This window comes from Ceratotherium simum, chromosome 14 (genome assembly GCF_057802395.1).
Source record: "Ceratotherium simum simum isolate JZ-2026a chromosome 14, ASM5780239v1, whole genome shotgun sequence".
Classification (NCBI taxonomy): domain Eukaryota; kingdom Metazoa; phylum Chordata; class Mammalia; order Perissodactyla; family Rhinocerotidae; genus Ceratotherium; species Ceratotherium simum.
In genome coordinates, this window is record NC_141913.1 from 1 (window position 1) to 466,999 (window position 466,999).

At 41.1% G+C, this 466,999-nt stretch overlaps 1 protein-coding gene, 1 long non-coding RNA gene and 1 other non-coding gene across 24 annotated transcripts; 2 read left to right on the forward strand and 1 right to left on the reverse strand.

The window, feature by feature from the left end:
* Positions 1-44,890: 44,890 nt before the first annotated feature.
* On the reverse strand, positions 44,891-282,355 carry EPB41L3 (erythrocyte membrane protein band 4.1 like 3). 22 transcript variants are annotated; one of them, XM_087438854.1, is made up of 25 exons: positions 282,008-282,355; positions 278,517-278,705; positions 139,870-140,001; positions 134,213-134,388; positions 125,531-125,728; positions 95,541-95,645; positions 94,431-94,473; positions 88,769-88,844; positions 86,681-86,899; positions 86,232-86,319; positions 80,664-80,816; positions 77,157-77,254; positions 76,274-76,449; positions 73,027-73,247; positions 63,610-63,663; positions 60,206-60,241; positions 59,903-59,968; positions 59,256-59,447; positions 50,842-50,964; positions 49,893-50,264; positions 48,718-48,855; positions 48,133-48,231; positions 47,597-47,677; positions 47,206-47,322; positions 44,891-46,009 (listed from the first exon to the last, which is right to left on the reverse strand). In XM_087438854.1, exons 4-24 carry the CDS (start codon positions 134,375-134,377, stop codon positions 47,212-47,214), a joined length of 2,814 nt encoding a protein of 937 aa, XP_087294980.1. In that variant the 5' UTR covers positions 134,378-134,388; positions 139,870-140,001; positions 278,517-278,705; positions 282,008-282,355; the 3' UTR covers positions 44,891-46,009; positions 47,206-47,211. The 22 variants fall into 22 exon arrangements, with proteins under 22 accessions (XP_087294980.1, XP_087294979.1, XP_087294977.1 ...); XM_087438853.1 differs by lacking the exons at positions 278,517-278,705; positions 282,008-282,355 and adding exons at positions 261,699-261,818; positions 262,614-263,168 and having other exon boundaries at positions 139,870-140,008; XM_087438851.1 differs by lacking the exon at positions 278,517-278,705.
* On the forward strand, positions 100,010-100,116 carry LOC147915234 (U6 spliceosomal RNA). Its single transcript, XR_015554358.1, has one exon. It is a non-coding gene; the product is annotated as a U6 spliceosomal RNA (small nuclear RNA).
* Positions 282,356-285,096: 2,741 nt separating the features above from the next.
* LOC147915235 (uncharacterized) lies at positions 285,097-339,732 on the forward strand. Its single transcript, XR_015554213.1, has 3 exons — positions 285,097-285,367; positions 307,807-307,910; positions 339,606-339,732. It is a non-coding gene; the product is annotated as an uncharacterized LOC147915235 (long non-coding RNA).
* Positions 339,733-466,999: the final 127,267 nt, after the last annotated feature.

A 466,999-nucleotide genomic window follows, 5' to 3' on the forward strand; every position in this document is an offset into this window, starting at 1 on the left:
TTCAAAGTTCCAAATTAACCTTATTGGAAAGCTCTTTGTTGCAAAAAGCTAATAGAAATTTAGCTATAAAAGTACCTTAAAAGAAAATATAGTATTAGATCATGGTTTTACAGATGCCCCCATAATCCACCTCCTCAGGAGTCAATCGAGGACTCTGAGAGATTTTCTCTGGGAAACTGCTATGTTAAAGATTAATGGAATTGTTCAATACTACCAGGCGTAAAGTTACTGTTTGTTCCTGCTAACCCTGATGCAAGGTGGTATTTGAAAGGATTCAGCAACTTAGGGTCAGAAATTCAGCCAAACTGGAAGCTGATATTCAGAGCCTGATAAGAATTTTTTTGTGGCCTTTTCCCCAAGTTAAAATAAAAATTAAACACCCAGTGAGAAAGAAGCAAATTAAGGATGATGTAGTTGCACAGGTAGATTGGACCCTATAATGTCATTTAAGTTACAACCCAAATTTCTGAGGAATTAAGAGTAACTGTCTCTTACAAACCTTTGCAAAACTGGAACGCAGCTGGTAGAGGCAGTTCAGGATTCCACCCATTTTTCTTTATCTCAAAAAAGGCTCATCACCTCTCTGGGAACTGTCATCTAGCCCATCACCAATTCCTAAAACTGAAGAAAAAAAAGAGAAAAAGGAGCTTTGTATTACTGTACCTGATTCATGGCAGTAATTTTAAAACAATACCTGTGGAGTCTCTGTGTATGTGTGTCTATGTATATGTGTGTGATATTTTTTACCTCTGGATGGTATAATTTCTAAAAAGCTCTATTTAATTGGCTTAAAGTAAGCACTTATATAAATGTAACGGAAACTAACCCAAATGTTTTTCAAGCTAACATGATATAAAATAATCTTTGGTAAATAAAAGCTTATTTAAGATTGTTGGTTTGATTGAAATGGGACATGTCCTCAGAGTTATCAAAGCATTGGCTATGATGCAGACATGTGGCCTTTATTCTATGTTTATTGGTCAAATAAACTCGTGTTATCTCTGTTACAAAACTGGTTAGAAAAATAATAATAACTTAAATGATAGCTAATTTTTGTCTAATGTCTCATGAAGTTTTTACACAGAATCTAAACAATTATTGGGAAGAAGTAAACTAAATAGATGTGAAAAAGATAAAAGTGTTGTGTAGAACTTTTTAACAATAATTATGCATTATGGCGTATGTACTTAAAAGAACTTCAAAACCTTTTGGTAGCTTAAAAACATCAGACTTCTTTGCTAAATTAAATTAAAATGATAAAAATTCATTGAGTATCTAGGTCATTTTTAAAATAAGAGGTAAAATGCTGAAACGTTATTGCTAAACATGTCTAATTTTATCTACTTTTGGCTTCTTATTATGTGGAGAAATCAAAGCTGATGTTTAATGCGTCTATTAGTACACATGTCTTTATTTTATTTAAAAATTGTACTATAAGGTAGCATGTTTCTAGAAATTATAAAAAGGTATTTATATAACTTGCCAAGCTTCTCACAGAATTCTAAATGTAAAAGAGTAGTTCATCATTTCTCTCACTTCTTAGTTTTCACTAAAAACCAAGGTCAGTAAGGGCTTAAAATTTCTAATTAATATATGTTATTAAAGCTTACTAAAACTTAATAAAAAATCTTTGTATTCAAAAAGATGCATGTTTTCAGTAATGGGAAGCGTATAAATAATGGAAATATTTTTGTTTGTTTTGTTAGGAGAAAAGTACTAGGAGGGAAGAAAAGAAAGTATGGGACAAATTCTGAATGTAAAAAGAAAGTTATTGAAGGCTTGTGGAAGAGGAATTCTTGAAGAAACAATTTTGTGCCTAGTCAAGTTGGCTAAAGATTAAAATAAATTTAATTGACTAAGTTTTCTTAATATCAAAAGTAAGCTGGTACAAAATTAGAATTTGGTTCTTTCTATCTTAAAAGGATAATTTTCTTGAACTTCTAGTCTGCTTCTTGATAATGAGATTATAAAAGGTTTTTCTTTTTACCTTTGAGTAAATCTTACCTGAAGGATACAGAAATTCTATGTTTTGTCAAAATAATTTCTATGCTGCAAAAGGCTGAAATCTTCTTTTAAAAAATTAAGGTTGTTTTTTTTTTTTAACAGTTTGCCTTTAACATCTTCTCTGTTGTCACTTTGATTAAAGGGATACCTAAGCATTATTTTCACAGCAACCATTGTTTCACAGTGACACAAGAAGATCAGCAACATACTTGATCTTGTTTGACCAAGTGTTTTAAAACCCTTTGATATTTGACAAGCTTTCCTCCAGTAAATTCAAATCCTAAATGAAGGCTTTCTTGACTTAAAAATTTCTCTGAGAATTTTCAGAGGGGCCCTGGCACTTTTTCAAAGAAATTTGCTCTCTTCCTATAAAGAGAGAGACACTAAACCAATTAGGGGCTTGCTTGGTATGCTAAATTGCACGGGAAGTCGCTGGTTTGGCAAAGGGGCGATGATAAACAGTCTCAGTGTAATATATTGTGTAGGTAATGATATTATTCACTTCTCTTAACGCTTCCACCTTAAGCTTCCAGCACCACAGGAGGAAAAAAGATCATGACTGCATTCTATTATCTAATTTGGTTTTCTACAGGATAGGGTCTCTTACTTAAAGCGATACAAGTGTAAGGACAGCATATCAAGCTTGGATATGATGTCCAGCCTCAAGAATGTCCACTACTTTCCATTAACTCTGCTAACCCAGTAAAAGATTTCCTTCTATGGGCCCAAGGAGTTGCCATGGAAGAAGAGAAACAAATGTGGCAACAAAAGGGGAATTTTTGACACCACCACACAGATGCGGTTTCGGCCTGATTAAAAAAAAAAAAACCATAGTGCCTACCGGAGCACAATTGCCACTGCACCAGCATATACACGAATTAACCCACTGGGCACTTGCAAAGATGGTTTTATGGAGAAAACAATGCTTTTGGAAACTTTCTCCACAGTGGCTCATAAAGCCTATACTCATTGTGCTATATGCCCAAAATACAATCTAGAGAAACCATTTCATCGACACAAGGCCACTTTACCCTTACTAAGGGACCCTTGGAGGTATGGCGATTGATTCTGGCTCAAATGCCACCATCTCAAGGATAAATATATCTTGTAATGATCTATATGTTCTCACTCTTGGGTTGAGGCCTTTCCTTGCAGAAGAGTGACGGCTTTAGGTAAATTATTATTGGAAAGTGATGACTCTCTTGGGGAATTCCTACTGAGTTACACAGTGACCAGGAACTCATTTCACTGGACAAGTAATTAATTCTTTTTGTTATGTTTGGCCAATAATGCAACATTTTTAGCTAACAGCACAATCAAAACTCAATTGGCAAAGCTTTCAGAAGCATTTAATCTCTCATGGTCAAAAGCTCTTCCACTAGTGATCCTCAGTCTTAGATCTACACCCTTTGGTAAACATCGGCTGTCTCCTTTTGAGATAATAAATGGACACCCTATGCAATTAGACGAAGGAATGTATGAGCCAACTTTGCTTAAAGGAGATGTCTTATCGTTATTGTCAAGGTCTCACTGAGACACAAGAAATGAGAGGTTGGTAGCTGATTCTTTTCACAGTGAGCTCCTGGGAGACAAAGACCTTTAGGATCATGGACTTCAACCTGGAGATTTTGTTTATTGGAAAAGACACCAGATAAAAGACTCTTTGCAGCCCTGTTGGAAAGGACCATACCAGGTACTTTTAACCAATTCATACACTGCAGAATCCAAAGGCATAGACTCATGGATTCACATTTCTCATTTTAGAAAAGACTTCTCCATCTGATTGAGTTTCAGGTATTTCTGGTACCTGGCTTCAACTGACCAATGCAAATATCTCTAAACCAGGATGAGAAGATGGCATCTGCTGTAGACAGCTGTCCCAAGACTCTGGACCAGGCCTATATTCCCAACCTTATATCTCCTCATTTAAACCTTTGTAATGCTTAAACCATATACCTATTTTATAATTGTTCCATTTGAGGTTATCGGAATACTATCATACCTAAAGAAAGTGTTTGATTTGGAACAGACAGGTCTCAAGGCCAAGCATCTATTGGGTGGTTTTAATGGAACTCAGTGGTTATGTGGAACAAACCTTCTGGCCTTGGCTACCGCCTGATTGTTAAATCACTGCACTCTCACCTTCCCTGGATGCAGGGAAGGATTCACCCTGAGCTAACATCTGTTGCCAATCTTCCTCTTTTTAAGGCTGGATGGGCTCATTCAGTGTTCCACTGGTATGGCCACCTAGCGGCTATATTTGTTCCTTCCTTGGGGCTAGAAGATGTCACATCACATATAGAAGCCCTGACTAAATTTACTCAATAAAACCCTTAATGATAGTCAAGCAGCAATAGCCTTATTAAATACCGAAGTGTCTTTAATGAGAAAGGCTGTCCTTCAAAATAGAATGGCCTTAGATATTCTAACAGCATCCCAAGGCGGTACATGTGCCATCATTCAAACTGAATGCTGTGTTTTTTATACCTGATGAGTCTTCCAATGTGTCATCCACGCTAAAGCACATGAAAAAAAAATAGGTGAGTGCCTGCGATTCTCTACACCCAGTCTTGATTTGTTTGGTTAATCCCCTTCAGGCTGATTCCCGCTTTTGATCCGGATTACATTCCTATTTCTATTACTCTTTGGAATTTTGTATTAGTCATAATATTCAAACTAATTACTATTTCCTTTACTCAGTGTTGTAAGACTGGCATGCAGGCTAGAGTACTGATTGCTCAAGCGACTTCAGATGATCAACCTATCTTACAATGCTGGACTAATTTCCTTTTCTGATAAAGACTGTGCTTAAGAACTCATTTTAAAACTAATCTTTTCAAATATTGAAGTGTCATCACTGTTACTGTACCTGTTCTATAATTGTAAACAATGTGAGCACGAGGAGTCATGTAAAAGCACATGTACAATGTTTGTGCAACAATCTAAAATTAATTGAAAACCTATGAAATGCTTCCTCGCTTGTTAATGTATACCTCTGTGCTTGTCTGACTATTTCCCCAAAGTGGATAACTGGACAAATAAATAAGATAAAGCCTCAGCACCGAGGGAAGGGACATGATGGACCCAGGGCAGGCAGCAACCACCCTGGCATCAAGGGACAATATTTTGATAATCAATGCTTTCTATTGAAAGATTAGTCCTCAAAAGGGGAAATGATAAATGAATGAAAAGCAAAAAAATTTATTGGAGTACATGAGGAAGCCATTTGGTTTAAAATGAATTGCCTGACCTTGTTTTTCCAAAAGGCCTGATGTGGCCTGTTGAGCACGCATGGGACATCTGCTTTAAACATTTACAATGTTCCAAAGACAGAATGATGCCCTTAAACATAGGGATGTATCTTCCCCCATATCAGTATTTCATGATAAGCATCTCTTCTTAGAAACTAAGCATTCATTAATAGCCTGCTGTGCTCACCTTGTGACCACTGACCTGCTGTGCCAGCAAAGCAATCTCATGACTATTGTCAAAGGGACATTCCTATCACATGTATTGTATGCTTCTGTTCCGAGATGGTATATGACCACTCTGGACACTCTACTTCTTTGGTGCCCTTCCTTCCTTGGGGAAAGAAGGCCCTGGACTATAGTCTCGACCTGGCTCAGAATAAACTCACTCCAATTTTGATTTATAGATTGATTATGGATAATTTGCATTGACATTTCTTGGCATAGTCAACAGGATTTCAGAGAAACCAGCCAGAGACCACTTGGAATCTACACTGAACCAACTCTTCAGTACCAACAGGGATACATTGACCCCTCCCCAGATCACTGCATTCTTCTTTAGGTGACCCATTGTGCTATACTCATGTTAGCAATAAGGGAGAGACAGAGGGTTCCAGAACAATGCTGAAGTTCCAACTGTGTAGAGCTTGGAAATCTTTAAGTATAACTCTCGAATACAGACTCTCTTTTTCATAACATCTTACACCTGTAATAGCAACTTAACGATTTGTAAGCTAGGCCCCAGACACATCCTGGCAAGTGTTCCCTTAATCGATAGTTACTATTAAGTGTCTCTGGAACGCTTTGTGTTTCAGGCTATGCCACTTGGTAAATTCCATGATATTTTGGCAGAGTCTATCTGCCTCCTCCCTCTGCAAGCCTCTCAGGATTGCCAACTGAAGAGACTCCATGTGACTCAGGCCATCCCTGGACCCGTGTCTCCTGCAAACACCATCATAAGTCAGCGCGAGGTGAATAAAGCTCCAGAGAATCATCAGGAGATGGTGCATTCTCCCTGGAACATCAGTCCTGAAATAACCTCTTCAGTGTCCAGGTCAGGCAGTTCCCCTGGAAGCATCAAACAGGCGTCACAGCTTAAAAATAGAAAAACTGGACTGCCCCCAAGAAGGAAGGAAAACGGCACCAAATTAGCAATACCACAAAGCTGCAAACAAACCTGCCTCCTTCATCCTGTTCTGCTCATCTCATTAAAAGCATCAGTAAGATGTACCGTGTTCGGAACACATTTACCAAGCACCCACTACGGACCAGGCAGCCTCCTACTGCCCCTCTCCTCATCTGGCAATTAATTAAATGTGCCCTCCCCAGGAGCTTCATTGTGCAACTTTTCAGCCACAATGGTAACTCCTCTTACATGCTGTCCCCACTACTTGGCCCTAAACCTCTTGATGGTAAAGGGCTGTGTCTTATTCAACTCTGTATGCCCAGAACATAGTAGAGGTCGTGGCACATAGTAGGCAGTCAATGAATAGTGGTTGAATGAATGAACGCTCAGACACTCTGTTGGAATACGAACATTAAAAATACTGCTTTTGAGCGCAAGCTGTGTTATAGGCAGTGTGTTCAGAAATGTGTTACATTGTTTCATTTAGACCTAACAATAGCTCTGCAAGGCAGGTGCCAGTATCCCGTGGTTACAGAGGAGGTCATTCAGAGGGAAGAGGTCACATAACACTGCCAAGGTCACGCGCAGCCAACAGGAGAATCAGGATCTGCACATCAGTCTCTCTGGTTCCATAGACGCCCCATATCCTCGAGGCGCCCATGATTAGCAGAGAGAAGGCATATGGGACCTGAGGGCAAAGTGCTATGGTAAGTGCCCTAATGACTCTTCGCTCAGATTTCTGTGAGGCTGCAGCGAGCTCAGTCTGATAGGAATGCGGAGGGAGGGAGAGGAGGGTAGGAAAGGTTTAAGCTGAGTCGTGAAAGACAAAGAGTGGAGAATCTGGCCAAGTTCATTATCAGCAAGGACGTAAAGAGCGTGCCTGGGGAAACACGAGTTCTGTCGCTGGAGACCGGCTGCCTGTCAGGGCAGCCCTCACAGGTCACGGAGAGAGCCAGACTCTTCTCTGGGTGACGGAGGAGCCGATGGCGCCACAGAGAGGTGCGACTTAATCCCATGCGTGGGTCAGAAAATGTTCCTAGCAACAATGTGGAGTGGGGTTCATCCTGGAGACACAATAGGGACAAGATGCTAGTTAAACTGGGAAGAAAGGTGGATGAATATGAGGGGTGAAGGGCAGAGAAGAATTAAAGAGGGTTGAGTAAAGACGTGGAGAGGTTGTTTGTAGAGGACTCAAAATGCTTGATGAGTAAACAAAATAACATACATGGTCGGGTAAATTTTTGGTTTTGTTTTTTTTTTTTCTGGTGAGGAAGACTGGCCCTGAGCTAACATCTGCTGCCAATCCTCCCTTTTGCTTGAGGAAGATTCGCCCTGAGCCAACATCCGTGCCAGTCTTCCTCTCTCTTGTATGTGGGACCCACCAAAGCATGGCTTGATAAGTAGTGCGAGGTCCGTGCCTGGGATCTGAACTCGCGAACCCTGGGCCGCCAAGTGGAGCGCATGAACTCAAACCACTACACCACTGAGCCGGCCCCCGATAAATTTTTGAAGAATTAACTTACGATTGAGTTTTTACCCTGTGACTCTGCTCATTTAGGTATTGGTCAAAGGCCCAGGGGCCCAAGAGGCAGTGTCACAGCCTCTCTCATTCGTTGCTGCAGAAAACCCCTGATGACATAAGTGGTCCATGGTTCTTGCTTCCCGCTTCCTCTGATTGTGTCAGTCCGTCATGGTTCCTCTGGCTTGAATTAACCGGGAGAAGTCACCAGAGAACACGAGTAACTGACACGGGATTTCTCGCTGGCGCAGAGCACGCAGCACGTGGACCTGGGTTCGGTGAGGCCCACAGCACTGCGGGCCAGCCACCCTTGCCAGCAAAGGCAAGGGAGGTGGCTGAACGTGTCTTGGTGAAGACGTTTACATTTAAGGGACGTGACAGAATGCTTATCTGGGATTTTGGAACGTGAGAAAGAGACAAGCTTTGGCTAAACTGGCCCTCAGCAGAGGAAAGAAAAACACAAACTTGGTTCAACGCAGCCTTTCTGTGCCTCCAGGACCTGGCCCCTTTCAGAACCAACTGGCTGCCCCGGCATGTTGGTGTGCTCAGGTCAGCCAGGGGCACACAAGACAACCCGGCCCAGTCCGCTGGAAACCCCGGGCGCTGCATTTAGAGCTCCCTTTGGGATCAGCGACAGTGCGATGCCCACAGGTAGGTACCAGCCGAGGTCAGAGTCGAGCCGCCTGACAATGGGGTGGGAATGTTTCCAGCATCGCCTGCTCTGCTGGGTGTGGGCAGGAGAAGGCTCTGGCTGCTCCAACCCAGACTGGCGCTTTCCACAGATCCGCAGCGAGCATGGAACGCAAGGCTATCGCAGGCACTGGCGAGGGAGTGGTCCAGATGGCCCTTTGTGGGGCCTTATGGTGGCAGGGCATGACGAACAACAGGTGGAGCTTTGTCAATTAAAAAAAGATAGAGCTTTGTAAATTTAAGAAAGAGATGCTCCTCTTTTGTAGGAATTGGCCATTCCGTATTTTTTTCATTTGAAAACCTCACTTCTCTCCTTCCAGCTGATAGTTACAAGGAAAGAAGGGCTGCATTACACGTAGAATAAAATCTTCACCTCACAACACCTGTGGCTTAAAGAACAAACGAGAGAGAGAGAGAGAGAGAGAGAGAGAGACAAAGAGAGAGAGAGCGCCACCATAGAAAACACGAAGGCGTGAGATGGCCTCAGGCGTTGAGAACAAGAAAGTCACAGCTTTTGAACATCTTTTCATGTGTCTGTTGGCCATCTGTATATCTTCTTTGGAGAAATGTCTGTTCAGGTCTTTTGCCCATTTTTTAATTGGGTTGGTAGTTTTTTTGTTGTTGAGATGCATGAGTTCTTTATATATTTTGGAGATTAAGCCCTTTATCAGATGTATGGTTTGCAAATATCTTCTCCCAATTGTTAGGTTGTCTTTTCGCTTTGTTGATGGTTTCCTTTGCTGTGCAGAAGCTGTGTAGTTTGAGGTAGTCCCATTTGGTTATGTTTAGTATTGTTTCTCTTGCCCGGTCAGATGTGGTGTTTGAAAAGATGTTGCTAAGACTGATGTCGAAGAGCGTACTGCCTATGTTTTCTTCTAGAACTTTCACAGTTTCAGGTCTTACATTCAAGTCTTTAATCCATTTGGAGTTAATTTTTGTGTATGGTGTAAGGTAAGGGTCTACTTTCATTTTTTTGCATATGGTTATCCAGTTTTCCCAACACCATTTGTTGAAGAGACTTTCTTTTCCCCATTGTATGTTCTTGGCTCCTTTGTCAAAGATTAGCTGTCCATAGATGTGTGGGTTTATTTCTGGGCTTTCGATTCTATTCCATTGATCTGTGTGTCTGTTTTTGTGCCAGTACCATGCTGTTTTGATCACTAACTATCAGGGAAATGCAAATCAAAACTACAATGAGATATCACCTCACGCCCGTCACAATGGCTATAATTAACAAGACAGGAAACAACATGTGTTGGAGAGGTTGTGGAGAGAAGGGAACTCTCATACACTGCTGGTGGGAGTGCAAACTGGTGCAGCCACTATGGAAAACAGTATGGAGATTCCTCAAAAAATCAACGATAGAACTACCATATGATCCAGCTATTCCACTGTTGGGTATTTATCCAAAGAACTTGAAAACACCAATTTGCAAAGGTACATGCACCCTGTGTTCATTGCAGCCTTATTCACTTATAGCCAAGACTTGGAAGCAACCTAAGTGCCCATCAAGGGACGAATGGATAAAAAGCTGTGGTATATATACACAATGGAATACTACTCAGCCATAAGAAACCACCGAATCCAGCCATTTGTGACAACATGGATGGACATTGAGGGCATGATGCAAAGTGAAATAAGTCAGAGGGAGAAGGTCAAATACCGTATGATTTCCTTCATTAAGTAGTAGATAATAACAACAATAAACAAACACATAGGGACAGAGATTGGATTGGTGGTTACCAGAGGGGAAGGGGGAGGGAGGAGGGTGAAAGGGATAATTGGGTACATGTGTGTGGTGATGGGTTGTAATTAGTATTTTGGTGGTGAACATGATGTAATCTATGCAGAAATAGAAGTACAATGATGTACACCTGAAATTTTTACAATGTTATAAACCAATGTTACTGCAATAAACAAAAAATTTAAAAAACATAAAAAAAAAAAAAGAAAGTCACAGCTAAACACAAGAAGGAATTTCTGACTTAGCCCTACAAAACAGGCAACAAAACCCAGTGCTTAAACTCAGGCTGGTGACTCATCGGGGGCGACCCCAAGCGGGCATGATGAGTTACGGGCCCGTCAAACCCTCAGCAGTGTTCGGGCTTGTGTGGGGGCAGCACCTCAGAGCGCACAAGTCATGGCTGCCACGTGCTGGGGCGGGAGGCTCTCCCTCCAGCTGCGCAGCCCTTTGTCGAGCCTGCGCCCGGCAGAGTTGATGGCAGGAGACCCTCGAGCTCTCATTCCTTTTTGAGTTTACTTTAAATTTGACTCAGAAAAGAAAGGAAATCAAATATTTTAAAGATCATTTTTGGCTCGTGTTTTTATCCGGACTTACTCAACTTGAGAAAAACAAACTCATTTTCAAGGAACACGGTCTTTGTCAAATTCATTGAAGAATCCATATCAAAATGCAGGAGTAATTTAACAGGCATATTGCTACATTTATATACATTCATAATATGTGCTTTGCTTTGAAGGAGAAATAAGATGGCAAAGGTCTTTAATGATTCTAAGTGCCATCACAACAATAAATCCATTCATTTTTCTAACACATAACAAATTACGTCAGTAGTAACATTCTTCTTGAGAACAATCCATCTCAAGCATCTAAGAGAAGAATGCAAATTAGCAAAATGATGTGTGTTCCAAAAGTTGCATTATATTTCAGTTATTTGTGCTTTAAATCCAGGATAGGAGGAGGTGGGTTACAATCACATCAATAAATAAGCCAATTCATTCAGGATAATTTAATCCATTATACAACTAAGTAACAATACTTCAAAATCTAAACACCATTTAAAACAACATTTCTGTAGCAAATAGCTTCAGGTTCCAATTCAGGATATTAGGGAAAAAATTAACCCCCACGCCTCCCACTTCACCCTGGTGACTGAGAGCCTGGGTGTGAAATCTGTGCGAGGAGCTGAGCTCCCTCTGGTGCTCCCTCTCTCACCGGGCGGAGGCGAAACCAAGTGGCTAGCCCGGGACTCACGGCAGGGGCTTATTGCTGGGCAGGGGCTGGGAGGTGCTGAGAAGCAGAGGCGTCTCTCCTCCTGTCCCACTTCATTCTCCTCTGGCAGGAGCCTGATAAATATTTAGTTGAAAGATTGATCTGTAAATGAGAAGTGAGTGTGCTTTCCTCACTGCACAGAGTAGTTAACGAATTTCCTCACTGCACGGAGTAGTTAATGAATTATTTGTAATTATTTATCTAATGCCTTCTGTTCTCACTCAGACTCTCAGCTCCAGGATGTCAGGCCCCTGTCGGTCTCATTCTTTGCTGGCCATCAGCACAGACACTTGTCCATACTAATACATTTGTATTAATAAAACAAATGAATAAAATAAGTGAATCAGTGGGTGTAACTGACGACAATGGAGGCTCAGAGGGATCTGTTGATTGTTGTATATTTTCTGCTGGAATTAGGAAAAGTCGCCCTCAGGGCCTATTGTCATGCTGTATGTGAAGAATAAGAGAATTTACAAAGGCTTGAGGGCTCCCTAAATTAGATTCCCACATATATCTCAGGGGCCCCCAAAGCAGTTCTGTGCATAACACTGGGTGACACTGGGAGGGCTGGAGATGCGAAGAATCTCCAGATCCCAAACGTCAAGACACCCTTCAATTCCAGGATTATCTGCTGTGTCTCAGACTGCACTGATTTGCAGGTACTCCCTCCCTCCACCCACCTCAAAGATGACCTTCCATGAAAGTGATGGTGTGAGAAACACCACAGTTCTTGGAAGGCAGAACCTGGCAGAGGACCTTACCTTTACTGTTCACCAAATCTCCACTTTTTATTGATGTAGCCAATTTCTTGTTAGAAAAGGTGGCGCTTTGGTCCAGCTTGTCACACTAACCACATTCTCCCATTCAGACAAAGGTGTTTCCAAAAGTAGAGTCCACTTTGGAGGCCACCTGGATACACCGGAACGGAGCAGCAGCTGGGTTAATCCCTGCCCCGAAGACCACCTGGTTAATCCCTGCCCCGAAGACCACCGGTCTGGAGAGTCAGGACCCTGCAGAGAATGAGCCCCACCCACTCTGCAGCCTGGGAGCACATTCACTCCTTTACCCCCTACCCCAGCTACCGCCCATCCCCAAACAACCCGGTGGCTTGCAGTCTTTTCAAGTTGTGTGTAAGACGCTGGGTATCACCCGGAGGAGCTTCCTTAAAAGACAAGAACACCCTCTACAAACCTAAGTGGGGTTCAGACACATGTACATGGACCAACAGCTCGGGCCAATTTTGAAATGGTTGGGAAGCTCTGTTAGAGTAATTCAAGCCCTTTCAACCACAACCCACTGTAAGAAACACGTTTTACTCCCAGACCACACTTGCACACACCTTTGCAAGAAACCAGAAACAAACCTTTGCTGGACACTGTTTATCCTTGTTGTGTGTGATATAACCTATTTGCTATTTTTTTTTCTATTTCATTAAATTTTTTTGGTTGTGACCCATTAACAGGTTGAGACTTCTAGCTCAATAAACTCTTTAGAGGATACTAAAACCTGTTTCTAAGGTCACTTCAGAAAGTGTATTTTAGTGAGCAAACTTTTTCTGTCTTGATTTCACCATTATGCATGGTAATCATCACAGCCACTCCTTTCCCTGCATCATTCAACCCCACTGGGCATTACTGGAAATTATTCAGTCAGTTTTTCTGTCCAACTACCGTTTAAGCCGATATCGTCGGATGTGATTCCTCGCACCTGGGCAAGCTTTTAGCTTTCCGTTCTTTTCCGATAGAGCCTTACAGAAATGGGAGTGGTTTGTAAGTTTCAGGCCATAGCACATGTATCAAATGTATAAAATAGAAGAGAATTGAGTCAGGTTATTTGGAAGAATATCTGATACATGTACTTTAATTACTTACATTTCCCTGAGATCTCTGAGCCTTAGAATGTTGAAAAAGACAAACAAAATGGGACTGTGTAAGGGTCATAAGAAAATATATTAAAACAATGAAATTATTTTTCAGTGTGCACTATAGAAATCATTGAACGCTAAAGCTTAGAGGGGATCCTAGAAATTATCTACCCCGACGTAATCATGCTCCTTTTCCTTTAAATTGTTGCACTAAAATAAAGCGGCACACTCATGTTCCACTTCTTTTGATTATCCTTCACAAAAACTGGATGTTTCAAACTCCTAAGGAATGGCTATGAAATTGTTGCAAGAGCAAGGATGTTTAAAAGTACATTATGCAATGCATGGTAGGCCTTCTTAGGCTCAGATAACATAAAACCAGAAATAAACTGGACTTATGAAAACACTTTGGCCTTGTCTCCTAATCTCTGACTCAAATGCCTAATTCAGTTTCTTGCCACATTCTAGTTTCAGCCAAGCAATTGTTGATAAACCCAATGTTCAGAGGCAGATATGCAAATTTCCACTAATGAACTTGTTAGAGTCACTTTACCCTTTCTAATTAAGAGCAATAATACTCATAGTAAACTTCTTGATACTTCCCATCTTTTAGGGTTAGCCAACTAAAAAGAGCTCGTGATTCTGAATAGATAGGGGCCCTATACATAGTCTCTAACACCAACCACAGAACTAAGCACAAACAGGTATTTAAAAACTAGGAATTAACGAATAACTCCTGAAGATTTCATTGCAGAGATTTTGTGGTTTTTTATTTTTATTTTTTTAAGGAAGATTGGCCCTGAGCTAATATCTATTGTGAATCTTCCTCTTTTTTTCCTTCTTTCTCCCCAAAGCCCCAGTACATAGTTGTGTATCATAGTTGTAGAGTTGTAGCTCTTCTATGTGGGATGCCGCCTCAGCATGGCTTGATGAGTGGTGAGTAGGTCTGCGCCCAGATTCAACCAAGTAACCCTGGGCAGCAGAAGTGGAAGGCATGAAATTAACCACTGCGCCACCAGGCCAGCCCCCAGATTTTGGTTTTAAAATGACAAAAAATATATGGACAATAACAAGACAGGATACTTTGAGTGGTTTTCACTAAAAACTACCCAAAGCTAAAAGATTTCAGCAACACAAATTATTCAGTCACTATGCTGAAATTTCCAAAACTGATGAGAAACATCTTCCTTTATTCTCTCTCTGGTACTGGTCTAATGTGGAACTTTGGTTTCATTGTTAGTCCATGTGGACACGCTGTAGGCACAATGGTACGTAATTGTTTCAATCAATTGTCAATTCTTTGATCAATCAATTGTTTGATTTCTGTTAAGCAAATCTTTATTTTGAAAATAATACCGTAGTTGAAAAATCGTTAGATTTAGTCAGAACACTTGATCCCTAAGTCCTGATTACTAGGTAGAAGAATGGTCTCCACAGATGTCCAGGCCCTAATCCTGAGCTTGTGAATACGCTTAGGTTGCATGGCAAAGGGGAAATTAGCGTTTCTAATCAGCTGACTTGAAAAGAGGGAGATTATTTTGGATTATTCAGGTGGGCCCAAGGTAATCACAACGATCGTTAAAAGTGGAAGAGGGAGGGCCGGCCCGTGGCTTAGCAGGTAAGTGCACACGCTCCGCTACTGGCGGCCCAGGTTCGATCCCAGGTGTGCACCGACGCACCGCTTCCGGCCATGCTGAGGCCGCGTCCCACACACAGCAACTAGAAGGATGTGCAGCTATGACATACAACTATCTACTGGAGCTTTGGGGGAAAAAAAGGAGGAGGATTGGCAATAGATGTTAGCTCAGGGCCAGTCTTCCTCAGCAAAAAGAGGAGGATTAGCATGCATGTTAGCTCAGGGCTGATCTTCCTCACAAAAATAAATAAATAAATAAATAAATAAATAAATAAATAAATAAATAAATAAATAAATAAAAAGTGGAAGAGGGAGACAAAAGAATAGAGTTAGAGAAAGAGAAGTGGTGAGAAGTGGGGTAAGAGAGATGCTGTGTTGCTGACTTGGAAGGTGGTGGAGGGGCCACAAACCACGATGAATGCAAGTGGCGTCTGGAACAGGAAGGCATGGATTCTCCCCCAGAGCCTCCAGAAGGAACAGCCCTGCTGACGTCTTGATTTTAGACCAGAGAGAGCTGTGTCAGATTTCTGAACTACAGAACTGTAGGATAATACATTTTTGTTGTCTTAAGCCTCTAAGTTTGTGGTAATTTGTTAGAGCAGCAATAAAAAACTAATACAAGAAGTAAGTCTGCTTTCCAGAGGTAAAAGTCACAAAATCTCTTTGAGATCCGGTTCTATCATCTGTCAAACAAATAGGTTGCATTAGGACCCTCAGGGCTCTGAAAACAGGAAACACCATGAAATATTAAGCCTTTTCCTTTGGCAGGACCAAATACGTAAGAGAAGAGCCACGTGCTGCTGTTTCCACTGTTTCCAATAACCCTGGAGAGAAAATGGAGTTTTAAACACTATGGAGAGTGCAGATGATGGTAGGGCACTGACACAGAGTCACGGTGGTGTCCAGCATGCTCGAATATGATGCTCAAAATATTAATCTTTACTGAGTGCTTACTATGCATCAGACACGGCAGTGTCCTTCCCATACATATGATCAATTCCCCAACAAACTTAAGAGGTAGATATAAAAATTATGCCCATTTTATCTGTGTGAAAACTGAGGCTCGTTGGCAGTCTTTCATCCCAGGTCATACTCCTGATAAGTGGCTGAGCTGTGATTTGAACCCTGACACCTGCATATTCAGCCTACCTTCTCAACCACTCCACGATTCTGCTTGGCCAATGGCTCCTACATTCACCAAATATTTCATCAACCAACAAATATTTATCGAGTATCCACTGTGTGACAGACACTATTTCAGGTAACGCAAAAAAAGATAATGCCAACCTCTCAAAGAGCTTACAATCAGCAGCAATTGATATATCTGACAAATACTTACCAAGTGCTTATACTGTGCCAGGCATTATGCAAAGGAGTTCACTGAACAGTGGAGCCCACGAGACCCAGCATACGATCACAAACATAGGCCAGGGTTGTCATCTTGGAATCGCCTCATGCAGGATCATTGTGTGGTGCGTCTCGTCCTGTCACACGTGGACTGAGCTGTTCACTGCTCGCCTGTGAGGGGCTCTGCTTTTACCAAACAACAAACGGTGGATCTGACAACTGCTGGATTTCATCAAGCCTTGAAGACTTGACCTTATTGCTACCTGGTAATGAAAAGGAAAATAGTGTCAGAAAAGAGAGATTCTATGTATATCAGATACATCGAGTTTACTTCATATTATGATGTTCAAATTATAGTAGAGATTCTGTAGTTAGAATACTTTCCAGTTTCTAACTGGAAAGGACACCATTGAGTGGAAGAAAAGCCATGCATATCATACCAAGTGTTAAATTGGCAAAATTCCTAACTTTGCTCTTATACAGTTTTAGCAATAATCACAGAGAATTTTGGCTTGTCAAGTTCCTGCTTTTCATCACAGTTCGCTCGTGAAAAAAGGTTTTAAGTTTAAAATGTCACAATACAGTAATATTTCTTTATATCAACTTTTATTCAAAAAATAATTTATGAGATAGCTAAATGTCATGATTTTAAGGATTTGGTGAGTAAATCCACTAAATGCATAATTTTAGCAGATTCTCTGGAAGGGCTTAATCTTTTTTCCTAAAGTGCCACAAATCTTCACAAGAGACTGTCTTTTAAGAACGCATTAGAATTCTTTCTCATTCTGCACAGCCATGAATCACATCAGAATACCGTAACGGAACTTGCTTTCACTAAGCTTTTAAATTTTTAAAAGCCATATTTTGCTAAATTAGTATTAGATTAGTGAGATTTGACTATGGCAAGAGGAAGAGTACATTCCCACTTGATAAACTACTAAAATGAAGTGGGCATGTACATCAAAAGCTAGGAAGGAAGCAATGCCATGGAGATGATTCTTTTCCCCCTAAACGGTGATATTCTTTTTTTTTTTTTTAATTTTTTATTTATTTTTTCTCTCAAAGCCCCAGTAGATAGTTGTCTGTCATAGCTGCACATCCCTCCAGTTGCTGCATGTGGGACACGGCCTCAGCATGGCCAGAGAAGCGGTGCGTCGGTGCGCGCCCGGGATCCGAACCCGGGCCACCAGTAGCGGAGCGCACGCACTTAACCGCTAAGCCACCGGGGTGGCCCAAAAGAGTACAATTTTTAAGAACAGTAAAATAATCCTACTTTGCCCATTGTTGGCCAGGCCATTAGTAGAATATCTTATTTTCTCTTTGGACTCTAGAATTAAAGAAAGAAAACTGGAAAGGATCCAGAGAAGAGCAGTAGAAGAGACCAAAAGGATTATAAAAATGAGGCCCATGGGGAAAGGGGAAAGGAGTTGTGAGTCTTTCGCTTGAAGAGAAGTTCAAGAGGCGACTTAATAACTGTCTTCGAATATGTGAAAGGTTGTCATGAGAAAGATGCTGAGCAGTTGTTTCCTTTCTCACTAAGAACTGAAGAAAGGGAAATGGTTGAGAGAGACTTAGGTTAGATAAAAAGAAAGACTTCTTGTAAAAGAGAGCAAGGCATGAAGTCTACAGTCACACTTGCTGTTCCAGGTATCTTTGACTGGACTAGACAGCCCTGCATCCTTAATGTTTGGCTGTGTTCCTAAGAGGTCAGCTACATGCCTTCACTAGACATCTATTGACTTAAAATTTCAGCCACAAAAGTAGCACTTCATCTTGTACCATCTTGTACTTCTTGGTTCTTTCATGCATGTTAGTCTCTCCCTTTTCCTTCTCCAACTCCCCACTTTCTCTGCTCCAAATTATAAGTTAGTACAGAGCACAAAATGAATTCTTGCAGCCACTAGGAGATGTTCTTGCTCCTGATCAGTTAGCAGACTATTGGGGGAGAATTACCCGCATGATGTTTATCAATATACTTGGAATCACTATTTCGCTCAAAGAGTAGTAAATTACATTTAAAAATAGAAACTCTTTTTCTAAGGAAACGGTAATGTTCTAATCAAAGTTCCAGAGACAGTATAAGCTTAAGCATTTTAAATGAGAAAAAATACCTTGGATATACAGGGTTTTTTTTCTACCAACAAATTTTGAGCTTCCCTCAAAAATAAACGTTAGAGATTATTCTCTGAGGTTATACTACGTGTTTTCAGGAATATGTACTCTCTCTGCCAAGACAGCAGAGTCTCATCTTTCAAAGGGGTTAGTCCTCCTATGAAAAGAAAACAGGTTTTTTTGTTTTGTTTTGTTTTGTTTTTTATAGTTACTTCTCTCCCCTGGAAATTAACCTATAAAGTATGCTCTATACGTAAATGTCTGTTACACACACACACACAACTTCACAATTGCTGTAGATACCCGAAAAGTCCAGCAAGAGGGAAAAAAAAGGTGGCTGACTTCAGATTTGCTTTTGGAAAAAATACCATACGTTGTAGAGAAAGACCCACGCTGCGGGCAGAATTAAGGAGAAGGGCATTAACTCGGGGTGAGCGTCCCGTTGCATAGCCGGCTGCTGGGCGGTGCAGGGACGGAACGTCAGGTCTGAGGGGCTCCAGAGCGCTTGTCGCAGGGCTCCAGGCAGCCAGAGCTCCCGCTCAAGACGACTGCACGATTGGAGGGAAGAGAAGACCCGAGGGAGGGGCCACCGTGTAGACTCCACAAAAAGTCCTAGGATGGTTAGGAAAATGGTCAGACGATCTGCTCCCTATGCAGCATCTATTACTAAAATATTTGCATTAAAAAGATAATTATAGAAGAAAGCGATTGCTTACCTGGTCTTCTTAGGGAAGAAAGAATATTACGTTCTAAGATAACTAAAGAAAATAAAGAAGGAGGCTTTTAGTGTTGGAACTCGAACGCTCAATTGCAGTAACTCTAGAAGGGCAGAAGGATAAAAGAGCCCAATGGGAGCCGTGTCAGCCATCGCCGAGACTCTGTGTGGGGCTACAGGAAATGCGCTGCAGGTGTCCTCAATTGTGTACTGAGGATGTCGCAGCGACTGCTGACGTCCTAAGCTTTGGCAGTACCCGGCTCACCTGGAATGTCTGTCCACAAGTTTCTGTGGGCTGCCGACCTAATGAGGTCTGGAATGCCAGAGATAAGGGAAGTTTTAGTGCTAGTTTAATTTGAAGGTAAATATGGTTGATCTGAAATCCCCACGTTGAATATGTACATGGTAAACATCTCTACGTATAGACTACTTTTAAATATATTTTTATAATTAATGTATACAGATAATGAAGGTTTTTTGGTGGGTAAATGGATATTTGGATTTTTAAGACATAATTTAGCCCAAGTTCATTCTATATCCCAGTTTAGTTGAGTAACAACTCCCTAAAGACAAACACTTGAAATGGGGATTGTGTCAAAAATAAGTAACCTTGCTCTGCCAGCCCTGGTGGTCTAGTGGTTAAGATTCGGCGCTCTCACCACTGTGGCCCAGGTTGTTTCCTGGCCAGGGAACCACACTACCCATCCGTTGGTTGTCATACTGTGGTGGCTGCATGTTGCTGTGATGCTGAAAGCTATGCTACTAGTATTTCAAATACCAGCAGGGTCACCCATGGTGGAGAGGTTTCAGCAGAGCTTCCAGACTCAAACGGACTAGGAAGAAGGACCTGGCCACCCACTTCCAAAAAAATTGGCCATGAAAACCCTCTGTGAATAGCAGTGGAGGATTGTCTGATATAGTGCTGGAAGCGGGGAGGATGGCACAGAAAAACTGGACAGGGTTCCCCTCTGCTGGACACAGGGTCACTAGTCGGAATCGACTTGACAGCACTAACAACAAAACCTTGTTTTAGGAAGAGTCCATCCTGGTATTTAATGAAAATCACGGCAGTTGTCATTTATCGGAACTTCCAGTGTGTGGATGGGAGTTTAAGAGGCAGCGACACTGACAGACCTCAGACCCTTACTCATCAGTGTCCTTGCTCTTTGGGTGGCCCAAACACCATGAAACAACCATCCCCAACACTGGCCAAAGAAATGCTCTGTATGTTTTGTAGCTTCCCTCACCCTTCCTTTGACATCAGGCCAGAAACAGCCTGGGACCTTGAGTTATTTCTGCCCCCAAAGAAACCTGTGCTTACATTTAGGGTATCTAATGCCAGCCACTTCTTCCTGGGCTTCTCATGCACCCCTAATCCCTATGCCTTCACAGAGCTTCATCTCTTACCTACTGCACTTTCCCAGCTCCTATCCTAATGAACCCATCCTCCTTCCACACCTTTCCAGTGTTCCTTCTGGAACTGTCAATTGTAAACCAGCTCCCTCACAATGTTATTGTTTGAGGTAACACACTGCCTGTCCACTTGCCTTATCCACTTGCACCCACAATGCAGTGGGTCTAGACTATCAGCGACATTTTCCTGCCTCCTCACTACTACAGGCACGTGCCACACAATGACATTTCAGTCAACAATGGACAGCATATACGACGGTGGTCCTATAAGATTAGTACCATATAGCCCAGGTGTGTAGCAGGCTATACCATCTAGGTTTGTGTAAGTGCACTCTGTGATGTTCACACAATGAAGAAATTGCCTAACAATGCATTTCTCAGAACACATCACTGTCGTTAAGTGATACCTGACTGTATATGTACAGATCTTCCTCCACTTAAGATGGGATTATGTCCTGGTAAACTCATCATAAGTTGAAAATATCGTAAGTTGAAAATGCATGTAATACATCTAACCAAGTGAACATCATAGCTTAGCCTAGCCTACCTTAAATGTGCTCAGAACACTTACATTACCCTATAGTTGGACAAAATCATCTAACAAAAAGCCTATTTCATAATAAAGTGTTGAATATCTCATGTAATTTATTGAATACTGTACTGACAGTGAAAAACAGAATGGTTGTCTGGGTACAGAATGGTTGTAGGTGTGTTGGTTTTTCACCCTTGTGATCACCTGGCTGGCTGGGAGCTGCGGCTCACTGCCACTGCCCACCATCATGAGAGAGTATCTACTGCATGTCGCTAGCCCAGGAAAAGATCAAAATTCAAAGTACAGTTTCTACTGTACGCATGTTGCTTTTGCACCATCATAAAGTCAAAAAATTCTAAGTCGAACCACGGTAAGTCGGGGACCGTCTGTAGTCTAGTACTCTCGCTAGCTCTCCTCAGAGACTTGAAAGGTGACTTATACCAAACTCGGTCCATTCTTGCCATTGTCATTTACTAATCTCGCTCCAACATGTTAAAGACTTTATGATGTGGCTCACATCACAATCTCCTGCTCTACCCTAACTCCTGCCTACACCTTAGAAGACTTACTATCCACTGCAACAACCCATCCAATAATCTAACTTGACAATTACTGTACATTCACCTATACTTGGCCTCACAGACCCACTTCTAGGTTCACTGCCTTGATCTTATTTTCACTGGGGATTCCTCAACCTCTGAAATCTTAAATTGCAATGAACATCCTTCTTTTTTGCTGTTTTTAAAAATAGTTGTTGAGGGGTAATTGAAATATAATAAATGACACATTTTTAAAGTATACAATTTGGTAAGTTTTGTATACTTGCGTGAAACCACCACCACAATCAAAAGAATAAACAATTTCATTAGCCCCCAAAGTTTTTCCACAACCCTTTGTAATTCCTCCCTCTGATCATTCCATTCTTTGCACCTTGTCCAAGGCAAACATTGATCTACTTTCTGTCACTGTGCATTAGTTTGCATTTCCCCAAATTTTACATAAATGGAATCATAAAGTACGTGTTCCTTTTTGTCCAGCTTCCTTCAAACAGCATAATTTATTTTTATTTTTATTTTTATTTTTTTTCTTTGCTGAGGAACATTAGCCCTGGGCTAACATCCATGCCCATCTTCCTCTACTTTATATGGGACGCTGCCACAACATGGCTTGACAAGCGGTGCATCGGTGCATGCCCGGGGTCTGAACCTGTGAATCCCGGGCCGCCGAAGCTGAGCGTGTGCACTTAACCTCTATGCCACTGGGCCGGTCCCAAACAGCATAATTATTTTAAGATTCAAACTTGTGTGTGTATCAATAGTTCATTCCATTTTATTGTGGAGGAGTATTCCATTGTAAGTATATATCATCACTTGTTTACCCATTCATTTGATGGGTTGTTTCCAGTTTTTGGCTATTACAAATAAAGCTGCAGTGAACATTCATGCACCAGTCCCTGTATGGATATTTGATTTCATTAATCTTGAGAAAAGACCTAGGAGTGAAATGTCTGGGTCGTATTGTAGGTATATATGCTGTTATTGAAGAAACTTCCAAACTTTTCCCCAAAGTGGTTGTACCATTTTGTATTCCTATCAGCAGTGTATGAGATTTCCAGTTGCATGTCCTTGTCAACACATAAGAAGGTCTGTCTTTTAATTTTAGACGTTCTAATAGGAATATGGAGTATTTCATTGTGGTTTTGATTTGCATCTCCCTAGTAACTAATAAAATTGAGCATCTTATTTATGTGTGTATTTGCCATCTGTAAGTCTTCTTTGGTGAAATAACTGTTTAAATCTTTTTTTTTCCCCAAGAGAAGCTTTAATTGTGGGCACACAAATTCTTAGGTAAACAGTGTTCCTTTGTTTGGAGTGATTTAACACTTTCATGCACAACTTAAGAATTAGTCTCCTGAGGAGAACACAAGGCTCTTATGGCTCTTGTATTGACAAATGGTCCCTGCCAGGTAAGGAGCTAAGAGATAAAATTCCCTGAGATTTTTCTTTTTATTGAAGTAATATTGGTTTATAGCATTATATATATTTCAGGTGTATATCACCATATTTTGATTTCTGTGTTGACTACATCATATTCACTACCCAAAGACTAATTACCATCCATCACTAAAAACACGCGACCTACTATCCTTTTCACCCTCCTGTCTCTCCCCTTCCCCTCTGGTAACTACCAATCTGTTTTCCATATCTATGTGTTTGTTTGTTGTTGTTTTTATCTTCCACTTATGAGTGAAATCGTATGGTATTTGACTCTCTCCATCTGACTTATTTCTCTTAGGATAATACCCTCAAGGTCCATCCATGTTGTCGCAAATGGCAAGAATACTGAGTAGTATTCCATTGTATATATTTACCATATCTTCCTTATCCATTCATCCATTGATGGACACTTGCGTTGTTTATAAGTTTTGGCAACTGTGAATAATGCTGCAATGAACATAGGGTTGCAAACATCTTTTTTTTTTTTTTTTTGGTGAGAAGATTGGCCCTGGGTTAACATCTGTGCCCATCTTCCTCTACTTTTATGTGGGATGTCTGCCACAGCATGGCCTAATAAGTGGTGCATGGGTCCACACCCGGGATCTGAACCTGTGAACCCTGGGCTGCTGAAGTGGAGCATGTGATTTTAACCTCTATGCCACCAGGCGGGCCCCACAATTATCTTTTTTTTTTTTTTGGTGAGGAAGATTGTCCCTAAGCTAACATCTGTGCCAATCTTCCTTTATCTTTTGTCTGTGGGACACCAAGACAGACAGCACGGCTTGATGAGCAGTGCCTAGGTCTGCACCAGGGGTCCAAACCCGTGAACCCTAGGCCACCAAAGCAGAGCTCACAAACTTAACCACTAGACCCGGGCAAGCCTCTGCAAATATCTTTTCCCATTCATGTTTTCATGTTCTTTGGATAAATACCCAGCAGTGGAATAGCTGGATTGTATGATAGTTCTATTCTTAATTTTTTGAGGAATCTCCATACTGTTTTCCATAGTGGCTGCACCAGTTTACATTCACATCAGCAATGTATGAGAGTTCCCTTCTCTCCACATCCTCTCCAACACTTATTATTTCTTGTCTCTTTAATTATAGCCATTCTGACGGGCATGAGGTGATATCTCTGTTCAAATCTTTTGTCCATTTTTCATAAGATTATGTTCTTACAATTGAGTTATGATAGTTCTTTATATATTCTAGATAGAGTTTCTTTATCAGATATGTGATTTGCAAATGTATATTCCAAGCCTGTAGAATTTTTGCATCTAAGTTCATAAAAAGTATTTGTCTATAGATTTCTTCTTTTTTTGGTTCTGCTTTGGTTAAGTTTCAGTCTCAGAGTAATAATAACCTCATAAAATGATTTGAGAGAAGTATTCCCCCTGCTTATATTTTCTGGAAGAGAGTATGTGAAATTGGTTCTAGTTCTTTTCTTAAATGTTAGTTAGAACTCTACAGTGAACTTGTCTAGCCCTGGTGATTTCCTTCTTAGGAGTATTTTAAGTATAACTTAATTTAATTATAATTTAATAAATATTTGTAGTACTATTCAGATAATCTATTTAACATTGGTTGAGTTTTGGTAGTTTGCAATTTTTGAGGAATTCACCCCTTTCTTTAAATTGTTGAATTTATAAGCTTAGAATTGTTTCTAGGATTACTTACTATTCTTTAACGATCGTAGGATCCCTTGTCTCGTTCCTGGCATTGGTGATTTCTTGTCAGTGTTGTTAGAGGTTCATCAATTTTATTGATTTATTTTTGAAGAACCAGCTTTCTGTCTCATTGATTTTTCTATTGTTTTCTGATTCATTGATTTCTCCTCTTATCATTATTATTTCTTTCCTTTTACTTGCCTTGAGTTTATTTTGCTCTTCTGTTTCTAGTTTATTAAGGTAGGAATGTAGAGTATTGGTTTGAGAACTTTTCTCTTTTTTTATGCAAGCATTTAGTGCCATAACCTTTTCCTCTAAGCATTGTTTTAGCTGTGTTCTACATATTTTGATATGCTGTATTATCATTAACTTTATGCATTTTAAAACTTTTTGGAGACTTTCTCTTTGACACATGGATTATTTCAAGATGCGTTGTTTGATTTTCAGATGTTTGGAAAATATCTTGTGTATTTTTGATTGCTTGATTGATTTCATTATAGTCAAAGAACACACTTTGTATAATTCTAATTCTTTTAAATTTAATGATTTTTTTTCCTTTTGCTGAGGAAGATTCATTCTGAGCTAACATCTGCTGCCAATCATCCTCTTTTTATGTGTGAGCTACCATCACAGCATGGCCACTGATGAGTGATGTATGTCCACACCTGGGAACTGAAGCTGGGCTGCTGAAGCAGAGCACGCTCAACTTAACCACTAGGCCACTGGGGGGCACAATGAATTTTCTTTTATATTCCAAGATACAGACTATCTTGGTGAATGTTTCATGGGAACTTAAAAAAAAGTTTATTCTGGGGGCCAGCTTCATGGCATAGTGGTTAAGTTCAGTGCGTTCTGCTTTGGTGGCCTGCGTTCGTGTGTTCAGACTCCCGGTGCAGACCTACACCACCCATCAGCCATGCTGTGGCAGTGACCCACATACAAATACAGGAAGATGGACACAGATGTTAGGTCAGGGCTAACCTTCCTCATCAAAAAAAAGGTTTATTCTATTGTTGTTGGGTAGAATGTTCTTTTATACATGTCAATTAAATCCAGTTGGTTGATTGTTCAGTTCTTCTATATGCTTGCTGATTTTCTGTCTAATGCTTCTATCAGTTGCTGAGAATGAAGTTTTAAAGTCTCCAACTATAATTGTGGATTTGTCTTTTTCTCCTCTCAGCCCTATAAGTTTTTGATTCGTATATTTTTGAGGCTTTGTTGTTTGATGCCTATATCTTTAGTATTGTTATATTTTTTGGAGAGGTTATCCTTTTATCATTTTATAATGCCACCCTTTTATCTCACTCTGAAGTCTACTTTACCTAATCTTAATATAGCTACTTATGCATTTTGTGTGTGGCGGGTTGGATTATAGGTAGTACGATATATCTTTTTCCTTCCTTTTACTTTCAACTTACCTATGTTGTTGTGTCTGAAGTGAGTTTATTACATACAGCATATAATTGGTTCATGGGGTTTTTTAAATGCACTCTGCCAATCTCTTTTAATTTGTGTATTTAGAGAATTTACATTTAAAGTAATCATGGCTATGTTAAGGCTTAAATCTACCATTTTACTTTATGTTTTCTGTTTGTTTCCTCTGTTTCTCTTTTCCTGCCTTCCTATGGGTCACTTGAACATTTTGAAGGATTTCATCTTGTTTTATTTATACTGACTTTGAGCATATTTCTTTGCATAATTTCTTAGTGGTTTCTCTAGGTATTACAACATAATGTAGAACTTATCTCAGCCTACAGGCATTGGTGCTTTACAACTTTGAGTGAATATTGAGATCTTAATCCCTTTGGCCACCCTACCATTAAAATATAATTGTCTCAAGTATCCTACACATACATTGAGCCCAACATCAGATGATGTTATAATTTTCTGCTTCAACCATCAAATAGGATTTAAGAAAATCATAAGGATAATGATATTCTATTCTATTTAGCCCTATTTTTATCTATCTGTCCTTTTTTCTTTTCTGAGTCCAAGCCTTTTTATGTTACCATGTCCTTTCTGTATGGAGAACTTCTTTTAACCATGCCTTAGGTGTAGGTTGGCTAGTGAAAAATTCTCTTACTTTTCCTGTCTGAGGATGTCTTTGTTTTCCCTTCATCCATGAAGAATTCTTTTGCTGGAATTAGAATTTTCCATTGCTAATACTTCCAGTACTTGAAAAATGTTTTGCCTCTTCTTTCTGGCCTCCATGGTTTCAGATGAGTTATCAACTCTAACTCAAATTTGTTGCTTGTCTGTAGGTAAATGCATCATTTCTCTCTAGTTTCTTTTAAGATGTTTTCTTGGCTTAGTTTTCAGAAGTTTAATTATGATATGTCTTGGCATGGATTTCTTTGGGTTTATCCTGTTTTGTTTCATTAAACTTCTTGCATCTGTAGGTTTATATTTTTTGCTAAATTTTGAATTTTGGAAGTTTCTGACCATTATTTACTTGAATATTTTTTCAGCCTCACACTGTTTCTCTTCTCCTTTTGGGCTTCAGAGTGTATTATCTGCAATAGATCTTTTGTTTTTGTTCCAAGCTACCTGAAAAATCTTTACTTTTTGACAGTCTATTTTCCATCTGTTTGATTGAGTAAATTATATTGATCTGTCCTCAAGTTCACTAACTCTATCCTCGTTCATCTCCAATCTACTTTTGAGCCCATCCAGGGAGTTTTTAATTTTGGTTATTGTATTTTTTATTTCTATAACTTTCATTTGGTTCTTTTCTATAAAACTATTTATTTGCTGATATTTTGTATTTTCTAATTGCTTTTGCAAACATTTTTATGACAGCTGCTTTAAAATCTTTGTCAGATAATTCCAATATCTGATTGATTAAAGTATTGTAATTTTTTTTAATTTTTATTTTTTAGACCAGTCAAGATTTCTTCATGTTGTTAAGACAAATGATTTTTTTTATTGTATCCTGGACATTTTCAGGTATTATCTTAGGAGAGTCCAGATCCTATTAACTCTTCTATTTTAGCATGCAGTCTCTCTGTGTAGGTTTGGTGTGTAGATTCTGGCTTATTTTGTGGGTTGTGGGCTGTGATATCAATAACAACTTAGCTTTCAGAGCCCTTGCCATGCTATTCTGGTCTGCTCCATTCACCTGTCCCCACTGGGGTGCCCATTTAATCCCTGCTGGTGCCATCTTCAGGGAGAAAATACATTTCCCTTGGCCTGTTGCTGTCAGGAAGGACAGGTGAGGTACAGGTAGAGAGAACTTCCCAGCCCTCCAGCCTCCTAGGTGCTGGCAGAGCTTGTGCTCAATCTCTGTTGATTCCCCACCTGAAGGCTCAGAGGAAGCTTCCCTAGTATGCGTAGTACCTCCAGGGAAGAGGTGGTCACTGGGCCTGCTCTCTAAGTGACTTGGTTCCAGGGGCTGCCTGCTTGGTCTCTGTCATTGCTGCTGGGAGGAGAACACTTATCTGGGCCACTTTCTGCCACTTGGGGCAGTGAATAGTACAATGACAACTTACAGTTTTTGCCACTGCCTTGATTCATGCTAAGGAGCTAACATTTCTTCTCATCTTTTAAATATATAGGTAAAAAGGCAAATAATATTTTAGTTTTATTATGAAAATAGTTTTGACCTTATGAATTTCTTGAAAAATTCATAGAAACTTCAAGAGTCCAAACTTTGAAATCCCACTCTGAGAATCACTGGCTTAGGAAAACTAAATGTGATTATGTGCTATAATAATTGGTTAAATCAGTTTTCTTTTGAGTAGAACTGACTCCCAGCTCTTTCCCCCACTCTATCCCAAATGTCTTTTCAGTCTTATGTCTGGCATTTGGTATTATGAAGTGTGGTGAGGTGAAAGAGACAAATGTGATTTTTCTTTGCAGCCAAGTCTTACCTTTACTACATTTTTCTTATTAGCTTTCATGTCATTCTACATTCTATTAGGTCAGAGTTATAAGAGCTAAAAGCATTATTTTTTTTCAGAGTTAGAGAGTTTATTGCCAAAAACCAGCTAAGCTAGGCTCAGGCAGAGTTTTCTTTCTTTTCATCCTGAGGCAAAAGAAACAAAAAAAGTCTAAACAAAAGACATCCAGACCAGGAGCTTAATGTTGCTGCTGAATTTTAATGTTCAGGCATACCCTCTTGCCAGAAATTTGCCTTCCAGCCACTGACTACTGCCAGGCCTCAAGTTATTCTGTATTATGTCACTCATAAGTCTGGTTGGGTGGAAAGGAAGGGGTATCTTTTAAAAGGGAAAATATATATTTTCTTCAAAATTATTTTGTTATAGCTATTGACCAATGATAAGTTCAATTGAGAAAAGATATTTACATGAATATACACTTTATTTAATCATTTCAAATGAGACATACATGACAAATCATTTGAAGGCTAACATTTTCATTGCTATTTTTTTGTACCAGTGCCCCTTGTTTATGACCTGCTGGAAATTCCTGGCCATCCCATCCCAGACTCACTGTGCTAGGCCATTGGGCCTGCAGTTCTTGCCCTTTCCAAATGGTCTGTGTTTGACTGAGAAAAGGAATCTTGGCCAACTAACAGAACTGGCTCAATGCATAGGCATCTTCCTACTGATAGTATTTTGAGGGACTGCCCCAGTGACATAGTGGTTATGTTCATGTGTTCCCCTTTGCTGGTCCAAGGTTCACCTATACGGATCTTGGACATGGACCTACTCACTATTCATCAAGCCATGCTGAGGTGGCATTCCACACAGAAGAACTACAAGGACTCACAACTAGGATTTACAACTATGTACTGGGGCTTTGGGGAGAAAAAAGAAAAAGAGGAAGATTGGCAACAGATGTTAGATCAGGGCCAATCTTCTTTAAAAAAAAAAGTTTTTTGAGGGCTCCATAATTGTCCCTGAGATTTTTTTTTATTGATTATTATTTTAGATTAAGATACTGATGTTCCATGAAATGGCATGTTTCATGTTACTTGGAAGGGGTAATGTATTACCACAGTATTACTCTTCACATTCAAGATGAGACATACCAAAACTTTCAGCTAGTCACCTAGGAAGATCATGAAACGTGGGAGACAAGTAAAGGCTACCAAATATGGAATAGAAGGTAATGCATGGAAAATCTATGGTACCTTGTCCTCAGAGTCATTCAGGTAATTTCTAGTGTGTTGTCAACAGCAATGCTTTATATGAGTCACTGACAAACAGATTTTTATTAACACCTGATTTGAGTCAACATGTAAAGAATTATGGAGAAATCAGTATATATAATATACTTCAAATAAAAAAAAAAACTGTCCAAGCCCACTTTACATGGATATGAAATAATTTTTATGTAGGAAAAAAGTTCTTCTTTCCTTAAAAATTATATACAAGTTTGTTAAGAGATAGAAACTTGTAGAAAACAAATGATGATAAGTTTTATGATTTGTAGTTTAAATATCAAACACTCACTTCCTAGAAATGAGTAGAGGACTAGCCTACAACAAGAAAATCTCCTAATTGGAAGAAAACCATCATAATGTTTAACATGCCTAACTTAACCATTCTATCCTTGTTCTCTCTGACTGGAGGGAATTAGAGGTAAAGAGACAATGAAGGGAAGAGAGAAGCAATGCAACGACTCTTGGACTCTTATTAACAATATAACATAAAATTATTTTTTATAGATCCTCAGAACTGTTATTAGAGCACTGTAACAAGCTGCCTCAAGTCTGGAAACACAGACTTTCACAAACAGTGGTGGGGAAAAGCAAGGAAATGAAAGAAAAAGAGTAGGTGAAATCAAAGATACGGTTGCAGATTCGTGAAAAATAATTTCATTTTTATTTTTTTTTAAATTATGTAGTCTTGTAGTTAATATTTGGAGAGCTATTTCTGAATTTCTTAGTCCTACTAAAGCTTGGCTGTTTGGACAGCAAAGGTGTCACTGATACCTCACTCTCCACCCAGTGCCAGCTGTCCATCATCAGCTCTGCCAAGGAGGAATACACAGCTTCACACACGGTGGCAAACATCACTCCAGTACGAGGAAAGCAGCATCAGTGCTCTCGAGGCAAGTCTCAGTGGTGGCAAAGGAGCGTGTTGTGCTCAGTGAAATCTACTGCCTTGGCTACCTTTGTTTCCTCCTGATACACATGTTCAGAATGAAACTGCCTCTGCTCCACCGTGCCTCAGATGCACCATAGGGGGTGTTTATGTCATTACAGAGAACATTTGCCACGTTTTGAGGCTGCTCAGTATTTTTTGAATGACGATCTAATCTTTGAAGAATTTCTTACCCTATAAGTCCCATATCCTCAAGATAAAGCTAGAAATTCACTTCCCATCTCCCTTGCAGATCTGTGCCTCCCCTGCTGCAGGTTCCCCAATCAAACACACCAAAATGAGAAACTTCAAAGCAGAGCAAGGAAGCCTGCAGGACCCATGTCTGAAGAAAGTGGTGGCAGAGGCAGCCAGAGTTGGGGGTTCCTGGCTTTCTTGCCCCATGTGGGTGGTATGAACCAGCGCTCTGTGCTGGGCAGCAGCAGCTGGGACTTCTGCATGGGGGCAGTTTGGCCTGTCCCTGGCTGTGATGCTTCGAAGCCCATCTCTCTGGCCATTCCAGAGAGCCTGGAATGTGCTAAATTCCTTCAACAAACTCCTTTCCAGCTTTAATGATGAGGTGGGTTCTGTAGTTTGCAGGCAAGAACACTAACTGGTAGTGTTTGTATTCATTTTCTAAGTGTTTCCAGGCCTTTCACAATTGCCAGTCTTGTTGAAGATGTGGTAGTGCCAGGCCCTACATGTGGGCCCTAGATAGGCTCTGTTTCTCATGCTCTGCACAAAGACGTGAGTCCTGTGTAGGGAAAAGCAACCAGAACCTGGGCTTCAGAGTCAGGAACACCTGCAGTTAAAAGGTTAGATGAGGAGAAGAGTGACATCCACATCATGGCGGAGTGAGCTCTCCCTTTAGACTCTCCCACTAAGATACAACAAAAAGGACATTCACATACCAACAGCGGACATTCACACAACACACTAGATGTCTGAGGGACCCATGCAGCCTTACATCTGAAGGTGGAGGTGCTGGAGCCCCTGGGGAAGTGGAAAGAGGTAAGGAGAACTCCTCTCCCTCACCACAGTGACCCTTGGACTGCACGTGGCTCTGAGAGGAGAGGGGGGAGGGGCAGCCCTCCACAGGAACACTGTCACTTTCTAACTTTCCTCACAGCCCAAGGGAAAGCCCCACGTGGAGGTGGCTGAAATGTTGTGTGAGTGCCTTCATCAAGTTAGCACCACAGGAGAGCAGATAGTGAGGGATGAGCGAGAAGCCCCCAGGATTAGGCAGGTGAAAGAAAGCACCCCGCCCCCTGCCCAGTGTCCAGCTCAGCTGGTCAGCCAGAGCACCCACATGTTCCTCAGAAAAGCAGCAGCTAGAGACCAGGGATCGTGGCAGGCTCAGAATACACAGCTCTTGACCCCAACCCAGTGGCAGCAGGTGGAAGCTGTGACCAGATGCTATAACTATGCAGAGGCAAAAATCCACACCATCAAACAGTATGAATAAATATATTAAATCTCCAGACTAGAAGGAAAATGACAAGCATGCAGAAATCAATCCTGAAGGCACAGAAATTTATATATAAATGACAGAGAATTCAAAATAGCTATCATAAAAAAGGTCAATGAGTTACAAGAAAATACAGATAGATGGTTCAATGAAATCAGGAACTTTTTCACAAAAGAGATTGAAACTATAAAGAAAGACCAATCAGAAATGTTGGAGATGAAAAACACTACGGAGGAGATAAAGAAAAATATGGAGTCTTTATATAAAAGAGCTGACAATATGGAGGACAGAATTAGGAATCTAGAGGACAGGAATGCAGAAATGCTCCAGATGGAGGAGGAGACAGAACTAAGACTAAAAAGAAATGAAGAAATTCTCCAAGATATCCAACTCAATTCTCCAAGAAATATTTACAACATAAGAATTACAGGTATTCCAGAGGGAGAAGAGAGGGAAAAGGGAGCAGAGAGCTTGTTCAAAGAAATAATAGCTGAGGACTTCCCAAGCCTGAGGAAGGAGCTGGAAATACAAGTGAATGAAGCCAACAGATCTCTTAACTACATCAACATAAAAAGACCCTCTTCAAGGCATATAGTAGTAAAGCTGGCAAAAGTCAATGACAAAGAAAAAATATTAAGGGCAGCAAGGAAGAAGAAAGTAACATACAAAGGAACTCCTATCAGGCTTTCAGCAGATTTCTCAGCAGAAACCTTACAGGCTAGGAGAGAGTGGAATGATATATTCAAAATTCTGAAAGACAAAAACTTTCAGCCAAGAATACTCTATCCAGCAAAAATACCCTTCAGATATGATGGAGAAATAAAAACTTTCCCAGATAAACAAAAGGTAAGGGAGTTCATCACCACAAGACCCCCACTACAAGAAATGCTCAAGAATGCCCTCATACCTGAAAAAAAAAAGAGAAAGGGTAGGCAACACCTTGAGCAAGGAGAAAAATAGGTAGACAAAATCAGAAAAATTGCCACTCTTTATCAGAATAGGTTAGCAAACACTATTTTAACTTCAAAGATAAAGGGAAGGAAAACACAAAAAATAAATATAATCTCGTCATTTTAACCACACACTCACAACGCAAGATGGAATAAGTTGTGACAATCATAACTTAGAAGGGGAAATGGGAAGGGATGGAATCGACTCAGTCTAAGGAAATAAGAGTACTAGAAAATGGACTATCTCATCTATGAGATTTTGTATACAAACCTCATGGTAACCACTAAACAAATAATCAGAACAGAGACACAAATGATAAATAAAGAGAAAACTAAGAAAACCATCATAGAGAACTACCAAACTGAATTGGTAGTCTGAAACACATGAGACAAGAAAAAAGGAAATGCAGAAAAACTGGAAAATGAGTGATAAAATAGCAACATTAAGCCTTCATGTATTAATAATCATTCTAACTGTAAATGGATTGAATTCCCCAATCAAAAGACACAGAGTGGCAGGATGAATTAAAAAACAAAACCCAGCAATGTGCTGCCTCCAGGAAACACATCTCAACTCTAAAGACAAACAGAGGCTCAGAGTAAAGGGATGGAAGATGATACTCCAAGCTAATGGCAAACAAAAACAAGCAGATGTTGCCATACTTATATCAGACAAAGTAGACTTTAAGATAAAAAATACAATGAGAGAAAAAGAGGGGCAGTATGTAGTGATAAAAGGGACACACCACCAAGAAGACAAAATACTTATATATGTACCCAACACAGGAGCACCAAAGTACATAAAGCCACTATTAACAAACCTAAAGAAGATATTAACATCAACACAATAATAGTAAGGGACCTTAACACCCCACTTACATCAAAGGATAGATCATCCAGACAGAAAGTCAACAAGGAAATAGTGGACTTAAACAAAAAGCTAGATCAGACAGACTTAATAGATATAGAGAGAACACTCCAGCCAAACACAGTAGAATACATATTCTTCTCAAGTGAACATGGAACATTCTCAAGGATAGATCAAAGTTGGGAAACAAGGTAAGCCTCTGTAAATTTAAAAAGATTGAAATCATAACAAGTATCTTTTCTGACCATAATGCTATGAAACTGGAAATCAACTACAAGAAAAAAACTGGGAAAGTGACAAAGATCTGGAGACTAAACAACATGCTACTGAACAACAAATGGATCATTGAAGAAATTAAAGGAGAAAGCAAAAATATCTAGAGACAAAAGAAAATGAAAATACACCATACCAACTCGTATGGGATGCAGCTAAAGCAGTCCTGAGAGAGAAACTTATAGCAATACAGGCCCACTTTAAGAAACAAGAAAAATCCCAAATAACCAACCCTAAAGTACACCTAACAGAATTAGAAAAAGAAGAACAAACAAAGCCCAAAGTCAGCAGATGGAGGGAAATAATAAAAATCAGAGCAGAAATAAATGAAATTGAAACCAAAAAAAAAACAGTAGAAAGGATCAATGAAACTTAGAGCTGGTTCTTTGAGAAGATAAACAAAATTGACAAACCTTTAGCCAGACTCACTAACAAAAAAAGAGACAAGGCTCAAATAAATAAAATTAGAAATGAAAGAGGAGAAATTACAACAGACACCACAGAAATACAAAGGATTATAAGAGAATACTATGAAAAACTATATACCAACAAATTGGACAATCTAGAAGAAATGGATAAATTCTTAGAATCATACACCCTCCCAAAACTGAATCAGGAAGAAATAGAGAATCTAAATAGACCAGTCACAAGTAAAGAGATTGAAACTGTAATCAAAAACCTCCCAAAAAATAAAAGTCCAGGACCCGATGTCTTCTCTGGAGAATTCTACCAAACATTCAAAGAAGTTTTAATACCTATCCTCCTCCAACTAGTCTAAAAAATAGAGGAAGATGGAACACTTCCTAACACATTCTATGAGGCCAACATCACCCTGATCCCAAAGCCAGACAAAGACAATACAAAGAAGGAAAATTACAGGCCAATATCGCTGATGAACATAGATGCAAAAATCCTCAACAAAATATTGGCAAACCGAATACAGCAATACATTTAAAAGATCATACACCATGATCAAGAGGGATTTATACCAGGGACACAGGGATGGTTCGACATCTGCAAATCAATCAATGTGATACACCACATTAACAAAATGAGGAATAAAAACCACATGATCATCTCAATAGATGCAAGAGAAGGCATTTGACAAGAACCAACATCCAATTATGTAAAAACTCACAATAAAATGGGTATAGAAGGAAAGTACCTTAACATAATAAAGGCCATATATGACAAACCCACAGCCAACATTAAACTCAATGGGGAAAAACTGAAAGCCATCCTTCTGAGAACAGGAACAAGACAAGGGTGCCCACTCTCATCACTCTTATTCAACACAGTACTGGAGGTTTTGGCCAGAGCAATTAGGCAAGAAAAAGAAATAAAAGGAAACCAAATAGGCAATGAAGAAGTGAAACTCTCGCTGTTTTCAGATGACATGATTTTATATATAGAAAACTCTAGAGAATCCATCAGAAAACTGTTAGAAATAATCAACAACTACAGAAAAATTACAGGGTACAAAATAAACTTACAAAAATCAGTTGTGTTTCTACACTTTAATAATGAACTAAGAGAAAAAGAACTCAAGAATACAATCCCATTTACGATTGCAACAAAAAGAATAAAATATCATGGAATAAATTTAGCCAAGGACATAAAAGACCTATGCAATGAAAACTACAAGACATTATTGAAAGAAATTGATGATAACATAAAGAAATGGAAAGATATCCCATGCACATGGATTGGAAGAATAAACAATTAAAATGCCCATACTACCTAAAGCAATCTACAGATTCTATCTAAATCAGAATCCCAATGACATTCTTCACAGAAATAGAACAAAGAATCCTAAAATTCTTATGGGGCAACAAAGGCCCCAAATAGCTAAAGTCATCGTGAGAAAAAAGAACAAAGCTGGAGGCATCACAACCTGTGATTTCAAAACATACTACAAGGCGATAGAAATCAAAACAGCATGGTACTGGTACAAAAACAGACACACAGATCAATGGAACAGAACTGAAAGCTCAGAAATAAAACCACACATATACGGACAGCTAATCTTTGACAAAAGAGCTAAAAACATACAATGGAGAAAGGAAAATCTCTTTAATAAATGGTGCTGGGAAAACTGGACAGCCACTTGCAAAAGAATGAAAGTAGACTATCTGCTTTCGCCATTCACAAAAATTAACTCAAAATGGATCAAAGTCCTGAAAGTGAGACCTGAAACTATAAAACTCCTGGAGGAAAATAGAGGCAGGACACTCTTTGACATCTGTCTTAGAGGGATCTTTTTGAATTCTATGTCTACTCGGATAAGGGAAACAAAAGAAAAAATAAACAAGTGGGACTTTATTAGACTAACGAGCTTCTGCAAGGCAAAGGAAACCAGGATCAAAATGAAAAGACAACCAACCAGCTGAGAGAAAATGTTTGAAAATCATATATCCAACAAGGGGTTAATCTCCGTAATATGTAAAGAACTCACACAACTGAACAACAAAAAAACCAACAACCTGATCAAAAAATGGGCATGGGTTATGAACAGACATTTTTCCAAAGAAGATATATAGCTGGCCAACAGACACATGAAAAGATGTTCACCATCACTAATCATCAGGGAAATGCAAATCAAAACAACACTAGGATATCACCTTACACCCATCAGAATGGCTATAATCAGCAAGATAAAAAATAACAAATGTTGGAGAAGATGCGGAGAACAGGAAACCCTTATACATTGCTGCTATATGTTTGCATTGCTGAGAATGCAAACTGGTGCAGCCTCTATGGAAAACAGTATGGAGATTCCTCAAAAAAATAAAAATAGAAATACCATATAACCCAGCTATCCCACTACTGGGTATTTCTGGAAAGAACTTGAAATCAACAATCCAAAGAGGCTTATGCACCCCTAAGTTCATTGCAGCATTATTCACTATAGCCAAGATGTGGAAGCAACCCAAGTGCCCATCCACTCATGATTGGATAAGGAACATGTGGTATATATATACAATGGAATACTACTCAGCCATAAAAAAAGACAAAATTGTTCCATTCACAACAACATGGATGAACCTGGAGGGTATTATAAGTGAAATAAGCCAGACAGAGAAAGACACACACCATATGATTTCACTCATATGTGGAAGATAAATTAACACACGGACGGAGAGAACAGTTTGGTGGTTACTAAAGGGGAAAGGGGTTGGGGGGTGGGCACAAGGGACGAAGGGGTGCGTTTATATGGTGACTGACAAATAATAATGTACAACTGAAATTTCACAATGTTATAAACTATTATGACCTCAGTAAAAACAAAACAAAAGAAAACAAAAGTTAGATGAGGGAATTTACATTAAGTGCATAACCGCTTAATATAATGGATGCCTGGCCCATAGTATGCATTGCATACATTTAGAAATCCGTAGTAGCTTTTTACAACTTTCATTGTTATTATTACATACATTTTATAGGTTAGGAAATAGAACCTAAAGGAGATAAAATAATTCTCAGAATTATACAGCCAGTAAGTGGAGCTGAGATTCAAAACCATCACCTTTTCCCGTTTCCAAAACCCACGTCCTTTCTGCTCTGCAAAACTACATGTATGCCCCGAGTTGAGGGACGGACCTTGCTTGACTGATTGACTGATTTTTTGGAATTTCTGAATTGAACTTCTGACATCTTCAGTCATCTAGAGTGGCACGTTCCTCCCAGGCCCACAGCCATGGTGACCTCTTCAGCCCAGCAAGTGTGGTCGTGAGCGTGTGGACGGAGTATGTGGAACGGGGTCAGCGGGCATTTTCCATTGGAAGGTAAGAAGGAAGGGGGTTTTGTGCCCACCTGGCTAGTTTTACTTACAACTGTGCCTCTAAGCACTGATTGGGATAAAACTGAAGTGAACTGAAAAGAGGAACACGCAGAGGCATCACAGACCACCCCCTGTCCCTTTATTGCACTGGGATTCTTGCGTCGGCTCCAGTTTTCCCCCAGAAAGTGAATATAACAAACTTCCTGTGGTCTTTTCTGTATATTAATGGGCAGAAAGCACTGACGGTCTCTTGAAATTAGAGTTGTTGGTTAAAAGCCCACCTTTACAATTTATACGGATATTTATTTAAACACTACAGAGTCCTGTCTGAATTGAGTTTTCTAACATCTGTAGGGCAGACTTAAGATATGTTGTGTTCTTGAATACCTAAATTAACTTTCCAACACTCTTAAGGTTTTGAATCCCTGGGGCACTGTGGACTTGGGGGCAAGAGAGAAATGGCAGTCCTTTTCTACTGCTGCCCTAACAGATACCAGAAGCTTCGTGGCTGAAAACAACACCCACTTATTATCTCAGTGTCTGTCAGAATGTGTGTCACAGCGTGGCTCAGCTAGTTCTCTGCTCTCGGTTCATGAGCCCCAGATCAAGGTGTCAGCAGGGCTGCGATTCCTCCTGGAGCTCTGGGAAGGAATCTGCTCCTGAGCCACACAGGGTGTTGGCGGTTCAGTTCCACGTTGTGGTAGGGCTGTGGTCCCCACTCCTTGCTGGCTGTCAACCAGCAGTCATTCTCAGCTTCCAGAGGCTGCTATTCCTTGGCTCACAGCCCCCTTCCTTCATCTTCAAAGCCAGCAACAGTGGTTTGAATTCTTCTCATGCTGTGAATAACTCTGACCTCCCTGTGCCACATTCTCTGACGGCTTTTCTGCTTTTAAGGATCACGTGATTCCATTGGTCCTCGTGATTCCATCGGTCCCACCTGGACAGTCCAGCATGATTGTTCCGTCTTCAAGTCAACTGTTTAGTAACCTTAATTAGATCCACAAAGTCTCTTCACAGTGGTACTAGATCAGTGTTTGATGGAATAAATAGGGGATGATGGGAATCTTGAAGGGACATCTTTAGAATTCTGCCTGCCACACGTGGGTGTGACTCCCACTTACAAACTGACTGGCCCTTGATTAATCCATTAAATTCAATGAGCCTTGACTTTTCTTTTTTGTAAAATGGAATTAAGATATATTTCTCAGAATTGCTCTAAGATTAAATAAGACTGTTTATGTAAAGTGCTTAGCACAGTGGCTTGGCAAATAGTAATGAGATCAATAAATCATAGATAGTATTATTAGTAGTAGGAGGAGTAGTGATAGTAAAATTACTGTGTCTAGAACAGAGTGGGTGCTTAATAAGTGCTGATTTTCTGTCTTCCTACACACACGGGATGGAAGCGCTAAGCTGTCATGTCTCAGGGCATCTTTCAGGGGCGATCATCCTTTGACAGTCCTGGGATCTAGGGTGTCTGCTCTTGGTAGTTCCTCTGCTTTCATTCAGCTAACTCCATCGCCAGCACACCAACAGTGGTACTTGTATAGAAGAGGAGCCATGCGGTGGAACTCTGAGAGCTATGAGGAATGAGCCAAAGGGTCTGTTTTATACCAAATATTAAATTAAAACCAAAGACCAATTCATCAAGATGACATAACAATCCTAAACGTTTATATACCTAATTGTGAAACTTCAAGATACAAGAAGCAATAACTCAGATCTGCAAGGAGAAATAGACAAATTCACAGTTATAGGCGGCAATTTCTATATCTCTCTTTCAATAACAGAAAATGAAACAGAAAATCAGTCCCAATATAGATGATTTGAACAACATTACGTATTTGACAGGGCCTTGTTTGTGGTTGACTGGAAGGGTAAAGAAGGATGATGGAGAATGGAGAACCTGACAAACTACTCCCCGTGGGGGGTTGGGAGGGTGAAATGATTCATGGAAAATGTAGGTTATGAGAACACCACCACATGGAGGTTTGGTGGACAATAGAGATTATGATGCTATCCCCTTGGGTGGGTGAGAGAGTGAGCGGGGTTGAAGGAAAATGGAGATTATGACCATGCCTCTCCCCACATAGCCAGGGAATGGCAGTGGTGGAGAGAATGTGGTGACTTGACCCCACAAGTCCCTGAGTGGGGTCTAAACAGGACCGTATTGACCTGTTTGGAATGTAAGGATTGGGAGAGCAGAGAGGAGGCTGTCTGCACTGAGACTTGAAAGATCAGCAGGAGTCTTGACTGGGCCAGACACAGAAAGGAGAGCCCCGCCTACGCGCTGGCATGATTGGCCCTCGAGGCTGCCCCTCTTCTGTCTTTTGGCCCAGCTGAACCCCAAGGCTCTCATCTCAACCCTTCCAGTGCTGCCCAGTTAACTCAGTCTCTCTCCTTAGCGTCCACCCACACCAGTGGCATCTACAGACCACCTACCAATCCCTGATGTCTTCCTTACCCACTGCCTAGCTGTGGTGGAGCCAACTGGGGCAGAGCTCAGACCCCTCATGGTGCCCCTGGGTCTACACCTCCTCAGACTGTGCCCACAGTCTCTCCCACTCGGGAACTTCTTCCTTGTTATGCCATCCTCCCTGGGGGCCCTCAGTCATCTCTGCCCACCTCAAGCTCTCGGTACCTACCCTAACTGCCCCACATGGAGCCTCCCCGAATAACCTCACCCATCCAGAGTCCAGCCCCACAGGGTCTCCAGCCTGTGTCTTCTGGAGGAGGGGACAGTCGTCTCCAGCCAGCAGACAGGAAGGTGGAGTGCAGTCGCTGCTGGACACTGGACAGGCTGGTGGACTGCCCCGTGACCTCTTTCATCAGCCACCTCCAAGGATGGAAAGTGGAAGAATGTCCTCAGCTAGCAAGGACCTGGGCAAAGGGAATGCAGAGTTACTTGTGTGTCCACCTTGGGGCTGTGATGGGCAGGAGGGGCCCCGTGGCAGGCAGGGAGCCCAGCATTTTCATGTGCTCTTCACGGTGCTCTCCCCACAGCCCCAGGGGCTGGGTCTCTGTCATGCCCACTTTCAGGGTCACAGCCCGCACCTGCCTGAAATTATACAGTGAGAAAGGGGTCGGGCAGAGAATCCGTGCTAGGGCCTTCTGTCTGAGGCCAACGGCCTTGCTCGGCCCTCCCTGTGCTGACAGGAGCATCTTGACCTCACGGAAGCAGAAACACGAAGGCTCATGAGACCACAACTCGGCATGTGTGAGCACCTTCCATCTGCAGAGACTGTGCTCAGACTGGGGATACAGAGGGGAACACAACGGGGCTGCCTGCTTTCAGGTTGCTCAGTGCCATGGGGAAGGGAGACATGAATCAGACGGACCCACAAACACATATGTGATTACAATGGTGATAGGACAGTGAAGAGGAAGTCAGGGGGTCCGAGCTAGTGGGAGGCCAGGAGGGCACCCTGGAGATGACTGAGTGGATGATGGGCAGGACCAGTTGGAAGGCTGACACTCCAGGGTGAGGGAGGAGCATGTGCAGAGGCCCAGGGGTGCGAAGGAGATGGGCCAGTTCTGGGAACTGGAAAAAAGTCCCTGCAGCCGAAGAGGAGGGGGCTTTAGAGTTGTGAGTGTGGGCAGGTGAGGAGCCCCATTCGTGGGACCACAGCAGCTGATCGGGAGATGCAGGCCTAGCAGACCCCTCCCCTGGAGAGCCGTGGATGGGGAAGGAGCCCTGGAGAGTCGGGGATCAGTGCGTCCACATATAACAGAGTCAACATAACAGTGACTGGGAAAAAAGAACGTGAAGTTCTTCTCTCTTGTGTAAAGAAGACTGGATTCCCTGTGCCAAGATTGGGCCCTGTCTCCATCTTTCTGCTCCATCACCCTCCCGTGGCTTCCATCCTCGAGGTGCCATCTGAGGGGGTCCAGCCATCATGTGTGCACTCCATACATGGCTGCAGGAGGAAGAAGAGATGGCAGCGAAGGATGCCATCTCACTTCCAGACCCTCCTCAGAAATCCCACACGGCCCTTCTACTCAAAACTTAGTCACATGACCACACCAGGGCTCCAGGGAGCCTAGAGTGTGGTCTTCTTAGGACGGGTGAGTGGCTCTGTAAGGAAGAAGAAGGAGAGGGTGTGTGCGCTGAGAGGACAGGAGCTGCTGAACAACGGCCAACGCCCTCCTGGCTTATCCCACGACAAATCCTCTGAGAGTTTGCAGATGAATTCCTGGTCTGTGGGCACGATCTCTCCCGGCACGGACTGGGGGCAACACAGGCCCTCATTCTTCGGGATCCACCCTCCTCGGGGCCAGGCCTAGACTTGCTTTCACAGCAGTGACCACAAGGAGTACATGGGTCATTCGGGCTCTCAATCTCTCCAGTTTTTTTGCTGGTTTTGTTTTGCTCTACACAAGTAAAGACATGGGTCTGGGTGAAGGGCTGTAAACTATTCATTACACACTTTTATTCATGACACACATTTAGCAACGACTGAGGTAAGCAGGATGCTAGGGCGCTGGAGGACCCAACGGAATGAGATATGACTTTGACCTACAGTGGCCTGCTACAGAGGTTAGGCAGACTGCTACCCAGGCTGAGCTCCATTCTAGCTCCACTAGATGGAAAACAGGGAGCATTTTACCTGAAGGAAGGCTATCACCCGGACTGAGCAATTCACTCTATAACTCCAGAGAAAACATTAAATAGATGTTTTCAGGCTTGGTGACTCCATAACTCACGTTCTGTAGCTGCTTGTTTGATTAGCATGGAACCACACGTGACCAATATGCTGGACCACAATGCCTTTAGGTTTGCAATTTGTTTTTCTGTTCATTTGAGGAACCTTAAATTCTTCTTTTCTAATGACTCTGGACCTGAATTTTAGAGCCAATTGAGAAGCAAGAATTTCTTTTCTATGAGGCAAATAGCTAGCTGAAGTGGAATTCTTCAGTTTCTGAATGTGTAATATCTAGGGTCTTTTTCACACCCAATGCAATGCTTCATTTTTCTATATTAGTAGTAATGCCTAAACAAAATACTCTGAGATTACCTATGAGTTTAGCAATAACCATAAGCCAGTTTTATACTTAGTGAAATCAGCTTTAAAATTGTTGAACTGGGGGATGTTAGTGATTGACTAATCCCCAAAACCAAATTTTAAATTTGTTGATGCTGTGAACAAAATCCATTGACTTGCTTCTAATCAATAGAATATGGCAAAGGTGATGGGAAGCTGCACCCTTGACTGTTATGTTACATAAGACTCTGCCTTGCTAGTAGACATGCTCTAGGGTCTCCCTCCCTTACTGGCTTTGAAGCAGCAGCAGAAAGTACACAAGCAGCACAGGAAAATGAATTTTGCAAACAACTGAACCAAGCTTGAAAGTGGATCTTTCCCCAGTCAAGCCTCCAGATGAGACCCCAGCCCTCACTGATTGCAGCCTTATAGAGGACACAGTAAAACCATGGCAGACTCAGTTTCTGACCTACAGAAACTGAGAGACAATATATGTGTATTGTTTTATGCTGCTAATTTTGTGGTAATTTGTTATGCAGCAATAAAAAGCAGATACAGATTTTGGTACTAGAAGTGGGGCACTGCTGTCACAAATACTCGAACATGTAGAGGTGGCTTTGGAACTCCCACACAGCAATGGGTAGAGGGTGGAAAATTTTTGAGGAACGTAATAGAAGGAAAAGGCTGAAAATATATAACTTCCCTGATGATGTATAATTTTATAAAAATGAATGGGCACTTATCGCTGAGGACAGAGATACATGAAACATTAGGTCTGGTTTAAAACAGAGAACACAGTTACAACTTGATGGACACAAACTGAGCACACTGGGTGCGGGCATCCTTGGGAGGCCACTTACCATTTTTGTATCAATAAAGTATTAATTTTTCTCAATACATTTTTTCATTGGCTTCAAATATAATTAAAATGATGCTTCAGTTTCTAAAATTAACACTTAGTATTTCTAGTAAGGACAAGCTGATAACTCGAGAGAAAAATGATAATTAGACTCTTAATAACATCAAGATATGTGGTCAAATCTAACAATTTTCTGAAAAAAATTTTCTAAAAATTAGAGGTTGTTAAAAAAAATTGGAAAGTTAGATAAAGCATGACATGGTAGGAAATGCCAGCAAGTACATTTAGGTGTTGGTGTTAGGTTGGCAGTTGGTAACAAAAAATCTTATTCTCAGTCCCTGGCACGCAAGGAGTTTGATGGGGAGGAGCTGCAGGACCACTCTGCACGCCTCTGTAGAGCGCAGCGGGGAATCCGTTCAGCTATGGAGCTGATGTGTGAGACAAGTGTTTCTTTGGTAGATTAAAAGCACCCAGAAACACTGGTTTTATAGCAGAGCCTCTTTTCTCATAAAAAAAAAAAATCAAAACTTTGAAAATGAGATTCTCTTTGATAATTAGTTGTACTTTTCAAGACCTTCATAGGCAATCAAACATTTATATGTATGTATTTTGTTCCCATCTCCATACCTTAAAGGGTGCGTCCCCTGAATCGCCACGTAGGCCTTCTCACCTGTAAAAAGACGGCTGTCTGTACAGTGCAGAGGGACGAGACCTTCGATGTCATGCAAATGTTACCTCTGGCTAAATACACACAACACTGAAATGACTGCACACGGAGAATTAGAGGTTTAAATGCATTTGCCATTTTTATTTCGCTACGCAGAAACGTACATTCACCACGGGCTGTGTGATGCAGTTGACAGTGTAATGGAGAATATATCTTTCTGAAGGCTATTTATAACTAAACACTAAATAGTTTAATTACAGTGGAAATTCTGTACAGTTTAAGGCTTGGCTCTGCACTAGATTGTAAATATGGACCAGATTTTGGAAATAAAATCTTTTTCAAGTAAAAGAAGAAAAATCAATTTAAAAATACAAGGAAGAAGAAATGAAGAGAGAGAAAAAAAAAATCCCAACAGGTTTTTCTGGAGTGAAATTTCATAATATGGTAAACTAACAAAAATACAGGTTTTCTTCCCAAAATAATGACAATTTACATATTTAGGACTTGTTAGGAAACTCTGGAAAGCTTTTCAGATTGAACGCAGACCGAAGTGGACAAGGAAAAAATCACATCTTTATGGTAAAATCAGTACTACCTTATAATGAATTAAATTAGATACACAAAACAGGATTGTAAGCATTAAATATTTCCAGAGGATCAGAGAGTCATCACTGTTCATGGGTGAGAGTAGCAAACCCAGACAAAACAAAGACAATATTCAAGTTGTTTACTGAATTGACTCGGTTATTGGCACATCTAATCTGGAATAAACCTGACACACTGGACCTAGACAGCTTCTAGCATTTCAGGGTAACCTTCATTGATCTGTAAACAAAAGAGCTGTCACCCAAGAAACTGCAGTTTGGTTTAGACTTGAATAGTACTGAGCTACGGAAGGCATGAACTGTTTATGTTATGTGAGATCACGGCGTATATTGTCAGTTATGAACGTGCAGGTGTAGCTGAAAACTTAGACATTTTGTGAAAATTAAAAATGCTGCTCTTTTGTAATTGTATCATTGCTTCATGCAGTATCAGTTTAGTGATGCTGACTCGGATTGTGTTATAAGGGAAGATCTGCCAGTGTCTTTATTTAGGGGCAAGGTCAGTTCTTCTGGATGGAAATCTCCCACCGGCAGATGCAAGTCAGCTGGGTTCGAGGAGGAGTCCACAGAGGCTCTGGCTCTCCTAGTGGGTGGCATGCCTGGATTCGTGTGCAGGCTGAGCTATTCCTGTAGAAAAGAGATTTGATCAGTTACTCATTTGAAAACACCTGCGAGTATTCCTCAGATCAAGGTCATAAAAAAGTATCTTGCAGGTTATTAAATGCTCTTTTTGACAAGATAACCATAAAATATGAGTGTAAGTCACTGGTACATGTTCTATTAAATACCTACAGCATCACCCAGGTGGCTGAAGCTCACAGAAGGAAATCTTTTTTTGCTTTCTATCTTCCAACTTACATTATTAATTTGAATATAGTAAGTTATTTTCATATTTTTTTCTGTAAGAGAGGCAACTCATCAATCTATAGTTCTTAAATCAATGTTAGAGAACTCACTAATTTCATTTATACATGCAAAGTGTTTAAGAGACTTTCATCACAGAATCAAGTGTGCAGGTAGCTTGACTGTTGCATTCTGCACTCAAAGTCCTCTAGGGATGCTCAGGGCCCGCCGTGCTCTTGCATGGCAGGTCAGTGTGCACGGCAAGTCTGTGCATACACAGAACATGCTGTCTGCTCGTGACGCTGGCCAAGCAGCAGCTGGAAAGGCACGCGCTTTCTGGAGAAAAGCAGGACCACAGGACTGCATTTTTGCCTCCTCCTGAGACACAATGCTACACTAAGGGGAAAAAAATCATCCCAAAGAATGCAGAAAATATAAGACATCCAAAATGAAAGTGAGTGCTCAGGTTTCAAATTAAAAAAACAAAGCAAAACAAAAGCATAAACAGGCTATAACCAAGGATACTTCAAGAGAAAGCTTACAACGAGACAACGTTGTCATCAAAGGGAGAAAGCAGTCTACTTGACTTTATTTCCCTACTATTTGGAACACACAAATTGCACCTCTCAGAACAAAACTGCCTTAGTTTTGATTAGGCCACATGGCAAGTGAAATCAAATTTGCTATGTGTACAGGGCATGGGTTAAATAAAAGGGCACATCAGTGAAGCCACGCAAGCAAAGACTCTGCTTTCTCTTTATCCTCTAATCGGCACAGTGTATGCAAAAAGTCCACAGAATGGAACCTCCAAATTTGAAACAAACCAGCACCCACAAACCAATTCCCCAATCCTCTTGGGTAACTAGCCCTGCAAATGCCAGTGAGAGCAAAAAGAAAAGAGAGGAGTCAGGTGAAGGAGGAGAGGCAAGTACCCCATGCCACCTACCAGCCAAGCCTAGAGAACCCGCATCACCTCTTACCTGGGTTCAGTCCTCTCCATCTTCTGGGGTGATCTCTGTCTCTTTATGGACCACCACTTTGGTCACTGACATGTCAGGGTGCTGCTCTTTGGCCTCTTTAATTGCCTGAGCCAGAGCCTATCCCCAGGAAATCACAGAAGGGCAAAGACAAAAAGGAGGTGGAACGTGCATGATCAGTAGCAAGGAGGAAACTTATGAACTAGATCTACATACACAATTTACAAACGAGGTACAATGATTGCAAAAGGAATCATACATTGTCTACTGGAAAGCTAATTCAGAAAGCTGTTTAGACTACATGCTGGACTAGCAGAATAGCATTGGGAAGAGTAGGGCCAACTAGTGTTTCTCTGTTTCTCTGCCAGAGAATTTGCCATCTCATATACACTACCTGGTCATGGTCAATGTCCGCATCTCCTGTGATGACTATGCGCTTCTCAATCCTTGTCTCTGAAATGCCCCCTTTCACAGTCTGAAAGAACAGACAAGTGTCACGAACCTACCCACTTGGACGAACAGTCCTTGTTCAGTGGGCAAAATGGCAGAACATGCTGACTGAGTTTTAAGTAACATCATTCATTCTTTAAGAATTGAAACAGAATTCTATGGCAGTTATGTAAGACTGTTAATCTCAGAAGCGACGACAGAATGGAGTCCTTTGGGTTTGGCTGGCCAGTGTTTCTGGAACACCTACTACATGCCAACTCCTGGAATTAAGTGTTAAGTAAAGGATATTGGAATGTGGAATGTGTATTCCTAAACAGAAACCAGCACATGAGGACAAATGCACCATAACCACAGTAGCTGTGGCAGCTCTGACGCAGCTCTCCTGGTATCCTGACGTTCCTGTAACAGTTGGCTTGCACAGCCCACTGTGGAAGACATTCTGAAGGAGTGCCTCACTGTCTCCGTCCCCACTCCACTTACTTTGGTGATGTGCGTGGTGGTCGTGGTGCTGGTAGTTTCAGATGTGATCGTCTGTGCGCTCATCAGCACACCCGGCTCCAAATCAGCCCCAGGATCAACCTAAGCGAGCAGAGGAACAGACACCACACTCAAGTATTTGCACTACCCTTCAGACGCTGACTACGTTAGCTCAGGGCACTTCCATGGTTCCGTCATCTTTCACCATCACTACGCTGTTCCGTCAGGCTCTGGGGCTGCTGCTGTGAGCAAGACGGAACCACACACGGCCAGAGGTAACCGTCATTAAACAACTAGGACTTCAGCAATGTGAGCAGTGGCTGGTTGAGCTGATGTTTTTCCTTATCTTCAGCTAGGGAAAGAAGTTTCTGGGCCTTTTTCTATGTTTTGAGACATATGCAGACCTGCTTGAGCCGCCGGCTGCTCCGTGATGAGCCGTGCAGTGGCAGTTACTGCTCTGCTGTGGAGAGACCGCCAGCTGCTGGTCCTCTTGAGGCCACGAACCTCAGGCCGCCACACTTGAATGTGCTAAGTCATTAAAGTGGGTAAACACGGGGCCGGGGCCTTGGTCTCCACACACTGTCTTACCTGTGAGGATTCATACGTTATGGTTTTCGTTTCTGTGTGAACTACTGGTACTTCCTTGGTAGAAATTTCAAGCTTTACTCCTCCTGGTAAAACACTGCCAAAACTGATGGTTTCTGTCTTCAGAGCCGATGGCTGTACCTAGGGGAGGTAAGTAGAGGGGCTATGAGAGTTTGTACAAACACATTGATTTTTTCCGCCCCTCTTGGTGGATATAAATAAGCACAGATTAGTATGAAATCAATGTTGACATACAACACGGCGGGGGGTAAGCTGAGGAATGCAGCACACAACAGACAGATGTCTAACAGTCTCTCAGAATTCCATAGCCGTTGTTATATGGAATGTTCCAGGTAAAGGAAAATATTTTGAAGAAAATAAAAACCTATTTTACATTCCCCCTCCTCTATCTCGTAAACTAATCTTAGTTTAAAAATCATAAATTAGCCTTTTTTTTTTTTGTGAGGAAGATCGGCCCTGAGCTAACATCTGCCAATCCCCCTCTTTTTGCTGAGCAAGACTGGCCCTGGGCTAACATCCGTGCCCATCTTCCTCCACTTTATATGGGACGCCACCACAGCATGGCTTGCCAAGCGGTGCATCGGTGCGCGCCTGGGATCCGAATTGGCGAACCCTGGGCCGCCGCAGCAGAGTGCACACACTTAACCGCTTGCGCCACTGGGCCGGCCCCAAATTAGCCTTTTATTAAATAACTTCTTGGAAAGAAGGAACAAGTAATAAGACATTAACCTCTCATATACTTCAAGAAACTCAATAAAAGAGGATAAAGAATGAAGTTCTGGCATCTGTTACCTGGGCAAGTATGGTTTCTTGTCCTTCTGGAAAACTACACTGAGTAGAAATAATTTATCAGATTTTCTAATATCTTGGCTGGCCATGCATTCCCCAGGTTTACTGCCAATTACAATAGTTATGAGAGTAGAAACCACTTTCTGGAACTACACGTTATTAATAATCATTCTATATGTCTGCATGTGACCCCACAGATGGAAACCACCTGGAGAGCTGTGCTCGCCTTGTGAAAGGAAACATGAGGGAAACACACTGCACCGGGAGAAGGCAGAGCACTCAATGGGGCTCCCTCTGGATGCTGAACTCAGCGGCAAGGGCTCCTGGGGAAGTGTTCCGTTAGTGCTAAAAGTAACAGTGCTAGTTACCTCAAAATGAGGTTTTTGTTCCAAAGTTTCAGAGATGTGGATTGCCGCACCCTGCTCCTCCTCTGGCTCATGGGAAGCAGTGGCCATCTCTTCTGGTTTGAGGACAGCTTGATCGGCCACCTCTCCTTTTTCCTCGTTAGCCTCCTCAGTCAGAGCAGAACCGTCCTTCCCTTTAGCGCTAAAAGCATCAGCAGATGCTGCCTGGGCTGCGGCATCCCCGTCATCTGCAGCCACGTGAGAGGCATCCCCGCTCGCGTGCACATGCTGCACGTGTCTTTCCTCCACCAGCGCGGTTTCCTGCACAATCTTCTCAGGGCCCAGTGGGTGCGGGTGCTGGGTTGTTTCGGTGGACTCCGTCTTGGTTTCTGTTTTCTGGATGGGAAAAGACTGTGGGTCAGTGTGACTCTCTATAAACCAGAGGTCAAAAAATAAAAAAACAAAAGAAGCCACTCACCAGGATGCCTAAAGCCAGTGTCAAGTGCTTATAACCAGAAACACTTACAGAAAATATAAACCAGCCTTCACTCCTCCCACCAGGCTGCGTGGTACCTGCCCCTGCCCTGGCACACACATTCGAGCCTGGGCTGCTACTTCAGGACATCCGCAAAGGAAACAGACAGCAGTATAAAGCACAATCGAAAGACAAAACACGAAAGCACTGCAGCACGTTCACGCTGGTTTTGGCTGCTTGCTCAGACCTAACAGGTGACATAAAATACTTAAAACAATTACATGCTGTTAAAATTTCTCAACATGATTGCCTTTTGAATATTCCTGAAATGGAACTGAAGGCAAGCAGGCTCAAAGGAAAATACACACCTGTGAGGTGTGTAAGGCAAAGCCACCTGGGTGCAAAACACACACACATACACACACACACACACCAAAAAGGCATAAAGAAAGGCAACAGGCAGAGTCAGGAACACCAAGGATGCAAGCAAATGGCCACCTGAACCCAGCTCTGAGGAGCAGAAGTAACCCCTCCTATGAATTCTGTTGGTTTTCTTGCAGACTCTAATAAACTGAAGATTTCAGAGCCATCCATGAGCTTTTCACCAGAAGACTGTTTAGTCTGAGTGAACAAAGAAATGGAGAGTCAACCACAGAGACAGGTACACAGACAGGTACATACATTTACAGCTGATTAGACAAAACTCTAGGCAGAGGAAGAGGGAGGGAGGATGAAGGAATCTAGATTGGATACAGAATTTGGAAACAGAAAAGAATGGGAAATAAAATAGCAAACTGAGGTGACCGTGAGCTCTGGTTTGGTAAAGCAGAGTTATTAGGATTAGGGCAATGCTGGTTTAGGCAGATCACTTTCTCCCTTCATTGCAAGCCACAGCAGCACTACCATATCTCGAGACAGGGAGCTGGAAACAAAATGGAAAGTGTTTTAACGCTTACATCGCACTGCAGTATTGATTTAACCACAAAAAAAATTAAAAAGCTTGGGTTGGCTGCTCTCAACATAAAGCCAAGCAGCAAGAGAAACAGAGGCTCGGGCGGGAGGGCGCTGCCTCAAGCACGTCATGCTGGAATCTGGAACGGTGGCCCGAACGAAAGGCACCGGTTACCGGGTCTCGGGGTGCTGCCGACTCGGTAACATAATGAGCAGCAGCAATGGTGACAGCCGGTTCCTGGGAATATCTCCATTCAGACAGGCTCTTCCTTCTGGGACCAAAGAGGCCCACTTTTAAGGCCTCACTCTCCGGTGCTTGCTCCCCTTTGCTGAACCACACGCTCCCCAGGCCAGCGTGGAGAGCCGCATCCCCGCCCAGCACCTGAGCTCTCCCAAGGTCTTCTTCAGGACTCTGCCTTCGAGACTCAGCTTCCTTGATGGGAGACAAGGATTCTGACAATTTTCGCTTTGGAGTATGGACCTCAGGTCCTCTCTCGGATTTCTCATCAGCAATGGCTTCCAGGACCTCATACTCTGCCATGACAGGGATGGTCTTCACTGACTCGGAAAATCCTCTCTCCATTTTCTGAAGACCGTCAAGAGTGGAGGGCTGCACTACCTTCTCACCAGCTTTTCCAGTCATAGTAACAATTTTTCCAGACACAGTGTCATAGGATTTTCCTAGAGTGTATATTTTCTGTTTGCTTTCTTCTTTCAATTGCACTTCTTGGGCCAAGTTGTAGAAGCTCTGCATGTCAATGGCACCAGATCTTAGCATGTCCGCGGGGATGTCACCAGTTGTACTGCTCACAGTCACCACCTTGAGAGTCACAATCTTTTTCGAATCACCATCAACTACCTCAGTGGGTATTTTGTCTACAATAACCCAATCCTCTGTACCCTATATTCAAAATATAAAAGCTAAATTAGAAATTCTGATGGTATCTCATTTCTAAAATAAGAATCCTGTAAGAAACTCAGGGTGAGAGCTGCATGCAGGTCTGTGATGTGCCTGTGCAGGGCTGGTGTCCTTATCTCATAATCATGACTGCAATCTCTTCTCATCTGAAATTTATAAACCTTAACCTTCAACTTGAAATACAGTCTGCATGCACAGCTGCAATTTTAGGTTTCTTTAAAAGAGAACATGCTTTCGTGGTAAATTTTACAAGAAAAATAACTGATCTTATGCTAAATGTCTGATCATTTTATATTTCAACATTAAATAACATTGTTGAAGTTGTTGTACCAGTTATTTAGCTTTACTTATGTGGACACAAAAAGACAGTTTTCCAGATGAAACAACACTGTGCTTCATATCTGCTGTTCTCACAGAGAACCTGCCAGCATTCCACAAATTTCTGTGAATACATTTTCCATGTTGTGAATGATATTTTCTTATACAGGAGATCAAATCCACTATGGCACTTATTATCCAATAAATATTGAGTGTGCCTGAGTTCAAGGCATTGTAATGAAATATTTCCCACCATTGGGACACTGTGGGAGCCTGTCATAAATAGGCCATAGTGGTCTGTACAGTGCTTCAGTATCATCGGTAGCTGAAGTGCATCATCTGAGTAGTTTCCTTAGTGTTAGTTCCAATAAGGCAGAAGAAATGAAAGTTAAGAAACTTTTGTATTGAGAAGCCTCTTAGGATGTGACAAGGCAGCTGACGAGTCTCACAGGCTACAGAGGGAGGAGAAGCTAGCCAGGGCAGACGGGCACTCTGGTGTACACTTTAATCCAGGATGTTTTCTACTTTCATATTTATCGTGGCCTGAAAACTCGAATCTAGAAATATGTGTCTGTAGATTAATCTACATGCTGGTGCTGGATTAAATGAAACGAATTGAAAAATAACCTCTAGGGCCGATGGGACAGTTTTCTGGAAAATGATATGACGAGAGGTAACCAGAGAGCCCGCGGAGTCCCCCTCCTACATTTTCTTTATCACACTCAGCTAGTGGGAAACCAATAACAGTTCACAACTTTCAAAATCAGTCAAGGTCATCTAAACTACTCTATGGGTAAAACAGATAGCGAAAAGTCCCAATAATATTATTAGAAAGCATAATCATAATGCTTCAATGACCACACACAGATATAATCACCTGGGAGCAAAAGCCATAAAGAAATGCTAGCTGATAACTAAAATAGTAAAAAAAATTCCGAATTCCCCTCCCCAGAATCTAAGCAAAAATGATACACCTACCTTAGTTTTAAACAAGGTTTAAATTTTAAAAGAAAAATAAAACTAAAGACATTTTAATGACACTGAAATCTGAAGAGCAATTCTCTTTCGGAAAATTCCTATATGTTTGTTTTTTACCTGAGACTCAGGGAATGGAGAGCTTCCTTGCTGCAAAAATATAACTTTTTTAGAAATCTCTCTTTCTTCTTTGGTCTGTTTGAATAAAGGGGGTTGGGTTGGAGAAAGGAAGCAGACAGTTTCCAAAAAGGCAAGTTAGGAAGAGAGTTCTTTTATTGTGCTATACATGTAATAGTCATTCTTTTTTTTCTGAAGAAGTAAATTACTGTTTATCAATTTGAAAAATGGTCTGAAACCATCTCAAAGTTTCATAATTATTTCCAAAGCGTAACGGATTACCTTCTGAAACTCGTATTTGTATGACTCAAACCCTTCTCATCCTGCAAACACAGAACACGCAGGAGCAAGGGAAAGTGCTCGTGGCACCGGAGCAGCGTCCCCGCGTCTGTCACCCACATCACCAAAGTCAGTGTTAAAAGTAAATGTTCACATTAAAAAAAATTAAGTTAGAACTAAATTCTCACTTCTGTTTCTGACAAATACTTGAATATTCCCCATTTAGGGGCTGCTTGATATAGAGTAAGGAAACGCACGGGGGGTCACAGCATTAGCTGTAAATTTGAATCAACCCCATTATGCCCAGATAGACTTCTTTACTGTTCCCCAAATAAATAAAAAATATAATCAAGATTATAAGTTTATTTGAAATTTTATAACATGATGGATAATTTTAAAGTAATTTCAAAATACCTTGGCGAAAAATTATTTCACATTGTTTTTCTTTAATATATAAAATTAAGAAAGAAACATTAAATATATCATGTCAGAACTAGTTTTTCCCTTTTACCTACTTTTTATTCCTTTCTTTACTATTAAATAAGCATAATTCAAGTGGCAACACATTAGCTACCGAACCCGTCTCTGTGCACAGCGTACAACTCCACAGGGTTGTGACAAAAAGGACAGCTGGGAAAATTAATCTAAAAAATAGTAACAGAAAGTTCAAAGTTTCTATAAGAATGAAATTTTAAAATAAATCCTATTGTAAACAATATAATTTTATGAGATCTATTTAAAATTCCTGTGTGTCTACAATCTATCAGTACCACTTTCAATCGTTTTCCTGTAAGGAGTTGTAGGGGAGCATCTGGAATGTTCTCCTGAAGGACCTACTGATAGATTTTGACACCACTGTTCTTATATGCTCCTTTTTAATGAGGAACAAGTAAGACACTTTTGAAGGGAAAAAACCCCCTGTCCCGCCTCGTTTTGGAGAAAGGTGCTGGAAGAGATAAAACGCACCATGTGGAATCATTCAATGTGGATTTTTGTTTGTTTTTTTCTTACTCTCAATTGTAGCCTCTTTTTCAAACAGAAATAAGAAACAAGAAGGAAAGGTCAAAATTGTAGGTAGTTTTCAGATTACCACTGTTAGGCCTCTAATTATATTAATCACTGAACTAAATATTTTTCCTAAGAAGAAAGCTTAAAAAACAATCACAGCAGGAAAACAGTGCTTTTCAGCATCTCCTGTTATCTGACATCAACTAATTTCAAAAACATCTGTGTCAGTAACTGAAAACATCAACACCATATGCATTCAGAACTGTGTATGTCCATAACAGAAAAGGGTCACCTAAGGGGGTAGATTGTAAAATTAAATCCTATCTCTGGTCAACCCCTACCCAGTTAGTTCAGCCAAAGAGAAGTGAAGAGGTATTGATCAAGAAAAGCTGATAATCGAAAACACTGGCTTTCAATATGTGTTAGAATAGAGTCAAATGTATACCCCAACCATTTTGTTTAGTTACTAAACATTCATCTCTATATCATAATTGGGAAACAATGCCCTACTCTGGCATAAAAATTCTCAGAGGTGTTCCTCACTCTCGGGTGATCAAGGGTTTCTACAGAGCTGACTCAAGTCTGCCTGGGTCAGGGCTGTGCATTAGCGTTTGTGGAGAACTTTTAAACCATGGTGATTCACAGAGTGTACCCATGACTAACTGAATCAGACTCTGACGCAGAATCCAGTGTCAGTATTGTAAAAATTTCCCACAGGTGATTACTTTAACATGCACCTCGAGTTGCCCCCTAGGCCTGGATGGAAAGTCACAGACGTCAGATTCCGAGCATGGAGATAATTCTCTCTCTCCATAAACAGATGATCCACGGTGAATGAATGTTTTGCCCAGTTTGAGGCCCATCCAAGGCCTGAATAGCAAAAGTAAAGCTGGACAAGAAAGCAGACAAACACGCAGAGTCGATTCTAGTCCGCCACGGCAGCTCCGTTCTGTCAAGATGCTGTGAACACTGAACCCCTGCTCCTATAGGGCAAATGCAGGGTTAGGTTCCTGGGACCCTCTGGTCAGGGTATTTTCATCAACTGATCAACACATAACCTTGTTTTATATGTGTTTCTCTTTAAAGACTCCTTTCTAAATACGTATTTTTTTATCCATTAACATTGAACTCACAGCCAAGAGCATGGTACCTTATTCCTGAAGGAAGCTCATCTAACACACGTGTTGCCCATAAGGCACACCACAGCCTCCTTGTGCTTAGGAGCACTGGACAGCACCTCAGCACTATGCTCTGGGGTCATCTGCAACAGCACAATCACCAACAAAAACACAAAAGAGCAAAAATCTGGCACTAAATAGGCTGTAAAAAGGACACTTCTTTATAGGATGAGAGCTGAAACAAGTAGATGGAGTACTGCCTGTTCAACCTCAGCCGGGGATGTGTGCACCGAGCAACTTAAATCTTTCACCACTCCACACCTGTTGGTGAATGACCACATAAGTTCTGTGAATACTGATCTTAGGGTTACAATAAATTTGCAAATATGGAATCTGCGAATAAGGAGGATCAATTGCACTAAGCTTATATACCGATAAAACTACCAGCTATGTTAAACAAGAGGATGGTCTTGGCACTGCATGAGTGCTGAGGAGTATTCCATTTTGGTTGGGATTTGGAAACTTTTAGTATTCAAGTAACTACGAAGGAATGCTATGAAGGATTGTTTTTAAAAACAATCACTGAGATTACCAAAAAAAATCCAACTAAGCTGGGGGTCACTGAACTGAAGTTTCTTCACCATTCTGACTCAAACAGTATTACTTTATTTGGGATGTCACTTTTTGAATTAAGTTAAATTAAACATTTCCTTTTAGAAATAATTGTACTTCTTTCTAAACTGGCCCATTACTGTTTTAATTGATTTAAAGTGGAACATATTAAATAATAGGATGATATCTTTAGTTATTTACTTAGAAAAATAACTCCCTGCTGATAAAAATCTTTTAGTTAAGTGTTCGTAGACAGATATGCTTTGTATGTACCTAGCTGGCAGGATAACATTTATCTTTTGTGCTTTCCACAAAACAAATAACAAAATACAGAAATTGGCAAGAATTCACAGCAGAACTTTCTGGGTTGTCCTTAGGGCTCTCTCCAGGGCCCTCCAAAGGAGTATAAACTTGGATGTCATCAAGGGTCCTAGAGGAGGGTCGGGAGGGAGCCCCAAGGCCGAGGAAAGCGCACGGAGCTCTAACTGCCCCAAAGAGACCGCTCTTCCTCTGGGACTTGCCGCTCCTCAGAGATGCTTTTCCAGAGTGCCTCTGATAACCAGGGTTAATCAGCCTTGTTTTTATGAAGGTCTTCTTTACATCTAACCAAATCTTTCTACAATTTCCTCTCTTCGTGGCAGTGGTGGAGCACTGAGGCACGGCCTCTGCATCACAACTCAGAAGATACTTGAAAGCAGTTACTAAGCCAGCCTTTGGTCTTCTCCAGTCTAAATAACCAAACTGCTCTGCTCTTCTGCAGAAGACAGGTTTCCATCCTTTAATCATTTAAAAAAAAAATCCTTTCTTGGGCTCACTGCGGTTTCTGTGCACTAACACAGAAAAGGCACTGACATCCAGGGCAAGTTCAGTACATTCAGAGTATCAGCCCTTCAGGGGATTCGTGTTCTCTGGGTTCAGCAATGTCATTCTCTAAGAATCAGAGGATTTAATGAGTGAAGAAAATTTTTTTACCAGTCTAATGGCCTAGACTTTTAAAGTCCCTTGTTTATTAACCATCACCCTTTAACTTCTCTAAGCTTCTACCCGAACGTCCACTCAGAGTGGCTGTGCCTGCCACTGCCCTGAGTAACAGCCTGGCAGGAGAGGCTTGGCTTTTGCGGTTTATTTTGTTTTTGGTGGCTATTGAGTGTTTTTGTGACTTAATCCAGTATCTGCCATCTTCAGGGCCAGAATGGTCTTTATTATTTCCAACAGAGACAGTAGAAACAGAAAAAGCCAAACCTGACCAATTACAATAAAATTTATGCAATCATAACTAAAAGTGGTATTCTTAATAATGCAGGGACTACAATATTTAAATCAATCTGAATGTGAAACTTCTGTCTCTTGAAGCTCAAGTAATCTGAATGAAACTGGTGTCTAATGGTACAGGAATACTTTAGTAACAGCACTTTTCTTTTATTCTGCATAAAAAGGCCCTTTTCAAAGTAATTCAAATGGACATAAACCTTGTCACTTTTTAGTTGGGATTGGAGTTCTCATGACCATAGTGCTTGTGGTCATTTTTGATACACAGCTTTCACAGGATGTTTAGAAAATGATCAAAATGAGTGTAATTCTATTATTATCCTTACTGCAAGGACATAAGCATTGTATATTGACTACTATTTTAAGGATTTTTCTCCCATAAAGGCTTAAGTTTTAATTTTCTTCTGTACTTGTTTTCTGGACCAATATCTTACAATAAAGGAGTCTTGATAAGAAAGAAGTTAATCAATATGATGCTAGGAAGACGGAGTTTTAAAAAACTACTTCTTTTGAAAGACAGAGCAAGATGATGTCTAATAGCCCACAGTCATATTAGCACCACTGTCACTGGTGGGGGCCTGAAGGAACCCCAGCTGGACCCTCGTCCTCTGGCTGAGCATGTACAGAGAGCTCTCCTATACGGTAGACTCGTAGAAAGACATTCTGGCCTCTACCTTCCCTATTAAAAATCAAATAACAACTGATTATAAATCAGTTAAAATAACCAGTCATATATTTTAAAAAAACAGTTATAAATAAAAATCAAACACTGATTATACCAGTAACAGCCTGGTGTAGTATTTCCAGAGTAAAACAGGTCTTGAAATGCTATCAAGTTCAGGTCACCATTTAGTCAAATATTAGACTATCTCAATAAGCCTCATCTTGCAATTGATGAGAAATACTCAGGAGCTTTCAGAAATACTCAGGAGACTATCTCAATAAGCCTCATCTTGCAATTGATGAGAAATACATGGTAGTCACATTAATGCAGCAGCAGAAATATATTCAGAAAAAGTGTCAGTTCATTAAGATAGTATCTCCATTTCTCCCAGATGTGAAATCTATGTTTCCAGCTAGAATAAGCAGATTGGCACCACAGCTTCCCCGTGGCTACCTGTTCACACTAAGCACCACCAGAGGCGATTATACACCCCTCAGCCACTTCATCACTTGACTCTATAGCCCTTCCTTGGAGCACTGAGGACATTAGTTCAGGTTATACACAGACAAGTGGTGAGATCCTCTACTCAAGAGCGTGCCAAATCCTTCCCCCAGCGGTGAGCCTGCAGAGAAGCGAGGCTAGGGAGCAGAAGACAGCTGCAGCCCAAAGCCTGGATACCAACCTCTTCAGGGACCAGTGGCTCAATCATGGGCGCATCCTCCTGCCTGGCGGCCAGTCGCACGGGGGAGGTGGAAAGCCTCTTTTCCCATTCATTCGTCACGGTGGTGTCTGTGGAGGTTTCTAAAAAGGTTCTTTTCAGCTCACTAATATTGGTCTGATGTTTCATCAGGTCATCTTGAGTTTTATCTAGCTCCTATATTCAGAACATAAAGAACCCAACAGTCAACATTTTACTTGTTTTCCTTCCTGTTCTCTCTCTTTGTTTAAAGTAATATCAATCTCATTAGTAATCAAAATAAAAGAATTTTGATCAGAGCTCAAGACACCACCACAAACACTCTGGTGAAAATGTGATATTTCTGAGGAAAAAAAAAATCTAGTTCACGCAAGCATAAAAATCAAGAGTTTTAAAAGGTAAATTGTAAAAAGTGTAAATTCACATGTAACCAGAGAGAATTAAAATAAATACACACACAAGAAAAGGGTTCTATATCTAGGAGAGAGGAAGGAATCACAGTAAGCTAAGAAGTCATCCCCACTTATTCACAGGTGAGAGCATGGTTCATGCATCATAGTACGAGCCCATAGGTATGTCACTCAAAGAAAATCAACACACACAAACATGCACTGGTATATACCAATACCAACCTCTAACATAAGATTACTATGTTTGACATACACATTTTCACCCTTTATTCGCTTAATCAGACTATTCTGAAAAAAGTGGAAAGAAAGGGAAACGTGAGTGACATGGTAGTCACGAGAACAAACGCCATCCTCCACACTGCACCAGCACCATGGTAACCGGCCACAGGAACAAAGGTCCCCCCTCCACACAGCACCGTCAACGGGGTAACCGGCCACAGAGCATGCTGGCAGATGTAACGCCGGAGACGAACAATGACTTATCACACACTGGGTTTTGCTTTCGTTTTACTTTTAATTTTCTACCTGTGCCTTGAGCTCTGCATCTTCCTCTTGGTCCGACTGCCAGCATCAAGAAAGAGCGGGAAATAAAGTCTTACCATGCAATTGACTCTAAGATTGAAGAACTATGGTCTATACAGACTTGCTAAGTGGGGCACTGGTTTGCTCTTGCAGATGGACGACATTTCTTTCTTATACACAAACCACAACATTCTCACACACAAATTATGAAGCTTGACAAGAAGACAGGAGGACAAGACTCCTTGCTCAGTGGGTTCTTGGCACTTGAGCCTCGGAGACTTCCAAGTGTGACCAAGCACACACACGTGCTTGGGAGGTGACAGCTAGGGCTTAGAGGGCTGTCGTTAATGGACATTAGAAATTATTCAAGAAGAATAGGAAATCACATTAAAATTAAAATGCACAAGAATGGCTATGACTACCCAATAACGAGAGCTCCCTTAGAGAGTATTAATCCTCACAATAGTCCTGTGAGGTTAGCTATTATTATCCCCAATTTGTAGACCAGAGAACTGCGGCTCAAAGAATTTTTTTTTTTTTTTTTTTTTTGGTGAGGAAGATTAGCCCTGAGCTAACATCTGTTGCCAGTCCTCCTCTTTTTACTGAGGAAGATTGGCCCTGGGCTAACATCTGTGCCCGTCTTCCTCTACTTTATATGTGGGATACCTGCCACAGCGTGGCTTGATAAGCAGTGTGCAGGTCCGTGCCCGGGATCTGAACCTGTGAACCCCAGGCCGCCGAAGTGGAGCATGCGAACTTAACCACTACGCCACCAGGCCAGCCCCTGTGGCTCAAAGAATTTAACACAGAGGTTCCCACATTTTAAACTTTTTTGAACCCATATACTTAAAAACAAATTTGGCTGGGGAGAAGTCTGATAAAGTTTAAAAAAAAAAACGTTAAAAAACAAAGAAATCAACTACCATCAACATTAACATCATTTCTTTAAAACACAGACAGGATAATTTTTGAGTTTTTAACAACTACAACAAATTTATCTAAAAGCCACTTCATTACCCTTATTTTTCTAATTTGAAAGACCTGTCTAATCCTTGGGCTGGTACATATCCGAGTACCAAACACCAGGTAACTAGGCCAAGCCACACAAGCATCAGCAGTGAAGCCGCGGTCCTCACCCCGGGCACCCTGACCCAGAGCTGGCCTTATGCCCCGGGACAAGAGGAGGTCCAGAGTGCAATTACAGGTGAGAAGAGGGCGACATGTGAGCAAGTGGCCTTAAGCAAATCAATTAGTCTATCTGGGTCTCAGTTTCCTTATCTGTCATGAGGACAAGACCACCTGCCCAGCATGCCCCACCCTGCACTACTTTGTGCTGGCTCCCAAGACAAGAGAAGGGAAAGCGTTTACAAGTGTCAGAGAACACACAGATAATTCTAACAGTGCTGGCGGATGCTAATGCTTCAGTGGTGGTGGGTTCACATCACATCGTTTTATTTTTAAGCTTCACAATCTACCTATGTTACTTGAATTTGCATGCTTCAAATGTTATATATAATTTAAAACTGCTATAAAAATGTAAAGTATTATTATTAAAATATTTTTCATTTATAGCACACATTAGGATTACAAGGAAGTTTACTGAATGTATTAACAAGTAGCTACATGTAACTAATTCTTACAAAATTAAGATGTAATTTTGTTATACTTGGCATAAAAAATTATTAACTTGTAATAAATTTATATGTAATTGCTTAAAAGAATCTGCATACTACAGTCATGCACCACATAACTTTTTGGTCAACGATGGACTGCATATACAACGGTCGTCCCGTAAGATTAGTACCGTGGAGCCTAGGTGTGTAGCAGGCTGTTCCATCTAGGTTTGTGTAAGTAACTCTATGATGTTCACACAGCAATGAAGTCACCTAATGACGCATTTCTTAGAATGTATTCCTGTCATTAAGTGACACATGACTAGTTTTACAATATTATTTTTAACTTTAAAAAACTGATTTCTAAGCTTTGAACTGAACTCTGGCATTTCCAAAGGAATAAACTTAATAAAACTCCATTTTGAAATGTTTTTCTGAAGATATATTCAATTAAATGATGTATAGATACTACTTACAACATTTTTAGTTCTTCCTAAATACCCAACTAGAAAATATTGTTATTATTGGATGATGTAAAAAACAACCTAAAGTAAATACTATTACAAAGTAAAAAATAAATTCTGCTAGCACTTTAGGAGATGAACATCTTGACTTCCCTTACTATAGATAAATATTGTTGTTACAGAAATTTTAATTAGTTACTGGTAGAGAAGATTTGAAAAAGAACATAAGCTATACACACATTTAATGTATTCTTAAGAATTAATAAAGGATAAATAATAGCATAGTATCTCTCCTATCATTGTTCAATGTGATCATGGTTTTTTTCAATAAACTACTAACAGCAATTTGCTAATTTTCTCTTCCTTAGAGAAGTCAATTCTGGTTTTTTTTTTTTTGGTGAGAAAGATTAGCCCTGGGCTAACATCCGTGCCCATCTTCCTCTACTTTATATGGGACGTCGCCACAGCATGGCTTGATAAGTGGTGTGTCAGTCCGCGCCCGGGATCTGGGCCTGCAAACCCTGGGACACTGAAGCAGAGTGCGCGCACTTAACCGCTACACCACTGGGCCGGCCAGAGAATTTATTTCTTTTGAGTGATGTAAGCTATGTGCAGCCCAGGAAGATGAGTTAAGGGAAGAATTAGAATTTTGACAAGTATTATTTGACCATTTGGGATTTAAAAATATATCTGTATCCAGTCTATAAGCTAATTAAATTAATTGTGACCCTCCTCCCCACTCATCATGGCTATCAAGCATAAATAGTCTCTCATTTGGGATAAGGGAATACTTTTTTTAAAAAAAATAATTTTCAGTTTAGTCAAGGGTTACCAAAATATGATTCCAAAATTGACCAAGTCAACAGTGCCTGGGAACTTGTTAGAAATGCAAATTCTTGGGCCGGTTGGGTGCGTGCGCTCCGCTGCTGGCGGCCCGGGTTCGGATCCCGGGCGCGCACCGACGCACCGCTTCTCCGGCCATGAGGAGGCCGCATCCCACATACAGCAACTAGAAGGATGTGCAACTATGACCTACAACTATCTACTGGGGCTTTGGGGGGGGGGGGGAAGAAAAAAAAGAAATGCAAATTCTTGAGTCTCACCCCAAACCTTCTTCTGAATGAGAAACATACAGATGGGACCTCTAGATCATTCTGATGCAGGCCCGAGTTTGAGACCCACGGGTCTAGGCAATTAAATATATGTAACTCCTACTGTTACAGTTAGAATTTATCTCCACTAGAAAAGCATATGCAGTTCCTAAATGCAGAGCCCCCCACAAAGCATGTTTGCTAGGCAACTACCAGCCACCCTCAGTTATGATACTAACCTCTGTGGCGGTGGTTTCCCCGTCAGCTGCAGTGTCTGTGCGCTCACTGTCAGTCTATTGATCACAGAAGTGATCAGGTTCCAGAAGGTAGGCAGGAATAGAAAACAAACCCATCTGGTCAAATAGGGTACAGCACAGGTCCAACAGCTCATTCTCTTTCTCTGTGATCTGTATCGTATTACCTTCCCCACAAGAATGCAGGTTCAAGCAAAAGCAAAAGAGAGGCCAGAGCTAGGTTTCAGCAGCAGAGCCACTGGGAGGGAGACCAGGGCATACGGCCTGCGGGAGCCGCAGGGACTGTGTTAGCCAAGCTGACTTCTGTGGGGTCATGTCTCAGGAAAACCAAACTGTCATTCTTTCCTCCCCTTTTAACTAAATCCCTGAGAAAGACCTCCTAAAAATGTTAATGCAAATAAAATTGATGTTTATGTTTTTTATCTAGTAATATGTCACATTTGAAAGGTAAATTAAAATGTAAATTTAAATAAAAAGCTACTGTAACCATCACTTGACTTTCAGCCCCTCATTTATACCATTTTGATAATCCATATCCCTCTATGACCATCAGGCTGTCTGCTTTGCTTATTAATCATAAAAAGCACATGCCAGTGACTCACAGGCACATGTTTTATAGATGAAAAACGTAACTCGATTTTCAAGTAGCATTGCTAACTAGATATTTTTTAAGAGTGTATGTTGTTTATTTTGCCCCACCTTCCAATATAAAGAGGTATATCAAAGTATGTATTTAAATATCTCATTCCAAAAAAACCATTCAAATGAAGCAAATAATAATAACTAAAAAAAAAGAGAGAGAGAGAGAGAAAGACATCTACTTGGAAACAAATAAAACAAAGCACAGCATTTGACAAAGCCTAGGTTTTTAAGAGAGAATCACAATAGTAATTTCAGGACTAGTTTTGAATCTGTTTCATAGAGGTTTATGATTTAAAACAAAAACTATTTTCTCCGGAGTAGAGCAGAGTCATAGCCACTGAAAATGGTACATCTAAATGCCTTACTATAATATTAGCTGACGTCTGCTCCAAAAATATCAACTAATTATTAATAAAATTCCCCTGAGCAAAGATGTGTGATTAATATTTTGAAAAGAAAAACCAAAACTGGGGGCTGTAAGCTTGCGACTCTGCCTCTTAGAATAGTCCTTCACTCCGGAGGACAAGGAGGAGCAAGACGGGGCGACTGGGGCACTTGTGCTCACAGCAACATAGCTCTGGCCAGGCGGGCTTCCCGGCACTGGCGAAACTTTCATTGCATATGTTCCTAAAAGAAAAGGAATCAGAATTCATGCCTGGCGTGTACGCTTGAGGTGGCCATGTTGGCACCCTTGCTACTATGCCTAAGTGGAAAATAATTCTCAGTACGCTGGTAAAGAAAGCGTGCTGATATATTTTCATGACCCGACCACCCTGGCAACACCTGGGGGTGGCCACTCGTCTTCTTAGAAGGGTGAGGACTGCCATGGCATTAGCATGGCTTCCGCACTGATAGTCCAGGGAGAGGCCAGCTCAAGTCAGGAACACAGAATAACTTACAGAAATTGGAAGCTTTTAACAACAAGTAAGAATGACCTGTGCTCAGTGTGCTAAGTAGTTGTGCAAAGAGTTCAATAGTTCAGGAAAGTATTTATCCTCCTATATAGATTATCTCCGTCACGGCTTTAAATTTACTTCAGTAACGTTCCAAGCACCTTGGTGTTAAATTACCACTGTGGCTACAAGTGAGGGGTCTGATGCCAGACGGACATGAGCTCAAATCCTGCTATGTAAATCTGTGACACACTGAGCACGTTTTATATTTAATCCCAACTTCCTTCTTGTAAAATGGGAAAAATAATAGCCCTAACTATATCAGGTAATGGATACTAAATGCTTTATACAATGCCTGACACACACACAGCTAAAAATGCCTATAATAGTTGTGACGTATTGATATCAATATAATATTCCATAATTATTACTACTATTTTTCCTAGCTATACACAAAGAAATAGCGTAGGCCATATTCAAACTCCCTCAAATTTCTACTTAGCACCTAGTCAGTCAGTCATTCAACAAACATAGTGCCTGGTCAATAAATAGTTAATAAATGAAGGAATAAAGGCTGAATAAAGCAGCTTTAATAGCAACTGTTATTTGTATAACACACTATGACTAAACAAAACCGCAAAACATATAGCACATCATAAACTATCATATAAAACTATGTTTATACGATTTAAAATGTTAAAATTAGGTGATCAATTTTTTCCTCCAGATTTGAATCCATCTCCTTTTTTTTTGTATTAATAGAAAATTCCTCACAAACTTGACACATAATTACATTCTCTGGTATAATGAGCTAAATTCTTCTTATGTTTCTTGATATTCTCCCTTTTCATTTGACCATTCTGAAACTATAAGAGAAAAAAAAAGTGATTGCCCAGCCGCTTTATAGTTTGAAATGATTAAGCCTTTCGTTACTGGGTTTTGCTCTTGAGAAAGGCTGGAACTAATTAAGCCACTATATCACATGGAAAATATGTAAGTAGTGATGATAAAATATTTAAAAAGAATTACAGTCATTAGTGATTTTGCAAAACAAAAGTGACAGAGCTGAACTATATGTTATGAAATCACGCAGTTTAGCTGCCAAAGTGCTTGAGGCCTAGAGAATAACACAGGCCAAGTAAACAGATGGCATTTTTTTCACCTGAATGACCTACATATGGGTTCTCTAGCTCAGCATGAACTACAGTGCACAGCTCTTAACACTTGGGGTTAATAGACAACATTGAACAGATGGCCAAATGCGAAGTCTCCTGTCAGGAGAGTTGTCATGGCTGAACAGGCCTGCGAGGAGGCTGCGAAGACTGCCACAGCCAGCACTGGCGTGCAGTCTCAGGGGTTTGCAATGACACGGAGTCATGGACTGGGCAGCTCCCGTCCCACTGCCACCAGCTGCAACAAGTAACTGCTGTGATTTGTTTTGCCAATGTAATGCAGACATGCCCAAGAATAACATGAATTCTCATGCACTGATTACAACAAGAGGTGCACCCCGGATTAGGCACAAGAGCTGTGTGGTTTGCTACATACAAGTTCAGTTGTTTAGTGTTCAGAACAGCATAAAACGACAATCTTTTTGCTTTATGTTAGCTTGATGACTAACTCCATTGCTAAAGGAAAAATATATGTCTAGGTTGGAAACCAGCTAATATTATAAATAGTCTTTTTAGATAATATTGTGTTCTTAACTGTTGTATGTTTTAGTCTTACACCATTTGATAATATTGCCACGGTGAGAAATAGTGAAGCCTAGGATTTAAAGTAGTTTTCTCTTAAAATATTTTCTATGTATGAAAATAGTTTTATGTATTTGTGTGTGTGTGTGTGTGTGTGTGTGTGTGTATAGTTGGAGCTAAGTCATATACGACCCAAGATCCTTGAAAAGGGCTCTTATGCAATACCAAATTAAAAAGCCTAAACTTGTATTTGAAACATCTTTGAGACCATTGCCATTATTTTTCCTTCTACTGCAAAGAAATGGTCATAATACCACCAAATATAGATCCTTACACACCCTCACAATGCTACATACTCACAGATACAGCTCAAATTACGACTTCTAGCTAAGCACAGAACTGAACAGACTTCCTTTTCTTTACTTAATGTTGCTTTGACTTTGTGATTTTTTTCCCAAATGCTAGGAGTACTGGGCTTGTCTCCTGCCACAAAAATCCTTGTTTCGTGGGAACAGAAGAGCTAGAGGGGCCGGGGGAGGTGAGAGCAGTGGGGCAGGTGACAGCTGGGTGCTTCCGTCAGCAGCTTCTGTTCTTTTTCCCTGCAGTCTATGTGAAGCCTATAAAAAGGGAAACTGCTGGGGCTGTTCGCACAGATACGAGTGGTGCGAAAGGACAGCACTTAAGAGGAAAAACTCCTGGCTACGACGTCAACCCACCCGATGGCTTAGATGAGGGACAGGAGACTGCCAGGCGGCAGGCCTTCACAAATGGAGGCTGAAGGCTCAAGTCCTTTCCACACTAAACACTTTCCTGGCTGAGATCCACAGAGGCCCATCCATCTTCCCTGACCTTACCAGCCTGTCCAGTGTGTGTGGGTTTTTTGGCTTTGGCCAGAGTTGAAAGAATCGCTGCCACCCAATATATGCTTTGGCATTCCTAGTACTGATGAAATTTCAGCCCATTTTTACAACGTGTGGAAACCTTAGGTGAGTCTTTTCCTGACTGTTTCAAACTTGCTGCACTCAACTGCACTTCTTTCTGGGCCAGTTTCTGCCCCACCAAAGGCTGACGTCACATGGGCGTTTTCAACTACTCAAACGGTCTTTCTGACCCAACACACCCGTAGGATCTGGCTCACCTCTGTGAGTAACAATGACAGTTTGGCAATGACAGTAGAAGAGAGCAGCGGGGACACTTCAGAATCTCCAGGGAGGAGAGGCATTTACAATTTTGGAAAGCTACCCAGACGATGATGATGCATCCCTACAGCGTGTCCTCTCCCACCTCACCTTAAGCATCGTTTACCCAGAGTGTATCACCACCGTGCGTGATTGTATCAGGAACATACATCTAGTCCAAAGTTATTGATCTGTCTTATCTGTAATTTACTTTATTAAATGATAACTGAATCTTGAGTTTTTACATAGCTAACAGGTTATCTAAAATTGACTTGTGGCCGAGTCCTTCACAACCCGGATAATTCAGTGGGTAGCAGAGCGATTCTGGCTGGGCTCAGACTGCTCCATCCACATGGTGTTGTGCCTAACCCTGGGGCTGGCCGTACTCCGCAACACACAAAAACCTCTTCACGTATTTGCACAGACAATAAATGAGGCTCTGAAAGTAGGACGACTATCGCAGCAGCGTCTACCACTGTTTTGGACCGAAGCCCCGACCACGACAGGGAAGTGTGTTCTGTGCTGAGGTACACACCTCTTCCTCTGCACTGTCACTCAGGTCATTGTCTAGTGAGGCACTCAAGGAGGCCGCCTTGGGCTCCAGGTAGCAGAGGCACATAGCCAGAGGGAAGGAGAGAGTGAGGGCATACGGCACTGAGAAGGAGGCAGAGAGCAGGAAGAAAAAGATGAAGAGGACACAGGGCAAGAGGGAGGGTGAGCGGATTGGGAGATAATGCTGCAAGCTCTGCGGGAGGAGGCTGCTTTCAGACAGGTTGGGAAAAGAGAGGTAGCCATCGTCATCTAGAAGAGAAGGGAATGACTCAGGGAGCTGCAAGGAGAAGGAAAACAGGGTGGTCCCTCTGCCAGGTTGCTGTTTGTAGCTAAAGGCCACATCTTGGTCCCCTAAATATGGCTTCCCTTTGCCTTCAGAGTCCAAGGGGGGCTCTCCGTGCACATGCACAGTTTCTTTGGATGGCTCGAAACCTGGCGGTTGGTGGTCATTCTCCTTACACCTCCTAGGGAGCTCTGTGGGAGATGCAGGGGGACGATGGGCTGATGCAGGGGACAGGGGACGTGAGTCAGTGCCAAGCCCAGATGACTGATGTGAAAGAGAGAGAGACAGAAAGCAGCAAACAGAGGTGCAAAGGGACAAAAAGAAAACTGCAATTAGTTAATTTTCTTATGGGAATCAGTATAAAATTGTAAAACAAGAACTTTAGCTCTAGGGTTGTCCATGTACTTAAAGAACTCAAGCTGCATGCCAACACTGCCACGAGTGGCTGCCATCTTCCCAACAGACCGTCAAGTACAGGGTGCGCTTTTTAAAAAATTCACAACAGAAGATGCGTGTGGGCAATCTCAAAGTCTACATGTTTCACATGATCCAAAAATTTTGTTTAGACCAACAACTCTAGAAGGTTTTAGGGTTTTGAGAGCAAACATAACTCTCCGATCTCTTAAAATCAAGACTTTCAATAACTTCTCCTGATCTCCAGCTAACCCATCTGTTACTATAGTTCAAGCGAGTAAAAATAAAAATGAATCCAAATTTTGATTATTTAAAAAAACCTCTAGGGGCCAGCCTGGTGGCGCAAGCGGTTAAGTGCATGCGCTCCGCTGCAGCGGCCCTGGGTTCGCCGGTTCGGATCCTGGCCGTGCACCGATGCGCCGCTTGTTAAGCCATGCTGTGGCGGCATCCCATTATAAAGTAGAGGAAGATGGGCACGGATGTTAGCCCAGAGCCAGTCTTCCTCAGCAAAAAAAAAAAAAAAAAAAAAAGGAGGATTGGCATTGGATGTTAGCTCAGGGCTGGTCCTCCTCCCCCCCCAAAAAAAACCTCTAGCATTACCTTTCCTTGGTTAGTCATTTACATCCAAAATAGGTGGGTTTCCAAATCAAGAAGTTTCTGGCCCCTCTCCTACGTGATGAGCAGTTCTGACTGGGGAATTCAACAGCTAGCATCTTAGAAACCCTGACTCTCCACAAAGAACTGAGGTTCCATCAAAAACTTGTTTTCTATTTTGGCTCCTCTGTCCATGATGTAAATGGAACTTAAACTCAAATAAGTGGTTTTAACAAGCTAACTAGCCAAAAAGAATGTATTTTTTTGTGATATGGTTCATAAGCATTTACTTTGTATTATTTGTGACTCACAAATAATAGAAAGATACCATTTCCCAGCCTTCTGGTTTTTCTCAGCAGATGAATGGTATGTCAACTCCCCTGATTTGAGTCCTTAAGAGAAAGGCAGGCATCCCAACAAAAGTGCTCCCACTGAGGTCAGGCTTCTGCAGGGAAAGGGAGGCTCTTTACATTTTCTCTGGCCCTGGCAGCCTCAATGACCACAGCCCGTTTCCTCTGCAAGTGGTAGAGGGCTACTGAGCAAAGAGGGGTAGAAGGTAAGCAAGCCAACTCCAAACACGACCTGGCACAGCACAGAAGCTGCTACGGCCCGGGGAGTCCAAGACAAAGCCACATAGAGCCTGAAGATCATTAGACTTCTGCTGCTCTCTGTGACACTGTGTGTGTGTGTGTGTGTGTGTGTGTACACATGCGTGTTTTGCCTAGGGACCTGATAGCATGGAAATTACCCGGCCTGCTTCGTGCTGGTGCTCTAATCTTGACTTGGTAAATTTAGAGACAGAGTAAGAAAATGCACAAATAAAATTATATCTATAAAATTATATCATGGATATATTAGAATTTAGAAGTGTCTCTTTTTAGCATTAGACAAGTATGTCTTTCCTAGTACTCACACTTGACATTAAACAACTTGTTTTAAACAAGACCCTGCATATACTCATTCAACTGAGACTCATGTAAAAGTTACAAGCTGACTCCCGCATGCGGACAGTCATTCCCCAGGGGCGGAAGGCTGGCCAGCCACCTGGGGTGATCATCAGCCTGGGAAACACACCTCCTCGCGAAGCAGTCTAGGGGACCAGCCTTTTAAGAACTATTTTCAGTAATACATTTTTATTTTGGTTAAAAAATGAGTACCCTTGGGGCCGGCCCGGTGGCGCAAGCGGTTAAGTGTGCATGCTAGCTGTGGCGGCCCGGGGTTCGCCGGATTGGATCCCAGGTGCGCACCGACGCACCGCTTGGCAAGCCACGCTGTGGCGTCCCATATAAAGTGGAGGAAGATGGGCACGGATGTTAGCCCAGGGCCAGTCCTCCTCAGCAAAAAAAAAAAAAGAAAGGAGGATTGGCAGATGTTAGCACAGGGCTGATCTTCCTCACACACACAAAAAAATGAGTCCCTTCTACGATACTTTTTGAAGATGGAGAAGAATAAAATTAAGTTTTAATCCTCCATGCTGCTTATTAAAATGGTTTTTAAAAGACAGCCTTGCACTTTGGGAAATGAAGACAGCCATGCACCTACTTAAGGACCAGGTCTCGGCCACAGTCTTTCTGAAGGCATTTGAGCCAAAGTGCCACCTTCTCAGTCACTCGCTCTATGAGAGTCACAGTTTTCTTTGTTTATTTTCCCATGGCATAAATGGCACAAAGTGATGAGAGCTTACTGCTACATTTTACGTAAACAAATTGGCGGTCTTTTAAAAATCAAAAAAATTGAGACAGCCTAGATCTATTTTTGGAGCAAACTAAAAGTCATTTACTTTTTTATGTGCCATTTAATTATATTTACACATCCACGAGAATCATATGTCGGCATGCGAGATTTCAAGAAATCATGGAACACATTTGCTTTTCAGGTATATTATCTTCTTTTCATGTCCCATTTAAAACCTTCCTTCACATAATTGAAAAGGAAGAGTGTGAAAACAAAATTCAGAACAAAGCATATTTTAATGGCAAAAGTGATCCAAATATTCTTGCTGTCATTTCCTATCCTGTTTTTATTTTTGTGTTTGGCAAATAAATAATCTTATCCTAAAAAAAAAGAAGATGGATTGAGTCATTTGGAATATTCTAACAACTACAACAATGATACGTTTGTTGATCTACCCATTTAGAAGTCACTGTGAAATTCCTGCCAAGAGGAGCATTTTTCTGTAGAGCCATAAGTGGTGAGTCTCTACCATATAAATCTATATTTGAAGAGCCCATGTGCAAAAAAGAACTTTTGAATCAAACTTATGCAAGTATCAACAGAACCTGTAAGTTTTACAGCATTTTTATTCTGCTATTTCCTTTCACTCTGTACTCTGTATATTCGAGGAGCCCCTCCGTTTTTCCGTTATTATGTATAAACCTCCTGATGAGTTTTCTGACTTTTAGGGAGCGGCTCTGCTATGTACAAAATCCAGAACCAGATGCAGATTGTCTACTTGTTTGACTTTTGAGTTATTTTTCTGAAAAGTTGCATTATAGTGCTGGATCACCATAAACATAATGTTTAAAAAGGAATTTGAGTTTTTGGTGAAATGAAGTCACAAAATTTAATGCATAAAACACCTTGGAGAAACTGCTGCCAAACTCACTTTCCATCTTCCCTTGCAACCTTCAGCCTCAACAGCCCCTTTTAAAACACGGCCACTTGCTACTTTCATGATTCGATTATAATCCTAAGACTGACAGAGGAGACCATGTGTAAGTACACAGGCTGTGGTCACTCAGTTACCGCAGTCAGAAGAATGGCAATGTAATTACTGTATTTCTAAAAAAACATACAGTATGTGGGCAGGAGAATGGGGCCAGAAACAAGGAAAATATCTTTAGCGACAGTTCTGAAATGTGAGACCAAACAGAAAAGTATAGTACGCCACTGAATGTATTTTTAAGATATATAGACAGGACAGCTGTTGAAAGTCTTCCACAGCACATCAGTTGTTAAAATAAAAATTTTCAAAAAGTTAAGAAGGAATTTTTCAGAGGAAAATAATAATTTAAAACTTGACAATACAAATGTGACTAATGCTGAATATGAATTAGCCTAAGTCTTAACACATTCCTGGTTTATATCCTCAGAATGATTTAGCAGTTCTTAACAGTCTGAGCCAGCTCCAGGAGGCAGCCTAGGAGATGTACCTTTCCCTCCTGCCGGACTGCTGCGACGGGCGTGGCCTCCTCCGCCTGCTTCCGTCTGTCCTCCTCCTCACCGCGCTCCTCCTCGGACTTTTTCTCCGGAGTCACAGTGGTGATCAAGTTCGTCTGAGAGATGCCCTTTGTTGTGGCGTACTGGCCAGTACCAACCTCTGCAGCAGACACAGAATCCTTCATGTATATTTCATGGTTTTCATTCACTGACGCTAAAAGCAAATATAATTGGAGAAATAAATTCTGAAATAGTTAAATCAGAAGACAGATGACCACCACCAATTGCCCCATTATGGGAAAAAATACCCCCACACAATACCAGGTTTGTCTTCAAAAGACAAGCCAGCAATGCAGGTACCTCCATCTAAGCACCACCATAGATTCATCTTTCTGTATCATCTACACCAATGTTTTACAGGGATTTGGACGCTCATCTTTTGAAGCCAGCAGAATCACTTTCATCCATTCTTCGACTCTCTGGTGAGGATGTGCGGGGGTGGATGCGGTGGAAGGATGCTGAGCCTGTTACCCCCGGAGAAACTGGCCGGGCACGAGCACCAGGCACCGAGTGGCAAGTCCCATGACCGATGGCAGTATCTGCAGTAGACAACTGCTCTAGGGCCCTTGACTTTGAACATGTTTGGAAGTGCTATTCACCAAGGAGCACTGAAATGTTTTTTAATTATTATTGTTACTATTATTAATGGTTGAAAAGTCTATCACTCCTACAGTACAAAAGCCCCATGGGTAATAATGAAAATTTACCATCTTGGTAGAGATTATAAAATTCAGATGGCTAATCTGTTCAGCTGAAGTGCAGAAACGTTTTAATTTCTACACTTTAATTTAAACAGACTACCATGATATGCACACATTCATTCATCTCTAATATTTTTGGAAAACAAGACAGATGTTGCTAATGAAATTCATGCAAAAGCAAAGCATGCAAACATAAGAGAGATGACATAGCCTTTCATCCCAGCTAAAATGTCTTAGTGAAAGAGATGCTTAATTCAGTCATATTTTTAAAATTTGATACTCAGTTTAGGTTTTTGATGTCATGAAATTTACTGAAACTTATAAATGCTGCTTTTCAAATACACAGTAGTTATCACAAGCAAAATATAATTTGCTTTCATATTTTAAAAAGTTTAAAACATAAATGTAAGAAAAGATTCTGAAATCCTATTAATTTCACTAAAATACCTTCACTAAGATATTTTATATTTTCTTATACTGATGAAAAAGCTCATATGAGACAGTTTATTAATGGGCCAATTAGGCTGTTCTACATAAGATGCAACCTTGCAGACAGCAGTTTCTATTCCAGCATGCAGCCGCGGCCCCGCTGAGCAGCACACAAAACATACTAGAACTGGCAGGACCCCAGAGTGTGAGACAACACATACTAACATCACTTTTGGGCAAGGAGGAAGAGACAGCATGATATTAGTACACTGATTTCACAACTGTCTTCTGTCTTCTCAGCAACCATCATGACACAAAATGTCATGAGGAAAACAACATTAACAACAAATGTATTCCCTTGGATACACATCACTGAACAAAGTAGATGATATTCTGGGAGAAAAGGTGTGATCCTACAAAAGTCCCTCCAATACTGGCTCACAGAATACACAGATAGTTTAAAGAGATTCTCTAAGGAGAAAGAAGAGTATACGAAACAGCACCGAAGGAAAAGCTTGAATTTTAACATGGATATTTCAAACCTTAATTCAACTCGAAACAGTCCTAATAAACATTTTACTCCAAAAGTCTGGCTCTAAGTTAGATATTCTGAAAACAGGAAACTCTTAGAAGATATAGAATGGTAATTAACTCCTAGGCCAGCTCACAAAAGCCTAAATGGTAATTATCAATGTAATTATTGAGATAATTATAATTACATCTATAACAAGAGTGCTTGCACTTATGTCTTGTTCACTCTTCGCAAGAACCCTGTCAGAAGTGGCCTGACTCCCATTTACAGGTGATGACTAAAATGGAGACCTGGAGAGTTCAGATCATTCACCAACCACTAGACAGACAGAGGGCCTGGACTTCAGTCTGGATTTTTCTACATGAGGTAAGCGTTCTTTCCACTTCACTAGTAACATACGTGATATAGCACTAATGACACAATTTTGACTTCTTCTATAAACTGTTTAGGAAGTATCCCTTTAGGAAAATAGTCTTTTAAATCAGGGGATTCAGGGAGAACGTCGCCCCACCAACTACACTGGGGGATGGTGAACAGGCACAGGGGGACCGAGACTCTGCAGCAAGCAGTGGCAGAAAAGGCAAGGAGGAAGGTGATCCCAGGCACTTGTAACTTTATTTTTATTTATGTTTTTCCTTATTATTAAAATCGTACACACATGTTAGAAACTTCTAACTCTTTTTATGTGCACAGAATAGGTCTCCTATAAAAAGCTCATCTCCAGGTGCCCCGAATTAGAAGACAGAGGCCTGGCCCTGGCTCAGCCTCTGCGTTAGGTGTTACCACAGCTGCCACGTCTTACAGCAGAAAGCACAGCCGCACGTAACTATAGACAGCCGTACAAAACTTGACACAAATCAGAACTCACTATTACGTCATTCCTTAAAAATGCTGTTTAAGTGATTCTCTCCCTGTTTTACTCACACATTTGACAAAAGCAGAGAACATTACATAGCAATGCTCTCCCAGGCCATCTGGTATAGTAATTAACACTAACCAGGAAGATTTCACTTAGAGCCCTTTTCTCTGTTATTTAAATGTCATTCTTTCTATCAGCTATTATTCACTAATAAGTCACATTTTGTTCATAAAAATTTTTTAGAAACAGAGAATTTAACTTGCAGTTTTCTGTCTGAAACAAATCATCTCAAACAAACCTGATAATCATTTAGAATGCACTGGAAAAAGAACTAAATTACTTATAAAGTATGTGACTACTCAGAATGAGAGCATCTTTCTTCGAATGCAGGGTGCTGACTTATAAAAGCTGCACTCTCCATGCCCTAAGTCCTGCTCTTCTATGTAAGTTTATATCAGTCTCCTAGCAACAGACTTCAGACTCACACAGGCACTCATTGTTTGACGGTGGGCAGCTAAAGCTTGCCATGCAGCCACAGACCAACAAGTGCTTTTCATTTCATACTGTACAAGAGGATCTGTGTTTATCGAGAGCTCAGGACGGTTTCATACTGTCAGGCAGCCACCGGAGATCATTAAGGGCCAGTAAGCGATGCCTACCTCCATCCAGGCTTCGAGACATGGTGTAACGTTTGCTGGACGAGCGTTCAAAGTAAGGGGCTGGACGATCTATCAACGCACTGGCTCTTCTTGTTTGGGCCTGTGTTCTGCCACTGTAACGAAACTTGGAACCCAAGGTAAGGAATTTCTTTGGAGGTGCTTCTGGTAACAACAGTCTAAAGATAGTAAAGGAAAAAACACCAGAAAGATTAAGTCATATATTAAGAATGCTCTTAACTTTTTACTCTGTTCTGAAAGGGAAAGTGCATGCGTGCTAAAGGTTTAACACCCAGACTGCAATTAAATGAATCGGATTTTATAAGGAAAAATAAATCACTTCACACAGTACATATCAACTAGGGATGCTGTAGAGTCGCTACAGGCAAAACGGGAGTTGGGTTGCCCAAGACGACTTTAACATCCCACGCAACTGGAGAGCCTATGGTTTTACAAACCCAAAGAGCAATTAATTAGGTGATGTTAGTGAAGAAGAACCATGATAGTTTGTTATTTTGTAGACACAAATCTGATGGCTCTGGTACTGTATGTGAGCAAAGGAGTCTAGGGTATGGAGAAATTACTGAAATAGTAAGGAACAGATGGGACACTTAAAGTGGACATCCTGTAAAAATAATGAAAAGACACTAAAGATAATAAAGAAAGGGGAGATGGGGCAGATAAGTATAAGACAAATTAAGGAAAATCCTTCAAATTTAGTCAGAAATTCTTTTAGGATTTCTTGTCAAGAAATCTGGTGATAGTAAACTTGAAAGAATAGAAAGGATATGCCTCTACATTCTTCTTCCCAATAACCTTTTCCAGTATAAGTGATTCCAACCACTCTAATTCTTCCTTAGGAAAGAACAAAATGATTTTTACCTACCTGAAAAATGTATGGTGTTCAACACACACTTTCCATAAACGCTTGGCAGCTCGATGGTTTGGCAGCTTAAACCCAATGGTGCTTTCAAATTGCTCAAACTAAATTTAAAAAACATATTGAAGAATAAAATCAAGTTTGGAATTAGAAATAACACAAAAGCAAATAATTTACAAAATCATAATACCACACACAAATTTTTTCTTTATTCACTAAATCAATTGCTATATGCAGAATTCATGCTACATACATTCATTCATCAAAAAAACCCTCCTTATATTTCTCTCCTTAAAATGCTGCAGGTATAGATAACTGCATTATATATGTAGTAAATGTTTTATGTAGAAGTATGGATCTTACGAAAACTAAATGCAAATAAGGAAGATATTTGGATTCCTTCCAGAAACCAATTTCTCATTTTTAAGCCTTATTTTCATGGACTCTCCATGACATCATGACTTCAACTGGAATATACAGAAATGAACAAAAGGTTTATAGTCTACAGCACTCTCAGGATGACATTTTCTCCTAGCATCGTCAGGAAACATGCATACCTCCCAGGTGTTTGATGACTTGGTACAGATATTGCTGGTTTTATTCGTGCACTCTAATATGGATTATCATGTTAAATGTTAACATTTCTTGATGTAAGATCAGAGATTGGGAAAACACATTTTCATATTTTTCAGCACATGTAGTTCAGATGATATGCTATCAGTCATTTTATTTTTCAAGGTGAAATATCTGATTTCCTGAGTAATATTTTAATATTATTATTGCAGATACTCAATAATTTTTTATTTTCTGAAGACAGTATGCAGCAGGCCACCAGAGGGCAAGCATCTTAAACAATAAAGGCTTTCCAAAGGAGCACAAAACCACCAGACTACTGATATAATCAATAGCAAAAGTAATTTATGTGGCAAAGAACTAAAAGGAGGGGTCCTATGCATGGAATATGAGATATAATTATGCTTGACCTCTGTTCTTGTTTGTTGAGTGGAACTGGGAAATATATCACAGGTTGCTCTAACTGCAATTGGCTTTCCCAATTTCTTACTCACTCTGATATTCACGTGCAGTGGTGGTCATACAAATCACCACTGTCCAAAGGACCCAGTCAATAGACAAGCCAGACTACAATGGATCTTGACTGAACCATCCTCCATTGATTCATCCTGCATCTACTATGTCCTACACACTACGCTAAGGCCAGGGGTTTTAAAGAGGAGTCAACTGGCTCTGCTGCAAGAAGCTGGGAAGATTCTCTTACTGCTATCCTCCTTAGCACAAGGATGACAGAGACCCATGCATGTTTGGAATGTTTATCTTCCTCTGCTTTGTATCCATTTCTTTCAACCTCCTCAGAGCCTTTGTGCCACCAATAATTTCTTCTCAGCCTATAAATATGATCGTAAAAAAAGGGAAAAAATTTTCTTTGAGCCTGCTTCTGCCTGCATCAGAACCCTCTCCCTCCTCACTGCTGAATACCGCTAAGGAGAAGCCCTAGCTACTTCACTCCTTGCCTCACTGCAACCTGGCAGGTGCTCCCACCTTCCTAACTGCTCACGTCACAAAGTGAGCAAACTGTCAAAGCCGACGCACTGTCAGTTCTCATTCCCAGTGCCGTCTCTGCAGCCTTTGGCAGTGCTGGTTAACCACAGCCCCTGATGCTCATCTCTTTGTCAACCTTGACTGCTTTTGTCCCTTCTTTTCTTTCTCTGGGTGTTTTTCTTAATCTCCCTATGTTCCTCTTCCGCCTACCTCTCCCTCAAAAAGGGGTGTTACCTGGAGTTTTTGTTTTAGAGACTCTTTCTTTCTCTAACTTCCTTTGTTCTTTGGGAAATTTATTCCATGCCTAAGGCCTTGAATAAAATGTATATAGTGGATGACTCTGTTCAAGTCTTATATTTATTACTATGCAAGAATCACCCTCTGAAAATCTGTCCCAAAGGACTTTCAGTATTTTCTTCTGCAATTCTCACCCCCTTCCTCTCATGTTTAATAATATCATCTCCATCAACTTCTCTCATGCAAACTGAAAACCTCTGATTATCCTGGGCTCTTTCCTCTTTTGATCCTTCCCCACCCTGTCTCCAGGACCTATTGTCTGCCTCTGAAATCTTAATTTGCCCCCTCTGTTCTAGTCCCACAGCCTCTGCCCTAGTTTAGATCTTATCACATCACATCACTAAGCAGCTGAATTTTATTAAGAAACTCATCATTCCAAAATAGTCAGTTAGTTGTCACGTCCTAATTTAAAAGCTTCCATGGCTCACTATTGTCTCCCGATGCATTTCTCCAACATTCCCTTCTCTCATAACAATGCTCATTCCATGTCTGTGGAATATCATCACATTTGTATCATGATGTTATAACTCTTAAAGTGCATGAGTCTGTTTCTCTGCTAAACAGAAAGTCACTTAAGGACAGAACAAGGAAATATTGATCTTTCTATTTCCAGTGCCAGTGTGGTACCTGACAATAAATAGATGCTCACTTCATATATGTTTAATGAATCCAAATGAATATATATTGCTTATAAGTTTAACATGTAACCTGTAGGAAATATTAAAAAATTACTGCAATTTCAGGTATTTACATGAAAAATTTATGAATTATTTCAGTTTTCATAGACAAGTATGATTTTATATTTACACTAAACATGACTGCTTGCCTTACAGTCTAATATTTTAATTGCATTTTCCACCAGTGGAGAGGTTGATTTTGAAGATAAGAGATAATTCTACATTGTACCAGAAAATGTTCAGAGGAAATAAATGAGCTGCAATCTTAGAGCTTTGACTGCCTCCATTATATTAACCATACTAATTAAAAATTGCAAGTATTCATTAATTATCTATTAAGCAGATAATAGCAGATATTTACTACCTATTATGTACGAAGCACTAAGAAGGATATAAATATAAGCTGATCATGGATGCTATTACCCAAGGAATAAGGATTAGTTAACGATTATGATTCTTTCCTTAGCCTCTCTGATTAAAAAAAGAATGTGGAAATATATTTACATAATTTACACCCAGTGTCCCTGAGTCTGATCTTTCTTGTAACTTGATGCACACTCTCTCTAAGCTATTCACTTTAGGATGCTATCAGACTCTGAGGGCAGAGAGAGAACATGGAGACCTAAAAACAGGACAGTTGGGAAAAAATCGATTCTTTAGTCACAAAGAGGTTTAATGACTAAGAGTTTCCTTTATACCACAGCTTGATACATACAAAATATTATTCATGAATCTGGATTTTACATTAAAATGTATTTGAAAAAGACCTTTCAATTAATGTACATAGTGGGAAAAATTGGAATAAAATAATAAAAAAAGAGAACATTTTATTTATTACTGTTTATTGGACAAACCTACAATAAATTCTCTTAGGCCTCTAGACATAACTTACCATTCAGAACTTGTGAGCAGACAATTTAAATGCTTGTTTCCTGTCTGGTACCTTTCTTCCCAATGCACATGCAAATTTAGGTCTACTTACCTCTCCCGGCCGGATCTTAATGTAAAAGTTGTTCCGTTTGTATGAAATTTTTAGAACCTTAGGCCAGGCAAATCTGTTTATTCGTAGTCGGTCACGATATATCAACAGACCACTTGCGCAAACTCCTAGCATAATTTCTACTCCTTCAGAATCCTGGAAAATAGCAGCAGAAAACAACAGTGAAGACCTGTACCTATCTCACTTGTTTCCACCAAGAGCTGGGTATGACGTTTAAGCCCCCATGACAGAGCCTATAATTGACTACCTGTAGCTCTAATTTAAACATGAAAAATACCGAAGCCATTTTTAAACATTACCACTAAATAATAGCCTTCGAATGACGACACTTATCACTATGATGATTTGTTAGAGTAAGATCTGCCCACTCAGGTATTGCAGACATACGATGTCAACACTGCACATGGAGAAGGCCACCCAGATGAGGCTGTGTTAACAACAGCACAGTTCTCATTTATTGAGTGCCAGGCACTGCTCTGCACTTTACTTATATTAACTCTTTTACTTTTCACTAGGATATTTTGAGATAGTTGCTATTATTATTCCCATTTTACAGATGATGAAACCGAGGCAGGGAGAGGTTAAGTGTCTGTCCTAGTTGACTGTGGGCAGCCTGGTTCCCAAGGCAGCACTCTTAACTAATACGTATACTAACAGAGGGGCCCTGTCCTTTCCTACAAGTGTTTTGGGGTTTGTTACTTGAAAATAAGCCTTGATCTTTTCTCTATACTATTATTGTCAGAATAAAATTTAAATATAAATAGTTGTTTTTAAATGTCTTTTTTTTTTTTTTTTCTGTGAGGAAGATCAGCCCTGAGCTAACATCCATGCCAATCCTCCTCTTTTTGCTGAGGAAGACTGGCTCTGAGCTAACATCTATTGCTAATCCTCCTCGTTTTTTTTCCCCAAAGCCCCAGTAGATAGTTGTATGTCATAGTTGCACATCCTTCTAGTTGCTGTATGTGGGACGCGGCCTCAGCAGGGCCGGAGAAGCAGTGAGTCGGTGCGTGCCTGGGACCCGAACCCAGGCCGCCAGCAGCGGAGCGCGTGCACCCAACCCCTAAGCCACGGGGCCGGCCCTAAATAGTTGTTTTTAAAGTATGAACGTACTTCCCCAAAAGGCCTCCAACACAAGCACACTGCCCAGTGGTAACCACTGCACAATATGGGTCACACACAACTACAAAGACATTTTATACATGTGTAGGGTTTAGTCTTTTTGATCAAAAGTGGGATCATGCTATATTTGCACCTGTTTTTGCTCTTTGCACATTTCATCTTTAGGTCATTTCCTAGGGACGCATGATGCCCAGAGGTCCCTAGGTCATAAGAGACGTTACAAAAAGCTTAGGAGACCTACAATGTGCAGTCTATGCCCCCTCAATGTTGCGTTCGGGTAAAATGAATGTCTGTAGTGGCCCTGAGTGGAGTAAAAACCAAGGACAGAAGGCAGGACCGTGTGTGAGGCACAGTCTCCACCCCCTCGTCTCCCTGGTTCTTGGAAGCAGGGGGCACACGGAGGCGAAGCTGAGGCCCCCCACCACGTTCATCCACAGGGCTGTCCTGGCTGTGAGTCAGTGTGCAGCACCAGCAGAGAGAGGGGGCAAAATGGAAGAATCCAAACAGCAGATTCCGACTCATGCATATGGTGGGAATTAACTTCCTAAATCCTGCCAGTGCAAGGCACAAGATGAACATTTCCAGAATCAAAAATAAATATTTTGGTCTATCTCTGGGAAATATAAGTTTACAAATGCAAACTAATTAGTTTAAAATGAAATATTTTACCTTGGTAAAGTATCACTCCATTAAATTTGAAATTATAGGAGTGGAAATATTTGATGGCAGGATTTTACAACATAGTAAAATTTGAAGAAAACTCAAAGACGAGAAAGTGCCCACACTTATCAAGGGCTTTAATTTGCAAGCGGAATTTAAAGAGCTATAGCCTGATGCTGACAAGTAGCTGGCATTATTGATCCTTTAGAACCAGCCAATCTGCTCGCACAACCTCAGAGGTGACCACCTCGTACCATACGCAGATATGCAGGCAGGAGGAGGACTGTTTGAATAACTGCTCTTTGATTCACTTTCTTTTTGATAAATAAAGAACATAAGTTTAGGAAATATGCCTTTGACCTAAAGAGAGAAAAGGACATTTAAAACCTTTTTCATTATTTTCTCTATTTTTAAATCACCCATGTGTCTGAATCCTAAGAAAACAGACTCCCTTCATGGGGAAGATCAGGAAGGCTCCTTAGATCCCCGCCTTCCTGTCTGACATACACTTTTCTGTGTCCCTACCTCATCCCATCATCTTTGGCACGACCCGAGCAGACGGTGCTGCCACAGACTCCCACTCCTCCCTCTCCTCCTCGAGACTGTCAGCTGGTGGAGGGCAGGAGCTCTGTTAACCTCTGTAACCCCAGGGTCAGCACAGTGCCTACCCAGCGTGTCTTAAGCTGTTACAAGTTTGTTGAAAGAAAAGGCAGATGAAGAAAGAAAAGGTCAGGAATAAGTGGGGTTTTAAATTGGATGAACACCTCCATTTCATTAATTGCACAGCAACAGAGAAATGATGCTTTTGATACCAAATTTTCTGTCGTGGCCCACAGTATTAAGGTTAGTTTGATAAATGTTTTGTATTGAAAGCTACACAGCAGTTTTTCTGGGGGACGTGTGTTTCCCTGTCAACAAACACATTTCATGCTCCCTTTAGCATGGAGTACTGAAGGAACACCTGGATGGTCTCAGTCTATCACGATTAAAATAAACAAGTATACTATTCCCTTAATTTAAAATCACTGTTTAAACTTTGCCATCCTTCAGTATCACTTGGTCCATGGGATATCCGAGATGGATTTATATCTACATTTTTGAAACTTATATGAAATAAATGACCCTGATACAACCTATTCAGACTGACGTTAAATGATAAGCAGAGACGGTCTTCAAGTATTTAGAATAGGTTTTCCAAAACAAGAGACCATTATCTAATACGACTATTTATTCTTTATACAGATTTGGAATCCAAGGTTACAATTCAGAATTTCTAAATGGGTCCAAATGCTCAGGGCCTTTCATGTCATCAATAGAAGAGAAGCATCTCATTTATAACTGGAAATCAGCTCTAATTTAATTCAGTCAATTTCCTTCTTGAAATGATGGAGTGCGACTGCATGAGAAAATGGAGTCCATAACCAAATCATTTGTTATACTTGAATATTCAGATGAAATCCTATAACAAGCTGCATTTGCATTTTCTTAATTCTATCTTTTTTAATTGGCATAATTCAAATCATATTACTGAATGAAAAAGCAGCTATTTTAATTCAGTAGCTATAGCTATGTTAAGTGATTTTATTTTTACTGATAGGAACACTGACACATCCTGAGTTGCACTTCCCTAAATGTACGCCCTAATCTCTTATTTACTTATTTTTCCTGGGCAGTCAGTGAATCATCATGAGTAATGTAACTCAAAAATAGCTTTTGAGGGCCGGCCCGGTGGCTTAGTGGTTAAGTGTGCGCGCTCCGCTGCTGGCGGCCCGGGTTCGGATCCTGGGCGCCCACCAACGCACCGCTTCTCCGGCCATGCTGAGGCCACATCCCACATACAGCAACTAGAAGGATGTGCGACTATGACATACAACTATCTACTGGGGCTCTGGGGGGGAAAATAAAAGGAGGAGGATTGGCAATAGATGTTAGCTCAGAGCCGGTCTTCCTCAGCACAAAAAGAGGAGGATTTAGCATGGATGTTAGCTCAGGGCTGATCTTCCTCACAAAAAAAAAAAAGGCTTTTGATTCACTCAAATTTTCAGGCTGCCTTCATTTTCTTCTCGTTTCTTTATTTTCTGGCCACCTAGGGACAAACTCCAAGAGAAAAAACAATCTTAGTGTGTGTCCTCATGTTCTTTTAAAATCCTCATCCTGTCTTATACCTGACATAAAATATGAAACATCTTTGTTATCTAAGTGCAAAATAAGTGAAAAAACATAATAATGAATTGGCAAGCAAATAGAGCTACACCTGCTATTCTAATTACACACAAACGTCACAGAGCTTGTCATTTAGTGTAGCAGCACCCTCTGGGATGAGCCCAGCCAAGTCCCAGAGACGCTGCTAGTGCTCAGGCAGTACTCATCCTGTGTGAGGTAGAAAATGGTCCACAGACATAACCAATCAGACATGCATCTGTTTGATGACCACCACTGTCTTACCCAAATTCACTGTGGATTAATGCCGACCAGGGAGCAGCTCCACATGCAGCATCAACAGAACCTACAGATCACAGATTTCCTACCCTTGGGGCCTCAGAGTGGAGAGAGGTTTGCTTGAATAGAGCCAGCTGAAACTCTCTTCATTTCCTGGACCCAAACTTGACTGTGTAAGATACTCACTTGCCTGGAAGCCTGTTAACTGCACATTCTTGCGAGTCCCAGACTGTGAAACTGGTAACTGTTCTGTTGGAAGTAAAATGCATATTCCCACAGAGGAGCCCCGTTACCTCGTCAGCACAAAACAGAATAAACTGCCCTCGAACTTCAAACACTGATCTTTTTAACGCTGCTGAAGTACCAGAATCCATCCCTAAGATCCTAACAAATATCGTATGTTTTGATGATAACAGTTTGCACAAAAGCTTGTCTGTGCTCCCACAGTACTTTTATCCACAGCTGTTCAAGTAACAGACTCACAGTCCACATGCTCATTCTCTCACTGCTGAAAAATACAGAGATTCTGGAAAAAGTAGGACGTGGAGTAAAAGCTGCTCTATGTATCCTCACAACCTCAATCTTCCCACAGTCCAATTCCAACTTCTTTCTTCTCAAGACTCTATAGCCAACATATAGCTTTAACATTTTACCAATTACCTATAGGGAAGAAATCCTCAGACTGGGTGGTTAATTTTAGTTGAACTTCAAAATAATAACCTTATTTCAAAGTGCTGATTATTTGTCAGAGTACCCAAACTTTAGAGAAAGAATTATTTAAATTTGACATGAATATACTGAGTCCCTGGTGGGTGTCAGAGCAGGGGCATAAACAGTTCTTGGTACATAACAGACGTGACACTTGGCTCTTGAACAATCAGCCAAGTTTAGACAGGCAGACAGGAAGGAGCAGGGCAAAGACGGAGATACTCAGGGAAAAGGCTGGGACAGGGACTGGCAGGAGCAAAGGACACATGTCGGCACAAAGTGGGAGATACAGCCGTGATGGGGAAGGTGGAGTGGGCTGAGAGCTCGCTGTGTGAAGACAAATCTCTAACTGAATCAACAGGCAATTGGTGGCTTTGCCTACTGGGCTTTCAGTTGGCTGAGGCCAGGAGCAGCGTGAGTCTGAGCCAAGCAGAGCGAACCCCTCAAAAGAATATCAGAGAGCTAAACCCGTTCCATCACTGAGCAGGCCTTAAAAGGCAAACAAACTTGAATCTCCCAAGTTTTCATTTACACGAACTGAAGCAAAAAGCACCAGCTTATAACAATAACAACACTGAATTAAAGAAAATTAAATAGAAAGTTCGTAGTTTAAAAAATGCATACCTTGGCATGATGTAAATCTACCCCATACATGGATAGTTTTTTGGCATTTTCCAAGAAATGCATCTCTGCTTCTGCTGGCGTCATTCCTCTGACAAGGAAAAGAAAAGCATTACAATGCTGCTTCGCTTCTGCCTGGCGGGGCTGTGACATTTCCCACTTAGCTTCCTTGCTGTCTACTAAGCAAGCCCCCAGAGAGGCACCAGCAGATTTGTGCTCTGAGGAGGGGAAAGAAGTAAAAAGCAAAATGGCTTTTAAAGAGAACATCATAAATAGACGTTCTCAGTGAGAATGTAACTATCCCAGAATGCTACCAAGTACCGACCCCCACTCTGCTCAAGTCCCATCCACAATGTGCTGAAATTAATCCTGGGGAAAGTGGGTAGTATAAGGGATGCTCACTCATTCAGGCACAACTTAAATGGAATGCTCCCAGGGTGTTTGCCACTAACCTGTGGCTCTTGTGCAGTTCAATCACTTTATCTTCCAGCTCTTTAGTGTGGTTTGGTGCAAAGCGGAACTCACTAATGTAATCATTCCCACATTCATCTGGGTCATAGTCTCCAAGTTCTGACTGGACAGTGTAGGAGCCCAGCAGTGCCAGGGTGACAAAGGAGCAGGGCAGCCTTCCAGACACAATGTCATCTCGCAACTGTAAGCAGAGGTAGTACCTTCCAGGAGTCAAAAGGACAAAGCAAAAAGCCGGCATTAGGATACATGAAAAGGAGACCACTCAGTACCAATCGTGTTGTATGCAATTTCTCCCTGTCAAATAATCTTACTAGGACAAATTTTCTTGCATCTATATTTTGATCTAGATATAAGGAGAAAATACTTGGCTACAAAATACAATACTTAAGAGCATCTAGAAACAACTCAATGTTCATTCTAAAATAGGGTTTTATTAATAAAGCACAGAGTAAAAGAATTCTAAAGACATATTCCTCTACCATCTTTTAAAATAATGTTTGAAGTCAAATGAATAGTCCCCAACACACTCCCTAAAATCTCTGGTCGGGGGAATTATAACATAAACATAGTGCTCTTAAATATAATTATTAGGTCCCAACTGGCTGTAAGGATATCTAGATTAAAGGTTCAGCCATATGACCAGGACAGACATCAGGTAACGGAAGAGCTGCGCCATCGTTAACTCTGCTCTCAGGTCCCTGTACGCCCGACGAGAAGGTCTCTATAGTCACGGATAACTTCTGTTTCAAGTTCTCATTGTTTTATTTAGATAACTTCTTATAATCCAACTGACATGAAGACTAACTTTGAAGAATTACTACAGAAGACTCCAAGGTAAGTGTTAACACTGATGAGCTTTAACAACGCCTTTCACAGCCCAGTGTGTATGGGTATAGTAACAACATACACCTCGTAGCCGTCATATAAGAGATGAATTGTTAACCTGTTGAAGCTGAGGGCTACAATAAAGTCTTAAGGTCCCCCCCAAATGTGATTTTAAGCTGATGATACAATCAAACTCCATGTAATTCAGATACAAAAATTTCTATACATTTCACAGGTTGTACAAACATTACACAAATAGATTGAAAGGAACCATGCACTGAAGGTCAAATCCAGGTATACACAGGCTCTATAACCATAAATTAGCCATGATTAAACAGTTCTTCAGAACTACTAAACAGTGTCTTGAAGTAAGAAATTATAAATTTTGTTTCAGTTAATGCAAACATAAAAGAAATTCTCTGGAACTAGTTTTTACCCTTCTCCTAATATGCCTGGTGAAATTATTTTTAATCATAACAAGTGACTGAAACTTTTTCTGAAAAGCCCCCCAAGAAGGATGTGAGGCTTACACACTGCACAATATCACTCTGATTGGCTATAAACTTACTACAAAACACAGTCAGAGTCAGGGGTTCCAGAGCAGAATGCAGAGAAGCCTGGACGACACATATCAAACCCACGATGGCTGCATAAAGAGATCCTTCTCACACTCAAAGCTCAGCCACCATGCTAGAACATCCTTATGTTAGATTCCCTTCTTAATGTCTTCTTTCCCAAACGTCAATTAATCCACATAGGGCATGGAAAGCAAACTCTTACATGGATATGTGTTTACGTGTATCTGTCTGTGCACATGGACGTGTATGTGATTTTTTTAAACAGCTGTCATGTGTCAGATTGGTGATATAAAAGGTATAAGCAACCAAAGACACATTTTCACTCTAAGTTTTAAAGCAGGAGCACTAAGAACGGCTATATCATTTAAGGCTGGATTCCACCCAATGTGGCTGTGGTGGGTGAGTGACAGCATCTCAGTCCTGCGTGTTTCCCACCAGGGTCAGGGAGAGGGAAGTATTAGCTTAGCACCAAAGATGCAACTGTGAACAGAGATGATCTAGCAAATCTTCTCATCAGATGTTTGCTCGCATTCAGCGGCTTTTTGTGTGCCATCTCAGTGTGGATGACCATAAGGTTACCAGATGTAAATAGCTCTTCTCTGGAGAACTTAAGAGAAGCACAACTCTCCCAAACGCCTGCCTTTTTCACAGCCAGCTTTCAAATACCTGGTGATATCTTCAGAGAGCTGGGCGGGGTCTGGTGGGTAAAATTTCACATTAAATGAAAAGTGCCAAGCACCATCTGCAGAGATGAGAGAAAAATTAGAATAAAGTCTCAGAAAATCCCTTGATACTTACTATTCTAATCGATAGCTAGAACTGCCTTAATTCCAAGTCCTAACACCCAGGCAACTTTTGATCATTAAAGGAAAACAGGGAAGCCTCCATTAAATGCAATCCACAGAGAAGCTGAAACTTCTCCCCAATCAAATACTTTACTGGAGCTTCTAACTAGCAAGGGAATTGACTAAACTTCCTCTCTTTCTCAGGGACAAAGGTAAGCCTTCGAAAGAGGGGAAACAAGTGAACGACGCTCAATGTACTCCCCAATCGATCAGCCCTCCATTGGACAAGTCTGGCGGCGACTGGGTCTCCTGCTGTGAAGTCCTGGACGGCTCACACACCAGCATCACAGACACAGTCCCGTCCCCCTCGTCCTTTCTGCTTTGTTGGTACAGTCGAATCCCATCACAACACACGTCGAGGCACTGTTCAGACATGTTTATTTTATAGGAAAGGTCTGTTGTAGTGAATAAGAAGTGAGCTGCTCTATGGGCTGAAAATTCTTTTCTTACTTGAGGAAATTTCTGATTAAAGAGATACCTGAATGTATTTACTGTGCTTTATCAAATCCACACCTCCTTATCAGCCCATGACGAGGACGGGTCCTCTGTACACACTGCCATTCTCCATCCTGTGGCACCTCCTTATGGCCGTTCCAGCAGAGTCAGCCTGAGGTCAACTCCCAGGCACCTACTCTGACTGTCCACACATACACTTGAAGCCTTATTAAGCTCTCCATTTTATTAATACTATCCATAATCGTGTATGGTTTATCATTATAAACATGAAAAAACAAACTTTTCTTCTTTTCTACATTTACTCTTTCTCTACATAACCCTCCTTTAATTTGTATTCATCTTGTGCTTTTCTTCTGGCCTTCCAATGCAGTAATTTACTGAGGTCCATGTGTCCCTTCTCTGGGACAGTGTATACTTGTTCCCTCCATCCAATAGCCACAGTGAAGGGCCACAGAGTAGGCCTGCTTGTATTCTGAATGGGCCACTGGAAACATCCCCCTACTCTCCCTGGCTTCTGTCCTGGAAGCCTGTCATCTATGCCACTCGCCACAGCCATGGTCTTCCTTTCACTCTGTGATTCTGTGACCTCATAGTCCAGCTCTCAAGCTTCATATATCTCCTAAGACTTCCAAACACTCCCCATTAAAGACTTCTGGAAACTCCCTTTTATCCCTGACCCCTTCCCAAACATTCAGAAAAAAGGGACAGTATTTTAAGTCCTTTCCAGCTCCTTTCTTTGCATTATTCTCTTGCATATGTGGCAAATACTTAGCTGCACAGGCTCTCTATACTTCTGTCATAAATGACACAGTCCATTTATTAATTCTAATTTATTCTTGACACCCCCTTCATATTACACTTGAGGTTCCCCACGGCAGAGACACTAGCTGAGGTGCCTTATAACAGACTTGGCAGAGGACCAGGTATTACTGGGTACTTAATATCACTTTTAAACCACTCAGAAAATATTACTGACCATGGGCTTTAAGAATTATAAGCCATAAAATATCTTTCAATCAAATATATTTCTAGTGATTATTTTCCCCACTGTTCTCAAAAAAAGTCCTTTTGTTATTCTAAAAAGAGTCTGATTTGGTTTTCCTTTCCTGTTGACTCCTATGCACTTTCTGCTAAAATGGATCCCCCTTCAATGCTTGCCAGTGGTGAGGTTCATCAATGAGAGCTGGCTTTCCCCCAAGCAACTGGAATTAAAACTAATGGATTAGTTACGGGAAATGGATTTACTGCTCTTTTATAATTTTTATCCACTTTAAAGTATGCCTTGAATCCAATGACTAGTTTATCAATGTAATTAAACAATCTCATAATAAATTCAGGGTAAAGGTTCTAAGTTGGAAACTAAGAAGTAATAAAAGTGTAAGAAAGATTTTTCAATGCAAAAATCCTCATTCCAGGAAAGTGAGTTTCAAACTATAATGGGCCTAGGAAGCATCTGAGGTGCTTGTTAAAAGCTCTACCCAGAGATTTTTATTCCAGAGATTTGGAATATGGGCCAGGAACTTGTGGTTTTAATAAATCCCCTTGTGGTTCTAACGTAAGTAGGCTTGGAGACCACACTTTGAAAATCACTAATCCTAAGAAATCTACTTTCCTAAAGTTATAACCCAAACAACCACAAGGTTTTGCAGGACATTATTTTGAAACAGTGGGAAAGTTTAAGGAAACTATAATCTATAACCCTAATCAAGAAAAAAAATCCAGTTAAATAAGGCATAAAGCTTGAAATTAATGAGAGAGGCAGATTAAAGGTCAAATACATATCCCTGTAAAGAATATGGTAGAAACAAATCAACCAGGAGGATGTGATTATGCAGTGAATGGGCTTGCAAGCCTGTATCTGCTCAGATGATAGCCCTGGTTATAAAGAGGAAATGAAACAGCTTGAATGCCTTAAAATGATATTCCTATAATGTTGATATAGAATTTTAAATCACAAATTTATGATAAATAGAAAATTGTGAAACTGAAGAGAGCTCATTCTTATGAAAAAATTCTAATTTTATTCTTCTACGTCTGCCAAATCTTAAAATTTCTAAATATACTGCATTTATAGCATAAAATTATTATATATCACATACTTTGTCATGAAATTACTATACTATAAATATACTACATTTATATCACAAAATATAGAATATTTAGAAATTTTAAGATCTGATATGCATAAAAGATGACTAGAATTAGAATTTTTTCATAAGAACAAACTCTTCAGTTTCAGAATTTTCTGTTTCTCATAAATTTGTGACTTAAGATCTTTATCAGCTTGATTGTCATGCTCTTGAAGATCTCATTCTAGAGACACACGATGGACCTACAGCATAAAAAGGATGGAAACATCCTTTTATTGTTTATATTTAGGACGAAGAGGTGATGGTACAATAATTACACTAGATATGGTAATACTTCTTTGCCATGGCAGAAGGTAAATTTTGTGGGCATTTTGGTGCATGGGAAACAATAAGGAATACAGATAAAAATATCAAATTTCATTAAAAAAATACTAATTTTCCTTGTTTCCTCCTTTATCTGAAAGATTGTCACTCAGTTTTCTTTATGTTGTAGTCAAAACATCGCCAATCAACATGATGAAAATATCCTTCACATCTCATGTTCTCATTGTCCCCTGAGCATTCTTCTCTTAGGAAGGTAGGAGACAGGATAAATGGGAAGTTTAGGAAAAAAAGAATTCCATTAACAATAGAAAAGAAAATTGACTGTCTATACAGCCTTTCTTGTAACAGTATTACGACTTATCCTTGAACATTTAATATATTTTCAAAGTGCTTTTCAATTATAAATTACCCAAGTACAAAACAGTATTTTGTTAATTAGCTGAATACAGAGAACTTTATGCACACAAAATGTTAGGATATATATTCAGCATATCTGCTTTTAATAACTCCATAAACAGATTCTCAGAACATACTCATCATCTTACACCTTGTATTAGAACTCTCTGGAACAAAAGGAGGGAAGAGTTTTCACCTCCTTATCATAACCGTGGCTGTCCCTGACTTCAATCCCAACTTATTTCTATCAAACTACTTCATTATCAAGTTTCTGGTTAGTGAATACACCAAATTTCTCTCAAAAACATGGTAAAGATGTTTTAGTTGTATGAATAATCAGCAGACTCTCTAATATCTAGAAGTATAGTGACCTTTTTTCTTCTTTTGGGATATTATTTAGCATTAAACCATTTCAAACTGCTCACTACTAATTTCCCTTATTAGTACCTGGGGTCTTGAGATATCTCAGCACATTCAAAGGCACTAGAAAGATCTGCTCTCTCTTTTAATAGTAAACTGCTGAAAACTTTAATGGAAATGATGTTCTTATTAATAAACTGGTCTTAAATTTATTCTTTAACTAGAATTAGTTGTTCGGGAAAATTAATCTAGATTTTATTGATGAAAAATGAATTGCTTTAAAAAACTATTTAGTCAAAATTATAAAGATTATCCATGTTTATGGTAAAAGAAAGAGCTCCAGAAAGGGCTGAAAGTAAAAACTAAAAAAATTTCTCTCTCTCAACCCCCTACACTGCAGTGCCACTTTTTCAAGTATTTGCTATTTATATATTTTGTGCTCTGCCAGAATTTTTCCACACACCTATATATGCATAACTTTAAAACCAATATGATTTGTTTGTCTTACTAATGAGAGCTAAGACATATTTATTCTATCTCCTTCTATTTAATAGCTGCCTAGTATTTCAAGGTATGGCTAGTCCATGATTGATTTAATCATTTCTTTATAAATAGATATTTCAGTTGCTTCTAGTTTTCTGCTATTGCAAACAGTATTATAATGAACTTTCATACAGGTACACATATGCACATTTTCTTCTCTTATACAAACACTGGATAAACTTCTGCAAGTAAAATTAGGGGTCAAAGAATAAGCACATTAAATTTTAATAAATACTGACACCAAGTGTCTTCTTCAAGGGTTGTACCAATTTATACTTCTACCAATTGTGTACATAACTGCCAGTGTGGGGTATTATTAAACTTTTTTCTTTTCTTTTTTTTTTTTTTAATTTTTTTGTGAGGAAGATCAGCCCTGAGCTAACATCCATGCCAATTCTCCTCTTTTTTTGCTGAGGAAGGCCGGCTCTGAGCTAACATCTATTGCCAATCCTCCTCCTTTTTTTTCCCCCAAAGCCCCAGTAGATAGTTGTACGTCATAGTTGCACATCCTTCTAGTTGCTGTATGTGGGATGCGGCCTCAGCACGGTCGGAGAAGCGGTGCGTCAGTGCGCACCCGGGATCTGAACCCGGGCCGCCAGTAGCAGAGAGCGTGCACTTAACCGCTAAGCCATGGATCCAGCCCTATTAAACTTTTCAAATCTTTCTTAATCTGACCTTTTGAATGTTTGCAGGGCATTATTAAACTTTTAAAATCTTTGCTAGGTGAGAAATGTCTCATTTTAATTTGCATGTAATTGTTAGTAAGATTTAGCACCTTGTCTAGTACTTATTAGCTGCTTGTATTTCAATTTTGTGAGTTGCTCATGCCATTATTTTGTCCATTAGGAAATATGCATTTCTTAACTTGCCTTTAGGGACCAAGAAAAGAGGCTGCCACTGGACAGCACACTTCAGTCTGAGTGGTTATTCCATTTCTAAACTATTAAATGACTATTACTTTTAGTTTGAGTTTTATACTTTCATGGCAGTTAGGCTTAATACAACATTAATAATTAAGTTTGGAACTTTTAAATGCTTAATCACCAACTACAGCATCCCTTGATGAAGTCATATTTCACATCTGTGTGCGGGCAAGGGAAAAGTCAAATGTCACAGTCATTTTGTTCCTGAATTGTGATGTTAAAAATGGGGATCTGAGCCAGACCAACCCACCATAGAGAGAATCGGAGATCTTAATCTGACTTTCAAAACACTGTACTCACACTCGCCATGGGGGTATGGGCTACCAATTCAGAGAACTCTACCCTCTGAAAATCTTCACACCTCCACACATAATAATCCAAAAGGACTTACTTCGAATCTGTTTTTTAATTTCCTTAGCAGGGTCCAACCAATTCTGAAAGGGAAATGATAGTTTCAATTTGAATCAGAGAAGAATAAAAATGACTTAGTGTTGATCAGGCAGAGATGCACACTATTATATTTGAGAGTGAGTGGCTCTGGAAGGCCTTCCAAGCTAGGTCCTTCCCGCACAGCTGGTGCCCCTTCACCAGGTCCCACGAGGGCCCTGACTCTGGTCTAAGGAGAAAATGCGTATGTGCACAATTGATGCTTGACAAAATTCTTTTCTTTGACAACCATTGCCTTCAAGGATTCAAGCTAGCACAGAAACAGAGGAGGAAAAACTAGCGGATTCTATGTTCAAACAAGTTACTAGAATAAACTAAAGATACAAATAATTTGACACACTGATGTCCTAGCCATCCAGTCCCACACAGTGACTTTCTAATTACAGATTCTTAGGCATCTACTTAGAAAACTTTCCTAACAAATGAACACTTGCTTGAGATTTATGATTTTCTTCTCAGAACACTCAGATGTTTAACAATGAAGTTAGACATTGTCCAGTGAATTCAGTAGATAATAAGTATGATTCATGGCACAACACCAAAACAAGTAACATCTATTAGCAAAATTTCTGTGACTCAGTTTCCAGCACCAATACAATGGCAACAACTTCTTCTTTCTTATTTCTCAGGTAGTTGTGGGGATTAGTGAGGTAAAGCCCTGAAGAGACCTCATAAGATGAATTAAGAATAGGACAGCACCCAGTGAACATGTTTTCTATATAACTATCAATGTAGTTGATTTTTATTAGCTCAAATCTACGAAAATATACATCCCCAAAAAGCACCATATAAAATGCTTTTCTGGAACCATAAATAACTCCAGCATGCAAAACAGAAACACTGACTTGCTGTTTGCAGAATATTCAAGATTAAAGGAAGCTGTCAATAATTTCCTTCATGAAGAGATAAGGTGAATAACAGCACTTAGAGACTCAAAGTAGTAAATGTGGAGCATGAGGGGAGGTGGATAAAATCATTTACCAGTTGTAGTTCACCTTCTTGCAGTAATGAGTAGTTTATAGCATAATATTTTGTATTGTTTTTAATCACTCACCTTCTGGTTTTCAGCATCTCGATACGTAAGCCCAAAGTAGTCTTTTTCTAGCAAGTTCAGATGTTCACATACTTTATCAAACAGCACTTGGCCTCTGGAGCGTTTCTATGGAAAACAAAACAGAAAAGCAAGTTAACACACACAAAAAAGTTCAATCAATTACCATAAACAAAAATGGGTAGAATTTAAAACATTGCTTGCTGTAACTGTTCAGTAAGCGGTGATCAAGTGTGAACACTTCGCCATCTCCTTTTTAACTAGTGAAAAAGCTCAATAAAATGGACCTAAACCTACAAAAGTAGCTAGGGAAATGATATGGTGCTTGGAAGCCTCAAATATCTTGTGCAATATAAATATCCTGATAGTGAAAGGAATATTAAAGGACCAACACAAACCACGTTTCAGAATGCCCAAACTAAATTCCCCGCATTATCAGATTCTGAACCTGTGAAGAATTAATCCTATTCCTTGTCTTAGACCATCCCTTAAAACTTACTATACCAATCCTTACCTAGAAATTCTAGCTATGGATCACTTTCTAAAGCCTGTTAAACTAACTACATCAGTTTATTTTTTATTTTTGCCACAAATTTTAGTTTTGTATTACAGTGTTCAAACTTCTCTTAATTTCTTTTAGAGAAAATCCTTTCTATTAAACATAAGAAAATGTTCATTAAGTTTAAAGATTTTAGTTGTCATTTATAAATATAAGTTATAGATGTATGTGCTACATTTTTGGCCATAAAGCAGTCATTAGGAGAAAGGAACAGTTACAGCGAGCAATGTTTTAAATTCTACCCATTTTTGTTTATGGCGATTGAACTTTTCATCTGGGGGAAAAAATCCATCAGCTTAATTTACTGTGTCATCTAATCCTTCAAAGGTCTTTCAAGATGGCCTTGGAGTCTGAGATGGATTAACTGGCAACAATTAAGCTAAACTACTTTTTGTTTGTGTAGTACCAATATTTCATATCTAATACATTAAACATATTTGTCTTTAAGCTTTAATATAATAATTAGAAATATTAAAAATTGATAAACATTGTGCATGTCAAAATAATAAGTACTCAGAAGACCTGTAAATGGTGTATATTACTGTGCAAACATAATTATATTGCAAGTTAATTACTCAGTCCTCTCAAGCATGACAATTTAGGAAAAAACATCGATTTATGATAGAAAAGTAAAGCCTGAATTGTAGCTAGCTAAATAATCAATGATGTATTTGAAAAAAATTTAATGTATGAAAATAAATTATGTTAGCAAAACTACATAACATTGCTCAATGGATATGAACAAATGGTGTGACAATGAAATGCTGCTCGATGGTTTAAATCTTTTATTTATAAATAATAGCATATTATTTCTGAATAATGCTTAACAAATTATAAAGTTTTCACAAAAACTTGGTCCTTCCAATGCTTCTACTGGTGTTATCTCCACTTTACACATAGGAACAGAGAGGTTCAGAGAGGTCAGATGAGAGAGGTGGTATTAAGTAGTAGCTATGAGCGGTGGCTTTAGCAGATAAACCTGGGTTTGAATCTTCATTATGTCCCTTGCAGCTAAGTGAACCTCTCTGTTTTTCCCTATGTAAAACAGGTATAATACCACCTAATGATTTGGAATGGTTGACATTAAAATAAAACAAAGTATTCAAACTTGATCCTGTGATGGCACACGTGAAGCCTTCCACAAAGATCAGCTATTACAGCCCTAGTAACTGGCAAAGAGCAGAATATGAATGTAGAAGTTACTATGCATTCCTGCTGTAGGAACACAGCTACAGCTCCTTGTGGCGCCAATAAGCAGCATTAGTATTAACACGTCCTGCTCTTTCTTTAGACATCAATTACCTGCTGACTACCTAAAACCTTTAGTTCGATCATAATATTTACACACACATACACAAACCCCACACAAATACACATCAGTGCCTGGCTAAGTACTTTCTCAATGAGTAAAAAACAAATCGAAACAAAACAAATATAAACTTTTCTCCACAAAGCCTCCTATATCTTCTAACCTAGCAGACCACAGCCAGCCCCTCAATGGAGGAACTGTTTCTGAATATGCTGCAGGCTGCCCTGGGCATTGTTTCAATCAGCTGTCTTCTGGCTGCTGTGTTCTTCCTTTTGTCTGATAGGGGGCATGGATTAGCTCAAGCACAGGCTGCTATACTAACTGGCTCTTAGTTTTCTAGCTTCTTACATCGTGATTTCCATTAATGACTCATAGCTCTCTCCTGAATAGACCTGATTTTCTCTTACTGAATATTTTAAACATATTTTGAACACTATAAACAGTTCTTAAGACAATTATGTAGTGGTCCATTCTTCACACTGGACTTTTGTTTTGTTTTCCAGCAAAATTGGCCCTGTGCTAACATCTGTTGCCAATCTCCCTCTTTTTTTTTTTTCTCCCCAAAGCCCCAGTACATAGTCATATATCATAGTTGTAGAGTGGTAGCTCTTCTATATGGGACGCCGCCTCAGCATGGCTTGATGAGCGGTGAGTAGGTCTGCGCCCAGGATCCGAACCGGGGAACCGGGGCCGCCGAAGTGGAATGCGTGGACTCAACCGCTACGCCACTGGGCTGGACCCCACACTGGAGATTTTTTTTCCGACCCTGAGAACCAAGATCAGTTGTCTAGAATATACTCTGGATGGTTATATGTAAACAATGAAATCCCTACCTGCTCAATATCACCACAGCCACCAGTTAGCTGGATGACACTGGAAAAGCCTTTTAAGTTATTTGGGCTTCATTTTCTCATCCCTGATTGAGGATTTAAGACTCTACGGGCTTGAGGCTATAACTGGGCCCCCTTTGCTGATGGCAAAATTACTAATGTGTAATCACATGACACACATACATAATGTGCATTACACACACACACACATACATAACGTGTAACGTGTGATGCTATAACGCACTCTTCCCTGTGGAGCCCGGGGGCGGCTGCAGCGCTATTCTGCACACTGTGATGAGAAAGACACTGCCAACGGACGGAGCTGGGACAGGACATGGAGTTGAGACTATTTTCCAGCCCTGGAAGGGATCCCCTCTGCAATCACTGCCAACTCCTAAAAACCCTTGATTCTTCTAACACAGATGATTTTTCATTCTAGCACATTATTCAACTTTACAAGTTAATTATTTCTACTTGCTGACATCTGCAAGCATCTTTAGGTAAATACGTCTAAAATATGACTAAAGGTCAACAATCAGACCGAAACTTTTAGAGACTTTATGTTAAATATTTGGTTCCCAAAGACATGATATTCATTAAGTGATCAAATCTAGGTAACTTAATGTCATTGGGTGTGTTTATATATAGCCATAACGAGATAAGAAGTGAGTAGACTAAAAACAATTTTGACAGCTATATTCTAAATCAACGGATAGTCAACCTCAGCAGAGAAGACTAACGGTTTCTAGTCTTGTTTGCTGTTTCCCGTGAGTCGTTTGGTCATGCCTCTGACTCAAAGGCATTCAAAGTTCATGTAAGCATTCACTATTAACACATGAACATCCAGAAAAGAGGATTTTGCTTTCCTAGAGTAACAAACCAATCATGGACTGCCCTCTTTTTTCCACTGAACAATTGGATTTCTGTTTCTAATAGAGTAAATAGAAATATTACAGCCCAACAATCTGAAAGACTTTAAATATCCTGAGAATGGTAAATCCCCAAGCAATTTAAACAACTTTCATTCTTATCTATTTTAATTTGTTCTTTAATTTTAAAATTTTCCAAATTGACTCATGAAATTGTTGGGTGTTAGGAGAGGTGTATCAAAAGAGAAAAACTTTAAGAGAATGAAAAGACAAGCCATAGACTGGGAGAAAATATTTGCAAACACTACATATCTGATAAAGGACTGGTATCCAAAATACAGAGAACTCTCAAAATTCAACAATAAGAAAAAACACAAATTAAAAAATGGGTAAAGACCTGGACAGATACCTCACCAAAGATATCCAGATGTCAAATAAGCATGTGAAAAGATGTTCACGTCATATGTCATTAGAGAGTTACAAATTAAAACAATGAGACACCACTGCACACCTATTAGAATGGCTAAAATCCAGGACACAGACAATAACAAATGCTAACAAGGATGTGGAGCAACAGGAACTTTTACTCCTTGCTGGTGTAAATGCTAAATGGTGCAGCCACTTTGGAAGACAATCTAGCAGTTTCGTGCAAAACTAAACTCTCTTACTATAGGATCCAGCCAACACGTTCCTTGGTATTTACACAAAGGAGTTGAAAATTTATGTATACACAAAAACCTGCATGTGGATGCTAATAGTTGCTGTATTCAACACTGCCAAAATTTGGAAGCCACTAAGATGTCCTTCAGTAGGTGAATGGATAAACTGTTTTACAATCTAGACAGTGGAATAATATTTAGCACTAAAAAGAAATGAGCTATCAAGCTACGAAAAGACATGGAGGAGTGCTCGCCTCGGCAGCACATATACTAAAATTGGAAGGATACAGAGAAGATTAGCATGGCCCCTGCGCAAGGATGATACGCAAATTCGTGAAGTGTTCCATATTTTTTGGTGAACATGATGTAGTCTATGCAGAAATAGAAGTATAACGATGTACACCTGAAGTTTTTACAATGTTATAAACCAAGGTTACTGCAATAAACAAAAAATTAAAAAAAAAAAAAAAAAGACATGGAGGAAACTCAAATGCATATTACTAAGTGAAAGAAGCCAATCTGAAAAGGTTACATACTGTATGATTCCAACTACATGACATTCTGGAAAAGGCAAAACTATGGAGACAATAAAAAGGTCAGAGGTTGCCAATGGTTAGAGGGGAGGGAGAGATAAATCGGCAGAACACAGAGGATTTTTAGAGCAGTGAAAATACTCTGTATGATACTATAATGGTGGATACATGTCATTATACATTTGTCCAAACCCACAGAATGTACAACACCAAGAGTGATCCCTAGTGTAAACTATGGACTTTCGTTAATAACAATGTGTCAATATTGGTTCATCAGAGGTAACAAATGTAGCACAGTAATGTAAAATGTTAAAAATAGGGAAGGAGGGGAGAGGGGAGCGTGAGGGGTTATATGAGAACTCTCTGTACTTTCGACTCAATTTTCTATAAACCTAAAACTGCTCTAAAAACGTCTATTAGGTGGCCAGCCCAGTGGCATAGTGGTTAAGTTTGAGGGCTCAGATCCTGGGTGTGGACCTACACACTGCTCATCAAGCCATGCTGTGGCAGAGTGCCATATACAAAATAGAGGAAGATGGGCACAGATGTTAACTCAGGGCTAACCTTCCTCAGCAAAAAAAAAAAGTCTATTAATTAAAAAGAGAGAAACACTGACAAAAATACTTGTCTTATTTTAAATTGTTAATAATTTCTTTAATACTTAAAAAGGTTAATAAACTCCAAATGATTTTACTTTTATCATGAGTAAATAAAAAAATTATTGAGTAAACGTTTCAGAAAAATAAAAATCTTTCATCACAACACACACCAATGATAAAGTAAAATCCTTCCAGGAAAGGCAGTCACCCACTCCATCCCACGTACCATACCCAGGAACCTCGAGTCTAAAATGCCCATGAGCTACACCAAGATGATCTGGTAAGGAACACAAGCGGGCAGCAGATCACAGTGACTGCTCACAAGTGGCACTGCACGAGCAGGTGATCCAAACTACAAACAACGGATATGAGGTCTTTGCTGAGGTTCACAGGTTTTCTTTAGGCACAAATTCAGGAAGATATGTCCATCATCACCACTCAAATACAGAAGATGAAATAAGCTTTTCTGCAGCATTAATGAAATTCCTGCAAGTCAAAGGTCATTCAAGATTTTTACAACAATGTTTGTAAAACACTGGCTCTCAACGTACGGCTCATCAACCAGCATCACCCAGGAAGTTTGTACTAAAATTTTTATGTGCCTACTTAGAGGAGCAAAATTGATTTAAAATTGATTTTAAAAATCAATTTCAAAATGCTTTAGTATGGGAAATTTCAAACACAAACAAAAGTAGAGAGAACAGTATAATGAAACCCAGAACACTCATCATCCAGTTTCAACAAATGCCTTCTGAGGACCACAAGCTGGGTTCATCTATAGTTCTACTCAACTCATCCTCCCCCTGGTTATTCTGAAGTATCTCAGCAAATAATTTTATCTCTATATGTCTTAGTATGTAACTCTACTCTTTTAAAAAATGTAATATCAATACCCTTATCACATCTAAACAAAATTAGCAATCAGTCCCTAATATCACCAAGTATCTAGTCAGTATTTCAATTTCCCCCATTCTTTCAAAGATTCTTTTTTTCTTTTTCAGTTTGTTTGATAAGTGCATACACTGCAATTGGCTGACATATCTTTTTAGTCTCTCTTAAGCTGCAAGTTCTCCATTTATCTTGGTTTTCCCCTGGAAATTAATCTGTCTAAGAGACCAGGTCACTTGCCTGTAGGGTTCCCTCAGTCTAGACTTGGCTGTTTGCATCTCCATGGTGTAACTGAAGGCATTCCTCTGTCCCTTATATTTCCTGTAAACTAGTAGTTAAATCTAGAGGCTTGATCAGATTCTGGTGTCACCGTTTTCCGTGAGTGATGCTGTGTAATTTCATCAGGAGGCATAAAGTGACTCTTGCCTTTTTTGTGGTATTAGCAATCACCGGCAATCACTGTCATAGATCCATTAATCTGAATTTGCAAGATGGCGATATTCTAATCCTAATTATTCCTCCTCTACTTATTACAGTATGCCTATGAAGAGATACTTCTCTTTGTCAGAATTATTTCTTTATCCAGTGACACAATTTGATGAGGAAAGTCAGGATCAGTGCTCATTCCTTTCCCTTCATCCAATTTCAAGATAATGAGTTGGCTCTCTATTATCATTCGAAAGTCACCAATTTTTGTTTCATACGATCACTATGAACTCATGGATTTAAACAGGTTTGGGGTATTTCAGTCCAGTACAGGCATTACCCATATTGATGTTCTAACTGTCCCCATCTGTCAGGTCTCATCCCTCACAACGCTGCTCCCATGCACTTCCTTACAGCATCCCCATCCTCCCAGCCAATATGACGTCTCTCTCCTTTGACATTTGTGCACCTCATAGCACCAAGAGGGCACTCTCCATATTCCGCCCTACATCACAGCTGTCTGTGCACTTACCTTACAGCCCTATTGACTATAATGACATTCCCAGTGGCATCCTGCCTCCTGTACTTAACTTTTATGGAGCTCCCTTTTGGTCAAATACCATTAAGAGATGATGGTGCTCAGGGCAGGCCACCCCAAGATGCACCACTCTGGTATGCAGATTATTTTGAGCTGAAGACAATAAAGACTCAGAACACTCAGGAAGAACATTTGAGTTTCCCCTCCCAAACTGCCTAAAGAATTTCACATTGAAGATCTGTTTCAGGAAGGAGCCAGATGCTACCAAAAATTCTGTCTCTCCCAGGCCACATTCTGCCAGACAAACATTTACATTTATAAGGGAAATCTCCATTTGTAAAGGTATCTCCCTCTCTGTATTGGGAACAGGGGGGGATGGCCTTATCTGTGCAGTACAGAAGGAGAGGACTTAAATCTACATATCCTTGATTACTGTAATTTCTGTCTCCCTTCTGTCTCCCTCCCCACCCCCAACATCCTCCTTTGTCTTTAGCTGAAGATAGTATTTAAGACAAGAATCTCTGCCATTTTGTTGAGAAACTCAGTTTCCCTGGTTTCTCCCATGTATACATGTTATTAAACTTGGTATTATTTTCTCCTGCTAACCTGTCTTTTAATTATTTGGCCAGCCATAAGAACCTTAAGGGAGAGGGCGGAGGGGGATCCTCCCTCTTCCCCGATAGAGATTAAAAAGGTAACTTGATAGAACTTTACATAAAATTTTTCTCACTAGCATATCATAACCAATGTCACAGAAGCAATATTTTAAACTAGTGGTTTTTAACCATGGATCCTAAGAGTATTTAAAAAACGCCAATGCCTGGGAACCCACCTCAGGTCAAATAAATCAGAATTTCTGAAGTTGGGCCCAAGGCATTTGCATGTTTTCAAGATCCCTAGGTTATTCATGCAGGCATGGTTGAAAGGTACACTTTAAGTTAAATTATGTTTACAACTTAAAAATTCCTAAATATGAGGACTCTAAAGCATTTTTCTTTTTTGGAGGAAATATATAACTTTTCAGTTATTATATATATACATATTATATATATATATTATATGTATATATATTCCTGCTTTTTAGTGTAGGCCCAAACCAGTTTCTTTTAGGCCTCTTGTACCAACACTCATAGATGAATTATTACAAAATTTACTTACATACACACACATGCTTAAAATCTTAAGACATCCTTTCCAACAAATTTTCTTAAGAAATGTAAGTTCTCAAGAAATAAGTCAAATGCTGAAATAAAATGATATAAATGAGAAATGATAAACTATCAAACTGTAAAATAACACTTGCATTTAAAGCTATGAATAAAATATGCAAAACAGAAATGTTTTTGAGGTTTTTTTTTAATCTGCTGGGAATGATTTGCCCTGAGCTAACATCTGTTGCCAATCTTCCTCTCTCTCTCTTTTTTTTTCCTCCCCAAAGCCCCAGTACACAGTTCTATATCCTAGTTGTAAGTTTTTCTAGTTCTTCTATGTGAGCCGCCACCAAGGCATGGCTACTCACAGACGAGGGGTGTGGTTCTCCGCCAGGAACCGCACCCGGGCCGCCAAAGTGGAGCACGCCAAACTTGAACCACTAGGCCTTCAAGGCTGGCTCTAGTTGTTTTTTTTTTTTAAGGGGTGGCATTTTCCCTTTGTAGTGCTAAAATATAGACTTAAGAACCTGCTACATTACTAAAGAATGACCTGAGGTAGGTTAATAAATGTCTTGATTCCCTCCTGTAATCGAGCAGAAGCATTAACACCTTCCCTAGCAGATCCGGGAGGTGACGGGGAGGAGCACTGAACCAGGGAGGATGGAGTAAGGCGCTATTCAGGATCCACAGCTGGCCTGGAGCCATGACACCTGTCAATGCATTCACCGAAATGAGCACTGCCTTGATGCTCAAGTCCCTAGAAATCATTTCTTAATCTGGGCTGAAGACAAGGAGCACAGAAGCAGGAAGCACAGACCGTACTAAATCTCAGCACAAGACTTCAATAGAAGTTCTTTTCTTCAGTCTCACAAAGCTATGAATCATCCTGAGTAAAGCTCTCCTTGGCAAAGGCTAACAGCTGAAATGAGAGAAATCTGTAAAGTGAAACACTGTCTTCTAGCCTTAGAAGATGAGTTACAGTTCTTATCTATCTGAAGCTGCACAATCATGAAGAAAATGAGGCAGAGCAAGTTGTTTTGCCATGAGGACTGGAGCTAATCAGCAGACCCTGCTTCTGAGGAAGCCCATCAGGGTGTGTGTGGAGGCCCTTAACTCCTCAGCACTTACATATGCATTTCCTTAAACTATTACGCTGCAAACAAAAAGCCTCTTGTTATACTGGTTTAGGCTTAAACCACTCGTGTTAATACAAGGAAATTTGTCTGATATCGAGAACTTTCAGGAAAATTGACACTTTCATATCCTTGAAATTTGAGGGATGGTCAACACTGTAAGTACTTTATTCTTTCTATCACATATCTTCCTCAAACAGAGCACTGATTTTCTTTTGGAAATTATATTCTTCCAAGTATTGTTATACTTCAAGAACTTGTATTTCTGCTCCCTGAGAACAGGAAACTGTTCACCCTTTTTAATGCCCCTGATATAGTACCCCAAATACAGAAGGCATTTATCATACGTGCCTAATAAGTGCTACTGGCATGAATATCTTGGACTAATCTTGAAGCAAAATGCCATCACTTGTTTTCATGCTTCCTTCCCTAATTGCATTTTTCCACACTGAATGTGTTTCCACTTTCCTCACTTCTAAAGGTCAACTGGAATTCTCTGTATTTCTAAATGACTGCACCACATCTTATGTGGCATTTAGGAGCATCTGCAGAGCCCAGAAAACTATCTAGGCCCAAATCAGATACCTGGACTCTAAGTCATCTTTCTCTGGGTTTTCCTTTTTCTCTGTTGGATTCTTGATAGAAAAACATTCTAAAACTGTCTGCCCTGAAATTTAAGTGCAGAGTGGATTTTTTTTTTTAATTCACACTTGGAAAATACCAACAGACTGTGGTTAAGATGATGCTGCCTGGTCTGTGACAACAGTCCACAAACCCTTTAGAGAGATCTGAGGCTGAGAGGTCTGAGAAGCCATATATGGCACCAGCTGCCTGATGTGCATCCACTTCCTCCTTGGACTTTCTGTCTCAAGTGTACTTTCAATGCCAAGTTTAATGAGCACAGTAGAAAGTCCAGTATCCACATCACTACTGACAGAATCCATGCCCAGAAGGGCAGGACTTACTGGGATCTTCTAGCCTATGTACTAATCCCAAATGTGATCTGGGCAGCATATTCACGGAGGGCTGACATGAGAGGCAGAAAGGAAATTTCTTCTGACTAGATGTTACATATCTTGCTAGCTCTTTCTTTAAGTTCATGAGCAATAAACTTTTCAGGAAACCATGATGGTTCTTTCAAACGTTAATAGTCCATCAATAATTATTCTGCCACATTCTTGCTCAGCTGAGTTAGCAATGATGACCTGAAGTGTCCTGCTAAAATGTGAATATGGAACTATTTCTTGGTCTTGACAAGTTTTTAAACAAAACAGCTATTTATTTTCATGTCTCAATTATTTAGACATTAGAATTCATGAAGAATTATTTAAACGTCTTTAAAATGGATATTCCTATCTTTCAAGTTTGTTTTCCCTCCATTCTATTCTAAATGAGGTGTATCAGACAGCCCCGAGGCTGGACTCTGGTTCTACAACTAGTTGGCTTTGAGAGGTTAAAAAATCTATTTAACCTTCCTGAGCTTCACTGAGTTCATTATAAAATGGAAATAGTATTGGTACTCTCTCACAGGATTGCTGCATAATATAATATAAGATAAACTATAAGAAAGTATATTGTCTAGCTCATGGGAAGCAATACCCAATAAATGCTGGTGATTATTAGTCAGCCCTTTGGATAAGGAGCACAATAAATATAGGGTTTCTAATGCTGAAATTTGGTAAAGAGACTGACATATTATTGAAAGCCTATTTCTTCTGCAATGAAATCATCCCCTTTCTCTTGTGAAAAACAAATCTCATTGTATAAGTAAAACTAGGAAACTGTTGAAAAATAGTATTATTATCAGTAAACTGAGTGTATGTTCAATTATCATTTACAAACATACACAAATGGTTTTAACAGGCATTGGGTATACTGGCACATTTTGGTACATCCTAGGCCAAAACATAAGATAGTTATATATTATCATACATATGGCATATAGCCCTGCCCAAACGACAACAAATAAATAGTCCACCTGCAGCAGAGGTGGCTGACGTGACTGAGATTCAGTGTACAGATACCTGTAGCACACTCACCATGCGGGTCCCTTTCTGCACATTACGCCTCTGCACCTTTTTTAAAAGAGGTCTCTTTCTTTCAGCCACCATCTGTTTCTGCCTTCATTTGTTGTAGCAATTTCAGCCTCTATCTGAAATCAGACTTTTGTGCTCAGACACATGCACAGTAGATAAAAACTTCCCAGGGAAACATGCTTCTTCTCATCCAACAAAAACACTCGGCTTGGCTTTCTACCAAGAGTTTCACATCACACACATGAGATGTTGGCAGCAAACTCTCAGACAACATTTCCTGCTGTTAATCTGCTAAGGATTCAGGTCACTAAGCCAATGTGTGCAAAACGAATGCAGAAACGGAAGCCTAAGGAAGAGGAATGTTTGAGAGACAAACTGAAACTTGAATCATAGATAGTAGTGCCTAATTCTGAATGATGTGGAACTTTGAAAATTTTTTTCCTGTGAGAGGAAGTACTTAATTTCCTTTCTAAGACAACCCTTAAAAAAACAACAACAAAAAAATCAAACGAAAACCCAAATTGTGATTTATAATTCATTTGGTCAAATAAAGAGCTGTAGGCAATGCAAATATTGACCATGAAAACATAATTTTTAGTAATATGAATTTAATGAGTATGAATTTGCAGCACTGTCACTTTTCAATTCTATAAAGGCACCGATGATCAAAACAATACAGGAATAGGGCCGGCCCCGTGGCTTAGCGGTTAAGTGCGCGCGCTCTGATGCTGGCGGCCTGGGTTCGGATCCCGGGAGCGCCCCGAGGCACCACTTCTCCGTCCAACGCGAGGCCGAGTCCCACGTACAGCAACTAGAAGGATGTGAACCTATGACGTACAACTATCTACTGGGGCTTTGGGGGGAAAAACTGAGTAAATAAAATCTTTAAAAAAAAAAAAAAAAAAACAATACAGGAATAATATCATCACTACTTTAGACAAACAGGTACTAAGTGAACCTGTGTCCTTGCCAACAACTGCTTTAGCCTATTAACAGGGCAAGGCTGTGAGTAAGCAGGAAGAGGAAGGATATCAGGGTTACTACATTAATCCAGTCACATAACTAATAAATGTAATTATAGGAGCGGGCCCAGTGGTGTAGCGCTTAAGTTTGCGTGCACTCTGCTTCCGCGGCCCAGGGTTCACCAGGTTGCATCCTGGGTGTGGACCTACACACTGCTCACCAAGCCCTGCTGAGGCGGTGTCCCACATAGAGGAACTAGAAGGGTATACAACTGTGACATACAACTATCTACTGGGACTTTGGGGAGGAAAAAAAGAGGAAGATTGGCAACAGATGTTAGCTCAGGGCCAATCTTAAACAAAAAATGTAATTATATCATTTTACCAGCTAAATATCAGGTTTTAAATTAAAATGATCTTATAATCTATGAGAGACCATAATGAAATATACATAAATGTCTGGTAAAAACAGGATAGGTGATCATACTTTAAATCATCCTTAGGATCAGCCTTGCCTTCATTTGAGCCTATCATAATTTGGATTAGTATTTAAAATCCAGTAGAGAGGGGGAAAAAGTCTTTTCAATCATCAAATATTTTGATTCTATATACATTTTCTTCAACTTTTTCTGGCACATTTAATACTCCATGTGTACCACTCTGGGGTACAGCTGGATCTACATATCAAAGGTCGGCACTGTTTTCTGACAACCCTCCATCAGGGGCATCCTGGTTTAATACCGCCGGAGCTCAAAATCCTAAAAAGCCAGCACTAATCCTCTTTGCCCGCCAGTCCCCACTCCTGTGAGTGGGGTGGGGTGGTGGCTGCTCAATCTGCTAAGGGAGGCCTGGTCCTAATTCTAGAACAGAACCAGCCAGGCCCCACCTCCAGGGTCATCATGGCGAGGAGAACTGGAGCAGCACGCCGGCGCCCTTGCCGCAGCAGTTCCAAGAGTTCACTTAACCTCAAAAGAATGTTAGTTGCTGCTGTTAACTGAGTCTAAGATGGTTATTTCTTTAAGTTTTGTGGTTAAAACTTTTTTTAAAAAGCATAAATAGCATTAGCAAATACTAGTAAATAACAATCACGTAAAAATTGAAACAATAAGGCAGACTGAGTCAAGAAAACAAATTGCTTTTAAAGTAGGTACAGCCTTTTGCCCTAACAAACAACTGTCACATTGTTTTCTTTACAGGGAAATTAAAAACATTCTATTCAAGCAAAAAGTAAAATATGACACAATCATTCAGATTATTCTGCTTTTTCTTGTGCTCATCAGAAAGCCAGCCTTTGCCGGAGCTGTACTCAAGGCTGAACCAAGAGGTTTGGGGCTCAGGGACGTGCGAATGTTCCAAGGGACTCAGCTGATGCTGCGTCCCCTGCTTTTCATGCTGACACTATACACCAGTCCTAACTGCTCTTACCAGGCTTAACCAGGACTGCCAGGCAGCAAATGCCCATCACCCAGGACGCTGGTAGGATGTGAAGTGAAATTCCAAGGAAATCCAAGTGCAACTCATTCCTGAGATTTTATCAAATTTAACTTCTGGTTTTATGTTAAAAAAAAAATCTCAGTAAGAACAAATCCACGTGGGAAGACCAGTATGACTGTCCGATTCAGTAGTGCGAGATGCTCTGGGACACACACGGCCAGAGTACGGCTGTGGTGACACCCCGTCGTAACCGGGAGGCCCTGCCCCCTTCAGCTTCCACCACCACAACGCCCTGCCTCTCTCCGCACTCCACCACACAGCCTGCCTTCAGCCCTCTCTCCCTCCCAGGCTTCCTCCTGCCACACCAGGTCTGCACAAGTCACCTTCTCACCCTGGAACACCCACCTGCCCACCCTTCCAATCTCTCCTCAAGCACCCCTTCCTCAGGACTCCAGCCCTGGCCTCCAGGACTAGGTCCCACAGAACATGTGTTTACAGATCCCGGAAGGCACTTGTCAGGGGCAACTTCCCTGGTTTCTGTTATGATTTGAGTCAAGTTAGCGTTGGCCTCTCAGGTGAGCAGTTCTCGCGACTGGATTCCCAGCACATACACAGTGCCTGGCACAGAGTAGAATAATTTTTTTAATAGGAAAGAAAATCAAGCTAAATAAATGCATCTGGGGTTAATTTCCTGTGTCAAAACTCTTTAAAACCTGCTCTGATCCTTGCCATTTGTTCACGACCAGCTTATTTACATTTTTCTACCACGTGGCTATGATCTGTTCTGGCCAGATCCAGAGTGTTGGGTTTTTTCCCCACTTTTGCAAGACAATACTTTATTCTCACAAATGAAAGACCTATTAGTTTTCAAAATTCCACCTCAAATATTCCATGTTAATTTCCTGACAAATTTCTCAAGTTCTCTTCAAGGGGCAAGTGGTCCTGAGCTGTGGTTTCCCTCCATAACTTGCATTTGACACACGCTTTACCCCTTGCACTGAAATAGAAACACAAGAGGATAATGGTGTTTAAGGATCCTTCTTGGCCAAACCACACAAGATCAGCCTGATCTCCCAGAATCAGCAGATCTGCAACTTCACACCACCTGCTTAGCATGTCTATCCTGTGACGAACGTGGATAGCAGTTCCATGTGTAGTACAGGGATGTGTCCTGGATTCTCTTTTTAAAATTTTATTTAAAACTCATAGATAAGGAGGAAGAATATTCTCTCGTTCCTAACTATAGGAGAATAGAAAGATAAACATGTGGCTAGCAAATTGGAGTTTACCAAGTGTGCAACTGGCCCAGCTACCTAAAAACTGTTCTAAAACTGAAGTCAGTATTTTTGTAGCAGTCACAATATTTAATGGGCTTAGTTAATAATCCTATAAAGGAAATGAACCCATTTATATACCTAGGCATATATTTTGCTTTGAGGTTATCCTGAAGATTACAGAAGAAATTATATTGCTCAAGCATAAATGAAGTATGAGTGCTTTAAAGATTTTATGGGCTGAAATCATTGAAGTCATGCTCTATAAAGCACAGTTTTAGGGTCTTAAGCATCCTTTTGTCTCTACAATGGCCTATATCCAAATGTTTGAGATGTATCTTAACCTCACCCTCAGGCACTTCCGTGGCCCATGTCCTTGCAGAAGGTGATGTTCTTTTTGGGAACGTGTTCTTGTCAAGCCCTCACCTCTCATGAGAGATGTCAATAACATCCCTAGTTCTGCTATTAAACGACACAGTTCTGCACGACTGACAACATAAAAAAGCTGCACATCTAGGATACTTAATGAGGAGCATAACCTCAAACTGACAGATCATTACTTAATGCTTATTAAAGGTCTGATGAGAGAAACAGCAGTCATGGAGACCTTCCTGATGGCTGTTCACAACCTACTCCTGGAATAAGCTAGCAAAGAGCTGCAGTAGAGAGTTTCTCCCCAATAACTGGACCTGGAATAAATGTGCTTCTTTTGAACAACTAGGGTGTTGTAATTGTGTGGACACTGTGAGTCAAGGCATCCTCTTCAGTGCCTGCTCGAGAGCTCAGAACACGAGTTTTATGGATTAACCTCATTCCTGGCTTCTTACTCTCATTTTGTCTTGGTCCTGCTTTCTACTTAATATGTATTTATATAAAACAACTTAAATCGTTGTTACAACATGGCGGGGTATAAATAATAAAAGACTCAAGTCAAAATAAAGTGTATTTTTGAAACAACGTACATTTACAATTTTGGTGGGGTTTTTTTCTTATGACGAATTCTTGACCATCCTACTATTAAAGAAGCTCTATAAGTCATGACATTCTGGACAGCATTTTTTCTGAAGGAGTATCTGGAGACATTAACTGAAGCACTTTGCTTGAGGTAATCATTTAAAACCATTAATGTGCTTTACAGTCTCAAGTCTAAACGGCATTTCCCTAAAGAATGTGGTGGCTCTCTAGTGACTTTATTTGCTGTCACCATGGCATTTCATAAGAAATAACAAGTCTCTTTATTCCTTCCAGTTTTCCAAACACTATCATAAGAACCAATTCCTCGTGCTGGCTGTACCTCTGCACACCAGCACTCACTCCTACAAGCAATGGCGGGAAAGACGAGGTCCACTCCTAAGTGTGAACATGACTGATAGGATTTTCCTTCACTCTTGTTAGAAAATGACTCCAAATGTAGACACCATTTAAACACAGCTGTCTGTCACATGGAACAAAGACATTCTGACACAGAAAGATGTCTTGTTTGTTGACAAGAAGAAACTCCCACGGATCAAAGCATGTCATGAATTACTATCTAATCTGGCCATTTTAATTCGCCGTTTATAGAGGTATCCTGGGCCTAGACTGCAGCAAACAGTCACCAGGCAACAGTAACAAAATGGGTCAGTCTTGGCAGGAGGAACAAAAGAAAGACCTAAATTCCATTTATTCAGAAATAAAATATCCATAGTTGTCGTCTGACAGGGAAATCACACCAACAAGTGACAGGAAGCTAACTTTATTGATGGAAATACATTCGTCAATACTGGTCAAGACAACCCACAAAATTAAAGAGGAAAGGAATCCTTTGTTCCTCTGCTGTACAGAGAGAGAATCAAACCAGGTATTCAGCACTAGAAGCCGTTCTGCCCTGAACCAGGAGGAAGGGGGGCCAGGGGTGGGGAGTGTGGAATATTACTTGAGCGAAAAGCAGGGTATTACCACAGTCCTAAGCCTGAAAACTGCTGGAGGCTACGCATAACAGGCTTAGTTTTTCTAATTCAAGATAAAAATTTTAGGGGCTGGCCCGGGGCCATAGCGGTTAAATGCATGCGCTCCGCTACGGCAGCCCGGGTTTGCGGGTTTGGATCCCGGGTGCGCACTGACACACCGCTTGTCAGGCCATGCTGTGGCAGCGTCCCATATCAAGCAGAGGAAGATGGGCACCAATGTTAGCCCAGGGTTAGTCTTCCTCAGCAAGAAGAGGAGGATTGGTAACAGATGTTAGCTCAGGGCTAGTCCCCCTCACACACACACACAAAAAAAAAAAAAGATAAAAATTTTAAGAGAACTTTCTGAATAACACCACTCCTTCACAGTTTATAGTATAATTATGGTACCTTAAAAATCACAATTATACAGTATGCTAATATAAAACTACTCCCAATAGTCATCTTAAGTTGTTCAAAGAAAACAGGGATCAGTCATTCCTTATAAGAAATGTAATGTTATGGTTCTTATCACTTTGTGTAACTGAAATTATAATGTAAAAAAGACAGCAAAAACCCAAATTAAAGAAATAAAAAGAGAATTGACAATGAACTGGAGGGAGGCAGAAGAATCAATCACAACGAATGATAACACTTAATTATGTCTCAGTGGATGGGACCTTATACATTCTCCGGCTTCCTGTTTCCTAAACCCAAGAGTGCAATGCCTTAATGGCATTTAGAAAATGATGCTGGGAATGCTTTTCTATGTGAACTCCCTTCAAATTGTTTAAAGGAGACTCACTCAACCATAATTACTGCTGTAATTTTAATTTCCCCATGGGGTCAGGCACACCCAGTTCATAAGCTAGGAGTATGGCAAAAGGGGGCAGGGTTAGGTGTGTAGAAGAACCTGAGTGTGGGGTGGGTGAGAGCTGACAAAGCTCTCCCCACTCCCAACTTCAAATGTTCGTACTCCCCAGAGCTCTACCGTCGGTGCTCTTTTCTTCTTACTCATTCATTGACTACCCGTACAATCCCACTCACTCCCACATTTGACTTAGTAGAAAAGATAATGGCTCCCATAAAGTCTCCCAGCCTGGCCTCTCTTCCAAATGCCACACAACATACCCACGTGCCATAGATTACTACTTTCATATTCTAGGCACTTTAAATTCAATAAGTTTGAATTAAATTCATTATCTTCCCCCATGAACTTTTCTTCTTGTATTCTACATCTGTCTCTGCACTCAATCCAGACATTTGGAAGTCATTATCAGTTACCGTCTCTTATCACTACCCATACCCTACCCCCCAACCAGTTAATCAAGTCCACTTGTTTTCAAGATAATTCTTTAAAATCCATTCTCTCCCCTCTATCCCACTGCCATGGCCTTGCTTCTGGTCCTCAGCATCTCTTGCCTGGTTCATTACAATAGAGCTGACTAGCGTCCCTGTTTCGAGTATCTTCCTCTTCAATGACTATTTAATAGAAGTATGTTTTAAAAACACAAATGGCCAAACAGCTCCCCTATGTAAAGTCTCTTACAAGCACCCCATCACCTACTGTGATGTGCGAAATTCTAAGATGGCCTCAAGATTTCCCACCCCCTTGGTGTACACAGCCTGCATAATCCCTGGAACTATGGATAGAGTGGATCTTACTCCTGAGATTAGGTGATATCCGATGACTCAGCTGACCTTAAGATCAGGAACATTATCCAGGTGACCCTGGCCTAATCACATGAGCCCTTAAAAGCAGTTTACTCCAGCTGGCAGCAGGAGCGGTCAGAGAGACTGGAATGCAGAAGGATCCAACACGGGGGAGGGTCTTTGTTGCTGAGACAGAGGGCGCCTCACAGCCAGGACCCGAGAGCAGACTCTGCAGCCAAGAGTAGTCTCAGGCCAGCAGCCGGTAAGGAAGTGGGGACCTCAGTCCAACAACCAGGAGGAAATGAATTCTGCCTACAGCCCGAAGGAGTATACAGGTGAATCTCTCCCTAGCCAGCCTCCACATGAAGACACAGTTGGTGAACACCTTGATTTCTGCTTTCTGAGACCCAGAGTAGAGGACCAGCCCAAAAATGTGAGATGATAAAGATGTGTTGTTTTAAGTTGCTACGTTTATAGTAATTTGTTACACAGCAATAGAAAACCAATATATCCAAACAATACCCAATCTTGTTAGCACATCAAACCCATCCTTCCTGACAGGTCCTTGGCTTTCCTTTCCAGCCTCATCTGTCTGCCCACAATGTTTCAAATACACTTGATGTTTGCTCTCTACATCTCCTTATCTGTCCAAATTCTAAACAGAATTATGTAAACATCCTGAGTATCATTAGAATTATTCTGGACATTTAAAAATAAATAAATAAAATACGTGAATGCCACTTGACTTTAGGTCGCTTTGAAACCCACTGCAGGGACAGTCAGCCAACATTTCCCAATAATTAACATCTACCTGCCAAGTAGTGACTGGACACACGCTTACCAGTTTTAACGACATGAACCACTGTCTCCTGATTGAGGAATCTTTACTCCTAAGGAGGTATTTACAGCCAGCTCAAGATCTGCAGTCATGCTTTCTATACATCAGCCATGTTTCAAAACCTAGATCCCAAAAGAGAAAGAAGAATCCAGGAAATGTGCCTCAAACAGCGACTCCCAATTTCTTCAGGCAAGAGAGAAAGTTCCCTACAATAGCAGAGGATCTGTCCCAACATGAAAAGGAAGTGAGTTGTGGGTCCCCCATCTCTTTCCTTTTCCTAGCTGCTTCTGTGTCCCTAGTTACTTTATTAAAATCCAGCATACCTCAGAACTCCTAACGTGATAAGAGGCAAACAAAGACTCCATCCATACCCTACACTTGCTGCAGAAGGGCACATGTAGGACGACCTGTATTTTTAAAGACTTACAATAAAATTGAGTGGTAAAGAAGCCTCTTCAAATACACTACTAGTTACTAGGTAAGAGATGATTCAAATAGAACTAGAAAGAATGTTTGATGTAAACTTCCAAAGGGACTACAGATGAAGGAAAAGCAGGGTGACTTCATCAGACCCCTTCTAAAACAGACTTTCCTACATAACTTGAGGGGAGTTCATTATGGAAGTCAAGGAACACTACCTCCTTACCATAAAATGTGAATCAGTCCAGGATAAGAGACTAGCACTGGAAGTCAGAAATGGAGTGTGTATCATTATTTTCAGAACATATTCAGGCTTGTTAAACACTGACTGATTTCTGACACAACAGCAAAAGAACCTTCGCTATACCTTCTGTCTAATCTCAGCAGGTTCAAGCCCAGGAGTGTAAGAAAAAACCAATTCCTGTTTTCCAGGTCAGTTTCTCAATCCTAATAAGCTTCTAGGTAAGTGGGTTTTAAATCTTAAACACAAGAACAGTTACTTCCTGTTCACATTTAATAAAATCATTCGACATTTCCAAAACTGCCAAATTAATGATTAGCTGATGTGAAAACACTGATACTATTCTTTCCAGGTTAAAAAAAAAAGACAAAAACCCTAGAAATGGAGAGGCTAGATGAAATTTACTTTCTCAGATTTAAGAAATACTTTCCAGTGTCTAATATATTGTTAGATGATAAGAGCAAATCTCTAAATAGTGTGGAGGCTATGATCCTGTGGTTTTGTTGTTCTTGTTGAAGACAATATTTCTAGAGCAGTTTTAGGTTCACAGCAAAATTGAGGAGAAGGTACAGAGATTTCCCATGCCCCCACACATGCACAGCCGCCCCCCCCTTATCAACATCCCCACCAGAGTGCTACATTTGTTACACTGATAAACCTACACTGATACATCATTATCACCCAGAGTCCATAGTTTACATTAGGGTTCACTCTTGGTGTGGTACATTCTTCAGGTTTGGACAAATGTATAACGACACATATCCATCAGTATGGTATCATACAGAATAGTTGCACTGCCCTAAAAATCCTCTGTGCTCTGCCTGTTCATCCCTCCGGCCTCCTCCTCCTCCCCAACCCCTGGCAACCACTTATCTTTTTACTGTCTCCATAGTTTTGCCTTTTCCAGAATGTCATATAGTTGCAATCATAGTGTGTAGCCCTTCAGACTGGCTTCTTTCACTAGTAACATACATTTAAGGTTCTTCCACGTCTTTTCATGGCTTGATAGCTCATTTCTTTGTAGCTCTGAATAACATCCCACCATCCAGATTTAACACAGTTTATTTATCCATTCACTTACTGAAGGATAAAAGCAAGCTCTAAACAGGATGGAGGCTATGATGCCATTTTTACGTCAAAAAACCACCACTCTCTAGAGTATTTATACTTATATTGTTATACACAAAGCCTAGAAGGATATACTTTATGCTTTATGGGATGGAAGTTCCATAAAGTTAGGGAACCTTTCAAATTTGCCAGCCACTTTTGGCCAATAGGGTTCCTGGCACCTGTAAACACTTAACATTCCCTCCCTGTACCACCCTCAACAACCCAGTGAGCTCAGGTTACAGATGAGAAAACTGAGGACTGTAGGGGATGAATAACTTACAAACAAATGGCAAAGCCAAGATGCCACCAGGCTAGTGCTGCTATGACATACTGCCTCCCAACATTCAACATTCTTAAGCCCAAAATTCAATTTTTTATAGAGTCAATTGGGAAGACTTACTCTACTGTACAACAATTCTCCAGTCTCATCTGATTCATGATACTTCCATAGATATTCAGATCTTCAATTGTTATGGTATCTATACATTATGAGTTTCATAAACACATTTTTAAAAGTCTGGGTGTGAACGATCCTTTTAACCGAAATACTAAATGTAGGTTCCACTAATGGGTGAATGGATTCAAAGTAAAATCAGAGTTCAACGTTTCCAGTATACTGTGTTTAAGGAACCTAAATATTGCGAGTAGTGCAGCATAAAAACTGACAGGGCAAACTTCTTAGTGGAAGTCCCCAGCTATTTAAGAAAGTTAAAGTTTGTCAAAGCTGAATCTAATTGCTAAACTAATTTAGAATTTAAAAATGGCCCTCTGTTTATTGGAGCGACTTGTACTAAACACTCTGAGCATATCTGTCTGATATGGAAACCTTGAGAAAATGAGTAAATACAAGAAAAACATCAAACTAGAATGATTAACAATACCTTTTCCATGTACTGATAGCCCCAAATGAAGCTTGCATTGAAAGCTAACTACATTATTTGCCTTGAAATGAGTGCCAAAGCTGTCCACTATAGTTTATTAATCTATTACCAATAACTCTTAGCCATGGCATATGTGCTACTAACAAAAAAAAACCAGGAAAGGAAGCTATTCAATTTCACTATGTAACATTTCAGCAGAGTTTTTTTCTGTCTCTATTTCATCATCATGTTTTCCATCTCCTACTGAATTATTTAATTGCCACATCCAAACAGCAAACAACAGTGGACTGAAATACTACTATGAAAGATTTCCCTTTCTTACTGTGCTATAAAAATTGACAAGATCGTAGGAATAGTAAAACCACAAAAGGAATTCATAAATGCATTTTAATCTCTCTTTTTAAGTTAAAAACGTTTTCAAACCAGGAGGATCATATTCATATTCACCTCTCTTCACACGCCAATCAGACACTGGACCATAAGGCAACTGTGCCAGCCAAATTCTAAAACTAATTACAGCCTGACTGTGTGCACTTTCTTTTTTAGACTGGATCAGACAGGGTGTGTATGCCAGTAGTCATGTGCAAACTAGTTCTTTATAAATATTTTACCATGTCCCTATAATAGGGCACTCCAGTCTTTCGGGAACCCACTTCTACATTTTGTTGAAAACATGTGCGTGCACACACACATCACATAAACACTTTGGGGGACTGAACTGGAGTTCATGTTCTCCTCCAACTAGAAGAATCTGTGATTCTACCATACTTCAACTCTGTAGCCAAAAAGAGGTCACAGGTGCTATTATGAGGCCTCAGAATTCAGAGACAAGGTCAAGAGACACCTGCCTCTGCAAGTGACAACACAGCAAAAAGTGACATCAAATTAAAATTCAAGAGACCATCCACTATGTAGAGATCTGCCCAGGTTACTGCCTAGCTATGGAAAGCTTTTCTCCTCTTGTGGCTGATACCATGAGCCTGCTTCCTAAACTTCCTGAAGGGCCACAGTACTGCCATGAAAAGAAAGGCATCAATTTAAATGCTAACTAAGGGGAGATGAGCTATAATCTTGAAAATTATAACCTGTCTTTTATGGAGGAAATGCTGTAATTATGAAATGAACTGGCAATTTATCAGGAAAATTGGAAAAAAAATCCACCCTATGGTGAAAATTTTCTCCCTGGAAAGAATGGCTAGGTCCCCGGCCCAGCCGAGCCTCCCCACTTTGAGCTGGACTGTGTGGTAACAGTAGAAGTCGCTTCAAATCATTCTCCACTAAGGCAAAGAGCTGAGGGGAGCCTTGAACTTTGTTCTAGACACCACTTTGAAGAGCTTCTGTATTATTTTTCTCCAGCTATTTTCCTCATCGTACTCGAAAACATACTGTTTCCAAGTTCTACTCTTCATACATTACCTTATTTCATGATTGTATAACCAAAACCAAAGACTCAGTGACCGCTGTAAGAAATGAGGTTTAAGCAGTCTTGAGAAAAGGACATTCTTTCCCTCAACTTAACCTGTCTCTCTTGGACAGGATCTGCTTGCAACCTCTGGGCCCTCTGGCTCCCAGGGAGGCCTAATTAATCCACTTCTGGCCTAGAGTCAAGCTGCCCCGTTTACTGAAAGGAGAGACCTATCAGAGTGTTTACTGTAGGTGTGCTTCCAGCAGGTTTCAGAGCTTTTCAGCCCCCAGAAGAGGGGAGGCAAGGAGAGAGGAGGAGGAGAAGGGGTGGTGGGAAGAAGGAAAGAAGATGAGAAAGTGAACAGAAGGGACTGACTTTGGTGATCTAGCTTTCTTCTATTTACCCAAAAACTACATACATGACTAAGTAAGAAATTTAGAAAAACTGACCAATTTTGATGTCAAAGCTTACAGAATTACAAATAGAGTATAAATTCAAGAATCTAACTATTATTAAATAATTTGAAAAGCGAATCTTTCTCCTCCTTTGTCTCTTTTCCTCCTACTATTTCACAAGTCCATGCTGGAGGTAAATACTATATTTCAGTTTGCTCCTTCTGCTGCCAAAGACTTTGGATGTGTTCATGCCACACAGTTAAGGGACCTCTGCACCAGAGGGCAAGAGATCTGGGTTCTAGCCCTTCTCTGGTTATATTTCTGGACATATATGCTCTTATTTTTAACCTTAATATTGTTTAGAGTGTTTAACAGACCATGTCTACACTCATGACGGACTATCAGAGTTTATTACTTTTTAAAAATGAAAGCCAGGAGAAAAGATTTAAAAATTTTAGTAAACAGCATTTTTTTCCCCTTAATCAAACCTTAATGAATCAAATTTGAACCCCTTGGGAAGATTTAATGCTAACTATGTCAGGTAAATGAGAAGGTGTGTGTTAGCTGTCCTTGTATGTAACTGTTCCTATGGTTGCACCAAAGAATCATTACACACGGAAACCCAGTTAATGAAAGTCCTTCCATCCTCAGCAGTCCCCACGGGCATGGGTCTTCAAGCAGGAAAGCTGTTGCTGCTAGACTGGGCCACTCAGCCACAGCACAGGACAGACGGGACAACACGCTAAGACCTTCAGTTGAGCAGAGACCCACTGAGAGGTTAAATTGGAATTTACACAATTACACAGAATCAAAAACTATGTAACTTATGCAACTGTTGAATGAACAATACTTGTACTGCTTTGAAAAAAATCCTTATTTTTCATTTTTTACAATGATTATTTCTTGTAATCCATGAAAGGCAATAGGTACTCTAATCAACTTTCTGGATTATGGCAATTCTATCTGCTGTCTAGACAAGAACTTCCAAAAGGATTCTAAGGTATTTTAATCATGTAACCTATAGAAGTTGGAAAATTCAGACACTGAATTTGATTTTCCACCAAATCTCAGTAAGTGGAGTACATGAAATAGAAGCATGATTTGGACAGTTAATTGAATCACAGGTAAGACAGAGCATTTGGAAATTTTTTAAACAGTCCCTTCCTAACCATCAGAAGGTGACAAAGGCACATTTAGGACACAGTGCCATGAATTTCCTTACCCTCTCTGGTTCCTTAGAAGCATCTTTGGATGGTATCAAGAAATGCTTGTTGGAGTCAACTCCACTGTTTTGGTGCTTAGTCCAGATTCCAGGCCATCCTGGACGTCCTCAATGGTACTCAGTCATGGAGCCCATTCAACCAGCAGGCCTCTGGAGAGGGCTGAACCTGAGGGGCAGGCTTTTCTGGTTTTATTGTTGCACCTTAGTAGCTCTTTTTTTTTGCTGAAGAAGATTCGCCCTGACCAACTGTTGCCAACCTTCCCCTTTTTGCTTGAGGAAGATTCACCCTGAGTTAACATCTGTGCTAATCTTCCTCTATTTTGTATGTGGGTCACCACCACAGCATGGCCACCAATGAGTGGTGTAGGTCTGCACCCAGGAACCGAACCCGGGCCACCAAAGCAAAGCGTGCTGAACTTAACCACTAGGCCATGGGGCCGGCCCCTTAAGTAGCTCTTTTTGATTTGCCCCAATCTAGATACAAATCTTTCTCCAGTGTGGTTGATTCACTGGCATCTCCTGCTGGAGTGCTAGCCCCGTGCAGATCTCCCTGGGTCTCCTAAGCACTAAGTTTCCCTCACTACTGAATCCACCACAGGTAGGGGCTGAGGAGAGCTCACGGAGGTCCCCCCTGCACAGAGAAACAGGGCAGGCCCTTATGAGGAAGCCCCCTGTCACTTCTCCTGTCATACTCTAGACCCCTCCACCAATTAGGTTTTTTTGTGGAGAGCAGACAAAATTACACCATAAAATAGCCTAAAAATTTTATATATGCAGCAGCAAACCTATACAGTATTATGAACTATGGACTCAAATTTCAGATCATTTTCCTAAAACCAAATCAGACTAGATTAGAATGGTGCCCACATAACAGAAAACATTACCAACTGGATGGTCATCAGGAAATATGTTGTGTGCTCATCAGTCAGACTCAAAGGAGTCCACCCAACATGGAAGCAACAGGACAAATCAATATGATGAGTGCTATTTCCTCTATTGCTTGTTTTTGGGGTTTTTTTAATTTTTGTTTATTATGTCTTTTAAAATTTATATTTGGGGGCCAGCCCGGTGGTGCAAGCAATTAAGCCGCGTGCTCCGCTTCGGCGGCCTGGGGTTCGCAGGTTTGGATCCCGGGCGTGCACCGATGCACTGCTTGGTAAGCCACGCAGTGGTGGCGTCCCATATAAAGTAGAGGAAGATGGGCACGGTTGTTAGCTCAGGGCCACTCTTCCTCAAGAAAAAAGGGGGAGGATTGGCATCAGATGTTAGCTCAGGGCTAGTCCTCCTCACACACACACAAAAAATTTATGTTCGAAACATAACAGTAACAATGATAGCAAACTGGCTACAGGAAGTTGCTTGTGTTCTCTAACAGTCTAATAAAAATAAGGAGGAGGAAATGACATTATTAGTGATTTTGTTGGCATGTACGAAAATCTGGTAGCATGCAAACACTTCCTAAACATATATATCAAATTACTTATAATAAGATCTTTTACTATATTTTCTTACATCTTACTCATAATAAGATCTTTTTATATTTTACATAATCAAGACTAAGTTGGAAAAAAATCACTGAGGAAAATGTCTCTCAAATGCTACAATGATCTAAGCCTTCTGCTAGAGAAAAATCTGAAATCTGAAAAGGCTAACACCAAAACACTGGGGGCGGGGACTTAATAACTGTTCGGTCATTGCTCCCAGGGAGCAACCACTCCTCTTATCTTGCTTTTCTGGGTTGCTGGGCTTCTCCCACTGCAGCACTGCTGGGCCAGGGGAAATGCTACCTGCGGTTTCAAAAGAAAGGAAGGAGAACCGGGCTGTGCTATTCCACAGTGTGTGTGTGTGTGTGTGTGTGTGTGTGTGTGCGCGCATGTTGGCAGAGGGTCCTTTATAGGGGACTATAAATTCCAATGATGAAGTCACGGCAGAATTGAGTCATGTTGATTTTGATGGTGAAGTGATGCAGGCATTAAATAAGCCATGGAGAAAAACACGTAGGCATAGGGATTCATTAAAATAAAATGCCTTGGGGCCGGCCCCATAGCGTAGCGGTTAAGTGCGCGCACTCCACTGCTGGCAGCCCGGGTTTGCATCCCGGGTGCACACCGACGCACCGCTTATCAGGCCATGCTGTGGCGGCGTCCCATATAAAGTGGAGGAAGATGGGCACGGATGTTAGCTCAGGCCTGATCTTCCTCACAAAAACAAAAAAAGAACAGAGGAAAATAAAATGCCTTTTTTGATGCCTTGTTAAGTGCAACAAAAGTTACGTCTATTATGATCTCCTGCATTCTGTTCTTAATTCACCTACAACTGCACGTGTTGGAGAGAGGGATTAGGGAAGGATTAGGGAAGCAATTCTGCTTTTCCAATTCAGATTGTTGTGTCTCTTCTCACCACGAGTCTTAGGGGCACTAGAAGTTATCTGGTCTGAGACTGCATCCAAGGAACTGCTGGTTTCCATAAATGCACCTACAGTTTCTGCTGGAATCCTACCGGCAGAGCATAAATCATCACAAAGTCGACAGCAATAATTTAAAACATTCTTTTTCTGATTATTTAAAAATCTGACTTCCTGTAACTTCCACCTTTGTTTTACTTTCTACATGTTAAAAAAAACCAAAATTATGACATTCAATGACCACCTTTCCAGGTAACTGAAAGCAGCTGTCCTGTCTCCTCTAAATCTTATTGTTTCTATATTCAACACATTTCATGGGAAGGTTTCCAGATCGCTCACCATCCTATAACTCTCTGCTGAATAAGCTCAAGTCAGAGTTCACTGCTCCTACGAATATTATTAAACGGCTACCATTTATCAACAATATGCTACATCCCAGAAAATGTTCAAATAAATTATCTGCTTTATTCTTCTCAATAACATCTTTTAGAGGCAAATATTTTCACCCCTATTTTTCTGGTGAGGAAACAGAGGTTCAGAAAGTTTAAGGAAGGTCCTTGAAATCACACAGGTTACAACTGGACAAGTCCGTTTTCACACCCCAGTCTGCAAAGTGTGCATAAAAAAGACACTGCAAATGGGACCTCGGAAGCCCAGGGAACGGGGCGACTTGCTGCCTTTGGTAAACCAAATACTACACAGAAGCTGCCTGTGATGGCACGAGCATTTCGGACAGCTACACCGCATGGCTGGTTTGTGCTGAGCCTGTAATCAACTTCAAGCCAAAGATGAGTTTCAACTGAGCTGTTACTAAGTTTGACCACCTCTTCCTCCAAACCCATCCCTATTTGCACATGATCCTTAAAAACAGAGTGAAGTTTTACCTCCATTCCTGGTAGATGTTATCTTGTTGCTTTGCTTTAGTGTTCCACACTGGCCACTACACGAGAAACCTGGACTCGGACACACAGGCCGACAGTCCCTTTTCAGCTCTGTATCACTTAAAAAACACATTCAGCTGTTTTTCCGTGTTTGAGCACCTTCATCCAAGACTTGGATAAAACTCAGTTTAGAGGAGAGCAGAGACTGAAAGACATCTTCCCTAGGGCAATGTTTTTCAACCTCTGTTTACCTATTACACCCTGTGCACAGATTTGAATTTTCTGTTCCAAGAAGAGCAGTGAGTGCATGAGTGCATTATGCAAAATATAACAGAAATGATATGGGGGTTGCAGACAAAGAGAGAGCAGAGAGGAATGAATGTGGGACATGGGAAATCAGGTGAGTTTGTGTTGGCTGTGTCATGAGGAAAGAGGAATAGAAACGTGTGACAACCCAGAGACGTACACTGCCGGCCAGAGACTACTACTCTTATAATATTACTGGGAGAGGCTCTCAGCACACCCAGCAGAAGAGGTGAACTGTGTAAGCCTGCGGGGGGAGGGGCTGGTGCACAGGGATGTGTGATGTCCCCGTATAACAAAGGGCAGGGGTTGGAGGCAGGAGGAATGAGCACTTTGAAGGAAAACATTAAAGCTGAAATTGAATTACCTTGCTAAAAGAGCAAACTGCTCCTTCCCAGCTATAGGGAGAAGGTGCCATGGGTGGTGCACACACACAGGTCTACTCCTATGGCTTGAGTTCATGCCCTGTATGTGTTCTCCATGATACTCGGAGAACTCAGCAATCATCGATCTCCACTGCTAGGGACAGGCTGTGCTGTTCTCACCTATTAACTTGGTCTTGCTAAACTTCTCTGACAAAAGTTATTCAACTGCCCCTTCTCAGAGGAATTTTAGTTTTCTTTACAATAAGAACACTTAACTTGCAATGCTCAACACCACAATGTGCATTTTACAAATTACTCATTCTCTAAGCAAGAAAACGGCACTCACAGTTCAAATTATCCTACTGCTTGCATGTACAGAAATTGACAAGTTTCTACCAATAAACAATTGACTTGGCTATAAATTATCCCAATAGAAAAGGCAAAATTCATTTAAATGATAGTTCATAGCCAAGATATTTTTAAAAACTTGATTTTTGGAAAGTGTTAGAGATTTTTTTTTTTTTAAAGAAGATCACAGTTTTCTTTTGATTGTAACATTTTGGGGACATTATAAGTATTTTTATTAATCTGATCCCGTTAGAGATTTTGGAAAAAATTTCGTATTTAGAAACCGAGTCTGAGTCATTTTCCAGAGTTCTGAAACAAATAAAGAGGCATCTTGTGCGTTTTATACCAACATGCCCCAGCTCTCAATATCAGGGAAGTAAAAGTTGCAAACTCTTCACTTACCTCCACATCACAGGTATACTCTGATCCATCCAGAAGTACCACTTTGCACTGCATGCTTTTAGGCTTTTTGACGACCTTTAACGGAGATCGAGATAGTTTACTGCTAGATGATTTCTGAGAAAGTTGATCGTCTTCGAATTGCTGATATTCAAGCTGCTTTGCAGCTCCAGCAGCAAACTCCTGCTCCTTGTCGGTGACCTGCGAAGAGCCAATAATGAGCAGTTGTCACTGCAAGACAGGAAATAAAGCTTGCATTGCTTGGGCAATAAGAGAACACCAGAAACAGGCTTTCCTATTTCCTAAAGGATGGAGATGTCTGAATTAGGATATTAGAAATGGATATACATATACAGATATTTATAATGCTAACAGTTTCACCTAAATAACTTTTGCCATCTAAATGTACCAATAGGGTCTATTTCAGTTTGACTCAAGGATTTAATTTAGAAGCACTGAGTTAGCAAATGCCATCAAGACTTCACTAAGCAAAGAAGGATACAAATATACTCCTGACTTTTTAAAAAGGCATTGGATAGTACAGGTCTTTAAAATAAACCATCTGGATTTTATCTAATGTATTCTATTTTCTTCATTCACTAGATCCTTCTACATTCCATGATTGTAACTGTCCCATAAACATACAAGGTATCTTATAGACTTTAAGGCCCAGAAAGCTTTTAAGTATTAATCTTCTTAGTCACTTTACAACTCTTAAAGTATTTGATTTAGTTCTAAATCAGTTCAATGAATCCAGCAGCACTGAAATTCATCACAAAGTAATCCCCTAAGTCTGCTTCCCCTCATTGTAATGAGCCAGTATAAGAACAGATCAAATCTGCGCAAAAGCTTTAATCTGCTTTCAAATCACAACAGTCTCGTGCAGGCTAGACCCAAGACTGCAGAGGACATCCTGCGTAACAATGAAACTCTCCCTTGGGTCAAGCAGCTTGGAAATCTCTCTGTGCACTGCTGTCCAACTACTCTTTTTCACACCTCTCTTCTATCTATTAAATGACCAGCAACGGTATACTGCAAATTCAACTCATGGGCCAGACTACCATTTCCACTGGTCTGTCAATACACACTGACAGTTCAAAGAAAGGCACATTCTACAGTTCAGTTTAGAGCCCTTGAATAAGCATGGAATCTCTCTCATGAACACCCCATCATCAAGGTAGCCACAAGCACACAGGCTTGAGAGTCAAGACAGTGCTGACAGCTTATCATTTCAATTTTTCTTTTTTATTAGCCTCTACAATTTTACAACACTCTAATAGAATCAAAAAGTTATTTTCTGGTGTATTTATTTTAGGTATTGATTAGGCATTTTAGGTATTGATTTCTGTGCTTTTACAATGGCATCTTCTATCTTATTTTCCATCCAGAAGATTACTAATATTGTCCTTTCCTCCACTTCCTTGCCCAGAATTCAAGGCAAAGTCTTGAGAAGTTTTTAAGAATAACAAGACACCAATTTGCTGAGTGAAGAAACCAAGAAAAAATTGAGCAACCAACCTCAAATGCCAAAAGAGTTGAGGGAAGGCAAGCCTCAGCTAAAACACGCAAATAAAAGAAAACGTGCTCTGGCAACCCGGTCCAACTTGTTTTGACTGTTAGTCTTTCCACATCAAAGCAATAAAACAGTAAGTGCAAAAAAGTCACCAAACGCATTAATTTTGGCCTTAAGGTAGTTTAAGAAGTTTGGTAACCTTGGAATTTTATATCAGTAACCATAACATATCTTTGCTAAGTGTTTTCTAATTTACATATGACTTTTGCACTTTTAATTTACATTTTCATCTCATCACAGGCAAAGTCAACAGAAGCTACATTTCTATTTAAATTTTACCTGGAATCAACTTTTTCTATGGATTAGGGAATACAAAATTTCATTTTTCCTCTACTAAGACAAAATTATGTGTATGAGAATAACCTTACTGGGTTACTCACATGTCAACTCCAGAGGCATCTTAAACTATCACTATTCAAAATGAGGCCTCCTTCCTGGAACACCTGAAACACGAACTCATCATTGAGGCTCTTACACACGTTTTTAAAACAACTTTAACAACTCTTGAAGAGCAGACCAAGTAGCTCAAATGAAAAGTCAATCATGGTCATCCAATTCATTACAATTTTAAAATACCAGTGTGGGAGATCAAGCAAGCAGTGAGAATTTTTTTCTCTTTCTAAATTTAGATTGGCAGGAGAAAATATTTGGGAAACTAGTTTCCTGTGCTTTTAGTGATTCCAGTAAATTTGGTAGAATACTCTTGGTTTTGATCTTGATCCCTTTTCCTCCCAGAGTAGTCTCTGTCTTGTTCTGTGTCCTGAGAACTTGGCTTTGTGACCAGTGAGAATGTTCTCCTTGGTCCCCACCATACGGGAGGTGCATTTACCGGAGTGCACCTTGGTGGCCAGTCGAGTAGACTGGGGTTCCGAACTGTCTTTGTCTGGCTGTGCCAAGTTCTTAGGGGAGTTTGTCATAAAGGGCACAGTCCATAAGGGCTTTTGTCGTCTTAATCTTCGTTGCTTATTAGTGCTGGAAAAATCCCATTCCAGTATCGCCTGCCTGGTGTCACAGATTAGCGGGTCTGTGACTGGAAGCGTCCCACACTATTGTGGGAGACCAGAGACACCGTTTTCACCATACCATCCTCACCGCCTGTGCAACGAAGTCTTTACTTTCTCTGAATATCTTTGGGAGTGAATTCTGTGGATCATGGGGGCGACATCATCTGCGCCCTCACCAGGGACGCCTCTTGCATCCATGGGAAAGATTTATTCTAAGTGTGGAAAGTTACCTCCAGGTCTTTCCTTAAAAAGGCTTATTGGATTGAGTCACTATTGGAATAAATATACAAATGAAGATCCTATTCGTCAATGGCCAGACAACGGATCCTTTGAATTGGAAAAACTTCTAAATTGGGGGGAAAAAAAATGTTTTGAGAGCTCTCACACAATTATTTAATTGGTACCTAAGAATTAAGGCCAGAAAAAGAAGGGAAAAATTTGACTAGCCTTAAGACCTGACTCAGGTTATAATTGAATTGAGAACATGTAAAAGTCTAAGTGTTGATAAGATTATAAAAGTTGGAATGTTTAAGCTAATTTTATATAAAGAGATTACGTCAACTTTGCCTGAGTATGTTTTAAAATGTCTGACTGGGAACGTTTCCCTTGTCCAAAATTATAAGACCAAGACCTACTGATAAAAGTCTCAATGAAAACTATGTTTAGAGGTATAAGAGGTGATGAAATTTACATGAAATTTTGTAGAAAAACTGATGTTATTTCTATTACAGAACTGGTTAACAAAAATAGTAACTTAAATGATGGCTAATTTTATCTGATGTCTTATGAAGTCTTGCAGGCAATCTAAGTAATTATTGGGAACAAGTAACTAAATAGTTGTGAAAAAAATGAATGTTGGGTGAACTTTAAACGATAATTATGTGTTATGGTGGTTACAGCTTCCAAACTCTTTTTGGTGACTTAAAACTTTAGAGTTTTGCTAAATTTTATGATAAAAATTCATTGAGTGTCTAGATGATTTCCAAATAAGATAAGATATTAGACATCGATTGCTAAATGTACATTTGTCTACTTTTGGCTTTTCATTACAGGAAAACTAAAAGGTATTTTGGGTCTATTGGTAAACGTGCTTTATTAAAAGATTGTACTGTAAAGTAACATATTTCTAGAAATTCTGAAGTGTTTATAAATTTATCAAGCCATCAAATGCTACTGTAAAAAAAGTTTATAATTGTTTACTTAGTTTTTACTTACAAATTAAGGTTTCTAAGGGTTAAAATTTCTAATTAGTATATGTGATTGAAGCTACTAAAAATTAAGAAAAATATGTCTGTGTACAAGGAAAGTAAGATGTATAAAGAAGGTACAAAGAATGGAAATATTTTGTTTGGTTGATCAAGAAAGATAAATTTGTCCTCAAGTACTAGGAGGGAAAAGAAAGACATGGGACAAATTCTGAAGGTAAAAAGAAAGTTATAAAAAGTCTGTGGAAGAGGAATTCTGGAAAAAGAGTTTTATGCATGGTCAAGTTGGCTAAGATTAAAATGAATTTAATCAAGTAAATGAGTTTTAATATCAGAAGTGAGCTGGTACAAAATTAAAATTTGGTCTTCTTACTCTTAAAATAATAATTTTTCTTGAACTTTTCATCTGAGAGGTTATAAACAGTTTCTTTACCTCTGAGATGTCTTTGTTTTGTTAAAATAATTTCCCGTGTTCAAAAGACTGAGGTCTCTCTGTTAACGCTTTTTGGACCATTAATGCTCTGTTTGCTTTGACTTTTTATATTTTTGACAAGCTCCCCAAAATTCATATCTTAAATAAAGTCTTTTTTTACCTTTTTTTCTTTGAGAATTTTCAAAAGGCCCTGGAACTTCTCAAAGAAATTTGCTCTCTTCCTATAAGGAGGAAGATACTAAACTTATTAGGCTTATTCAGTATGTTAAACTACATGGGAAGCATTATCAGACAAGTGATGATAAACCTGCTTAGGTGGTATTCTGTGGGTAAATGTTATCGATATAGGTGTTTTAAAATTGTATAACATTACTGAAATTCTGATCTGTCCTGGTTATCAGTCATAATTCTGGTTATTATTATTTTAAAGTATTGTATGTCACAAAATTAACCAAATTTCTTTGTCAACTGCCATTTTGATGTCTTGTTTACAGACTTATTTCTTTGCTCTAATGCTTTTGCAAAATATATGTTTCAACTTCAGAAAAATTCATGGAAAGGATTCTGACAGTTACAATGGAGTACAGGCTTCTGATAAACTTTCTGATCATAAAACTGAACTTGGTGAAAAATTACAGAACTCTGGAGAGACTGATGACTTCATGAAGCTGCTAACAAAAAGATCGGGATGAAAAATGGATTACACAGGACTGAATGAACTGATAAGGATGATTATAATTTTTACGATTTTTCATTTGAAGTATTGCTGAATTTTTAATGTTTTGTTTTTTCAGATTTAAGGAAAACCTTTTTTTCTTTTCTCCTGAGCTAGCTATGACTTATAACAATTTGGTAAATGATACCTTTGTAAGTAAAATTAAAATATTTATCTTTTTCTCTCTACCTGATCCCTCCAGAATTTGGAAACTTTTAGTAAGTGAGTTTTGTTGTTTTCATGGCAATATAGTTATTTGCATAAGTTCAATAAGAATCTGTTCTCCTTATAACAGGACACAATTGGAAACACTGGTTATATTACCAAGGCTGTGACTGGAACATCATATTTGCGATACAACCATATAGACTTGGAGGAATGAAAATTGGACTTTATGGAATAAAGCCACGTGGAAATATTGGCCTGGTACCTTATGTTCCAAGCAACACTTACCAGGATAAGTAAAGAATGTCACTTATCTGGCAGGTACAAGGAACCCTGAAATATTTTGGGGGAACCTTGTAAGAGGAATTAACCCAAATCTGTAGGTACTGCAGGCAATGTCTGATGACAAAATCCTTGGCTTGGCTTTCCTGCCCTCAAGAGGCCGCTGAAGTTCAATCTGAGATTCCTTATAAAAAGTTCCAGCAAAGCAGATTTAAAAGAGCTTATATGATCAATTGCTATTCTTGCTGTACTTATGTAAATAATTGGGCCAACTCTATTGGAACTAGACTTATTTTGCAAACTAGTTAGTTTTAATTTGGCTATCTTTGACAAAAATGAGGGTGATTTTAGAGAGAAAAATTATATTTCAGTAAAAACTATAGTATACATTTGTGGATATTAGATCCTAGTTTTGTTAATTATCTTTTGAGGTTTTTGTTTTATATCTGTTCACTGGACTGGATCCTGATTTCTTCTAGTCTCCTAAAATATCTGGCTACAGATCTCCTAACTAATGTTTTTGATTTTTTCCCATCGTTTTCATTTGAAATCACTGAGAACTGAACTTCCCCTTTATCCTGAAGCCTTACAAACTGAAGTCGATGGACTTGATATAAACTTGAGATATTACCCGATGGCATCATCAGACATTTTAAACTGCAAAAGATACTTCGACGCTGACATCTAAAAATCTTCTTAACTGGCTGTCCTCTGAACTCAGAAACTGCTTTACAACTTGCTCCAACCACTAACCTTGTTTTTCTTTTGTTTACATAGAAATGCTTCTATTAAATACTTGATTGCTTGCTTCCACAATGTAGGTGTAACCTTGAGAGCCCACCTGTATCACCACCTTCTAAAATAAACTTAATTGAACTGATCTATTATCACGACTAAGAAATGCGTTGAGTGAAATGAAACACATCTACCAACTCAGCTTCTGGACTTTTAAGTTTCAAAAGGACTGAAACTTTTAGTTTCAAAGGCGGGACTGTGGGAGATCAAGATTTGGCCACCCTGAAATATATCTCTTTACCTTGATTGTTTTCTCTGAGGGACATTTGACCTCCCCCACTAACTGCCTAAACAATTTGACATAGTAACTTCTTCCTGGAACAGATCTTCTATCTGATGGCTGTAATATAATGTAAAATAGATGTTACAATAGAAAAGGCACCAACAGGCCCATCTTATTGGAAGTTCTGTCTCTCTGGCCACATTCTCTGGATGGCCCTGTGAGGAGCTGCCAGAGAAATATTTACATTTATAAGGGAAATCTCCATTTGTAAAGGTATCTCCCTCTCTGTATTGGGAAGAGTGGAGATGACCCCATTTCTAGAAACTTATCAATGTGGAAAGTGAGGCCTTAAATCTGCATAATAAATTTACCATTGTTTACAGTGCTCTGGTGTAACTGACTCCCCCCACCCCCAACATCCTCCTTTGTCATTGGCTGAACATGGTATTTAAGACGCGAATTTCTGCTATTGTGTTGAGAAACGCAGTGTCCCTGCTTTCTCCCATGTATACATGTTATTAAACTAAATATTATTTTCTCCTGCTAACCTGTCTTGTTAATTATTTGGCCAGCCATAAGAACCTTAAGGGAAGGGGCAGAGGGGGATTCTCCCTCTTCCCCTACACCAGTATCAACCATTTTAGCAAATCCTCTATTTCATGTCATCCTCACAACAGCTCTGGGAGGTGGCTATCATTACTCTCACTTGCACAGGAGGGGAAGGAGGAACAAGGCACAATCTCAACAAACTTTCTCAAGGTCACAAAACGAGTAAACTGGGATTCAAATCCTGCCAAAGCCCATGTTTTAACTATCACTAAATACCAAAATGTGCTTCATTTTACCCCCAACATAACTGGGCTTCTAGTATGAATCAAATAATTTTAGAGTGGAAGACTCTTAGAAAATTATCTTTTCTGATCTTTTCATTTTGTAAAGGAGGAAGCTGAGGCCCAGAGGGCTTGAAGGAGTTCTCTGTGAGGAGGAAAACAGCAAGGGGAGGAGACAGCACTAACTTAGGTCTCTCTGCAGCCAGTCACCTTTCCCTCTAATGGCTTAGTGTCATTTCTTTCCTTTTGTTTCAAACATCTGACTATAGAAGATAAAGTATATTTAATCATGTCCGGGTATAGGAACTCTTCCTTCTCTACAGCTGTCCCCCACTTTCACATTATTTCATTTCAGCATTAAGAGGAAAGAATGAAGAAAAGCCAGTCTAGTAGTTTTAAATTTGTGGAGATTTAAAAATAAACAAAATGCTACCACGCTCACTCCTCCACAGAGAAAAGGTAAAGGAAACCACGACAACAACAGCAGCTCCTTAGTTAACAAGTTGGAATGACAACCCCCAGCTCCCCATCACAAAACATCTTAGATCAGACAGAGTATCTATTTATAGAGCATGAAAATAAACTTCATTCTTAATATTATTTAAAAGCAGAACTTAAAATGCCATGCGAAAATAAATAAAATAATCAGGTTGTAAATATATAGTTTAATGTTATAATGTGTTGTGCCTTCTAGAGAATTTCACTGACATGCTAATTTCATGTCTCTTCTCTCAACATCTTGTAGAATTTCTAGGTTGACACACAGACTTCCCACCTACAAAAGGTCAATCATTTGCAGGGACTCCCTCATTTCCTTACCACAAATGAGTCGGTACTCTAAAACATGTTGATTCCAGGTTTGAAGTTTTAAGTCAAGGAAATGTAAACATGGATTCATTCAAGGTCTAGGTATAAACCATGCTTTATTTTTTGTATGAAAACTTTTAAGAGAAATATTCACATTACACATAACAACTTAAACATGCCTAGGAAATGGTGTTGAAAATATCCGTGTACATACAAGAGGGAGAGAGACCTACCTGAACATCGACTAAAGTGGCTGGCAGCATTAGGGTCAGAGGGACCCCTGGAAAAATAAACATAGCTCTAACCCTGGGTTTGAGTGAAAATCAGGCACATAATTAAAGCTGTCCTATGGTGTCTAGCCCTCCTGCGAGGTTTTCCAGAGGAAATCAGTAGTCCGCAGTTCAGATTTCAGTGAGTTTAAGTGCTTTCATTAAATGAAGGAGTTACCAAGCAAGGTTGTGGAATGCCATTCACTGAAAGCCTTCAAATAGCATCAATTTTCGTCTGCCCGGCACCAGAAGTGGGGAAGCAGACAACCCCTCCTAGCTCCCTCTCCTGCTAAGAGACCCGGGTCGGAGCGGCCGCTGGAGCGGCTCCGTGGTTTTCCGGGCGCGCCCGCAGGCGCAGGGGAGCGCGCCCGCGGCCCGCCTCACCTCCCCCCTCACGGGGGTGCTGTGCGCCGCCGCGGCCGCGAACTGCTCCGGGGCCCGCCGCTGCTCCTCGCCGCCCGGCCCCGGCGCCCCCGCCGCCCCCGCCGCCGCCGGCGCCGCCTCCGCCTCCGGCTTGGCCTCCGAGTCTGAGCCGGATTCAGTCGTCATGGTGGATTGTTCTGCAAGCAGAGAAAGGAAGGACCCATCACTGGTGAGGTTCCTTTCCCTACGCAAGAAAACTAGGATGCTGCACATGAAAGGCTGACGAGAACCACAATAAAAGATGGAGAAATGCCAACAATCACAACACAATCCACTGCACGCACCTCATGGATGACTTGCCAAATTTACCACAAAGACGGGTGCCCAAGAATGGGTCAAAAGTAACATTTAACTGGAAGTAAAAGTTGACTTGTAATGATTACAGGTTTTATTCCTATTAGATTTTTGCCATAGATGAGTGTAAAACGACATTAATGTTATAATAATTACATAACTTAGATACATTTAATTTCATAAAAATGAATTTGCTGCATCCGTTGAAAATATATTCTAATCTCTGGGCAGGATGACCTAATAATGGAAACGGATATTTTTTCTCATTCTCCTTCCCCTTCCTACCTCAGCAGAGGCCCTGCTCTGCCCCTGCGAACCCCTGAATCTATCCATTCTCTCACCAACAAATGCCTTTCCTCTTTGATTTCTCACGACTCTGTTCGCCCCTTTTGAATTCTCTACCACAACCACAACGGAGGCTTCTTCAGTGATGTGGAAGCAGCCCCATACTGGACAGCCCCGCCCCGGCTGGAGGGAAGCCGGCAGCATCACCGCTCTCTCCCTCACAGTTCCTTCTCAGATGCTTCTGCCTGGCTCCCTCCTATTTCCCTTGAGTGCTGACAGCGGAGCCTGCCTGTCTTATATCTCACAAGGAACTCAAACGACAGATCTTAATATATCATAATCTGCTCTTATGTCCTAGAAAAGACCTTCTAAAATATATAACCACCATCTTCTAATAGTTTGCTAGTCAAGACACTTAAGTATTTTGTGCCTCAGCATTGTACCTCAGTTTGCATATCTGCCAAACAAGGGAACTGAACATGATCATACCTAAAGAACTTATTTTCTGCTGTTACTTTTTCCCTACTAATAGACACACCACTGTGCTGAAAGCAGTTTTTCGCTCTAAGCAGCAGGAGAGGTGCTATGCCAGTGACTGTCATGTCATTTTAATATCTTATCTTAATGTGGTAAGTATCTCAAAAACAAATATCTCAGATTGTGTATAACTTCCCTTCCTAATTCTAACTTTATGGTAAAAATATCAGGAGCAAAGGGCTAGTGTAATACTTTAAGCAAATGATACACTCATTAGTATAATATAGAATTATGCAAAATGAAACTCCATAGTAAAATCACCATTTAGTTCCCATCTTCACAATCCACACTGGAGTTAGTTTAATAACTGGAAGAAAAGGGAACATGAACAAATACCAATCTATGTTATAAACTAACTGCTATAGCTGTGCTTTCTGTTTAAGTTTCCTTTTTACAATCACTAGCTATTCTTTCTGTTGAATAAAAGACATATCAACTTGGCATGTGCTCAGTTGCCCACAGTGTATATAAATATCAAGATCAAACACACAATGTCGTGATCCAAATAAAACTAACAAATTTTCTTTTTTCTTCTTACATTACATTTTAGATTTTCAAGCACATCTTGAAAGTAAATATTATACTCCCTTTTGTATCCTTATACTAGAAAGTGTTGAGTCTACATAAAAACTGGTGGAGGAGGAGGAAAGGTGGTAGCATTGTGTAATTTAGAGCCTATAATCAAATTCTATCTTATACAAGGGGGAAGATTAATTTTAATAATCAATGCAATTCAATAAACTTATTGAGTACCAAATATAAGTCAGCACTGCACATGGTTTAGAAACAGAGATAAGTATATTGTAACCCTCCTCCTCATGCCAAGGAGCTCATAGTCTGTGGCAGAAATGGACTCTCCCCAGATTCCATTTTCTCTATCTTACTTTCAGTAACTGAACCTTCAGTTTCAGCTGGTACTCCTCCGCCCAGTTTGAGACCACAATGAGTTGTGGCCAGTGAGACAACAGAGAAAACAGATTCAATGTTTAGGTCATCTTCACAAAGACAAAGCCACTTGCCCTAGATTTTGCTTTCCCGTTGGCTGGAAAATGATGACTGAGGTGGTCGCCGTAGGCCCAGCCACGGAGGCCCCAGGTTCAGGAGGATGCCAAAGCCCCCTCCAGCCTGAGTCCCTGGATGACCTCATGGGGCACAGCCCACCTGCTCTGGCCTGTTACATGAGGCAGAATTCAACTTCTGTCTTGTTTGAATCCCAGCATACTAGTCCACGCCCAATTTAATACACATTCTACAGACTAAAATTCTACCAAAATATAGTCACACTCTAGTGGTTCCCATCTTACTAAAACAAAGTAGCCTTACCCTGATCTCACATCCTCCATCAGCTACTACCATATTTCTCTACTTTCCACTCATAACTTCTCATAAAAATTTTTTGTTGACCCTTACTGTCTTCTACTTCCTCACTTCCTCTTTTTCTGCAACCACTCCAGTCTGACTCCATTGGGGTGCCTGTTGTGGACGATGCAATGGACTATCCACTCTTGTCTGTTCTCGTCTCATCTGACCTTTTAGCAGCCTCAACTCAGGTGATGAGACTTTCCTTATCAACGTGTTTCCCCTCTTGAGATTCAGAACATACCACACACCACACTCTCCTGCTTTTCTCCTAGCTTTGGCTACTCCTTCCCATTCTCTTTTACAGGCTACTCCTTATCCAATCTCTAAATGTGGAAATGTCCTAGGAAACTCAATTCTAGGCCCTCTTCTCTTCTCTCTTTACATTTTCTCCCCAGCTTATGATATCATTCCCAGGGCTTTAAATACTTCCTATAAGCCAATAGCTCACATATTCATATTTCTAGCCCAAACCTCTGTTCTGAGCCTTAAAACTCAACTGCCCAGTTGCCATTCCTCACTGATACCTCACAAGTATCTCTGGATTTTTCTCTCCCAAATCTGTTCCTCTCCTCCCTCATCTTCCTCACCTCAATAAATGGCAATGCTCTTCCTTCAAGCCAGAATTCTAGAAGTCACCCTTGACATCTTCCTTTCTCTTACCTTCCTTACCTAATATACAACAGAGAGTTTTGCAAAATATATAATTTTGCCAATACATATCTAAATATACATAAAAATATTTATTTCCAAAATATATCTTAAATTGGTACTCTGCCACTATGCAAGCTATCATTTCTTTCCTGAACCTTTGATAATCTCCTTTTCCCTGCCTCTATTCTTGCCCATCTCTGTCTATTCTGTCTGATCTTCACAAAACATAAATCTAGTCCAATCACTCACTTTAATAGCTTCCCAATGTGCTTGAATTAAAATCTAAACTCAATTATCAGGGCCTTCAAGCATAAGCCTAGGCCTCAACCCCCCATCCACACCCAGCGGCACTGCCTATCCCTCTAGCCCACTATGATCCAGCCACGTGATCTCCTTTCAGTTTCTAGACCACGTCAAGGTTTTCTGCCTCCAGGTGTTTTAGACACGCTGTCCTCCGCAAGAGCATTTTTTCCTCTGCTCTTCAAGTGGCAGACTCCCCATTCCTCAAGTGTTGCTGAAGAGCCTTTCCCTTTTCACAGTTATTCTAATTGTGCTTTATTGTTTCATTCCTATAATTCATCAAATTTTAAAATTATTCAACCCTTCCTCAACCTCCTTTCCATATACTTAAGGGTGGGAATCATGGGTCTTTATACCCCAATATACCCAGTACCAACACAATACCCAGAACATAGTTAGGTATTTCAATAATTATTTGATGAATGACTAAATAATAAAATCAACCCCATTTATTATCGTATCTATATATTTGAAGGTGTAATAACTCTTTCTTATAGCCTTTAACCACTGTAAGATCTCCCTTAAGTGGATAAACAGTAGGTATTTCTACATTTTCATGGAAAACAGAACTCAGTTAAACTTTCAGAACCGAAATTTCCCTTCAAGGTAGTAGACACTATTGGTCTGTTCACAGTATAATGCTTTTGTCAGTAACCAGAGGGTTTTCCAAAAACACAAGAAGAAAATGTTTAGGTGGTTTAGACAATCTCTATAAAAGAGTAACCGAAAAATCACTAGATCATGAATTTAAAAAGTAAAACATATATGACACTGGAAAAAGCATATTTTAAAAAGATGCTTAATTTTTCCTAGACAAGATAGTTCTTGCATATAAATCATATTATTAAAAAAATTTTGGATACCTTCAATATCTTCTATTTCCTATGAATATCATATTTAGGATTCTGTTATTATTATGTGTTTGAGCAAATAATAGCTATAACTTAATAATTAGATATCAAAACTGTTAAAGAAGCAGAAAACCAGGATCATATCTCAAAATATAAACATTTCAGTGCATTTCACTTTAAAATCTATGTATAATCCTTATAGATATAATACATGAAAATAATCACCAGCAAGTAAGTTGCCATGTGTGATCCTGGGTGACTAACTTAATTTTTTTAGTCTTCTAAAAAAAGCTAACAGCTCTGTCCCCACTTTCACCATCTTCTTCCAACTTCCTTACTACTTAAACATAAGGAGTTTTTACACAAATGTAGTTGTAGTATATACATCTCATATCGATGCACCCCAAACTTTAAAAGGTTGTCAAATACGTGTTAAAATAGGAATCTTTCTAAACACATGACATTAGCTCCTAGACTCTTTATACATGAAATAGAAAGGAAAAATTAGTAAAGGAATATCCCAATTTTGAGTTTCAGTGTTATTATTCTAGTCATGTAACCATTTTGCACCTGTTTTTGTCTTTAACTCCATGACTCTTCCCTAAGGCAGAGAGCCAGCTATACAAAAGCAGAAAAAAATGGGAAGTGCATAGAGCCCATCAACCACCTATCAACTATTTAAATAATAAAATAATCCACCATTATTTTCTACCTAAGAATATACAAAATATAATACCTTACCTGTCATACAACACATAAACCACAGAACTTCAAACCTCAAATAAACTCCTATGCCCTTGTCAAATATTTCCTAGATATATTATTTTTCCCAGCACTATATGCATAATACAATGAAAATCATTGCTGTTTTTTGACTAATTTTAATAAAATAAAACCTTCATTGCTGTTGAGAGATAGTAAAGTAATAAACCTTAAAAATGTAAGACTTTTTAATTCTGGAACCTCACTAGAATCAATATTTAATTCCACATATCTGAAAGGGCCTAAGTTCATATTGTACCTACAAGTAAACAGTATTGACAGCCTAGATCAGTAAATTCAATTTCAACACTTTTTTTAAATAGTCGTCTTCCCTACCCACATGCCAATATAAGCAAGCAATAAACTGATTTTTAAATGGCAAACAATTAAAATCATAAGCATCTAAATACAGTACTTCTAACTTTAACTCTTTATTTTAATAATTTTATAGTGTGCACCTCCAATCTTATACCCAAATGCCAAAACATTTTTTTTAATTAGATTTTCATGATATTTACATTGCTTTGGTTTTTCTTTTTCTTATAGTTATTCCTTGCTTTCTTGCATAACACTTACCACTTAAAATCGCACATTTTCCTTTCCAAGTCACTAAAAATGACTATTTTCCAATGCTTCCTTCTCTTCTCCTGATATATTCTCTTTGGACTAAACGTAGGTGTCACTTATTTCAGTTACTGGAAGTAAACACTATCGCCTGCAATCCAAACAGAAAGCGATATAAAATGCTTATGCTTAGCTTTGGCTTAAACTGTGTCCTTTCTTTATATGAAATACATCTTATTAATTGTGTTCTGCTTAGGCTAAAAAGGTTTAGATTCCTAGAAACTCCAAAGCCTGTAAGTTGGGGTAAGGACATTCATTAAGTATGCTGCAGTGATGGCAAGAGGACTCCTTCATCCTTTCAAGAAACACAGAATGTATTTCCTTATGCCTCTCTCAGGGACATATTTATTAAATGACTACCAAAAGAAATGGAAATGAGCTTCAATGGAGGCATCGAGCAGGTGTAAATGACATCATAATCACAATTTCCAATTCATTTCATCTATAAACAAAATGGTCATTGTCATGCGTTTCAGGCTTCTTCCTTTTCAGCTCTAATTTTTTATTCCATAGAAGCAAGAAAAAAGTCAATTTATCCTCATCTTTTCCACTTTTTAGAAACAGCAACTCTAAAATCTCCATCTCCTGACTAAATGACTGTTAAATTAGCTTCTCTATTCGAATTTACCTACCTCTCTTGCTGATACAAAAATTCAGTGGTATTTTACTAAAAGACAAACTTGCGACTTAGTGCAGGAAAACGCTTCATATACATCTGTCATTTACATATAAAATAAGATTCCTACAGAATAACAAAGTTCTTCATAAAAGAAAAACCCTTCGTACCATTTACCAGCCCACAGGGATGTAGGACTACCACCGACATATATTTTTTAAAAACAAGCTTTTCTTTTTCTTTTATATTTCAAATATAAGTTTATAGGAGAAGCGAGGCTAATAGACCTATATACACTCAGCTTAAGTATTTGTGACTACTGAATACTATCCACCAGTCCACTAAAAACCATCAGTTTCAAGCAAACTAACACTCCCTGGCCCCTCAACTGGATGCCTCCTATTTGCATTAAAAGAAAAAACAAAAAACCTAGTATCATCCATCTTAAAAAAAACATAAGGAACCAAATCATCCTGCTCTTGGTCTCACATTCCACTCACCCCCATTTCTACCCCTACTTCTTTCCTATTCTTTAGAGCCATGCTTCTGGAAAGAATTTTCTTCCCATGCTGTCACCACATCCTCCTTCCCACTCAATTATGCAGCATATCCCCCATTATTCTACTAAACCTTGCTAAGGTTACCAACGACCTCCCTATAAGCCAATGCGTCCTATCTGACACTGGGCTATATCCCTTCTCATCTTTGAATTCTCTGTGTTTTTGATGCTCTCTTGATTTTCCTTACACCTCTTCTGGCTACTCTTTCTCATTTCCCTTTGCCTCTTCAGAGACCACTTCTCATATTCTATTTCTGACTTGGCAGTTCTTTAGGAGTCAGTTGTACTCCTCAAACCCTCTTTCTTGAAGAGCTCTTCCACTTTGTTTCAAATATAATGACAATTCCAAATTATAAGTTCCTCAATTTGTGACCTCTCTGAGCTTTAAGCCAGCCCTGGTGGGCTCGTGGTTAAGATTCGGCGCTCTCATCACTGAGACCCGGGTTTGTTTCCCAGTCAGGGAACCACACCCCCTGTCTGTGGGTTGTCATATTGTGGCGCTGCATGTTGCTGGGATGCTGAAAGCTGTGCCACTGGGATTTCAAACACCAGCAGGGTCACCCATGGTGGACAGGTTTCAGTGGAGCTTCGAGACTAAGACAGAATAGGAAGAAGGACCTGGCCACCCACTCCCGAAAAAATCAGCCATGGAAACCCTATGAATAGCAGTGGAGCATTGTCAGATATAGCGCCGGAAGGTGAGAGGATGGCGCAGAAAGATGGAACAGGGTTCCACTCTGCTGACACAGGGTCACTAGGAGTCGGAATTGACTTGATGGCACTAACAACAACTGAGCTTTAGATCCATATACACAACTCTACTTCTCACCTCTCTTACCTGGCTATCTCAGAGGCATCTAAAACTGAAGATTTCTCCATCCAAACCCTTGATACCCCCATCCTCCCAGTCCCCCAATCTGCTCTACTTCAGTCTTCCCCATTTCAGTAGGTGGGCTGCCATCTGTCCAGCTGCAGGGATCGGGACACCACCTCTCTCCTTACTCCTAACTCAATCCACTTCGTATCTGTCAATTTCACCTCTTGAGTTGTGTTGAAAGAAAGAAGGAAGACAGGAGAAAGTTCTAGGCAGAGATTACCAATCAGGCAAAAGCAAAACAGTGTGAAAAATCGTGTGCACTTACTTGGGTGAGGGCATGTAGCCAGCTGTGGCTGGAACACAGGGGGTGTGTGGGGAGTGATGAGAGGCAATGAGATGAGCCAGGTAGAAGTCACATCTTGCAAGGCCATCTGGACCTCACTAAGGAGACTTCATCTCATTACACAGAGACCTCTCTGGCAGCCACAAGGATGACTTACATCAGAAGGGTCAGCTGGACTTTTCCATTGTTTTGGCTCAAAATTAGACCAAATTAACAGACCATGAAGGCCCTGATGGGACAGCAGTGAACCAGTTAGTCCTCAAAGCACAAACAGTGGAATTCAGCCCTGGTCATTATGAAATATCTTTGAAAACTTGATAATAAAGAATTGAGACGGTAAGTGTTTGTGACCAGCAGGCAGGGACAATTCTGATAGTTTTTTTCAAATAAGCTTTTTGGCCATACTGATTTCAAATCTTATAAGCCAATATACCAACTCCAATGGAGTAGGCTGACTTTAAGATTATAGAAGAAGCAGAAAGCTGGAATTTTTATGTAGACAACATGACAATCCAAAAATTACTTTCATAATGACCATGGTAAACCTGCAGGGGATTACCAAGATCCATCAATATGGAGACAAAGATTTCATAACAGCATTGCACATCTACAATTCTGTGCTCAGAATTTAAAAAGGTAAACAAGACAAAAACAAGTAAATAAGGGCATAGTCACCTGCGTCAAGGACTGTGCATTCTGACAGATTAACCTGAGAAGCAAACCCACACAGCACCCATGGTGCGAGAACTAAGACAAGAGGAGGGGGCTTTCAGCAAGTCTGCGAGGGCAGGGAGGGCTTCCACAGGGATAATCCTTGTTTGATGGAGAAATAATCACTAACCTTCAGTCCCAAGTTAAATGACTAGTTTTAAGCTTTAGATGCAATTAAAAATCACAGGTGACTTCAGGAAGATAAAAGGGAAATCAGACATAAATACAAGCAAGGGGAGGCACAGGATGGGCAGAACCCTGATGGGGCAGGAGGATGAGAACCAGCCTCAACTCTGCCACGTGCTCTGTGACCTCGATGGAACGTGGCTTCCCATTCTGTTCTAAGAGTCTGAAATTCTAGGATTCCTGAGGACCAGAGACACAGCTGTATTAACAGCATGAAATCTAAGGACACTTTGTCCTCTGAGTGAAGTAAAGACAGATACTAACTGGTCTTCCTGACCACCTGCAAGGGCAGAAAGCACCTGGAGCCGACCGTCGCCAGCCCTCTAGCGAGAAAGCCGACCTCCCATCACCGCCGGCACCATGAGCTAGTGGCTCTATTAAGGTTTTATTTAACTCACAGAAGCAATGTTTTACCCAGATAATCTGAAAAAGCTGAAGGAAACACTGTTTAGTTTATGTAATACACTGGAAAAAACCTAGTTTATTTTCAGTAAGCTTTTAGCTTTTCTTTTTAATCTCAAAAATGTTTGGATCTATGTGTGAGCAGAAAAATTAACAAATACAGTTTAGAACATAGACAGACATGGTGAGTATGAGTATGTAAGTGTCTACCTTATCAATATGTATTCATATTTCCAAATCCAACTGGTGCCAAATACCAGGGTATAAAATTCCATATACCTTTGAAATACCAAGACTATTTGGTTGTTCCTATAAGCCCCCTAAAGACATTTCAATAAACCAAGGAAGCGGCTGGTTCTCCCTCTGGAAGAATGGGGGACTTATGTTAGTGATGGACTTGAATAGAGTTCAGTGACAGCACTAACAGTAGGAAAGGCAGGGTTCCTGAGGGGACAAAACTACTTGCAAATTAAGCCTGTAGAGAGAGAGAGAGTGGCAGAAGAACCAACGCAAGTTCTGTTCTAGGACATTTGCATTATAATTACTCTGTTAAAAGCAAAGAAGTTTCCAAAATGGGATTCCTGAACTCCAGAGGTTGGGGAAGGGAACTAAGGGTCTGAGAGTTTCTTCTGACGTTTTAAAGGAAAGTGTACGTTCAGCAATGGCAGGGCTGCACACACTAATCAAGTTTCTTTGCTTTTGGTTGGAAATGTACAGTTAAGGTTAGAAATACAGGCTACATCATTTCTTCATTCGTCACTACACTCCTTCAACAAACATCTCCTGAATAGCTGTTCTGAGGCCAGGGTATACATCAGATAAAGACACACAAGTCTCTGCTCTAGTGGAGCCTACATTCTAGTTGAAGGAGAAAAAGAAAGAAAAAATGTCAGCTACAGGTAGATGCTATTAGAAATCCAATCTCAAGTAGATGGGTGGCTGCTTACATTGAGTGGTTAGGGAGGGCTTCTCCAAGGAGGGGATATTTGAGCAGACATTCAAATATGGCGAACAGTGCCATGTAAAGATACAAGAGGAGTTGGGATAATACCTTCCAGGAAGGCTAGTTCCCAGGCTCAAGGAGGAAATGAGCTTGGTGTGGTCAAGGACTGAAAAGAAGGGGGAGGTAGCTGGGACCCAGGAGGTGTGGGGAAGAATGGTACAAGATGAAGGAGAAGATGGGAGCGGGGTCACATCCTGTGGGTCTTGGTAAGCCAGTTCATGAAGCTGGATTTTATTTGAAACGCAACAGAGCATTTTAAAGTGAGGAATGATAGGGTCTTATTGATGCTTTTAAAAGACCACTCTGGCTTCTGAGTGGAGGAGCAAGGGTTGGAGCAGGGAGAGCAGTTAGCAGGCCATGGCCACAGTCCAGGTGAGAGAAGACACCAGAGCAGGCAGGAGGAGAGGAGAGGGAGGGGAGTGGGCCCTTCCAGTGCCATCAGAAGCTCTGATCAGAGCTTTGCGAAGATTGGAAATGGATCGAGCTGTCAGGCAAACTCGCTTACTAATGTTAGGTCTCTTATAAACATAGGGATCCCTAGAGATGAGAAGACTGCAAATGATGCCTTCTCCAATCGGCAGGGAGCCCACCGACAAACAAACGTCGCCTTCCAACCGTCATTCTCCCAGGTGGTGCTCTGTCACCTTTAACACAGGAAATCATCACGGAACCCGACATCAACAGCAACCATTCTTAAAAACATCTCATTCAGATGAAAAGCAATGCTTGGCTTTATTTATAAAGAACATATTTTTGTGGTCTAAGTGACAGATCCAGACTTCCAAAAAAAAGCAAGCAGACTAACATGAAAAGCTGTGGCCTTCTGGTATAGAATGTGTTTCTAGACTTCATCTGAGAACCTAACTAATGGCTAACTGGCATCTGACCTATAGGCTTGTTTCACACATCATCTGCCAGAGAATTTTAGTCCCCACGAAATTTTATCAGGATTACCACCACTCAGATGCTATCATTATTGGTAATTGCATAAGTGCTAGTCAAGTTTCCACACAGTCCACACAAGAATCCTGCTGGTGCTATGAAACGGTTTTATTTAAATGTCTAAGTGGTGCACACATGAATCTATCTTGCCCTGGGCTGGATTTAGAAAGAACCACCTCTAAAAAAGACACAGGGCAGTGCTTCCCCACAAAATATTTACATGTTCTCATTTTGACTTTTTATGTATGATTCAATATACAGCAAAAATACTTTAAAGAGCTATTCTTGGGATCGGAAAGTGCCAAATATATATATTTATTTTCAAGAGTTAACACAAATACCTGAATTTGTGTACCGTTAACACAAATACCTGATAGCTATGTTTATAGCAGTTGTTAGTGTTCCCCACCATTGAAACTGAGTTCAGAATTGACTATGACTTGATTTCCCTTAGCCAAAGGCACTGCCACAATACTCTTGAAGTTTCAAGCAAAAAATTAAATCAAAAGGGAAATTTCAGAGCACCAATGAAATACATAAGAAAGAGTAAGGTGTTCAATCCTTATGTCAAACTGAATCCTGGAAAGCGTAAGAGAATAAGCTAAATATAGCAACCAATCTTTCCATTTTCTGTTAACCATAAATCACTCTTGCTAAGGAAGAAACTGTCATTATGCCTTCAATGTATAGATCATAATTCAAACAGTATATTTCCTTCTTAACTACACTCCCCACAAATATTACAAAATACTGCCTTAGTATTATGAACTTATGGTGAAATAACCATAAGTTCACCCCCAACCACCGTGAAGTGCCTGTCACCCCCACAGGACAGAGGAGGACAGTGAGTTTAGTGCATAACTTACCTAAGGTCCTATAACAATAAGCACAGAGCCAACAATTACATCTGAGTTTCTCCCTCCAATAACAGAGCTCTTTCTTTCACACAAGTTCTGCACGTTGAGTTCACCAATAAAATCTGTTCTTAACTCCTTATTCCTCTTTCGGAACTGGAAAACTTTTCAAAGTTATTGTTTTCTATGATCATCTATAACTCCATATTTTTAATATGCTACCTTACTCTTCTACTTGACACAAGTCAAACGTTAGTAAATTCAAACTTCTATAAAATTATATTTTGTTCTAAAGACTATTTTCACTACTACTTACTTATCTTTAAAATATATATACATAAAACATCATGATACTAGTTTATTCCTTTATAAAAAGAGGTTTCTAATCTAGAGTGAGCCTTCAGGATTCTGTCCACTGCCATTTTATTCCCGGAAAACAAACAAAAATTACCACTGTTGTTTCTAGAGAAAATACGAACGGTACTGACTCGGCTTCTAGATTCTCAACAATTTATGACTCTCCACTGATTGTGGCTTTAAGCCTCAAAAGGACAAGCCTAAACTGCAGTCAGTTCCAACTTTGAAAGTGCTATTAGTGGAGGGCCTCAAATTGACAAGAAGCCAGTAACATATGTTTCAAGTCATAAATGTCCAACTCCACTGTTTCAAATTTTCAAGAATTCCATGGCTAAAATCAAAAGAGGAGAGAAAAGGAGATACCATATTTCCTCTATCTTCTTGGCCAATTCCATTTCTCAGAAGAACTTATTAGCAAAAAGATATCTTTGGCACCTCAATGCAGGAGCATATTTTTCTCTTACCTAACATCTGACTCTGCATCTGTGAGAAGTGAGATGTGAACAGAGAGAGTGAATAAATTAACACAGTCAGACTGTACAGTCATTTACACCCATAAGAGCTCTCCGGCTCTTTCTGGAACAGGTCTCTCTCCCACAGAGCCATACATTTTAAAAATAGGGGAAAGGTTGTGGCTAAAACTTCCAACCTTTGCACCTTAGTGAGGGGCAATCTGCCCTCTGATATCTGGGGATATCTGGCCGAGAGTCCATGATTCCAGTTTCTCTTTATCGGTGTCAATACTACAACGTTGAGGACAACAAGAACAAGAAGAATGGCTGTCTCATAAAGACCCCTTGGGGGCTGGCCCAGTGGCGTAGCAGTTAAGTTCGCGTGCTCTGCTTTGGCAGCCCAGGATTTGCAGGTTTGGAATCCCAGGCACAGACCAACACATGGCTTATCAACCCATGCTGTGGTGGCGTCCCATATACAAAACAGAGGAAGATGGGCACAGATGTTAGTCAGGACCAATCTTCCTCACCAAAAAAAAAAAAAAAAAAAGACCCTAGAACAAATACCTGTGTTCTCATTCTCTGTCTGTCCAGGAAAATGTTGCATATAAATAGAGGATTAACAAATAAATGAATGAAAAGTTTGTGTTTCTGAGTCTCAGGAATACAAGATAGTACAGGAGGTCTCACTCATATCTAGGATCTCTATGAATTCAGATGAACAGCAGAACACAGATCTGGCCTGTCCATCCCCTGTAACTGCACCCAGGTGTCAAGGCTCTTCTCTCTGTGATTAGCTCCTAACAGCAAGCTTCATGCAGGGACCCAAAACTAATCACCAGAAGGACATCTAGTGAGAATGAGAAAGCAAGCAAAAGGAGAAACAGACCTTTCAAGGACCCAGGAAGGTAAGCTGACTGCAAATATTTGCCTTTTAAAGGAGTTCCAGGTATTGAGTCCTCAAGACTCACACAGCAGGAATGACGTTTGACCAAATCAATAAAGAAATACAAAAAAGGCACTTCTATTACTTACTAAGAAAAAGAAATTAAATATATGGGAAAATTCCAGGCATTCTACTATTGCTTCCATTTAATACTTACAAAATCATACAAAGTAACCATTATTGGTAGCCTAGTCGTCATTCAATATATAAATTATGAATTTATATATTCATCAAATGATGAAATCTATCAGCCTCATTTAACATAAGCGTGCCCTAAGTCACGTTTACAAAGGATGTCTTGGGAAATCAGATCCAATTCAGGCTGACCCTGAGTCCCTCGGCTGTCTTGTGGTATACTGCGCTGAAAGAAACAAACACAAATTAATAGCTCTCAACTCTACCCACACAGAATGTGCTATATTTGATCAGTTTCCCTTTTTAATCCTGACATTTTCTAGGTCGTTTCTGTATTCCAAAACCAAATTAACAGAATTTGGTTTTTCCCACAGTTCCATATCATGGAGTCTTTGCCACCCCACAATTAATTAACTAAGCGTTCACAACTCTTATCACAACCTTCACAGAGAGAGGAAATGGGAGTTCCTCTAGCGTTCTGGATCCTTTTATTTAGACCTTGGGGTTTTGACAGGCTGTTGAATTTTTTCATCCTTCAATACAAATGTGAGGCCAAGCATTTAATTAATTATTTGTTTGACTGTAATGCATCAGCTTTTATCTCTATGCTAGTAATGGATGAAGACTACAAAGAATGTTCTTAAAAGATCTCAACTGGTACAAAATGAGCTGCTTGAAAATAGTGCCCCATCAAGTTCTCTGATGGTGCTGCTAAGAGGATCCCTACTCCAGGGCTGTTCACTGCAAGGGTTCTCCATCTGCACCTCAAATCCTCTGTAATGAAAAGCTTTAGGAGTCCTGCTCAGCCACTGTCTTCCCTCCTGCCTGTGAGGTGACTCAGTAGATAAAAACAAGCGGAGGTTGGAGGTGCCTTCAGATATTCTGATTATGGGGGTTGAATTTCCCACACAGTGTACTAAAAAAAAATCACTGAATGGCTACAGGTTGTGATGTCATTCTTTTTCTCTAATAGGCAACTAAGCCAATAAACAGCTCTTTCAATTTTTAAATCCACCTATTTCCAGTTCAATGGGAATTAACTTCAAACTCTACAGACAAAAATAAATTTGAATAAAAACTGACAGGCTGAAATGAAGTTCATCTTAAAATATTTTTATAGGTTTTTTTATGGCCTAGGTTTTTTTTTTCTTTTAATTTTTTATTTATTTCCCCCAAAGCCCCAGTAGACAGTTGTGTGTCATAGCTGCACATCCTTCTAGTTGCTGTATGTGGGACTCGGCCTCAGCACAGCCAGAGAAGCAGTGCGTCAGTGCGCGCCTGGGATCCGAACCCGGGCCACCAGCAGCGGAGCGCACGCACTTAACCGCTCAGCCACGGGGCCGGCCCTGGCCTAGGTTTTTAAAAGAGGTTTAATCACAGTAAAACCTGCTTCACTTCCTATGTCGATAAATTTTTTAATTACTGTACTTTTCACAATGAAATTAGTTTTAAATTCTTTAACTTCTCTATTTGAAATGAAAGCAAAATAAATCTGTCTACCTGGAAGCTTTCTGTGTAGTTAAAGAACCCACACTAATTCCTTACTTTAAAACTCTTCTGCTCAGAGGGGTCCTCAAACAGGCAGAGAAAGGGAGTCTGCTCCCCCAAACTAGACTTTGCCAGAGTCAGGCTGAGAAGAAGAGAAAGGTAGCAAAACAAGGGTACAAAAGCAAAACAGACCAATAAGAAGAGAGGGGGATGCTGGTCCTAATACATTTACCAGGAAGGAGTCACACAGGGTTAGGACAGAATCAGAGCTCCCCAGACTCCCACTGGTGTTTCTGATCTAGAGTAGGAAAAATGAAGGGACAGAGGAAGTAGACTAAACTGTTCCCCAAGAGCAGGGAGCTAATGCTTTCTGATGGAAGGGATGGGCTATCACAGAGGCCATCCAGTTGGAGAGGGTAGCGTCCCCAGCAACCCTGGAGAGGCTGCGGAGTAAGCCTGGGGTTTTCAACATGCAGACTCATCAGGAGAAGACATAGCTAAGTGATCAACTGAAATGTTGAGTGATTTATCTCTGGATGGTTGGCTCTCTCCCTGTTTCAGATTTTCTACAAAAGTATTATTTTTATAATCAGAAGAAAACAAATTAACAAAATATTTTTTCTTAAAGATGTATTTGTCACTTCTTTAAAATACTTTCAGCTAAGTGACAAACTAACAAAAACTTCTACACACTCCACATTAAGTCCCTTCAGTGAATCCTGCAGCTCTACCATCAAAATACGTCCCGAGTGTGAGCACTTCACACCTCCACCACTACCCGCCACACCTTCACCTCTACCACTGCCACCTCACCCAGCCCATTATCCTCGCCTGCCTAGTTACTCCAGTATCCTCCTAACCGGTCTCCTTGCCTTGGCTCTTGCACTCTCTGTAGTGTGTACCACACAACAGCCAAGTCAATCCTTTTGGAATATAAATCAAATCATGTCATTCTTCATTCAAAATTCTCTAACGACTCTGCATCTCACTAAGTAAATTCCAAAGTCCTTATATCTTGCCTCAAAGAATGCTCCACAAATGCTCCCTCGTCTTCTACTTCTCTCCCACTTACCCACTCTGGCCAGCCTCAACGACTTCTCTACCATTCCTCTGAAACAGCAGGACACTCCCACCCACGGCCTTCACACTTGCTATTCCAGCCTGGAATGTTCTTCTCCTCTGGCTCATTCCCCCGCTTCGTTCATGTCTTTGCTCAAATTTACCTTCTCACGGGGGGCCTCCCTGTCAACCCCCTCCAGTTTCTAGCCCTCTCTTACTTTGCTTTTTACCTGTCTCCTCCCACTAGAGGCTCCAAACCCCATGAGGGCAGGGATTATTCTCTGATATATTCACTGCTACATCCCTCTTGTCTAGAATAGCGTTTGGCACAGAGCAGGTGTTCAACGAATAGTCGTTGAATGTATGGACTCGCTTTGAGTCTTCCGGTTCTTGAACAGTGAGTGTCAGGCACTTAACAGGCATTCATCAGGGTATGTTTGCTGAATCAGGACACCCATCTGCTAAATTCCTGAAATGCTGTTTTTAATTGTGTTGTCCATTTCTAGTTAATTTCTAGGCAAAATGGCACTATTATAGACATGTTTATCGAAATTCTTAGAATCATTTTTCATAGGAGACAGCCCAACCTAGTGAAAAGAGCGTGGGCATCGATGTCAGGCAGATAAGAGCTGAAATTCTAGCTATACCACCCATTAATTGTGTGTGCTTGGGCAGCGTGACCTCACAAATCTCAGGTTCTTCATCTTTAAATGAGCCAACATCTACCTCAGAAGGTTACTGTGAGGACTAGAGATGATGCATATAAAACATATGGCATGTAGCAGATCCTCAATAAACTATAGCTATTACTATTGTTGTTGTTGTTTTTCTTATTAATTTCTCAGAACGTTCTTAAGAAATTAACCAATGTGAACTATTCTTTAATAGAACAGGAGGTGGGACAAAAGTCTAGATTTAAAGAAGTCTTGGTCCACCAAAGGAGAAAGGCATATCCGGGTCTCCAGATCCTAGGCCTTAAGAACTGTCGCAGCTCACGCTCCTTGAGTCCACCTCTAAGGACGGCCCCCAGATGCATGGAACCTGCAGGGCAGTTTGAATACCGGGGCTGAATAAGGCCCAGCCCCAGTGCACCCTGGGAGCAGCTGGGATTAAAAGTGCTTGTACACTAATATGTTACCCCCATCTCACGCAGAACGCACCAGCTCCACCAACTGTCTGAAAGAGGAGCACGCCATTCTGTGTAAAATCAAAAAGGCAAAAAGTGTCTATTATCCAGAAAAGCACTTTAAACAACGACCCATCCATCCCACGTCCTGACCTCAAGTCCCTTATAGTATCTCCCTTCTGATGAGGCTTTGCTCATCACAAGCTCATATACTCCTCATCCAAGCTCAGAAAAAACCACAGAGCAACCAAAGGACATGGAAAACATCAGTATGAGATCCAAGAAGCATAATATAACCTACTTAGCTTATACTTAGCATTAAACAATTCGGGATGAGCCTCGTCTCTCTTAAAAGAGAATAACAATAAAAGACAAAAGGACATTATTAAGATATTTTGAGAGACACTAATAAGCACCATTAATGGCTTTTGCCAATTGGTATCAGTCACTGATCTTCTATAAAAATGTTAAAACCTAACAGATTACGTCAAATTTTAGCTCTGTCACTTACCAGCTCTGTTAATTGGAGTAAGTTACTTAAACTCTCTAAAAATGAATTTGTATCAATTATAAATTATAGATAAAATACATCTTCTTACAATTGTCATAAATTAAGTAAAATAATGCACACAGAGTAGCATTTAATATAGTACAACACACACAGGAGGCACTCAATAAATGGGTCATCATTATTTTTAAACCAGTGGAGCAATTCCTCTCGTTACTATCTCAAGGCTAAAATTTACTCCAATATGAGTGAGGAAAAAAGAATGAACATTTTGTTAAAATCCAATGATGATTTGGGCAAAGTTCATTAAAACTTATGAAATATCATCTCCTCCTTTAGAGCTTTATAGGCCTTAAGGATTGCTAGTGCTAATATAATCATAATTAATAAACCAAATTAAGGGATAGGTTGAACTCTCTCCTTGCCACTCTGTCAGAAAAATCAGAGCAGCATCTATCACTTCTGCACACTTGTCATTTCCAGTAACGTGCTTACATGAACTTGCTAAAAATCTGAGCTTGGGAGATAATTATCTTACCCTAGGACTCTCTCAGGAGGAAAATAAGAAGAAAGAGTTCAGACAAAAGTTACATGGGACAATGATGCCTTTGGTTAGCCAGGAAGACAATGAAAATAAAGTTTCTGGGTATCAAGGAACTGCAGTTATAAAACCATAATTACTAAAGCCTAATTCTTATCTGATCCTTTAAGTATTTTGTCTTCTTCATTTAACTTCCAGGAAGCATGATAAAACAACAAAAAAATCATACTCCACTTTCCAAGCTATATTCTCCCCCTTTGATGGAGAAAAAGAGAAAAACTAACTACAGTATAATTTTTATATTAACATTATCCAATACAGCAGAAGATATACCTCCCACTGAAATATCTTCTGTTTATTCAAAACTTTTGCAAAGTATTCCTGATTCCATCTTTCTTTTGTCCACATATTCCCTCATTCTTCATCGCCATGTATCTGCTCCTTACATGTAAAAGCATCTAATAAGAATCACAGCTATTTGATGTGTCCATTTCCTAAGTCAGATAGCAAGACACAGACCAATTAAGCAAAGATTACATGGAAATATAAAAAAGCACACTGTGCTTAATAGTGAAAACTCTCATATAAAGGTCACAGAGACCAATCTAGAAAAGGCCACATTTCAGAGTCCAGTCAGGCAAACACACTTGAAGATGTTAAAAGTGACAATTTGATAATACAATCAGAGGCCAGCAATGCTAAGAAATTCTTCATCAACATTCAGACTGGTTTTGCATTTGCCTGACAGGATGCTTTAACTCTGAGCAGAGAAAATAAACTAGAGGACACTTCAGGAGGCCAGCTCCAGGGACAGGAGGGCTCAGGTCCTCACCAGACCCAAACAACCCCCCAAACTCCTGCAGTGAGCATTCATTTCCTTCAGTTGAGGACTGAGTCTTAAAGGACCACACCAAGGCGTCCACTCCTGGTGACACGTTGACAGGTTAGTCCATCCGAGTCCTGGCAGCTGCCTAGGAGAGCGGGGATCTGAAGGAAGAGCGTTCGACGTGGTAGAACAAAGAAACGGCTGGAAATGTAAATGGGAGTGAAGACGTGAATCTTCCTTTCACGGTTTGCTACCTTAGAATCACACTAATCTAAAAGGAAGCAAAGGAGATCACAAAGTTAAGTCTGCAGGCCCCAACTGGACACGCTTAAACCAGAGGTACTGGCTCACACAACAGAACTGTGGGATTGGCTTCAAATTGCTCTGCTTATCTTCTTTTCCAAAGCACTTGTAATAAATTGCTACTAACAGGATTTTTGTTGTTTGGCTATTATTCTGCTTTGTTTCAGTATGTAAGGTAATTATTCTAATCATTTTCTTCATAATCCCCCTTCATTCATAACCATTCACTCATTTAATCTGTCATTCAAAAACATTTATATGCTATATGCTGGATCCCAAGGATACGAGACTCTGATCTTGTCTTTGATTTGGACTACTTTTGATTTTTACCACTCAACAACATGTGATGCACCATAATCATTAAAGTAGCTAAATACATACAAACAGGTGCCTCACAGCTAAACATCCACCCAGGCCCAGGTCAGGAGGTACCTGTACTCCTGGAACACACACTCTCACCTCATACTACAGATGCAATATTTTAATACGGAAATCAGAGAAACCTGGCACTGCAGTTATTTGTTTTAAAATAATATTTGAGGGCTTTTACTTCTGAAAAAGAACTCTTCTCGCATCAGTGAAGTCATTAATGTGATATGACTACGTATGTAGTGTCTAATTTCGTTATAAGACTAGTTTTGGGGATCTAAGCAATACCGGCATCTGTAGGCTAACCGGTCTACCAACAGGCCCCCATGTCGTGTGGACCAGGGAGGGACATGAGTTGACACACCATGTTTAGTAATGGTGATAAGAGGTCCTAGAGGTCCCAGCTTTCTTCCTTAGGGACCCAGGTGAAGCATCATCCCTTACACAAAACCAAGCCCCAGTGCCAGGCAGTTGGGGAGCTCAGGAGCCCAAATTCTTAGAACGTCGGCCACTCTGCCCTGCCTTTACCCAGTGCCCAGCCAGACCATGGGTTCTTCTTTTGTTTTTTTTGTATTTTATTTTATTCTTTTTGTTTTTTTTGGTGAGGAAGGTTAGCCCTGAGCTAACAATCTGTTGCCAATCCTCTTTTTGCTGAGGAAGACTGGCCCTGGGCTAACATCCATGCCCATCTTCCTCTACATTATATGTAGGATGCCTGCCACAGCAAGGCTTGACAAGCGGTGTGTAGGTCCACACCCGGGATCCAAACCTGTGATCCCGGGGCCACCAAAGTGGAGTGTGCTAACTTAACCACTATGCCACCAGGCTGGCCCCCATGGGCTCTTCTTAAGCAGGGAATGAGCAGTTTTTAGCTTTCTATCCCAGTGCCTAGCACATAGTTTACATATTTGTTCAATAAATGTATGCTGAATAAATTAACTTAGTCGTTGTTTTATTTTAAAGTATACCTCATCACCCTCAAATTTTATCAGATAAAAATTATTAAATTTTTATCAACACTTTTTACTTGAATGCTAGTTCCATTCACTTATTCATTTAGGAAAGGAATAAATAAGGGATAAAAAATTCACCGTAGGCATCAATCTCCTAAAAAAAGAAGAGTGTCTAAAATAACCATACGTGTGTGTTGTCTTTTATTCAAGTGAGCAATAATTTAGCTCCACAACCAGTCAGCATTCCAGAAGTTCTGGGAATCCTGTTATACATTGAAAGTAGAAAGAACTGAGTAATCTGTTTTCACCAAAGACCTCCGTTCTCAATACCCAGAGGCAGACAGTGGATTACCATCCACACACCTCCCACTTCTTCTTGCCTGCAGTGGGACCTTGTGGTAAATGTGACTTCCATTATAAGAGAAGGAGGGGAAACAGAAAGTTATGTGAAATTCAAGTGAATTAATGTGACTTCTCTCCAATATCTCCTTAGAAAAACTGAGTTGAAGAGATGTAAGAGACAGTTAAAGGAATTGAGACCTACCTTTTCTTTTAATAGCTGTGTTTTTTTATATATATACCCAACCTTCCCTTACTTGTAGGGGTAATCAAGGCTCCAATTTTGGGTTATTCCTTCTTTAAAGAGAGGGTACTTGGCTTTCGCCCAGATTTATGGTTGTTTTGCCTTTTTTTTTTTTTTTTTTTTTACAATGATTCTAATAAAATCAAGATAATTTTTGGTCAAATATGTAATATATATTTCACAATACTAAATTAAAGATTTTTAGAGTTTCTTTTCTTCTCTACATTTACCATATAAAACACTGAGAGTAATATTCAAAGCAGTGACTCCCAGTGCTCACTCTTCAAGGACCTTCAACATCCCAACCTTCCAGACTCACACAGAACCCTTCCTGGGCAGGAATGTATGCCAAGAACAGGACTGAACAATCACAGAGGACTGTCTGGCTAGAGATCAAGAATGTATGAAAATTAGCCTGTACTCAAACCATTTCAAACATTTGCCTATTGCGAATAAAGTAATACTTGAGATAGCTTTCAATAAGACAAGGAGATCAGGCAGAGTCAGAACCTTCTTTCTGGTCAAATTCAGCAATACAAGAAAATAGGTTTGGAAGAATTGAGGGCTAGACTGCATTATATTGCCCAGTTGGTGGTTCCTTTAACTAACACAGCACTATGTGTTAATGCTGGGGTCATAATGATGAACACAAAAGACATGGATATAAATTCTCACCCTCAAAGGTCTCACAGTCTAGAGAGAACACAGACAAGCAAATAGTTCTAAAACAGAGCTGAGAAATGCCAAGAGATGGGGAAGTCCTGGATGCTACAAGACGTAGAGAGGGGCACTCAAGCTAGACTGGGGATATCAGGAATTCCTTTCAAGAGAAAGTGAAAACTGAGACCCAAAGAAGACAGCAAGTGAAGAAAGACTGGGTTTGGACAGGGGGTCAGGGGTGGTAAGACAGAGGAGGCTAAAGGGGCAATGACGCATTAGATCACAAAGGGAGCTCATAAACGCATATCAGGAGTAACCAAAGGCAATTCAGAGGTCTTGAGCCTTGGAGTAGTAAGGTCCAAGTGGCGTGTTAGACACATCCTGGCTAGAGAACGGAGAATGGATTAGGGAGTAAACCTGGGGTTGAAAGTAAAGAAAGGAAGACCAGTGAGGAATGCGTTTTGATGACCCTGGGGAGAGAAGAGAGCCTGGATAATTATCATGTCGTGGAATGGAGAAGAATTTTTGGGAGGCAGGGAGAATGAGGATCTTTAGCTCTCCCCATTATCTCCATCATTTACAACTCCCACCATAAGCCATGTCCCTCCCCACCCCCCTAAAATAATCATCTAAGGTAAAAATGGCTGACTATGCAAATGCAGGTGCAAGACAAATTCTCTGGTTCTCCACTGCCAAACAGCCGACCTGGCTATGCCTCACCTACGTAAAAATGCTGGAGCCATCAGTGAGGGGACAGCACGTATTCCACAGAGAGGGGACCCACAGAATATGGTGGGTCGAGGGAAAGGGCATCGAGCAGGGCGCCTGGGCATCAGTGGATGGTGCGTGCAATTCTCTCGGCTGGGGAAGGCGGCTGCAGTAGTTAACAGTGCTCTCTCCCAAGGATTTCTGCTTCTCCTCTTTCTAGGCACACAGTAGGATCACGTTCTTGTCAGTCTGGGACCCTTGGTTATTACCATGAGCAAAGACCCCTTGTCAAACCACAATGCACACATAGCTCAAGCAAGAAGTCAATCTTTGTTCTTTGAGGCTGCAGAGATTTGGGGTTGTTCTAGCAGCACACCTTGTCCATCCTAACCAACTGACTGGGCAAGGCCATGTGTCCGGTGCAATGAGAGGAGAGAAAGCCAGATATGCCTGTGCTGAGTTTCAAGGATCTAAAAGAAAGGAAAGGGTAGGAGGACCAGATTAAATTGAAGGCGCCAGCCTAGAAAATGGAAAGACTTTTCTCTCATTTAAATATTTATGGAGCATCTCCTCTGTAACTATGTCAGGAAACTGCTCACACCATTCCCTGGTCTCCATCTGTTACAGAGACACAACACAACAGACTGGGTAAGGGTATAAACCCTACAGTCAGACTGCTTGGGTTTAACTGGCTCCTCAATTACTCAGCTGTGTAACTTCGGTTAAGTTACTTAACCTCTCTGAGTCTTATTTTAGTAAATAGAGATATTAATCATATCTGCCTATCTACCAGCTTATAAGGATTAAATGAGATAATTCATAAAATTTATACAGTCTGGTATATCTAAGTACATATTAAGTACCCAAGCATTAGCCATTATTTATCATTTATATTTTGGATTCCTAAATCCAGTATGTTCAGAACATAATAGTAATAATGGCTTATCCAAACTAGGAAATCAAGATAATTTTAATGTATGTCCTAAGAGAAATCTGAGGATAAAAACGATATAGTGAAGCTAAAGTTTTTAATTTTTTAAACCTGAAATTCACTTCAATAAAAAAAGTAATAATGACTTTGGTTTGGTTAATACAGAGGCAAAGCATAATTAAAAGGTTACAAAAGTGGAAGAAAATGAGCATTTTCCTCAGTATGTCTTGTGTATTAAATTACAACTCTTAACAGCAACAGAGCTGACATCAACCCTATGCAATGATTGTTTCAGTGTGAAGCTCTTCTTCCTTCCTGCCCCAATCTAACTGAAACAGAATGCCAGAACAGATGTTAATACAGCACAGCCCTCACCATTGATGATGGTGCGAGGGAGAGGATCCTTTTCCCTTTACGGGATAAAGCAACAAGAAAAGCTAAGTGGATATACATGTTTCTATCTGATGCCAATCACAAATGGCATAAATGTTTTTGCACTTTTTATAAGAGTAATTTGAAAACATAACCAAAATAAGATGTCATATTATGTAACTGGTAAAAATATAGGTTATAATAAGATTACTCTTGAAATACATTTTCTTCCTCCATTTATACATAAGCATTATAATCCACCTGCAAATAATTATTTCTTTTATTTCCAAAATAGTTTTCTCTTCTTTAAAAGACAAGTACACAAACCTAGACTTATTTGCATCAGATATTATTCATGTCTATATCTGTTTTATTTTTATCAAGGAATGTCAAAATATTAATGAAAGTTACAAAGAAACTATATTTTCAAACAAACCTCTTATGAAAATTGCTAAGTCGGAGAAATATATTCATTAGCACTTCAAATGTATCATTAGCACTTTCTTGTTATTTCTTTGGTGCTCGAGGGTCGTTTTTTTAAAAACAGACGGAATATTTCTCAGGCCATATGTTTGTGATAAGAAGGTGGGATTTCTGTGGTCCTAGAATCCATTAGTGCAGACAGGGCACAGCTGCACCCATAATATTCTGATATTCCAAATTACAGGTATATAATGTTTATTTCCTGTGCCACCTTTAAATCAACGTGCACTGAGGAGCAAGTGTCTCAAACACACAACTCTGACTACGAAAGGAGCAGTGGAGCCTCCTCTCACAGGGCTCTTGGAGCACCCGTGACAGTGCTTGACCACCAATGTATGATTACTAACACTAAGTAGGGAGACTTGCACAAGAGGGAAAGCCAACATAGGCTGGACAGGACACTTTAGTTTTATTCTATATGTACTTTGGCTGCCTGGTGCCCAGGGAACACAGCTCTCATTTACATGTAGCCTTCTGCTAACACTTTCTGTAATTCTTAAGGGGCTTCCCAGCCTATAATTAGACTTTCTAGCTGCCACAGTGTCCAAGGCCGGGTGGAAGCGAGGGCTTTCTGCTTTACGGCATTCCCTAAAAAGTCCTCTTCAAGATGATACTGCTGGAATACCATTGTTTGGAATTCAGCTTGGAGGGCAAATATGAATCCTTCAACCATTTGCTGTGAACAAGTCTGTTCTACAAGAGAGGTTTGCTTTAAAGATTTTATTTATTTTATTTTTTCCCCCCAAAGCCCCAGCGGATAGTTGTGTGTCGTAGCTGCACATCCTTCTAGTTGCTGTATGTGGGACTCGGCCCCAGGATGAACGGAGAAGTGGTGCCTCGATGCGCACCCGGGATCCGAACCCGGGCCACCAGCATCGCAGCGCGCGCACTTAACCACCAAGCCACAGGGCCGGCCCAGAGGTTTGCTTTAAAATGAACTCTGAGCCAGCCACATGAGTAGGGAATTGAGACTAAGCATAAAAAATGGGGAAGTACAAAACAATACCAGAAACTTCCTAATTCAAAGTTGCAGAGAACATCAGTACTGAACCAGTTACAACAGCTCTCTCAGCCTTTTACGTAATCCTCCTTTCCAGGGACCATCACCAGGATTCACTGAAGTGGCACAGCAAGAAGGAAGTAACAGAGAGCAGGCAAAAATCTCACCCTGTTTCAAAATCGTCAGGGTCAACAGTGCCAGAAAAGATAGCGTGCAAGCCAAAGATAGTAGTAAGTCAAGAAGGAAAAGAGGAAGCAAGCTTTAAATTGGAGTATGTCTTTAAAACTAAAAAAGGTCTGATTTTTAAGAAAACGAAAACATTTTCAAAGCCCAGAGCACCGTCCACCACCCCTCTGACTGTGGTCCAAGTCAGCATGGGAAACAAATGAACAGGAGCAGATTTTCTCAACAGAGAAGGACCTGCTGCAATTGCAGAGGGAGGCCCATGCATGGGGTCATCCTTGACCTCGCAAAATCATCTTTTCCCTGACTAAAAAACGACTATTAATATGAACTGAAACTCAGGTGACCATAAAAAGTCAGATACCCCAAAAACCGAAAACCGAAAACCGATATGGGGTGGTAAGATGCTTTTCACTAACAAACGTTCTGGGTGCGGCCAATGCCTCTGGTGTGCAGAGCACACTCAGAGCCCCAGGTCCAGGGGCAGCTATTCACACAATCTACGGCTGAGCTTCCCTGGGACAACTGACAGCTGCATGCAACTGGGAACTTCCCTGGCTACCAGGTTCCTCAATTTGAAAGAACAAGATAACAACTAAAACCAAGGGCTCATCTATTTTTGTGGGTTTTTGAAAGTTAAGAGGATACTTTAAGGAAATATTTAAGGAATGGATGTAAGGACCAGCTCTCCCACCCAACTGAGGACTGCTCCTAATGATTTCTGTTACATGAAGGAAGCATCTGGGACTCCTGTTCCTCTTACTCATTCTATTGATCAGAGAGAGAATTTCTCAAGCCAAAGATCACAAGGTCAAGGAGAGAGCAGTATGTCCATGCTGGTTCCAGACATTATCAGTTGTTTCCCAAGTGAATTTTTCAATAAACTAACGTTATTCCTTCCAGTACCAAAAAAAGGCTTTACAATCATCTTTGAAGGAAATAATTGTCAGTGTTCCTTATACTCCCACAACTTCTTAAACCCAAAACGCTCAACAGTGTGAACTTCCAGCACCCCTCTTTCACAGCACGGGGCTGGACCACTGTCCTGGTTTTCAGTTGGTATGAATTCAGGGAATGTAAACTCATTTGAAGATTAGCCTAAGCAAAACAATTAATGAGACAGATTTTATTTTTTTTTTAAAGTCAACGGTCAAATTTATATATTTACACTATTATACATGTCTATTAGCAGAGATAACCAAGAGTTGATCACTACATAAAATCTGCTGATCAGAATAGTTAAAACCAGAGTTATGCGAAGTTCCTAATTGTCAATTAATTATATTCCAAAATCTTACCTGTAAAATGGTTGTCAAGAGCCAAAAATCCTGTTTTTCATAGAAACAGCGTCATAAATTATAGCTAGGCTTCAAGGACTGCCTATGAAAGTCTTTACCAGGATGCATGAGAACAGTGTTTCAGGAGAATCCCAGGATCCAAGTGGCTCCTCACACCTGGCAGGGATTAGCTGTCGGGGAGGGGTCTGGGGATTGCTCTCAAGACAAGCAATATCAGTTTGTCTATCTGGCTCACGGCTCTATCATCAAGCATTTCAAGCAGCCCTTGGTACATATTAGGGACTCAATATTTGTGAGTGAGTGAGTGAGTGAATGAATGAATGAATGAAGGGATGCACTGACTGCAACCTGAGAGTCTGGTAGGGTGACGGTTTGGCATGATCCCACAAGAAGAAATACTCAAAAGCACTACCAAGGAAAGAAAAGAGAAGGGATAGGTAGGGGTTGCTCTCAACCCAAATGTCCTAATAATGGAAACTCTTTATATGCACTGAAAAATTAAACCATGATTTTTAAGCTAAAAAGGTTCCCTCTCACATTACTGGAGCCCCAGTATGCCTCCAGCCCAGTATGACATTGGAGTTTGACACTGTCAAACTCCAATGTCAAGTTTTTTGGATACTCCCCCAGAAATGTTCCAGGCATAGTCAAGCACAAATATGTATATGAAAACTCTATACACACACAGTTCTACACTAGGCTTCATCCATCAGCCGTATGGGGCATAGTCATCATCCTCATCCCCTTCAAACACGTTCTCCTCTAGGATTCCTGACTCCAGGCTCCTGGTTCCTCTACCTCAGTGACTGGTTTTGGTGTGCAGACACTGGAGAGCCTCAGGGCCCAATCCTTAGACCTCTGCTTTTCTCTACCTACACTCAGTCCTTGAAGAGCTCGACCAGTTTCCTGGCTCTGGATACTGTCACCACCATCCTTAGCTGGATCAGCAGCCTGAGCTCCTAACTCATCTCCCTGGCCCTCCACCCCTCTCCTTTACAGTCTTCTACAGTTCCTCTCTTAAAATAGAAGGTCAGGGTAGGAATTCCTCTGCTCAGAAGCCCCCAATCACTTCTCATCGCACTCAGGGAAGCCAAGGCCTTGCCACAGGTGGCCCCACTTCTTGTCTGGCCTCACCTATTACTCTCCCTCTCTCCACTGCAGCCACACTGGGCTCCTGGCAGCTCCTAAAGCCACCAGGCCCATCCCCACCGCACACTCTACACAGGAAGGCTCTTCCCTCAAACACCCATGGGCCTCCCTTGCGCCCCTTCAGGGCTTTGCTCCCATGCATCTCTTTTCCCCAAAGACGCCCCCAACTGCGTTCTCTGAAATCCCAACCGTTCTTCCTATTTCTCTTCTTTGCTTTATTTTGCTCCATAACCCTTTATCAGACCTCCCACATTCTATATTAATGTATTGTTCATTTTCTGTTTCTCACCTCTAGAGTATAACCTCCAGGGCGGTAAGGATTTTTATCTGCTAGTTCCCTGTTCTGTTTTCAGTTCCCAGAGTAATGCCTGGCACTCAATGATAGGCACGCAGTAAATCTTTGTTGAATAAACTAATGAATGAGCATATTTTGAATACTATTTCTTAACAGTTTCCTTATTAGACTGACACAGCGATCTCCTGATATCTCATACTGACTGGCTGCCCACTGGAGGGATATAAACATTTATGCGATTGGTCCCCTCCTGATGGACATTTAGGGCTACCCCATTCTTCCGCTACTTAGAAATGATACTGCAACAAACATCCTTCTACATGGACACATATCTGCAGTTAAAAAGGAGTATTAAAACAAAAAGATTTGAGCTTTTTTTCTGGTACAAATATCTCAAAAGTTAAGAATAAGCAGAAGCTCACTAAAAAACGAACTCATCTGTTAGGGAAATTAACAGGCAATCTATTTGCTCGGCAAAGACTCCGGCTCAGGTGTGTGTCAAGTGACATCCCACAGTGAATTATTAGAATAAAATTATAGAGTGGATAAGACAGAAAAACTGCAGGGAAAACAACTCATGCTAGCTTTGAAGAGAGGAAACAAGACTGAAACAACAATAACAAATCCCCAACAGCTGTTCTTCAGCAAAAGGACACATCACATTCCCAGCAAAGACTGTCCCCGTGGCACCGTGCTGCACGTGGCTGGTTCACAAGCATAGACCAGAAATGCACGTGGATGTCTGGGGGGTGGGGTGGGTGGAGATTCTGAAACAGCCTAGAACTTCCAATAAAGTAAGAAATCAATTATGATGAAACTCTCCTCTTCAGTCCTGTTCTTCTACCCGGCCCTACATCTCAGTTACGCCTGACAGGTCCAGACAGTTTCTCACTTTTCCCCTTTACAAAAATTCTCAGGGAAATTATCACCTGTAACCAAGAATCGCTATACCTCAAAAAATCAAGTGCTAAGTATGTCTTAAGAGCAGAGGTTGGTTCCTCTGAAACTCTGGAGTGCCTTTTTCAAAAGAAGGTGCTGGAGATACCAGCTCCGTGTCCCCCACCCTCAGGGTCCCTAAGAGCAATTCTGGGACGCTATATGCCAGAGGACGCCTTTGCCAGTGTCTCCTCTCTGAGTTACTGTAGGACCTCTGCCAGCGGTGATGGTGGGACCACCTTAATTTCAACTGCGAGGTCCGTCCAAGACAGGACAGTCTCGATTTTTCCTTAGAAAGGATTTATCTTCCTTTGCCTGAATTTGAGGTAGATTCAGCTAAGGAATCAGGGACAAGTCTTCCTCCAGTAGTTAGTTACTCCACAGCTTCACACGGTTCAGTTTTCAAGGCAATACCAGAATGACGAATAGCATTATCTGTCTAGTGCTGAACAAGCGCTGGTGGGCACAACCAACACCCACCACATCCACAGGGACCAAAGCGGCTCACGCTGCTCAGTCCTGGGACTGTTTCGTCTTTGGAGGCGAGTCTGGGGTCTTGCCCACGCACACTGCTGCATTTCCACTGCACTGCCGGGCCTCATGACAGACTGACTCAGACGAACACACAGAAATCAACGTTGTCTCAAAGGTGTCAAATGAGAGATGCCCCAAAAAAGAAATATGCTTCGATCAAGGAGAAAGTAATCAAGGCCAAATAAACTAGGTCAGTAGATTTCCTCCTGAGTCGTGTAAGTTGGACATGTTTCCGAGTCACAGAGCATTAAGCTAGAAGAGACAATCAAGCTGCCTGCCTCATAACAGAGGAAGGCAGCCAGGTCACGGTGGTCAGGCGCCTCCCTATGAGTTAAAACGTTCTGATTAGAAAATGCCAAAGTATAATAATATATTTTCCATGTGAATATTATTTTGTTATGAACGTTACTGTCAATCCAATAAGAATGAAAGATAAACAATAAACTGTTCTTCCACTTAAAATATCTTCCAAGAATTTAATGCTTCTAAGAATCAAAATGCTATTTAAAGAAAAAATATCTAAAAACAGGTAATGCGAAATCTGATTAATAACAAAACAGGCAATAACACTTGAGCTTTTCCCCAAGAGTGTTAGTATGTTATATAGACTAATACTCTTTGTGACATACATTACGGGGAAACAAAATTAGAAAATGCTGCACTAATTAACTTTGGTTTTATTTCTCTTCCAGGAAAAATCTCTCACGCAGCCCTCCCCCACCCCACGGTAAAAGAGTATAAAGCTGGAACTTCCACTCAGGACCTACAGAGGGCGGATAACATCTACCTACCCAAGGGGTCAAAGGCTTAGAGAAAACACGAGATCAGACTAGAGTAGCTCCATTGGGCAGAAATTTTCTGGTTTTTCACTGCTAAGTAGAAAAGTGTCTGGCATATAACAGGTGCTCAAGAAACATTCGGTAAGTGAATGAATGTAAATGATTCAGCCGGCACTCAAAATGTTATTGTGATGAACTTAGTCATAAAATATTGAAATATTGACAAGTAATCTCAACACTAGCCATAAAAAACCCTAATCATAATGTATAATATTAACGGTGAAAAATTTAACTTGCAGCAAGAATGCAATTAAACATTATCAAACAATGCACCTCAGGAGGTTGTTTACACAAGTAAAGCAGTTCTCTCTGTAGAACAGAAACATTTACTCCTTTCAAAGCCAAACAGATGTTTATAGCTACAGTATAATAAAAACATAACCAATGCTTATCTATAGGTATAAATGGTAATCCAGAGGAAAGAGCTGTTTGTCACGCAAGGTACTCCACAGCCGATCTTTTAGCAACTGCATCCGCTTCATCTTTCATACTTGACTTAGCTTCAAAAACACACCAGCGCGGCCATCAGCCTTTTCACCATGCAATTTCATTAGAGTTCAAAGCCCTCGGGGCACACAGCTATTCCCTTACTTTTGGACCAATGTCTAATTTCAGTGAGCTGAAAAAATGAATAACTAAAAATTGCTCTTAAAAGTGACCCTAACTGGGGCCAAATCTTAAACAATGATACATAACAAAGCAAAGTGACAGATACAAAATAACATTTTACTACAATGTACCATAAATCACATTATACTGACTCTATTTTAACATTGAAAGAGAAGTAATATTAAGGATCTAGTATCAAAAACATCATTGGTGGGGCCGGCCCAGTGGCGCAAGCGGTTGGGTGCGCGCGCTCCGCTGCGGCGGCCCGGGGTTCGCTGGTTCGGGCGCGCACCGACGCACTGCTTTGGCAAGCCATGCTGTGGCGGCGTCCCATATAAAGTGGAGGAGGACAGGCACGGATGTTAGCTCAGGGCCGTCTTCCTCGGCAAAAAAAGAGGAGGATTGGCGGATGTTAGCACAGGGCTGATCTCCTCACAAAAAAAAAAACAAAAAACACATCCTTGGTTTAGCAAACAGAGATGTACAAAATGAGTGATCTCCACTAGAATCTTTCCTAAGGACAGACATATATACTCTATCATACAGAGGGCCGCAAATGCCCTGACAGCAATGGTTTCCACACTTTCAGGTTTCAGAAACTGGTAAACTGACATTATTGAACATGAAATGGTGTTAGACACGGCTACCAAACCAAAAATTATCCGTAACAGTTTCCAAATAGAAGCTACTCAAATGTGGATCACTTCAAGTTCTGTTTCCTCCAAGTCTTCCTTTGATTCTAGGCCACGACAGCCTCCTTAAGAATTCTCTTTTTTCCTTCCTTAAACTATTTAAATTGTGTTTTTGTCAATTGAGACAATAAACCAACTCCAAATCGGAAACAGACATACTGTAAAACTGATATAAATAATGTAAAATGTTGTTGCAAAATAAAATACAATTTTCCTCCATTTGAATTTTTAAAATACATCCAACTTTTAAAACTTTTCACACCTGTTGGTATAAGCTTATTATCTGACCTTTTTGAGAATAATTGACCGAGATCATGTCCTTACTACTTTTTTTGGTTTTAAAATTTAAATACATTCCTTAAATATATGAGTTATATAAATGCATATGCATATATATGCATATATAGACCTAAAGTATTAATTAAATATTATTATACATTAATATACATGTGTATATATAATATATGCTGCCCTAAACATATTAATTAATTTAATTCTCACAACAAACCTATGAAGTGGGTACTATTATTATTCCCAGTTGAAGAAACTGCACCAGAGAGGTTATTTAACTCTCCTCCGGTCATACGCACAGTAATTGGCTGGGCTCTGAACTACTATATTATCTTGCTAACAGCTGCTTTCCTACTATCCATAATTAACAAATATAAACAAAAAAATATTTCCATTGGTCATTTTCAGGAAACAGGGCAGCTCCAGAGACCTTAGTGCGTCTACTTTGCTAAAACATAATCTCATCTCTCTTCTTGACATCATGTTTCTTGGCCAAGCAAGAAGGCCACATTCTTCTATTTCAACCACTCAAAAAATTAAGGTTGCCTTTCCTCCATCCATATGGAACAGTCCCCGGGGAGGATCTGTTGGGCTGGCCTGGATCACATGCCCGGAATGGAGAAGCATGACTGACAAGGTCTGAGTCACCTGCCTATCATTTTAGCCAGGGAGCAGGCAACCTGTATTGACAGCCCCCAATTGTCACAAGAAAGGAGTGAGGGGCAGTTCTCCAAAGCAATGGGGAGGAGGTGCTGGTCCTACTGAAAGACGCCTACCATAAAAGTTAACACTGTGAGATCAATTGTCTAGCTTATTTCAGTTCTTCACTTTTCTTTTCAATTTTTTTTTCTCCCCAAAGCCCCAGTACACAGTTGTATGCCCTAGTTGTAGGTCCTTTTAGTTCTTCTATATGGGACGCCACCTCAGCATGGCTTGATGAGCAGTGTGTAGGTCCACGCCCAGGATCCGAACCAGTGGAACCCTGGGCCGCCAAAGCAGAGCATGCAAACTTAACCACTACACCACTGGGCCAGCCCCTCAGTTCTCCACTTTTAATCATCCATTATAGGAAACTCAGTTTTAACACAGATATACCATATTTCATTTCATTCAATTTTAAATGCTATGCAAAAGTGAGAGCAGCCAAGTAACAAAAGGTCCCCCTCTTCCTTGCCCATTCTTACTTTTGCTCCTTTCTGGGCACAAGAAGAGCAGGGCCTGACAGCCCAGGGGGATGCCTGCTTTGAGCGGTCAGCGTAGGGCCCAGACAACCAAAGCAATGAGGAGTTTATCCAAGAGGGATATCACGGGCCAGGAAAACTTTCACATGGACCAGCACTGTTCCAGGGACTGGCATTTTGAAACCAACTCTATAAAGTATGAGTAATAATAATAATCCTTACAGCAACACAATGAGGTCAACTTTACTACAATTCATATTTTGGATATGCACTTAGCGTGCACATAAACCCAATGAGGCTAGTATTACTAACCACACTTTACAGGTGAAGAGGCTGAGATTAAGAGATACTAAAGAACTTGCCTATGACTGCACTGCTAGTAAAAAGTGACTGAGCTGGAACTAAACATAGAGATTATATAACATATAAAGATAATTTACAGCATATCACAAACCTGACCTAAAGCTTCCACACTGATTACAATACATATAAATATTATACACATAATAATATATATGTATGATTATTATATAGATAATATTATGTATGACACATAATAATACAAAACATATGAAATAAAGATTTACAAATATCTTCTTAGAACATAAAGACCTGAGGAGAAAGATTTTAGAGGGCACAGGCCTCCTAAATCTTCAGTTATTAGAGACTACCTAAATTGGTATCTTCTCCACCACTCAGTCAACTCCCCTTTATCAGGCAGATGCATTAAAATCATTGCAGTACCCTTAGTATCTCTTCTAAGAATTTATCATCTATACAGCAACAGTCAATGAATGCATATTTAATGCTTACAAGGATTGTAACGACGCTGGTATTTCTACTGAAATGTTTTTCAACCTCATCCTCTTTTCAGTATCAGCTAAAAGAACGTCAAGAAACAAGACAGCTCTATGAAGGAATTCCATTTCACTAGAAAGTCATAAAAACAATTATCTATATCATTACAGACTCTTTAAAAGGAGCTTCAAAACATCAAATTTGCTGATCTGGGCCCAAGGCAGAATCTTGACTGCCCATGCTGAAGAATAATAGCTTCAAACTGAGTAACAGTTGTTATCAGACATCCTAAAACCAGTGAAACCAAATACAAGTGGATCCAAGGAGGTGGGGCACCCATACATCTTGGTCTAACCCACTGGTGTGGGCTGTCCGCCGACACTGGTGTCGGACATCAGTTGGCACTGATGTGGGCCGTCCGCTGAAGTAGTTCACAAGGAATGATGACAGGGGGTGCAGGTCTCCCACCTCTTCAGGTACTAGCGGTATCTAAGTTCATATCTTCTTTACCACTCAATCAACTCCCCTTTGTCAACCAGACACATTCAACTCATGACACTGATCTTAGATCCTCATCCAAGAACAAGGCACTGTTGGCATCAAGATGAACAGAATAAAACTGAAAACAAATTTAACAATGAAGAGACACCACTGAATTTCACCAGCGCTTCCTGAATACCTGAGGCTAGATAAAGTCCAGATCTCTACCCTCATGAAGTCTAGATGTGATACTCAGACTCACAGAAAAACTTAATTTCCTATAAAGAAATAGAAATAGGGCAGTAAGGAAAATGTTCTTTTGAATGAGAAATTCTTCAAAACCAAGTTATAAATGATTTTGCCAATAGGGAAACACAAATACCTTTATACGTCAGAATAATTTCCTACAGTAGTCCAAATGAAAAATTAGCATTCACTTTTCTTTAATTAGAACGCATGCCTAATCAAAACCTCACTTATCTACTTGGTGTTTAACTAAAGAGCTCAGAATTAAAAAACAATCACACTTTGATTTTCCCAGCACTGAATACAAAGAGTGAAAACAAGAGGCGTACAGATTACTTTCCATATTTAAGGCAATGGAAGGTTCATCGGTAAGGGAAAAAATCCCGTTTACTTTAGACTGTGCTAAAACTGGAAGGGAAAAAAGAGGGCAGGCCAGATGGTATGTCTGGGAAAGTATTAATGCAGAAGTGTTAATTCTTGCAGAGGCAGAGAATTACTATAACAAGCATAAAGAATCCCAAGTCCAAGTTAATTGAAACGACTAGAACCAACTGTCCCTCTGGGAAGCACGGTTGAACTCACTGCTCAGTGCAGGAAGGTCTTGACCTGGCACACACGTCCCTCCTTTTACATCCCAAGAAGATCCTGCAGGCCCTAGAGGCAACCTCTTCTCATCAGGAGTCTCAATTTTTAAGGTTATATTTACAATTCAAAGCTAAATCACTTTTACCAAAACCATAATCCACTAAATGAAATGTTAAAGATAGATCAGGAATTCTCCTTCATAAGTTTATGGGACTTTTTTCATGTTATATTTTAATCGACGCCCTCATTTAAGTATTTACTGAGTTGTAAGAGCTGGGTCCATGGTGGACAGACAGACATTCATCCTGTCCTCACGAAGCTGATGTTCCGGTTGGGGGAGACACACAATAAACATAAATACGTAAAATATGTAGTAATACGAAGAAACGTAAGGAGGGATGGGGAGTAGTGTTGGACGGTGAGAGGGGATGGGGGTGTATGAGCAAGGACCAAGCTGTGCAAATGTGCAGGGGAAGAATGTTCCAGGCTGAGGGGGCAGCAAGAACCACACCTCTGAGGTGGGAAGCATGACCCTGTTCACGGATTGGTAAGGAAGCCCTGAACCTTGGCTAAAGCACCAGTCTTCACTAATAAGAAACAGACCCTGGAATACTACTGATGTCAACAGACACGAATCTCAGGCGCAATGCTGAATGGCAGAGACTTCAGCACACCATTCAAAGTTTGTTAAACATTCAAAACAATACCACAAATAATTCAGTGATACCATAAACAGTGATGTGGAAAGGAATAAAGAGATTTTATGGTTACGATAAACACAAATTCAGAAGAGTGGCTGCTTCCAGGAGAAAGGGAGGTACAATTGTGGAGAACTCAGGGAGATTAAGCAATTTGGGGTAAGTTTTATTCTTAACCAGGATGTTAGATGTACAGGTGGTCATTATATTACTATTCAAACTTTTCATTTATCAGAAATATTTCACACTATCTTTTAAAAAGAGTCCTCAACCCTATCTCAGCATTCTCTGGTTTCTTAGTTAACCATCCATGGGTCATCTTGATGTTTATCTTTGAGTAATGGACAAGACAGCACCAACATTTCTGTTCAGCTATGATCAAGAATATTTTATCACGGGTAGAATCATTTTTGTTATCCTGAGGAGAAAGGGAGCAAACTAAGGGAATTAAACAGCTGTCATCACTTTTCTGGCACTCTGAAACTACACATCAGAGCCTTTTATGATCTACAGAAAAAGGCTGCATAAAAGGAAATATGGGAAATCTGTGTTTAGTACTTTACACTGAGCTGCCTGTCACAATTTTAAATACAGCCCCTCATCTGTATAGGAGGAGGTATTTTTAACAATGTCACTTTTGCTTCTCAATATACTTCTTTAAAAAAATAAAACCCTGTGGATAAAAAGACGTCATGTATAAATAAACGTATAAACATGTCACATATCTCACGCCTCACCTCCTGTGCGGTAAGGACGGCTGTGCTTCTGGTTCTGCCACGAGCACCCCGCTATCCCGGCTGCAGAGCCGTGCACACCGCTTCTCCCTCTCCTTCCTTTCCTCTCACTCCTCGACCCACTGCAGTTCCCTCCATCCTCAGGACGCACTGGGTCTAGGAGGGAAAGGAAAGCTAGGAAGCGAAGAGCCTGTGCGGCTCTCTAAGCTCCTCACCGAGAGGTCAGCACCACCATCGCAGCTCAATGCAAAGGTGCTTCAGGCACAGTATCGCATGGACGCTCGGGAGCCCTGGGCACATTTTCCAACGTCTCTCACTCTTTCCCGTCTACTTTCCTCCTCTGCAAATTCCCTTCACTCTCCCTCTTCCCAGGGCCTCACCTCCCACAGCTCTAAGGAGCATCGACTTTAACGAGTTCACGTCTTGATCTTGAAGCAGGACCTCTCTGGTTTGTGCACTCCTGCCTAAAGGTGCCTGCACGTGTCTTCTTGAATGTCCCGCAGGAACCTCAGGTCCCACTCCTGATCAACACCACCATCACGAACCCCACCATCACCTCGGGTCTCCCCCAGTGGAAGTAAGCTCAGGGGGCAGTAAGTCCCTCTCTCTCACCTCCCAAACGCAACACACCACTAAGCCTCAAAATTCCACCTCCTAAACATTTTTCAAATGATTCCCTTCCCTCCATCTCTACTACCACTTCCTTAGTTCAGACCACCCTTAACTCCCCCCTGGACAGTAATATTGCTACTAGTTACTGCCTACTTACTGTGGGTCAAGGACTTACACACAGGGTTGCTGTAAGGATTGATATATTGTGAAATGTGAGTATTTTTATTTCACGGAAAAAGAAAGCGAAGTTTTTAAGGTCAAGCATTTCCCGAAGTTATAAAGCTAGACTGCTGTGGAGTCAGGATTTATTAATGAGTTTACTGATTCATTCATTTACTCAAAAAAATGACTCAAAAACAGTAATTTTAACAATTGATATATTGCCTCTCAAAAATTAAATTCCCTAGATTACCACAAGAGCCGTATTAACTTTTCTAAAAATCACATTTGACCATATCACCCAACAAGGTAAAGCCCTTCACCAGCTCCACCTCACTCCCAGGACGGCATGGCTCACAGGGCCCTGAACTCTGACCCCAGCTGCCTCCAAAGCTCATCTCATCTTCTCACCCTGTCCCTGGATCCAATCTCACTCCTTACCTGTATGCAATTTCTTTCAACTCCTTCAAGCGACTAAGCTCCCTCTCTCCCCTTGGGCTTTGTACATGCTGCTCAGATACCTCAAGCACCCTCCCTGTAGCCGACTCAAGACCATTTCAGGCCCTCCCTTTCTCCACTGTACACCAACTCTTGGTCATCATTCAGGTCTTAGGTTAGACATCACCACCCCTCCTCCTACATAACCACACGTCCAAGTCTGGGAGGTGAACTTCCCTCGTCTCATCTAGTGCCCCAGTTCCCCGTCACAGCACTTGTCAGCAGATTGTGAGTGCCAAACAAGCAACTTCTTATGCCTGGGCCCTGGGTGACAGGCTGCCCAGAGAGTGCTGTTCCTTTTGTTCACCACTCTATCGCAGATACCTGCACAGTGCTGGCACCTAATGAGCACTCTGGAAATACTCCCCTGTTAGGAGAATGAATGAGGGCACAGAACTGTGGGGGCAGAGCATGTAAGAAATCAAAGATGTTCCTTCCCCTAATGTGTGCCATCTTAACTCCTTACAAATACTATCGATTGTTATCATATGCATCTTCACAGCTCAAAAAGTGCTTTCAGATCAATTACGCCACTTGATCGTCACAATAATTCCATAGGAAGAAGAAAGGGGTTGTTGTTCTTTTACATTTACATATGAATTTACATCTCTGAGAAGTCTGGGGACTTGTAGTCAAGTCACAAATAAATCAAGCCTTTGGACGTGTCTCTTGTGTGCACCCATGAGATACTCCACAAGAAGATGAGTTCAGAAACAGTCAAGGTTCTGGACTCTGGTCACCGGAGCTGCAGTCAGAATTCAGAAGAGGGGCAGTTTAACGTGAGGTGGGAGCAGAGGCAGAAGTAGGGTTTGTAAGCACTGAAGCTTTTACAATTTGGGGAACCTTCTTTAAGAAAAAGATTATAAAATTATGAACTCAACTTAAGTACAAGCTTCACTACATTCAAGATAAGTCCACATCTGAGTGGGATAGTACAAGAAATTAAACGAGAAAGAAGAGAACGTATATTCTAAGTAAAAATAATATCACAAGAAAGTTAAGGTACAAGAGAGAGGAGTGGCAAGAGTAACAGCTATTTATTCAGCAGTTAACATGACAGTGTAAGGCACTGTACCAGCCCCAGAGACACAAACAGGATCAAAGATGTGGTCCCTGTGCGGTACCACTCACAATCTAGAATTGATAGCACACTTGCAGAGAAGGGGTGCAAACAAGAAGGAAGGACTTTGTGAAATGTTAAATATCCCCAAATGATAGTATCTAAAGTAGTCCTCTAAACCCATAGTCACTGTGACCTGGTCTGGCTTCAGTGCATTCATCCCCATCTGAAACCAGGTTTATTGCCTGTCCCCCTGCTTAAAATACAGGGCCCAGGAGAGCAGAGGGCCGGTTTGTCCTGTTCACCACTGTGATCCTAGCACCAAACACAGTACCAGGGTCATAAGAAGCATTCCATAAGTATTTGTAGAACAAACAAATAAATGGATAAAGGAATGAATGAAGTAACAAAACTTTATCAAGGCTCAAAGTGTCATGTCTTGACAGGGGTCACTAGTCTTTTCAGTTTAAATGTGTATTTTGGTATATGTGACTGAGTCTTTTAAAATTAACTATCACTGGGCCGGCCCTGTGGCTTGGTGGTTAAGTGTGCGCGCTGCGATGCTGGTGGCCCGGGTTCGGATCCCGGGTGCGCATCGAGGCACCACTTCTCCGTTCATCCTGAGGCCGAGTCCCACATACAGCAGCTAGAAGGATGTGCAGCTACGACACACAACTATCCACTGGGGCTTTGGGGGGAAAAAATAAAATAAACAAAATCTTTAAAATTAACTATCACTGTTGCCAAATGAGCATCCTGCCTGGACAAATCATAATTTCAAAGAAGTCTGGCTCATGGCCAAGCAGCTGAGAAGAAACACTGGCAATAAGCTTGAGAAGGAAGCTGAGTAGACAGATGGGGCTGGTATGTTTCGTTTTGCCCGCTTCTTCAGGCCGGGAGACACTTGAACCAGTGCCATCTGGAGAAGAGAGAACTCGGACGCAAGCTGGCTTGAGTGGAGAAGACATGGGTTCCTCTTGGGGGACAAGAAAGCATTCACTGAGATAGGGAGGATGGAAATCAGGCGGGGCAGGGGCAGATGCCTCCCTAGGGGGCTGTCCTTGATCTGACCAGCAACACAGGCTCTCCAGTACACTAACTAATATGACCAGTTTTATAATTCTAGCCAAGAGAAGTCACAGACAAGGATATCACCAAGGTGAAAGCCAACTCTTACATAAAAGCAAGTAGGAATAACAGGGATGACAGTAAACTGAGAAAACCAATAAATGTTTCAGAGGAACATTGCACTGGAAACTGAGTAGAAAAAGACATTATGAAATTCACTAATATTTGATCCCACTTTTTACCTTTTACATATATTGTTTTAATGTTAAAGCACTCTTAGAAGTGACTCCAAAGTGTACGTCTCATGATACCCGTTGCAAAGAGAGGGAGAAAAGTCAATGTCTGAAGATGGTTAAACAACTCTTCTGGCTTGCAGGCTCTCTCTACCCAGACAAGGCCATGCTGTCAGAAAAGCTTCTTAAGATCCTTAGGTTGTACTGCAGTAGTTCCAAAGACTAGAAGCTCCCTCTTGACTTTTCGTTTGGATCCTAAGAAATCAATGCAATTTAAGTGTGAAATACAAGTGACTGTTTTGTTTTATTGCCCCTACATGCAGCCTATGTGAGATGTGTGTCCTTCTTGGATATGAGTTTAGGGGAAAAAGCTAATTAACAGACATAATAATATAATATGACCATTTACTATTTATATCCTATCACTAAGAACAGTAACATCTATAAAGAAAACAAAGCTTTTAATCACTTTAATTTTCACATACATAAGTTAAGAACTTCATAATATCCTGAGAATATCTGTAAGACCCAAATACCTCAGTATAGTTTTGGTCAGCAGAATCACATGTACTCACAGAAGCATCTCTTCTTCACTGATTTTACTCCATTTTTCTATCATCAACCATAAGGAAAGAAAACTAACCCCAAATGACGACACATTAAGAGCCGCATATTTTAATTTAGATACTCATTTAATATTCCTGACTATTATGCTACACAACTACTCGCATCTCTAGTTAACAGATAAGAAAATTAACCCTAATCCTACTTCCTTAACCTTTTAAATCTTACATAATTTCCTAGGGCCGCAAAAGTGGTAAGTGACAGACCAGCCATATTGACACCCAGGCGGGCTCTTCCCTCTGTGCTCAGCAATCTTTCAAACATTAGCACTATTTACTTACAGTGTACTGCCATTCCAGATTAAACATTTACCAGGCAATAGCCAGTAAGCTGGAAAGTCATTGAGATAAGATTCCTTAAGGCAGCTATCTCAAAATGTGGCCCAGGGACCACTCTATCAGAATCCGCTGAAGTATCTGTTGGACATACAGATGCCTGGACCCAGCTCCTGATCTATTAAATGAGAACTGTGGATGGGTCCCTGGAAATTACTTTTTAACAAATTCCCCAGATGATTCTGTTGCCCATGAAAATTTGGAAGCCACTGTGGCTAATTCTTTGCAAACCTCCATTATTGTTATTTGGAGTTTCAAATTTGACAAAATTCTATATTCTCCTTGAGGGTCATCTTTTGGATTATGGAGTTTGTGGCAGAATGTTACAAAACCCCACACTCCCCTTGAGAATTTACCTTTGGAGGCTCACAATTCCTAACACAGGTCCCTATGAATGAGCAAAGTAGGCAAACAACACTACCAGCTGACATGGGAAGACAATTTCTATGTGCCCACCCTCACTACACACTGCTCTCTAGATGTCCTGGAATATTGAGGGCTCACTTCAACCTTGAGGGAGGCATCATCATCACCATTTCATAGCTGGGGGACCTCGCCCACAGAAATCCAGTAACCTGTCCAAAATAAAGCTACTGCTATTCACTAGGCACTTAGGACAACCCAGGTACTACGTTCAGTGCCACGCATGTGTCAGATCATTTAATCCTCATATCCTTGAGATCTAAGCATTATGGCCATCTCACAAATAAGCAAACAGACTCAAGAAAGTTAAGAGATTCGACCCATGTCACACAGCGATTAAAGAGCAAGACTGGGAGGCCGATCCAGGTCTGTGCGATTCCAATACCCTCTACAGGATATTACACCTTCAGAGAGGCAGCTTCGGAAGGATGTTTGCCAGAAATATTAACAGCTCTCTCTAGATAATGAGATTTCTTCTTTTTGCTTTTCAGTATTGTTAGAAGATATTTTAAAGCGAGCATGCATTATTTTTAATATCTGAAATAAAAAACATGTTTTAATTGGAAGAATAAATAAGAATGAAGATCTTTCTATCTTCTGTATATCTCATTTTCCACCCCGAACAGTCCAAAAGTAGTATTTAATCTTCAGCTAACTATGACCACAAAAAACTCATATGGAGAGTTGCCAAAATATCAATCATTGAGATGAAAAATCATTACATTCAATTCTGAAAATTTCTGGTTTAGTCCATTAACAAAAGACCATCTGTTTCCATCCAGACCCTTTATTCTTCCAATACAGCCTACATTTATCACCAGATAAACATTCTTCTTCCCAACTCAACTACCTGCAATGGCACCTCACTACCTAGCAAAGTCCAAAATATCCCTTAGTCTCACATCCAGAAACCTTCCACAATCAGGCCCCACACTCCATCCTTAGACTCATCCCTTCTACTCCCCATGGTAAAGACGACATTCCAGCTACATTTAGACCTCCTAACTCCTGGAATGTCCTATCTGGAACGCATTCTTAATGACTAATGTCTGTCATAGTCCAATCATCTCCCAAACACCAAAACGGAAAAGTCAAAATGGAAAATGAAGACCACTCAATTGATCTTTCTTATAAAGGGATGCACATAAGAAATATTATTACTAATACACAGAATGGGCCACGTAAATAAGCAATGAACATCATAAACATTTTTTAAAAATTTTGCATAGCCAAGTCATAAACTGTATTTCATAAAATTCATGACACCATTAATTGTAAGAAATAACATGTTATGCAGCACTCTGCCAATGAAGCTACGACTCACACACTGGAATTTCTCTTCTCTGGTTGTTTAAAGAACTCTTAGATTTATTTAGGTATTCTATGCATACATAAATAAAACAGAAACAAAATAAACTGGCCAACGTATTTCTAAAAATTCTTCACTCGGTCAGAATCCAATTCTTTTGAATTGTGTGCCACCTCAGTTACTGTGGTCTCTGCTTTTCCACACAATACCATCTTCTACACATCTTCACTAGTGATGCACTGTTTCTTACAACTGCTCCGTTATTGTCTCCAAGATTTTTTTCCAATCAGCTGACACCCAATCTCCAATTTTTGATGCATGCTCCCAATCAATGAATTAAGTTACCAGCTTTCTCTCTGCCACATGGCTGAGAGCAACTGTAAGACATATCCCAATTGCAAACGTGTTAAAATGTGAAAAAAAATAATTTTGTTTTAGAAATGATGAAATTTGGGGTCTGAATAAAACACACAGAAACTCACTGTTTGAGAATGTAAACACTACATGTATAAAAATGACCAAAGAAGAAAGATCTACAACAGAAAATAGTTTTCTCTCTTTAGTTCAATGTCAGGATTAATATCATCGCCCAGGCTTAGCCATCTTCAGCTTCTATCACACTCCCATCTGATTCCTCTCCTCTCTAGAGTGGACCCCCTACACTGATGTCCTCCATGACACCAATTAGAGCTGCCAGGAACGGAAGCAGGCCGCCTGCAGATCATCCCTCAAAGAAGCCATTCTTTTTTCGCTCGGCACCTGCGGTATTCTCTTCTCTGCTATGGCAAAACCTCCAGAACCCACCTAATATGAGCTATGGACAGAGTAGCAATCCTGTTATGAAGAGGATCATGCCATTAAAAATTATGAGTGCACACATGAGTCCAGTAATTCTCATTTTTAAATAAAGTAGCAGTGCTTTTTAAGCCTTTTCAAAGATTTTTTGTAGTAAAGCGTTAAGTCACAAATGGCCTCGTTTTTTATTCAATTCCCGTAAATATTTACCCAACACTATAAGTGTTTAGACCTGTACTTGGTTTGGGGTTGAAACTTCAAGAGAAATAAGTTCCTACCCACATCAAGCACTCACTCAGTATAACTGGAGAGAAAAATAAATACACCAGGCAGGTCAAATAGCACATCTGTTTTCTAGATCTAATAGAGACCTTTCTGCTTTTTCTTTTTCCCTTTTTTCTTTCTTTTTATTAAGTACGTAAGGAAGGGCTATAAGAACAATGTATCAAAATATCAGCAATCTAAAAATTAAGTTGTCAGCTTTTTCTCTGTACTGCAAATTACAAAAGAATTAGGGGTTTGGTGCTAATAGAAGCTTACAGTTCTAAAGTGTGCAATTTAACCAGTCATCGTGAGGTCTAAAAATGCAGTACCAAAGACATCTCCCCAAGCGATCTGCAGTTCTGGTACCTAATTTCAGCTTCTCTACTTATGTCATTCCTCCCATGTTTTTTCTTCCCTTTGCTTTAGAAATGTGTTCTGGAATAGCTATACAGTTAAGTACGAACTGAGTAGACCTCCTCTACACTACATAACACACTCATGAAAAAATGACAGTCATCTTACCAAGGAGGGACAGAAAAGACAAAGTACATCTGCAGCTATTCTGTGGTTCTTCATTTCTTTATGTTTCATATCACATTAAATTCAGAAATCAAAACATGAAATAAACTTTATAGTGTCAGAATTTCAGACTTCCTCTTATAATTTATGTAATACTAATTTGGGTGAAACATGTCTGTCATCATCTCTGCACTATAAGTCTAAGTTAGGATTAAAATGCTAAACTATAAAATAATTTTCAAATAAAACAAAACTTAAATGGTGATCAATTACCCCAAATCACTGCAGATACCTTTAAACTAGTGAAATCTCTAGCTTTTTCCATTCTTTCCAATTGCCAACTGCAATCACATCACTTAAAAATAAATCAGAAAGAACACTGCCTATCCAGAAAATAAACTATATAGACACCACCTACTTTTAAAAGACAACACGAATAATTTAAACTAAGAATTTAGCAAGAATGCTATTTTAGCACAAAGAATAGTAAAAAATGTATTGACTCTATGCATAACTAAAAATATAGACTCATTACTCTTGTTCATTAGATAACTTTTTAAATGGCCCTTTTTAAACATTACAGTATTTTCCTCAATAAAAGAAATATTCAATGATTTCTACTATTTCACAAAAAACTTCTCTTCCTTGATCTACGAAACACACTTTCCCATGCAGTCTTGTATTCATGTCTACCTTTCAATTCTGCAGACAATACCTTATGGCGCAGTCCAACTTGAGAAAGGAGAGTCTCGTTCATTCATCAGGCGAAGTCAAAGCTAGCAAGATGCTAGCTGGTTGCGCCTGCCCCACCCTTCTTTCCTTTGAGCCATAGTGATGTCACAGCACCAGGCAGGGCAATGACTTCACTGTTCCCGTTCTCACTTCTTGAGCACATAATTCTTTGCAGCCAAGGCACATCAAATGACAGCAGAATCCTCTAGTAGTGTCTGGTAATTCCCAACAAACTGGCAGCTGGCTAGCCTTTTGAAAGAAATAGATGCAGCAACTGCACCATTAAAGATTGCTCTAAATGAAATGGTGCTAAAGATAAACTTGACTCATGGTTTTCAATATTAAGTCTATATTCCATAATAAAGCTGGCTTTCAGAGGAAAACTGTCGTTGGGTACTCGGAAGAGACTATGGGAACTAAAGATAACCAGGGTAGTAGAGGACTTAAGAAACCTCTCTCTTCATTATATCCAAATTCTCACAGAAAAGAAACGTGTATTTACTTTTCAGCCTGCTCTTGGAGTTCTCATTTACTGGAGAGGCCATGAATTCTGATTTGTGGATTTTAAGACTTTTTTTTAAAGCAATAACTTAAAAGATGGATACGTATTTTACAACATGAAAGAAAATACCTTGGACAGTAAGTTCCTGCCGTGCTTAATCCAACATACAATAAATCCAGAAAGGATTCACAAAATAATGACACTATCACATTTCTCAGTACATGAAGGGTTGCTTCTCTTCTGCCTGGGTGGCCCCTTAACGCATTTGACTAAACAGTTTTTAAAAACCAACGTATATATAAAATAGCATCTGATCAAGTAAAAAAAAAAAAACCCCATCTCCCACTTCAACACAATTCAAAGTTGGCCAAATCCAAGCACTACGAGAATTGACAAAAACTGCTTTTAACTCACATTGCGTTCATGCAGAAGAAATGACTTACAAATTAGATGTAAATATTTCACTGGGATACTGACCTTTGACCTATCTCTTCTCAATCCTTCCCTAAAAGGGGTTTATCAATTAAATTAAAGTGGCTACTCTTCTTGTTGCTGATAAACCATTCACAAAACAACATGTTCTGTTTTGCAAAAGTATTTGGCTAAAGTGTATTAGCTAGATAAACTTTATGCAGTAACTTGGGCATCTGATATTTTGCTTTTCTAAACCATCAGAAAACCATAATGCAAATGAGACAGTATTTAGTATTTTATTTTCCTCAATGCCTTCTGAAATTAACAAATTGAAGCCACGCTTCTCAATTTAGAATTTTTTTCCTCTTGCAATAACTTTGTTATTCCAACTAAAGTTTTAAAAGTTTGATACCAAAATTAACATGCATTTGTTTAAAAAAACAGTCTGATCCAACATATAAATCACCTCCCATTCCCCAGAGTGCACTCAAGCTGTATGTGCTCCCTTTTTTAATAGGGCTTTTCGGCTTAATTTGCTGTAAGTGGTGCTACGTCCAGGGCTCCCAGATATAAGTAGAATTTTATCACTTTTGTTTCCTTTACACTTTAAAAATCATTGTAAAATTCAAAAAAAATGTTTTTGGCACTTGGTGTGATGACTCTTCTACTGGGAAAGATAATGCTACCAAGAGAAACCCCAACACACCCGGCGCCTCAGAGCCTAAAAGGGGCCAGAAAAAGAGGCCGGCTATCCGCGAAAGCGATTCCTCAAGACTAATGTAAGAAGGCTGCAACACCAACTTAAACTCGTAATGGAAGCACTGCATTACCAGGACTGCCTGCCCTCTCGGAATTTCTCAACCCAGCCTCCACGCCTAAGTAATACCGAACGTTTTCTTTATCTTTCTATTTGTTCTAAAACAATCTCTTCCCAACTGGAACCCTGGGCTGCAACTGGAGGAGAAAACCCTAGAAAACCTTAGATCGGTAAATATAAAAACCGAAAAGGAAAGAACACTCCCACTGCAAAGGACCACATTACAATTAACTAGGTAACCACACCCGCCGCATTGCAGAAGCCATGAACTTGGCGGGGGTGGAGGAGAGAGGAGGAGGGAAAGAAGTAGGGCGAGATTAGAGGGGAAATCCGAGAAAGCAAGCCCCCACGGCAGGAGCCCGGAAATACCCGCAAAGAACGGGCCCGAGACCACGACTCCAGCGGTCCGAAGCCCGGGCCTCCCCCCTGCCGCAGAGCCGCCCTCGAAGACAGCCGCCGAGGCGGCTCGCGGCCCGGCGGGCCCCGGGTACAGCCGGCCGAGGCGCAGCGGAGGGCCCGCAGGTGCCGGCGCCGGGCAGCCTCCTCAGGACGCCCCCGCCCCGCGGCCGTCGGCGGCGCTGCCCCAGCTGACGGAGGAGACCAGGGACAGAAAGCCCGGCCCGGCCGCAGCGGCGATGCTTTGTGCCGAGCGCACCTGACCGGGCGAGCCCTCCCCGCGCGGCCTCCCGCCGGCCGGCCGCGCCCGCCCCGCTCAGCCCGCCTCGCCCTCGCCCCCACCCCCACCCCAAGGGGTCACTTAAAACACGGCGTCCCGAGCGGGGGTTGAAGCAAATCGACAGAGAAGGGACGCGGGACCGAATCGCCCCTCCCGGCGCGGGGTCCGCGGAGGCCCAGGCCGGGGCTCGGCTCCGCGCGCCGGCCCAGCCAATGCCGCAGCGCGGAAGGCGGGCGCGGGTCTCGGCGGGCGGGGGGCCGGGGCTGAGGCCGCGCGTCAGCGCCTCGCCCCCGGGAGACCCCTCGGCCCCCAGCTCCGCAGGCGGAACAGTTACCTCGCCGGGCAGGGCCGGGCCGGTCGCCGCCGTGCGCAGGAGGCTCGTGTGGGCACGAGCGCAGAGCAGGCTCCCGCCCTCTGCGGAGCTGCGGCGGGCGCACGCCCAGGGCCGGCGCGGAGCACCCCGGCCCTGCCTGCGCCTCCCGGCTGCGGGGGAGGGGGCGCCGCGCACTCCGGCACGGCGACGTGGAACGGCCGCCCCCGCCCTGCGCGCGGTCAGGCTGGGGAAACGCCTCGAGGCGCTTGCCCACCGCGTTAGCCTTTGGATTCCACTTAGAATACTGCCCGGGTCGCCATCCCTTTCTCCCCCCGCCCAGACATCCTCGTGAGAGTTGAGGGAGAGTGTTCCTGACCTTCAGGTGAGTTATTTATTGGCTTAGGGACTGCAGTCATTTTTTTCTTCTTGAAAGAAAAAAATTCAAATTGGTGGCGTCTTGCACAGGGTAGGTGCTCAAGAAATATTAAATGGATAGAGAAGACGTTGAATTACAGCTTGAGGGAGGTTTCTTATCTTTGCGCAGCCCCCTCGTCCCCACCACCTCCCCCCTCCCCACCATAAATGTCCACAGTTACAGGTGGTCTCCTAAGCTCCCTGGTCCCAGCCTAACAGGAAAGTTATTGATAAAGCTTTCTACTGAAATGGAGAGGAAGGGGCGCACACTCTGATTTGTAGGCAAAAGAAATTATTCTTGGTCATCTCACAACATCCAAGCTCTAAGGAAGTAACCAAGGTGTATTGATTAAAACGTTTAAAGCCTTCTCCAGATACTCCTAGTCACCCTTCCAGGAGTTCACCAGCTCGTTTAGGGAGGGAAAAATGGATTCACAAAAATATTGCATTCACTCTTGGGATGCCAAGGATGTGATGCAGAAAAATGCCTGTGGCAGACGTTAGTGGGCCTGGTCTGTCCTGAGGCCTCTGGAGGTGGTGCGACTTGGTCTGGATTTCTAGGACAGGGAAAAAGGCAATAGAAAGGAGGAGAGGGCATTTTTGAGTTGCATGGGAGAGAAGGTTGTAAAATTATGGCTACTATGTTGCTATGGAGTTTACAAACCTGTATTCTGTAGAAGATGTGCAGCTTTGGGAAATTTTGAGCGAGAAAATGTGACTTGCATCATGTTACAGGAAAAATAATCTGGTGACACGGCAAAGACCAGAATGGATAACTACCAGGAGCTAATAGGAAGTGACTATGGCACTGTTCCAAGTACCAGAGTGATAGTTCAAATACTGGATGATATGTTTGGGGATTACCTGTATTGATGTCCTGTCAGGGCCACATGAGTGTTAGAGGCGTATACACATATGTCACATTTGTACATACATGGCTGTGTGTGTTGCAGATAAGATCTGTGAATGGAGAAAGGATTGATTTTCCTTGTTTGTGCACACGGAAGCACTCTCCTTTAAAAGTGGACTTGAACAAACTGTACTGTTTACAACAAACTGAGCTGGCATTATCATTTGAGACAGAGGTTTCATATTTTCATTCACTTTATTGCTGTATTTTTGCGGTTTTTTTTTTAATTGAAAGCAAACTGTTTTCTTCCTGATTCATGAATCTTAATCTTTCTGGAGATGGAGAAAATCAGCAATAGTGTATGAATGTCTATTTTCTTGGGAGAAAATGTTAGAATACTAAATAGTATTTTTTAAAAGTTAGAAGTACCCAGATAATTATCATAATATTCCATGAATTCAAAATTTGGAGTAAAAGCCACACTGCTTCACAGTTTAATAGTAAATCTGGGAAGCAATTACTGTGAAACCCTTTGGGCTTGACCACGGCTCTCTGCTATTCCTTTTTGTTTTCCCTAGCACAGATATGGAGAAAAAGAAATACCAAACAAAAGCTCATGAGCAGCACAGAACTCCCTCAGTAACTTGCTTGCCTCTCTGTAAAAAACTCCTTCCTTGTTAATATCATGCAGGAGCCCCTCTTAGTCATCTCTTGTCTCCCCACAGTGCCTCCCTGGGTCCACTGCAAGCCAAACACTGAACATTTTTGCTAAATTAATGAATGGATGTTGAATAATGAACTAAGTCATCATTTTACTTTGAGGGTTCAGTTTCCTCATGTATAAAATAAGGAACTATTTCCAAAATTCCTTATGCTTCAAAAATACTCGGGTTCCATAAGATAAAAAGACATTATCACATCTTGATACCTGCTGAGTAAAAGCAATAATGAAAAACCCTGTTTAACTCTTATCAGGAAGTAGAATGGTGAGCTCCTCCACATGGAAAAGAGCAGGGCAGGAACAAAGAAAGTGGAAGGAACGTCATGACACCATTACAGTTGGATTTGCTTTCTTTCACGACTCACTTTTCCCTGCATCCCTCTCGCCACCAAAAAGAAAGCCACTATACCCCCAGAAAATTCTTTATTCTTGTTGGTGTAAAACCCCTCAAGGTGCTTTTCCAGTAAGTTACAGAAAAGTCATTCTTGAGTCCAGGGAATGCCCTTCACACAGTCCCAGAGTTAGTGCAGATTTGACATGAGAACTCAGATTCCTGGTTTAATATGTCCACGTGGCAAATACTGAAATAATCCAGGAAACATGAGACTCCAGCCTAGATCTCAGGATGCCCATTCTCTTCTCTGCCACCATACTAAGGCTTACCCTACAAGACTGATCTTATTTATCAGCTTCCTGAAATTGCTCTACTGTATACAAGATACATCACTGAAAGCCAGCAAGCCATCCAGAATTGAAACTATGGTACAGAGAAAAGGGGCACAGCTAACTTCAAGTAAGTATGTGTGTAACTTCATCTCAACTGTAGAGACAGGACCCCCCACGAGCCTCCATCCAACCACATGTGTCAACAGCATACTGACTCACTGGTCCTCACTGGTACTCTGCTCCCTGAAGAGCAATGGAACCTCCAACCTGTTAGCCAAGGCAAGGGCAGAGCTGGCAGGCTGTGTTACGGTCATATTGTCAGCCTCGTCAAAAAGACTCCAGGAAGAAACGATGCAGGATCTGTCCAGTGAACCCTTCAGAACTTTGCCCTCCAGCACGAGGACTGGAAGAATATTGAAGCTTGACCAAACCTTACCAGTGCGGCTACTCTAATAGGCATGCAACATTCATCTGCCCTCTTTGACAATCTCAGACTACCCTTACATAAAGCACTGTGATATTTAAAAATATCCTCCATATTCTTCAATCCTTTAGGTTGACTGTTTCTTAATGCTGCCTTAGTAAAATGTTAACAACACTTGCAGTAACTGGTTGGGGCTTATTTTATGCTCAGGATAATGTCAGGCACCTGAATTGCATATCAAGTCCTTGAAATCAGGACACGATGTCCAGCCACAGTGTTACCAGGGACTATAAATAAGAGAAATACAGGGCTTATTCTTCTGAAATAGAAAATTTGTTTGTTTCTAGGTTCTAAGAATAGTGTCAAGTTTACAGTTCCTTAAGGCTTCCAGATGCTGTCTTCATTCCGGGTTTGTATCTGTCATTTCAGGGGCCTGTATACATGCAGAGCACAGATGCAAAATGAAATTAAAAAAAAAAACTGAGTACAAATGCAGCACAAAGTGTACAAAAATATGTACATATGAGAAGAAACAAGTTTAGACATGCTAACATGTCATTTTAAAAAATCATTTCTATTCATCAAAATTCCATATTTGCCTCCTTTCTCTCTTTACACTCTTGCAAAAATATCAGTCAGAAAGGTGGGACGAATACATTTTATGTAAGTTTCATTGTATTAAAATATACCCTTATTAAATTATTTTTTACGTATCCATTTTTAGTAAATTTTACAAATAAATCTCAGAACTTTTAAACAGAATAATTTCTAACAATAAAATTTTAAGGGTTATTCTAATCCTCAGTTTTTTATGAAGTTCAAATGCTCAATAATTCTATTCTCCTCCCCTTAAGTAAAAATAAAAATCCATTAAGAATGTTTTATATTTGGGTATTTTATATATAATGGCAAAATATAAAAAATGGAAGTTGGTAATCTGTAATATTACTAAATTAAACTGCCAAGCTATTCTCTATTGGAGACCACACTGATATCCCAAACAGATGATCACTATTGGGTTATGCCTAGACACTTAACATCTTAATCACTTTCCCCCCAAAAGACATAAAATAAATGCCAGCAAGCCTCTCAGTCTCCTGTAAACTTGTAAATAATCCTAACCAGATGTTATATTTCCTTCTATCAGCAAGAATTAACTGAGGAAGAAAAAAATAGATAAAAAGACATATTCAGATGTCTGGTTTATTAACTTGTTGACTATCTTCAGGTTTATGTTCCCCTCTTTAGGCAAACATGCCATACTTAACTTTGTAAACTAAGAAATGTGCAACTATAACTACACCAAGAAAAATGTCAGCTTTGCTGCTTAATTTGATTCCTGTTTTCCAGCACTTTTTTTCCATGTCCAGTTGCCTCACTGTACATGCAAACTTTAACAGTGTGGATATAACCTGAAAACGTGATTCCACTCCAGAATGTTCTGGGAATCAATGAAAACATCATCTAGAATATCTGTGTCCCTTGAAGTAAATCTGGTGTTTAATAAGTCAAAGCCATTTTAAAGAAAGCCTCTGCTATTGACTCTTTCCTGTTCAAGATGTTCATCAGGGACTTGTCACAACGTCCAAGACAGGCTCATCTGCAGATGATACAAATCTGAGAAGGATGCCCGAGTTTTTCAATCCAGGTTGTTTGTGAAGAGTTTAAGTTTTATATTTCTGTGTGAACAATAATCTTGGAGAGTGATAAAAGTATTCACGCCATTTATATCAGAATCACTCAGAGTGCTTGTTAACAATGTAGATTCTTGGATCCAGCCCCAGAATAAGTAAATCAGAGCCTCTGGCATGGGGTCCAGAGAGCAGGCACTTGTAACAGGCTCCTCAGGTGATTCACAACCACCTTGTGAGAGCCACTGACCTCAGTGATGAGTATACCACAACAGTCGTACAGGTGACAAAACTGGAGTATTATTCAGACAGACGTTTCATAGAAGTTGGCACAGAGTGGTGAGAGAACAGCCTCCTCCAGCCACAGAAGTGAGCTGAACTAAAGGAGCTCCACTCCGGCAGTCAGCACAAGTTTCGCAAGAAGAGTTATTGCTGGGATCCGGCCGTTGGATGCATCAGTTTGCAACAGCAGTTCGTTAGCAGTAAGTATAGTAATAAACAACAATGAAAGATTGTTCTGTACCCAATTCCAGCAATAATTGGATTAGATGCCCATTTATTGAAGATTGCAATAACACTACAACTCTGACCTTAATTTCCAAGTGCACAAAACATCTTTACAAAGTTGCCAAGGGATGTCTCATAAAAGTGGGAAATGGAGAACTAATTGCTGGCAGTTTTGGTTCAGTTTGAGATTTGACTATCCCAAACCCAGCAGAGAGAGATTTTATTTATTTATTTATTTCTGTGAAGAAGATCAGCCCTGTGCTAACATCTGCCAATCCTCCTCTTTTTTTTGCCTGAGGAAAACGGGTCCTGGGCTAACATCTGTGCCCATCTTCCTCCACTTTATATGGGACACCACCACAGGATGGCTTGCCAAGCAGTGCGTTGGTGTGCGCCTGGGATCTGAACCGGCGAACCCCCGGGCCGCCACAGCGGATCGCGTGCACCTAACTGCTTGCGCCACCGGGCCGGCCCCGAGAGATTTTAGATTACTAATACCTTTTGGTATAACATATGTATGCAAACAGGCATCCCCTGCACTGATTAGTGAAAACTAGTGAACCAAGTTATTTAAAGAAATTGACCAGAGGCTACAGCTTTCTACCCTTAAGCAGAGCCTGAGGAATTTTGTTTTAGAAAAACAATATTATTAATCCCATTAAATTAATATGTTGTTAATTTTATTGTATGTCTTGTATTTTTCATATAAATTTGTAAGGTTCTTTTGATTTTATAGTTCATGAGATCTATAAGCATGACAAATTTAAATCTAGCTTTACATCTGTATATATTTAAGTAAAAAAAATAATTTAAGACAAGGGGGGCATCAGAAATATTTTCTTTTGTTAAATAGATGTTAAAGAATAAGATTTCAGCTCAATAAGAGAGGATTGCCATTCTGATATGGACCAGGCTATCTTATGAGCAGTGGGCTCTCCAACTAGAATGTTCCAAAGGATACCCGCCGACATCTGTCAGTAATGCATCACAAGAGATTCCTCTATCAGGTGGGCACTTGGGCAAGACCATGTTTAAAGTCCTGTCCAACTCTGAGATCAAATTGTTTTCCAAGTGTTTGCCACCCAGGAACCAGAGCTTGCCCATAATTCTTCACTGTTGAAGTAGCAACTCAAATGTTGACTTCATTAAGATATACTGATATATATATATTTACGTGTCATTGACTAGCTTACAAAACTTCTCCATTATAGATTGAGATTAATCTGTCATGGTCCAGTGCTTTTTCTCCATAAATCTGAAGACAATTTCTACCACCTTCTCCCCTCCCACATGTCTTCTCTGACCCATGAACTCTAATCTACTTGTCCCACGCATTCTCAGACCTTTCTTTACCTATAAGCCAGGTTTTGTTGTTTGAGTCAAGGTATAAAGATTCTGAATGGGAAACCAGTATACTTCTAAGCCTTTTTCTGAATTTTCCCCAGGTGTTCCAATGCCCATTCTCAAATTATTCCACTGTTTAACAAAATCAAGCAGGCATTATTTACATGTTTACCTACATGTTCATGAACACCCTTATGGCTTGATGAACACAGTACTAGATGATGTCTTAAAATTGTTGTGTGGCCTTGAGCAAATTTCAGTTTCTCTTGATATCGATATCCATTGAAATATTCCTTCCATTTTCTGTTTCATTAGAGTAGTGCAGTGGTTCTCAACCATGGCTGTACATTAAAAGAATCACTTAAGGGAACTTAAAAAATAGCAACTGAAGTTCATTATCATGTCTGGGTGATAGATACATGTGAGCTTATTATTATAATTCTCTCTACTTTGTGTACATTTGAAATATTTCATAATAAAAAGTTTAAATTAAAAAATAATTTTAGGGGGCCAGCCCTGTGGCGTAGCGGTTAAGTGCATGTGCTCCGCTGCTGGCGGCCTGGGTTCGGATCCCAGGCACACACAGATGCACCACTTGTCAGGCCATGCTGTGGCGGCCTCCCATATAAAGTGGAGGAAGATGAACATAGATGTTAGCCCAGGGCCAGTCTTCCTCAGTGAAAAGTGGAAAATTGGCATGAATGTTAGCTCAGGGCTGATCTTCCTCACACACACAAAAAAATAATAATAATTTTAGGGCTGGCCCTGTGGCGTAGTGGTTAAGTTTGCATGCTCTGCTTTGGCGGCCCGGGGTTCGCAGGTTTGAATCCCAGGCAGAGGCACTGCCCGTCAAGCCCTGCTGTGGTGGCGTCCCACATGCAAAAATAGAGGAAGATGGGCACAGATCTTAGCTCAAAGCCAATCTACCTCACCAAAAAAGGAGGAGGATTGGCAACAGGCCAGATGTTAGCTCATGGCCGATCTTCCTCACAAAAAAAAAAAAAAAAAGAAAGAAAGAAAGAAAAAAAAAATTTTTTAATACTGATGCTTAAGATCTACCCAAACTAATTAGATCAGAACTTCTGGGAAGTGAAGCCCAGGCATCAATATTTTTTAATATTCCCCAAGTGATTTTTATGAGTGGGCAGAGTTGAGAAACAGAACTAAAAGAAGACTAAACCACAAAATTAAATTGAGTGTTAAGAATTCCTCAAAAGAAGAATACCATAAAAATAAATATTAATAGCAACCACCTATTTATATCTTTTAAAAATTACCTGAAGTACTTGATAGAAGCCACTGGATTAAACATGCATGTACCCATTATCCGCTGTGAAGCCAGCTGTTTTTTGAGCACACGTTCAGTTTCCTTGGCAGTGCCTGCCATCAGCTTTGTTGATACTCACACTCTTTACAGAAAACCTTTACTGTAGCTGGCTGCCCATTTCATAGTAATGTGTAAATAAATCCTGGCATATTTAACAACAGGCATAAAGAACTCATAACACACTAAATATCATGAATAGAATTTCAACAACTCTTCAAACACCCCAAAGAAAAAATATCATTCATGATTTTATTCCAAGTTCCTGTGTGAAGTAGAGAAAATACACTTGAGCACTCATGATTATTTTAGGTGATGAATAATAGAAGGTTCCAGCATGTAGTTACAGAGGTCTAATAGGGAATCACGTCTAAATAAATATAATCTTAACATCTTATGAATTTGATCTGGCAGTGCTCCCCAAGGGGTATTCAGGCTGTGGGATTCTGTATCATGGTGCCCGGCCCAGGGATCACTGCTTTTACTAAGAGCCAAAATTTAATGAGCATTTACTTTGTGCAAGGAACTGTTTTATGAGCTACTGTATGAGAAAACTTCGTTTCACCATTACAAGAACCTTGTGAGATAGATGCTATGATTACTCCGTTTTACGGGAGGGGGAAGTGCGGCAGAAGGAGGTTCCATAGTGTGCCCAAGGTTACGTGGCTGTGAGCAGAAGAGCCAGGACACAAACCTGGGCGATCTGACTCCCGAGCTGGATCTGTAAGGCCTCTAACTAGACAGTCAATTATAGATGTGTATACAGCACACACGTATTCGGTTAAATTTCATGAAACTGCCAATATTCAGTTGTTTTTTGACTTTCAAAAACAGTAATTTTACAGTCTAATAATGTATTGCAATGAGAAAACAGTGCCTTAGCTATGAATGCAGAGAAGCACTGAGTTAAGGAATGGCTGTTCCTGCTACCGTGGACATTAGAGAACAGAAGAGGTCCTCTGAGAAGCGTCTCAGAGCACCAATGTCGACAGGGTCCTCAGGCTGGCAGCAGTCTAAGAGGCTGCTGAAAGAACTTCAGGCAAATGCTAATCAAATGATGATAATTATTGCTAACTTTTATTTAGCGCCTCTATGTGCCACTCACTGTTTTAAGTGTTTTCTATGCATATTATCTCTTTATTCCTCATAATCCTATGCGGCAAGAACTCTGAGGATTGCATTTTAGAGATGATAAAACTGAGGCCACTGAGCAGCTAAGCACCTCGTCCCTGGTCACACATTTGGGAAGTACGGGGAACAGGCAATTTCATTTTGGAAACTGTGCTCTTAACCGCAACGCTAACTTGTCCCCACAGCATTCCATATGTTCAGTTGGAATTTCCTCTATGGAAAAGAGAATATTAAATTTAAAGAACTATACCACACAAATGGAATCCATGCATAGATATGTATCTATTTTACTAAGAGCATTCTTACTACTATTTAGAGTCTGAGAAAAAGGCCAAAGGGGAATGCTGAAATCCACTGGTAAATCCTAGTGGCTCTACCTTTAAAACATATCCAGAACCCGACCACTTCTCACCATACCCACTGCTAGCACTCTGGCGCAAGCCATCACCATCCCTCACCTGGGTTCCTGCAACAGCCTCATCACATTTCTCTCTTCTGCCACCCTGGGACCTTTATAGTCATTCTCCAAACAGAAGATATTGCGATCCTAATACAACAAGCCAGATGATGTCACTCACGTGTTCAAAGCCCCCAAAGGCCTATCGGACCCGCATCATCCCCTTCATGCCCTCCGACCCGATCCGACCTGATCCGACCACATCTACCAACCAGACTCCCCGCCGTGCTCACTCAGGCCTCCTTGAACTTCCTCAGAGAAGCCAGGCAAACCTCATCTTCGGCTTTTCTGTTACACCAACACCGTCACCTCCTTCAAGTCTGCTCACACGGCACCTTCTCAGAGAGTCCTACCCTGTTAACCTTATCAAAAACTGTGACCAGGCCGCCACTCCAGCATTTCTACCCCCTTATCCTACTAGACTTTTTTTTTCCTTATCACCTAACATACCTATCATTTCCTTATTTATTATGTTTATTGTCTGTCCCCTGCCATTCTAGATGTAAGTCCCACAAAGGCAGAGGTTCTGGGGTCCTATTTGCTGGGTGTCCCAGCTACCTAGAATAGCACCTGGCATAGGGAAGGTGTTCAACACGTGTTAGCTGAATGAGAGAAGAAAGCAGCAGGAATTATAAAATATGAGACTCCGGGGAGCAGAGTGATTAGAGGGATAGAAAGTACAGAACTGAAGAGTTTTAGGTTGCCCAGGATTGGGATTAGACACCAGAAGGAAGAGATTCAGAAGGAAGAAACTAAATATAAGAAACAACAGTGGACATATGAAAAAAAAATGTGTGCATAGTTATATGCAGCATACCTCCTCCAGCTCCATGATTTGCCAGAATATCCCAACCACCATAAAAGGCTCCCCATTCTCACCCCTGAACCAACATGGTTAACACCAGCAGTGTGCGTCTCCCACCACATCCTCAGAGATGAAAGGAAAGAATGGTAAAGCCACCCCTCCCCAAAGGCACTGAGTCATATTGTCACATCAGGGTCGGTTTTATCTTGGCAGGACAAAAGAAAATCTGACAGGATCCAAGTAGGACTGTCTACTCATCCTCACAGACAATGGAAATGACCACTGCACTGGAAGATGTCAGATCAACTGAAGCAGAAATGTCCAGGCTAATATTATTTTTCGTATCAACGGTTGCCATGTGATAGTTATAAAGATTTAGCAATGATCAGGCAGTGAATACTTTTAAGAGGCTGTTGGAGGAAAAGAAGTTGAAATCCACCCTCCGTCTTCACAAGTCACTCTCAACCCACTTGCTCCCAATAAATGGCTCACTTCTTTTGATTGCACTTGGCATGCCCAGGAAAGATGAGTTTCAGATTCTATCATTTACAGCTTGAAGTCTATACTGTGTTTTTCCATTTGGTCCACATTAAGGTTTCATTCAGTTATTCACGGTGCCTTTTCAAAGGTCCTCAGGTCATTCCTTCCTCTGCTGAGAACATCTCCTACTTCCCAGCCTCTTCCTCCACCAGGGACGCAAGTTCTACAGCTCTCCAGTCCTAGTGACCCTGCAGAAGGAGTGTCTGTGTATTACCAGTGCCAGCTGTATGCAACTGCCAGACTTCAAACACATTTTAAGAAACAGAATATCTTAACCACTCCCTCTCTAGATTGCAACTTTTGTGAGGGAGGCAGGTACCTCTTCCTCATATTTGTATTTTCCAGTATGAGTAGCATGACACATTAACCCTAAAAAATAACTGAAGAAAGCTCCTAGCACGAGGTCCGAGAGAGCTTCGTGAACACCACCTCCAATCCCCAGTCATACAAGTTAGAGACCCAGGCGTCATCCTGGTACCTTACTTACTCTCCCTCAACCCCTCTACCGGATCTATTACCAAGTTCTTTGCATTTTACCTTAATCTCCTGGATCTGTCCACATCTCCCCCTCCCGCCCTCCATCCTGTAATAGCCTTTTCTCAGGTCTCTAATCCAAGCTCTCACCACACAAGTTAGCTCTCAGAGACATCAGGGTGATGCTGTGGCCCCCTGCTTGGAACATTCCCATTGCCCTGTCTCAGGGCACAGACAACACTTGCTAAGCCTCAATGCCCTGAGTTCTCTCTGGGCTCCTGACTCATGCCCCCTTCCTCCACTCTGCAGACTGGCCACCTTTCCATTCCTCTTTTTCAACTTCCCTAACCAGATCACATATCCTCACTAAGGGCCCTGGCAGCCCCAGTCCCTCCGCTTTCCAGCATTGCTACCACTGCACCCATGCACTGTGTGTTATTATCTGATGAGCTGCTCTCTCCCTTCCCTGATGCAAGTCCCAGTGGGTGACCAGGGGTGCTTCTGCTCACCACTGTGTCCCCAGTTAGCACACTGCCTGGCACGTAGGAGACCCTCAGTGACATTTAGGATAAATAAACATTGATGGACTCTCATTATTGGAAATGGTACAATCCATAATGGTTTGGTGTGCTGGATACAAAGGAAAAAGCAAACAAATAGACCCAAAATCAACAAGGCGTTTTGGATCTTGGACACTTAAGTAAGGCTCACAATGGAAACTCAAATATTTATTCATATAATTTGCAAAAAAGGACTAAGCAGAAACCAAAACCTTGCCATTTTTCCTAGCAGTGCGGCTGGAATAGGAACTTGGGCATCTGAAATGCTGCCCCGAAAGGAGGGAAAATGACATGACTATTCCTCAGTTCAGAGCATCAGCCTCTGAACCTCACTACTGATTCACATTTGCGCTCTGCACGCCAGTGATTAATCCTGTTAGAGAAATTAAAGGGCAGAAAAATAAGAGACATTTGTCCGGCGATCAGGGATGGACTGAGGGAAAGCCTGACAGACAAAGAGTCCCTTTGTCTGCTCATGGCCCCTCATGGTGGGCAGAACATGAGGCCTGGAGTCAGCCCACCAGCTCCTCCAGGCACCAGCCACCTACCCTTGGCTTGGGCTACGTTGCTTCACCTCTTTTTATCTGCTTTCTCATTTCTAAACTGAGTGACTAAACTTGCTTCAAGTATCATCGAGAGGATTAAATGAAATAATTGATGTTAAAAGTACTTAGTAAGCTGTAAGCGTCACATAATGGTGTGTTAACAGTTATGACGGTGGCTCACGAGAATACCACATGGCTACTCTGCCGTAGCCAGGGCAGCCCAGAGATCCCTAAGGTCTCCCTCCCTCCTTTTCACCTCGGCGGACTCAGAGATGCAGACACTGAGCAGGGGTGCCCTTGAAGAACCAGCCCATTTGACAAAGTGAAGGAAGATGGCTCTCGACCCTGGGGAGGTGTGTTGGATTTACAAATCCACTTCAGAGGAACTGGGAAGAAGCAGCCAGGAGCCCTTGATAGCTAATCTGCTGGAACTGCTGACTTGATTATGTAGCCCAGTGGAAAGGGGGTAAGTGCTGCAAATTGCACGTGCCCAGAGATAACACTCCTCATATTTTTAAATAAACACATAAGAACATATATTAACATGTGTGCTGGTCCTAATATGTTTTTTTCCAGTCTTGCAGCCATTGCTCAAAGCATTTTTAAAGTACTTATTTGAGAAGTTCTCTCAAGAGCACATGCTTCTTTATTTGGGAATCACTTCAAAAACTACAAATACTCATGTCGTTGAAGACGGATTGGTTTTTTGAAGTAGACAAAATGATGTAGCACCAGGCTAATGAATAAGCGTGTCAACTGGGTCAGAGCCGTTGGGCATCAAAAAAAAAAAAGAAATCAAAACCTTGAGTTTTAACTACAAACAAATTCAACAGAACTCTTAGAATCGTTTAATGAGCTAGTATAGAAGGAAGTTCAAAAAATAGTTCCAAAAAGATTTTGAGCAACAGAACCATCTCCACTCACAAGAATAACTATCGTTTATTGAGTGCTTACTATCTGCCAGGCACTCTATAAGCACTTTACACACACCCCATCACTTAAGATTCAGAAAGCCCCTAAATCTATTATACCCATTTTACAGATGTGAGGTTAGGTAACTTGCTCAAGGTCATAACCAGGTAAATGATAGAACTGTACTTATCTGCATAGAGGTACCTCCTTGAGTATCTCTCTTGTCTCCAAGAACCCAGCATTCTTTTTTTTTTTTTTTTTTAAAGATTTTATTTATTATTTATTTTTCCTCCAAAGCCCCGGTAGATAGTTGTATGTCGTAGTTGCACATCCATTCTAGTTGCTGTATGTGGGACGCAGCCTCAGCATGGCCGGAGAAGCGGTGTGTCGGTGCTCGCCCGGGATCCGAACCCGGGCCGCCAGCAGCGGAGCGCACGCACTTAACCGCTAAGCCACGGGGCCGGCCCGAACCCAGCATTCTTTTGAATGAATACACTGTGATATATTTGTTTGTTTTTGGTTTTATTGAGGTCACATTGGTTCATAACATCATATAAATTTCTGGTGTATATTATCATATTTCACCTTCTGTGTAGACTTCATTGTGTTCACCATCAGAAGTCTAGTTGCTATCTGTCACTGTACACGTGTGCCCCTTTACCCCTTTCACCCTCCTCCCTTCCCCCTTCCCCTCTGGTAACTACCAATCTGTCCTCTGTGTCTATGTGTTTGGTTGTTATTGTTGTTGTTTTATCTTCCATATGAGTGAAATCATATGGTATTTTGCTTTCTCTATCTGACTTACTTCACTTAGCATAATACCCTATAAACATAATTCCCTGTTTTCAAAAAAAAAAAATTTATCATATAATGGTCGAGCTTCTTTTAATCAATGCAAAAACAAAACAGTGCAACAAATATGCAGGATTAATGGAACCTGGGGCCTAAAGCACTGGGAACAGAGCTTTGCAAAAATGTAGAGAAATCTCTAATGCCTAGGGGAACCATTATAAGACCCTTCCAAATGGGCAGCAGAAATGAGCCTAATGAAAACTTGGAAATGGGTAACAGATTGTGGCATTTGTATCCAGATACCATTATGCTTATGTGGAAAGTTGAAGCTGGTAGTATACAGAATAATTATATATTTAATTATATACAAGCTGCGCAGCCTAGGTGTTCAGAGCTGAGTTTAAACCTGGCTCTGGAATCTGCTGGCTGTGGTGTAAGTTGTCCTTCAAGGCCTCGGTGTCTTAGTCATAACCATGATGTTGCTTGAGAATCCAATATGTTAAGCTCTTCCAATTGTGCCCAGCACACAGTAAGCACATTATAAATGTTAGCTATTATTATTAATATTTATGTAAAAATACATTACTTTAATTTTCCCTAAGGGTCATATCCCAGGGAGGGCACCCTGGGACAAACATTCATATCCTACAAGTGGATTTAGTTTTGACAGAGGTACTTTAATTCAATTACACTATATCAAGTATGAGTGTTTTGAATATTAGGAGTATTTTCCTTGCCAACATTATACAGTGTCTGAAATTAATTAAATGACAGTTGCTAAAGTGAAAAGTTTCCAGGACCGTTTCTGTATAATCCCTCAGAAAAGAATAATCTGGCATGCCCTCGTTATGAAGATGAATAAACATTTTTTCCTGTAGAGGTCTTGATGATCTGCAAAACATTTGGCTACAGTTTTATTTTTATGAAGTTGAAGCAGTTACTCCAAAGTTGCAGATCAACAGAATAGATGATAATGTTTTCTACCATGGAATATTCTCATATCATTAAGCCTGGACTTATTAACAGCCCTATTTACAAATTAACGGGGAAGGAAATTTTCCCTGGCTCCCTAATTTAGAACACTGATTTTCTGTATGGAGAGAGAGACAAAGTTATGGGTAGTTATGGTCGACTCCTGAAGTCTCCACTCTGAGTGCAGGAAGTCCCTGTTTCTGCCATCAGAGCTCTGTTTCTCCCCATCTTACAATGCCAGAGAATGTTCTATTGGGCCTATCTGTGAACTCCTAGCTCACTCAACAGACCCCAGAGAGAGGACCCCGAAGGCAAAGGTTCATAGCAGCAATGCAAAAGATGGCAATTCAGTGTAATTAAAATACTATAGTTTATCCACACTTCAAATGTGTCCTGGATGAAACAGGCTTTGTCTAATTACCACTAAAACAGTCTTTCTATGGGAAAATGTCTACTGAGTTCCAAATAATCAATCTACAAATGAACTTATGGATGTTGGTGTTTATAAATTCACAGCTATTTGGTTTAATTTGAAACCTTCTTGCAGGTTTCAATCACACAACATTTACTTGGTTACCTCTTTAGAAAAACCTAGGAAGAGTAAAAAAAATTATTTATGGTTTAATTACTCTCTCAGATTCTTTGTATGTGATCTAAATAAAATATTTTTCATCTATCACATAATTGACAGTTTTCTAGTAAGACAGAGAAAATTCATTATACTGCACCCATATATTATGACCTTACTTATTATATTTAAAATTTTGCCTTTATGTACTATAAAGCATGAACATGTTATTTAGCCTACCTTGATATAGCCTGTTGATTTTTCTTTTCATCTTATTTTGCTCTTTGGTTCAAACAGTGACACCATCTAGATGTGAAAATAGGTGTACCTCCACTGACCTTTCTCCACATGTTACTTTCCCTACAAATCCTTTCAGAATGTGTGTGCTGGATTAGGTTTTTCTGCATCTGTGAGTTACAGAAATGCTGAAAGTAATCTGAGGTGTTTGTATAAAAGGGTGATATAAAAATGGAAATAGCGCAAGAGCTGATTAAAACTAAACCTGAAATTAAAAGAGTACCCTGGATGAACAGCACCACAGCAGTCAACCAGTGCTGGGGGAGAACTTCCACAGTCCACACTAATCCAGATTCAGTAACTCCAAGAGTGAAGAACTCTCATCCTGACCTTAACATAAATGTTTAAGAAAAATCTCCCTCAAAGAAACATTTAGGGAGACTGAATAATTTTGGCAGCACAATCTGCCTCATAAGAGTAACTTTTTAATTTTAACTTTTTCAAACTTAATTCACTCTGTAGGAAGAGACAACCAGTTACTGAACTAAGTCAAAGCCTCAGGTGAAGTACAAGTTCATCTAAATAGGAGAATTAAGCATGCAAATCCTAAAAGTTCTAGAGAACACTGCGGGATACCCCACTGCACCATTCCCAAAATCGACATTTGTTCTGGTGAATTGATCAGGAAGGGGAACATGTGCACATTTACTGAAAGAAAATTCAATGGCAGGCATTGTTATGTGACTTGAATGTTACATTCCGTACTTTACGTAGTAATTTCCAAGACTTTATATTGGGGGAAAAGAAGAACAAAGAACTTATTATCTTCTGTGGTTTTCTTATGGCCATACAAGGCAAATCTTTCTTAAGATGTGCCAAGCTTCTAAAAGGCTAGTGATAGACTGAATGAGATATCCAATGAAAAATTTTAATTTTCAAGTATGATACATAGTTGTGATTCATTTTTAAAATTTGCTTCATTTGCTGAGCCTGGAGCATTCTATGGTGCCATAAAGTAAGGAAGTGCTAAAAATAAAAAAACGAGAGAGAGAGAGGCAGATAGAAAGGGCACAGGAGGCAATATGAAAGAGCTCCTAATGGCCAAGGCTGAACAATTTGAGCAAAAAATAAATAAGGATAGTACTGGATTATAACCCAAAGAATAAAGTAAATATCCATGAGTCCATACTGCTGTAAATAAATGACTGAATAAATAAATAAAAGGAGGAGAAGGAACAACTCTTCCTTACAGAAGAATTTCAACTAATAATTGTAGGATGCATGAAGGCAATAGAGAAATCACCATTAGAAAACCACAGGAAGAAATAGAAATGTGGCAGGCAAGATCCACTGATGCATGCTAAAATTAGTGGGTGAAAGGTTAAGCTGCATAGTTGCAACATATCTCCCCCCAAATATTTCTTAATTACAAAAGGACATGTGTTAGCACTACAGTAGGGAAACCCAGTAGAACCACCTTAACCAAGTGATGGAAGTTAACATCATCAGTAATAAGTTACAGAGATGTCACCGGCCCCCAACTCGATGCACTGAGAGGGCATATCACCTGTGTAGATTCTTCCCAAAATGCATAACCTCAATCTAATCAAGCGAAAACATGAGACAAACCCAAATTGCGGGACATTCTACAAAATACCTTGATGAGTTACTCGTTAAAAGTGTCAAGGCCATGAAAGACAAGATTACAGGAGACTAAGGAGATCCCAGTAAGTCCACTAATGTGCAAGATGGGATCCTGAATGGACCCTAGAATAGAAAAAGGACAGTAGTCGAAAAATTGTGAAATTTGAACAAAATTTAGTTAATAGTATTGTCCTAATGTCAATTTCTTAGTTTTGATCATTATACCACGTTTATGTAAGTTGTTAACATTAGTGGTAGCTGAGTGTGGGATATGCAGGAACTCTATTACTTTTACCACTCCTCTGTTAAGTCTAAAATTATTTGAAAATAAAAACTTAAAAAATAAATAAAAGATTAAGAAAAAAATTTGCTTAGCTGCTCTGTATCCAAACTGAGTTGTATTTTGAAGGATGAACAGGAGTTAAACAATGAAAATAGGGATTATAACTAGCTTAGATTAAAGAAGAATTAGTCATATGACCTGGTTCAATTCCTCACTCAACCAATTATGAGCTGTGTGACCTTGGGCAAGTTACTTTGTCTCTCTAAAGCTCAGACTTTTCATCAACAAATAGGAGATGAGGCAGGGTCCCTAACTCATGGAGCTAGAAATAATGATTAAATGAAATAAGCCATATAAAGAGAGTAATATGTCTGGTATATTGTAGGAACCCAATCAACATTAACCATGGTGATGGTGATGAACAGCCTGTCTATGACTGGCCACTAACACAAATCTTCTTCCTCCGTGAAGACCCTAAGGATATCTCATTCCCACACCTCAGGCACAGAAGTTGCCAAAGCTCTGGTCTGTATACCACCACTCTGGGTCCTGTCAGAGCCCTCCAATACCTTCCTGGCCCTGTTCCTATCCAGTTTTGTTCAAATGTTTATTGAGCACTTAGTACTACATTAGGGTAGTGACTTAGTACTACATTAGGGTAGCAAAAACAAAGACAAAAGAGAGCCAGTCTCTGGCTTTGGAGGGACAAATAGACATATTACTTGTCTAATGGGAGAACAGACACATGAACAAATCATTTCATTTAAAACAGGGAATGCTCTGCTGGAGATAGGCCAAGGTACTATAAGAGCACCTAACTTCGCTGAGCTGAGTCCTACTGGATGAACAGCAGTTTAGACAGCAAAGAAGGATGGGATGAGGATAGGGAAAGGGGATTCCAGGCAGAAGGAACAATAAATTAGAAAAGGCATAGGATCCTTGAAATGGCAAGGAGTACTGGGAATTCTGTGAGAAGAGAGGATGGGAAGAAATTGAACAGAGGCAGGTAAGGCCTGGGAGATTGATGATTATGGATCACAAGTTAAATCCTTTAAGTTCACCCTGTGAGTGATGGGTTGAGGTCACGGGAGCAACATGGTTAGATTTGTATTTTGGAGCTACATTCTGATGGCATTTAGGAGAAAGGACTGGAAAGATGTGAGACTCGTTAGTGTCAGGGACACCAAGTAGGAGAGTTTTGCTGTTCCTTAAACAAGAAATAACTCTATTAATATTAATAAATCAGTTATTGTTATTAACATATTAAATTATTGTTAGGGCACTAATAGGGATGGAAAAAATGAGATGGATTGAGAAATATAGAGGAGAAAAAACTGACAAAACTTGATGTTCCATTTCTTGATACATAGTTTCGACTCAATGCACAAGTTTTGACTGAATTAAATGACTATGAAAGGAGGGCTCTATAATGAATCTAGATTTCCAGCTTAGGTAACTATGTGGGTAGCACTGCATTTATTGATAAAGGAGATATGGGGTGAAGAAATACATTGATGGGGGAGACAGGAAAGAGTGTTAGATAAATGAAACATTCTGTTGTGTACATGTTGAATCTGAGTTGTGTATGAAGCAGTTAGTTCATATTTCTAACAATCAGTAAAATATCTGCTTGAAGCTCAGGGGAGACTGGGATTAGGGAGAAGTTAAGACCATGAGTGTGGATAAGATCATTCAGAGGCAACATGGATAAAAATAAGGATTTGAGCCAAAGGTAAAGCCCTTGGGAACACCCATGGTTAAGGGTTGTATATGAGAGAAGGTTGCCACCAGGAAGACCAAGAAGGAACTGTCAGGGAGAAAGACTGGGGAGAGCTAGCCAAGTCATGCAGAAAAACAAGGACTGAGAAGAGTCCACTGGACTTAGAATACAAACATCACAAGTGGCCTTGCCAGAGCAATTTCAGCTGAGTGCTGGGGATAAGTAATTTAGTGGATTGAAGAGTGATAAAGAAAGGTAGACATAATAATAATAACTGCTAACTTACTGATGACTTACAGGAGATGACAGGGCTCTGTATCTTCTGCGTATATTAGTTCATTTAATTGTCTCAATAACTCTATAATGTAGCTACTATTATTACTGCCATTTTAGAGATAGGAAACAGATAAGGAAAAGAGAGACAAAATGCTAGCAAGAAGTGGATCAAGGAGAGCCAGCCCTGATGGCCTAGTGGTTAAAGTTTGGCGGCCCCGGTTCACCTCCTGGTCGCAGAACCACACCACCCATCTGTCAGTAGTCATGCTGTGGCAGCGGCTCACACAGAAGGACTAGAATGACTTACAACTAGGATATACAACTATGCACTGGGGCTTTGGGGAGAAAAAAAGACAAAAAAACAGGCAGATTAGCAACGGATGTTAGCTCAGGGCAAATCTTTCCCTGCAAGGAAAAACAGTTGATCAAGGAAAAGGGTTTTTGTTTCTGAAGGATGAGACAGACTTGAGCATAATCACTCCTAAAGGGAAAAGAATCACAGAGAAGGAGAGGTTGGAATGACGGAGCAGATGTGGGTCCCTGGCAGAGTTCTAGAGGAGAGGGGGTGGAGAGCCCAGGTGGAGGCAATGTCCTTGAACTGAGAAATGAGAAGGAAGGAGAGGAAGATGAGCTTAGCTATAAATAAGTTTGTAAGTAATGGGTAAGGAAGTCAAGATAGCACAACTTTATCACCTCAGTTTTTCATCTAAGTTCCCAAGGAAATAAAAATTCTCACTTCCTTTCCCAGCTCCTCCATTCCTATTGAACTCCCTGCCACCACTGGAACCCCAAGTCCCTGCAGCCACCCACAGCCTCTATCAAGGCTTGTGTATTGAGGGCAGAGGGGAGACGTCGGACAATGTGGGGTGGGACACAGACATCAGAGCTCTACCTAATACGGCCTTTTTCAAATAATGGTAACATCTGTAAGGCAACTAAATTTATAACAAGAATTTTTCCCTCAAACAAACAACCACATAGCAAAATATTTATTATCTACAATAATGGTCTTCAGACTGGAGTATGGATACCTCTGGGAGTGTACGAATTCTTTTTAAAGGAATATGCTGGCACTTGTCTAGTTTTAAGAGACTTAGTTTCCAGATCCTCAACTTTTAGATCCTAAAACCAATCTGCCTGAGACAGTGACTGGCATCTGAGCTTCTCCTTTCTTGCCTCCTATTTCACAACCCCATTCCTCTCACTAGACAATGCAAAGGCAAACCAGCCCCCATGCCCAACCTGGACAGTGCATCGTCCCAGGACAGTAAAAACTCTAGTTGGCAAAAGAAGGGACTATCTAAAGATAGATGCAGGCTTTGACAAAGTAAATTTCTTCAATGATTGGAATTACTTTGGTGGCTGATTAACAAATCCTTTGCAACTTGGATAAGTTCTAATTTTTTTCTTTCAACTAAACTGAAGGGCAAAATGAAGTAGCTAATAGATTAGTTCAAAGAATTGGGGGATATTTGCTGTAATATGGTTCTCCTTCCATTTACATCTACTTTCATACCTCAACAATTTTGTTTGTGCTTATCTAAGAAATCAACAAAGAAAAAGAGACAAAGAAAGGAGAGAGGGCAGGAAGGAGAAAGATGTTGCTGAACTGTCTCATGTTAGCAGTATGTAATGTTTACCCACAAATACATAAACTAATGGAAGCAATGCTCTGTCTTATTAAGAGATTAATTTCCATAACATTTTACTTTCTATGCTTAATAGAACATAATTAATTTATGATAGTTTGTAATATATGTGTTTAGATCCAAGTGTCTACTGCTAATAATTATAATGATTGCTTAATCTAGAAAATATTTTTAAAACTTAGAACGTTATGGTCACATAAAATGAAAAATTGAAGCTCAAATTTCCATTTATATACCCATTTTGTTGCAGAGAATTATGATCGGTCATCAATAAAACACTTTCAAGCATAAAAATATTACATCAGGGTAACATTCTATAAATGAAGTAGAAAGGAAATAAAAGTTTAAGGAGAAAGAAATGATGCAAAATATCTGTAAAAGAAAAGTTTGTTCCTGTAGTTATGAAACAGATGATGATGGATAGGAAATTGCTACAGTTTTTAAAAGATACATATAAAAGAGTGATAAACTTCTTTGAATATAAAAGTACAATAGATGCATGATATCTGAAATTACAAGCTGTATAGTCATTTAAATTTAAGATAAAGATTTTATTTATTTATTTATTTTTAAAGGTTTTTTTTTTACGGTGAGGAATATCAGCCCTGAGCTAACATCCATGCTAATCCTCCTCTTTTTGCTGAGGAAGACTGGCTCTGAGCTAACATCTATTGCCAATCCTCCTCCTTTTTTTTCCCCAAAGCCCCAGTGGATAGTTGTATGTCATAGTTGCACATCCTTCTAGTTGCTGTATGTGGGACGAGGCCTCAGCGCGCCCGGGATCCGAACCCGGGCTGCCAATAGCGGAGCACGCGCACTTAGCCGCTAAGCCACAGGGCCGGCCCCTAAGATAAAGATTTTAAATGTGAACTTAATGTGCAAGGGGTACATAGATATTCAAACTTTTTTTAGGTGATAAACAAGCAAAAAGTGTGAAGACCACTGGTCCTCGATGGAGTACCATCCCATCCATACCCAAGAGCTTCCCTTCTCTCTCCACTATGGTTTCTACCAATTCCTCTGATGGTTTTAAAAACAAGTCAGGTATGAGAGAACACAAAGGCTTTGTTGACATCATCAAAGAATGTTTTTGAAACACTAAATGTGAATCTGGATCTAGATTTCCCGGAGGTATAGCCACATTTGCTAGGAGGCTCTCCAGGGCATACTTAAGCCCTGGTTAAATGCAAAACATCTGTGGGTTTATATAATCTGTGATTATTTGTCAACATGAGGAGAGACTACGAAGTTGCAGTAACTTTCCCCAAGGCACCTTCCTAGCAGCATATATTCAAAACATTCCCAGGCTCTCTAATGGAGGAAGCATGTTAAATATTTTGCTTTAAAGCCCATACTTTCAGACCCCTGAATTTCCAGATTGAGAAGTTGTGATTGAATATGTTGTTGTAAGTTAACCACTTCTCATCAGATACTTGGAAGAGCCCTGGCACAGACCTAGCCTGCTTTGAACTTAAGGAATTCTACAAGAAACTCTAGCTGAAAAATTAGGAAAAGAAAACTAAGACTTTCAGTTATTAAAACTTGACCTGTTTGAAGCTTGAGTTTACTGCTACTTATGCAATCTCCTCAGGAACATTTCCGTAAATAGTTTTACAAAATGTATCTTGATTATAATCTGTAGATTTGATTAGGCAATGTTCCCTTTCAATTGGACTGCATAGCATTTAAGAACAATTTTCAGTAATCTGGAATAGGAATACTCAAAATTAAACCTTCAGATATAGAGGCAATCTAAAGGAAAAAATAATGAAACAAAACAACAGCAGTCTCCGCCTTGGTAAACAAAACACTTTTAGTTAGGTGGCTGCACCTTAAAGACATGGTCAGTTGCCTCTAAATATTTTTAGCAAGTATTGGTCCTTCTCTATGAAGTTAATCCAGTGCTTAATACCCATCACTCACCTTTTAATTTGGAATTACTATCACTGCAGTGTGCATGACCAAAACAGCAATTAAGAGTCAGCAGGGCTCATGAACAATTGGATTCAATGTTGCTCAGGTGTGACATAGAAAGTAGTCCTCAAGTCAGGGAACCCCCATTGTGAATGAGCAGCCCACTTTGGGGATGAGAGGGAGGCACATATTCTTGGCTGCCTTGGGGGCAAATGCATTTTACTACACAGTTCGTAACACCCTGATGACTAACCTAGAGAGTGTATTTCTCTTACGTGGAGGTGAAAACGTTTCTTCCTTTTCTCTGTACATTTCCCGAGAGCAGACAGCTTTCTATAGCTAACTATCAATGCCTCTGAGCTGGGAACATTTCTCTGCTGTCCCTAGTTGGCATTCCTAATATATTTCCCCATGGCAACATCTCATAAATCATAGGTATAATTAAATTGTTGTATTTCTACTGTAGAGTTCAGCTATACAGAGCTTGCAGGGTTTTTTTTTTGTAATGTTTATTTTTTTTTTCCCCCAAAGCCCCAGTAGATAGTTGTATGTCATAGCTGCACATCCTTCTAGTTGCTGTATGTGGGACACGGCCTCAGCATGGCTGGAGAAGCGGTGCGTCAGTGCGCGCCCAGGATCCGAACCCGGGCTGCCAGCAGCGGAGTGCGCGCACTTAACCACCAAGCCACGGGGCCGGCCCAGAACTTGCAGGTTTTTGTTACTCTAGCTGGACAAACTCAGCTTAGAGCTGAAGACATACCTCTTTAAAACTTGTAGCCAGTGCTATTTTCTTTTACGTATGCGCTATTTATGATTTAAGCTTTCTAAAATGCACACTAATGAGTTTTTTAAAAGAGGATCATTTTGTTGGTTATGGGATGGTTATTTTAGTTCCTATAAGGAGGTCTAAAACATTGCAGGACGCCTGCCTAGAGGTGGATAGGCCTTACCACCTTATGGTAAAAGGCAAGAGACAGCTGTGTTTTGAGTTGTCTAAGAATTTCTGTATCCACCTCTGCCTTCAGGTTGTCAGCAATCACTTCTTAATTTTGTCCCTGTGCCTCCTCATATAACACTCTCTCACTCTTCAAATCAAATAGCAAGACTTGTTAAAATTATATTTAAAATAAGAATACAGGGGCTTTGGCTTCATCTAACTATTTCTGTGACTAAGAAGAACATGCTCTAATACAAGGGTTTTGTAACGTCTATTTTGGCTGTTCACTGGCATTTTCTCATTTCCTGGAATTTGGCATTTTACAGAAGAGAATCGTCAAGTTATCCATTCTAGATAGGAAAGGTGATGCTTTTCAGTACTTCAGGAGCATTGTGAGTTAAACAGGCATACAGTGGCTGGCTCATAAACTATCATTTATAATATTTTTAACACGAAAAAATATATTTAAAATTCTAAATAAGTGGCTCACCAGCTTCTAGAATACCAACCATTCTTATGTCAGGAACTTGCTTTACACACACAGGTTTTATTTTTCTGCTGTTGCTTGGCAACTGAGATGTGGCAAGAGATGTCAGAGGTTAAGGAGCAGACTAAAGTCATTATGGAAAGCAAGCCTTATCAGCATTTTCCATCTAACTTCGTAATCCTTGAAATAAAATAGGTTTCATTGTATTGAGTAGTCTGTTTTTTTCCTAATCAAATGCCAAGTTTTTAGAGACTTTTTTCTTTCTGAATATAAGTCTAGTGTACATGGACAATTTTAATTATATACATTACTTTGAAATGGACTTCTCTATTACCTAGCACACTTTAGGTTAAAGTGAAAGGTTAAAGAGGTTAAAGTGAAAACCTTCTGGGGTTCTGAAGTCATGTGAAACTATGCGAAAGTGGTTGTGAACACAGTTGAAAGCATTCCAAGAGGTAACGAAAGTACACATTGCTCTAAATTTCCTCACTTTTAACCATTAATGTTAAATAAAATTCCATTTTCAAATACATTGACCAGCTTATTAAATTATATTATATAAAAATAATTTTACATATAAAATTATTCTTTAGAAAAAGGAATGCAAAATGTCCTATAGGGTAGCTTGTCTCTATTCTGAAATGAGAAGGAATGTGATCAAAATTTAAGCATCATCTCTGGAGGTTTTTTTTAGCCTGTTCTGTACCAAATGCTAGGCCCCTAAGGATTCGCAGCTCACGGATAGTTCATTGCATTTCAGCATGATGCATTTTAAGACTTATTTTCCAGTGGGCATAACACAATATGCTTTAATGACATTTCATTTCTAGGCAACATGCTTATTCCATCCACTCCTAGCCCAAATTTTTAACTTGTCCAAATTACTGCTATAAAGGTAAGACAACCTGAGTTAGAATCACTTTCCATGTTGGTGTAAAGTGGATCCAGAATTATTTGGGGAGGAAGATTTTTATCCCTGCTTGTGGGTCCCCCCTTATTTCATCTCTGAGTGAAGCCACAACAGCCATCCATTCAGGCATGTCCTTAAATTTCATTAGAGAAGATTAACTCTATCCTCCCTCAACTGACTCCCAAAAACTTTGGCAACACTGCACTTCCAGCTGTAGTCAGAGATTCTAAACCAAGACTCTATGTTGAATAATTCTTATCAAAAGTCCAGTAGGGAGAAATACAGCCATGAGTATAATTGCCTGAAGCATATGGGACTGCCTAGTCCTCTAAATTTCCTGAATTTTGCTTTTGGACAGAACTGTGTACTTGGAATCTTGTCCCTTTCAGAACTGCTTGTACTCACTGCGGTTTGTGTGGCGTGCAAACAGCATATACTGACGAGGTCATAATCAACAGCCACGGGAGTCTCACTGTCTCTGTCACCAGGTGCTAGTGAAGTCACTGTCCTGTCCATCACCCTTTAAGAGCGTCCCTGGAAGGAACTCTTCTTAGGTTTTAGTATTAGGAAAACTTGGGTTTTTATCCTACAGGTATTTCAGATCTGTCGCTGACCACGTTTCCCTCTTCACTTTCACTGCTAGGAACCTCAGAGCCAAATCTGCAACCTACTCCCATCATTTAAGCTATGCGACCATCCCACTCATCTTGCCCTGGCTTTACCTTTCCCCTCCCATATTGTCTTCTAACCCTGACTTCCTCAGCCATTTATTCTATTTGAATAATTGGGGTGCCTACCTCAAGTGTGCTTTAGAGAATGCAGGATATGAATTTTAAAAATTAACAACAAACAAAATAGTCGCATGGAAGATAAAGAAGATAATCCTCTTGTTCTTGTCCTTAGACCTCCATTTTGTGTACCAAGTGGAGTGAAGGATACCTCATGCCATCCCCCACTTATTGCTGCTGTGAGTCCTGACACCCAGAGGAGATGGTGAGAGTTTGAGGAACAGGAGTAGGTGGGAGTTGGGAGGGCACAGCAGAGGGAAGGGTAAATCTCAATGTTTGGCAGCCAGGGAGAAAGTAACTTTCTGTGGCTACACGGTCACTTCTAAGGAAAGGCAAGAAAATGCCAGTCAGGAACTTTCTGCATTAAATCCAAAGGTGACATTTAAAGTCCTGACACATTCAATTTGTTTAACATAAGAATGTCATCTCCACAATACATATTCATGAAGTAGTTTTGTTCATAGTACTGTACACCTATTGCATCACCATTTGTCCCACACACTTAGGCAATTCTAAAAATTATCCCAAACCTGTTACTATATTTCCCACCCCCATAAAGAAGAGAGAAGCTTCATTAAAAAAAAAAAAAAACACACACAAAAAAAACACAGGAATGTAGAAAAGTTGCTTTGGCTAAGTAAAATGGTTATTTTTATGATCAGAAGCAGTTACAGATCTCCAATAAATAGGACTGGGATATTTAATTTAGTATGTATAGAGAGGAAATATAACTATGGCTTCTCAGAAGCCACTATAGCTAGAGATATGGCATGGATACCCCTAGGTAGGTGAAATCTGTCCATACTGTATAGATAAGTAGTGGGAAAGAAACTTTTTGTTAGAATGTTTAGAAGCCTATATACATACATTGTTTTGGTTCAAAGACTAGCAGGCACCTCAGCATTTCACATCACCCTAACAGATGCCACTTCCTCTGTTCCTTTTCCAAATCCACACCCAGCAGGACCCACCTCCCATATAGAAAACAAACCTCTAGGGAATTATAATAATAATAATTATTATTATTATTATTCACAAAATGTGTAAAAACAAATAAAATTAGCTACTTATGTTTAAAAAATATGAAGACTAGGTTAGACAACTCAGGTAAAGAATTACCTAATTTCAATGAGTGCTAAGTAAAATAAAAAGCTAATTCAGGTCCTTTGAAAAAACTGCCTAAAATAAACACTTTTTAATGACATGAATATTTTCATGTTAAAATTATGTCTGTTAACAGTGTGTCCTTCACAGCTTATACAAATTCAAAATTCCCTCTCGACACTAATTCTTTTATTATGTGATTTACTCTAACTCTCTAATCATGACACAAAGATGTACCATGAACATGAACTTCATATTAGAATCAGTTTTTTAAAAATGTAATTTACCAACATCTTGAATGTATTTTATTTGTGGTAAAATATATATATATATATTTCTAGTTTGATGCCCTCTGTCATCTCAGAGTCAATATATCCAGAATTTAGAATGTTCCCCCTTCTCATCCAGCAGCTCTTCCTAAGTGATCCTCTTCTGCCAAAAAAACCCACCACGTATTTCATCTCCCAGACTTGAAAACATCTTCCTATTCCTTCATTCCTTATCTCCAATCTGTTTATTCTTCCTGTCAACTATCACTTCTCTTTTTATTCTCACACCAATGTCTGAGATTTGAGCTGGATTATTTCTAGTCTCCTGGATCCAGTCTCTCACCAACTACTCCACTCTGTACTACACTCCACTCTAATGAAATCTTTTAAACCATTCTTTTCCAAGTCCCTGTAGCTGTTCAATGAACTACAATAGCTCCTGTGCAGAAAAGAGTTACCATAGCAGGCCTGAGACACCATCCTTAGAAAGGCCTGCTGCAAAGCTGGCCCTTGGCATGTGGAAACTTGGATTCGGGGAGAGTTCCCGTTGCTCCTTACTGATTAAGGTGGCTCACTGCGCCCAAACTGTCTGTACAAACAATGTGCTTATGCTGAACTCCTGCTTACCTTCTGGGAGTCTGGAATTTTGATATGTACTCGGCACTAGGCAGAGGATGTCTATGTGACCAGCCCCCAGTGAGACTCCTAGGCATTCCAGTAAGCTTCCCAGGCAGACAACATTTCACATGTGCTGTCACAGTTTGTTGCTGGAGGAAGTAAGTGCATCCCATGTGACTGCACTGGCAGGGGCCCCTGGAAGCAGGCAGCTGGTTTCCCCAGACCTCCCCCACGTGCCTTTCCCTTTGCAGATTTTGCTTTGTATCCTCTTGCTGTAATGAATCTTAGCTGTGAGTGCAACGTTATGCTGAATCCAGTGAGTCCTCTCAGCAAACCTGGGGCCCCTGACACAACTCCTTTGGCCTGTTACATCATTTCTGGCCTCTCCTGTCCCACTGGGTAGGCCCTTCACAGTCTGCCCTTACCCTTCCTTCTCCAAGCGTGCCCACCACTTCAGTTAGACCACCACTATGGGGACGGCAGTTGGAGGGAGAAAGGTCTCGGCCTGGTTTCTGTTCTTAGTTCCCTGTTTGTTCTGCTGTTTCCTGTTTAGTTCTGAGTAATTCACACAACCTCTCTAGGTCTTAATATCCTCATTTATAAAATATGAATAAAACTACAGGTACAAATAATATCCAGGTGCAAGATTTTGGTTTTCTGTGCAAATAATTTTTTAGCAATTTGCTACTAAAATATGCATTCTATCAAAGTTTATTGTAAAGCAAAACAGCTCTGTTAAGGGAGGCCTATTTTCTCTGTATAGTTCTGCAAACACTTCTGGATTCACTGAAAAAAAATGTGAGAAATATTTCAGAATTAGACATTTAAAGGAAAATATAGTATGCTACAAAAATAGAAATAATACTCAAAATATCACACCTTGGGGCCGCCTGGTGGCGCAGAGGTTAAGTTTGCTTGCTCCACTTCCGCGGCCCGGGGTCGCAGGTTCGGATCCCGGGCACGCACCGACGCACCGCTTGTCAAGCCATGCTGTGGTGGCGTCCCATATAAAGTAGAGGAAGATGGGCAGGGATGTTAGCCCAGGGCCAATCTTCCTCAGCAAAAAAGAGGAGGATTGGCATTAGATGTTAGCTCAGGGCTAATCTTCCTCACACACACAAAAAATATCACACGATAATCTCCCGTGTAATAGTATTGTTTTTGAAAGTAACTGTCAGAAAAGAGTTAAGAGAAATTAGCAACCCAGGAGTCGGCGGGAAAGGAGTTGGGTTCCTGCTCAGCCAGAGCCCCATACCCCTCAGGATGAGGCAGGTGACAGAGATAGGAAACAGCCCCTTCTGAAACATTAAGAGTCCCCTTGTGAAATGAGATCAAACCTTTCAACAAGAGCCCAGTGAAAACCCTCTCTGAGTTGACTGCTGCATTTGTATACATACCTTGCTAATTAGTCACTTCTAAAATCAATTATTGTTGAAATTCATTTTCTCAATGATCAACAAAAGCCACTGAAGGAGCCACACATAAGACTCTCCAGCCTGAAACAGGTTCCTAGGCTTAGCTTATAGGCAGCTCCATCCCTTTAAGGTGTAGGTATCATCCATGTTTTAATGAAGTTGTTTTTATAATTACTTACAAAATAAATTTAAATTATATTTCACTATTTCTCTGCGTAATTCCTGGCACAAAGGAAAATGAATCACAACTTGTGAACTGCAAAGCCTGAGCAGAAGTATGTGGCATTCTTGTCTTTGGAGAGCATTCAAACTCTCTCGTAACCACTTCCTAAACTGAAGTTGCCATCACAGCTAAAAGCTGTTTCCAAACTCGTTAAGCACACGTCCTTAGAACAAAGAATTTCTGGCAAGTCGGTCAGACCAGCGTCTACCAAGAAGGCCAGATGGAAAGGCGAGATGACATTGTAGCTGAACTCCATCTGTGCTCCACTGCAGATTTTCCTACTAAAAACTGAAAAGCAGAGCTTTCAAACCAGAGAACAACTAGCGTAGCAAACTCACGAATGAACAAACATTACAAGAGGCGTCACGCACTAAAGAATAATTTGTACATTTCCCTGGTTCAATTTACATGTGACTTGCTTAAATATTTATCAAATTCAGAGTTAAAATCACAAAAACTGGTCACTTCTCATAAGTATACATTAAGGCTAGGAATACAAACATTTTACCTCCAAATCCTAAGAGGGACTTTGAACACAGATAGAGACAGATGAGAGAGGGCATGCTGCAGTGCAGTGACTGCAGTCACTGCAGCACTGACATCCGGCCTCCGAAACAGAGACCCACGGCGGTAGAAGCTGTTATTTTACTATCACATCCAGATACTCTCCTTGCATTCAAGGCTCAAGAAACAAGCCGGGAGCAGGAAGCAACCCCTGCGCAGCAGGGGGTGTCCTTCAGGCTGTACTCCTCTTTTTCCCCGAGCCCGCTGCGGCTTCCCCGCAGGACTGCACAGCACATGCTCAGGACTGCTGTGGGAGCAGCTGCCAGCAGCAGGCACAGAAGCCCACGGGGCCACAGGGCTACAGGGCTACCCGGGACCACTGGCTCCCAAGCACCATCAGAGAATCTTTTGCGTGGTATCGAATTTTCAGTTTAATTATGTATATGGATATTTTTTTAATCCTTAGTTTTTCAATTGTCATATTTTTTAAGGTGTTTTAATATTTTATCTCTAAATTATACTTTATTTTATTTTTTATTTTATGTTTTTTTGTTGAGGAAGACTGGCTCTGAGGTAACATCTGTTGTGAATCTTGCCTCTTTTTGTGGGGAAAGATTGTCCCTGAGCTAACACCTGTGCCCATCTTCCTCTATTTTGTATATGGGATGCTGCCACAGCAGGGCTTGATGAGCAGTGCATAGGTCCACACCTGGGATTCAAACCTGTGAACTCCAGGCTGCAGAAGTGGAGTGTGCGTACGTAACCACTAGGCCACCGGGCCAGCCCCTATTTTGTATATTTTTTTATTGTGGTAACATTGATTTATAACTATACAAATTTTGGGTGTACATCACTATATTTCGATTTCTGTGTAGATTACATTATGTTCACCACTCAAAGACCATACACATGTGCCTAATCACACATTTCAGCCTCCTCCCCCCCTTTCCCTCTGGTAACCAGCAATCCAATCTCTCTATGTGTTTGTTTGTTGTTGTTTTTATCTTCTATTTATCATACAGTATTTGACTCGCTCCCTCTGAATTATTTCACTTAGCATAATACCCTCAAGGTCCATCCATGTTGTCACAAATGGCCAGATTTCATCCTTTTTCATGACTGAGAATTGTGTATATATATCACATCTTCTTTATCCATTCATCCCTTGATGGGCACCTAGGTTGCTTCCAAGTCTTGGCTATTGTGAATAATGCCGCAATGAACATATGGGTGCCTCTATCTTTACATACTCATGTTTTCATGTTATTTGGATAAATACCCAGCAGTGGAATAGCTGGATTGCATGGTAGTCCTATCCTTAATTTTTTGAGGAATCTCCATACTGTTTTCCATAGTGGCTGCACCAGTTTGCACTCCCACCAGCAGTGTATGAGAGTCCCCTTCTCTCCACATCCTCTCCAACACCTGTTATTTCCTGTCTTGTTAATTATAGCCATTCTGACGGGCATGAGGTGATATCTCATTGTAGTTTTGATTTGCATTTCCCTAATAATTAGTGATGTTGAACATCTTTTCATATGCCTGCTGGCCATCTGTATATCTTCTTTGGAAAAATGTCTGTTCAGATCTTTTTGTCCATTTTTTAATTGGGTTGTTAGTTTTTTTGTTGTTGAGATGTATGAGTTCATTATATATTTTAGGTGTTAACCCCTTATCAGATATATGGTTTGCAAATATCTTCTCCCAGTTGTTAGGTTGTCTTTTCGTTTTGTTGATGGTTTCCTTTGCTGTGTAGAAGCTTTTTAGTTTGATGTAGTCCCATTTGTTTATTTTTTCTGTTGTCTCCCTTGCCTGGTCAGACGTGGTACTTGAAAATATGCTGCTAAGACGGATGACGAAGAGCATACTGCCTATGTTTTCTTCTAGAATTTTAATGGTTTCAGGTCTTACATTCAAGTCTTTAACCCATTTTGAGTTAATTTTTGTGTATGGTATAAGATAATGGTCTACTTTCATTCTTTTGCATGTGGCTGTCCAGTTTTCCCAGCACCATTCATAGAAGAGACTTTCCTTTCTCCATTGTATGTACTTGGCTCCCTTGTCAACAATTAGCTATCCATAGATGTGTGGGTTTATTTCTGGAATCTTGATTCTGTTCCATTGATCATTGTGTCTGTTTTTCTGCTAGTACCATGCTGTTTTGATTATTATAGCTTTTTAATATATATTTAAGTCAGGGAGTGTGATAGCTCCAGCTTTGTTCTTTTTTCTCAGGATTCCTTTGGCTATTCAGGGTCTTTTGTTGTTCCATATAAGTTTTAGGATTCTTTGTTCTATTCTGTGAAAAATGCCATTGGAGGGGCCAGCCTAGTGGTGTAGTGGTTGAGTTCGTGCACTCCGCTTTGGTGGCCCAGCGTTCACACGTTCTGATCCGGGGCCAGACCTACGCACTGTTTATCAAGCCATGCTGTGGCAGGCTTCCCACATATAAAGTAGAGGAAGATTGGCACGGATGTTAACCCAGGGCCAATCTTCCTCAGCAAAAAGAGGAGAATTGATGACAGATGTTAGCTCAGGGCTACTCTTCCTCACCAAAAAAAAAAAAAAAAAAAAAGTTGTTGGGACTTTGATAGTGATTGCATTGAATCTGTAGACTGTTTTGGGAAGTACAAACATTTTAACTATGTTAATTCTTCCAATCCTAGAGCACGGAATATCTTTCCATTTCTTTCTGTCTTCTTCTATTTCTTTCAACAGTGTTTTATAGTTTTCAGTGTACCGATCTTTCACCTCTTTGGTTAAGTCTACTCCTAGGTATTTTATTTTTTTGCGGCAATTGTAAATGGGATTGTATTCTTAATTTCTCTTTCTGCTACTTCATTGTTAGTGTATAGAAATGCAACTGATTTTTGTATGTTCATTTTGTATCCTGCAACATTACAATATTCATTTATTATTTCTAAAAGTTTTTAGGTGGATTCTTTAGGGTTTTCTACGTATAAAATCATGTCATCTGCAAACAGTGACAGTTTCGCTTCTTCCTTTCCAATTTGGATCCCTTTTATTTCTTTTTCTTGCCTGATTGCTCTGGCTAGGACTTCCAATACTATGTTAAATAAGAGTGGTGAAAGTGGGCATCCTTGTCTGATTCCTGTTCTTAGAGGGGACAGCCTTCAGTTTTTTTCCATTGAGAATAATATTAGCTGTGGGTTTGTCATATATGGCCTTTATTATGTTGAGGTACTTTCCTTCTATACCCATTTTATTCAGAGTTTTTATCATAAATGGATGCTATATCTTGTCAAATGCTTTCTCTGCTTCTATTGAGATGATCATGTGATTTTTATTCTTCATTTTGTTAATGGGGTGTATCACGTAGATTGATTTGTGGATGCTGAACCATCTCTGCATCCCTGGATTAAATCCCACTTGATCATGGTGTATGATCTTTTTAATGTATGTGATTTGCTAGTACTTTGTTGAGGATTTTTGTGTCAATATTCATCAGTGATATTGGCCTGTAATTTTCTTTTTTTGTGTTGTCCTTGTCTGGTTTTGGTATCAGGGCAACGTTGGCTTCATAGACTGAGTTAGGAAGCTTCTCCTCCTCTTCAACTTTTTGGAAGAGTTTCAGAAAGATAGGTATTAAGTCTTCTTTGAGTGTTTGGTAGAATTCACCAGAGAAGCCGTCTGATCCTGGACTTTTAATTTTTGGGGGGTTTTTTATTACTGTTTCGATCTCCTTACTGGTGATTGGTCTATTCAAATTCTCTATTTCTTCTTGATTCAGTTTTGGAAGGTTGTATGATTCTAAGAATTTGTCCATTTCTTCTAGATTATCCAATTTGTTGGTGCATAGCTTTTTGTAGTATTCTCTTATTATCTTTTGTATTTCTGAGATGTCCATTGTAATTTCTCATCTTTCATTTCTGATTTTATTTATTTGAGGCTTCTCTCTTTCTTTCTTGGTGAGTCTAGCTAAAGGCTTGTCAATTTTATTTATCTTTTCAAAGAACCAGCTCTTAGTTTCACTGATTTTCAAATTTTTCTTTTTTTTTTTTTTTAGTTTCTAGTTCTTTGATTTCTTCTCTGATTTTTATTCTTTCTTTCCTTCTACTGATTTGTGGCTTTGTTTGTTCTTCTTTTTCCAGTTCCTTTAGGTGCACTGTTGGATTGTTTATTTGAGATTTTTTATTTTTGTTGAGGTAGGCCTGTATTGCTATGAACTTCCCTCTTAGAACCACTTTTGCTGTATCACATAAATTCTGGCATGTCGTACTTTCATCTTCATTAGTGTCTCGGTATTTTTTTATTTCTCCATTGATTTCTTTGTTGACCCAATCATTGTTCAGTAGCATTTTCTTTAATCTCCACATATTTGTGGCTTTTCCAATTTTCTTCCTGTAGTTGATTTATTGTTTCATACCGTTGTGGTCAGAATAGATGCTTGATATTATTTCAATCCTCTTAAATTTATTGAGACTTGTTTTGTGGCCTAATATGTAATCTATCCTGGAGAATGTTCTATGTGCATTTGAAAAGAATGTGTGTTCTGGGGTTTTTGGATGGAATGTTCTGTATATATCTACTAAGTCCATGTGGTCTAATATGTCGTTTAAGGCCAATGTTTCCTTATTGATCTTCTGTCTGGATGATCTATCCATTGGTGTAAGTGGAGTGTAAAAGTCCCCTACTATTATTGTGTTGCTGTCTATTTCTCCTTTTATGTCTGTTAACAATTGCTTTATATATTTATGTGCTCCCATGTTGGGTGCATAGATATTTACAAGTGTTATATCCTCTTGTTGGATTGTTCCCCTTATCATATGTAATGCCCATCTTTGTCTCATTACACTTTTTATTTTAAATTTTGTCTGATATAGGTATTGCTACCCCAGCTTTCTTTTCATTGCCATTTGCATGCAATATCTTTTTCCATCCCTTCACTTTCAGTTTGTGAGTGTCTTTAGGTCTGAAGTGTGTCTCCTGTATGCAGCATACATATGGGTCTTGTTTTTTTATCTAATCAGCTACCCTATGCCTTTTTTTTTTTTTTTTTTTTTTTTTTAAAGATTTTATTTACTCAGTTTTTCCCCCCAAAGCCCCAGTAGATAGTTGTACATCATAGGTTCACATCCTTCCAGCTGCTGTACGTGGGACTCGGCCTCGCGTTGGACGGAGAAGCGGTGCCTCGGGGCGCTCCCGGGATCCGAACCCAGGCCGCCAGCATCAGAGCGCGCGCACTTAACCGCTAAGCCACGGGGCCGGCCCTACCCTATGCCTTTTGATTGGAGCATTTAGTCCATTGACATGTAAAGTAGCTATTGATAAGAATGTACTTATTGCCATTTTGTTACTTTTTTCCTGGGTGTTTTAGTAGTTCTTCTCTGTTCCTTTCTTCTTCTCTAGCTGTCTTCCCTTGTGGTTTGATGGCTTTCTTTAGTATTATGTTTGGGTTCCCTTCTCAATTTTTTGTGTATTTATTATAGGTTTCTTGTTTGTGATTACCATAAGGTTCATACATAATAACCTATGTATATAGCAATCTATATTAAGTTGATGGTGTCTTAAGTTTGACCTCTTGCTAAAAGCTCTACTTTTTTTCTTTTTTTGGTGAGGAAGATTAGCCCTGAGCTAACATCTGTTGCCAATCCTCCTTTTTGCTGAGAAAGACTGGCCCCGTGCTAACATCCATGCCCATCTTCTCTACTTTTTATGTGGGATGCCTGCCACCGCATGGTTGATAAGCAGTACGTAGGTCCGCACCCGGGATCTGAACCTGGGAACCTGAGGCCACCGAAGCAGTGTGCAAACTTAACCACTACGCCACCGGGCCAGCCCCTTAAAGCTTTACTCTTTTACTCCCTCCTCCTCCCACATTCTATGTTTTGTGTGTCTGTGAGGAAGACTGGCTATGAACTAGCATCCATTGCCAGTCCTCCTCTTTTTGCTGAGGAGGATTCACCCTGAGCTAATATCTGTGCCCATCTTCCTCTATTTTGTATGTGCGATGCCGCCACAGCATGGCTTGATGAGTACTGTGTCAGTGCGGGCCGGGGATCTGAACCTGCAAACCTTGGGCCGCCGAAGTGGAGCGAGCTAACTTAACTACTGTGCCACCACGCCAACCCCCCCTATATTTTATGTTGTTGATATCATATCTAATCTCTTTTTGTGTGTGTGTGTATCCATTACCCTCTTATCATGGAAATGTATAATTTTAGTACTTTTGTCTTTTGATCTTCATGTTAGCTTCATATCTGTAGCTTTATTGTATATTTGCCTTTACCAGTGATGTTCTTGCTATTTTTTTTTTTTTTTTGATAATTTTCTTATTCCTATTTGTGGTCTTCTCTTTTCCATTTAAATAAATCCCTTTAGCATTTCTTGTAAAGCTGGTTTCTTGGTGATAAACTCCTGTAGTTTTTCTTGTCTGGGAAACTCTTGATCTCTCCTTCCATTCTGAATGATAACCTTGCCAGGTAGAGTATTCGTGGCTGTAGGTTTTTCCCTTTCTGCATTTTAAATGTATCATGCCACTTCCTTCTAACCTGTAAAGTTTCTGCTGAGAAGTCAGCTGATAGCCTTATGGGGTTTCCTTTGTATTTAACTTGTTGCCGTTCTGTTGCAGCTTTTAGGATTCTCTCTTTATCTTTAATTCTTGACATTTTAATTATAATGTGTCTTGGTGTGGGCCTCTTTGGGTTTATCTTGTTTGGTGTTCTCTGTGCCTCCTGTACCTAGATGTCTGTTTCCTTCCTTAGGTTAGGGAAGTTTTCAGCTATTATTTCTTCAAATAGATTCTCTGCCCCTTTGTGTCTCTCTTCTCCTTCTGGAACACCTATAATATGGATGTTAGTGTGCTTGATGTTGTCCCAGAGCTCCCTTAGACTGTCCTCGTTCTTTTTAATTCTTTTTTCTTTTATCTGTTCAGCTTGGGTGATTTCCTCTATTCTTTCATCCAGCTCGCTGATCTGTTCTTCTGTATCCTCTACTCTGCTACTGAGTCCCTCTACTGAATTTTTCATTTCCAGTATTGTATTCTTTATTTCTGATTGGTTCTTCTTTATATTTTCCAATTCTTTGTCGAAGTTCTCACTGAGTTCATCCATTCTTCTCCCAAGATCAGTGAGCATCCTTATGACTATTAGTTTGAACTCTTTGTCAGGTAGGTTGCTCATTTCCGTTTCATTTAGTTCCTTTTCTGGGGTTTTCTCCTGTTCCGTTACTTGGAACATATTCCTTTGCCTCCTCATTTTGCCTCTTTCTCTGTGCTTGTATCTATGTATTAGGTAGGTCAGCTGTGGCTCCTGATCTTGGAGAGATGGCCTTATGTAAGAGATGCCTTATGAGGCCCAGCAGTGTGCTTCCCTCTCCTCACCAGTTCCAAATGTTGCAGCAGTGTCACCTGTGTGGGCTACGTGTGTCCTTCTGTTCTGGGAGGGTTGCTCTTGCTACAGGTGTCCGGGGAGGCGAGGCTGCCCCCTGGCCCACTGGTTGTAATGCTCAGCTGCCTGTGCAGCTTTTCTGTTAAGTGAGGAGGCCCCCAGCGTGACTGGTGTTAGGCTCGGGGACTTACAATCGCTGTAGGCCTCCAGCCTGCAAGACTACTGTCAGCTCTCTCTCAGGTCAGTGGGGCCGGCACCAGGCATGGGAGCACACAATTATTGCAGGCCTTGGAAGGCGGGGCCAATCCCCTGTGTGGCTGTTTGAGAAGCACAAACCTGCTGCAGCTGACAGGCCCCACCACCCACAGGGCCACACACCCTGTCAACACAGTCCTGCCCCGTGCGCAAGTCCCACTCCACAGTAGAGGACCCCCCCTCGCCCCACTGCAGAGGCCCCACACAGTCCCCAGCGCAGGCCTGCCCCTTGTGCATGCTCTGGTTGCAGAGGTTCCAGGAACCCTGCCTATATGGGCCCACAAGTTGCCTGAGGGCTTGCTGTTGGGTGGGCCAGTCCCTAGGGCTGGCTGCCTGCCCTGCCTGAGCTGGATTAAATCGGTGCTGTGTCAGCACACCTGTACTAGGTCACAATAATGGCTGCCGCCAATGTCTCAGTCCCTGGAGAGGTCTCACCTTTCACTGAGATGCACCCAGAGCCTATCATGTGAGTCTCTTTTCACCAAAGGACTGTGCACCTTTCTTTCTGGTGATTTTAGGTTGCTTTCCAAAATGGGTGAATTTGTGCGTGGGCCCTTTAAGAGCAGGGGTTTTTCTTCCCCCTTTATGTCCAACAGCTTCTCTGGGGGTATTCCGCATTGTAGTTAATAGTCAGCAAAGCCAGATATTATGACCCTTGTCTCGGTTGTGCTGAGTCCAAAAGCTGCTTATAGCAGTAATGCTCCCCCACTCAGATCCCCCACTCCTCCAGGGAAGGCTTTGTACCTTAAAGTTGCTCCCGGCCAGCCAAGAAGTCTTCTGGCTAAAAGGTGCCTTTTTCCTCTCCAGAAAGGAATTTCTGCCTCTTCCACCTCAGTCAGCACTGCCCCTTGTTGTGAGGGTTCTTTTTATCTGGTTTTCGGTTCTCTCACAGCTAATTGTTCCAAGAGTAGCTGTAAACTTGCTGTGTCTGTGGGAGGAGGTGAGTTCAGAGTCCGCCTATGCCGCCATCGTGACACGTCTCCCCAGCTGTCATATTAATGCACACTTCAACCATCTATGGACAGGGCTATTAAGATCAAAACAAAATCATTATACTGGAATTTCTTCCCTTCATTTTGCCAAGGACTCCATTGAAGTTCTTCTCTTCCACTTTCTTTCCCCATTATTTCCTCCAGCGAAGTCCAAGTTCATTTAACTTGCATTATTCCCTAAAGTACAACAATATTAGTAGGACTATAATGGCCACAGCAATAAGCAGAGATTCTCCACTAAGCAAATGGGGCAAATTCTGACAAGCCAGTCCACCAAATGGAGGCTCCAGAGTGAGAACTAACATTCTTTGATTGTCTATTATGCTGAATGCGAGTATTTACAGTAGCATATGTAAACATTAATTTAATCCTAAAATCAAGCCTGTGAACATCGTATTATCACCTCCATTTGTACAGATGCAGAAATGATCTCAAAATGATGAAGTATCCTGTCCAACATCTCCTACAAACCAGTAAGAAAATCACAAGCAACCCCACACAAAAGTGATCAAAAGACATGACTGGACATTTCATGGCAGAACAGAAACATAATGCCAGTAAATATGAGAAGAGGTATTCAGCATCATTAGTAGTCAGAGAAACGTAAATTAGAACCCCAATGAGAGAACCGTTTTACACTCATTCAATTAGCAAGAATGAAAAAGTCTAACAATTCCAACTGTTGAAAGAATATGGATGCACATTCCAATGAGTGTGAAAATTGGGGCAACCAACTTTGGAAAACTCTTTGGTACTATCTCCTAAAGTTGAACATTCATACACCTATAATCTGGTGATTGTATTCCTACCCAAGAGAAATTCTTGCACACATGCATGAAGAGTTATGTTCAACAATGCCAAAACAGGTCTCTCCACAACAGTAAAATCCTGAAAACACCAAAATACCTATCAACAAAACAGTGTATAAATAAATTACAGTATGTTTTACACATCAGAATATTAAACAATAATGGAACAGAATCAAGAGCCCAGAAATAAACTCACACATCTATGGACAGCTAATTTTCGACATGGGAGCCAAGAATATACAATGGAGAAAGGAAAGTCTTCAATAAATGGTGCTGGGAAAACTGGACAGCCACATGCAAAAGAATGAAAGTAGATCATTATCTTACACCACACACAAAAATTAAAATGGATTAAAGGCTTGAATGTAAGACCTGAAACCATTAAAATCCTAGGAGAAAACATAGGCAGTACACTCTTCGACATCAGTCTTAGCAGCATATTTTCAAGTACCGTGTCTGACCAGGCAAAGTAAACAATAGAAAAATAGAATAGAAAATAGATAGAATAGAAAAATAGAATAGAAAATAGATAGAATAGAAAAATAGAATAGAAAATAAATAGAATAGAAAAATAGAACAATAGAAAAAACAATAGAAAAAATAAACATCAAAGTACAAAGCTTCTGCACAGCAAAGGAAACCATCAACAAAACAAAAAGACAACCTAACAACTGGGAGAAGATATTTGCAAACCATATATCTGATAAGGGGTTAACACCTAAAATATATAATGAACTCATACATCTCAACAACAAAAAATCTAACAACCCAATTAAAAAATGGACAAAAGATCTGAATAGACATTTTTCCAAAGATGATATACAGATGGCCAGCAGGCATATGAAAAGATATTCAAGATCACTAATTATTAGGGAAATGCAAATCAAAACTACAATGAGATATCACCCCATGCCCATCAAAATGGCTATAATTAACAAGACAGGAAATAACAAGTGTTGGAGAGGATGTGGAGAGAAGGACACTCTCACACACTGCTGGTGGGAGTGCAAACTGGTGCAGCCACTATGGAAAATAGCATGGAGGTTCCTCAAAAAATTAAGGATAGGACTACCATATAATCCAGCTATTCCACTGCTGGGTATTTATCCAAAGAACATGAAAACATGCATAAAGATACATGCACCCCTGTGTTCACTGCAGCATTATTCACAATCACCAAGACTTGGAAGCAACCTAAGTGCCCCTCAAGGGACGAATGGATGAAGAAGATGTGGTATATATACACAATGGAATACTATTCAGCCATAAAAAAAGATGAAATCTTGCCATTTGCGACAACATGGATGGACCTTGAGGGTATTATGCTAAGTGAAATAAGTCAGAGGGAGAAAAATCAAATACTGTATGATCTCACTTATAAATAGAAGATAAAAACAACAACAAACACACACATAGAGACAGAGATTGGATTGGTGGTTACCAGAGGGGAAGAGGGGAAGGAGGAGGGTGAAACAGGTGATTCACACATGTGTGTGGTGATGGATTGTAAGCAGTCTTTGGGTGGTGAACATGAAGTAATCTACACAGAAATCAAAATATAATGATGTACACCTGAAATTTATATAATGTTGTAAACCAATTACCTCAATAACAAAAGAATATTAAACAATAGAACAAAAAAATGTAGTATAACATCACAATATAGGTGAATCTTCCCAATAAAAAGTTAATCTCAAAGGATTATATACAACATTATGTCCTTTTCAGAAAGTTAGAAACAATTATAATTAAAAGTTTCCTTTTCAGAATACTTATTAATACAATAAGATAGCATATAAAGAAGAGTAAAGGAATAACAGACATGTGACTCAGGATCACTTCTACATAGGTGGAGACAGGATGAAATGAGGGATCAGTCAAATGGTTAGATGAAAGTTATGGTCAAAATCCTAGCTTTTGTGTGGGGAGGTGGTGTCATAGGTGCTTATTACATTATTTAAAATGTCTAACAAATAGGGGCCTGTCACGTGACTTAGCGGTTAAGTGCACATGCTCCTCCTCCACTGGCGGCCTAGGGTTTGGATCCCGGCGCAAGCCGACTCACGGCTTGTCTGGCCATGCTGAGGCAGCATCCCACATACAGCAACTAGAAGGATATGCCACTATGACGTACAACTATCTACTGGGGCTTTGGGGAGAAAAGGGGAAAAAAGGCAGAGGATTGGCAATAGATGTTAGCTCAGAGCTGGTCTTCCTCAGAAAAAAGAGGAGGATTGGCATGGATGTTAGCTCAGGGCTGATCTTCCTCACAAAGAAAAAAAAATGCCTAACAAATAAAGAGGGAACACTGATTAGAGTGTGTCATTAACCAAGGATGATTAGTAGTCCAGCTTTGTACCTCTGAGGTCCTAAAAACACCAAAAGAACCAAGAAAAAAACAACAAATAAACAAAAGCCAGCCCAGGTCATACAGCGATGCATTAAGGGTTCAAATTCAGATCCGTCAGACTCCAAAACCCAGGCTGCCTCAGGGAAGGGGCCACTCTTCCTTCCTCAACCAGAGGTACAAACACTATGCAAGTTTCTCCCATTCACCCACAATGATGGAGTGACCTTGTCTACGAGTCATCAGAACTGATCAACTTATTTTTTTCAGAGAGTGTAGAAAGACTGGAAAGATATTACCAGTCTAACAGATACTTCTGGGCCATCTACAGACTGACCTAAGCTAGAATCTAGACCTGCTCCATACTGCCTATGTCACTGCAGGGGACTGCTTCACTCTCGCAGCCTCAGTTTCCTCGGGACGTGAGGACTGGAAATGACAATAAAGCTGGTGATGGGCATGACTAACACCTGTAGTTGCCTACAAGCCAGAGTTTTACCAACATTTTGAAATATGATCCTCACTACAATATATAAAGCATGAATAATTATTACTCCCAATTTAAAGATGGAGTGATCGAAAGAAAAAGAGGCTAAGAAATTCCCTCATGTATGTCAATTACATCCCAATCAAAAAAAAAAAAAAAGGAAATTTCCCCAAGGTCATACAATTATGATATTATGATCGAAGTCTTGAATTCAGCTCTCTCCTCAGTTGCCCAAACTCTTAATAGCTAAGATACACATATACATATATGTATATATACACACACACATATGTATATACACACACCAGACATATAGATACAAACACCAATAGCTGAATAGATAAATATGCACAGATATACACACATGCACACTCATGTATAGGTACACACGTGTATGGATACATTCACACACAGGTATGGATAGACATGCTCATAACAACATATAGATGCACACTCATGCACATGTATACATAGACACACACTCATGCACACACATGTACAAACACACACACACACAAATGCTGCCTAGCTTTTCCAGCATTGCTTGAGAGACTCATTAACTATCGTTAAAAACTCCCTGCTCCTTCTCCCTCTGGCACACGTCGCATAGAGTTGTCCACGTGAGAAGCAACTCAACTTAAAACCCTGGGTATATTTTACCTGGAGCCCCTGGCCCCTGACTCTCCCCCGGGCTACTAGCTACAAGCACCGTGTGCATTTTCGGCATATGCTTCTGGGCACGGCCTGTCCCTCCACATCAGCAGGCACATGAACCTCTGACTGAACCCCACTTTCTGCTCCTCTGGAGGGTGAGGCCTCACAGAGTGAACTAGGTAGAAGCTAATCAGTCAGTATTTATAATCAGATCTCTCTAAATTCGGAAAAATCCATGAAGCCTTTTTGGTGTGACATAACCAAACGAACAAAAATGTAGTTTGACTTATATTAATATATAGCAGATAAAGTCTGGTTCTTACTGAATGGTAGCAATTATTATTATAAAAAATAAGACTCACTATTATTACTTAGAGAATCTAGTTTTCCTAAATCTGGCTTTTGATGTGTTAATTTTGGAGCTTTTTAGTTTTGGGTGTTTACTCTTAACAGTGCCTAAATATGAAGTTCTCCAGTGAGTTTAAGTTCAGTTACAAGAACATTCTCTCAAATTGGATTTTAAAAATCTGGGGACTCGAGAATAATGGAAGAGTAAACAGGTTACAATTTTCAGTATTTTCTGATGTAAATAAGTGAGATGGATATAAGAGTTGGAAGTGGGATATAGAAATGCAAACAAACAAATTCTTCAAACCCTGACTCTCTAAAATATGTGAGAACCAGATATATTTACAACTAGGGGGAAAAGTGAATGGGCTCCCTTTCCCCCACTCACACACACACTTCATGATTTAGTTCTGCCATATTCTATCAAACCTCACTCGGGTCTTCAAAACACAAAAATTTAACTTTTTAAAAGACTAAGATGTTGTGGTTTCACCTATACCTTTCATATAAAAGGCAGAAAAGGAAAAGAAAAAGAATAAAAACTTGGAATGTTGAGTTTTACATCAAACTAGAAAATTTTACTTTCTGGTGTCTTAGCAGAAAGCACCCCAGCAATTTTAAATCCAAAGACCATCCGAGTTGGCTCTCAAATGGAACCCAAGGCAGTGGGGCCCCACAGACTCTGAAGTGTGCTCACACCTCAGAAAGGAAATCACTGGGAGGCTGTGATATGATATCAGGCTGGAAAAAGTGCTCAGCACAGAAGAGAAGGAGAAGCCACCAGAGCTGGAACAACTTCACAGACTCTTCACCCCAAAAAGAGCAGAAAGCAGGTACAGGAGAGCAGCTGCCTCCAGGCTGGGTAAAGATCTGTCATTTAGATATTTATTTCCACAGAGAACAGAGTCACACTTGGAGTCTACAATTTCATTTCTCCCAACATTAAACAGATGCTGACTTTTTAAATGCTAAACAGTATATGTTTAAGTATCTTCTAAAACTAATGTTTTCTAAATACAACAAATGCATCTTGGTGTTTTTTACAACGGCCAAAATGATTTTAACACAGAGAATATTAGTGCTAAAAAGGACCAAAGAAATGAGCTCTTCTAGCAGAAGGAAGAAACTGAGTCCCAGATAGTTAAGTGATTTATTGATTCTAAACACAGAGTTTGTGATTGAGCTGGAAGTAGGAGCCAAGTGGTAATTTTCACTTTAAATATTTTAACCTCATAAAAACTTAAATGTCCCATGGAATTACAGGAGCTGTCAAGACAGTGTAAGTGCACACTAAAAGCATTTTCCGGGGCTCCCCGAGAGACATGAGATCAGCAGCACGGATGCTGGCGTTGCAGCAGGGCCAGTGAAGGGTTCCCCAGAGAAGTCACTGGCCTCTCCCAGGAATGGGGAGCCACTGCTGACATCAGGGCAGGGACCAGAGCAGCAGAGAGGAAGGTGGCAAATACCACAGGGTAACTGAGAACACTATGCCAGTGAGACGCCCCTACAGACTGCAGAACAAAGCTGGTGGGTAGAGAAGGGACAACCCGGCCAGGACTCAGGAGTTCCTGAGACGCAGGCAGAGATGAGTCAGGGAGACAATACCATCTATGTTTAGTATGCTGTTTAACTCCCATGCAGGATGGGAGACCAATAGGTCATACAACCTTTGTAGAACACACACAACAGTCCCCACCACGTGCCAGGCCCCAGGCAAGGTACCCCACACACGTCAGCTCTTCTAAACTTCCACCAGCCTCATGAGATAAGCCTTTGTCTACCCACTGTATTAATGAAGCGTGGAGAAGTTCTGAGATGTCATGACAGAGTCATAATTTTAACCCAGGCCTACTAACTCAGGACCACCTGGGGAGAGCCCACTGCCCCAGTCATGACCTATTTACCCAAATCACAGTCTAAATGGTGGTTATGGGAGATCAAAATTGGCCACCCTGAAATATGTCTCTTTACCTTGATTATTTTCTCTGATGGACATTTGACCTCCCCCAAACTGCCTAAAGAATTTAACATAGAAGACCTGTTGCAGGAAGTAGCCACTATCATATGATGGCTGTAATATAATGTAAAATAGATGTTACAGTAGGAAAGATAGCAAGCCCTTCTTATCAAAAATTCTGTCTCTCCCTGGCCACATTCTCTAGGTGGCCCTGAAAAGAGTTGCCAGACAAACATTTACATTTATAAGGGAAATCTCCATTTATAAAGGTATCTCCCTCTCTGTACTGGGAAGAGGGGGGATGACCTCATCTCTAGAAGCTTATCGATGTGGAAGGGGAGGCCTTAAATCTGCACAATAACCTTACTCCTGTTTACTGTGCTTTTCTGGTAATCTCCCATAACTGACTCCCCCACCCCCAACATCCTCCTTTGTCTTTAGCTGAAGATAGTATTTAAGATGAGAATCTCTGCCATTGTGTTGAGAAACTCAGTTTCCCTGGTTTCTCCCATGTATACATGTTATTAAACTTGGTACTATTTTCTCCTACTAACCTGTCTTTTAGTTCTTTGGCCAGCCGTAAGAACCTTGAGGGAAAGGGTGGAGAGGCTCTCCCTCTTTCCTGACATGGTCAGGAACAGCACAATTCAAATCAACAGGCACAGTCCCTCCATTTTGTTTTCAGAATATCATCTGCATATAGCTGACTACAGGGAAAAAAGTAGTTCAAGAAAATTACATCACAAGCAACTCCTTATTTCCTCATTTTTAACAAGTAGTTTTCTCTGAACATTTCAACATTTCTGAAATCAGGATGTGAAACTGATTCATATATTTAATGTAATAGTGTTTTCTCTCTGAAAAGCTGTTATTAAATTAATGGGGTAATCATACAGCATCTGAGAACTGAAGGGCTGTGGTATTTTTTTCAGATGACAAATGCCTTTGAAAATTTCAAATTAACCATTTTAAGGGACATGGCTCTAGAAAATAATTCTTAAATGCTTACTCAACATGTTTGTGACCTGGACCATGCCTTTTCTGAGTAGGCTCTCTGTCCATAATGCCATTGGAGTGAGGGTATAGCAGAAACGGGTGAACAGCTGCTGTCTTCAGTTTCCAGATTCAATGTCTAAGGATCAGCTAGGGCCTATCTGTGGCAGATCCAAAATTCCTCGCATGGATCTGCTGCAATAGAATGTCATCCCATTTGAAACAGGTGTAATCTGAAAGCATTCAATATGTGGGGAAGGCATATTTTGTTTGTTGTATTGAGTTTAACATTAGCAGATCATATAATTTTTATTGGGGAGACAGCAAGGTTTAACAAATATTTGGTTCATTTTATAGTTTCACAAAGTTATTTAAGCTCTCTGGACCCTTTCCTCATCTTTAAAGTGAAATTAATAGAACCTACAGCATATAGCTATTGTAAGGATTATGACCTGTTAACAAAAATTGTTCTAAACTTCTTTGTGAAATAAAATGAAGTAGAAAGAACAAAGAAAAAGATAAGATTAAGGCACGTAATAGGTGTTCAATAAATGTTAGTTACCTTCTTTGAGTAATATTTTATGCTTCTTCCTATCATAAAGGGAGGAATTTCACCACTCTAATCAATAAATATATGAAAATAACTTACAACCACCAGTGGTGAGACATCCCAAAGTATCAAAGTATTTCATCTGCTTCAAAGTGAGAATCTGTAGCAAATTAAAACCAAAGGCATACAACTTCAAAGAGAAAGCTGACTTGAATTAAAAAATGAATATAATGCTAAGTCCAGCATGAGACGATGACTCAGAACACTGGACTGCAGGACTGTGTGGCTCTTACTGTACCAGTCAATGGCTGCCTTGTGTAGAGGAGGATGCAGCTTCCCAAAAATTAATAGAATGATCCTTTTTCCCGTTCAGGAATCGTGTGATACTTTTTAAGAAAGAAGACTCACAAACTGAAATTTAAAAGAAAGAGGAAAATAAATAAAAATGCTAGGTGCAGTGGCTACATTTTCGTTTTTGTTCTTTCTGACTTCTTCTAACTTTGCCTGACTGGAGTCTGCAGTTGTGAGCTGCAAGAGATGCCTGCTGCGTGTTAGCTGTGATGAAACTACTGCCAACGTGTGATCGCCTCTCTCCTTGTTCCTGCTACTCAAATCATACAGAAAGATCTTAAATACGTATCTTTGAAACAAGTACTGCAAGTACAGATGTATTTAAAAGATAAATGATTTTATTGTATACTGCTCTAAACATGTTTACCAATAGATTTCCTTAAAGGGAACCTCAAAATTCTATCATGCTAATTAATTCTCCATTAAGGACCCAGATCCATTTTCCACTTTGCTCTGCTTTGCTCAGTACCAGGGAGTTGGTAGGGGCGGGGCGGGGGGGAGAGTCTACTCCATGAGCTGCATCCTTCAGGCTGCCTGACCCTCTGACTTGGGTTGGCTTTGGCTGATGGGAAACAGCACTGGGACTTAAGAAGCAGAGGAGAGTGAGTGTAGGGTATTTTCCCCAGGCTTCCTCTCTGCTTTGGGGCCATGTGTCTGCCAGTGGCCACATCCATCTCCAAGGAGTCTTGTTATAGGGTCTCTCTCCCACCTCTTCACTTTGCAGTGGGCTCTGTCAACACTGTTTCCTCCCCTCACCATTTCAGCCTAGGGTGCTTACAGCTTCCCCCATTCTGGTTCTGGTGCCCCAACACCCCTTGTTGGTTTCTGTAAAATTCTCTGCCTTACATTCTCCAAAACTCACAGCTGAATGTGCCTCCTGCTTCCTCTGATGGTCCTGACTGGTATGTCCACAAATCGAGCTAATACATACTAAAATTTTGTCCTTACTTCAATAATTCAGTTAAAGCAAAATTCTATATTTTGTCATATTTTTTAAAAAAGTCATTTGAGGCAGAGAGTCAAGATGGCGGCGTAGGCAGACTCTGAACTCACCTCCTCCCGTGGACACAGCCAATTTACAACTACTCGTGGAAAAATTACCCCTGAGACAGAACTGAAAACTGGATAAGAGGAACTCCTGCAACAACGGACAATCCTAACTGGGGTAGAAGAGGCAGAGACTCCCTTCTGGAGAGGAAAAACGCCGTCTTCACAAGCCGCCAGCTTCACGGCCGCCGGGAGCAGCTCACAGGTACGCAGCCTCCATGGAGGCGCGGGGCCCTGAGCCGGGGAGCGCCCCCGCTGTGGGCATTTTGTGGACCCAGCACAATTGAGACCAGCAGCATAATATCTGACTTTGCCTGCTACTAAAGCATTGGGTAGCACCCCCAGAAAACCCGGTTCACAAAGAAACTAAAACTGGCTCTTAAAGGGCCCGCACACAAACTCACCCATTCCAGAAAGCATCCTAAAATCACCAGAAAGAAAGGTGCACGGTGCTTCGGTGACAAGAGACTCACCTAATAGGCCCTGAGTGCATCTCGGTGAGGGGTGAGACCTCTCCAGGGACTGGGACATTGGCGGCGGCCATTGTTGTGGCCTGGTGTGAGCGTGCTGACACAGACGCCATTGGAGTTCTCCCTGAGACCTGCTAGCCCAGGGTCTGCCCCACCCGCTAGAGCACTGATTTAATCCAGCTCAGCCAGGGCAGGCAGCCCACCCTAGAGACTAGCCCCACCCAACAACAAGCCCTCAGGCAACGTGTGGGCCTGCATAGATTGGTGACTGGATTCTCTGCAGCCTGGCAACTGAGCTGACTTGAGCGGGGCAGGGTGTGCACAAGGAGCGGGTGGAGAGTGTGGGGCGGTGGCAGAGTGTGTGGGGCTCCCGCCGTGGAGAGACTGGGTCCACTTGGGGAGGTCGGGCGCTCACACGGGCAGGACTGTGTTGACTGTGTGTGTGGACCTGTGGGCGGCAGGGCTTCTCAGCCACAGAAGACTTGTACTTCTCAAAGACCCACATAGGAGGTTTGCTCCACCTTCCAAAACCTGAAACAATTGGGTGCTCCTGTGCCTGAGGCCAGCCCCACCCAGCTGCAATCCTCAGAGAGCTGACAAGAGACCTAATAGGCTAGAGGCTTACAGCAATTGTAAGGCCCTGAGCCTAACAACCTGCCACGGTGGGGGCCTACTCACTTAAAAGAAATACTGCAACACAAATGTGGTATTAGAACTTGCAGCCAACTGTGCTGGGGCTCCCCACAGCTGATAAAGAGACTGAAGGGCCCACAACAACTACAAGCAGCTGAGCATTACAACAGCTGGCCAGGAGCATAACTCAGCCTCCTGGGCGCCTACAGGGAGAGCAAACAGGCCACAGCAGAAGGATACACGTAGCCCACTTAGGGGTCACCCTGGAACATTGAGAACTGAGGGAAGCACACTGGAAGCCTCCTAAGCCATCACTTACATAAGGTCACCTATCCAAGAGCAGGAGACGTAGGTGACCTACCTAATACGTAGACACAAGCACAGGGAAAGAGGCAAAATGAAGAGGCAAAAGAATACATTCCAAGTAAGGGAACAGGACAAAACCCCAGAAAAGGAACTTAGTGAAACAGAAATGAGCAACCTACCCGACAGAGAGTTCAAACTAAGAGTGTTAAGGATGCTCACTGATCTGGGGAGAAGAATAGATGGACTCAGTGAGAATGTCAACAAAGAAATGGAAGATATAAAAAAGAACCAAGCAGAAATGAAGAATACAATACTGGAAATGAAAAACTCATTAGAGGGACTCAAAAGCAGAGTAGAGGATACAGAAGAACGGATCTGTGAGCTGGAAGAAAGACTAGAAGAAATTACCCAAGGTGAACAGGTAAAAGAGAAAAGAATTAAAAAGAGTGAGGACAGTCTAAGGGACCTCTGGGACAACATCAAGCGCACTAACATCCGTGTTATAGGTGTCCCGGAAGGAGAAGAGCGAGACAAGGGGGCAGAGAATCTATTTCAAGAAATAATAGATGAAAACTTCCCTAACCTAAGGAAGGAAAGAGACATCCAGGTACAGGAGGCACAGAGAGCCCCAAACAAGATAAACCCAAAGAGGCCCACACCAAGACACATCATAATCAGAATGTCCAGAATTAAAGATAAAGAGAGAATCCTAAAAGCCGCAAGAGAATGTCAAGTTACATACAAAGGAAACCCCATAAGGCTATCAGCTGACTTCTCAGCAGAAACCTTACAGGCTAGAAGAGAATGGCATGATATATTTAAAGTGCTAAAAGGAAAAAACTTACAGCCAAGAATACTCTACCCAGCAAGGTTATCGTTCAAAATGGAAGGAGAGATCAAAATTTTCCCAGATAAGCAAAAATTAAAGGAGTTTGTCACCAAGAAACCAGTGTTACAAGAAATGTTAAAGGGACTGATTTAAGGGGAAAAGAGAAGACCACAAATAGGAAAAATTATCTATTTCCACGATTAGAACGTAATGGATACAAATGCACAAAAAAGAGGTTGGATATGATATCAAAAACATAAAAGGAGGGAGGAGGGTAGTTAAAGAGTACAGCTTTCAGACAGAGGTCAAACTAAAGTGACCATCAATTCTGTATAGAAGAAGAAAGGAACAGAGAAGGACTACTAAAACACTGAGGAAAAAAAAAAAAAAAGTTAAAAAAATGGCAGTACGTACATACTTATCAATAGCTACTTTAAACGTCAATGGACTAAATGCTCCAATTAAAAGGCATAGGGTGGCTGACTGGATAAAAAAACAAGACCCATATATATGCTGCATACAAGAGACACACTTCAGACCTAAAGACACTCACAAACTGAAAGTGAAGGGATGGAAAAAGATACTCCACGCAAATGGCAATGAAAAGAAAGCTGGGGTAGCAGTACTCATATCAGACAAAATAGACTTTAAAACAAAAACTGTAAAACGAGACAAAGAAGGGCATTACATAATGATCAAGGGAACAATCCAACAAGAGGATATAACACTTGTAAATATCTACGCACCCAATGTAGGTGCACCTAAATATATAAAGCAATTATTAACAGACATAAAAACAGAAATAGACAGTAACACAATAATAGTAGGGGACTTTAACACTCCACTTACACCAACGGATAGATCATCCAAACAGAAGATCAATAAGGAAACATTGGCCTTAAACGACACACTAGAACAGATGGACCTAGTAGATATATACAGAGCATTCCATCCAAAAACCGAAGAATACACGTTCTTTTCAAATGCACATGGAACGTTCTCCAGGATTGATCACATATTAGGCCACAAAACAAGTCTCCATAAATTTAAGAAGATTGAAATAATACCAAGCATCTTTTCTGACCACAAAGGCATGAAACTAGAAATCAACTATAGGAAGAAAATCAGAAAAGCCACAAATACATGGAGATTAAACAAAATGCTACTGAACAACGACTGGGTTAATGAAGAAATCAAAGAAGAAAACAAAAAATAACTGGAGACAAATGAAAATGAAAATACGACATACCAGAATTTATGGGATACAGCAAAAGCGGTTCTAAGAGGGAAGTTTATAGCAATACAGGCCTATCTCAACAAACAAGAAAAATCTCAAATAAACAATCTAACAATGCACCTAAAGGAACTGGAAAAAGAAGAACAAACAAAGCCCAAAATCAGTAGAAGAAGGGAAATAATAAAAATCAGAGCAGAAATAAATGAAATAGAGACCAAAAACCAATAGAAAAAATTAATAAAACCAAGAGCTGGTTCTTTGAAAAGATCAACAAAATAGACAAACCTTTAGCTAGACTCACCAAGAAAAAAAGAGAGAAGGCACAAATAAGTAAAATCAGAAATGAAAGAGGAGAGGTTACAACAGACACCTCAGAAATACAAAAGATTATAAGAGAATACTATGAAAAACTATATGCCAACCAATTCGACAATCTGGAAGAAATGGATAAATTCTTAGAATCATACAATCTTCCAAAACTGGATCAAGAAGAAGTAGAGAATTTGAATAGACCAATCACCAGTAAGGAGATCGAAACAGTAATCAAAAACCTCCCCCAAAATAAAAGTCCAGGACCAGACGGCTTCCCTGGTGAATTCTACCAAACATTCAAAGAAGACTTAATACCTATCCTTCTCAAACTCTTCCAAAAAATTGAGGAGGGGGGGAAGCTCCCTAACTCATTCTACGAAGCTGACATTACCCTGATACCAAAACCAGACAAGGACAACACAAAAAAAGAAAATTACAGGCCAATATCACTGATGAACATCGATGCGAAAATTCTCAACAAAATACTAGCAAATCGCATACAACAATACGTTAAAAAGATTATACACCATGATCAAGTGGGATTTATTCCAGGTATGCAGGGATGGTTTAATATTCGCAAATCAATCAACGTAATACACCACATTAATAAAATGAACAAAAATCACATGATCATCTCAATAGATGCAGAGAAAGCATTTGACAAGATCCAGCATCCATTTATGATAAAAACTCTGAATAAAATGGGTATAGAAGGAAAGTACCTCAACATAATAAAGACCATATATGAGAAACCCACAGCTAATATCATCCTCAATGGTGAAAAACTGAAAGCTATCCCTCTAAGAACAGGAACCAGACAAGGATGCCCACTCTCACCACTCCTATTTAACATAGTATTGGAAGTCCTAGCCAGAGCAATCAGGCAAGAGAAAGAAATAAAAGGGATCCAAATTGGAAAGGAAGAAGTGAAACTGTCACTATTTGCAGATGACATGATTTTATATATAGAAAACCCTAAAGAATCCACCAGAAAACTTTTAGAAGTAATAAACGAATATGGGAAAGTTGCAGGATACAAAATCAACATACAAAAATCAGTTGCATTTCTGTACACTAACAACGAAGTAGCAGAAAGAGAAATTAAGAATACCATCCCATTTACAATTGCAACAAAAAGAATAAAATACCTAGGAATAAACTTAACCAAAGAGGTGAAAGATCTGTACACCGAAAACTATAAAACATTTCTGAAAGAAATTGAAGAAGACACAAAGAAATGGAAAGATATTCCGTGCTCTTGGATTGGAAGAATTAACATAGTTAAGATGTCCATACTTCGTAAAGCCATCTATAGATTCAATGCAATCCCTATCAAAGTTCCAACAACATTTTTCACAGAAATAGAACAAAGAATCCTAAAATTTATATGGAACAAGAAAAGACCCCGAATAGCTAAAGGAATCCTGAGAAAAAAGAACAAAGCTGGAGGTATCACACTCCCTGATTTCAAAATATACTACAAAGCTATAGTAACCAAAACAGCATGGTACTGGCACAAAAACAGACACACAGATCAATGGAATAGAATCGAAAGCCCAGAAATAAACCCACACATCTATGGACAGCTAATCTTTGACAAAGGAGCCAAGAACATACAATGGGGAAAAGAAAGTCTCTTCAACAAATGGTGTTGGGAAAACTGGATAGCCATATGCAAAAAAATGAAAGTAGACTCTTACCTTACACCATACACAAAAATTAACTCCAAATGGATTAAAGACTTGAATGTAAGACCTGAAACTGTGAAAGTTCTAGAAGAAAACATAGGCAGTACGCTCTTCGACATCAGTCTTAGCAACATCTTTTCAAACACCACATCTGACCGGGCAAGAGAAACAATAGAAAAATAAACAAATGGGACTACATCAAACTAAAAAGCTTCTGCACAGCAAAGGAAACCATCAACAAAACGAAAAGACAACCTAACAATTGGGAGAAGATATTTGCAAACCATACATCTGATAAGGGCTTAATCTCCAAAATATATAAAGAACTCATGCATCTCAACAACAAAAAAACTAACAACCCAATTAAAAAATTGGCAAAAGACCTGAACAGACATTTCTCCAAAGAAGATATACAGATGGCCAACAGACACATGAAAAGATGTTCAAAATCACTAACTATCAGGGAAATGCAAATCAAAACTACAATGAGATATCACCTCACGCCCGTCAGAATGGCTATAATTAACAAGACAGGAAACAACATGTGTTGGAGAGGTTGTGGAGAGAAGGGAACTCTCATACACTGCTGGTGGGAGTGCAAACTGGTGCAGCCACTATGGAAAACAGTATGGAGATTCCTCAAAATCAACGATAGAACTACCATATGATCCAGCTATTCCACTGTTGGGTATTTATCCAAAGAACTTGAAAACACCAATTTGCAAAGGTACATGCACCCCTGTGTTCATTGCAGCCTTATTCACAATAGCCAAGACTTGAAGCAACCTAAGTGCCCATCAAGGGACGAATGGATAAAAGCTGTGGTATATATACACAATGGAATACTACTCAGCCATAAGAAACGATGAAATCCAGCCATTTGTGACAACATGGATGGACATTGAGGGCATGATGCAAAGTGAAATAAGTCAGAGGGAGAAGGTCAAATACCGTATGATTTCCTTCAGTAAGTAGTAGATAATAACAACAATAAACAAACACATAGGGACAGAGATTGGATTGGTGGTTACCAGAGGAAGGGGGAGGGAGGAGGGTGAAAGGGATAATTGGGTACATGTGTGTGGTGATGGGTTGTAATTAGTATTTTGGTGGTGAACATGATGTAATCTATGCAGAAATAGAGGTACAATGATGTACACCTGAAATTTTTACAATGTTATAAACCAATGTTACTGCAATAAACAAAAAATTAAAAAAAAAAAAAAAAGTCATTTGACAGGGGCCGGCCAGTGGCATAGCAGTTAAGTGCATGCGCTCTGCTGCGGCGGCCTGGGGTTTGCAGGTTCGGGTCCCGGGCACACACTGACGCACTGCTTATAGAGCCATGCTGTGGCGGCGTCCCATATAAAGTAGAGGAAGATGGGCACGGATGTTAGCCCAGGGCCAGTCTTCCTCACACACACACACACAAAAAAAGTCATTTGACAAAACCACTCTAGACAGAGAACTGAAAGATTCAAGGATCATATGTTAGGAATAAGTCTAAATATTTTTAAAATATCAATGAATTTTATTACATTCTGATTTTCTGTGTGTGGTACCATTTAAGATAAACAGGATTTTATGTATGGTAATTTAAGTTATTTCCAAAGATAATTATTTGGCAGCTTGGTTATTCAGTATGCTCCATGAAGCCTGAGAACATGACACATTTACAGACAGAAGTTGGAAAACTAGAGTTGGCATTCAAACCCTTGGTGTCCCCAGTAATGAGAATCATCAGTTTTTCCTCTGTTCAGAACCCTCACAATTCTTGAGCCCTTCCCCTGCACAAGAAGCAGCAGCAAGACCTGAACTCACTGAACCACCTGTGTAAATATGAATAAGTTACATATTTTGGTTTATATCATATTATGAACCATTAATATAGATTTTAATATATATCTTGGACATGACATTTAACCCATAAAAGTCACTATCCCTGTCAGAAATCAATGTTAGGAGAATAACTTTATGTAACTTTGAGGAAATAGAATAATCAGGAAGAAGGGTAGACATTAATCAAATGACTGAGGGCCTCATAACTGGAGAAGGAGCACCCCAGGGAAAGTGCTCTGGGGCACAGACCACACACAGCCATGATATTCCTTCTTTGCCTTCCTGCTTCTGTTCCTCACGTGACAGCCACAGAAAATACCACATGATGTAAAAGCCACCAACAAAAGCTTAAAAGGCTCAGAGAGAGAAGGAAAGTTGGAGAGCAGGGGGATTTTAATTCTGGAGAGGAACTCGAGTTTGTTTGACTCTTATAATCTATTAATGGCTTTCATGAAATAAAATAATTCTGTATGACATGAAAATGGGAATTCAGATGAAAATAAAAACAGCCACAATTATCACAATAATTTCCCCATACCATGAATGTAAGCCTATTAGAAATACCTGCTTAAATCTCTTAAGGGGATACCTAACCTCCACTTGACAAGAGGAAAATGCAGTTCACACAAAGGAGCACTGAAGTAACCCACTTGGAAACAAGAGTCAGCTTCACAGACAAGGCAGGCAACACACATTTAAATACAAAGCACCATCTTACACTTACTGAACTAGGAAACACAATAAATAATATAAATAAATAAAATAATAAGTCTCATGTTGGCAGGAGTTGCAGAGAGTCCTATAAATTCCTGTAAATGAGTGCAGTAAACTTGGAGAACAACCATCCAATAGTCAATAAGATCACAGCCTGGGACCTGGTAATTCCAACTTTAGAATCAGTACCCTTGGGCTGGCCCCGTGGCTTGGTGGTTAAGTGCGCGCGCTGCGATGCTGGTGGCCCGGGTTCGGATCCCGGGTGCGCATCGAGGCACCGCTTCTCCGTCCATCCTGGGGCCGAGTCCCACATACAGCAACTAGAAGGATGTGCAACTGTGACATACAGCTATCCACTGGGGCTTTGGGGGGAAAAAATAAATAAATAAAATCTTTAAAAAAAAAAAAAAAAAAAAAAAAAATCAGTACCCTTAAGATGTAACTCAAAAGGAAAAAAGTTGTATGTGCAAAGATGTTCTTTACTATGCCTTCAATAATGTGGAAATGGCCTTTTTCCAACTATGAGTGAGTAAGCTAAAAAGATGTATTATGACAAAATAATTTTATATTTGAAATACACAAGCTATATACATCCTGGAAAAATATCTGAAGCAATCTTGAGTGAAAAAGTAGAAATAAAATAGTAGATCCATTCGTTTATTCAACAAATATCTGTTAAGTGCTTCCTCCTTTCTCACATCCCTGAGATTGAAGTACTCGTCCCATGTTCATTTGTCATGAACGTTTCCACGTTAAGGACACTGGCCAAGGTCACAAAGGTTTTCACGGTGAGCAAACACCACGAGTCTGTTACTGACAGTAAGCCTCCAAGAGCTCAAGATTGTCTCTCCACTAGAATTAAAGCAGAGGTTCCTATTTTTACAGGCTTTGTGATGAGTTGGGGGAAAAAAACCAATATATCTAAAATCTTGAGACTTGCAAAGTGGAATTTATTAACAAATATGACGATTTTATTTTTTTGAAGAAAATAAAGGGTAGGGCCAATTATTACAAGATGTACTTCCAGTCACTAAAGTATTTATGACTTCTTAGTTCAATAAAAAAATGTATTACTCTGTAGATGAGAAAGTATATTTACTTTAAGAGATGGATATCTAAATATGTGTGCTATATTGCACTTAGAGGGGTGTAAGCCCACTATGTTCCCATAATTAAATGAGTAGGCAGGTGATACTAGGGGTTTATTACAGCTAAAGATATAAAAAGAGTTGATCATAATTTCTTCTCTCCATTGAGGAGAATTCAGAGTTAATTTTATGGTGTCAACTCATTACACAGTATACTCTTATAAATGCTAATGATTACAGGAAACCATTAAAATATTCAGCAATCCATAACAGACTTCCTTCCCTGTCACAGTCTCCCAAAAAAATTACTGTGAACTTACTTGAGCCTCTCGTAAAAGATCAGTAAGGATGGTGTTTAGTTTACAATAATATATGTTGTTATTTTTCTCTTACTCAAGGTGATCATGACTTGACTATATCAAAATATAGCTATAAAGCAAGTAATTGAACACATTTTTGATCATGTGGCTGTAAAACATATGAAGGTGCAGGGCTCCATTAGGCACACTGAATTATGTTTAGATGATTCCTCAGCTCCGTGTAGTTTCATCCAAACTTGTTAAAAAAAGAAAATGTATGAAAACAACAGAAACCTTTCTATAGTTTGTATACTCCCCAGTTTTCTCATACCTGAGTTTTAATTTTCAATTTCCCAAATCCTGAATTTTGCCAATATTTTCTTCCAAAGTTTTGAAAGAAAAAGGCATGATCCTCCTCATAATTTTACACTTTTTTAGGTTTGGGGGCAGTTTTTTTGGCTGCTGCTGTTTTAAATGAGGACTCTTGACAGGAGAGTGGCGCTCTGATGCTTCAAGGACATTAATCAGATTCACTGCTGGCAGCACAGTGATTTGGATAAAAACACAGAGATCCTTTGATTATTTCAACTTCTTTTTGCTAGAGTTTTTCTTCCGTCACTGTTCAGTGAAGTAAGATGTGTTTTGTCTTCCTCAGGGTAGACACCAATTTGAATTAAAAGGAGCAACTTGTAACACTCATTTATTTTCCACTGAGGGGAGAGAACGAGGGGAGAAATGGGAGAAAAAAGGCAAGAAAGCAGAGAGAAAACAGAGCGGTGATGCACTGCTCTGCTCCTTTGAAGCTGCCTCTCCTTCTGTTCCTTCCTCCCCCTTCCCGTTCTCAGGCTTACAAAACCCAGCCAGGAGGAGACCAGGACAGGCACCCTGGAGCTGCCTAGACAGAGCGTTGGGGGAGAGCAGTTCCCAAGCACATCCTCGAGGTCCCAACGCGCCTCTGACTCTGCAGAGTAATCAATGAGCTGAGATAGTACCAAGAGCCTGGTCCTTCCCCCCTCCAAAACCCCCACCTGGGCCACTATACATCTATTAGAATGGCTAAATAAAAAGTACTGACAATACCAAGTGCTGACGAGGATGTGTAGCAACTGGGACTCTCATACAGTGCAGGTAGGAATGCAAAATTGTAGAGCCACTCTGGAAGTTTGGCAGCTTCTTATCAAGTTCTTACCATGTGACCCCCCAATCCTATCCTCCTGGGCATTTACCCTAGAGAAATGAAAACTTATGTTCACACAAAAAGACTGTACATGAATGTTTATGGCAGCTCTATTCATAATCACCAAATGCTGGAAACAATCTAAATATCCTTAGAACAGGAGAATGGATGAACACACTGCAATCTATCCATACAATAATGCTCAGCAATAAAAAGGAATAAATAATTGATAAATGCAACAACTTGGATGACTCTCAAAGGCATTATGCTGAGTAAAAGAAGCCAGTCTCATAAGGTTATATATAGTGTCATATACAGGCATACCTCGTTTTATTGAGCTTTGCTTTATTGAGCTTCACAGGAGTTGCAATTTTTACAAATTGCAGATTTGTGGCAACCCTGCATTGAGCAAGTCTATTGGCACCATTTTTCCAACAGCATTTGCTCACTTCATGTCTCTGTGTCACCTTTTGGTAATTCTCACAATATTTCTAACTTTTTCATTATTATATTTGTTATGGTGATCTGTGATCAGTGATCTTTGATGTTACTATTGCAATTGTTTTGAGGTGCCACAAACCACGCCCATATAAGATGGTGAACTTAAGTGATAAATGTTGTGTGTTCTGACTGTTTCACTACCATTCCCCCATCTCTCTCCCTCTTCTTGGTCCTCCCTATTCGCTGACACACAACAATATTGCAATTAGGCCAGTAAATAACCATACAATGGCCTCTTAAGTGTTCAAATGAAAGGAAGAGTTGCTCATCTCTCACTTTAAATCAAAGCTACAAATGATTAGGCTTAGTGAGGAAGGCCTGTCGAAAGCCAAGGTAGGCCAAAAGCTAGGCCTTTTGTGCCAAATAGTTAGTCAAGTTGTGAATGCAAAGGAAAAGTTCTTGAACGAAATTAAAAGTGCTACTCCAGTGAACACATGAATGATAATAAAGTGAAACAGCCTTATTGCTGATATGGAGAGTTTCAGTGATCTGGACAGAAGATCAAACCAGCCACAACATTCCCTTAAGCCAAAGCCTAATCCAGAGCACGGCCCTAACTCTCTTCAATTGTATGAAGGCTAGGAGGTGAGGAAGCTACAGAAGAGAAGTCCGAAGCTAGCAGAGGTTGGCTTATGAGGTTTAAGGAAAGAAGCCGTTTCCATAACATGAAAGTGCAAAGAGGAGCAGCAAGCGCTGACGTAGAAGCTGCAGCAAGTTCTCCAGAAGATTTAGCCAAGATCATTAGTGAAGGCGGCTACTCTAAACAGCAGATTTTCAATGCAGACGAAACAGCCTTATATTGGAAGAAGATGCCATCTAGGACTTTCATAGCCAGAGAGGAGAAGTCAATGCCTGGCTTCAAAGCTTCAAAGGACAGGCTGACTCTCTTGTTACGGGATAATTCAGCTAGTGACTTTAAGTTGAAGCCAGTGCTCATTTACCATTCTGAAAATCCCAGGGCCACTAAGAATTACGCTAAATCTTCTCTGCCTGTGCTCTATAAATGGAACAACAAAGCCTGGATGACAGCATATCTGTTTCTAACATGGTTTAGTGAATATTTTAAACCCACTGTTGGAGACCTACTGCTCAGAAAAAAAGATTTCTTTCAAAATATTACTGTTCGTTGACAATGCACCTGGTCACCCCAGAGCTCTGATGGAAATTAATGTTGTTTTCATGTCTGCAAACACAATATCCATTCTGCAGCCCATGGATCAAGGAGTAATTTCAACTTTCTTATTATTTCTTATTATTTCAGAAATATATTTTATAATATTATAATTATATATATAAATTATATATATAAAATATATAAATAATTATATCTTATTTCTTATTATTTAAGAAATACATTTCGTAAGGCTACAACTACCACAGACAGTGATTCCTCTGATGGATCTGAGCAAAGTAAATTGAAAACCTTCTGGAAAGTATTCACCATTCTAGATGCCATTAAGAACACCTGTGATTCATGGAAAGAGGTCAAAATATCAACATTAACAGGAGGTTAGAAGAAGTTGATTCCGACCCTCATGGATGACTTGGAGGGGCTCAAGACTTCAGTGGAGGAAGTAACTGCAGATGTGGTGGAAACAGCAAGAGAACTGGAATTAGAAGTGGAGCCTGAAGATGTGACTGAATTGCTGCAATCTCATGATCAAACTTTAACAGATGAGGAGTTGCTTCTTCTGGATGAGCAAAGAAAGTGGTTTCTTGAGATGGAATCTACTCCTGGTGAAGATGCTGTGAAGATTGTTGAAATGACAACAAAAGATTTAGAATATTGCATAAACTTAGTTGATAAAGCAGTGGCAGGGTTTGAGGCCTGACTCCAATTTTTGAGAGTTCTACTGTGGGTAAAATGCTATCAAACGGCATCACATGCTACAGAGAAATCGTTCGTGAAAGGAAGGGTCAATTGATACGGCAAACTTCACTGCTGTCTTATTTTAAGAAAGTGCCACAGCCCCCCAGCCTCCAGCAACCACCGCCCTGAACAGTCAGCAGCCATCAGCATCGAGGCGAGACCCTCCACCAGCAAAAAGATTACAACTCGCTGAACGCTCAGTTGATGATTAGCATTTTTAGCAATAAAGTTTTTTTTTTTTGTGAGGAAGACTAGCCCTGAGCTAACCTCCAATGCCAATCCTCCTCTTTTTCGCTGAGGAAGATTGGCCCTGGGCTAACATCCATGCCCATCTTCCTCCACACTTAACCGCTGCGCCACCGGGCCGGCCCCAACAATAAAGTATTTTTTAGTTAAGGTTATGTACGTTGTTTTTTAGACATAATGCTATTGCAGTCTATTGTAGCAGACCACAGTATAGTGTAAACATAACTTTTACATGCACTGGGAAACAAAACAATTCATGTGACTCGCTTCATTGCATATTCGCTTTATTGCAATAGTCTGGAACCAAACCTGCAATATCTCTAAGGCATGCCTGTAAATGACTCCATTTATATAACACTCTATAAAACACAAAACTATAGTGATAGAGAAGAGATCAGTGGTTGCTAGGGGATGGGGTGAGGGAGGGTGTGCCTACAAAGCGACGGCACGAGGCAGTTCTGGTGGTGATGGAACTCTTGTGTATCCTGATTGTAGTGGTGGTTACAGGAATCGACATACACGAAAAACGCACTTGTAAAAAGGTAAATTTGTTGTATGATAATTTAAGAAATAAAATAAAAATCAAAAAGAGTTTTAGAGAAAAAAGAACAAGCTCAGAATCAATAAAAAACCCAAAATGAAAACACCATCTATCCATCATTTTCTCTCTCCTTTCCATTTCATAAATATTCATGGAATCATACACTCTAATGCCTCACTTTTCAGGCTTAGGAGGAATGATATCATTTGCTTGGGGGAAAAAAGTGGAAAAAACATTAGGAAAATAAAATTTCAAATGGCATTGCAATGATTGCTAAAATTTTGGATATGTTATTTTTCCTTGGTAAAACTTGTGTGAGAATCTCATCTTTATTCTGACCCCTAAGTTACCTAACGGTAAAAAAGAAATTCAGGAGTGAGAGAAAAGTGAAATCAAACCAAACTGTCAAAAGATTTCAATATAGAGTTTTTAGGAAAGGGAGAATACCACAAAATAGAGGTGTGATGTAACCTTTTACAGCCCCTCCCCTTCCCAGAAAAATAAAATAATTGCCAAATAACCTCCAGGCCAACTGTTGCCTGAGGGGCATTCCAGATTTCTTTCCTATGAAAGAATACTTAGCTAAGTGTGTTCTGGACTTAAACAAAATTGTTTTAGACAATGGTGAATTTCCTCAGTCTCTCTCACCTTTGAAAAACAACAAAGTAATCCACTATTATGATAAATAATTTACCTAAAAAGTTTTGCCACAAAAAAACTAATTATAAAAGTCATTCGAGGGGCCAGCCCCATGGCCTAGTGGTTAAGTTTGGTGTGCTCTGCTTCAGCAGCTCAGGTTTGGTTCCCGGGCGTGGACCTACACCACTTGTCAGTGGCCATGCTGTGGCAGCGACCCACATACAAAATAGAGGAAGACTGGCACAGATGTTAGGTCAGGGCAAATCTTCCTCAGCAAAAAAAAATCATTCCAATCTTTAAAATAGAAGTCAGATAAGCTGCTAACTGGCCCTTGCAGGAATGGACCTTAGACGGCTGGGATCCTGGCTGCGCTGGCTGAAGGATGCCCCCAGGGGTTCCTCCCTCCACTCACACAGCACACACGGAGCAATGTGTTGAAGAAGGGGAGGTTGTATCAGCTACTTTACTTGTAGGCAACAAACACATAGCCAGCCCCCCGAGAACAGAGGCAGAGAGGGAGGAGCTGTCCCCCTACTTTAGGGATGGGGAGGCAGGAGCATAGACAGAGCTCAGGTAAGACTGGCCAGTGATGCTACCTGTCTGGGAGACCCTCACTCCACATGGGCATTGTCAACCACAGCTTTACATCACTATGGGGAACTCTGGGAGCCTGGAAAGTCATACCTCTGAGAACATGCTACATCATCTCCTGCTTTATGTAATAGTCTCTGGATGTTTTCAAATCAATTGCCATAAAAAATATATATATATATCTTCTAGCTGTACTGTTGGCATCTTTCCATCAATCACATCACTGTCCAAACGTGACAACCATGCAGGTAGCATGAAGGCCCGTGCATCTCAACTCTAATTGCACTTGAGAATCACCTGGGAGCCTTTAAAAACCAAGGCCAGGGCCCAGTCTCCAGAGATGCGGACTTAATTGATGGGGCCCAGGCAGCAATATTTCTAACTCCCCAGTTGATTTTAACGACGAGAACCACTTACGACACCATAGACCTTGTACTGTTTGATTTCTTAGCACTGTATAGACATGGTGCCAATGCATACCCCCACTACATTCTAAACATGTTACCCACTTTTCCTACATCAGTGCTAATTCTTCAGTAGTTCATTCCAGTTCCTTTTAATGCACACAAAGTAAAGTTATTGGGCTTCCTTTTCTGTTTCACCTAGTGTTAACAGGTGGAAAGGAAAATACTTTATCTCTTAAGGCCTTAGATTGTAATATAATGTACAAAAAGATATAATTTGTATTTTCCATAAAAGTTCATTTAATGGGTAATATTAACATGGGCTATTTAACTTTTAATTATGATTAAAAGTCATCCTGAATTCTGACTATGGATTGTATATCTTCCACTTTCAGACAAGGGAATAGTATCATTTTCCTTCACTCTAGTTTTTAGAAGGTAGCCTCAAAACCAGCTCTTTGAATTGTGTGTTCTCACAGTGAACTTAAGCAGCCTGTCAGTAATGAAGTCCTAATACAGTCTAGCAGTGAGTACTGAGGATGAAGATTCTATCAAATCAGAAAATACTTTCATACTGCCCTATTTCTTCTGAAATTAAACAACCAAGAGATGATGCTGGGCTACATGAGGTCATCAAGACACAATTATTGTAATTATAATTGTAAAAAACAAGAAGAAAATTCTCGGGCCGGCCCTGTGGCTTAGCAGTTAAGTGCGCGCGCTCCGCTGCTGGCGGCCTGAGTTCGGATGCCGGGCGCGCACCGACGCACCGCTTCTCTGGCCATGCTGGGGCCGCGTCCCACATACAGCAACTAGAAGGATGCGCAGCTATGACATACAACTATCTACTGGGGCTTTGGGGGGAAAAAAATAAATAAATAAAATCTTTGGAAAAAAAAGAAGAAAATTCTCTCTCTTACAAGAAGTAATTAAAATCTTGTTAAAAGATTAAAGGGCAAGGTCTTATGAGCACCTATTAAGTATACAGAATTAATCAATTCACACCAGGCACATCAAGAGTAAGCAACTTATTAGTTACCAGCTCTCTAAAATGACCCATCTTTTAGTTTCTTTAAAGTAGAAGTAAAAATATAGCTCAAAATTCTAAGAAATGTCTTATGGGCAAATGGTTAGGACTCACTCTGTACGGAGAACTGCCCAATTGTTTAAGATCTAATATCCTCAGTTGGAAGAAGTTATTCCAAGAGAACCCTTGGAGCTAAAGCAGAGAATTGACAACTGTGCACATTAACAAAAATGAGGGAAGGAAAGGATTCCACTTCATCTCCTTCTAGAGATTTCTTTTCTTTTTTTGGTGAGGAAGATTGGCCCTGAGCTAACATCTGTGCCTATCTTCCTCTATTTTGTATGTGGGATGCTACCACAGCATGGCTTGATGAGTGGGGTGGAGGTCCACGCCTGGGATTCGAACCCACAAATCCCGGCCCCTGAAGCTGAGTGTAAGAACTTAAGCACTATGCCACCAGGCCGGTCCCCTTCTAGAGATTTCTATGTAACCCTTGAATAAAGCTCAGAAAGAGCCACGGGTTCCTCACTGAAAGTTCCTCCACTAGCTGGGCCTCCTGAATAGCCTTGCCTCCAGCCTTTCCTCACTCTCTTCTCTTAGCTTGCAAATGCTCCTCCAGCTCAGCTCCAAAGATCAACTCCTGTGCCATCTCTTTTGACAATTTCTCCCCAGTATTTTCTGGCAGAAGGAATCTGTGGCTCATTTGGTACTACTTCTGTCTACTTTTGCAGATAATTGTGTGAAAGCTCACCAAGAGTAGGATATATCCCACCCCAGAACCCAAAACAGCACCTTCCCTAGCAGTGAGTGAGTGATACATATTTGGCAAACAAGTGGAAACTGGAGGAAATGCGTCAGATGAGTCTCTACTTCAGGACCCCTGAAAATGTGCTTACTTTCCTTAACAATTTACAGAAAATTTTCTAAGTCAGTTCTTCTTAACCAAGTCCATGAGGACCATGGATGGGTTCTAGGGAATCTGTGAACTTCTTGAAAGGTTATATAAATTTAATGTATATTCTCGTGTTGTGGCTCCCTTCCTGCACTCACAGACACCCTGGAGAATCTTTACAGCTCTTTTTAATTCTTTAAGGTAACTGCAACACAAAAATCAATTTTAAAGAATTACTGCTCTACATGTATTTTTGTATAAACAATAAGATATAAGAACTTCCTGAAATGATTAAACAATGCAATGAGCCACCTAAGGCAGTCTCCATCCTCTGGATATTTACAAAAGAATAATTCTCTGTTCTGATTGCTCCAGACAAACACTCACCTGAAGGCCAGATTGAGCCACATGGCTTAGAATCTTATAGCATAGAAATGAGAAGGGGCCTTAGAGATCACCTGCTCCAGTGGCTCTCCAACTGCACATTGCAAAATCACCTGGAAGTCATGTCAGAACACCGTTTGCTGGGTCTCACTCCTACAGTTCACGCTTCAGAGGTCTGAGACAGCGTCCAGGAATGTATTTCTAACAAGTTCCAGGTGATGTTGAATCTGCTAGTCCGTGGAGCACACTTTGAGAACCACTGATCTAATCTTATTTTCCTCATGTTATAAATGAGTAGACTGAAACCTTCAGAAGCTGAGTGTGACCTACCCAAAGTAACACAGCTAAATCGGATACCTGGGAACTGATTACCAAGATCCTCTTAGGCAGATCATAGATGGGTCTCTGAAACTTGTAGACGACCACCACAGACACAAAAATGTGTCTCGGCTGGAGAGTTTCAAATTAGCTGGCAATACTAGTTTTACCTGATGCCTCTGAAGATATGAAGAGAAAGGAATCTCTTATTCTGCTCTTCCCGTACAGAGGGTTGAGAAAGAGGTTTTTTTCTTCTTTCTTCTAAATGAAAAAATCTCGTTTTATTGTTGTGGCTAAAATGTTCTTTTGAAACAGAATCATTATGTCATCTTTCTGAAAATGCAATAAGAAGATTCTTTTCATGGGGTCACTTGCACAGTGTTCTAATAATGGTGTATTTTCCCATAAACCTTTTGAATAAGTTTTTAAAATTATTTTCCAGCATTTTGCAATCTCCTCTCCCAGCTCTCCCTACAACTAAGCAAGACCATAAATCAAAGCACGTTCTACAAGATTTGGCTTCAGCCAAAGCCTTTCATACTCTTGCCCCATCCCAGACTGCTAGGGATCTAGCTTCAGTCTACTGTTTGTTCCTAACCTCCTCTCAGTGCCATCCTCCCCAACCTCCCTCTGGTTTTCACACACTGGTCTCCCTGCTTCCCAGATCTCTGACCCACATTCTGGACCTGTCTCGTAACCTCCTTTCTGACTCAGAACACACAAATTCATCTCCCTGTAATATGACTTGGCTTCAGGACCCTCCCTAAGCCTCCATTGTTCAGGACCCTCCCTAAGCCTCCAATGGCCTCCATTGTTCTCTTCATCCTGACTACAACCCTTCAGAGTCACACGTCAGATGGACAGGACTGTTTCCAAAGTGTTATAGAAAATGTGAGGTCAGCACATGTTATAGATGAAACACGCTTTACTCAACAACACACTGTATCACATTGCTGAAAAGCATTTGTAAAGCCCTCCCAGAATTCTTGTTTTTTTACTTTTCCAATACTATGGAACCCATTTTCTACTGTTTCTTTCTTTCCTTTTTTTTTTTTTTGAGGAAGATTGACCCTGAGCTAATATCTGTTGCCAATTTTCCTCTTTTTCTTTTTTCTCCCCAAAGCCCCAGTACATAGTTGTATATCATAGTTGTAGAGTTGTAGCTCTTCTATATGGGATGCCACCTCAGCACGGCTTGATGAGCAGTGAGTAGGTCTGCGCCCAGGATCCAAACCAGCGAACCCCAGGCCACTGAAGCAGAGTGCGAGAACTTAACTGCTATGCCACCAGGCCAGCCCCTTCTACTGTTTCTTATGTGAAAAATTGCGATTATTGGGCCAGCCCCATGGTATAGTGGTTAAGTTCGGCATGCTCCACTTCAGTGGCCCATGTTTGTGGGTTCGGATCCCAGGCGCAGACCTACACCACTGGTTAGCCACACTGTGGCAGCGACCCACCTACAAAATAGAGGAAGACAGGCACAGATGTTAGCTCAGGACTAATCTTCCTCAAGCAAAAAAAGAGGAAGATTGGCACAGATATTAGCTCAGGGCTAATATTCCTCAAGCAAAAAAAGAGGAAGATTGGCAACAGATGTTAGCTCAGGGTGCATCTTACTCAGAAAAAAAAAATCACAATTATTAATTATACTTTAAATAATAAATTTCATATTAAATATGAATATAAAATATAAAACCCCATATCTATTACATTTCTTCCAATAACAACCACCATAACTGGTTCTCTAGTGTAGTGTATTCAAAGCTTAGGAAGGTTGTGCAAACCCTGCAAATAGCCTTATTCTGGGTGGGAAGGACAGAAGACTGTGATGGACTACACCCGTAACCTAGGAATGAGACGAATACCGCCTTGTCAACAGCATCATTGTCTTCCACATAGTTTTACTCCTAGACACCCCCAAGCTGGGCGTGACTTCATTTTCTGACTCTGGGCTTCACACCACGAAGACCAGGGAAACAGCAGCATTTCATCACCAACATCACATCAGCATCACAGCCACCTATTTAGTGACTTCTATGTGCCAGCTCCTGCATGCATGTTCTTTCTAATCTTTGTAGCAGTTCTGCCAAAGGTTTAGTAACTCCCCAGGCTGTCATATCTGGGAAATGAAAAAGCTGAGTTTTGAATCTAGATCTCATCTTACCTAGACCAGCAGTTCTCAAAGTGAGGTCCAGGAAGCCCTGGAGGTTCCTCAAAACCCTTTCATGGGTTAGAAAGGTCAAAGAATTATGTGAAAAGCCTATTAAAATACTCTTTTTCAACAATATTTCAGTGTGAAGCTGGATTTTCTTACTGTACTTCAACCAAAACAAGGTATGGCAACAGACAACGTAGAGACAGATAAGAATCCAGTTGTCTTCCATTAAGTCAGACATTAAGGAGATTTGAAAAAATGTAAAACAATGCTACTCTTCTCACTAAATTGTTTTGTTTTGGAAAATATGGTTTTTTCCATAAAAAAATGTCATTTATGTTAACAAGTAATGGGTTTGCTAATGTTTTTTTAAATGAATGAATACATATTTTAAAATATTATTAATTTTGATTTCTAAAATGGTAAATATCAACAGGTATAGCTTACCTAAACAAAAGCTCTTTGTGGATCCTCAATAATTTTTAAGAGTGAAAAGTAGTATCAACCCTAAAAAGTTTGAGAACTGCTGCTCTTAGATAATACTCCTTTTTTTTAATGCATTAAATTGTTATTTTTATTTATTTATTTTTATTGTGGTAACATTGGTTTATAACATTGTATAAATTTCAGGTGTACATCATTATACTTCTATTTCTGCATAGATTACATCATGTTCACCACCCAAAGACTAATTACCATCCATCACCACACACCTTAACACTCCTTAGATTCACCATGTTACCTCCACTCCAGAAGGAAAGTTCTCCCCTGCTTTTAGAAATCCAAACTCCCATTGCACCAATTATCTATACCATACACCCGGCACGTTAACTAAATGTACAAGGGAATTTATGATCTTAGAAAACACACTTGTGCTCAGTCTCTTCAGTTAAACTGAAAGTTTCTTGAGGACACGAAGAGTAATAACTTCCTTGGAATCAAGCACATATTGTGTCTTGAATTAAAATAACGATTAACCAGAAACGTAAAGAAGAGCTGGTGTGAGGAAGGATTCTGTAAGTTTAATGAAGGTTAGTAACACGATGCAAAGGAAAAAGCACATACTATGGAGAGACACAGACTTGAGTTCAAATCCTGACACAACCTAGATAAATTACTTAATTTTTCTGAGCCTCCGTTGCCTTTTCTGTAAAACAGATCTCAGAGTCCCTGATTCGCAGGGTCTTCTCGTATGTGGACCATGCCTGTCATGCAGCAGGCACACAGGAACTGCCACTCCACTGGACCAGCAATGGGTCAGTTCTAGGGCAAATGCTGCCCATCCAAAACTCCAAATGCTTGAGAGGACACTTTTCTCAAGTGAATTTCTCAACTCTGCGTCTCTGCTGTTGATGTCATCAAGTTAGGTCATTTTCCTGTGTGTGTTACTTCAGTCTAGTATTTAGTCCTTTAGAGACATTATATATGTTCTGTTCTCGGAACTCACTGGCAATAGATATAAGCACTGGAAATTCCCCTCTATGAGAAAAAAAAATAAAGAAATTGAATACCACACAACAGTGATATTTTGAAAGTCATAAAAAACGACATTATCAACAGTCATACAACTCCACTTTGTGGTTGCTAAGTAAAAAATTTGAACCTTACAGCTGGATGCAATATAAACATTTTCAAAATGTAATTAGATGATGTTATGAAAAGTATTAAATAAAAATGTCCATCTGAAATTTAAGCCTCTGTTTACAAAAACAAATTTTGTTAATGCAATTTCAGGCCCTAACTCTAAGTTTACTAACTGTGAAGACATCCCAAATTGTTTCATTTAAGATTCTTGTCTGCTTACACCACCGGAAAATTGGATCTAAATCCATTTACCATAGGCAAAGAAAATGTTTACAACCGAAAACTGTATTTACATACATAAATAATGTAATTTTGCCTTTTAAAAAAAGGTATAAAAGTAAGAATTTGTGGAAAACGAGGAAATGAGAAAGAACGTTTCCATGTCCCTAAATTATAAGAAGCATTTGACTCATAAAACCATTTTATGAAATATCACTCTTTTGTTTTGCCCTTATCATAAAGGAGTACAGTCAGCTACCTTTTGCCTTCCCTTGCAGTGACACTACTGTTCTAACCTTTAACTCACACTAGGTGGAGCCCCTGTCCAAGATCTGGAATGATATAAAACAAAATTAATAGTGAAAGGAAAAAAAAAAAGCACATATTCTTTCATTTTAAAAATGTATCCTCAGGGTCCAGCGGTGGTGCTCCGCTTGGGCAGCCGGGGGGTTCACAGGTTCGGATCCCAGCATGCACCACCACACCCCTTGTCAAGCCATGCTGTGGCGGGTCCAATATAAAATAGAGGCAGATGGGCATGGATGTTAGCCCAGGGCCAATCTTCCTCAGCAAAAAAAAAAAAAAAAAAAAGAGGAGGAAGAGGACTGGCATTGGATGTTAGCTCAGGGCTGATCTTCCTCATAAAAAAAAATGCATCCTCAAAATCTACAGTACTATCAGACAAGAATTTTTCTTTCTAATAATTAAAACCATGACAGTGCATCAGCTTGCTAACATTCAGTACAGAGAAGCACTAGTTTGCAAAGCTGCTTCTACAGAGTCAAGAGGTATAAGGTTCTGAATTCAACGCAAACAGTGCACTTCCTTTGCGGAGGAGGTACAGAGGGCATGGAGGGTCAAGTCTTTTCTGGACACTCGTCGTTACGGCTCTCCTGTGTCTAAAGCGGGCACAGTACCCAGGGACTTCATGAGATTCCAGTCCGACACCCACTGTGGTTACCGACAAAGACTGTTAGAAAAACACCAGGGCCCTAGCAGAAGGCAAAACATCCAAAATACATTCCAACCTGGAAGTTTTCCACGATGCGGAAACACAGAAGGCCCAACCCGACATTTCGGGCCGCCTACGGAGGGACGGGCTTCTGAACCGAACAAGCCACGTGTTCAACGGCGGCTCGGAGGACCTGCAGCTAGAAGTAGCTCTGGCTGTGCTGGGGCTCCCGCGCACTCGGCGGGAGGAGATACTGATGGCCGCACTCCGCGCTCGCTCGGCCGGCGGGAGCGCCCCGCGGGCCCCGCCCCGCTCCGCCCCCGCGGGCCCCGCCCCGCTCCGCCGGAGACCCTCGCCCAGCGCCCCCGGCCCCGCGCACCGCTGACGCGCCCACGGCCAAGCTCCTATGCCATAGAATGCCGTGGAGTCTTGGTTTCTTTCAGATTTATACACAATCTTGGGCGAGGCAAGCCATAGTTCCGCTGACAGCTGAATTATGTGGCGGAGTAACCTTTGAACAAGTACAAATCACTGACCTCACATAAATTCTTCCCCAGAAAGCCCAAGAAACTGGGTGAATCAGGGTCAGATAGGCGTGAAGGCAGTTCCAAACATGACTGGGCATTTATGCTTGTTAAACCAAAACAGTTATGAAATACCAATCTTCTCTGAGGTTGCCTTCATATTTTTCATATGCAAGCTGTTTTTTTTTCCTTTGCAAGCTATTTACTAAATTCAAGTTATTACTCTGCTACCACAGATGATTTATAGAAGCAAAACTAACAGGAGTAGAGAGGAACAGCACTCAGGACTGGGTGATCTTCTCTGATGACAGGAGATTTTCTAAAAAGAAGAGAAAATACCTGAGCTTTGGGTTTTCCAGCCGTTTACTGGCGAAAGTAAAGTCTGGATGAACTGGACAAACTATATTAAATAGATAGCCTTTTTCAATATCTTTAAAACTGACAGAAGTTGTCATGTAAAACTGGTCATTAAACTGAATATTTTCATGCCAAGTTCTCATATTGATGGTAAAGCTGTTTTTCCTTTTGCTACAATTTAATGGAGTTTTCCAATTAGTTTTTTGAATGGGGTGGGGTCTAGCACATGTCCTTCAAGCATAGAAGATACACACTAACACATTTTTCCCCTTAAACAATGCACTTTCCCCATCCCACCTGCCAGTCTTGTAGCCAGTACTAAAAATATGGTAATAGATTCTTACAAAGTAAAGCTTATATTCAAATTGTTCCCTACAAGATAAAGGTGAGCCGGGCACTTAATACCTACTCTGGCAGGGTTCAAGGGAGGTGAGGAGGTGAGTAGGAGGATCAGCACAGATTCAACACATTCACAGCCCTCTGCCCTCCTCACTTGCTCTAGGTGACAACTTCAAAAGAGTCGGAAAAGGAGATGGGTAACATGCTTTAAAAATTTTAAATACAGAAATACAGGACTTGAGGACTGACAGGAAAATGGCTGATAAAGAAAGCTACAGACTAAAACAGACTGTAGAATAACTTTCTCTATCTAATAATCTCATCCTCTATATGCCCAGGAGGAAAGAACTTGATGAAGCGATTGTTTTTCATTTTGCTGACAGTATTGGTCCTGAGAACAATTTCTTTCTAAGCAAAGTAATGCTGAACCACATCCTTATCATTAACACTGCCTCATAAGCATAACTTAGAACTTCACTACTGTCATTCAGTATTCTTTTTTTTTTCTTTTTACTAAACCTTTGAGAGAGAGATTGTAATGTCTTATTCATCAGCACTGTCATCATCTTAGCAATTAAAGATAAGGTGGGGAAAACAAAGGAATTGCATAGGCACAGAAGTCCCTGAAAGGAAGCAGGAGCCTCTTCAAGGGAACGGAAAGGGAACAGGGCACTTTCTCTTAGACACAGTGGAAGTGAGCTGGTTCGCCTCCAACGTGCACAGGGCTCAGAGTCCCCGAAGGGGACAAGGGCCCACATTGGGCCTTCGAGGTGATTATAAGACAATATCAGAAGGCAAGGCCTGTAGGAGACTGTAGGCCCAACCCTGGAATTGAAATACGGTCCCACGTTTGGGGACTGTGTTCCCCTACACGAACCAAACCTGAGAGGCAAGGGGTCATTTTATTTTGAGTCTGGGAGTGGAACACAGAAGAGTTATGATTCTGATTTCAATGGCAACTGTAGGTTTTGATAAGAGTGCCCCTCCTAATACACAGAGGTGAGCAGTTACAGAAGCTATAGAAGTTGAATGGGGTATTATTTCAGGCAGAAAAGTAAAAGCTAACATTTCCTGGAAGAATCAAATTCAAGACTCTGGAGATTCAAAGCTCAGTTCATATGTCATCTCATTCCGAAGTTTCCTTTTGCTTTGTATATTATGATCAGTTGTCCAAATGTCCTTATCTACCAATGACTTGAAATCTTCAGGATACTTGACTTATTCTGTTTTTAATTTTTTTTGGTCCCACACCGGCTCCTATAGTGCTGTGTTATCTTTTGGGTCGTTAATAAGTGCTTATAGAATGAGTATCAGAAGTTTATATATTTGGAATACTTACAAACAAGGTGTTTGCTGCTTTTAGGACTGGAAAGGTTAAAGCTTCAGGGGTCTTTAAAAATCATATCTCCTGGGCCAGCCCCGTGGCTTGGCGGTTAAGTGCGTGCGCTCTGCTACTGGCGGCCGGGGTTCGGATCCCAGGCGCGCACCGACACACTGCTTCTCCAGCCATGCTGAGGCCTCATCCCACGTACAGCAACTAGAAGGATGTGCAACTATGACATACAACCATCCACTGAGGCTTTGGGGAAAAGAAAGGAGGAGGATTGGCAATAGATGTTAGCTCAGAGCCGGTCTTCCTCAGCAAAAAGAGGAGGATTAGCATGGATGTTAGCTCAGGGCTGATCTTCCTCACCAAAAAAAAAAAAAAAAAGTATCTCCTTATTCAGAGAGAAATCCATTTTATTACAACCATTTCTATTAATAGAACAGATAGAAATTGCCTATGTGTTTCATTTCCTCATCTTATCCCCAATTTCCCAAATTCACAGGCATTTTGCTCTTCAGTTAATTTCACAAAAAAGTTATGTGCCTATATGGTGGATACTAGGACATACTGCCCAGATCCCCTTCCAGGAGTAAAGAAGGGTTTATAATCCTCCACTGCTATAGGTGCTGCCAGAAGACAGCCTGCGGCTGTCAGCCAGCTTTGGGGATTGCCTTCACACCTCCTTCCAGGGTAGCCCACATCCCAAATGACCCATCTATGCGGGGGTAAAAATCCTGGGACCTTCTTGTTCTAATTAGAAACAACCTGGAAGTCATCCCAGCTCCAGGGCTCGCCATGGGGTCAGCTGAAGCCTTTGTGGGGACCACAACCCAGCCTAACTTCTCCCCCTGCCCAGTCCTGCCTTATTCCTTGGCATCAGTCCCAGAAGCACTCACTAATAAACACCTTGGCTGTCAATGTCCATTTCACAGTCTACTTCTCAAGGAACACAATCTGTGACAGCCTACCAAATTTTAGATGTTAGGTGTAAAGAAATTATTAAAAGATGAAGTCCCAGTTCTTTCCAATTTTATAAAACAATAGGGGGGATATACAAGCAAATTCATCACTCTCTTACAATATGCAAAGACGTGTGAGAAAGGCACACGCAGCATGCTGGAAGAGTGCAACAGACTCGTACATCCAGTAGGTAGGGGAGAGGAGGGGTATCAGGACAGGCTTCTTCTAGGAGCTGTGTGTAAAAGACAAGCAGGAGTTACTGGATAAAGACAAGGTTGGAGTTGTCTTTATCTTTACTGGATAAAGGAGTTAGCGGCAGAAGGAAGAAGATGAGAACAATCACGGATACATGAGGGTTCCTGGGATGCTGAAGGCAGCCACGCGAGCGGGCAGAGCAGGAGTGACAAGTGAGAGAAGGATGAGGCCACAAGTGAAACGGCAGATGGTACCCAGTGGCCGTGACAGGATCAGGGAAAACTTGCAGGTCATACTAACAAGCTTCATTTCTGACCTTTTCTTTTAGACTGAGATCCAAGACAGATGACTTGTGCCTGCAACCTATACTTCTAGATTTTTCCAACTCCTCACCTCTACCAAAATTATTTGGGAAAATAAAGCAAAGAGCAGCACTGCCATTTCAGGAGGATGAGAACAGTATTGATAACACCTTTATATCAACATGTAAGTAATGATATCATCTACTACACACTAAATCAGTCGTTTCATAAGAAAAATCCTCAGCACATAAGATTTTTCAAAATATCTTGTTTTATTTTGAAAAAAGCATCTTGTCTTTTTTTTTCCAGACCTCCATTACATGGGTGATATTGGAAAGGTAAATACACATAGACTATTGAAGAGTAAATATGTTATTTATTGTTATCGAAACAAATGAAATGTAGAGATTTTAACCTTTTATTTATATGACCTATCCTTTTGTGAGTTTTACGTTTATCATCACTTTGCTGTTTATTTGGTAATCATAAACTATTGTTGTTATGGGTAAGAATGTTCATAGCATCATTACATAAAATACAAACGTTGGAGCTTTCTTCATCGATCCTTGCCTTCCATGAGTGAAATTATATACACAAAGTTAATAACTACAAAATCACAACTCACAAGTGCTACAGAAACTCTTGATAAACAGGATTATTAGCTGTACACCAGGAACCATTAGGTGATGGGACAGATAAGCAAGGGTGATGATTTTACAGAATCCCCAGTACCTAGCCAAGCCATGGCATCCTCCCCCTCTCTCTCCCCCAAACACACTCAAGAAATAATACAAAATAAGAATGTAAACCATATTGCCATAGAAGTAGACTTGAATCCAGTCTATTTTACTTAAAAAAATAAATATTTTAATACACAATTTATTATTAGTACACCTTACCTGTGACACCCACAGAATTGATCAATACTCACAAGGCTGCTGCAATACTATGGTGGAGAAGCAATATGGAACCACCGGGGATTTTAAAGCAAGAGAGAGACATGGTCAGATCTATAGTTTGGATAGGTCTCTCTGGAGCCAATGGAGGATGGAATAAAGATGAAAAAAAGGGCTTAGTAAGCTGTTGCAAAACTCAAGTAAAATATGATAAGAATCTGCACACCTTAGGCAACTGGAAATATCAGCATTCTGGGCAAACACTTCCATAGCTTGGCTCCGTTAGCTCCTATCCTTGTCAACGGAGAACCTTGAGAGAGTCGAGCAAGGCAAGCTGGCTGACCAAGAGAACTTGCTGCTTTTCCTGTCTCTCTGATTTTGAGAAGGGCCTTATTACCCTGACTAATAAGCAGAAAATTAGCTATTAGAGAAGTACTCATGATGAGATTTAGAAACTCAGTAACACTCAAAAACAAGAGTAAAAAAATCCAAATGGAATTTGTAGGTACAAGGATTTATCTGAAATCGGAAAAAGGTTAGCTTCTGTTTGATTTTTTTTCCCAAAACTACTATTAGTTCTATTCAAGTATGATTATACTGTCAGATACAAAGATATCATCAACTTCTCTAGAAACAGAAAGCCTTTTCACAGGGCAAATCCCCTACTAACATGTCTTTTACTGCAGTCACTCCTGCCCCTAACCCCTGCCACCATAGGATGGTCACTTTTGACTCATGAAAGAGCTTTACATAACTGCCAGATAAAAGACAAACTTAGTTGTACATGACAAAGTATTGTCTGAGATGCACCAAAATTCTGTCTTTGGAGGTAGAGGAGAGTCAAAAAGTATATTAAACTGGTTAAAAGAAAATGTGTCTAGTGAAAACTTAACATCTTATGAATATGACCCTGGTGGCTTTTGGCAGGTGAAGCTCTACCTCAGTTTGCTCATCCACAAAATTAGACAATAAAAAGTTCCTGTATCATGAGGTTGTTATGAAAATTAAATGAGACTCGTGTAAAGTTCATCACCCAGTACAGGCGGGGAGGAAAGGAGGAGGGTGATGCTGAATGTGAAGGTGGTGATGATATGTGATCATGTTAACTGTGTCACTGCGAAAAAACCACCTGCTACTTTTTTTTAAGAAAATGATCCCTTAGGGACCAAACCAGAAACTCTTCAGGCTGCAGAGCCAGCCTATAAATGGAAGTTCCTCTCTATAAATGGAACAAAAACAAATAAGAAAAGCAAATTACCCTCAAGTCAAAAGATTCCTCAATAGAAGGAGGCCTCAGAAGGAGAGGAGAGGGAGAGCCCGACGAGAAGACCCACTGCAGAGTCGGCGGAACAGTGACGGCAGGACACCCTGGCGCGCACTTGGCTACTGTAGCATCAGAGGTTTCTGAAGATGTCCTGAACATCTACAAATAAAGTGTTATCTGCAGAAGGCTTTCAAGGTACCAGACAAAAGGAGAATTCACAAGATTTGGCTCATGATCAATTTAAAAGAGGTAGGTTCTGGCTACTGATTATTACTGGAAGAGAAAATGAGATTTTAAGGATGACTGTCCAGCTGGTTATCATTTACGAGAAGGAGGGAGATGAAAAGACCCAAAGAGACACACAGAGGGAAACACGATTCACACTCCAAAAGGAGGTTTCAGACGTGGAACTGAAGAACCAGAACGTAACCCAATGGCACAACAGCTGACTGGGTGGCCACTGTGTCAAAACAACTACTCACAGCTCACCAGCTTAAACGCAAATGACACACATTCCTAAGGATATTTACGGGTAACTAAATCATCTAAGATAGAGATTCCCAAATTACTTACACTAGAATAGAAAATCTTCAAGCACTGATGCCAAATTTCATGCTAACATTCAATATAATTATGGAAATGTCAGAAATAACAGATTGCAACAACAAACGTGTCTGCTCCCAGTAGGTGACCTCCTGCCACCTCAGCTGGCGAAGACGGTGACAGAGCAGTGTAGAAGTTATTAGAGGGAGACTCGGGGTGAAAGTGGAAATGATAACCAAGACAATGATTTCCCTATGGAGGTATACCTCACCTGATTTCTTTCTTCCAGTAATCAGTCATGCTAAGTACTTTAAGGAAAGTATAGAAGCCACTTCTATAATATGCTAATCAAAGGTTTTTCTTGGAATCTTCCTTCCCACATGCTCGAGAACTAAAAAAAAAAAATGTATTTAAAAATCTATTTTTTGTATTCAAAATCTGCCTATTGTCTAGTCTCCATTCCATAGCAAGAAATCCACCAGCATACATAAACCCTCTCCCACAGCTCTGCATGCAGAACAGCTAAGTGCCCGGTACATCCTTAGTGCACAGTTTTGGAAGAACAAAGTGAGAGTCTGATACTTAACAGTTTTGCTACCTTTAGTTTTAAAAGGCTCTACTGAGAAGCAATTGAAGTGTGAAGGCTTCATGTCAAGATTTATGATTCATTTAATATAAATACATCAACAATATACCATTTCCAATGTGTTTATATTCAAAACAATGCCAGCATCACAAAAATAAATACATTTGTGTCTGCCATAAATGGTAACTATGAATATTTGAGGTATAGAAACTGAACAAGAGCCTTAGAAAATTCCATTTCAAACTATGTGGGATATTTTCAAATTGCTTTGTTATAAAGAACTATTATTCAAGATCATATAAACCGCCCTCCCCACCCCGCCAAAAAAGAAAACCAAAAGCAAAGGTTTAAATATCAACTTTTGTCATGGAATGTGATTCATCTTTGTTTCATCTGAGTTTGGGGACTCCTCATAGTACACCTCAGGACTGCTCCCTGTAACGCAGGAAGATTCACTCCCACCAAAGGCACAGGTGGTGCACGCACACGGGCACTGGAATGCTGAAAATAGTTTCCCATCCAACAATTTCATTTGGCAATTTTCTTCTTCCACAAAGAGAGAAATCAACAGCTTACACATTAATGTCAGGACTCACTCACATGATCCACATCCCAAAGCCCAGAGATGACATTTTTTCCAGATGATGGGCAGGTCCCGGTTCCATGTTCCAAGAGGCAGTGAGACAGGAAGGGTGAGCAAAAAAGAGAAGAAAACAGAGTTTAGGAATAATTCAACAACTGGTGGTAACTTACCGCATCCTAAGCATGATAACAAGAGCTCCCTCCTTTCTAGAAACTGCCCTACTGCCAAGACACTGCGGATCGAGGAGAAAGTTGCTGCAGAAAAACACGTAGACAATCATGAGAGATCCAAAGGGAGCCGTCATTGACACTGCCATGTCGCAGCTGTACAGAACAGGGGCACATGCAGCCACCTCTGAATATGTAGCAGACGTTTCCAGAAAGAGTCTGTGAAAGAGCTGTACAGATATATAGGGACATAAAAATAATTAAAGCAAGTCTGGACTAGCAGGAGTGGGGGAACCGCTGCAAGGTAAAGACTTAGGCTGACTCAAAAGTTAGAATCAGAAAACCCAGCAAAATTATTTACACATTCCAACAAGCATTTGACTGAAATAATTCTAATTATATATTCTCAAAGAATATAAATCATAACCCATTTTAGATGTACTACAGGTCAAAGCCATAGAATAGAATTTGAATTATTCAAAGAAAGGACCAAAGAAATAAGTTGTTGTTTTTTTTATAGAGGCCCAGAAAAAAAACTACTTCGTGTAAAATTTCTAGGATACATTGTTTTTCAATCCTGTAAGCCATAATAGTTGCTCCATTAGGAAAGAAATTTTACAGCATAAAATCACATAAAACATATTTTCAAGTAGATGAAACTCCCCAAACTGAGCCTTCATTTAAAACAGCTCATCTATCACAGGCTTTCCACATGAGCAGTCACCTTGGAAAACCAGACTATGCCGAGATCATGCTAGAGAAATTCTGTGATCCTTGGGTCCCCTGCGGCCTCCTGGGCCTCGGCCTTGCAGATGTACACTACTAATCCGTTCCATCAAAAGCTGCTGTCAACTCAAAATAACTGAAAGCAAGGTCTCAAAGAGAAATTTCTACACCCATCTTCATAGCAGCATTATTCACAATAGCCAAAAAGTAGAAGCAACCCAAGTGTCCACTGACAGAAGAATGGATAAACAAAATGTGGTCTATCCATACAATGGAATATTATTCAGCCTTAAAAAGGAAGGAAATTCTGATACATGCCACAACACGGATGAACCTTGAGGACATTATGCTAAGTGAAATAGGCCAGATACAAAAGGACAAATACTATGATTCCACTTATATGAGGTACTTAGAGTAGTGAAATTCATAGAGACAGAAAGTAGAAAGGTGGTTGCCAGGGGTTAGCGGGGAGGGGGAAATTGGGAGTTGTTCAATGGAAGACGAAAAGAGTTCTGGTGGTTGGTTGCACAATGTGAATGTACAGAACACTACAGAACTGTACACTCAAAAGTAGTTAAGATAGTACATTTTATCTTAGGTGTATTTTACTGCAATTAGAAAACAAGAAAGCTACTGTCAGAATGGTTCTTGGAACTATTTGGCCACCCTGTGTAGACCCAATCTTCAAAGGAAAGAATGAATAAGAGCATAAGTCAACACGGTGTAAAGTGTAAAAAAGACAGCAATTTGTAATAGAACAACAAGCAGCCTCACATACATTCAAGGATTTTGGTCTTCCTCTCGGCAGATGGTAGGATGGGAGTAGTTGCTTAAAGGGCACTGGAAGAAATCATCACAGATATGCCCACAAGTCCAGAAATGAGTCCGGCTGTCAGCACTCAGTCCACACACCTCCCCCATTCTTTCCAAGTCAGTGGACGCCTTAAAAAGTGCCCATCAAGGTCTTCCTATCGCCCTTTGGATATTTTAAAAGTTTAATAAGTTGGGTTGTGGATAGCATTTTCTTTAATCTACTCTCCCTAGTCCTGGTAATGAATGGTGAATTTTCTTCTCATTATAGACATGCAAACTTCAATTGTACTGGCCAAATGATACAATTGAGACTCTCTGGCACATTCACTACTTCTATTTGCTAAAGAATCAGAAAAGGGAATACATTGGTACACACCTGAGTCACTGTAACAGAAGTGAGCTTAAATATCTGCTTTCAATTCCTTCTGCACACAATTTCTATCACCCGGCCCCTGTGTAGGGGGGCCAACCTCACAATGAAGGAAGACAACCTGCACAGGGGAAGGACTTAGGGATCCAAGGTGTGGGTTCAGAATCCTTCAAGGAACTGGGTGAGCTTGAGCAAGCCACTGAACATCCCTATTTCCTTGCATGAAAAGGGGGAACAATAGATGTCCTGGTTTTCTCATAGAGTTACGATAAAGATTAAATGAAATGATGCTTGAAAAAGACCTTTGAGAAATATGAAACAGGGTAAATTCAGAGTGGGCTTTGGAATGTCCCTAATTGTTGTCTGCCTTTCGGCACGAATGCTCAACTCCTTCCCAGAAGATGAGGATGTCCAAATAAGACAGGATATACTGTAGCCTCAGCTTAACCTTCCAACCTTATTTCCCCTTATCCCTTTCATTCACCCTGTTGACTTATTTCCGACTTACAGGTGAAGGCCTGTGAGTCTAGAGCACTGGTTCTGGAAGTGTGGTCCAGGACCCCTGGGAGGCCCTAAGACCCTTTTAGGAGGGCTGTGAGATCAAAACTATTTCCTGGTCATACTAAGACATTATTTGCCTTTTTACACACATTCTCACAGGAGTGTATGGTGGAACTTTCTAGGACCTACGTGATGTATGATGTATGATGTATCTCACCCTCAGTTTCTAATGCAGAAGCAGACGTAAGATCCACCCTCTTCTATTAAGTCAGACATTAAATAGATTTGCAATGCCACTCTTTACCCTAAATTATTTTTATTTTGGAAAACATTGTTAACTTTAATAAAAATATTTATGTCAACATGGAATAAACTTTTATTATTTTTAAATAAATATTTTTAAAAATTCTCAGTTGTAATTTCTATTGTAGTAAATTTGTTGTTAGTGCTGTTGAGTGGATTCTAACTTCTAGTGACCCTGTGTCGAGCAGAGTGGAACCCTGCCTGGTCTTTCTGTGCCATCCTCTCACCTTCTGGCACTATATCAGATGATGCTCCACTGCTAGTCATAGGGTTTTCATGGCCAATTTTTTCAAAAGTAGGTGGCCAGGTCCTTCTTCCTAGTCTGTCTGAGTCTGGAAGCTCTGCTAAAATCTGTTCACCATGGGTGACCCTGCTGGTATTTGAAATACCAGTGGCACAGTTTTCAGCATCACAGCAACACGCAGCCACCACAGTATGACAACCAATGGAGGGGAGAAGGGAGGCGGTTCCTTGACTGGGAAAGGAACCCAGGCTGCAGCAGTGCTGAATCTTAACCACTAGACTTCCAGGGCTGACTATAATGCAGTAAATATCAGTAGATATAACATGCATAAACAAAAGTTCTTTGTGGTCCTCCATCATTTTTAAAAATAGAGGTCCTGAGACCAAAATGTTTGTGAACCGCTGTGTCTAGAGCAGACAGCAGGAAGGCAAATGATAAGAGGGGAGGCTGCAGAAGGATGCAGGAGCAGACCCAAGTGGCTGGGTGAAGGGTTCTGGTCTTGATCTAAGAGCAAGGTCAGGCTATTCCGTACATGTAGGAGGCCACAGTTGCTGTCCCTTCCCCTGTATGTGGTAGTTATACAGAATTATTTATTGTTCAACTTACCTTCCCACTCTATAATGATTCATTATAAAAAATGAATTCAAAAAGCTCTGTCATAATGCTTCATCACCCTATTATAAATTTCAAGGTTGCTTTCAAAAAGAATAACTTCCCCTACATGGTTAGATGCAGTGTCTGTGCTCACCTTTTAAAACCAAATTCTTGATTAATTTGCAAGTGGGAAATGTTTACGGATGAGCTGACTTTTATGTTCCAATATGTAGCCCACGTTCCAGGGGAGCCAGAGTCAGAGTCAGAGCTCATGCCCTGGGGATACCCCGTGGGGTGGACGAAATGGAGCTCCCAGGAAAGACAGCCCCTTTCTGACTTCAGTGAGGCCCTCCCAGGCTGCGTGCAAACCGTCCCTGCTCCCCTCACTGGCTTTCTTGGGCCTCCTCCTCATAAGTTGTCACTGACTTGACCCATCTCCAGCCCCTGCAGCACCCCTGCACTCTCAGGAAGAAACCTCACTTCTCTCCTCTTCTCTTCCTGCTCGAGGCAGGAAGCTATGGAGCTAATATTCATGCACTATGACTATAAAATGTATGTCGTAACTTTAGAGTCAGCAAGATAAAAGTAATTATCTTAATATGCAGTTTCCAGGAATAAATAGCAACTGAAAGTGTGATTATGATTTTAACAACATGAAAATAATCGTATGTTAGTAAACTCAGTGAGAAAAGACAGATGTAAGCCATGTCGAGGTAAGGGCATGTGTGTGAAGAGGGACTGTAGAGTACAGCCAGAGGACACGGCAAGTCCCAGCAAAACTTCTCATCAAAGTACCCTCTCCAGGGACACTGTAGAACAGTCTCACTGAGGGGACAGCCTATATCTCGAGGCAAACAACTGATAAGTTGTCAGGACCTTCCATCAAGACTGAGATGGTCAAACATCAAGAGGAGGACAGATCTTTACAAAAGCTAAAGATATCTGAGCAAAAAGATGCATAGAATTGAAACTTTTTTCCAAGGCGCTTCTCTTCTTTTTTTTTTCATTTGAGGATTGTGAAGCAAAGAGGGAAACAGTATGATTTTACAGAGCCAGTCTGACCTTTTTTATATATTTATTTATTTTTTTGTGAGGAAGATCAGCCCTGAGCTAACATCCATGCCAATCCTCCTCTTTTCTTATTGCTGAGGAAAACTGGCCCTGAGCTAACATCCGTGCCCATCTTCCCCCACTTTATGTGGGACGCCACCACAGCATGGCCTGACAAGCGGTATGTCGGTGCGTGTCCGGGATCCAAACCCGGTCAGGCCGCCAGTAGCGGAGCGCATGCACTTAACCGCTAAGCCACGGGGCCGGGCCCAGCCCAGTCTAACCTTTTTTGAATCGACTTTGGCTTGGGTGAGTCACTCGCCCTATGTTAAGCCTGGATTTTGTTATTTCTTAACATTACACGCTACAGAGTTGCGGCGAAGGCCGCAAGAAAGGTATTTCCAGCCCTCAGATCGGGACACTGGGCACACAGCAGGCACTCAGTAAACGGCGGTTCTTTTCTCCATCTCGTCCCCTTTTCCTTCCTATCACAACAGGCCATCCAAGAGCTGCCCAACTTGTAGATAACTATGATCTATGCGCGTACAAAAAGATATTTTTTAACAGAGAGAGAGAAACAGAGAGCAAATGTGTACAGAGTGAAGATGGACGCCTGTAACTACTGAACATACTGAAAATAGAATCCCTTGAGAATTTCGTTGAAACTCTCCTCCCTGGTACCTGACATCGGAAATGGGAACCCATAAATGTGCCTTCTAGAAACTCCTACAACTTCAACATTTGTCTGGAATCTGCCTGTAATTTATCTACCCTCTTCTGATGGCTTCTCCTTACCCCATTTTCTCCAAGGACAACCCCTTTCTGTGCTGTGGACTCCTTCCCTCCATGGGTCTGAAACCCCCTCTGCCTGGGATGTCCAGGTTCTGTGCCCCTGGTTCTCCTCTAGCACCTCGACCCCGCCTTCCTGGGTCTTCCTGGTTTTCTTTCCCTGGGGTCCACTGCCCTCCCCCTGTTTCTGTGGCTTCTTCTCTTTCCATCTCAGGCACTCTCCTTTGGTAATCTCATGGGGTTTTGTTTTTTTTTTCCTCATGGGTTCCTAAGGAAACTGACTGGTATCATGGTCACCTGGCTGCCTTGCAGAGATATACGATGACAGATGCCTTCCCTCACCTCTCCCAACTTCAGCTTTTACACCTCCCACGCCCACACAGCCCACCCTAGTCACTTCGTCTCAAGCTTACTACATACATGCTTGCCTCACTCTCTCTCCCCCCACTTTCCACCACCCAACATTTGTCTGACCCTCCAAAGCCCTACTTTTCCTGCAAGCCCAGGGTGAACACAGCCTCCCCTGTGAAGCCTTCCCAGTCTCCCCGTCAGAATTAACTGCTTCCTTTTTGGCGTTTCCCCAAAACGAGAGCAATCACTTAGAAATGCATATAAAATGTTTTTATTATGCAATAATTATGCACCTATATATACATGCGTAAGCTATGAAGCATAATAATAAAATGAACACCTATGAACCCACCACCTAACTTAATAACAGGAATATTGCCAATATCATTACATCTGCTATTCAGTCCTCCTGCCTCCCCTCAGATAGGTTTTCCTAAACAATGCATGGTTTTGAGCCTTATAAAAATGATATTATATCATTCAATCTTCTGCAACTTTTTTTCCTAACCAACAGTGTTAAAGATTCATCCCCATGGTTGGTTTATAGCTATAGTTCATTCATTTTTGTGGCTGTATAATATATCATTTTGTGAATATGCCATTATTTATTTATCCATTCTCCTGTCCATAAACATTTGCCTTCTTTCCAATTTCTTGCTATTATGAATATTTTTGAAACATTTCTTGGTGCATATGTGTGACAGTTTCTCAATGGCATATAATGATATACAGAATTACTATGTTGGACAATGTGCATATCTCTACAAAATAATGTATAATTGTTTTTCAATATTATTGCTATCAATTTACCTGCTTCCCTCCAGGGATGTATAAGATTTGATACTGTCATAAAATTCTCTTTTGAAATTCATCACTATCATACTTTATATCATGTTTATCGGTGTTTTATGTACTTATCTCCCTATAAGATGATAAGCATATTTTATTCACATTTTTATTCCCATGGCCTACATCAGTACTTTGCTTGTAAAAAATGATAAATGAATATCAAATTGGAGCAAATACAACCTGTATTTGATTTGAGTTGCAAGACTTTCTACTTTCTAATGCGAATAGCACGGAAGGATTATGATGTTATCAATCCTTTGCACAAATATGATTAATTCGATCAGATTGCTTTCCTACTATTACCAAGTTAAGTCAGCAGAACTAAGAAAATGGTAGTTATATTTGAGAGAGAAGGTAACAAATTTGGAGCAAGGAGTATATTTTGGAAGAAAGCCTGACTATAAGCAAAAAGTCAGACTCAGGATAGCATGTGGACACTATAGCCCAGAGAAATGGGTGCTAGAAGATAGATGAAGGTTCAGGGAGGGTGTGACAAAGCACTACACACACTCATCCAGAGATGCTCACCACAGGCTCTCCATGTGCTTCCTGTGCAAAGTCTGACAGCTGATACTCGTTGTCCCAACTCTGCTCAAAGTACGGAATGAAGCGAGTCGCCTGGGCCAGTCTGGAAACCTAATCATACTTGTTAACATCTTCTCTCAGGGCAGAGAATTCAAAATTCCGAACAACTACTGACACATGCACTTTTGGAAAAACGACTCCTCTGTAAGCTGGGGAATGCCTGTATTCAGAAAGTAGGTCCCTGCCGTTTGTCTCTCTAATCTTTTCACCCCGAGGGCTGAGAAAGCCAGAGGCTGAAGTAAAGAAGCACTTCCATGCTCTTAAAAATAAAATGTACAACATCCATTAAACTCTTCTTGGATCATTGTTTGTCTTCTGCTTTGAAAAGTAACTCAGAAAAGGAGGGCCAAAACCTCCCCAAGTATGAGCTATGCACGCATTCCTTATGGGGGAGAGGTACAAGTTTAAAAGAAGAGGCCATGGGCTCAAAAAAGAGGAAGGCTGTGCGGGCAATATCGCCCACCTGAAGGGCACAGGACCCCATGTGGATGCAGTTGAAAAACAGAAGGCTTCAAAACCTTCAGAGGTCATTGACCTTCTCCTGCCCACATCTGTGATGCTGGCTTTCACATGACGCGCAAACTGATACTTTAGTAGGTCAATGCTGAAAAGCAAATCCCTGAATTCCAGGAGTCTCTCCTGAACAGAGAAGAGTCAACAACTGCGCCCTAAATCTAGAGCAAGCGACCCCATACAAACAAGTGCAGCCTGTCTCTACAACAACAAAACCATCCAACCATCAAGAAAAGAATGCATCAGGATTTTCAGCCCTGGTGGAAGGCACGTGCTCACAGCACTCTGACTGGTGTTAAAGGATAATCAAACTGCTCGCTGAAGTCACAGGGAGAGATTTAATAAGACAGAGATCTTTAAAATATTGCTCTGATTAACTCAGCCACTAAACTTTTTTGAAAATACATGAACAGATGTCCTCTAATTTCTAGCCTGGTTCACAATGCTAAATCCAGTCACTATAATTATTTGCATTTACTGAACACTTACTGTGTGCTATATGTAAAAGACAGCCCCACAAAAATCTGGCTCTTGGCTATGAAGAAAGTTTGGGGTTTCTCTGGCGGGGGACTGGGGTGATGTTCAGAGGCAATGGGCAGAAAAAGAGGAAGAGCTCTGACTCTCTGTGAACACCATGCAGCTGCTCTCCTGAGCCCACAACACAGAGCACCCACGCTCACCCACATCCCACACGGGGGACATGGGATGTGAGGAACTGAGTGTCGTCGTTCTTTTTGTTTTTTCTGTTCTCAACTCTTTTCCTTAACCTTGCTAAAATTATACTTTGGTCAGAGCAATAACTTTACGGATCAGATACTTTTTCCCGTATACACTCTTTCCAGGCAGTAAGCCACCTGCACACCCATGGAAAGCCACTGGTGGTTCAGCCAGGCTGCTCTCTGAGGCATCCTATCAGCAGCTCACAGTTAAACCCACTTGCTACGTTCCAGCCCTGCCTAATGGACTTTTATCTCCTAGACAACAACTGGTCAGATGTAACCAACACTCCCGTTCCTTATGCCAAATGGAGGCCAGGAGAAAGCATTTAAAAAGATGTGCTGTACTTTAGCCTGTATTTATCATTTCAATAGATTTTAATGTAAACCACACAGATAAATCATCTTGCTAGGCTTTGTAAAGATACCCAGAATATCTTTGAAATCATCCAAATCTACAAGGAGAAGTGAAAGGAGAGAAAATAAAATGAAATTCAGGTAACATGGTTAAACAGTGAAAATGCTGAGACAATTCAGAAAAGCAATAGATTAACTGTCATCAAGCTAATGTGATCAGTTACTCAGAGAACAGAATCTATATTACCTGTGATTATAATAATAATATTACTATTATTGTTATTAAAGAATTCTTTAGTATTTTTTATATAGCAGACCTTCTGCAGGGTGATATTTTCATTTCCTGGTGTCAAAATTGTGTTTCAATAACACTGAGCTATAAAAACTATCATGATGTTTATGCTATGTTATCAGGTTCAAAACCAAAAGGTTTTTAATCTATAATCATGCTTTAGGATTGTAGATTTGAAAGCTGAAGCAGCTGTAACTCCATCATAAAGATGAATAAACTGTCATCCAGGGAAATTAAGTGACAATGAACCCACAATCTGTAAAATTACATCACTGCTTATTTTTCCTGAAACACACTTAGTTATCTTCTAACTGTATCGTAGGGAGACCAAAGCTACACGTAAGATAAAATACTACATGAAGTGACCTGGAAGATAAGAGTATATTCATATATTAAAAAGTACAAGACATAAAACAAAACATCATGGTACTTTTTCACGTAGTGAAAAGGTCTGACAACTGGGTCACACATGCACTCAATGTTGCATTACCTAATTCATATTCATCCTTAATATGTTTTTCCAAGGAAGCAAATAGCTAAAAATAGCACAAATTACTCATCCTTTATAAATACAATGTAGATGATGTTGTAACATGATAATATCCCTCAGGATTCGTAATTTTGTGAGAGAAAAGTATCTAAGCCATCCAACCTTTTAAAAATAAGATCTATACATTTTTAGCTTTTGTTATTCCAGTATTTAACCATAAAAGAAAAAGTAAGGAGTCTCCTAGGAAAGAACTCAGGCGAAGGGAGAGGAGAGTCAAGGTACAAGCCGCAGTCGAGGCCACCGTGGGATGCACCGCTAGGTGCAAAAGCGGCCCCGCTGCCCAGCTAACTCTCCGTCCTCAGGCCATCACACTTTCCCAACCCATAGCCATAGCTGTGTCTACCCTCCTCATATTACTCTTCTGCATAAAATCCTTCCACGGTCCCCACTGCCTATCTGATAAATTCCAAGGTTTCATAGGTTTACAAGTTGGGTACGCTTGTTCAAGCATTCACTCTGTGCCAGGCATTTTATATGAAGGCATGGAAGCCGTAACAGACTTGGAATGTGATACAGAATATGCTTTGCTCCGTCCTCCATCCTAGCACCCGGATGCTCGTGTCTGAGTCTTGAGTGAAAGAGCACTCCACTGCGATCACAGAATCCACAGAGTGCCACTGTTGTGTGGCGGTGCCACCATGGCGAGGGGATGAATGCTGGACTTCATTGGGCCCGGGGATCACACAGCAGACTGAGCAGTGATCCAGAACCTGACCAAATCCAGACCTCAGGACAGCTAAGGAACACGTCACCTGCTGGCAGTTTGGGTGACTCTCTGTTGGGTTAGGGCCCTAGTGGGTTTAGCAGCATCCATTGGTGCCTCTGGGATCTTTGATGTTAAATTTCACTATGGTGGCCAGAATAAGAGCAAGTAAAAATGGTGGGGCACAAGCGGCACCAAGAGGATTTGGTTTTGCCAGCAAGAGGGAGATTGCCAGGGGTTCCTAAAGCCAGTTCAGAGAAATCTGACATAGTCAGAATTACTAGTGTTGCAGGTGGTGATGGCGTCAAAGATAACACAGTTGTATGACAGTTATTCAGCTCTTTGGCCTGGGAAACGTGAGCTACTCTTGTATGCACTATAAATTAAAGTGTTCTTTCAAAAACCAGATCATGGGCCAGCCCGGTGATGCAAGTGGTTAAGTGTGCGTGCTCCGCTGCGGCGGCCGGGGGTTCGCAGGTTCGGATCCCAGACACACACCGACGCACTGCTTGGCAAGCCATGCTGTGGCGGCGTCCCATATAAAGTGGAAGAAGATGGGCACAGATGTTAGCCCAGGGCCAGTCTTCCTCAGCAAAAAAAAAAGAGGAGGATTGGCAGATGTTAGCACAGGGCTGATCTCACCAAAAAAAAAAAAAAAAAACAGATCAGCTCTGTCCATTTGAGAAAAATGAAAGTGAGGTAGTTTTAGTTAATTATTTCGGTAATTAAATGATCAATGTAGATCACTTCAAGATCAAGGAGTTTAAATGAATTTGTCACAGATTATTTTAGTGCAGACATAGATAAATGTCTGTGATACTCATGATTTTTCCAACACGAATGATACAGATATAGAGGGGTAGAAAAACAAAATAATAATTTCTATGCCACCTTGAAATGCAGAAACATTTTGCAGGAGGATTATCAGGTTTTGCTTTGGTTACTGTTAAAAAAAAACTTAAAAAGTGGCAAAGAGAAACTTACATTTAAATACACTCAGGACTAAAGTTTATTTTTAAAAATGATTTAAAAATAAACAAACATAGCCAGGACCAAAAGCTTGGCACATACATATTGAGAATAAAGCTGATTTGTTAAATCTAAATTTTCCTGGTGAATTATGTGTTAATAAAATATATATCATATGACACAAAGGAATGGGTACACTTGTTTGAGCACTTACTCCATGCGAGACACTTTATAAGTATTATTTCTAGTTCTTATAACAACTGTGCTAGGTAGGTATTACTAAACTAGTTTTGCAGAAGAAACTAAGACTCAGAAAACTTAGGTGATTTGTCCCCTGACACATAGCCAGAACATACTGGTACTGGAGAGCAGTGGGCGAGTGTGGCAGCTTGACTGTCCCCCACTTGCACTCAGATCTTTATCTCAGGGATATAGATAAAGTCTATATCTATATCTATATCCCTGTCTCCGAGGGAACCCAGACTCAGACAACAGAGACACTGATGTGTGTGTGGGTGGGGGCAGACGCTTAGCTCCTAGGAGTGTGGAAGATAGGTGAAGGTGGAAAGAACATTTCCCAAAAATGACATTATTTAAACAGTTTTTAAGGACCCATGTTGCAAGTCATTGTTAACACTGTGATGAAAGGGTGTTTGAGGAATTGACATGAAAGTGTGACACTGAGATAGAGAGAAAAAATAGGCGAAGAGCAGTACCTTTTACATGTTGCCACCCCAGCATCCATCCTCATACGAATGTTTCCCCTTCTGCCCCAAAAGACTGCCCCCCTCAGACCCCCACACACTGGGATGTGTGCTGAACACACAGCAAGGCGAGTTCACTCACTTTGTAGCCTATCACCATGTTTATTCTGCTCTCTACGGTTTGCAGGCTACATATTTTTAAACATTCTCATTTTGTATAGGTATTTTCTTATTCACAATGCAAACTAAAAAGGGCATCCAACATTCAAAGAAACAACTATTTTAGGTGGAATGCAAATATATCCTAATCTGTTTGAAATCAGACCTCTAGCTTATCCAAATGGTCTTTGCCCACACAGACTCCTGGTTTGATGATTTAGCTCTGCAGAATTCTGTGGGTGTTGGGGAAAGAAATAAGTTCTCTATTTAAAGGTGAACATGAGCCTCCGATTAAACATTTGCTTGTGTTGGAATTAGTTTTTGTGAGTCGTCAGTGCTGCACTTGTATACTGAAGGAGTCACAGAGGCAGAGACCTGTACGGTATGATGCTGATTTTCTAAAACTATCAGACTAGTAATTAATGTGTTTCACTTTATGATGCCATTTAGTGTTTTTTATCCTCTATGTGACGTAAGGAATACTTTTATTTCCATTTGCCAATGAGGCAGCTGTGGCTGAGAGCGGCTGAGTACGCTCTCAGAGGAACTGGGTATGGAACAGTGTCCTGACGGGAATCACCTGTGTGGCCAAATGTTTTCACATAGTGGACAACCAACATCTTTTCCATTTTATAATATATTTATGTAAACTTTATAAACACCATGTGTCAGAATGTATATAATATAGATACAGCAGCTCTTGATCACTTAGATCCATCCAATTTCTCATATTCCAGAAGATGTTTGAGTATGTAATTCTAACATTATAATAAAGTGTCTAATTCCTAACTATTCAAAACCTCAGTACCTGAGCATGCCCTGTTTTTCTCCTACTTGTTCAATCCTGGTATGCAATGGGCTATTTGATGAGGATGAATTTATCCTCTCAAGTTTCAAGTCTTGCATAGTTAAGACTGTTTGGAAGCATTTCTGTTCCTGGAATACGGAAACTGGCAAGCTTTTTATAATAATTTGTTTCTCCACCTGTCCTCAAACATATTGTATACACACGAGGAATGGCTTAGTCTTTTCATTCTTCTAGATAAGAAACATCTGAGTAACTATCTACACTAATTAACACATGCCTGATTATATGTTGTAAATCAAGGAGCCATGAAGGAATCAGATGAAAAGCTTCCTAAAGGAGGTTCTAGATCAGATAAACTCAGAAGCCCCAAACCACTCATTCTCTCACGTATTTCTGGATGCATTCAGCACTTTATGGGCATCTTGCCCAGCATATCTCATTTTTCTTTTAGCCCAATCACTATCAGCTTGGCTATCTACATTCTAGTCTGCTTTTGAAAGCTCTGTCCAGCTCACACGACTAAAAGCTCATTTCTACAATGAAGAATGTTAACAATTACAGTTTCTTCCAGCTACCAAAGCTTAAATTATTCATGTAATTAGACCAAAATGAGGTAGAGGGTGGTTTGTGAAGTTTTCAGACGATTGCCTCTTTTTCACTTTGCCTACAAAGACTCGATCAAGGGCTGGCTGCTTCTTCCTCACGCCAACTTGACTTGGGTTTGGAATACCTTTCTCCTGTCATCCCCCTTCTCGGGCATCCCTACGCAGTCTTTCGCTCAACGAAAAGTTACTGAGCCCCTACTCTGGGCACCACCTGGTGATGAATACAAAGATGAGAAAGTTCTCAATCAACAGGAACACACTAAAGAATTAAATACAAGGTACATGCCACGTGAGAGGAAAAGCAAAGAGCTGCAGAAAAAAAGATGAGGGAGAGAGACCTGAGAATGGCCAAGAAAAACTTCACGAGGGAGGTAGTGTTTGAGTTGGGCCTTGAAAAACCAGCAGGATTTCAAGATGAAGGTAGAGTCAAGAGGGGCATTTCAGTTGAATGAAATAGATGAGCAAAGGACACAGAAATAAAACCTAAAGGTATGCATCAGCCAGGGCAACAGGTGTAATGAGTTTCCTGTTGGGGCTACAGAACATGTAGACACAGGAGAGCAAACATAGGGTTTTGAATACACATGTAAAAGATTTAGATCTTATCCTTTAGGAAACAGGGGAGACTTGAGGTTTGGAGCCGGAAGTGATATAATCAAAGCTACAAGGACAGCACTGGAAGCAGAAGTTAGGGGAGGTGCGATGAGCATGGGAAACAGGGGAGACTTGAGGTTTGGAGCCAGAAGTGATATAATCAAAGCTACAAGGACAGCGCTGGAAGCAGAAGTTAGGGGAGGTGGGATGAGCGTGGGCTAGGATGCTCACCACAACAGTCCAAGCAGGAGGTGGCAAGAGCCTGGGGTAGGACTGGTGGCAATGCAACAGAGAGGGAGTGACCGTGGGAGTCACCACCACAGGGCCACTGACCTTTCCAGGGTGTGTATCTGTGGGAGTGATGGGAGAGAGGAAGTCCTGAAAAACGACAACCAGGTTTCCTGCCCAGTGACTTGGGACATGCTGCACGGGCATAAGGGAGGAAAGGATAAAATCGATGGATAAAATTTTTAGTGTGAGGTGAGTCTTCAGTCTGAGGTGACTGTGGAACAGCTGGGTAAAAATATCTACTTGGCAGTTGGAAATGTGAGACTAGATTTCTAATGGAGGCTGGAGATAAAGATCTGGTAATAACTCATCCAGCAAACACACGCTCCTGGTTCTAGAAAACCAGAAGCTTGTTGCAAGGCAGCTAACCTAAAAACCAGGCTGGGTGTGAAGTGATTTCCATTCTTATCCCCATTTAGCTGATGGGGACACTGGCCCAGAGGCATTACACAACGTGCTGGAGTAGGCAGGGAGGGCTGAGTTCTGATCCCCGCCCTTGTTTGTTCACCACACCTCTTATTTCAGAGTTCCCAATGTAAGTACTGCCATGCATTCCTCTGCCCATTAATATCTTTCCTCAAGTTCTGATCTTTGTTCATTCTACTTGACTGAAATCTCTCCAAATTGGCCCCAATAATATTCAGTGCCATTCCCTATCTCATCACTGCTTTTAATCTAGTTAGCTGCTCACTTTCTCATTATAGAGGATTCCAAGATAGTGGATTTTTAGCTCCCGAGTCTTGAGTTTTGTCCGCAATCCTACCAGGATATGAGCCCCCTGTATTCAGTGTGGGTCCGCGACCCATAGCACTTCGGAACACATGCTGGACATCGATCAGACCTGCTGTTTTACAGGATGTGTAATCAGAACACCAAATGTTCCCCAACAAAAGCCTCACCTGCTGCCCCACCAGCATTAAGACAAATACATTCTTCTCTTCACCTCAGCACCTGGTGACGATTTGGTTTCTGTGTATTGCACTTTCATCTACTCCCTGGCAAAATGACAAATCATAAACTTTCTAACAGCTATTTACATTTCTCCATCTTTACTGTGAAGATCATGGTTCAATTGCTTTTTAAATCTCCAGCCTCTTTAGCAGCTCTCCACTGAAAGTCATATTTCCTAACTAATTGCTACTCTTGGTTAACTCTTTCAGAATTGGAAAATTCTATGCTCCATGTGCTAAGTCTCACACTGTCCTTCCAGAATATCCGACAACTCTGAAGTCATAAATGAATTCTCACAGTGTCGCAGGTGAAAATTATTATTCTCCTTCCAGATGAGGAAGCAGCTGCCCAGAGTGGACTGTGACTCACCCGGCTCCCTGGATCTTTTCAAGGAACAGTTCACAGCGAGCCGCCCTGACTGAGAATTCTACCGAAATCATCCCCTGCTTTAGTTTTGGCTTCTTTTTCTCAGAGGAAGCATGTCAACATTCAGTGTGTCGTGAGGAGAGCCAGCAATCTGGGGTTGGGGGTCACATGAAGAATCTGTGGCTCTTTGGCCTGGAGAAGAGAAGAAACAGAGACATGGAGCCTGTTCTTAACTATAAGAACGGTGGGCGTGCAGGAGAGAGAGAAGGCTGGGTGTTACAGCTCAGGAGGTGGAACTGGAAGGAAGGAATAGAAAGGCAGGCCAAGCTCTGGGGAACTTCTTAGTGTGTTTATATAGTCCTCCAGGAGAACTTTTCCTCCTCCTTCAAATCCAAACCACAGGACCCATCCTTAGTCAAGTTTCCCTTGCTGTTGCTGCTCAAAGCATGAGATCACTTCACTGAAATTCCTTAACGTTCTCACATGTCTATCCAACAGCACCAAAATCACATTTCCTTTCTGGCCCGCCAGCTAGAATGTGAGCTCCATGTGGGCAGAAGCAATGTCATGTTCACCCTTGTGTTCCTAACATTTGAATAATGAATTTACCTAAAATAGATAGAATACTTGTAAAAGTCGTGAGATCCCCGTTTCTAGAGGCATTCAACCAGAGACTGCTATACAGGGACTTCAAGCATGCAACTGTCATTCTGTTATTTCTAATTTCCTAATATCTTAAGTACATTTTTATTTAAAGTGATTTCACAAATCCCAAATAATTTAAAAATATTTGTAACTAAACAATGCACATTAGTCCTCAAAATGAATATTATAATTAGTTTAATATTCTGATTTAAATGATGACTGATCCTAGAAATTATTAAATGTCTTTTCAGGCCAATGTTCTTAATTATAAGCACCAGTTTATAAATGTTTGTTGAACACCTACTCTATACCAGGCCCTGGGCTGAGAATGGACGAAATGGGTGAAAGGATGAGAAAGACAGAGCCCCGGCTTCAATAACTTACATTCCAGGAGGGACATCTCCATTATCGGAATTGAGAGGTCATAATGTAGTCACAAAATTTCGGTTTTATACCTCTGCTCCTCAGAACAGACAACGTTTTCCTGAGGTTACTACACGCTCTGTTCTAAGAAGCCTCTTTAAAAGTCCTCTTTGGAAACTAATGTTACAAGAGAGGATCTCTAACCCCTTGGTGTCAGTTAAGTCCGAAAAGCAATTGATCCGGCTGGGAAATGCCTACGGCAGATAAGGGAAAGGGAGGAGGGCCTGCAAGGGCATTTACAAACCAATCTGAATCCTCATGGTTGTAAAATAATTACAGAGCTATGTGCACCCCACCCCCACCCCCACCCCCACCCGCAGCACAAGTCCATCTTGGGAAGCGCAAACCCTGCAGGCCTTTCAGTAACTGTCATTAGAAGTGCAAATATAGAGGCCTCTCTCAGGCCCCGCTCTACCAGATTAGAGTCTGTATCTAATCAAATGGAATTTAGATTTAAACCGGAATTAGATGTGGATTTACAGTCGTTCCTCCGTTCATTCACTTCGTGGATTCCGGCCCTCTCTCGGCCCAGTCTTAATCCAATGCACTGCGGAGGGAATTACACGAGTTGTTGCCGAGCCGGGGGGGGGGGGGGGGGGGCGGCTCCCCCGCTCGGTCCCCTCGGGAGAGCGGCGCCATGGGCCGGTAGCAGGACCTCGCGGCTGGGTCAGCCTTGCCTCGCCTCGGGCATCTTTGGCGCTCACCGCCGCCCTAAGGCGACTGCGCCAGCCGCCGGATCCCAGCGCCTTCCCTTCCTGCGTCTTTTGGACGCCGCCCCTCACCCCTGAGAGAATTTCGCCGGCTTTTCGGGCGCAGATGCTTCACTTCTGCAGAAGGAAAAGCGAAAGCCCGGCCGGCGGGCCGAGGGGGCGGCCGAACGCGCGGAGTGGCTGCTGCTTCTCAATCTGCAGCGGCCGCGGGGGCTGTCACCACGCGCTGCGGACCCCGACCTCAACTTCCAGCGCAACTGCGATGCCCCGGAGCCCACCGCAGCCGCGACGCGCCCTCCTACGCCGGCGCAATGCCCTTCGGCTCCCGCCGCCCGGTCCCCAGCCACCCCACCTCCCGCGCAGCGCGCCCCCGCCGGCCCCTCGCTCCTCGGCTTCCAAGCAAGACGCGCCAAACGGAGTTTGGATGCTCAGCGGCCACAACTTCAGCTTCCCGAGTGTCACCGACGCCCTCCCTGGAGCGCCGACCCGCCTCCGCCACCCGAGGTCCTTACAGCCAGCGAGGGGCGCTCCCCCAGATTTTGAAAAACCACCTCATTCGCCTCGGGAGCGCCTCGATCCCCCACTCGCTCCCTGTAGCCTGATGACTTTTACCCCGGACGCGCCTAGGTGGAGGGGCTTGGGAGCCGGAGCGTGAGGAGGAGAGGAGCCAGCGGCGCTGAGTTGCTGGGCTGCAGCTGCGCGCTGCCGGCGGCGAGGGGCGGCGGGGCCATGCAGCTCGGCCGGGCAGGAGGTGGGGGCTCACGGCCTCCGCCTCACGGAGGGTCGCACATGCTCACCCTCACACACACTCACTGCCGCCTGCACCGCCACGCCGCGAGCCCGGACGCGGAGGTCAGAGACACTGTCCACTTTAAAGCAGGGGCTGAAACGCCCAGGTGGAGGCAGAGACTGTAGCCTCTTCCCCAAGGCTCGCACCATCCTAGGAGGCCCCCCAGTTTCCTGGAGTGAGCAAGGTCTGGCTTCTGAGATTCCGTCCGCTCCCTGGGCAAGCGGTTCAAGCTGCAGGGGGGCGGGGATGGATAGAGGGAGCACTGAAGAGCAAGCCCGCGCTCACCTCCGCCCTCCGCGCAGAAAACTGGCCAGACCCACTCGCCTCTAGCGCACAACTAGGCGGCGGGGCGCTCCAACTCCGGCGAGCCAGGGAGGGGGGAGCGATAGCAGCAACCACTCCACGCGGTGGCAAAGGCACGGAATCTCCGAACAGGCTGAGCCGCCGGCGCCGAGGGGTGGAGGCGAGAGGGGCGGAGAAGGAGTTGCGGGAGGCCGGAGGCATGATGTCCTCCCGCGCTTCTGGCTCTCGGGGACTGAAGATTCGTGCGCTCGCCCGGCCCGGCGCGCTCACTCGGGGCTTCGCAGAGGCGCCGCGCCCGTTCCCTCTGCGGCTCTCGAACGGCGCGCACCGGAGCGATCCCGGCCAGCTTAAATCAGAGTGCAAGCCCTTCGGCCACCTCAAAGCACCTCTCTGCCCGTCCCTCGCCTCAGGGTGCCCGCCCGGGAGTCCCTGCCGATTCCAGGAGGAACCTGGCAGGCAGCCCCCGGCCGGGCCAGCCTCACCCCTTCCTCGCTTTCTCCCTCATCGACCTCGAGCCAAGGGCAGGAGCCCGCGCCCCGGCCCTTGGCCACCAGGCGAGCAGGCGTCCCGGCCTGCGCCCGGCAGCGAAGAGGAATAGGACACTAGAAAGGAAAGGAGCTCACCTGGGTCACCTGGAGCCTTCCTCCCCGATCCCTACCGGAGCCTGTTCTCAGCCCTCAGGCACAACCTTCCTTGAAGAAAAAAAAGTAGCGCAAGGGCAAAGAAGAGGTAGGGCTGCTCACAGGTCCCTGCGCAGCGGCTTTTTCCTTCGGATTCCCCGAGTCCAGTCTCGGGCTTGGCGGCGGGAAAGGGCTCCCGGAGGCTGGAAGGGGCCGCCAGAGCCAAGCTCCAAGTTGTCACCTGCAGCGCGCGCCGCGCGCCTGTGCCAGCCCGCGCCGCTCGGCCCTTGCCGGCCCTCCCTCCTCGCGCGCTTGTTGGCTGCGCCGGGTGCCCGGGCGGTCCCGATGCTCGGCCCGCCCCGCTCCCGCCTGAGAGCCGCCCGCTCGCAGGGAGCGTGTCTCCTCCTTCCCGGCTTCCTGGGCTTTATAGCCGGCGAGTCCTGGGAGCTGCTCAGGCTTTTGCAAGCGGGGAAGAATCGAGCGCGCGCGCGCACACACACACACACACACACACACACACACACACACACGAGTTCGTGTAGATTGGGGATTGGAGGAAAGAAAAAAGATATGAAAAATGCCCTTCGTGTGCCTTAAGGGGACCTGGTAACTTGGTTTCATTTGCTGGTATTAAATTTGTGCAATCTCTGAAAAGAGTTAACGTCACAGCGGCAAATAGTGCAGGGATGTGAGCCAGAAAGTGGTTTGGGGGTTGTTTCCGCTTAAGTATCCCACAAATCCACGTGAAGCGCTACAATGTGATGATCAGTCCTATGGTCCCTGTATTTTCTCACCCTGCCCGCGCCACTGCTGTGGAGGGTTCCAGCACCCGCAAAGCCACGCACCCCCACTGATGCCCATACAGCCTCCAGGCTGGAAGGCCCAGCGTGACAGCCACCTGCTTGCTTGATCCTGCTGCTGGGAGTCCAGGCCATGAAAATTCATGCCTGTGCATGTACGAGGCCTGTGCTTTGCACAACTCTTGGACCTTTTAAGTAAACAGAGGGAACCTTATCTTTGTTTTCCCTTCCACTCTCACCCCAAAGACTGGGACAGGAGTCCATCGCACAATCTCCCAGGGCATTCAAGCACATGCTTCCTTCTGCCTCTTAAGACCTCCTGAAGTCATGCTTTCTGGAAAACTGATTTGATAAAGTCTTCTAGAGGAGAAAAACTATAAAAATAGGAAAAGTACCTGTCTGAAAAGCCATCCAATCAACCAGAAACATCTCGCTCCTGGGTGTATCTATGCTAAAGAGGTACATTGCCCAGTACCTATTAGTTTAATAACATTTCAAAATTAACTTTCCAGGTAGCATATTTTATAGCCCATTAGTGTTACCGCACCAGATCCGTTTTTGCCCACCGCCCAGAAAGCCAATCACCAAGATGGCAAGATTGCAGAGAGAGAGGGTTTAATCACAAGGCAGCCAAGTGAGGAAAAACGGGAGAACAAGTCTCAAATCCGCCTCCCCGAAAATAGGGACTCAGGGGTATTTATGGGAAGGGGCAAGGTGGTCTGAAATGATTGGAGGTGAGGAGAGATGAGGTAATTGATGATCTGCGCAGGCGTAGTCAGGCTTCATGCCTCTTCGTAGGACACATCTTCACAGAATGGGTGCATTAGCATGCCCTGAGGGTGGGGTTCCAACCTCTTGTCATCAAAAGGGCCCAGTTGATGGGTTGGTGGTCTCAATCCGGCCTGAAGTGGACAAGGGGTTCAGTTCCTGAAAAAAATAGCTCAAACACCCATTACCATGGTGACCCAGGCTCCAGGGGGATATTACCTATAGGAACCTAGTGGGAGTCAGATAGCATATTACCTAAACAGCACAGTTAACAATAGGTAAGTCTATCATGCAGATTTAAGTCTTCATTTTCCATTCTGATAAGTTTCTAGGTAAGGCCATCCCCCCCACTTCCTGGTACAAGGAAGAAGATACCTTTACAAATGGAGATTTTCTTTACAAATGTAAATGTATTTTATAAAGGGTAACCAGAACTAAGAATGGGCTTAGCACAGACCCACCCAGACACCGGAGATGCCTGTGGTGATGGCCTGTTCTGGGGGCAGGCCTCCCAACCCAAACTCCTTTGGTTAGTTAGTGGGGGTGGGGGCCTGTTCTGATCCCCTATAGTTACTAGCTGTTTAATCATCAATGGCTAACTCTTTGCCAGTTTCATTAGGGAAACGTCTGTTTTGGGAATGCAGGTGTGGCACTGTTAAGAGTGACAAAGCACACATGCAAACTATGTCTAGCTGTGCTTTGTAGAATCTTCAGCAGGGTGAGGCAGGAGGAAAGGGGCTTTACTGAAGGAGGTCAGAAGGTGGCTCATCACATGGGCATATTGGAGACAGCTGGCACCAGTCAAGGAGCCACTCCCTGTCAACTGTTGCTAAGTATCTCGGAATCCTGCTTTATTTTTGTTTTTTAATTTTATTTTGTTTATTTTTTCCCCCAAAGCCCCAGTAGATAGTTGTATGTCATAGCTGCACATCCTTCTAGTTGCTGTATGTGGGACGCGGCCTCAGCATGGCAGGAGAAGCGGTGCGTCGGTGCGCGCCCGGGATCCGAACCCCGGGGCCGCCAGCAGCGGAGTGGGAGCACTTAACCACTAAGCCATGGGGCCAGCCCTCGGAATGCTGCTTTGTAGCACCGGTTCCTGGCATTTTAAGGCAGATTTTGTTTCATGAGATCCTAGTATTTTGGGTCTACTTTGGGAATTAATAGCCAACTTTTTTTCCTGCAGCCAAGTGCTTACTTTTACCTGTCTCAGGAAGAGGCAAGCTCATCCTTATCCATCTTCTTGAAATTTCTTGAAACCCAAGAAGTCTTGGGCAGCGCACTTCAGAGGCAAAGCATTCGCAAGGAGATATTTCAATACTCCAGGTTAAGTGCTTGCTTAATGAACTACACTTTGACCTGAGCTGGGTGAAACAATGAGTAGAATGAAGGTGTGGCTTGCTCAGGTTTGAGTGCAGGTTGACTCAATTACTGGAGGAGTACCTGGTAGAAATTGGGGGTAGGGATGGAGACGGAAGGGGGGGAGTGCAGAGGGGCGGAGGGCAGTAGTGATCATTAACCCAGATATGCATCTGAAGTGTTGACAGCCAGGCGAGGCACAAGCAACTAGACAAGATGCGTTTCCTTAATAGTGCAGAAGGAGCTGAGACTCAGGTGAATGAAAAAGCATTGTGTAGGAAAAAGAAGAGGAATGAAAAGGATTGAAAGAGAAAATTGGAGAGTCTATTGACAATGAGAGCAATCAACAAACCCTGGTTCGCTGGACATCCCAGTGGTCACTGTATGGTTCAAGATTCTGCAGGAGGAGACAAAAGAGAATTGCTGAGGCTTAGAGGCAGTAAGTACAGAGGCTAAGAGTCCTGGAGTGGCTTATGGCGTCTGCAGACATAGGGCTGAATCCTAGCTCCAACACTTCTGTGTAACTTGTCTGATTTACATGTGGGACACTGTTTAAGCTTCATTTTCTTCATCTGTGAAGAGGGGATAAGGGTGCCTACCTGACAGAGTTGTGGTAAGGATTAGCTGAGACAATGTATCTGTCATGCTTGGCACAATGTTCTGCATATAGTAAGAATTCAATAAATAGTAGCTATTATTGTAAATAGTGTTTAAAGGGGGCTTAAAGGTCACCTAATACTTTTGATATTTTTTCTGGTAGAATATTTCTGTTGAGTGCTCATCCTGCTTATGTATTCCCAGTGATGAAAATCTCACTAACCCTGAGCCCATTCCATCTTCCTTACTTGAAGATGAAGTGTGTAAAACTACATTTTTTTATTGGTTGGTTCTGTTTCTATTCAGGATGGTCATACAAATTTCTAAACCCTATTTCACAAGAAAGCCTTCCAAATTATTTAAGATAAATAACAGATCCCTTGTGTAACTAACTCCTTTTGTCCATGCTAAAATGCCTGCCCCTTCAGCCTGTTCTCACATTGCCTAGTTTCACAATCTTTTACCATCTCTCACCCTCCAAATTGCCTCAGACCTTCTTAAAATAAGAACGTGGCACTCCAGCCCAGTCCTTCCGGCAAAATACCTTTTTTCAACGTGCTGCTCTTGGTGCAGGCTGCACTTTTTTCAACGTGCTGCTCTTGGTGCAGGCTGCACTTTTGTACATTTTGAATGGGAGATCAACTCTTGATACCTCATAAATCTTCTTCATGTGTTTCTGTTTGTTCAGAACCTTGGGGGTCCTAGTGTTGCATTCAGTGTTTCCTTTCTGTAAAAGGATAGGATTAGACTCAATGACCAATGAAGTCACTTTTTTTTTTTCGTTTTGGTGAGGAAGATTAGCCCTGAGCTAACATCTGTTGCCAATCCTCCTCTTTTTGCTGAGGAAGACTGGCCTGAGCTAACATCCGTGCCCATCTTCCTCTACTTTACACATGGGATGCCTGCCACAGCATGGCTTGATAAGTGGTGCATGGGTCCGCACCTGGCATCCAAACCTGCGAACCCCGGGCCACCAAAGCGGAGAATGAGAACTTAACCACTACACCAGCGGGCCAGCCCCTGAAGTCACTTTTGAGTGATTTATTTTGAAATAATTTCAAACGTAGAAAAATAAGGAAAATAGTACAAAGAACTTCAATGCCCTTCTCTCCTAGTTTTCCCAATTATCATTTTACATTTGATCTGTCTTTAGATAGATAGATAGATGATAGATAGATGATAGATAGATAGATAGATAGATACTCATGATCAATATTCTTCTTCTGAACCATTTAAGAGCAAGTGTGGACATGATGCCCCATCATCCTTAAATACTCCAGTGTATGTATTTCCCCCAAACCGGTATTCTCTCCCACATAAAGACAATACAACCAATCCATAGATCCCATTCAGATTTCACCAACTTTCCCCAGAAAGTCTCTTTTTCATTTTTGGTCCAGAATCCAATCCAGGATCACACATTACATTTAGTTGCCATGTCTCTTTATTCTCCTTTAATCTGCTACAGTTCTTCAGTCTTTCCCAGTCTTTCACGCCCTTGACAGCTTTAAATACCATATGCCTTTCATTCTGTAAATTTCATAGATCTCAAGCTGGATCTATCTGATGTTTCTTCATGTCCGACCCAGGCCATGCATTTTTGTCAGCAATATCAAAGATATGATGCTGTGCTCTTGACAGTGCATTCACATTAAGAGGCACATGATCTTGAACCATCCCATCATTGTGATGTTAACCTTGATCACCTGGATTGATGGACGCTTAAATTCTCCATGATAAAGTTACAATTTTCCCGTTTGTAATCGATAGGTATTTTTTAGATATTTACTCCAAGGCTACACCCTTATCTTCTTCCTCACTGAACCTTCACTCAACCAGTCTTAGGGGCACTGATGACTCCCACCTAAATGAACCACCACTATGAAGGTTGCCAAGTGACAATCTTCCATTTGCATCATTACCTTTGCCTTTATTGATTGGCATTCTTCTGTGAAAAATCTTTCCCTTTCCTGCATTTATTTATTTATGTCAGTATAGACACATGAATTCCTATTCCATTCAATGAGTTGTTTTCTATTATTTTCATTACTTATTTTCATGCTCAAATTGTCCCAGATTTGGCCGTTGGGTGTCTCTTCAAGCTGGCTCTTAGGTCCCTCTGACATGTCCCTCTTGTTCTTTGCGCACCTGCTTACTGTCTGGCACATCAAGATGTTCCAGGCTCATTTTGTACTTTCCCTGCCCCAGCCCTGGAGTCAGCCAGCTCTCCAAGGAGCTCTGGTTCCTTTTAATGGAGGATAACATTTAGAAATGAGATCTGGGCACCCAACACGCTCACTACTACTGGCATGTCATAACCTTTAGGCTCTATCAGTGGATAGCGCTAGGAAGTAAAGGATACAGGTTCACACACAAGCATATACACATTTATGTCTATTTCTACGTGTGTGTGTATATCTATGTATCTATTTCTCTATATATCCATTTATAGATATATATCTATGTAAACATATAGAGGTATATATCTATCTCCCTATCTCTATCTCTATCTCCATCTCTCTCTATATATCTATATCTATATTATGCTAATACCTCCAATTCTAACCCAATACATCAGGGTTCTTTCCAGCCTTCCCCCTTTCTATATTTATAAATCTCTTCTCTGACAGAGAGGAACCTGACTCCATTACCTTCAGTATATTGACTTATTTGCTCTGGCTCACCTTATGTAACAATCTTCTGACCACATCGCCACCTCCTCACCCTGGCCCCAGCTGCTGCCCACCGCACTTGCAGCCTCCTTGGCCCCTGGCTCCACCACAGTCTCTTCTGTCTCAGTCTCTGGGGGCCCTGGTGCTGCTGACAGAACATCATCAGTAAAGTGACTCTTCTGTACTTGGCAGTCGTTCAGGTCCCAATCCTGAAGTCATCCTTGATAACACCCTTCCTTTTACATCCCATACCTAATGGGTAGCAAATTCTATTTGTTCTACCTCCAAATAGGTCCAGAATCCAACCCTTTCTCACCACCTCCACCATTACTACCCTGGCTCAGGTCAACATCATCCTTTGTCCTGACTATTGTAATAGACTAACTGTCCCCTGGGTTGGCCCTTGCTCTCCTAAAGACTATTGTCAGCCCTGCAGCCTAAATGATACTTTCAAAAATACAAGTCATATCATTTTACTTCCCTGCTCAACAGTTTCCACCTTGTCAAAATAAAAAGCCCAAATCCTAATAGATTTGCCTCTTTGGCCCCAGTGCCTTCTTTTCCTCTTCTCCTGCTGCTCTCCACTGTGAGTCCCCACTCCAGGCACACTGGCTTCCATGCTTCTCCTGAAAGATGCCAAGCGCCCTCCTCCCTCTACCTGAGACACTCTTCCCCAGGTATTCTCATAACTCCCACCACCTCCAGGTCTTTGCTTAAAGTGTCCTCCTCAGTGAAGCCTTCTAGGAGGACCATATTTAAAACTGCACTCCCTCCTTCCAACCCACTCTCTCTCTCTAACTCCTTGATTTTTCTCTATGGTATATATTACAATCCAACAGAGTATATATTTTCTTTATTTATATACAGTCTGCCCCCTCCCCTGCCTTGACTATAAACTCCATGAAAAGGGGGATTTTAGTCTCTTTAAAATCCCCAGTGCTTTTCCTGCTACATCCCCAGTGTTTATATCAGAGCCTGATATACAATAGACCCTCAATAAATATTTGTTAAATGATTGGATGAAATTACAAAAACACATAAATACATTTACGGCAAACTATAGATACAGCCACATGCTAAGTGGTTGCCAATTTGACTTGAGAGATTGAAGCCAAATGGTGTTAGCTTGAAAGGATTCATATACACATTAAAGGCAGAGTGTAGTAAAAGGTGATCAAAAAAGAAAAGATAGAAAAAGACTTTGTGTTTGATGAATATGATGTAAAGTAGGTGATCTGGAAACAAAGTGTTGTTAAATATCAGTTGATCATTTATTAGACTGAACGACTACATTACATACCACCAGGCATTAAAAATAAAAGTTCTACAAATATTTCCAAACATATTCTTTAAAATCTTGTAGTATGTTAAAAGGAATTTATACATTTTCCTCTTGTGAAACAGAAGTCTCTTGTAGCAAAAAGAATTCGTTAAAGGGGTTCTCAATACTTCAGATTTAGCACCTCCTTTTTTTTAAGGTAGCAACTCAGCTCACAAAGGAAATAAATTCTCATCTTGTATTATTGAAGCGCTGTGTCCAACATGGTCCTTTATAAGCCAAAAGTCCTAAGAAAACATGTATACAAAATGAAATGTATTAAACTCACACACATTGGACAAATTTTTAGCATTGAATGTCATCAAATTTTTAACATACCTTATTCTGCATACTTTGAAGACTTTGAGTACACATTTGAGAACTGTTTAGAGAGCAAGTTTCACTGAGGCCAGTCCTACAGTTATTTAATGACTGTGCATGGAGATTACACAGAAGGTAAAGTGATTTATATTTGGAATTGCAAAAATAGTTATTTTTATTTCCTATAAATCCTCCAAAGTATCCAGGTAGATATTTCAATAAAACTCGGTGAATTGAATGAAAAGATATAGCTCTGATAGAAATTTGAGATATTCTACCTTTTAAAGGTTTTCAGCACATCCTTAATGGAATGATGAGATAGGTGGAAAGAGAGTCATTTCTCTTGAACTTATCTCATTAGTGCGTAGCCTTGAAAATGAATTTTGGACTCTGAAAAAATAGCTATCTAGTTTATACATTAAGCTTCTTTCGAAAGGAAGACCTTTCCATGTTTTCTCGAAGGTGCCATCATTGCTAACACGATGGCTGGCAAAACTCATTGCTGGCACCTTATGCTGACTGTTTCACAACCTGGAGACCTGCCTTTGCAGCATAAATCTTTGCTTTCTGATGCTGCTATTCTGCTGCTGAAAACTTCAAAATGTTAAGCGAAAAGGCGAATAAAGTTATGATTTCTTGAAATGACTTTCAGGTTCTTCTCCAGTGTTGTTTCTTTACTAGCTGTGTGATCTCAGGATTAACCTCTCTGAATCTTAATTTCCTTATATAAATTGGGAATGGCATTGAGTACCTCATCGAATAGGTACGATTAAATGAAATAATTTGATGAAGGGCTGCACATACGATAGGAGCCATTAAGAGTGACAGTGCCATCGTCACTGGCGCCCTCCTCCTCCTCCAGCTAGTTACATTGAATTATGGCAGAAATATGAAAATGCTGTTGATGTGAAGCCAGTCTTGTTTTTTTTCACAGACACTCCTACACTCATAACCAGCTTTCCCCCAAGTGCAGTCCACTCTAATGCTTACAGCTGTTCAATCTTAAGTGACTCCTCTGCACTGTAGAGCTTGTCAGGCTTGGCATGGCATGAAGTAGCCCAGAATGATCTTTCTTTTTTTAAAAAAGATGTCTCTAAATCGTTATAAAAATTTAACGAAGTTGCTGAGAGCAGAAAGTTCCAGAGTACGCTCTGCCCTTTGCAGCAAAATATCAAACAGCAGCGACGGATCAATAAACCTTCTACGTAACTAGAGATTATAAAGTCATGGTGAAGATTTAAGACTTGCTGGCTCCTTTCCTCTCCTCGACACACGCCAGCCTGTGAAAAGAACACTCTACAGGCAGAAACTGTTTAGGTTGTTCTCTGATCTGGGGCAAAGCAAGCGAACTCAGCAATAAGTTGAAGTTAGTTATCTGAAAAGTGAATTCTTTGCCAAATTTTACAAAGCAAGAAGTTTTCCAAATACCGTGTAAGACTGGTTTAAAGTTGGCAGCTTTGACATCTGTATCACCTTAAGCCAGTGTTGATGAGTAGATAATATTAATCTGATTTTCACTTTTTCTATTTTAAATCAGAGCTACATTCTTTGCCATGAAGATCCACGTATTGTAGCTGGTTAGTGATACTTATTTTCATTAACTGAGATTTAGTAAATTTTTATTTTTACTGTAAGAGATCACTAAATCTCTCTCAGTCAGCTGAAAACTGGGGTCAGAAGCTCAGTTTCTGAAGGAGGCAGCCATGTTCTCCAGTTAACTTGGGGCTCTATTGCCATAAACCACTTCCATTCTTGTTGAGGTGATGGGTAGGGATCATATCTTCTACTGTACTCGAGGTTTAAGTGCAGGGCCACCCAGAGGGCTGCCTTTCCTGAAAATTAGGAAAAGATTTCCCTTCCAGTAGAGCACATCCTACAGGCCACAGCTGGCCTGTCCCAGAACACACAGTTGGCTGGGTGCCAGCACTTCTGGCCCCCGGCCCTGCTCAGACTTAACAGATGAGTATCTCTATGTCCAGGTCCCATTGAAATCTAAGAGAAGCGGATTCTACCTTGTCAGGTCTCCACTTTGATTGTCTTCAGGAACTCCATCCCAGTTGGTGGCCTCTGAGGTTATTTGTGGTCACAGTGGCTTGAGCTCCCTTTACCTGAAGTTATGTTTCATGAAGAGAGGGAAGAGGAAAACTCATCAAAATACCTTGGGCCAAAACAGGACCTTGTGGTTGGATAGGCAATGCATAGATCAAAAATGGATATTCTGTGGGTTGAATTATTACCCTTTCACTGCATCTTTACAAACCCTCATAAAATCCATTGAGGCTAGTTCAGGTCAAGGCAAATCGCTGGCCAATGTCAGTGACAGATTTCTAGACTCTCAACCATGTGGCTCCCAGGCCTTGTCAGTCTCTGTCTCTGATCTAGTCGGTTGTCTAGGTAGTGGGGTCATCCCCTGGGGGCAAGGGCTGATGCAGAACTTTACCAGCCCCGAGATGTCATGAGAAGGGGTTTGACAGAGGTGTCACTCTGGGGTCTCGGAAGGTGAAAGGTTTCTTTAGACTGTAAGGAGCTAGGTTATGGGTAGTTTCCTAAGTCTATGTGTGAGTGACGCTTTGAAGGGGAGGGTTTGCTCCCAAGAATTGCTCCCTCACCAGATCTTTTTTTTTTTTTTTTCTTTGAGGAAGATCAGCCCTGAGCTAACATCCGTGCTAATCCTCCTCTTTTTGCTGAGGAAGACCAGCTCTGAGCTAACATCTATTGCCAATCCTCCTCCTTTTTTTTCCCTAAAGCCCCAGTAGATAGTTGTATGTCAACTATGCACATCCTTCTAGTTGCTGTATGTGGGACGCGGCCTCAGCATGGCCGGAGAAGCGGTGTGTCGGTGCGCGCCCGGGATCTGAACCCGGGCCGCCAGTAGCGGAGCGCGTGCACTTAACCGCTAAGCCATGGGCCGGGACCCTCGCCCACTCTCTCACCAGGTCTTAAGCATACTTGTTAGCGTCCTCCTATTCCACATATTGTTGATCTGTAAAAAGAACAATGCTTATTTTAAAAATATAATCCAGAATTTAAAATCTATAAGAAAAGGACATTTCCTCCAGTGTTTCAAATTTTAAACTTGTGTTTATGTGCACATAGCAAGGATTCCTATGGGCCCTTGGATCACCTGGGGACCTGTCAGGTTTGGCCAGATCTACCTCCGGATTACATCTTGAATGTGTCCATCTCTCCCATCGCTGTAGTTTCCAACTGCCATCTTCCCTTGCCTGGGCTCTCAGTAGCCTCCTAACTGCTGTCCTGCTTTTTTCTCCACCCTTGCTGCCCTCTGGCACATTCTCCTCATACCAGCCACGAGGATCCTTCCTTTGCTTAATACTTTTCACCTCAGATAAAATTTCAAAATGCCTGATGTAACCCAGTCTGGGATTGCCTCTGCCTGCCTAGCAACTGCGTCTCCTACACCTCACTCTGGCTGGCGGTGGCCTCACTTTGGGTTCCAGTACTGCAGGGAGCCCTTTCCCCAGGCCAGGCCTCTCACGCTGTTCCCTGCCCAGACCCCTCTTCTCCCTGCTCTTCATCTTGCTAAGCCTTATTCATCCCACGAGGCCCAATTTAAGATGGCACTTTCTCTGAGAGGACTTGCCTCCCTTGCACCTCTCAATTTAAGTTAGATTCCTGTTTCCTGCCCCTCTGGCACTTATCATTCCGTTTTGGTTGATTGATGTGCTTTCCTGATGAGACTGTGTTTCCTGAGGACAAGGGATGGGAGGGTTTTGTTCTCTTGATCTACAACATCTGCACCTAGAAAGAAGCTGTCCTGTGTGGCTTGTCACCCAGTGCAGGAGCCACCTGCTGGGGTGGATTCTAGCTCTGTTTTTCTGAACAGGGTCCGTGACCCAATACCTTTGTCAACTTCCCTATGAGTAAACAGGGGCCATTGAGACACCTACCGCATTGGAGTTCCTTCTCTGTCAACCAGGGATACTAGTAGGTCCTTTCCACAGTGGGAAAATGGGAGGCTTCACTTAGTTAATATGCTTAAAGTACTTAGAAGAATTCTAGGCAAATGGTAAACAGTGTTAGTTATTATTTTAGCAGGCACTTAATATATATTTTTGATAGAAAAAATGAATTCATTCATATTACCCTGGTCACAGATTTCCTTCTCATTTTGGATAAGTCTTCCTTGATTTAATTTATATAATACAATATAGAGAAAACAAAATTCTTGTGATTAACATAATTAATAATGAGAACTTTCCCTTCATCAAGAAAAGTATCACAAACAACACTAAAATTGTCAGACCTACAATATATATCAATTCATAAGTTGTAATGGATATTTTTTGACACTTTCTTTGCCTTTCCTTCACAGTCCAGGCCTAAAATGATGGCTCCCACAGGATCCCAAGTTTAGGGCTTCTTTTTTTCCTCCAGCTTTATTGAGATATAATTGACATATAACATTGTGTAAATTTAAAGTCATGGTTTGATACACGTGTTTATTGTGAAATGTTTACCACAATAAGATTAGTGAATGCCTCCTTCACCCCATAGAATTATCCTTTAGCTGTTGTGGTGGTGAGGACATTAAAGCTCCACTCTCATAGCAGCTTTCAAGTGCACAATGCAGTGTTGTTACCCACAGTCACCATGCTGCACCTTAGAGCCCCAGAACCTATTCATCTTATAACTGAAAGTTTGTATGCTTTGATCAACATCTCCCCTTTTCCTTCAACCCCTGGCAACCACCATTCTACTCTCCTTTTCTATGACTTCAATCTTTTTAGATTCACATCTAAGTGAAATCATATAATAATTGTCTTTCTCTGTCTGATTTATTTCACTTAGCATAATGTCCTCAAGGTTCATCCATTTTGTTGCTAATGGCAGGATTTTCTTCATTTTTATGGCTGAATAATATTCTATTGGGTATATATACCACATCTTCTTTATTCATTCATCCATCCATGAACATTTACCTTGTCTCTATGTCTTGGCTTTTGTGAATAAGGCTGCAATGAATATGGGAGTGCAGATATCTCTTTGAGATTATGATTTCATTTCCTTTGGATATATACCTAGAAGTGGGATTGCTAGATCATATGCTAGTTGTAGTTTTAATTTTTTGAGGAGCCTTCATATTGTTTTCCACAGTGACTATACCAATTTACATTCCCACCAACAGTGCACAAGGGTTCCCTTTTCTCCACATCCTCGCCAACATTTGTTATCTCTTGTCTTTTTGATAATAGCCATTCTAACAGGTGTGAGGTGATATCTCATTACGGTTGTAATTTGCATTTCCCTGATGATTAGTGATGTTGAGCACCTTTTCATGCACTTGTTGGCCATTTGTATATTATCTCTGGAGAAATGTCTATTCAAATCCTCTCAGCATTTTGTAATTGGATTTTTTTTTTTTTTTTTGCTACCGAGTTGTATGAGTTTCTTATATATTCCGGATATTAATCCCTTATCAGGTATATGGTTTGCAAATATTTTCTTCCATTCCATGGGTTGCTTTTTCATTTTGTTGATTGTTTCTTTGCTATGCAGAAGCTTTTGTTTGATGTAGTCCCACTTGTTGATTTTTGCTTTTGTTGCCTGTGCTTTTGGTGTTATATCCAAAAACTCATTGCCAAGACTGATGTCAAGGAACTTTTCCCCTTTGTTTTCTTCTAGGATTTTGATGGTTTCAGGTCTTATGTTCAAGTCTTTAATCTAATTTGAGTTAATTTTTCTGAAGGCTGTAAAATAGGGGTCTAATTTCATTCTTTTGCGTGTGATTATCCAGTTTTCTCAGCTCCATTTGTTGATGAGACTGTCCTTTCGCCACTGAGTATTCTTGGATTTCTTGTCAAATATTAGTTGACCATTTGTGTCTGGGTTTATTTCTGGGCTATTGATTCTGTTCCGTTGGTCTATGTGTCTGTTTTTATGCCAGTACCATGTTGTTTTGCTTACTATAGCTTTGCAATAAAGTTTGAGACCGGAAGCCAAATGTGGCACTTCTTTTGATGGAAAAAAGGAATAAGGATCTGGAAAATCTCTGTTAATTAATAGAGAAGAGATATTTTGTTCTTTTTCTTTCAGGTAATTTTTATTATCATTACAACGTATTTTTTAGGAACACTGCCATAGAGAAAAATCAGTGAAAGAGTGGCCAGTACCTTGACTGATGTCGGGAAAACTTGCCTCAAATGACATTAGCTATCTATGTCTTTGGTACTTTTTTTTCTTTAAATGAATAAATCCATTACATAAATTGAGAGAATAGTGACAAATAACATTTGTTTCTACTCAAACCTTACCTCTCTATGGTTGTAAAGCATCTTTTCAGCTCAGTGCATCTTGATGGTTGTTTTCCATAACTAGCCGATTATTTATCATTTTGTGGTTCACAATGTTTAGAAAAACCATTGTGACCCTTATGCTAATGTAGTGTGTTATGTTGGGATGGTTTTTCTAATAATATACTGATAGCCATGATTTGGATGTACAAGTATTTACCTTAGAACTGGGCAAAATAATAGGATATTTTTTAAATGCCAGTATACTATATCCTGGATAGATTTTTTTTTATCTATAAAAAGCATGCATATATGTGTGTAGACTTTGCACTGAACATTGAAGAAAAATATCCTCTAGTTTAAAATGCTAATAGTTTCCAAATTCTCTCAGGGCATGAGTTAGTTGCCTGCTTTACTGAGTTTTGAAAAGGCTTTTGTACATAAAATTATGCCTTAATTTAGTGAATCTAGCCCATACCTATTTTGGTTAGCAGATTGGAACATAATCAATGTCCTGAGCTGTTGGCTGCTTTATCCTTGGCAAACTAAGTTGAGATGCGTAGAACCATTTTATATTCAAGTCCATTTTATTTGCTGTTTGGTAAGTTCCATTTTTTTATTTAAAATAAGCCTGTATATCTTTCCACATCTTCCCACCCCCATCCTCAGATTATCACACTATCAAATTTACTGTTTTGAATTTCTGACAAGCTTATGCTTTTATATATATTTTAAATATATAAATAGAATCTTACTGCATATACTGCTTGATAACCTGATTATTTTCACTTAATAAGAATTGTGAAAATCTTGCCACTTAATAGTACAATTCTTACTTATTTTTTAAAACCATAGTGCTGGTTGTTGGTCGTATTTCTTGAGGGCTCATGTGCTACAACACTGACTCTGCAAGTCGATATCTTGATGCAAGTCCCAACAGTCCAAATAGCTGCACAAATGTTGTGGTCAAACAGGGTCACTAAGTATTTGTCTTACAAAGTGTTAGGTTTTGCAAATAGCTCCCCAGTAAGGCAACAATAGTCCAGGGTGCAAAAGTCTGTTGTTCACAATTTGACTATTTTTACCACACCTACACATATAGTGATTAAAATAATCTTTGTGTTCGAAGTACAGATCTATATCCATTTTATTGCCTGAGTATGGATCCCCACTTGCTGAGATCAGGCCATATCAAATGTAGTTTGGCACATTCTACCTGCTCAACTCTGGAAATTGTGTTGATTTAGGCAGCTCAGAGCAAGGTTGGAGTGGCTTTCCTTTACTATAGCTGGAGGCCCCCCTCCCTTTTTTATTGTGGTATAATATACATAACACAAAAGTTACAACCTTAACCATTTTTAAATGTACAGTTCAGTGTCATTAAGTACATTCACATTGCTATGCAACCACCGCTCGAGCCGTTTTGGGTTAAGCAGCAAGATAGACTACAGTAAGGGTTCCTCTGGGGGCCCCTCTCTGTCCCCCAGTGACTGATGAGAGCACACAGCTAACCAGAAATACCTGGAATTTCTGGGTACTTGAAATCTTTTTCTACATAAAATGCTTCCTGATATTGTCTTGAATGACTGTTTAGAATGATTTTGAGCTTTTCAGCTATTACTTAGAAGTATAGAGATTTGTAGAAGTCTGCTAGTATTAAATCCATCGATCCATACCAGGAGATAGCTTCCTCAGAATCTGGCCCTTGAAAGTGGACACTTCTGGGCCGGCCCCATGGCTTAGCGGTTAAGTGTGCGCACTCCGCTACTGGCGGCCCGGGTTTGGATCCTGGGCGCGCACCAACGCACTGCTTCTCCAGCCATGCTGAGGCCGCGTCCCACATACAGCAACTAGAAGGATGTGTAACTATGACATACAACTATCTACTGGGGCTTTGGGGGAAAAGAAAAGGAGGAGGATTGGCAATAGATGTTAGCCCAGAGCCGGTCTTCCTCAGCAAAAAGAAGAGGATTAGCATGGATGTTAGCTCAGGGCTGATCTTCCTCACAAAAAAAAAAAAACAAAAACCAAAAAAAGTAGACACTTCCTTCCCCTCAGCTCCTCAAGTTCTGAAGGAGACAACAGTGGACATCAGTGCTGCTTCTCTCTACTTCATCAGATAATTGCAGCCTTGGGTGCAAACAAAACCGCCAAATGTGGTGTTGCTGTTTGGCTACACAAAGCAGAACTCATCAGCCTGCTGTTGCAAGATGTGCAATAGGCAGCTTTGAGACTGAACCCAGTCACTTGTTCTAGGAGTGCCATCCTTGAGGAGACTGAGCAGGTAGGCTCTCTGTAAAGCCAGCATTCCTCCACATCTGTCATCTGGATGCAGAGAAGAGCTCGTGCCAGGCAGACATGTCATCTGCTTCTGCTTTCCTTTCTGTACTCTTCAAAGAGTGCAGACACACCCTGCAGATGAGGCCGGTGTGCCTCAGGTTGCTGCCCAGCTGCTTGTGCGTGGCCACACGGATCCCAGCATGCGTGCACACCAATTTTCATTTGAATTTTTCACTTGAATTCCCCATCTAGATCGACTCATTGTTGCTGAATGTTAACTCTGAATGAGTGTTCAAATCAGAGATAGACCACTGCTCTTTTATTTCTACCCCTTCCATTTGCTACTGTATGTGCAGAGAACTTTCCAGGTGTGTGTCCCAACCTGATGTGCTCCGAGTGGTCTTTGGGAAACTGGAACTCACATTACTTTTCCTCTTGTGACCTTCATCACCATCACCACCCTGGTGACATGGTGCCTTCCTTCAGGATGTTTCATGAGATTCTTATTTCAAATGAGCAAGTATTTCTTGGAACAGCAGCTCTCAGACTTTGTGGTTTCACAATCTTTTTCCATTCTTAAAAGCTATCAGGGACCTCAAAGAGCTTTTGCTTATGTGCATTATATTAATATTTATCATATTAGAAAGTAAAAGTGAGAAATTTAAAAAATATCAGAATACAAGCTGTCAGAACAATGATATCATCACATGCCACGTAGCCTCTGGAAAACTCTACTATACACTCATTAGACAATAAGAGTAAAAAAGGCAATAATGTCTTAATTTTCTTGTGAAAGTTATTTTAACTTTGCTCAGAAGACCCCCTGAAAGGGTCTCAGGTACTGCACAGGGTTCCCAGGATGACACTTTGAGAACCACTCTCCTGGAATAAATCCTCTTTTTTTTTTTTTAGCTCTTTGTACTCTTTAAAACACTGCTATTTCTCAGAATCCAAAGCACGTATTTTAGGAGAAGATATTTGGTAACATTCTTAGCTTGGAATGTAGGTGGGAAAGGTGCTTGGAAAAGGAAGATTTTTAAAAACCTGAAGATGTGTTTCTCATAGTTAGATTAAGTCTATTTTTTCCCACCTCCTACATCTCACAAAGTTAGTCCTCTGTCAAGATTAGAATCTTCACTTACAGTTAAAGAATTCTAGTATAGAAATGGCAGATAAAAATGCATATAAAGCTAAACTTCTTGTTTCCACCGCTGTGCTGAAGTTCTGTTAATGGACTTCGTGGATATTTGAGCCCTGTGTTTGAAATACAGTCGACATAAGGACAGCAAGTTCTCCCTGGGACGTTCATTCTGCAGGGGTGGTGCGTGTGTGGGGCAGGAAGGGGGGTATTGGTGGCATTTCAGGAAAATGCCATCAGAGCTGTTACTGCCAGAGATTTCGGGGAGAAGCCACAGGGAACCAGAATATACTGAACTGTTACAGCAACAACAACAAAACCCAAAGGAAAGAGAGTAGATTCAGGAATTAGAGGAACTGGGCCAGCATGGGGGGACAAGTGTGCACAGATCTATATCTATACACAGCAAGTGTGTAATAATCAGTAGCCGCTCAATGCTGCTGGCAAGAAGCAGCGTGGTGAGGTGGCAAAGCCTGAGTTTAGAAGTCAGGCTGTCTTGACTTCTACTTGCAAACTGCATGAATCTGGGCAAGCGCCTTAACCCCTCTGAACATATTTTCTCATCTGGGTGATAATATTCTGATCCCTGCTTTGTCAGGTGATTGCAAGGAGGTGAGATAATAGTTTCTGTACATGTAGCTGATTAATAAGTGATAACAAGGAAGATTGTTAGGAAATGAAAGTCTCATCATGATAATGCCAATAACGATGGTTGTCACCTCTGTGCCCCACAGACCACCGGGAGTTTAAGGGATAGGGGAACAGGCCAGCAACTTCGCTGCCACCTTGGTTCCCGCTTGGCCTCGACCACCTGAGATCATCCCCATTATTCTGCAGGTGCACCCGAGCTCCATGCTTTTTTGCATGACATCACACTAGAGGGTCAATGGGAGGGGCTCACATTGTTGGAGTCATTCCAAGACCAGCTCTGCAGGGGCTAGGAGTGACTCCCTCCTGACCAGAGTCTGCTTTCCAAAATCATATGCAAAATCACAGTATTGGTTGGAAAAATTCTTTCACCAAAGGTCAATAAAAGCACCTATTACCTTCCACTGAAAGTGGAGCAGAGCAGCCCCCTTGTGTTTTACACTGAGGAATATGGAAAACAGGTCTTGCTGAGGGGTTTTGTCTTCCCTGCCAGTATTATTGCACATCTAAGTTAGGGTGTTAATGCTTCAGATGAGAGTCTAGCAATGGCTAGACACTTTCTCATTATTTATTGAGAATGGTGTACTTTTTATTTCCTACCCATCTTTCCTCCTTCTCTTTGAACCCTTTGCAACTATCTAATTTGTTAGCATGGGAAAATTTCACTTTTGTGCTACTTTCTCCATCTCTCAGATAATTGACAAAGGTGTAAAACATGAGGAGGAGAACAGAAAAAAATGAGACATGTTTCAGGAGTTTTTAATGACATAAGACTACATTTAGAGATGTGAAAACGACACTTAAGATAAAGGAAAAAAGCACGCCTCAGTAATTGGATTCTCTACTCTTTCCAACCAAGGTTACTATTCTGAGCAATGATTGACTGAAACTTTTATTAGAGAGGAGGAATGATTTTAAAACATTATATTGTCCATTAGATGTTGGTCAGGGTGCATGGTGTCACCTTTCATTTTTCTAGGTGCTTCAGAGAATGTCATCTGACCTCCAGGTAATCCAGGGACATCTATACAGCGTTCAAAGAGAAGCAGAGAAGAAATAACCAGTGTTGGGGGGAATGTGGAGTAAAGCGAACCCTTGTGCACCGCTGACGGAAAGGCAAATTGGTGCAGCCACTATGGAAAACAGTATGGAGGTTCCTCAAAACATTAAAAATAGAACTACTATATGATCCAGCAATCCCATTTCTAGGTGTATGTCTGAAGAAAGTAAAATCACTGTCTCAGAGAGGTATCTGCACCCTTTGTTCACTGCAGCACTCTTCGCAATAGCCAGGACGTGGAGACACGGTTTTATCCAATGACCAGGGGCTAGGATCCAGCAATGACCAGCAGCCTTGAAAGCTTACCATGTCAGCTGAATGCAGTGGACATCAATTAGCTTGTATCACTAATGAATTGGGCACCTACTATGTGATATTCCATTTTAGTCACTGGAAACCGAGTTTGTTCCCCTCAAGAACATACAATTTATTTTTTAAGATAATGTAGGGACATATGACAAACTAAACAAGGAAACCTGGCAGCATAAGACGAAGTGGCCATGAGTGGTCAGATCCTGGGTTCTGCACAGTGGGTGGTGGTGGGCCTTGCACCTCTGGGGTCCTCAGGATGTTCTTTTGAGGTGAAGGGAGAAAATAACCAGAACCACCAATGTTTTAATTCCTATTTTTGCAATGCTTTAAAATGTGCATTTACAATGTGCATAAGGTAGTACGTTTATATAGTTTATAAATGTGCATGCACAAATGTTTTACCGAGGGCGATGTTGTTTGATAAGGTTAAAAGACCACTGCAGCAGGCAGTGAGAGCTGAGGGAGAGCGGGGAAGAAAGAGGTCAGTGTGGGCTCAAGTCAAGAGGTGATGACAGGCAGAATTGGAATGGGCAGAAGAGAGAGGGGAGAATATCCCAGTACAGAGGATCACGTGCGCTAAATAATAGGGCTGGGGTTATTGTGAGGACTAAGTGGGATAATGCAGTTAACACCCTTTGCAAAGGACTTATCAACAGTTAGGGCTAAGTTTTTAAAAAAAATTTATTTTAGTTAAAACAGCAGCAAAATGTAAATATTCATTAGATTAAAGGCTATTTGAAAACAAACTTTGAAGAAAAATACATAGTTAACAACTTTCTATTGATCTAGTTTTCTGTTTCTTTGATTTATTTGTACTTACCATTTCATGCCTTTAAAAGCAAACATTTAATTTTCACTCATACGTGCTTGTTTGAAAATCCTACCCCTCCCCCGCTCCTCCACGGACTCGTATTCCCTGAGTGGTAATGGCATTCATACTTCTCAGATTCTCGGGCTTCAGTGGGGCTTATTAAACACAGATTGCTGGGTTCCCCTCAGGGCTGCTGCTAAGATCCCAGGTGATGCCAGTGTTACTGGTCTGGGTCATTCTCTGAGAACCGCTGCTCCAGGTAACAGAGGTCCAGGAAAATAGGTTTGGATACTTGGCTCTGCAGATAACTCCCTCATTCCGTCAGCTGAAGAAAAATTGGTAGTGGTGGTGTGGCGTGGGGGGTGAAAAGATGGGACATGGTTTTTATCTCCTTGGTCGTAGCTTTGCTGCTGTTTCTTACATGTGGAAGGAAAAGCAGAAGACGACAGAAATGCACATAGACTTTGTTTTCTTCTCCATCAGAGAGATACACCAAAGCTTTGTTCTCCCATCAGACAGTCATCCCAGAGCGTTTCTCTGGCCATGTGGGAAGAGAGTTAAGAAGCACCCAGCCTCTTTCCCTACATCCTTTAGTGTGGGTAACGGGTCGTTTCTGTGTTACGAAGTGTAATCACAGTGTTTCCCTTAGCACTGGCTCTAACTCATACGCTTGGGTCAAACACAAAATGTGGAGCTATGGAGATTTTGTTTACAAGTCCAAGCTTATGCTAAGACATGCAATCTTTAAAGATTTTTAAAAGTTAAAAAATTGTGATAAAATATGCGTAATATAAAATTTACCATCTTAACCATTTTTAAGCGTACAGTTCAACAGTGTTAAGTATATTCATCTTGTCATGCAACCAGTCTCCAGAACTTGGCATTTTCTCCGACTGAAACTCTGCACCCATTAAACAACTTCCCGTTCCTCCCCCTGACCCCCAGCCCCTGGCAACCACTGTTCTCCTTTCTGTCTCTATGACTTGCACTGTTCTAGATATCTCATCTAAGCAGAATCTTACAGTATTTTTTGTGTGTATGTGACTGGCTTATTTCACTTAGCATAATGTCTCCAAGGTTCATGTTGTGACGTGTCAGAGTTTCCTTCCTTTTTAAGGCTGAATAATATTCTGTTCTATGTATAAATCACTTTTTGTTTATCCATTCATCTGTCAGTGAACATTTAGGTTGCTTCCACCTTTTGACTACTGTGAATAATGCTGCTATGAACATGGATATATGCATATCTCTTTGAGACCCTTTCAGTTCTTTTAGATGCCCAGAAGTAGAATGGCTGAATTAAACGGTAATTCTGTTTTTAGTTTTTTGAGGAATTGCCATACTGTTTTCTATAGCAGCGGAACCATTTTACATTACTATCAACAGTGCACAAACGTCCCAGTTTCTCCACATCCTTGTCAATGCTTGCTATTTTCTTTTTTTTTTTTTTAATAGTAGCATTTTAAGGGGTGTGAGGTGATATCTTATTATGGTTTTGATTGACATTTGTCTAATGATTAGTAATGTTGAGCATCTTTTCATATGCTTGTTGGCTATTTGTATATCTTCTTTGGAGAATTGTCTGTTCAAGTCCTTTGCACATTTTAAAAATTGAGTTATTTGTTTTTTGTTGTTGTAGTTGAATTGTAGGAGTTCTTTATATATTCTGAATATTAACATCATATCATACACAGGATTTGCAAATATTTTCTACCATTCTGTGGGCTGCCTTTACATTCTGTTAATTGTGTCTTTTGATGCACAAAAGTTTTTAATTTTTAGGTAGTCCCATTTATCTATTTTTCCTTTTGTTGCCTGTGCTTCTGGTGTGACATCCAAGAAATCATTGGCAAATCCCATGTCATGAAGTTTTCCCCCATGTTTTCTTCTACTAGTTTTATAGTTTTAGCTTTTACGTTTATGTCTTTGATCCATTTTAAGTTAATTTTTGTATATGGTGTAAAGTAAGGCTTTAACTTCATTTTTTTGCATGTAAATATCCAGTTTTCTCAACATCATTTGTTGAAAAGACTATCCCTTCCCTTTTGAATGGTCTTGGCATCCTTGTTGAAAATCTTTTGACAATATATGTGAGGGTTTATTTAGTGATCAGTAAGTTTTAACTATGTATTGTTAACATCAGCACTATCATCCAAGATTGAAATCTCTTATTGGTGCCTGAGGTGACTTGAAATGTGGCGATACCACATTGCTTCCTTGAGGATTTTAGTATTACTTTTTAGATTATCATAGTAGAAATTCACAGTTTCATGAATTGTTCTATCATCCACTGTGGGAGGAATATTCCTCAAACATCATTTTGATCATATGATTCCCCTGTTCGCAAACTTTTAGTGGCTATAACTTGCCTGTAGGATGAAATCCAATTTTTCCACTTAAGCACTGAAATGATCTTCACTTGAGTCTTAATATCTTCATCCATTGTATGTACTTATGTGTATGCCCCGGGTTCACGTAGGGGAGGAATACAGACCATGGTTGTGTGTTTGTGTGTATGAGGTATTTATTCAACCTTAACTCCTCTACCACCCATGGAGGTAGGCACTTCAGAGACAGTGCAGAGAATATCTTCTTCTCCAGTCTCATCAAGAGATTGATACCTACAAATATGACCCATCAATGTGATTTTTTATTAGTTCTGTTGCTTCCGCTTCTTGGAACTATGTCAGGCCAAGAAAGCTCCTACCACTACCAGTCCAGGCACCCAGTGTTGTAAAGAATGGATTTTAGGTTGCTTTCTCCTGTCTCAGTGCCGAGAGCTCTCGTGCTCTTTGTCTTACTGGAATTCATTATGGTCCTCATTAAGGACCAAAATGAACTTTTAGAGGTGGGTGTATTGACAGCAATAAGAATTGCCCATTGACCAAGGAAGGGACAGACCAATTACAAAGAAACACAAAATATCAAAATCTCTAGGAAGTTTTCTGTCTCTTTTGAGCACTTTTATAGCATTCTGTGCCCTCAGCGTACTTGATAATAATGTTTACATTTTTAAATGCCCAATATGTTGCAGGCACCAGACCGTTGCCTTCTAAGAACTCTGTCGGGAGCTATCAGTTTACCATTTTTAAATATGAGGAAGCTTATATTCCAAAAGGGCAAGTAACTTACACAAGATACCAGAGCTAAGTGACAAAACCATATTAAAAAATAACACAACTATTTAATTCCAAAGATCATGCATAGTCTAGTAAAACTGTCTTTTTATTTGTTCATTTTCCTCATTCTACTATGAGCTTTTTTTTTTTTTTTTAAAGATTTTATTTATTTATTTTTTCCCCCCAAAGCCCCAGTAGACAGTTGTATGTCATAGCTGCACATCCTTCTAGTTGCTGCATGTGGGACTCGGCCTCAGGATGGACGGAGAAGTGGTGCCTCGGTGCGCGCCCGGGATCCGAACCCGGGCCACCAGCATCGGAGCGTGTGCACTTAACCACCAAGCCACGGGGCCGGCCCTCTACTATGAGCTTTTTGAAGGCAGGGAAAGTCTTATTCATCACTGCATCTTTAACATTCAGCAGAATGACAGTTTCTTGCTCAGTGAATGAATTAGTAGATGAAGGATGAATAAATGAATGAAATATGTGAACTGAAAAAGCACAGCAGCCTCATGTCATTACCTGAAGGGATAAAAACCATACACACCCGAATAGCCTCAAAGGCATGACGTCCTTAAAGACGAGTGTAAATCACAAAGATATGTTCATTATAGTCTTATCTGGATGATAAGAAAAATATTCTAGAAACATTGCAGCTTTGCAGTTAAAGTAATACAGTTTCAGTTACTGAGAACTTACTTATGTGGAACATATAATTCTATATTCAGACCAGAAACATAAGGGATTTCTCTGAAAATTTCACTGATTCCCAGGAAGAACTGAGGTTACAATATTGATTTTCATTTCTTTTTCACCAAAAAATTGAATTAGTTCTCAGGAACCCTACTATGTATATGGACAGCAAATTTCAAAGTACAAAGTGGTCACCTAGAGGTAGAAGCTTCATGGCTTCCACTCCATGTGCCATAAAGTTTCATGGGAAGAGTCTTTGGATCAAGCAAATGCAGAGAATGAAAAATTATGTCACAAATCTTGCTGCAAACATTTACATATCTTTTAAGGTAACTAAAATAAAAAAGCATGTGTATGTGTATGTATAGATATGGATATATAGAGATATTATCCACATATTTATAATTTACAATGATCTTTATTTCATCCTTAAATCTGCCTCAACATCTGGTATCATTTTTCTTTAGCTTGAAGAAATTTCTTTAGTATATTTTTTTATGTAGATCTGCTGGTGATAAATTCTCAATTTTTATCTGAAAATATCTATTTCATGATTATTTTTGAAGGATAGTTTTGCTGGATATAGAATTATGGGTTGACTTTTTTTCTTTCAATACTTTGAAGATGTCACTTCACTATTTTCTGAACTTCATTGTTTCTGATGAGAAGTCACCATTATTCTTATTATTGTTCCCCCATTGTTATTTTTCTCTGGCTGCTTTTAAGATTTTCTCCTAAGCTTTGCATGTCATCAGTTTGACTATGATATGCTGAGTGTAGTTTTCTTTGTACTTATTTTGTTTGGAGTTTGTGGAGATTCTTAGATCTGTCATTTGATATTTTTATAAAATTTGGTAGAGTTTTGCCATTATAATCTCACATTTTTTTTTCACTCTCATTCTTTCTGTCTTCTCCTTTTGTGACACTTGACATTATCCCACTGGTCTCTGAGAATCTGTTCATTTTTCTTCAATCTTTTTCTCTCTGTTGTTTATAATGAATAATTTTTTCAAATTTATTAACTCTTTCTTTTAGTGCTATTATGTCCATCCAGTGAATTTTCATCATAGTTATTCATTACATCTCTAGAATTTCCATTTAATTATTTTTTGTTCTTTCTATTTCTTTGCTAAGATTCCACATCTGTTTATTAATTATTCATATATCTTCTTTTAAGACTTTGAGCATATTTATATTTGCTACTCTAAAATCCTCTGTTAATTGCAATATCTGGGTCACCTCATTGTCCGTTTCTATTGATTATTATTATGTTTTTTAATGTGAGAGCCATTGTAGCCTTTATTTTTTTATTTTTTTTTATTTTTTGTGAGGAAGATCAGCCCTGAGCTAACATCCATGCTAATTCTCCTCTTTTTGCTGAGGAACACCGGCTCTGAGCTAACATCTATTGCCAATCCTCCTCCTTTTTCTCCCCAAAGCCCCAGTAGATAGTTGTGTGTCACAGTTGCACATCCTTCTAGTTGCTGTATGTGAGAAGCAGCCTCAGCATGGCTGGAGAAGCAGTGTGTTGGTGCGTGCCTGGGATCCAAACCCAGGCCGCCAGTAGCGGAGCGTGCGCACTTAACCACTAAGCCACGGGGCCGGCCCCGATTACTTTTTGTTTTTAATGTGTGTCTTATTTTCCTGTTTCTTTGCAGGTCTGGCAATTTTGATTGGATAATAGACATTATGGATGGCCCGTTGTAGATACTCTGGATTCTGTGATGTTCTGCTGAAGAGTAGCTTTTGTTGTAGCTGGCAGGTGAGTCGGCTGGATTTGAACTCTCAACTGTCTCCCATATGGTGGGCAGCAGCTGACATCTCTGCTCAGTTCTTTCAATTTCTAGCTTTTTCTTCTTGTCTGGGCCTTCCTGTGATTGCCCCCATACATGTTTCGTTTAGAAGTCTGCCAGGATTTAATCACATTTTTGAACACAAATTTTTGTGCTCTCCCTGTGAGACTGCTTTCCTTCCAAGATTTTCCTCATAACTTGCTGGTTTTTCTGTGAACCTCTAAGTCTGTCCTCTGGCACCTTAAACCATTAAGGCTACAGATTTATACTGCCTAAATACACAGAGATTGAGGAATGTACTCAGGCAAAAAAATCACAAACTTGCAAATATCACCCACTGCAGTTGATCTTTCAAGGGCAGAATGCCTGCTTTTGATCACTTCAAACAGTTCAAATAGTTGTTTTATTTTCTACTTGTCCACATTTATAATTGTTGTCTCAGGGAGGGTAAGTCTGATAAAATTACTTCACCATTAACAGAAGCTGGAACCCAGAGTCTGTAAAATACGGGATTTAATAAAGAATTTTCTTAGCATAGGGATTGCACATCTCAATTTATCTTAATGCTTTAAGGATTGAGAGTTCTGGCAAATATTTTCTTAGCTTACTAATCCTCTCATATGACACAAGTTGACAAGACATACTTTGTAGTTTCCAATTATTATGCCTGCATGTTACACTCATTTTATAGGTTTCATCCTCACTGATACTCTAAGCTGAATATTCTTTTTTATGTGTTTGTGTGGGGGTGGGGAGGTGGGGGTGACTGCGCTGGTCTGCAACACCTAAACTTCTCTAGAGATCAAATCACCTATTCTTCTTTTTAGAAGGTCTACATTGTTGAGAAGCTTAAGACTCCTATGATTCCTATTTCCCCAGATGTCTGAGAATCTTAGCTTCTAAACATTATTTATTTGAGATGGGAGAAGGAAAAAGTATGTTTTTTAAAGCAGCTGCTTCAAAAACCACTGATGTAATATAGAATTTAAAAGAAAATCTCTATTGTATAGAACTTGTGATGCACATTTTGTAGCATTTCTCCAGAGTCCTGTTCAGAGAATCTGGAAGCAGTTTTCAAAGAGATTTTTAGAATACATTGTATGTCCAAACTGCAAACAGAATCAGAAATTGGAAAAATAGACATTAGGGATACAAGTGAAAAGAGTCCATTTAGTCAAGGTGCTAGGAAGCAACGCTGGGCTTTTAAAAATGGCATCACACCTCAGATTAGAACTTCTGAGAAGCAGACGTGATAGTGATGGAATTCTCACACTGTCCTTGTTTCCCATGCCATCAGAGGAGGGATAGTTTATGCAAAAGGAGTAAAAATAATCTTATCAATTATTTCTTTCATGGATTGTGACTTTGGCGTCATGTCTAAAAGTGTCATTGCCACACCCAAGGTCATCTAGGTTTTCTCCTATGGTATCTTCTAGGCATTTTATAGTTTTGCATTTTACACTTAGGTCTGTGATCCATTTTGAGTTAATTTTTGTGAAGGGTGTACGGTATATGTCTAGATTTATTTTTTTGCATCTGGGTGTCTAGTTGTTTCAGCACTCTTTGTTGAAAGCACTACTTTTGCTCCATTGCTTTGCCTTTGCTCCTTTGTCAAAGATCAGTTGACTATACAGATGTGGTTGGTACCTGTCTTTTTAAAAGGCCCCCTAAGGGATTCTATGAACACCCTCTAGGCACCTAAGGAAAAGTCTCACCAATAAGAACCCATAATAAATAGTTGCTCACAAGTAAGGAAATAATAGAAAGAAGAATGTTTACTGTTTCACTGAAGTCAAATCTGCAATATTTCAGGACATGAAAGATGCAGTGATGCTATACGCTCTACAGTCATGTGCCATATAATGACGTTTCGGTCAAAGACCACCCCTTATACGATGGTGGTCCCATAAGATTAGTACCATATAGCCTAGGTGTATAGTAGGCTTTACTATCTAGGTTTGTGTAAGTAACTCTATGATGTTCACACAATGATGAAATCACCTAATGATGCATTTTTCAGAATGTATCCCTGTCATTAAGCAACGCATAACTGTATTTGGGTGAAATTGTGCAAATCTAAGAGCATAAGTTTTGCAGGTTATTCTTGGTGTCATCATTTAAAGAATTACATAAGGTGCATTAAAATATTGCTCTGATGACAGATTAAGGACCTAAAAATTCTAACATGCAATTAGTTCCCTTTCAGACCCAGTAAATGGGAAGCCGATTTCAGCTACATACAGAATTTAATATGCATAGAGCTGCTTTCATTCTCAGAGGTAAATCTAGTTTCTGGTTGAAATCATGTCACCATTGTAGCTCTTTCTATTTTACTTATTGAAAGAGCTCTTGCCATGATGGTGGATGCTAAAATAGACTTGTGAAGAGCTGGATCATGGTCAGACAGAAGTAGCAGATGTAGAAGAGGCCCTTGCAAAAAATGAAGGCGCGAACACCAACTCTTGACCTATTTCCCAGACACCTTTTTCCTCTGGAGTCAGCATCTCAGTCTCAGCTTAAACACTGGAAGAAAGGCACTCTTCATGGAAGTTGTTTGAATACAAGAACCAGCTACATGAGTAGGTGTACTTGGTTACTGATTCCTTTGTAGATTGTCAAGTGCAAACCAGGAAATAGACAAGGAAGGTAATGTTCCTGGAGTGATAACGATGCTCTCATGTTCAAACGTTTTAATCCCTATTGCCCTCCTTACAGAGTGCCATAATGAAGTCATTGACACAAGTGATCATACCTGAAAAAGCTCTTCCTCAATGGCATTGAAGACTGAGAAGATCTTTTACATTCCTTCAGTGCTTGAGAAATGGGTGAATTAAGTTTTCAGTGTAGAATAGTGGGAAGATATTCTAAGCTAAGATTACTGAAAAGATTGGAGATACAGATAATTTCTGGAAACTTCATAAGTGTGAAATGATACAGCTTTAACATATTTTATAATATTGGAAAAGTCTTACTGTACAGTTTTTTTTCAGCCAGCAACATTTCCCCAACAATCTTGCATTCTCCAGTGTGAAAAGTGTCTGGAAAATTTGTAAATTTGTTATGAGGAGAAGTAGAGTGCCAATGCTGAGAGATATTACAGAAACTTCCTTCAAAATTTCCTTATACACTTTTAAAGTTGAATTAATGTTTTTTAGGTCATGAGCTTGATTCTAATGCACAATGGTTAATAGTTCTCTGTAGACAATGTCCATGACAAAGTATGAGATGTTGTCCTTCGTGATCAAAATGACATTAACAGTGTTATGATATTCATGCAGGCATTTCTAATTTTAAATCAATACCTATGACATATAAGGGAGCAAAACAAAGTAGCTTTTTTTTGGTGTGTGTGAGGAAGATCAGCCCTGAGCTAACATCTGCTAACCCTCCTCTTTTTGCTGAGGAAGATTGGCCCTGGGCTAACATCCGTGCCCATCTTCCTCCACTTTATATGGGACACCGCCACAGCACGGCCTGACAAGCGGTGCCTTGGTGCGCGCCCGGGATCCGACCCTGGGCTGCCAGCAGCGGAATGCACACACTTAACTGCTACGCCATGGGGCTGGCCCCACAAAGTATTTTTAACTGCTAAGTGTTGTTCACCAGAAGTGGATATTCCTCCAGAGCATTAAACATGGCTAAAACTCTCTCTATTGAGCTCATTTTTGCATTCTTACATTGTCATTTTTGCATTGATCATGCACTATCTGCTCATCATTAGCTCTTTCCCTTGAATGATCTGAGGCCTCATCATATGCGATGGCCCAAAAATCTCAATCCAGAGATGTTTTATTAGCCTCAGAAGGACATGATGTAGTGTTAGAAATGATTTCAGAGCAAGATTTAGCATATTCTATTCTTTTTTTTTTTTTTTTTTTGTGAGGAAGAGTAGCCCTGAACTAACATCTGTTGCCAATTTTGCTCTTTTTGCTGAGGAAGATTGGCACTGGGCTAACATTCGTACCCATCATCCTCCACTTTATACGTGGGATGCCTGCCACAGTGTGGCTTGATAAGCCGTGCATAGATCCGCGGCCGGGATCCGAACCTGGGAACCCTGGGCCGCTGAAGCAGAGCACACAAACTTAACTACTATGCCACCGGGCTGGGCCCTAGCGTATTCTATTCTGATTCATGCTCTGAAGTGAGCTGGATGAATCTATGCTTAAAGTTGGATAATTTATGAATAGAATAGAATTGATAACACCGCCAGCCTCAAGGCATCCTCTTTCTGGAACGAGAACAGTTTCTAGACTAGAGGGAATACAATGCTAAACAGAAAAAGGAATCAAAATAAAGTGAAATCCAGTTTATGTTGTTGCAACAGCTAGTTAATATTGTTACCCACCAAGAACGTGTGCCACATCATTTCTTTCTGTGTGTGCTAGCAAGATGATGTGCTGAGTTTCCACACCTCCAGTTCCACTTGGCAGTGCTTAGCCCACCCAGATCCTGAGCCAGTCTTGGCCAGATCAGGCCCACTTGTCTCTAAGTGACTGGGCGCTGAGTGAGCAAGGTGGGGAGGACGGGGTGGGGAGTCTTAAATTGTTCGGAGCTGTCAGCCCAGTGCTGGGGGGGCCCTGGAGTGGCTCTGTGCACACTCAGCCATGGCCTTTTTCTATGCCTCCTTGGAGTTTGCCCAGGAGCCAGCACAGCCCAGTAACTATGATCCAACCTCTGAGTCAGCATCCCAGCTTCAAAGCTCAACTCTGTTCCTTACTGTGGGACCTGGGCAATTTGTTCAACCTTGTCAGTGCTCAGTTTCTCTATCTGTAACACAGATAACCATAGTTCCTTTCCCCTAACCCACAAGATTATGTAGGTGACTGTGCCTCAGTTTCCTCATCTGTAAAACAGTTTTAATAGGACTTACCTCACAGGTGTGTGAGTATTAAATGAGTTAATCTATGGAAAACTTGTTGACTGTGCACAGCACATAGTAAGTGCAACAGAAGTGATAGCAGAGGAATTTTTTTAATTGGCAAAATACGCATAACATAAAATTCACCATCTTAACCATTTTTACAGGTTCAGTAGTATTAAGTACATTCATATTGTTGTGTAACCATCACCACCATCCATCTCCAGATTCTTTTCATTTTGTAAAATTGAAATTCTATATCCATTAAACAATAACTCCCCATTTCCCCCTCCCCTGAGCTCCTGACAACCACCATTCTACTTTCTGTCTGTATAGGTTTGACTACTCTAGGCTCCTCGTATAAGTGGTATCATACAGTATTTGTCCTTTTGTGACTGGCTGATTTCGCTTAGCATAATGTCCTCAAGGTTCATCCATGTTGTGGCAGGTGTCAGAATTTGCCTCCTTTTTTAAGACTGAATAATATTCTATTGTATGTATAGACCATATTTTGTTTATCCATTCCTCTGTCTATGAACACTTTGGTTACTTCTACCTCTTGGCTATTGTGAATATGCTATGAACATGGGTGTACAAATATCTCTGTAAGACCCTGCTTTTAATTCTTTGGGGTATATATCCAGAAGTGGGATTGCTGGATCATATGGTAATTCTATTTTTAATTTTTTGAGGACTCACCATACTATATTCAAGGGAGGACTTTTTTTCATAAAGATAATATTGTGTTATTTTATTCCATGGTTCACCTTGATATGAGTTATATAACTATGTATTGCATTTCTACCATCCACATTTCAGCTTAGATGCCAATACTTGAGGTCTACCCAGTTAATTTTTGTGATCATTTCATGATGGAAGAACTTTGGTTATAAAAACCTAAATATGCTGAAGGAAATATTAAAATGCTAAATCAAGAAGAGAGAAGACACTAGGACATCTGGAAATCATTAGCATCAATCAAGAAATCGTTGCCTTACGAATATTACTATGAGTATTCCTTGTCAGTTATAAAAACTAGCTATCTATGAGGAGAAAAAAGGGTAGTTTTGCTGAGTAAAGAGTAATTAGCTTAGACCTCAAGGAGAGCAGATGTTAGCTTTCATTTCTTAAATATCAGGCTGGAAGGTCTTGTGTTATGCTATCAAATTATGATATTTCAGGCAAGGAACTGCCAACTTTGTTCTTGAGCTTATTTCAAAGTGGAAGCTTTACCACCTGCAGTCTCATGTTGACACAAAGTCTAAATGGAACCTCAGGAGTTCCCATCTTATCTCCACCTTCTGAATGTGTGAACCTCTAGGAATCCCAGTAGCCACTGATTCAAGATCATCCGTTAAATAATGGGAAGGAGCGGAAACAGGAAGTCCTTAGAGAGGAAGTAGTTTTGAATTCTTGGGAAAAACACCAAATGTCCAAGAGGGGTGAAGCCGACTGGTAACCAAAAATCCACTATTTTAGTTCATCCAATCAGAAATTTATCTGAAATTTCATAATAATGTTGAAGTGATGTACTGCATATAAAAGACAGAAGATTGATTGGTTTCATCCTTATTAGCAGTTTCCTACACGTAGAGAGGGATTTTAGGTTCATGTCAATTTCTGTTTACTCTTTGGATACTTTATTTTGTAGAAAAGAAGAAAGTAGAGAATTAAATGTTTCCCAGTTTCTACTGAATATACATTTTTAAAATCTCAATTTCCACTCCAAACAAGCTAATGACTTTTTAAATGGCTTTGTAACCCTTCGACCTTAGACAAAGACTTTAGAATTGACTTTTCATAGGAGAAAAATAAAAAAATGGAAAATGTTTCTGTTAAAATCACTTGTAATACAATAAGGTTGTTTTGGTTTTCTATAGAGGAAGAAGGCAGTGAATAAATTTTAGTTGCAATGTGGGCCTAGACTCAGTTTTAACTGGTTCACCAGGTCTACAATACCATAACTTACAATGCTGATGTCAAATATCAGAATTCAGTCCCAGAACATACACAGCCCAATCATGTCTCCTTGTAGTTTCTTTTCTTTTTCTTCTTTTTTCTGCAGGGAGTCACCCTGTGCTAACATCTGTTGCCAATCTTCCTCTTTTTTTTTCCTCCCCAAAGCCCCAGTGCATAGTTGTATATCCTAGTTGTAGGTCCTTCTAGTTCTTCTATGTGAGCCCCTGCCACAGCATGGCTACTGACAGACGGGTGGTGTGGTTTCGTGACTGGGAACCAAACCTGGGCCACTGAAGCCATGAAAGCGCCAAACGTCAACCACTAAGTTATGAGGGCTGGCTCATATTTTCTTATCTATGGAGAAAATCTACAGAACATTTGCAGTCCCAGAAAGAGATTTCAGAAAGATCATAGAAGCAAACAGAATATTTAATAGGCCGAGTATTAATGGTACTAGCAAAAAGTGTTTTGGAAATACATACATTCACACACACATTGATTATATTCTACTAAAATACTGGAAGAAAGATGTGGGTGTTTCTATTTTGTATAATTAGTGCTAGTTCTGATTAGGCATCAAATAGGAAAAGTTTATAGTGTTTTCCTTGCGGCTAATAAATAATTAGAACTGAAATATGAAGGGTTAAAATATATGCTGCTGCTTCTTTTTTTTTTTTTTTTTTCGCTTACCCCACCTTAAAAGTTGGAAATTTAAACCTTAGGTTTATTTTACATCTTTGGTGCTTCCCATAGTTCTTCACATCGTGTTTAAATAGGAGCCTGGGTAGAACAATCCATTTATAACTGCTGAGCAGGTGGGAGGGAGAATTTCAGTGATTGCTTCAGTAACTTCACTTAACCACTTAACCCAGCTGAACTCTGCAGACCTACTTGTCTCCTGAGATGCTTGTTAATTGAGCCAGACATGTAAAAATTATTTGTTGTGAGCCTGCTCTGTACTAAACACTATGCTAGGTGCCGAGTCACAAGAAGAACAAAGGAGGATCTGTGCCTGCCTTCAGGGAGCTGGGGGTGGACAGATATTAAGCAAATAACTACAGCATATAAATTGCATCCTTTGCTAAGTGCTTTGAAGGAAGAGTTTGGGGTGCCAAGGAGTTAAATGCGGGGTGCTTCCAGTGCGGAGGATGGGTCAGAGCGTGGCCTTCAGCTGGGAAGCCTCGTTGCACTAGGGCTTTGGGAATATAACTCTTCTAGGGCTATTTGCACTTTTAAAGTGAAACTACTTGACCAAGTTGAATCTCCTGACTGAGATGGCAGAGTGCCGACAGGTACTCTGAGATGGGGTGGCCTCCAGAGTGCCAACTTAGGCACCTGTGAAGCATCGCATCCTCCCTTCTACAGGGCACCAAAGCCTACTCTAGACACAGATTTCTTGACCACTTTCGTATCCTTTACTTAGTTAAATGCTTAAGGTCTATTCTCAGTTTTAAACCCAATTCTTACTGGCAAAGTGCTTGAAGCAAGCACCTTAGAATCTCAAAAAAAATCAGATTTCTTTTGTCTAAAGAAGGCTTTTTTTCATTACTGCGGTAAAAACACACACATAAAATTTACCTTCTTAACCCTTTTTAAGTGTACAGTTCAGTAGTATCAAGTACATTCACATTGTTGTGTAACCATCACCACCATCCATCTCCAGACTCTTAATTTTGCAAAACTGAAACTCTGTACCCATTAAACACAAACTCTCCATTTCCCCATTCCCCTCAGCCCCTGGCACCCACCGTTCTACTTTCTGTCTCTATGAATTTGACTACTCTAGGTACCTCATATAAGTGGAATCGTACAGAATTTGTCCTTTTGTGACTGGCCTATTTCACTCAAGGTTCATCTATGTTGTAGCATGTGTCAGAATTTCCTTCCTTTTTAAAGCTGAATATATTTCATTGCACGTATAGACCACATTTGCATATCCATTCATCTGTAGATGGAAACTTGGTTTGCTTCTGCCTCTTGGCAATTGTGAATAATGCTGCTATGAACATGGGTGTAGTGGCTTTTGTTTTTAAATAATAATATACGTGAATGATTTTTCACCTGTAAGTATAAATTCACAAGACAGAAATAATTATAAGGGAAAAGATTCAGGAAACCTGAGTGTGAGACACAGCTGTATCTTACATTCAATGTATAACTTTGGGCAAGTCCTGTCCCTCTTTTGGCATTAGTTTCCTCGATTATGAAAACAGAGAGTTGTGCTGCATCTCCAAGGTCCACACGTGATCCTACCCACCACTTGGAAGGCAGCCTAGGGTTGTAGCAAATTAAGGATTGGATAAATATGGATACTATATAAGGTCTTAATTAATTGGGCTGTCTCATGTCTTTAAATGACCTTATGCACATGTCATTTTCTTTTTCCTTAATCTTCTCATCCTGGGAGGGAAGGGAAAATTAAGGTCAGCTACTTTCCAAAGGAATTTAGAAGTGGAAAAAAACAGGGGTCTTTTTCTATGTGGGAACCTATGAAAAGAATGCTAAGTGCTCTCCTTAGCTCACCTTGTGAAGCGACACATGCAGGAGAGGGCCTGTCTAATAGTAAAGCAAGGTTCATTTGAATATAAGTGGAATCCTTTGTCTCTGTCAAACGCAATTTAGAGAAATGGCTACAAAAAGCCCAGTTTTAGAGCATATTACAGTCCTAGCTGTAGAACCAGCTAAGATCTTCATGCCCTAAGAATTGTGCTAAATAATGCCTTAACATTTGAGAGACTGTGAAAATCTAAGCCTAACCTCAATATGGGCCCAATATTCTTTTTTTTTTTAATAACTGAAAATCACAGTGCAATGGATAAAGATAAATGTGCCCCCAACACTAAAAAATACCCAGAGTAAGTACAATAAAAATTAGGTAAGCAGACTTAGAAGAATTATCTTAGATTCTATTTCCTTTTATATTTACGGAAATCTACATTTGTGGAGTAACTCTAAACACAACTGCTGAAAACAGATGTTTCTGTTCTATTAGCCCAGAGTTACATAATGAACTAGAAAGAGGATAGAATGATTTTTAAGTGGAGGAGATTATTTTTTTAAATAGATAAAAATTTTAAATGTTATTTAATCCTCTGTAAAAGATAGTTGACTGTTAGGGAAGATGGTTTTATTAGATGTAAAAGTTTGTGGTAAATGGAACAGTTGAGAGACTAACAGCATTTTTACAAACCAATGATTTAAAAACTTTCAGGGGCCAGCCCCGTGGCTTAGCAGTTAAGTGCGTGCGCTCTGCTATTGGTGGCCTGGATTCGGATCCCGGGCACGCACCAATGCACCGCTTCTCCGGCCGTGCTGAGGCAGCGTCCCACATACAGCAACTAGAAGGATGTGCAACTGTGACATACAACTATCTACTGGGGCTTTGGGGGAAGAAAAAAGGAGGAGGATTGGCAATAGATGTTAGCTCAGAGCCGGTCTTCCTCAGCAAAAAGAGGAAGATTAGCATGGATGTTAGCTCAGGGCTGATCTTCCTCACAAAAAAAAAAACAAAAAACTTTCAAAACCACTTGAATAGGTGCCTCACAAGCAATTTGCTGTTGCAGAAATAGCTCATTTTACTTGAGTTGGTCTGGGCACCAAGTTCCAACATTCCCCTCTACCTGTTTGCAGTCAACTCTTAAAATCTTGACCAATCATACCAGCCAGTGATGGGCTCACAGCCACAGGACTGCCCATTAGTAATTGGCGATGAGCCAGGACTGTATCAGACAATGTGAGATTTCTTGAGCCAAAAAATATAATTAAACCAAAAAGCGGTACATTCAACTGCACAGGGTTGCATTACTGGAAAATTGTAGGCTCCCAGCATTGCAGAGAAGGAAGGGCTCTGGGGGGGCCAACTTTACAGATGGTGCAACGTTGATGGCAACAAGATCTTGATCTTTAAATGTATATTGATCAGCTATTTCCAAGAGAAGAGCTAGTTTCTATTTCAAGCAGAAAAAAATTCTGGTTCATTTTCCCCTCTCATAAATGAAATGATGGTCTGAAGAAGGCTGAGCCAGCAATATGTACTTCACTAGGCAGCAGTTCTCATCTGTATAACTAAAGCTAACTCCCCAGCCTAAACAGTTTTCCTACTTGGAAATAATAAAATGAATGAATAAGATAACAAATCTCTTGAGAGTTCTGAAAAGGTTCTATGTCTTCCTTTCTGGAAGGATGAGGAAGAGGAGGTGACTTACCATGATCCCTTTCAACATCTAAGAATGGGGAAGGAGCCCCACCCTTTCCTCAGGCCTTGGGAGAAGAAATACAACTGACTGCCATCCTCCTTGACTCCCTCCTCACTCTGAAGCCCCTCATTCAATGCCTCCACATTCTCTTCTCTCACCTCCCAAGATTCTCGAAGGTACAACCCTTCCACTCCATCTTGCCATTGCCTTGTCCCCACTTGCATGACCTTCCTCAACTGTCTCCTCATTGGTCTCCTTCCCACCAGCTGCTCGGCTCTTGAAGAAATTATACAGTTATCAAAAATGGCATTTCTACATTGTACACTGAATCCTTAGACCCATTTTATCCATGATGGGTTCAAATTCCTCAGCACGATTATAACACCCTTTCTTACCTTTGCAGTATATTTTCTACCACTGTCCTCATCCCAGAATGCCATGCTCCAGGTATTCTAAACACGTTCCCCAAATGCGTGGTGTTTTTTCATGCACAAACCTCCCAGCCCTCTGGCCTCTCTAATGAACCCATTTTTCAAAACTCAAACCAACCACATAACTCCCTGTAGCGTGCAGTTACAACTGTACACGGTGGCCCTGCATCTCTCTTATGGCTCTTGGATAGTTTAAAAATCATTTGAATCACACTACACATCACAGGCCTTCGAAAAATGTTGGCCACAATCAAGAAATAAACCCTGATTATTTCTTACATTTTATCTCTTAAATGTCAGCTTGGCGGTAAGAAACGTAGGAAGGATCTTGAATATATACATATACTTAATCCTCACCTTCTCCCCAAGCCCTTCCTTCCCAGTTCCCTCCCTCACCTCCAGAATAACAGTGTCAACAAGAATGCTCTGCAGATTCCTTCAGGAGTGTTCTTACCATTTCAGCTCCACTGTCCCCCCAGCCATGCTCTAACCTGCATTGCCTTTATCAGGGTGTGCAATCTGAGAGCTGGAATCTGAGTTGGACAGGGGCCAGGGTGCCCTTTGCCTAGGGGGTACCCAGAGTCTATTAGCCAACTCAGTAGGAGGTGAGCAGAAAGGAAAATCCCTAGATAAGGCAATGGGATGGGAACTAGGGTATTAGATAGCCTAAAGCCTAGGGCGGGGGAAGCTAGACAGATTGGTGGTTGCTGCTGCTTTTTGGAAGGGTAGAGGGTCAGGTATTGGAGGTGTAGAAACTATTAATGATGGTCACCTGGGCTGGATACATTTGGCACAATCCATTTGCTGGCAAACCCTATTTTCTGCTTCCGTCTCAGTCATCGTCATAAGTTTTGTCTTTACTTCATTGCAGTCAGAGCTTCCTCTAGGTCAGGTCCAGAGCCCACATATTCTTGTAAAATGAAAACAAGACTTTACGTTACTTTTCTGCAAATTCTGCAAATTGTTTTAAAACACAGCCTAATGGACAAAGGTATGACTTACCTTTCAGCATTGGGCTCCCTGTTCTCTGAAGATTAGATGGGAGTGTAAAAGATGGTCACTGCAGAGCTGTGCTGCAGAGAAAGGAAAAAGAGCCACAACATATCTTTATGAGCTTTTCCAGGGAACCAAGCTTAATAGTATGTTTTATGCAGCATTTTTAACACTAAATTAACCTCCTCACAGGCTGTAGCTAGAGCTTTTAAACACAAACAGGGAGACCTAGTTTCTCTATGTGACCTGGTCCTGGTGGCCAGCAGGGCACTCTGGCCCCAGCCCTGGTACAGGGGGAGATGTCCTTGACAAACATCTGGCCCACTCAGGGCCACAAAGGGCAAGTCTGCGAGGGCAGGAAGACAACAGTTGAGCCTAATTCTATAGTGGAATCTCCCAGGTGCCCCTCAGCCTCCCGTGATCAGTCTGTTAACTCCTTGTGAAAGGAGGGAAAGGTTTCACCTTGTGAAACCATCACAAGGTGAGCCCTTGCCAGTGACCACACAGCTGCATGTTTACGCGCAATGCCTGCCTGTCTTGTGGAATCTGGAAGAAGGAACTGTGGCTCCAACTCTTCCACATGGCTGTGTGGGGATTTTGCTTCTTGAGTTTAAAGGGGAAAGAGGATTCTGTGGATGGAGGGCAGGTTATCCAGCTTGAAATTTTGTATTCCAAAATTCCAGTGGGTATGACCCTGAATGGTGTTTCCAAAATGTACTAAAACATGGTTTTAAGTGGTTTTTATTTAACTAACATATGTGGTTAACCAATATGAAAACCAACCTAAGTGGTTTTCAGAGCAGGCTTCAAGGAGCCCTCAGGCCTTCAGAGGCTGCAGGACCCACTGTGCAGTGTGAATGTGTGTATGCGTCTGTTCATGGGCGTGTGTGCGTGTAGGCGTGTGTTCATGTGTATGTGAACGTGTACATTCATATATGTGTGAATGTGTGCCCCTTCAAGTGTGTATGTGTGCACATGTATGTGTGCTCCTGTGGGTGTGTGCACATGTGTGTACAGGTGTTTGTGTCCATGTGGGTTTGTGCACACGTGTGTATAGGTGTGTGCACATGTGTGTGCATGTGTGCATGTCTGAGCACGTGTGGTGGGGACCCTGTATTGGGGGCAACAGGAAGGGAGGGGACCTGAGCAGGTGCCACTCACTGCATTCATCAGAGCAGTTACATTGAATCATTTCACATATTTAGTTGCAAAATACAATTTTATTGAAGTTAAGGGCTCTGCTCTTTAAAAGAAGGAAAAAATGAGAAGGAAGAGACAGAAAAGAAGGAAGGAAGGGCGAGAAGAAATGAGAGGAGGGAGGGAGGGAAAAGGAAGAGAAAAAGGAAACCAATTTTAAAGGAAAAAGAGGAAAGAGTTTAATCTCACTTTCTCCTCCCAAATAAATTGCCGTTATTTCCCCCTCGGAGTCTGGCACAAGTAACGTGTCGTCTGGGTTGGGGAGGGGTGAACAGTTCTCATGCTGAGTCCCTGAGTATGTTCAGACTCAGACTATCTCCGAGTGCTCATCAAGGCTTTGTTGCCAGATGCACAAACTGGCTTCCTGAGTGGGGGAAGGATCACTTCTCAGCGGAGGGGCTGGGCTTTCTCGGAGGAGCGGTTGTGAGACGCTGTGCAGTCCACCGGGGAGCCCTTCCCCACCCAGCCTGGGGCCCGTGCCTATTAAGAGGCTAGAAATGGGCATAATTGGGGAATCTGAGGGCTCATAAACATGCCCCATTTGAAAGGGAAATTTGGCAATATGGATACAAAATAAAAATTTTGAGACTCCAGGGTATAAGATTAGGGCAGAGAGTGACAGTGATTACCTCTACTGAAAGATTTGCATAAAGGAGAGTGTCATTATCAAGAAGAAATAATGTAGGATTTCCTGTCAGCAAGCTTTGGGCTGATGGCTGCTTCTGGAGTCAGCTCTCCTCCAAGAGGCATTTACACGGCAGTCAAGGCTGTCTGGACCTGGGAGTTCTCGCTTGACAATGCTGCTTCAGACAGAACGCATTCTGTTCCTCCCAGTCTTGGTACAGAGCTGCCAGGACACCCAAGGGGTTGACAACCCAGTTATAATGCACTGATGACTTAGGTTGAACAAGGTTCTTTTCCCACTGAGACTCACCCAACCAGACAAGCCCTCCAAGACCCAGACTGGGTTGGTGAAGAGTAGATTGCCTGATTTGCAGCCAAAAATGTCAGTTCCAGTCTTGTAAAAGTAATGCACACTGACTGTGCTAATCATGATGTGGACTCATTCTGAGTAGAAAGACGGTGAGTGGTTTCTCTCCTAATTTTCAACCAAAGCTAGATTATTTCTTATTTTTTCTTGCTATTCCCACATGTATGTGAGGATTCATTTTTTCAGAGGAAAGGCAGCGTGACCACCATCTTGGCGCATATCCCAAAATCTGGACCTCAAAACAAACTCAAGAGGGGCAGGCCCCAGGGACTACTGGTTAAGTTCGGCGTGCTCCGCTTAGGCGGCCCAGGTTCACAGGTTTGGACCCCAGGCAGAGACCTACACCACTTGTCAGCCATGCTGTGGCAGCGACCCACATAAAAAATAGACGAAGGCTGGCCACAGATGTTAGCTCAGGGCTAATCTTCCTCAAGCAAAGAAAAGAGGAAGATCGGTAACAGACGTTAGCTCAGCAAATCTTCCTCAGCAAAAAAACAAAAAACAAAACAAAACAAACTCAAGAAAAGATATTTCTTGTTCCTGCTCTCATTCCTTTTCCAATCCTGTTCAAACCCATAAAATGATTGCAAACCTTCACTGTAAATCTTTATTGCTTAGGCCTATGTGACTTCTGTCTGAATAAGGAAATAATCCACTGTACAAACAATGCCTGGCTTGGAGCAAACTCGCTGTAGCTGCTGGCTTCAGAGCTCCAAGCCTGCTGGCCTAACAGGTACAGGGTAGATGGAGTGAATAGGGACCGGATGTTCTCGTGGGTTTGTCTTCCAGATAGCAAATGCGATATTGTCCCTTTTAAATATGGCACAACTGTTTCTCCTATTTTTATATGCCCTACAAGGGATCTTAGAGGGACAAGAATGCCTCCCTGAGAGATCTGGGATCAGGGGCCAATACCACTGAACGCAATCCTCTGGGCTCAGAGCAGTCCTAGAGAGAAAGCAGAGCATAACCTTTGCTCTGATAGGGTTCTCGTCTGTGGAGATCAAAGGCCTATAATCTGTTACAGATTTAAAGTGCTTTTGGATTTATTCAGTTCTCACAACTGGGTGTTACTGTTGCCAGGCCTATGTTAAAGACTGGGACAATGGACTCAGAGAGGTTGACTTGTTAGTTAATCACAGGCTTGTGAGCGGGATGAGCCTGAGCTCAGGTCTCCTGACTCCAGACCCAATGCCCTTTCCCACTGCCGGAGAATGCCCGCCATCAGTGGGAAAATTGGCAAAGCTAATGAACTCCTCTCTTCAACCCAACAAGCTCTTGCCAAGTGCAGATGGTGTGCCGATTCTGTGCTGAGATGTCAGCGTGGGGGCTGCACACTGGAGAGGCAGCAAGCTTTGTCCCTCAAGAAGTGCCCTGTTGGAGACAGTCAAGCAAGCTGGCCGTTAGGTCAGGTGATAGATGCCACACTGAGTGCTGCAGGTGAGGGAAAGTGTGACCTGAGCGTGTGACAAGGGACGATTGGTGGAGAAGGAAGCTTCCTGGCAAAGACGAGGGCTCAGGACACAGTGCAATGGGATTTGGGAGACCTGCAAGAAGCTTTCCGTGGGTCAGAGTGGAGAGTCTGGGGTAGGAATGGATTCTGAAGAGGTGACATGGATCCATCATCCAGGTTCTTTTAGGCCAGGTTAATAACAGAATTCAGATTTTTATCCTATGTGCAGAAGGGCCACAAAGACTCAAGATGACTTGATCAAGATAGAGCTTTGGGGAGACCCCCTAGCCCTCAAGGAAGAGATCTGCGCCTCCTGCTGGCTCACAGCCCCGTGGAGCCTCGCAGGGCCACGTGCAGTGCAGTTGTTTAAGAAGCACTAGCTGAAAAAGTAATCTGGAATCAGCTGGAAGAAATAAGAGACTCATGACTAGCATTAGAGAAAAGTTTCCTTTAAATTTTTTTTCTTTATGAGTTAGTTGTTTAAAAAAAAAAGTTAAATATTTTATGTATCTCTCCTTGGATTGTGTACTCCTTGAGGTTACTCCCTTACTATCCAGAAAAGCACCATAAAAACGCAATAAATATTTCATAATGTTCTATATCAGGATGCCAACGTCTGAAAACGACTCTCTGCCCTTGCCTGACTCAGGCTGGGAGCTTATCAGAGAGGGTCAGAGGCATGTCTCCGCCCGCGCCTCCCTCCCGCTCTCCCACGCAGAGCACTGAGAGGCCAAGTTATTCAAGACCGTGGGAATTGTGGGCATTTTAAAGATATGAATTAAGTTTTAACTTCTCTTCTCTCCATCTATAGCTTCAAACCCAACACAGAATTGTTGAGATCAGTTCCCAACTTCTTACTGAAGACGGTGAGGCCCAGAATTAAGAGAGTAAAGGGTATTAACATTAAACATAGAGATGTTTTATTTATTGTTATTAGATGGCTTTCTGAAATTGAATGGGAAAGATTGTGGATTAAAATAAATGGAAAACACTAGAAGGGACCATCATTAAAATGTAATCACAAAAGACCCATCAAGCCCATTGTTTTGAGAATTGCTTGTCTTTCCCCCTCCATGCAGCCCTTCTCAAACTTGCTGAAACTGAAAAACTTATATATGCATGCATGTCTGTCTGTCTGTCTATCTCATCTTTCTTTTGTTTCTCTTCCTTTCTTCCTTCCCTTCCTCCCTTCCTTCCTTTATTTATCTATCTAGTATTGGATAGGGAAAAGCTTTGGTAATCAAAACCCCAAATTTCCTGCAGAGATCTGGAATTACACTGGAACGTCTTGAGGGGCACCTGGTAGCATGTAAATTCCTCTCGGTTTTACCTCTTACAAAAAGGGAATCTGTCCAAAAGTTGGAGAGCTTATACCTTTATTTATATTAATCAAAGAGATTACCTTGATTCTAATTTTGTCCTGATAAAATGTCTCAATGTTACTCTCTCCTTTTGTGCATTTTGCAAACAAATCAAGGAATGATACTTTTTAAAAAAATTAAATTGTATTTATGCGAACGAAAACTAAAGCTATTACAAAATCCTGGGATTGATTTTTCTTACTAGGGATCTAAATAACTAAGGATTTTTTAAATTTTAAAAACAAATTATTTCTCTATGATAATATCAAAATTGGTTAAAAAATCTAAGAGCTTGTTTTAATAATCATTATAGATCTAGATGCCTTTATCCTAAAGTGTTCATTGAATGTTGTTAACATGGAAGTAGATAGCTGGCAAAAGTATCAGTGTGACTTGATAGATAGAACTCCAACTTTCGATAATACTACAACTGTCCACAAAACCTAGGTTTTCTAAGTACTGATTAAACCAACACGAGCTTGATTCTCTGTGATTTCCCTTATGCACAGAAATGGGGAACATCTCTTAAGCCCAAACCTTTTCTATAAATCCAAAGTGGGAGACCCAGGACCACCACAAATATGTATTTTCCAAGGCAATCAAAGGAGAAATGAGGAAAAGCTAAATGATTTAACAAAAATTTCTGTATGCTTCTGCCCCTTCTGTAGCTGTCTGAATCTTTGGAATATAAGTAACTCTGTCTCCACCTGTCTGGGTGACTGCCTTGGAGCCTGGAGGGATCACTCTCAGAGCAGAAAAGGGAGTTCTGCTTCCAAAGTTTCTAATCACTTCTACTGGGGCCATCTTTCCTTTCTTACAAATCACCTTTGTGTTGAATTTCTATTTTTCAATAGGACTTTCTAAGATTTTATTTTTACTATTCTGTTGATTTTACAAGACATATTTTTAACATTATTCAATACTGGTAAGTGGCAATAATATTATGTCATCTGGGTTGTCCAGGCAGTTGTCACTGCCTGAAAATAAATGAGAGGGAAATTTGCGTAACAGTGAGCACATATAGGCAAAGATAATTGCAATTTATCATCACCACAAATGAATCAGTTTTTTAGCATCAGATGAGGAAATAGCAATATCACCCCTGATACTGAAAGGCAAATAAAGAGCTAGCATGTTAGTAATAGTTCTGAATAGGGACAATTTCAGAGTACATTTGAGGAAACATTCCAAGGATATCAATGTTTATTTTATAATTGTTTTGGAATTAAATAGAATTTGGCACTAATGCTTTTACTAATAGAGGAAGGATTAACCTGAGCAAATAGCTACAGCTATTAAAAACTCTATTAGGAATCCTTTTCGATGGATAAAGATACTAGAGATGGAGCGCACATTTTTTCCCTCAATGGCAAATTTTCAAAGGTTCCGGCCACAGCAACGCAAGAATTCGAGGGAGAGGTCTAGCAGTACCAAGTGCGAGTTATATCGTCAGGGTCTCACACACTGGTTGGTGGGGGCTCAAGTCACAGTGGCTGGAGGCAGAGGGACTTGGTCAGCAGCAGTACCATCTCGCTATAAGGACTGTGACACTTACTGGTTGCTGGGAAAGAGGAAATGTGAGAACACTTCATTTCAGCACTTATTCATAAAAACGCTCTGTTGCTGTACAGTGTTCTGCAGCCTACCTGGAGACTCTGTACCCAGTGCCCCTTCCCTCCCACCTTTAGATACCCTGAGGCTCAGATGTTCGTAAACCTTGGAACCACCTCTAACACAGACAGAAATTGTGTCAAGAACAAAGATACCTTCCAGTTCTGAAAGGCATATGAGTTTCTGAGTCTACTTTTTTCCCCAAGATCAACCTCATGCATATATTCCAAATACATACTGTCTTACTACTTATTTGCTACCCAAATTGTAGTCCACAGACCAGCAGCATCAGCATCATCCAGGAGCTCATTAGAAATGCAGAACCTCAGGATCCATCTCAGACACAATGAATCACAAGCTTCCTTTTAATAAGATTCATATCAGATGCATCTTAAAGTTTGAGAAACATTAGCTTTCTTGACCTCCTAGATTCTGTACACTTCTCCGTCTTGGCCACTAAAACTTGACTTCACCTTCTAACGTGGACTCACACATGCTGGTTACCACATGCTTGGTTTCCTTTGGATCCAGTAACTGCAGGAAAATGCATACTTGTTTCCAGTCACAGACCAAGCTTTCCCTGTTTTTATTGCTGCTAATAGAACTCTTTCACTATCTGTGTACATCTGAACCCTAATTATTTGCAACTCTATTGAAGGCATACTCATGAGGTATTGTGGTCAAGGGAATATAGTTCAGCAACTAAAGAGTATTTCAACATAAATGAAATGTGTAATTATATTTGTCAAATGTCGTGAAGCGTACACTTTTTAAAATTCCTCTTTTCTCTCACATCTGCTTTCTTCTTGTATTGTGGTCCTCCCACCCCTCTTTCTCACACTTCCTGAAAAGCTCCTTCTTCAAAGCTCAGCCTAACCCTTCTCCCACAGTCCTGGACTGCCTATCTTCTTTTTCTAGCCTTTTCTTTTTCTGTTCCCTCAATTCTGCATCTAGGAAGACAAAGAAACCAGTTGGCCATGATAGAAACCTTTTTGAAAGGGACAGGGAGGGGAAGGAACTGAATGAACAGGGACCAAGGCGCAGAGAAAGCCTGGGAGCGCCTGCTGTTAGTAACATTCTCGCTGCCCCATGGGCCCCTTCCTGTCTGCATTTCTCTCTAGCAGACAGCTTGTGGCGGAGACAGCTAGCACTCATCAGTTTTCAGTTCACGTCAGATTTCACTAATCCTTTTCTTCCTGAGCATTCGGCTAGAAAATATTTCCCAGGATCCTTGATGGGGACATGTGATTATTTCTCACCAGTGAAATGTGAGCCTGAGTGGGGATGTCACCTCAGGGCCAGACATCTATGAGTGGATGGGCCTTCTCTCTTTTCTTTTATTTGCTAGCTAAATGTAGAGGATCTAGTGGAGGACTCCCAAGGGTGAGGGAGGTAGGAGATGAGAGGACAGGAGGTGGTTTTGACCACCAGGTGACACTTGACAATATTTGGAGATATTTCAGGTTGTCATAACTAAGGGGTGCTACTGGAGTCTAGCGAGTCAAGGCCAGAGATACCACTAAACATCCTACAGTGCATGGGATGGCCCCCTAAGACAAAGAATGATTCAGTGCAAAATGTCAATAGTGCTGAGTTTGAGAAGCCCTGTCCTCAGGGATGGTGGAGCCCCACTGCTGACACACATGGGACTGGGATAGGAGTAAGAAATAAACTCTTGGTGGGTACACACACTGAGATTTGAGGGTTGTCAAAATTTGAGCCTACCCTGACTGATAATACAGACTTCCACCTAGAACAGAGGCCTGGGGTGATTCTGGTGATGTGCTGTACAGACCCACCCATGCAAGCTTTATTGGAATGTCCATTTTATTCAGAGACTTCGAAATAAGCTAAGCATTGTGAAGAAAGTAGCATCTTTCAATTAGAAGCAGTAGACATTTACCACAGCCTCATGCCTTTCTGTCATGACATATCAGAGCTGACTCCAGGGCTGAAGGCAGGGACCTGTGACGATGAACAAACCACAGCTGCTGCAGGGCTCTCTCCGCATTCTGCACCCACCCTTAGAAAAGCGTGAGGCAAACTGGGCTCAATCACCTGTGCGAAGAGGCTTGATTTGAGATTAGCGTCCTCGTGCCACCTCCATTTCAATACTTTTTCAAATGAGAGAAGGCATATCCTTTTATGGATTCAGACTTAAAATGTTCATTTTGATTTTATAAACATCACAGACAACTGAAAGAGAAGCCACACTATTAGCAAGCTCCTATAGCCTGGAAAATAAAAGGTGAACATCTTGCTGCAATACGACTGTAACTGATGGTTGTGACCACCAAGTTGACTCTTCGTTCTTAGACACGAAGAAGTTGACATCGAGTGGTGAGTGACTTGCCCAAGCAGGAGAACAGAGGTAAAAACCCCCACCACTCAACAACCCTTGCTGCCTTCTGCCTCCAGGTTGCTTTCAGAAGCAACAATCCCCTATCATGGTTACGTGCCACCTTTTTCATTTACGACGTGTTTTGCTGCTCCAGTAGGCAATTAGAGAATGAGGCTCTGCAGTAGCATATTGATCTTTCCTGTTCAGGTGTATAATTAGCTGTTAACATTTCATTATAATCAAGGTTTTCCCAGGTTTTCCATGACCCTTGACTTGTGAAGTTCCCAGACTTTTGAATGCTGTGAATTAATTAATTTTGCTGTCTGATGTGAGCATGTAAAACATGGAAACTGGAGCCTTAATAGGAAGATAATGTTTGGTAATCACATTATTTTTCGTATTAACTAAACTTTATCAGAAACACCGACAGAGAAGCAATTTAACAAGGCAGTTCTCTCTAGTCCCAACAGAGAGGCACTTGGCTTGCAAATAAATGCTAAAAGAAGGGCTATATTTAGTTATATATGACTATAACTCGAGTGTCATTCTTACTGAAGGAAAAAGAGGTTGATTACTCAAAGGAGAGAAATGTCTTGATGTGTTACTTTGCTTATGGGATGCAGTCAGGTGCGTATGCTCAGGTACTAACACACACTTGGTCTCCCCACAAGCCAGGTCCTACTGTCAGCTCCTGAAAAGGACAGAGAAGGTGACAATGAGTAACTCACCCAGGAGAGAATCCAGTGATGGATTATGGAAAGCAGATTATAATGTGTCCTTTGAATTCAAAGATGAAACTATACAGTGACAGGGAGAGTACGCTTCCAGTCCTCTCCTTACTGTACACAGGTATAAACTTCCTGCAAATTCACCCACAGCTGTGTTGATCAGGGAGTGCCTGATTTGTAGCCCTGTCTCTCCCTCCCAAGTCCTAAAGCATCTGATAAAAAAGAGCCTTGCTCATTATCAGTGTTCTGTTTGATAACTTGGCTCCACTAGCTTTGCAACTATACTACCCATTTCAAGTGGTCTTTTTTCCTGTTTATAACTCTTCTTGCAAACTCAAACTCAAAATATTCTTCCCGTTGAATGAAGGAACATACTCATCCAGAATGCTCCTGGGTCCAATCCACTGGAACTGTGAAGGGGCAAAAAGGGATTTAAAGGCAAGTCAACTGCTTGTATTCCAGGATGTCATTGTTGGTGATTGTGGTCTTCATTTAAAATTTAGTATGGCTTCCTGCAAACTGCTGAAACTAGGGAAGAGACCAAATATCATATCTGGGTATGTTTAAGTCTTATAGCCTTACAGAAAACGGACCAGCCGAGGCCAGAGTGAGAGGCTGTATCTGAATGAGGGGTATACGCACGTGGTGGGCAGAGCAGTGTGGGTGTGTTGCTGGCACTCGTTGACTAAAGCTCTTCTTTCATTTTATGTCCCACCTCTACTGTCCTTTCCCGGTCTCCTCTTCACTTCTGGAATGCCTTGTACGGAAATTTCCCTGACCTCATTCTCTCTGCTTACACATCTCTTACATATGCTTACCACTCTGTGGTAGGAGTGGAGAGCTTAGAGTATTCTGGAACTCTGCCTTGGGAATCAGATCCATTTATTTTGAATTCCAGTTTCAGCACTTAGTGGCCATATGTTCTTGAACAAGCTATTTCACTTTTCTGAGCTGTTTTCTCTTCTGCAGAACGTGGATAATAATAGTATCTACTTTATAGACTTTTTGTGTGAATTAAAATAAAGAGTGTGTGCAAAATGCTTGGCAACAGGCCTGACGCATAGGAAGTATTCTACAGACAATAATTGTTGGCGGACTTTGCTTGTGATTATTACTGTTGTAACTGTTATTACCATGAGGCTGGTCAGCTCCACCTTCAACCGTACCTGGAATACAGCCGTGTCAGCTGCCTGCCAGCTGTCATCCTAGCTCCAGCCGCTGTCTCCCCTTGCCTGGACTTCTGCAGCGCCTTCTGAACTGTCTTCCCGCTTCCACCCTTTCTTACCTATTGCCCATGTAGCAGCCAGAGCAGTCCTGTAAAATTTGCTTCTATCAGGTCATATGACTCCCCTGCTTAGAACCTCAAGTGCAACTAGGGGAAAGTCTGTCCTCCTTCCCTAAGACCTTGGCCTCCTTTCCTCAGCCTCTGTCCGTGTCTTCAGCCACGCCTCCTACCAGACCAGTCTCTCTTTGGTTCTCTGTGACTCAGCCATTTGCTCCCTGTCAGTCCCTCAACTCTGTGTATTCCTGCATCGGTGCCTTCACATTTGTTTTTCTTTTGCTTGGAGAGCTCCATTCCAGGTTTTTGCATGCCTGCCTCTTCCTATTGTGGGTAATCAGCTCAAGTGCCACCCCTCAGAAGGGCACTCCCTGATCAACTTGTTAAATAATAGGTTGAACTGTATGAAATCGCTGATATTTGACCATTCTTGACTACAAAAATGGCAACTTTATACGATTCAGCCTAATAACTCTCCTGACACCCCTCAGTCCTGTCAGCATGTTGTCCACACAGTCTGTACTTTTAAATAGTAGGCAGTATTTCATTTGCAATTATGTGTGTATGTTGAGAATAACATGGAATTCTTATATTAGAATGTAAGTTTCCAGGGGGGAGGTACTGTGTCTTTCTTCTTCACTTCTGAATCCCCAGCACTTAGTGGGTCCTCTGCGGATATTTGTCAGATGTTGTATAAATGAGGAAATGAATAACACCAGGCTCAGAATGCCATCTATGTCAGGTTAATCTATGTCGGGAATGCAAATAGAGTCTATCTCAGGTAACAGCTCTTATAAATAGGTACTGCCTGTTGATGCACTGTGTTGATAAAGCTTCTGAGGTTGTATCAGACTCAGCAGAAAGACTGAGTGGCGGCAGGATCTTCCATGGGTGAGGCACTTGCCATTCCAACCCTGAGGAACTGGACTGTATGTGGGAAGTTCCGTCAGTGCAGGCTGGGACAGAGTCTCAACGTCCCCCGTCCAATCACAAGTTCATGCTCTTCTCTTTCTGTGAAGCAGCTGTATCTTTTTTTTTTTTTTTTGAGGAAGATCAGCCCTGAGCTAACATCCGTGCTAATCCTCCTCTTTTTGCTGAGGAAGACCGGCTCTGAGTTAACATCTATTGCCAATCCTCCTCCTTTTTTTTTTCCCCCAAAGCCCCAGTAGATAGTTGTATGTCCTAGTTGCACATCCTTCTAGTTGCTGTATGTGGGACGCGGCCTCAGCATGGCTGGAGAAGTGGTGCGTCGGTGCGCGCCAGGGATCCAAACCCGGGCCACCAGTAGCGGAGCGCGCGCACTTAACCACTAAGCCACGGGGCCGGCCCCAGCCGTATCTTCTTACACGTCTACTTTGACAGCCACTTGTTGGTATTCAGTGGCTCCTATGTAATTCGGAAAACTTCCAATAATATTTTTGTGCTTGCTGATTTTTCAGTTTACCTAAATACCATAAAATATTCTAAGTGAGTCTCCAGATAATTTTTATATGACTCCCCTAAAATTCATTTAAAAAAATTAGACACTTTATGCAGGACTGCTTTGTTTTATTTAGATGAATGGGTCAGATAGGACACTAGGGAGATTTTAAAAAATGGAAAGCTTCTTTAGGCAGCCATTGTTGCTTAACAGCTTCCAGAAACTACCCTTAAGTTTCCTAGAATAAAAGATTTAAGGGACAGTCATGGAGAAAATATATTGTCCCATACTTCTTGTTAGCTAATTGTTGCGTTCAATTTGCATCAACTATGGAAGAATGATGCAAAGCAAATGATTAGATTAAAACATGGATTTGGTGATTGGATCTGTTTAAACCTTGAATCCAGCAGACACTCAATGAAATAGACTTGGCCTCATTCGTCATGCTCCAGACATAGATCCCTATAGGACTTATTTTCCCCTTAATTCTGATGGCTGAGTGAGTTGGGTCCAGGGAAGAAGCCAGTCGTGAACACTCTGGAAACACTGCGTGCCAGGTGTGCTCTGATGCCGTATTTTAAATGAGTTGTTCCAGCGGACTCCTCTGGGCCTGTCCAAATTCTGTCTTAATTCACATTTGCTGGGACAAAGGAGGCAGATGGAAACCTGCCTTTCTCCCACACGTCTCTGCAGGAACCACTGTCCCAGTCAGACTGCCATGCTCGTTTCCCAGCCCAACCGCATGCCTTCTGGAGACCATGTCCTTCCTGCCCACCTCCACCTTGCAGGAAACCTTCCTTCGAACTCCATTGAAGGCCTAACGTCGCCTGAGCATTCAGTGTGATTCATTTCAAGTAAACACAATTTCTCTGTCTCTTTCTAGTTGCTCCACAATGCTCATTTGTTCAACTGGCTAGAGAGTGAAAAGACTTCCTCAGCAAAAAGTGATCTTTTCTTTAGGCTGTCTACAGACCATCTATTTCATTTCCATCTATTTTATACCACTATCTTTTCTGTTTTGTAATTTAGTGCCATCAAGTTTTTATATTGGGTTTTGACTTTTCGTGTGTGTGTGCACGTTGCACTTTAGTTAGAGTCCATGTTCCTGGAAGAAAGGGAACGAATCATTCCTTATATCTCAAAACAGGTAAAATGGGGAGCAGATTTCTATGCACAGAGAAGTTTCTTAGTTAAATAATTGCAAAGATGAGAAAGAAGAGAGACATGGAGTAAGGAAGGGAGAGGAGGAGGGAGGGAAGAGATAAAGGGAGGCTAAGGTTGTTCCTGAAACTCCAGAGTCTAGTACAGTGCTCGTTTTAAAACACATGCTAGGGCCGGCCCCATGGTTTAGCGGTTAAGTGCGCGCGCTCTGCTGCTGGCGGCCCCGGTTCAGATCCCGGGCGCACACCGACGCACCGCTTCTCCGGCCATGCTGAGGCCGCGTCCCACACACAGCAACTAGAAGGATGTGCAACCACGACATACAGCTATCTACTGGGGCTTTGGGGGAAAAATAAATAAATAAAATCTTTAAAAAAAAAAAAAGACAGATGCTAAACACATGCCTGATTAGTATAGAGACATACTCCATCTTGTCAAAGTGTCCTAAAGCTGCAAATGCACTTGTGCTCCTAGCTCTCTTCACCTCTCTGCATAGACAAAGCATCTGTTCACACTCCACTTCTAAAATGCAGATTCCTAAGGATACCAATCCAAAGTAAAAACCAAAGCCATTAATTAAAATATTCTCATCAGTGTATAGGCTGATTTTCATTCACCCAACTTCCAGAGCTGATGGGCCTCATCCTTAGGGTGGTGCATATTTTATACCAATACTCATCATATCATCACCAATTTAAAAGTTGCTCATCAGATTTCACATGTGGTAACAAGGACCTTTTAAAACATGACATCTTAGAGTTCAAAATCAAAAGTTGACAATATTTTCAATAGAAACATATAAATGTATTTAGTAAGGAGGAAGATCCTGAAAAAGTAGTTTAAGTAGAGAAATCTTCTCAGTTCGGTGAACCAAGTCCCCTTTTCCCCCAGTTAGGAGCAAACTGGTTGAATGAGATGCTGGTGAAAATAGAAACAGAAGCCCCTCCACAACACTCAAAATTGACAGACCACCAGGACAGTTTCACAGACTTGCCTGAATCCAGAGGGGTGAATGTGTGTGTGTGTGTGTGTGTGTGTGTGTGTGTGTATACACGCACACAATAGGCATTTGCTAGACTTTAAAAATAAAAGTGCGCACTTTCAGGCAGGTTCATCCTCTTGCACTCCCAGTAGATATAATTTCAGGGTCAACAAGTCATATCACTTAGTGAGTGTTCTGCATGATGTCCTCAAGCACGGAGCACACAAAAAAGTTTACACCCAGTGTGTCTCTCTTTGTGGGCACGGCCTACCAACTCCTTCTTTTTTTCTCTAGAGCAATGTGGTCACACACTCACTCAAAGCAATGTTCCCTTTTCATCTGGCCCATTTGGGGAAACAAGTTTTTCACTTTAATTACAAAGGTACTATTGCTCAATGTAGAAAATTTGTCAAATATATAAAAGCGTGCAGGTGAAAACAATGCATAATCTTACCACCAAAACAGGTCTGTTGTTTCTGTAACTTACATTTTAGTGTCTGCTCTTCAGTGATTTTTTAAATATAATATTAGGATTTTCATATACTGTTGTTATTCTGTTTTTTAGAAAATATATAGGATATGGCAGATGTTTTAGCTGATTATAAACTGCAACTCTGTCTGATGATTGAAACGATAGGCATCTGACCCTCTGGTATCTGCTTTCAGGAGCTGATGTGATTGGGGAGAAGTCTGTCACCCTGCTGGGGCAGAGCAGGAAGATGGGGAAATAGAGAGTCCTGGGTGCACATGTTTGAAGCTTTGAAGTTGTATAAGAAGTCCTTCCCTGTCCTTAAGTCACAAAATAGTGTATTGCAAGGTCTTCTGATAACACTGAGTCTTTAAATTTTACATGTAATCCCTCTGGTGTTCTTTTTTTTTCTTTGTTTTTGGTGAGGAAGATTAGCCCTGAGCTAACATCTGTTGCCAATCCTCCTCTTTTTGCTGAGGAAGATTGGCCCTGGGCTAACATCTGTGCCCATCTTCCTCTACTTTATATGTGGGACGCCTGCCACAGCATGGCTTGATATGCGGTGTGTAGGTGCATGCCTGGGATCCAACCCTGATAACCCTGGGCTGCCAAAGTGGAGCATGTGAACTTAACCACTACGCCACTGGGCTGGCCCCTGGTATTCATTTTTATGTGATATTAGGCAGGGTTCCACTTTCCATTTCCCCATTTAGTGAGCCAGTTTCCAAGCACCATCCACTAAACGACTCATCCCTTCCCAGCAGATCTGTGAGGCCACATCTGTCCTCTAAGATGATCCCATTGATGTATATGGATCTGTCTCTAAGCTCTCTTTTTGGCCAATTTGTCTATTCTTCTACCAATATTGCATGTTATTATTACTATGGCTTTATAATATTTTAAGAAATCTGCTAGACAAGTTCTTACTCTTTATTCTTCTTTTTCAAAGTTGAGTTAGTTATTCTTGGATATGTATTCTTTCATGTAAAGTTTAATCTAAATTTGTTGAGTTAAAAAATAGAATGGGAACTTTTATTGATTACATTAATTTGTAGATTAATTTGGGGGAGAATTTACATCTTTATAATATATCATCTCACAACAAAGCATGGAATGTCTCTCCATTTAGCAATAAAATCTTCTATGGCTTTTAGTAAAGTTTAACAATTTTCTCCATAAGAGTCTTGTGTATTTTTGTCCAGTGTTTTATTATAAAAATTTTCCGATGTACAGAAAAGTTTTAAAAATTTTATAGTAAACACCTATATAACTACCACCTGGATCCTACTATTAACATTCTACTTATTTTTTCACATATCTACCCATCTATCCATTCCTCTATCCATACATTAATCTCTCATTTTGTATGCATTTTAAAATAAATTGTAGACATCAGTATACTTCCTCATAAATACTTCAGTATGCATATCTTTGAATGGGGTTCAACTTATTTACAGCATTTTTTGATGACTCCATTTATATGAACTTCCAAATGGACAAAACTTATCCACAGTGAAAAAAAATCTTAATTATGGAATCATTGTGTATGTGTATGTGTATTCACACAGCATATTTTTTGAAATTAATCCATAGTGTTGCAAGTATCAGTAAAAATTAGTTATTTTTTATTGTACAGTGGTATTCCATCATATGAATTTACCAGCTTGTTTTTCTATTCTCTTATTATTGGACACTTGGGCTGTTTTCAGTTTTTGGCTTTTATGAATAAAGCTGCTATGAACATTCTTGTCTAAGTCTTTTGGTGAACACATGTTTTCATTTCTCTAGAAATGAAATGGCTGGGACATGGTTGTATGTTTAGTTTTATTAAAAAAAAAAAATGCCTGCCAGAACTTTTCCTGAAGTGGTTGTGTCATTTTATAGTCCCACCAAAAATTAATGAGAGTTTCAGTTGTTCTGCAACCTCAACACACTTAGTTTTGACATTAAAAATATATAACTAGCTATTCTGGCAGTGTGTGGTAGTATCTCGTGATGGTTTTAATTTTCATTTTCCTGATGACCAATGACATAGAACATTTTTTCTTGTGTTATTCACCATTTATGTATCTTCTGTTGTGAAGGGTCTGTTTAAATCTTTTGTCCATTTTTCTTTTATCTGGATAGGATATTCCCACTGAAGAAAGTATTCTAGATGGCACAATTTTCTTTCAGCACTTTGTGGTGACATTACATTTTCTCTGGCTTCTTTCATTTCCATTGGGAAATGAGGAGTTGGTCTTACTGTTGTTTATTTGAAGATAATATATATTAGTTTTTCTCTAGATGGTTTAAAGATTTTCTCTTGATCTTCATTTTCAACACTTTGAGATGTGTCTTTGTATTTATTCTGGGGGTCCTTAGCACTTCTTGAATTTGTAGCTTGATGTTTTCACAGTTTGGGAAATTTTTTGGCCAATATCTTTTTTTGTGTGTGTGAGGGAGATCAGCCCTGAGCTAACATCCGTGCTAATCCTTCTCTTTTTGCTGAGGAAGACTGGCTCTGAGCTAACATCTATTGCCAATCCTCCTCTTTTTTTTCTTCCCCAAACCCCAGTAGATAGTTGTATGTCATAATTGCACATCCTTCTAGTTGCTGTATGTGGGACGCGGCCTCAGCACGGCCTGACAAGCGGTGTATCGGTGCGCACCCAGGATCCGAACCCCGGCCGCCAGCAGCGGAGCGCGCGCACTTAACCGCTAAGCAAGCCACGGGGCCTGCCCCGGCCAATATCTTTTTAAATAGTCTTTCTGCTCTCCTTGAAAACCCAAATTGTTGCTTTATCTATATCTTCTTGATGTTCGTCCGTGTTGCTTGACGTAGTTTGAGACTATGTGTGTAGGTATGTGTGTGTATGCATGTTGTATCTTTTTGTTCTGTTGTTCCACTTACCAGACACCCCTTTGTCCCTTTTGATGTTTTAGATTTTTCATTTCTATTGTCAAATATTAAGATTTATTTTGCTTCAAATTTGCCTGTTTTAACTTTTTTCATAATTTTTCTGTCTTTTTTGTTTTAAGCATTCTCTCAGACAATGTACTGCAAACTTTGTTTTCATTAAATCAACCTAAAAACATCTTTTAATATATGACCTTAACCCATTTATATTTATTGAGTACTATAACATTAGGAATTGTTTCTTCCGTTCTGTTTCTTGTACTCCATTTCATTTTCTGTATTTTGTTTTTTTCTCCTTTCCTATTTTTCATTTGATAAATGAGTTTTTTTCTGATGGTTTAAAAGCTAAATATTCTATTGTTGTCCTTATGTGTCCTTAACCTAAAACTGTTCATGATTATTTACTTCTACTGATTTTCTAAAAACTCAACGATATCTTTTTTTCCCCACTAGCTAATAAGTATTTGAGCATGTCCTTTTGGTCTCCCTCACTCCTCCAACCCGTGCTCTCATCAAGTTACCATTGTCTAGAATTCCAGCTGTGAGTTGTCTTTTTCCCGTGTTTTCTCTTTTTTCATCAATTTGTCACCCCAGCAGTGCCCTGTTGATACCAGTGACCTGGACGGTTGCTGCTGGCTTGTTGGAGAAGGAGCAGGCAAGGTTTGTCTCAGGACATCTCAAGGAAGAAGTGAGAGTAGAACCTAATTCTTCCTTTACCCCATCGCCTCACTGCTGTCTCCAGTCCCCTGCCCCCAACATACATCAGCTCAAAACAACTTTCAGTTGCCCAAGAGATTTTCTCACTTTTTAAAAGATCCTGGAGTCCATAATTCCTTCTAGCTTCTGTAATTTCTCTAGGGTTAATCCTGGGAAGAAGCCAGCGTCAGATTCTTTATGAGTACAGAAATCTTCGTAGAACAGGGCACAGCTCCTCTGGGGAGGAAGACCTGAATAGAGGAAAGCCCTTGGTTCTGTTTTATGGCTTTGAGGGCGTCAGAGAGAATGCCATGAGCCACTGTAGCTATGGCAATGGTGAAGTACCTGCTCAACTAATTTAGGGGACGAGGAAAACAACAAGGAGATGGAAATGGAAGGATATTGACAGGTTTTTTCTGTAAAAAAACCTCCTAGGAATTCCCCTCCAAAAACCTGAGGGAAGTCCGTGGAGGGGGATGAGGGCGGAGGTGGATGGATATTCCGCCAGAAGTCTGTAGCTGTGCAGGCAGGGGCTGTCCAGACTGTGACATCTGAATATTGTTATATCGTTAGTACTAGTGTATACTAGGTATATTTTAATTATCCTCTCTAAATACTTTTTCTCCTTCCCTCCAGCTTCCCGCAACTGGATTGAAGGCTCCAAGCAGTCCAGGATCGTTCACAGTCTTGTTGACTGTTATGCCCTCCAGTCTGACCTGGTGCCTGGCTCATGATCATATGTGCTCAATAAATATTTGTTGAAATTGTGCTAAAATTGAAGTGTTTCTTTACTAAATTTATGCTCCTATCAGCCATGTATGGGCATGCCTGTTTTCCCAAAACTTTACCAACATAGGTTATTATTGTTCTTTGCAGATATCAAATTAGCTAGATACAAAATGACATCTCATTTTTATTTTTAATTTGCATTTTCTAATTTTTTTTGCAACTGAATTTTTATCACAGATTTAGTTTTCACTTGTGTCCCCTCTACTGTGAATTTCTTGTTCATGTTTTTTGTCCGTTTTCTTTTGGAGTGTTCATTTTTCTTACTGGTTTTAAGAGCTCTTTCCACAAGGACAGCAACCATCTGTTCTACGTTGATATTGAAAGGGTTATTTTCCTCCTGCTTACTGTTTGCCTTCCTATTTTATTTTTTGATAAAGTTAATTTTTTACATCATCAAATCTATTAAATATCTCCTTTATAATTATGTTCCAAATATATTTTCTTGAATCAGTCTTCTATTCTATTCTTTCTTTCTTTTTTTTTTTTTTTGAACATGTAACACTCAAATATGTTACCCAAATAGTTAACTGATTATTTTGGCGTCATTTTTTTTCCTTTGGCATAATTTCCTCCACTAATTTGAAATTCCAACTTTATTGTCTTCTAAATACAATAAATTCAAATGTAATTTTTAATGAGGAAATTGAAGCACAGGAAGATTAAGTATCTCTTCCAAGTAATGGGGGCAGGATTTGAGCTTGGGCAGGCTGCCTCAAAAGCCTGTACTCTTTCCTACAATTAAAGAATATTGATAGAATGAACTAATTTACAGTTTTCCATAAGAAATTTTTAGGAACAGGACAAATGAACTAATACAATGAAAGAACCATCCATACTGTTCTGTTCAACAAGTGGAAGGCTGCCTTTACCCATCTTTTAAGACACATTTGATCACATGTTCCTCTTTTGTGTGGCTGCTATTTCCATGTCTTATGGCCACAGCAGTTGTATGTCAATTGTTTTCTAAATGTCTTGTCTGAAAGGCACACTCACAGCTACAGACACTGAGTGAGACAAAGCATCTGAGCAAAGAACTTCAGAATTTAGAACGGTTTCAAAGAAAAAAGTAATAAGCATTGGTGACAGTGTGCCAAAGGTTGTAATTTGAAATAGAAATGCAGGCCTCCGTAGTGCTGCTCTGGATCCCTCTGAAGAGAAAGGCATCACGAATGGCTCTCGTGTCTCAGGCATCCCTTGACCCTCCAAAGCAGACACGCACTCAGGTTAACACGGAGCAGTCCAAGGTGTCTTCCTCCTGAGGATCAGAGTGTGGAGTCACATCCTTCCTCATCAGAAAGGCCAGGAAAGAATACACAAAGGTGACTCCTGAAGATTTTGGTGGCTCTCTGGCATCCTGACAAAAACCAAGTGAAAAACATGCTTGCACTTAAATGGCCTCAGACAGCCCTCCTGCAGTAGGCCTAAGTGCCAGCCATCTCTTGGAAACCAGACATACACGTAATATCTAGCAGTGCTTGCTTTGCTCATAAAGAGGCAAGGTATGAGGCTACCCGCCCCACGTGTCTTGCAGGCCTTACCCAGGATATGCCCTTCCATTAGCTGACTGATGGATTAGCTCATAGATGTGGGATCCTGTAGTCAGAAGGCCAAAGGCAAAATGCTCTCTCCCATCGGCCCATTAGCACAGGGCAAGAGTCTCTTCATCATTGATCTCTTGGTCCCAGAGGGAGTGATATTTGGGTGAGCAGCTCTCCCCCAGGCAGATTGTGTCACTAATAAGCCCTAATGGCTACAAGACACCTGAGACATAGGATTGGGAGGTCATCCCAGCATGATGACACTCAGAGCTTGGTCCGAGGCCAGTGGAGACTAAAGAGCAGGGTGACAGAGATGGATGGAACTGAAGCCAAAATGTCCTGTTCTCAAATTTTCCCAGGACTCTGGCCTTGATGTCTGCACAGGGAGTTCTCTTGTCCTGTTACCTTATAAAGAAGGCTTATGGTTGAGAATTAGTGGAAGAATTGTAGATCTGAAAAAATGTGGTGAGAACTGTTGGTCCCAACTCTGAGGTCCAGAGAGGAAAGTGACTTGCCCAACATCACAACTGTGGGTGGCAAGGTCTTCGGGTTCCACTCGGCAAGACCTTCAAAATGGTGGCACTGTCACCGTGAGCATAGCTGTACCTCAACATAGCTGAGAAAGCTCTTGTGGATTCCATTGAGTGTTACCTTTTAGAATAGCACTCTGTAAGGGGGATCTACTGCTGGCACGAGAGCCAAGCACGCAATGAATCCCGGTGCTCATGGCTTTGTTGCCTACTGAGGTCCCTGTAGCCTCATCTACTTTATCTCTTTCTCAAACATTTCTGTCACTTCTGGGCTCTTCTTTCAGCCTTCCCCATCCTCTCTGAAACCTGCTCTGACCTGTTCTGACCTCTTCTTCCTGGTGTGATAGAATGATATGCAGTGAGCAAGGTGCAGGAGTGGGGAGTGGGCAGAGAGAAGCTCGGGAGCTTCTTGGGTTTTGGACTCAGTGCAGACTTCAGCACTTAGTCTCCCTCAGGTGCCCCTGCTGCCTCTTAGGAGGAGCCTGTATTTGTGATCACTTCTAATATCAAGCAGTGGGCTCATACCTCATAACTGACAGGGTCATCATTTTCTAGAACTGAAAGATCCTGGAACCTAGGAAAGGGAAACTATGAATCCCCAAAAGATAATTAATAAAGAACACAGGCTTTGACTGTCAGCTACCTAATCCTAAGTAAAGAGGAAACCTTGTTAAACCAAGTGCGATATTTGGAGAGACTAACCACTTCAGTGCAGCCATCTAGACTTGCATTTCCGTGGCTTGCTTAGTTCAGCCACGTCATAGGAAAAGCTCCTACCTGAGAGAGATTTCCTCTTTACCTTGTCCAGCCTGCAAGGCTCTTCAGACTTCTCCAGTAAGGTTCTGAGGTATGGAGTTCTTACTCTGACTGGTCAGTGACTAAGGCAAAGTCTCCTTTTCTTCCTTCACTCTCTTATTCATGCAATAGACAAATGCTTATTTTATGTCTAGGTCAGTGGTCTTCAAACTTTATTGTACATCAGAATCATTGGGAAACGCAATCCTACTTGTGGTAATGTATCTGAAGGAAACAAAATCACTATCTTGAAGAGATGTCTGCATCTCCATGTTCATTGCAGCATTATTTGCAACAGCCAATTCATGGAAACAGTGTCCATTTTTTTTAATTAATTAATTTTTTTATTGCAGTAAGATTGGTTTGTAGCATTGTATGAATTTCAGGCATACATCATTATACTTCTTTTTTTTTTTTTTTTTAGGTTATAAATCCAACTATTGGTTTATTGCAGTAACATTGGTTTATAACATTGTAAAAATTTCAGGTGTACATCATTGTACTTCTATTTCTGCATGGACTACATCATGTTCACCACCAAAATACTAATTACAACCCATCACCACACACATGTACCGAATTATCCCTTTCACCCTCCTCCCTCCCCCCTTCCCCTCTGGTAACCACCAATCCAATCTCTGTCCCTATGTATTTGTTTATTGTTGTTATTATCTACTACTTAATGAAGGAAATCATACGGTATTTGACCTTCTCCCTCTGACTTATTTCACTTTGCATTATACCCTCAATGTCCATCCATGTTGTCACAAATGGCTGGATTTCGTCGTTTCTTATGGCTGAGTAGTATTCCATTGTGTATATATACCACAGCTTCTTTATCCATTCGTTGGATAGGTTGCTATCCAAGTCTTGGCTATCGTGAATAAGGCTGCAATGAACACAGGGGTGCATGTACCTTTGCAAATTGGTGTTTTCAAGTTCTTTGGATAAATACCCAACAGTGGAATAGCTGGATCATATGGTAGTTCTATCGTTGATTTTTTGAGGAATCTCCATACTGTTTTCCATAGTGGCTGCACCAGTTTGCACTCCCACCAGCAGTGTATGAGAGTTCCCTTCTCTCCACATCCTCTCCAACATATGTTGTTTCCTGTCTTGTTAATTATAGCCATTCTGACGGGCGTGAGGTGATATCTCATTGTAGTTTTGATTTGCATTTCCCTGATAATTAGTGATTTTGAACATCTTTTCATGTGTCTGTTGGCCATCTGTGTATCTTCTTTGGAGAAATGTCTGTTCAGGTCTTTTGCCCATTTTTTAATTGGGTTGGTAGTTTTTTTGTTGTTGAGATGCATGAGTTCTTTATATATTTTGGAGATTAAGCCCTTATCAGATGTATGGTTTGCAAATATCTTCTCCCAATTGTTAGGTTGTCTTTTCGTTTTGTTGATGGTTTCCTTTGCTGTGCAGAAGCTTTTTAGTTTGATGTAGTCCCATTTGTTTATTTTTTCTATTGTATCTCTTGCCCGGTCAGATGTGGTGTTTGAAAAGATGTTGCTAAGACCGATGTCGAAGAGCGTACTGCCTATGTTTTCTTCTAGAACTTTCACAGTTTCAGGTCTTACATTCAAGTCTTTAATCCATTTGGAGTTAATTTTTGTGTATGGTGTAAGGTAAGAGTCTACTTTCATTTTTTTGCATATGGCTATCCAGTTTTCCCAACACCATTTGTTGAAGAGACTTTCTTTTCCCCATTGTATCTTCTTGACTCCTTTGTCAAAGATTAGCTGTCCATAGATGTGTGGGTTTATTTCTGGGCTTTCGATTCTATTCCATTGATCTGTGTGTCTGTTTTTGTGCCAGTACCATGCTGTTTTGGTTACTATAGCTTTGTAGTATATTTTGAAATCAGGGAGTGTGATACCTCCAGCTTTGTTCTTTTTTCTCAGGATTCCTTTAGCTATTCGGGGTCTTTTCTTGTTCCATATAAATTTTAGGATTCTTTGTTCTATTTCTGTGAAAAATGTTGTTGGAACTTTGATAGGGATTGCATTGAATCTATAGATGGCTTTAGGAAGTATGAACATCTTAACTATGTTAATTCTTCCAATCCAAGAGCACGGAATATCTTTCCATTTCTTGTGTCTTCTTCAATTTCTTTCAGAAATGTTTTATAGTTTTCGGTGTACAGATCTTTCACCTCTTTGGTTAAGTTTATTCCTAGGTATTTTATTCTTTTTGTTGCAATTGTAAATGGGATGGTATTCTTAATTTCTCTTTCTGCTACTTCGTTGTTAGTGTACAGAAATGCAACTGATTTTTGTATGTTGATTTTGTATCCTGAAACTTTACCATATTCGTTTATTACTTCTAAAAGTTTTCTGGTGGATTCTTTGGGGTTTTCTATATATAAAATCATGTCATCTGCAAATAGTGACAGTTTCACTTCTTCCTTTCCAATTTGGATCCCTTTTATTTCTTTCTCTTGCCTGATTGCTCTGGCTAGGACTTCCAATACTATGTTAAATAGGAGTGGTGACAGTGGGCATCCTTGTCTGGTTCCTGTTCTTAGAGGGACAGCTTTCAGTTTTTCACCATTGAGGATGATATTAGCTGTGGGTTTCTCGTATATGGTCTTTATTATGTTGAGGTACTTTCCTTCTATACCCATTTTATTCAGAGTTTTTATCATAAATGGATGCTGGATCTTGTCAAATGCTTTCTCTGCATCTATTGAGATGATCATGTGATTTTTGTTCTTCATTTTATTAATGTGGTGTATTACATTGATTGATTTGCGAATGTTAAACCATCCCTGCATACCTGGAATAAATCCCACTTGATCATGGTGTATAATCTTTTTAATGTATTGTTGTATGCGATTTGCTAGTATTTTGTTGAGGATTTTTGCATCGATGTTCATCAGTGATATTGGCCTGTAATTTTCTTTTTTTGTGTTGTCCTTGTCTGGTTTTGGTATCAGGGTAATGTCAGCTTCGTAGAATGAGTTAGGGAGCTTCCCCCCCTCCTCAATTTTTTGGAAGAGTTTGAGAAGGATAGGTATTAAGTCTTCTTTGAATGTTTGGTAGAATTCACCAGGGAAGCCGTCTGGTCCTGGACTTTTATTTTGGGGGAGGTTTTTGATTACTGTTTCGATCTCCTTACTGGTGATTGGTCTATTCAAATTCTCTACTTCTTCTTGATCCAGTTTTGGAAGGTTGTATGATTCTAAGAATTTATCCATTTCTTCCAGATTGTCGAATTGGTTGGCATATAGTTTTTCATAGTATTCTCTTATAATCTTTTGTATTTCTGAGGTGTCTGTTGTAACCTCTCCTCTTTCATTTCTGATTTTACTTATTTGTGCCTTCTCTCTTTTTTTCTTGGTGAGTCTAGTTAAAGGTTTGTCTATTTTGTTGATCTTTTCAAAGAACCAGCTCTTGGTTTTATTAATTTTTTCTATTGTTTTTTTGGTCTCCATTTCATTTATTTCTGCTCTGATTTTTATCATTTCCCTTCTTCTACTGATTTTGGGCTTGGTTTGTTCTTCTTTTTCCAGTTCCTTTAGGTGCATTGTTAGATTGTTTATTTGAGATTTTTCTTGTTTGTTGAGATAGGCCTGTATTGCTATAAACTTCCCTCTTAGAACCGCTTTTGCTGTATGCCATAAATTCTGGCATGTCGTATTTTCATTTTGATTTGTCTCCAGGTATTTTTTGATTTCTACTTTGATTTCTTTGTTAACCCAGTCGTTGTTCAGTAGCATTTTGTTTAATCTCCATGTATTTGTGGTTTTTCTGATTTTCTTCCTATAGTTGATTTCTAGTTTCATACCGTTGTGGTCAGAAAAGATGCTTGGTATTATTTCAATCTTCTTAAATTTATGGAGACTTGTTTTCTGGCCTAATATGTGATCAATCCTGGAGAATGTTCCATGTGCATTTGAAAAGAATGTGTATTCTTTGGTTTTTGGATGCAATGTTCTGTATATATCCACTAGGTCCATCTGTTCTAGTGTGTCATTTGAGGCCAATGTTTCCTTATTGATCTTCTGTTTGGATGATCTATCCTTTGGTGTAAGTGGAGTGTTAAAGTCCCCTACTATTATTGTGTTACTGTCTATTTCTCCTTTTATGTCTGTTAACAATTGCTTTATATATTTAGGTGCTCCTACGTTGGGTGAATAGATATTTACAAGTTTTATATCCTCTTGTTGGATTGTTCCTTTGATCATTATGTAGTGCCCTTCTTTGTTTCTTGTTACAGTTTTTGTTTTAAAGTCTATTTTGTCTAATATGAGTATTGCTACCCCAGCTTTCTTTTCATTGCCATTTGCATGGAGTATCTTTTTCCATCCCTTCACTTTCAGTTTGTGAGTGTCTTTAGGTCTGAAGTGTGTCTCCTGTATGCAACATATATGTGGGTCTTGTTTGTTCATCCAATCAGCCACCCTATGCCTTTTAATTGGAGCATTTAGTCCATTGACATTTAAAGTAGCTATTGATAAGTACGTACTTACTGCCATTTTTAAACTTTTTTTTTTCTTGGTGTTTTAGTAGTTCTGCTCTGTTCCTTTCCTCTTTGTTTGCTGTCTTCCCTTGTGGTTTGATGGCTTTCTTTAGTATTATGTTTGGGTTTTTTTCTCTTAGTTTTTTGTATTTATTATGGGTTTCTGGTTTGTGATTACCATGTGGTTCGTATGCAGTAACCTATGTATATAGCAGTCTATATTAAGTTGATGGTCTCTTTTGTTTGACCTCTATCTGAAAGCCCTACTCTTTAACTCCCCTCATCTCACATTTTATGTATGGATATCATATCTAACCTCTTTTTTGTGCATTTGTATCTGTTACCCTCTCACCATGGAAATAGATAATTTTTCCTATTTGTGGTCTTCTCTTTCCCCCTTAGATAAATCCCTTTAGCATTTCTTGTAGAACTGGTTTCTTGGTGACAAACTCCTTTAATTTTTGCTTGTCTGAGAAACTTTTTATCTCTCCTTCCATTTTGAATGATAACATTGCTGGGGAGAGCATTCTTGGCCATTGGCTTTTTCCTTTATCACTTTAAATATATCATGCCACTCTCTTCTAGCCTGTAAGGTTTCTGCTGAGAAGTCAGCTGATAGCCTTGTGGGGTTTCCTTTGTATGTAACTTATCTTTCTCTTGTGGCTTTTAGGATTCTCTCTTTATCTTTAATTCTGGACATTTTAATTATGATGTGTCTTGGTGTGGGCCTCTTTGGGTTTATCTTGTTTGGTGCTCTCTGTGCTTCCTGTACCTGGATGTCTGTTTCCTTCCTCAGATTAGGGAAGTTTTCAGCTATTATTTCTTCAAATGGACTCTTTGCCCCTTTGTCTCACTCTTCTCCTTCTGGGACACCTATAACATGGACGTTAGTGTGCTTGATGTTGTCCCAGAGGTCCCTTAGACTGTCCTCACTCTTTTTAATTCTTTTTTCTTTTATCTATTCAGCTTGGGTATTTCTTCTAGTCTTTCATCCAGCTTGCTGATCTGTTCTTCTGTATCCTCTACTCTGCTTTTGAGTCCCTCTACTGAATTTTTCATTTCCAGTGTTGTATTCTTCATTTCTGATTGGTTCTTTTTTATAGCTTCCATTTCTTTGTTGACATTCTCACTGAGTTCATCCATTCTTCTCCCAAGATCAGTGAGCATCCTTAACACTCTTAGTTTGAACTCTCTGTTGGGTAGGTTGCTCATTTCTGTTTCATTTAGTTTCTTTTCTGGGCTTTTGTCGTGTTCCCTTACTTGGAACGTATTCTTTTCCCTCCTCATTTTACCTCTTTCCCTGTGTATGTGTCTAAGTATTAGGTGTGTCAGCTATGTCTCCTGATCTTGGAGAGGTGACCTTATATAAGTGATGCCTTATGAGGCCCAGCAGTATTCTTCCATCTCATCACCAGTTCCAAATGTTCCAGGAGTGACCCCTGTGTGGGCTACATGTGTCCTTCTCTTGTCGTGGGGTTGCTCTTCCCATAGGTATCCAGGAAGGCTGAGCTGCCCCCCTGTCCAGCTGGTTGTAATGCTCAGCTGAGTGTAGTTGTTGTGGGCTCTTCAGTCTCTTTATCGGGTGTGTGGGGCCCCAGCACAGTTGGCTGCAAGGTCTAATAGCACATTCTTGTTGAAGTTTTTCTATTAAGTGAGTATGCCCCCAGCGTGGCTGGTTGTTAACTCTCAGGGGCTTACATTTGCTGTAGGCCTCCAGCCTATAAGGCTCTTGTCAGTTTTCTGAGGATTGCAGCTGGGTGGAACTGGCCCCAGGCAGAGGATCACCCAGTTGTTTCAGGCTTTGGAAGGTGGGGCAAACCCCCTTGTGGGTCTTTGAGAAGCACAAGTCTTCTGCAGCTGACAGGCCCTGCTGCCCACAAGCCCACACACTCAGTCAACACAGTCCTGCCCCGTGCTGGCCCCGACCCCCTGAAGTGGACCCAGTCTCTCCAAGGTGGAAGCCCCACACACTCCACCAATGCCCCACACTCTCCACCCACTCCTTGCACATGCCCTGCCCCCCAGAGGTGGACCCAGTCACCAGGCTGTGGAGAATCCAGTCGCCAATCTATGGAGGCCCACAAGTTACCCGAGGGCTTGCTGTTGGGTAGGGCAAGTCCCTGGGAGATCTGGATTAAATCGGTGCTCTAGTGGGTGGGGCAGACCCTAGGATAGCAGGCCAAGGGAAGAACTCCAATGTCATCTGCCAACATCTGTGTCAGCACACCCACACCAGGCCACAACAATGGCCATTGCCAATGTCCCAGTCCCTGGAGAGGTGTCACCTCTCACCAAGATGCACTCAGAGCCTATCAGGTGAGTCTCTTTTCACCAAAGGACTGTGCACCTTTCTGGTGATTTTAGGTTGCTTTCCAAGATGAGTGAATTTATGCATGGGCCCTTTAAGAGCTGGCTTTAATTTCTTTGTGAACCAGCTTTTCTGGGGATATTCCGCAATGTTGTTAGTAGCAAGTGAAGTCAGCTATTATGCCACTTGTCTATGTTGTGCTGGGTCCACAAAATGCCTATAGCAGGCACACGACCTGGCTCAGGTCCCCCACTGCTCCAGGGATGACTGCATACCTTTGGGCTGCTCCCAGGCAGCAGTGAAGTGCTGTGGCTTGTGAAGGTGGCATTTTTTCTCTCCAGAAGGGAATTTCTGCCCCTTCCACCTCAATTGGGATTGTTGTTTGTTGCAGGGGTTCCTCTTATCCAGTTTTCAGTTCTCTCTTGGGGGGTAATTTTTCCAAGAATAGTTGTAAATTGGCTGTGTCTGTGGGAAGAGGTGAGTTCAGAGTCCACCTACGCCGCTGTCTTGACTTCTTGCTAAGTGTCCATTGATGGATGAATGGATAATGAAAATCTAGTGTGTGTGTATATATATATATATATACATACAACGTGGAATATTATTCAGCTATAAAAAAGAATGGAAATCCTGCCATTTGCAACAACATGAATAGACCTTGAGGGCATTTTGCTAAGTGAAATAGTCAGACAGAGAAAGACAAGTACTGTATGACCTCACTTATATGTGGAATCTTAAAAAGCTGAACTCACAGAAACAGATCAGATTGGTAATTTCCAGGGGTAGATGCCTGCCGGGTGTGGGAAAATGGGTGCAGGTGGTCATAGGTACAAACTTCCAGGCATAAGATAAATATGTTGAGGGAATGGAATGTATAGCATGGTGAGTATAGTCAACAATACTCTATAATATATTTGAAAGTCGCTAAGAGAGTAGATCTTAAAAGTTTTCATCACACACAAAAAATTGTAGGTATGTGAGGTGATGGGTGTGTTAACTAAACTTATTGTGGTAATCATTTTGCAGTATACACATATTTCAAATCATTATATTGTATGCCTTAAACTTATACAATGTTATATGTCGATTATATATCAGTAAAGCTGGGACAAAAAAGAATCATCTGAAAGGCAGCTTAAGTCACAGATTGCTGGGCCCCACCCCAAGGGTTTCTGTTTCAGCAGGGCTGGAGTGGGGCCGGAGAGTTTGCATTTCTAATGAATTCTCAGGTGGAGCTGCTGCTGCTGCTTGGTGCCCACGCTCTGAGAATCACTCATCTGGATGCTGAGTCTGGAAGATGTAAGGTTTGTCTTAGTGTGGTTTCTCTTGGGAGCTGAACCCTGAGGCGGAGGTTTGGGGCAAGGAGTTGATGTGGGAGACGATCCCAGGGGGCTCTGGAAGGGACTGGGGAAGTGAGAAAGGAAAAGAAAGAAGGAGAATGAGGGTGCATCAGTGACCTCCTGGTGCCGTCTGGGCTCAATTCCGCGGGGCCTCATGGGAGATGGTGGAGAACACGCTTCTGAGTTCTCCCAACGGGGGCCGGGCGTCCTTCCTGTCAGTCGCTGGGTGAGGACTTTACCTCACTGCGCTGGTGGCCTGGGTGGGTCTCTGAGTCAGAGATGTGCACAAGAGGCCGAGAGTCGGAGCCCGAGGGGTTGGTCAGTGGTTGGAACCAGAGGGCCTTGGGCGGGGCACCGACAGGCTTTGCCACACAGGCCTTCTAGGACCTTATATTCTAGTTGGGGAAATCAGAAATTTTTAATAATTCCAGACAGCGGATAAAAATTTCAAATAAATTGCCATGTTAAAAACTTTCCTGTGCGATTTTGGGACATAGGGCCAGCTTTTGTTTTTTGTTCCCAAACACTTTAATTCTTTGGGAAAGAAAGCCACCTTCCTTTGGCTCCAGACTCTTCTGTTGAGACTGACCACCATCGAAACAGGATACCTGTTTCCAAAATTAAGGCAGAAACCGTGGATCCCTCCCAACACAGCTTCCCCCATGCACATCACCACGTCCACAGCCATTACCACCACCACTAACGTGGGAACACACACACGCACAGGCACACACACGTGCACATGCACAGGAAGACACACGCATGTGCACACACACGTGCTCACGCAGGCACACACGTGGTTCCTGAGCTTGTTGAGCTCCTTCCTTCTCCCTTTCTCCAGTGCCAGGATCTGCGGGTGGTCCGATTCCTCCAGCCACTGTCCCCCCACACCCAAGGAATTGGCTCTGTACAGCCCCAGCTGGTTCCTCTTCCCTGCCGCCCACACTGGGGCAAACCTGCTCTGAGATTAGGGTGGGGGGAGGAGCTCAGATGCTGGGGTCAGGCTGAACTCAACCTTATCAGGCTTGTGCAGCTCACTGGCTATGTGACCTTCAGACAAGTTGCATGGCTTCTGAAACCTCAAATTTCTCATCAGTAAAGTGGGAAGAAAGGTTTTTCTCTCTTCAGGGACTTGGTACAAGGTTAAATGCCTTGGACTTCCTAAGTGTTCACTAAATATTAGTCCCTACAATAGTAAGCCCGATTTCACAGCTGTTGTATGGATTAAATATGATCATGCCTATAAAGTGACCAACACAGTTTCCAGCTCAGTAGGCACTTCGGAAGCAGTAGATATTCTTAACAGTTATTGCTCTCCAGGAGCAATTGAGAAGTGAGTATATTTGCCCACAGGATGAGCTAAATTCAATGTGGGATGATTCTGACCCTAAAGGGTGTCTGCCCTCCTGGAGCTTACCCTGGTTCTCCTAGCCAGGACCTGCTTCTGCCCATGGCCCAGAGCACGGGGGCAGCGTCCGGGGCCACATGATCAGTGGGCGGGGCCCCCCAGCACCCTCTCCACTGCCACTGTCCTGCCTGTTGATGGTAATTCCTTGTTCATAATAACTATGCATTTGCTTTGTGAGCACACATTATAGCACACCTTACTGAATTAAATAAACATTTCGCTGTCTTTGCAGACCATGAAATTACTCACATTTTAATCTGCTTGTTATATTAAGAAAAGAGGCTTCTAATATATTTAGGTTCCACAAAAGTAAGTAATTCATAAACATGTTTGCAAACTCTTTAAAGGCAGATGAAAGAGTGCAATGATGTGTTAGGAAAAAGCCATTCAAATCCCGGTCTGGGGACTCAGGGCATGACTACCAGCCCTCCCAGCAGACAGGGTCTGGAATTGGACTGCCTCGTGAAGCAGAGTCTCCTCTGAGGGGTGGCAGGCTCCTGCCGCTGAGTGACACAAGACAACTCCTCATGCTCTTAGGCAAAATGCCAGCTGGACCAAAATATGCACCTACAAATAGATATTTTCTACTCTCCTTTCCAGCACCAAATTAGAGACTTTCTGTAACCACACTGTAAAATCCAGAAGGAAGGAATGTTATTGTGTCTTTCCTGTGCCTTATCACATGGCAGAAATATGATCAGTATCTGCTGAATTGCTGGAGATATCTGATATTAGGCATGAAATGCTTATACACGTGTTGACGGAGAAGTGATGGAGGGGACGTCGGAGGTGTTTAGGCTTCTCTAACTCCTGGAAGTTACTGCCTTGATGGCCTGAGAACTTGTTCAAGGTATAAATTGCCAAAGAAAATCTGAAGTCTATTTTTAAGGTATAGTTTACAAATATGAAGTACATATATCTTAACTGTACAGCTTGATGATTTTGTACCTACCTGTGCAGTCATCATGCAGATCAATATTTAAGATGTGCCCATTACCTCTGAAAGTTCTTTTAGGTTCTTTCCTGTCAATACCACCACTCCACCCTCCCAGGTAACTGTTATTTTGCCATCTGTCACTGGCGTTCTTGAACTTTGGGGTTGCGTAGTGTGTATTCTCATGTGTCTGGCTTGTTTTGTTTGACACAGTGTTTCTCAGATTTACTCATACAGCTGCATGTATCAGTGGTTTCCTCTTTTGTACAGCTGAGTAGTATTCCATTATATGGATATACCACAATTTGTTTATCCGTTTACCAGTTGATGGACATTTTGTCTGTTTTTAATTTTTGGCTATTATGAATAAAGCTGATGTGAACATTCTTGTACAAGTCTTTTTGGAGATGTACACTCATTTCTTTTGAGTACAGATCTATGAGTGGTATTGCTGGGTCATATGCTAAGTGTATGATTAACTTTATCAGAAACTCCCAAATAGTCTTCCAAAATGGTTATAACATTTCACACCCCACCAGCAATGCATGACAATTCCAGTTGCTCCACGTCCTGGACAAGTCAAGTCCAGCTTTTCTAAAGGTTAGTAGATAATCTGTTTCCTTTGTCTACTCCCTGTGCCTGCAGAAAACACTTGCCAATACGGAGGACTTCCTGTATACCTATTAAACGTTTTTACTTTAAATGTCACAAGAACTCTACCAAGTTGGTCATTTTATTTTCCATTTACGGATGAAGATAGGTGAATAATTGCTCGCGTCCTCACAGCTAGTACGGTGCCACACCAGGATCCAGCGTGTGCTCTTAGCTTCTGGGGGCCACTGAGGGGAGAGACGGCAAGAGCCTCAAGGAACACCTCTACCTTCCTCCTAAACTTGCTGTTCGAGGGGCCGACTGAGGCGCGAGGACTCGTGCGAAGCCACCAAGTTAACGCCTGTGTGTTAAGTGGTTTGGCCTCACTCATCCCTGCAATCAGGCATCAAATGAGCCCGACAGTAAGGTAACGCGTCTCAAAGATCTGCCAGAAAACTGCCATCACTTACATTGCTTATTTCTTTTTCACCTGTGTGAACACAGATTTTAATCTCTAACATCACACGAAAATTGATTTTGCCACTGTAGGAGATAATTGTTTTTAAAAGTGAGGAGCCAGCCCTGATGGCCTAGCGGTTGAAGTTCAGTGCGCTCTGCTTTGGTGGCCTGGGTTCGGTTCCCAGGCTTGGAACCACACCACTCCTCTGTCAGTAGCCATGCTGTGGTGGTGGCTCACAGAGAAGAACCAGAACTTACAACTATACACAACTATGTACTGGGGTTTTGGAGGGTCGAGGAAGAAAAAAGGAGGAAGATTGGCAACAGATGTTAGCGTAGGGTGAATCTTCCCCTGCAAAAAAAAAAAAAAAAAGTGGGGCAGAGGTTACCCTGATCAGACAGCCAACTTTCAGGAAAGAAGGGGCCCCTGGCCTCAAGATGGAAAGAAAGAAAAAAAGTGAGAAGACTTGCATAAAAACACCTGGAAAATTCCTACACTGACGATCTGCAGAGGTGGTCTTCCGCACTGATTAGAAGAATCAGGGTGAGGGCCTGGAGCAGGTGGGTTAGGAAGGCTAATGATTTCCTAAATCGATAGTTCAAATCCAAGTCAGTTAGTAGAGATTGCTTCCCTAAAGTGACGTGTTAGTCAGGGTTCTCCAGAGAACCCGCAGGAGACATATATGAAGATTTATTATAAGGAATTGGCTCACGTGATTATGGAGGCTGATAATCTGCCCTCACGATCTGCGCCTGCAAGTTGGAGCCCAGGAAAGCCTGTGGTGTGGTCCAGGCCCAGTCTGGAGGCCCGAGAACCAGGGGGGCCGATGGTTAAATCTCTGTCTGAGGGCAGGCGACTGGCGTCCCAGCTCGACAGCAGGCAGAGAGTGGATAGACTGTTCCTTCCTCTGCCTTTCGTTCTCTTCAGGGATTGGAGGGCCATCTGTGTTACTGAGGTCCCTGGTTCAAATGTTGATCTTGCCTAGAAACACCCTCACAGACACACCCAGCAATAATGTTTAACCACATACTGGAGTATCCCTTGGCCCAGTCAATTTGATGCACGAAATTAACCATCACAAATAGAATCTGTAGCAGGCATGACCTGAGCCGGCAATGTCACAATTCTAGGACAAATAGAAATTCCGATTATTTGGTATTGGTCAATACAATATATGCTACAATTCTTATTTCAGTTGTAGGGGAAGATCTGACTTCTCTTTACCAACTACCAGGCACTGGGCACTTACACATATCCTCTCATTTAACCTCCACCCTGGCCCTGTGAGAGAGGGATTTACATCTTCACTTTTCAGATGAGGAAGTTTAGGCTTAGAGAGGTTAAATCACTTTCCCATGGTCACATAGCAGGGGCAGAGCTACAGTTTCACTCAGATCTGTCTAACTTCAAAGCCAGAACTCAGTCCATTAGACTATGCTGTCTCTCCAAAACAGAATTTTTTTGTTACACATTTAGATAAATTAAGGTTATGTGATTTAAAAATATCACAAGTGTTTAAAAAGTCAGAATTTCCCCTAATGTACGATATGAATCAATGTTGTACAAAAATTATACTTAATACTCTCCGGACAACATTCATTATTTTTATGAGGTACTCTGATCTACAGAAGAAAATGAGTCTATGGAGCCAAGAACCTGAAAAACAGTATTAGTTTAATTAGAAAATAAATCTAACAGCTGTTCACCAGGATTCTAAAAAGGAAAACAAAAATTTCAGTTGTCTGGGATCCAAGTAATCAAGACCCTCAATTATCCAGACCCCTTTTATAGCCTCAATAGCAAATTACAAAAAAGAAATGGAAAGACTTATTTGTACAACTCAGCTTCTAGAGCATGTTGGGATTTGTCCACTTGCAGCTTCTATACCTTCTAAATCGGTATCCATAATCTTGTAATTGGCATTCAGAAATGATAGTGCAGAAGTACTGCTGAAATTTCTGTCCTCAGAGAAAGACTCCATTGTGTCCACTCTTCTGTACTTACAAAGACAGGAGAATGGAGTAGTTCATTTCAGAAATGTTGTCCATCACAAAGATCGAAGTGAAGAGGATTTCGCACTTAACTGTCAGTTACCTAGAGCATGGAATTAATCACACTATCCCATTGCCCAAACACTTCTCTTAATCAAGACTTTGTTGTGCTCCCAGACTTGCTGTTTTTTTTTTTTAATCAAATATGTCATTCTGGTGACACTGACAATCACAGAAGACAGGCTGAGCAGCAGACTGTGCCCTGAGCAGACCCCAGCACATAAACCAATGGTAGGTGGGAGTGGAGGAGAGAAGTGGTGGGAAGAAGCCAAATGCATCACCAATTAGCCTCCCAGAATTATTTACCTGGCATTTGCATTAATTACGTTTAAGCTGGGGAAACATGCATCCTCACGTTTATTCGTGGTGAGCCATCAGAAATGCTCCCCTTTGCACTGAGGAAGGGACAGAGCTGGGCTACCCATTCACGCTAGTGATGGCTCATCCTCAGGGAAGCCCAAAGTCTGATATTTTGTTCCTGAGAGATTGGCTTTGTGGTTTTTGCTGTTGCTGTTTGTTTTATAATCTGAAGCTCTAAATTTTCCCATTTCTAGTTTGTAAAGCAAAGGAGGTATTTTGGTTCAAATCCCCTGAGGAATGAAAGTGGAAAGAAGGGACTGGGAAATGGGCGACTCGCACACCAAAACAAACATAATCTTGGGTATCCAGGCTCAGGGCACGTGAGGGGTTCAGAGAGCCCCCAACGGGCAGTGTCCTTGGCATAATTAAAGTGTATGGCTCGTTATACTTCTTGTTGAAGAGAATTCACCCTGGCACTGAGGCATCTTGGGAAATTCCATTCTATTTTTCAGGCTACGTTGAATAATTTAGTAGATCTTGAAACAGTAAGTTACTGAATCTCTTGTGGCAAATTCAACAAAGCCATAAATATTCCTTGCATGCCTATTGTGTGCCAAACTAGGCATTGGGACTACAATGACAGACAGCACAGGGTCCCTAGCCCCAGGTGACCCATCTAAGAGTGAAGTGATGCCTGCTGGGTGTAGCCCACCAGTCCTTGAGAGGTGGCCTTGCAGAGGCCTTGCCCCCAAGTGGTGACTTCAGGGCACCATGCAAAGCCAGCTCACAGGCTCCTCATAGGGAATGTGACAGGGAAAGAATGGGGCAAGACCATTTTATAGATGTGGATTAAAAACAAGCACTGCTTACCACGTGGGAAACTGGGACTCTTGGCACTGCTAGTAGCAGTATAAATTTATACAGCCATTTTGAAACGTGTGGCTGTCTGGTAGTAATTAGTGAAAGTATGCCTGGGCTTATGACCAAGTGACTTGACTCTTGCCTGCACATCCCAGGGCAGTTCTTGAAGATTTTGTGAGGTAATGTGTGCTGGATTTCATTTCGGCCCTGTAAGAAAGGTGAGTGGTTGATTACCTTGTTTCCTGTGGGTGGTGGGCTGTGGACAGGTGACAGGTGGGGAACACCTGCTATGAAACACAATGAAGCTAGGAGAAGAGACAAACCAAATGTATCTACAGCGACATGCAGAGGATGATGTGGAAAGAAAACAATAACAAAACAACTTAAGGGGCAGAACAAGAATTATAGCACAATTGTGTGCATTAAAAACATGCACTCAAAAATATTTTACAAGGACGCCTGCATATTTAAGGATAAATCTATTCTGAGATCAAGATGAAGGGGAAAAAATAAAATAAGAACCTTGTATGGGCCAATGTTGATAATACTGAGGAGTATTATAATGACCGACGAGGGAGATTAACTCAACCTTCTATGCCTAAGGTCCAGAAAAGAGGGGAGGTGGGGAAAGGAGCAGAAATGAGAGGATGTGGCCCCATCTTCAGTGTGATTCAATCAGCATGCAGACTGCTTCTGTGGAGGTGTCCTCCCAGGGCAATTGCTGACATTCTGTTCTTGTTCAAGGACCTCTGTGGTGACTCTCCTTGTATAAGGCAAGGTAAGCTGGATTGTGCTGTGCTTTAAAACACCACTCAGATCTCAGTGGGTCAAAACAACCCATGCTATACATTCATCACAGCTTGGCTGGGGGCTGTGGTCTGCATGAAATACTCCAGGGCCCAAGCTCCAGACCAGTCACACCAGAGTGTTACTGGTCTCTGTGGCAGAAGAAAGAAGCCTTCAGGTGAACTGCACACTGGTTCTCAAAAACTCCAACTAGAATGGACGGTTATCACTTTCACTTACATTCCACTGGTCATGGCAAGTTACATATCCATGCCTGACTGGAGCACACCTGGAAAGGTGGTGGCCAGAAGTATTTGGTGGAAGGCACTAACATCTACTATACTTGCCTTCAGATAACACTCTTCTCAGATTTCTCCCAGCTTGCTCTTTTGAGCTGTGTGACCTTGAGCAAGTTACTTAGCCTCTTCGTGCTTCAATTTTCCTTTCTATAGAATGGGGATTTTGATACCTATCCCATGAACTTGCTGCAAGGATAGGTGAGATGGTACAGTGACTGTGCACAGCGACGGGTCAGGCACCCAGTAAGCCCTCAGTAAACTGTATTTGCCGTGTCCTTGTTATGATTGCCCCTAATCTCACTTCCTCTTCTCGCTCCTCCCTCAGATCCTTCCTCCATACTATCCCTGCTTTAATCTCCCTTCAGCATGGCTCTGCTCATGTCACCACTGAAGTCAAAAGTATGCGTTGGCTCCCCATTGGAATAGTCCAGACTCTGTGTGTAGCATTTACGTTTTGGGTGCCACACTCTTTCTGCCAGTTGAACCTTGCTCACAAGCTCACTGACCTGTCTCTGAGGCCCACCCAAACTGGGCCTGAATCTAACTCTCCAACCACAGCTTTTTTTCATCCTGACTAAACTGTATGCAATGTGAACTACTCTAATGCTCACTCATTCCTTGCATTTTTCAAGGAATTTCAAGGAACAAAGAGCGTTTTTCTCCTTTCATTCATTCATTCATTCATTCATTCATTCAATGACTGCTTACTCTACAGCAGATATTATTCTAGGTGTTGAAGATACAGAAAGGAAAAGACACACAATGCTTGGTTCTCATGGAGCTTACGAGAAACAAAATAACTAAGATTGTTTGGGGCTGGCCTGGTGGCACAGTGGTTAACTTCGCGCACTCCGCTTCAGCGACCCGGGGTTCGCAGGTTCGGATCCCAGGCATGGACCTATGCACCACTTATCAAGCCATGCTGTGGCAGGCGTCCCACATATAAAGTAGAGGAAAATGGGCACGGATGTTAGCCCAGGGCCAATCTTCCTCAGCAAAAAGAGGAGGATTGGCAACAGATGTTAGCTCTGAGCTAATCTTCCTCAACAACAACAACAACAACAACAAATAACTAAGATTATTTTAATTAGTGATGTGTGCTAGAGAAAACACTTAATACGGCAATTGGATAGAGAGTGCCTGGCGATGTTGGCTAAGTTGGTCAGGGAAGGCTGAATGATGACCAGCTGAAGAGGAGATGGCCACGTACAGATCTGGGAGAAGAGCATTCCAGAGAGATGGGGACAAATTTCATGTCAAGGAATGGAAAGGAAGGTGGGAGTGATTTAAGGTTAGTGGACAAGGAGAAAGTGGTAAGAAGAGAAGAAGCAAAGAGGAACGTAGGGGTGGGTCATTTAGGACAATTGAAAGCTTTCAAGGGTTTAAATGCTTTTCCTATTCTGTGCAAGGCCCATGTCTTCTATAGCCACATTACCAGATCTAATTATTCCTCAAGGTCCAATCCAAATGCACTTTCTCAGTGAGACTGTCCCTGATCTTTATCTTTCCGCTCCCCCATTTCTTGCTAAAAGCAGTTTTTTCACCTCTAAACCCATGGAATAATTTATCTAGCCTTGGGGTTTGCATCCTTTTACCTGCAGAAACACTCCCCAGTGGCTCAATGATTTCAAGTCTATAAAACAAAATGTGTATTATTGAAAGATATCCAAACAAGAGGCATTTCTTTAGTAGTAACAGTAAAAGCAGTAATGATATCTACCTATAACTTACTCTAAAGTCACATAGGACCAGCTTCACAAAATCAGACAAAAATATTTCTAGAAAATGGAACAAGCCATTCAATGCCTTTGGTACAAAGAGCTGGAACAATAAAACCACTTTGTCTGGATAATTCTTTTAAAAAACATTTTAGGCAGACCATTGGTCTTATTCCCCAGAAGCCTTCGTCCTTTTGCCTATTTCTGAGTACTCAGTGAATGATAAAGCTTAGCTAAGGAAAGAGCAGCAGCGTGTCTGTCAGTTGTTTCTGATGACCTTCCTATATGGCTGCCTGAGTTAGGATTCTTTCCCAAGCACGAAGAAAATAAAACAAAACAAGGAGAACCCAGTAAAATTAAATCATCCTAGGCATTTCTAGGCCTGAATATAAAAGATTGCTTCATTGTTCTCATATAGTTCAGTAGCTTTCTAATCTTAATTAATAACCATAGAAAGCTTCGGAATTTGTTGTTTAGTCGTTCTGGTCACATTGTGCTGGGGACTTGATCCCCTTACTCAAGCACACAGTTATTATTTATTAATATTCACTGAACATCGGCAATATACTTAGATGCCACTGGGAAACTAGAATTAGCTATGATCACTCTCCAGTGAACTCAACCTCTGAATACAACAGGATTCAGACCAAAGAAGTAACGTATTTCTGGAAAGCAAGGATGACATCACAATACGGGCTTGGGATGGCACAGTGTGCCAAGCTGGCTCCGATATTAGTGGGTCTTATGATTTTTCAAGTAAGTAATTTGGTTTTGCTTGGTTTCAGAGGGACTTGTGAAGCAGTGAGCTGAAGGGGGGGGTTGGTGACGTGTGAAGCACTGGGGGTTCATTCTCTTAGGCTGCAGAAGGAATGTTCTTCAATCTTGCTGGGAAATAAGTCTTTAATCTATGAATTTAGTTGTACTGTATCTTGACAGAGGGTGTGTTCAGAATGAATGAGTGAAGGGGACGGTATAAGGGAATGAGGCCAACCCTCTGGTAGCACACAGAATCAGGGGTGGGAATGCAAGGAGGAGCCCTCAAAGTTGAGGTTACAGTGTGAAGAAATACTAGATAATAGCAAAAAGTCTGGGAAGGGAAAATTTTGCTTTTTTAAATATTTGTTTTTATTGAATTACGATTTTCAGTGAAACTCAGAGATCTTTAGTGTACAAGTTCAATGAGTTTTGACAAATGCACACATGCATGTAATTCACATTCCTGTCAAGATATAGAACATTTCCACCACCCTAGAAAGTTTCCTTGTGTCCCGCACTAGTCCATCCCTACTCCCTACCCCTTACCCAGCTCAGAGGACACCACTGTTCTGATTTCTGTCTCCATACTTAGTTTTGCCTGTTCTTGAACTTCACGTAAATGGAATCACACCGTACCTACTCTTTGATGTCTGTCTTCTTGCTCTTGCTGTGTTTTTAAGTGCCATCAATGTCATTTATGTGTTGTCCCTTTTTGGTCTGAGTAGTAGTCCATTGTATTGTTCTATTGCACTTTTAAAATCCATTCTCCTGTTGATGCCCCCCCACCCCAGTTTTGCCTACTATTAATAAAGCAGTTGTGACAATTCTTATACAAATTTTTTTATGATTTTATTTTTCTTGGGCAATATGTAGAAGAAAAATTGCCAGGTATAATACAGTTATTTTTTAGTGTTATAAGAAACTGAGAGTTTTCCACACTGGTCATGCCATTTTACACTCTGCCAGGGATGTACAAGAGTTCTAGTTGTTCTGCATCTCGCCAACTTTGGTGTTGTCAGTCTTCTAAAATTTTCATTCCCCTGATGACTGATGAAGTTGAATACTTTTTCATGTGCTTATTGGCCATTTCTCTGTCTGAGGGTTTTTTTTTTTTTTTTTGCCATTTTTAGTTTGCGTTTCTTCTTCTTACTATTAAGTTGTAAGAATTCTTTGTGTATTCTGTATACAAGTTATATATCTAATAGGAATATTTTTTGATAGTTTATGGTTTACCAATTCATTTTCTTCATGATTCTTTCTTATTGAGTAGAAGGTTTTAGTTTTGATAAAGTCCAATTTATCACTTTTTTTCTTTGACAGTTAATACTTTTTAGGTCCTTTCTAAGAAATCTTTGCTTACTTCAAGGTCACAAAGATTCTCTCCTATATTTTCTTCTAGAGACTTGTAGATTTAGCTTTTATGTCTAGGTCTAATTAATTTTAGGATATGAAGGTTACAACTGTGAAGTAGGGGTAAGGTTCATTTTTCCCCATATTGATTCCCAGTTCTTCTGACACCACTTGTAGGAAGACTCCTTTCTCCACTGGATTTCTTTGGAGCCTGGGAAGTCCAGCATTTGACTAGGAAGAAGTCATTGGTGACCTCAAAGGAAAAAAACTGGGGAGTCTAGAGAAATGCCGAGAAAAAGAGACAGAAGGACCTGAACAAGACAGGAGAGAGTTTTAGGGAAACAGCTAGAAGCCAGACTGTACAGCCTGATGCACAGAAAGCAGATACAATGGAGATAGCAGGTAAAGATCGCCTGTCTAAGGAGCGTGGCTTTGAAGAAATGGGTGAAAATAGGACAGTAATGCAAACACTCCTGTCCAGGTCCAGAGATCAAGAGGATATTTATTATCAGGCAATGGGCCAGAGAAATAATAATGTTAAGTTGGGAATTTAAAGGGCTTTGGCTGGAAAATGGCTCATATGACCTCCCTCTTACAGAGACCTTGACACTCACATTACAGTGAACCCAAAGGGACTTACTGGGAAATACATGTATTCTGCAAGTATCTAGTCAGTGTACAAGACTTTCTTGGCAAAAGTACAGTACATGGAGGTGAGTGGTCTGAGTTAAATGGCTAGTCTGCCAGACAGGCTGAGAGCAGAGCACCAGGAGCTGCTGTGTCTGTGCCGTTGTGAAGAGGGTCTACACATTTCCCTTGGGCTAAAGAAGAGTTGAACGACTCAGTGCCCTCAACCATTTCCGGGCAGAAGAGACACCGACAGACAGCTATAGCCACCTGCTTTTCCACCTGAGTTTTCCTTAAACATTTACGTGGATGAGCAGAACAGCCTAGCTATTTTCTTCAGATCTTTAACGACGTGCTGTAGACTCTAGCGGCTCTCCTGACCCCTTCCGGGACGCTTGAAGACCTACTACTATTTGTTCCTTATAGCAGCTACTAGCAAGAAGAGACGGAAAGAATGTAACACTTACTGATTATTAACTGTATGCCAGGCAGGACTATTACACACAGTTGTCCTGGCTGCGCACTTTACAACTGCATGACGCCAGGGAACACTATCCCCGCCCTACCCTGGTGGTGTGCAATATGATGGCCTTGGTATCAAGTGTTGCCTGTGCTCTTTGAAAAAGCAAGTTCACTGAGTCCTTGCAACCACCCTATGAGATTTGCATTACTACGTCCATTCTGTAGATGAGAAAACTGAGGCTGGGAGAGGTAAAGCCACTTGCTCAATGTCACTCAGCTGGTAAGTAGCACAGCCATAATTTGTAGATTTGCCAGCTCTGAAACTTAACATCTCAATGGCCTTAAAATGTGGATTGACAAGGGTCATCTTTAGAAGCCAGGCAAGTAGACTATTTGGGGTGGAACCAGCAACCTTCTGGAAGGATATGGAACGAAAAAGGCCATTGGACTGGAAGTCAAAGGGGATGGAGGAGTAGGAACTGCCAGGGCGGCTAGAGGGAGACGGAGAGAAATTCTGGGTTGGCAGAGGCTGGAGGAGCAGACGGTCCAGCAATCCAGGCACATCCACCACGTGGGAGAGTAAAGAGCCAGCTACAATGTATCAAAACTGGCCCAGCCATGATCTGCTTGGGAAAACCCTAGAAGAGCTGATCCACTGAATTAGGGGATCTGAGATAGGGGATACAGGGGGCCGTCTCCTTGCTCAGAAACTGGAATTTGTTGAGAAACCCAGTCCTTGTTGGGAAACTACTGTGTCCTCTTGTAGGGGTAACCTGGCTCAGAGGAAAAAATAAAGGCTTGAGATTTAGAGGTCAAACCCTGATTCCCGCATTTACCAGACGTGAAAGGAAAATTACTGAATCTCAGTTTCTCATATGCAAAATGGGATTATAGTGTCAACCTGAAAAATTGTTCTGATGATTAAATGAGCTAATGTAACTTGTATGCCTAGGCAGCATTTAATAAATGTCAGTTACTCTGTGGCTTAGGGCAAATGTGACAAGACATGATCACGATGATGACTTATCAAAGCCCATGCCTTGCAGCTCCTGGCTCCCAGCCGCTGTGTTGGCCTGTGCTGGCCCTCAGGTCCGCACTGGGGAAGGTGTGGCAGCTCAGGTGCTGCCTTACTCCACAGCAAGCTATTTATGCTCCTTTTCAAATTTGTTTTTATCTGTTCATACTCTATCTCTCTTTCCACTACACCAAGCACATAAGAACAGCATCCTACAGTGGTGCCAGTGACAAGCAGAGTTGTGTCATCTGAACTGGTCTGAGCTATTCCTGGAAGGGAGGAGTTGGGTCTTGTTCATTTTTGCATCTTCAGAACTTGGGACCTAGAAACCCCTCCATAAATGTTGATTGAATGAATGGCCAGTTAGTGTCCATTTGCCTGGCCCCTGCACTTCAGATCTGCTGTGGACCAAGGGCTGGTGACTTTCCGTGGATGTGGGTGAGGAGGCACTGCTGGCTAGAGCACTACCGTAGGGTAGGAAAGCTGGATTTAGCTATGGGCTTCAGAACCAGACTCTCACTGCAAGCCATCCCTGGTGGGTGCTTTACACATGCATTGAGACCACAGACTGGAGAAGCAGATGCCTGGCGGGAGCAGGCTGCCTGTTTTCAGATGGCAGCCATGCCCAGTGGACACCTGGAACACATGTCCCCATTGCATATGAGCTGTTCTGTCAGGTGCAGAAATAAGCCTTCCTTTTTCCTGGGAAGTAAAAGAACAGAGCTTCTGAAAAGCAATGGAAAAACAAATCAAACAGTGCTGCTCTGTGGAGAATCCTCCCCTCTTCTCTCCTCGTAAAACAAAACGAGACTGGCTCCGCTAGTCCATCCGAATTGGTTACTGGTCAGTGCCAAGAAGACTAGTTGAACACTTGAGGGAAGAGGTCAGACCCACAAAGTTAAACAATAAAACTTAGGGGATATCTTCTAATCAGAAAAGAGGTAGGAAGTGAAGAATGCTTTCAGATTTCCAGTAAACGTAATGTTAAAATTTTCAGCCACTTGGATGTTGCTGTGTTATCAATCTAATTAACCTTGCTTCATGCTACCAGTTGTGTTCAGTGATACTGACATGTTACAAAGCAATATGAAATACCCCACTGCTGATTATGATCCTAGATAACAGAGAAAATATAGCTGCTAAGTTTTGAAAAGAAGTGAAATTCAATTCTCAAGTTATGAACACAGTGATAACCTGTGATTTGGTTGCAAACAAATGTGATTTTCATTTTATCAGTAACATAAATTTGTCAAAATCATCAGCATATAGGACTCCGTATTCTGATTCTTGGTGATAATGGGAAATGAGTTTTAATATCTGCAGTTGAAATAACCCCATTAGTAATAAAATAAAATTGGTACACTGAAATGTTTTCTTGAAGAAAAGTTATTTTTTTGAATAATGTCCACTGTATTTTATCACTTTTTTTCCCAATTGCTTTATAAATAGAGAAACACATGTTTCTCTTATAGCAACTGTGCTTTCTGACAATAACATTTTCTGCTAAAGGTAAGAAGTACAAAGTACAGGTGGGTGTACCATTAGTGCTACCCTTGCTGTGTTTGAACATTTCCAGAGTTGATTTTATAAGTAATTCACTATCAAAAAACACATGCAGGAAGGAAATTGCCAAAATATCTTGGATAACTATTAGGTCTTTGGTTTTATTTCAACTTGATTTATCTATCTATTCATCCACTTATCTATCTTTATATGTAACTGGAACATTTCTCACAACTCACTGCATTGGTAACTCTTCTACAAATATGACTGTGGCTGAAACGATTACTAATATGTCCACACTCAAGGATCTACGTGTAAGGCTCACTAGAATTTTGGCAAGATAGCACAGAATCCAGAAGAAATTAGATTTGGTATTTCTGTTTCAATTAAATGTGATTTAAACATCAGTTCATCAGCAATTCTCAACCAAAAACAAGGTGAAAACTTTCAGAAATATTTCCTAAAGTCTACGGAATTTAAATCTCTGCTTTGAAGGAAAAAGGAAGTGGTTCCCATTTAAATGTTTTCCAAAGTCACTGGAAAATAAAAAACTTATTATATTTATGTTATTTATTTCAGGCTTAGGAAGGAAATGACAAAGTTCAACCTTTTCTCTATAAAATATTGTCCCGTAACTTTTTTTTTTTTTTTTTTTGTGAGGAGGACCAGCCCTGAGCTAACATCCAATGCCAATCCTCCTCTTTTTTTGCTGAGGAAGACTGGCCCTGGGCTAACATCCATGCCCATCTTCCTCCACTTTATATGGGACGCTGCCACAGCATGGCTCAACAAGCGATGCATCGGTGCGCACCCGGGATCCGAACCGGCAAACCCTGGGCTGCCGCAGCAGAACGTGCGCACTTAACCGCTTGTGCCACCGGGCTGGCCCCTGTCCCATAACCTTTAAACCTGACTATTACTACTTATGGAAAATGAGATCTTTTCCTGACATGGTTTATAATTTAAGTGCATGAGAGTCAAAATGATTTGAGATCCTGAAATGAATCATTGCAGCTCTGGCTTAGTAATAAAAGGAATTTATTGAATTAGGTGGGGACGGTGCCAGTGAGTCTAGCTTTGAACAACAAACATCAGGGTGCATTTATAGTGGGAGAATGTGCCAGAGGAAGGAAATACTTTCCTCCATGAACCACAACCTGTGGTTCCTCCACAACCAATGATGAAGATCCAGAGGAGGCCCAGGGGCAGAAGTGAGAGGAGGCCAGACCAAGGTTGTGCCTCTGGTGGTGACGCTCTCTTGCTCACCTCCTCAGAACAACAAAAGCTATCAGTGCTGGGGCCTTGTTGGTAGGGCGTCTGCTGGCTCCATGCCCTCCACCTGTATGTGTGTTCCATTTCCCATTTGGCTGGGAGACCCTAGAGGCCAAGAACCTTAACTGTAAAAGCCTGACACATTGTAATGTTCTGGAATACATATGTACTGAGAACTTTGCTAGGCATTATGGGGAGTAGAGTAAAAGAAGAGATTCCTGACCAATAGGAGCTTATAATCAAGTCAGAGAAAGAATGCAAACAAAGAGAATTAGTAACACAAGGTAGAATGTGGTAAATGCCTGAGTGATAGAGATGTTAATTACAACAGGAATTAAGAAGAATGGGGAGAGGGGTCGGTCCCATGGCTTAGTGGTTAAGTGCGCACTCTGCTACCGGTGGCCTGGGTTCGGATCCCGGGCGCGCACCGACGCACCGCTTGTCCGGCCATGCTGAGACCATGTCCCACATACAGCAACTAGAGGGATGTGCAACTATGACGTACAACTGTTTACTGCAGCTTTGGGGAGAAAAGGGGGAAAAAAAAGAAGGAGGATTGGCAATAGATGTTAGCTCAGAGCCAGTCTTCCTCAGCAAAAAGAGGAGGATTAGCATGGATGTTAGCTCAGGGCCGATCCTCCTCACAAAAAAAAAAAAAAGAAGAAGAAGAAGAATGGGGAGAGGGATGAGGAGAAGGAGGAGAAAGCGGAAATTAACCAATAGACGGAGGTCAGATGTTTGCTATCAAACATTTGTTACATGCACTGTAATGACAGCAGCCAGGTGTGAGAACTAGCTGCTTAGAACAGTAGACTGTGGATTCCCTAGGGTGGAGACTAAGCCTTTTTATTCCTCTTTGTATCTATATTCAGCTTGTGATTCAACACCTGACACAAGCAGCACTCTGTAAAAGTTTGCTAAGTGACTAGAATGAGTACACGAGCGTGGACGGAACGGTTGACTATGGATTGTGCATGAGGGCTGGAGTTGAAGGTGAATGGGCAGCGATGAGGTGGGCACAAGTGAAGGAGGATTTCTAAGCACAGGGGACAAGCAGAGACAACATGAGGTGTGCTGAGAGACAGCCGCAGATGACAGAAGGATGCTGGAGGGGAGGGTTGGGATTAGGGGAGGGAGAAGTGGAGAGGAGGGTAGAAACTCTGGCTGGGGACAGACTGTGCAGGGTCATGACCCACTTTGTCACCTGGCTAAATTCCATTCCTCCTCAGGACTCACTGTGATCTGTCGTCCCCTCCTTGGAGATCCTCTGACCCCCAGGCTGGGTCTTGCACCTCTCAGCACCCCTGGCTCCCCTCTTTCCTGCACCCATCCCCTGGCCTGGCCACGGTTTATTCACTGGCTCTTCCCACTCCAGGGGAGACTGTGCACCTCTGTGCAGAGGGACTGAGATATTATCCAACAAATACCTGTCGAGTGAATTAACGAGTGCCAGTAATGGGGTTCCCCTGACATTTTCAAAAGGGGTGTGATTGGAGCTGTGCTTCTGGAAGGTTTACTGAAGGCAGGAGACAGGTCTTCTGGTATGAGGAGAACCTTGCAGGTGGATGTCTGTGGAATCACTCACGGCAAGACCTAGGGTTGAGGTGATACAGGCGAAGGGCTGAGTTGGGAGGGGTCAGCATGATGCAGAGAGCAAGGGCGAGACATATCAGAGGAGTCAAGAGAACCCAGGGACCGACAGCAGATAAAAACAGGCCGGCACACAAGGCCCAAGCAGACAGTCTGACTGCAGCAGGGAGGGAGAGGGAAAGAGCAAATATAAGCTAAGAGGAGATGGGGTGACCCAGGCAGAGGAGGCTGGGAGGAGGAGTGGGCTCAGGCTGGAGAGAGCAGAAGGGATCTGAATGGAGTCGGAGAGACTGCACCGTGTATTAGCCGATGCATAGGGACGGGTGGGCATTCCAGGTGGAGGGGCAGGGACAGGGACCACACATCCGGGAGGTCATGCAGCAAGAGCCTTGAGCACGTGAGTGTCACAGTTCTCCAGCCCTCCCTCTACTTACCATAAAAAGATAGCTGTCTTCCCAGTAAACAGAGAATGTGTTACCGCACCAGGTTGGTTTTGCCTGCCGCCCGGAAAGCCAATCACCGAGACGACGAGATTGCAGAGAGAGAGGGTTTAATCACAAGGCAGCAGTGTGAGTAAACGGGAGAATGAGTCTCAAATCCGCTTCCCTGAAAATAGGGACTCAGGCGTATTTATCTGGAAGGGGGCAAGGTGGTCTGAAATGTGGAGATAAATGATTGGAGGTGAGGTAATTGCTGATCTGCGCAGGCGTAGTCAGACTTCATGCCTCTTCATAGGACGCATGTTCACAAAATGGTGGCGTTGCCATGACCTGAGGGTGGAGCTTTTAGCCTCTTGATGTCAAAGGTCGCTTTTCCGACATCTGCGTGGGCCCAATTGATGGGTTGGTGGTCTCAACCAGCCTGAAGTGGACAAGGGGTTCAAATTCCTGTAAAACAGCTCAAACATCCGTTACCATGGATGTCTTCAAGGAGATGTTATCTATAGGAATCTAGTGGGAGTCAGATAGCATACTGCCTAAACAGCACAGTTAACAATGGGTGAGTAAACAGCTAAAAGCTATAGCCAGTAATTGCAAAAAGGAAAAAAATTTTAGTCTTTAGTCCCTAGCTACTTAATCATCACTAGCCAACTTTTTGCCAGTTTCAAATGGAAGGCTTATAATTGTCCCTGCATCTTAACAGGGAACAATAAATAACTGTAATTTCCAAAAGTTTGTTTCTCTTAAGGAACATACACAAGCATTTCTAAGCCAATGTCTCATTGGTTCGCTTTGAGTTTCTGCTGGAAAGTGGAACACAGAAAACCCGGGGGATTTATTTTTAGTTCTTGCAGGGATGAATGACCATCCCCTGTGGTTTAACGATTATTTGAGTATCCCTTTTGGCAGCAACCTGCAAAATCAATCTATGGTTAACACAGTTTAGCCTCTTCAAAAGTGACCATTTTAACTTGTATTTCAAGGGGGTGTGGGGGTGGGCCAATGGGCTGGCACCAGGAAAGGGAAGCTTGCCTCAGAGTCCAAGGTGTGAGGGTCTCAGCCACGTTTAGGTGTCATCTGGTTCTGGACTCTGGAGGGGTAGGCATCCTCCCTGAACTCCGTTTATCCATCTGTGAAATGGGACATTGCCTGCCCCATGCTTCCCACACAAAGAAATTAAAATGAGGCACATATCCTAAAGGAGGGTTCCTTCTGCCCAGTTCTTAAAAAGAAGGGCATAGGACTGTGTGGACTGACACAAAAAGATCTCCAGGATAACTGGGGGAAAAAACAAGGTGTAAAACAGTGTACACACACACATGTTGTGATCCCTTTTATAAAATAATGGTAAGTAGTATGTAGATATTTATGTATGCACAAAAACTCAGGGAAGTCTATATAAAATAATAACTATGGTTACTTCTGGGCTGTGTGATTACAGGGAATATTTGCCCTTATTTCTCATATTCTTCATCCTTTGCATTTTTACAAGCTTGCATTTTGTTCATAATCAGAAAAAATTGTGATGCAAATGTAAATAGATAAATGAAGAAGTTTCTCTGCCTGTGGAAGCCCATTTTGCTCCATCAATCAATAGATACTCTTAACCACGTGCTTCACCGTCTCTGGAAAAACTCTGACACAGCTAGGGTTGCAAGACCTCAAATGGCCTTTACCCCTGACAATTTACTTTTAATGTTCCCACGTCTTATCCTGGGGCTAATGCCCACCGGCTGTCAGAGACACACTGACGTCAGCTCATGCAACATGCCTGTGCACAAGTTTAGTTTGTTAAAATTTTAAAGCCCACTAAAATTTTCTCTGATGGAAAAATGCCTACTCACCAGGAATAAGCAAGAATTTAGAAAAACACATTTCTTTGCCTCAAAATGGTTGGAGAGCAAGCTGTAAAGGGTTTTTTTTAAAAAAAAAATTTCAAGAGATTTTGAAAATAAGATTTGGCCAAATTTGTGTTTCTCCAAACAGAAGTTAAGAACCAGGACAAAGGCAGGCATGTGTGGGACTCAGGCTCTGCAGGGCACCGGAGGGCTGGTTTGAGCCACTCACGCTCAGCCCCACTCATTGTCTAGGTCTATTGTGGGCTGGAGGACAATTGTGACGAGCAGGATGAAATTAACTACAGCTCTGTCTGCCAGTTACTGCTGACCAAAGTGAATTCTGGTGTGTGGTAACTAGGCTGCAACTTTTAAGAGACTTAGGAGGGCGATAAAAATGCACACTCATACACCCCAGGCACGTGGAGGACGTGTTGCGAAGGAATGGCAGGAAATTCACTCTCAAAAGTCCATGCCCAGTTTACTATATTAAATAGTAAAATATTTGAATGTAGCTATTAACCTTGATTTGCAATATTCAAAATTCTGGGCATTTCTCTTACGCTTCTGTTTAGACTCAGAAAGGAATGCTGCATCTCACAGTGTGCATGTCCTTAGACTCCAGAAAGCTGGGTGCTGAGCATTGCATGACATCTTTCTTTGGAAATCTTGAGAAACTTCATGAAGCATTAGTAAGAGCTGGTGATCTTCACAGGAACCCATGAGAGAAAAGTTGCATTTCATACCAGGTTTAGTGTGAATTATTTACAGAAAATAAGATTTTTAAAATGTAGATGGACATCTCTCATCGCCACCATGTCTAGTCCCCCAAGTCCAAACAAATAACACTGTCAAAGCATCGGATCTTCTAGCATAGAGACACCAACAAATCTGCTGTCCTAGTCCAAGCTAAGAGGGCTACTTGATGCAGATGTGATAGGCAGCATGTCCAAGGGGAACGAAAGAGGATGTCATCGGGTCCATGAGGAGATCAAGGCTTGAAATTGTGAGGGACTCACTACACATCATGCAATCAGGTATTAGCAAGCCAGGAATCAAACCAACCATTCATCTCTCAGTCAGTAAGCATTGTTTCCACTACTAACTCGAAAGACTGATGCTATGACAGTTGCAGACTTCACAGAGCAATTGCCGAGGGAGATATTTGGGTCCACAGACCTTCGGCACTCTTCCAGGTCACTGCCCTGGGGCCATGGGTCTGCTTGTGTTGCTTTCCCCTTGGAAAACCACTGCTTGGTTTTCAGCTCAGCTGGACTTGAAGGAGACACCATGCACATGGATTTTCAGAGTTCTAGAATGCATACTCAGTTTTCTTTGATTAATTGATAAGAAGGTCCGATACAGTTTATGTTGCCTTTGTCCTATTTCAAGTACACATTTTTCTATCATCAAAAATATTTGTTTGAAGCAGTGATGTGCTGGAGCTGGCTTTATATAATTTATATATTATAGGTTATTTTTATTTATTTATTTTTTATTTTTATTCTTTGGTGAGGAAGATTGGCCCTGAGATAACACCTGTGCCAATCTTCCTCCATTTTGTATGTGGGTCACTGCCATAGCATGGCTGCCAACAAGTGGTGTAGGGACGTCCACGCCTGGGATCCAACAAGCCGCGAACCTGGGCCACTGAAGCGGAGCATGCCTGACTTAACCACTATACCACAAGGCTGGCCCCAGGTTATTTTTATTTTTAAAAGCAAAAGCAAATCTCAACTATAAGAGTTAAAGTATCTGACACAGTCTCATAATATTCTGCCTCTCTGATTACTAGCTCCAGAAATTATAAAGAGTTGCTTTTAAAATTGATGTTCAAATTCAATATGATTGAGCCGTGCATCTTGTTCCAGTAAAGTCTCTTGTTGGTTTGCTTGTCAGGAGCCAAGAATAGCAGCAAATTTTGCTTTGGAAAATCCTGTGAATATTTATATAGTGACTCTAAGCTGCAGGAAATTTAAGAAGTTTAGAAGAATTTTGCAAAGATTTTAAAGCAAGAAGTCACTGTAATACCATGAATAGGAATATCCGTGTCAAACTTGAAATCGTGTGAGTGCTTACTAGTATTCTATTGGAGCTGGACCCACACAGCCTTTTGAATATTTCTGAAGGAATGTGATGTGGCAGTTTCTACTTACTCAGAGGACTGTGTTCAAAACTATCTGCACTAGTTTATGTCTGCTAAACTTCTATTAATAAAGGCTCAGAGTTTTGGTTTTGGCTTTTCATAAACACCTATTCGAATCAGGCAAAAAAATTATAAACCTGATATCATCTCTTGTATAACTTAACCTCAAAATTCTATTGTTCTTGGTTGAATCTTACAAAGAGAATATTGAGTAAAGGAGGCTGGAAACAAAAGCGTACATACTGTATTATTCCATTCATATAAAGTTCAAAAGCAGGCAAAACTAATCTGTGGTGTTAGAAGTCCACACAGCAGTTACCCTTCCGGGCAGACAGTGAGAAGAGGTGACAGAGGAGGCTTTCTGGAGGGTAGGTCATGCTCTGTTTCTTGATCTGTTTTCTGGTCACACAGATGTGTTCATTTTTTAAAAATATATCAAACTGTGTGCATAAGATTGGGGCACATTTCTGTATGTAATGTATTTCAATACAGTTTATGTTTAAAAAATTGGCTGTTCCCTGATTCTCTTTGAGATTCTAAAGCATTTCAAGGAGTGAATCCAAGTAGACGAGAGTGGCTTCCAAGAGGATGTTACTTAAATGAGGTCGATGACTGAAAGGGAACTGGAATACCTACACGGAAAAAGACTTGATGCTACCCCAGGAGCTCCACCAGCTGACTCGACGGAAGCGAAAGCTTCATGCACTTCAGCGATTCTTTTCAAGGGACAACTTCAGGTTCCCCTGTGCAAGTGGTTGTCTGTGAATAAGAAGCAAACACTGTCTTTCAGCTCTTTACAACATGATTAGAAAATAAGAAAGACAATTTTAGGGGTCACATAGATAGCTCTGCAATGTCTTCAGAGAATCCTGTTCTGGTGTCTTTTCACCCCATTCTAAAATCTGCTCAGGGAAGCTCAGCTAATTAGAAGTGACCAGCTAGCATTTAGGCAATAAATAGTGTGGCTCAGCCGACAGTTAATGCAATGCCAGATCAATAGGAACTCTGAAAATTATTTCTTCATTTCCTTCTACGGCAAGCAAAAGTCCACGAAGGACAGAATGTCAGCCTTCAGTCAAGGAGGCACGGGCCTTTCACTATTCTGATACGATGTTGAGAGGAGCAAATGTAAGCTGTTCTAAGCTCCTTATCGATGGGATGTCAGAGTTTCATTTTGAAATGGAAGAGACTCTGAGAAGATCTTCCAAAAAAGGCTCCATCTTCTCAACCAAAGTCCTTTCTTTTCCTGGAGAGAGCCGTCAGAAACGCAGTGGAGGAGCAGAGAGGGAGTTACCTTTCATAAAATTACACAATAATGGAAAAATTAAAAGAATGTTGAAAGATAGGAGGAAACATTTGGTCGGAAAGATATTAAAATTTTTCTTTATGTGACCTTCTAGTAATTATACGGAGTGCTATTTGGTTTCAGGTTTACGGCTGTATTAGGGTGGAAATGAAGCTCCTTTCAGCCCCCTGTGAAGTAAAAGAGGCCTTCCAGCGCCACCTTCACCGTGACCTGCCTGCAAGGGCTTTGCGCCTTGGGAAAGCAATGACACAGATCCTAAATGTGGAATAATGTGCTTCCTAAAACTAAAGCCCTCCAGCCACCTAAGAAGTCCAGATGGAAGTGTGATGGCTGTCTTGATTTTTGAGAAGTGAGGGAAATGTAGAGTAAAATTATAGAGTATCAGAGCTCTTTCTTTTCGATGATCACTTCAAAGTCATAACTGAAGTAGATTTTTGCTCCCGCATACTGTTGGAGAACTCCTTTCTGAATGTCAGATGCAGAAAGACGTGTACACCTCAAGAGCAGTTCATGCTCTACTTACTTCCTTGGAACCTCCTTCCTTCTGGCAGCACAGGAATATTTCCCTGGGGGGAAGCAATCTGGAACTAGAGAGTGGGGTTTTTTTCTTTTTTCTTTTTTTTAGGAAAATGAAAAGACTACAGAATTCTTCTGTATCTGAAGATAAAGGTAAATTCAATTGCAACGTCATCAATTCAGGAAAAATAAAAGGACAGATCTATCAATTCATCCACATTTGCCATGCATCCTTGTTTTTCTCCCCAGGGTCTTTGTTCTCGCACTCCCTCCCTACAATCCTGATGGAACACGGGCTCACTGGGAAGGAAGTCTCAGCTTTTCCCGTTGGTTTGTTTTCCCAAATTACCAAAGACAGTGTGCCGCTATAGCCCACCACAGGCTTTGGTGTTGATTGCTGAGTTTTCAGATCTGAGCAGTTGCGTGGACAACTGACTCCACACCGTCGTCAGAATCAAAGATCTCCACGGAAGCCAGGCCTCCTGTGTGAGGGCCAGCGCTCAAACTTAGCTGTTGGTTTCCCTCTTGCATGGTTTGGACGGCTTTCTTCCCGCGCCCACCGTCGGCACTTCGCACTCACCTCGACTAGGGCGCGGACGGTGTTCCCGTGCACACGCCCCGTCCTCTGCCCGGCCGCGCGCTCACGCTTCCCCCAGTTGGTTCTTTCTTCAGTCCAGTTTTCAGCTTGAGGAGCACCTCCTTTTGCAGCCCGTGTTGACCTCTCTATGTGAAACTGAGATCAACAAACGCTGTTCTCTTGTTCACTCGCCCTCGGATTTTCCTTCACAGCGCCGATTCTTCTCCTCGCCTTTCCACTGAACCGAATCTTCTGCTTCCCTGACTGGGACGCAGGAGCCGCCGGTCCCGGACGACGCCTCTGTCCTCCCCGCCCCCGCGCAGGGCCTGGCGCGCGCCTGTGCGTGACCCCTGGCACACATCCGCAGACCCTGACTCCTCCTCGGCCTGTCCCTGGAGCTGCGTGTGCTTTCTGTGAAGGCGGATGCCCTCGGAGCGCTAGACCAGCAACAGTTCGAGGCTGACCCACAATTATTTGACAGGCTTTAGCTGCTCTGTTCAAAGTCACTTTTTGTGTGGGTAAATTCAACTTGAATACTTTTTGAGGTCACCAAATATGGACCTAAACCAAAGGTACCACAACGTCCTTTAAATGTTATCTTGCAGGTGCAGCTAATTCTGCCAGTACTACTCTATTCATTCTATTGTTGGTTAAAATTGTTGTTTTAAATTCATGAAATCATTTCTGATAGATCAAGTAAAATTAATGAATTTATATAACTTATGTCCCTCCTGTTAACAGGCCTGGTGAGACAACAGTAAGACAATCATATGTCTCTTCTGCACCGAATTTCCACCTGTCCTTCCTCAGTAGTTACCTTTTCACTTCCCTCAGGTGCTCAGATCTGTGTTGGTATTCTTCCTCTCTTAATATAAAAATTAGTCGTTGAATCCTTTTCTCACTCCAAAGAATACATAAGTGGTTTAAACATCATTATCTCTTCTAAGGATGTTTATTAGAATCAAAGTGACATAATGAATTACATAGTCCAACCTCCTTGTCTTAGTCCTGATTTGCATTTTAACGTTCAAATTTGATGATATCATTCCCTCATGCAACATCTCCCCCCTTCCAGAATCCCCCACCTGGCAGAGCAGGGTCTTTGGACCCGGCCCCCTGCTATGCTGTGTTTTCTGCACCCTTTGCCATCACAGGCCAGGCTCAGGCTTTCTCTGTGCCCTTTCCTGTGGTGTGTTCTCCTGTGCGTGCTGCCCCCACTGATTCCTGTGTTCTGACTGCCTGTGTACCTGTCTGTCTCTCCCCTGGACAGCGGGCAGATGCTTATCTCACACCTGTATCTCCAGCCCAGCCCAGGCAGGGCCTGGCACAAGGTAAGATCAAAATCAACAAAGTGAATGAAGGAAGCTAAAGAGATGGAGCTCTGAGGGTGGAATTTCAGGGATCAGACAGCAGAAAAATATGATTATTTGGGGGCTGAGGTGTTGTTTCCCCTAAAACTGTACCTCCCAAGCTGTGTACCTTGCCTGTGTTTTGGTACATCCACTTTCTCTGGACAGTCTTTTTGGTGATAAATGCCACACACACTTGCTAGGGTTAGTCCATTCGTCAGTCAATAAGTGTATTTTGTATTATCTGCTTTATACGCCACTAAGTAATATTGTAGCGAGTCAGGCTCACTCTCTCTCCCCTGCCCCCCAGAGACTGCTCCTGCAATCATCCCTTCACGCACTCTGTGCATTCTCGGCTGAACGCATCAGCTTGGTCCGGCCTCTCTGCCTCCCTGGCCTGTCTTACAGTCGGTGACAAAGCTGATGAGAGTACACCCCTGTGGCATCACGTCTTCCCCTCCTCAACTGTCGTACCTCCAGATACTTTTCCTATTGGATTGAGTGAGCAAGTAGATGGACAGGAAGAATAAGGAGAGGATGAATGTTTGAAACTTGGTTATATTCATAGTCCAATGAGGAGGCCGTGGCATAGTGGTCTGGGAAGGCTGTGGGTCAGGTGGACCTGGTTCAAATTGCAGCTCTGCTGTCTTCTGGGACCCTGGGCAGTTAAGTGATCTCTTCACGGCTGGGAGAATGGGGCCTGACCGACTCACGGAGTTCTTCCGAGTCAGACAGGAGACAGCGCACTGCAGTGCAGGGGCCTGGCTCATGGCAGGTGCCCTGTCGTTATTCACTTCCATCCTCTAAAGGAGATACCTGGGTGTCAGAAGCCCTGAGCTCCTGGATTGGACAAACATTTCCCAGATGCCAAGAAACATTTAGCCACTTTATTTTCTCTGAGTTTTCCCCTTTTTTTCTTAACTGAGATATCAATAGCCTTACACACCTTAAGCCTCTACTCACAAAACTTCAAAAACCTCCTGAAAAACCTGTTCCGTAACTGCACCTCCCTGCTAAGAGTTTGTACTTTCTCCATGCTATGTTCCTAGAAGGTAACCAGAGTCTAGTCCTAAGCTTTCATGTGTCAGGTGTTGAACTGTACGCTCCTTGGGGCAAGAGTGTCACCTTTTTGTTTTGTTATTGTTGTTACTCAGCAGAGCTTTATCCATCGCAAGGCAGCTTAGATATTAATGACACTTTATGAATAATTAACAATGACTGTATCCTTCCCAGAGCCAGGCTGTGTGTGTGTGTGTGTGTGTGTGTGTGTGTGTGTGTGTGTGTGTGTGAGAGGGAGAAAGAGTACTCTGTGTGAGTGCGTGTGAGCATGTCTGCGAGTATGTGTGGAGCCCTTAACAACTGCTCTAGGGACACAGCTACATATCTATAGTTGTGAAAAGTTCACAGCTACGGAAGGTACTGTTGTTTCGTCCCTGTAAAGAAAAGGAAATTAAGGCTCAGAGAGTCACAGAGCTGGCCCAGAGTTACAAGACAAGCTGGAGCTGGGGCAGAGTCCAGCGCGATTGACCCAGGCTCTCTCCTCTTTGCCGCTCCCTGATAGTTACAGTTCTGGAATCAGAAGGAAGAGGAGGATCAGGAGTCAAGTTGTAAAGAGACTCAGACAGTGTCCAATGTTGCTTCACTGATGAGGAAATGGAGACCCAGAGACACGACTTCTGCACAGACGCACCTCCGGAGGGCAGAGCTAGGATGACAGTGCAGGTGTCACCACCCACAGCCAGTGCTCGCAACATTGAAACCCTTTGTGCTCCCTCGCTGACTCTGGCCGCTGATGAAGGCCTGCGGAATGAGGCTACCGTGCTTGTTTCCACTGCTGATCCTTGTCACAGTGAGTCCAGAGGGCCGCGCTTCTCCCTGCCAGTGGAGAACAGGCCTGAGGACAGCAAGAAACATGTCAAGCAGGATGCTGAGCAGAAAGCTCTGTACCACATTGCAAAATCCATTTTATGGAACATTTATTTTCTTGTCTTGCACTTGTAAAAGTTGTTTTCTTTCCAAAGGAAACTCTAGGCTTATATGTGCATTGTGGAGTATAGAACAGATTAAATTTATGGCAGAAATAATAGTGATAATGGTAGCAATAGTGTTGAGATGAATTATTTTAGCTTATCAGGGATGGAGAATGACAAGGGTCACAGTCTCTGATCAGCTTATCAGAGAAGAGTTATATGATGATGACAACCTAGTTCTTCCCTATATGTTCAACTTCAAGCTCTTGTATCTTCAGGAGAGAAAAAAATACGCAAGAATCTCTATCCAGATGGCTAAGACACCATCCATCACACTGGTTTCCAGGGGACTCTGCTTGACTACAGCAACGATGGCTTCTAGGCTGGGGATGAAGGAAGCAAACAACACTCCAATTAGGCCTCTTTCCAGTCAGTGCCCTCTGTACTTAGAGTAAACTCACCAGGCACTAGATAGAAGAGGTGTGTTTATTCTTTATAGCATACCTGGGTGTATTTATGTTTTGTATTATAAACATATATTTAGTTACATTATCATATTTTAAGAACCGAAGGGGAAATCTACAAATGATGGTGCTTCTTTTTCCCACTGGACGTCTGCTTCCTTTCCCTCCCAGTCTCTGCCAGTGTTTCCAGAGGGGTGTGGACAGATTCAACATGGGCCTTAGGCTGGGGTTGCTAGGAGCAGGGCTCAAATGGAGCAGTCGGGGCTGCTTTGGGCAACAACAGCAACAGCAGCTGTGACCACTGCTCAAGTCCCTAGTGTGTGCAGTGCGATTGCTAGGAAGTTTGTGCACTACACATTTAATATTTAAATAATATATATATAGACTTGCTCCTTCTCTTCTGCAACTTCTGTTCAAGTGAAACAATCCTTTTCAAGCATTTTAGCTGTTTCTTCTGGCATTTTTCTAAATTTTCTGCTTATATTATGATTTATTGACTTTTCAATTCTATTTATAATATACTGATTTTTACTGCGACTGATAAGCTCTCCCTCCCTCCCCTGCCACTCCATGTACACTTCCTCTCATCCATCTCCTCCTCGTGGTGATGTCGTAGTTTCTGGTTAAATAAGTGTGTAATGCTTATAGTATTTACATGCATATAATTGTCTGTATACTTGAGCTACATACCATAATGATTGTACTTCTTTCTTTTACAACTTTTTTCACCTCTGGAGTTAATACTACCATGATCTTGTTTGTTTATTTTTCTATGGACCTATCACTAATTCATCTCCAACAAAACAGTACATGTCCTCTCAATAGATTAGAATGCACCAGATTATATGTGTTTCTTTTTTTAAAAAATGTGAAGATATTCCTGGTGAAGCTCACTATTCTGTTACAATCTGGATTGGACATCCCTACCCTGACACACAGCTGCCACCCTGGGACTTCTCTGACCATCCTCCCCGACATTGTCTCCTTGTTGGAGCCACCATTTTCATCTGCACTCGTCATTGCTTCCCCTACCCTCCGCCTGAGGTTGCTATTGTTGAAAGACATCCAGTGGCTGACTAAGTAAAGTCTCCTGGAAGGGAAATGTTTGAGATCTTGAATGTCTGAAATGTTTTCACTCTACTCCTACATTTGATTGATAGTTTCAGTACAGAATTCTAGATTGGATATGCCTGTCTCTTAGAATTTTGAAGGCATTGATCCTTTCTTCTAATAACTCTGAGCGTATTAATGATAATTTTATTGAAGTTTTCTTCTGATCATTACACTATATCTATTTCTTCCAAGTTTCTTTTACTTTTTTTTTTCATTTGCTTGTCTTGGTTTTTGTCTTTCATATTAGATTTCCTCAAACATCTGAGGATTCTTGGTTGTTTGTCTTTATTTAAAAGTGAGGCATTAGGGGCTGGCCCAGTGGTGCAAGCGGTTACGTGCATGCACTCTGCTGCGGCAGCCCGGGGTTCGCCGGTTCGGATCCCGGGTGCGCACCGATGCACTGCTTGGCAGGCCATGCTGTGGTGGCGTCCCATATAAAGTGGAGGAAGATGAGCATGGATGTTAGCCCAGGGCCAATCTTCCTCAGCAAAAAAAAAAAAAAAGAAGAAGAAGAAGAGGATTGGCAGATGTTAGTACACGGCTGATTTCCTCGCCAAAAAAAAAAAAAAAAAGTGAGGCATTAGAATTCAGGTGGGAGACTCTTTTGTGTACCTGAGGATTGCCAACCAATAGAGCTTGTTATAGGGCCTGGGCCACGTTGTTGGGGGTGCCTGAATCAGTGTCTGGAAAGGCTTTTCCTTTGGCTGAGTTTCCTGAGAGGAGTCCTGCCCCCCATTGCTGGGGGCACAGGCCTGGCTGCCAGGATCCTGGGAACAATAGGGGGAGGACAGGGTGGGGTGTGTCACACCCCAGTGTGTGGACTGTTCCTCATTCTTCCTAGTTTTAGCATGGTGCTCTACCCCAAGCTCGGCTCTGCCTGGTGTTCCAAGCCCAGAACCTCTCTGGGTCAAGCTCCTCAGAGAGGAAACCTCCACATTTCAGCATCCATATTCCTGCCCCATGAGAGGGGCAGTAGCCAGGATGGAAAGACCAGGGAGGAGATCTGAAGATTTGGTGCTTTTCTTCCTTTAATTCTCACCCACACCCTCGCTTTCAGGGGTTCCAGGTTCCTGCAATTTCTGAGCATTTCTGCAGGCCAGTGTAATGAGTCGGCTTGCTCATTATTGGTTTCCCCTCTGCAGGCTGAGTTTTCAACCAATTATCTTTATTCTGAGCTTTTCAACCTTCAAAAATTTTTAACCACTCTTCTCTGCTGTCAACTTTGTCCTTATAAGTTTATCACCTCTCCCATTTAAAAAAATTCACTGTAATTATAATAGAATTTTAGGAAGAAGTGAACTAAATATGTGTTTCAAATAAACACTTGCCATGTTTAACTGGACTTATCATCCTCACTTGACTCAAAGAGATTAAAAACCTATGTAAGGCCATACAGCTCAGTACGTGGGATGGACAGAATTTCAACCCTCTAGGAAGGAGAGAAAAGGAAGATAAAGGAAATCAGGACTGAGATTGTGCAGTGTCTGGCTAGACAATGATGGGGAATGGAATGATGAGTTGGTCACCGAAGGTGCTGCTATGAAACATGAAATAGAGGTGAGAGAGCAGCACATGTAGTGTCCTTGAACAATGATTTTGCCTGACTTCACCCTTCTTCCTTTCATCTGTTTCTCGTTCCGTCTTCTCTTTCTCTTCCATGCCCTTCCCTCCATGAACTCATACAGTCATGAGTTGCTTAATGACAGGGACATGTTCTGAGAAATGCGTCATGAGGTAATTTTGTCGTTGTGCGAACATCATCGAGTTTTTACACAAGCCTAGATGTTATAGTCTACTACACTCCTAGGCTATACGGTACCAGTCTTATGGGACCACCATAAGGGTTGTATATGAGGTCCGTGGCACATGACTGTATAGAGAGATTACCACGTGTTATGTTCGGGGCTAAATCTTGGGGACGCAGTGGTTCATAAGACAGAGTTATGCTGCCTGTCCTCAGGGAGCTCACAATTTAGTGAAATTAAACAATACTTACAGTGCAGCCTGCTCAGAGCACAGAGGAGGGACATAAACACCTAGCCTAATTTTGAGCAACAAAGCAGCTGGTTCTTCTGACCACTTCCAGAGAGACCTGTTCTTTGACTCGTCCTTCATGTCAATATCATCTTAGTCATCAAAATCATCAATATTAACATCATAACTATTCATAGAAATTCTAATCTTTGCCTGGTACCGTGGTAGACCTTCTATATAGCTTATTTAATTCTCACAACAATCCAGCAAGATAGGAATTATCAGCTTGAGAAAACTGATGCTTAGAGAGATTAACTAACTCATCCAAAGTCACCAGTAAGCAAGACTTCCTGGTCTGCCCCCTCCCTCTGACTTTTTAGATGTCCCTTCTCTGTGCCTCCCTAGTACCCAATGTAGGTCATTATCACTTTTCTTAGCCATCATAAATTTAAAAGTTTTAAATGTATCTTTATTTCTAGACTGTGTGTTCCCAGGAACTATTCCTTACTTATCTCTGTATCCCTAATGCCTAACTCAGTGTCTGGCACAGGATTAGAACTCATTAAATAAATAGTTGTTTACGTAAGGCAAAGTCAGGATTTGAACCCAGATTTTTCTAATTACAAAGGTCATGCCTTTCCGCTGTGTGACGTTGTCCTCCAGTTGAGGCTTTCTCTCCTTAGTGTTCACTCTCTCCCTCACAAACAAAGCTTCACATTTTGCTCACTCTTGCCTTTTGCCCCATAAATGCTGAGCTCCATCTTCTTTTTTCTGGGAAGACTTGTGATTAAACCAAAAAGCATAGACACATCTTTTTCAAAACCAAATAAATGCTTTTGGAAAAATCCCTCGTTGCCTTCAAGTGCAGTCACAGCACAAATGTAAGCATCAAAACAAACTTTTTGTTATAAATATTTACTACATTATGGACAGAGACTTAGGAGTCTATCTGTTCTATGAGATTTTCATTTTAGCAGAATCTTTTGAAACCAGATCTGCAAAGCATTGTTACTATTGGCCATGCATGGAAATACCTCACTTAAACAGAACCCCATGTTCAAATGGCATCGTTCTGAATCTTTAGTTCATCTACGCAGAGCTGCAGAAGGTAGCAACAACAAGTGATGGTGGGAACCTGACTCAATGGCAGTCGATCAAGAGGTTGCCTTTCCTGGAAAAGCTCCGCCAATTCCCTGGAGCTGGGAGCCTAGGTGAACGCAGCAGATGGAGCTGGTGCTGGTACGGTGACGTTGCTGCCTCTCCGCAATTCTGCGCTAAGTTCTTTTTCTTTGCCAGGTTTGTAAATGCTTATGGAGGCGGAGTAGCAGAGGAACAGACCTGGAGCCTGGGACACAGAGTGCTGGCTTATATTCTGGCTGTGCATTTGGAAACAGCAACCTTGGCAAGTTTGAAGCAACTGAAAACTAAATCTCTATTTCCTCAGGTGTAAACTAAGACTAACAGTGTCGTGAAGACTAAATGAAAGAACACGTGGAAAACATGAGCCCCTTCAGAGCAGAGAGCGGTTGGGCAACAACTGTTTATTCCCCTTGAAAGGAGACCAAGAATCACACATAGAGGTGCCGTGAATTACCCCCAGATGTCCTGATCCATTGTGAGCCCTGGGCACCTGTATGTCTTACAAGTGCTCAGAGAAATCCAAGTGGAGAACCACGGCCTTAAGTGAGCTACGGAACAAGCTTTCTCAGCTGAGGCAAAGCTCTGGCTCCCAATCTGGAAGTAAAACAGATTATCAAGTGCAGGATATAGCAAGCAATATCACTCTCTATTTATAAAGCATTTTACAATAATTATGTTTATTCTTTTTATATCCTTGAGGACAAGATTGGCTTTACGAACTGTACTTTCTCCCTCAGGAAGCAAAGATAAAAGATTAGCTCAGAATGTTAATGGCAGCAGCAGGATTGGCATCCAGCACATTTATCATCCACAATAGGTGAACGCTACAGTCCTCACTCACGCAGAATGTCTGCTGACAGCCAGAACAAGGGACTGCATTGCAGACTTTGTCAAATCAGGCTCATAAACTGTATTTTAATAGAATATTACGAGTTGGCTACAATAAAAAGCAAATATCAATCTTATGATTTGTATTTAAGAATAAGTTGAAATTTTCATTCAACCATTTATGGAAATTATTACAAACTAGTCCTTCAACTTAGATTTTTAGTGAGAATGAGCCAAACTCAGAGGTATGTACAAGTGAAAGAGAATTATATCAAATATAGGTTTCTAGGTACAAAATAGGGAAATACTAATAAGAGATCTTGGGAAATTCCAGGAGTTTTTATTTAAAACAGAAAGTTAAAGTGCACTTTGACCAGGAAGCTCCTCTCCCAAGCTGCCATTTTATGCTGAACTCAGTGCGAGTTTAGTATTTCATGTCTTGAAACATAACTGCTTACATAACTGCTTTATGTAAAAAATCCAAATTAGAAAAACAACAGACCAGTTATTTAGACACTATCATTTGCTGGAAATTTTGTTTAAATGTAATTTACTCCCCATTCTTCTGTCAAATAGATGAAAAACATGAAGACGATGTACAACATTGTACAAAAATCATTTGCAAAGGTTATAAAGAGGTTAAAAGAATCCAAATAATAAAACTCTTCCTATAACACAATTATCTTTCAAAGTTGCTTTTGTACCATTCTCCCTCAGTTCCATATAAAGGGATAAGGAGTGTAGTGTCCACCACTCTAGGTGCTCCAGCTATAATTTTTGCAATGAAATACCACGAACTGTGTTGTAACACAGAGGCACGTAACTGGAGTCATTTAACACGTCGTAACTCCCCAGTGATTTTTGCCTTTAGCATGTTTCAAACAGCTGAGCTTCAAAAGTGTGCAGATTTGTTCACCACTAAATGTCCATGGGCCTCTACAGCTGTGTGGCCCCCTAAGTACGGTTTGTATATGTAGCTTAATGACTCCTCAGAAGCAAGACAAAACCAAGGAAACAGCAGCAAAAAAAAAATATCCAACTGGAGAGGGAGTTAACTCAGCCATGAAAGAGGGACCCTACAATGGGCCGTGGGCCAAAAGACCTCAGAAAAAGCCTGAAGGAGAGCAAGCAGCGAGCCAGATGGAGAGTGGGCCCCCGGCCTTGGGTGAATGTAATGTGCCCTCATGTCTCTCTTTTCTTGAGTTCTTGGAGAATCTGTGTAGGCTGGGGAACTCAGGGGGTATTTTTTACAGAGTACTCCCCCACCAGTCCCAAGGACAGGCTTGAATTGCACAGTGAGGCCACAGAAGGCTCCAGCTGCCCAATTCCAGTTCCCTTATTATCTGCTCCCGTGGCAGCCCCTCGCCTCTCATCTGACATGAAGTTCCCGGTGTTGAGGTTACTGCCCTACCTAGCATCAATAGGACAGGGAAGGCCATTGTTACCAGAAGGAAAACGCTGCCTGAGAGGGACATCAGCTCTCCCTGAATTTCACTGGTTTTTTTCCAATATATTCCTCCCTTCTCATGAAAACAAAACCAGTTCTCTAAACAATTTAGAAATAGATAACCAAAAAAAAGAAGATATGAGAGATCCCATTAATTCCACAACCAGATATAAGCACTGTCAGCCTGTGAAGCATGTCCTCTCAGCCCTTATTCTTTGTGAGAACATCCTTCTCCATATACTTTATGCATATCTACTATCACTTCCTGGATACAGCCCTATAGGGGATTTCACTGCCTCAGACGCTATGCATATTTAAATCTTTTTGATAAATATTACAAAGTACAAAATTGTCCTCTAGGAAACTAATTATTTTATATTTGCATCAGAAGAACATGAGAGTAACCATTTCTTAACACATTTGCTTACAGGGAATATTAAATAATTTGCTAATTTGAAGGTGGAAGTCATTTCATAGTTGCTTAAATTCACATTACTTTAACATTCCCCTTGAATTTTCTCCTCCTCTTTCCAGTCCCTCCGGGGATGGTCCTCACTGAACATCCCCCTTTCTCTCAGGCAGACATTTTCCAAAAGGATGTTGCTTGCTAAGTAAGAGAGAGCTGTACTTGTAAGGTGCAGTCTCTATGGGCAACGTCAACTGCTGATCTTTTATTGGGTTTGGGGACGGTGGAGTCCAGGGATTGGCGGACTTTCACTGTTGGGAGTGTTGAGCGATTGTGACCTCGGTGTGGAAGCTAGGCTACTGGAGTGAGACTCTTGCTGATTGGCTGACTTTCAGAAGCGTGTTTAATGAAGGAGTTGTCGTTATCAAGTGGGTTCTGGTGAGCGTTCATGGCTTCCAGCTACCACCAAAGAAGAATCAGTTTTTTCGTGTCTTGAATTTGAAGGAGAGGAACATTTTATTCTTACTTGCTTGCTTTATCTTTGAGAGACAAGTCTTCTTCACTAATAATATGCAGTTCAGTAAAACTAGATAAACATGAGACCCAACTGAATGACCAGAGTCGTTCAATTCTTGTATCTGAGCTTCAACTACTTCTGGAGTATTTTGTGATAACCTTCAGATTAATGTCTTAGAATGGCATCAGAGAGTAATAAAATTAGATGTGCCTTGGAAACTATCTGTTGGGCCTTATTTTGTTGCAGGGGGAAAAACTGAAGCTCAGAGAGGCGTCTTCACATCCCTAGAAGATGTGTCTTTCCCTGGTCTCCTACCCACCCCTCGACGATGTACATCGGCTAGACATCACACTTTTCTGGCATCATTTGGTGGAAATCTGGTCAGTAAGTAGGAGGAAAAACTATATCAATAATTTGTTCATTCAGAGTCATTATACATGCTATTTAAAGAATTATAATCTAAGTTAAATGGAAAATACACTATTAACGTGATATGTACACATTCCTTTCATCTTTTATACACCAAATATTTCCTGTTTTGTCCTTATTTTCTAAGAGTAGAAAAGGGAAGTATAAAAGAAAGGAAGAAAGGAATTTGGAAATGTTTTGATGCAGAGAAAGAAGAGGGGGCCAGGGGAAAAACTGGAATGAGAGAAAAAGGAGATCATGAAGATGCAGGCAGCCAATTTATGGCCCATAGAAAATAGAATGCCAACGTGATATATAAAACCATTTGTTTCTTTTTCATAGGAATGTAGAGAAATTGAAAGTAAAGGCAATGGAGTTTGGCATAGGGATAACCTAAAGCAAAGGTTGATGGTTTTACCACTTCATCCAAAGAGGCTTACTTGTACTCCTGCAGTCAGCAACAAAGAAAACAATAGAAGAACCTAGTCGTGATTTGAGGTTAAAAATACAGCTCATATCTTTTCACTACTCTCCATCGCCACCACTCTCTTTCTGCTAGTCCATGTCCATAGTTTCCTAATTGGTCTCCATTTTTTTTCACTCTTCCCATCTTCTACACAGCAACAAGTTATCTTTTTAAAATGCACATCTGATTAACTCACTCTCCTCCAAAGGCTTCCCATTGCCCTTGGCATAAAATCCAAAATCTTTAAAATGTCTGATAAGTAAGGTGGATATATTTTATCACGCAAACTGAGGCGTTTTGAGAGAGAAAGAGGGTCTTCTTGATGACGACAACAGGTGTACACGAGGACTGTCTGGGGCATTTGGTCACCCTACCACTAGGGCCTTTCTTGATCTTGCCTATCTTTCCACTTTTGCCTTTTCTCCTCCCCCCTCACTCACCACACTCCAACAACATTGGCCTTCTTTCTGTTTCTTAAATGCCCAATTCCTCCTCATGTCATAGCATCAACACATTCTGTTCTTTCTGCCTGGCACACTCATGCCCCTACTGGCCAACTTCTACTCATCCTTCATGTCTCAGCTTTTGATCCCTGGAAAAAACTCCCGTGACTGCCTAACCTAACTCAGGTGTCCTGTTTACTCTCACCAAGCCCTCTATTTGTCTTTCATAGTAGTTTCACAATTAGTAATTTTGTATTTATTTGTGTGGTGGTTTATTTAATGGCCATCTTCCTCTCTATCTCCTGAAGGCAGATACTGTACCTCTGTGTTCAAACTTTTAGCAATTTGCAAGATACATGGCAAGCACTCAAGACATAACAATATTTGTTGAATGATTGATTGAATAAATATATGGATTGTATAAATATATGGATTAAGAAGAGACAGTACTTATCAAAGTGTGTAGGATGAGGCCAATGCAAATACTTTAAATTAGACTTCTGCTGGACCTATTAAAAGACTGTGGAATTCCCCAAATAATATGTGTCAGTTGGCTTAGTATACTGTAGTTATACAGTTATGTAGCAAACATCCTCAGAATCTCAGCAGCTGACAACAGTAAATGCAATTTACTTCTTGGTTTATTTCTTGCTTACATTACATGCCCATCATAAGACAGCTGCATATCTTCATTTGGAACCCAGGCTGTTGTAACAATCCCTATTCCAACATTGCTTGTCTCTTGGCAGAGGGAAATGAGAGCATGGCAGAGACATGAGAAGGTCCTTAAAGCTTCTGCTTAGAAGGAGCACACATCATTTCTGCTTCCATTTCATTGGTCAAAGCAGGTAACATGATATCAATGGGACAGAGATGTTTAATCCTCTCATAGGGAGATATTCATAGAAAGGGGTATATGGGGCAAAATCAATATTTTGAAACATAATATTATTTAGTACATAGTATATAGGTGTCTAGTACTCTTGGTAGATACCGATACAATAAAGAGAGTTTGTTGCTTGCATATTTTGGTAAGATCTGGTAGATTAACAGAAAATGTGATGACTCCAGTTTTATTCTTGGGGAAATAAGGACCCTATGGGATGAGGCAGCACCTACACTGCCTGGGAGAGTGAGCATCGTGACCAGCCCACCCTGGCATTGCCCTCTGTGGCGTTCTATTTCCTTTTCCCCTATGCTCGGCCCTTGATTCATCTTCAGATGCTTTATGATACCCTCTGATACCTTTTTCACTTGTGAGAGTTCTCTTAATATTAAAGTTAGGCTTTTCTATGGAAGAGAGAAATAAATGCAAATGGAAAGAAAACACAGGCTTTTGTTTCTGGTCAAGAAGGTCTGTATTTAACACCTTCTACAGACCATTAATATCCCATTTCTTAGAAGAAAATTGAAGTGTTCAACTGGGTGGGTTGCTCAGTCACTCTCCTGACTCCTGCCTCCATCTAGTTCTGGTGGAACAAAACTCTAATAGAGGAATTAAACTCTGACATTCTGGATATACCTCATCCTTTCCTCATTTTAGAGTGAAATGGACAGAAATCCTGAAGAATTAAGACGCAGGTGAGAACACAGAACTCACACAATAATTCAATTAGTATCTGCTTTGTCAAGAAGGGCAACTAAGTTTTTTTGGCATAATCTGAACTCTCTGGAAATGGGATGATATTTATGGGAAAAAGTGTGTGACTAGAAATGCAATGAAACGTGGCTGAGACAAAGCTTGGGTCAGGCTCAGGAGCCTCTTTAAAAATGCCTATGGGCAGCAAATGTGCAAAATAAACCATTTTTTTTTTTTCTTCTGGCAAGTGAGGCTCTGATCCGATAGCCTTCATACATATTTAACAGCAGCTGACTTCAATTGACTCCAAGTACCTTCAACCCCATTTAACATAGCTCTATTTTGCCAAAAACGTAAAATCAGAGTTAAAACTAGAAGAACATAAATGATAGCAAAAGAGGCTGAAAGGCAGGAATCGTGTAATAACAATTCAGCAAGCAGTGAAACTCTGTAACTCTGGTCACCAAGGGAAATCTTGGAGTAGTGGAATGCATATCAATCTTTTGGACATGTGTGTGCTATGCCAGGTACTGCTTATAAAACATTGAACTATTTCTGAAGCTCTAGAGAAAGATGGTCAGACATCTTTATCTTATTAAATTTTCTGCTTTCAGCTTTATCTCTGTGTGATGTTTACTATCAGAGAAATGTTACATTTTCAAGGAATACCCACACTAGGGTGGTTGTTTCTGTTTGAGACCAGTAACACCCACCAGTGAACCTTGGTGTCAGACATTACAGAATGTCAAACTTGCAGTCTAGTGGTTACCATTAGCAAGTGCTAAGATAATCAAGACATCAAAGTGAATATTCATCCTATTTTGAATGTTTTGAATAAGACTATTCCCTTGTCAAATCCCTTAGTATGAATCAGCTAAGTGATGAATAAATAAGAAAAATCTACTTAGGAGCAAGAGTTAAAGAAATTACACAAGGCAGGTACAGATGGATGGTTGAAGTTTACGGGCAAAACTGGCTTTTTCAAGTCAAGATGTTTAATTAGATTTTACTGTTTTATTTTCATAAACACAGTAACATTATAGTTACTTGTGGTAACTACTATAGGATACAAATCTTTCTCACGATTGCTCTTTTTTTCTAAAGCTGCTGAATCTCGCTGTCATATCTTTAGTCTTTACCTGTGCTGTTCTTCTTTCCACCCCAGCGTTACAACCAGAGAACCTTAACTGCCAACCCCCCAAACACACACACTCACCACCATTGTGTCCAGGAAAGATGCAGTAACATGATTCCATTTTCTTTGTACCTCTGTGTATTTCATTGTCCATCTTGTATTTTAGAATTCTGAGTACATGATATGTCTATCTGTTACCAAAGAGGTATTATGCTGTAGTGGTTTATAGCAAGGGCTGGCAAAGTTTTTATGTAAAGGGCCAAGCAGTAAATATTTTAGGCATTGCAGACTTCTCAACTCTGCCATTGTGATGCAAAAGCAGTCATAGACAATATGTGATCAAATGGATGTATCCGTCCAGTGTGACTTTATCTGGCCTGTGGGCTGTGACTTGCTGATCCTTGGTGCAGAGCATGGACTTTGGAGCCACACTTCCTCACTCACTGGCTTTGTGCTTTTGGGCAAGTCACCAACCCCTCCGTTAGTTTTCTCTTCTTCGTAGGAACAATGATAACACCCACTTTACAGGGTTGTTCTGAAGATTAATTTAGCTGATGCATGTAAATTTACTAGATTTGTTCCTGGCTAAGATTAAAATCAATATAAATGTTTGCTATTGTTACAAGCAACTTGAGAAAAAAAGACCATGTATTATTTATTTTTTTCTTTGTACTCCCACAATCTCCTCACTCTACACAGTACAGAGCAGGGTACAATTTATATAGATGCTCACAGAGTAATTACATTAAACCAGTTCCTGGAACCGTTGGACTACAAAGTGCCTTAATCTAACGTATCTGTTTTACTGCTCTCGTAAACAACCCCAAAGGTCGCACTGGGGTGTGTTCTTGCCCCACGAAGCTGCTCTCTTCTCTGTTCAAACCAGTTACTTCTTTGACCCTGAAGTACATAAGTCACCCCCAAAGGCAACTGTCTTTAAGCTTCTAGGGAATTTTTTCAATGCCTAGATAAACTCCTGATCAACAGAAAACTACTCTAAGCTACCTAACGGGCTCCCTGTCTCCTCAAATCTCAGCTCCCTGATCCCCCAGGGTTCACTTCCCTCCTCATCTCTCACCTGGAAGCCTGAGTAAAAGAACTACCCCACCAGTAACAAGTGCAGTTAAAATACACCTGAATCTCACACCTCATTAACAACAGCTCAAGAGGAGGGCTGAGAGAAGAGCGTGAGCTGTTTGTTTAGGGAAGTATAGCCATACACGTGGCAGCTCAGCAACGCTTCTCTCAGATCCACTAGGGGTTGCAAGAAGCCACCCCACAACATGCCAGGAGTCATGCTATAATTAGAAGAGGGTTGGGGCTGGGCCGGTGGTGCAAGCAGTTAAGTGCGAGAGCTCTGCTTTGGCAGCTGGGGTTCGCAGGTTCGGATCCCAGGCACGGACTGACACACTGCTTGTCAAGCCATGCTGTGGCAGCGTCCCGTATAAAGTAGAGGAAGGTGGGCACGGATGTTAGCTCAGGGCTGATCTTCCTCACAAAAAAAAAAAAGGAAAAAATTAGAAGGGGGTTTTATTCACAGTGTGATATTTTCTCTTGCACTGGTGAATTATGTTCAAACAAAACACATTTCCTTTCTTTCCCATAGCGATATAAGAGCCTTCTTTAACTCTTTCCTTTCTACAGAATTCTGAGATGAGAAGAAGTTAAGTCATGCCGCCCTGAGACTCTTCCCTGTTCGCCATTTCCTAGTCTGTTCCCTGGGGGACTGGGTGGGTGTCCGAAGGCCTGAGTTCCAGGCTCAGGGTTATTAGCGATTGCTCACGGTGTGTCTCAGAGAGTAATGTGTGTTGGACACTCCCTGACGACTATGTGAAGGAGAAAGTCATTGTTGAAGGATGAAAGAGACTCTTTTTCCCTGATGCCTCCAAGCTCCGCCTCCTTTAAGAAGGATGACTGAGTGAAGCTAGCATCACTTAGGGCCCCCGTCAGTGTTTCCTACCTTTGGCATAATGGTTTTAGAAAACCCTTCCTGTCCTGCAGAACACCCTTCACCCCTGCAGCCAGGTGTGCCTCCTGCACGTGACCTTCTCTGACCTCTGCAGGCTGGGACGGGTTCCTGCCCATCCTCACAGGACTCTGTTTTTTCCTGTGGCTGTACCAACCTCACTGTGTTATGCTCTACTCTTGGGTCTCTCGCCCCCAGTTGACTGGAAGCTCCTGGAAGAAAGGATCATCCATGTCTTACTCCTTTGTGTATTCTAATGCCCAGCACAGGGCCCAGCACACAGTGGACAATCAAAAAATATTTTTGAATGAATTTATAAATACATGATGGCAAAGAATATCAAAAGCAAACTGTTCTTTAATGAAAGTAAATGTTACAGAATAAAATTGCCCCCCTGAATTATCCCTGACAAGCACAGACCCTGGAGTCCTGTGGTCTCTTAGGAAGGGAAGTAGACACATTCCTCTAACGATTGCTTGGGGGACAAACCTGAGTTGTCCTTACATGCACTATGGTCTCGGGCAGAGGCAGAAAGTCACGGAGGCTGACGTCAGTCCTGGCTTTTGCACTGAGGCAAGCCCCTCTTCACTTCCTGTCTGGAGGCTGGGGTTTCTGGTTTCCTATGATCCTGCCTCAATTTTCCACCCATTACATGGTAATAATAATAATACTTGCCGCCCTTTTACCACTGATGAGTTCTGGGGAATGAATGAGGTTGCAGGAAAGAGAAAATAAAAAGGATTTTGACCTCCTTGAATGCTATCTAAAGAACAGATACGTAATTATGCTTCTCAATTTTATTGTCACATACTCTAGGCAACTGCTGTCTCTCTTCTCTTATTCCTCTCCTCTGAGCTACGGCACACCCTTAGGGCCTTCAGGCCCAGGCCAGGCAAGTCCCCCAGGCTTACTCCAGACAAGAAGCTGCAGGAGCCCACACAGCGCAGAGACTTTCCCCACTTGAAGGGGGTTGCCACCAGCTGAGAACCACCCGCCCTAGCAGACTCAGGACAATGAGCCTGTAAACTCAGCCATCCCCAACTTGACAAACGTGGAGGAATGGATGTCCCTTCCCTTTTTTTTATACCCCACTAACTGCCCTTAGGTTTTATCTCTCAAGGAGAGAAGCTCCTCATTGCTAGAACCAGAACCTACCACTAACTAGGAAAGCCAAAGGGGGAAAACTCTCCCTGCCCTCCGGTGGCCAGAGTTTGGGCACATAACCTAGTCTTGGCCAGAGACAGCTGGACTGTACACTCAGCTGCTTGCAAGAGGAGGGTGGGGTTCAGCGGAGGGGGCAGAATGCATGTTCCCACTCCCTGGCCTCTGGATCCCCCTTAATTCCCACTCATTTTCCAAGCCTGGCCCTCCCAGAGTCTGTGAGCTCTCTGTATCCTTCCAATAAATGTCCAAATTTTCATTTGTGTTAATGTGCACCATTTTAAGAGTTAGAGAGTTCTAAAATACTAATTCTGAAAAATAGCAGCCCTCCCCTCTGCCCATACACACACACCCTTTCCCCCATCCTCACAATGTGACTCATTTAATTTTTGTTAAAATTTCAATGTTTATATTATGAGGAGCATGAAAGTTATTTACAGCTGCATACATACTATACCATGATTATGATTCCTTTTTTTACAACTCCCTCCATCTGGAGTTAATAATTGCCTCATTTATTCCTTTGCATGGTGTTCTATGTATCCATCGCTATTGTCAAACCTGATGATAGAACTGTCAGTCTTTTCTCAGTACATTAGAACACATTGGGAAACATATCCATTCTATCTATTTATACATCTATCTATCTATCTATCTATCTATCTATCTATCTATCTATCTGTATCTATCATCTATCTATCATTTATCTTGGAGACATACCTTCTGAATCCCTCTATTCTTTTTCTACTTCTTTGCACTAGTTGCTTTCTAGGCCTGATGTACAGAGTTTCTTTCTCTCTTTCTCTCTCTCTCTCCTGCTTTGGTATTGGATCCCCTGTTTCCTAGATACCACCTTTCTTTCCCTTTCTTGGTTTACTCTCCTGTTTGATGGAACAAATCCTCCAGTAGTTTCTTGAGAAAGCACTTGTGAGTTAAAATTTCTAAAACATTTTGTTTTACACTTGATTCATAGTTTGGCTGGGAAGGGAATTTGAGATTAGGAAAACTTGGCATCAGATTTTGAAAACATGGACTCATTATCCTCTATCTTCCAGGTTGCTCTTAAGAAGTCTGATATCATTCTAATTCTTGTTATTTTGTATAAACCTATTTTCTTACTCTAGCATCTTTTAAAATACTCACTTTGTCTTGTATGTTCTGTTTTCATGATGGTACGCTTGTGTGTGGGTCTCTTATCATCCATCATATTGGGCAATGGCTGAGCCCTTTCAATCTAGAAATGCAAGAGCTTCAGTTTGGGGAAACATCCTTGAATTATTACATTGATAATATTCTTTTCTCCGTTTTCTTTGTTCTCTCTTTCTGGAACTCTTATTACTTGTATATGACACTTTTTGGATTTCTCCCCTAATTCTTTTTTTATCTCTTTTTTTAAATCGCTTTGATCTTTTAAATAATCTGTCCTCTGTGAAATTAACTGAACTTTTTCCTTTTAATATTTCTATTAAGCTTTTACAAATATTTTAATTTTATTTTTAATTTCCCATAGATCATTTTAGTTCTCTGTTGTTTTTTTAGAGTTCAGTTTTTGTTTTATGGATGGAATATCTTCTCTTGTCTCTCTGAGCATATTAATTATAGCTGGGTTTTTTCCCTAATTTTTTATCTTAGTGTATAATTTGTTTTTCTTTTTTCCTCTCAAGTTTCTTTATCCTAGTATTTGTCTTGGTGTCTGTGTTAGTTTGCTAGGGCTGCTATAACAAAGCACCACAAACTAGGCAGCTAAAAACAACAGAAATTTATTGTCTCACAGTTCTGAAGGCTGGAAGTCCAAAACCAAGGTGTTGGCAGAGGTGGTTCCCTCTGAGGGCTGTGAGAGAAGGAGCTGCTCCAGGCCACTCTCCTCATCTTGCTGTGTCTCTTCACGTTGTCTTCCCTCCATGTGTGTCTCTTTCTCTTCACATGGCATTCTTTTTATAAGAGCATCAGTCGTATTGGATCAGGGACCCATCCTAATCCAGTATGACCTCATCTTAATTAATTACATCTGCAATGACCCTAGTTCCAAATAAGGTCACATTCTGAGATACTAGTTAGGACTTCAACATATGAATTTGGGGGGCATATGATTCAACCCATAATAGTCTCTGAGTTTCATGTTGGAGCTTTCCTCAAGTGTCTGGTATATGACATAAGAAGCTGCCCTCTTATATGTAAGAGTAGGGCACTGAAAAGCTGAGCTGGAAGCCCCACGTGGGTGGAGCTGGATGGTGGTGAATTTCACTGTAGATAGTTCTACCTGGGCCTGTCAGCCTCTGTAGGTCTTTTCTTGTGGGCTGATCAAAAAAAAATCTTTCCATCTCCTACTTGGAGGATATAAGCCTGGAGGCCAGCATTCTGGAAGGTAATTATGGGAAGAGGGCTGAGGTTTCCAGCATTCAATATATAAACCATTATTTAATTCCTTGTTTTCACCATCTTTTCCTACCCTCATCTGTGCCTATTGTCCTCCAGTCCAGAGATTCCTATTTTACTTTCTCCAAAGAACAAACAGTCTTCTGTTGGGTGGCAGTGAGGACCAGCTACCCAGCTCTTGCAAGCAGAGGAAGGATTTGGAGGTCCACTTACTGCTTAACAGATTTCAAGCCAGTCTTTCTGCTTTCAGTCCTACCTTTACCCTGCTTCTAGAGTTACCTGGTACCACCAAGTCCCGAGGCTTTTGGGTCTTCTTGGGGCAAACCAAATTGCATAACAGCTTTTGTTTTTTCTTTATAGAAGGAATTCTGTATCCTTAGGTCTTCTGAGTCAGATACCAGTAAACCATTTTCTTTTCAGCTTCCAAAAATTTTTTGATCTTATCTATTTTCTTATTTTCATTATCCTTGTGTATTTATGCCATTAAAAAAAAAATCCCTTACTGTCTTGCTGTGCTTTTAGTGGAATTTCAGTAGGGAGCACAAGTAAAGACATGTATTCAATCTACCTTGCTTAACTAGAAATCTCTTAAACCCTCTTTGTGCTTAAAACAGCATAAGTTGGTTTCTGGTGATGTAACCCAGAATCAGGCTGAGGCTGGGAGAGGAGGACAAATGGAGACAAATGGAGGGGGTGGGAATGACTAAAACCACTGCTCTTTCTCCATACATGTGCACCCATCTCTTTAGCCACATTTTAGCCAAACCAGTTATAGATGCTCACAGAAGCCAGGCTGTTACTTTCCCCTGTATCTTCATTTATGCTTCTCTCTGTGTCTGGACTAATACCCCTATTTTCCCTTCTCACCTCTGACTGCCTGATAAGCACTCATCTTTCAAAAGTCAGTTCAGGACTTACTGACTTCATAGAAGCCTGTTCTAATCCCTTCAGGCAGAACTGGCCCCTCCATATCCCCTCCAACACACACACACACACACACACACCCAAGTGCATAATGTATTCTATTGTACTTGTCTGTTTACAGGCGTATCTCCCTCTTGCCTCTACACCTCTCCAGGTGGAAACTGTTTTATTTGTCCTCTTATCTCCAGAGCCTGACATATGGTAGGTTTTTAATAACTTTTCGCTGTTCATGAACCAATGAATCCATGATAAAGAGATATATCCCAGAGAACTAGGTTCTAGTATGCTGTCTGGATTTCATACTGAGAACACTGTATGAACAACATGTTTGCAGGCAATGCTGTAGTTCATGGATAAATGTGGAATTCTGTTTCCTCCTCAGCATAAATTAACTTTTAAAAGCTGTTAAACTGCCTCAGTTTTTCCAAATTGATTTCTCTCCAGAAGGTTAAGAGGAGAATGGGCAAAAGGAGCATATCATTTTCTGCAGCTTCTCCCTGGCTATGCAGACACTCAAGAACTGCTCTGATTTCACTGGAAAACAGTCTTGTACTCTTGGAAATCATGTGATAGTGTAAATTTTGACATCATTTCCAGAAGAGAAATAGTGGTCATTTCCCTTACAGTCCCTTGGATGGTGATAAATTTTATTGGACCAATTTCATTTCTCTCTCTGGGTTCCAGATCTCTTAAGGGCAGGGCCACAGCAGCCCTCAGAGGTCCAGCCTGGTTTGGAATATGTGTGTGTACATCCAGGTGCTGGGGGCACATGCACTCTGATGGCCTCTGTCCATCAGAACTGGTGATGATGACGATGAAACATTCACTAGATGGTTCCAACTGTGATCCATTCAGAGTGTCATTCATATATCATCCTTTCACCCAAAATATACTGCATATTCGCTATGCAAATTGTTAAACACTGAGAGGATAAAATAATTAAAATTCCTGATAATTAGTAAGTGTTCACTATGTGTCAAGCATTGTACCCAATGTTTTATGGGAATGATCTCATTTCATACTAACCACCTGGGGGCAGGGACAAGCGGAGGGAGTGAGACTTAAATCAGGAAAGTAACTCAGCCCAGCTTGTACTGATGGTGAAGAGGTCTGATTCTGGAAGTCGAGTTCTTACAGCTGCCCTCCGCAGCCTGCCCCACGCTTGGGAGATTGTCCCCCCATTTGGAAGCCCTTCCCCAGCCCTTCTGGAGTCAGTTATTTCTCCTCTTCTCAAGAAGATTTGATTGAGAGAGGAAAATTATTCTCTCAGGACCAGAGAATTAAAAACAAGAGCCCACAAAAAGCTGGGTCATTAAAGATTTAAGTTTCACATTGATCTGCTCCCTTTGCTCAGGGAGCTGCTCAGGCCTCTCGCTACCCCCGCCTCAGCACCATCCTCTTCTTTGTTTGGAGGCCTCACCACACCCAGGGAGGACATCAACCAGCGGTCACCACTCTCCATTTGAAAAATAGTCTAGGAGAGGTATAAAAAATCCCCAACACTCAGAGATTTGTCCGCATGTTTTAACTTTTAAGGCTAGGAATGGGGGATTTTCTTTTCACTTTCATGAGTGGAAATGTATGCCTTGAGAATGCATTTGTCACTGCCTGGTTTTAACTTTCTAACTGGAAAATAATGATACTCATGTCCTTTTCTTGATTTCAGCCAAGTCAGAAAGCAGTGAGTAGCCGGGCTGTCTCGTGGAGGAACCACCAGTCTCCAGGGACTTTACGTCTAAGATGTGCCCACTGGAGTCATTTACAGAGGTCTTCTTGCCTTCATAGCTGACCCCACTGTTGCTTTCGTAAAGCCTGAATTATGGGGCTGTGAATGGGATGATGGCTTTGTATTTTAGGTTAGGGCAGGTTAAGAACAATGTAATGGCTTTAGGATAAAATATAATATCAGTACTTTAAAAAGAGGGTTTCAGGTTATATCTGTCATAAAATTGTACAGATGTGCAAAGTCTTCTTACTCCTACAAAAGGAAGGACTATTACTCTGCAGTTTAGTGTACTGGTAAAAAAGAAAGAAGGCAAGAAAAAGAAATAGAAAAAAGGTGTGAAATAGCACCAAGCCACTCTTACCATAGCTCCTAAATAATTAACCACCTCCAGGAGCACCTAACTGAAGGAAACAGAAATAACAGTGATAAAAATAGCATTTTCTATAGAAATCAAATGATGTCAGTATGCTAGAAGCCATTTAAAACAGAAAGATCTTTGTCTTGGAAATCTATAAGCTCCTTTCTCATTCAGCTTGGGTATAAGAAAAGATTAAACTGCTGCAGAATTGTCTAACCTGGATTCAGGGATTCATAATCTCCAGTGCAGAAAACAGATCTGCTCATACTGGGAAAACCATGAAACCAAAGTCAGAGAGAAAATTTAGTACCATATGGTGAAATAGTATTTTGATCTGTTTTTCTAAAAAAAACAAAACAAAACTCTGTTCACTCTCAAAAAATAGATCTAAAATAGTTAACATTTTTATTGTGCTTTACATTTTTAAAGATTTAATCAACGAGTAAAATGTGGCTCAGAGAGTTTCAAAGCTACGCAGCTAGTTAGCAGCTGAGCCAAGACTAGTCTTCTATTTCCTAACCCACTTCTGTTTTCACTTGTTCCCCAAATTAGGCTAACTCTTTGCTTCTTTCAAGCATTTCTTCTTTGGTGATTGTCTGCCATCTTTCCCATATTTTTGAACAGCACCACCTCCTAACCTTTCTGGGAATCTTAAAACTGCAGCATGTTTCAACACTCAAACATTTTCTCACTCAACTTAAAAAATATCACTAGTAAACTATCCATTCCCCTTTATGTTTTGCCTAATTCTGTGTGCAGAGAGAAGCAGCTCCCTCCTTCCCTCCAATTTTCTCCAGCACAATCTAGACAACCCTGGATACCCCAGAAAGGTTGGACTGCTATCTGGAGGTGGAAAGACAAAGCTACACATCTATTGGGTCATGGTGGGAGCACTTGGCCAGCTGCTCGTCCATCTGCAATTCTTACAACAATCCCACAGATAGGTAATATTTTTAATGGATAAGGAAACTGAGGTTCAGAGAGAGGTTAAGTTGCTTGCTCAATCATGTAGCTAGGAAATATCAGATCTTGAATGTGAACACAGGTCAGCTGGTCACCAAATTAGGTGTGCATTGCACTCCACACTGCTTCTCCTTCAAGGTGTAGGATATTGCACTGAAAGTGTAGGGTTATATGTTAAAGCTAGACACAGATCCTTCTGGAGATTACAGTCTAAAAGGGATAAAGGTAATAATAAGAATAATGCATTATAGCTATACGTATCTGTCAATTCTGTGCAAGAGAGAGAGGGAGACCAGCATAGCGTCTTTAATACCTAGTATACTGTAAGAGCTCAATAAACCTTCAGTAATTACAAAAAGGAAGACAGAAATCCAATCCAAAGGTGAATAGCACACTATATATACACTGGCAAATCTTACAGTCTAGATAGTGAGACAGACATGCCCATAACTAACTCTATTCTAACTAGAGCCATGCTTCTCAACCTTTGCTTCATGTTAGATTTATGAAAGGAGGTACAGAGGGAGGAGGTAGGCAGTGAGTACAGCTTATAAAGAAACACCCATGCCCAGTGTTCATCCCTGGCCAATTAAAGCAGAATCTCTGGGTAGAACCTGGTGAGTATTTTTAAAAGGCTCCCCAGGTGGTGCTAACGTTTAACCAAGCCTGGAGACCACCAATGTGTACATCACTGCATCTGTTATGAGGGACAAAGAATGGAGGTGTCAGTGTAGCAGTGCACTCATGGGTCTTTCTGAAGGGATGTGGTGCTGCAGAGGCATTGTTTATAATTAACACTGGTGACAATACCAAGAGATAGACATTGACCAGGAAGCCAAGAAAGATCAGGGAGTCACCTGGAATCATGGGTCAGAAGCCCAATCTCAGGTGGGAAGGCCAGGCTTGGGACCTCCAGTAGGCCACTGCTGATCCTGGGATGGCAGATGTGGCAAGAACAGAGTGAGAATTCATTTTGACACTGGAGTTTGAAACGCTGATAGTAACTCCCTGTGGGCAGCTGGAATGGTCTCTGGTAGCCTAGCATGGACTCAGCATTTTTCCACAGGGAGGTGAAAATAAAGCTGTGCTCTGTTTGGAGGTCTGGCTCTGTCCCTCTGGGACTCAGGGGGCCTTCTCTGTGAAATAAGTGGCTTGTCTCAGAATAGCAGTTTTAAACTGCACTTTTGGAGTGACAGGCAGTGGTTCTCAAGTCTCATGACTAGGAGACTCAGCTGATGAGTTTAGTAAAATCAAGATTCCCAGGCCCCTCCTGAGACTCTGATTTAGTAGGCTGGGGTCCGGAAGGCAGGAGTGCATGTCTCCTGACAAGCACCATGGAACCTCCTTCGAGAAGTGCTGCTTAGGGTGCCCCTGGGTGCCTTAGGGATGCTGTGTGGGGGTGCAAAGAAGCAGCAGGCAGGGCCTAGGTTCCGACCGCCCCTCAAACACAGAAGCTCCCCCTCTGTCAGGTTCATATATTGGTCTCTCTGCAAGACTTGCTTTGAAGAAAGGGTTTTATTGAGAATAGCAAAAAGAAATCAGAAACCATCACAGTAGAGGATCTCAAGGTCTCCTCCAAATTCCAACAGTCTACGAACCTCTGTGGAGGAGACTCCCAAAGGGATGGGGAGGGAGAGAGTAGACTAAATTGGGGACAATGTTTTTATTTAAGGAGTGGGCAGAGGAGATTATTGTCAAGGAGAAACATTTTTAAAGGCTTTAGTTTTCAAATGCTTTTGAAACCCACATGCCACACAGATAAACCAGTGAAACAGCAAACATCTGGCAATGTAGCTTTTTGTCTTATATAAAGGGATGGCTCATAACCCCAGCTCTAGGATCTGAGTGGGCAGTTGATGATGGGAAATGAGAAATCATCAACCAGGACGGGGAAATAGCTTCAGGGCAGCCATTATCAGAAAAGACACTCTACTCCAACTTCATCCAGCAAAGACTGTAGAATCCCTCCTGCCCAGTTACACAAAGTATTTCCAGAATGCATTTTGAAGGAGGCATTCGTGGAAAACATCAGTGGAGTATTTCGCATTGGGAAAGAATTGCACCACTAAACCTTTACAGCAGCTCTGAATTCCAGCATGGATTTGTGCGGTAGCAAGAAGAAAGAAATGAAGAGAACAATAGAAATAGTAATAAAACATGGACTTTGAATCAGAAAAGCCAAGTGATAACTCTGTTTATAGTGTATTACTTGACATACAGAACAGCCAGCCTGAGTGTACCCATGCGTCCTATGTGCTGTCATGGTTCCAGATGGCTGCTCGTCTCTCCGTAATGTAATTGCTTGTGTCCCTTGATAGACTGTAAGCTCCCTTCGAGGGCCACTGTATTGCGTCCAGTGTTGTACCCCAGCACTTAGCAGAGCCTGTCAAATAATGGGCATATACTAAATATTGTCTGGCTTTATATTGGCATGGACCAGAATGGAATGCAGAGAAGAACTCTCTGTATGTGACTTAATAGAAACAGGGTTTGAATGAAACCAGCACTGAGATACTCCCTACTCACCCATGGCTCAGGTTATTCCTACCAAAACCACACTGGCATGTAAAACACTACATTTACATATTATTTCTATCTTAAATCTCTGCTTAAGTAATGAATGATTCCATAAACTCCATTTTGTCCTGTCCATTCTGTACTGGGAGTCAAGTCCCCAAGTTCTATATTATCTACTTTTAGGTCCTAAGTTCAGGGATCCCTTCAGCTCTTGTTATGTAAGAATTCCTGAACCAGGTTGACCCAAGAATTTGAGGTCTATCTCCAGGTGCTCAGATTAGTGGAGGAGGCTAACCATGCCCTCCGTGCACAGCACCTGAAGAACTACTGCCATCATCACAGACAACACTTTCCCAATACAAGGCCAAATCCGACACGGAACTGACCAACCTAGAGGCCCCAGGCACCACCACCCATACCTGCTCAGCACCTGAATGTGAGCCCTACCCTACTGACAGGTAACTGGAGGGTGGGAGTGTGGGGAATCAGAATTAGCCACCTCAAAGTATGTCTTTTTACCTTGATTATTTTCTCTGAAAGAAATTTTGACCTCCCCCTCCACTAACTGCCTAAAAGAATTTAAGATAGAAGGCCTGTCCTCAGGTCAAGCCATCACCATAGATAACTCTAGGTATCAATAGACTGGGATGGTCCTTGCTAAACCCATTCTTACCAAAGTTCTGTTTACCAAACGTTTACATTTGTAAGGGAAATCTCCATTTGTAAAGATATCTCCTTCTCCATACTGGGAAGAGAGGGGGATGACCTCATCTCTAGAAACTTGTCATTGCAGAAGGTGAGGGCTTAAATCTGCATAAACTTTACTCCTATTTACTGTGCTTTTCTGGTAATCTCCCATAGCTGACTCCCCCCACCCCCGACATCCTCCTTTGTCTTTACCTGACTATGCTATTTAAGATGACAACCTCTGCCATTTTGTCGAGTTACCCAGTTTTTCCAGGTCTCTCCCAGGTATACATGTTATAAAGCTTTGTTTGATTTTCTCCTATTATTCTGTCTCATGTCAATTTAATTTGTAGCCCAGCCAGAAAGGACCCAGAGTGGGTAGAGAATAGTCTTCCTCCCCGCAGGAGCATGAACTTTCTCCATCTAAGGGGGCTACAGGGAAAGCAATATTCTCCAGGAAGCACAGAGAAGAATCAGGATGAGAGTACAGAAAGGATGTAAGAGGACGAGAGGTCAGGCATGGTCAGCATTTCCCACTTCCCAAATCCTCTTCCATGTCATTACTCTTGTGCCTTTTGAGAAAACTCTTCCTCTTTTGAGGTGCTTTTGGTCTGGCTATATCCCAGTGTCAGTCAGGATTCCCCTGGTTGCAAGCAACAGAAAATGGCTGGCCAATGTGAGCTGAAAATGAATGTGTTCAAAGGATGCTGGAGAGCCACAGAATTGTGTGGTGGGGATAGTATAGTGGGATGGGGTGAAGGTCCAGGTTGGAAAGCCAGGTTTTCAGGCTATGCAAGCAGGAGCAATGCCCAAAACCACCCTGCAGGACTGGTCTGTTGAAAACCCATGGCTGGCCCATTCAGCACAGGGTACTGCTGGAGGCTGCCACCCACATTCGTGCCTCTGCAGCTAGAAACTGGGCACGAGGCCTCGGCAGCCATCCCCTGCAGAGCGGCTCTGGGACAGTGGGTACAAGCTTGAGCTTCCTGCCACAAGTTTGGGGCAGGCATATCTGATTGGCAGAACCTCTGGCCACACACCTTTATGCCATCTGCAAGGGAGTCTGAGAAAATGATCCCAATTTCATAATGAAAGGCAGCCTCCACCTGCTAAGGTAGGGGATGCCCCAAACAGATTCTTGCCTGCCAAAGTCAGTTGCTGCTATCATTATCATCTCTCCCTCTCATTGTTACTTCTGTCTACCAGTCTCTAAGTCATTCAATCTCATGTTAGCAGCCCCACCACAGACTTTTTCTGTACTTTGTCCTGCTACCATCAGCCATGACTTCAGAATCCACGTGGATGGCCCATCAAACCTCAGGGTACCTTGAGAGCCTCAAATCCGGAGACTTCCACCTCCACACCACTCTCGTCAATTATACCCAGACTTACACCAAGGAGCTTGCCGTTGCTGAGAACTGCTCCACTTTAGAACTCCTCACCTCCTATTTCCCACTCATGCCCTTATCACCACTATACCTGCTCTTCTTCTGGAGAGAGGCCACCAGTGCCCATACCTTCCTAGTAGTCCCCCTGAAGCCTCTCTTTCTTTCTAACACAAAATGGAGCAGAGCATGGTCTAGGAGCATGCCTAATGCCTTGGTACCCCTCTTCTTCTCTTGATCTGCCCAACAAACTCCAACAATGGATCCATTCCATAAATTGTCTACTAATACACCCAGGCTGCCAGTCCTACTGGAGGAAGTTCCTCAGCTTATTGATTGGTGTCACTACAAATCCTTGGTCTCCTGCCTTGGTTGGGCCTTGAATGCAGAGAAACTATTTCTTTCTGTTTGTCAAATACCATTTTAATCATTTTCCACTTTCCTCAAGCTCCCTAGCCATCCCTCCCCCTTTTAACACTCTCACCCTCGGAAAACTGCATGCCTCCTACTTTATTAAGTGAATGAAGACCATAAAACATGAATGATTTCGTATTTATATTGAAACTCACACTTTATTTTTTTCCTTTCATTTTCAGATAAAGGGATATTTCCTTTTCAGGTCAAAGTTAATCCCGCTTCCCAAACTTTGTTCTCCATTGCCCCCTCCAAAAGTTTACTTCATCTGCCTTGTATTTTCAACTTCTCTCTCTCCTATGAGCTCTTGCTTCGCAAATATTTTCAAGTCATCTTCTCCAGATGGTAAGAGCCTCAGGAGCAGGGGCCCTGATTTATTCGTCTTCGTATCCTATCAGTCCCAGATATACAGTAAGCAACATGTTTGTTGGGTTGAATCATTTACATTTCCACAGATGTTATCCATATACCTAAAATTTATATCCTGATTAAAAACTCACCTTTGGTTAAGAACCCATTAACAGGGAAAGGCTTTTAGCAAATTCCTTAATTAGGGTCATTCTACCATCAACTGTATTTGCTCATCTGAACTGAGGTTATGTTAGTTTTATACTATCATTACTACATGTCAGTAAATGATAATGAACTTATGATACCAGCTCAAGATGAGGTTGACATGAGGGAAGCCATATTGTAGAAAAGAAGCCATATTGTAACTTTGAATGGCCTCTGACAAACTAACCCAGCTGGATATGCACCCTCCAGGAGATCTAACTGTTCTGTAGATTTTACAACCCTTGCTTGTGCATGTACCTCCCAGCTGCAATAAGATGATAACCTTGTTCCTTTTGAGTTCCTTAGGAATGTGATGACTCTCGAACAGAGAGTCTATGCTGATAGCCATCATCCATGAAAACCGAAAGATCTGGTGCGGCACTCCCAGTCTGTATCACCTGAGGGTCAACATTCCTAACCCCCTCTCCTATAACCCCCCAGCCTATATAACTGCTGTAAGATTTTGTGCCCCCTTAAGATGGTTCTTTGAGACATTACTCGGCCATCTTCCTCCTTGCTAGCAAGCTGTAATAAACTGTCCTTTCTTTTCTACCATCTTGCCTCTTGACGACTGGCTTTTGTCTTGTGGTGAGCAGATCGTGCCCTTTGTGCAATAACACTTGAATTTCACAAATATGTGCAAATTGCACTTTAATTGTTACTATTAATATTTACATGTCTTTTATTCCTAGAGCAGGCCTGTGCTAATTAACATATTTTTCATACTAATACTTGTTATGAAGTAAAAGTTCTCAGGGTAACTCCTGGTAAGAATCATTTTCCACATGTACTACCAATGTGCATTTGACCTTGGGAATGCTAAGGGCAGGAAGAGAGAACACAGCCAGAGCTTAGAGTCTACTTGGACGGTACAGGAGTTTGTCAGGGGGAAAAAAAGCTACTTTGAAGAGGTGAGTTTTGAATTTCAATTTAAAGTGGGAGTGACACTCAGAGCCCCAGGCTTGATACCCAGGGACTAGACCACCTTAGGGAGTTCTGAGCCCCTCCTAGCGAGTTACGCCACTACTCAGAGAGATGGCCATACTCACTTATTTGAGTCACCAGAGTGTATTCTTTCACAGACCTCTGATTGTTGAGCTGCACTCAACATGTCTAATTCCACACTTGTTACATATCTGTTTGACCAGCCTATTCCCACATCTTGAAAAAAAGAAGTTTTCTCCATTCTTGCTTCTAGCCCTTATGGGTTCTCTCTGATGTACTGGTGACTTAGTGTGACAACCTGGCCCTGCCCCACTCACCAAGTGCCCATCCACAGTGCCAGGCCACTTCCTCTTTGCCTCTGCCTGCTACTCAGACCTGGAGCTACGGGGGCGCTCCTGAGGTCAGGACAGGGGAGTTTCCTAGGCTGAGACAGGGTCTGCCATCGGGCTCCTTATTTCTAATGACAATGCCTCACACTTTTTCCTCAGTTCCAGTCATTGGGTTCTTTCTTGTCTTCCTGGCCCTTCTGAGTAGAATCCAAATTTGTTTGACACTGGGGCTCTACCTTGTTTTTATCAGCCTTCCCATGGCCTGCCGTGTCCACTGGCCTTTCCCCTTGCCTAGGCCGGGACTAGACTGCAGACTTCCAAGAGGCAGCTGCCAAATGCCTGCTGTCAAATTCCCTCACACCTGCCAAAATGCCACCTGCGGCCCCTCAGGCCTTCCTGATTCTGGCCGCCCACCTGCCCACCTCAGCCTCTTTCCTGCTCCTGGTCTCCTCTGTCCATCCCTGCTGCTCCTCTTACCTACGACAGGACCTTCCACAGGGGTCTTCTGGTTTCTGGGGTCCCGAGGGCTCTGTATGTGTCTGTCTTGTTTTCAACCAAGTTCTCACATTTAGTGAGTCAGAGAACAGAGGTGGGCATTAGGCTATAAAAATTCAGTGTGTGCCATCCTTTCCAGTAACCATATTGGGATGTTGTACCTGGCCAGGGCCCAGGGCCCCCTGAAAAGATGCATAGGGGATGAGGATAGATAAAGCCACAATGATCTCTCTGCTCTGAGGCTCTTTTCTCACAGCTGTAGTACCTGTGAACTTTCAGAAAAAGAATACCTGCTTCCCTTGATGCAGAGAGTATGCTGTGAAAAGTCTAGTTATGTGGCTGCCTATTATTTTTCCCTTCATTCAACATAGTCATTTCTGGTCCAGCTTATGAGGTCAAAGTGTTATGATTCCAAAAACAAATGCTACTTGCAAATGAGAAGTCAGAGAGAGTGTTCTTGAATCAAAAGACTTTTATCTTCTGGTTTGAAGATGAGGAAAACCTATTTTTTAAAATATACTATGTCATGAGCAGTTCACTACACGAATGCCGGGGTTAGGAAGGGAAAGGCCAGAGTTTGGGTGAGAGATAAAGAAAGATTATCTTTCATCAGCACTCAAGAGTCAAAGACCCTTTTTGAGTAGGAAATACATAGACTTCTCTGATGAAGATGCAGCACTGGCAAGAAATGTTTCTTGAACTCCAGAATCATGAAGTCATTGCCTGGGCTGCTAGGCAGAATGCAAGTCCACAGTAGACTTCAACAGATTCTGAAACCTCACGTCTGTGATCTCGGAGTCATGCTCCACGTTGTCAAATCCTAACACATGTGCAGGTTTGTAATGATGGATGTTGCCTCAATGGGCTTTTTTGTACTCTTAAAATTTCCAATCAGATTGAGTGACAGCATCATGGCGGAGTGAGCTTTCCCGTGAACTCTTCCCCCGACAAGATACAACAAAAGGAATAGTCACAGACCAACAACGGAATCCCAGACAGTGAAAAGCTAGAGCAGAAAGATCCACACTGCCGCACATCTGAGAGCGGAAGGAAGTGGGGAGAGGTAAGAAGAACTCCTCCCCCTCCCCATCAGATCAGCGATCCCGGTCCCCGCGGCTCCCAGAGAGGGGGGAGGGGCAGCCCTCGGTAGGGAAACCGTAGCTCTTCAGACTCTCTCAGCCAGTGGGAAACTCCTGCACAAAGGACTCAGAAGAGCCACAGGGCTACCATCAACATCTGAGCACCCCAGAGAGCGGATAAAGAGGGGCAAACGAGAAGCCTCCCACGTCAGGGACCCAGAGGGCAAAAGAGAGAGCTCCCCCCTCCCGGCAAACCGGACCCTGCAGCTCAACCGACCAGACCAGACCTAGCGATCCGCGGCAGACCAGACCAAGCGATTCGCGACCGACCTGATCAAACGACCGGACCCGTGGATCGCAGCGGGAAAAAAAAACAAAAAACAAAACTGCAGATCGCAGCAGAAAAACCGGGGCAGAGTGCAGGGGGCTTAGACTACACAGCCCTTTACCACCAGACAGTGGCGGCAGGTGGAAATTGCAACCAGAGATTTCCAGGATGAGGAAAAACAAAACCAACACAGAAACCACAATGCAAAAATATATGAAATCACCAGACCAGAAACAAAATGACAAGCACCCAGAAATCAACCCCGAAGACACAGAAATCCATAAACTAAATGACAGAGATTTCAAAATAGCTATCATAAAAACACTCAATGAAATAAGAGACAACACAGACAAACAATTCAATGAGATTAGGAGTTTCTTCACAAAAGAGATTGAAATCATAAAGAAAAACCAATCAGTGCTGATGGAGATGAAGAACACAATGGAGGAGATAAAGGAGAATCTGGAATCTTTTAAGAACAGAGCTGACAATATGGAGGAAAGAATTAGCACTTTAGAGGATAGGAATACAGATATACTCCAGAGGGAAGAAGAGAAAGAACTAAGACTAAAAAAAAATGAAGAAAGACTCCGAGAAATATCTGACTCTATTAGAAAATGTAACATAAGAATTATAGGTATTCCTGAGGGAGAAGAGAGGGAAAGAGGAACAGAGAACCTACTCAAGGAAATAATAGCTGAGAATTTCCCAAATCTGGGGAAGGAGCAGGAAATACCAGTAAGCGAAGCCAACAGGACACCTATATATATTAACAGACAAAGGCCTTCACCACGACACCTAGTGGTAAGGCTAGCCAGGGTCAACGACAAAGAAACAATATTAAGGGCAGCTAGACAAAAACAAAAAATAACGTACAAAGGAACTCCCATCAGGCTCTCAGCAGATTTCTCAACAGAAACTTTACAGGCTAGAAGAGACTGGAATGATATATTCAAAATACTGAAAGACAAAAACTTTCAGCCAAGAATACTCTATCCAGCAAAAATATCCTTCAAATATGATGGAGAAATAGTAACTCTCCCAGATAAACAAAAGCTAAGGGAGTTCATGGCCACGAGACCCCCACTACAAGAAATACTCAAGAAGGCCCTCAGGCCTGAAAAAAAGAAGAGAAAGGGAACACAAAGCTTGGAGCAAGGAGAAAAGTAGGTAGACAAACTTAGAAAAATAGTAGATCTTTACCGGAAGAGGTTAGCAACCACTTAAATACTAAATTCAAAGATCAAAGGAAGAAACTCACCAAAAATAAATTTAACCTCATCACTGTAAACACACAGCCACAACACAAGATAGAATAAGGTATAACAAGAACAACTTAGAAGGGGAAGAGGAAAGTGATTGAATTGACTTAGTATAAGGAAATAGGAGGCCATCAGATAACGGACTATCTCATACACAAGATTTTTTGCCCAAACCTCAAGGTAACCTCTAAACAAATAATCAAAAGAAAACCACATATGATAAACAAAGAGAAAACTAGAAGAGTCATAAGACAGAACAACCAAACTGAATTGGCAGTCCGAAACAAATGGGACAAGAAACAAAGGAAATGCAAAAGAACCAGAAAATAAGTGACAAAACAGCAACATTAAGCCCTCATATATCAATAATTACCCTAAATGTAAATGGATTGAACTCTCCAATCAAAAGATACAGAGTGGCAGGATGGATTAAAAAGCAAGACCCAACAATATGCTGCCTTCAGGAAACACATCTTAGCACTAAAGACAAGCATAGGCTCAGAGTGAAAGGATGGAAGACAATACTCCAAGCTAATGGCAAACAAAAGAAAGCAGGTGTTGCCATACTCACATCAGACAAAGTAGACTTCAAGATAAAACAGGTTAAGAAAGACAAAGAAGGGAAATATATAATGATAAAAGGGACACTCCATCAAGAAGACATATCACTTATAAATATATATGCACCCAACATAGGAGCACCAATGTACGTAAAGCAACTATTAACAAACCTAAAAGGAGAAATCAACAACAACACAATAATAGTAGGGGATCTTAACACCCCACTTACAACAATGGATAGATCATCCAGACAAAAAGTTAATAAAGAAATAGTAGACTTAAATGAAAAACTGGACAAGATGGACCTAGTAGACATATACAGAGCACTCCATCCAAAAACAGCTGACTACACATTCTTCTCAAGCACGCATGGAACATTCTCTAGGATAGACCATATGTTGGGAAACAAAGAAAGCCTCAATAAATTTAAGAAGATTGAAATCATAACAAGCATCTTTTCAGACCATAAGGCTATGAAACTGGAAATGAACCATGAAAAAAAAACTGGGAAAGTGACAGAAATGTGGAGATTAAACAACATGCTACTGAACAACCAATGGATCATTGATGAAATTAAAGGAGAAATCAAAAACTATCTGGAAACAAACAAAAATGATAATATACCATATCAAACCATATGGGATGCAGCAAAAGCGGTCCTGAGAGGGAAACTCATAGCGATACAAGCCCACCTTAACAAACAAGAGAAAGCCCAAATATGCAACCTTAAATTACACCTAACAGAACTAGAAAAAGAACAAACAAAGCCCAAAGTCAGCAGAAGGAGAGAAATAATAAAAATCAGAGCAGAAATAAATGAAATTGAGACCAAAAAAACAGTAGAAAGAATTAATGAAACAAAGAGTTGGTTCTTCGAGAAGATAAACAAAATCGACAAACCCTTAGCCAGGCTTACTAAGAAAAAAAGAGAAAAGGCTCAAGTAAATAAAATTAGAAATGAAAGAGGAGAAATTACAACGGATACCACGGAAATACAGAGGATTATAAGAGAATACTATGAGAAATTATATGCCAACAAATTGGACAATCTAGAAGAAATGGATAAATTCTTAGACTTATACAACCTCCCAAAATTGAGCCAAGAAGAAATGGAGAATCTGAACAGACCAATAACAAGTAAAGAGATTGAAATAGTAATCAAAAACCTCCCCAAAAATAAAAGTCCAGGACCAGATGGCTTCTCCAGTGAATTTTACCAAACATTCAAAGAAGATTTAATACCCATCCTTCTCAAACTATTCCAAAAAATAGAGGAAGATGGAACACTTCTTAAATCATTCTACGAGGCCAACATCACCCTGATACCAAAACCAGACAAAGACAATACAAAGAAAGAAAATTACAGGCCAAATATCGCTGATGAACATTGATGCAAAAATCCTCAACAAAATATTGGCAAACCAAATACAACAATACATTAAAAAGATCATACACCATGATCAAGTGGGATTTATACCAGGGACGCAGGGATGGTTCAACATCTGCAAATCAATCAACGTGATACATCACATCAACAAAACAAAGAATAAAAACCACATGATCATCTCAATAGACGCAGAGAAGGCATTTGACAAGATACCACATCCATTTATGATAAAAACTCTCAATAAAATGGGAATAGAAGGAAAGTACCTCAACATAATAAAGGTCATATATGACAAACCCACAGCCAACATCATACTCAACGGGGAAAGACTGAAAGCCATTCCTCTGAGAACAGGAACGAGGCAGGGCTGCCCACTCTCACCACTCCTGTTCAACATAGTACTGGAGGTTTTGGCCAGAGCAATTAGGCAAGAAAAAGGAATAAAAGGAATCCAAATAGGTAACGAGGAAGTGAAACTCTCACTATTTGCAGATGACATGATTGTATATGTAGAAAACCCTAAAGAATCTGTTGGAAAACTATTAGAAACAATCAACAACCACAGCAAAGTTGCAGGGTACAAAATCAATCTACAAAAATCAGTTGCATTTCTGTATGATAATAATGAACTAACAGAAAGAGAGCTCAAAAAGATAATACCATTTACAATAGCATCAAAAAGAATAAAATACCTAGGAATAAATCCTACCAAGGAGGTGAAGGACCTATACAATGAGAACTACAAGACATTATTGAAAGAAATCCAAGATGACATAAAGAAATGGAAAGATATCCCATGCACGTGGATTGGAAGAATAAACATAGTTAAAATGTCTATATTACCTAAAGCAATCTACAGATTCAATGCAATCCCAATCACATTCTTCACAGAAATAGAAAAAAGAATACTAAAATTTATATGGGGCGACAAAAGACCCCAAATAGCTAAAGAAATCCTAAGAAAAAAGAACAAAGCAGGAGGCATCACAATCCCTGACTTCAAAACATACTACAAAGCAATAGTAATCAAAACAGCATGGTACTGGTATAAAAACAGACACACAGATCAATGGAACAGAATTGAAAGCCCAGAAATAAAATCACACATATACGGACAGCTAATTTTTGACAAAGGTGCTAAGAACATGCAATGGAGAAAGGAAAGTCTCTTCAATAAATGGTGTTGGGAAAACTGGACAGCCACATGCAAAAGAATGAAAGTGGACCATGTGCTATCGCCATTCACAAAAATTAACTCAAAATGGATCAAAGACCTGAAGGTGAGACCTGAAACTATAAAACTCATAGAAGAAAATATAGGCAACACACTATTTGACATTGGTTTTAAAGGAATATTTTCGGATGACATGCCTACCCAGACTAGGGAAACTAAAGAAAAAATAAACAAGTGGGACTTTATCAGATTAAAGAGCTTTTATAAGACAAATGAAACCAGAATCAAGATGAACAGACAACCAACCAGCTGGGAGAGAATATTTGCAAAACATACATCTGACAAGGGGTTGATCTCCATAATATATAAAGAACTCACACAACTGAACAACAAAAAACAAACAACCTGATCAAAAAATGGGCAGAGGAAATGAAGAGACACTTCTCCAAGGAAGATATACAGATGGCCAATAGGCACATGAAAAGATGCTCAACATCACTAATCATCAGGGAAATGCAAATCAAAACAATACTAAGATACCACCTCACGCCCGTTAGAATGGTTATAATCACCAAGACAAAAAACAACAAATGTTGGAGAGGATGTGGAGAAACAGGAACCCTCATACACAGCTGGTGGGAATGCAAATTGGTGCAGCCTCTGTGGAAAACGGTATGGAGATTCCTCAAAGAATTAAAAATAGAGATGCCCTATGATCCAGCTATCCCACTACTGGGAATCTATCCAACAAACCTAAAATCAACAATCCAAAGAGGCTTATGCACCCCTATGTTCATTGCAGCATTATTCACCATAGCCAAGAAGTGGAAGCAACCTAAGTGTCCCTCGATTGACGATTGGATTAAGAAAATGTGGTATATATATACAATGGAATACTACTCAGCCATAAAAAAGACAAAATCGTCCCATTTGCAACAACATGGATGGGCCTGGAGCATATTATGTTAAGTGAAATAAGCCAGAAAGAGAAAGACAAACACTGTATGATCTCGCTCATATGTGGAATATAAACCAACACATGGACAGAGAAAACTGGACTGTGGTTACCAGGAGCAGTGGGGGTGGGGGGTGGGCACAAGGGGTGAAGGGAGTCATATATATGGTGATGGACAAACAAAAATGTACAACCCAAAATTTCACAATGTTAGAAACCATTAAAACATCAATAAAAAAAAAAATTTCCAATCATATGTTTTTATACCACTATTCAGTCCCTGTGCCTACATTCCCTACCTTGGAAAGTTGAATTCCCGGCCTCTTAGTTGTTTCTTCTCCATCTACAATTTCAGAAAGGATCTCAAATGGTTCATTTATAGCAAAGATCTGATTCCTGCTGTGATGCTAATAAACAGGCCTGATTTTCTTACCTTTTAATAAAGTCATCAGCAGAAACAATGGGCCTCAAAAGGGAGTGCATAGAGGCGTTCATCCTCAGAGCAGCAAGAGTTCTCTTCTTTGTAATTGACAGTAAATAAAACTAATGTCTAATCAAGAGGTTGACATAGCTTAAAATACACCTCCTCACTTGGGAATCTAATGCCTTGAATCCTAGTTTAGCAGGGCTCTGACGACACAGCTCAGTGTCCTGATCTAGTCAATGGCAGGATGTGCTGGACTTGGAAGGGCTGGGACCTCGGAGTTCAGGGTGAAAGGAAGTTGAGATGGATGAGTGGCAGCGGGTTCCAGGCCGCAATGTGAGCTGACAAGCAGCCAGTGGTGGGGGCTGGGCCGACAGGTAGCTGAGGCCAGACTTCAGTTCCCAAGAGGACAGGTAGGAGCAAGACTTAGAGAAAAAGAATTTTCCACATATTTCAGAGAATATGACAAAGATCCTTACGGAATAAGTAAGAGAGTCATAAGGAAGGGGTAAAAAAGGCAAAAGCCTGGTTTCAGGAACTACAGAACAAGGTCAAAGGCACAAGGACAGCACCTCCTAACTAGCTGCCCTGCCACCACGCCCACTGCCACGCCCACCACACCAGACACGCACCCCTCAGCGAGCAAGCCGAGTGAACCACCATGTAACAGCTCTGCTCTGCCCTTTCTCTCCAGCCCCACGGCACAGCCCGTGTTCAGACCACCGCGCCTTGGATCACCAGAGCAAAGCCTCTCCACTCTCCCTCCAGAGAGGCCTCCTCTCCAATCCAGTCTCTCCCTGGCAGCCCGGAGGAGCTCTCAAAAATGTAAACCCTATCAAGTTAGTCTCCTGCTGAAAACCCTTCAGTAGCTCCACGTTGCCCTGAGGTGCAAACCCAGCTCCTTTACCACGCCCCTGGGTCTGTCGCAGGCAGCCCTCCTCCTCGACCTCGGCGTCTTCCTCCAGTTAGAGTGAACTCTTTGAACCCTATAAGGTTTACCCTTTCCTTCTTGCTCAGAAGACTGCACACACAGATCTCGTGGCCTAGAGTGGACCATCTTTTCCATTTGTAACCTGGATGTGGTTAATTTCTACTCCAGCTTCAGATATGAGTTTAGCCTTCCTTTCCTCCAAGAAGGCTTCTCTGACCTCCCAACTCTGTGCCCCGAGATTATCCTACAAACTCCCTGTCAGAGCACCTACCACACTCTATTGCTATCTTCTTCTATCACCAGGCCCCATGGCCTTGCTACTCGAAGTGCAGTCCGTGGACCACCAGCACTGACACCACCTGTAGGAAATGCAGACTCTCAAGCCCCACCTAGACCTGCTGAATCAGAATCTGCCTTCCCCCAGGGCCCAGGGTGGTCCACACAGGCATTCAAGTCTAAGGAGCACAGCCCCCGACTCTGAGGTTCCTGAGAGCAGGTGCTTTTCTTTCTTGTTCACTGTGGTCTTCCAGTGGCTACAAAATGGCCACACACTACATATTTCTTGAAGAGATTAATTAATTAATTAAGAAGAGGGATTTGGTTCTGAAATCACCCTGAGGTTCTTGCCTCCCCTGTGGCTGGGAGCAAGATTAGCCCTTGAACTTGTAACTAACAGAATCTATGTTGGGGCCAGAGGCCACGTGGGACATGGAGGGTGATGGAGCGAGCAGAAGCCTGGCCCTCCGTGGGCCCCCTGGCATGGGCAGCAGCACTGTGGCATAGTGGGGTGGGAGTCCTGGGTTCTGTCTGTGCCTTGTGAGCTGAGTAACATTGGACAAATCCCTTAACCTCTCTGGGCTTCGTTTATTCATCTATAAACCAGGCAGATAAAATATGTCTTACCTTTCTCACTGAAGTCTTAGGAGGGTTGATTGAGACAGTGTTCGCTAAGACACTTTGTAAACAGGAATCAATTGTACAGGGCGAAGAATCCTTGTTTGATCTGCCCCGTGGTCTGCTCCTGCTTGCACCCTCCCTGTGCCTCCATCATCCTGTGGTGGGGGGGCCAGGCTTACGGGGCCAGGCAGGCGCTGGCCGCAGGAGGCCCGCCTTCCAGGCCAAGGGCTTCTCAAGAGCTCTGCGCCACATGCAAGGCCTCTCTCAGCACTGAATTTATTCCAACCATTCAATACGGATAATGAGCAGCAAGAAATCCCTCTGTCCCACATCAGTCCTGTAATCCTGACCCCATTGAACAAATCTGATGGTACTTAGCATATCAGCATGTTTACTTTCTTTCCAGCACGCAAACATGATTAAACTCTCTCCTCATTTCCATATTAATAGCATACTCGTGTGAAGAATTTAGGAAAACACATTTGTGGAAATCTCATTTTTGATTTAAAATTTTCCAGTGTTGCAATGATCAGCGACACACTGACGTGCAGAAATGTCCCCTCCTGTCGGGAGCTCAGGGGAAATGCTGTTCCCTTTCTGGTGGCTTCTTCCAGTGGTCAACAACTCGCTCACAAGATGCCTTCTTCCCCATCAGTTTCTGAAGACTGGAATGTAAACTGCTTCTTGCTGCTCTCCTTTATTGGGAGAAGAGGAAGGGGCCCCCCAGTGCTCCCCGTGAGACCCCTCCTCACACCTGAAGGCAACAGTAAAATTACTCCACCCCTTCCAGAATCTGAGATCCTTCCTCTTCTGGGTGAGGCCTTCCAAGCCCTCTCACTTTTCTCCAGATTTGGGCTGAGACCAGTTTGTGGATGAGGAAGGGGGAGAGAGAGCTCCCCTGAGCACATCTTGCAGGCTGACAGCCACTCGCTCGTCCTCGTGGAGACTCAGTTGCCCTCACCCTCTCTCTCTTAGGAGGAGACTGCCAGGAGGTGGCGCAACCTCAGGCCCTGGAGCAGACGGGCCCAGGCCTGGCTCCTTCATGCACGAGCTGTCTCATTGTGAGCCAGCAACCTACCTACTGCTGTTCCTCACCTGTCAAAACAGGAATAATAGTATTATTTGCATTGAGCTGCCTCATAAGGTTGTTATGAAAAATTTTAAATAAATGATGCATATAGAGCACTTAGCTCAGTGCCTAGGATATAGTAAGTGCCCCATAAAACTTGGCCATTGTTATTTTGCTTCTATTGTTTTAAATAATGTATCACTCTTCACCGTCCCTCTCTGCGGCCTGTCGGCAGCAGCGAGGACGGCAGGTTCATGGCTGACTCCCGTCCAGCGGCTCTCGGGACACTTTCCGGCCTGGGGCAGAGTCCAGGCCCATATTGGCTTTGTAACTATTGTATCCCCAGCCCCAGGGTCTGCCTGCGCCTGGAGTTGTCACGCTTCGTTCTGTTTCTGAATTCTGCCGTCGTCGCTCTCGCGTCCTGTGCTGCAGACGACACGTGACTCTTGCTCTGTGAATCATTCCAAGTAATTTGGAGTTTTTCTTACAAAACACAAAGCGGTGAAAATGGCCCTTTTTGGTTTTGGGCTGGGAGTAAAGAGGACGCCGGGAGGAAGGAGAGGGAGGACCCCTTCTCTTCTCCTCTCTGGGGTTGCGCTGGTTCTGTCCACGTTAACGTCTAGATCGGTGATCCTAGGGCACCCGCCTGCGCCCAGCGCCGTGACGCCGTGTGGGCTCCTCCCAGCGGGCGCCGGGGAGATGCTCCAGGACCGCTTCTGGGTTTCTTCCCTGCCACCGGCTCACAGATCCCCGTGTCTTTGAATGTTTGCCTGGGGAACACCATATGTGTGAACTAAGTTTATGAAGCAGTATGTTTAAGAATAAATTTCAAGATGCTATTTTTCAGCAGCCCATGAATCACTTAAACTCATCTGCAAAATAAACTGTTTGCCAGAGGAAATTCATTTTTGATGACGGTAGAGAAAATTAAAGTTGTAATACAGGGGGCTTTTCCCTACTGATAGTCATGAGCTATTCTGCCAGGAGGGATAAGAATGGGCCGCTATACAACTTATAACTGCAAACTCCTGAGTAATAAAACTATAGGTCACACAGAATACAGTAGACTCAGACTCTAGTTTCAGAGCTGCATGGCATTTTTCCAAACAAGTAGGACTTTATTTTGCTCTTTCACCAGAAGTAGGAAGATGAATATTATATATATATTTTTTTCTGTGTGTCTGTGTGTGTGTGTGTGTGAGGAAGAGTGGCCCTGAGCTATCACCTGTTGCCAATCTTCCTCTTTTTTGCTTGAGGAAGATTGGCCCTCAGCTAACATCTGTGCCCATCTTCCTCTATTTTGTGTTTGGGACACCACCACAGCATGGCTTGAAGAGCGGTGTAGATCCGCACCAGGGATCTGAACCCGTGAACCCTGGCTGCCAAAGTGGAGTGCACTGAACTTAACCACTATGTCACTGGGCTGGCCCCTGAATATTATAATTTTTTAAAAAGATTTTTTAGAGTTGCTCTGTGCCTTGGTTTACCAAAGAGCCAAAGTGCCATTTATCTCACCACTTGGTAATAAAAAGCATGTCTAAAAGATACTTCCCCAGATAAATGTTAAGTGACAGACCGGGTGCGGATATAGAATGTGGTCAGTGTGCCCTTGATGGGCGGAGAGAATTCATGTACAATGGGGATTAAGATTTGCCAGTCATGTTGGTGGGTTTCAGATGCATTGTTTTTATTTCATCGTGTTTTGCTGACTTTTTGTGTCTCTCTGATTATCAGCTGAATTGTGCCTCTTTAGCTGTCTCTGCTCAGTCTGTTGTTAAAACAACAGACTGAGCAACAGTCCTTATCTAGAGAAGGGAAGCTGCGGCTGGCTAACGATGATGCAAGATACGTGTGAAAAGCAATCGGCACTACGTCATCAAGAGTGAAGCCAGTATTTAGGTCACTCCCATGGACCAGAGCCCTTTGCATCGATTTCCTCACTTCTTAGGGAGCGTCCCAGACTGTACTGGGGAATTGTCTACTGAAATGCAGCACGTCACAGAAATGTGCGTCCGGGAATTGCTGACCTCTTGAAGATGGATTGCAGCAGGATTAAGAAACTGCCTGAATGCTCTTGTTTACTTGCTGCAATAATAGTACAAATTATGCTGGCTTCCCTTTTTTAGCACTTTTTTTGTTTTTTTTACCAATTCCAGACAGGGCTGTGTTTCTAAAATCAATCTTGATTGGGCCACCAGTGATCAAACTTTTCAAACTGACTTTACCGAGTGATCAGTTTATAAACCCTTCAGGAGACTTCAGTGTTGAAAGAGTGCTATGAAATGGGGTTTATACCCCACAGAAGGGAAGTAGAGTATCAAGTGTTGGCTCAAAAGCAGGTCTCAGGTCTGTGCTGAATAGAATTCAGTTGCTTCTGGCTTTCCTGCTGAACACAGAGCAGGGAACATCTTGGTTTATGCTAATCTGGTTCTTTACAACCTAGACAACTGAAAGCAACTTGAGTTTTTGGTTTGACTTAATGCCAGCATGCATGCTTAGCTGGTGTGTAGTGTGAACCAATTTTTTCCTAAGTTTAGACATTGAGAAAGCATGAGCTAAATCCTATGTTTGGTGCCCAAGGAACAGTCACAAATTATTTCATTGATTTTTTATTTTTTCACCTCCCTGGGCCTTCAACCTTTCTGCATGGCAGGCCCTGGGCAGAGGGCACCAGGCAGGAAAGGGAGGCCCTGGGGAGTTTCCTGCAAGCTTGGGGTTTGGAGGTTGGGTTAGGCCCCAGTCAGTTGCTTGACATTATTGAAGGCACTGTCCTTGTTGTTGCAGTGGTGTTGCAGGACGCTATGTGTCCATGCATGTCCACGTGTGTACCACGTGACACAGTGCATCTGCGTACGCCTATGATACAGCGCTTGACACACATGAAATGCTGGAGTTGCCCAGGGCTATCCCTGAGGACAGGAGCTTTCTTTCACTCATCTTTTTGTATCTCAGTGGCTAACATAGTGCTTACGCTCAATGATTCACGGAGATATTATCAACTTATAGGAAAGAAGCCCAGAGTTATAGCCCTGAGTTAACTTTATGCCAAAATACAGCCCCTACACACAAACATCATCAATTAGCAATTAAAGGGATACTCTAAAAAGTGACATTGTATGGGTTGAATGCCAACATGTGAATAACATTATTTGCCTCCTGATATGATGCCATATGAAGTACATGACATCTCCTATGAAGTACTCATTCCAAACAACCGGAATTTAATTAACCTTTAGATCTATCTTTTATTTCACAGGAATTTCAGAGAATACAGGAACAGGTTAAATAACACCAAGAAGAAACAATCATACAAATCCAGACTATGGGGCATTCTGGGCCAGTCTCTCAAATAAAAGAGTTAAATATTATTCTCAAAAACAGAGGAGGGTGATGGGGGGAATGTTCTAGATTTTGGAAAAGACTTAAGAGACATGACAACCAAATGTAGTGTGTGCTCCTTCATGTGGGGAGCCTGGTTGGAAAAAAAGAGAAGCCATGAAAGATACTGGGGCTGACTGGTAAAAGTGGGGCCTGAGCCACACACCAGGTGATGTTAGAGAACTCCATGTGAAAAAGCAACTGTCTTTCTATCTTTCTATTTTTCTGTGTTAGAAAATTTTATCATAAAATTTTTTAAAAAGAAAGTGAAATACCAATTTGACAAGAAGGGAAAGGACATTCTAGCGCTCCAAGGCATGGAGGTAAGAATCAGTATGATGGGCTCTGGGACAATAAGGGAGCTCGGCTTTGTGGGCTGGCAAAGCTGAGTGGGCAGAGCAGACAGTGCAAATGGAAAAGGCAGACAGGACCAACTGTGCTACTGAGCTTGGAATTTCTACTGGAGGCAAAGGAGCCAATGGAGGCTTTTATTTTTAAGTAACAACTTTATTGAGATACAGTCATATACCATAAAAGTCACTGTTTTAAAGTATACAATTCAGTGGTTTGGGGTTGTCTTGACATGAGTACAGCCATGTTTGGCCGCCCCATTGACCTACAGCCACCAGCACAAAAAGAAATATAAAAGCTGCTTTCTGTGTGGTGGGAACTGGCCTTTTCCTGGGAACTGGCCTTTCTCCCACAGAGGGAGTTGCAAGTTGTAACAGTTCAAGGCTCTTGGAGCGTCGTAGCACGGGATGGACTGGCCATCTGTGCCGGGCTAACACGATAACCAAAGAGAACAATGCACGTACACAACTACTGGGCTGGGACGTTAGCCAAGGGGCTCAGTGCACGTACGCCACTGATAACCATTTGTGCATGGGAACACTGGATGCTTGCTCTGTAAACTCTGTAACTGCTTATATAAATTGCTGGAGACTGAGACCCAGTGAGAGTTCCACCTGTGGAAGGGACACCTTGCCCAGGACGTGTGATCCTTGCCCAACCGCGTCGATTGACAGGGCTTTCCCGGCAGTGGGGCATGGATATTGTGAGTAACTGATTTGATGTGAGTAATTGATTTACTGTGAAGTAACTGATTTGATGTGTTCTCTTTTCGGTCGACCTGGTGTTTCTCTTTCCGGTTGATTTCTGTCATTTCCCTTCAGTCGATCTGGTGTTTCCCTTTCTGATCTATCTGATGTTTTTCCCTCTTATTATATGACCTATTTGGATCTGCTGCTCTCAGCCGATGTGGATGTTTTCCCTTTCCAGTCGAGCTGGTGTTTTTTCCCTCTTATTATTTGACCTATTCGGATCTGTTTGCGGACTATCGCCTTTACTATCCTCTATATAATAAAATATACCTTCAGTCCATTTGTTTGGAGTGGAAAGTGTCTTTTACATCTCTGATCGAATCCCCGAACCTCTCATAACAGGAGTATATTCAAAGAGTTGTGCATCCATCGCTACTGTCTAATTCCAGAACATTTTTATCACCCCACTTTGAAACACTGCACCCATTAGCAGTCACTCCCCACCTACTCCCAGTCCCTGGCAACCACTAATTTGCTTTCCGTCTCTATGGATTTGTTGAATCTGGACATTTCATATAAATGGAATCATAGAATATAAGGCCTTTTGTGCCTGGCTTCTTTCACTTGGCATGTTTTGACATTCATTCATGTTGTAGCATGTATCAGAAAAGGGAGGCAGGGCATGCCTCCCAGGGTGCCACAGGTGAGGAGTGCCAAGGGATTCACTCAACCCAGCAGGCAGGAAGTCAAAAGAGAGTGCGGACACCCGAGCAAACGCCTTTATTGGGGTCTGGGTGGAACACACACAAAAGGCGTGAGGGGATTTCATTGGTGCGTTTGAATGGCGCTAAGTCACAGTCAGGGGAGGGCAAGAGGTTGGAACTTGTGCGGGGACCAGCCTTATCACACTGGTGCACCTGGTCACCTGGGCAGGCTCACAGCCTCTTTGTGGGGATGTTGAGGCATTAGGAAAATAGGAAGTTTTTCAAAATTTACGATACATTATTGCTGAGTTATAGGTGTTCTTTATATACAACATACAAGTCCCTTATCAGATATATTATTTGCAAATATTATTTTCTCCCATTCTTTGGGTTGCCTTTTCACGTTTTTGATGGTATCTTTTGAAGCATAAACATATTAAATTTTCATGAAACCCCATTTATCTGTTTTTTTTCTTTTGCCACTTGTGCTTTTGGTGTCATATCTAAGAAGTCTTTGCCTAATCCAAAGTCACAAAGATTTACTCCTATGTTCTTTTTCTAAGAGTTTTATACCTTTAGCTCCTACATTTAGATCTGTGACCATTTTGAGTTAATTTTTGTATATGATGTGAGTTAGGGGCCCAGTTTTATTCTTTAGCATGTGGCTATCCAGTTGTCCCAGGACCATTTGTTGAAGAGACTATTCTCTCCCCATTGAATGGTCTTGGCTCCCTTGTTGAAAATCAACTCACTGTAAATTTATGGGTTTATTTCTGGACTCTCAATTCTATTTCATAGATCTATACATCTGTCCTCATGCCAATACCACATAATTTTTATTACTGTAGCTTTGAAGTAAGTTTTGAAACTAGGAAGTGTGAGTCCTCCAACTTTGTTCTTTATTTTCAAGACTATTTTGGCTATTCTAGGCCCCTTGTATTTCCATGTGAATTTTAGGTTCAGCTTATGAATTTTTGCCAAAAAAAGAAGCCAGCTTGGATTTTGATAGAAATTATGTTGTATCTGTATTGTATATACAATAATTAATTTGGGAAGGTCAATCTGGAACTTATTGCCATTTAGCAGTGTTAGGTCTTCCAATCCATGAACATTAGTTGTCTTTCTGTTTGTTTAACTTCTTTAATGGTTATTTGGGTCTTCTTTCTTTCTTTTTTTTTTAATTAATTAATTAATTAATTTTTCCCCCAAAGCAGCAGTAGATAGTTGTATGTCATAGCTGCACATCCTTCTAGTTGCTGTATGTGGGACACGGCCTCAACATGGCCGGAGAAGCGGTGTGTCGGTGCGCGCCCGGGATCTGAACCCGGGCCGCCAGTAGCGGAGCGCACGCACTTAACTGCTAAGACACGGGGCCGCCCCGGGTCTTCTTTCTTTCAGTGATATTTTATAGTTTTCAGAGAATAGTTTTTGCACTTCTTTTGTTAAATTTTATTCCTAAGGACTTATTCTTTTTGTTGCTGCCGTAAATGGAATTGTTTTCTTAATTTCATCTCCAGGTTGTTCATTGTCAGTTGTATATTGATCCTGTAACCTTGCTGAGCTTGCCTATTAGTTGTAATAGTGTTTTAATGGGTTCCTCAGCATTTTCTGTGTATAAGAGCACACCATCTGTGAATAGAGATAGTTTTACTTCTTCCTTTCCCCACTGGATGACTTTTATTTCTTTTTCTTGTCTAATTGCCTTGGCTAGAACCTCCAGTATAGTGTTAAATAGAAGTGGAAAGAGTGAAGATTCTTGTCTTGTTTTTGATCTTAAAGGGAAAGTATCCATTTTTCCACCAATAAATATGTTGCTAGCTGTGAGTTTTTCACAGATAGTCCTTATCATATTGAGGAAGTTCCCATCTATTCCTAGTTTCTTGAATGCTTTTATCATGAAAGGATGTTGGATTTTGTCAAATGCTTTTTCTTAATTTATTGAGATGATCATGTGGTTTTTTCCTTCATTCTATTAATGTAGTATATTACATTGACTGAGTCTCATATGTTGAATCACCCTAATATTCCTAGGATAAATTTCATTTGATTATGATGTATGATCCTTTTAATATAATTCTGGATTCAGATTGCTAATATTTTGTCTTATATTCATAAGGAATGTTGGTATATAGTTTTCTTTTCTTGTGATGTCTTTGGTCTTGATATCAGAGTAATACTGGCCTCAAAGAATAAATTGGAAAGTGTCTTCTCTTCCTCTATTTTATGGAAGAGTTTGTGAAAGATTGGTGTTAATTCTTCTTTAAATGTTTCACCCATGGTAGAATTCACCCATAAAGCCATCTGGGCTTCTTTTTGTGGGGAGTTTTTTTTCCCCCCAGTTTTACTGAGAAATAATTGACATACATCCCTGTATAAGTTTAAGGTGTACAACATGATGGTTTAGTTTACATATATTGTGAAATGATTATCACAATAGATTCAGCTAACATCCGTCATCTCACAGAAATACAATATAAAGAAAAGAAAGAAAAAAAAATTTTCTCCTTGTGATGAGAACTCAGGATTTACTCTCTTAATAACTTTCCTATATACCATACAGCAGTGTTAACTATAGTCATGTTGTATATTACATCCCTAGTGCTTATTTATCTTATAACTGGAAATTCGTACCTTTCCTCCAATTCCTCCTTCCCCCACCCTCCACCTCTGGCCTCTGGTAACCACAAGTCTGATCTCTTTCTTTGAGTTTGGGTGGTTTTTTAGATTCCACATATAAGCAAGATCATACACTATTTGTCTTTCTCTGTCTGACTTATTTTGCTTAGCACAATACCTTCAATGTCCGTTCCTATTGTTGTGTGGGGAGTTTTTTGATTACTCATTCAATCTCTTTACTTGTTATAGATCTATCCTGTTTTTCTATTTCTCCTTGAGTCAGTTTCAGTAGTTTGTGCCTTTCTATAAAGTTGCCTATTTCATCAAGTAATTTGTTGGCATGCAATTGTTCATATATTTTCTTATAATCTAGTAGTGAAGTTCCCTCTTTCTTTCCTGATTTCACTAAGGAGTCTTTTCTTTTTTTTTTTTTTTCCCTTGGCTAGTTATCTAAAGCTTTGTCAATATTCTCAATCTTTCCAAAGACTCAACATTTGGTTTTATTGGTTTTATCTATTATTTTTCTATTCTCTATTTCATTTATTTCTGCTCTAGTCTATCATATTCTTCCTTCTGCATATTCTGGGTTTAGTTTGGTCTTATTTTTCTAATTTCTTAAGGTATAAAGTTAGGTTATTGATTTGAGACCTATCTTCTTTGTATAGGCTCATTGAAATTCTGAGCTTTAGCTAAAAAGTGCACACCTGCCCTACATCCAGTTTAGTAGTTGTTCAGTCACAGAGACTCCTGGTGGCAATTCATGACAATATTTTTATGGTAGAATGATCCTCAGTGATTATCTCATCCCCTTCCACTCCATTTCTCAGGAACCTGAGGCGGAGAAAGATTAAGTGATCCTCCCCAAGGTCACACAGTCAAGGGTAGAGTTAGTACTAGTATCTGTGCACATATGTCTAAGCGTTGCCAATTTTCCTTAAAAGAGAATGACCAGATCACGTCTACTGTCTCTTGACAACCATAATCGCCTCCTTATAAGGAAACCTCTTGGCATCACCCATAGAGAACAAATGCTTCAAAGTAATCCCATAGGAATATTTTGCCAATATTCTAAGGAGAGACAGAACCAGAGTTCTATTTGAGCCAAAAATGGGCTTTTATTTCCTACAGACATTCAATCAGAATCTTACAGAATATGATAATTGATGTTCCCAGATATGGGCCACCATATGGAGGACTTAGGGATGGGAGTGTTAGGTGGGAAGGCTGTGTCTAGAGAGATCTGCATCAAAAGGGCTTCTTATAATATCCTCTGCTGGGAATTAGAATTGGTCCTCAGACAGGGATGAGACCCAAGACAGAGAATAAGGTGATGCAGCCATCTAGATTAAAGGCTCTGGAGGCAGGAGTTAGGCAGGTCATGCAGTGATGCCAGGTGTTAAGGCAGCAAGAGAACTGAGAAGGCTAATAAAGTTCTTTTTTCTGAGAGAATGCAGGACGGCAGAGTGGAGAGGCCAAGAAGCCTAGAAGCAAGGACTTGGAGAAGCGTGGGAGAAGATAGAAACTACCGTGGGAGGGGAGGGGGCATAAGGAGGGACTAGGGGCAGGCACCAAACCAGATGGACCCAAGATGCTATGGAAAATGATCTTGCCTTCCGGGAGCCAAAAGGAGACCTGAGGAAATAATTTGGCTTTGGTGAGAGTGCAGTGGGCCAGCCAAAACCTGGTCCAGAGTCAGGGTAAGGACTGTGAGCATTCACCCTTGAATTCTCGGTGCCTGCCACAGCATGGGGGTTGGGTATTCCTCCTCTATGTACTTCCCCAAATCCTGCTGGTTGAGTTGCCTTCCACTCTGGAAGAACCATGATCACAGAGTCCCTGTCTCCTCATGTCCACTACACAGAATTAGCAACTACTTCCCCTCATGTCAATATGCACCGCAGAAAAAACAGGTCTGAATCTTCTCTCTCTCTCCCCTAGCCCAGGGAAAGGACTTTGGAATCCAAGGAGGAGAAGTGGCAAGAGGATGTCATCTGAAGGAGCTGTAGACTCTGATACTAGGGATCTGGGTTGAACTACACTAGAGGAAGGTGATCTCCAGAAATGCCCTCCTCTGTCTGCGCGGCAGCTTCATTGGTGATCCTGGCTCATACGCCAGTGTCTCCAGTCCTTCTCTGTGGTGGTAAGGACACAGAAAAGCTGTTCAGGAGGACACGTGGTTGATCCTGAGCAAAACGTCTGGGGTTCTGGGTCACAGTAGAGGAATCTTGAAGGTGGAGACGCTGAGTTTCTCCTCAATCGTTAGTTTGGATTCAGCCTCCCCCTCACGAGTTTGCCTCCAGGTGACACTGACAAAAACCACCTTTCTCCTGTGAGGAGTGGAGACGCACTTCAGTGTTTCCACTTAAGCTTTGTTGGCTTTTGCATCACGAAGGAAGATCACTTCTCCAATGGCACCTGCTCCAATGTGCTCGTTAAGAGTTGTTGATAGTAGGATTGTTTTTAAACAAATATTTCTGCTTCAATTCTTATTCTACCTATACTGAAATAGGAGTTATGAACACATTGGAGTAACTGCCAAGAAAGTAGCAGGAAATCATTTATCATGTTATCTGTAAGTTTCCACCATGATACTTCGGGGCACTGAGGAAATAGTACCTTCGATTTTGATTAAGGCCAGCATGGAGGTGGGGATGGGGTGGGCAAGAAGATGACCATTTGTGGCCTGGAGAGAAGGCAGAGCATCCCTAAAATAAGATTTGTAGAAAGAGATTAAGAGTTGTCATTTTACTGAGTGTTTCCTTTCCCCGCAAAGAGAACATTTGCATCCATGATATTTCTGTCTCAAGATGAATTTAATTTCTGGCTGAGTGAGATTACAAATCAAATCTGTTTAATGTAAACAGAAACCCAGTTAGGCTTCAACCTTTCCACCTGAGTCACTCTGTTAATTAAATTCCTGATTTATCAGCCTCTCTCTCTCAATCTCTTCCTTGAGTCAGATTGCCTGTGGTCAGTTCACCTTATGATTTCCCACGGTGGAAACCAGCCCGATGGACAGCCCCACGACGTCGGGCCATCTAGATGCTCCAGTTGAGGAGGTCATCATCTCAATGGCCACAATTCACTCTCCTCACTTATCTGCATCATAGCCAATACAGCAACACATAGTGAGAAAGACTTTTTCAACAAATAATAGACTCTGTATCATTTTTTGGAATGTGAATTAATTTTTGTAATACCTTTCCCAATGTACAAAGCATCTTTGTGTATTGTCTCATTGATCCTTACATTAAGACAACTCTGTTGAGTTAGGTAAAACTGGTACTATTATTATTGCTGAAGTTCAGAGAGGTTAAAGGGGCCTGTTCAAGGTCACAAAGCTAGTGAGTGGTCATGCTGCAAATATAGATATGATGATCTTCTTACTCAAGATGACATGGTTTGGGATTTTTTTCTTCTTTTTAACTATATCACAAAAAAGATCAAGTACTACTAGCACTAATCATAAATCTTAAGGAAATCTGATTTTGTAGGTAATAATCTGCACCTAAATAATGGATGAAGAGAGTGTCTGAAAGGCTGGTAGAGTACTCGGGTTTTACAGCATTCTGTTGATTCTATCTCAAGGGGTGCACATGGGAAGCAAAGTATCTCCTCTAAGAAAGGTATGTGTTTGTGGCCAATCCCGAATTTCCAGTCTCTTGGCACCCTGAGACTCAACATGCTTGCCTTTGGTGTGTTCCCTGGCGAGGACAGCATATTGGACTCATGTCTGCATGTGCAGACCACACAGCAAAAAGGCCCAGGCACACATTGCTATCACCAGTATAACCTTTCTGTGACACACCTCTACACATGACACTTCAATGGCTTTCCTGCTATATACCCCATAATGCAAACTCCTCACCCAGCATTCAAGAACTCTACTTTGAAACTTATTTCCCACCACTCCATTTCAACATAAAATTTTAGGCATGATTTGTTCAGCCATCCCCTAACAATTATTTGTTTATCTTCTTACTGGCTTTTCTGGTCCTTTTTGCACTATTCTCTTCCAAGGGTCAAACACTACTCTGAGTGGAAGTTTTCCATTGCCCTCACACAGAAACAATATCCCCTCTTCTGAGCACCCACAGCTTTCTGTCTTTGTTGATTTTGTTGCATTCTCATTTTTTGTCTCTTACTCATACATATATCTCATCTTGCTTAGTAAACCATAAAATATTTTTTTAGGAATAGGTTTGAATCTAAAATGCTAGATGGGTTTTGTGTTGCTCATGGCAAGCACCAAGCACCATGCCTTGCACACAGTGCTTGAATAATGGCCTTCAAATAGGTCCATGTCCTAATCCCCCAAACCTGTGAATGTTAATTTATGGCAGGAGGGACTATGTAATTAAATTAAGAGTCTTAAGATTAGATCATCCTGCATTATCTGGGTGGACCTGGTGTAATCACAACAGTCCTTATAAAAGGAAGACTGGAGGCGTCAGAGCCAGAGGAGAAAGCAATGTGATGAAGGACGCAGGGACTGGAGTGATGCACTTTGAAGATGGAGGAAGGGGCCACAAGCCAAGGAATACAGGTGGCCACTGGAAACTGAAAAAGGCAAGGAAACAGATTTTCCCCTCCAAGGCTCCAGGAGGAATCTGCCCTGCCAACACCTTGACCTTAGCCCAGCAAAACTGACTTTGAAATTCTGACCTCCAAAACTATGAGAATAAATTTGTACTGTTTTAAGCCACTGAGTTTGTGACAATTTGTTACAGCAATAATAGGAAACTAATATAGTGTTTGAAGAAAAGTTTGTTCAATGATACAATAAATGAATGACTATGAGTAAGTGAATGGATGAATGAATCCAAGAGGTTCTAAAAGGAACCCTTGCTTTATACTGTGTTCTTGCTTCCTATGTCTAACCACAATGGGAGATACTATGACAGCTAAAGGCTGTCAATGTTCCTCAATATTTCTCTGGAGATTCAATTAAAATGCAAAGGTTTTAGCTGGGATTCTGGGAAGGTGGTGAACTAATCTCCCCACACCCCTTCACTGCCGTTGTAGCGAGGGTAAGACTTGAGAGAATACAAGGAAGACAGAACTCAGTGGGTATGGGGGATTGGAAGGGCCTGGTGAACAGGGTCTCTCTAAGGCAGGAGGGGGAAGGTCTTGGTTAGACAGAGGGACAGCCCAGCCTTAACCTGGGAAGAGGACCAGAGGCAGGGTAGAGAAAGACAATAATCATCAAAATCACACCTCACCTGCCCAAGAATTTTTCCTTGAAGTAGCAGGATTTTTGCAGAGTCTCTTATTTCTTTCTAAGGACAAATTCTCACCATTTTCAGGAACAAAAGTTTAGGATAAAAGTATTTCTGTTCAATGTATATCTTACTTTTCAGTGACTGACATGCCCTTTTAACTTTTTTTTTTTAGGAAAGGTATGTCTTTTTTTTTTAGAAGATTGGCCCTGAGGTAACATCTGTTGCCAATAATCCTCCTTTTTTTTCCCCTTTTTTTCTCCCCAAAGCCCTAGTAGATAGTTGTATGTCATAGTTGTATGCTTTCTCTTAACTTTAATTAGAAACCAAACTGAATAAAATACTTGACTTTGACATACCTTAGTGATTTAAAAGGACTTTTCAACTCCAGTACCAGAAACATGAAACACTAATTCAAAAGGCTATTAGCATGGCCTCCTACCACCTCACGGGCACAGGGAAAGGCTAAAATAATCAAAATGGTAATCGTGCCACAAATCAATTACTATTTAAGGTTATCCCCACTAAACTTGACCATAAAGCTCTTGACATCCCCTAACCCACAATCTTAACTGTGGTCTTTTGCAAAAATAAGCCATCCCTTATAAGCCACACACACACACACACACACACACACACACACACACACATCTTGTCATAGGCTATTAACCAAGAAGCGATCATGTCTCTCATTTTCTCAAATAGCATGTATCATTCACACAAAGCCAGAGCATCATTTGAATGAAATCGAATGAGATTTTCTTTAGCTTCAAATGAATACAAGTGGGAGATAATAATGCTTTCTATTTTTTTCTTATCCGACAAGATCAGCTCTTAGCTCCAAAAAAAAAAAAAAAAAGTTTCCCTAGTGTTTCAGATTTAAATACGTTATATTTAATGCAGCTTCTAAATTTTAACTACTTCTGATTCTTATAACTGTTCAGAAAGGCAGATCGGAATTTTCACATCTCTAGTCAAATTGAAGTCAGCCGCCTACGAGCGCCAGCAGAAGCAGAACGCTGCCCGGCCCTCCTAGGATGGGCTCCGAGGCGCCAGGTCTCCTGTCGGAACGCATCTCTCTGTCAAACTAAAAAATTAAAAAATAAAAATTTCAATCAAATAAAATTACTTTAATAAAAGATCTCTGAGAAAGAGAGAGAAGGAAAGAGAACACTTGGGTACAAGTTCTAAGTAAACCATTCTTTACACGTAGATATAACTTCACACCGGACTGGAGTAGTATTTTACTTGCTACTGTGATCTATTTTTACCAGCGCTAAAAAAAAAATCAAATGCTTTGGGAAAGAAAAAACAAGAACATTCTAAATTAAGTTGCATAAATAATTTTTCACACTTTCTACTTGAGTGTTTATGTGCGTATTTCATTGTCTCTCATACTATCTCTGAAGGTGCAAACAACTGTTTTATATCCTATGCCTATTCAGGTACTGCTATGTGGTTGATAATTGCAGCTCCTGTTTCTCAACTCAGTAATATTTGATTCTATGCCTCTTGGATTTCCTCATCTCACAGATTTTGCTCATTTCTCCAATTCCTAATTCATTCTTGCCCATAAATCCATAACTATTGGCTTATTCTCATTGAAAGAGTCACCCACACTTTATCTGTACTAATAAATTATAGAATATCTGTTCATAGCTTGGTATTTATTTAGACTGCAAATTTGTCTAACAATAAAAAATGACATTACTGATACTTCTTAAGCAAATGGAAATGATCCTTCTTAAGATCGCAGGTTCAACGGTGTAGCCGTGAGGGCAGAGGAATGACAATACTCTTGGAACAATCTGTTTTACTAGAAGTTCTAGAATTATTATTATTATTTTTTGGTGAGGAAGATTAGCCCTGAGCTAACATCTGTTGCCAATTCTCCTCTCTTTGCTGAGGAAGATTGGCCCTGGGCTAACATCTGTGCCCATCTTCCTCTACTTTATATGGGATGCCACCACAGCATGGCTTGACAAGCAGTGAGTAGGTCTGCGCCCAGGACCCGAACCTGCGAACCCCGGGCCGCCAAAGTGGAGTGTGCAAATTTAACCACCATGCCACCGGGCCGGCCCCTAGAGTTATTTATTTTTAATAAAAATAATATGACATTAGGTAGAAGGTTTTAGCTCTTAGCCCACAGGAAACAATTCGTTATCTCTTATCTTCTCTTGAATGCTTCTACAAGGGACCTCTGTCCAGAGTGTTTTAGTCAAAGCATATGTTGGCAGCCACCTGCACAGTAGTGCTGAATATGAACTTTAAGGGGAAGAAAGCCACATTTGGAAGATAGCTCATCTACAGACTTTAAGTATTTCAGAGCAGATTGTGTCTCTGTGGATTCTAAGTTGTGAAACTCAGAAGCTCTGTGGATAAGTAGTTTTGAGACCTTGGCCTTTATTTTTCTGGGTTTCTTTATATGTAATTTTACCTTTCTGAATCTTATTTATTTATTAGATTGAATTAATAATCTTCTCAGCCTACCAAATGTTGATAATATGCAGATAAAGATGCAATGTATGTGAAATTACCCTGAATTACGTAAAACAGGACATTCATTCATTCAACAAATATTTACTGAGCACATACTTCACTCCTGGTGTTGTGTCAGGCCGTTGAAGACTTTGCCTCTGCTCTCATGGATACAACGTGAAGGATTGCTACTGATATTATGAGAACTACTACTTTAACGTCTACTCCAACCTGACTACTATAATATTGGTAGATGTTTAAAAGAAATTGCTATTATTTGTGTATCCATCAACATCCTTTATGTTGGGATAATACTTGGGACATCTCCATCATTATTAAATGATTATTAATTATAGAATTTTATGTCATATTAATATTAATGTATTATTATAATTATTAATTTTTAAATTCATTTCCAAAACACCTGTTGCTGATTTTGTAGACAGTGATGTGATCACCCTCAGTCCCACTAGTCAGCATGAGTTCTTACTTGTCATTTGATTCACATTGACATCTCAGCCTGACATCTTATAGAGTCTGGACCAACAAGAACCATACACATGAAAAAGACAGCAATCATGAAGGAAATCAGCTATTAGATCTGTACCAAGGTATTCAGCTTCCATTTTTAATTTTCTCCTTATAAAAATTGTTTTATAAGGAAAACAATAAAGGATGAGGAATTAGAATTTACTTAAACATCCACCATATGCTAGACGTTTTACATAAATCATCTCATTCAGACACGGTGCTACTCCATGATACAGGGTCACTGTACCTACTTTGCAGAGGAGAGGTTCTGGGAGCCTAAGGGACTTTTCAGACTCAGTTCAATTGGGCTCTATAGCCGATGCCCTTCCAACTGTACCCAACACTGCTGTTCTATCATAGTCTGTTTAACACAACACGAGATTCTTTAACGTGACTCGGTCCCTGTATAGTTGATCAAGAGGGGATTGACGTCAGTTTCATGCAGACATTATGTTGGTCAACAGGTGACTTTTCCAGTGTTCTCACAGTTAAATCAAAGTTTCAGCAATATTGAAGACCTTAAGGAAAAAGCTGAAGTGATGCAGGAACACTTTCTGCAAGAAGTGGCTGCTATAGTGGCTTCAAGAATGGTGACATTTTCCAATATGTCAGTTGTTCTGAGACTTTAGCTGCATCAGAATCACCTGGAAGATTTGTTAAAACACAGATTGCTAGGCTTCCCCTCTTTCCCCACCCCTTTTTCCAGGGGTTTGTGATTCAGTGAGCCTAAGAACTTGCATTTCTGACAAATGTCTGTGTGATGCTGAAGCTGCTGGTCTGAGGACCACACTTTGAGAACCAGTGCACTATGCTAAGCTATCCGGGGAAGCTGCAAATGCAGATGAAGAATTTACAAACACATTTTTTCCTATGTCAACAAAAATTGACTGATGAAGAAGGCTGCCTCCAGATTACACGTCTTATGTTGGTGAAACTGGTCTCTGTCAGAAGCAAATGCCTTCAAAGACCTACATCTGGAGGGAGGAGCATGAGCCCCAGAGCGTGAGGCTGCCACGCTGTCTGGACTGTGCATCTAGACACAGATGCCCGCGGAGATCCACCTGTGCCGGTATTGCCATAAGGGGTGCTAGTGCTTTTGTTACTTCTCTAATTACAAGGTTCTATAGGTTTGTGTGTGTGTGTGTGTGTGTGTGTGTGTGGCGTGTAAGGAAGATCAGCCCTGAGCTAACACCCGTTGCCAATCTTCCTCTTTTTGCTGAGGAAGACTGGCCCTGGGCTGACATCTGTGTCCGTCCTCCTCTACTTTACATGTGGGATGCCTGCCACAGCGTAGCTTGACAAGCTTGATAAGTGGTGCATAGGTCTGCACCCAGGATCTGAACCCGTGAATCCGGGCTGCCAAAGTGGAGCACTCGAACTTAACCACTATGCCACCGGGCTAGCCCCATGGTTATATAGGTTTTGAGTGGTCTACTTTAATCCTATTTTTTTCCATAAGTCCTGTAGCTCTTAGCATTTAATTTTGCAGAACATAAGGTTTTTCAGGAACACAAATGTGGCATTAGAACAGAATACAGCTTAATTAGATAATTAATAAAATAATTAAATTAATAAATTGATTAATAATACTAAAAATAGTATTATAATATAGCTTTATTAGAGCTCTATAAAGAAATTCTTATCAAATCTAGTGATAATGACCTAAGAGCAGAAGATGGGGAGGAACCAGCAAATGTAGGTGGAGTTGATGAAACAGGAGTTGTGTGGGCCTAAGGAATGTTCCTTACAAAACTGTGTTAAGGGTCTTCCCTGAATTTGTTGAAACATCAACTCTAGCAACTGAGCTAGACCAGCCCTCAGTCCTAAAGGTTTAGGGATTAAAAAGAGTCTTAAGTGGGGGAAGAATACCTTCAGGTATTTTGCTGCTAAAATAAAGCCCTCCATCTCCTTAAATTAGACAAGTCTGCTCTCCTTGATCACACTTGGAACACCATTCATCTTTCCAAATGCTCCCCATTGGGGGGGGTGGTCTCTAATTAACTCTAGTTTTGCCAACCCATTCACACTCTGTTCACAAGAGACACCTGTTCATCCCCACGACCACACATCAGTTGAAGGCGCTCCTGGGAGGCTGTGAGGAGGAAGGAAAGGATGTGCAGCACTGGTGGAAATGAGGAAAGAGTTTGCAGGAGAGGGTCTCCGAAGTACCCGGGACTTGGGGTCTTGTCCCTTGTCCTGACAAAAGCCTTGCCATGCCTCTCCGCTCCCTGTAGGAATGAAGCAAACATGCACCCCCTGAAGTTACAATCAGAGGAGATAAAAGAGATGGGTGTCATTCCTAACCTGGGTAGCTTGGGTACCAGATTTTCTATGTCCTCTAGCCTGTAATATCAGGGGGGCCAGGTTTACACCCCAAGTCAGTGTCTGGGGTGTCATTAGCACTTCAGTGGTTTGCACTGTCACCTAAACTTAGCTACAAGGAGAGTTTATCCTTGGACCAAGATGTAACAGAATGCTAATATATTAATCCTGTGTAAGCTTTTAGTGGCTGATTTGGCTAAATTAGACAATGTGGAAATTGAGTGAAAACTTGCTGAAAATGTGCTTCTCAAATGAGCTAAGGTGGGGGAATTAAAGGCAGAAATCTAGTGAACTAGTGTCTACAAAGTTGTCAGAACAGAATTTATTAGTTAAATAATGAAATCAGGATCTTAGATGATGAAGCAAGGCTTTTTTTTCTTTTACACAATGGCTTTTCTTAAAAAGCCCATAGTCCTGTGCTAGGGGAGAGGTCATCATAGGTGTGGAGAAAAGGAGTAGATGGAGCTCTGACTTAATTAAAATGTTCACTTTAGGGGCCGGCCCAGTGGTGTAGCGGTTAAGTGCGCGTGCTCCGCTTTGGTGGCTGAAAGTTCGCAGGTTCGGATCCGGGGCGCGGACGACGCACTGCTTGTCAAGCCATGTTGTGGCAGGAATCCCATATAAAGAAGAGGGAGGTGGGCATGGACGTTAGCCTGAGGCCAATCTTCCTCAGCAAAAAGAGGAGGACTGGCATCAGATGTTAGCTCAGGGCTAATCTTCCTCACACACACAAAAAGTTCACTTTAGAGCCAGCCCTCACGGCCTAGCAGTTAAACTTTGGTGTGCTCCACTTCAGTGGCCTGGGTTGGGTTCCCGGATGCGGAACCACACCACTCGTCTGTCAGTAGCCATGCTGTCTTGGCGGCCCACACAGAAGAACTAGAAGGACTTACAACTAGGATATACCACTATGTACTGGGGCTTTGGGGAGGGGAAAAAAAAAAAAAGAGAGAGGAAGATTGGCAACAGATGTTAGTGCAGGGCAAATCTTTCCCAGAAAAAAAAAAAAATGTTCACTTTAAGTAAGTATCCAGTTCCTGTGGTGATGACAGCCAACATTTCATTAGCTGGAGGTAAACTGTGTGACAAGTATCTGAATTAACCGTTTACCCTGAGAAACCCGAGGTATGTGAGAGTTACAAATGCGGTAAGTTCTCCATCTGCTGTACTCGTAATCAAACCTCCCTGACTATCGGGGTTGTTCAAGCAACTAGAACGCAAGACAATTTACTTGCATACTAAACCTTTATGGCATGTAATTAGAATCTGTGTTTTAGGGAGTATTTTGTATCTTGGTCTGCATTGCCGCCTTTATTAGGAACACCAGTTACCAAGGCATATAGCAGTAGTTCGCAACCATCAACGTGTATTAGAATCATCTGGAAGACTGCCCCCCCCCGCCCCCGCCCCTAGAGTTTCTGATGGAGAAGGCCTGGGTTGAGGGCCTGGCATTTGCATTTCTAACAACTTGCCAGGTGATGTTGAAGCGGCTGGACCACTCTTTGAGAACCACCTTTACATAGAAAAGAACGGGTGATGGGGTGGTGGGAGCCTCCACTAGGAGTTGTGGGACGGGTAGTCCCTTCTAATTAGCCATCAGCTCGACCAAGGTCAAGCCACTTGGTTTTAGTGGGATGGATTTGATGGCTTCTAACAACTTCGTTTTTGCGTACTTGTGTGAAATGACTGGCAAATAGAGAATTCTAACAGTGCTGGTTAATGATACTTTGTCAATTCTTCCTAAAACCGCTACCTGATAGTGAATGTTTTCTCACAAAATGCTCGAAGAAAAAAGAAACCTAAGTCGTCATTATCGACCAATCATTTCATAATCAGCAAACATTCAACTTGAGAATCAACAGGCCGTGTCTTAGGAGCGAGCTCAGACGGTGCAGCCGGCCAGCATCACCGCCCCCAACGGGCTGGGCGCCACCGCGCAGACTCTCCAGACCCTCGACGCCTACAGTTTGTGACCTTTTCGTCTCATTTACCTGAGCTGCTTTGACTCAAGACTATTTGATCTAACGATTCTACAGGACTAGGAAGACTTATTGATTATTTTCTTCTGGATTATGCCACATATGTTAAAAGTCACTAAGCAATAAGTTCTGGAAAATCTCATTTGCCAGAGGAAAGGAAAGCAGCAGCATTTAGATCGTGCGTTTCAGGCAAGGAACACAAAAGCAGCAGGCAACTGGGTAGAATCTAGAAGCTATTATTCATTCTGTTGTGATATTAACTGATTTAACTCTTCTCCATCTCAAGTATCCCACTTCTCAACTGTAAGTCAACTCCTCTTCTTGTCATGTTAGGATAGTGTGGGGGTGAGCTAGTGCCTCAGCTGAGATATTTGAGCTCCTTGAATGTTGTTGTTTTATATATAGATATATATATAAAACATGTATACATGTTTTATACATGTATACATATAAACACACAACATATAACATGTATACATATAAACACACACATATAAAAATGTATATATGTACACATTTTTTAAAATTGTAAAAATATACATAAAAAATTTAAGTGTACCATTTTTAAGTATACAGTTCAGTAGTATGAACAACCATGGTTTTTGTGCAACCATCACCACCATCCATCTCTAGAACTTTTTCATCATCCCAGACTAAAACTCTGCACCCGTTAAAGACTAAATCCCAATTCCCTTCTCACTCCCCAGCCCCTGGCAACCAGCGTTCTCCTCTCTGTCTCTATGAATTTGACTACTCTAGGGACCTCACATAAATGGAATCATACAATATTTGTCTTTTAGTGACTGGCTTATTTCACTTAGCATCATGTCCTCAAGGTTCATCCAAGTTGTGGCATGTGTCAGAATTCCCTTCCTTTTTGAGGCTGAATAGTACTTATAGTATGTACAGACCCCATTTTGTTTATCCTTTCATCCCTCAATGGACATTTGGGTTTCTTCCGCCTTTTGGCTGCTATGAATAACACTGCTATGAACATGGGTGTACGAGTATCCATTCAAGTCCTTTGAATGTTGTTTTATTCAGGGGATTGTTAAGCATTGGTTCGTGATTCAGGAACCAAAACCAGAATAATTTTGAAGTAATTTTCAGGCTCCTTATCCACAAGCAGCGTGTAATATTACTTATTAACATGTCTCCATTGGATAGTCTACCCTGGCCTCAGACTGTAACTTTACACTAATGAATGGTCTTACCTGGAGAATATAGACACAGCTTTCCTCATGTGGAGCCATCTGGGTATCCTTCCAGAAAACCAGTTTGGGTATCATTTTATCTTTTTCATTCTTGGCTGACCCCAGACAAAGAGGAGAATGGTGACCAGCTTGCGTTGGATGGGTGCTAATAGAGAAATATTTGAAAGTTAGTACCCGGCCATTTCCGTGCTAACTCTTCCTCCTTTCTTCTTTGAGTATCATTTTCTGGGGCAGATGAGCATTTATTTTGCTTTAAAACCTGCTACAAAACCAAAATCTTTTGATCAAAGGGAAAAAGTCATTAAGTTTGCTGAAGATAAGGAAGATTTTTTTTTCCATAGTTGTGACTACAATTCCAACCCTATGTAAAAGTTCTCTCATTTGGAAAGGAATACTCTAAATATTACCTAATGTGGTGCATTTAGAAGAAGATGAAATGAGCAAAGTATGACAAACTGGTACACATTTATGAGGACTATCAAACCACAACTGAACACACTTTTCCCTTAAATTACCTTTGTACTAAAAAAAGGAACCATTTGGGCTAATATGAAGAATACAGATTTTCAATAAAGTAGAACCAATTATCTCTAAATTTTAAATAACACATTCTGTGTAAGATGATGATTGCTTATAACAATACAAGAAAATTCCCTGTTACCCAAAGGTCTCGATATAATTTACAATTTTATGATTTCTTTAAAAAAGTTGATTTCTGAATGTTATGATGACTGCGTAATTAGCCTTTTAAATGCCATATAAATCAGGAATAAAGAAATAATATTAACTTCCATTTGAACAGTACTTTACATATTTTTATAAACAGCTTTATTGAGGTATAACTCACATACCATACAATTCACTCAAAGTACACAATTCAACAGTGTTTAGTATATTCACAGGTACATGCAACCATCGCCACAGTCAATTTTAGAACATTTTGATCACCTCAGAAAGAAACTGTACCTTTTAGCTGTCACCCCCTACTCACCCTCCAACCCCCTCAGCCTTAACCAACCACTAATCTATTTTCTGTCTCTATAGATTTCCCTATTCTGGCCTTTCATATGAATGGAATTGTATAATACGTGGTCTTTTGTGCCTGACTTCTTTCGTTTAGTATAATGGTGTCAAGGTTCATCCATGTTGTAGCATGTATCATTGATTCTTTTTTATGGCCAAATAATATTCCATTGTATGAATATATCACATTTTGTTTATCCGTTTGTCTGTTGGACATTGGGGTTGTTTCCACCTTGTGGATATTATAAATTATGCTGCTATAAGCATCCATGTATGTGGACAGATGTTTTCATTGCGCTTTGGTATATATCTAGCAATGGAATTGCTGGGTCATATGGTAACTCTATGTTTAACAATTTGAGGAACAGTTAGACCATTTTCCAAAATGGCTGCACCATTTTGCCCTCCCACCAACAGTGTATGAGGGTTCTGATTTCTTCACATTCTCACCCAACTCATTATTATCTGACTTTTTGCTTCTAGTCATCCTAGTAGGTGTGAAGTCGTATCTCATTGTGGTTTCCATTTGCATTTCCCTCATGACTAATGATGTCAAGCATCTTTTCATGTGCTTATTGGCCATTTGTATATCTTTCTTGGAGAAATGTGTATCCTGATCCTTTGCCCAATTTTTAATTGGGTTATTTGTCTTTTTATTATTGAGTTCTAAGAATTTTTTATATATTCTAGATACAAGTCCCTTATCAGATATATGGTAAATATTTTCTTCCATTCTGCAAATATTTCACTTTCTTGATTGTGTCCTTTGAAGCACAAAGTTTTTTTTTTTTTTTTTGTGAGGAGATCAGCCCTGTGCTAACATCTGCCAATCCTCCTCTTTTTTTGCTGAGGAAGACCAGCTCTGGCCTAACATCCGTGCCCATCTTCCTCCACTTTATATGGGACGCTGCCACAGCATGGCTTGCCAGGCGGTGCGTCGGTGCGCACCTGGGATCCAAACCAGCGAACCCCAGGCCGCCAAAGCGGAGCGCGCACACTTAACTGCTTGCACCACTGGGCCGGCCCCATAAAGCACAAAGTTTTTAATTTTAATGAAATCCAATTTATTTTTTCTTTTGTTGCTAATGCTTTTGGTATCATGTATAAGAATCCTTTGCCAAATCCAAGGTCATGAGGATTTACCCTTATGTTTTCTCCTATGAATTGTATAGCTTTAGGTTTTACCTCAAGGTTCTTGATCCATTTGGGGTTAATTTTTGTATGTGGTATGAGGTGCAGGTCCAATTCCATTCTTTTGCATGTGGCTATCCAGTTGTCGCACCATTTGCCAAGAAGAGTATTCTTTTCCTGTTAAATGTTTTAGAACGTTTGTGGAAAATTAGTTGACCATAGATGTATGGGTTTATTTCTCAATTCTCAATTCTATTCCATTGATCCATATGTCTATCATTGTGCCACAACCACATTGTCTTGATTACCATTGCTGTCTGGTAAGTTTTAAAATTGGGAAGTCTGAATCCTCCTACTTTGTCCTCCTTTTTCAGGGTTGCTTTGGATATTCTAGGTCCTTTGAAATTCCATATAAATTTTACAATCAGCTTGTCAATTTCTACAAAAAAAGTCACCTGGGATTCTGATAGGGATTGTGCTAAGTTTGTAGATCAGTTTGGAGAGTATTGCCTTGTTAACAATGTTAAGTCTTCTGATGTGTGAATATGGAATGTTTTTCCATTAATTTAGAGCTTCTTTAATTTCTTTCAACAATGTTTTTTATTACAGAGTATAAGTTTTGCACTTCTTTTGTTAAATTTATTCCTAAGTATTCTTTTTGATGCTATTGTAAAAAGAATTGTTTTCTTAACTTAATTTTCAGATTTTTCACTGCAAATGTATAGAACTACAATTGATTGTTTTGTATAACGCTCTTGTATTCTGCAACCTTGCTGAACTCATTTATTAGCTCTAATCATTTTTTAGTGGATTCCTTGGAATTTTCTCTATACAAGATCATGTTATCTGAGAATAGAGATAATTTTACTTCTTCCTTTCCAATATGGATGCCTTGTATTTCTTTTTCTTGCCTAATTTCCCTTGCCAGAATCTCCAGTAAAATGTTAAATAGAAGTGATGAGAGTGGACATTCTTGCCTTGTGACTAACGTTAGACAGAAATTATCTATTCTTTCACCATTAAGTATGATGTTAGCTGTGAGTGTTTTGTAGATGGCCTTTATCAGGTTGAGAAGTTGCCTTTCTATTTATAGTTTCTTGAGTGTTTTTATTATGAAGCGTGTTGGATTTTGTCAAATACTTCTTCTGTGTTGATTGAGATAATCAGGTGAATTTGGTTTTTTTCTATTGTGATGATGTATTACACTGATTGATTTTTGGATCTTGAACCAAACTTGCATTCCTGAGAAAAATCCTACTTGGTCATAGTGTATAATTCTTTTTATATGTTGCTAGTATTTTGTTGAAGATTTTTGCATCCATATTCATGAGAGATATTTGTCTGTAATTTTCCTGTAACGTCATTGTCTGGTTTTGGTATCAGTGTGATATTGGCCTCATAAAATGAGTTGGGAAGTTTTGTCTTCTGTTTTTTGGAAAAGGTTGTGAAAAATTGGTTTTAATTGTTATTTAAATATTTGGTAGAATTCACCTGTGAAGCCGTCTACACCTGGGCTTTTCTTTGTGGGCAGTTTTTTTTTTTTTATTAATAATTCAGTTTCTTCACTTGTTATAGGCCTATTCAGATTTTCTATTTCTGCTTGAGTTTGTATCTTTCTAGGACTCCATCTATTTAATTTATCTAATTTGTTGGCATACAATTATTCATAATATTCCCTTATGATCCTTTTGTTTCTGTAAGGTTGGTAGAGATATTCTTCTTTCATTTCTTATGCTAGTAATTTGAGTCTGCTCTTTCTTTTCTTGGTCATTCTAGCTGAAGTTTTGCAATTTTGTTGATATTTTCAGAGAATCAGATTTGGTTTCACTGAATTCTTCTATTGTTTTTCTATTCTCTATTTCATTAATTTCTGCCCTAACCTTTGTCGTGTGCTTCCTTCTGCTTGCTTTTGGTTTAGTTTCTCTTCTTTTTCTAGTGTCTTAATAGAAGTTTAGATCATTGATTTGAGATCTTTCTTCTTTTTAATATAGGAATTTACAACTATAAATTTCCCTCTAAGCATTGCTTTAGCTGCATCACAAAAGTTTTGGTATGTTGTGTTTCATTTTCATTCATCTCAAAGTATTTTCTGATTTCCCTCTTGTTTTCTTCTTTGGCTGTTATGTAGGAATGTATTATTGAATATCCATATATTTGTTAGTGTGCCCAATTTGTTTCTGCTATTGTTTTCTAATGTCATTCCATTGTTGTCAGAGACCATACTTTATATTACTTCTGTTCTTTTAGACGTATTGATGTTTGTGTTATGGCCTACCACATAGTCTACCTTGGAGAATGTTCCATGTGCACTTTAAAGGAATATATATTCTGTTGTTTGGGGGTGGAGTATTCTATTAATGTCTGTTAGGTATAGTTGATTTACAGTGTTTTTAAGGATTTCTTATTGATCTTCTGACGAGTTTATTCTTTCCATTATTGAAAGTGTGGTGTTGAAATCTCCAACTATTGTTGAATTGTCTATTTCTCCCTTAATTTCTGTCAGTTTTTGCTTCATGTATTTTGGTGCTCTATTATTAGGTGTATATATGTGTATAATTGTTATATCTTCCTGATGGATTGAACCTTTTATAATTATCAAATATCCCAACATCTAAGTAATATTTTTTGTCTTAAAGTCTATTTTGCCTGACATTAGTGTAGCCACTCCAGCTTTTTTGTTGCTCCTGTTTGCATGATGTCGTTTTTCCAACATTTTACTTTCAATTTGTATTTTTGAATCTAAACGGTGTCTCCTATAGACAGCATGTAATTGAATCATGTTTTTTTTTTTTTTAATCCAATCTGACAATCTCTGCAAATGAAGTCAGTTCCTTTGGGATTTGATTGTTTAATCTATTCACATTTAATGTTATTATTTATATAATTGGATTTATGTTCACCATTTTACTGTTTGTTTTCTAAATGTCTCATGTCTGTTTGTTCCTTTATTCCTCGTTTTCTAATTTATTTTGCATTAAGCAAATATTTTCTAATGTAACATTTGATTTCTTTTTTCTTTTTCTTTTTTTTTTTTGTGAGGAAGATCAGCCCTGAGCTAACATCCCATGCCAATCCTCCTCTTCTTGCTGAGGAAGACTGGCCCTAGGCTAACATCTGCACCCATCTTCCTCCACTTTATATGGGACACTGCCACAGCATGGCTTGACAAGCAGTGCATCATTGCACACCCGGGATCTGAACCTGCAAACCCTGGGCACGTGCACTTGACCACTACGCCACCAGGCTATCCCAACGTTTGATTTCTTTAATGATTTTTTTACTATTTTATGAGGTTTTTTCAGCTTCAGAGTTATACTAGCTTAATTCCAGAGCTATATAGAAATGTTACTCCTCTAAATCCCTATTTTCTTTTCTCCCTTTTTGTGATATTATTGTTATACATATTTCATCTGTTATGTGACAAACTCAACAATACATTGTCATAATTATTACTTTATCACCTATAGTGATTTCCTTAGCTGAATACAGCTTTGCTCCCACTTACTTCCTTTGTGCTGTTGTTGGCAACTCTGTCACACATATCTTACATTTTATGTGTTATAGGCCCAATAATATGTTATATACATATTTTCTCATACAATTGCTTTTTGAATCATTTAAGAGAAGAAAGGAGAAAAATATGCATTTTTCCTGTCTTTAATGATTACATAATTATGTTTACCAGTGCTCTTTGTCTTTCATGTAAATTGAATTACTATCTAGAGTCTCTTCTTTCAGCCTGAAGAAGTTACTTTAGTATTTCTTGTAAGGTGGATCTACTAGCTATGAATTCTATTTTTGTTTATCTGGGAAAATCTGTATTTTTCTTTCATTTTTTAATGATAGCTTTGCTGGATATAGGATTCTTTGTTGACAGTTCTTTTTTTCTTTGAGCACTTTGAATATGTTATCATAATGCCTTATGGTCTCCATTTTTTTATGCTGAGAAGTCAGTTTTTGATCTTATTAGGTTTCCCCTGTGAGTGACAAATCACTTTTCTTTTGCTACTTTCAAGATTTTCTCCCTGTTTTGACTTTTAGCATTTTTACTGTAATGTGTCTATTTGTGGATTTTTTATGTTTAACCTATTTAGAGTTTGTTGATCTTTTTAGACGTGTAGTTTACTATTTTTCAATACTTTTGGAAAATTTTCAATCATTATTTCTTTTAATATTTTTCTGAGTCTTTCTGACACTCTTCTTTCCTTCTGATATTACCATTACACATATGTTGGTGTGCTTAATGGTGTCCCACATTTCTCTGAGATTCTGTTTGTTTGTTTGTTTGTTATTTCTGGTCCATTCTTTTTTCTCTCTGTTCTTTGGCTTGCATAATTCTCCACCAATATGTTTTCAGGTTTAATTCTTTCTTCTGCCCGTTCAAATCTACTGTTGAACTGCTCTAGTGAATTTTTATTTCAGTTAGTGTAATTTCAACTCCCAAATTTTCATTTTTAAAATAATTTCTATCTCTTCATTAATATTCTCTATCTGATGTGACCTTGTCACCAAATTTGCTTTCTTTTCCTTCCCTTTACTTTGTTAATCATGCTTTCCTTTAGTCCTGTGACCTAAACTCTACAAACTAGCTCTATAAACTAATCTGATTGAATTGTGGCTCATTTGAGGGAATAGTGTCTGAGGTCAATGTCTGATATTTGTTCTGACATGAGGAAGGTTCTTCCCAACTGTTTTATTCCCTGGTTCTCTCCTGCATACTAGTGTCCTACAGTCTAGGCTGTGTCTTCACTAAATTCATGAATCTCCTCCCAATTGCTGTTCACACAACATCTGCTATTCTTGAGAGCATTCTTGGGCTTGAACTTCTCTACACTCTGTTGCAAATGAAGTCAGTTCCTTTGGGAAAAGGTTAGAAGCTATCTGTTTTACAGCCTGTTTCTCCCCCAGAAGAAATCTCTGAGCCAGGACTCTGGAGGTGGATGTGGAGATAAAGGCAAGCTTCTCTCTGAGTGACACTCCCACTCCAGGAGCTGACCACTCTGTGTGAGGGAGGGGAGCATCAGCCTGGGATCCTCTCAGTTTATATCTCCCGTGTGGAACTGCCACTGCATGAGCCAGGGCAAGGACAATCAGGACCCCAGTAGTCTCAGCATGTCACACCCAATTTAGGGCCTCTATTCCACAATTGGGAGCTGGGCAGAAAAAGGGAGCTCTTACCTCTCATTCACATTCACCTGGAACTTAGCCTCAACAACAGGTAGCTAGGGGCAGGATGAGAAGTGCTGAAGTCCTGTTCCTCCCAGGAAGAAAGCCCTCCAACTGGGAACTGGCAGGAGAGGGAGCCTTATGTTCTTGGCTGCAGCCATCTGGAGTGGAATCTCCACTTTGCTGGGCTGGGAAAGTGGAGAGAAGGAGTGGTCTTGGTTCAAATAAAATAGGCTCTCAAATTTCTTACTGAATTTTCATGATTTTCTTGAATAGATGTTTCTTTATTTGCTGTTTGCCCTTAGGACCATTTCCAGAGGACTTAAATGTGTTTTTTGTCTGTTTTATAATTTTCACCAGTTTCAATGGTAAGCCAGTCAGCAGAATAACTCAAGTTGTCATGGCTGAAGTCCATCTCCAGTACATTATAGTTTATAAAGTAGATTCACATATATTCTTCATATTATTGTTAACTAGTTACATAGACTTTAATAACCATGTCACGTAGGTAGAGTTAATTTCACATTTCAGTTGATATTTACTGAGGGATTATATGTTAGACACTGGAAATAAGATAAGTATGACATAGTTCTTCCCTTTGAAGAATTCACATCTGCTAGAAGACATGAGGGAAATTCTAAGTTGTCACAGAAATTAGAGTCGGATTTGAACACACTCATTTGAACCTTAATCTTACTAGTCATGATGTTTTCCACTGGGTCTTGGGAGATATAGAAAGAAATACGAGAGAAAGAGAATTGCCTGTTTGAATGCAAAATTATATGTATTTTTACCCTACCAAAGATTGAAGGTATGGAAATTGCAGAAGGCCAATTTGTTGCATGGAGACACTTGGGTGAGAAATGTGCTGTGAAGAGTGAACTCCTTATTTTCACTTCCATAATGCTGATACAAAAGCTGGTGGGAGAAGGCAGGCAGAGAAAGACGCTGTGGAGGGTATGTGTCTACTGTTAGGCGGAGGTCAGATATGGAAAGACGAGAAAGACATAGCGTTAACTAAAACCTGGGCGTTCCTATTAGGGTTATGCCACGTTTAGAGCATGGGGAAGAGGGAATAAGAGAAGGAATGGGAACAGTTAGACGCTCAATTTCTAGATATTTTTTGCTAGAAAGGCCTACTTCTTTGCAACTGATTCTAGTGTCTTGAAATAAACAAATGAGAGAATAAATACTCTCTCCCACTTGACATATTCTAAGTTTCATGATATCACTCATAATTTCAGCTTATTATAATGTTGAGCATCTATATTTTTGGTAGGTTATTGAGGGACAAGTGGTTTTTATTAGCGATACCTTATCTTTCTGTTGCTACTTAAATGCCTGGAAGAGTAGACAGTCATTTTGGAGAAAAAAACAGTATTACCATAAGCCAAAGTGGAAATATCAATTCCATAATTTAAATGGGGAGAATCTATGCCTTTGAGAGCGTTTGAAGAACCAAGACCTTTGGTACTGATGAGAATGATTTGACATCAGAGTATCAGCAACATTTCCAGAAGGAAGAGAGCCTTCAGTTGATGGAGGCAACAGAACAACTGTGTCAGAGGCAAAATATGATGAGTCAGCATTGGTTCCCATCCCCTACCTCCACAGAGTGCTGAGAAAATGGCCACATGGCACCTGCACACGCAGTGGGTTGTGACACAGGAGAGGCTTCCTGAGCTTAGAAAAGCTAAATCTTTTATAATGAGTAGTCAGCATGCTTTTCCCTTGCTCTGAAGGGTGATGCCATTCTTATTTTCCAAGGCTTTCAGCAAATTTTCCCTGTGCTCCAGAAGGAGACCAGATCCATGTCTGTTCACTATATGAACATCCTTGAGAAGATAGACTGGAACAAAGGGCAGTCGGTACCTTGCTTGCAAGACATGCAGAATCACGAGAGACCCATGGAGAACTCTCTCCCAACCATTTGTTTCTGAAAACTGATTTATAAATGTTTTAAATTTGTATTGCATCTTATAGAAATTATATTGCCCCTAGTGGTTAGAATAATAGTCCTAACAATATTGAAGCATGGTACCATTGAACCCAATCATTAAATGCAAGAAGGTTTCTATAGCAAAATGCCTGGAAGTAAAGGACTGGGACAGGGAGTGGTGATGATGAAGAGTTAGGAAGGGTTGGAACTCAGACTACTATGCCTCATTTGGTTTTGTATTCGTGATGGCTGGCACATAGTAAATAATAAATAAATGACTAACTGGGATGCTTAGCGTATTATAGCCGTAGCAAACAAAATGAGGTATCAGTATGGAAAATTATTTCCCAAATGTTAGAGGTTTAAATTGGTCATTGGTCATTAAATTGGTCATATCCTAATAATGATAAATTACTACTACACTTGCCATTTATGGAACACTTACTGCATGCCAGGCAGTATGCTGATAAACAGATATAGACATAGATAGCAGCATATATATATATATATATACGTATATATATATATATATATACGTATATATATATATATATAAAACGTGTGTATGTATTCATCTAGGGTGTGTGTGTGTAGTATGTATGTGTGTGTATATTTGTGTATATGTGTATATATCTACATACATATATACACCACATAAATATGTATGTCTATTTGTATAAATTCAATTCTGACAACAATCCCACAAGGTAAGTATTGTTATCTCCATTACACAGACTAAATAACTGAGCCTGAAAGCAGTTAAGTAATTTGTTCTACATAACTCAGCAGTATGCCTGAGATTTGAACTCAAGTTTATCTGAATCTAAAATCCATATTCCTAAGCCCTGCATCATTCTGCCTTCCTGCCAGGAAGCATGAACTTAGATACCCTTTGCAGTCTCTAGCCTTACTTTATAATCATCATAATGAGTTATTTATGCTTTTCTGGTGCAGTCCCTGTAGAGACATTGCTTTCCACTAAGGAAAAATGAAGGAAACCATTATATTTTTCCTTCTTTGTGTCCCTCCTGTGTTGGACATGTACTCAATCAAGACTTTTTCATAGAACCAATAGAGCCTTAAAAGACCAGAGGTCCCTCGAAAAGCAGTTGTCTAGGGGGCAAACCACATTCTTTCACACTGATTCCATTTCCAAACCTTTTTCTATTCTACTTACAATATTTTGTAACAGTGTTTTGGCTGGACAGGACCATTGTTATAAGAGAAGTGATCAAATTCTCCATGCAAATAGAGATGAAAGAGAGTTGGAAGAAACCTTCGTTTCCCATTGCTCCCAGAGGCCCAGCATACCAGGAGATCTTAGATGTGTGGGAGCTGGCACCCTTGACAAGGTGGCTGAATTCTCACAAAGGGCGTCATGAGCAGGATGATGCTAAGGCTTCTTCAAGTGTCTCTGCAGACCAGAGAGCAAGAGTAAAGGTGAGTTCTGGTCCTATGGGAACCATTTGTGAATCATTGTGGCTCATTAGACTGGGGTGGTCACATTTGATAGTGACCATAGATTTTAAGCCAGAAGTCAGAGTATATTGTTTGATAGAGTGTTTTTCTGATTTGAGTATTTACTTAAAAGAAAAGATTATTGGGCCGGCCCCGTGGCTTAGCAGTTAAGTACGCGCGCTCTGCTACTGGCAGCCGGAGTTCGGATCCCGGGCGCGCACCGACGCACCGCTTCTCCGGCCATGCTGAGGCGGCGTCCCACATACAGCAACTAGAAGGATGTGCAACTATGACATACAACTATCTACTGGGGCTTTGGGGAGAAAAGAAAGGAGGAAGATTGGCAATAGATGTTAGCTCAGAGCCGGTCTTCCTCAGCAAAAAGAGGAGGATTAGCACGGATGTTAGCTCAGGGCTGATCTTCCTCACAAAAAAAAAAAAAAAAAGATTATTATAAAAAGTGACAGCTAAGGAATCATTTTTTATTAAAGAGAAAAACATCACATGAGGAAGGAATTACTGATTCTGAAAGGGTTATCTTGGGATTTCCTGCTTCAGAATCTACCAGGATTTCTGATTCTTAGGTTCTGCTGAAAATGCAGCTTCTTAGGTTCTCCAGAATCAGAATATGCCATAATATCTGCGAATCTGCAGTTTTAACACTAATTCAAGATATTCTTTTGCATATGAAAGTTTTAGAAGTGTTGATTTAGGATAGTTTATTTTCATATTTGTCCCTGTAATTTAATGTATTTCAAACTCTTATTTATACATGTCCATTTTGTATAATAAGGAGAGGTCCTCCCTCTCTAAGAGGGACTGGAGAACCCAAGGAAGGGTGGTTTTAAAATTAATCTATATATTATGAGACCACAATTATAAATTAAATCATGTCCTTCTTATACTCTTCTGCTTTATATTTTTATGTAGGAGTTTTTTTGATATAAGTGGCTGACATAGTCTCTATCTCAGATTTCAACTGTAATTTCCATGAGTAATGTTGGACTTGACACTTCCTTGGAAGGTAAGGTGGTTGGTGCAAAATCTAATCTAATGGACAGGCACATTAAATCGCAGCAGATCCAGTTCAATATTCTTTAAGGGGTGCTGGCGTGGAGCCTAAGAGAAAACGCTTAGCAAACTTTGAGAGGAAAAAGGTTTGTACTGGAAATGTTGTAATGTCCTATGATTATTCCAGGATGTCTTATTTATTACTACTCACTCATCTGCCATCCTGGTTGTAATGTTTTAAACAAATTTTGCATCTCAGGTAATGGAAGAGAGTACAGATATGGGGGGACTTAAATTTAATTTTCATGATTGAATAGAGAAGTTAATGGTTTAACTCTATGCCCCGCTTACTAAAATTGAATGGCAAGAGGCCATCCAAATTTATGGAAAAGGTCTCTTGACTTAGCAAGAACATTGAGTTTGACCTGAAGGAGGAAACAAAAGACCTGAGTTTTAAGACAAGTTGAATGAGATTGTTGGTTAGAACTCACTAGGGAGGTGATATGCACAGAAGCAAGGTGGAGGGATGTGTTAGTTTGCTGGGGCTGCCATAACAAAGTACCATAAACTGAGTGCCTTAAACAACAGAAATTTGTCTCACAGTTCTAAAGGCTATAAGTGCGATATCAAGGTATTGGCAGGGCCATGTTCTCTCTGAAGGCACTAGGAAAGATCTGTTCCAGGCCTCTCTCCCAGTTTCTGGTAGTTCCTTGGTTTGCAGCAGCATCACTCCAGTCTTCACACGGCATTCTCCCTGTGTGCCTGTTTCTCTCTTTTTATGAGCGTACCAGTGATACTGGATCAGGGGCCCACTCTACTCCAGTTTGACCTCATCTTAACTAATCCTATTTGCAACAACCCTATTTCCAAGTAAGGTCACATTCTGAGGTCCTGGGGGTTAGGACTTCAACACATGGATTTTGGGGGGACACAATTCAACTCATCACAGAGCACATGAGATTCTGTGAAATAGCCTATGAAGAAAGGATGTAAACAGTACATTGATGGTGAAAAATGTCTTTTCATTTCTCCAGTGTTATCCCAGGGTCCATTTTCCTATCTCTTTGAGAAAAGAATTAAATATTCAATATTAGACTGGAAAGGCCCTGATAGATCATCTAATTTCACATCTGTTGGTGTAGAGGGGAGAACTGAAGTCTGCAGAGGTAAAGCAGGTGCTCAGAGGCAAACAGCATAGCAGCAAATCCAAAACTGGCATCCGAGTCTCTTATTTCCTGGACTCTGTCCCCCGTGTCCAGATTACCAGCTTTGCCCTTGAAACAAAATATTGGCTGTCATTCTCTTCGTGTTAAATGCAAAGGCCAACCCATTCTGGAAATGAAACTGGGCGTCACTTAAGTTGCCCCTTTCTACCATAGGACTCTCCAAGGGCACAGGCTGAAGTTTCAGGCCACAGATTGGACGGTGCCCTGTGCTTTATGCATTGCCCTCTTTCTCCATTGCTCCTTTCACAAGTTCACTGTCCTATTGTCTCAGAGCCCAGCCCAGCTCCAAGATGGCGATCAAAAATATGTTCACCTAATTTAATGGGTGATAGATAATTTTTTTTTTTTTTGGCTGAGGAAGACTGGCCCTGAGCTAACATCTGTGCCCATCCTCCTCCATTTTGTATATGGGAGGCCACCACAGCACAGCCTGATGAGCGGTGCATAGGTCCATGCCCAAGATCCGAACCCCGAAAACCCCAGGCCACCAAGCTGAGTGTGTAAACTTACCCACTATGCTACCGGACCGGCCTATAATATTTTAATGGTAACAAGCCACTTCTCCAATTCCTCTCCCTTTCCTAGGCATCTTGGATTTTCTTAGTGCCTATCCTTGGAGAATAAAATAAGACATATCATTTCTGTGGTTCATTTTGGCCAAATTAAAGGGCTGAGAGTCATTAGGTAAAAGCAGGAAGTCATCTATCTGGTAAAAGCAGGTATTGTTCTTCAAATCGCAAAGAGTTGGTCACCCTATTTTTTGTCTGTTCTTAAGACTTGGGCATCTTGGGTGGTCTATGATGAATTTAACACATTGAGAAGTAAAGAGCTGCTATTGCAATTGGCATGTATTCAGCTTCAGGGCTTGTCTTGAGCTGTCTGGACGAACTCTATAGTATTTCTAATCTCATTGAGTTTTTTTCCTCCCAAATTTCATCTTTTTCAACCTATTCAAAGGTGAGCTTGAAACAATGCTTTCATGCTGCTTTCAGTTACTCCCTCTGTGCATATGATTTCAAAAAGCTAGACATCAATCAGGCCACTGTCCTGGATTGTCTCAGAACATACCCTTCCCTTAGACAAGCCATTACCTTCAGCTGATTTTGAAGATGCTTCAGTTTCACTCTATCAAATTTATAATTGGAAAATGGCATGAGCTTAATTATGGAAATGCTTTTCAATTTCAATAGTCAATTAACAGGAACTGTATGAAGACCAAAATAATTATATTGTTCTACAAGCATTGCGCTACAAGTCTTATTTTTGTATATTTAGACTTTGAAAGAGAATCTGATTAGCATTATTTTTTAAGTGAATTTGACGTTCAAAAGATGCATGAATTTACTTTGGATGTTGGATTATAAATTAATGCTTATAAAATTAACATTGATTTTCTTTATAATCTAGGACCATCATCACAGAGACATTTTCCTGCATGAATTCCTGCCATGGTTGTTGTTAGTTTCAGGTATAAGATATCAGAAGCAATACCAACATCCATGGACCCTATTAAAAGTATTCTTTCCTGATATCGATGGGAGCTGTGTCTTAAAGATCTATCCTCTTCCCTTAATCGAGGAAACTTTTTTCTCTTCTCTGACAAAAAGGAAAGTACAGGCTAACACAGGCTCATGAAGTTGGTCCTGGATGTACCTGATTTAAGGAAAGCCTATGACTTACTTTGATATTATAGTCATGTGCTGTCAAAGACAGATCCTAAATGTACGGTTAGATGAGTTGTGACAAATGTAGAACCAACATTTGAGATACACAATGTTTCCATCACCCTAGAAAGTTGTCCGAGATTTTACTATCGTACCTTGACAAGAGGGCTCTTTCTCCGCAGACCTGCTGCAGCTCAAACTGCCTGAGAGTCTCTACTTGTCTTCACTTGGCCTTCTTCCTCTTTGGTGTCTGGAAGAATGGGAAATGCAGAGGCTGTTATGGATTCATGTCATCGTCAGTGGCCCTCCGTTCCCTTCAGACTTTTGCTGGGGCACTGGTCTAAGAAACAAGGTCTTAACTCCTGGCTCTGCTCCTACTAGGATGTAAGCACATTCTACTTATTTAGAATGTCTGAGCTTTAGTTTCCTTATCCGTAAACTGAGGGTACTAAAACCTACCTGATAAGGTTGTTATAGAGGTTAACTAAAACACATAAAAACACCTGACATTCAGAACGTGCTCAGCTGCTGTTCCATTCATCCTCTTTGGTTAAAATCGTGGGTGCTGGGCCTTTTCTCTCCCTCTCTGCCCCTCCAACCACCAATCCAAAGGGTAGATTCTAGTCTTTGAGGATGCTGCGTTTGAAGGAGACACTTTTCTAATCAGAAAAACTAATCCTTGCTAATACATTAGTAAACTTAAATAATTTAGAACTTTTCCCATCCCAGGTATCATATTTGCATTTTCATTTAAGCCTTTAGGAGATGTTGTTTTAACCCAAATAAAGGGCTTTGAACTGAAAAAGTCAGGAGATTTGGGAACGGTGTAATATTAGGGGCCAGGTGGCTCTATGTCTCTCCGAATTTCAAACAGCCATCCATCTGCCTGAGTGCACAGCTGCCTATGTTAAATGTAGGTGATTTTTCTCAGGAAAATATTATGTGTACAGGTTGTGGGCAAATTTGGAACAAGCTACTTTAAAAGGACTCCTGCAGGCTTTAAAATCAGTGCCTGGAATCTAAGCACTGTGGCGGGAAAGCCGCCTGCACAGGGTCAGAAGGACAGCTGTTGCTCGGAGATGAGAAGTAGAAATCTGAAGATCAATACTGGGGGATCCAGGCAGCAAGCAGCAGCCTCTCCCCTGGGCTCCTCTCAGTGAAAACCACCCTGTGGTTTCTGCTAGAAGCACAGCGAGTGTATCAGCTTCCCATTTAAAACAGCAGTTTAGGATTAGCAGTGACAATGTTCCATTTTCAGCGCGACAACGGGCCGCTTCTACAGCAAGGAAGCAGAGGGTTGGTCAGCTGCTTTTGCACTGCTGTCTTCTCAGGGACAAGTCAAGGACCACTGCAGCAGCTTGCGACCCGGGCGTCATTTCCCGGAGATGAGCATCGCTCCCCTGAGAGCAGGGTCAGCAGAGAGTGAGTTCCTGGCTCTTTTACTTGGTGAAATCCTGCAGTGAGCACATTCCTAGTGAAGGAGTGGGTCCTACCCCTGACTACCCCTGATGTAAACACCCTGAAATATCCAGAGGACGTGGCACATCAGTTAATCAGTTGCATTTAATGGGCCTTTGCCAGCCATGAGCTCAGGGGTTTCCCTGCCTGAATGAAAGGCTGCCAGGTTAGACCTTCCCGTTGAGTTAAACCCACAGTCGCATTCTTCTTAATAGCTGTGTCTCCAGTGATGGTTTGCACTATGCAGGCTAACCATAGGATCCCCTTAGGAGCTGCTGTTTCTGCAATGCCAGTTTGCCTAGGAGGTTGGGTATGCCAGAAAAATATGTCTTTAATCACCAGATAATTCAGATAGGCAGATACAATTGTACAGAAACGATTTCCTTCTGGAAGTGGAGTGTAGTGGGAAATGTTCTTGCTAAGGAGCTATAAAACATCGGCTAAAGGATAAATGAGACTCCACTCTGGGTTTGCAGTGATCAGTGACCTTTTCTGACAGATAGCCAGTGCAGCAGTTCTCTCTTAAATTTGAGCATTTGACCCAGAATGTACTTCTCATTCCTTCAAATCCATGGACTCATGAGATATGGGCCTTCACATCATTCTGGTTCAGTGCCCTAGTTTATCCCTGAGGGAATGAAAACTTCGAGAGTTTGTCAGTGATTAAAATACAAGTGCACACACATGCATGTACACATCTTATCTTCCAACTCCTATGACACTATGATGCTTCCAAACTGCTGTCTGAACCTAATTCAATGAAAATATTTGTCATCCATTGTGTACTAGTCAGGATAGGGCAGGATGGGCTGTGGTAACAAAACCCCTCAAATCTCAGGGGCTTGAACCTCAAAGGTTTATTTCTCAATCGTCTCCCGAGTGAGTGGCAGAGAATTCACTCCTCATTGTTACTCAAGAACCAAGGCTGCTGGAGGTGCCAACATCTTGATAGGGAGCGTTCGCCACTGCATTGGGCCCTCACACCTTCTAGGTGTCAACCTGGAAGCCACACTCATCACTTCTGCTCTCATCCCACTGGAAAGAACTGCACATGGGGCCTGATTTCAGGTAGTCCATGGGTTTGAAGGGGTGCTGAGGAGGAGAGGAGAGGCTTATGTGGGTGAGTCTGATAAGGTCTGCCGTATTTAACAAGCATTTTGGGGGTGCCAGCTCTGTGCTATGTATGGCATAGTTACTGAGACTATTAAGAGAAGCTTCTATGCTGGAGGATGCATAAACTGTGGGGAATAAGGGGGTGTGGAAAGGGGAGATGGGTTGCACCTGTAGGTAGATAAGTTACAACATGACAAATGCCATAGTGAAAGTATTACTAGAGTATTGTTGACTTCAGATATGGGAACAAACATGATCAGGGACAGTGAGAAAGGTTAATGAAGTAGGTGGCATTTGAGCTGGGTCTTGAATAAAGAATGTCATATTTTCCTTATGAACACATTGTAGTCTCCTTTGAAATAATTCCTTTGCCTTTGTGAATGTTCTACTGATGTTTGTTTTAGTTCCGTAAGCTTCTTGACAAAGGTCCAACATTCTCTGTTTTTTCAGTGCAAGAAACAGACTTGAACTTCTAAAGAATCAAATAAGTAATACATAAGCACAGCTGTCTCATCAGTATGAGCTGGAACTGTGTGACCCAGAAGGAAGGTGGCAGGAGACTAGGCAGGTGCAAATGGAAAGTGTGCTAAGATGGCCATACTCTTAACATAAAATCAGAACAGGCGGACTTACAGGAATTTTGTATTTCCTTTGCATGAAAAGGCCATCTGGGAGATGTTCAGGTGCCATAATTTTGGAATTTCTGAGATATTCCAGAAGTTTGTAACAATAAAGGAACAGAGTATTTTAACTAAAATTATCCCTGAAAATCGAAGATTTGTTGCCGCTGAAGCAATAAATACAGCCAGTGACTTGTACCACATCCTGAAGTCTCCTTCCCACTCAGGACAACTAACACAGTTAGCAGTTACTGCTACTTCCTCTCCCCCTTCCTCCAGGAATAACGAATTTTCCTTATTCCTCTTGTCTTAGAGAGAACCTCCACCCAAATTCAGAAAGGGTGATGATTTCAATGATGACTATTACAACGAACAAGAGTTTGCTGCATGCCAAGTGTAGTTCTAGGCATGTATTGACTCATACTCAAACCACCCTAGGCTGTCGAAACCACCAGTATCTTTAACTTACAAACAAAATTATAAATATCTATGGGGTCACACATACTTCCAAGTGTGGAACTAGGATTTGAACCCTGATAGTCTGAATTCAGAGCCTAAATTCTTAATCATTCTACTACACCTCTTTCATAAAATGGCTTAACCTCTAAAAAAAGGTGACCGGCAATGCCTCCCCTCTCATTAACAAAAAATAAAAGGCTAATAGATTGGTTACAATTACTAGGCTGCAAATATTTTCTTTGCAGGTATCTAAGTCTATATAAGACCTATCTTCATTAAAAATGACTCGTAATATTTACCCATTTTCAAACACTTCCCTTGCTCTTCAAGGGCTAGGGCTAAATTGATTCAGATATGTGATGGGGACAATTTCTCTGAAGTCCTATGGCACAGTGGCTAGGAAGCCCCTGCCAGGTGTCAGCCCTTTCCACCTCTTATAGGGAAGGAAGGCAAAGAGAAGGGGTGCTAATGGCCTTGGATAAGACTGTCAGGGAGATTACCTGTACATTTGTCCCCAGTCTTCTAGTAGTCAGTTACCTGCAACTGTTTTAAAATACCTACTCCTATAGACCTGAAGTCAAAATGTATCCATCTGTTCTACCTTTCTCTTGAACTCTGGAATAACTACATGTAATAAGTCGCTACTAATTACCTTTCCAGGATAATATATTTTCTTAAGCCACTTAAGGCTTTTAAGGAAGCCACTATTGACCTGCTGCTGGTAGAAACTTCAGATTGGTTGGGAGGGAGGCATTTTTGATAAGATCTTTTTGTTGTATCTTTTCCTACCGCTTTTTAAAAATGCATGCCTTTTGGACAGAATTGCTGTTTTTGAACCTAGAGGCCCATTCTGCTGCGCCCATCACTCACATTTGCGTAGACTGCAGAACGTATTTCTGGGTTCCGTGAGACTGCTGCCTACACAGCCAGTCTGCCACCTCTCCTGGCAGGGGCCTCTGTGCATGAGTATGCACACTGCACACAGCAGTGCAGGCCGAGTTTTCCCTCAAAGCCAGTTTCCCAAGAAAAACACAGAGATGCTCAAAGGAGCCATCAGAAGAGGTTGCTGAGAAGCAACAAGACACAGTGAGCAGAAGCCCCTGAATTGGTACTGATTGTGGGGAAGGCGAGTGGTGGAGGAAAGGTGGGGGAGTAGAGGGCAAGAATGTAGAAATGGGATACCTCGCATGCAATACGGGCTAACAAGGTGGGGAGACCCTCTCCACATGGCATGAGGTGAGGGTACCTTAATCAGAGGGGATTAGCCATAACAAAGTCATTTTATGTGACACTGTTTATACTAAATGGAACAATGGTCGTTTTGACTTTTCAGTGTGTAGTGTCTGAAGGAGTCCTTTTTTTTTCCAGTTTTACTGAGATGTAATTGACATATAGCACTGTGGAATTTTAAAGCATACAGCATAATGGCTTGACTTACATATGTGGTGAAATAATTACTACCATAAGTTTAGTTAGCATCCATCATCTCATATAGATACAAGAAAAAGAAGAAGAAAACAAAAACCTTTTTCCCTTGTGATGAGAACTGTTAGGATTTGCTCTCTTACCAACATCCTGTATATCATACAGCAGCGTTAACCATAGCCATCACATTGTACATTACATCCCTAGTACTTAGTTATCTTATAACCGGAAGTTTGTACCTTTTGACCCCCTTCCTCCAATTCCCCACCTCCGCACCCCCTCACCTCTGGTAACTACAAATCTGATCTCTTTCTCTATAAGTTTGGTTTTTGTTTTTGTTTTGTTTTTAGATACCACATATAAGTGAGATCATATGATATTTTGCTTTCTCTGTCTGACTTATGTCACTTAGCATAATGTCCTCCAGGTTCATCCATGTCATCATAAATGGCAAGATTTTCTCATTTTCTATGGCTGAATAATATTCTGAGGGGACCTTTTAATAGCTTTGGCTATTCAACTGTTTGATCACGTTGCCATTGCCTAGATTGTTGCAATAAAGGTGATGGTACAGCCCTGTGCCCCATTTTGGTAACTGTTTGTAAATCACTTGTTTGCCCAAAGTTATGGAGAGAGCTTTTCATAAAATGAGCATAGATATCATCGCAGGCAGCAGAGGCTTCACATCCCACCTGCTGGTCCTCAAGCTCTCCAGAGCAGCTTCGTGGAGAAGAATGATAATCACAGTGATTGAGTCCTCGTGACTGAGCTCTTTTTCAGCTGCTTTGATTTATTGTTTTGAGTATAACTGAATTTTCAATGAGAATTACAGAATGGGAGGGCCTGCTTGGTGGCATAGCGGTTAAGTACACATGCTCCACTGCAGAGGCCCGGGGTTTGCAGGTTCGGATCCCAGGCGCGCACCGGGATCCAGACACAGATGTTAGCTCAGGGCTGAGCTTCCTCATAAAAAAAAAAAAGAAAAAGAATTACAGAATGGGCAACACCATAGAAAAAAAAGTGCCAGTAAGATCTATGATTTGAGAAGCTGTTCCAAATAGCTATTGAGTTCTCTGAATTATTAGCTCTCTAAAGCCCTGTCCCACACTCTCTAAACCTATGTACCTAGATGGTTGAGATTAAGGGAGAAGTCTGGGATCATAGAAAAGCTCCCTGGCTCTTGTGGGAATTACACCCTGCGCTTTGTCTCAGTAGCTGCAGCTTTAAGTGGTAGAGCTCCACATCACGCTTTGCCTATGATGACTGCTTATATGATAGACTATAATAATTTTGTGTGTGTGTTTGTGTGAGGAAGATTGGCCCTGAGCTAACAACTGTTGCCGATCTTCCTCTTTTTGCTTGAGGAAGAGTGTCCCTGAGCTAACAGCTGTGCCAATCTTCCTCTATTTTGTATGTGGGACACCACCACAGCATGGCTTGACGAGCAGTGTGTGGGTCCACGCCCAGGATCTGAACCTGTGAACCCCAGGCTGCTGAGGTGGAGTGTGCAAACTTAACCACTATGCCACCAGGCCAGCCTCAGTAAATATTTTTTTAATTAAACTTCATAGCCTAAAGCCATAGCCTCTTAAAACTGAGGTCACCAACTTATCCAGGTTTGTTCCAGACTTGACTGGTCTTGACATTGAAAGTTCAACATCCAGGAAACCCTCATTCTGGGACAAACCCAGAATGGTTGGTCCCCTTGCTGAAAAGGCACTTAAAACACAGCTTCCCTGAGATCCAACATGATTCTGTATTTGTTTTGTTGTCTAGATTTCTTGTTATAGCAATATTCTACAGTCAGTTATCTCCATTCTGGGAACAGCACCGGAGAACACGTTTAGCTGAAGGGAAGGATGGGTGTGTGGTGGGAGGGTGGGATAGGGATAAAGAGAGCAAGAAGATGAATGTTATAGTGGGGTGGGACTGCAGGGCCTCTTTTACACTATAAATATTGTATGGAGTGCTGATGCAACCTTTACTGCAGCATGACATGGGATTTGGCTTTTATGGCTCGTGATTAAAGTAAGAAACAAGTCTCTGATTAGATTATTCTTTCTGGGGGAGGGAGGGCCCCCCAGACCTCTGTCCATCACATTTTCAAGAACGCTATTTTATTTATACAGTCACTCTAACTCAAACACCAAAATATGTAGATCACAACCTAGAAAATGTATAATAAGAAACATTCTCTTTATTCTTTACCCAAAATTATTTATAATCCAAGAAATTGACATCAATAAGCACTGCAGAGAAAAGAAAGAGTTGAGACTTGAAAATTCCGCCTCCTTTTAAGAGGTATTATCATCTATATGCGGTAAAATCCATCAAAGTTCTGTTGAGGTTGCATAAGAAATGGATGGGTTTTTAATGACTTTAGTTTGTTGCGATTGCAGATAACTAACCACAGTTGGCTAAAAAGCAAAGTGAGCTCCAAGGAACAGAATTCAGACTATTGGTTTTCTCCTTCTGGTCTATCTTAGTAATTTAATTATTTGTGAAACTTTTAAACTCAATTGACTCCCATGGAATTTAGCCAAGTTGGAGGGTGTTTGATGTTACACTCATTATATCTTTTGGTTCTGGTCCAGCAATTAGCAACTTGGCTTTATTCAATCGTAAAGAACTAACTATATTTGAAATGCCTATATTCAGTGTTTAATGTCTTTAAATTATATCCATTTCTAAAATTCAGAACATTTAGTCTGCTTGTCATGTGGAAGTGCAGTAGAAGTATCAGGTTCAAATTGGGGGAGTTTTTTTTCTTTTTAGCCCTTTATACAAATTTGTTGAATGGGAATTTAAAATTGTGATGAGTAGGGCTAAAATTTAAAATGATCCAATATAAATAACATCAGAGGGTGAACCCTCATAAATCAGCAAGTCTGATGTTAAAAGTAGGTCTAAAATATTGCTCTAGCTATTAGATGCCATCTACTGGTTGTAATTACTGTTTGATCCAACTGGCCATTGTTTCAATGCAGAAGGAGAATCGTCAGAACACCTATCATTAAAATTCCAATAGTGTTATATGGCATTCATAGAGTCATTTTGTGCAAATCAGTCACTGAAAGCACGGCTACATTTTGAAATTCAAACTGCGTTTAGAAAAAAGCTGCTGTGAACCTAAAGCCTTGCTGAGATTTTACTTGTATTTGTAAATTTTAGTCTCTCAGGAATATCTGGGAGTGTGGTGGGACCATCAGACTATTCTTGATGCTGCAACCCAGTTTCTTTCCAGATGTATTATCATGTACAGGCATCTGGATATAGTGCTTTTGGCATTGTACCTCAATATATTTTGCAAGAGCAGTCAGATCCCAGCTGTTCTCCATGTAGAATGTGGCAGTGTGCCAGCTAAGATGGCTCATGTGCTATTGATGAACACACTCAGGCTCTCTGTCTTTCTGTATTTAAGAATGATTAGTACAGTTATCCATCCTAAGGAAAGTTAAACATATAAACCAATCTCACACATCACATCTAGCGTTTGAGTATGGGGACTGTGCTTGTGCTGTAGGTAGAAATAAAACGTGTTATGAATAAAGGAATTAATGTTTCCTGGGTATCTTAAGTTAGAGGGAAAAAAATATACAGCAAATTCTGCTGATGTTCTAGAACAGGCATTGGTAAACTACAGCCTGCAAACCAAATCCAACCTGCCGCCTGTCTTTGTAAATAAAGTTTTATTGGAACACAGCCATGCCCATTTGTTAACACATTGTCTAAGTCTCCTTGCTGGAAAAGCCTAAACTATTTACTCTCTGGCCCTTTACAAAAAATTTGCCAACTCCTGTTCCAGAAACTTAGACTTTTCATTCATTAAGGCTATCTTTTATTTAAAATTCTAAATCAGCATCTTTGCTTCAATCACCATCAACTTTGCAACAGCCATAGCTTGCCCCGTTCCACCAAGAGAGGGACGACAAGGGCCGCTCCTCCCTGACGTCGTCACAGGCAGCCTTGCAGCGGGGTCAGCCCGGGCTAGCCTGCTCTTGGGCTCCTAGTGAGAGACCAGGGTGCTCTCTATGGCACGGTACAAGGGGAGGGTTTGTTCTTGAACCAAGTAGAGAGGCCTTCTCTTTCACTCTTTGGTTTCCAGTTACTGAAATATACGTAGGAGTGTTGGTATTATAATTGAATTTAATGTTTACTGGACTAGAACTAGCAGAGAGGCTGTGGAGGCACATGTTGCATAGCAGGTTGGTGAGTTGTCAGCAGCTTTGAGTTGTGCATAGTACAAAAAACTTCTCAGGGTCCAAGGATAGGAGGAGCCAAAAAGGGAAGAAGTCAGAAACTTATGAAAAGCAAAAGCCTACTTGCCTTAAAAAAAGAAAAGAAAAGAAAAGAAAAAAAGGCCCGCTTGTGAGGTTGGCGTGTGATTGGTGTCTGGGGACTTGACTGGTAGACAGTTCCTGACAATATCAAACTTGTGCTACCTGAAAGGGCGGCTCTCTGTGCCTCAACTGTCTGTACAAATGGTGTGGTTTATGCTGAACACCCGTTTTCCTTCCGGGAGTCTGGAATTTTGGTATGTGTTACGCCACCTGCTCCCAATAAAAACCTTGGACTTTTCTACTGAGAACCTTACATTCTCTAACTTCCTTGGGCAGAAACACCACACACTGGTGGCTGGAGAAAGGAGCATGCTCACGAGTCCCCCTCAGGAGGGACAGAGGACATGGCGACCTGCACTGGGACTCCTCCTCACTCTACTGCCCTTCCTCTCGGTGTCCGGCTGTATATCCTTACTATGCTGCTGGAAGTAATCTTAGCCAGGAGTAAAACTATATGCTGACTCCCCCGAGTCCTTCTAGTGAATCTTCAAACATGAGGATGGTTTCGGGGACCCCTGACACACTGTATATTGTTTCTTTATATTTTAGTGTTAATTTGCTTAGGCTAGCTCAGTAGTTCCCAACCTTGGCTATAATTAGAATTACCTGGGAAATCATACAGACACACACACCCCTCCGACTGCCTGCTCCCTGCCTCAGAACAACTAAATCAGGATTTTGGCTGTATAAGACCTAGATATCAGTGTCTTTTAGTTCTGACATTTCCTTTTTTTTTTTTTTTTTTTTTAACAGTTTCTGTGTCTTTGTGGAAATTCTCCTTCTCTTCAAGCATGTTGTCAACCTTTTCCACTAGATCCTTTGGTGTCTTTTAAAAAAATTTTACTTGGAAATCATTTTAGATTTACAGAAAAGTTGCAAGAACAGTGTGGGGAGAGCCTGCATACCCTTCACGCTGCTTCCTCTAATGTTCACATCTTGCATAACCACAGTACAATTATCAAAACTAAGATACTAGCATTGTCCCATTACTGTTAACTAAACTACAGACTTTGTTTGGATAGCACTAGATTTTCCAGAAATGTTCTCTTTCTGGTCTAGGATCTAATCCAGGACCCCACCTTGTGTTTAATTGTCATGTCACCTTAATCTCCCCAGTCCGTGACAGCTCCTCAGTCTTTACTTGTCTTTCATGATCTTGACACTTTTGAAGAGCACTGGTTTTTGTAGATTGTCCCTCAATTTGGGTGTGTCAGATGTTTTCTTATGATTAGATTGAGGTCGTGCATTTTTAGCAAACACTACAGAAGTGATGTACCTGTCTCAGTGTATAATGACAGGGGCACATAATGTTGACATGTCTGATGTTACTGGTGATGTGAACCTTGATCACTTAGTAAAGCTGGTGTCTTCTGAGCTTCTCCACTGTGAAGTTATTGTTTTTCTCTTTGTAGTTATAATACTTAATAACTACATAAATAAATATCTTGGGAAGAAACATTGAGATTATGCAGATATCCAACTTTTGTTCACTAATTTTATCAACCATTGGTGGATCTTGTCTGCAACAATACTAACTGTGGTGTTTTAAGGATAATTTTCTATTTCTCTTACTTATTCTACATTTATTAATTGGAATTCTGTAAGAAAGAGCTGTCTTTTCTCCCCTATTTATTCACTTATTTATTCATGTCAGTATAGACTCATAAATATTTATTTTATTCTGTGGGTTATAATCTAATACTATCATTATTTTATTGCTCAAATTGCTTCAGCTTTGGCTGTAGAGAGCTTTTGCATGTTGGTACCTATGCCTTTCGACATATCCCCATCCTCTGTTGAGTAGTTCTTTCCATACGAGGCAGCAGTTTCATCTTGTATTTTCCCTGCCCCATCCATAGAATCAATCTGTTTTGCAAGGAGCCCTGACTCCTTTTATTGGAGAATAGACTTTAAAAACCAAGATCTGCTTCTAAGTGCTCATTGCTAGTGTGATGTCATTGCTTCCAGTCCCTCTTAGTAGATGGACTTTGGAAATACCTCTATGTACACTAACCCATGCATACACACATCTCTCTATTAATTTCCATATTTATCTATGAAATGCACCTTAACACACACACACACACTCACACATGAGTTCATACCAACACCAACACCTCAGGGTTCGTTCTTGCCTGCCTCCTTTCCTAATTTGTAACTTTTTTCTCTGACAGTGAGAAACCCTACTCTCATTATCTATAATATATTTTCTTATTTGTTTCAACCCTACCACACATATAAAGTAGTTTCAGAATTGCTAACCCTGTGAGAGACGATCTTACTAAGTAGAGCTCAGTATTTGTGCACAGTTGTTTGTGTCTTTATCCTTTGGCATCTTTATCAGAGTTATTTTAAAATCCCTGCCTGGGCATTCCAATGACTTGACCACCTGGGACTGCCTCTATTGACTCCTGTTTCTGATCTTAGGTCACATTTTCTTGCCCCTTTGTGTGTCTTATAATATTGGCTTTTATTTGAATATTTTCGTATAAAAGAATGGTAGAGATGGAAGTAAATAACATTTACTTTGTAAAGGCGTGTCCTTCCTGGGGTCAGGCTGCTAGAGTGAGGGGAAGGGGTTAATTCAGTCTGATCGGTAGTTGTGCTGGGTCTGAGCTTTGTGGCAGCTTTAGTTTGACTCAGTTCACCACCAATTTAAAATGTTTTAAAGCAGGATCAGGCCTTGGTCTTCTGTAGGGTCTGGGCCACAAGCACTGGTGAGATTCTGGAGAGCCCTTTTGCTTGACAGCTGAACCACCAGCTTTCTGGACTGTGAGCTTTTCTCTGCTTTCCATCCCAGCTGCTAGCTGCTCTGGATCCTTGGGGAGGCTTTGTTCTCCAGCCCTGCCTCCTCCACAACTTCCTGAACTGCTGGAGAGCTCTCCTGGCTTGCTGCCCAGTACTGCTTTACACTCTGTGTAGGCTTTGAATGCCTTGGAGGAGTTTCTCTCAGCTTCCCTGCCATCTCATCTCATTTGGTGGGCAACTGCCTTGCACTTGGGGGAGGTACTTTGTGTCTTCAGGGGATGGCTCTCAGATCTCTGGTGCTGCTCCAGCCTTGACATACTACCTATGGTAGGCAGAATAATGGCCCCTCAAAGATGTCCACATCCTAATCCTCAGAAGCTGCAAATATGTTAGGTAACATGGAAAAGGGGAATTAAGATTGCAGATGAAATTAAAGTTGCCAGTCAGATAACCTTAAGAAAGTGAGATTATTCTGGGTTATCTGGGTAGGCCCAATATAATCACAATGGTCCTTAAAAGTGAAAGAGGGAGTTAGAAGAGCCAAGTCAGAGAAGGAGACGTAATGATGAAGGTAGGGTCAGAGAGATGCAATATTGCTGGCTTTGAAGACGGAGGAAGGAGGCCACTAGCTATAGACTGCGGGCAGCCGCTGGAAGCTGGAAAAGGCAAGGAAACGGATTCTCCTCTAGAGCCTCCAGAAGGGGACATAGCCCTGCCAACACCTTGGTTTTAGCTCAGGGAGGCTGTGTCGGACTTCTGACATGTAAGATAATGAACTGTAAGATAATAAATAAAACACAAATTTACGGTAACTTTGTGGTAATTTTGCCTAAGTGCCTCTGAATCCAGTCCCAGAGCAGAGATGTGAAGCAGTGCTGCGGCTCTGTTTCCTGGGCACCAGAGGATGGTAAAAAGCCAAAAGGAAATATCGCCACAGTTGAGATTGAAAAGAAGGCAATTCACAAGTGAGGTGTTAGTTTCAAATAGGATATTCACTACTGATGGAGAGACTCTGCTCCAAGACACTACCTGAGCTTCTGCCAGTTCAATCAAACGCAATGAAGGAAGGAGATGAAGGATTAAAGAAG

What these genes read in the sequence shown, in the direction of transcription:
- EPB41L3 (XM_087438868.1), bottom strand. Translation starts at nt 134,377, where the DNA reads ATGACGACTGAATCCGGCTCAGACTCGGAGGCCAAGCCGGAGGCGGAG. An exon ending in GTCTCGAAGCCTGGATGGAG is followed by an intron (nt 73,248 to 76,273) that starts GTAGGCATCGCT and finishes ATTTGCTTTTAG; the next exon opens with CGTCAGTGAATGAAAACCAT. An exon ending in CGGCAGCACCCCGAGACCCG is followed by an intron (nt 50,965 to 51,469) that starts GTAACCGGTGCC and finishes TTGTTCACTCAG; the next exon opens with ACTAAACAGTCTTCTGGTGA.